Consider the following 576,716-nt stretch of genomic DNA (forward strand, 5'->3'; position numbering starts at 1 on the left):
TGGCTGGGTTAAAGCTTTATATACAAACCCGACTGCTAGGGTGGTGACAAATGGACAAATTTCATCATTATTTAAATTAATGTGCTCTACTCGACAGGGTTGTCCATTGTCACCAGCCTTATTTTCATTGGTCTTTGAATCATTAGCTCAATTAATACAGCAACATGAGCAGATACAATGGATGAGAGTTTTAGATGAAGAGTATAAGATTAATTTATTTGTAGATGAAGTTTTGATAAACTTAAATCAGGAACAATATTTGCCACGTTTACGGGAATGTTTATTGCAGTATGGATTATTATCTGGGTATAAAGTTAATTGGGATAAAAGTGAAATTTTACTGCTAGATGAAGGAGATTATTCAGTTTATAAAAATGTTATTAATTTGAAATGGACAGATAAAATTAAATATTTAGGAATAATTGTGAATTCTGAGTATCAATCTTTATATAAATTAAATTATGTTCCAGTGTTGAAAAAGATAAAAGCAGACTTAATTATGTGGAAAGACATTTAGTTAACTTTAATTGGATGGGTTAATTGTATTAAAATGAATATTTTTCCACGTATTCAATATTTGTTTCAACCAATACCGTGTTTTCTTACAAGGAACTTTTTTCAGGATTTAAATAAAGCTATTAGGGAATTTTTATGGAAAGGTAAATTACCAAGAGTAGCATTAAATAAGCTTACTTGGAAGTACGCATTAGGTGGATTGCAATTACCTCATTTTCAGAATTATTATGAGGCAGCCCAACTTAAATTTATTAGTGGTTTGAAGGATTTGGATCAATCTTCAAGTTGGGCTAAAGTTGAGATGGCATGTATTTCTGAAACTGCAGTACATCAATATATATTTTGGTGGAATATAGATTTATTACGGGAGTATAATGTGCTGATATTAAAACATTTATTGATGTTATGGACAAAAACGAATAACACTATAGGATCAAAAGGTAAATTATCTATTTTAACGCCATTAAAATAATCAACTTATTCCTTTTTCATTGTTTAATAGTCATTTAAAGAATTGGGATTTTAAGGCTATAAAAATCTTGCAGGATTGTTTTGTAGAAGGTCAATTTCTTTCTTTTATTCAATTGAAAGAGTGTTTTGATACTGCTGAAGCTTCTTTATTTGTTTATTATCAACTTTGGTCACTGGTTAAAAAAAATGTATGGTAGAGAGATGGTTTCACCTGTATTGGCGGAGTTTGAGTCCTTGATTTCTTCTATGCCTAAAAAGGGTTATATTTCTGTTATGTATCAAGTATTACAAGATAATATGGATAAGTTGGAATTGGAGAAATCTAAGTTTAAATGGGAAAATTATTTAACTTTAGTTTTTCCTGAAGATTACTGGATGGATACGTGTCATGATAGTGTAACTAGATTGACGAATGCACGATGTGGAATGGTTAATTATAATTTTTTCCATTAGTTATATTTAACTCCTGAAATATTGAAAAAATATGGCCTTAGTAATTCAGATTCTTGTTTTAGATGTGGTACATGTGTTGGAACTTTTTTACATGGTGTTTAGTCTTCTATGTATGTACAGCCATTTTGGGAAGAAATCAAGTCAATTTTGTAAAAATTGTATAAGATTAAGTTACCACTAGATCCATCTGTTTTTTTACTGGGTTATGTGATTCCTTTAAAGACCCTTTCTAACTGTCACGAGAGTGGGGCACTAGCCAGGCAGATTGCCCAATTAACCCCATTTTACATGGCAGTTTGAAAGGGCCTAATGATTGAATGACTCCTCTCCTCAGTCTCCAGGGTGGAGATTTCCAGTGCTTCGTCATACTCAGAAAATAAATTCTTCCCCTAGAAGCATTATGCTTCGAACTAATTCACCACCCCACAAGGGGAAATATCTTCTCACAACCAATCTATGAATTTCCTGCAGAATCTTACAGGTTGAGAAAACTTAATCTCTCTTTCTTCTCTACACTGCTGATCATAGACCCAACATACTCAACATTTCTCCATTCATCAATCCCTTCACCTCAGGAATAAACCAAGTGAACCTTTTCTACATAATACTCAATGGAACCACATCCTTCCCAAAATATGAAGACCAAAATTGTATGCAATGCTCCACTTGCAGTCTCTCCAAGACTAGAATGATAGTCGTTGAGTTATACGAGATGGAAACAGGTCCTTTGGGCCAACTCATCCATGTCAATCCCAGTCCCTTCCTGAGCTAGCCCCATTTACCTGAATTTGGCCTGCATCCCTTGCAACCTTTTATGTCCTTGAATCTGACCAAATGTTGTTATTCGACACCGTGAGCAGGAAAGGGCTTTGGCAAATACTAGAGCGCATCGGATGTCCCCCAAAGTTCCTCAACATGATTATCCAACTGCACGAAAACCAACAAGGTCGGGTCAGATACAGCAATGAGCTCTCTGAACCCTTCTCCATTAACAATGGCGTGAAGCAAGGCTGTGTTCTCGCACCAACCCTCTTTTCAATCTTCTTCAGCATGATGCTGAACCAAGCCATGAAAGACCCCAACAATGAAGACGCTGTTTACATCCGGTACCGCACGGATGGCAGTCTCTTCAATCTGAGGCGCCTGCAAGCTCACACCAAGACACAAGAGAAACTTGTCCGTGAACTACTCTTTGCAGACGATGCCGCTTTACTTGCCCATTCAGAGCCAGCTCTTCAGCGCTTGACGTCCTGCTTTGCGGAAACTGCCAAAATGTTTGGCCTGGAAGTCAGCCTGAAGAAAACTGAGGTCCTCCATCAGCCAGCTCCCCACCATGACTACCAGCCACCCCACATCTCCATCGGGCACACAAAACTCAAAACGGTCAACCAGTTTACCTATCTCGGCTGCACCATTTCATCAGATGCAAGGATCAACAATGAGATAGACAACAGACTCGCCAAGGCAAATAGCGCCTTTGGAAGACTACACAAAAGAGTCTGGAAAAACAACCAACTGAAAAACCTCACAAAGATAAGCGTATACAGAGCCGTTGTCATACCCACACTCCTGTTCGGCTCCGAATCATGGGTCCTCTACCGGCACCACCTACGGCTCCTAGAACGCTTCCACCAGCGTTGTCTCCGCTCCATCCTCAACATCCATTGGAGCGCTTACATCCCTAACGTCGAAGTACTCGAGATGGCAGAGGTCGACAGCATCGAGTCCACGCTGCTGAAGATCCAGCTGCGCTGGATGGGTCACGTCTCCAGAATGGAGGACCATCGCCTTCCCAAGATCGTGTTATATGGCGAGCTCTCCACTGGCCACCGTGACAGAGGTGCACCAAAGAAAAGGTACAAGGACTGCCTAAAGAAATCTCTTGGTGCCTGCCACATTGACCACCGCCAGTGGGCTGATAACGCCTCAAACCGTGCATCTTGGCGCCTCACAGTTTGGCGGGCAGCAACCTCCTTTGAAGAAGACCGCAGAGCCCACCTCACTGACAAAAGGCAAAGGAGGAAAAACCCAACACCCAACCCCAACCAACCAATTTTCCCCTGCAACCGCTGCAACCGTGTCTGCCTGTCCCGCATCGGACTTGTCAGCCACAAACGAGCCTGCAGCTGACGAGGACTTTTTACCCCCTCCATAAATCTTCGTCCGCGAAGCCAACCAAAGAATTGTACTTGCCTCTATCACTTTTTCTAGCAGCTCACTTCTCAGGTCCTTGTTAAATTTTTACACTTTTACTTTAAACCTATGCCCTCTAGTTTTAGACCTCCTTGCTGTGGGAAAATTTCTGTGCCCATCCACCAAATCTAAATCCATCATGATGTTATAAACCTCTATGATGTCACCTTTCATCCTCCTTCAGTCCAGGGAAACAGTCCCAGCCTATCCATTATTTCCTCATAACTCAAACACTCCCAGTGGTATCCTCATAAATCCTTTCTGCCCCCTCTTGCTTAGTATCATATGGCAACCAGAACTGCCCAAATATTCCAGGGGCAGCCTCCCTAACGTCATGTACATTTGTAACATTATGCCCCAACTCTTGTACTCAATACCCTGTCCAATGAAGACAAGCCTTCTTCACCAGCTTGTTTCGAGTTGCCATTATCAGAACACAATTTAATAATATGCCCAGTGCTCCGTCATTTGCTGAGTCAGTCCAGCTGTTGTTTTACTTACCAAAATGCATCTCTTTGAGCACTGAATTGAATTCCATCTGCCATTCCTTTACCCACTTTCCCAATTGACTGTTGTATTTTTAGATGGCCTTCCTCAGTGTGCATGATACCACAATTTTTGATGACATCAGACTTGAAACAAATCATTTCTTCTGTCATCAACTGGAGAGCTACACAGAATTAGAAAACAAAATGGGATTTAAAAAAAATGGTTAAGCACCATTGTTAGAAGGCTCACAATGGAATGCAAGAAGTTTGACAAATCCACGTACCAAACACTACAACAAGCTCATAAAGTCATGATTACAAAAGAACATCAGCACCAATGACTCAGACTATTTTTGCACTATATAATCAACTGTGGATATTTATTAATTTATCTCCTCTTCCTGTAATATTATTGTCTATTTTATGTACTGTGTGTTTTAAGGGCAAGTAAAATTTTCATTGCATCTGTACATTGCACTTATGCATGTGACAATAACAAGTGGAAGGACTTCAAAGGTGAAATGTTGAAAGAACCAACTTTGTATGTTTCCATAAAGATTAAAGGCGAAGTTATCAGGCATAACGAACCTTGGTGTTCAAGTGATAATGGGGATCTGGGTAAGAAGAACTGAGAGGTGTATAGCAGGCATAGGGAACAAGGAGCAAATCAGGTACTTAAGGAGTATAAAAAATGCAAGAAAAACTTAATAAGAAAATCTGGAGAGCTAAAAGACGCAAGGTTGCTTTGGCAGACAAGGGGAAGCAATTACAATTTGACATAATCACCATCTTCCCATCAAAAATAATCAGCCAACTCCAAGACCTGGGCCTAAATACCCCACTGTGTAATTGAATCCTGCATTTCCTCATCTCCAGAGCACAATCAGTGAAGATTGGTAAGAACATCTCCTCCACAATCTCCTTCAGTACTGTAGCACCACAGCCTCCTGATCTACTCGCTCTACAGCTCTAGCTCGGTAATGCAACACCATCTACAAATTTGGGTTAGTGGGCTGTATAAAAAGGGGCAATGAGTCAGCATACAGGAGGGAGATGGAAAACTTGGCTGAATGGTGCATCAACAACAACCTCACACTCAATGTCACCAAAATGAATGAGCTGATTGTGGACTCAAGGAAAGGAAAAACCAGAGGTGCACAATCCAATGATCATTGGAAGATTAGAGGCAGAGAAGGTGAGTAAATTTAAATTCCTGAGAGTCACTTATATCAGAGGACCTTTCCTGGACCAATCATATAAATGTCATTGTAAAGAAAGCACATCATCGCATTTGGTATATGCCCATGGCCGATTAACAATCTGTCCAACAAAATCTTTTTAGAGTTGATGATAACTGCTCACCAGGATTTTGGGTCTCTTTGTTATTCTTTATCTCATCCAAATTGATTCAATCTCCTGATCTCATGTTAAAATCCTTTCTTGTTATTGTTCGCTGGTCATCCTTTAATACTTGAATGATTTAATTTTTCATTTTGTTGATTATTTGATGTACCATGGATATTCATTTCCCAGACTTGGCTGTTCTTTTGTAATGACCACTTGAAACATGAAAGTGGCTCATGTTCCTAATCAGAGTTCACATTTATTCTTTAATCCACTTATATATCCAATCTGGGAACAGCTTCTAATATGATTTTCTGCTCTCTCTCACACACGCATGTGCTCACACACACACACACACACACACACACACACACACACACACACACACACACACACACACACACACACACACACACACACACACACACACACACACTCTCTCTCTCTCTCTCTCTCCCTCTCTTGCTCCTCTCTCCTCTCTCCCCTCTCTCTTCTCAATGGAAACATAAAAGTCTTTCAATATGATGCTTGGACAATTAACCTCTTTTCTACTAACAACACCAATAGATACATTATGTTTAAGAAATCAGAAGCTTTCATTTCTGATAAACCTTGTTCGGAATTAATTGATGGGACCACATATTCCCAGAATGTGCAGGTTTGAAGATATTTTACAAACTCCAAGCCATCCAGCCTCTTTAATGTATAGAAGTCCCAGTCAATATGTGGAAAGTTAAAATTACCTGCTATCGCAACTTTATGTTTCCTGCAGCTGCCTGCTATCTCCCTGCATATTTGTTCCTCTAATTGTCACTGAGTATTGGCTGAATGGTGCATCAACAACAACCTCACACTCAATGTCACCAAAACCAAGGAGCTTATTGTTCACTTCAGGAAGGGAAATTCAGAGATGTATGAGCCAGCAATCACTGGGGGAATCAGAGGTGGAGAGGGTGAGCAAGCTCTTGGGAGTTACTACCTCGGAGAATGTTTCCTGGATCCAACACACTAATGGCATCATGAAGAAAGCTCACCAGTGCCTCTACTTCCTCAAGAGTTTGCGGAGGTTTGTATAACATCAGAAACCCTGGAAAATTTCTACAGACACAGTCTACGGAGACACCAATACCCCTGAACAGAAAGCCCTGCAAAAGGTAATGGAAACAACCCAGGACATCACAGGTAGAACTTTCCCCACCATCAAGAATATCTACAGGGAATGCTGCCATTGGAGAGCAGCAGCAATCATGAAGGATCCACACCACCCAGCACATGCTCTGTTCTCGCACCACCAGGTTCAGCAACAGTTGTTCCCCTCCACCATCAGACTCCTCAACAACAAACACAATCAAGGACTCATTTAAGGACTCTTACTTTTGGTCTTAATTGTTTTTGTTCTCTCTGTATTGCATAGTCAGTTTGTTTACATTTTTTTATTTGAGTAGAGGTTTTTTTGCACTACTAATTAGTGGTAATTCTGCCTCACCTAGAGGAAAAAGAATCTCAGGGTTGTATGTGATGTCATGTATGTACTCTGACAATAAATCTGAAACCTGAATCTGAACTAATTAGGAGAGCCCATATGGTCTGAGATTTTCAGTCAAATTTGTGGTGGAGGAGAGTCCAGTATTTGAAGTCAAGAAGGTGCACATCCAAGCCTTCCAAATCACTATTCCTTTTGCAGCTGGTGTTGTTCTTCCTGCCGGGGCAGCAGTAGCAAATACCAGAGGACACTGGTTTAAGGTGAGTGGAAGAAAGTTTAGGGGCAATGTCAGAGGTAAGTTTGTTCCTCAGAGTGTGGTGGGTGCCTGCAATGCATTAGTGTTGATGAAGAAATGTACTTGGTGGACAGCCAGCATGGGTTTCCCAGGATAACAACAACACAAACCAGAGGGCATCTGTTTAAGATGCAAAAAGGAAAGTTTAGGGGAGATGTCAGAGTTATGTTTTTTACACAGAGAGTGATGGGTATCTGGAATACATTGGTGGCTATTATAGTAGGAAGATTCAAAGTCTCTAAGATAGGCACATGGATGTAATAAAAATAGAGGGTAATGGGTGTGGCATAGGATTCCATAAGTTGGCCTGTACTGCGCTGAAATGTTCTATGTTCTATACTCGAGGCTCAATTTGAAAGGTATTTCAACTACCAGAGAGTATCAGATATGGAGGAAAGAGTGGGAAAGGGGTGTCAAGGCTAAGTTTAGATCACCCATAGTTTATTGAATGGTGGAGCAGTCTTGTGATGTTAACTGGTCTAATATATGGTCAACAACACTAACCATTATACACTACAACACAAACCATGGCATAATCTAAATTCTAAATTTAAATGTAACCATGGTTTGTGTTGTTTGCATTGAGCAGCCTGAACTCATTTTGAAATAAATTTTAATTTTTAATTTAGAGATGTAGTAGAGTAACAGGTCCTCTCGGCCCACGAGCCCATACTGCCTAAATACACCAATTAACCTATAAACCCTGTCAGATTTTGGAGGGTGGGAGGAAACTGGAGCACCCAGAGGAAACCCAGGCAGAACATGCAGAGACAGCACAAGTGAACAGATGGGAAAATATAGTTCTTAGCTGAAGGTTTTGACCAACGAAGCATACCATACCATTCTTTCTGCTTGGAAAGGAGTTCAGTCAAGATACCTTTTGATTCCTTTTTTTTTAAATTTAGTGATACAGTGTGGTAAGAATACAGGTCCTTCTGGCCCACGAGCCCTCGCCTCCCTAATATAGCTATATGACCATCTTCAGAATGTGGTAGAAACCAGAGCTCCCAGAAGAAATGTACAAACTCCTTACAGACAGCACTGGATTCCTTGATACTAGATACTTGATGAAGGGCTTAAGTCTGAAACATTGGTTATGTATCCTTACCTTTGTTATATAAAGTACACTGTTTGATCTCCTAAAGTTCTCCAGCATCGTGTTTTTCCTTACAGAAAATGCCAGATTTGATCCCATGTCACTGGCACAGTAATAATGTTGCACTAACTGCTACCAACCATGCCACCAATTATGGTCCAGAGAATAGCTTTTAGTTATTCTCTCTAATTGTCTCTTATTTCAAAATGCTGTGTTAAATAAGCACATCTGAAATCATAGGGACAAGGCAAAGGTATTTGTCCTATTAAACTCAATTTTTGCATAAACCAAATACAACACTTCTGTCAGAAATAAAACTTCTCACACATGAGTCTCTTTAAAACTGATGACACGACAAGCTTTATTTACAAGTCTGCAGAGTTGGACTCAACTGGTTTCTCACCAGTTAAGCCCCGATACATACAGTGCATTGATTTTTATACCTTTATTATTTGCCCTTCCCCTTCTTATTAATACTGTTTTAATTGGTTAGTATTACAAAAACATTCTAAGTATAACTGCATTATTAATTATCACGTTCGTTACGTACGCTGTGAACTCTACATTCACTGAATTCTGTTTCTCACACTTCTTATCAATCCTTTGTCTCCTGCATGTCTCTCACTATGACCATGAAAAGATAGGTTTAAAAAAACATATTCAGCAGCTCCTTCTGTCCTTGACTGCTAGTAAACTCTCTGTCCGTTCTGGCTTCCCTGTTTATGATTAATCATCACATTTTAACTTAAGTCTTTTTAACCTAAATTCTCTATATCACAATCCACCCCTTTCTCTCTTTAAAATGTGTTGAATATATGTATAGATATGAATGGGGATTCTAAGCTAGGGAAGAGAAATGTTTTATGCAAAACCAGAGTCCATCAGGGCATGGTGGGCTTGAGTCACCTTTCCAACCGTTAAGAGGGAAAGGAGTGGTATTAGGAATCTGTATATAATGACCCATATTATTTCCTTCTTTTTCCACACAAGGGGTATATGGATGTTGGGTGGTATTTTCTGCCCAACATTTCTCAGGAACTGAGGTATGGGAAATGAAATTACCTTCCTTTCTTCCCCAAATGTGGTCCTGAAACAGGACCACTGTATCTCTACATTTCTTACATTTCACACCTGATAAAGACATAGGCAAACTAAGAAAAATCAAAGAACATAACAAAAACATTGTGAATTAAGTCTTTTTGCGAAATCGTAAGGTAAGAGGTTTTTCTCCAGGAATACAAGTCCAATCTGAGTTCGTATCAGGGTCCTGTGGCGCCTCTACAGGTCCCTTAAATCTGGATGCGTGTGTCCACCCCTTCTCTCTTGTTCGTGCTGCAGCTTCTGTAGTTAAGAGAACTTGGTATGGACCTTCCCACTGGGGCTGGAGTTTTTCAGTCTTCCAGGTCTTGATAAGAATCCAGTCTCCTGGTTCCACTTTGTGTAAAGAAAAGTCTAGAGGCGGTGTTTGTGCCAATAGTCCTCTCTTTCGTAAATCTGTAAGAGAGCGTGACAGTGCCTATAAATAGTTCCTAACAAATATATCCCCTTCCCCCAAGGTGGGACACCCCTCAACTGTACTCCAGAAGGGAAGCCCAAACATCATTTCATAAGGGGACAGCCCTACATCTTTTCGTGGGGCAGTACGAATTCTCAATAAGGCAGACACTTTATCCAAGGCATTTTAGTTTCCACCATTAACTTTGTCAATTGGATTTTTAGTGTTCCATTCATACGCTCGACCTTCCCTGAGCTTTGTGGATGCCAAGGGGTATGTAATTTCCAAGAGACCTGTAATGCATCACAAATCAATTGCTGGATTTTTGAAGAAAAATGTGGACCCCTGTCTGAGTCTATAGAATCCATTATACCATATCTGGGGATTATCTGCTCTAGGAGGAGGCGAGCTACTGTAGAGGCTGTAGTATTTATTGTTGGGAAGGCTTCTACCCATCGGGTAAAGTGATCTATTATCACCAACAGATATTTCCATCTTTGAACTTGAGGTAACTCTGTGAAGTCGATCTGGATACGTTGAAAAGGGCGTATGGCTAATGGTTGACCTCCCATGGTCCCTGTCCTCATTATCTTTTTATTAATTTTTGTGCATAGGTAACAATTTTGCACCTCTTGTTGGGCCAAGGTGTAGATTCCCTTACACACATATTCTCGAAGCACTGTGTCACATAAGGCTTGGGTGCCCCAGTGGCTCTGTTGATGCAGGTGTTTTAAAATATTGCGAGTTATTTCTTTATTTAGAACAATTCTTCCATCTGGTGTTTTCCATGTTCCATCAGGTAACTGGCTTGCGCCCAGCTGATCCATGTTCTTTTCTTCCTTAGCAGTGAAAATGGGAGCTGTCTTTATGCCTTGTCTTATTGGGATTAAAGTCAGCAAACGGACTTCTTGTTGCATGGCTGCTCTTTTGGCTTCTTCATCAGCCAGTCTGTTTCCAATTGCTGTCGGGTTATCTCCCCTTTGATGGCTTGGTATGTAGACTACTGCTATTTCTTGGGGTAATGTTAAGGCTTCTAAAGTCAGAGTAATCATCTGTTCGTGTGCCAATTCCTTTCCTCTTGATGTAATTAGACCACGCTCCTTCCAGATCTTACCAAAGGTATGCACTACCCCGTATGCGTATTTGGAATCTGTGTAAATCGTTCCAATTTTCTTTGCCAGTATTCTGAGGGCTCTCTGCAAGGCATATAGTTCACAGGATTGTGCTGACCAGCTTCCGGGTAGTCTCGTGGATTCTACTACTTTCCAAGTATTTCCTTCTATTATAGCATACCCATTTCTTCTCATTCCGTCAACACATCTGGCGGAGCCATCAATGTAGAATTCATATCCTTCTCCCAGCGGAGTATCGCAAAGGTCTTCTCGGGTCTTGGTCTGAAGATCTGTCAACTCGACACAGTCATGCTCCACCTCTTTCTCTGTTTCACTGCCGTATAAAAATTGAGCTGGGTTGCAGCTATTAATTTTTGCAAACTGTAAATCTTCTCCAACCATTAAAATGGTTTCATACTTTAATATGCGAGAATCAGTCAGCCATCGATGGGCAGTTTGTGTTAATAAAACACTCACAGAATGGGAGGTGTACACAGTCATCTTTCCTCCAAAAGTAAGTTTACGTGCTTCCTCTACCAACAGAGCAGCAGCCGCTACTCCCTGGATACACGTCGGCCATCCGCGAGACACTGGGTCCATCATTTTGGAAAGGAAAGCTACTGGGTGTCGCTGACCGCCTTTTTCCTGTGTTAAAACTCCCACAGCTGTTCCTTGGTTATGAGTGACAAATAGCTGGAAGGGCTGTTTTAAAGAGGGCAGAGTGAGCACTGGGGCTCGTGTTAGGCGATGTTTCAAGTCCTCGAACCATCCCTCCTCCTCCTGGGTCCATTTCAATGGATAGTCATTTTCATTTGTCAGTTTATCATACATAAACTTCACCAAAACTGAGTAGTCCTCTATCCATAACCTACAGTATCCTAAGAGTCCCAGGAATTGTCTTATTTCCTTCTTATTACGGGGTAAAGGCATTCTAGTGATTCCCGCAATTCGTTCAGGGGTAATACGTTTCTGTCCTTTACTTATCTGGTGTCCCAGATATATCACAGTTTTCTCAACAAACTGTAACTTGTTTCTGGACACTCGTAGACCCTTTTTCCCCAGATAATTCAAGAGTCTAATGGTCTCTCTCCTCATTTCTTGTTCCTTGGGTCCTGATAATAGTAAATCATCCACATACTGCATTAGTTGGGAATCATCAGATTGTGGATAGTCCATCAGGATTTGTTCTAGCATTTGTCCAAACAGGTTTGGAGATTCAGTGAACCCTTGGGGCAATACAGTCCACCGAAACTGTCTCCGTCTACCTGTCCATGGATTTTCCCATTCAAACGCAAACATATCTCTACTTTCCTCTTCTAACGGACAAGTCCAGAAGGCATCCTTCAAGTCGATAACACTAAACCACTCATGGTCTGGGGGAATCCGACTCATAATAGTATAGGGATTAGGCACCACTGGGTGGCGGGTCTGAACAATAGCATTCAAACTTCTTAGATCCTGAACTAGGCGATAGGATCCATCTGACTTTTTTACTGGGAGTATAGGGGTGTTATAAGGTGACATGCATTCTTCTAATAGTCCGTCTCGTATTAAAGTCTCAATTACCGGCTGTAGCCCTTTTCTCCCTTCCAAAGAAATAGGATACTGATGTTTCCTTACCGGCTGATGACCTGGTATTAATGTGACATGTAAAGGTGGGATGTCCAGACCTCCTCGATTTCCCTCCTTATACCAGACTCTCTCGTCAATCTGCCGTTCATCCTCTTCCTTTAAAGCGCAGAGGTGGACTCGCACTTCTCCGTCCACAGGGAGAGCACCCAAACCTAGGAGAGCCTGTAAGTCCCTTCCTAGGAGGTTAAATCCAGCCGAAGGTAATAACAAGAGGTCTTGTACCCCTTCTCTTTCTTCCAGTTTCACTGTTACTTGGGGAATTATTGATACCATTCTGGGAGCCCCTTCTATCCCAGAAATTGTCAAATTACTTTTTATAGGCTCAGTTCCGATTGGCACAGTTATTACACTACTTCGTTCCGCTCCTGTGTCCACCATAAACACCACCTCTTCTCCCTTGGGACCAATTTTTAGTTTTACCAGGGGTTCCCTCTTATATTTGGTCCCTAACATTTGGAACCCCTGACACCCCTAATCTTCTTCCATAAGTTCGAGGGCACGCAATTCCCTCTTGTATCGGGGGCATTCCCTCTTAAAGTGTCCTTCCTCATTGCAGTAATAGCACTTAACGAACCTCCGGGGTCTTCCCTCTCTTGGATATTTTGGATTGTTTAGAGGAAGGTTTTGTTTTCTTTCCCCTCTGGATTCAGCATTCATCTGTCGGATAGTCTGTACCATAACCTTTGTCGCCTTCTTTTGATCTTCTTCTTCTCTCTGCACATATACTTTTTGTGCCTTTTTTAACAGTTCACTTAGGGGTTTTTCACTCCAGTCCTCCTCCTTTTCTAGTTTCTTTCTAATGTCTTGCCATGATTTGGAAACAAATTCAATTCGAATAAGCTGTTCACCCATTGGTGTACTAGGGTCCACACCAGCATACTGTTGGACATTCTTTCTCACCCTCTCCAAAAAAAATCAGTAGGGGATTCATCTTTCCCCTGGTGGTTCCCAAATGCCTTGGTAAAATTGTGACCCTTTGGCACAGCCTCCCGTATCCCTTTAATTGTCCACTCTCTATATTGTCTCATATTTACCAATCCCTCGGGTGTTCGTTTGTCCCACCTGGGTTCATTTAAGGGATATTTTTGTTCATGGGGTCTAGGGTCCCCAGGTTGTTCATATTCCCACATGAGGAGGGCAGCCCGTCGAATCATCTGCCTCTCCTGGGGTGAAAATAATGTTCCCATTATTGCCTGCATCTCTTCCCACGTATATGTGTTTGGTCCCAAGAATTGGTCAAGCTGTTCAGCCAGTCCTATAGGATCTTCCAATAACTTTTTCATTTATTTCTTAAATCCCCGCACCTCTGTACTAGTTAGGGGAACATTCACATATCCCGTTCCCCCTCCCGGTCCTCCCATAGGAACTTCTCTCAGGGGATTTAGGTTTATTGAAAACTTTGATGGTCCTGGACCAGTCTGGGATCTTGTCCAGGGTCGGTTTACCGGTGGAAGTTTAGGGTCCGACTCCCTTAATTCATCCTTTTTATCCCGGCCCCCTTCGGGGCAATCAGATTCATCACCTTTCCCCTCCGGTAATAAGCTTTCCTCGGGCGCAGTAGGCACCGGGGGAATATAAGGAGGGGGAAGGTTGTCCAGAGGTTCCCATTTCTTTTCTCCTGCCACTCTCAATTTAAAACATTCTGTTAAGGATCCTGGCCAGGGAACCCAACAAAATGCATATGCTGACTCTTCTTGATTCACCTTTGGTCTCGAATTTACATATATGTTTAATGCTTGTCTAACCCAATCCTCATCAGATCCAAATTTCGGCCACCAGACCGAGGAACCTTTAATAGGTTGTTTTGACCAAAGGAGACAATATTGGACCATCTTTTTCTTGTTTTTGTCCCGATATCTTTTACTATCCCAATTTTCAAATATTCTCCCCAAAGGGCTGTCAAGGGGTACTCCCAGGAATTGTCCTGAATTTTCAGACGAGCCCTTAGATTTTGATCCTCCCATTTTCCCACCTAGATCTGTTTATCGTTGCTGAGGACCCTCTCGCTCTGGACCTTACTCCCTTCCTCTCAGATGCCTCGTCGGAGGTGCTGTCCCTCCTTCAGTTACCGCTGAGGTTTTCCTGGGGTTGACCCCTCTCTTCTCGGCACTTCGTCGGAGGTGCTGTCCCTCCTTCGGTTACCGCCGAGGTTTCCCTGGGGTCTATCCTAGAGTCCCGCGACAGGGTCCTCACACAACGACAAAAGATCTATACCTAATCTATTACGTTAGGTTTTTATCCAAACAGGTGTATCCCGTTACACCTGTTACCCAATCCCCACACCACAATTGTAAGTCGTCACTTACCGGTGTCTTCCCGGGGATTGAACCGTCACCCTTCTCCTCTCCGTCTTGTCGTGTCACCCTGTCCGGATACCACTCGCTCAAGCCGCCCGAAGCGACGAGCAAGGGACTAGGAGCCGCTGAACTCAGCGGGGTGCACCGCCTCCGATGTCCCTCTTCTCGCCTCCCCTCACGGCCGGAGTGTGGATCCCGGACGAGCCCCCATTTGTCAGAAATAAAACTTCTCACACATGAGTCTCTTTAAAACTGATGACACGACAAGCTTTATTTACAAGTCTGCAGAGTTGGACTCAACTGGTTTCTCACCAGTTAAGCCCCGATACATACAGTGCATTGATTTTTATACCTTTATTATTTGCCCTTCCCCTTCTTATTAATACTGTTTTAATTGGTTAGTATTACAAAAACATTCTAAGTATAACTGCATTATTAATTATCACGTTCGTTACGTACGCTGTGAACTCTACATTCACTGAATTCTGTTTCTCACACTTCTTATCAATCCTTTGTCTCCTGCATGTCTCTCACTATGACCATGAAAAGATAGGTTTAAAAAAACATATTCAGCAGCTCCTTCTGTCCTTGACTGCTAGTAAACTCTCTGTCCGTTCTGGCTTCCCTGTTTATGATTAATCATCACATTTTAACTTAAGTCTTTTTAACCTAAATTCTCTATATCACACTTCTTTTTGTGGACTTAACACAATACAGTCATTAGTCAGTAAAACTCCAAGGAGATTGAGCTTTGGTTTTGTTTTCTGACAATCACACCCTCAATAGTAGTCAAACTGCTGCCGTAACATTAGTACAGTTTTGCAATCTTGAGCTATTTCAATTCTCAGATAATATTCATAATTTCTTCCCAAGTTCAGAATTTCTGTTTATTCTTATGCTTGAAACTTTTGAACCCATTATTAATATAATCTTGTGCAGTTCTTTTAAAGATATTAATCAATAGTACATAGACTACTTTTGCGCCAATTGTGTCCACTTAATGATTGCACACAAGATAAAATAACTTAATTTCATTCAGTTCTACGTGCTTCAGAAATAGAACATAGAGATCATTGTTTGAAGCTGTGTGTAGACTAAAATAAGTTCATCACCAAGTCAACACAACTGCTCGACTATGGAGGGAGTCAGACTTTAAGAAAGTCTTTTTCTGAACAGAGGAGAGTTGATTGGTAAGTGGAACGTATTTTGCATTGTTAGCAATGAGCAAAGAGAAGATCCCTGGGGAGAATCAAAATGTATTCATCTTAACCTATGACCAATTTAAAAGGAGATGTGCTAGTAATTCAGCTGGTCTACTATTGTTTCATAAGTTTAAAATGATTGCCTAAGAGACCAAATTGGGCTCCAGAGTCTTTTTCATGGAGAAAGACCATATTACATTGAATTGTTTTGTAGACATTGTGATCATGTAGTCCAAATATCACGGAACCATCATCATATAAAATGTACATTTAAGATGGGACCATTTTGGAAAATTGGTCTGCTCCAAAACTTGAATCTCACTTAATAGATACAATCCGGTAATAATGGCATGAAGTGTCAACAAACAGAATACTCATTGATATTCCATCTCATCGTATACTCCAGCACTGGTCTATTGATGCTATATCCACTTTGGCAGAGGTTAATCTTTTGAATGTATTCATTTTGTTTTCCATTCCACAAATACTTCTGATATCTGGCCACAAATTTCTGCTGATGTTGGATCGGCTTTTGTCTGCTTTAGGCCAATTCCAGCACCACTGTTCTGGCATTGAAGTTTTGGAAGTAAAAAGTTCACTGAAGAAAGCAGGAGTGAGCAGTGGGATCAGGGACAAGTGGAAAGAATGTGCTCACATACCTTGCTTCCACAATGGCCTAAATAACAGAGTACTGGGCACAGAATTCCAAAGGTGCACAGCCTTCGGAGTAGAACAACTTTTCCTCATCTCAGTCTTAAATGCCTAACACAAGAACCTTAGTCTCTAAACACTATTTCCAGACAACATTTTCTTCTCCCATGAAGCTACTATCATTCTCTTCTCAAGGACCAATAAAAGGAGGGCAAGGCAAAGGAATGGCCAGTGAGTGAGCGGCCCGGTGAAGGAGTGGGGTTTCGAGGCTTTGGCTGAAGAGGCTTGGGCGAGCAGAGGCTGAGGTCGAGCATATCTGGATTAAGGTAAGACTGTATATTTGTTAGATATTATATATTTATATTTTTCTCTTTGTAAGGCGAGGGGGAGAGAGAAGGGAGATGTGTGAGAGAAGTTTGCTGTTCTCAGTGTCAGATGTGGGAGGTCCTGCAGTCTTCTAGCCTCCCAGACATCCACATCTGCATTAGGTGAGCTGAGCTGCAGCGTCTCAGGGTCGAAATTAGGGAACTGAAGCTGCAGCTTGATGACCTTGCTCTGGTCAGGGAGAGTGAGGCCGTCATAGATAGGTGCTATAGCCAGGTGGTCTCACCTGGGCCACAGGAGGAGAATCAGTGGGTTACAGTTAGGAGAGGGAAAGGGAAGAGTCAGGTACAAGAGAGAGACCCTGTACCTGTAGTCCTCAACAATAGGTACTCCTCCTTGAGTACTGTTCGGGGGGAGAGTCAGGCTGAGGAAGGCATCAGTGGCTGTACCTCTGGCACAAGGTCAGCCTCTGTAGCCCAGAAGGATAGGGAAAGGAAGAGGAGGGCCACAGATATAGGAGATTCAATGGTCAGGAGGACAGATAGGGGGTTCTGTAGAAGCGATAAAGAAAACTGGATGGTGATTTTCCTCCTTGGTGCCAGGATCCGGGATGTAACTTCTCGTGTCCATGACATCCTAAGGTGGGATGGTAATAAGCCAGAGGTCGTGGTACATGTTGGTACCAATGACATAGGGAGGAAGAGTGAAGTGGTCCTAAAAAATGAACATAGGGAGTTAGGTAGGGAGCTAAAAAGAAGGACCGCAAAGGGAGTAATCTCTGGATTACTTCCTGTGCCACACGATAGTGAGGGCAAGAATTGTATCAGGTGGAGGATGAATGTGTGGCTAAAGGGATGGAGTAAGGGGCAGGGATTTGAGTTCTTGGATCATATTTTGGGGGAGGTGGGACCTGTACCGAATGGATGGGTTGCCAGAGGGACCAGGATCCTGGCAGGAGCATTTGCTAGGGCAACTAAGGGGGCTTTAAACTAGTATGGTTGGGGGAAGGGGTCCATATAGAGGAGAACCGCAAGGAGAAGGTTTGTCTGCAAATAGAGAAGGCTTGTAGACAAAGTTTGGGAGTGGAAAGACAGGTGATCAAGAAGGAAAAGGAGGGGGATGATGGTAATAAATAATAGGGTTGTCCGTAAAGATGAGGTGGTATGGGTGGAATTAAAAATTAGAAAAGGAGTAGTTACAATTATTGGGGTATATTATAGACCACCTAGTGGGGAGCGAGAAATAGAGGAGCAAATGTGTAAAGAAATAGCTGAGATTTGTAATAAGCACAGGGTTGTGCTAGTGGGAGATTTTAATTTTCCTAATATAGATTGGGATACACATTCAGTGAAGGGGATGGATGGCTTAGAGTTTGTAAAATAGCTTTTTGCAGCAATATGTTGAGGTACCCACTAGAGAAGGGGCAGTGCTGGATCTACTGTTGGGGAATGAGATAGGGCAGGTGACTGAAGTGTGTATATGGGAGCACTTCGGATCCAGTGATCATGGTACCATTAATTTCAAGATAATTATGGAAAGGGACAGGTCTGGTCCGACGATGAAGATTTTTGAGTGGGGGAAAGCCAGGTTTGATGAAATGAGAAGGGATTTGCAGGGAGAGATTTGGGCTGATTTGTTTTTTGGGAAGGAGGTAGAGGAGAATTGGAGGGCATTTAAAGGTGAGATTTTGAGGGTGCAGAATCTTTATGTTCCTATTAGGATAAAAGGCAGGACCAAAAGTTTGAGAGCTGTGGTTTTCAAGGGAGATTAGAAAGCTGGTTCGAAATAAAAGGGAGGCCTACATTAAATACAAGAAGCAAGGTATGGATGAGATGCTTGGAAAATACATGGATTGTAAAAAGAAGCTTAAGAAAGAAATTAGGAAAGCGAAAAGAAGGTACGATGTGGCTATAGCGAACAGGGTTTAAGTAAATCCGAAGGGTTTTAACAAATATGTGAATAGAAAAAGGGAAGTGAAGGATAAAATTAGTCTGTTAAAGAATCAGAGTGGACAAATGTGTGCGGAGCCGAATGAGATGGGGAGATATTAAATGAGTTATTTTCTTCGGTAAAAGAATATAGAATCATGTAGGATAAGACAAGCAAAAGGGGTAATTATGGAAAATGTAGGGATTAGAAAAGAGGGGATACTGGACCTTTTAAGGCATATAAAGGTAGATAAGTTTCTGGGTCCCGACAGGATTCTCCCCAGGTCATTGAGGGAAGTCAGGGAGGAAATAGCGGAGACTCTGACAGTGATTTTTCAATAGTCACTGGAGGGAAGGTGTGGTGCCACAGGATTGGCATGTCACAAACATGGTTCCTCTGTTTAAAAAGGATTCCAGGTGTAGGCCCAGCAATTATAGGCCAGAAGGATTGACATCGGTGGTTCGTAAACTAATGGAAAGTATTCTTAGAGATAATATGTGTAAGTATCTAGAGGGCCAGGGACTGATCAGGGACACCCAAGGGACTGATCAGGGACACCCAACATGGGTTTGTGAAGGGAAGGTCATGTTTTACAAATCTTGTTGAATATTCTGAGGAGGTGACTAGGAAGGTTGTTGAGGGTAGAGCAGTAGATGTAGTGTATATGGCCTTCGATAAGGTTTCACATGGAAGGTTGGTAAGGAAGGTTCAGGCGTTAGGAATTAATGTTGAGATAATTATATGGGTTCAATGGTGGCGAGAAGGTAGATGCCAGAGAGTCATGGTGGATAACTGTCTGTCAGGATGGAGGCTGGTGACGAGTGGTGTGCCTCAGGGATTGGTGTTGGGTCCCTTGTTGTTTGTCATTTGCATTAATGATTTGGATGATGGAATGTAAATTGGGTTAGTAAGAATGCAGATGAGACAAAAATAGGGGAAGTTGTGAATAGATGGTTTTTAGGAACTGCAGAAGGATTTGGACTGCTTAGAAGAGTGGGCTGAAAGGTGGCTGATGGAGTTTAATGAGTTCATTTTGGGAAGATGATCAGAACAGGACATAGGCAGTGAAGGGGAGGGTGTTGAGAAATGCAGAGGAACAGAGGGATCTTGGGATTACGGTTCATCATTCTTTGAAAATGGGTTCTCATGTATATAGGGTGGTAAAGAAGGCTTTTGTTATGCTGGCCTTTATAAATCAAACCATAGAATATAGGAGCTGGGAGGTGATGTTGAGACTGTTCAAGGCATTGGTGAGGCCAAATTTGGAATACTGTGTGCAGTTCTGGTCTCCAAATTATAGGAAGGATATCAATAAGGTAGAGAGGGTGCAGATAAGATTTATTAAAATGTTGCCAGGATTGCAGTATCTAGAATGCAAAGATTCATTGGAGCATGGAAGGTTGAGGGGGGATTTAATAGAGGTATTTAAAATTATGAGGGGGATAGATAGAGTAGATTTGAATAGGCTCTTCCCCTTGAGGGTAGGTAAGATTGGAATGAGGGTTAAGGGTTGGAATAAGTTAAGGTTTAGGGGGAAAATGTTTAGAGAAGTATCATGAGAGGAAGCTTCTCCATTCAGAGAGTAGTGGCTGAGTGGAATGACCTTGCGGAAGAGGTGGTTGCAGCAGGGTCAATTTTGTCATTTAAGAGAAGGTTGGATAAGTGCATGGATGTGAGGGGATTGGAGGGTTATGGACAGGGAGCAGGTAGGTGGGACTAGAGGAGATCACTTAAATCAGTGTGGACTAGAGGGGCCGAGATGGCCTATTTCCGTACTGTAATTGTTATATATATGTCAGCACTCCAACATGTACATGCAAAAATATGAGACAGCATCGCAAATGTATTTTTCAAATATAATTTAGATATATTTTAGGTCTTTCCAGATTCTGATCTACTGGCAAATATGCTCACCAGTTTTGTTTACCTTATGGACATCCAATGTCCAATGATCTTTAATGGGGTCATTGGCAATTGCCCTGAGAAAGTGATTTTATGTTTACCTTAAAATGTGGCCCTCACCTCACCACAACCCCACCATTTCTCTTTTTCTATCTCCCATTGATATCTACAGAGGTTAGAAAAATTACATCAGGAAATAATCTTTCTTACGCACTACCTGGCAGCACGATTAGAATAGCGGTTAGCGCAACACTGTTACGGTACCAGCCACACGGTTCAGATCCAATGCTGTCTTTAAGGAGTTTGTACATTCTCCCCATGATTGATTGGATTTCCTCTGGGTGCATTGATTTCCTCCTACCTTTCAAAGCGTACAGAGGTTGTAGGTCAATTGGGGTATTTGTGCAGCATGGGCTTGTGGGCCAGAAGGGCCTGTTACTGTGCTGTTTGTCTAACTTTTAAAAATGCCTGAAAGTTGAAAGAATATTAGTGTCGTGCAACACAGAAATTGGCCCATCAAGTCATGCTGGCTCTTTAGGGTTTTACACCCAGTGCCTGATCTATCGCTTAACATGCCTTGCAATACAAGTGTACATCCAGATGCCTCCTGCCTCCACCACCTTCTCAGGCATTGCAATTACCCTCTGAGTGAATAGAACTTTCTTTCTGAGATCCTCTCTAAATCTTTTACTTTAAACCTATGATCTGCAATGGAGAGAAGTTTCTTATTATTTATCCCATCTACGTCTCTCATAATTTTATTGACCATTAATGCAAGGGTTCCCAACCTTTTTGTTCCTCAGTACCCCTTGGGCATTTTTATAGGTTCCCGTGTACCCCAAAAAAATAAGGATAAAAAAAAACACGAGATTGTGCAATCTGACTGCAGATGACAACACACCATGTATTGTACAGTAGTGGTTATTTTCTCAGACCCAATGTACCTCCTGAAAAGTGCAAATGTACCACTGGGGGTCATGTACCCCAGGTTGGGAACCCTTGCTTTAATGGGTCTCCCCTCAATCTCCTCTGCTCCAAGAAAAGCAAGCGCAGGTTGTCCAGTCTCTCCTCATAAGTAAAGCACTCCATCTCAGGCACCATTGTGGTGAATCCAGTCTGCACCCTCTCCACTGCAATCTCATCCTTTCCATAATGCAGCCACTGGAACTGCACAAAATGTTCCAGCTAAGGCCTAACCAATGCTTCACAAAGTTGACCCAAGAACTTTCTGTTCTTATGCCCTGTGCCCCAGAAAGTGAAGGCAAGCATTATTCATTCTGATTCATTCTCCACAGTGGTTGTATGACTTCCATTTTTATTTCAGATTTCAAGCAACTGCAATGTTTTGCTTTCTGCCTTTCCAATTAATTCTAGATTTCCTTGCATTCACTGCTGCAAATGGAAATGGACAATCACAAATCTGCTGCACACTGTTTTCCAATCCAAATACAGCTGACACACAAAGGTCTTCTCTTCTGGATCTCAGACTGCTCTTTACGTTTCAGTACTGAGGAAATGGTTTCCTCTTCCTCGTGCCACAGTGGGTGCACAGATGCTACCGCAAGAACAGTGTTTTGCACAAAAATTAGCCCAACAAATGAAAATCCCTGAATTGTCTTTTATTTACCTATTAATTTTAATTCATCATAATAAACTTAAATTTCAAGAAGGCTTTTGAGAAGGTGCCTTTTAAAATACATCCATAAGATAAGGTTGCATGTAATTGGGAGTAATGTATCATCATGGATATGGACAGGGGACTGTTAACCATTAGAAGGTTGGGATCAACAGGTACTTCTCTGGCTGGAAATCAGCGATGAGGGGAGTGCCACAGGGGTCAGTGCTGGTCCTGTAACTTTTCACCAAGTATATTAACCATTGGAAAATGTAGTGTAACTAAGTCGCTGATGATATTAATCTGAGTAGAATAGCAAATTATACAGAGGATGCAGAGAGTCTGCATATAGATAAGTTAAGAGAATAGGCAAAAGTTTGATAAATTGAGTACAACATTCATAAATGCACGGTCATCCACTTTGGAAGGAAAAATAGAAGATTATTATTTAAATTATGAAAATATTGCAGGATGCTGTTGTACAGGGGGACTTTGGGAGTGCTTATGCATGAATCAAAAAAGGTTGCTTTGCATGTGAAACAGGTTGTTAAGAAGGCAAATGCAATGTAAGGTCATGGAACCCATAGAAATTAAAGATGAAGAGGTGGTTCGCTGTGTGATGGTAGGTCATGTTTAACCAATCTGATAGAGTTTTTTGAGGAAGTTATCTGGAACATTGATGAAAGAAAAGTCATGGATGTTATCTACATGGACTTTAGTCAGGCCTTAGATAAGGTTTCACGTGGGAGGTTAGTCAGGAAGGTTCAGTTACTCGGTAGTCATGGTGAGGTAGTAAATTGGATTCAACATTGGCTAGATGAGATAATTGCCTCTCTGACTGGAAGCCTGTGAATAGTGGTGTACCTCAAGGATCAGTGCTGGGTTAATTGTTGTTTGTCATTTATATCAATGGTCTGGATGTGGTAAATTGAATAAGCAAGTTTTCAGATGACACTAAGATTGGAGGCATTGTGGACAGAGAAGAAGGTTTTCAAAGCTTTCAGAGGAATCTGGACCAGATGTAAAAATGGGCTGAAAAATGGCAGATGAAATTGAATGTAAACAAGTGAGAGATGTTGCATTTTGGAAGGACAAACCAAGATTGGGCATTGAGGAAAGCAGTAGAACAGAGAGATCTGGGAATAATTCCCTGAAAATGGCATTACAGATAGATAAGGTCAGAAAGAAAGCTTTTGGCATGTTGGCCTTCATAAATCAAAGTATTAAGTACAGAATTTGGGATGTATAAGATATTGGTGAAGCCAATGAGAATTGAGAAGAATGAGAGGAGATTTGATAGATGTATACAAAATTATGAAGGGCATAGATAAAATAAATGCAAGTTGGCTTTTTGGACTGAGGTTAGGTGAGATACAAACCAGAGGGTTATGGGTTGAGGGAGAGGGAGAATATTAGGGGGAATTTTTCACACAGCATGGAACAAGCTGCCAGCTGAAGTAGTGAATGTGGGCTCAATTTGACCATTTGAGAAAAATTTGGGCAAGAATATGGATGGGAGGAGTACAGAGGGATATGGACTAGGTACCAGTCAGTGGGACTAGATAGAATAATAGTTTGGCACAGACTAGATGGGCCAAAGGGACTGTTTTCTGTGAAATAATGGTCGAGGGTTCGAACAAATGGGTCATTATATGTGTCAACAACAATTACAAACAGCCTGCTCCTCTGGGATTTTACCAAACTGCAAACAAATAAATTTATCCTCTCAAGTTCAACAACGGTATTTTAAAAACTGTTTTCCTTTATGGAATGTAAATGTCAGTTTCTGAAGACGGCAGTGGGATTGAATTATTGGCAGACCTTTCCATTTATGTGGGAAAGGAGGAAGTTATAATAATGAGTGACACTGTTGTTGAAACTTTCCATCTATAACATTCAATTATTCCATAGTGGAATGGGGACCAAATGTGAAGAAAAATAGGAATGGTTCCACACCAGTGAAGCAAAAATAATTGTAAATTACATTTCCAACATAAGTTGTTTTAAAGAGAGTACACTCCAGATACATATCATAAAGTTCGCCTGGGAAAAGAACTTTTCAGCCACATGCAAAAATTGGAATCAATCATGAGCTGAAAAATGCAACAAACACACCAAATAAATTTTCTGTTAAATCTTCTGGGAAATCCACTACAAAGTAATTGGGATATAGATCAAGCTTTTGAGTACTTTTAACCAAAAACAAAATAAAGTACATCTTGTCAGAAAAATAAAATTTGAAATGAGAAATGATTTCAAAAGTGAGAATCTGTTGCTGGTTAGGTTAGAAGCAGGAAAAAGCATAAGTGGAGCTATGCTAGTGGAGACTCAACTCTTATTTCACTTATTTACATGTTCTATTGTGAAGCAGGCATTTATATTAAAGCCAGTATTTATTGGCCACCCCCAATTTACCCTTGGGTATTTGGAGGCAAGCCAAATTCCTGATCTGGTAATCTTTCTGCAAAAGATAGTCCCATCCTTTGGGTAGAGACTGTTTCAGGCCATCGAATTATGCTCAAACTATCCGTGTTGAATAAGTTCTCTACCTAAGCCAGTCCCATTGCATTTACCGCCTTCCCAAGAGTTAAAGTCGGAGACAATGAAACAACAATGACACAATTTCAAAGTCATGGTGAAGTGTGACTTGACTTGGAAGGGCACCTGGAGTTGGTGGTGTTTTCACATTCCTCTCTGATGGCAGAAGTTGACTGCATCATAGTGTGTGGGTGAATAACCACAGAGCACCCTGGTGATGTTACAGCTTGCAGTCACCATGTGACAGTCATGGAAAAGTTGAACAAGTTCCCAAGCCTCTTGAAAATTGTTGTAGCTGCATTCTGCTGGACAAGTGCAGGCTCCAGATATGTCCTGATATATAACTGTCTAACATATGAGGAACTGGCTGAAGAAACATTGGAGAGATGTGTCCTTATAGGCGTCAGCAGGCATTCAAACTCAAGTTTCAACAAATGGAAATTTTCAACATTAAAGATACGGATTACTGACTATCCACTGATATCAGGTATATAAGCCGTCACTGAAGGCAGATCAACTACCCAGCTCTAAAGGCAAGTCTGCGATCCTGGGCACTGGGGAAGAGTGGAGAGTGGATCAGTGACACTATGCTTTGAGGGATCAGTTCAGTGAGGGTGTGAACAGAGGATGTATCCATGACACCATGCATGAATGATGGGTTCACGATGTTCCCAACTACAAACAAATTGTCTTATGAATGGGTTTCAGGGATGTTCACGTCAGAATATCCATGTATTCCATCCCAATCCCAATTTGTGTCTTGTAGGTGGCAAAAAAGGCTTTGAACTGTCAAGAAGTGAGTCACAATCATCTCAGCTACCGAGTGTCCTTGGAAGTGAGTCACTTGGATATCCAAGTTTGGATGATCAATCTTCAGCAATTACTCATATTATCTGTGATCCAACCTTTGGAGTGATTTGATAATAACCATATAACAATTACAGTACAGAAACAGGCCATATTGGCCCTTCTAGTCCGCACCGATTTACATGAAACTCCAACTAGTTCCACCTACCTACTCCCTGCCCATAACCCTCCAACCCCCTCAGATCCATGTACTCATCTAACCTCCTGTTAAATGACAGAATTGACCCTGCCACAACTATCTCTTTCGGAAGTTCATTCCACTCTGCCACCACTCTCTGAGTAAAGTCCCCTAACCCTTAACTTATGACCCCTTGTTCCAATCTCCCCTACCCTCAGGGGAAAGAGCCTATTCACATCTACTCTATCTATTCCCTTCATAATTTTAAATACCTCTATCAAATCCCCTCTCAACCTTCTACACTCCTATGAATAAAGTCCCAGTCTATTCAATCTTTCTCTATATTCTAGATACTGCAATCCAGGCAGCATTTCAGTAAACCTTCTTTGCACCTCTCTGCCTTATTTATATCCTTCCTATAATTTGGAGACCAGAACTGCACACAATATTTCAAACTTGGCCTCATCAAAGCCTTAAACAGTCTCAACATCACCTCCCTGCTCCTATATTCTATGCTATGATTTATAAAGGCCAGCATTCCAAAAACCTTCTTCACCACCCTATCTACATGGGAATCCACCTTCAAGGAATGATGAACCGTTATTCCAAGATCCCTCTATTCCTCTGCATTCCTCAATGCCCTCCCCTTCACTGTATACATCCTATTTTAGTTATTCTTCCCAAAATGAAGCACCTCATACTTATCCACATTAAACTCCATCTGCCATTTTTCAGCCCACTCTTCCAAACAGTCCAAATCCTTCTGTAGTCCATGAAAACCCTCCTCACTATCCACAACTTTCCCCTATTTTTGTATCATCTGCATATTTACTCTCCCAATTTACCACGCCCATCATCCAAATCATTAATGTAAATTACGAACAACAAAGGACCCAACACCAATCCCTAAGGCAAACCGCTCATCACTGGCCTCCATCCTGACAGACAATTGTCCACCATGACTGTCTGGTGCCTATCTTCTAGTCACCGTTAACCCATCTGACTATCTCTATATTAATCCCTAGTGACCAAACCTTCCTCACTAACCTTTCATGTGGAATCTTATCAAAAGCCTTACTGAAATCCAAATAGACCACGTCAATTGAGTTGTAACATTTAGTATTTCGATTGTTGTATACCCTGTGGCATTTGAAAGGAGTTATTTGGGTACACAAAGAGAAGACTTGAATAAAGAGGAATATTTGCAACCTCATCTGGAGTTCTGGCTGCTTTCACCCTGTAAAACATTTTGGAACATTCTGAGGCAATAGAACATGCTACATAAATGCAGAGGTTTCCATTCTTTCTCTCACTCTGACAGAAAAATTATCCTTTGATCATTTATAAAAATGCTTCATATAAATTATAAGTTCTGATTGCTAAATTGTACACATAATTAAAATTTTGAGCTTGATTTATTGTCCTCATGATAGAGGTGTGTTTGGTTTGATCTGTCTGAACATTAGATATAAATTGAAAACTAAGCAAAAGTACTGAAAATAAACAATTCTGAATGATTTTTTTTCATAAAACAATGTATAAAATACATATATAGATGTAAGAGAAATGGTGCTTTTCAGGTTTTACATTTCGGGGTTGCATTTTTCCTGTATGTCAAAATGTTTCTGTAATAGAAATTGAGATAACAAGTTAAAGTGCAAGTATAAAATGTCATTTTATATAATCCATTACCAGCTTTCACTTTATATGCTAACATTCATCTTAATTGCATTACAGTACTTAAATATGATTAGAAAATTTGCCCATTTTTAAAAACTCTAAGTGGAGACACTGATGCACAAAGTTATAAAGACTGTTATAAATCTACAGTGGATTTTGGGCCCACATGGCAGAGGTGAGTGTCAAAACATGCAACAATACTGATAGGTAATTTTAATTACCAGGCCTCCTCTATATGTATCTATCCTGTGGGCTGGCTAAATGGGCAGAAACCAATGCCAACTGAAGTGGAAACAGAATTCAGGAAAGAAAAAGATGGGACTGAAGAAATGATGTCACCATTCAGATCAAAAAAAGGCCCTGCTATTTGAGGGAAAACTTTAAAAAGTAACTGCATCAAAAAAAAAGCCCCCCATTACATGTAGGCCTGGGGATGGACAGTGAATGAATTAAGCAAATTTACATGATTGAAATCCACTTTTCAATGTTTCCATTTAGCAGGAAAGGCACAAGTGCTTTGATGCTCAAGTTATCAGGTAAGATTGCAGATGAATCCAACAACATTGTTACGAGCACAGAGGACTCCAAAACACAGCAGCAATAGGAATTCAAGACAAATGGTTACTTATTCAGGAAAGTTCTTTGATTCACAGTCCAATCTCACTTCTCACTCCTCCAAGTTCACTAGTATCAGGCAATTCTTATACACTGCACAGAATTTAACATTTATGAATTTTCACCAGGCTTAGGTGCTGAAAAGTAATTGGTTACTGCTCAGGAAGGTTCTCGTTGGTTTCATAGAGAGATTTGTTGCTCGTTGGACACACATACAAACTGATGTCCTCAAATCAGACACTTCAGTGTCTTGCTGAAGAAGCTTGCCCCATCATGGGTTTTCCAAATTATAATCTCTTCTTGCAGGTCACCACAGAGTTCCTTTTGCCAGCCATTTCCTCTTTTAAGGACTACAAGGGTTTTCAAAAGGCTGAACTCAGACTCATAACCCATCTTCAAAATGGGATTTTTAACAACCCTGCCAGCTTGCCACGTTGCAGCATCCAAAAGCTTCTACCTCTCTCCAAAGAATCACCTATTTTTTTTCCACTCTGTTTACAAAACCACATGACCCCTCTTACAACAGCAAACTGCAGCCAGACAGATTGTTGGCACCAGAATCAGTTTCTGAACCTGGCCATCTGTTGCTTTAAAGGCTCCAAATCCAATCCTTGAAAGATCTTTAACAGCACTTGAGCCGGACTTTGTTCTATTTGCACCAACTTCTGAAGTTCCTTGCAAAGCAGTTCCATTGTCATTTGCAAAGTCACTGGTGCCTGAATGTCTGACTTCAGCAAAGCTCTTGCATTTTAAATGAGATGTGGCGTAAGTATCTGCTTGTGAAGTGACCTACATTAAACCCCACCATGGTAAAACACAGGATTCTGTTGACACTGTGGTTAAGTGAAAAAACACACAAATGCTGGAAAAACTCAGCAGGTCAAACAGTGCCTTTAGGTACATCACCAACGTTTTGTGCTTGAGCCCTTGAAGGTGATATATTTTTATTTTTGCCTTTGCTACCCAAAGACACTGTTTGACCTGCTGAGTTTCTCCAATATTTGTGTGGGTTTTTTTTTACATTAACCCACCACCCCCCCCCCCCACATCTATCTCTTTTAAAAACTTTTATATGTAATATATAATATAATCCATAAAACATCATTGGATTCTAAACTGAATACTTAATGATGAATTCCAGTGGCTTCAGGCACGTATCCTTGCCGACAACTCAGCAGAGCAGATTCAAATAGAAGTGAACAGAATGATGCTGTATGTCATTAGATAGAGACCTGACACTTGATCTGAGTTAAATTAACCTATAGGGAGTCAAATGAATGAAGGTTGAATTCAAGGATATGAATCTAGAGAGATTTTAGACATGGCTGTGGAACAATTTGACATGGAGAAATAGAATCATGGATATTCATGAATATGGGAAGCCAATAAGAAATAAATTTTCTTTTCTTTTCAGATAAGTGTCCACCTCCATTTTGAACATTGCAATTAAGTCTATCTCCTTTGCAATCCATCATTTTATTTCCCTCATTTAATTTTTGCTTCTTTTTCCAATCACCTACATTCTATGCTCATTCAATTGTCAATTCAAAGTGGAAACATTCTCTCTATCTACCCTGACACTAATCTACCCAACTTTAACTCAATCCATTAGATCATCCCACAACTTCTTTTGTTCAGCAGAGATAATCCAATTTCTCCAGTGCATCCACACAACTAAAATCTTTTGATAAACCTTCTCCCTAAATCCTTTGCATCTTCCCTAAACTGTGGGTGCAGAACCAGACACGTATTCCTGCTGAGGCTGAACCTGGTGCTTTATAAATTTTCATTGCGATCCCTGTATAAACACTGATAATCAAAGCAGAAAGCTACCAGAAAATACTTTTGAATCTGAACTTTGTGATTGATTAGAGATGATCATAGAAGCTTAACAGATTTAACCCATAAGTATTTTTCATCTTAAAATTACTCTATCTTTCTTCTCCTTCTTCTTCTTTGGCTTCTATCAGTCATGGTCAACCATATATACTGCACCCCTTGTGGTCACCATGGAGTGGCCTCTTCAGGGCACAAGCCAGGGCAGAGTTGATACGGAGATCTGTCTGTTGCCCATGCAGTAGAACCACCCCCCACCCCCATGCTAATGACAAATCCAAAGGAATGAGGAAGGTTGATACAGTTTGGTGCCAGCAGCATCACAGGAGTTGCCGACCTGGTGCTGATACAGTCAGGACTCTGACTCTGAACCTTTCCTCTGGGTTTACTCCCAATGCCTTTCCCGTGAGTGGGTTATAGCTACAAGGCAGCGGAGGATTGAAATCAGAGTTTTCCCTCTCCTAGATGAGTTTCTGTAGTTAGCGAGCCCTATCTGCCCAGAGCAACTGGTTTCAAGGCGGCAGTGGCCCAGCTTTCTCGCTTCTCCTGTTGGTGAGAACAATTCCGCCAGGCATAAGAACTCTGCCACATGTGAAGGCTAAGAGTTGGAGTTGGCTGTAAGAGGTTGTTTGAGTCACACATCATAAAGAGCATTTGTGCAGCAGTGGGAGCTTGTCCCCACTACCACCCTTCAGCTATGACAACCTTAGAGTTAAATGACTCCATATGGAGGGTTTATTAGTTTTTTAAATATATACAATCATTAGTTGAACCCTCCAAATGACTCTATATGGATTGTATAAAAGCAAAGCAATGAATGTCCACACTGTCACACCTAAAGCTATCGTTATGAAGATATTTTCATGGCAATATCCGATGTTGGACAACAGTATTCGCTTTGTGCCAGTATTGCATCAAACCCATAAAGAGTGTTTTGTTTGACCAGTGTTACCTGGCAATTGATCCAAGCATTTCTTGGAGCACAATGGTCACTCAATCTTATTTACATCACTAAAGATGCAAAAGAATGTGATTTGTCCTTAAAATTAAAAAAAAAGACATAGAATAAAAATTCAGTACATTTTCTGCTCACAATGAAATGATAATCTCTTTTAGACTGACCACAATTTCATACTGCATTTAACAGCTGCATTAGTTCAGTTCCCGCACTATTTCTCTCTCTGAATTTGCAGTTCAACATGCCTCTTGCAATATTTAAGTTACCTCAAGATGGAAAGACAGGGTATTAATGCACTCAGTAATTCTATCAAATTGTCTGGGAACTGTTCCAGAAATTTATAATTCATGTATAATAAGCAGACAGTTAATACAGAATTAAATTTGATAAAGCATATTTACTTTATGCCCTTCTCACAATAATCTACAAAATGAAATCCATGGGGTTTAAGTTAAAATGCTACGCCAGCACATGCAGCGATTGAATAGAAGCACTAACTCATTCAGAGTAAATGAGCTGAAAGGTTCCATTCTGGCACATAACTCAATAGCCATTCCTATTGTCTTTTCAATAGTGCTTTTGGACAAAGATAATGACAGCATAATTGTCTGTAATTTTAGAGTGGGGAATATTTACATTTACTTGCTGTTCAGAATGCTCTTCAACTGAAATTGCACTCAAAAGAAATTCAATTGGATATGAAATTGTAGAGAACATGCAGGAAATACCAAGAAGGTCAATTATCCTCTGTAGAGAGAAACAGTTAATGTTTCTAGTTGATGACCTTTCATCAGAATTGGAGAAAATTAGAGGTTTTAAAAAAAGGTTTTAAATTGCAGTGAGGGGGCAAAGGGCAGATAGAAGCAAAGGAAAAGTCAGAGATACAGAGGCCTTGCGTGAAAGAAAAGCAGCCAGAAAGAGTTAACGATGAACAGAAGATACATCCAGAAGTGGGACCAGTATAAATTGGCGGTGACAGATAAAACTGAAGTTACCAGAAGAGGGGAAAAAAACTGTCAGTTGAAAGGTGAAATACAAAGCTAGAAAGCCTGAAAATCTGAAACCGGTGAGTTCTGAAGGTGTAGCACTCTCAATTAGACCCGATGGACCAGAAGTCAAGATTAATAGGCTTTAATCGCTATAAACTCTCAGACATGCCTTACCTGCTGTTGGCCTGATTCCAAGGCAGTACTGAGGGAGGGGATTGGTCAATACCGCCTTTATTAGGAATCCTGGAGGGGGAGGAGTTACAGTATCAGGGGTGGGGGGGGGTGCGGGTCAACCAGTACAATGCCTGTAATAGTGTTCCACCACATTCACCCCTTCTTTGAAAACAAAGTCCAGTGGGGTGAAGTGTTAGTGTCCATTCAAAATCTATTTACAGGTTCAGCCTATCTGGTGGTTTTGTCCGTCGAGCTGACCATTGCAGTGCCAGCTGTGGTGTTGCTGTAGGCTCCTGGGCAGTGCTCTGTGTGACGGCCTGTGATTCAAATGGCTGAACCGAATCAGGTAGGGCTGGATTAGTGGGGGGGGGGGGGGTGGTGGGGGGGGTGTGTGGATTGCAGTTGGGGTAGTACAACTGGTGCCTATGGTGGGGTCGGATAGTAGTCTCTGGTTATCGTGGGGAGGAGGGGTGCTGGTCGATCAACCATGGTCGGTTCAGCGAGTACCTCAATGCGGGGCTCCTGCATGTGCCAGGTCCCGGACAGAGGCAGTGTCTTTTTACCCATCCTGGTACTGCACATAGGCATACTAGGGGATTGCATGGAGGAGGTGGACCTTCTTGATCAGCAGGTCTGCTTTGTGGGTTCGGGTATGTCTCCAGAGTAGCACAGGTTCTGGGGTCGACCAAGAGGGTGAACCATTTGATGGTCTGGCTGTAGTCTATGACCATCCTGTTTTTCTCTCCGCTCTTTACCACCACTTCTTCCATTCTCCAAGGGCTGCAGCTGAGTTCTATGATGCCCGCTGACAGGAGTTGCTTTACCTCAACCTTGATAAGGCCTCTGCCCCCAGGGCCATAACGCCTGCTCTTAGTTACCACAGGATTACAATTGGGAGTGAGGTTTTTGAACAATGGGGATGGTGAGACCTGGAGGGTTGACAGACTGCAGCTCATGAGCAGTGGGCGGTGTTCGGGTCGCTTATTGGGTGTGTTTGGGGAGATGGGGAGTGGTTTAAAAGTTGGTTATTGCTGACTGTTGGGGGGGTGGGTGGAGGGGTATATATTCCATCAGAAGACTTTTAAGTTGGCACTGGAACTTCATTCCCAGTATGACCGGTGCACAGAGTTGTGGCATCACGAGCAATTTAAAATTCTTGTTCTTGGTGCCACCCACGGTTTGTGTTACTGTGCAACTCCCTCGGATTTCAGTCAAATAGGACATGGAGGCCAACAAGAGTTTATGTTGGACTGGGGTCACTGTGAGGGAGCAGTGCTGTGCAGTACCTGGGTGTATGAAACTTTCGGTGTTTTCCGTGTCAAACAAGCAGTTTGTAATATGACCATTTACCTCAATGTCCATGGTGGACCTTGCTAATTGATGAGGGCGACTCTGGTCCAGAATGATGGATGCCAGTGTCAGTTCATTGTCTGACTTGCTGCCACTGTATGAGCGTGTCAGCAACCCCTAAGATGTCCACCCTGAAGATGGCTGCCCCCATAGTTTGCACACAATCACCATGGGAAGTGAAGTCAGAAGTGACGTTGACCCCGGCTATCGTGCCCAGGTCCCCACTGTGCTGTTCTCCGTGACCAGAAGTGGAGCCAGAAATGACATTATCCCCAATGGAGATGGCTGCTGTGGCACACGGCGCTGCAAGGGGAAGGTCTGGACCTACATACTCTTGCATAGTGTCTTTTTCTTCTGCAGCTGAAGCAGGTCTGCTTCTGGCAGGGCAGTTCTTTAGCAGGTGCTTTGTCTGGCCACAGTAATAGCACCTCAGGTGCTCAGCAATAGTGGCTACTGTTTGGGACCCCGCGTTCCAAGATAGCGGCACCCATGCTCCCCACATGGAGGCCATTTTGCTGGTGGAGTAAGCCTCCACATTCTGTTGGACCATTTCTAGTACCTTGGAGAGACTGACCACGTCCTGTAGGGTCCAATCGCCCTTCTTCAGGAGCCTTTGTCTGATATGATCAGACCTGAGACTGATCACACAGGCGTCCCTAATCAGCTTCTCCTGGAAGACGGCTGCTGTAACGTTGGTGCAGCCACAAGCTCACCCCAGCTCCCCTTAAGGACCAAAAGTATTCATCAACGGAATCACTAGATTCTTGTCGATGGCTGCCCAAGTGGTATCTGGCATAGATTATGTTCTTCAGGGTCAGGTACTGCTTTTGCAGGAGCCCCATAATGGCTCAATAAGTCTCACAGGCTCTGACCATTTGGAAAATACTGTCTCTCTTATTGACCTTCTTGAATGTCATGTTACCTCATAAAGGTGTTCAGGCAGTACAGCCACTGGTTGAATTTTATGGAGGCCTCTGGATCCTTAGGGTCAGTGTCCAGATGTCCACTCGAATAGCCTTGTCCATGGTAGCACTATCAATTAGACCTGACATACCAGAAGTCGAGATTAATAGGCGTTAATCGCTATAAACATACAGGCATATCTTACATACTGTTGGCCCATTTCCAAGGCAGTACTGAGGGAGGGGATTGGGCAATATTGCCTTTAATAGGAATCCTGGAGGAGGAGGAGTTACAGAATCGGGGTGGGCCAACCAGTACAATGCCTGTAATACAGTTTTCCACCACAGAGGCTGTAATGATCCACATCAGATTTGTTCCGAGATGGGCTTCATTTGATCAGTGCAAAAGGTTACAAACAGAGAGGGCAGAGCGGGAGCATGGTGATGAATACCTTTCCTTTAGTTCTCTCTGCCCTTCCTCCCTTTCTCTCCTATTTGAAACTTTTGAATAAATCTCTTTCTTTCTCCAGTTCTTGTTAAAGTTGCTGATCTAAAAAGTTAACTCTGTATCTCTCTCTCTCTGCAGACATGCTGAACATTTCGAGCATTGCAATATTTCATTTAGACCTCTAGCATTGCAGAATATGCATCCGAACAATTGAATGTAAAATGCTTTGGGATTTCTGACCAAGTGACTACACAAATATCAGTTCTAACTTTTCTTTTCCAAAGTTAAAGGACTTTAAAGAACAAGGAGCCTTCTGGTTCCCTTTGAAAATTAACTATCAATAGGAAAATAGGCATAGTATTTGCAATAAACTTTGATCAATCTCATTGCAACATTTATTAGGGTGACCTCTTCTGAATTGGATAATGCCCTGAGCACTGCATTTTCTCATTTTAGGTAACCTTCATCTCTATCTGGTTCCACTGTTTCCATCTCTTCTTTACCTACTCCACTAGAGTGAATTTTCTCATTTTAGGTAACCTTCATCTCTATCTGGTTCCACTGTTTCCATCTCTTCTTTACCTACTCCACTAGGGTGAATTTTCTCATTTTAGGTAACCTTCATCTCTACCTGGTTCCACTGTTTCCATCTCTTCTTTACCTACTCCACTAGGGTGAATTTTCTCATTTTAGGTAACCTTCATCTCTATCTGGTTCCACTGTTTCCATCTCTTCTTTACCTACTCCACTAGTTACTTTTCTCTCTGAATTCCCCCCTCCCCGAAATGGTCTCTATCAGTTGTTCCATCTCTCAATAACTATCCCCCAGTACCACTCACATCTACTGTGATGAAATGCTTTGAGAAGTTGGTCATGGCCAGAATTAAATCATACACAAATAAAGACCTGGACCCATTGCAATTTGCCTACTGCCATAATCGTTCGACAGTATATACAATCTCACTGGCTCTCCACTCAGCCTGGGATCACCTGGACAACAGCAACATGTTCATCAGGTTGCTTTTCATCTATTTCTTTTAACATCAACATACCCTCAGCAAGCTTCAATACTTGAGCCTCAACACCTCCCTCTCCAACTAAATCCTTGACTTCCTCATCGGCAGACCACAATCAGTGTGGTAACAATGTCTCCTGTTCACTGACATTCAAGACGAGCGCACCTCAAGGATGCGTGCTTGGCCCACTGTTCTATTCACTCAACACCATGACTGTGTGGCATGGCATAATTCAAATGCCATTTAAAAATTTGCTGATGACACCACAGAATCACAAACAGCAATGAAGAAGCATACAGGAGTGAAATAGACCAGCTGGTTGAGTGGTGTCACAACAACAACTTTGCACTCAGTGATAGCAAAACTAAGGAACTGATTGTGGACTTCAGGAGGGGGAAACCAGGAGAACATGAACCAGTCCTCATTGAGAGGTCAACAGTGGAGAGGGTAAACATCATTGAAGATGTATGTCGAGACAATCATGAAGAAGGCTCACCAGCGGCTATACTTCAATACAAGTTTGAGGAGATTTGGTACGCCACCAAAGATTTGCAAATTTCTACAGGTGTACCACGGAGGGCATTCTGACTGGTTTCATCACTGTCTGCTACAGGTGTTCCTCAACTTACGATGGGGTTGCATTCCAGAAAATCCATCTTAAGTCAAAAAAATGTAAGTCGAAAAAGAATACAGGTATACCTTATATAACACTGACAGCACTGTTTCAGTCCTCACATTGATCCCACTGCCCCACTCTCTCCCCACAGCCCTTTATCATTCCAAACTCTGATCCCACTGCCCAGCTCTCCCCCAACAATATTGTATCAGTCCCCACACTGTTCCCATTGCCCCGCTCGCTCCCGACAGCACTGTATAAGTCCCTGCAAGCTTTCCGATAGAACTAAAAGAAGTGACTGACCAAGGAGGCTACAAAGAATTCAAGAGTAATTATCAATGTTTATTGGAAAAACCAACAATGCTTGCGATTACCTTACTTTAACGTATTACACCATTGTAACTTTGAAAAATTGTGTCAGGAGCTCCTATGGAGAGAGGACAGGAAAGGCTACAGAGAGTTCACTTCATTAAGAACACCTTTAATAGGTGGTGTCTCAAGAAAGCAGCCTCTATCATCAAGGACCCTCACCACCAGGCCATGCCCTCTTCTCACTGCTACCATCAGGAAGGCAGTACAGGAGCAAACACCCAATGTTACAAAAACCGCTTCTTCCCCTCTGCCATCAGATTTCAAAATGGATAATGAACTACAGACACTTTTTTCTGTTCTTTTGCACTAATTATTTATTTTTAAATATTGTATTTATGGAAATATAATTTATAGCAATTTTTGCACCTTGTAATATACAATACTACTGGTGGAAAACAACAAATTTCTTGACACATGTTCATGACAATAAACCTGATTCTGATTCTAACCTTTCATCTATGACCTCTACGTCCATCCCTATCTTCTTTCCCCTTTCACATATGCAACTCACTGCATCCTGTCCCAAAACAATGGCTGATAATTTTAACCCATGGATGCTGCCTGACCCATTGAGTTCCTCCAATTTACTCAAGATTCCAGGATCTGCACGTTTTGTTGTCCTCAGTAGTTTACACAATTATTGAGTTTGGAGGGTGCAGTCAAAAGTTCCTCTTCATTATTTAAAATGCCACATGCTAAAAACATGGTGCACTCGTCTTGGTGGGAAGGGTAATTTTACCAACTTGGATGAAGCCAAGCTTCAGGAGAATTGTTGACCTGCTCTCCTCACTGTCAATTCTAGATCATATTGAGTCACCTGGGGCAGAACATTTGCTCTGACCAACTAATACAAGTATTTATGCACTAGTCCAGTTACATTTAATGGAACACATTATTGATGGGGAAATGACAGCAATATAGACAACCATCAGTTTATTGATAACACTGAGCAACACATTTTTTTCAAAAAGTTTATTTCCTTGGAAGAAAATGGCTATTATGATTGACAACTTCAAGCTGAACACAAAGATAATTTCAGATTTATTGTATCATGTAGGAAGTTAGAGGCATGGTTCTCAACCTTTTTCTTTCCATTCACGCACCACTTTAAATAATCCCTAAGCCATCAGTGCTCTGTGATTAGTAAGGGATTGTTTAAGGTGGTATATGAGTGGGAAGGGAAGGTTGAGAATCATTGCTCTTGACCCAATTATTACTGAAATATTTTGCTTGAGAAAAATTGTCATTGGCCCATTTCCTTTGGAGTTACGAAACCGTCACGTAATGAGTCAATTAGGTACGATTAAAACAGTGATTTTAAAACTTTTTCTTTCCACCCACATACCACCTTAAGGAATCCCTTACTAATCACAGAGCACTTATGGCATAGGGACTACTTAAAGCTGTATGTGAGTGGAAAGAAAAAGGTTGAGAACCACTGAGTTAGAGAAACATGAACAACTTTTATTGAATTTAGCATTTGTAATCACATAATAATGCTGACACATTGCATTAGTTCAACTGACCTAATAATGTTTAGCCACTAATTTTCATTATACTCAGCATCTGATGCCTCTCGTGTCAGTGTCCAACAATAGTTGACCAGCATTGATGGATTCCAATTGCACTGACACTGCTTTTCCATGGTCGCAATGTCCTGGTGAAACATTTCACCATGCTCATCGCTGACTACAGCAAGATCAGCAGGGAAGAAGTCCAAGTGCAAATGCAGAAAATGAATTTTCAATAGCATGTTGCATTTCATGGTTTTGTATGCTTGAAGTAGCCTTAAAATATGACAAAAATAGGCTATATCAAAATCGTTATGTGAAAGGAACATTTTCAGGTGATTTTTGTGATCAGCAGTTCAAAATCCATAAAATACACATCCAAAGTGTTCAGAATGCAAACCTTTGGTTTCCAGTGTAATTATGAGAAATTAAAAGATGCATAGGTTTGATTGGATTTTTCCTCCCTTTTTTAAGAAGGCATCTTTTCAATATTCCAGAGTCTGGTAAATATTATTATAATTGCAGAGGAAGGATGTGATAAAGTTAGAGAGGGTGAAAACGAGATTAAAAATGATATTACCTCAATTGGAGCACTTGAGTTGTCAGGAGAAATTGTATAGGCTGGATCTGTTATCCCTGGATTGAATAAGACTGTATGTGACATGATGGAAGTAAAATAAATGATGAGAGATAGAGACGGGGAGATAACTAGTGTCTGCATCTCGCTGTAGAGACACTGGAGGCCATAGGCTTAAAGTTAGAGGAAGAAGGATTAAAATTGATGAAGAGGTTATTTTTCACACAAAGAGTAGCTGGTTTGAGGAATGACCTGCCAGAGGAGATAGCAACAGTGATAGTAGCAAATTACATGGTTAATGGTATGATTCTTAATAGTGTGGAAGAACAGAGGGAGCTTGAAGCCCAGATCCATAGATCTTTCAAGGTTGTCATGGAGGTTGATAGAATGCTGGCCTTCATTAGCCATAAGATTGAGTTCAAGAGCCATGAGGTAAAGGTAAAAGTAAAAGGTAAAGGTTCCATTATTGTCACATAATGCTATATTTATAAAGTAACATACATAAAATTCTTTAACTTTTGACTACCATAAGGCAGGCAGAGAGATGCCACTTTGTCCAGCTCCCCTCACAAAAACCTACAGCACCTAGTGTTCCTGGGCAGTCTCCCCTCCAAGTACTGACCAGTCCTGTGCCTGCTTAGCTTCCCAGATCAGACAATCCCAGGCATATTCATGTTATTAGGTTCTGTTCTAGCTAATAATGTTCTTGCTCCATTAAACTCTGGTTAAACCACACTTGGAATATTCATTTCCAGTCACCTCATTGCTGGAACGATGTCGAAGCATTGGAGAGAGTGCAGAGGAGATATACCGGGATGTTGCCTGAATTGGAGTTCGTGTCTTGTGAGGCAAGGTTAGCAGAATTAGAGTTTTTCACTTTGGAGCAAAGGATGAGAGGTGACCTATTATAGGTCCACAGCATTGATAAGGTGGATCACCAGCACATTTTTTTTTCCCATAGCAACCATAGCAAATACCAGAGGACATCCACATAAGATGAGGGGAGGAAAATTTAGGGGAGATGTCAGGGGTACGTTTTTATACACAGATTTGTGGGTGCTTGGAATGCTTTGCCAGGGGTTGTGGTGAAGCCTGGTACAATAGGGACATTTAAAAGACTCTTAGATAGGCACATGGATGTAAGAAAAATAGAGAGTTATGGATGCAAAGGAGAGAAAGTTTAGATTATTGAGTAAGTAATCTTAGCACAACATCTTTGGTTGAAGGTTCTGTACTGTGCTGTAATGTTAAGAAGGACCTGGACAGGTACTGCCCAAGGTATAGAGGGAGATGATAGAATTAATGCAAGCAGGTAGAGACAAAAGGCACGTTTCTATCCTGCACAACTCTCAGACTCCATGCCGTAAAATTGTTTGAGCAGAAGCAAGACTGGTTGTGAAGCTCCAGTTTTCCGCAGTGCAGTTGTTGGATTTCTCAGGCTTAGTCACATCGATTGCCCTCAAGTGTTTGTTGACATCTTGTGGAGAGGATTAAAGTGCCAGGGGCTTCTCTGTGTGTTGCTGATGTATTCAAGATGAAACTGAGTTGGTTCGTTCACTCATCACATCTGGCTGAGGACATCTGCAAACATTTCAACATCATATTTTTCATGAGAATGTTCATGGATCCGCCCACTCCACCTGTTTTGCCATCAGGTTTTTATCCACAATCGTCATGATGGACATTGCAGTTTTGATTGCAGAGTAGCAGAGTTCTTTCTATCGTATACTGCTTCTGCTTTTTAACACATAACTCTATGCTGTGACATCTCATTTTCAAATTCATCTGGTGACACTCCTGGGATAGTCTTCCACAATTAATACTGAAAAGTGGTTAGTTCCCCATTTCATGGGTGCAGATGTAGTGAGGAACAGTCAGGTTATGTGCTTGCAGTTTATAGGGTCTCATTGATGATCAACTCCTCTGTGGCCCATGGTATACATTGGAATGCAACTTGCAGGTAAAGAAACCTCCCTCAAGAAGCATACTGGGCAAGGTTGTAAGATAAATTGTGCACTAAGCACTTTCCTGCCACTCTATTTCTTCCCATTAAAAATGCTCTTGTCATTCTTAACAGGGAAGGCAAGGGTAATACATACAGCATCACATACAAGGAGTTTAAAATATTAGTTTGGATATAATATAATGGATCTCCTTTTCCTCCAATGGGGGTCTCCCTTTCCTCTACTGATGAATTTTATTGGGAGCATTGTTTAAATGGGACTCAAAGATTTCTTTAAGAACCCTTTCCATCCCTCACACAGTATCTCTGATCTGCTACCATAAAGAAGCAGGTGCAGGAGCATCAAAATCAGGACTCCCAGGCTGGGAAATAGCCTCTTCCTGCAGGCTGTGAGATTGATGAACAGTATCCTGCAACGGAGTACATCATCCTGAGATATTTATATTTATTCATTTTAAATTATACTTTATGTATATATTTATGATTATTATAAGTGGTGTACAGTGTGGCTATGTGTGTGCACTGTGGTCCAGAGAAACACTATTTTGTCTGGTGGTATAGGTACTGTCAGATAATAATAAACTTGAACTTGATCTTCCAAATCAGAATCAGAATCAAGATTTATTGACATAAAATTCGGTGTTTTGTGGTAGCATCACATTGTAAACATTTATATTATGAATCATCTTACAACACTAATATATATAAAAAATGTTAAAAACTAGTAGTACATTAAAAGTAAGGCAGTGTCTTTGGATTATTGATTATTCAGGAGCCTGATGGCAGCAGGTAAGGAGCTGTCCTTGTGCCATTGAGTTCTCACCTTTAGACGTTTGTATCTTTTTCCCAATTGCAGCATACTGAAGAGGGTATGGCCTCGGGAGTGGATTGAGTAACATATATTATTCCAGGTAGACAAAAAATGCTAATCTACCCTGTAAGACCAAAATGTCCATTTCACACCCCTTTCAGAACATCCCATAATACTCCATAGTTAGTGAACTACCTAAGAAGTAAATGCACCGTTGCATTGTAGAAAACTCAACAGTCATTTTGGGCATCACGAGCTCTCACAAAGACCAAGGCTATGGTTTGGAAAATTGCATGAGAGGTTAACATGGATTCTGCTCCTCAGCTCTTGTCTGGAGTCATGGATTTTTCCACCAACCTCATGTAACAGTCATTCATGTTTAACACAGTTAAACATTTGAATTGAGAGATGGCACTTCTGACATTGCATCTATTCCTTGGCACCACACAAAAGTACCTGACTTTCTCTCTTGTCAGGTGATTATATTTTAGCAACATCTCATTATGGTTTAAATTCACCATCTCATGCATACATTTTAAAACATGGTACATAATAGCATACATTTAAATTATTGTAAATGTCAAATTTTGAGTGTTCTGACTAATTTATAAGTCTCCCCTTCCGTTTACCAGGGCTGATCTGGTGTTTGGTTTTAACTCCCTAAACTCAGCATTGTTTTGTGCATTTTTAATTGTCTAATTCAAATGTTCATTTTCGAGTTATCATATTTTTATCAAGTTCCCCAGGAACTCATTAGTGATTTTTGTTAAGCATAAAACCTAATTGTAAGCCACTTCCAACATTATTCCTTGGAACAAATGCCCTTTGAGAGCAGCATGGGCTGGAGGCAAAGAATTTTGATTCAAGCTTTGGGTTACTGGATAAATAACAAAAAAAACAAGAGATCTAATACAGTAGGGGAATATGGGATTAATTTTGAAAATGCCTGATTAGTGCATTGCTACCCTCCAATAATTGCCTTTTGTTTTCCCTAGGCTTTTAGTTTATTAGAGTTTGGCATCTGTATTGGTCTGCAAAATCTGTCACTCATCGCAGGCAGCTGGGTGGTACTTGGAGAGTCTACTACTGGAATTCTTCTGGGATGCACAGTTAGACAAAGCAATATAGCAGGCATACAAATATCTGCTTCATCTCCACGATTTACTTTTATTTAAATTCCCAATCAACTTTTTAATTTTGCTGCTCATACTATTATTCCAAGTGCATCCGTTCAATGATTATACATGCTTATTGCTCCATAGTAATGTTTGTGTTTGTGTCCTCAACAATCCAAAAAAATAGCATTATAGTATAACTGCTCTTTTTATCAGAATACCTCAAAATCATGGGGAATTAATTGTATTATTAAGAATCTCACTAATCTTGATAATCTACTAACTGGTTTATGGGTCCTAAGTTTTGGAACAATTTGTGTGCGGGAATCTGTGAACCAAACTTGTAAAAATATTATGTACAATCTATATTAATCTTTAGGGGACAAATGAGTTCAGAAAATAGTTGCATATTTGATTTCAGACTAACTTGTCTGCTTATGTCATAAAATCATTCCACATGATTCTTTTAGTTTATGTATAAATATACCATAATCTTTTCCCTCTGAATATGCTTTGTAGAAAACCTGCAGAATCAGAATCAGGATTTATTGTCATGAACAAGTCATGAAATTCGGTGTTTTGCGGCAGAATCACAGTATAATTCATATTATGAACCATCTTACAATACTAATATATAAAATATAAAAATAAAAATACTAGTGCATGAAAAGTAAGGCTGTGTCTTTGGTTCATTGATTATTCAGGAATCTGATGGCAGTGGGGAAGAAGCTGTCCTTCTGCCATTGAGTGCATGTCTTTAGGCTCCAGTACCTCATTCCTGATGACAGTAGAGTGAAGAGAGCATGGCCTGGGTGGTGGAGATCTTTGAGTATGGAGGTTGCTTTATTAAGACACCGTCTCATGTAGATGTCCTTGATGGAGTGAAGTCTGGAGCCTGTGAAGTCACAGCCTGAGTTAACAACCCTCTAAAAATTTTTTTCTTGTCCTGAGATTTGGCACCTCTATACCAGACAGTGATACAACCAGCAAGAATGGTCTCTACAGTAGACCTATAGAAGTTTTCAAGAATCTTTGGTGACATACTGAATCTCCTCAAGCATCTCAAGGATCGTGCTCCCCTGAGCGTAGAAGGTTGAGGGGGGGATTTGGTAGAGTAGATGTAATTAGGTTCTTCCCCTTGAGAGTAGGAGAGATTGGAACAAGGGGTCATAAGATAAGGGTTGGGGGACAAAACTTTAGAAGTAACTTAAGAGGAAGCTTCTTCACTCAGAGAGTGGTGACTGAGTGGAATGACCTTCTGGAAGAGGTGGTTGCAGCAGGGTCAATTTTGTCATTTAAGAGGAAGTTGGATGAGTACATGGATATGAGGGGGTTGGAGGGTTATGGGCAAGGAGCAGGTAGGTGGAACTAGTGGAGTTCACTTAAATCGGTACGGACTAGAAGGGCCGATATGGCCTATTTCCGTACTGTAATTGTTATATGGTTATATAAGTTTAGGCCATTAGCTGACTTTCATAGAAGCTCAGACATACTTAACTGTGGATGGGTCTCTGGTGTAGTGGTTATTTGTGACATCTTGACCTCACTCACTGTTGCTTTCTGTCTCTTCCATATCCACTTCTGGAATAAATTCATCAACGTCAGTTTCTCCAAAGTGTTTTGAAATGTCTCTCAGTGCAATCATTCCTTCAACGTGAACACTTCTGACATTTCCTCCAATATACAAAATATATTGTTTAGTACCTTCTCCAAATCATTCTTGCTTGATCTTAACACAAACACATGCTGTCTAAGTTGCTTTTGAATGCTTCTTTCCAATGTGCTGTTTGCATGTGAATTATTACTTTCATTTAACCTTCTATCTCTTCGCTCTCTACTCCAAGCTAAGCTGTAGTAAATTCAAAGGGACACAAATGCAACAATACATCAACAGTCTGCTGTGGTAAACACTCTGGTAGAATAGGGCATTGTCTGATACTTGGACAATTTTGATGGCTTTTTGGAAGCCCAGATAGGTGATATCAATTGTTTGCCCTCCCTGTTTCTTCATCAAAAACCTTTTAGCAAAACAAAATCAGTCTTTAACAAATCTCTTCTGGCATCTCCATAATTCATCCAAACAACCATGTGACTTAATTTTGCCTGTTATTTTTAGTGTTTCTAGAATGTCACTCAGCAATGATGTTAAAGTGATGGATGTATACTTAATGGGTTTATCCCTACATTCTCAGGAGGATTGTCAAACATACCTTGGTGCTAGGTTACAAGGTGTTATGAGAGCGCATAAGGTTTTTAGCTTTAGCAGCACCTAAATTGGAGCAAGAGATGACAAGAAGTGTTGGGTTTGAATTCCAATGCCTATGAAAGGTGGAAGCAGTGTAAGAGACAGGCAGGTGAACATGGCTCTGGGATTTTCTTGGGTTCAGAGTTACCTGGAAAGGGCAGGATGTCTCATAAGAAAAGGCTGGACTGCTAAGTTATTACCTGTTTGAGATTTTTTAAAAAGAGAAAGGGGTGAACAAAGCATGTAAACTTCTAAAGGGTTTTGACAGGGTAAACAAGGAGAGGATCCTTCCTCTTGCAGGCTTGTTATTACAGTGAAGTTCCCTTTGTTCCACCATGGCCCTTCCCCAGTGCACCTGCAGCTTCTCTGCCACCTTCACTTGTTCCTCTCTTTGTCAGTTCGAATGAAGAGCTGTGGGCTTGAAACATTGAAGATGTTGCCTGACCTTCTGTTTTGCTAGTACTTTTTTGTTTCTATTTCAGATTTCCAGCATCTGCAGATTTTCTTTCTCTTTTTATAATTTAGCTACCTTTTGGAATCAATGCAGCTGTTTTCGGTGCTTTATGTCAATTGACCTCACATTTTGGTGCTAGGGGTGACAGCTTTATTTCTCCGATCGTGTCGAATGTGCAAGTTTGCATTCGCTATTTTGGCACCACATTGCAAATTGCACTAGCACTTGTGGAGTAAATATCCAAAAGGTACAGAGAAGGAAGTCTGTAACAACACTCGGGGTACAACTTTGATCTCATGACTGTACTGCTAGATTGGAGCACGTTGACACAATGCACCCCTGGTGTTCAAATGCATGCAGGATCAATCACTTAGCACTGGAAAAGATCCAACCACCTGCACAACTTAAAGAGATCAGAGTAGGAGCATGTTAGTTGCTGAAAGAAACGTACTGATCCCAGAAGTAAAATACAGTATGGGAGAAAGAATGGAAAAATGATGGAAATACTCAACATTTAAGGTAGCTGGTTATTGTAAAGATTGTACCGGGATCTTGGCCAGAACCTTAAATTCAGGGAAACCATGAATTTTATTTGCTCTGATCATACACGTCTGGAGCTGAAAATATCTGCAACATTTCAAAGTGTGTTATACATTTTTTTTTTGTTTTTGAATGGATATTGGATAGCGGGTTAAAAAAAAGGAGGGGCTACATATGCAGTATAGACAACAAGGAGGGAATGTCCTACTTGCAGAGTAAAGAAAATGTAAGAGAATGTTTAAGAAGGAAATTAGGAAGGCAAAAAGAAGACATGAAAGTGCTTTAGCAGATTGTCTGAAGGGAAATCCAAAGGGTTTCTCTAAGTATATTAAAAGTAAAAGCTTAGTCAGGGACAATATTGGACCCCTAAAAAATCAGAGTGGTCAACTACGTGTGGAGCCTCATGAAATGGGGGAGATCTTAAATAATTTTTTTTTTGCATCGGTATATATACAGGAAACTGGCATCGTGAATAAGGATGGAAGGGAAACAAATAGAAGTGTCATGGAACATATGGAGTGTAAGGAGAAGAAGGTGTTTGCTGCCTTGCAACGAATAAAGGTCGTTAAATCCCCTAGACTGGATATGATATTCCCCGCACCTTGTGGGAGGCAAGTGTTAAAATTGCAGGGCCCATGGTTGGATATATTTAAAATGTCTTTGGTCACGGGGGATATGCCAGAGGATTGGAGGGTGGCTCATGTTGTTCCGCTGTTTAAGAAGGGCTCCAAGAATAAACCAGGCCAGTGAGCCTGACACCAGTAGTATGTAAATTATTTGAAGGATTTCTGAGAGATAGGAAATATAGTTATTTGGACCGTCATAAGCATCGATTTATGTGTGGTAAGTTGGGTTTAACAAATCTTGTGGAGTTCTTTGAGGAAGTTACCAGGAAGGTTGATGAGGGAAAGGCTGTGGATGCTATTTATATGGACTTTAGTAAGGCCTTTGACAAGATTCCAATTCCACATTAGAGGTTTGTTATCTTTACAAATGACCTAGATGATAACGTGGTGAATTGGATCAGCAAGTTTGCTGATGACACAAAGATAGGAGGCATCGTGGACAGTGAGGAAGATTTCTCAAAGCTTGCAGAGGGATCTGGACCAGCTGGGAAACTGGGACGGTAAATGGCTGATGGAATTTAATGCAGATAAATGTGAGGTGTTGCACTTTGGAAGAGTGATTCAGGGTAGGACGTACCCAGTAAATGGTAGGTCATTGAGGAGTGTGGAGGAGAAAAGAGATCTGGGAATAAATATTCATTGATCCCTGTAGGTGGCATCGCATGTGGGCAGGGTTGTAAAGAAAGTTTTTGGCATCTTAGCCTTTATAAATCAAAGTATTGAATATAAAGTTGGGATGTTATGTTGATGTTATTCAAGTCATTGGTGAGACCACACTTAGAATATAGTTCTGGTCGGCCAACAGCAGGAAAAATATCAATAGGATTGAAAGAGTGCAGAGAAGATTTAGTAAGATGTTGCCAGGTCTTCAGAAGTTGAGTTATCAGGAAAGATTAAACAGGTTAGGACCTGTGCATTCTACTAGCATCTTCTTTCTGCAAGCCTCTTGCTTGATCTAATGCTCTGATGCAGTGCTTCCCCCAAGCTGCTGCATTAATGATACAAGTTGTCTACCTTCTACTGAGGAGAGTGCAGATGGTCTTGCTGCACAACATAGAACAGCTCTTGGCATAAAAGACCTGTCTTTGGAGGGCACATGCTCAGTGAGAGTCTGGACTATCTTCCAAGAATGCAGTGAAGGGAACCCCACAGAATGACAGTGGTGTGGTTGCACTCATTGTCATTGCAAGGAAGAAAAGCAGAAGTGTATTCCTTGGAACCAGAATAACATTATCAGGAGAACCAGGAGTTCCTTCAGCCACTCAGGTCTGCTTCACAATTCAATAAAATCTGGCTAAACAGATATTAATCTCAGCTCCATGGCCAATTCCCCATAACCCCTGACTCCCAATGGACCAGCCCCTTAATGAAGGGGTTTCATCTGAATCAATAACAGTTCCTTTTTCCTCCATTGGTGCAGCTAAATCCACTGAATTCGATGGAATGTGTGCAGTCATAGCTGTACTTTAAGCATGCAGATTGTTTGGTGCTCCAGATTCCAGCATCTCCAGTCTCTTGTCTCCTGTTCATCTCCACCTATCTACAATTCAACCTTTAGAACTCCAGGCATCGTGAAAAATAGCTTGAGATTCATGACCTTTGAGAGAGAAGAAATTCCTTTTCATTTCCTTCTTAATTATGCAAGACCTTATTCCAAAGTGATGCCCTCTGATTGGAAAATCTCCATGAGGGAAAACATCCTCATAGCATCTATTCTCACAAAGATCACTTTTCATTCTTGTAAATTCCAACAAGCATAGCCATCTCCTGCTTGACCTTTCTTTAGAAGAAACTGCTTCATTTTGGGAATTAACTGAATAGATTTTTTTCTGAACTGCCTCCAATTCAAGTTTAGCTTCTTAATTAAGGAGCAAAACTTCATCCAGTACTCTTGATGTGGTTTCACTGAAACCCTGTACAGCTGCTTTCAAACCTCATCACTTGTGCATAAAGGTCTCCCTAATTACCTTATAACTGCAGGCCAATTCTTTGCATTTCATGTACAAGGACAAACAGATCCCATTCTACAGTCTCTCCTGTCTGCTTTTTTAAAATTCTTCCTACCAAAGGAGATAAAGTCACATTTTCTTATATTATACCCCCAATACGTGCCCACTCCCTTGATCTAGCATCTTTCTCAAAAATTAATTTGCCACCAATTTAGGTACAGTCACATCAGACCCTTTATTTAAGTCATGAACATACATTGTAATTAGTTAAAGTCTCAGCACTGAACCTTGTGACACCAACAGCCAAACCAAAGATGAAACATCTATCCTAACTCTTGGTTTTGTTAACCAATCTTTTACAGTCACAGGGATACACAGCTCATTGTGCCCTATACCAATCTGCAACTACACATTTAAACATATCCAAGATTAATCTAATTTTTTTTATTGTGGAGGCTAGGGAATAATAGGGGCATTTAAGAGAATCTTAGATGGGCTCATGGATGCAAGAAAAATAGAGGGTTATGAGGGATGGAGGGCTTAGCTTTTTTTTGGTAGGTGTATCTGGGTCGGCACCACATTATGGGCCCTAGGCCTGTACTGTGCTATAATGTTCCAGGTTCCGTGTTCCATGTTATTCTCCAGATATTCTTCATTCCCCAATGCATGTACATGCTAGAGACAATTTAACAATATGCATGGGAAATGGGAGGAAACTGGAACATTTAGAGAAATTCCACGGACCACAGGGAAAACAGAGGAAGCACCTGGTCAGCATCAAATCTGGGTCTCTGGCTCCATTTGGCAATGACTAAAGCAACCAGGCCACACTATCCATGCTAACTCATTTGCCACCCCAAAGGTCATCAGCCCTTAACTTATCTGGAGATTTTCCAACCAACTGGATCACTCCAAGCTTAATGATCTGTGAAATGATCATGGTTATTTCATCTACTTCTTTTAAGAGCCATGCTGTCAGATCCAGCCACAACAACTCAACGGTGTGACAGCTCAGCCATCCTAGTTGACTGGTGAAGAAATTAACTGATGCAGTGAGACCTGAAAACTCCTTTTGGTATTGAAAACCTGAACCACAAAGGCAGTGTCCTGAAAGTTTTAAAAAAACTGAGCTTACACTGTTGAATCTAAATGTTGGGTGTAAAGTTTGTGCTTTAATGGAAGCTGATACATGGCCATTAGATGTTTCTAGACATTTAGGCCCTTGTGTTTCAAATGTCCCGCTCATGTTTTGCCTGCTGGAAGCGATGGGTTGTGAGCTCTACGCAAGGACTAATGCAAGGTTAGCAATGAGGTTCTGTGTGATTTTATGTTTTCTGGAAGTCCTTTGCAGGTTGTGGTAATTTATCCAAATTTTCTGCAGAATGTTTGAGTCCCCTCATTTTGCAGAATGTCCTTTCCTCCTGCTCTGGGCGCAGGCCACTGATGCATGCTGATTTATCACATGGTGATTAGCCCCTGAAATGCATGTTCAGGGTCTGGAGATACTAAAGAGCCGAATGAAATTGCATCTTCATTTTTCACTTTCTTCTCATACATCTGGGAACGAGATGTGAAGGTGATGGGGAATGTGGGAATGAACATTAGGTTCTCACATTGTCTTCTTCCATGATCTCAGCTCCACCATTGCTGACATGGCTCTACCCAATGGTAGCGAGCAATTTGTGCTTTATATGGATCAGGCGCGGCCACAGAACTGTCCCTTGTTTATTTATTTCCTGCCTATGAATTCTGCATCATTTAATCCTGAAAAGTGAAAGAGATTGGGCAATGTGGTCAATTAATGTGTCGATCATCATCACATTTGTTTACACCTAGGGAAGTCGAGATGGCAGATTACTAACAAAGAATGTTGCCTTGTGCCTTACTTCCCAACCAATGTTTTAAGGTAACCTCTAGTTTTTGTCCTCTCATTATTTCTATGCATAGCTTAACATGCAGACTGAAACCATCCAGGCAAACAACATTAACAATCCAACATGTTAGTTACTTACCTGTGTAGTGCAAAGGAATATGGGCATAGAGAAAAAGAAGGCAGAAGGAAAGACTTATTAATTGCGAATGAAAAAGCCACAGTAAAAAACAAATGATCACCACTGAAAACCACCAGGATGGAAGACTGAGGGAAGATAGAAAATTACTGAATTAAAAAGAGAAGTAGAAGTCAGAGAAATTATTACAAAAGAGAACTATTTTAGTTTTTTAGATGTGAAATCTAAAATGATCAATGATGAATCAACAGTGGGCCCCAGCGATTAGGACTTGGGTTCGAATCCCGCACAGTCTGTAAGGAGTTTGTATGTTCTCCCTGTGTCTGTGTGGGTTTTCCCTGGGGGCTCTGGTTTCCTCCCACCGTTCAAAAAATGGAGGTGTTGGTCAATCGGGTGTCATTGGGCGGCACAGACTTGTGGGCCAAAATGGTCTGTTACCATGCTGCAAGTCTGAATTAAAAATTTAAGAATCAAAAAGCAATGCAATCTATTCAGCTTAGTATAAGCACTAGATTTCCGATTCATTTTACAAATATATCACAGTAGAAATGGAATTGAAAATTCCATTATTTACCCTGCAGATTTGTAGCAATATTAACATCGGTGAACAGGAAGAGAACGTATGTAAGGTAATGTCATTTGGAATGAGAAAGCTAGTTTCAGGAACCGTAATTATTTTTTTCTGAGAGGGATAAATCAGTCTGGCAACAGTAGCAACCTGCTGGGGTTTGTAGCTGAGGTGGGTGGAGCCTTTATCTTCGGCACATCTGCTTCATTTCCTTCATTTTGGATTAGCGCCTGGTAATTTATCTTCAAAGTATATTCATCAAACAGTTAATATGACCCCTCTAATTTAACCTCTTCTGAGCTGTGTGCCCTTAGGGATTGGGGAAGAAGTTATTTTTATTGGATAATATTCTGCACCTTTCAAATTAAAATCATGTTTGTGGAGCAAAAGAAGTCAATCATGAGCTTTCTTCAACCTGCTTTATGGAGTTAGATGATCGCTCTATACATTAATTTGTTTTAATGACCAGAATGATAATTAGATGTTTATGTCATTTTTTTTACAGTGATGTTACCTTTCACTTCATTTTGAAAGGAGGAAGTACCATGTAATATTAAACTGGTTTGGGAACTGGGAATGTCAGCGTGTATTGCCCATCTCAAGTTGTCAATGAGATGGTGGTGATGAACTGCCTTTTTGAACCCCTGTCTTCTTGGTTATGCTACTCCTCCAAAAATGCTCTTTCATAGGGCATTCCGGAAGATAATCCAGAGATGATGATGTAACAATATATTTCGCAAGTCAGGAAGTTGTGCAGGGAGAAATTCTAGGTTTCGTGTTCCTATGTGGCTGCAGGCCTGCAGAGTGGGAAAGGAGAACAATTCGAGAAGTGCTTCTGTAACTGCAGAACAATTTGCCGAAAGCGCTGACTGCATAGATGTCATGCCAGTAGAGGGAATAAATGTTTAAGGAGGAATATTAATGGCCATTAGACTGGATAATTAGGAGTTTCTTAGTTGTAATTAAAATTTGCACATTCCCAAGTAAATGGAGAGCTTTTCGTCATACTCCCAAGATCCTTGAAGATGATAGAAGGCTTTGCACTGACAGCTAGTGAGTCGCTCACTATGGGTCACTTATCCTCTGATCTGTTCCCGTAGTCACATTTTTTGGACTATTTGAGCAGCTGGGTAAAAGTGATCCCAGAATATTGATGCTGAGAGACTCAACAATGGAAATGCCATTGAATATCAAGGGCAGATATCTATGATGAGATAGTGATTATCCGATACTTTTATGATGTGAATGTTATTTGCTATTTACAGTATCAGCTCCCTTCTGAATATTTTCCTGCATTAAGGTCTGGAGAGCTTCATTTGCAAAGGAGTTGTAAATAAAATAGAAAAAATATGCATTTATCGCTGAGCATCCTCATTTCTGAAATTATGATGGAAGGAAAGTCATTGATCAGGTGGTTGAAGATGGTTGGATCTAGGGTGGTGCCTGGACTAATTCTTATAGTGATGTCCTAAGGTAGGGACATTTGACCTCCAATGAGCACAATCTGTTTACTTTGTGCAAGGTAATACTCCAACCACTGGAACATTTTCCTCCATAATATCCACAAACATCATTTTTAATCAGAATTTCTTGATGCTGCACTCGATCAACATTAATTCTGGGCATGGCAGCAACTTTCGTTTCGCCCCAGGAATTGAGTTAATTGGTCCATGTTAGGATCAAGCTGTGGAGGGGAGCAAAACCCAATCATCTTGGGAACTGTTCGTTTGAGCTTTGGCAAGCAAAGCTTTGGAGAGTAAATGGCACCTGACAACATTTTCCACAAGTTTACTGACAACTGAGATTAATTGTAAATTATTTGTCCAGATTGGATTTTTCATGCTTTTTGTAGACTGTGCATACCAAAGCAATTTTTTACATTGTCAAGTAGAAAACAGTATTGAAAGTGTTCTGGAGAACAGGTCCACTTTAACAATTGTGATGCCTACAGCCTTTGCTGTATCCAGCACTCTCAGACATTTCCTGATGATTCATAATCTCATAGTGCAGCTGGAAATGGGCAGGTATGACTTTGTGGCCATCACTGAGTCATGGCTGAAAGATTACCATGTCTAGGAACTAAATATCCGTGGATACATAGTAGATCAGAAGGAGAGGAAGGTAGACAAAGGGGTGGGGGTGTTCCTACTGGTTAAAAATGTAGTTCAATCTTTGGAGAGACACTGGATCAGAAGATAGAGAATCCCTGTGGGTAGAATTAAGAAAAGGTAAGGGTAAAATGCCCCTGATCAGAAAGCCTTCAATAAAGTCCCACACAGGAGGCTAGTTTGCAAAATCAAGGAGCATGGTATCGGGGGTAGGGTGCTGTCATGGATAGATAGTTGGTTGAGAAATACGAAACAAAGGGTTGGGTAAAACGGGTCATTTTCTGGATGGCAGGATGTGACATGTGGGGGCCCGCAGGGGTCGGTGTTGGGCCCTCAGTTGTTTATCATATATGTAAATGATTTGGATGAGGGGATAAATAACAAATTCGCAGATGACACTAAACTGGGTGGGAGTGCAAAGAGCGAGGAGGATGTCAGGAAATTGCAAGGGGACTTAGATAATTTAGGGGAGTGGGCGGAAAGATGGCAGACGAAGTTTAATGTGAGTAAATTCGAGGTTGTCCATTTAACGGTGAAGAAGGCAAATGGTATGTTGGCTTTCATAAAGAGGGAATTGGAGTATAGGAGTAGAGAAGCCCTCCTACAGTTGTACAGGGCCCTGGTGAGTCTTCACCTGGAGTATTGCGTCCTGTCCTAGTCCCCATATTTATGAAAGGACATAATTGCTATAGAGGGAGTGCAGCACAGATTTTCAAGGTTAGTTCCCGGGATGGCAGGATTGTCATATGTGGATAGGTTAGAAAGACTTGGACTATATGTGATGGAGTTTAGAAAGATGAGGGGAGACATGATTGAGGTATTTAGGATTATCAAAGGGCCTGACAGGGTGAAATCAGAGCACATGCTCCCAATGATGGGTGAGACTAGGACTAGAAGGCATAGTTTAAGAATACAGGGAAGGCCATTTAAGACAGAAATGAGGAGAAATTTTTTTACCCAGAGAGTTGTGGGTCTGTGGAATACATTGCCACAGAGGGTAGTGGGGGCGTATTTGTTGGATAGATTTAAGAGAGAGTTGGATCAGGCTCTTGTGGGCAGGGGAGTTAAGGGTTATGGGGATAAGGTTGGGATTAGTTATTGAAAGGGAAGGATCAGTCATGATCTGATAAATGGCGGTGCTGGCTCGAAGGGCCAATTGGCCTACTCCAGCACCTATTGTCTATAGTATACAGGCCTCAAAACAGTAGCTAGGATGTGGTATGTAAACTACAGAGGGACATAGAAAAGGGGCAATATTACTACAGTCATGGGGGATTTCAATAAGCAGGCTGATTGAGAAAATCAGGTTGGTACTGGATTCCAAGGGAACAAATTCATCGAATGCCTTCAGGGTGGGTTCTTAAAAGTATGTGGCTGAGGCAACCAGGCAAATGGAAATTGATAAGGGAGATGAAGATAAGGGAACCTCTAGGAGGTATTGGTCATAATATGATAGAATTTTCCCTGCAGTTTGAGGGAGAAACTAAATTCAGAGGCGTCAGTGGACCTCAGAGATATGAGAGAGGAACTGGCAAAAGTTCATTGACAAGGCACACAAGCAGGGAGGATAACAGAGCAACAGTGGCTGGAATTTCTGAGAGAATTAAGGAAAGTGCAGAACAAGTATATTCCAAAAAACAAGAAATATTTGAATGGAAAAATGACACAACTGTAGCTGACAAGAGAAGTCAAAGCCAAAGTAAAAGCAGATTAAAAGGCGTACGAGGAAGCAAAAATTAGTGGGAAGATCATTTGGGAAGATTTTAAAAGCATACAGAAGGTAACTAAGGTCATAAGGAAGGAAAACATGAACTTTGATAGGAGGCTAGCAAATAATACCAAAAATTACACGAAAAGCTTTTTTTTTTAAAAGCATATTAAAAATAAAAAGGAGGCAAGAGTAGATGTAGAGCAGATTGAAAATGACACCAGAGAAATTGTAATGGGAAATAAGGAGATGGTAGAGGAACTGAATGAATATTTTACATCAGTCTTCGCTGTGGAAGATATTAGCAGTTTTCTGGACTTTCAAAGGGAAGGGAGGTGAATGCAGTCACGATTACCAGAGAGAAAGTGCTGGGAAGGGCAGATAAATCTCTTTGATTAGATGAAATGCGCCCATGGATTCTGAAGGAATGTGAAGGGATTAGTAATGATCTTCCAAGAATCAATAGATTATGGCATGATTCCAGAGGACTGGAAAATTGCAAAGGTCACTTCACTATTTAAAAAGAGAGTGAGGCATCAGAAAAGAAATTATAGACCTGTTAGCCTAACATCAGTGGTTGGGACGTCTTTGGAGTCGAGTACCTGGAGCTGTATGGCAAGACAGGTCAAAGTCAGAATGGTTTAAGGGAAAATCTTGCCTGACAAACCTACTGCAATTTTTTGAGGAACCTACAAGCAGGCGAGATAAAGAACGCGCAGTGGATGCTGTAAATTTGGACTTCAAAGGGTGCCACACATGAGGATGTTTAACAAGATGAGATCCCATGAGTTACAGGAAAGATACTTGCATGGGTTGATAATTTGGCTGCTTGGCAGGAAACAGAGAGTGGGAATAAAGGGATCCTATTCTGATTGGCTCCCAGTTACTAGTGGTGATCCACTGAGGTTGGTGTTGGGGCCACTTCTTTTGTATGTTAATGATTTGGATTGCAGAACCAATGGCTTTGTGGCTAAGTTTGCAGGCGATACAAAGTTTGGCGGACGGGCAGGTAGTGAGGAGGAAAACAAGAGGCTGGAGAGTGACTTAGATTTGGAGAATGTGGAAAGAATTGGCAATTGACATAAATGTTGGAATGTATATGTGTCAAGGAACAAACTTTACAGCAAAGCCACAAAGTACAAAACACTCATTTTATTGAGTCATGCCAATGGGAATGAGCAGTATTAGAGGCACGAAGACAAGGTCACCTCATTAATACTGTTGAACCTCATTCAAAGAATCCAGTCGGGGGGTACAATATTTAATGACCATCCGTGCATACAAATTAGAGAGTTATCATTTTTAAAGTATTGTTACAAGTTAAGGCATTACAGCCAGTATTTGCATATTTTTAAAAGCATGAAAAGAGTTGACATCAATTGGCTTTTTGCATGTACATGTTATAATTAAAAGATATGAATTTGTAGTAAATACAATGGAAACAGTCTGGAAAGCTGCTTGCAATATACGGTGATTTCCCTGCTAAACAGAAAGCCACTAGGCCATTTCAGGTCGGGCCTCTGCCTGGAGACCGGCTACAGAGCGGATAGAAAAATTGGAACTTACCATTCAGACTGCAGCCCAAAAAGGCTGCTCCAGCATCCCATTCAAAGGAGAGGTGCCTCGTAGCGCCCTCCAGATCCCTGTGGAGGTGGGCCAACTGCTGCCATAGCCCTACCCGCTGATGTGACATAATTGAAGCGTGCTGAAGAAGAAGAGCTCTATATACTGGATCATGGCGGCCCCGGAGTAGGCCAGGCAAATGCTTATAAAGTTCTCTGCCTGTGTTGGTGCTCAGATTGAGATCCAGCACATGCTCGGTAAGGCCATTAAAACTCTGATGTCCGTGAGGTCTGTCAATCGTGTCATTGAGATTAGAAAACAATTCCTTCAGAGGTTATGGAGAAGCAGGAGGCAATTTGAGCTTGAAAGGCGAGCAGAGCATAGGCGCCACAGACAAAGATGAATGCTGCTTATTAGCCAAATAGCTCTGATGACAAATCAGACTCTACAGACAGATCCCAGGGGGCTGAGTTTTGGAGTAATGTCCTCACCAAATTTGATGATGGAGAGTGGAGGAGGCACTATCGTATGTCTTGTGGTACCTTTCATTTCATGCTGGAACTTATAGAACCTCACCTAAGGCTTCAGACTCCAAACTGGCAGCAGCCATTGGCTCCGATTGGCTGTTGCCATGTGGTGGTGTGCCAACCCTTGTGAGTATCAATCCATCAGGTACCATCTTTGGTATAGGTGTCAGCACTGTGTGCATGGTGGTGTGGCAGGTGACTGGAGCTTTGAAGAAGATCCTCGGTTAATGTTTCATCTCCCTGCCAAGTGGAACACGTCTCCAGGAGACTATTGATGGCTTTGCAGAAAGAGGCTACCCAATGTGTGCTGGTGCCATTGATGGGTCACATATTCCCATTATTTCCGTGTCATGGACGCTGCAGCCTTCTACAATCGCAAAGGGTGGCACTTCATTGTTCTGCAAGCGGTTGTTGAACACAAGTTCTGGTGAGTTTACGCCTTTGATGTTTCCCACTTCACCTGTCTCTATGTAGATTTCTGAACAGCTTCACAGAGGTGTTTATGGGGTGGCCAAGCCGCATGCTCGATGCACGAGTGCTTGCCAACTCTTCCCTGAACAGAAAGGATGAGGAGCAGGGAGCATATCTCTTGCTACGTGATGTGAGTAGCAAGACCCCATTGTGATACCATTAATTAAAGGTTCCAGTTCCCTCGGCAGGTGGCTGTTGTGTTTTCAGTGCACAGCTGCTGACTGGGATGTGAAGTAACATGGGCAGGTCCAACAATGCGCAGGCCTGCAGCGTGTGGAGCAGTGTTGCACTTGATAGGTGAACTGACATCATATCTGCATTGTTGTGACCACAGATATCCAAGATGTGAATAGAGTGGAGGTCCCTGCACACCTTGTGGGTGACACGGCATATACCCTCAGAATGTGGCTGACAAAGAGATTCATGCAGCAACACACGCTGCATCCAGGACAGGAAAAAATTTAACAAAGCCATGAGTTCCGCAAGGATAGTGGTGGAACATGATTTTGGTCGTCTGAAAGGCCGATGGCGGTGCCTCTCCAAGTGCCTTGACATTTGTACCACTTTTGTTCCGGATGGTGTGGTGGCATGCTGTGTACTGCACAATATATGTGAGCTCAACAAGGATCATTTTGAGCCAGAGTGGACGTCTGTGGCAACAGATCTCCCAACAGTCAGGTTTGTAATGATCAGCAGGCACATGGACTCCAGGCCATCCGTTCAGCAATTATGTCCATCATATAAAGGGGAGGGGTGTCTCAGGAGTTATCAGTACCAACGGGAAATGTCCCTGCTACTCACCAAACCCACCATCCCCACTTGTTCCAAAAGTGGTGCCATGAGCCTGCTACATGGTGTGCTATCTGTTCTTGTAAGCTCCTGATGCAAACAGAGAAATGAAATGAAACACAAGAGACGTAATGACCTATTGGAAGTTTAATAAGTTGTTTTCCATTGCACATGTATGGGTTTTTTAAAATATTCAAGTTACATAAATATGCTAAAGGCCACACATAACAGGACGAGGGAACTCATGGCTGCCTTCTTCAATCACCTGTGCATTTCATATGTATCATTACAAATGACAGGATCATAGCTTAAAACCATCAAATGTGACTACTATATATATATATATATATATATATATAGTGCAAAAAGCTATACCACGACCCACCACCATGTTATCATACTCAAGAGTGCATTATTCCATTGAAAAGTGCACGGAGCATTGCTCACATCAGTGTTTAATTCATCAAGTTATGCACAATAAATACAAAGTCCCAAATGCCTGAGCAGCATGAACATAACATCCTTCCGCAGTCATTTTAGACCTACACATCAATCCAGCATGGGGAGGAAGGAGGGGGAAGGGGGACTCTGCAAATGACCCAGCCACCTCACTCCTCTCCAAGTGGCCATGACCATAACGTGCCGGTGTGGAATGAAATGGCATGTTGATGGCATTCAGGGGACCGTTCAGCTACGGGAATGGCTGCTGTGGAGGGAAGCCATTCTCAAATCGAGCAACCATGTTGTGACCACATTCAATGGTGTTGCTGAGCAGCCTGTTCCCCAGATGTTGTGGCATTGCTCAAAATATGGCTGGTCCAAATATCCACTGCCACCTCCTGTTATGACCCAGCACAGAGTGGAACTTCTTCCTCAGGCTCTTCAGCTTTGTGACTACCTGGCCTTTACTACGGATGTGACCAGGTGCTGGAAGTGCACTGGCCAGTCATTGAAAGGTAGTACCATCCCTCACTGTCCCTGCGAGCTCCTGTTCCTGACCTTCCGCAAACAAAAGATCAAGAAGCAGTCTGATTTCTCCATCTGCCCAATTACCAGCCATTATCCCTGAATGCTCTTCCTAAATGGGAACACACCTGGAATGCCTCCCTGCCGTGCACAGTCAGTTCCTGCGACAACGTGAGCCCGCCCCCAAACAGCTGCCTAGTGCAGCTGCCCATTCAAATCTACTGGCGGAGGGCTACATTGTGGAGATTATCCCTCTCGGAGAAGGGTTGGAATATGCGGCTTGGAGACCGCCTCCACACATTCAGAAAGATAGGTGATTATGTGTTTTGACAGATTTTCTCCGCCTTTACTTCCAGACTTTTGGCCTATCTAACAATAGGGAGGAAAGCTGCTAGTTTGAAGGCCTGTGAAGCCCAGGTCTCGTTGGCACCTTCAGTGTGGCTATGTGCATCCTACAGCTTTTGACAGCTAGACATCAGACAAGTAGTGGAGTCAATCAGCCATATTTGGGTGGGAAGCAATTTATGAATGGGAGCACGTTTGACAAGTAGTGCAATCGATTGGCAAGGTATTTAGCGTCTTTGTGTTAAAGACATTATGTATTCTAGAGACTGGGAGTACTGTGATTACTTTGAGAAGATCAGGACAGAAGAGATAATAGATTCTAATTTCCTATCTGGAATGTTCCTTGGCTTAAAACTTGTTGCTTCCTGCCAGCATTTTCTCTGTAAGCCTGTGACTTGATTTCTGTTACAGAGGAAAATCTATGGTGGTTTTCTCATAATTGATATTTCTAGATAGGCTATAAACACAAACTTCTATATACAGTCATACACTTTGGTTGAAGGAATAAAAGGGCAGGTTATTGTTTGGATGGAGTGAAACTTCAAAGTTCGGAGGTGCAAAGGAACTTGGGAGTCCTCATGCAGTTTACCCTAAAGGTTAACTTCCAGGTTTAGTCAGTGGTGAAGAAGGTGAATGAAGTGTTGGCATTCATATCCAGAGGAATAAGATACAAGAGATAGGATGTGATGTTGAACCTTTAAAAGGCACTGGTGAGACCTCGAGTGGAGTACAGGGTACAGTTTTGTGCCCTTATTTAAGAAAAGATGTGCTGGCATTGGAGAGACTTTAAGAAAGATTTGCAAGAATGATTTCTGGAATAAAGTGATTCGCATATGAGGAACATTTAACACCTCTTCGACTGTTAATTCTTGGAGCTCAGAGGAATGAGGAGGGTGCATTTTGAATGTTGAAAGGCCTGGACAGAGGAGATGTGGCAAAGTTGTTTCTCATGGTGGGGGAGTTGAGGACAAGAGGATCGAAGGGCACCCATTTAAAACAGACATATGGAGGAATTTCTTTAGCCAATGTGTGTTGAACCTCTGGAAATTTGCTACCACGGGCAGCTGTGGAGGCCAGGTTGCTGGGTGTATTTAAGGCAGAGTTTGACAGGTATCTGAATAGTCAGGGTATCAATGGTTATGGGGAGAAGGCAGGGGGAGTAGGGCTGAGTGGGAGAATCGATCAGCTCATGATGAAATGGTGGAGGGGACATCATGCCAAATGGCTACTTCTGTTCCTATATTTTATGGTGATGTGGAAGTAATCAAATTAGCTCTAAACTGGCTAAAATGTGCCCACAAACCACTCCTGGCTGAACATGGCTGTGAACATTAGTCTTGCATTAAGCACTCATGTGAAGGGCTGAACGATTGTCAAAGCTGGTGATAATTTTGCAGCTACTCCCAGTTTCTTAATATTCCACAACATTGCTGCCACATGTGGTGAAGGGATTTCTCAGCTGTCTATAGCATCATTTTACCTCTATTTTCTCATTCCATTCTCCAACATGCACTTTATACTTTTATTACATCTTTGTTGATTTCTTGATTACAGTGATTACGGTTGTAGAGAGTGGAGGCTTGTATTTCTCCTGCTACTGAGGGCTGTCAGCATCTCATGAACTTTATGTTTGAGCGCTACACATCTAGAATCAATACCATTTAACACAATTATCATGCCACACAACACAATGGAAGATATCCTTGGTGAAGATGCCCTTATTCCAACTCAGGTTTTCACAGTTGTCAATACTGTAACAGATAGATTGGTGAGAAGGTAATGTAAATTTAAACTTTTTTTTGCCCATTACCAACCAGAGACCCAATATAGCAGACATGTCCTTTGTGATTTGGCCAGCTCCGTCTATGAAGTCACTCTTGGGGCTGGAAGATCCGTACACAAAATCCATTCTGCATTCTTGCCACTTTTCATGCTTCTGCTAAACATTGTTCCACATTCTACAGAATGATGCTACATGACCTGCTGCACTTTTGTGTTTTGTAATTCAGCAGCTGAGGACGTTTGCGAGGTTTCCTTGCCCATGTTCGACCTGAGGTCATGAGACTGCAAATAAGAGATCAAACCACAGAAGGGGCTGAACTGGTTGGGGCAAATCTCTAGAAAGGAGAAAACTGAATCATGGTTAAGGATATGAAGATTAGATTGGCTAAAGTTGCATGGTTCCAACTTTGGGAGGGGTGGGGGATACACACAAGTAAATTCTGTAAGGAATTCAAAGTATATTTCTTTCTTAATGAGCAGTTAGACTTTAGATCTCAATTAATTAAGGCACAGATGAGTGTGGAGGTCATAATGGAAAAGTTTGATAAGCACACAACAAAAAAAGGATATGTTGATAATTAGTCAATACTATGAGCATTTAGTGTCATCCATAATATACATCAAATAGTGACAATGTTATTACTAAACTAAAATATAATTGAATAGAAACATTAAAATTTACAAATTTTTTTTTTCTTCAATCTTAACACCATAATATCCCTAGTAACATTGCGTACCTGCGACCTCTGCCTTGGGTTTGAGAACGACTTTGTTTCATTTTGGTTGTGTGGGTTCTAAGAAGGGGAATATGAAAAGCGCAGAGTCTTCCATCGATGAGCCAAGTGGTAGCCAATGAGGTAGATGAAACGTTTAGTTTATAAGTTGATCCATTCTGCCATTTATATTGAGCCACTTTGTGCTTGCAATTTATGGTATTGAGGTTCTCAATTCCTTTTTTTGACACTGTTATCTCCATTTTGATCAGCAATAGGTAGTACATTCCCAGAAGCATATTCCTCAGCTCATTCCCCTCTCAGATCCCTTTTCTTCCCTTTCCCACTTGTATCTACTGATCATCCACAAGCCTGCCACCTGCCCCCTGCCCCCCCTCCACCATTTCAAACCCACCTTATTCAATAGCAGCTCAGGCCTGAGACGTCGACTGCCTATAGTTTTCCATGGATACTGTGCGACCTTCTGCCTCGCCCGCAGAAAAAACAATCAGGGTTGTATGTGGTGTTGTGTATGTAATCTGAAATTAGGGGACAATGTATAAAGTAAAAACACATAATGCTGGAGATGCTCAGCAGGTCAAACAGTGTCCTCTATGTAGCAACGGTAAAGATACATTAACCGATGTTTCGGGCTTGAGCCCTTCATCAAAGTATGAGAGAATGCTGGCAAGCGTCTGAACAAAAGGGTGAGAGGGGGGAAGGAAAGATGATGATAGGTAGAGGAAGGAAGGAGGGGACAGCTTCAATGGGGTGGGGGAGTGAAGGAGATGATAGGGCTGTGTGGGTGAAAGAACTGGAAGGACAGAAAAGTGGGAGGGGGAAGAAAAGGCAAGCAGGTTTAATGTAAAGCAGTAAAGTCAATGCTCATGCTATGTGGCTGGAGAGTGCCCAGCTGGGAAAAAAGGTGTTGTTCTTCTAATCTGAGAATGGTCAGGGTGAGACAGTACATATGTGAGCATGGGAGTGGACCTGGAATTGAAATGGTTGGCCACTTGGAGGTTCCTCTGGTTGCAAAAGGAGCGGAGGTGCTGAGCGAAGCAATCTTCCAGTCTGCAACCAGTCTCTCCAATGTAGAGAATGCCACATAGGGTGCACCGAATGCAGTAAACAAGTCCTCTGAATGTACAAGTGTTGCTTCACATAAAAGGCCTGTTTGAGGCCCTGGACCATGGTGAGCAAGGAGGTGTGGGTACGTGTTGCACCTACTGAGGACACAGGGAAAGGTGCCAGGGGTGCGATGGGTGGGGAGATTTGAGTGCATGAGGGAATTGCAGAGGGAGCGGTTCTTGTGGAAGGCTGAAAGGGGAGGAGAGGAAAAAAATGTGTCAGGTAGTGGGATCTTATAATAAGTGCTGAAAATTCCAGAGGATGATGTGTTGGATGCAGAGGCTGGTGGGGTGGTAGGTGAGGATGAGGGGCATTCTATGTTTGTTGTGTCTGGAGGCAGAGGGGGCCAGGGCAGATGAGCGGGAAATGGAGGAGATGCAGGTGAGGGCTGACTTGAGAGTGATAGAGGGCAAGCCACGTTTGTGGAAGGTAGACATTTCAGAAGCTCTGGACTGGAAGACATCATTTGGGAACAGGTGCGGCTGAGACAAAGAAGTTGTGAGAAGGGGATGGAATCTTTGCAGGAGGCAGGGTGAGAGGAAGTGTAGTCCAGGTAGTTGTGGGAGTTGGAGGGTTTGTAGTATATAACAATGTAAAGCCTGTCACCCAAGATGGAGTCAGAAAGAGGAGAGTGCTATCAGAGATGGACCAGGTGAGTTTGAGATTGGGGTGGAAGTTGGATGTGAAGTGGATGAAGCTGACAGGTTCATTGCGGGTGCATGAGGCAGCCTCGATGTAGCCATCTATATACCGGAGGAAAAGTTTTGGTTGGGGGGGGGTTTGCCTCTGTATTTTCTAATGGTCAAACTAAAATGTATACAAATAACTTTGAATAAAATCTGGAATATGCAGTTTAATTGCATGTGAATTGTTTGATTACAAATTTAAATCTGTGGGGCAAAAGGGCAAATAAAGGGGAAAAAAAAATGTCTGTCCAAAAAACTATGGAGGGCACTGTATTTTGCTTTTGAATGCAATAAATGATTGAGCATTCACAGCCCCCCAGAGAATTCAAAAATTCATAACCTTCTGAGTCAACCCATTTCTTCATATTTCAGACACAAATTAAATCAGCAGGACTTGTGACATCCATTGGATAAAGATATATTACCGATTTATCGAGCCTGAGCCCTTCACTCTAAAAAAGCAAGAAATGACATATAAATCTTCTATAATTCTACCAAGAGAAATCATGCACATAATTTTAGTTAAAAAATTTCAAATGTTCCTCGCTAAATGTTAAATCTATTACTGAACTCAAAAAAGTGACACTGAAAAAAATGCAACCACAATCTTAAAATCAGAGTGTTTAATAACAGAAAAAAGTTGTTGGTCCAAATTGGTACAATATAAAGAAATAAGAAATGCAATTGAAGTCATTGCTTGGTGTAGCAGTTAGTGCCATGATATTACAGTGCCAACTGTCAGGACCTGGGTTCAAATCCCTCACTGTCTGTAAGGAGATTGTACTTTCGCCCACGTCTGTGTGGGTTTCCTCTGGAGGCTCCGGTATTCTCTCACCGTTCGAAACATATCAGGGTGCTGGTCAATTGGATGCATGGGCTCGTGAGCCGAAATGGTCCGTTTCCATGAAAGGGCAGCACAGTTAACACAACCAGCGATACCGGGGGCTGTTGGTTAATTGGGTGTAATGGGACACCACAGACTCATGCGTCAAAATGGCCTGCTATCATGCTGTATGTGTAAATTTATATTTTTTTAAAAATTTACATTTAAAGCATTTTCTGTAAAACACTGAGTATTCGCCAACTGAATCCCTCATCTTCTGAGTGTAATATGAAGCAAGACCAATAGGCTGCAAAAACTTTCACAAAATTATCAATAATTTGAGAAACATCTTGAATCAGAAAGATCTGTAAATTAGGCAAGCTAGCTGAATAATATACCTCAAGATATTAGTTAAATGGAATTATATCTGTCAGGTTTGTGGAACTCATCTTGGATACATCAAAACAAAAGTGATGTGCAAAAAATGCCATCCATGAGGGATGCCCCTTAAATTTAATTTTTTTTAAAGTTTTAGACGTACAGCACAGTAACAGGCCCTTCTGGCCCATGAGCTCTTGCCATCCATTTATACCCAATGAACATATAACCCTTGTATGTTTTGAAGGGTGGGAGGAAACTGGAGCATCTGCAAGAAACTCACGCAGACACACGGAGAACATACAAACTGCTTACACACAGTGCTGGATTTGAGCCCCAGTTCTTGGGGCTGTAACAGCATTGCACTAAACGCTATGCTAACTGTGCCATCCGGTTAAACATTTCGGGTTGCATTTGATTCTTAATTTAACTTGGAGCAGCACGAAGCCCATTAATTTGTATTTAACTATCTTTTACTGCTGAATATCAAGAGATCTCTGAAAGATATGAATAATTTATTTTGAGTGATTTTTAAAATGTAGACAAACAGCACCACAACTGGCCATGAGCGGGTGGCACCCAATTACACCCAATTGACATACAACCACCAGTACCTTTTGGATGGTGGGAGAAACTGGAGCACCCGGAGGAAACCCACGCAGACATGGGGAGAACGTACAAACTCCTTATAGACAGCTCGGGATTCAAACCCTGGTCCCCATCATTGACGCTGTCACAGCTTTGCGTTAACCACTACATTAACTGTGCTGCCCTTTTGAAATATACAAAGCTCCAACAAAAAAAAACCATAGAAATCAATTGATGAATTATCAATTACAAAATTAGATTCACATGAATGACTTTGGTAAGTTTGAATTTTGATATTTGTAAATTTGGCAATTAACACTCTCCTGCAGGCATGTCTCAAGACTGCATTAGTATCAGTTAGAATCACTGAAACCAACTGAGAAGCTCATGAATTACAGAATCCTAAAAAAATCAGTGGGATTCTGTAGTCTTAAGAGACCACTGTGCACAGACATGTGCAGACTTACACTTTACAATTACTATTTCTTTCAGTTGCCAAATATTAAAGTCCACATTCTGCTTCTGAAATATGGCAACGAGTCTGGAAAATAAACATGATACTAAGTACGGTACACTGTAAAATAACACAAAATATCTACTACATTTAACATTTTTAATAGGGAACAGTTCTGAATTTCAGCTGCTTCCTCATTAGGTGGGGAAAGAATGAAAAACATTTTTTATAAAACACGTATAAGATCCAAAGAAATACGGTTTCTTTCACGGTCAACCTCCATTACTTTAACTTCTACTCTTTCACCAGGGCCAAGGCCGAGACTTCGACGTTTTTTAGATACAGGTAACTTGGCTGCTGTAATGTAGCGAATAGGGATCAGACCAGATCTACCAACACCTATATCCACAAAGACCCCGAAAAGGGTTGCATTTTCCACTCTTCCAGTCAGAACAGTTCCTCTTTCCAAGTCATTAAGTGAGACAATGTTTCTTTTAAAATCATGCTGTTCAAATCCTGCATAGGAACATAAAATAAGGTACATTTGCAATAATTTCTATTTTTGCTTAACAACAAAAATATGTACATTGTACAATTCAGATGTAAATGCAGAAAAAGGCAGTTGCCTGAATTGGAAACCTTTGGATATCGTTTTCTTGGCCATTTCATTATTTAGGAGGTTTACTATGTAAAAAATAGCAATTTTTAAATTGCTATCTCTCATCTCATCCCCGATGTTGAATTTTTAAAGAATACACGCATGTATGGCAAAAAAGAAAGAGATTTTACTTCATCGAGTCCTTATTTGTTTGTTATTAAATCTTCAGCAAAGTAATAAGATTCCTAACATGGTGGAATGGAACATTTGCCTAACTCTTGACTACTGAACATGCTACCATATCTACAATCTACCATACTCAAATAAAATGGGTGCACTTCAGAAATTGAAAATGAATATCAATGGGAGCTTACCATTTAGGAATGATTTCCATGTCGGCAATAGATTAAAGAGTTAGATTGCCTTGCAATACTTTTAACTGAACAGCAAAATATACATCTGTATAAATGAAAAATCCGATGCAGAAAAGAAAGAAAGCATTTATTTCCATTCTTCTCAAGGAACCAGTAGATGGAAGAGTGAAGAAGGTTTGCCGACATTGGGCAGGGCACAGAATACAAAACCAAAGCAGCTACGTAAAAATTTGGTTAGGCCACACTTGGAGAACTGTATGAATTTCTGGATACCCCATTAAAGAAGGTTGTGGAAGCTTTGGAAATGGTACAGAAGAGATAAACCAGGATATTGCTTGAATTAGTGGGTATGTGTTTTGGAGAAAGATTGAGCAGATGGGTTGCTTCCTCTGGAGTGACAGAGGTGGATAGGAGATCTGTAGAGGTGTATAAAATCATGAGAGCCATTGATAGGGTAGATAACTCAGAATCTTTCTCCCAATGTAAAAGTGTCACAAACATTTAAAGTTAGGGGGAGGGGGAAGGTGGTAGGGGTGGCATGTGTAGCCATTTTTGTTCATATGGAGAGTGGTAGGCAATTGGAATGGCTGCCTGGGGTAGTGGTGGAAAAAGACACCATGATGGCAATTAAGAGGCTTTTATTAAACATGTGAATATGCAGATGAGGAGGGGACATGTATCATGTGCAAACATCAGAGTTTTAGTTGAATTTAGGCAACATGTTTGGAAAAAATACATGGGCTAATGGGCCTGTTTCTGTGATGCACTGTTCTATGGATTTAACCCTCTCAGAGTATAATGGAATATAGTGGACTGGTGGCTAGGATGTGCAGCCTCAAATCTTTTATTATCTGATCCACAGACAATTCAAACTAATGGCTTAGATTATGACACATAGGCAAATTTTCAGAATTTGCAGATAAAATGTTAAGATGCAGTAAACATCAAGGGACATCAATGGGACTTTTTGTTTAAAGTGTGAGATTAATTTGGGTTTGGTCAAACTTTTATAAATTGGATTAAAGCATTATATAAGTCACAAAGTGAAAGTAGTAACTAATGGACAACTGTCTAATCCTTTTTGTTTGGCGAGATATAGTAGACAAGGTTGAGCCTTAACTCCAACTTTGTTTATTTTCGCTATAGAGCCAATGGCTGAGCTAATTAGGAGTGATGCAGAAACAAAGGGGTTTAAGGTTATCAAGAGGAGTACAAAATAAGTCTATTTGCAGATGATGTCTTGATTTAGTTGACTGAACTAGAGACCTCATTACGTCAGTGGCATTTAAATTTGGAAGAATATGGGAAGATTTCAGATTAGAGGTAAATTGGGATAAAACTGAAGTTTATGTCAAAGGTATACTCAATTTCAATGGCCAAAAGAGGTGATTAAATATTTGGGAATTTGGATATATAATAATTTAAATAATTTGTACACATTAAATTATTTACCACTGCTTAAAAAAATTGAAGAGGATTTTTAAAAATTAATTACCTTGCCAATAATATTAGTATGTAGGATAAATTGTGTTAAAATGAATATTTTTCCATACAGTATCTTTTTCAAGCTTTACCAATATTGTTACCACATATTTTTTTTTCCAAGAATTAAATAAATATATTAGGAAATTTATTTGGAAAGGAAAAATGATGAGAGTATCTATAAAAAAACTAGGGTGGAAATATGAATTGGAAGGTTTGCAACTCCCTAATTTTAAGAATTATTATCAGGTGGTCCAATTGAGATTTCTTAATTCTTTATTTGAGGGACTGAGAAAACTGGCATGGGCTAAAATAGAATTGGATAAAATTGGAGAAAATTTAGCAGAAGAATTTATTTATAAATGGGATTCAAAATTAATAACTGGTGTGAAGGAAGCACCTTTGCTTAAGCATATGATTAATATTTGGAACAAGCTAAATAATGAATTTGGAGTAAAGGGCAATATCTTGCCCAAAACGCCTCTGTTTCAAAATAATATTATTTCCATTTTCTAAAGATCGTAGTGGCCCCAGCAAGCAAACTGGTGGTCGTACGGCTAAGGCAGCAGAGGGGTCAGCAACCCCAACATGGCGCTGGGCCCTGCTTCACAGCCAACAGCTTGAGGATAGCGTGCAGGGAGGAGGGAATGTAATGCAAGAAGGGGGCCTGTACGCAGGAAACCCGCTAATGTTATGCAGGCGGTGACGTCAGTTGATGGGGCAAATGGCGGGAACGCCAACAGTATAAAGCTGGGCTTCAGCCCCAATAAAACACAGAGCTATACCTCACTACACCAGTGTGCGTCTTTCTTTGAGTAGCGTCCAGCTACGATTGGTGACCCCGATGGTTTAGACGCCATCTAAATGCAATGATGAGTGAGCAGTTCACGCAGTTGCCGACCTTCTAGATGAATTGGCCCCCCAGGCTGAGGCACAGTTTCAGATCTGGCAGATCACAGTGGAGTCCAACCAGTACTACCACATAGTGAGCCCCCTGGACCAGGACACAGCGAGCAATGAGCAGAGGTGCTTCTACCACCAATGATGGGGCTCCGGATCCCACCGATGCCGACCACCATGCATGTACCAGGGAAACACTGGGGCCAGCTGTCGCTGATGACTTGACAGTTGGCCAACAAGACAGCCTCCTGTACTTGAGGGACTGTCAATCTGGGTGGCGGTTCCTCGTGAACACAGGAGTGGAGGTCAGCATCCTGCCCCCATTGGGGCAGGAAACCAGAGACGGGCAAATGGGCCTCACTTTAAGAGCTTCAAACAACAGCACCATCAGGACCTATGGCACGCGCAGAGTCTAACTGCAGTTGGAAGGAAGCCTCTTCTTGTGGGTGTTCACATTGGCAGCAGTGGAACAACCGCTCCTTGGAGCAGATTTCCTGCATGCCCACCTGAGTGGACCTGAAGGGCCGCAGATTCATCCATGCAAAGACATTCCAGACCTTCCCTCTCAAGGATGCCAGACTCCCAGCCCCCTACATGGACTTGGTGCAGTGTTCCACAGATGAGTATACCAAGATCCTCATGGAGCTCCAGACAGTGCTTACCCCCATTTCACCTTGGAAATGCCTAGACATGGAGTGTGACATCACATCCTGACCCAGGGCCCACTGCTCCATGCAAGAGCCAGACGACTGCCCCGGAGAAGCTCCAACTAGCTAATAAGAAGCTCAAAAAGCTGGAAGAACTGGGCATAGTATGGCAGTCAGACAGCCCATGGGGATCTCCCCTGCACATGGTGTCCAAATCTACTGGGGGTTGGAGACTGTATGGCAACTACTGCTGGCTTAATGAGGCCACTACGTCAGATCGCTACCCTGTGCCACACATACAGGACTTTGCGGCCAACCTGGTTGTGGCAACGATTTTCTCTAAGGTGGACCTCATTCATATCCCCGTACACCATGACGACATCCCCAAGTCAGCCATCATCACTCCATTCGGCTTATTTGAATTCCTTTGCAAACCTTCCAACAGCTGATGGACGTGGTGGGCAAATACCTGGACGCATCCTGGTGGCAAGCAAAGACCAGCAAGAACACTTTGTGCACCTCTACAACCTCTACACCCAGCTGATGATCAACCCAGCCAAATGCCAGTTCAGGTTGGAGACCATTAACTTCCTGGCCCATAGGATAACCAAGAAAGGGGCCACAACACTACTCAGCAAGGTGGAGGACATCCAAAAGTTTCCTAGGCCCAGCATGACCAAGGGACTGCAGGAGTTTGTGGGGATGATCAACTTTTTATCACAGATTTATTCCCTCAGTGGCCAGAATCATGCAGCCGTTATTCGCCCGCATAGCAGACAAAGCCAAGGACACAGAGTAGGTGGAGGCATTCGTAAAGGCCAAGGAAGCACTGGCGGGCGTTGCTGTTTTGGGACACCCCAAGGTGGACTCTCCAACAGCCTTGATGGTGAACACCTCAGGAACAGTCATCGACGGAGTTCAGGAGCAACAGTTTGGAGGGTGCCGGCGGCTGCTGGCTTTCTTCATTCGGCATTTGCGACCTCTAAAACCGATGAAAATCTCACCCTTGGTTAGCTTGCTAACAGCACAACACATCTCAAGCAAAGACAACATGGTGACAGTCGCGCTGTCCAGGCAGACCATCCACATGCTATCGAAGGGAGTAGATTTCGTGGCACTGGCAAAGGTGAAACGAGACGATAAAGAGATGCCTCAGTATAGGACGGCTACTCAGGATTGCAACTCCAGGGCATCCCTGTTGGTGCAGGTAACACCACGCTCCTATGCGATGTGGCCACCGGACAGGTCAGACCTATCGTCCCCGTGGCTTGGAGATGACAGGTTTTTGATTCCATCCACAGGCTAGCTCATCCATCCATCAGTACCACGGTTTGGCTGGTCTAGCATGGTCTCCAAAAGCAAGTCAGCGGGTGGGTGAAGGCTGCACACAGTGCCAGACAGCCAAGGTGCAACAGCACACCAAGACCCCACCGCAGCACTTCGAGCCCGCAGAGCGAAGGTTTGACCATGTACAAGTGGATATTGTGGGACCCATACCAGTATCCCAGGGGTCTGCTACTTGTTCACAAAGGTCGACCGCTACACCAGGTGGTCAGAAGCAGTCCCAATGGCAGACACCTCCATGGCCTCCTGCACCAGCTTTCATCTCCTCCTGGGTAGCATGGTTCAGCATACTAACCCACATCACATTGGACAGAGGGGCCCAATTCACTTCCAGCCTCTGGTTCGACCTCGCGAGTCAATGGGGCGCTCAGCTACACCACACAACAACCCATCACCCAGAATCGAATGGGCTGGTCGAGCGCTTCCACAGACACCTCACATCTGCACTCATGCCCAGATTACAAGGACCCAAATGGGTGGATAAGCTACCATGGGCACTGTTGGGGATCCGCACTGCACCCAAGAGGACCTCAACACCTCTTCTGCAGAACTCGTGTATGGAGCTCCACTGGTGGCTCCGGGGAATTTGCACCGTCCCCAGACAAGCAACCGGACGTCACAGCAGCACTCCTCCGCAGGCTACAGGAACAAGTTGGCAACCTGGCCCCATCTCCACCGACCAGGCATGGACAAGTGAGGACCAACATACCCAAAGACCTGCAGGACTGTGAGTATATTTTCATCCACTGGGGTCCACAGTGTCCACTGCTACAGAGGCCGTACGAGGGTCAATTCTGGGTCATACCAAACAACGGTGCTATGTTTGAATTGGAAGTTGGAAGCAAGACGGAGGTCTTCACTATGGATAGGTTGAAGCTGGCACACCTGGAACTGGCACGTCCCGTCGAGACTCCAGTACCACGCAAGAGAGGCAGACCCCTAAAGACGACAGAGACACTACCTTCGAGCATCAAAGACAAAACTGCCAGTTCTTTTGGGGGGGGGGGGGGGGGGGTCATGTAGTGGCACGCTGCCGTAGCAATCAGGCAGCAAGAGCAACCAGGAGCCAGCAGATCGTGCAGCAGCACTGGCTCAAGAAAGTGAACCAGCGGTCGAACAGCTAAAGCAGCATAGGGGTCAGCATCTCCAACATGATACTGGTCCCCGCTGCGCAGCCTACAGCTTGGGGATAGCACGCGGGGAAGAAGGCGTTGTAATGCAAGAAGGGGGTCTGCTCGTGGGAAACCTGCTATTGTTATGCTGGCGGTGATGTCAGCTGATGGGACAAATAGTGGGAATGCCAAGAGTATAAATGCCAGGTCTCAGCCCCAAAAAAACAGAGCTATACCTCGCTACACCCATGTGTGTCTTTCTTTGAGTAATGAGCGACTACAAGATAATCAATTTATGAATATTTGGTTTCACAATGTTATTAAAAATGTATAGGATTGTTTTGAACAAGGTCGATTGGTGTCACTTCAACAACTAAGAAATAAATATGGAATTTTGCACAAAACACTTTTTTCCTATTTAGAATTGAGACGATATTTGCAGGAAAAATTAGGTCTAACTATGCACTTACCAGCTTATCGTGAGTTGGAGGTTCTTATTAGGAAAGGTTATAGTAAGAAATTTATTTCTGTATTGTATCTTTTACTACAAGCATGGACTATTGAAAAGTGAGTTCAGAAACCAAGACAGAAATGGAAGGTTGATTTGAATATTATGAATGGTGAGAAAAGATGGGCAGAACTTTGTCATGACTGTATGACAAACATTTATGAATGCTAGCTATAGTTTAGTTCAATATAATTATTTACATCAATTATATTTAACACCTCAAAAACTGCATAAAATGAAATTGGATTTATCAGATAAATGTTTTAGATGTGGTGATGAAATAGGAACTTTCTTACATTCTACTTGGTCATGTTCTAAAGTTAGAACTTTTTGGGAGGATTTAGGAAAATTTCTGGGATAGATTATTAGCACTGTTTCCACAATTTTTTTTTTGGGGGGGGGAATATAGAAGGAATAATACCTAAATTAAACTCATTATTCCAACAAGCGAAATTCACTAAAATTGCCTTAGCAGTGGCAAGAAAGTGTACCGTAGTGACTTGGAAATCAGATGTGTATTTAGGTAGGGAAAGATGGCATTCAGAAATTCAAAGCTGTATATCTTTGGAGAAAATCACTAATAACTTGAGAAATAAATATCCACTTTTTGTACAAATTTCGAGCCCGTATATGTAAAGCTTAGGGATGAATAGGTTAAAAAAAATGTACTTCCAGCTTCTTAAAACCTGCAATAATCCTCTTCCCTAAAAGTCATTGCACGTATAAATATTGTAAGATCCCAGTGTGTGAGCTAATCCTCTGTGCAATTCAGAATAATACGATTCTTTCTCTATTTCTGCTTCTTTTGTATATTTTTCATATAACTATATTTTATATCTACTATTATAATTTTTATAGTGGGGGGGTAAGAGGGGAAGGGAGGGGTGTTTAATACCATGTAGTCATTGTAAATTTAATTAAGTATTGTTTATATAAAATATATAATTACATGGTTGAAAATTTTAAATAAATTCAAAAAAAGGGACAAACTGATTTGGAACACATTGGAAGGAAAAATGGGCAAAGCGTGCACAAATCTCAGTATGTCTAGGTAAGTAAACAAGGCTTTAATATGGGCAAAATTTAGATTTATTTTGGATTTCAGAGTTTTTCTCTTGCTAGATCTATTATTATCCAATCATCTTTTTCAATGTTCTTTGCAAGATTGTACTTCCAATTATTTAGCACAGATTGGGTATTAAATGTTTCATTGGACAACAATTTTGCATTTTCTGAACAATCGGTTGTAAATTTTAACTTATCTGAAGCTCCTTTTTTTTAGATATTTACAAATTAGTTACTTTGTTCAACCAAGCTTTTAGAAAAGGAACTTTTGTAAATTAAGATAATGTGCAATGAAGCAAAATAGTAATGCAAGATAATTATAAACAACTGGCTTGATCTTAGTTAAGAGTATTGTGTCGTACTCTGGATGCCACATTTCATTAGAAGTGCCAAGACCCTGTAAAAAATGCACTAGCATGGTGCCAAGGATGAGGAACTTATTTTCTGAGAAGAATTAAAATAAGGGAACGTTTCTGCTTAGATGAGAGAAGGGATATTTAACAGATGTTTAAAAAGAGGTTTTGAAGGAAAAGAGTCAGCAACCAGGGGATACAAATTTAAAATTGGCAAAGAAACTAACAGATGTTTGGGGGTGGGGGGGAGGGGTGAAGAAATTGACTTTTTTAATTCAAAGTGTTATGATCTAGAATCTATTGCATTATCATAAAAGAGGTATACATAGTTTTATAAGTATCCTACAAAAATTAAAATTTTCAGAGCAGTTGGACTCACTATTCAGTAACAAATGGCATGCTTATCCTGGGATAAATATTCTGCCTGTCTATCCTGTCTATGTCTCTTGTAATTTTATAAACTTCTGTCAGGTCTTCCCTCAGTCTCGAGCTCTCCAGATCTGATAAACCAGATTTGTCCAACCTCTACCCCATCCCTCTAATCCAGTAAATCTCTTCTGTACCTTTCTAGAGCTTCCACATATGATCTCAAGAATATAGCTCAATTCTATTAATTTGATTTGTCCTTTTTCTCTATAGAAACTGTCAAAAAATCTTACAGCCTCTAGAGTAAGAGTGAGAAGCCAGTAGCAAAATAAAACACAAATTTTAAAATCCTGTCTCACTCAGAATCGGAATGAAAGTAGACACTCGGGGGCAGATGTTGGAATTTAGCACTATTGTAAAAACCCCTGGTATCTGCCACCTATGGGGATTGATGTATTCCGTATTAGTTAATTTTCTGGTTGCTTGAGATTGCATGTGGGCATGTTGGTGAGATGACCACTAGGGGGTGCAAATGTAACCTTTTTTTTAAAACCTATTTCTTTTCTGCAATTTTTTTTTGCCAGTTGCTTGAATTCGAGATAACAGGGGTTTTACAGTATTTTTAACTCCAAATTTAACTGCAATGTTTTGTCACTTAAATTCTATGGCACTTAGGACAGAATTTAAAGTTGGTATAAAAACAAAACATCCCCTCCAACGTTAAAATTATACTCCGACAAGTTAGATATACAAAAAATCATCCAAATCTTAGACAAAATTTTATTTTTTTTTAAAAGTTGAATTCTGCAAAATATTTAATTTTACTACTTATAATTGAATTAATAAGGAACTGTTTTCCTAAATTAATTTGTTCCATTGTCTGCTTCTTCAGATAAATTTGTGTTAGGCCACATCAATAAACCTTGCCCCATTACAAGATGAAGATTGCTTCAGGTTGGTAAAAGGGAAAATAAAATCAAATAGGTTGAGATTTAAAATCAAGAGATTTTATGTGATTGGAACACCCCAATATTGACAATTCCAACAACCAATAGTGGAAGATTTATGAATACAGCTCTTTAAAAAGTTGGACTCAAGATAATTAGATACAGGAATCTGGGGCAATAAATAAACTGGAGGAACTCTGTTCGAGCAGCAACGGTGGGAATTAAAGGAATTGCAGTTGCTTCACATTGAGACTGCATTTCGACTGAGAGTGGAGAGGCAAGATCCTAGAAAATGGAAAGAGGTAGGGCCATGTCCACACTATGCTGTGTGCACGCACACTTGCACAAAACAGACTGAGCGCGCGCACATGCGCACAAATACACACCTGCAGCATGCTGTGAATGAACACAGCGAAGGGGCTGAGACAACAGGCTGTGAGCTCTGGTATCACAACTGATTTAATTTGAATCTTTCACTGCAGCCTTTAAGTCCCATTCACGCTGCACCCCCAACGTCCCAATGACGTAAGCGTGTATGCGACCTTCCAGCCTGGAACAGGAGGGACGGTCCCGCGATGCTATCCTTGCCGTGGCTGCCCCGCCGACCACGCGTGAGAAGTGGGGCTAGTTCGTCGCTACAAGAACGTGCGTTGCCACACAACCCCACCCCCAAAGAACCGGCACTGATGCCCTTGGATTGTATCGTGGGAGAGGCATGCTGTTTTGGCAGCCCATAATCTATGCACTCTAGTGGGGGAGACTATACTGGCTGGGACAAGTCCACATGTGTTGGCTTTAAATGATCCAGTGTGAATACTTCCTCTTTGCTCCCAATGTGAAGGGTGAATGTTGAAGCTTTTCTGTGTAGGACCCTGCATGGGCCCTTGTAAGGTTGTTGAAAGGTAGTCCTGTGTGTGTCCCTGCGCATGAATATGGACTCACAGGAAGACAAATCTGGGGGACAGTTGCAGGGTGGTTGACCATGTCACGACGGCGAGGGCAGTGCGATGAAGCCCAGTTTGTCACGCAGCTGTTCAAGGATGACGGCCGTGTCAGCATCGTGCTTGGTTGCTGGGGTAATTCCAGGAGGATTCCAGGAGGATTCCAGGCATTGCGATGGTCTCTCTGTAGACCAGTTCAGCCAAGGAGGTCCCGAGGTTGTCCTTGGGCACTGTGCAAATGCCCAGGAGAACCCAAGGCAGCTTGTCCACCCAGTTAGGTTTATTAAGATGTGCCATCAGCTCTGATTTGAGGTGGTGGGTAGTGACTTGAGGGTAGTAAGCTGTGGTACAGTGTCCAGGAGTCTGGAGAGTTGTGTCCACAGGGTAGAGGTGAATTGTGTTTGCTGTTCAGTCATAACTTCTGCCGGGACACCAAAACGGGATACCCAAGAGGTGAGGAAATCCCTGGCGCATGTTTCTATGGAGGCATTCTGGGATGGTTATGGCCTCTGGGTGGCGAGTGAATCTGTCTATCACTGTGAGCAAGTAGCGGGATCCCCAGAAGACAGGCAGGGGTCCGACTATGTCGAGATGGACATGTTGGAACTTTCGGGTTGGGCCGTTGAAGTGTTGGAGTTTGTGCTTGGTGTGTCACTGACATCTGGCAGTCTGTGCAGTTCTTTGCCCACTCCGTGACCTGTTTGAACAGGTCGTGCCAAACAAATTTTGCGGACACTAGCTGCACTGCTGAGCTCGTGGACAGGTGCGATAAGCCATGAATTAAGTCAAAAACTATTCTCCTCCTCTGTGTGGGGATGAGAGGGCGGGGCTGGCTAGTGGAAATATTGGAGAGAAATGTGGTGCCGTTGGCGTCAAGCAGGAGGTCTTAGAGCTGCAGCCCCACGATTGCTGTTCTGAAACTGAGTGTCTCGGGGTTGTTCTGCTGTGCCTGAGCCAGATCATGGTTGTCAATGCCCTGTGACAGGGCGTTGACTGTAGGCCTGGAAAGTGCTTCGGCAATGACATTGTACAGAGAGATGCCAGATAGTAGTGGTGAATTCAGAGACGTAGGACAAGTGTCTCCGTTGTCAGGCAGACCATGGGCCGGAGGACTTTGCGAAGGCAAAAGTAAGCAACTTGTGGTCGGTGCAGATGGTGAATGGGCGCCTCTCAAGGAAGTAACAGACAAGTAAAGGGTAAGTAGTTCTCTGTCAAATGTGCTGTACTTCAATTCAGGTGGTTGCAGGTGTCAACTGAAGAAAGCAAGGGGTTACCATGAATCATCAACAAAGTGTTCCAGGACAGCGCCCACGGCTGTGTTGGACCCGTTGACTGTGACGGCTGTCGGTACATCCATCCGTAGGTGTACCAGTATCGTTAGGTGGGCCAGAGCTTCTTTGGTCTGTTCGAACACACTGTGTGCCTCCTCTGTCCATTCAAACTCCTTCGACGAGCCCGGCATTAATGTGAAGAGAGTCCACATAATCTTGGCTGCTGCAGGGATGAAACCCATGAATTCCTGAAAGCCCCTCAGTGTCGTTGGTCTGGCAAACTGCCGGATGGCATCGACTTTGTCTGTTAAAGGGATAGCACCAGTTGGAGTGATCTTGTGGTTCAGAAAGTCTATTTCCGTCAGGCCGAACTGGCAAGGCGAGTGAACACCTGATGGAGGTGTATCATGTGTTCTGCAGGTGAACTTCTGGCTACCAAGATGTCATCAAAGTAGGTGAAAAGGAAAGGCAAGACTCTCCTGACCACATCCATGAGTTGCTAAAAGGTCTGTGCCACATTTTTCAAACCAAACAGTATGAATAGGAACTTGAAGAGGCAGAACAGGGTGATGATAGAAGTCTTTTGGACATTGTTCGGGTGTATGGGGATCTGATGGTATCTCCAGATTAAGTCGGCTTTGGAGAAAAGCTTTGTGCCGTGAAGATATGCTGCAAAATCCTGGATAAGGGGAATTGGTAGCAGTCCAGTGTTATTGTGGTGTCTGTAATCACCACAGGGCTTCCAGCTGCCATTGAACTTGAGCACCAAGTGGAGGGGCGAGGCCCATGGACTATCGGAATGACAGATGATGCCCAGCTCCTCCATGTGCCTAAACTCTTCCTTAGCAAGGTTGAGTTTGTCTGGGGCCAGGCAGTGGGCAATTTGGTGTTGGACTCTATGTTTGGGCATGGCTGCTGTAAACTATGGGCGCAGAATGGAGTGAAAGTCTGCAAGGAGTTGACTGTACTGGCCGTGTTTGGTTTCCACAGAAGCGAGCTGGGTGGACGGTTCGTTTGATCAGCAGAGGGACACCATGTGGAAAGTCTGAGCGTGGACCAGTCGCTTGCCCTGGAGATCGACGAGTAGAGAATGAGCCCGGAGGAAATCTGTGCCGAGCAGGTATTTGTCCACCAAAGCGAGGGTGAAGGACCACTAGAATGTGCTGTCGCCAAAACATCAGGAATACGCCTTTTTCCAAAAGTTTGCATGGTGATGTTATTGGTAATCAGAAGGGAAGGGCCGTGGGGTATTGTGCGTGTCTCAAGTGCCATGGAGGTATGACTCTAATCTCTATCCCCATGTCCACCAGGAACTTGCATCCTGAGATGCTGTCCCAGACGCAGAGAAAGCTTCCTAGGAACAAACATGGCTGGTGGCATCTACGGGCGGACACCCCCCAACACTGGTGTTAGAAACAACATTTGGGATTGGGCCACTCTGTTTTCTGATGGGGTGGGACCTGCTCACGTGGTGAACTAGACTTTGGCATTGTCCTTCGTGGTGGCCGCGAAACACAGTTGATGGAGTCTATGGCTCCACATTTCGAAAGGTGGAGAACATCCACACACACTGCAACTTTGTATGGGTTGCTGAAGTCTACATCGGCCAAGAGGAGCCTGATGTCCTCAGGCATCTGCTCAAGGAATGCTTGCATGAACATGAGGCAGGGCTTGTGCCCTTCCACCGGCATGAGCATTTCATCCACGAGAGCAGAGGGATCTTATTACCTAAGCCATTCAAGTGCAAGAGCCTGGCTGCTTGCTCGTGCCATGAGAGTCCATATATGCTAATAAGGAGGTTTTTCAGAGCCATGCATTTACCTTCCTCTGGTGGCGCCTGCATGAGGTCATCGACCTGTGAGGCAGCATCCTGGTCGAGTGAGCTGACAATGTAGAAGTAGTATCTCATCGAATCGGAAGTTATCTGTTTGATCTGGAACTGGGCCTCCACTTGGCCAAACCAAGTGCGGGGCCTGTTTGTCCAGGAGGTTGGTAGCTTCAATACAATGGCACCTACAGCTGCTTATTCCATTGTTTGGAGTCTTCAGGACGGAGAGACTCATCAGGGTCACCAATGTAGCATGTTGTGATCGAGCGCAGCGAAGAGACTGAGACAACAGACTGTGAGCTCCGGTATCACAACTGCTTTAATTTGAATCTTGCACTGCAGCCTTTAAGTCCCATCCACGTTCCGTCCCCAACATCCCAATGATGCAAGCGCATACACGACCTTCCAGCCTGGACCGGAAGAGACGGCCCCGCCGACTGCACGTGACAAGTGGGGCCGGTTCGCCAATACAAGAATGTACGTCACCACACCCACACACCAATTTCTTTAGTGCGTGCATGCACACAGCTTAGATGGAACCTCCTATCCTATTTTTTTGTCTCCTTTCCAGCAACCCCATAGCTCATTTTCACCACTCCCCCTCCTGATTCCATCGAATACTACCTGCACATTTCACTCGTTCAAACCTTTCTCCAGCTGCCCTTCACCTCACCATTAATGGCTCTCATCAATATCTTACTTACTTATCAGATTCCATCCCTGCCTCCATCTGTCCATCATTCTTCAGCCCTGCTGTCCAACTATCACCAACTGGCCCTCTTCTCCACCTTTCCCCCTCCTCCTTATACTGGCAGACTTTCTTCTCTGGACTCCCCAGATGTTGCTAGACCTGATGTGCTCCTCCAGCAGTTCACTCTTTAAAATAGTAAGCAAAAGTTATCCTTAATCTATATATCAATTCAGATATTTAGAAATATTTACTTAAATTAGAAATAATTGCTGTCGTCATTGATCAACCCAAGGCCATTGTTGAAACTCATTACCTGCTCTAATGTCATAGTCACGAGGTTGCTTCAGACCATCAATAATCATCTGAAGTGTTGGTGCAGTTGTATCTAGTTTTTGAGCTAAAGTATCCATTGAATTATTTTTCCATGCAGTGTTAATACTGTTCTGGATAGCAGGGATTCCAATGTCACACAATTTTCCACCAATGAAGGACAAGAACCTGAAATAGTTGAAAGAAAAATGAGAAACACAGTATGTCAAAATTTGAAAATTTCATCAAAATGCTCATCAATTTATAAAGATGCTTCCTTTCCAGAAGAATTAAAACTATTTTACGACCACCAACCTTGATGTCACTAAAAGAATTTTCTATTAATATCTCACCATAATGTCAACTGTGGAACTGATTACTTTTCAGAAAGAAATTAAGCTCATCACATCTATTTTTTTCTGGAAAAGTTGCTGATTATGAAATAAGTAAAACTAATGGTAGCTGGATTAAAAGCTTGGAGCCAGAAGCAAGAACAAAAAAAAATTAAGTCCTTGAGGTACAAAGAACTACAAGGGTGAATCTCTCCCAGGCAATCAGGAAGACAAAGCAAAGGTAAGTTCGCAAGATCCACAGACAACTGTACAACACTGGTATCACAAGGCACAAGTGGAAAGGAATTAAAACCATTAGAGTCCACAAGGCAACCTTAAGGGTCAGGAATAATGATGTTTCCCTTCCTGAACCTCTTCTACGCACGGTTTGATGGGAAAAACAAAGAGTGACACTCCCCCCCCGCCACACCCCCTCCACCCAAGGAACAGGCACCCTGCAGAGCCACAGCCAAGGTGAGGAGGATCCTATCAAAGGGTGAACTCAAAGAAAGCAGCAGAACATGGAATAGTACAGGCCCTTCAGCCTTCGATGTTGGGCCAACATACATTCCTTCCTAAAAAAATGTATGAAACCCTCCCTACCACACAACACTATTTTTCTTTCATCCATGTGTTTGTCTAAGAGTCTCTAAAATGTCCCCAGTCTTTCATCCTCCACCACTGTCCCCAGCAAGGCTTTCCAGGCACCCACAATTCTCTATGTAAAAAAAAACTTACTCCTGATGCCTCCCCTAAATTTCCCTCCCTTAACTTTGTACACATGTCCTCTGGTGATTGCTGATCTTGCTCTGGGAAACAGTGCTGGCTGTCCAACCTATCTATGCCTCTCATAATCTTGCCGACCTTGATCAAGTCTCCTCTCATCCTTCTATGCTCCAAAGGAAAAAGTCCCAGCTCTGCTAATCTTGCCTCCTAAGACTTGTTTCCCAATCCAGGCAACATCCTGTTAAATCCCTCTGCACCCTCGCCATAGCTTCCACATCCTTCCTATAATAAGGTGACCAGAACTGAACACAATACTCTAATTGAGGTCTTACCAAGTTGCATCACAACTTCTCTACTCCTGTATTCAATCCCCCATTAATGAATCCCAGCATCTCATGGGCCTTCTTAACTATCCTCCACCTATGTGGCGATCTTGAGGGATGCATGGATTTGCACCCCAAGGTCCCTCTGTTCATCCACACTCTTAAGTAACTGACCAGTAATCCTGTTCTCAGCCTTCTGGCTTGTCCTTCCAAAATGTATTATTTCACACTTATCCGGATTAAAATTCATCTGCCCAGCTCTGTATACTGTCTATATCTTCTTTATCACAAAATCTTCTATATCATCCACAACTCTTCCAACCTTTATGTCATCTGCAAACTTGCTGAACCATCCTTCCACCTCTTTATCCAGGTCATTTATAAAAATCACAAAGAGCAAGGGTCCCAGAATAGGTCCTTGTGGCACTCCACTAGTCAGTGACATCGAGGCAGAATACATTCCTTCCACTACTACTCTCTGCTTTCTACCTACAAGCCAATTTTTTATCCACACGGCCAAGGTTCCGCTGATCCCATGCCTCATGACTTTCTGGATGTCTCTCATGGGTGACCATGTCAAATGCATGCCTTGCTAAAATCCATGTAGACAACATCTACCACCCTACTCTCATCAATTTCTTTTGTTACCTCCTCAACAAACTCAAATTAGACTTGTGAAGCACAATCTTCCCTTCACAAAGCCATCCCTGAGTTGTCTGTACTTCTCCAAATGCTCATATATCCTATACTTAAGAATCCTCTCCATTATTTTGCACACCAGTGATATAAGACTGACTGGTCTATCTCTCATCTCACTTCCCACAGCAGCCTGGGGTATATCACGTCTGGCCCCAGGGACTTATCAATCTTTTTAAGAAGATCCAGTACTTCCACTTCCTTAATCTCCACATTGTCCAGCACACAGGGTGATCAAGATCCTTTTCTCTTGTGAATACTGATGCAAAGTATTCATTTAGGACCTCCCCAACCTCCTCTGCTTTCAGGCACCTTGTCTTCTTTATCCTTTAGTGACCTCACCTTCATTCCCATCATCCTTCTGTACTTCACATATGCATAGAATGCCTTGGGGTTCTCTTTAATCCTACATGCCAAGGCCTTCTCATGCCCCTTCAAGCTCTCCTAAATCCTTTCTTAAGCTCTTTCCTGGCTACCATATACTTCTCATGACCCCTTCCTGTTTAATCCCTCCTATATCTAATGTATGCTTCCTTTTTCCTCTTGACTAGTTGCCTGACCTGTTTTGTTAGTCATGGTTCCTTTTCTTACCATCTTTTCCTTGTCCCAGTGGGATAAACCAATGTTGAACCCTGCACATACCTGGTCGGGTGTTGAGGGGGCGTGTAAACCAGCTAACTGAGGTCCTAACGGACATCTTCAATATATAACTCCAGCAGTTTATTGATCCCACAGGAGTCAAGGCAGTTACCATCATCTTAGTGCCCAAGAGAGCGTTGGTAACTGACCAGTGGTACTGACCTGTAGGATCATGAAGTGCTTTGAATGACTGGTAATGGAGCATATCAAAGCACAGCTACTAGCAATAATGGACCCATTCCAGTTAGCCTATTGGCTAAACCAATCCATGGAAAATGCAATAGCCCTGACCCTCTACTCCATCTTAACACATTGAAAGCGATGCCTCATATGCCAGGCTGTTGTTCATCAACGCAATCTCATCTCAGAAGCTGGTAGATAAACTGTCCTTGCTGGGATTCAGTACCCCTATCTGCAAATGAATCCTGGTCTTCTTGACTGAGAAATCACAGTCAGACTGGGTTGGCAACAAAACCTCAAACACCATCACACTGAGCACTGGCACACCTCAGGGCTGCATGGTCAGCTGCAACTGCAGCTAACTCACGACTGTACTGCCAGGTTCATCTCTAACAGAATTATCAAGTTTGCAGATGGCACAAAGGTAGTTGGCTTCTTCGGCAACAATGATAAGTCAGTTTATAGAGGAGGGTGAAAGGCTTGTACAGTGGTGCAAGAGCAAAAAGCTGAGTCTCAACATGGACAAGACAAAGGAGATGATATAGACTTCAGGAGGACAAAGGACTACTCGCCTCTACATATCAAATGTTCTGCTGTGGAGAGAGTGGGGAGCTTCTATTTAAAAGGACAGCCTATTCTGGACCCACAGCACCTCATCATTAGTCAGAAAGTGGCAGCAGTGCCTATACTTCGAAAGGAAGTTGAGGTTGGCAAGGCTATCGGCCACCATCATTTCATGGGTGCTAGGATATTAGTCCCCTTTGGGTTCAGGTGCAAACATTCTTTTTGTATAGGATGTACCTTCCTCCAAAGAGATCCCAAATGTCTGTGGAAAATTGACAAATCATTCTGCTGTATCATTCCTGGTTACATTGTGCTCAGAATTTTACCTATTAAATATATTTCATCAGTTTACTGGTTGTATCAGTATTATCTAAGAAATCTGAAATTCAATGGATGGATCTTTTGGAAAGGAAATTTCATCTCCCCCTCCCCCCCCCCCCCCCCCCCAAACCCACCATGTCTTTAAACCCCAGCTCATAAGAAATCCTGGACTCAAACGCACCAGAGGTATGGGTAGTTTTCACAATCCAAAATGGGTATGAAATGAAAAAGTCTCAAAATTCTCTGATTTTGCTGCAATGTGAAATAAACTGCACAGTTTACTGATAATAATTTGTTGACTGAGGCAGTGGAGTGATACAAAAAAATAGCCACACTAGCACTATGGGTGTGACAGGTCACAGCAGTATGCATGGTGAAGGGCATGATATACCTAAATATTGTGAAACTAGCAACTTGCTAAGGGAATAAATGCTTAACTGAAGATTATTTTTAGTGCACTACTTTCAATTAAATAAAAGCAAATAGATAGATAATGTGTCTGAAATAGTACAGCCCATCCTCTTAGATCTTTGCCATACATTACATACAATTCCCGGATTCAGTGCAATTCAGCAAACTGGTCCAAGGTTTCAGCCAAACCATCAGGAACTGTGTGAACAATCATCTTCTAGTTTTACTCTCCTCATAATGTGGGGAAAAAGCTTGACCCAAGTCACTCTGTCCCAAGTCAAATCGCACAAAAAAATCACAAGGAAACCTTCAAAGAAAAGCATTTTGTTCCATTAACACGAGGCAATGTTTTAGTTAATTGGAAGAGTACTGCAGAGCAGCTGATCAACACTTTCACAATCAAAGCCACCGATCTTACAATGGTAAATATGTTGTCCTGACTATTTTACTGGAGTAATGCCAACTTCAAAAGCTTGAAGACGCCAGTACTATTTTTCACGTTGATTTCTAAAAATGAATATATAACTAAAGTTTGGGGGGGGGGGAAATCTCTCAAACTGTTGATTTTTCTATAATTGATTTGATTTTACAGTTGAAGAGGTAAAATAAAATCTTAGCATTTAATTTTATTTTACATATTTCCTACAAAAGGTAAACTAATTCTAAAATCCTGAAAATACAGCATTTCAATCATAAAGTGTGTGTGTGTGTGTGTGTGTGTGTGTGTGTGTATTACATATGCATTTTTCCAAGAAGAGCATATCTACGTTTTTATATCTCTATATTTTCCATTAAGCAAAGTGAACAAAATATGGACTGTTAATTTAAAATACTGATTTAATTATTTACAATTAAGACTATAATGACATTTATTATGAAAGTTCCAAACACTGCTGCAATGTGCTATACAAAACAACTTAGACTGATGACTTAAGATATTAAAAACAATCATAATTCTGACATCTTCACTAACAAAGTAGTCCCAATTTGCAATCCAGTGATGTTTCTTTTTACATTGCATTATTTAACTCCATACATCGAGATGAAATTATTGTTTAAAATTGGATTTAACTTTTAAATGTATACAATGTAATCCAACACTTTAGACTTTGAAATAAAAACTTAAATTCAAAAGAATACATTTAATAAATACATCCATCTTGACAAAATATTTCAAAAATTTTAACTGCAAAACTCAACTATCACAGTTTGTCCTTTAAAATCAATCATGCTCGAGTTTCCTGGAAGCAAAAAGCAACAGAAAACAAATCTGATTACATACTTAATGCATCACCTTCATTCAAACGAATGTGGGCTGAGGACATTGAGTACAAAAATCAATGGCTATCAACCTTTAGCTGGGCTTCATGGAGCACTGCTGTATCGATCTCCAGCTGAGGTCAATGCTCAGCACAAGGCTGAATACACCAGTTCATATATTTTCTAAATTTTCTTCAAGGGTACAACTGAGTCATTGTATATGTAGAGCAAGAGATGTCGGGACTGATTAGAAAATAATGGAAATAGAGTGGAGATTACATAAGGAATAATATCATTGGGTGGTTCAAATTACATCCTAAAGAGTAAAACCAATGCTCTTGAATGATAACCATTATCTAAAATCCTGACAGCAGACTTTGGACTGCATATCACAACCATACACTTAATTTTATATTTATATTTCCTATGGCTTGTCCATTCTGATAGCTGGAACTAGTTTAATCTGGGTGTAATATATAGTTCAACTGCAAATACTCTGTACATCAATTATAACATGGGGCAGTTGAAGGTCAAAACTCACAATAATATCCATTAACTCCAATTCAAGAAGACAATGACCAGTATCTCAGGATGGTACTTTTATATTTTCCACTCCAAATAATTAAATTGTATTTCATGAAGATTTTCATTGCAACTGGGTTAGAAATGCTTGAACAAATATGACAATAATTCATTTTGATTTCAGGTTACTCAGAGGAAGTTGGGATGATGATGTAATCCACTGATATTTTTCTTTAAAGATGCAACTGAAAAATTCATGAACCATGTTTATTGTATTCTGGATTTTACCTGACAGATGACACACTGAGCAAAGGATGCAAGTGTTCTTCCGTTGCTCTGTGAACACATGCACTTTTATTAAAGATTAATAGTTTTGATATAATTCATGAAAGACTAAAAGTGATGTTTTCCAATAATCAGCTATGGAACAAAACTAGATGAAAGGATCCTAAAACATTTGGTTTGAAAATATTGCATCTTAATTCTTATTTTTACTATCCATTTTTACAATATATTGTTAATGTTAGTTATTCAGTTTGTTGTCTGCACCTCTATGTCAGGGATTGTCACTTCTGAATGGCAGTAAATTTTAAACCATCACCATTGGTATACTAGAACCATAGAACACAACAGCACAGAAAACAGGCCATTCAGCCTTTCTAGTCTGTGCTGAAAATATCATTCTGCTAGTCCCACTGACCTGCACCCATTTCATAACCCTCCAGACCTCTCCCATCCATGTATTTATTCAATTTATTTTTAAAACTTAAGAGTGAGCCCATATTTTACAACGTCAGATGGCAACTCATTCCATACTCCCACCACTGAGTGAAAAAGGTTCCCTCCAAATCTTTCACCTTTCATCCGAAAATCATGTCCTCTTGTATTTATCTCTCGTAATCCAAGTGGAAAGAGCCTACTCACATTTAATCTGCCTATACCTCTCATAATTTTGTAAATCTCTATTAAATTGCCCCTCATTCTTCTACGCTCCAAGGAATCAAATCCTATGTTTAATCTTTCCCTGAAGACCTGGCAACATCCTCGTAAATCTTTTCAGCATTCTTTCAATTTTACTGATATCCTTCCTACAGTTTGGCAACCAGAACTGCACATAATACAGTACTCCAAATTTAGCCTCACTAATGTGTAATGGAATATATATTTGGGAGATAATTGATAAAATTAGAGTAGGTTACATGCACACATTTTAAAAACAGATCTTATTTGAAATATTGAAGAATTCATATTCAGTGAACTTTACAGAAACAATGGAGAATTTTATGCACATTTTACAAGTAGGTGCTAATTGAAATTACATCATAAAATGAACAGGATTGGAGAGAGAGACTGGCTGTTTGCAAGTACCTACAGAGTCCTCAGAGAAAGGTCACTCCTGGGTTTTGTTTACCTTCCTGGGTTTTGTTTACCTAAGACAACAGCTTGACCAAGAAGGAGAACTCCTGTGGTTTTGCTGAAGAAGGTGGAGGGTTTTGTAAGTGAGAGTCAAATGGGATTTTTAGTAGTTGACAGTTGGAGAGAGAGAGAGAGAGAGAGAGAGAGAGAGAGAGAGAGAGAGAGAGAGAAAACAAGCTCAACAAGCTCTCTCAGCTGGTGTGTGTGACACTGAAAGAGATTGAACAGTCACAGCTGAAACAAGCTAGGAAAAGCTGGTTGGAAACAGAAAGCTCCAGAGTGGCAGATGGCTGGGAGTGCTATCTGTCTGATGTTTCTCTTGGAATAAGTGGAGCAGAAAGGAATTCTGTAATAGCCTGAAAGAAAGAGGTTATCATCTGGAGAACCCTGATGGGGCAAGTTTCATCAGCGAGACATTGAGGTGACTAATGGTGGTACCTCAGTTGTGGAAATCCTGGATCAACATATCTCTCTCTGCAAACCCTACGAGAACCTTCCTGAGTGGTAAAAATTTACCTTTCGAGCACCAAAGCCTGGTGAACTTTATACTTGTTAAATTCTGTGCACAGTATAAGAAGTGCCTGCAACCAGAGAACTTGGAAGAAGGAGAAGTGAGATTGAACTGTGAACCAAAGAACCTTTCTTAAATTTACACACACATAATACACGTGCGCTTAGAATTAGAAGGGGGTTAATTTGGGTTAGTTAAGTTAATAGAGATAAGTTAAAGTTTGATTCTGTTTTCATGTTTAAAGTTTGTTGTGGTGAATATCTATTGCTGCTGGGTTTTGGGGACCTTTTGGCTCGTAACAAATGTCTTATAGAACCTCACCATAACATTCCAACTCCTGTACTCAATTCTTCAAGTTACAAAGGCCAAAATGCTGAAAGCTTTCTTCACAACCCTGTCTATCTGTGATGCCACTTTCATGAAATTATGTACCTGAATTCCCAGATCCCTTTGTTCCTCTGTACTCCTCAGTGCTGTGTATGGCCTACCTTGGGTTTGTCCTTCTACTAGTCAATAGCTGCAAAAGTACATCAAAGCACTCACAATTTAGACTGAAAAAATGCAGAAGTCTGATCTATTACTTAAATGTTTACATGCATTGATATGCTTTCCCTGGAGGAAAGGACATCAGTTTGTGACATGTTGCTGTATGCTATCTATTTGAGAGATGCAAAATCATAATGTAACATATTGAAGTTAATTTGACAGGAAAAAAACACTATGAACTATTTCATGGGGAAATATATTTATCTTTAATAACAATGGTATCAGATTCTTAACTGAGAACTGTTTTGCCAACAGTCATGTTGAACCCTTGTGGAGTAAACAGAAAAATACAGATATACTCTTTAGCTATGCACTTTATTTATTCACAGGAGAAATTAATTATACCAAAGTACATGATATTCACATTTAAGAAAGCAATCAAACCTTTCATAAAGGTGCTTCACTATTGGAATCCATGTGATGAAAATCCACCCTCGGGATTTCATACTGTAAAGAAGGCCCTTCTGCCATCAACTCCCATTTTCCCATTTACTGTGCTGTAACCAGTTCTCTTCTCACACACCCATTAATTCCTCCATGATTATTCTACCACCACCAACACTAGGCTGTGACCAATGAACTTACCAAGCAGCATGTCTTTGGGATAGGGAAAAACTGGGATACCATGAAGAGACTTAAATGTGCAAACTCCAACAGATGTATCAAATAATTTAGGATCATATTTGCACAATTGAAGCTGAGATACAGTAGAATCACAGCTTTACAGTATAGAAACTGGCCCTTTAGCCCAACTTGCCAATGCCAACCAAACCATTTCCATTTTTGCCAGCATTTGGCTCAAATCCCTCCAAACCTTTCGCCCCTCCTTTCTCTATAAAATCACATCCATCTCTGGTAAATTTTCTCTCTTCTCTTTCTCAGAAACAGCTCCACCTGTCTATTTGTTATATGTGAGTGTTGCAGAAGAGAGATACCTTGATCAACTGGTGCATAGTTCCCTGATAGTGGTGATTCAGGTGGACATTAATGAAAAAGGCATTTGGCACACTTGCTTTCATTGAGGAGGGGATTCAGGACAAAAAATTGGAACATCCTGATATAGCTGCATAAAGTGTAGGTGAGTCAATACTTGGAGTTGGAAAGGGTGCAGAGTAGATTTAGCAGGATATTGCTGGAACTGGAAGGCATGAGTTATAGGAAGAGGCTGGATACACTAGGTCTTTCGTACCTATCAATAAATTCCTTTTAGTCCAAATATCTAACAAATGTTTTAAAATCGGAAGCTAACTTCCCCTTTCATAAAAATTCTCGTACTACTTTATTTATGTCCTGAAAAAAAAATTTTGAAAGTAAACAAGGAATCGACTGAAAAAGATACTGAATTCACGGAAAAACATTAATCTTAATACAATTTACTCAACCTATACCCAGACACTTAACTTTATCAGTCCAACGAAATTTAGTTATTTGTCTCCACTGATCATAATTTGCATCAGAAATTGGTAATATTTCACTTTTGTCCCAATTCACCTTATATCCTGACAATACACCATATTGTTCTAAACATTCTTGCAAATAAATTAAAGATAGTTCCGGATTAGTTAAATATATCAAAACATCATCAGCAAATAAATTAATCTTATATTCATCATCTGCTATTCTTATACCTCTAATATTCTCATTGTGCCTTATAGCTTAAGCTAATGGTTCGATGACCAACGCAAATAGAGCTGGCAACAAAGGACAACCTTGACAAGTTGAACGTGATCATCTAAATAGGGAAGAAGTTTGAACATTTGTCACCACCCTAGCAACAGGATTATTATATAATGCCTTCACCCAACCAATAAAAAAGGGTCCAAATTTAAATTTCTCCAAGACTTTAAATAAAAAATTCCATTCAACCCGATCAAAAGATTTTTCAGCATCAAGAGCAACTACCATTGGTAGGATGGGGTTGCTGACATGATGCATTGATCAACAAAATCACTCTAAGAATATTGTCAGAGGCATATCTATTTTTAATAAAACCAGCCTAATCTACATGTACCAATTGGGGTAAATACTTAGCAAGTTTATTTGCCAATAATTTTATTATTATTTTATAATCTACATTCAATAAATAAATTGGCCAATATGAAGCTACATTCAAAGGGTCTCTGTCTTATTTTGTATAACCGTTATTATTGCACTCAAACATGAATCTGGTAAAGCTTGTTCCTACGTCACCTGGTGAAGAACATCCATAAATAGAGGAGACAAATCATCATAAAAAGCTTTATAAAATTCAATAGTAAATCCATCCTCTCCTGGGGACTTCCCATTAGATATTTGTTGAATAACATCCTTTATCTCTAAATCAGTAAAAGGAGAGTCCAATTTCCCCACATCATCTTCCCCTAATATTGGCAAATTTAAATCCGACAAAACAGAATCAATAGAACCATCGTCTTGAACTCTCTCAGAAGTATACAGTTTCTGGTAAAATGATAAAAATTGGCCATTAATTTCCTGAGGTTTATAAGTAACTGAATTATTTTTTCTCACAGCATTAATAGTTCTCGATGCTTGTTCTGTTTTTAATTGCCATGTTAAGACTTTATGAGCTCTATCCCCAACTTGTAATAACGTTGCTTAGATTTTTGTATGCATCAACGTACTCCAACCTGCTTGAGTATTACTCTGGCGCCCTCGCAAGATGGCACCGGGCTTCCAATTTTTTCATCTTATCTTGATCAGCACGCTCGTGACGTCGAGTGCGCTGTAGAATCGCTGGAGTGCACAACGTTGGGCTAAGTGTACGATACCGCTGCGGGACCCTGCGGCGTGGAGGCCCGAGGCAGCGCGTCAGAAAACACACATGCACGGGCCCTGGCATTGCCGGGCATGCATGGTGCGTCCCGGGTCTGCAATCTCCTCGAGAGGGTTTGGGCCATCAGTGACGTTGACCGGCAAAGGGTCTAACATGTCGGGTCCAGGTCTGTCGGCATGCAGACCAGGAGTAAAGTGAGTAAATCATCGGTGGAATTGAAAGAACAGCAAGGGAAAGCTTCTTTGCAAACTGAAGGTATTGAAGAAACAACATCGACTACTGTTGAATTGAGAGAAGGTAGGCCTTAAGGAGAGAAAAGTGAATCTACTTTTGATGCTGTCTTTACAATTCTTGAATCTATAGCTCATCAAATGGGTAACATGTCAACACAAATGACCACTCAGATTGACCATGGATTTATGAACATGACTGAAAAAATGAATAATATTTGTGTTAAGAAAGGTATTTCTGCTGTTAAAGCTGATGTCAATAGATGTTTGAATATGGTGGACAGAGTTCAAGATAATTTTAAGAAAATGGAAGGCGCCTTTCAAGACTGTAGAGAACATGTGGAACGTAATAAAGAAAAAATAGAAAAAGTGGAAGATTCTTTTGTTGGATGGGAAATTCAGAAGAAAGATTATTTGAAGAAGATAGACTCTTTGGAAAATCAAAATCGCCGGAATAATGTCAAAATAGTGGGAATTCTGGAAGGAATTGAGGGCTCGGATCCAATAAAATTTTTTAAAAAGTGGATGGAGGGAGGGAGAGACATGGAGGGAGGGAGAGATTGTGGGTGGTAGGGAAGGAGAGAGTGTATGTGAAGGAGAGAACATGAGGGAGGGAGGGAGAATTTTGCAACATTTAAGTGTAAATGTGTTTTAGCTGATATAAAAAAGATGAAAGTGGATGTTGCTTTTTTTGCAGGAAACTTATTTAACCGAAAAAGAACATTCAAAATTGAAGAGAGACTGGGTTGGCCATGTAATTCCATCTTCTTTTAATCCGAAAGCATGAGGAGTGGTGATTTTGATTCAAAAGAAAATACCATTTGAACTTGAATCCTCGGTGGAAACAGCTGGTCGAATCTTAATGATTAATTGTAAATTGTTTGCCGAGTCATGGTCTTTGTTAAATGTGTATGCACCTAATGTTGACGAAGAGCAATTTAGGTCTGAAGCTTTTTTAACTCTGAATCAAGCGAAGGAAAATATCTTGATTGGGGGAGATTTCAATTGTGTATTAGATCCATTATTGGATAAATCTCCGAAAACTTTGAAAAAATCAAAAGCAGTGGTCCAATTGGCTTCTCTGATGAAAGACTTAAATTTGATAGAGGTTTGGAGAAGGCTAAATCCTACTGAGAAAGATTTTTCATTTTATTCTTCACATCATGATTAATTTTCAAGGATTGATTTATTTTTGGCATCAGCACATTTGCAACCTCGTTTTACTAATGCTGAATATAAGAGTAGAATAGTTTCTGACCATTGATTGTTACTTATTTCCTGTGTTGGGCCAGAAGTAATTTAATCACTTTTCGTTGCAATGTTACTGAAAAAGTCGGAATTTCCTGTAGTTACATGACCAAAGCTGCACACAATACTGCAAATTTGGCCTCACTAATGTTTTATACAACTTCACCATAACATTCCAACTCTTTTTCTCAATTCTTCAATTTATGAAGGCCAATGTATCAAATGCTTTCTTTATAACCCTATCTACCTGTGATACCACTTTCAGATAATGTCGACTTGGATTTCTGGTCAATAGGGGTCCACGAATATTAATGGTGAGGGTTCAGATATGCAGACATGCACATCATCTATGGTCTTTTCTGAAATATTCACTGCAACTTTTGAGAATAATTTTGCGTATTAACCAAATCTTGGTGCAGACAGATTTGCTGCAATTTTACCTGAGCAATCACACTTACAACAAAAAAAAATGCACCTATCAGTAAATTGATCCACATTGTACCTTGCTTTTGAGCAAAGGTCACTGATCAAACAGCTGAAGCCAAATGAGTTTAACTGCAGTGATGTCTTAGCCCAACTAGCAAAATATTTTACCTGTATGCTATATTTGATTCCAGCCCATGGAGAAATTTCCCCCTTTGTTTCTTCCTTTTGTTGAAAACTCTCCCAATCCCATTTTGCTGTATCATCAGACTGCTAACAGTTTCCATAAACACACAGTCTTCTTCTATGATATGAAATCAGTGTTTAAAAATTTCACTCTTACCTTATTTACTGATCTTAATAAGATCCCTGGATAACAATGGAATGGATTTAGTCAAGATTTAGTGTATTTGCATGATGTCTCACTGACCAGTGTCAAGAATTTTTACGTTGAATTAAGATCAAGAGGCTGATTGCATTCAAAATGTCAAATGCTTTAGTCCCAATGCCACATAAAACATTCCTACGAAATTGGAATATAGCCACAGGCTGAGATGTGGAAATTCACTGATCAGCTTCATTTCCTAGTTTTCCACCAAAGAACTGTAATAATGTTCCTGAAAATTACTCAAATAGTCACAAAGCTGATAAGTCATTTGAGAAATACAAAATGAAACATTACCGCAGGCAAATCCTGACTGCATTACATCAACTGAAAAGTGGACAATTAAACTCTACATTCACAATGTGAGAAAATGAAACAGTAAAAAAAATTCTATTTACTGCTATTAATTTAAAAACAGTGCGATTCATATCCTGATTTCTAAAACCACGTCCCATGATAGGTCATATTGTACATGGAAAATATGTGAATGTTTTTCAAGACAATTAAAAAAAAACTCAGGAACTCGAATGTCACTGGTCATATTTTCTATTTATTTGCCCCTCGTAAATTGCTACCACATCAACACATCACATAAACCTGCTTGCCGAGACATTCCAGATCTATCCCAATTTTGTACCAGCTTAGAGAGATCTCCAAGGCCATCAATAACAAACGTACCTTGATGACTTGGCTAATGTGATTGATAATCAAAATCCAGAATGGTACATTTCAAAGTGGCATTGGTGTATAAAATTCATATGAATCACATAACCACCAAGGTGAAAATGTTTTATTCTCTTTTTACATGTGCTCTTTCGGCTCTACTTAGGATAATGGTTTAAAATTAATCATACTTTTATAAATCAACTCCAGACTATAAATTATTCCCTCCTCAACTCCCTCATCATGTATTAATGTACATAAGCCAAACTTACACTCCTGTGCAATGTAAAACAATCAAAGGATAATTCTGTTTTAGACAAGGGACATTTATTGGGCTAAAAGTTGTTGGGAAATGTTAGTAATCTTGTAGCAACTACTGGCATTTTTACATGCAAGTGTTACAGCAGATTTGGGACGATGATGTGTGAAAACCTGGACTGGCAGACAAATACCAATCAGCAAATTTGCAAGGAAGTTTCTCTAGTGAACTCTAATGAAATGCAGTGATGGACCATGAACTTGTTTTGACTTCCCAGCACTAGGCAAGGGGAACTTGGTCAAAGAAACTCATGGCAAAATCTGGACCAATCACTTGTTTCTCATAGATGAGGAGAGTGCAACAAATATTTCACATAGCTAGCATTATTTTGCATTGGAAGCTTGATGAAAATTACAAAGCATTTTCTCTGTCAGTTCAAGGAGATAAAAACTAAGAAACAAAACAGACAATTCTAATCATGCCTCACATTTCTTTAGAATTGTTCTATCTTCCACTTTATGCTTGTTAACATTACTCGAGTTTGTAGAAAAAAAAATGCTGGAAGAATTCAGCAGGTCTCACAGTGCCCATAGGAGGCAAAGATATATAACTTGCTTTTCGTGCCTGAGGAAAAAGCAGGCAGGTACCTGAATAAAAAGTATGGGTGAGAAGGGAAGAGTGGGCAGGGGGAGCGGCACAGGCCAACAGACAAAAGGTGATAAAGTCAGTTTCTGGTAGCAAAAGGAAAGTGATTTATATCATAATTTTGAAGAAATGAGTCCAGAGATGGTCATCAAAATTTCAAAACTATATGTTCCAACAGAATGGAGAGTAGAAATTATTTAAGAATTGAGGGCAAAGGGAAAAAAAAAGAGAAGTATGAACCAGCAACAATGGTGGTCAAAGATTCTGTGTATAAATGGTGATAGATTGAGAAATGTTGATTCAGAATCAGAATTTATTGTCAAAAACAAGTCACGAAATAGGGTTTTGCAGCAGGAAACGTTCATATGAAACACTTTGACAACAATATATATATATAAATAGTGCACAATAAGTAAGGCCGTGTTACCCCACTATTTAAAAATGGGGGTAGAGAAAAAGCGGGGAATTATAGGCCGGTGAGCCTTACATCAGTAGTGGGCAAAATGATGGAATCCATTATTAAGGATGTAATAGCGGAGCATATGACTAGCAGAGAAGGGATTGGAAAGAGTCAACATGGATTTACAAAAGGTAAATCATGCTTCACAAATCTATTGGAATTCTTTGAGATGGTGACAGGTAAAATAGATGGGGGAGAGCCAGTGGATGTGATGTACCTGGACTTCCAAAAGGCCTTCGATAAGGTCCCGCATAAACGACTGGCTTCCAAAATCAAGGCTCATGGGATTGGGGGCAAAGTATTGATGTGGATTGAGAACTGGCTGGCAGGTTGAAGACAGAGAATTGGGATAAATGGCTCGTTTTCTGAGTGGCAGGTGGTGACCAGTGGGGTGCCACAGGGATCTGTACTGGGACCCCAGCTGTTCACAATTTACATTAATGATCTGGATGAGGGGATTGGATGTAATATCTCCAAATTTGCAGATGACACTAAGCTAGGAGGGGTTGTGTGCACGGAAGAGGGGGTCAGGAAGCTCCAGTGTGATTTGGATAAATTGAGGAACTGGGCAGATACATGGCAAATGCACTACAATGTGGATAAATGTGAGGTTATCCACTTTGGTAATACAAACCAGAGGGCAGATTACTATTTGAATGGCAAAAGATTGGGAGATGGGGAAGTGCAGAGAGACCTAGGGGTACTTGTACACCAGTCACTGAAGGCGAGCATGCAGCTACAGCAGGCAGTTAAAAAGGCAAATGGTATGTTGGCCTTCATATCAAGAGGGTTTGAGTATAGGAACAAGGATACCTTACTGCAGCTGTACAGGGCCTTGGTGAGACCCCACCTGGAGTATTGTGTGCAGTTTTGGTCACCTTATCTAAGGAAGGATGTTCTTGCATTGGAGGGAGTGCAGAGGCAATTCACCAGGCTGATACCTGGAATGGCAGGAATGACTTATGAGGAAAGATTGCACAAATTGGGATTGAACTCGCTGGAGTTTAGAAGATTGAGAGGGGATCTCATAGAGACATATAAAATTCTGGCAGGACTGGACAGAATGGATGCAGATGGGATGTTTCCAAGGATGGGAAAATCCAGAACCCGGGGCCATGGTTTGAGGATAATAGACAAACCATTTAGGACCGAGATGAGGAGGAATTTCTTGACCCAGAGGGTGGTGAATCTGTGGAATTCATTGCCACAGAGGGCAGTGGATGCAGGTTCATTAAATATATTTAAGAGGGAATTAGATATATTTCTTCAGTATAAGGGTATTAAAGGTTACGGAGAGAAGGCGGGGACAGGGTACTGAACTTTAAGATCAGCCATGATCTCGTTGAATGGCGGAGCAGGCTCGAAAGGTCGAATGACCTACTCCTGCTCCTATCTTCTATGTTTCTATGTTTCTAAGCTGTCCTTGTGCCATTGAGTGCTCGTCTTTAGGTTCCTGTATATTTTTTCCCAGTGGCAGCAGAGTGAAGAGGGCATGGGCTTGGGTGGTGGGGGTCTTTGAGGATAGAGGCCGCATTTTTAATACGCTGCCTCTTGTAGACGTCCTCGATGAAGTGAAGGCGAGAACCTGTGAAGTCGCAGGCCGAATTAACAACCACCTGGAGTTTTTTCTTGTCCTGAGAGTTGGCGCCTCCATACCAGGCAATGATGCAACCAGCCAGAATGCTCTCCACGGTACATCTGTAGAGGTTTCCGAGAGTCTTTGATGACATACTGAATCTCCTCAAACACCTCACAAAGTATATCCGCTGTTGAGCCTTCTTCAATAATTACATCAACATTAAGACTCCAGGACAGATCCTCAGAGATGTTAACAACCAGGAATTTGAAGTTCTCCACTACTGAGCCCTCAATATGGACTGGATCATGTTCCCCTGACTTCCTCCTGAAGTCCCAATCATCTCCTTGGTTTTGCTAATGTGGTACAAAAGATTGCTTTTTAAAAATATTTTATTTAGGTTTTAAGAAAATACAGAATTATCGGACTCAACTAATATAATAACAATAATACATTGAATATAAAATCATAGAAAAACATTCATGAGGTCCAAAAAAAAAAATGAACGGAGAGTCCCTCTTCTCCAGCACCCCCTCCCCAGATTTAACATAAATGGGGACAGACAGCAGGGGATAGAGGGAGATATAAAGAAAGAAAAAAGAAAAGAAAAAGCAACAGGGGCAAGGTTCAACATCTGTGTCACATCATTTTGAAGGTATTAAATTTCTAATAAGTATACTAATTGACAAATATCAAAATAAATTATACAATCTGGGCATTTAAGTAATTTAAATAAGGTTGCCAAATTTTGACAAAAATACTACATCTATTCCTTAGACAATAGGTAATCTTCTCAAGGGGAATACAACTTTCCACTTCCATGTTCTAACGATCAATGTGAAGTAGGGAATCAGATTTCCATGTTACCACTATACATTTCCTGGCTATTGACTGCACAATTTTAATAAATTTAGGATTACTTCAGGAGAAATTAACCTTTATAACTGCCAAATTCCCTAGAAGAAACAATTCCGTGTCTAAAGGGAAATTCACTGACAAAATTTTTGTCAACATTTCCCCCAATTCTACCCAAAAGGGACTTAATTTTGTGGAATGTAAAATGGTACCAACATCTACATCACACCTAGAACACCTATCAGAAAATTCTGGTTATTTTTATGTATTTTTTGAGGTGTGAGATATACTTGGAGTAGAAAATTATAATGGATCAGTCTTTATCTAGAATTAATTAAGGTAGTCATACTATCTACACGTAGATCTGACCAGCATTGTGGATAAATTACAATGCCCAAATCCGATTCCCATCTCTCCCTCGATCTATGTAGTCCAGATTTTGGATTTTGATCTTGGATCAGAGCATATATATTAGAGGTAAATTTAGTTGCATTCCCCCTTCAAAGTTAAACTTCCACGTCAGATCATATTGGTAGGACCATTAATGATCCCCACTTTTCCCTCAGAAAAAGGTCGCAATTGGAAATAGCAGAATAATGTGTTATTAGGTAAATTATATTTATTTTTAAATTCTTCAAAAGACATGAATTGTCTCTGTTGATCATAACAATCTTCAATACACCTGATACCATGTTAGTACCAGGTAGCCAAGATTCTATTACCCAAAGTCATGGGTATTAAGCTGCTTTGAGATAGAGGCAATTTTAAGGATAATTCCTCTTTTAATCCCACAGATTGTTTAATTTTATCCCAAATATAAATTAAATGTTTCAATAATGGGTTATTTGATTTCCTTTTAATTAATTTAAAAATCCATTTATAAATAAATTCTTCTGTCATCTCCTCTCCTACCATATGCAAGTCAATTATAGCCCAGGAAAGAATCACCTTACTAAAAAAAACAAATTTGTGCAGCTAAATAATATTGTTAAAAATCCAGTAATTTTAACCCTCCCAATTTATAATCCCAGGTCATTTTATCCATGGAAATTCTAGAAACTTTATCTGCTCGCAATATTATTGACATGACACCACTTAATGAGCTGAACTATCTTCCTCCTTTACGCTTCCTCATTGCCGTTTGTGATTCTGTCAACAACTGTAGTGTCATCAGCAAATTTGTAGATAGCATTGGAATTGTGCCTGGCCATCCAGTCATGGGTGCATAATGAGAAGAGCAGTGGGCTAAGCACGCATTCTTGAGGTACGCCTGCATTAGTAATCAATGAGGAGGTGACATTGTTCCCAATTTGTACAGACTGAGGACTTCCGATGAGGAAGTCAAAGATCCAGTTGCAGAGGAGGTGCAGAGGCCCAGAGTTTGTAGTTTCTTGACCAGCACTGAGGGAATAATGGTGCTGAAGGCTGAGCTGTAGTTGATGAAGAGTTGCTGATTTCCAGATGATCCAGAGCTGAGTGGAGAGCCAGCAATATTGCATCTGCTGTGGAGATGTGACGATAGGTGAATTATGGTGGGCTGAGGTATATGTTAATTCTAGGTATATGATACTCAAAGAAACATGGATGTCCTAGTATACATTATTGAAAGCTAACCGCAAATGCTACAATCAATTAATAGAAGGGCAAGAACAAAATTAGCTTTTATTATGAGAGAATTTAAAAATTGGAGTAAATACATCTTAATTAAATTTTATGGAATTGTAATGAAACTGCCTCTGGAGAACTGTGTATACATTTGTTTTTTTTTGTAACTTAAAAAAAGTGTCCATTTATCATTTGGGCAGTAAATCAAAGATTCACTGAAATATTTCCTGAAACAAAGGTTCACTGTCTGAAGAAAGTTTGAGGCAACTAGATTCTGTATTCTCCAGAATGAAACAACAAAATTCTAGTGTAAAGAGGAGGCTGAGGAGTTGTGGATTCAGGATTTACAGAGTCACAAAATGGGATAGATAATTTAGAACTCAACTGTGAAGATTTTCTTCAGAGCATGGTAATTCCTTAGAATTGTGTCACAACTGCTGCAGACCCAGAAGTAGGTCCGCTGAAAGTTTAAACTGCCAGGCCTGGTGGAAATGTTTCAATTGAAGATCCTCAGAGGTCTGACATCCAAGAATTGGGGGCTTTCGCTGAGAAAGATAAGCCTGGAAGAGCACCTGCAGAGAAGGAGTAGTGCAGAGCTTGGCAGTTGAAAGACTCAGTCCAAGCCGCAGGATGCTGAAGATAAGATTGCTGCAACCAGGTATTGGGACTGCGATTCATGAGGGTGCCAATAGTGAGCAGAGCAGAGCTTCCAGAGGACCTTGGGCACTAACAGATTGCTAATCGCTGTAGGGGTGTGAAACCAGAGGCCGAGGAGGGTGACATGTTTGCCTTGGGCTGAGGATCACCACAGGACAAGACAGGAGGCTGTGTAGCTGTAGAGGTTATGAGGAGGTGGCGATGGAGGAAGTGATGGGATCCATAGAAAATCAACCATATAACTATTACAGCACAGAAACAGACCTGTTTGGCCTTTCTAGTCCATGCCGAACACTTTCTCCCACCTAGTCCCATTGACCCACACACAGCCCATAACCCTCCATAGCTCTCTTATCTAATAACCTATTTAACTTTTCCTTAAATATTAAAATTGAACCCACATCTTCTACTTTGGCCGGAAGCTCATTCCACAATCCCACCACCCTCTGAGTGAAGAAATTCCTCCTCATGTTTCCCATAAACTTTCCCCCCTTCAATCTCAATCCCTGTTCTCTTTTTTGAATCTCCCCCACTCTCAGTGGAAAAAGCCTGTCCACATTGACCCTATCTGTCCCCTCATAATTTTAAATATGTCTATCAAATCACCCCTCAATCGTCTGTGCTCCAGGGAATAAAGTCCCTGATTGCTCAACCTTTCCCTGTAACTGAAACATTCTTGTACATCTTTTTTTAAAAATAAACTTTATTTATTTGAGAAACCATGAATAATAATACAAAGTACAGACAATAACAACATTTTTATATAAGTATATATATCATTCTTGTACATCTCCTCTGCACTCTCTCTGTTCTGTTTATATCCTTCTATAATTTGGCAACCAAAACTGCACACAATATTCCAAATTTGGCCTCACCAATACCTTATACAATTTCAACATGACATCCCAATTCCTGTATTCAATAGTTTGATTTATGAAGGCCAACATACCAAATGCTTTCTTCACCACCCTATCTAAAAGTGAGTCAACTTTCAGGGAATTACGTACCAGAATTCCTAAATCCCTTTGTTCTACTCCACTACTCAATTATCTACCATTTAACGTGTATTACCTTTGCTGATTAGTCCTACCAAAATGTAGCACCTCACATTTATCAGTATTAAACTCCATCTGCCATCTTTCAGCCCATTCTTCTAACTGTCATATCCCACTGTAAGCTTTGATAACCTTCTTCACTGTCCACAACAACATCAATCTTCATATTATCTACATACTCACTAATCAAATTTACCACCCTATCATCTAGATCATTAACATACATGACAAACAACAATTGACCCAGTACCAATCCCTGAGGCACTCCACTAGTCACTGGCCTCCAATTTGTCAAACAATTTTCCACCACTACACTCTGGCATCTCCCATCCAAACATTGTTGAATCCATTTCACTTCTTCATCATTAATACCTCATGCTTGAACCTTCCTAATTAACTTCATGCTGAAACTTGTCAAAGGCCTTACTAAAGTCCGTATCGACATCATCCACATCCTTCCCCTAATCAACTTTCTTATTAACCTCCTTGAAAAACTCTACAAGGTCAACCTTTCTCTGTAACTGAAACCCAGGCAACATTCTTGTAAATCTCCTCTGCACTCTCTCCACTCTGTTTATATCCTTCGGCAACCAAAAAGACACACAATATTCCAAATTTGGCATCCTTAATGCCTTATACATGACCTATCAGGTACAAAGCCATGTTGACTACTCCCAATCAATCCTCGTCTTTTCAAATAATTGTATATACCATCCCTAAGAACCCTCTCCGTTAATTTACCCACCATCAATGTCAGTCACAGGCCTATAATTACCAGGTTTACATTTGGAGCCTTGATTTTTAAAACAGAGGAAAAACATGAACTAGCGTCCAATCCTCCAGCACCTCCCCATGGCCAGTGACATTTTAAATATTTCTGTCAGAGCTGCCACTATTTGTACACTATCCTCCCTCAGGGTCCTAGGGAATATGTTGTCAGGACCTGGAGATTTATCTACCTTTATTCTCTTTAAAATAACCAATACTACCTCCTCATTAATCTGTATATTATCCATGACCGCACTACTAGATTTCCTTACTTCACCTAGTTCAATATTCCTTTCCTTAGTGAATACTGAAGAAGAAAAATATTTAAAATTTCCCCCATCTCTTCAGACTTCTCACATAGCCTACCCATCTGATCATCACGGCCTACCCATCTGATTATCCCTCGCTATTCTTTTACTTTTAATGTACCTATAGAAACCCTTTGGATTTTTTTTTAACCTTGCCTGCCAAAGCAGCCTCATATATCCTTTTAGTCTTTCTAACTTCTTTCCAAGATTTTTTTTTAAACACTCCTTATATACCTCAAGCACCTAATCTATTCCCTGTCTTTATCTGTTGTACAATCCCTCTTCCTCCAAACCAAATTCCCAATATCCTTTGAAAAACAAGGCTCTCTATATTTTCTAGCCTTTCCTTTAATCCTCACAGCGACATACCAACTCTGTGTTCTCAAAATTTCCCCTTTGAATATTTACCATTTATCTGTTACATCCTTCCCTGAAAATAAATTATCCCAATCCACAACCTCTAAATCACTTTGCATCTTCTTGAAATTTGCCTTATTCCATTCAAGAATCTCAACCTTAGGCTCAGCCCTATCTTTCTCCATTAATAACCTAAAACTAATAGTATTATGATCACTAGACCCAAAACGTTCCCTAACAAAATCCTTTCACCTGACCTATCTCGTTCCCTACTAGGAGATCCAATTCTGCCCCTTCTCCTGTCAGTTCTTCTACGTATTGATTTAGAAGACTTTCCTGAACACATTTGACAAACTCCAACCCATCCAGCCCTTATACAGTATGGACATTGGTTCTCTAATTCCCTCAGCCCATTAGGTGGTCTATAATACGCTACCATTAGTCTTTTCATGCCTTTTCCATTTCTTGATTCCAGCCAAATAATCTCACTGAATGAGCCCTCCAATTTATCCTGCCATAGCACCACAGTAATGCTTTTTCTAACAAGCAATGCGATTCCTCCTCCTTTTTTCCCTCCTGTTCTAAAATGCCTAAAACAACAGAATTCTGGAATATTTAGCTGTCAATCATGCCCCTCCTGCAACCAAGTTTCACTGAAGGCTACAATATAATATTTCCATGTGTCAATCCATGCGCTAAGCTCATCCACCTTTCTTACAATGCTCCTTTCATTGTTACATATATACTTGAGTGAATGTCCCCCACATACACACCTTTCATTATCATTGACTTTTACCACCCCCCACACTCAATCAACTTTAACATTCTGGTTCCCCTCTCCCTTCAAATCTAAGTGTTCTTCTACCCTAATCTCTGCACTCTCATTCTTATTCCCAACCCCCTACCAAACTAGTTTAAACCCTCCCCATCAGTTCTAGCAAACCAGCCCACCAGGATATTGATCTCCCTTCAGTTCAAGTGTAGCCCATCCCTTTTGTACAAGTCAGACCTTCTCCAGAAGAGATCCCAATGATCCACAAGTGTGAACCCCTTCCCCCTGCACCAACTCTTTAGCCACACATTCATCTGCCACATCGTCCTATTGCTACCCTCTCTAGCATGTGGCATAGGCAGCAATCCCGAGATTACCACCCTTGAGATCCTGTTTTTTAACTTAACTCCACATATTCTTTCTTCACGACCTCATCCCCACTTCTATGTCATTGGTCTCCACATGGACCACAACATCTGGCTGCTCGCCCTCCCCCTCCAGAAGGGACTCTTTTTCTCCTTGACAGTGGTGGTGGACTGGTGGTGCAATTTTGTGTACCTTTACAAAGCAAACCAAGGGAAAGAAATTTGTGTACACAACAAAAGGGAATCTTGATTCTTGACGTGGATGGCTACGGAGACTCAATCATTGAGTTCAAATGTTAAATTTTAATTCTATATTTTAAATTTAGACATACAGCAAGAGTAACAAGCCATTTCAGCCAACAAGTCCATGCCACCCAATTTCTTCCCACCACTTCAAACGGTGGGATGAAATTGAAGTCCCTGGGGAAAACACATGCAGACATGGGGAGAGCATACAAACTCCTTACAGACAGCGTGGGATTCAAACCTTGGTCCCGATTGCTGGTGTTACACTAACTATAGATTTCTGAATGCAGAATATTGGTGCTGAGGTAGAGGATTAGCCATGATCTTGATGAATGGTGGGAACAGGGGAGATGGGCCAGACTTTTGTGCAACTGAAAATGTAGACAGTCCAAACGTAACCGGCAGTGGAGAACAAAAAAGTATATTCTGAAGCTGTTTTGTCCTCCACTGTGTGGTAACTGGTTTAACTTAAAGATCAAGAAGTTCACAACAGTAACTTGGTAAAGCAGAAGCCATCGGTTTACACTTTCACATCGAGATTTGCAACTGAAATCTTCAGAGGCAAAGCCATGATGCAACTTTGATGTCATTGGGTTTTGTAACTGTACTAAACTAGAATAGCTCATTATACAGGCACTGTCACACTATTGTAATTAAAGCAAAAGTAATTAAACTATGAGCATTAAAATCTCACCCAGAACCATGGAACTCAAACAGAATTCTCAAATAAGATTTATGACTGCACATTCTCCGTAAGTGACCTGGATATAATCTACATGGTTAGAGTTAATAAAGAAACTAAAAGAGAGTGTGCAACCGCATACCAATGATATGAAAATGGGTCAGATATTTAAATCAAATCAATGCATTTTGTGATGCAAGTGAACAGGGTCGACATCAAGTCCAGTTAAACATTTGCATGGAACACTATTGAAATTGGTTGGGAGAGAAAGGAATCTGCTCATAATTATCTAAAGGTTTGTGTTTAATGCCAGAAAGTCATAACAAAAGCATAAAGGGTATTAGGTTAGATAACGAATCCTATTTAATACAAAACAAAGCACATTTTTTTTAAACCCTGTACCAGACCATGATTAGATCACATTTAGAATACTGTACAGAGTTCTGGTCACATCATGTCATTGATATCGTCTTTGAAAAAGATTCCAATAAATTAAAGAATGATAATTTCCTGTTTAATCAACCAAAGGGAATTTAAAAACTGCTTATTAACTGTAGAAGTCGTTATTCATAATTTCTTAAATACAACTAATACTTTCTTGCAACTATTTATTGCAATGTATGCAGGCAAAATATGAAATTTATTTATCCAGAGATCACATTTAATTAGCTGTGAAGTGCTTTAGTATCTGACAGCAGCTATACAATGCAAATTTTACTTTGATTTGAAAGTGTCTTCCTTGAGACTGTTGACTCACCATTCAAGTTAATATAGATAGGAAACAGGACCCCATCCATAAATGGCACAATGTGCATTCAGGGAGGCAATGGAAGGACAATGGTGTAGAACAGTTATATGAATCTACAACCATGCACTGTTAATTATACACTGCTTCAGTGTAACATACCAGGTTTTTGTACCATCTTGCTTACATTGTTTAGCATATCTTGCTTTTTTAGATAATGTTCCTTTAAAGATGTGAAAAGAATTGTCATGCCTTACACCAATTCCAGTGAGTCATTCTCTTACTGCATAATCATTTCCAGCAAAGCTATTTAAAAACGGAGAATATCAAGTTCATCACATTACTGCAATCTGATATGCCATTACATCCATACCCATTGCATCGAGAGAATTCATAATGATGCAACACAATCACTTTGAAAACAAAACATTTAAACCATACTTCTGCTTTGTTTCATAGAATTCGCAATTGATCATTGCACAATACTAAGCCACAAAGTCAAACCAATGCACTAACAAAAAGCACTAATGACATTTGAAAAGGTTATACTGAATGCTCATCTCCAATGAAATGAAATAGTTCATTTTAACTGTGTGACTGAATCCTATTTGCACCAAAATACACTACTCAATTACAATGATATAATTACTGTATTATCCACAATCAGCTACGTGACTTAAACATTTTACAATGTGTGGTTAAGGAATTGCGACAGCCATAAAGATCATACTGTTATTTGCACATATTTATTCACAGCATCACAGTCTTGACTTAAATATTCTAACTTTCTGTATCTTTCCAAAATTCTAATTGGATTTAATGTGAAAACATTAACATTGATCAAAATTCACCTTAAAACAAACAAAAAATTATTTAGTTTGCAAAAACATTAATCTGAAGTAATATTCTTCTCGAAACTGGGAGGCTCAATTTTTACGCAACCTTTAAGTCGCAATGAAGCCCAAGATGTTATCACAATAAGGAGAGAATGTTGCTTTGTTTTTTTTTAAAAAGGGTAAAATAATTCATTATAGTAGTCCCATACTAACATGTCTGTTCATGGCCTACTGCACTGCCAAGTTGAGGCCACATACAAACTGCAGGAACAGCACTACCCCCCCCCCCCCCCCACCCCCCACCGCCCCTCACTGCTTCCTCACACCTCACCCCTTATTTTCCCTGATCTCTCTGGCCCCATTCTTCTTCCACCTTCCCCTTCCACACCCAATTTACCTGCCTGTCAACCACAGCTTCCTTCCTCCTATCAGAGTTAATCTTCCTCAGCTTTCTGCCTCTTCCTCCCAGTTTCCTACTTTTTCCATTTTATCCTCCTCCTCCCATCTGTATCTACCTGTCACCTGCCAGCCTGTGCTCTTCCCCCTCTACCCTTTTATTTGGGCTTTTGGCCATTTCTTGCTTCTCCTGATGAAGGGGTTTGGCCTAAAACATTGACTATCTATTGGCTTCCTCAGATGATGCCTGTCCCACTGAGTTCCTCCAGCATTTTGTCTGTGGTTCCGGGTTTCCAGTTTCAGCAAACTTTCTTGTTTATTTCAAATGTAGCTAAATATGCTATAACAAATTTATTGTGATAACATTTCGACAATATAACCACACTTACTGCTGATGCAATTAGAATTGCTGTCATATCCGTATCCATGCCATAATTAGTGGATAAGAATAGCTTAGTTAAAACAAACATGTTCAGCCACCAGACATTTATAACTTCAGCTGCTAAGCCATCAAAATCATCAAATCTGTCCTAAAATATTCAGGACAATTTCAACTTAAATAGCATTAAATGTCCAAAATGGGGGTAGTAGGTCAAACCTTATTCATCTAACATTCTGGTTTCATTGTTTTAAACGCAATATTTTGTTGCCTATACATAAAAAAAACCCTAGGAAACACATGCCATGAAAATTGTGACAAAAAAAATAAATTTAAAGAGAAAATTTATTCAGTTTACTCATTTTTAGTTTCAATTGTCATTGATTAACAAGTCTTTTGAAACAGGTATTACACCTTACAGGTTGCTTTTTGAAGGCAAAATGATATATTCGACAACAAATTAGGCAGATATATTTCGCCTATGAGAATATAAAGTACAACCCTATAAAGGCAGGATATTAATATATTTGGAGCAATATTTTAACATCAAGTCTTCACCATTTGTGAAATATGGAATAATGCTACTCGGGAAAAGATGGCTTCATCTACTATATTTTCACCACATAAGCAGTCAGATTTGTTTAAAATTGCAGGCACTAATTGACAGTAATTATGCAAAATACTGTACTATTTTACATAAATATAAAACCAGGAATTCAAGGCTGTAGTCCAGGAAACTCTTGGACAGCAATAAGGAGATTGATCAGCCAGCTGAGTGGTGTCACAACAACAACCTTGTACTCAGAATTCGCAAAACCAAAGAGATATTTGTAGACTTCAGAAGGGAATCAGGAGAACATGAGCCAGTCCTAATTGAGGGGTCAGCAGTGGAGAGGATCAAGAACTTCAAATTCCTGGATGTCAACATCTGAGGATTTGTCCTGGGGCCTCCATGCTGATGCAATCACAAAAGGTGAAACACAGGATTCTGCTGACACCGTAATTAAGTGAAAAAACACACAAATGCTGGAAAAATTCAGCAGGTCAAAGTGCCTGTATGTAGCAAAGGTAAAGATGCAACTTGATGAAGGGCTCAAACCTGAAACGTTGGTGATGTACCTTTACCTTTGCTACATGAAGCCACTGTTTGACCTGTTGAGTTTCTCCAGCATTTGCGTCTTTTTTCCATTCACAACAAAGCTCGCCAACCGCTATAATTTGTGAGGAGTATGAGGAGATTTGGTACGTCACCAAAGACTCAAAAACATCTAAAGGTGTACAGTGGAGAGCATTTTAAGTGGTGGCATCAGCACCATCTGGTATGGAGGTGCCAATGCTCAGGACAGAAAAAAACTCCAGAGGGTTGTTAACTCTGCCTGTGACATCACAGGCACCAGCCTTCACCCCATCGAGGACAGCTACAAGAGGTGGTGACTTGAGAAAGCAGCATCTATATCCTCAAGGACCCCCACCACCCAGGCCATGCCTTCTTCACTCCGGTACCATCGGGAAAAAGGTATAGGAGCCAGAAAATGAGCATTTAGTGGCACAAGGACAGCTTCTTCCCCTCTCTCATCAGATATCTGAATAAACAAATTGTAAGAGGGATGGGGCTAAATAAAGTACGAAGAGTTAATCTATACATTGAGGACTGGAATGCTTAAAGAGTACCTGAAATCAGGATTTACCAAGGGTATGCTGCAAATACATGAGTAAAGGAAGACAATAAATTGATAAAGTTGTTAGCAAGGCTAATCTAGATGAGATACATCCTATATTGCTGAGGAAATTCAGGGCAAAATTGACATAATTTTACAATCCGCCTTGAATACAGTGTAGATGTCAGAAGATTGTAGAATGGCAAATGCGCTATTGTTTCAAAAGGATTCTAGGCACATGCCAGAAAATGACCAAGAGATCCTGTTCACATCAGTTCAAGGCAAAATAGATTTAAAAATAGAAAATGCTAAAAATACTATTATATTTAATATTTCCAGCATCTGCAATTTTTTTTTTGCCTTTTCAGTCAAAGGCAAATTAGTATTGATGAAACTAATTGAATATTTTGTGGAGGTTACAAAGATTGATGAAGAGAATGGAGCAAATGTAATCTATCTGGATATTCAGGAGACATTTGGAAAAAAAACCCAAAAAGACTGATCAGCAATATTGGACACTGTGGAAAAGGAAGAGCAAAGAAAAAAATGATACTGGGTACAATGCAGAGTTGTTCGAAATGATTGCTTTTCAGATTGGGAGACGGTGGCAGTAATGATCACAAAAAATCAATGATATGACCATTGATTTTTTTTCATATAAACAAACTATTTGGGGCAAAAATAGTTAATTTACAGACATCAACCTTGGATAATCTGTGAGGTGGAGGAGGACAATCAGCTACAGGACGACATATAATGGCTTTAAAGAGCAAACAAGCATCATTTGATAGTTAATACAGCAAAATGTGAAGAGGATCAACAAAGGTGAAATGTTACAGTTTAAAAGTTTTGAAGATGGCAGGGACATTTGTGATAGAAGCAAGTAAAGCATTCTTGGGGTAAAAAAGCAGGAAGATTCTGTTGAATATTTATTAGTTAGGTCACATGTTACATCCAATTCTCGTCATCAAATTTTTGGGAGAACTTAAAAGTATTAGAGGTGCAGAACAGATATACAGTAAAATCCCTGTTATCTGGCACCTAGTTGATGTCAAATATTCAAATTTTTCAGTTGACTGAGACTTACTCTTTCAATACCTGCATTAAGAATACATGGTTAAAAAGAAAAAAGAAAGTGCAAAATTTGAAAAAAAAATCAGTATTGTAGTCTTTAATTATGTAATGTTCACTTCAATCAGCTAATTCCCGTAACTTACAAAATTTAAATTCGAATCCCAGTTGCTAGTGTTGTAACAGCATAGTGCTAACCGCTACACGAACCGTGCTGTCATCATAATTAACCCACGCTGCCCTAATGCTGACAACCTGACTCACTTCCAGGCAAGTGTCCTGGTCAGGCCCTTGGCACACCTGACTCATATCCATGCAAATGTCCCAGTCGGGCCTTTGGAGCAACCCGACTCACCTCCAAGCAAGGGGCAGAACGGTTAGTGTATCAGTTAGCGTAACACCTTTACAGTGCCAGCAACTGGGATACAAATTTAAATTTTGAGAGTTACAGGAATTAGCTGATTAAAGTGAATTTTACATAATTAAAGACTACAATACTGATTATTTTTAAAATACTTTACATTTTCAAATTACAGTGGAAGGTACAATTCCTGCACTGTCTATCAGAAGTTTGCACATTCTCCCAGTGCCAGCATGTGTTTTCCCCGGGGCCCCGGTTTCCTCTCACCCTTCAAAACGGACTGGGGGGTTGTGGATTAATTGGGTGTAACTGGGCGGCATGGGCTCATAGGCCAGAAGGGACTGTTACTATGCTGGATGTCTAAATTTAAATTTAAAAATGTAAATTGCAAAAATTTAAGTATCTTAGTCAAGCTGACTCACCTTCACACAAGTGTCCCAGTCAGGCTCACAGCACACCTTCCTCGTGCTGACAACCTAGCTCAATTACATGCCAGTATCCCAGTCAGGCCCACAGAGCATGTTTCTTTAAATTTGAACCCCAGATGCTGGCACTGCAACAGCACTGCACTAGCCACTATCCTAACCATGCCACCATCATAATTAACACCCCCTCTCTTTTCCCAAGTTTACAGATAAAGCCTTATTAATATACTAATAAAGATAAAGACTTTTAACAGGAAATGATAGTCCCAGCTTCATCCTGGGCACCACCATTTTATTCAAATACAACTTTATTGAAACTCTATTCAATCAGCTGCTGTGAGGAGGACACAACCAGGGCACCCCACTGGCTGAATGTTGGCTCCCAGTGGGTTGTGTGTTGCTTCAGAGAACCTTAATTTTTACAATTTTATTTAAAACTTTATTGATTTATTATTTATTTTAAAATTGTATTTATTGATATCTTTCCTCATTTTTTGCCAGTTTCCGGTTGAGTGACTGCTGGATCATGGTCTTTGGCTTGGCTTCGCGGACGAAGATTTATGGAGGGGGTAAAAAGTCCACGTCAGCTGCAGGCTCGTTTGTGGCTGACAAGTCCGATGCGGGACAGGCAGACACGATTGCAGCGGTTGCAAGGGAAAATTGGTTGGTTGGGGTTGGGTTTTGGGTTTTTCCTCCTTTGCCTTTTGTCAGTGAGGTGGGCTCTGCGGTCTTCTTCAAAGGAGGTTGCTGCCCGCCAAACTGTGAGGTGCCAAGATGCACGGTTTGAGGCGTTATCAGCCCACTGGCGGTGGTCAATGTGGCAGGCACCAAGAGATTTCTTTAGGCAGTCCTTGTACCTTTTCTTTGGTGCACCTCTGTCACGGTGGCCAGTGGAGAGCTCGCCATATAACACGATCTTGGGAAGGCGATGGTCCTCCATTCTGGAGACGTGACCCATCCAGCGCAGCTGGATCTTCAGCAGCGTGGACTCGATGCTGTCGACCTCTGCCATCTCGAGTACTTCGACGTTAGGGATGTAAGCGCTCCAATGGATGTTGAGGATGGAGCGGAGACAACGCTGGTGGAAGCGTTCTAGGAGCCGTAGGTGGTGCCGGTAGAGGACCCATGATTCGGAGCCGAACAGGAGTGTGGGTATGACAACGGCTATGTATACGCTTATCTTTGTGAGGTTTTTCAGTTGGTTGTTTTTCCAGACTCTGTTGTGTAGTCTTCCAAAGGCGCTATTTGCCTTGGCGAGTCTGTTGTCTATCTCATTGTCGATCCTTGCATCTGATGAAATGGTGCAGCCGAGATAGGTAAACTGGTTGACCGTTTTGAGTTTTGTGTGCCCGATGGAGATGTGGGGGGGCTGGTAGTCATGGTGGGGAGCTGGCTGATGGAGGACCTCAGTTTTCTTCAGGCTGACTTCCAGGCCAAACATTTTGGCAGTTTCCGCAAAGCAGGACGTCAAGCGCTGAAGAGCTGGCTCTGAATGGGCAACTAAAGCGGCATCGTCTGCAAAGAGTAGTCCACGGACAAGTTTCTCTTGTGTCTTGGTGTGAGCTTGCAGGCGCCTCAGATTGAAGAGACTGCCATCCGTGCGGTACCGGATGTAAACAGCGTCTTCATTGTTGGGGTCTTTCATGGCTTGGTTCAGCATCATGCTGAAGAAGATTGAAAAGAGGGTTGGTGCGAGAACACAGCCTTGCTTCACGCCATTGTTAATGGAGAAGGGTTCAGAGAGCTCATTGCTGTATCTGACCCGACCTTGTTGGTTTTCGTGCAGTTGGATAATCATGTTGAGGAACTTTGGGGGACATCCGATGCGCTCTAGTATTTGCCAAAGCCCTTTCCTGCTCACGGTGTCGAAGGCTTTGGTGAGGTCAACAAAGGTGATGTAGAGTCCTTTGTTTTGTTCTCTGCACTTTTCTTGGAGCTGTCTGAGGGCAAAGACCATGTCAGTAGTTCCTCTGTTTGCGCGAAAGCCGCACTGTGATTCTGGGAGAATATTCTCGGCGACACTAGGTATTATTCTATTTAGTAGAATCCTAGCGAAGATTTTGCCTGCAATGGAGAGCAACGTGATTCCCCTGTAGTTTGAGCAGTCTGATTTCTCGCCTTTGTTTTTGTACAGGGTGATGATGGTGGCATCACGAAGATCCTGAGGCAGTTTACCTTGGTCCCAACAAAGCTTGAAAAACTCATGCAGTTTGGCATGCAGAGTTTTGCCGCCAGCCTTCCAGATCTCTTGGGGGATTCCATCCATACCTGCTGCTTTGCCACTTTTCAGTTGTTCGATTGCCTTATATGTCTCATCCAGGGTGGGAACCTCATCCAGCTCTAGCCTTAGGGGCTGTTGAGGGAGCTGGAGCAGGGCGGAATCTTGGACTGAGCGGTTGGCACTGAAAAGAGATTGGAAGTGTTCTGACCATCGGTTGAGGATGGAGATCTTGTCGCTGAGGAGGACTTTGCCGTCTGAGCTGCGCAGCGGGCTTTGGACTTGGGGTGAGGGGCCGTACACAGCCTTTAGAGCCTCGTAGAAACCCCTGAAGTCGCCAATGTCCGCGCTGAGCTGTGTTCGTTTGGCGAGGCTAGTCCACCACTCATTTTGGATCTCCCGGAGTTTGCGCTGAAGATGGCTGCATGCGCGACGGAAGGCTTGTTTCTTCTCTGGACAGGACGGCTTTGTAAGGTGAGCCTGGTGGGCAGCTCGCTTCTTTGCCAGCAGCTCCTGGATTTCCTGGCTGTTTTCGTCAAACCAGTCCTTGTTTTTCCTGGAGGAGAAGCCCAGTACCTCTTCAGTGGATTGCAGTATGGTAGTCTTCAACTGATCCCAGAGGGTTTCAGGGGACGGGTCCCTGAGGCGGGTTGCAACGTCGAGCTTTGCTTTGAGGTTTGCCTGGAAGTTTCCTCTCGCTTCGTCTGACTGCAGGTTTCCAACATTGAACCTCTTTCTGGGGGCTTTATTGTTCCTGGGCTTTGGCTTGAAGTGAAGGTTGAGCTTGCAGTGAACCAGCCGGTGGTCAGTGTGGCATTCCGCGCTAGGCATGACCCTGGTGTGGAGCACATCTTGTTTGTCACTTTCTCGCACCAGGATGTAGTCCAGGAGGAGCCAGTGTTTGGATCGGGGATGCATCCAGGTGGTCTTAAGGCTGTCCCTCTGCTGAAAAAGGGTGTTTGTAATGACAAGTCGCTGTTCTGCGCAGAGCTCCAACAGGAGGCGCCCATTGTCGTTGCACTTGCCGACGCCATGCTTGCCCAGGATTCCTGGCCAGGTTTCTGAGTCTTTGCCGACACGAGCGTTGAAGTCGCCCAGGATGACAACCTTGTCGGCTGTAGGGGTACGTTGGATGAGGTTGCGCAGGTCGGTGTAGAACTTGTTCTTTTCTGCTGGTTCCGCCTGGAGGGTTGGAGCATAGACACTGATGAGGGTGATGTGACGCTTGTTTTGAAGTGGGAGTCGCATGGACATGATTCGGTCCGAGAGGCCTGTTGGAAGGTTTTCGAGTTTGGAGGCAATGAAGCTCTTGACCATGAAGCCTACACCAGATAGGCGTCGTTCATCCGAAGGCTTGCCAGACCAGTAGAGTGTGTAGCCCGCGCCGCGTTCTTGGAGGCTGCCTACATCTGCCAGGCGGACTTCACTGAGAGCGGCTATGTCGATGTCAAGTCTGAGGAGTTCATGTGCAATGAGGGCAGACCGACGTTCAGGTCGGTGGCTGTCAGCCTTGTCTAGCATGGTTCTGATGTTCCAGCATGCTAGCTTGAGTTTGTGAGCATCTTTTGAGGGGGAGGACGTGGAGGGGGAGGACGTGGACCTGTCCTCGGGCCTGCGCAAAGGAGCTTTTAGGTGGAGTGCAGTGCGCGCAGTACTGGCCCCACCCTTTACACCCATGGTTCGTGTGCCGTGGCCAAGCAAGCTGGGACGTGGCAGCGAGGTCCTTGGGTCGTAGGTTTTATATCGGAGTGGCCTTCTCCTATGCAGGTTTCTTACCCGGGCTGGAGGGGCCTGCCTCCCCTCCTAGGTCGGTCCATACTGCCCAGATCATGGTAATTTGACTGTAATTACAGTGGTCCAGAGATTAAGGTTTTCACGTGCAAGGTTGGAACAAAATTGGTGACAGAAGTGTACGAGGTTGTGGTGGGTTTAGGTGGAGAAATGAAAGGAAAGCAGTTTGGCTTTGCAGAATCTTCAAGGATCTGTGGAAACATTAAGGATAAAATAATCCGGATGATTGAGGAAATGCTTCTTTCAGAACATAGATCTAGTCAAAATCAAGGGCAGTAAAGTTAGCGTCGCAATGCTGTAACAGCACCAGTGACCAGGGTTTGAATCCGGCACTGTCTGTAAGGAATTTGTACGTTCTCTCCACATCTGTGTGGCTTTATCTGGGCACTCCGGTTTCCTGACCACTATTCAAAACGGACCGGGGATGGAGATCAATTGGGTGTAATTGGGCGGCATGGGCTCCTGGGCCGAAAGCGGCTGTTATCGTGTGATATATCTAAATTTAAATTCATACAACTATCAATGAGAATTTGGATGCCCTAGAGCAAAGGCGGCCAAGGAATGACATGACAGTCTATGAGGCAGAGAAAGGGTAGAATGCAAGATAATTTTCCCATGATAGGGTATCACAAGCAAGAGGACATGGGTTTAAGCTGAGAGGGAGAACCTTAAAGGAGATCCGAGGGCTACATTTTTTGACAAAAAGAATATTTGTCAGAAGCGTCAACGGAATCAGATTAAACACAAAAGCTGCGCTATTGCCAGCTCATGTTTAAAAAAAGGTGAATTTACCTTTTATGCAGAGGACGGAAAAGGCAGGTCATGCGGTCCTTTTACGCAAGGAGATTCCTGAGCCGGCTTCCGAAGGTGAAGGAGGTGAGGTGTGCAGTGCCATAGCTCCGCCTGCCACTGTGATGTGGAACATACGTGCCGGGGAGTGAAAGCGTCCTATACACAACAATTGCAACTGAAGAGCAGGCATGAGAACTAGTGGAGATCCGGTCGAGCAGTCTTAGAGCTCAGGCAGATCTTCTGTGGATCATAATCTCCGTTTTCGCAGATGGTACTTTAAAATTCACGCTCTTGGGTTGCGGGCTGGTGATGTCATCAGCCCTCCTCCTCAAGAACTACTTTCAGCAGCATTCATTTTATGCAGGAGGACACTACCACCTCTGACACTACCACCCTCAGTGGACCTTTCATGCAGGTAAGTGGAGCATCTTAAATCCAGAGGAAACCTGTCTTTACAATTTGCTAAATTTCACTATAAAAGGGCCAATACTATGCTTATGAGGCATTTTGATACTTAAGAGAAAATAACTTAAAGCTCTGGGGATAGAACTGAATAGGTTACTCTACCAAGACGTAGCAAAGATTTTATGGTCAAGTGGCCTTCATTGGTTCTATGACTTCTTCACACCAGCCATCTAATATTCTCATTCAAAATCTCTTCATTTCACACCCTTTTCAACCTTCAAAACATTCCCTTTAGGCTCTTTTCCAATCTCATTTGAGATGTCAAAAATATAAGCAAAAAGAACACATAAAACTAAACAACATTATTTAAAACAATATGGATGTTCTTTCCCTCTTTTCAGCGACATACCGTACCTGTGCTTTACATCAAACTATCTGCATTTCCAGACAAAATCAACAAATTAATTTTTCATGAATATGACTTCTCAAATGTTCAATCAAGCAATAATGACATACTCTAAATGAACTTACGTCACCTCTATCAGTTCATTCAGCAATTGAAAAATCGAGAGCTGGCAAATGGAATCTGCAAGGTATTATCATGCAATTTACATACAGAAACTATTCTTGTCTCCTGATAACACTGACATCATTGAACTTAGTAACATTAGAACATACCCTAACCATAAACTACTCCAGGAGCACCAAAAAATGTCTTTACTGTTTAAACATTTTTAGTTGCTCTAACTGCAACTGTGAATATTTATCTATCCTTATTTCTTTTTTTGTCTCATGGCATATTGTGGCTATTGTTGCTGGTGTACCTTACAAACCTGGGGGACTGTAGCAAGTAAGAATTTTGATGTATTTGTATGTTCTGCTTGTGTTTATGACCATAAACTCACATACCCTCATTCTTGCGAGACTACAAATAAAAATGTTTCAAAAGAGCGCTACTTGTTTAAAAAAACACCTACATCTTTGGGAATAAAATTGCCTCTGCATGTCGCAGAATTAAAATTTCAAACGCATTTGTAAAGATATAATTCTACCATGCATGAAGGAAATCACCACTCTTCCTCATACACAGAACTGATCCACATATATATCCAAAGAAACAATCTGAGAATATAAACCTATTTCAGAAATAGCAATGAATAAAGGCTGCTGAGTTTCTCCATCTGTTGTAATGCTTTGACTGCTAGTCCAAGAACCTTGTCCTTGTTTATCTCATTATGTGATTACATAGCTGTGATTTAAAGGAAATAACATGTGTGCAGTATGGATATGTCTGAGATGGAGTAAAACGTCCTATTTCACATCATAACCAGGTGCTAACTCATATCAGTTAAAAGCCAATTAATTCTTTGCCCTGCTCTGGTGGAAGCTTTAGTTCGCCTAAATTTCAGGCACATACACACACACACAAAAAAAACAAGATTAATTCTGGATAATTACTAAGTTCTGCAAAAATGTCTGTGTGATTTTTCGGTCTCAAAATATTTGACACAAATGTGGGAGAGAATGTTGCCACCTGCCACTGACGTCTGACAGATACAAAGCAAAAAAAATGTCTAATTTTTCTTGTAAAAACACAATACTGGAGAAGCTCAGTAGGTCAAACCGTTTACTTTTTGTAGCAAAGATAACCAACGTTTCGGCCTTGAGCTCTTCATCAAGGTATGCCAATCATGATGTCTGCAGAGTTTAGTTTTACACTCTAATTTTTATTGTAATGTTATCCATGAAAAAAATGTTCATGGGTTGTAGACATGGCTGAAAATGTCAGCATTTATTTTACATCTCCAATTACTCTAAGCCAGAGAGGCAGATAAAAGTCAACCACCTTTGATTAGTCAAACTGGAGCAGGCAAGGATGGTAGATTTTCTTCTCGAAAAGTCTTAAGTGATCCAAATGTATTTTGACAATTTGATTATTGCTACTGGAAAAAATGGTTTTATTTTAAAATTCGGGATTATCTAATTACTGAAGTTGAATTTAATACTGAGAAGAAGGGCTCAGGCTCAAAACATTGGTTATTTATTTCAGCGAGACCTGCTGAGTTCCTCCAGCATTTTTGTATTTTTCACAGCACCTGCAGACTTTCATGTTTCACTTGAATTTAATTCACTCAAATCCCAGGGGAGTAAAGTTGGTGAAGCAGTTAGCGCAACGCTGTTACAGCGCCAGAACTGGGTTTCAAGTCCTGTGCTGTCTGTAAGTTTGTACATTCTCCCCATGTCTGCGTGGGTTTCCTCCCACTCTAAGGGTTGTAGGTCAATTGGGTGTTAATGGGCAGCGTGTACTTGGGGGCTGAAAAGCCCTGTTACTGTGCAGTATGTCTACACATTTTTTAATTAAAAAACTATAAGGATTTGAATTTGTGGTTCTGGATAAATGCCCCAGAACTCCAGCTGCTAGCATCATAGCTACACTACCACACTATTGTCACTTATATTTTAGATAATATTTTAATGCTAAGGCATTTAGGTTCAAGGTGAAAAGGGGGTGGGGGGATTGAAAAAGGACAAAAAGGGCAACATTTTCATTCAGAGGGTTGTCCATATCTGGAATGAGTTGCCAGAGGAACTTATAAAAGCAGGTATGATTTTGGCATTCAAAACAGATTTGCTAAAATATGGATAGGAAGGATTTCGAATGACATTGGTTAAATGCAGGCAAATAGGATTAGCACAGAATGGCAACTTGGTTGGAGTAAATTAGTTGGGCTAAAGGATCAGTTCCATGCTGTATGGCTCTTAAAATTCCATTGAGGATGCTCCATAACTGTATCCAAGCCATAATACTAACCAATGGATTTACACAAAACCAACCTCAGTTAAAAATTGGTTCAAACAAGGCTGTGGTGTTGTTTTAACACTTTTCTCAAATCTTTCTCGCATCAAAATTAACATTCACCTCTAATATGATTCCTGTAGGAGTAGAACTAATCCTTACAGCTACTGGGAAACTTTTCAATCAAAGGTCTCTTTTCTGCAGAATAAATGTCATTCAAACATCAGTAACCAAGATTGAAGACATTGTTGACACACTCATGCAAACATAAAAGAGGATGGGCCTTACACTCAACATCCACAAGTCCAAAGTCCTCTGCCACTCTGCTCTGTCCTGTGCACCACACCATTGTCTGAGATGTGCACCACACCATTGTCTGACAGTACAAAGCAAGTAAAAACACACAGAAATGCTGGAGGAACTTAGCTGGTCTCGCAGCATCCACAGGAGATAAAGATATATTACTGATGTTTCAGGCTTGAGCCATTCTTCAAGGAAAGCAAAACACTGGAAATGTGCACCACTTCACATATGACAGAAACAATTTTTCAGTGAAGGCAGATATTGATAATATAGTTCATTACCACCCAGTCTTTCATTAAATAAGGGAAAAGATATTTGCAGATCAAGACCTCAGATTCTGCACAAAATTCATTACCCACTGGGCAGTGATCTCATCCCATTTGAGAGAACTTGACTACATACAACAGTTATCTCAAAATACTAGAAAAATACTGCCAACACTGGTTCAGTAAAATCCTCCAAATTCACTGGGAGGATAAGTGAGCCAACATTAGAGGTCTGCCAGGATAATAATGCAGCAAGAAGGATCTTGGCTACAATGGACATTGCTTACATGCCCGATGTCCCATAAAAGGGTCTCTATTCTGAGCTGCTGTACAAGAACATTATCAGATAGATATAGAAAGATTCAAGGATGTGCTCAATGTATCCTTGGAGCAGTGCAACAACCTTGCTGACCGCTGACAGTTTCTGATTTAAGAATGCTGAAATTAGGATGGTTTTGAGAAACTCAAATTCATGCACCATGAACAGACAGAAACCAAGCATAAGAGGGACTAGGAGTTTTCATAAACTGGCTACCCTCCTAACCCATCAGCCACCTCCTGTCCCATCTATGAAAGACTCTGATAGGCCTCATTAACCAGTGGAAGCAGGTCATTCTCAATTTAAAGCACAAAATATAAGTAGTAAGTTTTAAATGCAGAAATTTAAGAGCAGGTTATATTAATAAGCACATTGATTTTATGCTCAAGCAAAATCACGTACATTATGTTTATGATACATCTGTTCATGGATGCATTATTTTATAAACTAAAATCATAAAATTAATAGGCAAGCTTTTTATTTATTACTTTAGCTTACTAAGACTGTGAATAGAGAAATGTTTTAGTTGACTCTCATGCCAGAAATAAACTAAATCAAGTGCTGAGGTAGTTCACACCTTCTGCCTTGTGCTCTTACCTCATTGCTGTGTTATATGATTCAGGGTGGATACACGTCTGATCTAATGGATTTGGCTGTGCAGAAATGCATTCTGTTTTCCCCTTCTTTTTGCGAGATTTACCAACTGTGCCTCCTCCTTCAGATGTCTTTAAACTTCTGTCTCCTGTGATTCCTTGACATCCAGTAGTGCCATCAAACTGCTGTTGTTTGCTGTTGTAAACAAAATAGAAAGAGTTTATGACAATCTATGCCTGCAAATTAAGGCTCATTGCTACACATTGTTCCTCTACTATTTTCAAAGAACAGTATTTGAAATGAAAACAATTACAATGTTTACTTTCTGACACTTTCTTATTGCTACATCTAGTTTAATAGAACTGGAGCATTTCTGCATCAATCACAAAACACTTAATTTGAACAAGTTACAGAACTTTTACAGATATTTACTTTTGCCGTTTTCAATGTTAAAGAAAAACGAACTGTAAGTAATTGGTTTACTTGGTAAAGTTCTTTATGTTTTCTGGATTAATTCGGATGAAACCAGCACATTGTTGAAAGGTTTTTGGGCCCAAGCCTTTGACATCTTTCAGCTGTTCCCGGTTGATGAATGGTCCATTCTTCTCACGCCACTCAATTATACTTTTTGCTTTACTAGCATTGAGTCCTGCAACATGTCTGGGAAAAGAAGAATTAAATATTCAATGGAACTAACTCGCAAATATATTTACCTGCGTTTTGTTCTCTCTTCAAGCACAAATATTTTATAGATAGAAAAATAATAATTTGTCAGAATGAAATGATATTTTTAGCTTTTATCCTGTAATCTTTGGAGTGGCGATGTCGCCAAGGGATGTTCAGCTGCTTTCAACCTAGCCAAAATAATTCACTCAGCAGTAGTGTTTCCTGGCAATGGTGTGTTATAATGTGCGAAATAATTTGAGTTAGGATTAGATCGATCTTAGTGCTTCTAGGATTTGCACAGGTGAGCTAATTAAATGCTTAACATTAGTTCCCTTGAAAATAAATACATAGCATTAGGGTCTAAGTAATGGTGTGGTGAATGGAATAGCAAGGCACCATTAAAAAGTCCCAGTTTTGAGTTAGATGAGAGTATAAACTATTTTGAAGAGGCATTCGAATTTAAATTCAATCTTGTTACTGGGCAGACAGGGTTCAACTCTTTCGTAGGAAACAAGACTTCTTGGAATTCGAGGTAACAATTTGATTTCAACACCTTGAATCAACTGGCAAGCAAGCTAAGGGAAATTTACTATTGTTTGACATTATTTAACAGGGAAATTTATCCAAGAATAATCAAAATAAGATTGAAATTAATGTAGTCTTCAAAAAGGAGAAATGTGAAGGAACTACAAAGATTTTCATTTTGTTTCAAGCGATGAGATGGAATCCTACTGTGGTGATTGAGCCAGCACTCCAGGCAGTGAGCGCAACCCAAGGTCAGCAGCCTGCACAGTGGCATTGGCCCCAACAAGCGAACCGGAGGATGAACGGCAAGGGCAGCTTAAAGGCCAGTGTCCCCAAAATGGCTCTGGCCTTGCTGCACAGCCAATAGACAGGGACAGCACGCAGGGAAGAAGTGCCCGCACGCGGGAAACCTGCTTTTGTTATGCATGTTATGGCATCAGCCAAGGGGGGGTCACAGCGGGAATAGTGCAAGTATAAATGTCGGGCCTGAGCCTTAATAAAACTCAGAGCTTAACCTGACTACACTATGCGTGTGTGTCTTCTTTCAAGTAGCACGCGGCTACTCTATCAATAAAATGACTATTCTGCAAATGATTTGCATCAGAAGAGAACAATGGGGGATTTTTGCCACAAAGACAGCAATGGACCACTAAACATGTAAAGGCAAGTCCCAAAATGGATAATTAAGGGCATGATGATACAAAGTAAAGCAAAAACTGGCAAAAACGTTCCAGGAGTTGTAGGTCAATTTGGTGTAATTGGGCAGCATGGCTTCATGGGCCAAAATGGCCTGTTACTGTGCTGTATGTCTAAATTTAAAAAAAAAAGCAGCTGGTAAAATCTACAGAAAGCAATGAACAGAAACTTGCAATTGGGGTCATAAATGTATTATGGCAGGGATGGCCAAACATGCTCAACGAAAGAGCCACATTCGATAAACTTCATATGTTTGAGAGCAGCAAGACATGAAAAATTATATTTGTTTTTACTCTTAGGTGCACATTTAAAAATTTTATTATGTATTAAGATATATATGGACGCTAAAATATTCATGTGTGTAGCTTTTAAATTGCTAACATGTATTAGTTTTAATAATCAAAAAGTACACATATGCTACCAAATAATTTCAAAATCCTGTCTGATTATTGTGAATTTCCATCTTGGCTGTGAGTCAATAAAAAACAGTCTGATATGTTGTAAGGCTGTATGAATTAACACTAGCTTTGTATTAACTCAGTGACACATTGCAGATTAGGTGAATGCAAAATCTTCCTCCCACTCTGTCTTAAAATTTCTGTTATGATCTTCATACTTCTGCTTCTTGCAATTTGATGATGCCATCTTCCTTCACAAAATTTTCACAGACACTTGAAACAGAATTACCTTATATACGTGAGTAATACAGTAGTTGAATTTTGAGGACCAATTTTTAGGGTAAAATTTAGGGGGTTGACTGTAACATGTATACTAATTTTGACCACAGTATGTACCTGCGTCATTTGGGTTGACAGAAGCTCTGATGGGCAGGTGGCTGGGGCATCGAGAGCTCAGATGGACAGGTGGTAGAGGCATCATGAGCTCTGATGGGAGGACAGCTGGGGCATCAGGAGCTCTGATGGGAGGACAGCTGGGGCATCAAGAGCTCTGATGGGAGGACAGCTGGGGCATCAAGAGCTCTGATGGGAGGACAGCTGGGGCATCAGGAGCTCTGATGGGAGGACATCTGGGGTGTTGGGAGCTCGGATGGGAGGGTGGCTGGGACATTTGGAGCTCAGATGGGCAGGTGGCCGAGGTGTTGGGAGTTCAGATGAGTGGGGGGCCTGGATCACACACTCCACTAATTTCGCTGCCCACAACACAGCCACAAGCGCAACAATCATGTGATCGCTAGGCACGCCCACTAACATGACACTGCCATCTTATTTTCGCAGATGTGCAGATAATTGCGGATATATGGGTGAGGGCTGAGTTGATGGTAGAAGAGGGGAAGCTATGTTGTTTGAAGTTGGAGGACATTTCAGATGATCTGGGTTGGAAGATCTTGTCCTGGGAACAGGTGTGACTGAGACAAAGAAATTTTGAGAAAGGAATGAAATCTTACAGGAGACAGGGTGTGAAGAGGTGTAGTCAAGTTAGCAGTGGGAGTTGGTGAGTTTGCAGAAAATGTCTGTTAATACAGAGACAGAGATATAGAGAAAGGAGAGAGTTTTGCTAGAGGTGAATTTGAGGTCGGGCTGGAAGTTGGCAGCAAGGTGGATAAATTCGACGGACTCATCATGGGTGCATGAGGCAGACCAAAGTAACAGAGGAAGAGTTGAGGGGCATTGCCTATGTGGGTTTATAGCATGGATTGCTCCATGCAGCAAACAAAATGAAAGGCATAGCAGGGGCCCGTGTGAGTACTCATAGCTACCCCTTTGACTTGGAGAAAGTGGGATGAGTCAAAGGAGAAGTTATTGAGGGCATGGACAAGTTCTGCAAGCTGGAGGAGGATGATGGTGGAGGGGTGCTGGTGGGTCAATTGTCGAGAAAGAAACAAAGAGCTTTGAAGCTTTCGGTATAGGGGATGGATGTGTGTGAGTGAGGGGGAGGGGGAGGGAGAGAGAGGGAGAGAGAGAGAGAGAGAGAGAGAGAGAGTGAAGAGTTTGCGATGGAGGCTCAGTCCTGTAGGTTGCTGGGGCCACGGTGAGAGTTTGCAACAGAGGCACAATCTTGTAGACTTCCAAGGCCTCTCTAGCTTTTTCTTCTCTCTCTGTCCCTTTCTCTCTCCCGTTTTCCCTCTGCCTCTTTTGCCTAGATTTGCATCCAGAGAGCCCAAAACAACACACCCCACTCCCAGTCAATTCTCACCTTTCCTCTCTCCTGTATTCCATTCATAAGAAATTAGCATATTTTATCTGTTGGTCTGCAATCCTTTCCCTGCCCATTTTTCCCTCCCTAGCCTTTTATTCAGTCATCTGCCTGCTTTTTACTCATACCTCAAAGAAGGGCTCAAGCTTAAAATATTAGTGATATATCTTTATTTCCTATGGCGGCTGAGAGACCTTCCTCTAGCGTTTGTGTTTTTACTACAGTCACAGCATCTGCAGGCTTTTGTGTTTCAATCCCAGTTATTTTCCCCAGATCATTGAACTATGTTGCATGCTTCAATGGGAACACTGTAGATATCTAACTTTGAAATCTAACCTAATCAGTAGGCCTGTTCAAACTGCAGCACCTGGGAAGCCTTCCTAGGTCCCGGGTGATGTTACCGGATAGTCAGCACCTCCCAGTCCTTTCAAACTGCATGTTAATTTACCTGCTAAATTGATAATCCGGTGATTTATGGGGATCCTGTCCCCGCGATGACATGGTGAGTGACACGTCACGCACTCATCGGAAGTCCTGCCGAAAGTCAAAGAGAGATGGACGGATGCTGGCCCTGCAACTATGTGGTGCAATAACAAAGCAGGCAAATATTTTGAACATTGCTGCCAGTTGTATGCTGCAAGCAGTGGAGGAACAACATCCTATACATGCTGAGCAAATGAAGAGATGAACGAGGAGGATAGGCAGGGTGAGTTGATCAGTCACAGACATAGGTGGCTGGCTTATGTGCACTTAACCATTTAACCATATAACCGTTTACAGCACGGAAACAGGCCATGTCGGCCCTTCAAGTCCGTACCGGTTCACTTGAACAACTCCACTAGCTCCTCCGCAAACTCCTGAGGAAGTAGAGGCTTTCTTCATGATGCCATTGGTGTGTTGGTTCCAGGAAAGATCTTCCAAGGTAGTGACTCCCAAGAACCTACATTTTCTCATCCTCTCAGACAATTAAAATTTGACTTTAACAGGGGTAACAATGTAGGTAGTGATTCTTTCATGATTGAAACCAGAGTGAAGAGAAAGGTAGAGAGAGAACAGGGGCAAGAACTCTGGAGAGACATTGAGTCTAAATTTGATGATGTGGAGTAGCAGGCACATTTCCAAATGTCTAGGAGCACCTTCATCTTCATATTTGACCTCCTCGAGCCAGAATTGAGGAGTCAGAGCTGATGTCACCAGATTTACCACGTAACCCATTTTGTCATTTCAAATCATCAGACGAGATGCCCCATTAGGTTTTCCCAGGTTCCCAGACCTTTGAGGTAGGTCTGGGACCTGGGTCGATTTTGACCAGGCTTGCCCACTTAGGACTTTTCAAATTGCCTGATCCCCGGGTCATTAACCGGGTAAATTGCGCAGTTAATCCCATATTACAGGGCAATTTGAAAGGACCTAATGTTGCCTCATAAGACAATTCACCTTTCCCAGGAATCAAATTTGAGAATCATCATTGATTATAGTTTTCATTGTAGATTTAAAACCAAGAAACAGAAAAATAAAGCAAAAGTTACAAAGTACACAATTAATATATAAAGTATCCACCTCTCATCAAAGAAACTGAAGGAAGCAGCCATTTGATCCCAATGGTGTTCTGTGGTTGTTCGAAAATCATGGATTACAACATTAAAATAAGAGACAGGTACTTTTATTCCCTTTTAATTTTACATCCAGAACCCAATATATCTAATGAAAGGAAGTGAAACTACATTAATTGAGAAAATCAGGCTTTCAAAGCAAAGAATGTACATTCATTTATGTAAACCTATTTAACAACTGAAAAGGCCCAAAGGGAACAGAGGCTTGCAAGATACTGGGAATGCTTTATTCTTGTACATATTTCTTCTTTATACTTAAACGGAGCGACAGAAATCATATTGCATGTTTGAACTGCATACCTATTTCAATGATCCACAATGTAAATACTAAAAAATACATTTACATACACATATGGTATTAGTTCAAAGTCTGAGTGTTCAAGGCCTGCAATTCATACTGTTCCACAAAAGCATTTTATTTAATTTCCTTCACCCTGGATTTTTCAAAGGAATATTTTTATTTCTATGCAGGTAAAGTACTGCCTAAACTTGCCATTCCATTAAAGATGACAAGACCACAAAGCACAAGCAGGGATTAAGTGAAGAGACAGACGAAACAGTAACCCTGTGATCTATTACGATGTAATTATTGTATTGGAAAATTATTTTCCCTACCTCATAAGGGTTTCTGAGATGATGTTGATATCCACTCCAACAAAGCTGACACATTCTTCGACCACACTATCCAAGGTAGCTTTAAGCAAAGTCTGGGAAACATCATGCTGAAACCAAAGACCAACCATTGCTTAGAATGTTCATAAAAAAACTTTCAATTATTCAAGTCTTATAATATACAGCAACCTACAGACGATATTTTTTTATTCTCTTGTCCCTTTTCCATTAAATATGCATTAATGTTCAGATGTTCATACATATTAATAACTCAAAGTTAAAGACCGGGTGATTGCCAATATTTTACAAATACTTCTGATGGCTTTGTTATAATTATCTGAAAGTGATTGCGCTCCCTCCAAACATATATTATGAATCAATAACTATAATTAGATATCCGATTTATATTTCTTCCAGCCTTCTTACTTCTTTATTCATTGCCACACAAAAATTTGAATGATAATACGAGAATTGTGTGAATTACACAACTCCTTTATTTTAGACAAATCCTTCCACTGATCTACATAATCCTTGGTAACTTCCCAGTTTCCTGTCACATAGGCTATCACGGGAGTTAAGAACTTCATATTACTGGGTGTCAGCATCCCTGGAGCCTCCATGTCGATGCAATCACGAAGAAGGCTCGCCATTGGCTATACATCATGAGGAGATTTGGTAGGGCACCAAAGACTCTTGAAAATATCCGCAGAGCTTTCTGACTGGTTGGACCACTGTCTGGTATGGAGGACAGGAAAAGACACCAGAGAGTTGAGAACTCAGTCAATGCCATTGGAGCATAGTATTCACCCCATTAAGAGCTTTAAGAGATGATGTCTCAAGAAATTAGCCTCTGTCCTCAAGGACCCTCACCACCTAGGCCATACCCTCTCCTCATTGTTACCATCAGGAAGGAGGTACAGGAACCTGAAGATGTACACTGAGTGGTACAAAAACAGCTTCTTCCTCTCTGCCGTTAGATTTCTTAATGTACAATGAACCACAGACACTTCCTCATGTTACTCTTCTTTTGCACTAATTACTTATTTTTAAAAATATGTAATTTATAGCTATTTTGCACTTGTAATGCTGCCACAAAACAATGAATTTTGTGATATCAATTTCAATAAATTTTGATTCTGACAAGTCTTAACCTTCTTTTCACTCAAAAATTCCTCCTTTTCTCAGGTTTATGTCCACCAGAACAGCCTGCCCTGTACCATATTTTGATCCCCCTCCTCAGTTATTGTACTCAGCATGCCATTCATTTTAACTTTCTGTACCATATAATGATGCTTGGACTAGAATATCAATCTGCCCACATAATAGCTATTCACTTGGACGCAATGACCAGCCCTCAATTCCCAACGAACAAGAAGTGAGGAGATTTGCACCTAGTGAACTTTAAACTTTCACTACATTGTACAATGACGTGGGTGATCTGGAAATGCGGAAGTACTTGAATCAATATGTCAAATCAGTCCAGAAATGTAATTCAAAAGGATGCTCAGAGTTAGAAAAATTGCCTTCAAAGTTCCTAGTTCCATTGGTTTCTTTCCAATGTATCTAGACGAATCGACAAAAACAAAATATTACATTGAAGCATGGGAACTGGGGCCCAAGCAACTTCGTGGAGCTATGGGAATCAAGGACTTGGTGTGTCAAAGTGAGCACAGACTGAACACAAGTTAGCCAATCTTTGAACCACTGGGATTTCTAAACATTTCGGGTGATTTCTTGGAAGTTTTATAGTGGTTATAAGAATATAGCAGAAAAAAATAGATGAGTCCTCCAGTTCCCCATCCCTCTCCATTCAGAAAGCTATCCCCTCCCCCAAACCCTTCACAGCTATTTTTCCTCTTCTGCCCTCTCACCCATATTCACTAAGACCTCTTGTCTGTTGGCCTGTACCTCTACTCCTGTCCCTCCCACCACCATTTTTATTCAGGACCTGCCTGATTTTGTTTCTTTTACAATCTTTTTTATTAAACATTTATTGTAGCAAACAAAACATGGGGAGAACAGAATACAAAATCGAATTGTAAAAACAGAAACATCAATATATTGCAGAACACAATACTACGTATAACATTATAACATATTGAGCAATATTCTTCCTTTCTCCTCAATTTGGAATATTCAAAAAAGACAAACAAATTATTGTTAAAACTCCTTCTAACTTACCAAAATAAGGCTGGGCAGCCTAAACTGAGAGTTCACTACAACACATCAATATAAACTATTTATCGGGACCTTGCCAATAAAAAAAACAACAGAAATCCAGAACCGTCTGGAAGGTAAAACCAAATTACAAATGAACTCATATGAAAATAGTTTATAAAAGGATGCCAAGTCTCTTCAAACTTAACAGAGGTAATAAAATGGTGGCTTTTAATATTTTTCTAAACTTAAAACATAACTTGAGAGAGCCATTGCATTAAAGTAGGTGAATTAGGATCTTTCCATTTAAATAAAATGGCTTTTCTGGCCAACAGTGTAATAAATGTTACACTGCAGAGGTGGGAATTCAACCCACCTCTGAAACTATAATTCCAAAAATAGCAGTCATTGGATAAGGTTGCAATCTAAGGTTACTCAGTATAATTGACAAAGTCTTGAAATTATCTGTCCAATAGTTCTCCAATATAGAGTGAGACAAAATACATGCATTAGTGTGGTGGTCATTTGTGATTTACATTTATCACACATAGGACTAAAATTAGGAAAGATACGGGCCTATTTAACTTTCGACACATGCTATGGTTGATATGGTATAGGAACGTTAGGTAATATTTTATTCAAAGTATTTCTAACTTGGAAATATCTAAAAAAGTGTGACTTCGATATTATATCAAAAGACATTAAACATGCAACTATAAACATCTGAAAAATAGATAATTTCTTTGCTTTTCCAAAAAGAAAAGGCTCGATCCATTATTGACAATGAGAAAAATAGCTGAGATAAATAGTACTAGATAAACTAATTAAAAAAAACCCCAAATTTATGAAATTGAAACTAAATCTGCTATGTATGTTTAAGTATTGGATTAAAGGTATATATCTTTTAATCTTAGAAATTGTAAAAGGACGAGCAGTTCCCAATAAGGAAGCTAATGAATATCTCTGTACAGATTTAAATTCTAAATCTGTCCAATGAAGGTATTCAGGTTTGTCAGAATAATATACCCAGAAAATAACATATTGAATATTAATTGCCCAGTAATAAAATCTAAGATTAGGTAAAGCCAAACCACCAATTTTAAAAAATTTCTCCAAATGAAATTTATTCAACCTAGCATTCTTATTATTGCATAAGAGGAAATTTCAGTCAATATTGACAAAAATGATTTAGGAATAAAAACTGGAATTGCTTGAAATATACACAAAAATTTGGGTAAAATTATCATCTTAATAGCAGTTATACGACTTATTAAAGTTAAGGCCAATGGAGACCATCTAGAGAGTGTTTGCTTCACATAGTCAATCAAAGGGAGAAAATTAAATTTGTAAAAATCTTTTAGTGCTCTTAACCACAAGATAAGTAAAGTGTTCTTTTATGACTCTAAAAGATATATGCTCATAGATAAGTACATACATATTCACTGGAAATAATTCACTCTTGTTGAGATTCAATTTATATCCTGATAAAATACTGAACTGGGAAAGCAAAGACTGCAGTGAAGGAAAAGATTTCTCAGGATCTGAAATATATACTGAAAGATTATCTGCATATAAAGATACCTTATGAACTACATCCCCTCTGTTAATACCCTGAAAACCACTGGAGTTACAAAATGCTATCACTAAAGGTTCCAATGCTAGGTTAAATAATAAGGGTCATATGGACAACCTGTCTAGTTCCTCGAAACAGATTAAAAAAGAGGATTTTTGATCATTAGTAATTATTGCAGCAACAGGAACATGACATATCAAATGTATCCATGAAATATAACCAGGACCGAAACTAAATCTTTCCAAAATTTCAAACAGATATTTCCATTCTACTCTATCGAAAGCCTTTTCTATAACTAACGATACTATACATTCCGGAATTTTAGTCGATGGAGAGTAAGAATATTTTCCAGTCTGAGAGCTAAAATCTTAGAAAGAATTTTGGAATCACAATATATACAAATTGCTGTAATTTCTGCATGGCCAAACCAAACTGTATACAAATAACCTCAAATAAAATCTGGAATGTGCACTTTATTTACATGTGAATTGTTTGATTATTAATTTAAAATTGGAGCACAGGGCAAATAAAGGTAAAAAGTGTCTTTGCCAAAACATTATGTTTCTCTACAGACTCTGCATCCTCTACTCAATTTCCTTTTCCATTCCATTTTGCGTCACCAGTAAACTTCGAGACACTAAACTCAGTCTCCTACTCCAAGCCGTGAATGTATATCATTCACAGTTGTCGGGCTAATACCGGCCCCTGTGGCTCTCTACTCACCACTGATTGCCAACAAGAAAAGCACCCATTTCCCCCAACTCTCTCCCTTCTATTGTTTACTACTCCTCTATTCATGCCAGTACTTAATCAAAACTTCATGCATCTTTATCTTATGATAAGACTTTTACATGGCACCTTATTGAACACCTTTTGTAAATCCAAGAACACAGCGTCTATCCATTTTCCCCTCTTATATCCTCAAAGAACTCCAGTAAATTTTTCAAACATGACCTGCCCTTCTTGAATCCATGCTGCATAAACCTGACTGAACTATTTCTGTCCAGATCTTGCTATTACTTCCAAATTGATAGCAATGTTCAGCTAACTGGCCAATAGTTACCTGCCTTACATCCCATTTTAATTAGTGGATGACAGTTGCTGCCTTCCAATCTGCCAGGACCAGCCCAGAGTCCAGACAATTTTGGTAAGTTTCCACTAACACATCGACTATAACTTCCATCCTTTCTTTCAGGACTCTAAGACGCATTCCATAAAGACCAGAGAACTTGGCTACCTTTACACATCAGCTTGCTCAGCACTACTTTTTAATGATAGTGAACCCTCACTTCCCATCAAAGAACATAGAACATTCCAGCACAGTTCAGGCCCTTCCGCCATGTTGTAGTGCCAACATAACTGGCCAAAAAACACAACTAAATCCTCCCTACCTCATAACCTCCTATTTTACTGTCATCAATGTGTCTGTCTAAGAGTCTCTTAAATGCCCCTATTGTTCCATCCTCCACTACCATCCCTGGGAATGCATTCTAGGCACTCAGAATGTCTCCCTTAAAGATTCTTCCCTTCATTTTGTACAGAATATCTCTCATTGGCATGTTAGACATGCCTTCCACTGTTAACACTGACACAAAATAATCATTCAAGGCTTTGACCATTTCTGCAATATTAGTTCTGCCATCTTATCTTCCAAATGACCTATGTTTACTTTAGTCACCCTTTTCTTCTATATGTAATTAAAACAAACTTTTATGATATTTTTTGTATTAGATTCATAACCTATCATTCTTTCCTTTATTTCTTTGCTTCGTGGTTCTTGGTTGCTTCTTAAAGTTTTCTTTGTGTCTTTTGCAATTGACTTTTCTGTACAGGCAACCCCCAGGTTATGAACGAGTTCCAATACCTGGGTCTGTATACAAGTTGAATTTGTACGCAAGGCGGAATTTATGCTTCTTATTTAGTGTTTGCGAGATAATATTATGCACATGCGCGAACTTGGGCATATTGCACTTGCTCCGATTGGGGGCACAAATGCATACGCGCAATATGCGCATTCATGCACATGTGCGAATAGGGGTACAATTAGGCACATGTGCCAAATGGGGAACAGCCCACTTGTAAGTTCAAGTTGTTTGTAACCTGGATGTTCGTAACCTGGGGACAACTTACTTTCTCTTTTCAAACTTTCACTTTGGTCTCAACATTTCTTCCCTTTGTCTTTCTGAATAGATACCCATCACCCTTCATTATTTTAAACTCTGCAACAGCATAAAGATTAAGACATTAATGTCTGGGGGTTTGGTGTTCTCACATTTAATATCAAATACAATAAGAAATCAGTTGAAAATGTTCTTATACATGTGGCATTTGTAGTTCATTCATTCCTTCACAAGCAAGTAGTTATCAACAATAGTTTATAAGTGAGCTTCCTTATATTTTCAATCTCTCACATCTATTAGGGTATCAATGTTTATATTTACTTCATGGTACAGTTGCAATTGTAATTTGGAATTCCATGGAATGACAACATGAATTTAACAATGATTTTCTGTTTAGGATTCTTGGTTTGCAGATAACAGCTATGTAAACAAATCCTTCCATGCAATACAGATAACTTTCTTGGCCCATAATTTATATGAACAATTGCCATTTAGAATCAGAATTTATTGCCATAAATTTATTGTTTTGTGAAGGCATTATTGTTTACCACAGGTGCAAAATTGTTATAAAATATATTTCCATAAATGCACTATTTAAAAAATAAATAAATTAGTGTGAAATAAGAGAAAACGTGAGATTGTGTCTGTGGTTCATTGTCCATTCAGAACGGGGAAGAAGCTATAAGAAGCTATTTTTGTACCACTAGGTGTTCTCCTTCAGGCACCTGTACCTCTTTCTGATGATAGCAGTGAGAAGAGAGCTTGGCCTGGGTGGTGAGGGTCCTTGATGATAGAGGCTGCTTCCTTGAGACATCATCTCTTGTAGATGCCCTTAATGGAGTTAAAACTAATGCCCATCATGTCATTGGCTGAGTGCTCAACTCTCTGTAGCCCTTTCCTGTCCTGTGCATTGGCACCTCCATACCAGACAGTGATGCAACCCGTCAGAATATTTTCCACAGTACATCTGTAGAAATTTGCAAATCTTGGGTAACATACCAAATCTTTTCAAATGCCTGGCAAAGTATAGTCACTGGTGAGCCTTCTTCATGATTGCATCAACATGAAGGGGCCAGGATAAATATGTTGACACCCTGGACTTTGAAGATCTTTACTGACCCCCTCAATGAGAACTAGTTGGTGTTCTCCCGATTTACACTTCCTGAAGTCCACAATCAGTTCTTTAGTTTTTCTAACATTGAGTGCAAGGTTGTTGTTGTGACACCACTTGACTAGCTGATCTATCTCACCTCCTCATTGCCGTCTGTGATTCTGCCAACAACTGTGGTGTCATTAGCGAATTTGTAGATGGCATTTGAATTGTACCTAGTCACACAGTCAAGGGTGTACAGAGAGTAGAGTAGTGAGTGAAGCAAGCATTCCTGAGGTGCGCCTGTATTTATTATCAAAGAGAAGGAGACATTGTCACTGATCCACCCTGACTTTGGCCTTCTGATGAGGAGGTCAGATCCAGTTGCAGAGGGGGGTGCAGATGCTCAGGTTTTGAAGTTTGCTGACCAGCACTGAGGGTATCATGGTGTTGAAAGCAGACCTGAAATTGATGATATAGGTTTTGCTAATGTTTACATGATCGAAGGCTGAGTGGAGAACCAGTGAGATTGCATCTGCTGTTGAGCATTTGTGGTGGTAGGCAAACTGCAGTGGGTTCTGGTCTTTACTTAGGTAGGAGTTAATTCTGGCCACCACCAACCTCGCAAATCATTTCATCACAGTAGATGTTAGTGCAACTGGGTGATAGTTAATTTGGCAGCTCCCTGTCAGCTCTGCTTGGGTAACGATGTGATTTGAGTCCTTAACAAAGCCTACAGATTTTGGACTGTAGTCTTATTGAAGACTTATCTCTAAATATAAGGAAACAATTTTGAAAAAATGCACTTTAAATCTTTATACGTGCCAAATATAATATACTAAATTTTTTGGGTTTCTTCGTGAAATTTGATTCAGCAACTAGTGAAATGGGTCCAATTTTTCATTCCACCTCCAGTAACCCTCTGCAATACTCTAGTGATTTTATTATGAATAACAAATGTTATTAATTAATTCCTGGTTATTCATTCTCATTTATACCAAGAACTGCAGTCTGCTATTTTCAGACTTCCCAGCTAACAACTTTGGGCCTACAAAATCACTTGGTCAAGTCTCAGTTCTTAACTCAAGGTGTGGCCTTAAAAAAAAAACCGAATCACAAATATTACAAGGGTAGCTTGATGCATTTTCCTGTGTCACTACAACTGAATTGCAAGTGTTGTCCCAATCAACACGAGGACACTTCAATGATAAGATTATTAATTTTTTTTTGTCGATTGAGGCCTCTTCACTCTGCCCGAGGCTGGAGTATCTCCAGGTCTTAATTGTGTAAGTACATACACAACACCAAGTAACAAATTTTTTAAAGTCTCAAAATAAAGCAAACGATGGCCACGATATAGCTCTGCTCCCATCAAGAACATTCATGCCAACAAGCAAATTCACCTGACCAAGCTTACATAAAAATGCAAAATATGACAACAAAGCACAGGTCATGTCATAAACAATGTTTTCCAGGTCTTCTACGAATTAACTCAGACAAACGACTCAGTTAATATGATCCAACTAAACCATATTCCGCACAAGTTCCTTCAGCTCAACTAACCCATTTCAACACCCTACTCTTCCTTGATGTCTTCTATAGTTCATACCGATTCAATGAACTATATAAAATTTTGATGAGCATTCTGCAGATATCACATTTCAACCATCAACAATATTTCAGTAATAAAGGTGATCACATCCAGCAGTATTCCCCCAATGCAATTCATACGTAACACTTGTGTAAAGAACTCTGGAATTATGAAAACAAGTTATTGGAAATTTAACTTCTATATTCTCACTTCTTTATTTTCTTTTCATTTTCTCCCAGATCTCCATTCTCCATCTTGTTGCACAACTAGTATAGCTTGTCAGAAATTTACTAAAGTTTTGCACTTCCGTCATTGGTACTGGTGGAATCTGCTTGAGACTACATGGCAGTGCCAATTTCAAAATCTAATCTCACCTACTGGTAAAACTACATTTCGATACAGAACCATTCTTTCGTGTTCTATTGCTTCATATTTTGATCCACAACAATATCACAATTTCTCAAAAAATCAATTTCCAGTAACAATTCAATATATTTTGTAGGATCTATAGCAAAGAGGAGTCTGCGTTCAAAACAAAATGAATGACATGCTCAATATTGGGATTTGCTTTCTTTTCTCTTGCTTTGAGGGGAATATGTTAAAATGAAATCACTCAATGGTCATCTTCACGAGAAACAAATGATTTAAAGGAAAGAATGCTTACTTTCCGATTCACTGGAGAATGCTCGTCAGAGTTTGATTGGCATGTGACAGGACTAAAAGTCACCAAGGTTAGCATGTGTTGAATGACCCATGAAAGACTAACGGCTGTGAAAAGCACAGGAAACCTTTGAAAAATACTGCACTCCCCAGCTTAGTGCCAGAACATGTCCAATTCTAAATACAAGACACACAAATAGGCATTTTTTATGTTCAAAACATTGAGTAAATCCATATTTTTTGAATTTTGAACATAGCATAATGCTTATATATTTTAGGCGAAACAAAATTGAAAGAAAATAAACTCCTGCCATCTCCTACCACACTGACCTCTAGGAGATTAGTCCTTCAAAAAAAATGGAAGTGCTCAGCATCATTCAAAGCAAGTATAGATTTTCTGACATTTCTATAAATATATACATTTCTCTGCCAATGCATGAGGAAAATTACTACATTACATTATAGTTATTTTAAATGCTGTGCATGCCTGCATTTCATAGTTTGGTCATTTACTGCAGCAACTACAGCCATGACACAAATATATTAACTCCTAGGTTTCAACTCTGTATAAATGTTATTAATGTATTAGCTAGCTTATGGCTCAGCTCAATGAAAGTAATGAGGTTTTGAACTATGTTACCTTGAACAACCAGAGGTTCAATCCTTTGATCTCCACAGAAATAGTTAATCCATGTATCACAATTAACCTCAATTTCCCTTGATTAGGAACTGAAATATCAACCATCGTTCTTGTTCCTGTTTGTTATTCACTGGGTTCCACCTGCAAAGCAACTTTACGACATGAGAATCAGATTAATTGTTGAGAGACTCAGTTATGGTTTTTAGACTGCAGTCATGTAACGGCACAATCAATGAAAATTTCCGTAACATGGGCAGACTAAAAAGGAAAGTGCAGGAATTTTTAGTCAATTTCTGCACCGCAATTTATCCTGTTAGACCTATATTATTTTTCGGGAGAAGCCTGCGGTCTAAATCGCACCTCAAAACTCATCTCATGAATTAGTCGCCCAGCTGATGACTCGCTATGACGCGCTCAGCATGTGACAACCAGCCTGCTCCGTTTCTCTCCTCAAACTCATCCATCTCCACATCACAAAGGCATTTACAAAATGCATGAATTCATGGTTCGTGCGAATAATGCCACACACACTCGTTGTTACCTTTAGCATGGTCTGAGGATCAACAGCTGTGCGTGCCTTCTTGGACGCAAAGTAGTGACAACAGCGATGCCGCTGAAAAGATATCACGCGTCGGGCGTCAGTTACAGATGCAGAAAACATTGCTCCACATAAAAGCACCAGGACTAATGCGCACAGGAACTTTAGGTGTGCAGTGTAAATGACCACAAGGTGAGTAATTATGTTATTTTTTTCTGAGATTGCTACTTAGTCCTTCACCTTCAACACCTTGGACACTCCAGTGATCAGAAACCGAACTGTGATTACAAAAGCAGGCCAGAAACTGGGTATCCCACAGCAAGTGGCATACCTCCTGAAACCCCACAGGCCTTCCATTATCAACAATGCATGAGTCGGCATTGAACAGATGCAAGTCCATCAACACCAATGCTCCCTCTACTTCATCCAGGGCAAATCAAACCATCAGCTACCATCCCAAACATGCATTAACCTCCACATCAGCAAGATGACACAGCAGTAGCTGTCATCTACAAAATGCATGCAGGTGTTTGTGCCTGCAGACTTCCATAATATTTCCTCCCACGCTCAGGGTTTCCACCATTTAGGAGAAAAGCAACAGAAACACATCACATGCACATTCATCTACATGCTGCACAATGCTTTGAGTACAATATAGGTAGTGGAAATTGCAGAGATTAGTATGGCTAGATGTGTGGCCAGATTGGCCCCAAGAAGTTATTTAGTTGGCAATGATAGGAATCATATTTTACCTACATATATCCAGATATTGATGCACTTAGTCACAATTCTGAAAGCATAATTGTTGGATATTATTTAGAACTTTGCTTCTGTTCACAAAACTACCAAACAGCAACCCAAACATGTCTCTTTTTTAAAATTCAGGGAACAATTATAGTAAAATTTCTGTTTATCCAGAATTCAAGCAACTGGCAAAAAATGTTAGAAAATAAATAGGTAAAAAATATGAAAGTTTAAAATTGGCATGCCCTAGCAGTCAGCACACAATCCACACAACACACAATTCTCAAGCAAACGGCATATTCATTTATCCAGCATCCACCAATCCCCATAGGTGCCGGATATTTGGGGTCTTGCTGTACTTTTAGTTTTATGTACTTGGTTGACATAGCATTGATCTTTCATCCCACCACACGTAAAGTTGAGATATATCCCATTCACTGATCTACAAATCAATTTGAACTTTGACTTTTGAAACAGTACCAATTTTCCATCACCATCCTATTTTAATTGTGTTATTTTGTTGTCCATAATTTGGCTCCAAACTAAAGTCTGCAAATGATGTTTTCTGTACATCTCTTCCCCATGCAAAAACTTCCAATGCCAAATTCAGTGACTGTCAATTTACCAGTTATATTCTTTGAAAGTGGACAAGGTTTACAAGCGAGTACACAAAAAAAGTCAGGAACCACATAGTCCCAAGGAACTATGAATCAAACATCATACTCTGGCAGGGCATTTGTAAACTTGTACATCTAAAAGGCAGCTGACTCATTTATTTTGGAAACTGATGGCCCACTCTCCTTTTAATGAAAAAGAAAAACCTCTGAATCTGCTCAGGTTCTGGGTATACTGGTTCCCATAGCATTCAGAAGGCACTCCCAAAAATTAAAATGCAACAAAATGATTTGATTTTATAAAGTAGGGGCAAAGAGAGAGAAAACACAAATCCCGGCCCTTCCAAAAGCTAGGTGAAGAACCTGGCACAAACTCCTGCCGTACTTGTTGCTGCATGCCATGGTACTAGGAAACAAGTGAAAACATGATTCCTTACCCTCTCATGCTGATCTCTTAGTAATTGTGCATAGCTTGGTGTGATAAAAGGGGATCAAGGGTTGACAGACCATCTAGATCCTCTAATCTCTCTGATCATCTCTTGAAAGCAATGGAAGAGCCTGCACACTTTGTATGGCTGCACTGCTGACCTTGTCTGAGATTCCTCTTCTGTAACATGATCAAAGGCTGGTGATGACCTGTTAAAAACCTAATTTTTAGCAGAAAGATTCCCAACTCACCTGCTCTACCAAAAAAATTGATCATTTGCCCAATTTGTGGATTGATTGTAAAGAATTATAGAGTCACATTCAATTTGTCCTCTACCTCGATCCTGGAGTCATTATCAAAATCAAGTCACGGAGAGCGACCTTTTACCTCCTTTAGGGACGAGGTAATACTCCATAATTCATGCACAGAATACCGATCTAATGCTGTCCATGCAATGTGATTGGACCAACCATTCAGGTACCCTGTGACATGCTGGAGAGCATGTCTTTTAACTTTTTATTGCCTTCTGCATCTTTTAAAATCTGGTAATAAGACAGCCTCAATACTCATCAAGTCTTATATTTTCCATCTGAGTGGGAAGTTAACTTTATTTTCATAATTATAATCCATGAGGATATGAGAAAAAATCTATACGCTAAAAATGACATCGAAGCTTCTGAGATACCCCGGGAACACAAATATTAAAAACAAAAGTGAAAAATACACTATTTGCCACTTGGTGGTCCTTCCACTGCTAAGCAACAGTACCCTATTCTGTTGCTCTGCAAACCCACTGAATAAGAGGGCATAATTGTCTACATTTATTGTAGTTATTCCATTTAACACTCGAGGCAGCAGGCTCATTTCTGAATGTTCACATAGCTGCTGCAATTGGCCATACCTTCGTTCACTATTTCGGTTTTGAAATTATTTAATTTCTATTTTTTTAAATCTTGTTAGTACTTCGATGATTTGTGGCCAACAATCAAATAGAACAACCGAATATTGAGATCAAAACTTTTAAAAAATGTGAATTTCATTTTGCCTTATGCACTTTAAAATGTTTTGCATGATAACAAAGTACTGAATAGAGCTATATACAGTAATAGAAATTAGGAACAACGTTCTGTAATTCATCTTCAAAGCTTGTGGTCCTTTAAGGATTCTGAAAGGTAAAATGTTGTTTAAACAATTTCCTGATCCCAACATAAAAATACTATCTTTGGTTATCACTGAAATATTTCTGAAACTATGAAGTTCTATCCAATTTATAAAACAATGAAAAAACTGAATAAGCCTAGTTTATTTTGTGTGTTTTATAAAATAAAACAGTGCTGATTGCATATTGCCAATAAGTAATCTGCAGTCTTTCGTTTTACTGCAGGGCAGGAAGTAATTGATTTTAACTTTTCCTCTTGTTGATATTTGCAAATGAGGGTAAATCATTTTAAATTTAAGCTAGTTGCAGGTTTTTAATTTTGGAGGCAATGAAACCAAGTTAACTCGTGGGATTTCAAAATAATTTCATAATTTTGTTCGAATTCCTAGGCACGTTATGACAATCTTGTCCCATTTTGAATGATTGATTTAACAAACTGAGTAAAATGTTGTATCCTAAAGTTGGTCTGAAACAATACAAACAAGTCTCAGTAGGAAAATGATCCACAGATCCAAAACAGGTATGACACTTCTTTGGTAAATAAAAAAAAATAAACAAGAAGAAATATGTCATTTGGCTTCTAAACATATGACAATAAATAATGTCATGGTAACAAGTAAGAATATTTTAATGTGGAATGCCATCTAGCAGTACTGAAATATGTAGGACATACAAGTCTCATAATCCTGAATTATAACAGCAGCCCATATGCCTTCACTATTTCCTATAAACAGTTTTTCTTGTATAATCCTTTGCTTTTAAGGACTGTTACCAAGTAAGAAATTTACATAAAGGCAGAAAGAATCTGCTGGCATGTTTTAAAAAGTACAGTATTTGCTTTTAGAAGTTAGAAGAATGAACTGGTGTGGAAAAGTTGTTCTTGACTTTTATAGTCTGCAAGCTGAACTTCTGATACAAAAGAGTAGGAAAAAAAGTAGAGGAGCAGCGCCAAGAACAGTTGAGAAAGAGTGTCAACTGAAACACATGATATGAATAGTACTAGAAGAAAGAGTTTGTACCACCTCAAAATCAGAATGGAAGCAAGTCATAAGAATTGGAGCAGGAGTACACCATCTGGCCCATTAAACCTGCGCCACCATTCAATGAGATTAAAGCTGATCTGATGATAGGCTCATCCTCAATCCTTTGGATCACCCAAGAAGAGGGATGAAAAAAATTAATAAAATTTAGGTGGAGGGATTGAAATGTCAACAAGGATCTTAAAGTTGTAATCGAGTTGGTAGTCTCAAAACTCATGGATCAGAAGTAGCTTGTTGTGGATTGGCACAAGGAACCTCACGAATAAATAAATAGTTGTATAATGTCATGGAATGACCATTTATGTCACAGAAGCGCACAGTGGTGGTTTTGATGTAGACATGGATATTTGCTGGAAAGCTCCATTTAGAATATTGTGTTGTTTTTGGAGATGACGAGGAATGACGGTATTTACTGCGACCTCTAAATGACATTGTGCAACTGGAGTCACATATAGGACAGAATGAATAAAGATGCTAGATTTCAATTGGAAAGTTTGTGAATAAGTCAGAAAATTAATGATATCACATTGAAAAAAAAATATACATGTTAAAAATCAGAATCAGAATCTATTGTCATAATCAAGTCATGAAATTCAATGTTTCTGGCAGCATCATTATATAGTGCAAACAAACATATTATAACCATCTTATAACATTACTACAAAAATAAAAATAATAGGGGACAAAAAGTAAGGCAGCGTCTTTGGTTGATTAATTATTCAGGAATCTGATGGCAGCGGGGAAGAAGCTGTCCTTATGCCGCTGAGTGCTCGTCTTTAGGCTCCTGTGCCTTTTCCCTGTTGGTAGCAGAGTGAAGGGGACATGGCCTGGGTGGTGGGGGTCTTTGAAGATAGAGGCTGCTTTTCTTTTTAAAGACACCACCTCACGTAGATGTCCTCGATAGAGTGAAGTCTGGTGCCTGTGATGTAGCAGGCTGAGTTAACAACCCTCTGGAGTTTATTCTTGTCCTGACAATGATGCCACCAGCCAGAATGATCTACATGGTCCACCTGCAGAAGTTTACAAAAATCTTCAGTGAGATACCGAATCTCCTCAGACACCTCACAAAGTACAGTCGCTGGCAACCATTCTTTGAGATTGCATCAACATGAGGACTCTAGGATAGATTCTCAGAGATGTTGACACTGAAGAATTTGAAGTTCTTGACCCTCCCCACTATTGAGCCCTCGATGAGGAGTGAGTTGTGTTCCCCTGATTTCCTCCTGAAGTCCACAATCATCTCCTTAGTTTTGCTGATGCTGAGTGCAAGGTTGTTGTAGTTACTGCTCTATCTCCCTTCTGTACACTTCCTTATTGCCGTTGGTGATTCTGCTGACAACTGTGCTGTCATCGGCAAATATGCGATGTTCTCCCTCCTTGGAGAATGAATTAGGTAACAAAGCTTTTCTATCTGCCTTCATAACAGGAGACACAAATGGTAATCCAATAAATAATGGAAGAATGTGGAGAATGGTAAGGAGGATCTTGAAACAATCACTATCAGTGGAGAAAAGGTTCTAGACAAATTAATAAGATTAAAGGCTTAATTCCCTTTCCATATATTTCACATAAATAATAGTCTTTAATTAATATCCAGCTGCATTCTTCTATTATCTAATATCCTGATCCTTATTGGTTCATGAGATGGCCCATTGTTTGCTGAGTTCACTGAGGTCTTGTTTTCATTTTTACGGCACTAAAGGCTCTCATCATAATTTGGTGATCAAAAATATTTTGATTTGAATGGTGCATAGCCCAAAGCAACCAAGAGCTATCAATATATTGAAAGGTGCAGAGCCCAAAGCAACCAAGAGCTATCAATATATTGAAAGATGCAGAGCCCAAAGCAACCAAGAGCTATCAGTATATTGAAAGGTGCAGAGCCCAATATAACCAAGAGCTATCAATATATTGAAAGGTGCAGAGCCGAAAGCAACCAAGAGCTATCAATATATTGAAAGGTGCAGAGCCCAATGCAACCAAGAGCTATCAGTATATTGAAAGGTGCAGAGCCCAATATAACCAAGAGCTATCAATATATTGAAAGGTGCAGAGCCCAATGCAACCAAGAGCTATCAGTATATTGAAAGGTGCAGAGCCCAATATAACCAAGAGCTATCAATATATTGAAAAGTGCAGAGCCCAATGCAACCAAGAGCTATCAGTATATTGAAAGGTGCAGAGCCCAAAGCAACCAAGAGCTATCAATATATTGAAAGGTGCAGAGCCCAATGCAACCAAGAGCTATCAGTATATTGAAAGGTGCAGAGCCCAATATAACCAAGAGCTATCAATATATTGAAAGGTGCAGAGCCCAATATAACCAAGAGCTATCAATATATTGGCCACAGTTTGTTGCTTTGAAATTTGAATTTGGGGCAGGTATACAACTTAGCCAGCTATTCCATCTTCACCAGTTGATAAGATCAAGGCTGACTTAGTTATAATTTCTATTTCTCTCTACCCACAGTAACCTTTTACCTCTAAGCTCATTCCAATATCCTGCTTCAGCCTTCTTTGAGAAAGGAAATTCCAAAGATCTGCAATGCACTGGGAAAAAGAATTGTGCTTCATTCGTCTAAAATGAATGATTTCTTACTTTTAAATAGTCCGTTCTTGCTCTAGATTTACCTGAAAGTGTAAACATTCATTCCACATCCACTCTGTTAAGTCACCTCAACTTTTTGGTGTTCCAATCAAGTCCACTCTCAATACGAGCAGATGCAAGCCCAGTTGTTTCAACTTCTCCCATTAAGATAACCTGATCACTCCAGGCATTAGACTGGTACAGCATGGTTAGCACAACACTATTACAGCACCAGTGACCCAGGTTCAAATCTGACGCCACCTGCAAGGATTTTGTACATCCTTCCCATGATCTGTGTGGGTTTTCTCTGGACGGTCTGGTTTCCTTCCACTCTCTAAAATATACAGTTTCAGTACGCTAATTGGGCAGCAAGGGTTTCACAGGCAAGAAGGGCCTTCTTCCATACTGTATCATTAAAATTAAACACTCAACTTTTCCAATGCATGAACATCCTTGCATAAATTAGCAGACTCTAGATATGGATGCACAAACTCCAACACACCTGAAGTACAACTTCCCTACTTTGAACACTGTTCCCTGAGCAATGAACAATAACATTGTTAGCTTTCCTCATAATTTCCAGTGCCTGGATAGGCTCTTTAAGAGTCACTTACTAGGACACCCAGAGCTGTCTGAGTCTCAGACTCTTTTGCCGTTTCAATATCTTTCTTTTTATACTTCCCTCGCAAAATGGACAAATCCTTATTTTCTCAGATTATATTCCATTTGTTTGATCTTTTCTCTCCGACTCATCCAATCCATATCTCTGTGTGGCATACAATTTCTGCAAACTCTCTTTCCATCGCAATACCTCCAATTTATGTAAATTGCACTAACCCTTGCAGCTGAAGCACATGACACATTATATATATATATATATATATATATATATAACATGCCAACCAGAAAAAGCTCCACTGATGACTGAAGTCACTTTCTGCTTATCGTGTAACAGTTAAGCATTTACTGTTTCCAAATTAATTGGTAAACGTTAATTTTACTTTGGTTTTTAACGATGAAAAAAAATAGTCAATGAGTTATGCTGATGGGCAATATAATTTCCCTGTGAAAATCATATTGAAAAGGTTGCAGATATTATAAGTACATTGGCATCAAACTGCAATCATTTAATTTACTCTTGGCTTAAACAAAAAAAAACAATAAATGTGTGGGCAAAGGAAACTGAGGCAAGTCTTTTTTGGCTTGGCTTCGCGGACGAAGATTTATGGAGGGGTAAAGTCCACATCAGCTGCAGGCTCGTTTGTGGCTGACAAGTCCGATGCGGGACAGGCAGACACGGTTGCAGGGGAAAATTGGTTGGTTGGGATTGGGAGTTGGGTTTTTCCTCCTTTGTCTTTTGTCAGTGAGGTGGGCTCTGCGGTCTTCTTCAAAGGAGGTTGCTGCCCGCCAAACTGTGAGGCGCCAAGATGCACGGTTTGAGGTGATATCAACCCACTGGCGGTGGTCAATGTGGCAGGTACCAAGAGATTTCTTTAGGCAGTCCTTGTACCTCTTCTTTGGTGCACCTCTGCCTCGGTGGCCAGTGGAGAGTTTGCCATATAACACGATCTTGGGAAGGCGATGGTCCTCCATTCTGGAGACGTGACCTACCCAGCGCAGTTTGATCTTCAGCAGCGTGGATTCGAAGCTGTCAGCCTCTGCCATCTCGAGTACTTCGATGTTGGAGATGAAGTCGCTCCAATGAATGTTGAGGATAGAGCAGAGACAACGCTGGTGGAAGCATTCTAGGAGCCGTAGGTGATGCCGGTAGAGGACCCATGATTCGGAGCCGAACAGGAGTGTGGGTATGACAACGGCTCTGTATACGCTAATCTTTGTGAGGTTTTTCAGTTGGTTGTTTTTCCAGACTCTTTTGTGTAGTCTTCCAAAGGCGCTATTTGCCTTGGCGAGTCTGTTGTCTATCTTGTTGTCGATCCTTGCATGCGATGAAATGGTGCAGCCGAGATAGGTAAACTGGTTGACCGTTTTGAGTTTTGTGTGCCCAATGGAGATGTGGGGGGGGGGCTGGTAGTCATGGTGGGGAGCTGGCTGATGGAGGACCTCAGTTTTCTTCAGGCTTCCAGGCCAAACATTTTGGCAGTTTCCGCAAAACAGGATGTCAAGCGCTGAAGAGCTGGCTCTGAATGGGCAACTAAACTGGCATTGTCTGCAAAGAGTAGTTCACAGACAAGTTGCTCTTGTGTCTTGGTGTGAGCTTGTAGGCGCCTCAGATTGAAGAGACTGCCATCCGTGCGCTACCGGATGTAACAGCGTCTTCATTCTTGAGGTCTTTCATGGTTATTTAAAATGTCAAATTATAAACATGACTCACTCTAACCAGACAATAAGCAATTAAATTGTTTTTATTTCTTTTGCAAAGCTCAATTAAAAATGAGAAATATTTCAATCTTCTAAAAGTAAAAGACCTCGATAAGTAAGCATTTGATTACTATACCACCTTCCAAGTCCTATGAAGAGCTTCTGAAGTGAGGTCATCGCTATATGATGGAGCAACCTTGAAATAATCACATGAAAAGTCACAGAAATTTCAGCATAGAAGAATGCCCTTCAGCCCAATGGGTCCATACTATCCATCCATCAAGCACCTATTTTGATGCATAAACCCTATTTTATCTACCCCCACTCTTATCGACTGCCCCCCAGATTCAACCACTCAGTGACGCACCAGGGGAAATTTACAATGGTCAAGTCACTTACCAAACTGTGCATTTTTGGGATGTGGGAGGAAACAAGAACCTTAACCATTTAACCATATAACCATATAACCGTTTACAGCACGGAAACAGGCCATGTCGGCCCCTCAAGTCCGTACCGGTTCACTTGAACAACTCCACTAGCTCCTCCGCAAACTCCTGAGGAAGTAGAGGCTTTCTTCATGATGCCATTGGTGTGTTGGTTCCAGGAAAGATCTTCCAAGGTAGTGACTCCCAAGAACCTACATTTGCTCATCCTCTCAGACAATTAAAATTTGACTTTAACAGGGGTAACAATGTAGGTAGTTATTCTTTCATGATTGAAACCAGAGTGAAGAGAAAGGTAGAGAGAGAACAGGGGCAAGAACTCTGGAGAGACATTGAGTCTAAATTTGATGATGTGGAGTAGCAGGCACATTTCCAAATGTCTAGGAGCACCTTCACCTTCATATTTGACCTCCTCGAGCCAGAATTGAGGAGTCAGAGCTGATGTCACCAGATTTACCACGTAACCCATTTTGTCATTTCAAATCAGCAGACGAGATGCTCTGGAGGGAACTCACGCCATTGTAGGGAGAATGTGCAAACTGCACAAAGCCAGCACCAGATGTCAGGATTGAGACCAGGTCTCCAGAGTGGCAAGGAGGTTGCTCTACTCACTGCACCACATGCCCCTCCCCCTTTCTTTGTATTGTTTCAATGGTGTTGATCAAGGAACACCAAAAATTGATCCCCCCCCCCCCCCCATTCTGAAATAGAGACATTGAGGAAAAATTACAGCTATGAAAGCCATTCTGGAGTCTTGCCATGGTGTGTTAGGCTATATTCATCCTTCAATTGACGCCCTGTTTTTTTTATTACACCATAAGTGAGAAAACTCACAGCGTAGAAACTGGAGAATCACAAAACATTTTCACTGTGCTCCAAACCGAGCGACTTTGACCTGACATGAAATGATACAACATTTTTAACAAGCAGATTATCTACATCATAATCTACAATATGCACAGCACAGGAACAGCCCCTTATAAACTAGATCTCTTCTGCCTTCATATCATGTAAACCCTAACATTCTTTGCACATTCGTGTGCCGATCTTGAAGCCTCTTAAATACTAGACGTCTGTTTCTACCTCTAACCCAGGCAGCCTGTTCCAGACATCTTCCACTCTGTGTAAAAGATATGCCCCACAAATCTCCTTTAAACTTCCCCATCTCATCTAAAATGCATGGGAAAAAGATTCTGATGGTCTAACCTTTCTATACTCTCACAAATTTATAAGCTTCTCCTCAGGCCATCCTCTGCTTTCAACGATCCAGAGAAAACAGCCCAATGTTAACCAACCTCTCTTGAATGCTCAAACCCTCAAATCAAGGCATCATCCTAGTAAATCACTTCTGTACCCTTTCCAAAGCCTCCAGGATCCTTCCTGTAATGGGATGACCAGAACGCTCCAAGTTCACGTTGACCAGCATTCAACATAGTAACACAAGTATACAATCAGAATGCAAGATAACAGCCATCATTGGAGCAACAAAAAATTGCAGAAGCCATGTTTGGGTTGCGGAGTTATTACAATTATCTTTTTGTAAAAGGGCAATCTACACCTGGGCAACTCTTCAAAGGAACAGCTATAGTGCTTAGTCTGGCTATTCTGCAGATCAACTTTATTCACAAATGGTGTTCAAGTTCCTATCCACATTTAGTTTAGTGTTGAAAGGTCAATGAATGGAGTTAGAAAGGAAAAGAGAGAATAGTTTAAAAAAAATGCTGCCAAGGTTTCCAACTGTTTAAAAGGCTGAGAAAGGGGCATAAAACACAAGCACAGAGGAGGAAAAAAGCTGACAACAAAGTAATTACATATGCAACAAATTCCAACGAACAAGACCCTATGGAAGATACAAGAGCATTTTTGCAAAGCAAAGCATGAAGCCCATAAACAACCTGCTTTTTATTAAGCAAGTGAACCACTTTTCAACAATTTGCCCACAATTTACACACATTTCATAAACTTTGATTAGAATATTTCATTTGAGGTGCATGATGTGTCATGCCAAAAACATTATTCAATTTGGAACTGCTGCACACTAGACATGCCTCAAGCCACTCTCCTTATTGCTGACTTGCACTTTGCCTGTGAGCTGCATGGTGCTTTAAGAACCAGTTGGAATTTTTGAAGCCATCAGTGCAAGTTCATGTGCTTTTACTGCTACTTTCCACCTCCCTTTCCCCAAACTCAAGCCATCTCTCCTAACCACCCTTTCCAGCCAAACATATGAACAATGAACACTCTACTTTGACAGAATTTTATTCAGCTCACCCAAGAATCGTTTTCATGAGCTGAGTCCCACACAGTTGGCTAATTCAAATATAATCAGTTTTTAAATATTTCCTAAGTTTTGCTTTTTTTTTCCAGCAATCCTTTTACAAACACTTCTTGTGTTTAGTTTACATAAATGGTATCAGACACCTTAATTTTACAAAATATCCTTGCAGATGTTAAGTGATGAAAAACGTGTGTGTTCTGCATAGGGACGATGGAAACTCAGTATCGGAAAACCTTCTGAAATGATTCGCTTGTCATAAATTCTGACTCATTCATCTGGCAATGGATCATTTCAAAAACATGATTGCTGATTTTTCTGTGATTACCTGCTGTTTCAGTCATACCAGCACCAGGCAATCCAGCATCATAGCTTTCCTCTCACCTAATCAGTCAAAGCCTTCAATCGTTTTCATTTTGAAAATGGGATACCACAATATGCTGTATGTTCTTAACAGAGATCTCTTTATTCAAGTTGTGCTTGGACTGAACTCTGCACCTTTCAGTTTGGCAAGAAAACTAGAGCTAAATATAAAATAAAGTACATTTAAACCATCTAATCAGGTTGCAGGAGAAATACACCATGAAGCCTACCTCAACCAAAAAAGTAACAGCTGACTAAAATGTTTAGATGTATTAAAAGGCTGCAGAAAGTCAGTAGGAATTCTAATTTGTAGATGATTTGGCAACATAACCATGTGACAGTCAAACATTTACAATTCTCATGCCAATACAATGTGTCTTGGCAGCTATGCAGTTAATTTCTGATACCTCGACTTATTTTTTTAAAATTTCTACTCTTATATGTTATTTTTAAAACTAATACTCTACACATTTAATGTAGAATTTGGGCTGTACACACAAAATATTTCATTCTTGAAAGGTTCTTACCCTTATACCTACTACACTCTGTACTGTTTTTTAGAAGACTGGCTTGCACTTTACCAAAAACATGAAGTTTAAATCAATTTCAAATTATTTATTTTCCGAAAATACTTACTGAAATTCCAAATGGAAAATGAAGTACAAGTTAGTCATACCCAATAAATTGATAATGCTGCACTAATTGAATTCAAATGCGTCAAGATTATTTTATCTGAAATAAATTTGTATAAATTTTATGCAACATCATTAGATAATAATGACATCAAATGATTCTAATGTTTAAAATATACCAGCTATTAATGAACACATTGATCAACTTCTTTTATCATTTATACAAAAATTATTGCAAATAAATGTTAACATTTTAGGTATATTCATATTTTCATTCATAGAATTAATGTCTTAATTTAGAACAGTTTAAAACTCATGATTTACAAAATGCACACTAATTCATATATATTTATTTTTATACATAAGCTTTCTTTCAAATATATTATGATCTTTTACATTAATGTTTTTAAAACCTTACTGAGTGTGAAGAAACATTTGGAAAATGTGGAGGCTCTGCAGTGCCACCTACTGGCTAAATGGCAAGGTTAAAAACAACAAGCTCATTTCCTTAACTGTCAAGCCATTAGGAAAAATTAAGCCCTCCAGATTCTCTCATTCCCCAACCCGCTACATTCCAATAATCTCATATATCTTTTATATACGAGAAGGAAGAGTTTCGACTTTCAGGGGTTCAAGACCATGATAAATATTTGGGCATTTTTTTCCTTTATCTGCCTGGTGAATATTCTATCATCAAAAGGGGACAGGGCTGTTCCCATTTTATCAGTCTCACTATCTTTTGGCCTCTCATTTTCTGTATTATTTTGTTAATTCTCCCTTCAGTCTCTTTCAGTCTGGGAAAAAAAAAACACAAGCTAACAATCTCTCCTCATAACTCCAGATCTGGCAATGCCCTCCAATCCTCCTCTACATTCAGTCTAGTGTACAGGATGAAAACATAACTGTGGACATCAGCATTTGCCTAACTAGTGTACAGTTATAGCATGAACCGCCTACTCTTATATTTTATGTTCACGTCAATAAAGCCACTAATCATATGTCCTTTTAATCACCTGCTCTGTTACCTCAGGGGTGTGCAGACACAAGACTCCTCGATTTCTCTTCCGCTCCATTTCTTAGGGTGCTACATTTATTATCTAGTCTTCATCTTGTCTTCTGTTCCCAAATTAATTACTTCACTGCTATGATATCTTCAAATTAAACAGGGGTGTCTGTGACCAGTAGCACATGGGCAAATTAAGTTGCATTATCTGAAGAATTTTGAATGATACTGAACGAAAGTAAACATCTCGACTTTTTATGATGGAGGGAAGGTCAATGATGGAGTAGTTGAAGATTCTTGGTTCTGGGACTGAGATGAATTGTCTACAACAAACATATCCATCTTCAAGGTATAATCTGTTAGTGGTGTGCTTTCCCCAGTTCCAATTATTTTTAATATTTTGTTATGGCCTTTTGATGCCAGTTGATCAAATAGTGTATTGTTGCCTCGAGCAAATGCAATCCCTGCATTAAGGCCATTGTGATGTGCGCTCAGATGATGTAACTTTACATTGTGGAAAACTCATGATGTAGACTGTTTATCAGGAATGCAATCCCGTGTAACATGGGGGACGCCTTGCCTGTGGAGTTGGGGTTTTTTTTGCCAAAGACTATAATGACATCTGGAGTTTGAAGAACCTCACGAAACACAAAATGAATTTCAGTGAGCAAGTTATTCACAAATAAATGCCACACGAATGATTGAGATGAGACTATAGGCCCTTTCATGCAATGAAAAAACCTGACCATAAAGGTGAAGATTCTCTGCCCTGACGTCGGGAGGCTTACCTTTATGAATGTGCCTTGGCTGGCTCCCAGGCACCGAATGCCATTCCTCTCGTGGCAGGATCATCGGTGGAGCACTGTGTTCTGCCACCTCAAGTGAATGTAATGCCGCTGCAAACGGCTGGATAAGAGCAGGCTGATGACGTCACGATGACACCTTCAGCCACCCACTCACCTCTCCCAACCACTCAACCCTCTCCCTCCATGACCCCCTCAGGTCAGGGGCAGTCAGCAGGGGCCAACATGTGGGCGGCCAGTGAGGGCGGCCAGTGACAGTCCCGCCGGCCACTCTGGCAGCTCACCGGGCTGCTTCGGCCTTTGGGCAGCTCGCCAGCAGCTCAAAATGTGGCAGAGCAATGGCTGTTTTCCCTACCCATAATTCCTCACACAGCTGGAGCTATTCTGGGATGCTGCGCATTTATGATGGGTGGCGCTATGGCACCAGTTGCCCCACCTCCATAGACTCTAGAGGGCGCTCAACATGTTTCTATGTATGCGATGCAAGAGCAGCTTTTTAGGGCTTCTCCGTGAAAGATGTATATATTTTTCCCTCCGCGCTTATAGCAGCCTCCAGACAGAGGCTTGGCATGAAAGGGCCTAGAGTATATGGTAATTACTCGTAATTGAATTTGTGCATTTCAAGGACATACCTGGATAATATTCCACCTTGTAAATATCGAAAATGCTAACACTCATAGCTAGATCTGAGATACAAGGTAAACTGTTGATATGCTTTCAGAGTCCACAGCTTTTTTGCTCTATCTAGTGCTATCAGCCATTTGGAGTCGCAAAGGAGGCAGGTTTCCTTAAAGATTGTTAGCAAATTATTAAGATAAAATTGTTTAATGACCAGAAATATATTGACAATAAAAAAAATTAGCTTTAATGAAACGACTAAATTTAAAAGGCAAGAGAGGGAGTCAAACTCATCTGCAGGTCATTAGTCTGGGCCCTCTGCTGCAAGTCCAGTAACGTGACCCTTTAAGTTATCACATCCTCAGGCATTTAATCTTTTCAAACTTAACAATTAATTAAATTTAAAATTCAAGTTCGAGAGAAAATTTGCAGAAATACTAGGAGGAAGACCAGAATGAATGGATTTTATAAGCATTCCTGCACATAATTTAAATCTCATTGAAATACATCTGAAAAAAAATCCAGTTCATTTGTTTCTCTTACTCCAAAAAGTGTTTGGAATATACTATTTTTAATATTTTGCATGGCAACAATGAAAACATTAGTTCATTTTAAAATCCAACCAGAATCATGTTCATCCTGGAGGAGAAGCCCAGTACCTCTTCAGTGGATTGCATATATCATGGGAGTTAATTACAAGGTTTATGCTTGTATAACTTTTTGGAAATATTTTGTTATGCAATTCCAAATTCCTAACTTTTATAAATGGGCTTTTGCCCTGTCCCACCTCACCAGCCTCCACATCCTATGGCTATTTTTGCCACCGACAACACGATCCAACCACCAGACATATCTTCCGCTCTCCTCCCCTCCTCTGAAGGGACCACTCCCTCCAGGACTCTCTTGTCCACTTATCCCTTCCTACTAATCGTCCCCTCAGTACCTACTTCTGTACTTGCACTTATACCTCCCTCCTCACCACCATTTGGGGCCCAAAATACTTCAGCAACACTTCACTTGTTTCTCCAGCATTTATGTTTTTCCTTCAGCTACAGTATCTGCAGACATTCGTGTTTGACCTGCACCACTTCTGAATCTCCAGGGGTCATCGACTGCATGTGATGCTCCCATTGTGGTCTCCTCGACATCGGAGATACTGAACACAAACTGGGAGACCACTTCGTTGAGCACCTTTGCTCTGCCACTGCAATAATGGAGATCTCCCTGCGGCCAACCATTTTATTTCTACACCCCATTCCCACACCAACATGTCTATCCATGGCTTCGTAAACTGCCAATTCAAGCCATCCCACAAATTGGAGGAATATCCTTATATTCCATCTTGGCACCCTCCAACCAGATGGCATTATCATCGACTTCTTCAGTTTGCCTTCCGTTCCTCATCTAACTCTCTTCCCTTATTACTCCATCCCCTCCCCTCTCCATTCAGAAAGCTGCTCCCTTCCCTTATCACTTCTCAGTATTTTTTTCCTGCCCTCCCACCCATACCCTCTTCCCTGTTGGCTTGTACTCACTCTCCCTGCCCCTTTCTCCCTCCTTTCCTCTCCTTCCCCCAAGACCATTTTATTCAGGCACCTGGTTACCTTTTGCTTATATTTTGCCAAAGGGCTCAGGCATGAAACTGTGGTTACCCTTTACTTTTTATAGATGTTGCATGACTTGCTGAGTTTCTCCAGCACTTTCATGTGTTGCCCCACAATTACAGTATCTGCAGACTTTCCTGTTTAACTTGTTTTTTTTAAACCCTAATCCTTTTCTCACTCTATGTAGTTCATCTTTGTCCTTATTTCTACACCCCATTCCCACACCAACAATGTCTTTGCAACCGCTGAGTCAATGCTACAGTTCAAAGTGACACAGCCAATTCCTCTTTTCTATGATGTTTTAACATCAACCACCTACACCAGTCTGCCTGATTTAAGCAATAAAGACCGTTTGTGCAAAAGTCAAAGGAATCTTGAAATTAAAAGCAATTCTTTCACAGATCATAACAAATATAGAAAACAACTTGCATTTCAACAATTCTTCAAAAAAAAAATCATTCAAGGAATGAGGATTTTGGAGAGAGACTAAGCCAGTACAATTTTCCAACTTGAATTGCACTTGAGAAAATGTTGGTGGGCTGCTTTCTTGAACCATTGCAGTCTTTGAGGAATGGGTGTACCCTTAATTGTGTTAGGGAGTTAGTTCCAGGATATTGTTCCAGTGATGCTGAAGGAACAGCAGTATAAACAGTACCCTCCATAATGTTTAAGACTGACATTTTTTTCCTTTATTTTCCCCTATTCTCCAGTTTTAAATTTTTAATTAAGCAATTCACATGTGATTACAGTGCACACTCCAGATTTTATTCAAGGTTATTTGTAAACATTTTAGTTGACAGCACTTTTTATACACAGTTGCCTCGTGTCAGGGCAGCACAAAATTTGGAACAAAGCAATAGTATGTCTATTAAATTAGTAAAGTTTGGCACTTTGTTGCATATACCTTGCATGCGATGACTGCTTGAAGTCTGTGATTCATAGACATCACCAGGTGCTGAGTATCTTCTCTGGTGATGCTCTCCTAAATCTCGACTGCAATCATCTTCAGCTCCTGCTTGTTTTGGGGAATGGTCCCCTTAAGTTTTCTCTTCAGCAGATGGAAGACATGCCCAATTGAATTGAGATCGGGTGACTGACTTGGCCATTCAAGAATTTTTCAGTTTTTAGCTTTGAAAAACTCCTTTGTTGTTTTAGCAGCATGTTTTGGATCATTGACTTGCTGTAGGATGAAGTGCCTTCCAGCGAGTTTAGAGGCACTTGCTCGAACTCGAGCAGATGTTTCTATACACCTCAGAATTTGTTGTTACTGCCATCAGCAATTTCATCATCAATGATGCGCCAGTACCTATGGCAGCCATACATGCCCAGACCATAATACCAACATCACCATGTTTCACAGATGAGGCAGTTCCTTTATGCCTCCACATCACTTTGATACAGGTTAATCTTGGTCTCATCTATCCACAAGACTTTTTTTCTAGAATTCTGCAGGCTTTTTTTAAATACTTCTTGGCAAACTGTAATCTGGCCATCTGTTTCTGTGGCAACGTAGTCTCCGTATTTCTGTACACGAAGTCTTCTGTGAACAGTAGTCATTGCCACATCCACACCTGCCTCCTGCAGTGTGTTTCTGATTAGTCTGACAGGTATTTTGGGATTTTATTTCCATTACGATGAGAATTCTTCTGTCATCAGCAATCTTCCTTGGCCTACCAGATCCTTTGGGATTACTGAGCTCACCAGTATGCTCTTTCTTCTGCATGATGCTCCAAACAGTTGATTTTGGTAATCCTAAGGTTTGGGCGCTTTCTCTTACTGTTTTATTCTTGCTTTACAGCCTCATAATGATTTCTAACTTTCATTGGCACAACTCTGGTCCTCACATTAAAAAACTACAGACTCCAAAGGTGATCAAAAGCTTAGAAACAAGCCTAGCTCTCTTATACCTTCACCAATGAAGCAATTAAGCTTATCTTGAGTAATCACAGACAGTAGACATGGTGCCCTGAAATGGGGGAATTATGTATAAAAAGTGCTGTAATTTCTACACGATCAAACTAAAATGTATAGAAAAAAAACGTTTAATATAATCTGGAATCACATGTGAATTGTTTTGATTACAAATTTAAAACTGTGGAGCACAGGGGCAAATAAAGGGAAAAAAATGCGACTTTGCCCCAAACATTATGGAGTGCACTGTATTTCTACATCATGACAAGGTTTGATTTGATGGTCAATTGGAGATGGTATTCCCATGCTTTTGCTCCCTTGTCCTTCCTGCTAATAGTGATTGCAGGTTTGCAAGTTGCTGTTGAAGTAGTCTCGTTCAGTTAATGCATTGCGTCTCGTGGTTGGAACAAACTGCTGTTATTCTGCATCAGTGGTGGAGTGAGTGAATGGCTGTGATTGAGGTTCCAATTGAATAGTCTCGTATATGGTGTTGAGCTTGAGTGTTATTAAAAGCTGCACTCATTTAGACAAGCGTCTTCACTTGTCTGAAGGAGTGCAGCTTTAGTAGCACTCCTCATGGATCCTGTAGATGGCGGACATGATTTGGGGAGCGAAAAGGCAAGTTACTCACTGCAGGATTCTTAGCCTCTTACTTGGTCTTTTGGTTACATTGTGCACTTTGACAATCTGGTTCAGATTTGGTCAATGACAAACCATGGGATATTGATAATAGGGAATTCAATGATTAATGCCATTAAATGTTAGGGAGCATTAGTTGGATTTTTTTATTGTTGGATATCATTATCATTAGTTGGACTTTTTTTATTGTTAGATATCATTACTGCTTAGTACTTGTGTCGCACAAATGTTACTTAGCACTTTTCAATTCAGGCCTTGATATGGTCACGGTCATATTGCATTTGTACGTCACCTGCTTCGTTATTTGAGGAGTCCTGCATGGTGCTGAACATTGAGCACAATTTCACATGCAACTACTTTCTAGCTTCTGTAGACATTTCTGCTTTCAACTATTACTGAAAGCCAAATGAATAGAACCTTGCTGCGGCAGCCCTCTGAATAAAGAGGTTGGGGGAGGGGCAGGAGGGAAGAAGGGGCGGGTCAAGGGGGAGTACAGGCCCAGAATTTGGGGTTTTATCTTTATCTCCTGCCAAGTTCACCAATGAGGATTTTCATTCTCATTGTGACAGGTCTGCAGAAACCTAAGAATATAACCATTTCAATGTCATATCAGAATTAGGGTGCAAGTTGATAAATGCCCCTTTTCCTGATGCCTCATAGCCACAGCATATCTAACAACAGTCAGGAGTATGTGGAATATGCCTATCCTCTTTATCCTGGTGCTTTCTTGCTGAAGATATAAATGAGTAAAAAGCACCAATTATGCTTCACTCTTTTTGCTTTGTGAGTAGAATATACTTTTTAACATGAATCTTACTTTTCACTGGGGTCTTAATGCCATATTTGTCTTATCATTAAACTATTTCAGAACTTCATTTGGGCCTGTAATGATTGTTCAATTTTTTCCAGAATACATTATCACTCATATATCCAAGTTAACTCATTGAATTCAATTTCATTTTTACTCGAGAGTTAGGATGTGTAATATGTAACATTAAACATAGTTGATTCATTTGGAAGTGTTCCCTAATTACACAATTTACATCCTTTTTGCAAATCTTCTGCTACATCTGGTTATCTCAATTACTCTTCCAATTTTCCTGCCAGCAACCGTCTTTCGAGTTGTTTTTCCACCCTCAGAATCACCTCTGGAGACTTTGCAAGAGAAACGAATAGTGATGAAAATGGAAGGCGGTGGGGGGAGCCTGTGGGAGAACCGTGAAATTTGCAAGAACATGAGCTATAACTTCCCTTGAAATCTGAACTCGAGACATCTGCTCTATTTTAGAGCAGGCCGTACATCAGCTCACACCTTCAGACTCTTGCCCACCCCCCTCAAAAAAATGAGTTGGGCATGAAGGATCCTCGGTTTTTGGCTGCAGCAGCAGAAAAAAACAATCTGAATAATTTCATCAATATTAAAGGATCCAAAAGCATCGAGCATCTCTAAATTTTGACCTTGAAATAATGAGATGGCACTCATGATCGATCACACTGTCAACCTGCATTCGCTTCAACAAAGCCAAAATCTCAAAGCTTTACTTGCATTGAAAATACGAGGACATAAAAACTTGTGTTAAGATCTATTTAAATGGTTATGGGAGCGATAACATTCATTTCAACTTTCCACTTCATGGAGGATGCTTTACTGCTAAAACAAATGAGAGTGTTTAGTATTTCTGCTTCATCCTCAGACACTGTTGACTGCCTGATAGCCTGCCCTTTCAACAGAGACTTGATTAACAATCATCTCCCATGAGACAGACCAATTTGTGTGGTTCATTCATGGCTTGCTCATTTATAAAATAAATGCACATTTTTATTATTTGTTGTTTGTTTTACTTTTTCTGTCGTCTTAAGTATTGTTATGTGTTTAATATATATGGGAAGTTACAGCAAGTAACATTTTCATTGCATTTATACTGTATATTGTTCACTCGTTCAATCTCTGCTCATCTCCTTTAAGCATATTACGGACAGTAAAATTATGTTGATCATTTTACTACTATTTTATAAATGGATTAGTTTTTGTGTAATTTCCTGATTATTTCCATTCTAATTTGAAATTAAAAATCCAAGGTTCCCTTTGTTCAAGGCTGCATCAAGCTAACTGAAGGCAAGAGATACTGCAGATGCTGAAATCTTAGACAACAAAAACAGAATGCTCGAAGAATTCAGCAGATCATTTGGCATCTGTGGAAGCAAAGGGCTGTCAGGTTGATGTTTTGGGTTGAGACCCTGCATCAGTATGGAGAGGGACGAGTAAAGATTGGAACCTTTTGCAGGACAAGGGGAGATGACTGATAGTGGGGATGAGGGGAGTGGGACACCGTCCCATTAAAATTATATGCAACCAAATGCAATGGCCATTCTGCACTTTCAGTTGCTTGTAATTTCAGCTCTCCTTCCCGCTCTGACTCATCACTTGGTACAGAGAGTCCAAAAGTAAAATGGAAGAACAATTTGTATTCTGTTTATGTAGCTTTCAACGCAACTGGATGAACATTGAATTTTGTAATTTCAGGTAATACTGTGTTCTCCTCCCACACATTCATCTGTCCACTTAGTTTTATTCTACCTTTGTTCATCTTCCCCATCCTTGTCATCTAGCTGGGATCATCTCCTCCTCATCTTGTTCCACCTATCACCTACCAGCCTCTGTGCAACCTTCCCGCCCAACCTGGTCCCATTTGCCCATCGTCTCTTCACCATCTTGTTCTACATATCACTTATCTTCCTCAATTCCAGCTGGTACTGGTAATCATTTTTTTCTCCATCATGTATGCACTCAGACAATAAATCTGAACTCTGTCCTGCTGTCTCAACCCTGATCATTGACATTACCTTTTACCTCCACAGGTGCTGATTGACCTGTTGAGTTCTTCTACTATAGCATCAAGCCTATGAAGTCAAACACGAAGTACCACAACCTGAGGTCTGTTGTCCCTGGATTGCAAAGGATGGGTCTTGGCATGAAACCAAGTAACATAACATACATTACATTAACTTTTTAAACATTCCGGCCATTTAAAACCATGCTACTCAATTGCACCCAAATTAACCTAAAACCCAATACATTTTGGAGAGTGGAAGGAAACTGGAGCACTCAGGGAAAACCAAAGCAGTAATAGGGAGAACATACAAACTCCCCACAAACAGCGCTGGATTCGAATGCAGGTAGCTGGCACTGGAATAGTGTTGCCAACAAGTACACTAACCGTGCTGCCCACAATTTGGACAGTGATGCACCACTCTCCCCTCAGATAAGTTTTTATAGAAAGATATCTGTGGTGTTACGTCAATTCAAAGTTCAAATTCATTGTCAGAGAACATACATGACATCTCATGCAATTCTGAGATTCTTTTTCCTGCAGGTGAGGCAGAATTTCTAATTATCGGTAATAAACTGTACTCAAGAAGAAATATATATATACAAACGAGAGAAATGTAAATAAACTGACTGTGCAAATACAGAAAATAAATATTCAGTGAGAAATAATGTGCAAAGTAAAAGCCCTTAAATGAGTCTGATTTGTTGTTCAACATTCTGATTGTGGATGGGTAGAGAGAGACTGTTCTTCAATCTGTTGATACTTGTGGCACTATTACCACTTTCCTGATGGCAGCAGTGGGAACATAGCATGTGCTGGGTGGTGTGGATCCTTGATGATTGTTGCTCCAACAGCAGCGTTCCATGTAGATTTTTCTCATTTTGTCTGTGATGACCTGGGTTGTGTACGCTACCTTTTGCAGGGCTTTCCACTCTTGGGTATTGGTGACCCATACCAAGCTGTGATGTAGCCAGTCACCACACTTTCCATCACGCATCTGCAGAAGTTTTACCAAAGTTTCCAATGTCTTATTGAACTTCCTTAAACTCCTGAGGAAGTAGAAGTGCTGACATATTTCCTTCACAAAGACCTTCGTGTGTTGGCTCCAGGAAAGGTCCTCCAGGATAATGACTCCCTGGAATTTAAGTTCGCTTAAATGTGTGTGAGTGATCCAGTGTAGGAGTGGAACTTAGAGGCTTTGGCACACAAGGCTTCGGCAAACAGAGACTGAGGACGAGCTTGATTCTAGTTAGGTAAGGCCAGATGAGATATTTGTATTTAAATTAAGAAGAGTTCATGGAGACAGCGAAGGCAAAGGAATGCTCCGATTGCAAGATGTGGGAAATCTGGGACAGAAGAATTATCCCCCGTGTCTACACCTGCAAGAGGTGCATCCAGCTGCAGCTCCTGGGAGACCGAGTTAGGAAACTGGAGCTGGAAGAACTCCGGATCATTCAGGAGGCAGAGGCGGTGATAGAGAGGAGCTAAAGGTCAGGATGTAGGTAATTGGCTGACTGTTAGGAGAGGAAACGGATAGAGGCAAACAGTGCAGAGCACCCCTGCGGCCATTTCCCTCAACAATACATATACTGTTTTGGATACTGTTGCAGGGAATAATTGACCAGGGATAGGTTGTGCTGATCTCACCTCTGGCACAGAGGCTGGTCCCTCGGTTCAGAAGGGAAGGGGTAAGAAGACGAGAGCTATCGTGATTGGGGACTTGTTGATTAGACGAGTGGATAGGAGGATCTGTGAATGAGATTGAGGCTCCCAGATAGTATGTTGCCTCCCAGGTGCCAGGGTCAAGTTCATAGCATTCTGGAGGGGAAGGGTGAGCAGCCAGTTGTTGTGGTCCACATGGGGGGGGCAATGACATTGATAGGAGTAGAGATGAGGTCATGAAGAGGGAATATAGGGAGCTAGGAAATAAGTTAAAAAGCAGGTTGGTATTCTTGGAATTGCTGCCTGTGCCACACGTCAGAAAGGATAGGAATAGGAAATTGATGCAGAGGAATGTGTGGCTGAAGACTTGATGCAGAGGGCAGGGGTTCATATTTGTGGATCATTGGGATCTCTTCTGGGAAGGTCTGACCTGTACAAAAAGATAGGCTGCACCTGAACTGGAAAGGGACCAACATTCTGGCAGCCAAGTTTGTTAGAGCTGTTGGGGAGGGTTTAAACTAGTTTGACAGGGGGTGGGAAACCAGAATGTGAGTGCAGAGTATAGGGCAGAGGGTCAAAAACATGATGTTATGTGTTCTGAGTTTGTGAGGAAGGACAGGAAGGATCAAAACATAAAATGTAGCCTGTTAGAGGGTTTGAAATGTGTCTATAAAAGTTCTCTAGACACAAAAGAGCAGATAAGTAGGCAGATTTTGGAATGGTGCAGGAAATACAGGCTTGTAGTTATGGGTGATTTCAACTTCCCTAATATTGATTGGCACCTCCTTACTGCAAGAGGGAAAGATAAGGCTGAATTTGTCAGGTGTGTCCAAGGATTCCTGCCACTATATGTGGACCAGCCAATGAGAGGAGAGGAAATAGTGGATCTAATTCTGAGTAATGATCCTGGTCGGGTGGTGGACTTCTCGGTGGGGGAGCATTTTGGTGAGAGTGACCACAAATCCCTGAGCTTTAGCATAGCTATGGAAAAGGATAAAAACAGACAGAATGGGAAAGTGCTTAATTGGGGAAGGGCTAATTATGATGGGATGAGTCAGGAACTAGGTGAGAGTAAATTGGAAACAGATGTTAAAGGGAGAAAGCACAGAACTAATGTGAAGGAAGTTTAGGGACCACTTGCGCAGGGTTCAGGACAGGTTTGTCCTACTGGGACAAGGAAAAGATGGTAGGAAAAAGGAACCATGGTTGACAAAACAGTTGAGGGAGCTGGTCAAGAGGAAGAAGGAAGCATACATTAGATATAGGAGACAGTAAGGGGTCAAGAGAAGTATATGGTAGCCAGGAAGGAGCTTAAGAAAGGACTGAGGAGAGCACAAAGGGGGCATGAGAAGGTCTTGGCATGTAGGATAAGGAGAATCCTAAGGTGTTCTATGTGTACGTGAAGAACAGAAGGATGACGAGAGTGAAGGTGGCAATATGTGCCTGGAGGCAGTGGAGAAGTTTGGGGAAGTCCTAAGTGAATACTTTGTTTCAGTATTCACAAGAGAAATGGACCTTGATCAGGGTGAGTGCTGGACAATGTGGAGATAAAGGAAGAGGAAGTGTTGGATCTTCTTAAAAACATTAAGATTGTTAAGTCCCCGGGGCCAGTCGTGATATACCCCAGGTTGCTGTGGGTGAGAGAAGAGGTAGCTGGAGCAGTAGCTTTGACCTTTGAGTCCTCTTTGGCTGCAGGGGAGATGCTGGAGGATTGGAAAATGGCAAATGTAGTCCCCTTGTTTAAAAAAGGTAATAGGGAGAATCCTGGGAATTACAGTCTGGCAAGCCTTACGTCAGTGGTGTGCAAACTATTGGAGAGGATTCTTAAGGATAGGATGTATGATCATTTGGAGAAGTGCAATCTACTCAAGGATAGTCAGCATGGCCTTGTGAAGTTGTGCCTCATGAGCCTAATCGCGTTCTTTGAGGAGGTAACAAAATAAAATAGATGAGGGTAGGGCAGTAGATGTGGTCTACATGGATTTTAGTAAGGCATTTGACAAGGACCCACACGAGAGACTCACTCAGAAGGTCTTGAGCCATGGGGATCACAGAACCTTGGCTATGTGAATAAAATATTGACTCGCAGGTTGAAAGCAGTGAATAAAAGAAGAAGGAAAATATTCATCCTGGAAGGCAGTGACTAGTGCAGAACCGCAAGGATCTGTTCTGACACCCCTGTTCTTTATGATTTTTATAAATGACCTCGATGAAGAGGTGGAAGGATGGGTAAGTTTGTGGAAGATACGAAGGATGGAAGAGTTATGGATGGTGCTGAAGATTGCCATTGGTTACATATAGATAGGATGCAAAATTGGGTAAAAAAGTGGCAAATGGAGCTCAATCAGGATAAGTGTGAGGTGATGTATTTTGGAAGGATAAACCAGAAGGCTGAGTACAGGGTTAATGGTCGGTTACTTGTGGATGAACAGAAGGAATTAGGGTCCAAATTTATTCATCCCTCAAGGTTGCTCTATAGGTTGATAGGATAGTTAAGAAGGCAGATGGGATGCTGGGCTTCATTTATAGGGGGAATAGAGTTCAAGAATAGAGTGGTCATGTTGCAACTCTACATATCTCTGGTGAGATCACATAGAGTATAGTGTTCAATTCTGGTCACCTCATTACAGGAAGGATGTGGAAGCTGTGGAGAGGGTGCTGAGGAGATTTACCAGGATGTTACTTGGATTGGAAAATGTCTTATGAGGCAAAGTTAGCACAACTGGGACTTTTTTCTTTGGACCATAGAAGGATGAGAGGAAAGGAGACTTGATAGAAGTTTACAAGATTATGAGAGGCATAGATAGGGTAGCTAGCCCGCGCCTGTTTCCCAGGGCAGGAATGGCAAGCATTAGAGGACATGAGTACAAAGTGAAGCTTAAGGGAGACATCAGTGGAGGCAGGGTCAATTTTGTCATTTAAGAAAGAGTTGGATAAGTATATGGATGGGAGGGGGATGGAGGGATATGGTAAGTGGGATTAGAGGAGGGTATTTGGATCAGTGTGGACTAGAAGGGCCAAATTGGCCTGTTTCCATGCTGTAATTGTTATATGGTTATACCTGGTGTCCCCCCAGAAGTCTGGAAGGCTGGCGGCAAAACTCTGCATGCCAAACTGCATGAGTTTTTCAAGCTTTGTTGGGACCAAGGTAAACTGCCTCAGGATCTTCGTGATGCCACCATCATCACCCTGTACAAAAACAAAGGCGAGAAATCAGACTGCTCAAACTACAGGGGAATCACGTTGCTCTCCATTGCAGGCAAAATCTTCGCTAGGATTCTACTAAATAGAATAATACCTAGTGTCGCCGAGAATATTCTCCCAGAATCACAGTGCGCCTTTCGCGCAAACAGAGGAACTACTGACATGGTCTTTGCCCTCAGACAGCTCCAAGAAAAGTGCAGAGAACAAAACAAAGGACTCTACATCACCTTTGTTGACCTCACCAAAGCCTTCGACACCGTGAGCAGGAAAGGGCTTTGGCAAATACTAGAGCGCATCGGATGTCCCCCAAAGTTCCTCAACATGATTATCCAACTGCACGAAAACCAACAAGGTCGGGTCAGATACAGCAATGAGCTCTCTGAACCCTTCTCCATTAACAATGGCGTGAAGCAAGGCTGTGTTCTCGCACCAACCCTCTTTTCAATCTTCTTCAGCATGATGCTGAACCAAGCCTTGAAAGACCCCAACAATGAAGACGCTGTTTACATCCGGTACCGCACGGATGGCAGTCTCTTCAATCTGAGGCGCCTGCAAGCTCACACCAAGACACAAGAGAAACTTGTCCGTGAACTACTCTTTGCAGATGATGCCGCTTTAGTTGTCCATTCAGAGCCAGCTCTTCAGCGCTTGACGTCCTGCTTTGCGGAAACTGCCAAAATGTTTGGCCTGGAAGTCAGCCTGAAGAAAACTGAGGTCCTCCATCAGCCAGCTCCCCACCATGACTACCAGCCCCCCCACATCTCCATCGGGCACACAAAACTCAAAACGGTCAACCAGTTTACCTATCTCGGCTGCACCATTTCATCAGATGCAAGGATCGACAATGAGATAGACAACAGACTCGCCAAGGCAAATAGCGCCTTTGGAAGACTACACAAAAGAGTCTGGAAAAACAACCAACTGAAAAACCTCACAAAGATAAGCGTATACAGAGCCGTTGTCATACCCACACTCCTGTTCGGCTCCGAATCATGGGTCCTCTACCGGCACCACCTACGGCTCCTAGAACGCTTCCACCAGTGTTGTCTCCGCTCCATCCTCAACATCCATTGGAGCGCTTACACCCCTAACGTCGAAGTACTCGAGATGGCAGAGGTCGACAGCATCGAGTCCACACTGCTGAAGATCCAGCTGCGCTGGATGGGTCACGTCTCCAGAATGGAGGACCATCGCCTTCCCAAGATCGTGTTATATGGCGAGCTCTCCACTGGCCACCGTGACAGAGGTGCACCAAAGAAAAGGTACAAGGACTGCCTAAAGAAATCTCTTGGTGCCTGCCACATTGACCACCGCCAGTGGGCTGATAACGCCTCAAATCGTGCATCTTGGCGCCTCACAGTTTGGCGTGCAGCAACCTCCTTTGAAGAAGACCGCAGAGCCCACCTCACTGACAAAAGGCAAAGGAGGAAAAACCCAACACCCAACCCCAACCAACCAATTTTCCCTTGCAACCGCTGCAATCGTGTCTGTCTGTCCCGCATCGGACTTGTCAGCCACAAACGAGCCTGCAGCTGACGTGGACTTTTTACCCCCTCCGTAAATCTTCGTCCGCGAAGCCAAGCCAAAGATACCTGGTGAAATGTTTGTTGCAATGTTTCTGCCTCCAGCATTTCTACTAACGCCCCTAACACATACCCACGTGTGAAAACAATGTTCCTCTAACAATGTTAGATTCTCTAACTCTTTTGCCTCTCATCTTAATCTATGCCCTCTGGTTTTGAGTCTCCTTTGCTGGGAAAAAGACTATGACTATTTATCTTAGCAATGGCCCTCGTGATCTTATATAACATTTAGATCACCTCTGTCAGACTCGTATGATTCAGGGAGAAACATTCCAACCAATCTAGCCTCTCCTTATAACAGAAACCTGCCAGCCCCAACAACATTCTTGAGAGTCCTTTCTTCATCCATTCCAACTTCATGACATCTTTCCCATAAATGGGCAACAAGAACTGCTCACAATACTCCAAGTTCCAACAGCAGGCTATCAAATTCATTTCGCAGAACTTCCCATCACCACAACTCTCAAAAAACTATGAATATCTTTCTTAGCTAATAATGAGCATGGCTCTCCTTTTCAGATTTTAAATGCACAATGGTGTGTCAAATCCACTTCATGCTGGCTAAGAGTGACGGTGCTGCAGATGACTCCACCATCCATCTTCTTCAAAACACTATGTTTGTCAAAAGGAGTGTGGCTTGGTGACCACAAAGATATAGGTTCTTATCCTTTTATCCTTGAGACCGGACACTTCTCAGTATTCAGATTATTTCGGATTATGGAATTAAAATGGCAGCAGAACAGATACGTGTAAAACATAAACTCTTTTTATGGAGCGATGCCACATTGAAGCCAGCTCAATGAGCAATGGCCGTCTTCGTTACCCATAATCCCACAAGCAGCTGGAAGCGCTCTGGGAAAGGCACAGTTCTAGCTGTGTGGGGGAATTATGGGTAACAAAGATGACCATTGATCCTGCATTAAAACAAAAAGAGGCTCACCCTGCTAGGCTCCGTCACACCCTTGTCTGCCTTTTTCCGGCTCAGCTCGGCTGCCGTTGGACTGCTTCCCATCATCTGATCCCTCTGCTCTGGCTCAGCTGCCAAGGTGGGGGGCTCCCCATCACCTGCTCCTCCCTCAGGTCCAGCTCTTGCTGCTGTCTTGGGCTCAGCGTTTCCCAGCGACGCCTTGGCTTCTCTCCCTCCAGCACCACCTTCTCCTGAATGCTGGCTCGCACCTTGGTACTGGACTGGGGGTGGGGGGGGGGGGGGGGTAGGTGGCAGATGCAGCGGCGATGCCACTCTCTTCCTGCTCACCTGCCTGAGTCACATCTCACCCACCTGAGTCGCATTCTCTCCTTGCTTGCCTGCCCAAGTTGTGCTCTCTCTCTCTCCTCACTCTCTCTAGAACACCTTAACACTGGGCATACAGTAAAAAAAAATGGTTTTCGGAATCACAGATAAAGGGATAAAGACGCATACAAGTATTTTGTATAGCCTCAAGTTTTTTAAAGGTCTGGTATGAAAAGCCTTGTTCAGATGGAACAGTACAAGGTAATAAGATTGATGATTGGAATGTAATTTCATCCAGCAATACATAAGAGGTCAGGACATTCGGAACAAAAAACAAACTCTTGAAGGAGGTCAATCTGTCAGGCGGCATCTTTGGATGCAATGGAATGGTGAATGGTCAACATTTCAGGTCAAGGTCCTGCATCAGGACCTAGCCCTCAACTTCAACAATCAATTTCCCTCCACAGATGCTGCCTGATCAGCTGAGTTTGTCCAGCAGTTGATCTTTGCTCCAGATTCCAGCATCTGCAGTCTATTGTGTTTCCAAGACATTTTGAAGATTTTTTTTGGTTACTGCTTACAATAAGACTTTGTAATTGTACTAAATAGTGATAATATTTAAAGCATTTCAAGGAATGTTTACTTGTTCAGTGCTTTAAAAAAAGTACATGTACTTGGTGAAATGTGTTACAATTTTGAGTACTTTTGAAAGAATACCAGAAACAGGAACCATCCAATGCTTGCCAATGAGTACAATAAATTAAGATGTGAACTCCAGTTCTTCTATTTCTTTGTAGTTACAGTTTACACCACAGTCAGGAACATCAGTGATTCAAGGCAGAACAGGGGAAATCACATTTACAATGCAATACAGAGTTCCAAGTGAATAATCCACATAACACATTCCATCACCAAATAACAAGTGGAAATGTTCATTTTTTGTTGCCTTACTAGTCTTCATGGCTCATAACAAGCAAAAAAAATCACACAAATGATTGGAAATGATTTGAATAAAGTTGAATTCACCAGGACTCAAATATAAGATGGCCAGTAGTCAAATTCAACACTAAATGATCTTGCTATTCTTAGAATAGGCAAGAAAAAAGTTTTCACATATGGAGCAATTATACCAAGTAGAAATGGAAAATGTGCAATTTATTAATCATTCTCATATCAATTTGGAAAAATGATTGAATTATTAAAGCAGCTTTTCCAAAGAAAATAAAGATTTTTCAAAGTTAATGATTAAACTCACACACAATTCAAGCTAGTATTATTGATGTTTACCACTGTTACTTACTGTATACTTTGGCATACAGTTGAGTCTTGAAACCCTCAAAAATGGGAAGGCTTATATGCCAAGTAATTTTGAGATCTTAAACCACTCAACGTTGATTGGGTGTATAAGTCAACCCTTGAAAAAAATTTAAAAACCCCAACTACAACAAATTTTCATGCAACAAAATTTTTAGTGAAAAAAACCATTTAGAATCCTTCAAAATCACAATCGTCGTCTGAGGCAAAGATTGCGGCAAGCACATCCACACTCTCACTGTTTAAACAGTCATCATACAGGTCCCAGTCTGTATCTGATGAAGCGGCTTCAGCTTCGTCATCAGTATCCCACAATAAATCATCTTCTGTACCATCCATTGCACAAGAGATACTGCACTTTTTAAATGATTTCATTACGTCAAAAGAGAGTTAGATAAGACTCTAGTGGGCAAAGGAGTTAAGGGTTATGGGGATAAGGCTGGAAAGGGGTACTGATGGTAGTGATCAGCCATGATCTGTAAAATGGCGGTGCTGGCTCGACGGGCCGAAGGGCCTACTCCAGCTCCTATTGTCATTCGTGTATTCCATTCATCACACACATGGTTTTCGAATGGCTTGTTCAGGCAGACATTTAGACGTTGCAATAGAGATGTCAAACCACCTGGGATAACCAGCATGCAAGTATTATGTAGTGCTAGTCTCCTTTTACTGTTCTCAGTTAAGTGGCTACGAAACATATCCCAGACCAGCAAACTCTGGAGACGTGACCCACCCAGCGCAGTTGGGTCTTCACCATTTTCAACCATCCATCCATCCATCCTTTCATGAAAATGTACAAATATATCTGCTGGGAAATTTATTTTAGGCTTAAGTTTGCACTTGAAGATTACCATGGGTCTTAACTTCATCTCATTCACCATGCACGATAACACAATTTCATGACCTGTAATTCTGGTTTGGAGTTTCTATTATTTGCCAATGCAAACTGGTGTTCCTGCCGGTTATGTATAATAAACTGGTGAAAACTTACAACATTATGATCAAGATCTTTTGATAGTTTCTGAGCAACTTTTGTCTTTTGTCGTAATACCAGATTTTTCCTGTTCATGAAACGGTTGCACCAGCCTACTGTAGCATCAAAATCTTTACTGAGGTCTGGGTGCAACTTTGCCCACTTCAGTGCAAGTGCTCTTCTTTTATTTTGTGTGACTATGTAGCAACCTTGCCTCTGTTCACGTGCCCATGCTACGATGTGATTTTCCAACTCTGGCCAATGAGCGACTCCTCTTATCATCCAACATTGCCTTTGGTATTTTTCTCAAAGATTCTTCTTTCCTTCTCCAATCTCTTACCAACTTCTTGTATAGAACAAATTTCCTTGCAATAGCACAGTTGCTGGGTTTCTTGGCCATTTCTATTCTTTTAACTTCAAACTCGCTTCATACTTTCATCGTTATGCTGGAGCCTCTATGATAACAAGCACTCTCGGCCAACGCCCAATAGCCCAGTCATTGCAATTTTTGGGGGTCGACTTATTCGCCCGATATATGATAAAACCACAAAAATGAGGCTGAAAATGGAGACCTGACTTATCAGCTGGTCGACTTATACGCCAAAATATACGGTATTTTCTGGCCAGTGAGAGACTGCTACCTTTTCCCAATTTTAGATAAGAGATACTTCAACTGTACAAAAATGAATTCTCTTAATGTCAAATAAATTTTGAAATATTATGTATAAGTAGTCAAGATTAATCACTCTGAGTTCTGCAGTGGCTAAAACATTTATTTTAAAATGTCAAAGAACTATTAAAATGTTATTTAATATAATTATTGCCAAAATGTAAATGTTCACATTACCACCTTCTGTAAAAGAAAGTTTCTAATACACAAAAAAATTAAGTTATTTATTTACATTGCATAACAAGAGATCTCTTTATAAACAAAAGATTTCTCAATGACCTGGAAAGTGTTTGAAACATTTTTTCTTAAACAATGATCTAATTTTCTAAGGTTATGGGTGTTTTAAAAAAATATACAAGTGTGCGAACTGAAAATACAATCAGAAGCAAGTTTTAATCATTGACCTTTGCCATTTTCAAATCAGAATGATACATTCAGGGAATTACATGCACTGGTTCTCCTCTTTTCCATAGCCATTCAACCTTCACCCTTTCAAGTACATATCCAATAACTTTTAAAAGTTATTGATTGGCTGCTCCCCCTTTCATACTGCACATGAGACAACTCAGGGATGTAATTTTTTTCAACACCAACATTTCCTATCTACCCAACTCTATCAATTGTCTTAAATCTTATTCCTCTACTTCCCAAGCTGTCCACTGTAAATGTATCCACACAGTCTCTATGAAAGCTTGTCTTAACCTTATATGATGTTATGCTGAAAACATCAGTTCATCTAAATTTTATTTTATTTCTTCATATCATCCTAGCAAACTTACTTTGCATTTTCCTAAGGGCTTTCTTCAATTGTAGTGCCTTGAATCATGTACAAGGCCAAAATAGTGTTTTGTAAAGATTTAGTATTACATACTTGCATATATATCCAATGTCATTTTGAGTATTTTTAAGGAAGAAAGTCAAATTATTTTTTTAATTAAAAAACGTGTATATTTAAGTGCTGGAGAAACTCACCAGGTCAAGCAGCATTCATAAAAGTAAAAAGGCCATCGACATTTCTGGCCTGAGCCCTTCATCAGGAAAGTTAAAAATCAGGCAGATGCTTGAATAAAATGGTGGGGGGTGGGGGGGAGTAAGGGATGAAGGGGAAGTTGGAGGAGCAGAGGTCAACAGGTGGGATGGCAGAAAAGAAGTTGAGGAATGATAGGGAGAGATGGCAACGGGCAAAGAATAGCTCTCTCTGATAGGAGAAGGAAGAGAAGGGGTGGGGAACTGGAGGAAGGGAGTCAGAGGGGTAGAGAAGAGAGAGATCGGGAGACAAGGATAATGGAAATTGGAGGTCGATATCGAAGTTGTCTCGATTGAGACTGCCAAGACAGAATATAACATTGTGTTCCTCCGATTTTCAGGTGGCCTCAATTTGGCAGAATGTATCCTGCGATATACAGTGTATATCCCTTATCATGGTGAAATGTTCCAAAAGCACCTATAAGATATTGTCATAAAAATATCACACCCAATGATATAAAAAATGTGAACTCACATGAAGTAATCAAAAGCATTGGTTTTAGGGACGAGGTTTGTAGCAGCCGCTACACTAATTATACTTCTTTATGACAGGGGAATCCTGAAATGGAAAAACTGATGGGGAGAAATTATGGAACAGGGTGGAAACATCAGAAAACAAAATGGATTACAATCAAGGTTAGACAAAAGCTGAATCTAGAGAATTGCACAGATTTCATTGGGTTGTGGGGATGATTGAAGGTAAATAGAAAAGAATGAGGGAAGATGAGAATTATAGCGTACAGAGGATAGGTTCACAGAACTCATGATGTTGATTAAAATGTAAGCATGAGTGCTTTGGATGAGCTCAGGTTTATGGACATGAGAATTTGATTGGTCAGACAGAACAATATTGGAATAATCACATCTGGAAATAAAAAGATTGGGGGTGAAGTTTCAGCATGTGAGCAGGTGCAGTGATATAGATCACGTTACAAAGATGGAATTAGGCAGTCAAGTGTTTCAAGAGCATGTGATACAGTATGAAATTAAGAAGGCAAACTGTCCATTTGTCCCTTATTTCAAGCAAAATAAAAAAAGTTAGGTAGGCTTGCTGAAATTGTACGAGGCATTGCCAAGATGACATTCAGTGTACTGGATATAGTTTTCCTCTTCTTGCCCCAACAATAGCAATTCTGTCGTCAGTGCAGTATTGATTTAAAGCTGCACCATTTTTGCAATCTTCAAAATAAACATTTCTGATGTTCAAAAGAGAGCAAAATATGTGCTAGTTGAGGAAATGGCTTGGGAATGATCCATTTCTCCCATTGGGAAATTACTTTTAATATCTACAGTCTTTGATCTTATGTTTTGAGATTACATCTGCAGGGAATGTTGGGAAAAAAATATCAAATATCAGTATGCATTTTCTGACTTTAAATGATTAAAAGTAAAAGCTCACAAAGAAAATTGCACTTAAATGTCCTGTTGATAAAGGCAGAGAGTTTCATTTATATGGAATTGTAGCTTTAATTTCTCAAGCTCCAAAAATTCTTTAGGATATGTATCAATTCAGATAATTCATTAAAATATAATTATTAAATATATAATGACCTAATGACCAATTTGGAAAATCTTTAGGAGTCAGATATGGCATTAACATGAGTCAATATATTTGTTGGAGAGAAAAATTGCTGCTTAATTAAGAAAATAAATTATCATGGTACCAATTATGAATAAAGTTAATAAAAACTACATATTTTCTGACGTAAAGCAATTCATGTTTAGAACAACACAAAACTCAGCAGTGATTCATGCAGTTTTTTAAACTCCATGTGGGATATCTGCATTATCCCAGCAATTTTTAAAAAAGTTTAAATTATAGTTTTAGGAGAGAAGCAAGATGCCTCATCAACTAAATCATCACTGTGCAATCACAGAGGTGTTCTTTCACATCAGGGAACAGTGGGTGGTAATTTAGTGAGTTGGAATTTTGTTTCACTATTTGAAAAGGGAACAAGACGAACAGAACCAGAAGTAGGATTTTGCACAGCTGACTCGGATTTTCATCGCATGTGCCACGAGGGCTGCAATGCCAGGAAATTTAGTACTAACACGGTACTAAGCCATTAATGATCAGTCCACGTCTGTTTAAAGAGACAGCAAAGACCATGGAATTTAAACAGAGTTAAGATGATCAGATCTACAAGGCATTTGCTCAGAATAAGGGATAGTCGATGAAATTCCCAACCAGGAGTATACACAACCAATTCTGCACCACCATCTGATAGAATAAGTCAAATGAATGGAAAATAGTCAAAAGCATTTTTTGGAGCTATCAGTACCATTTAGCATGTGCAATCTTGTGAAAACTCCTAACAGAAGAATCCAGGATCGCAAAGAATAAATATTACCCAACCTCTGGCAATTTAATCCCCAAAACTTAAAACCAAAATTGTTATTTTATACTCAACATGAAGCATTAATTACACACTATGTTTTTGACTGGTTCAGTTTCATGATACAGCTGAAAAAATTTGCACCTGGGTTCTATAGCTGTCATCAAAAGGAGAAAAACAAACTCTTCAGCAAAGGCTGACAACTAACGTGTTTTTCTAATACAAAATGGGCAAGAGGAAGACAAAACACAAAAAAGCAATTAAAGCAATCTAACCAAAGAGGAGACTCAGAGCATAACTTTCTCCTGCTGTAGGTTTGGAAGCACATCAGAACTAGCCGAGGGGGAAAAGAATGCTGCCCGTCTATACTGCGTAGCTGTATTAAATTCAGGTGCAGGGTCCTGTTTAGGTTGGACAGATCCCAGCAACAGAACAAAGTCAGTCTGTCTCTGTTCCATAACCAGATTCTACAAGTTAACAGCTTTTCACGAAAAGCTGCCATCAAAAAAATGTCAATCAGGTCTGACTGTAAGTAAGAACTTCTGCAGAAATAACTGGATGCAGGTTTGCAAAACACATTTCTTTGGTAGTGCAAACACAGAAGGTGTTTTTGACAGGGACCTCTTTTGAGACTCAGCAATTATATGAGAAACTTCTGTGATTTCAGAGAACTGCAATGATCAGTCTGTCAAGTTACTTTCTGATAGACAATACTTGTTTTACAACTTGCCTCTGGCCTTTTGATACATGTCACAACCCTAACTTGTACCTCTCTGTTTTATCAACATTTCAATAATTGTTATTTGGACTTTTCTTTCATTCATCCAAAGTGCCAGGTCCAATCAAATAGTTACTCTTCTGTCTTGGCCCTATTTGTTGAAGTCAGAAATCACCACAATTACTTCTTACACTAACTTGTACTTTCCCAGGATGTCAAATCTCTTCTCAGAATTTCTTTCCACTTGTCAGTCTTCAAATTTAAAATTCTAATCAAGTGTTAGCATATCTTTATTTTCCAGTCTTCCTCATCTTCATTTTTTAATGTTTAAATTTAGTCTTTGAACGACATCTTTTTTTCCCTAAAGCAAGCATGTGAAAATCTGATTCAATAACATGGGAAACGTTCATAATTTTTAAACGTTGATTAACTTTGCAACAGCTATTCTCTCAGGACTTTTTTTTTCCTAAAAGAGGATTTTTACTCTCAATCGTGCCTTAAAAGGTGCAAATCAGAGACTGGGTGAGGACACTGTACATGCTGGAAATGTCAAGTGAAAACAAAGCAAGATAATGCCATTACTTTTGTCCTTCAACCCAATCACATACCCATTTGGCTCTTTTGTTCCAGTCACTTTCCCCAAAACATTTATTAAAAACTCTTCAACTCCAGACATCTTTCAGCTTCAGTGACAGGTCATTGACCCAAAACATAAATGTGTTAGAAGCGCAAGAGTCTGCAGATAATGGAATCTGCAGCAAAGAAACAAGTTGCTGGAGGATCTCAGTGGGTCAGGCAGCACCTGTCGAGGGAACAAAGTGGTCAATGTTCCCAGGTCTTGATACAGACTCTCGACCTGAAACAGCAACCATTCCTTTCCACACACTGGTGGCTGTCTGACTTGCTTAATTTCTCCTGCCATGTGTTTTTCATGTCAATATGTTCATACTGTTTTATTCATCCACAGATACTCTACATCACAAATGTTTCCATTATTTTATTCTTTAATTAATGCTATAATTGAATTTCTCTCCTTAAACATTTCTAGAATTGTTTTGAAGAACTATGCGCCTCTAACTTCACTGCAAAATTAATGAGGTTAATTTGCATCTTAGTCATGTTTAAAAGAGAAGACTCGATGACCAAAGGGCCTACTTCTGCTCCTTTATCTGGTGATGACCTCATTATATGACAGAATGCAATTCTACCCTCTTTAAATCTACAATGCCCTTGTTTTTAATATTGACAACCTCAGAAAAGATATTAATCCAGAGTTTGCTGTGAAAATAACAAATGATGTGTACCTTATGATCAGCCAATTTTGGACAATCAAAAGGAGATAAATCCAGAAATCAGGAAGTTACTGTAACATATGGACAGTTCCTCCATTATTAACTCACCATTGAACCACAATGGACAAATTATAATGCCTGCATTTACTGCTTAAAGAGCCAAAAGGTTGGTACATTCATTACTGAGTTAACATCGCATAAATTTAGATCCATAGCACTCTTACGTCTTATACCTTCAAATAAAAATGTAGCATTCATTAATATGCAAGAAATATAAAACCTATTAAAAAAAAGTCTGTCGAATTCAATTTTAAATGCGACAACTATAGAAATAGTTAGCTTTCCTCCTCTCGCAGTGTAACGACAGGTTTTTTCATGATTCTTTTTCTTGCTTCACTGACCAAAGAAAGGTTAATATGCATATACTGTACTTCATCTTCCCCATCTTCATTGGAATAACGCACAAAAAGGGAACTTCTTGGAAATTCTTTCATATAGTGCAATGTTTGTGTGTGCTAAATCACAATATTTTTTAAAACAACTGATAACCAAAATCCAATCGTTTTTTCTCTGCTAGAACCTTGATGCACTCGGTATGCTAAAAAGCAGAAGCGCTAATGCGATCACGCGCAACACCAATTTCACACCTTTCTAATTTTCATCGTGTGGGTAATGTTGCCAGACACATCTACACTACCTTTCAACCCACCTTTGGTTATTGATTCCTCTTGCAATCTACCAGGCGATTATGGTTCTGATTCATCTCTAAGAGCAGTTTATCATAACCTCACACACTGACCATACTTATAGGGGTTGATATGTTGGATGAAGAGGCTGGTGGGTAGTAGGTGAGGACAAGGTGAACCTTATCCTTGTTATGATGAGGGAGGGAAGGGACCAGGGTAGACGTGCGGGAAATAGAGAAACAGATGAGGGCTTCTCTACAATTGCCACCACCTACTTTCTATAGCCATCACTCTCTTTGTGACTCTCAAATCCACTCGACCCGTTCAACCAATTGTTCCTTTGGTACTTATCCCTGAGACTGCAAGAAATGTTACACTTGCACTTACACCTCCTTCTTACCTCGGTTTGGAGCCCCAAACAGTCCTTCCAAGAGAAGTAACACTTCACCTGTGAATCTGGTGCTCCCAATGTGGCCCCCTCAAAATCAGGGAGAATAGATGCAGATTGGGGGATCCCTTCGTTGAGCACATTCAAGCTATTCACTATCAAGTTGAGCCACATGTAAATTGGAGGAGTGCCACATTATATTCCACTTCGTCAGTCTCCAACCAAATGGCATCAATATTAACCCCCAATTTCCATCCTTCCCCGTTCTACCCCTCCCACATTCTCCCCCCTTGCTTTCCCGTATTCCTCCAATTTATTTTCCTTACCTATCACGAACACCTTTCTTCCAGCTCTCAACCCTTCCTTCCTTTGACCTATCACAGAGCATCTTTATCAGCCTTTTACCGCTCTCCTATCATTTCCCAGCTCCTTTTTATTCTTCCCCTCCCACTGGCATTCTCCTATCCCCATAAGCTTGTGCCAATCCCTCCTTTCCTATCTTTTTATTCGTGTGTTTACCCTATCTTTGGTATTCCTGAAGAACAGCTCAGGCCCGAAACATCCACTGCCTATGGATGCTGTGTGGCCTGCTGAGTTCCTCTAGCATTTTTAGTATATTGCTCCACTGACAATAAGGTCTCAAGATTAATGCTCTAACTCTCCTTCCCCATTCCATCCTTCGAGAAACTCTTATTAACTGACTCCAATCCCATCCCTGCACACCTAAAATCTACCTGCTTTCATCAATCAAACAGGCCTTTGAGCATGGTTAACATGCAAGGCCTCGATTACACACAACAGATCAGGCCTCATTGCAGTGGGATATTTCAGTGGCATGATGCCCTTGAATGGATTCTTTGTGTTCCCATTCATCACATGCAACATGCCTTTCCAGATGCCAAATAATTTATTGGCTATTAGCTTTATACCGGCAGTTAATCAAGAAAATCTGAAGATACTGTGATTGCAGTTTACAGTTAATTTTAAAAATAAGTAGATATCATGGCGTTTTGTGCAAATTGCATGTGAAAACGAGCTTGAAAGCAAAAGATAGGCCACACAGAAAGATCGCATTTGAATGATTTATAATGATTATGTGCTACATCCATCTACTTTATCTTGTTCATAAAAAGCAATCTATCCTAGCATCTTGCTAGCAATGTCTTTTACAAAGAAACTATATACTACAAAGTTATTAAAATAAATTTAGATTATGCAGACACATATTATTCTTTCCCCCAAGGTCAAATCTTCTATGAATTACAGTTTATAGAAGAATCTTTCCCGAACCCAAAGCTCAGAACTAAAGACCCTCTGATGATATAGGTCTAGGCAAAACATCTGGTTTGAGTTAAGCCTCTTTAAAAAGTAGCCCCCGTACTAGGGAGGCTGGTATTGAAACAGCTAAGTCTATATGATCCCACCCGTTTCAACACTGCACATAGAAAAAACCAGAAAGAATGTCAATCACCCGAGAATTCTTGGTGGCCTCCGCAGAACTGTAGAGTGTGTGTATATGTGTGTTTTCTTTGCCAGAGATTATGCAGTTGTTTTTGTTCCCATTTCATATCTTCATCGTACAGCTGTTGCAGTTCTTTGAGAACTAGTGACAATGCCAATCTTCTCAAGTTCACATTATTTTTTCTGTAATTAAATAATGCCCCCTAAACTGCGATCTAAAACTTGTGACACTTTTAGAGGCAGATGCATACTCTCTTTGTACAACTTAAATGTCAACTGACCAAAACTATGAGTGATATTAAATATTGTAAGCATGCGGGAAATTCCACATTAAAAATTAGATACTGTAATTTCATTATTTTAATGTACACATCCTATCAAAATTTTCAATCTATCACAAGTGTTCCAATAAAAAATAGAATAATTTTTAAAGAATAAAACAAACTAGTGTTTTCAAAATATGATGCATTAAAAAGCAATTTTCTCTCTATCTTGACAAAAAAAATGTTTTAAGAATTTTACTTTGAAAAAGGAAATTTCCACTTTTAATGTGACTGTTACTGAGACATTTTTACCACTGCTAATCATTGCCAAAATGTGATATATTTATATAGCACACTATCTCTCAAATAAATTAGATCCCCATTTCTGGATTAATAGCTGTACAGGAAGGTAAAGCTGGGCATTCCTAAAATCTGATGAAGGTTAATCCTGAATAACCTGTGTGGCAAGGAAAAACTTCAGAGACTGGGTCAGTCCAAGGGAAATAATTTTTGTGGGCCATGCGGCTAATCGGAAGAAATCAAGCAAATTAAGTTTTGACGAAAATTAAGAATCAATTCCTTCATTATGTTCAATGAAAGATATCGAATGTTAATAGATGCTTCAAATAATACATCAGAACTTCTAAGAACATGATTAACTTGCTAGAAATAAGAGATACTGCAACCAAATCAGGACGAAATAAAAGAATTCTGAATAAGAGTCCAGAGTAATTTGCTTCAGGAACATAATTCAACATTTAAATTTGCAGTCCTCAGGGATAAGCAGAAAGAACAAGGGGAGTGAGAAAAAGGTACAGGCAACGCCGTTTTGGATGAAACTACGTTTATGGAGGGTGGAAGTGGAAAATCAGTCAAGATATCCTAAAACCTGAAAAATGGTTCAGTCCAGGAAGATTAAGGCCAGAAAAAAACATAAAATTACATATTAGAAATCGATTATTTCCATGATGGTGAACATGTGCAGCAGTGTCAGGAATTCAGTGAAGGGATGAGAAAGTTCAGCTGTAGAGAGTGGCGAGGAGGACATGCAGAGAACCTGAAGGCTGATATTGAAGCAAATTTTCAGTACAAAATTGCTGCCACGAGTTGGAGAAAACAAAGTGAACACTGACAGAAATAAAGATAAAATGGATAAGAAATGCAAGTATTGCAGGATACGGATGCAAACAATTTGTCAATTTCTTTACCTCCTTCTGTTCAATTTTCATAATATTTATTACAGTCGCCCCGCTGATTTAAAGACTTAGCAGCACTCCTATTCACCTTGTGACCTGAGATTAAGTTGCTCCTTTAATCCGGGTGAAACCCACATTGATGCTAAAGCAAGAAATAGTTCGAAGGGCCAAGAATATTTTCTTCCTCCTTTTACAAAAATTCAATCAAATACAGAGTTACTTCTTCCTTGTCAGGCTTACCCTTTTCAAATGGCTTGACCTTCTGCAATAATATCTAGGTTGACTACATTAGTGAAATTTGTTACAAATATCTGATAGCAAAGAATCAAATGGGGGAAAAAACATGAATTAGATCCTATGAAATTTATTATAGCAGCCACTTCTTATGTTCTTCTTTCTGCAGTGACCCCTCAACAGTCAATGTAATATCAGCAGGTCAAGATATCAACCAGCTTTGAATATGTTCCTGCAAAAATTGTAATATGTTGAACTCTTCTTAAAATGACTGAAATATGGCTTCACAACCAAGGAATTTTACAATAGACAACTAACTGCATGAAAAGACCCAAGACAGAGGAGCCCACATAGGCTGTTCAGACCATTGCGTCTTCCCCGCCATTTAGTCATTAGCGAATCCATTTTCTCCACACAGGCCCACTGCCTGGCCTTCTCCCCAGAATCTCTGATGCCCTGGCTAATCAAGAACCTGCCATAAATACATCCAATGACTTGGTCTTCATAACCACCTGTGGTAACAAAGTCCACAGATTTACCACCTTCTGGTTAGAGAAATTCATCTGCATCTCTATTCTAGGTGGACACACCTAAATCCTGAAGTTGTGTCCTCTTGTCATAGGCTCTCCTTCTATGGGAAACAAACTTTCTACATCTATTCTGTCCATACTATGTGTAAAGGATAGCTAGCACAAATGCCTGAGTAACATCTGTCAACCAATAACACACCCTTTTCCATTATTTTTAAAGATGCTATTATTTGCAACCAGCCAGTATGAAAATAAGAGTGTAAGAATTCAGACTTGACACCAGTAACAGCAAAAATGCAGCCTAGCCTCCATGCCTATGATTTTTTTTTTAACTTTCTTCTTTTCCATTCTTCTTTGGCTTGGCTTCGCGGACGAAGATTTATGGAGGGGGTAAAAGTCCACGTCAGCTGCAGGCTCGTTTGTGGCTGACAAGTCCGATGCGGGACAGGCAGACACGGTTGCAGCGGCTGCAGGGGAAAATTGGTTGGTTGGGGTTGGGTGTTGGGTTTTTCCTCCTTTGCCTTTTGTCAGTGAGGTGGGCTCTGCGGTCTTCTTCAAAGGAGGTTGCTGCCCGCCAAACTGTGAGGCACCAAGATGCACGGTTTGAGGCGATATCAGCCCACTGGCGGTGGTCAATGTGGCAGGCACCAAGAGATTTCTTTAGGCAGTCCTTGTACCTTTTCTTTGGTGCACCTCTGTCACGGTGGCCAGTGGAGAGCTCGCCATATAACACGATCTTGGGAAGGCGATGGTCCTCCATTCTGGAGACGTGACCCACCCAGCGCAGCTGGATCTTCAGCAGCGTGGACTCGATGCTGTCGACCTCTGCCATCTCGAGTACTTCGACGTTAGGGATGAAAGCGCTCCAATGGATGTTGAAGATGGAGCGGAGACAACGCTGGTGGAAGCGTTCTAGGAGCCGTAGGTGATGCCGGTAGAGGACCCATGATTCGGAGCCGAACAGGAGTGTGGGTATGACAACAGCTCTGTATACGCTTATCTTTGTGAGGTTTTTCAGTTGGTTGTTTTTCCAGACTCTTTTGTGTAGTCTTCCAAAGGCTCTATTTGCCTTGGCGAGTCTGTTGTCTATCTCATTGTCGATCCTTGCATCTGATGAAATGGTGCAGCCGAGATAGGTAAACTGGTTGACCGTTTTGAGTTTTGTGTGCCCGATGGAGATGTGGGGGGGCTGGTAGTCATGGTGGGGAGCTGGCTGATGGAGGACCTCAGTTTTCTTCAGGCTGACTTCCAGGCCAAACAGACAAAGCGAGAGGAAACTTCCAGGCAAACCTCAAAGCAAAGCTCGACGATGCAACCCGCCTCACGGACCCGTCCCCTGAAACCCTCTGGGATCAGTTGAAGACTACCATACTGCAATCCACTGAAGAGGTACTGGGCTTCTCCTCCAGGAAAAACAAGGACTGGTTTGACGAAAACAGCCAGGAAATCCAGGAGCTGCTGGCAAAGAAGCGAGCTGCCCACCAGGCTCACCTTACAAAGCCATCCTGTCCAGAGAAAAAACAAGCCTTCCGTCGCGCATGCAGCCATCTTCAGCGCAAACTCCAGGAGATCCAAAATGAGTGGTGGACTAGACTCGCCAAACGAACCCAGCTCAGCGCGGACATTGGCGACTTCAGGGGTTTCTACGAGGCTCTAAAGGCTGTGTTCGGCCCCTCACCCCAAGTCCAAAGCCCGCTGCGAGCTCAGACGGCAAAGTCCTCCTCAGTGACAAGATCTCCATCCTCAACCGATGGTCAGAACACTTCCAATCTCTTTTCAGTGCCAACCGCTCAGTCCAAGATTCCGCCCTGCTCCAGCTCCCTCAACAGCCCCTAAGGCTAGAGCTGGATGAGGTCCTCACCCTGGATGAGACATATAAGGCAATCGAACAACTGAAAAGTGGCAAAGCAGCAGGTATGGATGGAATCCCCCCAGAGATCTGGAAGGCTGGCGGCAAAACTCTGCATGCCAAACTGCATGAGTTTTTCAAGCTTTGTTGGGACCAAGGAAAACTGCCTCAGGATCTTCGTGATACCACCATCATCACCCTGTACAAAAACAAAGGCGAGAAATCAGACTGCTCAAACTACAGGGGAATCACGCTGCTCTCCATTGCAGGCAAAATCTTCGCTAGGATTCTACTAAATAGAATAATACCTAGTGTCGCCGAGAATATTCTCCCAGAATCACAGTGCGGCTTTCGCGCAAACAGAGGAACTACTGACATGGTCTTTGCCCTCAGACAGCTCCAAGAAAAGTGCAGAGAACAAAACCAAGGACTCTACATAACCTTTGTTGACCTCACCAAAGCCTTCGACACCTGGAGCAGGAAAGGGCTTTGGCAAATACTAGAGCGCATCGGATGTCCCCCAAAGTTCCTCAACATGATTATCCAACTGCACGAAAACCAACAAGGTCGGGTCAGATACACCAATGAGCTCTCTGAACCCTTCTCCACTAACAATGGCGTGAAGCAAGGCTGTGTTCTCGCACCAACCCTCTTTTCAATCTTCTTCAGCATGATGCTGAACCAAGCCATGAAAGACCCCAACAATGAAGACGCTGTTTACATCCGGTACCGCACGGATGTCAGTCTCTTCAATCTGAGGCGCCTGCAAGCTCACACCAAGACACAAGAGAAACTTGTCCGTGGACTACTCTTTGCAGACGATGCCGCTTTAGTTGCCCATTCAGAGCCAGCTCTTCAGCGCTTGACGTCCTGCTTTGCGGAAACTGCCAAAATGTTTGGTCTTTTCCATTACATCTTCAGAAATGACCAACAGGGAGATCTGACTGAAATTAGGATGGAAGGTGGTTACTTTGCAAAGGCCACTATACTCAATTCACTATTCATGATCTGATCATTGCTGATCCGACTAAAGTTCATTATAATTTACCTGATGGGTATTGCGCTAACCTCTATACCAACTGTGCTAGCTTTATTCTTCATCCAAAGCACTTTTTAAAACTGTTTTCAGTCCCTTCATTACCATTATTTTGTTGATTTTGATTCTCCAACGCTCTGAAGTTGTGAATTTAATATTGTTCCATAGCATGCAAGTCAATGTTGTTGGTCTTTCAGTTCACTTCTAGTGGGCAAGGTATGTCAAAGATTAGCAAAAAGAAAATACAGTACAGGTTGAGTACCCTTTATCCGAAATACATGGGACCAGAAGTGTTTCAGATTTTGGATTTTGGAATAATGTGCTTCGGGTAACTAAGAGCTCAGTAGCATCAGCAGAATACCCGTATCACCTGTTAAACAGCAACCAGAAACAACGGCAGGCTTTCAGTCTGGTATTTTCAATAGTCTCCAGTTTGTTCATTATATGCTCTGTCATGGTAACCCCAAATTTATTCCAAACTATTATAAAAATTATCAGTTTTTAAATTTAATTTAAAGGATTACAACAAGTCTCAAGAGTATTCTGTGAGCTTCAATGATTGCTTAAATGCAACTGTCACTATGTTAATTGGCCGCGCATTGAATATTTGGCTGGATTAAAGCAAGATTAGAAGGAAAGGCTGGCCAATTCTATCAAATTCAATTTTAAACCCCTTAACAATAATTTCTACTTGTGCAGCAGCTTTAACAAATATCAAAATGAACCAGCAAATCCTTTTTTTAAAAAAAATATTGAGTTATGAGAGGAATTTTTAGAGCAGATAACCAAATACTAGCATAACATAGTTGCCTTTTACCAATAGAATACATTGGAGTAACTCTCAAAGCTTAATTCAAGATCATCTGCTTGCCTTCTAACCAAGAAAAGACTTGGGAGCGCGATGAGCAAAATCAACTCAAAGTGACACGTGGCAATGATCTATCTTTTGATCCATCCCTGACCTACAAAAGAAGACTTGCTGCAAGCACAGGAAAGCAGTAGTTTGACTGCATCCAAAGACTAAAAAAATATAATTTCACTCCACATGCAAGTATCATGATAATCTGAATAATTCCTTCCTGTATGACTTCAGTATTTATCAATGGTTTCACCTGTTCCATTACATAGAAGGATTTTTTTAATTTAAAAAGTATTTTGCCTGTTTTAACAACATTCAGCAAATTTCAAGACCACTGGATGAGTACTCTAGAGGTTGAGTTCAAATGCCAATGGATCTGGTGGGTCTGAAACAAAATTAAGAATCCCAAGTTAAAGAGCTCTCCCAGCAAATTGTTTTTTGACAAAGAATCTCTCAACTTGGGGCTGGCACAGGAAAAAAAAAATTACTAAAGATTTTATGGCTTAGCCTCACTGTCTCATGTAATGCCCTGCTGAGCAAGCTGCCTGCCAATCTAATCAAATTATCTATGGTTTCTGAAATAGCTTGACAATTTGGTTATTTAAAAAAATACAAAAACCAAGGGAAATAGTGAAAGGCAATAAAAGACTATATAACTAGCAAAGGAACTCAAGATTTTTTAAAAACATTTTTGTTTAGGCCTCCCAGCCCATGAGCCTGTGGTGCCCAATTACACCCAATTGACCTACACCACCAGTACATTTTGAAGGATGGGAAGAAACCGAAGCACATGGGGAGAATGTACAAACTTTTTAAAGACAACGGTGGATTCAAGTCCCACTCCCTGGCGCTGTAACAGCGCTGAGCTAACCGCTACGCTAATTGAGCTACCCTAATTATATTTTTACATTTTTAATTTAAAGGTGAGAAGCTACACATTGGGCACCATCTCATGCTGAGAAACTATGAAGATGCCCCATCTGAAATAAGTGGTAGATTTTGAAGTAAATCAGCAGTCCGCTCACTTTGCTGAGCCTGAGATAGGGAATTTAGCACTCGACATGGTGCTAAATTATTGGCCTCAGGCTAATTCTTGAAGATGTACCAAAATCAAGACAGCTAATTTCCAACTGGTTGCAGTATGTGACTGGAAAATACTACTATAGCTTGCGTAGATTAATAATCTTTCAAAAGAAAAAGATAAAACAAATCCAGGTGAATTTGAACAAACTCTTGTGAAAACATAAAAATTACTACTTGAAGAATCAAGATATCATAACACCCCAGTGTAAAGTGACAGGTACTGTTGATGACTGGAGGGAAATTAGTATGTAAGACTGGTAGTCCCCTTTCAGTAAAAATGTGAAGAGTTGGAAACTACAGGTCGAGAATCGCTTATCCAAAGATCCAAAAACCGAAAAGATCCAAAACAGATTTTTTTTTTTAAGCATGACATGACAGATTTTTTTTAAAGGGTGACATGACATCACAAGTGGAAATAAATGTAACACCTGACTTGCCCATGTGGGGTTCTGACGCTCTGTTGGTGCCAGCTTGATTACAATAACAGTATAAAAAAAAATGAAATCTTTGCTTCTGGCTGGGAAAATACCAAACGAAGCTGGGTCCAAGTCTTCAGCATCACCTGCAGCTGGAGTTGGGAACTCCATTCTCAACATCGGATGCAGTGTCATCCGCATTGAAGAAGTCACCTCGGGCTCCTGAGTAGGAGTAGGGACCATAGTCAGGAACAGGCTACGGCAGAGGGGAGGTGTCAGGACCATTGGCGGCAGTGGGGAGGTGTCGGGGACTGGCAGCAGCAGTGGGGAGTTGTCAGGCCTGGCATTGGTGGTTGGGGAGGTGGTCATCTCTTGTAAGCAGAGATTGTTTTGTTTTGGTAATTGTTAAACATTATTTCATGTGAATTTTCCTCTCGTGACATCATGTTGGTGCTCAAAAAAGCTTGCCAAGGTTCATTGTTGCAGTTTAACCGCTGATAAAGGTATTCTGCTGAAACTACGGTGCAGCTTAGTTCCATTGTTCCAAAATCTGAAAAGACTTCTGGTCCCAAGCATTTTGGATAAGGGGTACTGTACTTAGTTTCCTAACAAAGATCTGTGTTCCACAAATTCCGCACAAATTCAGAACCAAGCACCACCAATGATTTCCCAGCTGCACTCCGCCACAGTTCTCAGAGCTCCTGTAACACATTCTAACCTCTGGTGCTGTCTTGTGTTGAGTTGGCACATTTTCCCTGTAACTACATAGATTTACCCTGAGAGCTCTGGTTTCTTCCCACATCCCAAAGATGATTGTGAAGTTATAGTGAGAACATGGATAAACGGTAGAATCTAAGTGGAGTTGATGAGAATGTGTGGAAAGCAAAAAAAAATTAGATTAATATAGGATTAGTGTAAATGATTGGTTGATTGTCATTCCAAACTAGTTGGGCTGAAAGGTTGTTTCTCCTGATAAAGCTAAATCCAAAAAATATTGTGAGAATATTTTTACCAGAAGCACCATGGTGGTAAATGACAGAAGCTCACCCGTATCTTCTCAAGGGCAATTAGAGATGGGCAATAAATATTGGCCTTGCTGTTGAGATTCAGATCCCCCCCCAAAAAATGAATAAAAAAGATATGGAGGCTGAATCTTTGAATTTGCTCAACATATTAAAATTCTTAATTGTTAAGGAAAGCAAGGATTATGAGAATAGGGCAAGAGCTTACTGACCTTGTTATGACACAGGAATCTGGCCGTTTGGGACCATGCTTGCTGTCAGGAGGACCATCTGTCCTATCTTTTATTTCCCTATGGCCCAAGTTACTCACTTTCATATGTCCATCAACTCCCATTTGATCCTTTTGACTCCTGGCTGCACCCACCAATTAGCCTAGCTTACATGCTTGGAGATGGCAGGAAACCAAAGTATTAAAGTTCAAAGTTTTGATTTATTGTCACAATACATACATGACATCACATGCGATCCTGAGATTCTTTTTTGCTGTGGGCCAGATAGAAGTTCTACTTATCAGTAACTGTAAACTGAACTCAACAAGAAAAATATACATACAAAAGAAAGAAGTGTAAACAAACTGTGTAAAACAGAAATTAGACTCTGATTGCGTTTGTTGTTTAGGAGGAATAGTTCCTTAACTTCGTGTATGAGTTTGATGGCACCTATACCTCTTTCTTGATGGCAGCAGCGAGAACAGAGCATGTCTTTGGGTGGTGTGCATTCTTGATGATTTCTGCTGCTCTCTGATGGTGGAGTTCCATGTAGATTTTGTCAATGGTGGGGAGAGTTTTGCCTATGACATACTTGGCTGCACTCACTACATCTTGCAGGGTATTCCACTCAGAAGCATTGATGCTCCCATACCAGGCCATGATGTAACCAGTCAGCACACTTTCCACAACACATCTGTCAATGTTCCCCAAGGTTTTTCATGTCATACCAAATCTCTGCAAACTACTAAGAAAGTATACATGCTCATGTGCTTTCTTCACAATAACATTTGTGTGTTGGGTCCAGGAAAGATCCTCCGAGATAATCACTCCGAAGAACTTAAATTTGCTCACCCTCTCCACTTCTAATTTCTCCAATGATCAATGGATCTGACATCTCTGGATTTCCCCCTCCTAAAGTTCATAATTAGCTCCTTGGTTTTGGTGATATTGAGTGTGAGGTTGTTGTTAGCACACCATTCAGCCAAGTTTTCATTCAGGAAATCCATGAAGTCTGGGGAGAAGGTGCAAATATTGCACAGAAAGAATCTGACGTCAAGATCAAACCCAACTTGTTGGATCTGTGCCACAACTGCCAGGAAAATGGACTTGAGAAATGTTAGAACAGCCAAGATATTATTTTAAGTCGAGGCAAACTCAGGAGATTCCTAATTCTATTTCTTCTTGTTAAAACAAAACCTACTGTTGAAGTTCTTTTCCCTTAAGAATTAGAATAGTTGAAGGTGGTAGCTCACCATCACTGTCTTAGGAACAATTGGAGATGATCCAAATGAGATTTTACACAAAATTTACAGTAGTTACTGTAGAAACAAATGATGGGTTGCTCAAGATGCCTGCATCTTATAAATTAAACACTAAATTTATAACTGTGAAAGGTGTCTTTCATTGTAATTTACATTTAATGAAAATTTGGCATGGAACCAAATAGTAAATCATCTTTGAATCCAAGGTTTTTCACTTTGCAATCCGAATTGAGCTCAGTGATAAATGGGCTTCAGCTACACATATTGGGTGATGTAGGACTGATGTAGGAATGGAAGTCAATTTTCCAGATGGCTCAAACAAAATACACCATGACTTGTCACGATGCAAGCAAGTGGATATTTGAATAGTCTAAAGGAATTGAAACTTCAAAAGCTGGTTATACAAAAGCATGGCAATTCTGAATCTCAAGTTTCCAGAATTATGAAAAGAAAAACAGGTGTCTTTAAGGTCTGGAAAATAAATGAGAACCAGAATAGAAAACAAAGCCTGAAAAGCAAGATAGCCAAACTGGATGAAACACTGGCTTAAACAATTTTAAAAAGGAAAAACTTGGATTTTTGTAGCACCTTTCACAACTTCAAAACATCCCAATAATATTTTATATCCAATTTTCAGTGGATACTGAAATGTTGGAATGGACAGAAATGCAGAAATTATCCATTTGCTTTTATGTGAAAATATAATGACCTTTTTATATTAGTTGAAGGCTAAATGTTGTCTAGGATAATATTATTGAAAACGGGAAGCACCAATGACATAGATCTCTCATGGAAAAAATGATTTAATATCTGGATTAAAAGTGGGTTCCTTTAATAGTGCCCATTTTACCAATACTTCACTGCAGTATTAATGCAGATTAAGTGTTCCATTGTGTAGAGTACAACCTTCTGACAGAGGTGAGGATGATACTCAAGAGCAAGTTGCAAAAGACCTCAAAAATCCCACATGACAACAGCTAAAACTCATACTTCACAACGAAAATGGCATAACAATCGAGAAGGATATCCTGAAACAGCATTTGTGTCATCCAGGACTTTTTATTGCTCCTGTAATAAACCGGTATGGTGTGTTTGTTAATGTTCTTGAAAGCCCTTGGATTTTCACCATGCCAAATAAGAAATGGCTTTAACTTGCAGCCAGCAACATTGCCTCCTAGCAATACTGTCACTCTGTCTTTAAAAGCCTTAAAGCCTGGCACTGACTTGGCCTCCTTATGGATGAAGGTCCTTTCAGGCAGTCACTTCCAGGATAAGGAGGTTTTGTCCATATTAAAATTTGCTGAGCCAAATAACCTCCCTTTACAATTAGTTTATCTAAGGTTTCAACAAATTCTTCTGCTGACTTCACATCAGACAGGCAATTCTGTGGATGCAGGAAAAAAACTTGAATGGTAGTTTTCCTCCCAGGTGCCAGGATTGGGATGTTTCAGATCATGTCCAAAATATCCTGTAATGGGAAGGGGTGCTGTCAGAGATCATGGTGCACATTGGTACCAATGACACAAGCAGGAAAAGGAAAGAGGCCCTGAATGAAAGGGAAGGAGCAGGACTGCAAAGGTAGCAATCTCGGATTAATCCCTGTGCCAAGCGAGTGAGTATAAGAATAGAATGAGGTGGAGGATAAATATGTGGCTGAGGGATTGGGGCAGGGGCCAGGGATTCAGATTTCTGGATCATTGGGACGTCTTTTGCGGAGGGTGTGACCTGTACAAAAAGAACAGGTTGCACTTGAATCCCAGGGGGATCAATATCCTGGCAGGGAGAATTACTATGGCTACTGGGGAGAGTTTAAACTAGAGTTGTTGGGGAATGGGAACTGAACTGAAGAGGCGGTAGGCTCACAAATAGAGAAAGCTTAGAGACAGCGTGTGAGGGAGGATACGCAGGTGATAGAGAAGGGAAACACTCAGGAGGATAATTTGATGATGTGTCTATTTTAACGCAAGGAGAATTGTGAACAAAGTGGATGAAATTAGAGCATGGATGGGTACCTGGAGCTATGATGTGATGAGCATTACAGAGACTTGGATGCTTGGGGACAGGAATGAGTTACTTCAAGTGCCAGGTCTGAGATGTTTCAGAAAGGACAGGGAAGGAGGCATAAGAGGTGGGGGTGTACCACTGTTGATCAGAGATAGTGTCATGGTGGATGTCAAGGAGGAATTGTCGACGGAGTCTCTATGGGTGGAGGTCAGATACAGGAAGGCCTCAATAACTTTATTAGGTGTTTTTTATAGGCCGCCCAATAGTAACAAGGATATCGAGGAGCAGATAGGAAACAGATTCTGGAAAAGTGCAGTGATAACAGAGTTGTTGTGATGGGAGATTTTAATTTCCCAAATATCGATTGGAATCTCCTAGAGCAAGGGGTTTAGATGGGGTGGAGTATGTTTGGTATTTTCAAGAAAATATCTTGACACCATATGCAGATAAGCCTACAAGAGGAGAGTCTGTAGTAGATATGGTATTGGGAAATGAACCTGGTCAGGTGTCAGATCTCTCAGTGGGAGAGCATTCCGGAGATAGTGATTATAATTCCATCTCCTTTACAATCGCATTGAAGAAAGATAGGAACAGACAAGTTAGAAAAATGTTTAATTGGAGTAAGGGGAATTAGGAGGCTATCAGGCAGGAAATTGGAAGCTTAAACTGGGAACAGATGCTCTCAGGGAAAAGTATGGAAGAAATGTTGCAAATGTTCAGGGGATATTTGTGTGGAGTACTGCATATGTAAGTTCTAATGAGACAGGGAAGTTATGGTCGGGTACAGGAACTGTGGTGTACAAAGGCTGTAATAAATCTAGTCAATAAAAGAAAAGCTTACAAAAGGTGCAGAGAGCTAGGTAAAGTTAGAGATCGAGAGGATTATAAGGCTAATAGGAAAGATCTTAAAAATGAAATTAGGAGAGCCAGAAGAGGCCATGAGAAGGCCTTGGCGGGCAGGGTTAAGGAAAACACCAAGGCATTCTACGAGTATGAGAAGAGCAAGAGGACAAGACATGAAAGAATAGGACCTATCATGTGACAGTGGGAAATTGTGTATGGAACTGGTGGAAAAAGCAGAAGTACTTAATGAATACTTTACTTCAGGATCTTGGTGATTGCAGTGACGATTTGCAGCAGACCAAAAAGCTTGAGCATGTAGATATTAAGGGGGAGGAAGTGCTGGAGTTTTTGGAAAGCATCAAGTTGGATATATTGCCAGGTCTGGAGGAGATGTACCATAGGCTACAGTGGGAGGCAAGGGAGGAGATTGCTGAGCTTTTGATGATGATCTTTAAATCATTAATAGGGACAGGAGAGGTTCTGGAGGATTGGAGGGTTGAGAATTTTGTTCCTTTATTCAATAAAAGGAGTGGAGATCGACCAGGAAATTATAGACCAGTGAGTCTTACTTCAGTGGTGGGTAAAGGACTTCCCTAGTTTGGATCTGGGCCAGTTCAAGTCTTCTGTGCAATAAAGCCGATTAAGAAAAAAATAAATTAAAAAAAGTGGTGGGTAAAGTGTTGGAGAAGATCCTGAGAGGCAGGATTTATGAACATTTGGAGAGATATAATATGATTAGGACAAGTTAGCATGGTTTTGTCAAGGGCAGGTCATGCCTTATGAGCCTGTTTGAATTTTTTAAGGATGTGACTAAACACATTGATAAAGAAAGAGCAGCAGATGTCGTGTATATGGATTTTAGCAAGACAGTTGATGAGGTAAGGCTTATTGAGAAAGTAAGGAGACATGGTATCCAAGGGGACATTCCTTTGTGGATCCAGAATTGACTTGCCACAGAAGACAAAGAGTGGTTGTAGATGGGTCATATTCTGCATGGGGTCGGTAACTAGCGGTGTGCCTCAGGGATCTGTTCTGAGACCCTTACTCTTAGTGATTTTTTTTTTTATAAATGACCTGGATGAGGAAGTGGAGGGATGAGTTAGTAAGTTTGCAGAAGACACAAAGGTTGGAGGTGTTGTGGATTGCGTGGACGGGTATCAGAGGTTACAGCGGGACATTCATAGGATGCAAAACTGGGCTGAGAAGTGACAGATGGCGTTCAACCCAAATAAGTGTGAAGTGGTTCATTTTGGTAGGTCAAATATGATGGCAGAATATAGCATTAATGGTAAGACTCTTGACAGTGTGGAGGACCAGAGAGATCTTGGGGTCAGAGTCCATAGGATGCTCAAGGCGGCTGTGCAGGTTGATTCTGTGGTTAAGGATTATGGTGTACTGGCCTTCATTAACCATGGAATGTAATTTAGGAGCTGAGAGATAATGTTGCAGCTATATAGGACCCTGTCAAACCCCACTTGGAGTACTGTGCACAATTTTGGTCACCACACTATCAGAAGGACGAGGAAGCCATAGAAAGGGTGCAGAGAAGATTAACAAGGATGTTGCCTGGTTTAGGTAACATGCCTTATGAAAACAGCTGAGTGAACTCAGCCTTTTCTCCTTGGAGCAACGGAGGATGATAGGTGTACAAGTTGATGAGAGGCTCAGAGGCTTTTTCCTAGGACTGAAATGATCAGCACAAGAGGACACAGATTTAAAGTGCTGGGGAGTAGGTACAGGAGACATCAGGCGTAATTTAAAAAAAACCCCATAGACTGGCGAGTGCGTGGAATGGGCTACTGGCAACGGTGGCGGAGGCAGATAAAATTGGGTAGAGATTTTTGGATAGGTACATGGTGCTTCGGAAAATAGACAGCTATGAGTAAGCCTTGTAATTTCTACGGTTGGGATATGTTTGGCACAACTTGGTTTTCTAGGTTTCTATGAGAGTTAATTAACAAATAATATAAAAATACATCATAAAAACTTCAATAGAGTAAATAAAGCAATTGCTTTAGAGGATGAAACAGGAATTAAAATTTGGAAATAGAGAAATGGTAGAGGATCTAAAATAATATTTTGAATAATTTTTCACAGTGGATGACACAAACATAAATCATCCCAATAATAGATAATCAAAGGCTGTAGGGCGACAGGAACTTAAAACAATCCTTATCACCAGGAAAAATGTTTGCCCTACACCCTGGGATCTTAATAGATGCAGTTGCAGACATAGTGGATGCATCGGTTGTGAGCTAAGAACATTTTTCAGTTTCTGGATAAGTCCCAGAGGATTGGGAAAACATAAATGTAAAGCCACAATTAAAAAAAGGAGGGAAACAGATAGCTTAACATATGTCGCTGGGGAAAATGCTGAAGTCTGTTAAAAAAAAGTTATGATTTTTAAATGTTCATCTGTAAAAAAATATTTATGATTTATAGTTTTATGAAAGAGAAATTGCATTCAACAAATTTGGTGAAATTCTTGACAAATTTGAATAAAGGGGAGCCAATTGGGATAGTGTTGTTAAATTTAAGAAGGCATTCGATAAGATGCCAAATAATAAGTTTACAAAACACAATAAGAGTATATGAGGTTGGAGAGCTATCAGAAAACAGAGTTTGACAGAAAGGGAACTTTTTCCATAAGTAATTAGAGTGGTATCACATTGATTAGTGTACAATCTCATGATATTGGTGCTTAGTATGGTGAAGACATACTTGCTAGAAAAATTGGCGTGTTAGCAAGCTGTGGAGAATACAGAGTCTGCATAGCCAGTGAGTCTCAAGCTTGTTTTCCACTTACATACCACCTTAACTAATCCCTTACTAACCACAGAGCACCTATAGCATTCTATGAGGGGAAGAAAAAAGTTGAGAACCACTGACATAGGTTGTGATGTTTCCCCTGGTGGAACTATCTCGGGGGAACATTCCTAGGTAAGAATAAAGGTCTTCATCATTTAAGAAAGAAAAAAATAGAAATTTCTTCTGAGGGTTGTGAACCTTTGGAATTCTCTACCCAAGAGGGCTGCGGAGGCTGTGATTAAATATATTCAAAATGAAGAATGACAAACTTTTAATCCAGAAAGGAGACATGAGGTATGGGGAGAGTGGAAAGTGGTCTTGAGGTCAAAGCTAGAGTAGCCATAACCCTACTGAATGGCAAAACAGGTCTGAGAGCAAGCTGTCCTGTTTCTGTTTCTTATGACTAGGGTGAGAGGACAGCTAACTGAGATATCTAAAATTATGAACGGCACATGAATAACAACTTATTTCCACTAGCAGAGAGGTAAATTACTAGACCTATCTTAGATAATTATTGAAAGAACTAGAGGGAAATTAAAATTATGTATCATCCAAGATTGTTGGGGTTAGTCTAAACAGAACTATTTTTCACATTAAAAATTCATCCAGATGAACACAAAATACAATGACCTGCAAGCTACAGACCAAGCTGGGAAAGGGAATTAGCTCAATTGCTCATTTTTGCTATCATAAAATTTCTGGGTGTCAACATCCCTGAGGAACTGTCCTGGAGCCTCCATATTGATGCAATCACAAAAAAAGTTTGCCAGTGGCTATACTTTGTGAGGTGTCTAAGGAGATTCGGTATGTCACAGAAGACTTTCGTAAACTTCTACAGATGTGCTGTGGAGAGCATTCTGGCAGGTATGGAGGCAACAACTCACAGGACAAGAATAAACTCCAGAGGGTTGTTAACTCAGCCTGCGACATCACAGGGTCCAAACTACACTCCTTCGAGGACATTTACATGAGGTGGTGCCTTAAAAATGCAGCCTCTACCCTCAAAGATCTCCACTACCCAGTGTGCTACCATCAGGAAAAAGGTACAGAAGCCTAAAGACAAGCACTCAGCAGCACAAGGACAGCTTCTTCCCTGCTGCCATAAGATTCCTGAATAATCAATGAACCAAAGACACTGCCTTACTTTTCATGCACAATTATTTTTATTTTTTATAGTAATGTTGTATGACGGTTATAATATGAATGTTTACACTGTGATGCTGCCACAAAAACACCTAATTTCATGACTTGTTCATATCAATAAATTCTGATTCTGATGAATAATGAATAATGAATCCTGGACAAAGAGATATACTAGATGCAAATTAAGACATCGTTGGAAATTAGCAAAATTAGCCAAGTTCTGCACTCCAATTCATTTAGTCAAAAGGTAGGAAATGCCTGATTGTCAAGTCCAGACGTTGATGACTTCCAATCTCAAAATGAAAAAAAAATCATAAGTTTTGCTTGGTTTGAAAAATTCTAGAGAAGGGTCCTTTGTCTTGTATATCCTCAAACATCATTATACTCACATGCCATTAATATTGTCACTGTCTCCACAATACCAAATAAATAAGTGAAGGGATTTGGTTTAAAATTAACTTCAAAAAGTGCAGAAAAGTTTGAAAAACTTTGATCCAACATTTCTCAAAACGCTGGCATGTCCAAAACATATGAATTAATGAAGCATTTCCATTGTTGCATTTATCACAACAAAGAAATATATTCATATAAAAACTAGTTAGTTTGACTTTGGTCATGTGAGCCTTATGGACTACTTTAAATTGTAGGAGAAAGTGGTGGGCACATAAAGAAGAGATATCAACCAACTTGAAAATTACATTCCAAGTTTCTTCAGGAATTAAAACCTGTAGGTCCTATTCCCAGGCTTTTAAAATTTTATCTGAGGGAGCCTCTCTTATTTCCAACAACATATTATAAATGTTAGATATTGAACCATTATAGAAATGCAAATTAAAAATTACATCAATTAAATTCTTATCAGTCCTCTTAGGAAATGTTGGTTATTGAAATTGCAAAAAATCTCTAATCTGTAGATCATGAAAAGAAAGAGTATTCAGTAGACTGTGTTTAACTGAAAGTTGTTCAAAAGAACGAGCCTCCCTTCGACAATCACATTTTTAAAAATTCATAGCTTCGTGTTTACAATTATTTATGCCTCAGAAATATTGAAAAATAATCTTGATTAAATTAATTTTTTTGAATTTGTTTTCTCACTACGAAACAAACAATTCAAATTTAAGTACAAAATGCAGAAATGAATCACATTTTCAATAACGAACCAAAACTTCAAACTATTTGTAAAAAATTGGTCCAATCACCCACACTTGCCTCTCTCCTACCCAATCTGATCCACAAAATTGGATTCTATCTGAATTAGCAGCCGTATGAACTCATGGACCAATCAGCTGTCACATTGTAGATTGGCAAAGTCCTTGACATGGACAAATATTCAAAACCATTAAAAATACATTGTTCATAAAATATACTTCATTTATAAGAACTTAGAAAAAAAATGATAACACTTAAACTGAATTAAACTCATTCAACGCTATTAAAATGAAATTTATCTTCAATTCATTTTTCAAAATGAAAACAACAGTTGAAACTGGCAAAGATGAAATGATGGAAACAGCAGGTAAGGCATCATCTGTAAAAGCCTCTGAAACCTCTGCCAGTGAAAATAGAAGTGGAGATGCTAAAAATCTGAAAGAAAAAGAATGCTGAAAACACAAAACAGATCAAGCAGGATCTGTGGAAAGAGAAACAATATTTTAGGTTCTCGATCTACGATGTGTTTCCAGCATTTTTCCTTTTTATTTCAGATGTCCAGCACCTACAGATTTTTTTTTAAACTGGCTGAGGTTCAGACAGATTTGCCATCATAATTGTTTAGACTGTAGAAAACTGCTGCTCCACCACTGGATATTAAGGAATCCAACGTCAGAATACAGGACTAACTGCAATGAGAAATTCTCAGCAAATTTGGAATTTATGCCTGGATGCACATGCAACCTGAATGTTTTGATAGTTATTTAGGAAATCTTTGGTATTACTCAGACAAATAATGAGCATTATTTATCATAATATTGTTTCATCCAATAAAAATGGTAAACTAACGATAGAAATGGATACAGTATTCACTCTGTTTGTTGGTTCTTAAAAGTGATGACAATCTTTTAATATCCCACAGCATTAATTCACCATTTTACAACAAATCTGAAGAACATAAGCAAATGACAATTTTAAAAGTTAGAATATATCTGAATGTAAATATCAACAGAAAATCATCAAAATTGCCAACATTGAATTAAATATGCTGCGAATGATATAAGCCCAGGTTTTTATATGCACGGTATCAATATCCTGTACCAGTTTATACAAAGCACTGTAATACATCACTTAATGACATGGAAAGGAAAGGCAATGATTGTGTTACAGGTTCAATTTGATGGCTTTTAACAGACTCAAATTTTCCTGCAGCTATTCCTGAGAGTCTGATCATTTATGGTTAAACCTACTGAGGGGAACTTAAAAAATGCTTCAGAATATTTATTGGCCATTTGCTTGACTGTACAATTCTTATTAAAAAAAGAAAACTGGCAGATGTTTGATTACAAAGCTATGTTTTAACAGTGTCCATTGAAAACTGCAGTTGATTGTGAAGCAGTTACCATCACAAAATAAATCATGGATTTCTTACCTGATACATTCCAACTCCAATGTGTTTTGGCTCAATTTTTACCAACTCAGCCAATGGATCCTGAACACGTCTTGCTATGGACACTGAAGCGACAAAACAAACAGGAAAAACAAGGTTGTTGAAACGTGCAATTTAAACCACAATTCACAAGATTTTCCCCCCACAAAGTCTCGCACAGATAGCACATCAAAATTAATTTTCATTCACACGATAATCTCTTTAGCTTAAGAAACGAGGAACAAAACCATGTTCCAGTTTCAATAATTAGCTTATTAAACTCACATCATTAATGTATATTTTTTAAATTAATTTTTATATTCACAATTTTGACATTCTTGTTCAGTGGTACCCCAACAAATGATCTCAAAAACAGATCAGGCTCCTGGTAGGAACTAGCAAGACGTGGAATTTAATGGATGAATACAAGAGTGTGAGAGAAAAGTTATGGACTCAAAGAATTATAGAAACTAATGTCACAGATCATTTCATTTGGACTCACTCAGCTCATGCTGGCTAAAAAGGGATTTTTAGGTTCATCCCACTTGCAAAGGTATAGAAAGTGAGTGACATTTTCTAAACTTTTATTTTTCTTTATTATTGGAGACTCAATATGTTACAATGGAGTAGATTAGTTGAAAACTTTGATTTCTGGATGTTTAACACAAGGCCTGTTCTCTTATCTTATTCCATAAACAAGTCAACCACGATCTGTAAAGCCTGAATCTTCAAATACGCAAGCATTACAACTCGATCACTGAATTCAAGAGTGGAGGTTCTGGAGCCTATTTCCCATTCTTCAAATTAGTTCCATTTCAGCAGTAATGAGGTTCAGTATTATAATGAGAAAGGTTGAGCAGAATGTTGGCATGATAAAAGTCTTGCCTGACTTAAGTCTGCAATTGGTGAACATGTTGCTAGAATCATGGTTTAGAAATGAGATGCAGCAGACATAGAATGGAGAAAGAAACCAATGGCACAACACCATGAGACTTATTAGCAAAAATAAGCTATTCAGCTGATTGAATCTGCCCTACCATTCAATCATGAGCTGATATTTTCCCCATTCAGCCCCACTGCCTGGCTTTCTCCCTGTGTGCTTTGATGTCCTCCCTGGCTAATCAAGAACCTTTCAATCTTTGCCTTAAATACACCCAATGACTTATCCTCCACAAGAACCTATGGCAACAAATTCCAGAGAGTTACCATCCTCTGGCTCAAGAAACTCCTCCGTTCTAAGTGGAGGCCCTTCAATTCTGAAGTTGTGCACTCTTGTCCAGGACTCTCCAACCACAGGAAATAACCTTTCTACATCTACTCTGTCCATGTCTTTCAACATTTGGAATGTTTCAATGAGATCCCCACTCATTCTCCTAAATTTCAACCAGTGAAGGCCAAGAACCATTGAACATTACTCAGATGATAACCCTTTCATTCCCAGAATTATCCTTGTGAATCTCCCCTGAATCGTCTCCAACACCAGCATATCCTTTCCGAAATGAGAGCACAAATCTGCTCATTATACTCCATGAGGTCTCACCAGTGCCTTATAAAACCTTAGCATCACATCCCCTCTTTTATGTTCTATTCCTCATGAGTGGGAATTTTCAATGTTTGCCTCATTTAGAAAATAGTCTGCCTGTTTATTTCTGGCATCAAAATTACTGAATGTACACTTACCAACATTGTATTTAATTTGCCATTTATCTTCACATTCTCCTAATCTGTCCAACAGCCTTCCTGTTTCCTGTACACTACCTGTTCCCCTATATACCTTCGTAACATCGGTAAACTTGACCACATGACCATTCATTCCATAACCTAAATCATTGATACACAACTGTTACGAGCTCAAAGGACCCCAAATCCCAGCAGCAATAGACATTCACCACAACAAATGGTTACTTAAACAAAAGTTATTTTTAATTATCTTTAAACATGAAAACAGAATCAAACTTTAACTTATCTCTATTAACTTAACTAACCTAACCCCCTTCTAATTCTAAGCACACATGTATGTAATGTGTGTGTAAATGTAAGAAAAGTTATTTGGTTCACATTTCAATCTCACTTCTCATTCTTCCAAGTTCACTGGTTGCAGGCAATTCTTATACTGTGCACAGAATTTAGCATTTATAAGGTTCACCAGGCTTTGGTGCTCGAAAGGTAAATGGTTACCGCTCAGGAAGGTTCTTGTAGGTTTGCAGAGAGAGATGTGTGGTTCCAGGAGATCCACAACTGATGTACTTCCATTAGTCACCTCAATGTCTTGCTGATGAACCTTTCCCCATAAGAGTTCTCCAGATGATAAACTCTTTCTTTCAGGCTATCACAGAGTTCCTTTCTGTTCCGCTTATTCCAAGAGAAATATCAGACAGATAGCACTTCCAGCCATCTACCACTCTGGAGCTTCTGTTTCAGTTCCAACAAAGCTTCTCCTGGCTTGTTACAACTTTCTGTGTCATACACAGTCCAAGACTCCCTTCTGTCCCTTTCTCTCTCCCTCTGACACTCAAACTGCCAAGCAGCATGTCCTTCTCTCTCTCACTTGCCAAATCCCTGAACTTCTTGAGCAAACAATAGGAGTTTGTTTTTTGGCTAATCTGTTGCTTTAGGTAAACAATAACCTCTCAATGACCTTTCTGTGAAGAAGTATTAGGACAGCCTGTCTCTTGCTGTGGCTTTAAAGACAATAGTCCATTCATTCACTTCAATTAACAGCCACTTGTGAAATCTCCATAGCATTCTCCATAGTTTTGGTAAAGTCACTGAATATGAATTCTCCAGTATTTCAAATAAGATCTGTTTTAAAGTGTGTGTATGTGTGTAAATTTTACCAATTTATCTCCCAAAAATATTCCTAAATATTCTGTCACACAACATAAAAAGAAGTGGTGCTAACACCAACCCCTCTGGAACACCACTAGCAACTGGCAGCCAGTCAGTATATGAACCCTATATTCTGTCTCCCTGCTTCCTGCCAATCAGCCAATGCTCTCGCCAAGCTGGTATGTTTCCTGTTATACCATGAATTCTTATCTTGTTAAGTAGCCTTATGTGTCTCTCTTTGGCTTGGCTTCGCGGACGAAGATTTATGGAGGGGGTAAAAGTCCACGTCAGCTGCAGGCTCGTTTGTGGCTGACAAGTCCGATGCGGGACAGGCAGACACGGTTGCAGCGGCTGCAGGGGAAAATTGTATGTGTGGCACCTTGTTAAAGGCCTTCTGAAAATCCAAATATACAACATCGACACCATTTCCTTTATCTAGCCTGGTTGTCACTTCTTCAAAGAATTCCAAAAGGTTTGCTGAGCAAGATCTTTTTTCTTTTCCTTTACAAGTAGAAGAGATTAGTCCAATTAGAAAAACCAACAATTAATATGTTGTAATATTAGAATGTGAGGTGAAATTTTCCTCAGGGAATTTCCATTTTATTCAACCATTGTGTACAAGATAATGTATAAATCACTTATGATTCATATTCTGTATTGCATTTTATAAAAGTTATGTAATTAATATGTAGGCAACATATAACATGTAATATTACTCTCTATTAAATCAATTTAAAAACATTTTTTCAAAACCACGTTGGCTTTAGTTTATTTTATCATGTACCTCCAAGTACTCTGTAATCTCATCCTTGACAATTGACACCAACATCTTCTAAACCACTGATGTCAGGCTAACCGGTCTATAACTTTCTTTCTGCTGCTTCCCTCCTTTCTTGAATAGTGGGGTGACATTGGCGATTTTCCAATCCTCCGTGACCATGCCAGAATCTATGAATTGCTGAGCGATCATTATCAATGTTTCCACAATTTCAACAGCTACTTCTTTCAGAAACGGAAGGTGGAATCTATCTGGGCTGGGAGCATGAATTACACTTAGACTATTCAGCTCTCTGAGTACCTTGAAATAGTAACTGCACTCACTTCTCTTCCCTGATACCCATGGACATTGAGCACACTGCTAACATCTTCCACATTGAAGACTGGTGAAAAATACTCATTCATCTCTTCTGCCATCTCCTTGTCTCCCATTATTATTTCTCCAGCATCATTTTAATGGTTCTATATCTACTCTCAACTCTCTTACTCTTTATAAACTTGAAGAAACTTCTTGCATCCTTCAATCTTCATCTTTTCCCACTTTATGAGTTTTTTAGCTATATTTAAAAAAAAATCACAAGTTAAAGGAACAGAAGCCATTCAGCCCATTGAGTCACCATAAGCTAAAGCATTTCCCCATCTAGTTCCAATTTCCAGCCTTTTCCCCAAATACCTTGATACCCTGACTAATTAGATAGTTACCAATCTCCTTAAATTCCCCCATGATCGTGTTGTAATTTCTACATGGTCAAACCAAATATATAAATAACCTTGTATAAAATCTTGAATGAGCACTTGAATTGCATGTGTATTGTTTATTACAAATTTAAAATTGTGGAACACATGGGCAAATAAAGGAAAAAAGTGTCTGTCTCAAAGATTATGGAGGACACTATATTTTTCTTACATTTCTTCAACCAACATTGTTATGTCCCTGTTATTATTTTACTTCTGTCAATTATACACGATAACCCTGCAAATAGGAATGTTTAGCTGCCACTTCCACCCATATTTAAGCTATGTCCACGATGCAAGTGAACCCCAAGTTAAGGGAGGGGATGGTTGCATTCCTAGAAAACAACCTGTGCTGTCAAGAGAAATAAATTGAAAAAGGGTTTAATTAATTATTTTTCCACAAAAAAAATTCTGAGTGAATTTTATTCAATAGATCAATTTTTGGGTTGTAATTCATCAATTTTGAAAGAGTGAATGCCTGATACTGGAATGTATATATGAAATAATGGAATGTCTGATAATGGTTTGCCATGGGGGGCATGGTTAGCATGTGGCAACGACCCCAGGTTCGAATCTGCTGCGGTCTTTTAAGGAGTTTTGTATGTTCTCCCCATGACCTACATGGATATTCCCTGCTCCAGTTTTCTCCCACCCTCCAAAATGTACAGGATTGTACATTACTTTGGATGTACTTGGGCAGCACAAATTTGAATGGCTGAAATCAGCTTCTAACGTGCTGTGATTTTTTTTTAAAAGTCCCAGCTTGTCCAGCACAGGTCCTAAGGCCCCTCAAATCCAAAGTCCTCACTCCTGTGCTATCTCTATAATCATGCAATCTTTAATCTTATCCTCCCACACTGCCAGATTGTAATCTGGAAAATTAAAGATTTAAGAGGGACCTGAGGACAACATTTTCCCCCACACAGAGTGGTGGCTACAGAGAATGCTTCTAAGGGAAGATGTCAAAGAATATTTATAATTTTTAGAAGATATTTGGACAGGTATTGGGTTTGGAAAGGTTTGAAAGGACATGGGCCAAGGGTAGGCAAGTGGAAAGAACTGGGTTAAAGGCCCTTTTTATGTACTGAAAAGCTCTGCAACTGCACATTTCCTTTCAGACCCTGTTCTTTAATTTCTTTGTGGCTTTCTGTAAACTGTCTGCAGTACTTCATTCTCCTTTTTATCTGCCAGTGGCACCAATTTGGATATTTATGCTCTCTGACTTCTATATCTTTGATATAGCACTTGGGAGCCAACATTTGTGGTCACAGAAATACACTGCAGGTTTCCAGTCCTTTCTGCATCCAATTCATTCAGCTAATTTATCACAGTGTCATCAAAGGTTTCTCTCCTTTGAGGAATAATTCCCCTGAATTGAAAGATGACTACTGGTGAGATAACATGATGCACTCCTCCATCTGCTCTGCTTTATGATTATTTGTTTACGTTCTGCCTCCAGACTGACCACTTCCAAAAATATTATATCCATGTAACATTCAGTCTTATAAATGCCTGGTTCTGCCAGGTGTTACTCAAGGTCCGAAATTCAGATTTTGAGTTCTTCACAGTTGATGACAGTTGTGGTAATGTAGGAACCAAAAGTCATCTTGAGTTTCCATAGAGTGCAAGATGTTGATTCTATTGGGCTGAGAACAATTTTATTACTTTATCAATTTAACCCTCTTTCTATCTTTTTATTAAAATAAAAAGCAACACTTCATTCTGCTTCTCAAAATGGTCATTCTTTACACTTGGCAGACTCTATGCCATAAGATCAGAATGGTCAAGGGTGGGGAAATTTGAAGATGATTGTGCAATGTTTAATTCCTTTTGTAACTTACCAAATGGAACAATCCATATCTGCAAGCAGCAAATTACATATAATTAATATGAGCTGTCACTTATTCTTTGGCTTGGCTTCGCGGACGAAGATTTATGGAGGGGGTAAAAAGTCCACGTCAGCTGCAGGCTCGTTTGTGGCTGACAAGTCCGATGTGGGACAGGCAGACACGATTGCAGCGGTTGCAAGGGAAAATTGGTTGGTTGGGGTTGGGTGTTGGGTTTTTCCTCCTTTGCCTTTTGTCAGTGAGGTGGGCTCTGCGGTCTTCTTCAAAGGAGGTTGCTGCCCGCCAAACTGTGAGGCGCCAAGATGCACGGTTTGAGGCGTTATCAGCCCACTGGCGGTGGTCAATGTGGCAGGCACCAAGAGATTTCTTTAGGCAGTCCTTGTACCTTTTCTTTGGTGCACCTCTGTCACGGTGGCCAGTGGAGAGCTCGCCATATAACACGATCTTGGGAAGGCGATGGTCCTCCATTCTGGAGACGTGACCCATCCAGCGCAGCTGGATCTTCAGCAGCGTGGACTCGATGCTGTCGACCTCTGCCATCTCGAGTACTTCGACGTTAGGGGTGTAAGCGCTCCAATGGATGTTGAGGATGGAGTGGAGACAACGCTGGTGGAAGCGTTCTAGGAGCCGTAGGTGGTGCCGGTAGAGGACCCATGATTCGGAGCCGAACAGGAGTGTGGGTATGACAACGGCTCTGTATACGCTTATCTTTGTGAGGTTTTTCAGTTGGTTGTTTTTCCAGACTCTTTTGTGTAGTCTTCCAAAGGCGCTATTTGCCTTGGCGAGTCTGTTGTCTATCTCATTGTCGATCCTTGCATCTGATGAAATGGTGCAGCCGAGATAGGTAAACTGGTTGATCGTTTTGAGTTTTGTGTGCCCGATGGAGATGTGGGGGGGCTGGTAGTCATGGTGGGGAGCTGGCTGATGGAGGACCTCAGTTTTCTTCAGGCTGACTTCCAGGCCAAACATTTTGGCAGTTATTAGACAGCTAATAATAGGCAGGTTACATTTGTGCCACGAAAGTACCAAGTAACGATAATCTATAAGGGAGAGTCGAACTTGATTTTTATCTCTGTATTACCATCAATAACACCCCCTTCATACACATCTTGGTGGTGGTTGGGGGGAGGCAGGGTGGGCAGGGGTCAGAAACAACTGAAGAAGCCACATAAATGCTGAGATCAACATAATCCAAAACAGAGAAGCCACTTGACCAACAGCAACTGTAAATATTCATCCACTACCTTTGACCTGCAGCATGAACCATCTCTAAAATGTTCTGCAGTTACTTGCCCAAACTATTCTGACAAAACCTCCCAAGCCCACAGAGTAGAATGAAGGAGGCAGAAACAAGGAAACATCACAGCCTTTCGGTGCCCCTCCAAACTGCACACCACCCTTTTTTGGAATAGTATCAGTTGTCCTTCATGCCCTCATAACCCAAAGGCTCCACAGAAGGACCTTTATTGGAAAGGCTGTCACAGTTCAAAATGATGGCTCACTATCGCCTTCTAAAGCCCAAAATGCTGCGATCCTTGAAAATGAATAAATAAATACTATTTGTGGAATGAGCACTCAATGTAATACAATACTTATATTTTAAAAAGTTCTGAGAATGTCATTGATAAGAATGCCTATGAATTCTCTCGAAATAGACTCCCAGAAGACATTTGATGAGGGTCAGCAGAAAAAGAATGAACATGAGAGTGCATGGGATTACACAAAATGCTCTTGGCATAGATCAGCAAATCACTGGAAAGATGAGAAAGGTTCAACATCAAAAAGATTTGTTTTTGAGTGATGGGATTAGACACTTGATGCTCTGCAGGAATGCATACTAAGACATTAACGTTCATAAATATTCATCAACTGAATGAATGAATGGGTAGTGTGTATTCAAGTTTGCAGAAGACAGTGCTTCAGGGGACATCATTTGGTAGGGATTTTACAACAGGACTGTGCATAAATGTTGTACAAAGGAATATGGTTATAGTTATTGGAAATTAATCATCCCAACCCCAGACCCATCACTGTGGACATTAGTCAGAAGTTTCCAAGGCAGAACTTTCATCCGTTGTATTATTAATGATCTTCTATTAAAAAGTCGGAAGTGGATAAATATGCCATTTGGCTCCCCATGAGCCAAATTGGCCATAATAATTATGAAAATCTAGGCTATAAGCATCTAAACATTTGGCATATTTTGAGCAGGACATGTGCATGCATTTATGCTATTTATACACACATAAAGAGGGGTCTTTTGCAGGCCATTCTATAACCTCTAATGACCACGACTGCCTTTCAAACTCAGCAACATTTTCCTGTAAAAATCCCCACAATGTCCACTAGTCTATATTAATCTCTAGATTGAATGAACTAATTGAAACTGTAATCTTGGTTCCTCAGCCAGGGAAAGCATCTTTCTACATCCCACTGTGCAGTCTTTTATGGACTTTGGATTTTCAATAAGAGCACCTCTTAATTATTCTGAAACCCTACTCAATCTTAAGCACCAGGTTATATTTCTAACCTTCTAATTTAATGGATTTTTTAATGCATCTACCATATCAGGCACTTAATGTCTTAAATATATTCATTAGGCCATTCTAGAGGGAAGATTCTCTGCCTGCTTAAGCCTTCCATGATGAATATTTCCTCTCAGTTGCAGCTTTACTATTGTCAATCATGGTTGGATCTTCACTGATATCGTTAAAACTATTATAATGTGCCCAATACTCCAAGTGTGGTCAAGTCAAAGTTCAATAAAAAATAAATTCTCTGCCTTTAAATTAATCCAAGAATTAATCCTCATGCAGTTTTCAATTTGCATGGCTAATTCAACAACTGCTGAAGGGCTTTATTGTCCAGATTTGAAAAAAAAGATGAAAGCAAAGGGCCAGGACTTTGAATGATTTAATTGGTCCTGTAAGCAGTGCAGAATGGAAGCCTCCCTTAAAACTAATGAAAAACACCTGTGATAGGAAACAAACTTGTGCTTTCAACTTTGCCAGATATTAAAAGTCTCATTTGTTTTCCAATCTCAATGCTCCTGACATTCAGAAGCATTTTCACACTACTAAAAATGGATATTAATTTTTAAATGTCACATTCCATTAAGTCCTCCTTACCTATCATATACATCCTTTTTTAAAATCAAGTTTAATCATGATTTCAAGTTCTTCACAGATTTTTACGATTATTGCAACTCTTGAGAACAAGTTATTATCACAAACTGTGAACAGAAGTTTGATCACCACTTCCAATAGACGACCATTAACCTATGTTTTGCCTCTCTAAGTGGTTGCCCTGAACCCCTGTTCCTTGGCCAGCTTCCTATTTACCACCTTCACATTCTATCAGGAAACAGGAAGAAGAACAGGTATTTTCAATGGCTGGTGGGCAGCAATTAGTTGATGCCACAGGGATCAGTGCTTAATAGCCCCAGCTATTTACAATATACAGTAATATTAATGATCAGAATGAGGGATCTAGATGAAACATTTCCAAGCCTGCAAACACAAAAAAGTTGGATGAGGGGTGGAGGAGGGAGAATGCAAGTTGTAAGGAAGATGCAAGGAGGCTCCACTGTGAATTAGACAAGTTTCAATGAGTGGGTACATGCACAGCAGGTGAAAATGTGGATAAATGGTAGGTTGTTAACTTGGGATTTAAAAACAGGGCAAGTTAGCTGAAGGGAAATAGATCAAGCAAAGGGGCAATGTTCTTGTACACCAATCACAGAAATCAATAAATCAGTTATAGCAAGCAGCCAAGAAGGCAAATGGTATGTTGGCCTTTCTTGCAAGGGGATTTGAATACAGGAGCAAAAAGATGTTTGTTTCAGCTGTGGATAGCCTTGGTAAAACTACATCTAGGCAATTTGATTATTTGTCCAGATAGAGGGAGAATGTTCCCAATGGCTGAAAAGTGCAGAATTGTTGGGGGAATGGGGGTGTTGGCGGGGCATCTCAGTCTTCTGATACAGGCTCAGCCACTTATTAGGAAAAGTGTCTTCGCCCAGATGCTGGTGAATCTGTAGAGCCCTCTTCCAAGGAAGTCAGTAGAGGTCAAGTCATGACATTTATTCACGATGGTTTGTTACATTTCTTGGTGCAAAATGATCAGAGTGATAGGGAAGTAATTGATCACATTGGACGATGAAGTAGACCTGAAAGGTCAAATGGCCAACTTCTGCTCCTATTTTCTGTTTGTAGCTGAGAGTCTATTACAATGATCAAAAATGATTTGACCATCCAAATTTCTTGACTAACCTGCTGACAATTACATCATTAATGAAATCAAAATGCTTCACAGAACACAAACTTAACTTTTGAAATCTGTCTTGATGTCATTTTTTTTAGCTTCTAGATTCTTTTTCTATTAGATTTCCCATCTTTGACATTATTGTGGTTGAGGCAGTATTTGTGAAAAGAGAGCTACTGTTTCAGATCAAAAACATCTGTGAATTAAAATTTCAGGTTGAAGATTAGAATAGTTGCAACATGCTCAGTAGAGAAACAGAAAACTGGAATTGAAAGGTGAAGAGTAAAATGGTAAGGGACAGAAGGATGCAAGTTCTGTCATGTAGCTGAAAGATGTGTCAACAAGAATGAGGATTTTGAAATCAATCAATAAAAGAATGTCAAACCCATGCAGCTTTGAAAACCCAGAAATGTGTGGACAAGGGTCAGGAGTAATATATAGTTAAGTCGAACCAGTGCGAGTTTCTAAATATTCAGTAGGGAAAAAAACAATCCAATGATGCTAACTGTTCCGGAAGGGCAGAATTAACTGAAGGCAGAATTTGTAGATTAGTTTTATGGATTGACTTAGCTTGATAGCAGTAAAAACGAATAGTATTAGAGGTAAAAAATCAACATTTCTGGCAACAAATATAGGGGATGCTTTTAATTTTAACAGCATTGATCCAAGGAAAGTACTTGGTGATTCCAACTGAGATACAATTCCACTCAAAAGGAATAGTGGAATCAAGAGCTCCTGGATGAATGTGTATTTGGACATCATTTACATGGATAGACAAGTTTTTGCCATGATCATAAAGAACACCAATGATGGTGAACATTTGGATAAAACAACTAAAGGCGTGACGAGAGGGTGTTTGCAAAGTCACATGAGCAGAATAGTAGAAAATATTTATGGCAACAATATTTCTGGATGTTGGCTGGCTATTTTAGAACATGTCAGAATGAAATCTTTGCTACGATTGAAGTTACATTAATAATAAGCAGTATATTATTTTGACTAGCAAAGATTCCTCCAAGTAATTTTAATGTCCTGATCCAAACCTATAATTTAAATAAAATTCCTAAACTGTCCGACAGTACTGAAGATCCCCTGAATCCTCTTGACCAGATTTCTACTTTTTACTAATTTTTCTGTTTTTACTTCCCTTTTATAGATTATTTTACGGTTAAATAGATCTATGATATGCGCTCATGATTCATTAACAAAATTAAGTTTAGGACATAGAAACAAATTATTAAAATTGGTTGCCACATGGCAGCCAGCCATAATCTCAAATTGACACAAAAAGGATATGCCAAAACACTTTCATTCACACAAAAGTAATTTTTTCACAAGGCAAAGACAAGTTCTGATATACAACAAACTGAATCATTTTTTAAATAGTACATTTTAATTGAATGTTTAGACATTAGACATTTGGGATCATTCTGCTGAAAACCATGTTTGCAAATATTCATTGCAAAGAACCATCCAATAAACCAAGAGACTAAGTATGATGGATGGTAGACCATATCAAACTAATGCCTTAATGTTAATTAATATTCAGATTGGAGGAAAAGTTAGACAGATAACTCATCTGCCAAAATAGTGAGAAAAACCTAAAAGGCAGCAACTGGAATAAAAACTTACAGTAGTTATCTTTCCCAGTCAATGGCCTACTGTTCGAACAAATCCAGGAAATCCTAGACTGTGAGGACTATTAGATATTATCTACTTAATGTATTTAACCCCAACCACAATTAATTACATAGCTATTTAAAAATGACCAAAACAGAAGAAATATTACTAAATTATTACGTACTATATTTGACAAATTATGAAGTCAGATTGTTTGGCTTCGGATGTGGTCATCCTCTGTTTGGCAGCATCAATGTGCAGAGGGGTACAAGCCCTTAGATCCCTGAAAGTGGCAGGCAAGTAGATAGAGTGGCAAAAAAGATGTGTGGGGTGCTTGTCTTGAATGGGTGGGGTATTGAGTACAAGAGTAAGGCCACGCTTATTGCATGCATTGCTGGATGGCCTCATTTTAGAAAGGATATGGAGGCTTTGGGAAGGGTGCAGATAAGGTTTACCAGGATGCTTCCCATGGTAGGGTACTCTAGGATAATAGGAAAAAGGGTGTCAATTTAAAACAAGAGATGTGGAAAAAATTTCTTTAGTCAGAGGGACGTGAGTCTGTGGAACTTGTGACAGAGGAAGCGAGGTCTTTGAGAGTATTTAAGGCAGAGATTGACAATTATTTAGTTAATCAGGGCATCAAGGGTTACGGGGAGAAAGCCGGAGAGTGGGGTTGAGTGCAGAAAGGATCAGCTCATAATTAGAATGGTGGATTAGACTTGGTGGGCCATTGGGCCTACTTCTGCTCCTATATCTTGTAATGCTCCCTCAATTGGAGCACAAGAGCTATACACAAGAGGTTGAACACTCTGTAATGTTGGATGTCGACAGAAGACCTGATAAAAGTATAGAAAAATATGAGAAGTTGTGATGATCCACTTACCAGCAAGCGAACCAATTCCCAAAATGGTGGACGTGCTGTAGAAAACGCGTGAAATTGACTTGCATCCAATAGTTTTTTTTTTAAATCTGGCTGATGACATCACTTCCTGCCCATGTTACAGAAGCAGTGATGTATTTCAGCTCAGCATGTAAGCCTGGAGATGTCAGTCTTGCACTAGATTCCACAGCGTGTACATCGACTTCAGCGTGTATACATCAACTCGACAACGTGTACAGCGATTCGACAACATGCACACCGGCGTCTATAGTAGTTCAGTTTAGAATACTTTTCTACAAGATTAAAATTTTTTTGATAAAAATTTCAAACACTAGAGGACATAGGTTTAAAATGGAGGGCAGGAGTTTAGGTGAGAAGTGTGGAGTTATCTTTTTCCCCCTTACATAAGAGTGTTTGGTACCTGGAATGGGCGACCAGATAGTGGTGGAAGCAAATACAGTAGTCGAGGACTCTATGTAGACAGGTGAATACGTACAGTATAGAGAGATGTATATCATGCACAAACAGCAGAAATTTAATTTGGCAGCATGTTCAGAACAGACATTGTGCGTTGAAGAGCCTGTGCCGGTGCTATACTGTTTTATGTTTCATATTCTATATTTCGGATTGGGGTATTTCACAAGCTTAATTGATTACATAAGTAAATGTGCAATGCATATTAATGAACAAATGCCCAAAATGATAAACCACATACAAAAATTCCTGCTCCATGACTGAACTGCCCTCTGCATTCACCTGATCCTGAAATAGAGGTCGGCCCAAGATGACCTACTGTCCCCAAGATTCTGCTTGTAGGTTGGGTTCGCGGCAGTTACTTGGTGCACTGTCCCTGGAAGGACTTAAAGGCTTTTAAAGTTTTTAATGCCAAAAACATTTATACACATTTCAAATAGATTTAAGAAATTTACATCAAGAATATTATTAGAAATTAACTAAAAACATGAAGATAAAGTTAAATAAATAAGAAAAAAAAATTAAAATCAGAGTTCAAATGGAAGAGTTGTTACTTATTTCAGCACTAGCTGGAGCAAGACAACAGATTTGAGAGCAAACTGCATCTAGTCCCTCAGCTCAGCATATCAGTGCATTGCTCGGGTCTGATCTCCCCACATCTTTGACCTTCTGCTTTCAGTGTTGAAGCACAAAGGTCAAATGCTGATCAGCAAGGAAGAGATAACTCACAATTAAACTAATGGCCACAAGTGAGCCTGATCTAAATCCCTGAAAATATCTCCTTCTTCCGAGAAATCACAGTACATTTTATGCCCTGGAGAGGAAAGGGCTCGGAGCAGTTGGACCAGATGGAGAAGTACAATCACCAAGAGGAGAAATAGTTGGCAAGTCGAGTGGACAGATCAAGCGAGTGCACATCAAGGGAATCCAAACCGAACCCATCTATTTTAATGCCAAGGAATATCAATGGTAAAGTAAGTGGACTCCATTAAACAAATTGCACTGACTGGTTGCCTCACAATCTGGTTTGGAAGAGTGCCCAAAAACACAGAAGGCTAAAGAAAATCGCAAACCCTAGTCAGGTCTCCATCATGGGCACTGACCATTGAAGCCTTTAGGGCGGCATGGTTAGCACTGGGGTTAAGGCAATGCCTTTACACCATCAGTGGTTGGGACAGGAGTTCGAATCTCGCGCTGTCTGTAAGGAGTTTGTACATTTTCCCCGCGGATGCGTGGGTTTTCCCCGGGGGCTCCAGTTTCCCCCCATTGTTCGAATGGTATTGGGGATGTAGGTTAATTGGATGTAATTGGGCAGCATGCACTGATGGGCTGAAATGGCTTCTTACCATGCTATGTGTCTACATTTAAAAATATGAAGACATATATGTGAATGCTGCTTCAAGAAGGCAGCCAACATCAAAAGGACCATTCATCACCCTGGTCATGGTTTCTTCTCACTGGTACCTTCAAGTAGAAGGTACAGAAGCCTGAAGTAAGGCACTTCTCAGTTCAACAAAAATTTTTTTTTCCTCCCCAATAGCTATCAGGCTTTTGAACCTCCCCGAACTACCACAACCATAAACTAGTCTGGGGCTGTCAAAATATTTGTCTGCACTGAAACATCATAATTTTTCTTGCACTAACTGCACCTGTAAATATTTATCTATCTTTTCATATTTATTATTTATTTTTCTGTCTTAGCATAATTTATATTATTGTATAAGGTGTATCTTTCTTACCTGTGTGTCTAAGGCAAAAATTTCGGTACACCTGTACATTATTTATGCATATGACAATGAACTTTCATTTCAAAGCTTTAATTAACACAGAGGTATCACTGAGACATAGTTGAAGGATGGGTAGGACTGGCATTTTAATATCCCATGGTATACAGTAAATGGCGATGAGGCACTGCACTGTTATTCAAAGATATCAGAGAAGGCTCCTAAAACAAGGTTCTATGGGGAGCTATTGGAAACTAAAAGTGCCATCATTATGCTGGGGGCTATACTACAGTTTTTCCAACATTAAAAGGAGGCAGAGAAACAGGTATGTAGACAGATGTCAACAAGATGCAATAAACACAGGGTTATTGCACTGGGATTTCAAATTTGCAAATATTAACTAGGATCTGCCTATTAAACTGTTGTGATGGAGGTCCATAGATTCTTCAAGGTTGCCTCAAAGGGTGGTTAAGAAGGTCTATGATGTGCTGGCCTTCATTAGTTGGAAAATTGAGCTCAAAAGTTGTAAGGTAATGTTTCAGCTCCATAAAACTTTGGCTAGACAAGAGTATTCTGTTCATTTCTGATCACTTTATTACAAGACGGATGTGAAAGCTTTGAGGAGGACACAAAGGAGATTTTCCATGATATTGCCTGGAGTTAAGAGTTTGAAGCAAGAATAAGCAATCTCCAGCTTTTCTCTTTGGAGTAACAGAGGATGAGACATGACTTAATAGAGATGTCCAAGAATTTGAAAGGAACATTTATAGTGGACAGCCAGAACCATTTTTTTCCCTCAGAGCAGCTATGGTAAGACATCGATTTAACATTAGGAAAGCAGAGGGGAGACGTCAGGGTAAGTTTTATTTTACTCAGAGTGGTGGGTGCCTGGAATGGATTGCCGGGGTATTGATGGAAGACTAATAGAATAATTGAAGAAACGACTTGGTAGAGAGATGGATGCAAGGAAAGTGGAGGGTGATGGGCTGTGAGAGAGAAAAGGGCTAGATTGATATGCAATAGGTGTACAATATTGTGGGCTGATGGGCCCATACTACACTGTTATATGGTCGAAAACAAAATTTGGAAGGTCGTGTGGCATTTCGCAAAACACTACTTTGACTAGACTTGCAATATTGTGGTTGTAGTACAATAGAAAGATGCAATTGGGCTCAAAGGAGTGCATCAGAGATTCACTGGGATATTGCCAGGAATGGAGAACTTGGGCATGGGAAAATATTGGAGAGGCTGGGTTCGTTTTCCCAAGTGCAAAGGTAGCTGAAGGGTGACCGGATAGAGGTATAAATTTTTACACTCAAATAGCCAGAATCATTTTGCCAAGATAGGGGAAATAAAAAGCAAGATAACATAGGTTAGAAACAGAACTTTAAAGGGAATTTTAGAGGAAAGGGTTTTTTTTTAAACATAAATGGTGTAATTGATATCAAGAACTCTCTGCCAGAGGTGATACTATCACCGTGTTAAGAAACATTTAGACAGGAGGAAAGGTATAGAAGGACACAGACCTACTCCAGGTAAATGGGATTATGTAAATGGACAAAAATTTCAGCATGGCTGGGTTGGACTGAAGAGCATAATGCTGTGTTGTACAACTATACGACGACTTTTACAATAGATTCAATTATTGGTCCATCTTCAAACAGATGTTTAATCAAACTGATTTAAACCTAAATGCAAATCTTTATACTTCAGTTCTGAGCTGTTTTCTTAAAGGAGACTGGGGTGAATTGATAAATATGATCATAAGCAAGAAAAATATTGCTTTTTGAGACCACATGGATGTCCACAAAAAAACATGTTCAAATGATTACACAGCTTCCACCTGCTGTAAACCCAATTCATTTTGTTCACCTGACCAAAACTCATGCTTTGAAATTCAATACTACATCAATTCAACCATTTCCTTGTTGTTCTGTTCAAAAACTACTAACTTGAGGGAGGGGGAGGAGGAGAGAGAGTTTCTAAAGTGTTATATTGCTAAATATATACTATGCTACAACATTTAAATGGTTATTTTCCATTCACCAATAGTATGAATTTCAAATGAAAATCCTTAAATGTATTGATGGCAATTATAACCTTGGCAGCAAGACATTGTATTCCTCAACCCAGCAGCTAGCTGCAGGCCTGGGATAAATTTCAGCTATTGATCTTTCAATCTGCTACTACAATCATTTGCATAATATGGATGGATAACCCCAGGGTGCTGCAAAAGCGGAGTTAATGCATCAAAAGGATAAGAAAAAGCATTTGATGAATTCAGATAAAAACTACATATTAACTAATTATTCTAGTCTTTAATTGATTGACAAGAGAATCATTTAAGCTGTACGTATTGTACTTGAGAACAGGCATCAGTACCGGGGGATTTTGCACCCTAAACAAAAACTTCCATTCAGGAAAGCTGCGACTTAGGCTGGGGTAGGAGATTTGCAAATTGCAGCAAAGTTTAGAAACATTTAAGAAGTGATGCAATATATAAAGGACACCTGTCTGTCATCACCGCTTTCTTATTGCTCCTAATATGAAATATTGTGAAGTCTACACTGCCTTTCTCAAAGTGAGAAACCCGATTTAGCACGCCCCAATTTAACGCAAATTCGGATATCACACCATGAGTTACTGGACCCCAATATATAAGCGCTGCTTCACGTCCACGCTCCCATCTTTGAGACAGGACATGAAGCGAGCCCATTGGAAAAGATGCAGTACCAGGGATGGCCACACTGTGGCGCAGCAGATGTTTCCAAGTGGCATGTCCAAATGATTCAAGTCCAGTAATGTTTATCTGAATGGGAAATTCATCGCATTGATGAGGGGGTCTGGTGTGTGCTGCCACGACCTGGGGGTGACAGGGGGTGTGTGCTGCCACGACCTGGGGGTGAGGGGGGTGTGTGCTGCCACGACCTGGGGATGAGGGGGGTGTGTGCTGCCACGACCTGGGGGTGAGGGGGGTGTGTGCTGCCACGACCTGGGGATGAGGGGGGTGTGTGCTGCCATGACCTGGGGGGGGGGGGTGTGTGCTGCCACGACCTGGGGGGAGGGAGGTGTGTGCTGCCACGACCTGGGGGGTGGGGGGAGGATTGCAGGAGGTTAATGCTTCCACAAACAGAGTGGGTGATTGAGTGGTGCTGTTAACAGGGTGGGGGTGAGGAGGGTGCTATGTGGTGGCCACGAACGGGGGGGGGGGGGGGGGGGGGGGGGCGGGGCTGAGTGTGTCATGAACTTGTGGTGGGAATGCTGAGTGGAGCCACAAAAGGGGGGGGCTGAGTGGAGCCACAAAAGGGGGGGGGCTGAGTGGAGCCACAAACGGGGGGGGGAGGGGCTGAGTGGTACCACGAATTGGGGGGGGGGGCGTGCTGAGTGGTACCACGAATCGGGGGGGGCTGAGTGGTACCATGAACGGGGGAGGGGGTGCCGAGTGGAGCCACGATTCGGGGGGGGGCGGGCTGAGTGGACCCACGAATCTGGGGGGGGGGCGGGCTGAGTGGAGCCATGAATCGGGGTGGGGGCGGGCTGAGTGGAGCCATGAATCGGGGGGGGCGGCATGCTGAGGGGTGCCACGAATCGGGGGGGGGGGCTGAATGGTGTCATGAACTGGGTGGTGGGGGTGCTGAGTGGTGCCATGAACAGGAGGGGGCTGCTGAATGGTGCCACAATTATTGTACACAGTAGTGAAACCCCGATTTAGCGCGACCCCGCTTTTCTCGTAATGTAATTTTTTTTGGACCCCCCAACTATCAAGTTATAATGGGAGTTCCACTGTACATGTTGCACTTCAAAATAACTAGCATGGATATTTTCCAGAATCAGGAATTCTTTCATTGTGTATTCCGAAAACAATATAAAATGAAGCATAGAAAAATCACTCGTTCAAGGTGAGCAGAAAAAACCCTGCAACCAGTGAAGTGAAGCAATGTGGTAACTATGATAGTTTGAAAGAATTTCTTGCTTGATTTTTGGTGCATGCTGCCCCCTACTGATTCAAAGACAACTCATTCATTTGTAATTTCCTAATTCATGGGGAGGAGGAAACATGAATATTTGTAGATGGGGGAAATAAACCCTGCATCATACTCTAAGATCCCAGATATACTACAGCTTCTCTTTATTTCCTTTATTCTTATTCTGCTTCCCATCTCGTCAATGGGGAAAGCTTGCTGCAGTAAATATGATAACTTGTATTCAGCCTACCATTTGGTTATCCAAACTGTAATTTTTGCGATGTCAATACATGTTTATGCAATGTATATTCTAAATATAGTATCAATAACTTTTCAAATTGACAATTAAGCTACCACAATTTCCCGCAAGGATGCAAAAGTTTTCTTGAAAATATTTATTTTTATCCAACTTTTTATAATTTTGCTTGCAAGTGCTTTGATGTAAAAATATAGGCCCTTTTATAGAGTTTTTAAAAATGCAACCGTAAAGTTGGAGATTCTCCGCCCTAACGTCACAGATCTTACCTTCATAAATACTCCGTGAGTGTCTCTAAGGCGCCGACTCCGATCCCTTTTCAGGCTTGTGTCAGCGGTGGAGCGGAGCACTCCACCTCGCATCATAAAATGTACTGCAGCCATCACCCTGCGACCCGTGACCCAGTCATTGCACCAAGGAGAACACTATTACAACCAGTATAGATAATTTACAATCTAAAAAGAATTTCACAGTGAGTCACCTGCTGGATCTGGAAAAAGTGAGGGAGATGACACTTCAGCAGGCCGACGAGGGTGTCAGTGAGGCAGGCAGGAAACTGCTCGAGTCCCCTGTGGAGACCAGCCGCAGTGACACTCTCCAGCAAAAAAACAAGTGTGAATAATGCTTAAGTAAATGGGGGACAAGGGTTTACTAATGAGATTATCACTGGGCGCAAAGAGTTATCACATTAACACGTACGTGTAAATGTCGTGGAGCTGTTGGTTATTATGGAAGCATGGAGATGTCACTTGGCACAGTCCCAAGGCACCTTTTATGAGGCATATGGAGGCAAATGTTTGGGGATGGGAGCGGATTGGAAAAACAGAACACTTAAAAGTTGATGATGCAACATCTCACTATAGAGCTGGAAGAAAGATCAACGGCCGTCTTCATTACCTACAATCGCTCATGCAGCTGGAACTGCTCTTCATTTCCCAGAGCAGTTCCAGCTGCTTGGCGATTATAGGTAATGAAGACAGCAATTGCTCGGTGCATTTGTTAGACCTCTTGGTGACAGGAGGCGCGCCCCACCTCCATATGCTCTGGAAGACACTCGAAATGTCGCTCTTCATAAAAGCGGATTAAACCGACCTTGAAGTGGAGGTCCCATATAAAAACACCTTGTATGTCAGTATGACTTTATAATTCTGCATCTACTGTAATTCAGTATTAATCCAGATCTAGATCAGTTTATTGTTATGCATACTCATGTACGATGGTTGACTAACAGTAAAATCCCCATTATCCTCAAGCAACCAGTAAAAAAAATTGTGGAAAATAAAGAGGTAAAAATTGGCACCTTCTAGCGGTCAGTTGGCCAATCCACGTGACACGCAGTCTCAAGCAATCAGCAAATTCATATTCAACATCAACAAATCCTCAAAGGTTCCAGATACTGGGGATATTTCTGCATCATCAGTCACTCAAATCCTTACTTTGGCTATGCCAATTTTAAACTTTTGTAATGAAAACCAGCGTAAAACAAGCCTGCTGCATTGTCCCAACACTTCTCTCCATCTTTCTCAAAGCAATGTTGCATTTCACCCCCAACAAACTTCCTATTGGAGTGGAGCTAATCTCCAGAAGTAATAGGAAATTATGGCGAATGACACATCAGAACAAAGGTCACCTGCACCTCAGTAGTCTAACATTCTTGTTTTGACTGAGCTTCATGGCAGCTTTGATTCACCAAAACATTAAAAAAAAGTCTTAACACCGAACATCTGCAAGACCAAAAGCGATTGAATTTTCTTCCCTGGATCTCAGTCATGACAAACATGCAATAAATATAACGCAAGATGCAGAGCATTTTCTAAACTCAAAATATGAGCTCCAGATCAATGAACTTCCAACTATTTTGTGATATTTATTAGGCCATAAGTTTAACTCCCCAGATGCACTTCAGTAATGTCAAAGAAAATGCATAAAACTACATGATCCACAAAAGGACCTCTTAAAATGCCAAACCATTAGTGTCTTGCAGTTTTCAGTTTCCTACTTTTGTTCAACTTCTTGAAATACTGAGTTTAGGAGTAGAGAGATAATGTTGCAACTCTACAAATCTCTGGTAAGACCACACTTAGAGTATTGTGTTTAGTTCTGCTCACCTCATTATAGGAAGGATATGGAAGCTATGGAGAGGGTGCAGAAGAGATTTACCAGAATGTTGCCTGTGTTACGAGCCCAGAGGACCCCAAAACCCAGCAGCAATATTCACCAAGACAAATGGTTACTTAAACAAAAGTTGCTTTTAATCATCTTTAAATTATCTATATTCTGTCACACCTGGATTGGAATTTGCCTTATGACTAAGGTTAGCAGAGCTGGGACTTTTCTCTTTGGAGCATCGAAGGAAACGAGGAGACTTGACAGAGGGCTGCAAGATTATGAGAGGCACAGATAGAGTGGACAGCCAGCACCTGTTTCCCAGAGCAGGATCAGCCAACCCAGAGAACATTCATATGTTAAAGGTAGGAAGTTTAGGAGAGACATCAAAGGTGATTTTATTTTATTGTTGTGGGTGCCTGGAATGCCTTGCTGGGGATGGAGATGGAGGCATTTAAGGGACTCTCAGTCAGACACATGGATGAAAGAAAAATAGAGGACTACAGGGTAGAGAGGGTTTAGTACTTTTTTAAGGAAGCAATATATGGGTCAGCACAACATTGAGGGCTGAAGGGCCTGTGCTGTGTATTAGTTTATTCAAATCCTTGTATACAATGCAAGAACTGAAAATTCACCACGGTTTTTTGACTCATTCATATTTCTAAATTCATGAGCACTGGTCAGTTAGCTCTCACTGATTTATAATATACTATAATATCAGCAGTATACAACAGCAGTTCAGATTCTTATCCAGATTTTTCTAAAGGCAATCAACAAATTCATAAATAAGTATGCGCCGCTTAATGCCCATGAAACGTTCTGTGAAAATGAGCATTTGCGATGTGGACGTTGTGTGAACACCATATTATATACTGAGCAAATGTAACTGTAAACTTTTTATTTGTAAGTAGGGATCAGTGTGGAGACTGACACGGGGCTCTAGGGAGAGAGTGGGGCAGCAGGATCAGTGTGGGGACTGATACGGGGCTGTGGGGAGAGAGTGGGGCAGTTTGGGTATACAGTATACAATTTCCTATAGCTAGTGCAATGGATTATATCATATTTTATATTGTATATAGATATGTTTTTGAAGGAGATAGATTGTGGGGGTAATGTAGGTCACAAACAAACAGAAACATCACAAAACAGATCTCATTTAAAATGCAAGAACTTTGCTTAAAGTGAGTCATGCAGGCACCGATAGGATTTGCAAAGTCAATAAAACAAGGAGACTGCTTTGCTAAAGAATTTCAAAAGCATGTGTAAATGGGTTATTGTTTTGAAAGCAATAGATGAACAGGCTCAGAAGCTTGGGTCTGGATGCAGTTTGCTGTTCTAAGAAGGTCATGTGGTTTTGCAAGGGGAGAGAGAGAGAGACCAAACAGGCTTTCTCTAAGAGAGCGAGAACAGCTTGTTGAAACCCCATTTTGAAGACTGGTTGTGATTTTTGAGATCAGTCTGTTGAAAACCCTTGTGGTCCATACAAGAGGAAATGGCTGGCGAGAGTGTTTCACCTGAAACAAGGGAAACAAAAGGAACTCTGGTGATCTGCAGGAGAAGAGGTCATAATTTGAAAAACCCTGATGGGGCAAGTTTCTTCGGCAAGACACTGAAGTGGCTGATCGGAGGGAATCAGTTTGTTTGTGTCCAATGAGCAACAACTCTCTCTGAACCCGACAAGGACATTCCTGAGCGGTAACCGATTAACTTTAAGTACCAAAGCTTGGTGAAAGTTCATAAATGTTAAATTCTGTGCACAATGTAAGAATTGCCTGATACCCCGGTGAACTTGGAGGAGTGAGAAGTGAGATTGGACTGTAAATCAAAGGACTTCTCTGAACTTAGACACATTACATACACAGGCGGGCAGGAGCAAGGGGGAGACGGCGGCCCCAGCCTCGGTCGTGTGAGGCAGGCGGAGGCCCCGATACGGGCAGAGAGTTGGAGGCGGCGGCCCCAGTCCAGGCACAGGGAGAGCAGCAGCGGCCCCGGCACCGGTCCGGGCGAAGGGTAGACGGCGGCGGCCCCGATACGGGCAGGAGCAAGGGGGAGACGGCGGCCCCGGCCTCGGTCGAGTGAGGCAGGCGGAGGCCCCGGTCCGGACAGGGAGTGGGAGGCGGCGGCACCAGTCCGGGCACAGGGAGAGCAGCAGCGGCCCCGGCCCCGGTCCGGGCGAAGGGTAGACGGCGGCGGCCCCGATCCGGGCAGGAGCAAGGGGGAGACGGCGGCCCCGGCCTCGGTCGAGTGGGGCAGGCGGAGGCCCCGATCCGGGCAGAGAGTAGGAGGCGGCGGCCCCAGTCCAGGCACAGGGTGAGCTGCGGCGGCCTCGGCCCCGGTCCAGGCAGTATGGACCGACCTAGGAGGGGAGGCAGGCCCCTCCAGCCCGGGTAAGAAACCTGCATAGGAGAAGGCCACTCCGATATAAAACCTACGACCCAAGGACCTCGCTGCCACGTCCCAGCTTGCTTGGCCACGGCACATGAACCATGGGTGTAAAGGGTGGGGCCAGTACTGCGCGCACTGCACTCCACCTAAAAGCTCCTTTGCGCAGGCCCGAGGACAGGTCCACGTCCTCCCCCTCCACGTCCTCCCCCTCCACGTCCTCCCCCTCCACGTCCTCCCCCTCCACGTCCTCCCCCTCCACGTCCTCCCCCTCCACGTCCTCCCCCTCCACGTCCTCCCCCTCCACGTCCTCCCCCTCCACGTCCTCCCCCTCCACGTCCTCCCCCTCCACGTCCTCCCCCTCCACGTCCTCCCCCTCCACGTCCTCCCCCTCCACGTCCTCCCCCTCCACGTCCTCCCCCTCCACGTCCTCCCCCTCCACGTCCTCCCCCTCCACGTCCTCCCCCTCCACGTCCTCCCCCTCCACGTCCTCCCCCTCCACGTCCTCCCCCTCCACGTCCTCCCCCTCCACGTCCTCCCCCTCCACGTCCTCCCCCTCCACGTCCTCCCCCTCCACGTCCTCCCCCTCCACGTCCTCCCCCTCCACGTCCTCCCCCTCCACGTCCTCCCCCTCCACGTCCTCCCCCTCCACGTCCTCCCCCTCCACGTCCTCCCCCTCAAAAGATGCTCACAAACTCAAGCTAGCATGCTGGAATATCAGAACCATGCTAGACAATGCTGACAGCCACCGACCTGAACGTCGGTCTGCCCTCATTGCACATGAACTCCTCAGACTTGACATCGACATAGCCGCTCTCAGTGAAGTCCGCCTGGCAGATGTAGGCAGCCTCCAAGAACGCGGCGCGGGCTACACACTCTACTGGTCTGGCAAGCCTTCGGATGAACGACGCCTATCTGGTGTAGGCTTCATGGTCAAGAGCTTCATTGCCTCCAAACTCAAAAACCTTCCGACAGGCCTCTCGGACCGAATCATGTCCATGCGACTCCCCCTTCAAAACAAGCGTCACATCACCCACATCAGTGTCTATGCTCCAACCCTCCAGGCGGAACCAGCAGAAAAGGACAAGTTCTACACCGACTTGCGCAACCTCATCCAACGCACCCCTACAGCCGACAAGGTTGTCATCCTGGGCGACTTCAACGCTCGTGTCGGCAAAGACTCAGAAACCTGGCCAGGAATCCTGGGCAAGCATGGCGTCGGCAAGTGCAACGACAATGGGCGCCTCCTGTTGGAGCTCTGCGCAGAACAGCGGCTTGTCATTACAAACACCCTTTTTCAGCAGAGGGACAGCCTTAAGACCACCTGGATGCATCCCCGATCCAAACACTGGCACCTCCTGGACTACATCCTGGTGCGAGAAAGTGACAAACGAGATGTGCTCCACACCAGGGTCATGCCTAGCGCGGAATGCCACACTGACCACCGGCTGGTTCGCTGCAAGCTCAACCTTCACTTCAAGCCAAAGCCCAGGAACAATAAAGCCCCCAGAAAGAGGTTCAATGTTGGAAACCTGCAGTCAGACGAAGCAAGAGGAAACTTCCAGGCAAACCTCAAAGCAAAGCTCGACGATGCAACCCGCCTCACGGACCCGTCCCCTGAAACCCTCTGGGATCAGTTGAAGACTACCATACTGCAATCCACTGAAGAGGTACTGGGCTTCTCCTCCAGGAAAAACAAGGACTGGTTTGACGAAAACAGCCAGGAAATCCAGGAGCTGCTGGCAAAGAAGCGAGCTGCCCACCAGGCTCACCTTACAAAGCCATCCTGTCCAGAGAAGAAACAAGCCTTCCGTCGCGCATGCAGCCATCTTCAGCGCAAACTCCGGGAGATCCAAAATGAGTGGTGTTACTAGCCTCGCCAAACGAACCCAGCTCAGCGCGGACATTGGCGACTTCAGGGGTTTCTACGAGGCTCTAAAGGCTGTGTACGGCCCCTCACCCCAAGTCCAAAGCCCGCTGCGCAGCTCAGACGGCAAAGTCCTCCTCAGCGACAAGATCTCCATCCTCAACCGATGGTCAGAACACTTCCAATCTCTTTTCAGTGCCAACCGCTCAGTCCAAGATTCCGCCCTGCTCCAGCTCCCTCAACGGCCCCTAAGGCTAGAGCTGGATGAGGTTCCCACCCTGGATGAAACATATAAGGCAATCGAACAACTGAAAAGTGGCAAAGCAGCAGGTATGGATGGAATCCCCCCAGAAGTCTGGAAGGCTGGCGGCAAAACTCTGCATGCCAAACTGCATGAGCTTTTCAAGCTTTGTTGGGACCAAGGTAAACTGCCTCAGGATCTTCGTGATGCCACCATCATCACCCTGTACAAAAACAAAGGCGAGAAATCAGACTGCTCAAACTACAGGGGAATCACGTTGCTCTCCATTGCAGGCAAAATCTTCGCTAGGATTCTACTAAATAGAATAATACCTAGTGTCGCCGAGAATATTCTCCCAGAATCACAGTGCGGCTTTCGCGCAAACAGAGGAACTACTGACATGGTCTTTGCCCTCAGACAGCTCCAAGAAAAGTGCAGGGAACAAAACAAAGGACTCTACATCACCTTTGTTGACCTCACCAAAGCCTTCGACACCGTGAGCAGGAAAGGGCTTTGGCAAATACTAGAGCGCATCGGATGTCCCCCAAAGTTCCTCAACATGATTATCCAACTGCACGAAAACCAACAAGGTCGGGTCAGATACAGCAATGAGCTCTCTGAACCCTTCTCCATTAACAATGGCGTGAAGCAAGGCTGTGTTCTCGCACCAACCCTCTTTTCAATCTTCTTCAGCATGATGCTGAACCAAGCCATGAAAGACCCCAACAATGAAGACGCTGTTTACATCCGGTACCGCACGGATGGCAGTCTCTTCAATCTGAGGCGCCTGCAAGCTCACACCAAGACACAAGAGAAACTTGTCCGTGAACTACTCTTTGCAGACGATGCCGCTTTAGTTGCCCATTCAGAGCCAGCTCTTCAGCGCTTGACGTCCTGCTTTGCGGAAACTGCCAAAATGTTTGGCCTGGAAGTCAGCCTGAAGAAAACTGAGGTCCTCCATCAGCCAGCTCCCCAACATGACTACCAGCCCCCCCACATCTCCATCGGGCACACAAAACTCAAAACGGTCAACCAGTTTACCTATCTCGGCTGCACCATTTCATCAGATGCAAGGATCGACAATGAGATAGACAACAGACTCGCCAAGGCAAATAGCGCCTTTGGAAGACTACACAAAAGAGTCTGGAAAAACAACCAACTGAAAAACCTCACAAAGATAAGCGTATACAGAGCCGTTGTCATACCCACACTGTTCGGCTCCGAATCATGGGTCCTCTACCGGCACCACCTACGGCTCCTAGAACGCTTCCACCAGCGTTGTCTCCGCTCCATCCTCAACATCCATTGGAGCGCTTACATCCCTAACGTCGAAGTACTCGAGATGGCAGAGGTCGACAGCATCGAGTCCACGCTGCTGAAGATCCAGCTGCGCTGGATGGGTCACGTCTCCAGAATGGAGGACCATCGCCTTCCCAAGATCGTGTTATATGGCGAGCTCTCCACTGGCCACCGTGACAGAGGTGCACCAAAGAAGAGGTACAAGGACTGCCTAAAGAAATCTCTTGGTGCCTGCCACATTGACCACCGCCAGTGGGCTGATAACGCCTCAAATCGTGCATCTTGGCGCCTCACAGTTTGGCGGGCAGCAACCTCCTTTGAAGAAGACCGCAGAGCCCACCACACTGACAAAAGGCAAAGGAGGAAAAACCCAACACCCAACCCCAACCAACCAATTTTCCCCTGCAACCGCTGCAATCGTGTCTGCCTGTCCCGCATCGGACTTGTCAGCCACAAACGAGCCTGCAGCTGACGTGGACTTTTTACCCCCTCCATAAATCTTCGTCCGCGAAGCCAAGCGAAAGAAGACATACACATGCATTTAGAGTTAGAAGGGGATAGTTAGGTTAAGTTAATAGTAATAAGTTAAAGATTGATCCTGTTTTTATGTTTAAACAAAAAAATACTTTTGTTTAAGTAACTATTTGTCTTGGTGAATTTCTATTGCTGCTGCAATTTGGGATTCTCTGGGACCGTAACATTAGCGATCGCTTTTTTCTAAATTGCTTCTGACTTGCTCATTTTAACTAAATAGTTATGGGACCAAAGACATTTGTATGTGGTCAGACATTGCCCAAATGGATGTTAAGCAGCATATACCTGTATTTGAGTAAAGTGTGGCCATTAACTTTCAGAAATAATTATTTGCCATAGTTAAAAAAACACTGCAGAATTTAATAGTCCATTAAAATTTGCTAAATTAAACTACTAACATGTATTCAGAATTGGTTCTGTGAAAAAAATTTGTAATTTCTTTAAATTGCATTCTTAATCAATTGTCAACAATTTCACAAATACACAAATTAGTACAAAAATTGGCTAAAATATAGTTCCCTCAATCAGTGTTATGGACAAAGTCTCAGGAAATCTCAGTAGTGAACTCTTGCATCATTGCAAAGGTGAATAGAAGTACTGTATTATTCATGAGGCATGAAGCATATTAAATCTAGGGAGCTTGAATGCTAATTGAATTAAAGTGCCCGTTCCAAGGACACACATAAATTTACTATAAATAAATCTAGTGCTACATCAGACTACTGTATAAGCAGGTTCCTGATCAATATAAACTGCATCAAGAAACATTACACTGCATTAGCTTGAAAAGTGAAAATATCTTTTGTAAAAGCTTCACAAGACCATTTAAAACGAACTGCACTTTTAAAACAACTAACCTTAACTAATTCCTAAGTTATGTGACAAAGAGACAATCATATTGGTACATCTGTAATGACATGCAGGTCAGACCAGGTAAGGATACCAAATACTCCTTCAATTAATGAACCAGATTGGCTTTTAATTACAATTCAATAATTTGAGGCTTAGGTGACTTTTTCACCATGTCAGCTCCTCTGGAAAGATTCATATCCAAGTCTCCAGAGCAATGGTTCAAAACGCTGGCTGCTGGTCAAGTAACATAATAACATTATGGCCAGTGCTTGTTTTATTTGGTAAAAAAAAGTCCTGGATTTGGAAAACTTCAAATCCCTGAAAGACCAATACAATCGAAAAAAAAATATTTTGTAACACCATTATAATAGACTTTCATTCATCACATGATCAAAGTGTTTTGTTACCCTCAGCCAGCTTTAGTGTGCAGAATAATTAGGAATGGTGACCACTGTCTCTTACATATCGTAGAATCCTTTACCACTGACCTATAAAGTACACCATGAACAATGTCATTTAAAATTTGATAGCTGTCTATGCTATAAGCGATCTCTTGATGAAATTCTGATAGGAGTAGATGCAGGCGCAGATCGAGACAAATAAAATGCAATCGTAACTGTCATCCAGAGTTTTGTTTGTTGAACAAACTACTTAATTATTCACAAAATGTAGCTTATGGATAGAAAGAAATAAATTAAGAACCAATATTGATCAAATGCAAAACTTAATTTCTTTTCGTATCCAATGAAGATATTGGTTGTTCCAATTTTCTTGAGTGTTTTATATTAGAATTTTTCAATAGAGCCCTTCAAATAAAATGGGACTAGATCTTGTGTAAAGATGTTTTCCCCAAAATATTTTGACAGGTAACAATACAAATTTATGTAAAATGAATACCAACAGGCTCAGCAGCGTAAATAATGTGTAACTAATTAATGATTTTGCATTATCTACTGACAGTTGAGAATTATGTAATTCTATAAAAATTGCAGTGCTGAATAGGTGTTTGTCTCCTTAAAAAAAGTGACCTTTTCCTTTATCGCTAAAAGCAAGAGATGCTCTTTTAGGTTTAAGGTTAAGCTAGACGATATCGTAAGTTGACATTGCAGCAAAATTCCCACACACCCAATTTTTTAAAATGCTTTTATTTCCTTAAGAAATGGTCAAAAGGAATTTTGTTTCCTCTGAACCTTACTTTTGTTCACACTAAGTACCATGACAGCTGTGATGGTACACCTACTTTCATGACACATCCTCCAGGGTATGACCTCACTGATATTACAGGCTTCAAAATCATAACAAGGGAAGCCAGAAGGCATTTCACAAAGGCAAAGTGTCTGCAGCTTGCTCCAGTTTAAGTGCAAATTAATCCAATGTATTTTGGCCCGTGGAGATACGACAGGCAGATGAGAGTTGACAATACTTCACAATGGTGACCTTTTGCTCTGTGATACCCTTATCTTTGGGGTGCCCCTTCATGCAGTACTATCTAAGATGACCACTGCTCAGAAAAGCCTTCATTTTGTCCACCACAATTGAATATCTCTCAACTTGTAATTCAAGAAATTTCTGCTTAAAATAATTTTACTTGAAGAATATGCGACTTACCTTTGAAAATTGTCTATTTTCTGAAGAATTAAACAATCACAAAGCATTGATCTGCAGCAAATTATGTGGCAAAAATTCATTTTTGATAACTTGCTGTCATCAAACTGAGTTTTGAAAACAATAGAGTGTGGCGGCTCACCACTAGGCAGGCGAACCGGCCCCGCTTGTAAGCCACGTGGCGGGGGCAGCTGGCCAAAATGGCGGCGTCGGGGGGGTGTTCCCTTCCTCCCAGCACGGGGCTCAGAACGTGACGCCCGGGTGACATCAGCACCCTCCAGCGCGGTTCTCAGTCAGGTCCGAGCTGGGAGTATAAGCACAGCCCAGCATCCTGCAATAATCTAATCTGCTCACTGAGCTCAACCCGTCTGTGTGTGTTCTTTGAGGAGCAGTGTAGCCGCCGCTACAATTGGTGACCCCGACTGGTTCAAAAGTCTTTGAACCCTTCATGAGCGAGTCTGGGATCAGCGCTATAGCCGTGAAACTGCCTGAATTTGGGGTTCAGGAGCCAGAGACCTGGTTCAGCCATGCGGAGACTCAGTTTCACCTCTGCCAGATTTCGTCCAACATGACCAAATTCTACCATGTAGTCGCTGCCCAGGACCAGGCCACCGCCAGACGCGTGCTGCACCTCATTCAGCACCCACCCGTCGAAGACAAATACGAGACAATCAAGCGAGTGCTTACCAGATCCCTCGGACTATCCAGACACCAGCGTGCCGCTCGAATGCTGCACCTCGACGCCCTGGAGGACAGATCTCGGATGGAGCTGATGGACGAGATGCTCGCGCTCATGGGTGATCACACCAACTGCCCACTCTTCGAGTGCATTTTCCTCGACCATATGCCTGGGGATATCTGGCCGCTGCTGGTCCAGGAGAGCTTCACTGACCTGAGGAAGGTCGCCCAGAATGCCCAAGTGCTATGGCTCGAGCAATTCCCGGAAGTCCAGGAAGTTATGAGGCATGGGCATGACCACGCCAAGCCTGCCCTAGCGCTGCGGTAGAACACCCAGCCACTGTAGGGACCACTAAGAGCATAACCAGGGGCATGCATCTGCTTCGGGCCTCTGCTTCTACCATCAGTGCTGGGGAGCCAAGGCTCGGAAGTGCCATCAGCCCTGCTTGTTCCAGGGAAACGACCCTTAACAAACTGCTAATGGCTGCGACGGCTGGCCAAGGACACAGCCTCCTCTACCTGCGGGACTCAGTCAGCGGTTGGCGATTCCTCGTTGACACTGGAGCCCAGATCAGCTTCATCCCGGCCACGGCCGGCAAGTCCAGGAACCGACCTCGTGGACCTCCCCTCCGTGCAACCAACGCAACAGAAATCCAGATGTATGGAGTCAAGACAATCCACTTCCAGATCAGCCAATGAAATTTCGCGTGAAGGTTCACTGTCTCGTCCCTCTGGACCGCCATCCTGGGTGCAGACTTCCTACTCGCACACAGGCTTCTGGTAGACATTCAAGGTAGGCACTTGGTGGACGCTTGTACCTTCCAAGTCATTCGCCTTGACGCCTCCCGCTCGGAGCAACCGCAGATGGCCAGGATCAGCACGCCCAGAGACGAGTTCCAGCGAATCCTGGATGCGTTCCCGACACTCCTCAAGCCACAGTTCTCCGCTGCTTCGCTGTTCCACGGGGTGTTCCACCACATCCCCACCCAGGGCCCACCGGTTCACGCCAAGGCATGCCGGCTCCCACCTGACAAACTCCAGGTGGCGAAGGAAGAGTTTTCGCAAATGTTGGAACTGGTGATCATTCAACGCTCCGACAGTCCGTGGGCCTCGCCGCTCCACCAGGTCCCGAAAGCCTCTGGCGGCGTCCGTCCCTGCGGAGACTATCGATGGTTCAACGAGGCAACAGTTCCTGACCGTTACCCCATCCCTCACATCCAAGACTTTATGGCCAACCTGCACGGTCTGAGGGATTTCTCCAATGTTGACCTGGTGCGTGGATATCACCAGATCCCGATGTACCCTGAAGACATACCCAAGGCGGCCATCATCACCTCCTTTGGCTTGTTCGAATTCCTGCGCATGCCGTTCGGGCTCAAGAACGCTGCTTAGACCTTCCAGCGCTTCATGGACTCTGTGGGTAGGGAATTGGATTTGGTCTTTATTTATTTGGACGACATCCTCGTCGCCAGCAAGGACTGGGCGCAACACAAAGCCCACCTTCGCGGCCTTTTCTCCCGGCTGGCCGACTTTGGTTTTATCATCAACCCGGCCAAGTGCCAGTTCGGGAAAGAGTCCATGCAGTTCCTGGGCCATACCATCATGGCCGAAGGAGCCTCGCCCGCCACTGCGAAGGTCGCCGCTATCAGGGAGTTCCCATGCCCAGACAGCCTCAAGCGGCTGCAGGAATTCGCGGGTATGGTCAACGTTTACAACCGTTTCATCCTGGGAGCTGCGCATGTCATGCGGCCGCTATTCACCCTCATCGCAGCCAAGCACAAAACGCTCACTTGGAACCCAGAAGCCTGCACCGCATTTGAGGCCACCAAGGATGCCCTTGAGAAGGCCACCATGCTCACCCACCCACACACTGACCTGCATATGGCACTCTCTGTCGATGCCTCTGCCACAGCCATCAGTGCCCTTCTGGAGCAGCAGGTGAATGGACATTGGAAGCCGTTGGCATTCTTCAGCCGTCTGCTCCGCCCGCTGTAACACAAGTACAATGCCTTCGACCACAAGCTACTGGGCAGGTACCTGGAGGTGCGGCATTTCCACTATTTTTTGGAGGGGAGGATTTTTACCATCTTCACTGACCACAAACCCCTCACCCAGGCGCTCGCGATGGCAAAGGATCCCTGGTCGGCCTGACAGCAGTGTTACCTCTCCTTCATGTCGGAATTTACCACCGACATTCGGCACAAGGCAGGGAAGGACAATGTGGTTGCCGATGCATTCTCGCGACCGGCCATCTGTGCGCTGACACTCAGCCTCAACTACAACCAGCTCACCCGGGACCAGAGGTCTGATGAGGAGATGAGGGCCTTCAAGACGGCCATCACGGCCTGCGGTTCTGAGACCTTCCGACTCTGAGCGGCGAAGGCACCATCCTGTGCGATATCTCCATGGGCACCCCGCGATCAGTGGTTCCCCAGCAGTGGCAAGGGCAGGTCTTCAGTCACATCCACGACCTTTCACATCCGTCCATCAGGTCCACGGTCCGGAACATGCACCCATTGCCAGACGTCAAAGGTGCACAGGCACACCACAGCGCCCGTACAGGAGTTCGAGAATGTCCGGGAACAGTTCACCCACATTCACGTGGACATAGTCGGGCCCTTATATATTTCCCGGGGCAACTGTTAACTGTTTACTATGGTGGACCGCACCACTCGCTGGCCCAAGGTGATCCCGATGCCAGACGCCTCCACCGACTTCTGCTCCTGAGCTCTGTTGCATGGTTGGGTCACCCAGTTCGGTGTCCTGGGTCACCTCATCAGCGATTGGGGCACCCAGTTCACATTTGCGCTCTGGGCACAGCTCGCCAACAGGTTGGGGATCCAGCTACACCGCACCACGGCCTACCACCCGCAGGCCAATAGAATGGTCGAACGTCTGCACCGCCACCTTAAGTCGGCACTCATGGCCCACCACACCACTCCCAACTTGGCGGACAAACTGCCTTGGGTGCTCCTGGACATCTGCCCCACTCTCAAGGAAGATCTGCAGGCATCATCAGCTGAGCTGGTCTACGGTGCGCCGCTGGCACTACCTGGTGAGTTCGTTAACACACCTCACAATCCCCAGCAGTCGTCGCATGAACTACTTCCTCACCTCAGGGCACGCTTGGACTCGTTTGAACCCCCACCGCCGCCCAGGCATGGCACCTACCCATCTCATGTTCCCGGTGAACTGCTTTCTGCGGAATACGTTTTAGTTCGGCGGGGCACAACCACGGCAACTCTGCAGCAATCGTACGAAGAGCCATAGAGGGTTGTAGATCGTTCCGGTTCTACGTTCATGCTGGACATAGGCGGCAGGCGGGAGCGGTTTACCATGAACAGGCTGAAGCCAGCGCACCTCGATCCCACTGAGCCTGTGGATGTAGCTCAGCCCAAGAAGTGAGGCCGCCCGGCGAAAAAGGACATTGGCACTGTTTCTGGGGGGGCGGGGCAGTGTGGTGGCTCTCCACTAGGCAGGCAAAATTTGTAAGCTAAGCGGCGGGGCAACTGTCCAAAATGGCACCGTCGGAGGGGGTTTCCCTTCCTCCCAGCACGGGGCTCAGAAGCCCGCGCTGGGGGCCATGTGAAGCCCGGGTGACGTCAGCACTCTCCAGCACGGTTCTCAGCCAAGTCCAGGCTGGGAGTATAAGTGCAGCCCAGCAGCCTGCAATAAACTAGTCTGCTCACTGAGCTCAACCCGTCTGGAGCAGAGTAGCTGCTGCTACTACAAGAGTAACATAATTTGCATCAACTAAAATAAAGGACAAATTTCTATTTCTATGCCCTTTATGCAGTTCAAAACACTGCATAAAATCTAGAAAAAGTATAAAGTACAGTATACATTATAAGTGTTAAGAGAAATGTTCTTTTGTGAATAAATATTTGTCAACGAAGGAAACTATTTATTTAATCAGACATTTAATATTTACTTGAACAATGGATATTGTAGAATTCAAATTGAGAGCTTATATGTTCCTCACAAAATAAAATAAAGCAAAGCTATTGGTTAATATGTAACATACATAAATTTGATAGATATCAAATAAATTTATGGAATCTATAATTCTGAAGTTGCCGAGCCATTTCCTGTCATGGTTGTTGAAGGTCCATAGGAAAGTATATTGTAATGTATATGACTACATTTTTCTGTTCATTTGCACATGGGCATAGTAAGAATTGGAAACCATAATTTTATTTTCATTCCAGTCACTACTAACTGATTGAGGAAAATATTCAAATTAAATAGTATCCAGACAGCGCAAAAAAAACTTTAAATTTATGTTACAAATGTGACTCAAAAATTAAATAAAAATGGAGCTATGTTATTCTACATCATGACAAAAATATTACAAGTCAAAAAACAGGAAGATTTTTGATTCCTTTACATCCCACCACCCCCCAATGGTTTAATGGGTGTATACTTTCCTGTGCAATGGTCAACTGGAAGGCGAGTAAAACTCTTTATCCCAAGTAGCTACTGATTAAGCTAATTCACTGCAATGTGAAATGATATAGATGATGTGGAATAGTTAGCTATAAAATGGTTTATTGATGAACTTAAATTGAAATAAAGCATTGTTTTTAAGATGGATCATGAAGAAACAGAAGAATGAAGCATTAAAACTGGCTTTTTAAAATGAAGGTTCAAACTTTCAGTAAGATGTTAATATTGCAGTACTCCTGTTCCTCAATAGCTCAAAGAAATTTTCTAGTGACTAGTGATACATTCAGACTAGTAAAGCCCTGAAGGATCAACCCAGGTTGAGCAAGGGGGGGGGGGGGGGGGGTGCAAAACTCAGGCCGAATCAGAATCAGTATCAAATCAGAATTTATTGACATGAACATGTCACAAAATTCATTGCTTTGCAGCATCACAGTCCAAATATTTATATGAACTGCCTAACAAAATAAATAAAAATAATGCAAGAAAAAAGTCAAAATAAGGCGATGTCTGTGGTTCATTGTTCATTCTAATGAAGTGTAATGAATCTGATAGCAGAGGGGAAGAAGCTGTTCTTTGTGCCACTAAGTGCTCGTCTTCAGGTTCCTGAATAACTTCATAATACTCTTTGTGACTTTCAACTGAAAGGATATTTAAGGGAAAAGTTAGGTCCAGCGATGCTGTTAACCTACTTGTAGGAAACTCTTATTAGGAGAGGAAATACTAAGAAATCTACTTCTGCAATGTATCTTCTATTATAAACGGGAACTATTAACTGGGAGTACATAAATCTAGGTTGAGATGGGAGCTGGATTTGAATATTACAATTGATGAGCAAAGATGGTCAGATCTCTGTCGCGATTGTATGACCAATATTATTAATGCAAGGTACAGATTAGTTCAATATAATTTACTATATCAGCTAAACCTGACGCCACAAAAATTATAGAATGAAATCAGATTTATAAGATCGCTGTTATAGGTGTGGTGAAGTGACAGAATTTTCTTGCATTCAACTTGATCATGTCCCAAAGTAAAGCCTTTAGGGTGGATTTAGGAATTTTTTTTGAACAAGTTATGGGTATTGAATTTCCACATTACCTAGATTTATTTTTTATTGGGAAAAACTTAAGACCTAAGTTGAAGCTATCAATACACCAAATAAAATTTGTTAAAATAGCATTAGCAGTGGCAAGGAAGTGTATTGCAATGACCTGGAAATCAAATTCACACTTTGATATGGGAAGATGGAATGCAGAAATTCAGTTTTATCCCCATGGAGAAAATTACACACAATTTGAGAAACAAACGTAGTATTTTTTTTTTGCAAATTTTAGGTATAAATATGTAGTGGTGTTCTTCCAGCCTCTTGAGACCTTTGTTAATCTTCTTCCCGAAATTGGCCATATAAACCTTGTTGAAGTCCTATGTGTTGAAGCGATCCTCCGTGCAATCCATTAAACTATTCTTCTTTTCCTATCTTTTTATTTTATGCAACTATATATCTTACATATTTTTTGAAATATATCTATTTGTTTATTTTTTCTTGGGGGGGGTTGAAGGGAGGGAGGGAGGGAGGGAAAGGGAAGGGTGATAACCATCATATAATGATTGAAATCTTTTTTAAATTTAAACTCATTGTTTTATATGATTATTTATTATTACCATGTATGGAAAATAAATAAAATATTCAATAAATAAAGAAGAAGCAGCAGCCTAAACGTTGAAAGAACTAAACACGCACTTTCCCACAAATGATGAATTGGAATTTAGCTTACCTGCACTTCTGATATTAGGATCCAGTGTGGGCATCTCTTTAGCAGCTTCTGGGCTAACACTGTATATAGAGGCACCAGCTTCATTGGTAATGCTGTAAAAATTTTGAAATTTTATGTTTTAATGTCCTTCACCTCTAAATTTAATTCCTTCAGTGTGTTTAATAATGTTTTATGAAGATCTACCGGGACCGATGCCTGAAGAGGGCGCACAAAATCAGTGAACCGGTGCGGACTCGAAAGGCCAGCATGGCCTGTTTTCGCTCCGTAAATGGTTATATGGTTAATAAACAAAGATTCCTTGAGGTGAATGATCAAATGATCCAGAGCTAAGAACACAAGGTTTCAGGAACTCTATTTTAGAACACAAAACATGTCTCACCTTTAATAACTCCAGCAATGACATTATGTCTTTGGCATCCTGAGAGAACTGTGTCAAATCCATAACAAGTGTGGTGCTGTCACAAGTGTGGTGCGTTCACATCAAGTTATAATTAGGAGGATTTACTTTCCTTCATTTTCAAAGTTAACTCACTGTATCGACTCTTACGGGCCTACAAACAACCAAACTGGACATTTTTCCCTAAGATAGCTCTCATGGAGTTGTGGATTATTTCAGTGTACAAATGTATCACAAGTCAAGAGACAGAAATGCATCATCCAAATGCCAATTATTTTTTTTGTCTCAAAGCACTGACAACACTCAGTGTTCTTCAATGTGAATCAGCAATTTATGGAGAGGAAAAATAAAACCTCTCCCCTGAAAATGTTTTTATAAATGATTTGTCATCTTTACATTCCAGTGAATGAATCAAAATGAACTACAGAACATTTCAATTCATTCAAGATATAAAATAACAAAAAATATTTGATGAAAGAAAAAAGGGTTTTACTTCATCACACATCTAAGATTAAAATGATTCAAAACAAAATCTGGAAAAGTTTTAACTGTAATCCATCCACAGATACTCACTTCTGCCAATAACCATAAATACTTTACCACTACACTGAGCCCTTTGCTTCAATAGTGGGTGCGGGGCAAGGAAAGAGAGGAAGGGTGGGTCGGAGAACAAAGAGAGGGGCGGGGTGAGAGAGGGGAGATGGTATAGTAGACATTGAAGAAAGTTATTCAAGATTAAAACAGGATCTTGATAAACTAAGAAAGTGGGTCAAGGAATGGCAGATGGAATTGAACTTGCACAGGTGTAAGGTGAGGGTTACATCAGGGCAAACTTGCAGGGTGAATGGTAGGACCTAGGAGAGTGTTATCCAATGAAGAGCCTTGAGGATACAGGTAGCTAGTTCCATGTCAGTATCAACATTGCCCCACTTGTCTTCATTAGCCAGGCAATGAGTACAGGAGCAGGGATATGTTACAACTGTACCAGACTTTGGCAAAGGTGTACTTGGAGAACTACATACAGTTTTGGTCATCTAATTATAGGAAAGATATCATTAAGATGAAAAGAATGCAGCAAAGATTTGCAAGAATCTAAACAAGGACATAGATTGAATTATAAGAAGAGGCTTATTGAGGTTTATAAAATCATAAGGACAAGAGATCAGGTAGTCATAACCTTTTTGCCAAGGTAGTGGGAATCTAAAAGTTGAGGGCATAGATTAAAGGTGATAAGGTAAATATTTAAAAGGGTCCTGAGGGGCACCTTCTTCACACAGGTGGGTGTACAAGTATAACGCCCAAGAGATATTTAGAAGATACATGCATAGGAAAGGTTTGGAAGGATGTGGACCAAATACAGGCAAATGGAACTAACTTGATCGACAGACGTTTGGCTAATTGGTCTGTTTCTGTGTTGGAGAACACATGATTCTATCGCTCTATGACCCTGCTAAATTACATAATTTTTAAACTTTGTAATAGCATACTACGGTTCATATTATTTAGTTCACTTGGGGCTTGCAACCATGAATAAGCATTTTATTAACAGGGTTTTTGCTAACAGATGTTTTGAACTCAGAAACCAGCTGCCCATAGCCTTGACGTCAGCACATAAAAGTCACGGAAGGGAATATGCAAGGACACTTTGCTATGAAGTATTTCCTGACACCTGTTCATAAGAATGCAGGTGGATACAAATATAAAAAAACTCAAGTGATGACAGAACTCCAATGGAACAAATTGCTATTAATCAAACTATCATTTTCTCCTCAATTCTAATGCTAAACCTCGTCAGCCGAAACCAAGCAGAAACTTATGGTGAACAGCTTGTCCCAAACTTGACATTCTACTTGCAATTGAATAAATAAGATGCATTTTTCCAGTGGCATTACTCGAGTTGGTATCACCCGGTGTGGTAAATGATGATGCCATCCAATGTCCCCCATCCTCCCCCACCCCCCCAGGGTGGACGGCAGTGGTGAAGCACGTGAAGATGAAACCACATGATTCATCACCTCTGATGCTGTCACCCAGTGAGAAGTCCACATCCCACCCAAGTTACACCAACGCATTTTTCCCGCTTACTTCCAGAGAACACCGAGCATCATAAAACACTGCACATTTTTGCATATTTAACATCTTGCTATGTTTTTATAATATTTTCTCTCTATTTACAAATGTTTTATAATTTATTCTTATTTTATTTTATAATTAAAATTATTCAATGTGTTAAGACTGCAAAAAATTGCACATTTTAATCAAATCCTGTGTTTACAATATACGAAATTTACGCAGTTTTGAACTGCAATGACACTATGGCTGTCTGCTGTTTTAAATATTGTAAATACTGGAGGGTTTGGCCATGCTAATGAGCTGAGCAGACATGCTTTGAAAGCGATCTCCACAGAAAGTATTAAAAAGACAGTTAGAATGCTCAAAACTAGAAATTTTGTCAAAAATGGACAAAACTAGTGCCAAACAACCAAGGCAATCAAAAGCAAAAACTGAAGAAACAGCTCAGCCAGGAACTTCGAGTGGAAGCCTGATGAGGAATGGCTCAAGAGGGGCTTTGGGGCTGGCTGAATCTACAGAGCAAGGGAGCAAGCCGAAGATATAGTCAACGTTCTGAACAAAATGGAAATTTTATGCACTTGTTTCACGATTGTGGAATCAGCGATGAGGGACACGTCGGAAAAGGTAACAGAAATCAAAAAAGTTGTGGAAGACTTATGGAATGAATGACTCATTCAGAGGCTGACTGGGACAAAACAAAAGACCAGTTCAAGGCACTGGAAGAAAAAGCAAAAATATGGGACACAGACGTAACAATGTAAGAATCATTGGACTGAGAAAAGGAATAGAGAGAAAAGACGCAGTGAGTTTCTTTGAAACATAGATCCCACAAATGATGGGACAAAATAAGTTAAATGCAAAGATGCACATTGAAAGGGCTCACCGGACCTTCGGACTTAGAAGAACCAGTGAACAGCGAACACAACCAGTCCTGGTACGACTTTTAAGTTACAGAAAGCAGCATATGAACATTCAAAAAATAATAATAGCCCATTAGTGGTGGACAATGTTTTTTTTCAGGACTTTAGCCCTACCTTGGTCAAACAAAGAAAGGAATTTGACAAGGCAAAGAGACAATTGCGATCTAAAAATTTTAAATACTCAAATGATTTACCCAACAATGTTGAAGGTGGATGTCTCAAAAGGAAATCTTTTTAAGAAAGTTATGAAAAGATTAAAGTTGCCAGCTGAAAGGACAGAAAAGACCCGTTCAAAATGGGACTAAGTGAAAGACGTATCGTTTTATTTACATTTAATAGTACTGAACCATATCAATTTTACTGATAAAAGAAAAACCATTGTAGTTTCTAAGGAGACCTCTGAAAAGATAGAGAGGTGGTAAGGAAACTAAGTGGGAACTCGTGATTTCATTTGGGGGGGGGGGAGATGGTGCCAGGAGATTATAAGATGGCGCTAAAGGGAAGGTTTCTTCTTTTTCTTTGCAAGAATCCAGAGGCTTTTAGCGTGGGCTTCCAGGTACTATTGTCAATATCACCATCAGAGCTAGGGATGTGTGTGTGTTTCTTAAAGGGGAAATGTACACGTTGGAAATGCCTCTTAAAAAGGAAATATTATGGCAGTATTTTTAAAAATTGAAACAATTTTGTTATACACTATCTGTTTGAAAAATGATACAGTTTATTATTCTTGATATTTTCAAGATAAATGGGCTGTTGAAGAGGGTCTTGGCATACTTAAGGCAATTAAAAGTGGATATAATTATTTTGCAGGAAATCCATCTTACCAAATTGGAACATGATAAATTAAAATGAAGATGGATGGGACAAATAATAGTCTTGTTTTGGTTCAAAGGCAGGAGGGGTGACAATTATAATTAATAAAAATACACCAGTGTTAATGGAAGATACTTCGATTGATCAAGCGGAAGATATGTTATAGCATATTGTAAAATGTATGGAGAAGCATGGACATTTATGAATATTTATGCTCCAAATTATAACAATGAAGTATTTATGAAGGATATCTTCTTAGAAACAGCAGAGGTCAGACAAAATATATTGGTTGCATGTTTTAATTTTTGCTCGGACCCAATATGAGATAAATCGGCAAGAACAATGACAAGGACGAAAGCAGCAAAAACCACAATTTCATATATGAAAGATCTAAATGTATGGAGGCAATTAAATACCAGAGAGAGACTAATCTCTTTACTCAAGGGTGCACGACTCTCATACAAGATTGACTTATTTTTAATGTTTGCAGTTAAAAAGTAGAGTGATAAAAACAGATTATCTTGCTTCTATCAGACCATCCTCCATTAATGTTACCTATAGCAACAATGGAAAAGGAAGAGAATGTATACAGATAGTGTCTCAATACTATATTGTTTAAAAGAACAGACCTGTGAATTTATAAAGAGACAGATAGAAATATTTTGTGAAACAAATCTGCCTTCGACTAATAGCTTTCTGATATGGGACACACTCAAAGCATATTTAAGGGGACAAATTATATCCTAAACTTCAGAGGGAACATATGGCAGATGTAAACAATTTGGAGAAAGATATTAAAGAATTAGAAAAAAAAATCAAAGAACAGGACTCAAGAAAAATACACATTACTAGAGAATAAAAAGCTAAGATACAATACAATACAAACAATTAGGACAGTAAAAGCTATATTAAAACTAAACAATAATATTACAAGTTGGGTGAATGGGCACACAAAGTTTTAGCTTGGCAGATTGTAACAGGAGTCATCAAGATGACAAATGCTATAAAAACAGAGACAGATACCCTCATATATAAGCAAAAAGAAATTAATGACATTTTTAGATAAATATGCACAAAATTATACAAATCAGAATTGCTAGATGAGAATGAAATGGAAGAATATTTGTTGAAATTCAAACTTCTAAAACTAGAAGCGGAAAAAGGATAGAATTAGATTCTTCCTTCTCAAGAGAAGTCAAAAAAGCCCTGGGCACCCTACAGGCTAATAAATCACTGGAGGAGGATGGATTTCCACCTGAATTTTATAGACAATTCAAATAATTATTAATGCCCTGTTAATGGATGTGCTGAACCAAGGAGTGAAACACAGAACCTCAGGGAATCATTCTCAACCATGATTATTACAGTGTAACCAAAAATGACTAGGGACCCACTAAAGAATACAGATCAATAATCCTGTTAAATGCTGATTAAAAGATACTAATGAAAGCATTGGCTAACAGGTTAGGACAATACTTGCCAAAACTGATACATAGGGATCAAGCAAGATTTGTTAAAAGAAGGCATTCCTCAAATAGTCTACGAAGGTTATTTAAAATAATACACATGGAAAAAATCTGATTGAAATCCAAGTATTACAGTCTCCCTAGATGCAGAAAAAGCATTCAACCATTTGGAATGGCCCTTTTTTTTTAAACCACTGGAAAAATTTGGTATAGGCAACACATTAATAAATTGGATAAAAAAAAGTTATACCATAAACCACAAGCTAAAATAATAACAAATAATCATATGTCATCGGTATTCCCCTTGAGTAGATTGAGCAAACAGGGATGCCTGGTGTCTCTACTGCTCTTTATTTTAGTGACTGAAGCACTGGCAGAGATAATAAGAAGTGATCTGGATATAAAGGGCTTCAAAGTCAGGCAAGTAGAACACACCGATGATGTACTATTGTACCTATCAGAACCAGCTAAAGTTTTGGAAAAATTACAAGAAACAAATATGGAACAATATCAGTCTACAAAATAAAAACAGATAAAAGTGAGATAATGGCATTAACAAATTTGAATATGAAAGATACCAAAAAGAAAGTAAATTAAAATGGAAGACAGATGGAATAAAACATCTTGGAATTGCAACTGACAATAACTTGCAAAATCTGTACAAACTAAATTAAGTTCCTCTTCTTGGGAAGATAGAAAGAGACCAACAGAAATGGAGAGACTTACCGATTACTTATGTGGGAAGGGTTAACTGCACCAAAATGAAGGTGATGTCAAGAGTGCAATACCTTTTCCAATCGCTGCCTATTCCGTTACCTAAAAACTTTTTTAAGCTACTAAACAACCATGTTAGACACTTCCTAAGGAACAATAAAGAACCAAGAATTGCACTGGTAAAACTGACATGGGACTATGGGCTGGGAGGACTTTGACTCCCAGATTAAAAAAAAATTACCTAGCTGCACAGGCTAGATTTCTCGCAGCCTTCTGCACTAAAGACAGCCCCCAACCCCCACCCCTCCCCCTCATCTTAGGTTCAAATGGGAATGTACTCAATGGAGGAGTGGGAAGCAAAGGACTTTGGTCAAATCACTAAAGAAAAAGACATATAATCTCATATTAATACATACGATTAGAATGTGACAAGAATGAATGAATGTATGGGGAAAAAAGTAGGGATATAAATAAAAGCATCATTGTGTAAAATATGTGTATTGCCAATGAACATAGGTAATAGAAAATTAAATTTGTGGTATGACAAAGGTATAAGATATTTTAAGGGCTGTTACATGGAAGGAAGTCATGTTCTTTGAACAATTAAAACACAAATACAGAGTACCAATGGGACCACCTTCTGTTGTCTCCAACTTAGAGCATTCTTAAAAGAAAGATGGGGACCAATGTTGACCCCATCTAAAATTAGTGAAACTGATCAAAAGGTCTTGATGCAGAATACATCCAAATTTATAACAAAAATTTATTATGCTCTCCAGAGTGAAAGTGAAAAACCAGGGCTGCAGAGGTCAAGTGAAAAATGGGAGTCGGACATGGGTGTGGTGATTTCAGAAAGAAGCCGGTCAGATTGGTGTAAGGACAACATGACACCAATTACAAATGCAAGATAAGGATTGGTTCAGTATAACTTTTTTTTTACACCAATTGTATCTTACCCCAAAAAAGTTACACAGATCAAAAGCTGAAATTTCAGAGATGCGTTACAGATGTGGGATTGAGTCAGTAACTTTTGTACAAGCCACATGGTCGTGCATGAAGGCAAGGTCATTTTGGCAAGAAATCACAGAAAAATTAACCAGGATAATAGGAGTGGCCTTCACGGGCAACCTGGAGCTATATCTACCATGTAATTTTAAGGAAATATTCAACAAATTGACCAAACATCAAATCCCATTTATAAAAATAGCACTGGCAGTAGGGAAGTCAAACTACCCTCTACTAATAGCATGAGAGACTGCAGAAATTAACAACTGTATACCTATGGAAAATAAATGTCACATACAACTTAAAGAACAAATATGACATTTTTGTAATGGTCTGGCAGCCACAGCTGGATCACATAGGGGCCCAGATACAGTAATAGAAAGGATAAAATTATAAAAGTAACTTTTGTACATAGAAAAATGTAGTTTTGTAGTGGCAGCTACACTGCTACTGAAAGAACACACAACCAGACAGGTTGAGCTCAGTGTGCTTAGCCCGGACCTGGCTGAGATCAGCGCTAGGGGGTGCCGACGTCACTTGGGTGACACGTGTAAGGTAAAAACATCATGAGATGGGACCGGAGAAGGAGTCACCCAATACTCAGGAGTAACAGAATGCAGATGTGACCTTGTACACTCAAGATAAGCTTTGCTCTAACAAGAATGATGTGCAGCAGACTAACAGAGAAGGGTAGCAACAGTTTATTCATTGGACAATGTCATGGAATGATCATTTACTAAGTACGTATCCTGAGGTATAAAAAAAACACCACTTGCTGATAACGGCAGAATGCGCCTTCTCCAACTAACACTGTTAGTTGCAAGTGTTACAATCCGGTAATAAAGAACAAAGAACCTTGATTTCGACTCAGTCTGGTGTTTGACTCACTCATTCATGAACAAAGCAGACCTAACAATTTGGTGACCCCGACGTGATGGGTGAGTGGACACTGGACGACGGTTTCTGTTTTTCTTGACAATCATCTCAGCCGGCTGATAAAAAGGTCCAGAGAAGCCTGTTTTAACAAAATTCTCTCTTTTAAAATCTTTATGATTGTCAGTAAGAACTGGAGATCGGACAAATTAGACGACCATAATTGAAGGTCGTCACCTGCCAGGATTGTAACACGTAAGTGGTTACAGATAATAGAAAAGTCCTTAAGGTGTTTGAGTGACATTTGATAAGTGCTTCGCCGACAAACTACTAGAGTTTAAAAAGTCTTTATTGTGTCGTTGCAAAGTCCAATAGAGTGAGAAGGTGGTCTATGAACAATTGGGGACCTGAGTTTTCTGCCCTAAACTGGTTATTAAGAGGAGAAATCTCCCACGTGAAGGTTGGGCTTTGAAAGAAAACATTATAGTGAATTAAGTTGATCCTGTTTATTGGCTTATTGATCTCAATTGTATATAAAGACTCACTTATAAATGTCCGGTAGATATGATAATGTTTGTACACTTGAAAACTTAAGAATTTATTTCCCCAATTCGCCGTGGTGGAATACCACAGCGGACATTAGAGACCTTGAGACGACAAAAAGAGTACTCAGGGATGCCTGCCTGGTGAACAAGGACGACGACGAAACGCTGCAAAAGCTGTGTCCGGATCAGGTAGGAGATATCAATGAAAAAGTTGACAGAATCTTAAGAGACACCTGGTTTATTCGAAGTATTTTTGATAAGTTAAATGAGGGTATTCCCAGTATCACCAAGGAGATAAAGTTACGTACATTCATAGATTGGTACAGGGAAACTGGACAAAAATATAGCCCAAAAATTTGGTTTCCTAGTTGTAATTTAACTTTCAGACCTCTTTGGGAAAACAGAGAGTGGAAGACGAGCAATCAGAGTATAAGGACAGTCTGCGGTCCACCGGAGGACCAGACTTAGAGACTGTTGCACTAAAAAAATTTTTTCATCCGGCCTGCAAAGAGACATTTTTAAAAGCGATTTTCGTTAACATAGATCCCCTAAACGGACAAGAACCTAAATTAAAAGAGGCATTAGGAAGCGACCCTGCAGCAATGGCTGCACAATTGTCTGCTAAGACCTTTGACCAAGTTATTAGGGAAATTAATCAGGAGTTAGGGAAGCGAAATACCAGTAATGTGGCATTGGAGAAACAAAAAATTCTCCGAAAATGTGTAGATCGTTGGAGGAAGAGGGGATGGTTACCCGGGAGCAATGAGATGTTCCTGACAGGTGAGGGAAACAAAATTTTAAAACGTAGAGTCTTAGATAAGCTGGAAGAAACAAAATGGGACATAGAAAGGAAAATCATTAATCGAGAGTCTGCACAAAAAAAGATGAGAGACAAGGAGATGCAGTACCGCGATGTCCTAGCTATATTCGAAGAATTTGGTCTCCCCGATAACCCACCTATTATGGCCCCTGTAGAAATAGCTTGTAGACCCCCGCCCTATGCATATGTGGAGTCACAAGGTACCCCTGACACCCCAGACGGGACCCAGGAGTCACGTCCCTTATATCCAGATATTGAAACACTGGGACATGACAGGAACATCGGGAATAGGGACACGTCAGACAAGGTACAGGCCCCTTTACTAAAAATAGAAGGGGGAGTAATAGATGTCGAGACCCCCGTGGAATCCAAGAAAATAGAAAAAGATTTAGAGACGCAGAAAAGGAACATGAAAAAGGTTCAGGATAACATTGAAAACTTAAACAAAGATGTGAATGTGCTGGGGCAGACCAGCAAGGAACAAAAAGAATTAATGGTAGGTGTATTGAAAGAAATGGAAAAGATAACTCCAACACTGTCAGCAGAACTCAAAACTGGAGGAACAGTTATAGGAATAAAGGACGAATTTAAACTAGCCGATGAGATTGCAGCTGGGTTTGAAAGTTTTCCTATATTTAGTGCAATTTTTCCCATCACAGTAAATAAAAATGTAAACAGGATCAACCTAATTCACTATAATGTCCAGCGCCTTGCAAATTTGACCAGGGACGTTGTTGAGACAGTACACCAACAACTGTCAGAGACTTCCCTTATGACACTTCAGAATAGGATAGCGATTGGTATGGTCCTAGCAGAAAAAGGTGGAGTGTGTGCCATGTTTGGAGATCTGTGCTGCACTTCTATCTCTAACAACACAGGGCCAGATAGGTCACTCACTAAGGGGCTAACAAAACTTAGGGCATTGGCGAAGGAATTAAAAGCCCAATCTGGAGTCTCTAACCCTGTTTTGTCCTGGTTACATGGAGTGTTTTGGAAATGGGGCACAATGTTGGGACAACTTTTCCTAGGATTGTTCATTTCTGTATCCATTTTTATCACTTGTGGCTGTTGTTGTATTCCATGCATTCGAACGCTGGTCACGAGGACCATTGAGAGAGCCTTTGCCAACCACGATGAGCTGCCTCCGAAATATCAAGCTGTGCAGGCTGCGGAGCGGGACTATCTCACATCACAGGAGGCGTCAAAAGTTGCTGAGATCGATCTGGAGTCTGATGGAGAATGTGACGAGGAGGAGGGATTATAAAATAGATTGTAGCACAAATGTTAACTTTTATCTTAACTAATTACTAATGCTTAGAAGGGTTAGCTAGTTATTTGCTTGGGGGAAAATGGGGATGAAACTTGTAAACGGGCAATGGGATTGGGGAAACGGATGGGGGGTATACGCTAAAGAGGGTTGGGGGGAGCCCTTGCCCACCAGCCGAACAACCCCGTGAACAGAACCCATATAGAGCTTGGCAATAGTAGGCGAACTAATGTAATGTGGTGGTAGCGTAGTCAGGGCAAGATTGTCCTCTAAAGAGGACAAAGGAGGGATTGTAAGGTAAAAACATCATGAGATGGGACCGGAGAAGGAGTCACCCAGTACTAAGGAGTAACAGAATGCAGATGTGACCTTGTACACTCAAGATAAGCTTTGCACTAACAAGAATGATGTGCAGCAGACTAACAAAGAAGGGTAGCAACAGTTTATTCATTGGACAATGTCATGGTATGATCATTTACTAAGTACGTATCCTGAGGTATAAAAAAAAACACCACTTGCTGATAACGGCAGAATGCGCCTTCTCCAACTAACACTGTTAGTTGCAAGTGTTACAATCCGGTAATAAAGAACAAAGAACCTTGATTTCGACTCAGTCTGGTGTTTGACTCACTCATTCATGAACAAAGCAGACCTAACACACGTGGTCCCCCAGCGCAGGATTCTGAGCCCGGTACTGAGAAGGGGAATACCCCGACGGCACCATTTTGGCCGGTTGCCCCGCCACGTGGATTACAAGTGGGGCCGATTACCTGCCTAGTGGCATGGCACCACACAGACTCCGCCCCCAGAACTGGTGCCAATGTCCTTTTTAGCTGGACAGCCTCGCTTCTTGGGCTGGACACAATCACTGGTTCGGTGGGGTCAAGGTGAGCTGGCTTCAACCTGTCCACAGTAAACAGCTCCCGCCTGCCGCCGATGTCCAGCGTGAACATAGAACCTGAATGCCGGACAAGCCTGTACAGCCCCTCGTAAGGTCTCTGCAGAGGTGCTGCAGGTGGACCTCGCCGAATAAAAACGTACTCTGCGGAGTGCAGAGTAAGATGGCCGTGTGCCAGGTCTGGGCGGCGGTGGGAGTGCGAAGGAGTCCAAGTGGGCCCGGAGGTGGGGAAGTAGCTCATGCGGCGACCGCTGTGGGTTGTGAGGTGTGTTGATGAACTCACCGGGCTTTGCCAGCGGTGCGCCGTAGACCAGCTCAGCTGATGACACCTGCAGATCCTCCTTGGGCGTGGAGCAGCTGCCCAGGAGCACCCAAGGCAGTTCGTCCACCCAGTCGGGACCGGTGAGTCAGGCCATAAGTGCCCACTTAAGGTGGTGGTGCAGACGCTCGACCAGCCCATTGGCCTGCGGGTAATAGGCTGTTGTGCGGTGTAGCTCGATCCCCAACCTGTTGGCGAGCTGTGCTCAGAGCTCAGAGGTGAACTGGGTGCCCCGATCGCTGGTGAGGTGATTCAGAACGGCAAACCGGGTGACCCAACCGTGCAACAGCACTTGGGAGCACGAGTCCATGGAGGCGTCCAGCATCGGGATCACCTGAGGCCAATGAGTCGTGCGGTCTACCACCATGAACAGGTAACAGTTGCCCTGGGAAACTGGTAAGGGGCCGACTATGTCCACGTGAATGTGGCTGAACCATTCCTGGACGTGCTTGAACACTTGCACAGGCGCCCTGGTGTGCCTGTGCACCTTGGACATCTGGCAAAGGGTGTATTTTCTGGCCCAGCCCACGTTCTGCTTCTGCAGCCCATGCCAGACAAAACCACTCAGCCACCATACAGAACGTACACCTGATGGACAGGTGCGAAAGGTTGTGGATGTGATGGAAGACTTGCCTGCGCCACTGCTGGGGAACCACTGGCCGCGGGGTAACCATGGAAACGTCACACAGGACGGTGCCTTTGCCGCTAAGAGTCGGGAGGTCTCGGAACCGCAGGCCCGTGATGGCAGTCTTGAAGGCTCATGTCTCGTCAGACTTCTGGTCCCAGGCAAGCTGGTCGAAATCGAGGCCAGGTGAAAGTGCGCAGATGGCTGGTCGTGAGAATGCATTGGCAACCATGTTGTCCTTCCCCACCTTGTGCCAAATGTCGGTAGTAAATTCCAACACGTAGGAGAGGTGATGCTGCTGGCGGGCCAACCAGGGATCCTTTGCCATCGCGAGTGCCTGAATAAGGGGTTTATGGTCAGTGAAGATGGTAAAAGTCCTCCCCTCCAAGGAATAGCGGAAATGCCGGACTGCCAGGTACATGCCCAGTAACTCATGATCAAAAGCGCTATACTTGCACTCTGGTGGACAGAGAAGCTGGCTGAAGAATGCAGCGGCTTCCATTGTCCATTCACCTGCTGCTCCAGGATGGCTGTAGCAGAGGCATCGATGGAGAGCACCATATGCTGGTCAGTGTGCAGGTGGGCGAGCATGGTAGCCTTTGCGAGGGCGTCCTTTGTGGCCTCGAATACATTGCAGGCCTCTGGGGTCCAGGTGTTTTGTGCTTGGCTGTGATGATGGTGAAGAGCAGCTGCAAGATGCGCACGGCTCCTGGGATGAATCGGTTATAGAAGTTGATCGTACCCGCGAACTCCTGCAGCCCCTTAAGGTTGTCCGGGCATGGGAACTCCTTGATAGTGGCAACCTTCGCAGCGGCGGGCATGGCTCCTTCGGCCGTGATGGTATGGCCCAGGAACTGCATGGACTCTTTCCCAAACTAGCATCTGGCTGGGTTGATGGTGAGGATAAAGTCGGCCAGCCGGGAGAAGAGGGTGAGCAGGTGAGCCTTGTGTTGCACCCAATCTCTGCTGGCAACGAACATGTTGTCCAAGTAAATGAAAACCAAATCCAGGTCCGTCCTTGCCCACTGAGTCCATGAGGCGCTGGAAGGTCTGAGCGGCGTTCTTGAGCCTGAAGGGCATCCAAAGGAATTCGAACAAGCCGAAGGGGGTGATGATGGCAATCTTGTGTATGTCCTCAGGGTGCACTGGGATTTGGTGATACCCGTGAACCAGGTCAACCTTGGAGAAAACCCTCACACCATGCAGGTTGGCCGTAAAGTCCTGGATGTGAGGATGCGGTAATGGTCAGGAACTGTCACCTTGTTGAGCCGTCGATAGTCTCTGTAGGGGCGCCAGCCGCGGGAGGCTTTTGGGACCAGGAGGAGAGGCGAGGCCCACGGGCTGTCAGAGCGCCAAATGATTCCCCAGCTCCAGCAGATACAAAAACTCTTCCTTCGCCACCTGGAACTTGTCAGGTGGGAGCCAGCATGCCTTGACGTGGGCCCTGGGTGGGGATGTGGTGGAACACCCCGTGGCGCAGTAAGGCAATGGAGAACTGTGGCCTGAGGAGGGCTGGGAACTCATCCAGGATTCGCTGGAACTCGTCTCTGGGCATGCTGATCGTGGCCATCTGCGACTGCTCCATGCAGGAGGCGTCGAGGCAAACATCCTGGAAAGTCCAGGCCTTACCTCAAATGTCCACCAGGAGACCATGGGCGAGGAGGAAGTCGGCACCCAGGATGGCAGTTGGAAGGGACGAGACAGTGAACCTCCACAAGAACTTTCGCCGACCGATCTGGAAGTAGACTGTCTTGTTCCCATATGTCCGGATCTCTGTTGCGTTGGGTGCACGGAGGGGAGGTCCTCGAGGTCGGTTCCTAGAGTCGATGACCGTGGCCGGGACGATGCTGATCTGGGCCCCAGTGTCGACAAGGAAGCACCGGCCGCTGACTTGAGTCCCTCAGGTAGAGGAGGCTGTGTCCTTGGCCAGCCGCCATAGCCATTAACAGCAGCTGGGCAGCTCATTTCCCTTGAACGAGCAGGGCTGACTACACTTCCGAGCCTTGGCTCCACAGTGCTGGTGGTAGAAGCAAAGGTCTGGAGCAGATGCCGTGCCCCTGGTTATGCTCTTGGTGGCTCCTGCAGGAGCTGAGTGTTCTACCGCAGCACTAGGGACAGGCTTGGCATGGTCATGCCCGTGCCTCATGACCTGCTGGACCACAGAGCCTTCCGGGAATCGTTTGAGCCATAGCACTTGGGCCTTCTGAGCAACCTTCCTCGGGTCGGTAAAGCTCTCTTGGGCCAGTAACGGCCCAACAGGCAAATGGTCAAGGAAAATTCACTCAAAGAATGGGCAGTTGGTGTGATCACCCATGAGCGTGAGCATCTCTTCCATCAGTTCCACTGGGGACCTGTCCCCCAAGGCATTGAGGTTCAGCATCTGTTCTGTGCTGTATATGGTTATATGGTTTAACATGCTGACGCCTGGAGAGGCCGACGGAAAAGGATAAGCACTCACGAGATGGTGCAGTATTTGTCTTCAGTGGGTGGGTTCTGAACGAGGTGAAGGACACGTTTGGCAGTGGCCTGGTCCAGGGCGGCGACCACATGGTAGAATTTGGTCGTGTCGGACAAAATATGGCGGTGGTGAAAATGGGCCTCCACATGGCCGAACCAGGTCTTCGGCTCCTGAACCCAGAAGTCAGGCAGCTTTACAGCTATAGCACTGATCCCAGGTTCGCTCATGATGGGTTCAAAGACGTTTGAACCAGTCAGAGTCACCAATTGTAGTGGCAGCTACACTGCTACTGAAAGAATACACAACCAGACAAGTTGAGCTCAGAGAGCAGAAAACTTGTTTATTGCTGGCTACCGGCTGGACTTATACTCCCAGCCTGGACCTGGCTGAGAACTGAGCTGGGAGGCGCCGACGTCACTTTGGCGTCACGTTGTCCCTCAACGCGGGCTTCTGAGGCCGGTGCTGAGAAGGGGAAACCCCCGACTGCGCCATTTTGGCCGGCTGCCCCGCCACGTGGATTACAAGCGGGGGCGGTTCGCCTGCCTAGTGGCATGCCACCACAGTTTCCCCAATTGTAGTCTATACATTTTAAATATTTGTAAGCTCTGATGGTGAACGGATCTTATGTGTGGAAGTGGAAGGGAGGGAGGGACTGTTTTGGTTTTGCTTGTTGTGTTTGTAAGAAAAAGTTTAATATATTGCATGTTTAAAATGTTACGTATATTTATGAAAAAAATCAAAAATATTCAAAAAAATTGTAAATACTGTACAAATGAGTGTGTGCGTGTGCACATCTATTGTTGGTCAGTCAAATTAAATTACCCAACTTCAAATTAAGTGGCTAATTAAAATTTGAAGTTATTAAAACAATTCTAAGCCAACAACCAAAAACAGAAATTGCATGCTTCATAAAAATGTAAGCCACAACACTTTAAATTAGTCATTTAGTAAAACTCAATAATAATGCTACCTTTGACATTCACCTGAACCATTTACAGTGTTTTAAATATTGGCTTTAACATCTAAATCAATGGTTCTCAACTTTTTTTTGCCCTTAGCCCTATTAAAATTTTTTTTTTTTAAATGTACGCCCCACCATTAGCAAAAAAAGTTATATATTCAAAAGAAGTTTGAATCAACTAATTTACTGCAAGTGTATTTCAATGCAATTAAGGTCAGGAATTCACTGGAACACATTTCATATTCAACTTCTACAATATGTCAATCATCTCAAACATACATTCAACAATTGACACTTCAGTAGGAATCTTGCCACTGACGCTAGCTATTTACTTTTTGATTCAAGGGACTAATTTGGTTAATTTCAACCTTAAATTTCAAAGTTTTGTAATTTCCAGTTGGTTTCTCTTAGCTTGTACCAAACCACTAATAGCACTGAAGCCACATTCTACTAAATAAGACGATGAAATTTCTTGCTAAAGTTCCCTTGCTAAAGTAGACAAGTTTGGGTATTTCTTTTTAACCTCGTTAGACAGCTACATCATGGTTCCTTTCACTTTGAACAGGGTTTTCACAGATTCATCATGTTGCAACTCAGATAACTTCTCTAGGTATTGCACTAGAACTTCAGATAAGACCACCAGCATAGACTGAGTTAGCCAAGAGGGAAAATTTATCATTGAAGTTGGAAACCAACATTTTCAAATGGTCAACATTTGTAGCAGCATTGGTTTCCTCACACTTATTCAACCAATAGAATTGACTGAAATTTCTTGCAGAAATATTCCTTTGGCATAATTCTAGAGGTATCATGAATCCAAATATCTTGTTTTTGCATCATATTTGCTCCTTGGAGTTCCTTGTTCAATGTACTTAAGTTTCTCAAAAATGTCCTTCAAGTAACTCGCATAAGCTTTGCCATCTGTTGTTAGCAAGAGATTCATTTCAGGTTTGTCCTTCAAAAACTTGCTGAGGAGCTCAAACAGTACCATAAACCTTTTGAAGCAGTTTGCCTTTGACAACCACCTTACTTCAACATGAAGCAATAATCTCACATGTTCGATAATTTTATAGACACAAAACTGCTTAAACAGACATTCACATTTGGCATTAACTTTGATGCCATTGATACAGTTTGCCTTTGACAACCACCTTAATTCAACATGAAGCAATAATCTCACATGTTCTGTAATTTTATCGACACAAAACTGCTTAAACAGACATTCACATTTGGCATTAGCTTTGATGCCATTGATACTGCATTCTGTGATCAAGTGTATCTCGTGTAGAACAGGGAAATTTTTTGGTAAATACAATGCACAACCAACATGTTTGGATTTTCTTCAGTTCCTCCCCAATCATATGATTCCTTCCATGTTTTGCTATCAGCAGAGAAATTTCATAGCAAGTTTCATGAATACGATTCAGGGCTGAAGTTGGCATAGCAAATTATGAAGTGATTTTTGATCTATTTTCAAATTTCTTTCAGTAACTTAAAATATTCCAATTTCAAATTGACATGTGTAGAATCTTTTACTCTCCTGCACCCTCCAGAAGGAGGCATATCAATCTGGTGTGCTGTTATTCAGCATGCAGTACCATGAGTTCGCATTCGATTACCCAGGTAAGTGCACAGCAGTCCAGCCCGCAGCTCCACACATTCGCTGTTGAGCCGCACCGGCAACAGTTCGCAATACAGCACTGTGCACCCATTCGGCCCGCTACATTACATTTGAAAAATGTAATAAAAATAATGATCGAATCAAAGGAAGTATACTGACCCTAAAAAGAAATGAAAAAAAAAAACACTAGCGCAGTTTCTGACAGTTGTTCCCCTCGCAGAGAGTGCATCAAAACTGCGCTAGCCACATGTTTTACTTTCTGGGATCCCTATTATTTTTACAATTTTGGCGTCCCCCTCAGGCTGGTCCCCATCAATATGCTAGTGCACAACATGTACATACAGATACAGGTCTCACTCACAACTGAACTGAAAAAGTAAAGAGGTATGGACAGAGACATGATTGTTCAGATAATTTGGAATTCTCATCGCCAATAAAATAATTTGGAATGGATGATAATAAAACCAGTCATAAAAAAAAAATATTATAATGTTAGCCAAGGATAACAACAGTTGAAATAAGAGAAACAATGGAAAAGCAACAGAGAAACATGGGAGGAGCAAAAACACATTATGAAAATAAAAAGAACCAAGTGATTTTACTTAGAAGTTACCACAATTGTGTTGTACTGACAGTGTTGCCAAGTCACATCTTTCATACCAACAAGTTTATTTTTTCCTACCAACTTTTTAATTATTTCCCAAAATTTTCCTATGCCCCACTAAAATATTCTTAAGCCCATGCATGCGTGTGCCCCATCTTGAGAACCTATGCTCCAAATCATAGAATTGCACTGAAACTAAATTAGTTCCAGGCCTGCTGTATGAACACAACCTTCTTACAAAGATGGTAGATTTCCATTGCTGAGACTTAAGACAGAGTTTCAGTTTAACTAAAACTTTATTATGCAAAAGGATATAGCGTATAAGATACGTGAATCCCACAAACAGCTCACCTGAGAGCAATGAGTCAAATGAACAAAATGAGGTTAAGAAGGCACAACAGGAGGTAAACAGATATTGGTGTTCTGCTCCCATTCTCCCCATATCCTCCTCCCCACCCAAATAAATCCAATTTCAAACCAAGTGTTGATTGCCTTCTGTCAATTCTTTATTTATTTGTACCTGTATCAAATTCTGTGAAGTGTTGAGGAAGTGGCCCTCCTTAAGGATTACTGATAAAATCATTGCAAATCTATAGAAGGTGAGTAGAGCATCCAGGCCATAGAACTGTGGAGTGGGATATTAAAAACACAAAAGCTGATTTGCATGATCAACATACACAACTTTTAATTCATGGTGTTTGGAAAGCTGACTGTCACTGGGTTCCAATTGGTAGCTGAGGAACAGGAACAAGACAATCATCTTCTTCTAATTCATGGTGTTTGGAAAGTTGACTGTCACTGGGTCCCGTTTGGTAGCTGAGGAACGGGAACAAGACACGTTCTTATGCGATCCTGTTCTGCCAATCATTTGGATCTACTTTAGACTTGAACCTCAACAGTACTCAATTATTTTGCATCAAATTAATAATTAAACATCAATTCATATATATTTAGGGAGCAAATTTGGATTATTACTACCCTTTTAGGTAGAAGCTGGTTCCAGATTTCATACCCGCTATAATGAGGGGAACACAAGTTATACCTCTTCCACGAATAATTCCTTTTCTTTTAAGGTTTGAAAGCAGAGAGGAAAAAGTCAAACTCAAAATACAATATTATTATAGTTCTTTACAATTTGACTATGTATTCATATTTTACTTGTCCTTTTGACTAATTTATTAAATTTATGATTTGTGTATTTTGACACATTTGTTTGCTCCTTCATGGCCTCTTGTATGCTTCTGGTGCAGTGACAGTTACAAATTGCAATCACAAACCAATCAAATGCAAAGATACTGCACAATAAATGAATACAAGAGGCATGACATTTTCTCACAATCACTATCAGATAAAGATTTGCAAATCAAATATGAGCTTCTTCAACTAATTGTACTCAGCTAAAATGTTATTTATTTTTCCAATTCTCCATTCATTCTTACTTCCAAAGGGAGTAATAAATCAGTAAGTCCATGTCTTCGTACTTTTGATCAACAAATGTGGCCAATGCAGGTACATTTCACAAGTTAAATGACCAAGAAAAGGATAACTTTCTAAGTGCAGAATTTCTTTTCCTAGATTAAAAAAAAGGTACTAAGTAAAAAAAATTACTGTACAAACACATGATTACATTAGGATTCACCCAACTACAGTATTTTCCATGGAATCAAACTAGGTCATGCAATCTAGTAGTGAACTTTCTGCAAAATTTCTTGCGGCACAATACAAATGTTCCAAAGCCTATGCTGAAACCATTGGCAATATGCAAATACAAAAAAGATTTATGAGATCCACTGTTACACAAAAATCTTTCTAGTTTCCCATTTGTAATGTTTAGTACCATAGAACACTAGAGCACAGAAAGCAGGCTGTTTGGCCCATATGATCTGTGCTGGTAACTTTGTTGCATGAACCCCATTGATCTGACTTTATAGACCCAATAAATGCTATTTTCTATTTCAAAAGGACATATTCAATGAAAATGGAATGGCGCTTAATGGCCTTCAAGTACCTCCTTCCTCCAAAAAGGTTATTGTGTGGCAGGCAAACCGGCCCCACTTGTCACGCATGCGGCGGGGCAGCCGGCCAAAATGGCACCGTCGGAGGTTTCCTCCCAACCTCGGCACCGGGCTCAGAAGCCCGCGCTTCAAGATTCAGGTGATGCCCCGGTGACGTTGGGGCTCCCCAGCGCGGTTCTCAGCCAGGTCCGGGCTGGGAGTATAAGACCAGCCAGGCAGCCTGCAATAAATCAGTTTTTGCTCACTGACCTCAACCCGTCTGGTTGTGTGATCCTTCAGTTTGCAGTGTAGCCACCGCTACAATTGGTAACCCCGACAGGTTCAAACATCTTTGAACCCAACATTAATGACCCTTCGATCAACGCTAAAGCCATCAAGCTTCCTGACTTCTGGGTTCAGGAGCCGGAGACCTGGTTCAGCCACGCAGAGGCTCAGTTTCACCTTCGCCAGATTTCATCGGATTTGACCAAGTTTTAACATGTGGTCACCGCCCTGGACCAGGCCACCGCCAAACAAGTGCTGCACCTCGTTCAGCACCCACCCGCGATAGATAAGTACGGGACCAACAAGCAGGTGCTCACCAGCTCCCTTGGCCTCTCCAGGCGCAAGCGTGCCGCTCGGACTCTCCGCCTCAATGCCTTAGGGGACAGAACTCCAATTGAGTTGATGGACGAGATGCTCAGGCTCATGACCGATCACACCAACTGCCCAATCTTTGAGCACATCTTCCTCTATCATCTGCCTGAAGATATCCCAGGAGGGCTTTGTCGACCCTAGGAAGGTCGCTCAAAAGGCTCAGGAGATGTGGCTCGAACGATTCCTGGAGGTCTCAGCAGTCCAGCAGGTTACGAGTCACGGGCATGACCAAGCCAAGCCTTCCTCTAGCACTGAGGTGGAACACACGGCCCCTGTAGGGGCCTCAAAGAGCATAGACAAAAGCAAGTCATCTATTTCAGGCCTCGTCTTCCACCAGCACTGGGGAGCCAAGGCTCAGAAGTGTCGTCAGCCCGGCTCATTCCAGGAAAACAAGCAGGCCGGCCGTTATTAAATGCTGCAGCGGCTGGCCAAGAACACAGCCTCCTCTACCTGCGGGATTCAGTCAGTGGCCGACGCTTCCTCATCGACACTGGGGCCCAGATCAGCATCATCGCAGCCACAGCCATCGAGTCCCGGTACCGGCCTCGAGGACCTCCCTTCCATGCAGCCAATTCAATGGAGATCTGGACGTATGGAGACAAGACCGTCCACTTCCAGATTGGCCAGCGGATGTTCTCAAGGAGATTCACCGTTTCATCCCATCCGACCACCATCCTGGGTGTCAATTTCCTCCTCGCCAACGGACTCCTGGTCGATATTCGAGGTAGGCGACTGGTAGATGCCCGTACCTTCCAATCGTTCGCCTCAACGCCTCCTGCACAGACCAGCCACAGATGGCCACGATCAGCACACCCAAGAGTTTCAGCGTATCCTGGACGAGTTCCCATCCCTCCTCAAGCCACAATTCTCCACCATCTCACCAGGCCACGGGGTGTTTCATTACATCCCCACCAAGGCATGACGGTCCACGCCAAGGCACGCCGGCTCCCACTGGACAAGCTCCAAATAGCGAAGGAAGAGTTCTCGCATTTGCAGGAGCTGGGGATCATTTGACACTCCAACAGTCCTTGGGCCTCACCACTCCACCTGGTCCAGAAAGCCTACGGCGACTGGTGCCCCTGCGGAGATTCTCAACGGCTTAACAATGCGACGGTACCTGACCGTTACCTGATCCCTCACATCCAGGACTTTATGGCCAACCTGCATGGCGTGAGGGTATTCTCCAAGGTCGACCTGGTGCACGGGTATCACCAAATCTCGGTGCACCCCGAGGACATACCCAAAACGGCCATCATCAGCCCCTTCAGCTTGTTCGAGTTCCTACGCATGCCGTTTGGGCTCAAGAACACCATCCAGACCTTCCAACGTCTTATGGACAGGGATTTGAATTTCGTATTCATTTACCTGGACGACATCCTTGTCACCAGCAGAGACCAGGCACAACACAAGTCTCACCTGCGCACCCTCTTCTCCCGACTGGCCAACTTTGGCTTAACGTTCAATCCGGCAAAGTGCCAGTTCGGGAAAGTGTCCATGCAGTTCCCGTGCCATACCATCACGGCCGAAGGAGCCACACCTGCCGCTATGAAGGTCGCTGCAATCAGGGAGTTCCAACGCCCAGACAACCTCAAGGGGCTACAGGATTTCGCGGGTATGGCCAATTTCTATAACCACTTCATTCAAGTCGCTCTTCGCCCTCGTCGAGGCCAAAGACACGGCATTCGCCTGGACTCCAGAGGCCAGCAGGGCATTCGAAGCCACGAAAGATGCCCCCGCGAAGGCTACCCTGCTCGTCCACCACACGATGCCTCTGCCACAGCCATCGGTGCCGTCCTGGAGCAGCAGGTGAATGGACAGTGGAAACCACTGGAATTCTTTACCCGACTTCTTCGCCTGCCAGAGCGCAAGTAGAGCGCTTTCGATTGTGAGTTGCTGGGCATGTACCTGGCGGTGCGTCATTTCTGCTATTTCTTGGAGGGGAAGCCTTTCACCATTTTTAATGACCACAAACCCCTCACTCAGGCGCTTGCTATGGCAAGAGATCCCTGTTCGGCCCACCAACAGCGTCACCTCTCCTTCACGTTGGAGTTCATCACCGACATTCAGCACAAGGCGGGGAAGGACAACGCGGCCATTTGCACGCTGACACCCGCCTCGGCTTCGACCAGCACTCCCGGGTCCAGAAGTCCAAGGAGGAGACACGGGCATTCAGGACTGCCATCATGGGCCTGTGGTTCCAGGACCTTCCGACTCCTCATGGTGAGGGCACCATCCTGTGCGATGTTTCCATGGGAACCCTGCATTCAGTGGTTCCCCAGCAGTGGCGCAGGCAAGTCTTCCAACATATCCATGACCTATCCCACCCTTCCATCAGGTCCATGGTCCATATGGTGGTAGAAAGTTTCGACTGGCATGGACTTCGGAAGCAGATTGCGGACTGGGCCAGAACCTGGAACCATTGCCAGCTTTCCAAGGTACACAGGCACACCAGAGCGCCCGTACAAGATTTCAAGCACGTTCAGGAAAGGTTCAGCCACATACATGTGCCATCGTTGGACCCTTGCCCGTTTTCCAAGGTAACCGTTACCTTTTCACAGTGGTAGACCACACCACTCGTTGGCCCGAGGCGATTCCAATGCCAGATGCCTCCACGAACTCCTGTTCCCGAGTGCTTTTGAATGGTTGAGTTGCCCAGTTCAGCATCCCGAACCACCTCACCAATGATCGGGGCGCCCAGTTCACATCTGCACTCTGGGCACACTCGCCAATAGGCTGGGGTTCGAGCTACATCACACCACGGCCTATCACCAACAGGCCAATGGGCTAGTTGAGTGATTTCACTGTCATCTTAAGTCGGCGTTTATAGCCCACCTCACTGGTCCAGACTGGGTGGAGGAGCTGCCTTGGGTGCTCCTGTGCATCCGCTCTACACCCAAAGAAGACCTACAGGCGTCATCAGCCGAGCTGGTCTACGGTGCACCGCTAGCCCTGCCCTGTGAGTTCGTCAATGCACCTCACAACCCCCAGCAGTCACCACATGGGTCTACTTCCTCACCTCCGGGCCCAGTTGGACTCTTTCACACCCCTACTGCCACCCAGACACGGCACACGGGCCTCGTATGTCCCCAGTGAGCTGTACTCCTCAGAGTACGTTTTTGTCAGGTGGGGCCCATCCACAGCACCTCTACAAAGACCATACGAAGGGACAAAGTCGTCCAGTGTTCAGGATCCACTTTCACACTGGACATCGGTGTTAAGAGGGAACTGTTTACGGTGGACAGGTTAAAGCCAGCCCACCTCGACCCCACCGAACCAGTAGTTGTGGCCCAACCCAAGAAGTGAGGCCAGCAAAAAAGGACATTGGCGTCGGTTCTGGGGGCGGTGGGGGGGGGGGGGGGGGGGGGGGCTGTGTGGCGGTACACCATTAGGCAGGCGAACCGGCCCCACTTGTCATGCACGCAGCGTGGCAGCTAGCCAAAATGGCGCCGTCAGGGGTTTCCTCCCGACCTCGGCACCGGGCTCAGAAGCCCACGCTTGGGGACCCACGTGACGCCCCAGTGACGTCGGGGTCCTCCAGCGCGTTTCTCAGCCAGGTCCGGACTGGGAGTATAAGACCAGCCAGGCAGCCTGCAATAAATCAGTTTTTGCTCACTGAACTCAATCCGTCTGGTTGTGCAATCCTTCAGTTTGCAGTGTAGCCGCCGCTACAATTGATTCAATATATCTTGGTGGCTCAAAAATATATTTCAATGTTGAACACAGTGATAGAAGTATACAATGCTTAAAGTCCACAACTCCATGCAGTGAAAAAATTTCCACATCACAGACCGACATAGTTGACCTCTGAACCTGAGACTTGGCATCACCCCTGTTAATTTCCCCTCAGAATCTTTTATGTTTCAATGAGATTTCCTCCCATTATTGTAAATTCAATCTCTCTGATTAAACAATTATCTCACTCCAGGAATTAATGTTGCACTCACTCCAAGGTAAATTCTTTAGGCATGTGGACCAGACCTATTGCAAAAGGAAAATGAAAATGCAATCCGTGCAAGACTTCTTTACTCTTGCAATTAGGATCAACACATCCTTTGACAATCTATTCCTGTGTTTACACTTTCTGCATCTGAGAACACAACTGTCTATATATATGTATATATACACACACACACACACACACATAGTTTTCTCCATTTAAAAAAAGGTCTATTCTGTTATTCCTATTGAAGTGAATAACATTTTTTCCTACGGGGAATCCATTGTCCATCTTTCCGACCAGTTTATCTTGTTCTCATCTCCCTCTGACTAGCCCGCATTTGCATCATCACAAGCCAGGTAATGAAAAGATCTCTTTGACTGATTTCCAAAAGTTAATTTTGTCTACCTCGTAGAAAATAATACAATATTGCATAAATACAGGACTACAGGTGCTTTTGAGAATTGGAATATTTAAATTGAGTACAGTGTTTTTCACTTTAAAAATGTAGCTGTGTTCATAACTACTTTGGATGGGAACTTCATTCCTGCTTGGATGGGAGGTCAAATGCCAGGAAAATGTACAGTTAGTGGCAGGGCTCTTAAAAACATTGATATGCAAAGGGATGTGGGGTCCAGGTTCACAGCTCCATGAAAATGGTCAAGCAAATGGGTCTGGTGGTAAAGAATGTGTATGGTATGCTTAGCTTCACCAGGCAGGGCATTGAATACAAAACTAAGGAAGGCATATTGTAGCTACAAAAAAAAACTTTGGTCAGGTCACATCTAGAATACTGCATGCAAGTGTGGTCACCTGTTTACAGGAAGGATATGGTGGGAGGGAAAGGATACTGAAGAGGTCATTGCCTGGCTAAGAGTGTATCTATTACAGGGAGAGATTGGATAAATTTGGAACGATTTTTCTGTTGCATTGGAGGCTGAGAAACGGGAACCTGATAGAGGTTTATAAAATCACGTGAGGCATTGATAAGGTAGACAACCACAATATTTTCTCCGGGTAAAAGTGTCACACATGAGGACATGCATTTAAGGTGAGATGCAAGTTTAAGGGAGATGAGTGCGCAAATATTTCACAGAGTGGTAGGTACCCAGAATGGGCTGCCAGGGGCCATGGAACAAGGAGATTCAAGAGTAACATTTAGGAGATTTTTCGATTCATACATGAATATGAAGAGGTTGGAGGGACATCTATCAAAAGCAAGCCACAGAGTTTTAATTTGGCTTGTCATCGTTTGGCACAGACATGCAGGCTGTAGGAATTGGTCCTGGACTCTTATGTTCTATTTTTAAAAGCACACGAGACTCATATGAAAGAACAATTAATAAAATTGGAGAAAAAAAGAACACGTTCTGTCCTTTGTAGGATCAAATGTACATCTGTACATCAGACTTTGAATTATGAGGCACATAGGTCAAGAGTTTGTAACCCAAAGCCTTAAACTTAGGCTGATTGTTAGAGATGCCAAAGAGGCCATGCAGACAAGTAAAAGACTGTCGGAAGTGCTGTGTGAGAAGGCATGTGGGCTGGCACTGGTGTTAGGCTGGAAGTTAACACCTTCAGTCCTGCAATACCGACGATCTTACTCGCATATGCAAGATTGCAGGAGAAGAAATTAGATTACCTGAGGCTACATCTGAACCACAACAAAATGCAAGGCTGCTGTGCTCTGGTGATTACAGAAAATGACTTGATTCCAGATTCAGCCATCTAGCTAATGGCCTTCTCTCCTTCAGGGTAGACAGAGACCTACTGCATCTGGCAAGACTGGAGGAGGGGAACTGTGCATTTGCATCATTAAGAACTAGTGGACAAATGTCTCTGTTTTAAAGACCTTCTGCTCAGCAGAGATAAAGTACCTAATGGTTAAATGCAGAACCTTCTACCTGGAAGGGAATTCTCGGCCACACTGATTATGCAGTTTTACACTCTGCCTTCAGCTAACAAGGATGTAGCCAGGAAGGAACATTAGAGTGTATCTGCAAAGCCCATACTCCCCACCTTAACAGTGCCATGATTATAGCTGGTGACTTCAACATTCCAAGCTCAAAACGGTTTCAACCGTGTGTCAATTTCCAGAGGAAACAACACTCTGGATCAGGTGTACACCAATGTCCCTGACATGCACAAGGCTGCCCCTTGACCCCATCTTGGATACTCAGGTCAAATATCAGTCCTGCTCACCCCAGCACACAGATCACTGTGAAAACAAACTTAGCCAGTTCACAGGGTGATCAGAATTGTGTTATGCCCTCATCATCCCGGAAACAAAGAGACCGACAGTAACAGGCTTCAATGACTACCGCCCCTCGGCACTGACCTCTACCATTATGAAATGCTTCGAGCATCTGGTGATGGAATGCATCAAAGCATGCCTCCCAGAGACACTGGACCCATTTAAATTTGCCTACAGACTAAAACTGTTCCATTGACAATGACTTTTCCATCCACTCTGCCCTGATCCACCTGGAGAACATCGCCTCGTACGCCGACTGTTCACTGACTTCAGCCCAGCATTTAATTTTGATCAGTTTCCAGAGGCTGGTGGAGAAGTTATCCTCGCTGGGACGCAACATCCCTCTTAATAATTGAATTCTGGAGTTCCTAATGCAAAAGCCACGTCAATACAAGTCAGCAGCTAAACACCAAGTACTGTCACGCTGAGCACTGGAGCATGTGCGCTCAGCCGGTTCCTGTTCATGCTACTGACCCACAAATGCAATGCCAGATCTAGTTCCAAAAGAGTCATCAAATTTGCAATTGACACAACAGTAGAGGGGCTTATCAGCAATAACAAGTCACACTCTAGAGAAGTGGTTGAAAATCTCGTGATGTAGTGCAAGAAATACAACCCGAGTCAAAACAAAGGACGTTTAGACATACAAACTGCACATTACAGGTCTTTTTCGGCCCATGTGTCTCCCAATTACACCCAATTGACCTACAACTCCCAATATGGTTGGAGGAAACTGGAGCATCCAGAGGAAACCCACACAGACAAAGGGAGAATATACAAACTCCTTACAGACAGCGCAGGATTCAAACCCTAATCCCAATCGCTGGTGCAGTGATCAGGAATGACCAGCCTCCATGACACATAATGGACAAAGTAGAGAGCACCAAGTTTCTCAGAATACACACAACAAGTGATCTATCCTGGACACACAACATCTCTTCACTTGACCAGAAGGTGCAACAACTGCAGTTCCGAGAATACTGCACTAAGATGGGTAAGGCTACCTGTCAACTTTCTACAGCTCAATCAAGAGTGGCTGGCTGGCCGGCTGCCTCACAACATGATATAGTTGCTGTAAAGAATTTGATCTGAGATCAATCCACAGGACCATAAGAGCAGCAAAGAAGATTATTGGGGTCTCCCTCCCGACATACTATACCAGAATCTTTGTCTGAAGAGGATGCACAAAATCACTGATGATCCGTACACCCCTCCCCCCCCCCCCCCCCCCCACACACAGCATCTTTCAGTACTCCGATCAAGAAAGAGATTCAGGAATATCAGAGCCAGAACCACCAACTCAGAAACAGTTGCTTCCCACAGGCAGTGAGAATGCTGAACAACTTAAGGAACTGCTCATACTAACCCGCCAAGACTCTACTATTTAAAAAATTAATTTTTATTTCGAGATTACACACACACACACACACGTGTGAGAGTGTGTGTGTGAGAGAGAGTGTGAGTGTATATAAAACAAACCACACATACTCCAAATATCTCACTTGTCTGTCTGTATGTTTTATGTCCGGTTGTGTGTTTGCACCGAGGACCAGAGAATGCTGTTTTATCAGGTTGTACTTGTAAAATCGGGATGATAATAAACTTGAAATTGATTAACTGTGACTAGCTGAGCACCAACGACTGATCTGTACCATTAACAGTAATGGTTTGTTCACTATAAAAGTTACCAACTTATTCCAGGTTCGTGTTCTTTAACCAACTATCTAGTCAATATATTACTCCCACGTTCCACAATGTATGCAATATTTTACCACAATCCTTTTGAAAATCCAAATAGAGCACATTAATTCTACTCAGCCAAGCACATACTCAGAACCATTGTGCATCAGATATGATGTTCCATTTATGAAATCACTTTCTCCATTTAACATAGCTGCTGATTGTGTGTGTGTATCCAAGCCTCCTGTCATGTTACCATTAATGCTGAAATCCAACATTTTGCAATGAGTAACAGTAATGTTGCCCCTTTGCATTTTTCTGTCTTTTTTTTTAAATAATAGTCCTGTTATCTTCCAATCTGCTGGAACCATTCCAAAATCCATAGAATTTTGGATGTTCAACCCCAATGCATCATTTCTGCAGGCATCTCTTTTAGTGCCCAGGGACACAAGCTCGAGTGCAGCCTGGTTTTAATCCCCAGCATTTTCTTTCTTGATATTAATGACAATGTCGTTAAATACCAGGAGATCTTCGGTTCCCTTTCATTTCTGCTAAACTCATTATGTCTTCTATAAAGGCATCGAGATATTTTTGGCAGATGGAGATATTTGTTGGCTGACTCAATAGACAATTAAAACTCCAAAAGCTCTCAATGCATAGGAAACACTTATTTCCCCCCCACTCTACATTGTTAGGTCTGCTTTGTTCATGAATGAGTGAGACAAACACCAGGCTGAGTCGAAATCAGGGTTCTTTGTTCTTTATTACCGGATTGTAACACTTGCGACTAACAAAGTTAGTCGGAGAATGCATTCTGCCGTTATCAGCAAAATGGTGATTTTTTATACCCTTGGATACATGCTTAGAACATCATCATATCATTACTTGTCCAATGACTAAAACTGTTGCTATCCTTTCCCTGCTAGCTTCCTGCCTCTCAATCCATCAATGTCTCTCTTATCTTGTAAGTACAAGGATGCATTTACATCTTGTTACAGCCCTGTACATTCCCATCTCATGATGTTTTACCTAACAGGAGTACAAGGACACCTCCCCTTCTTGTTACTGCCCTGTACAGGGTAACTCCCTACACATTCCCATCTCATGATGTTTTACCTTACAACATGCAGCAGAATCCCTTACTTCTTCAAATTGCTGAAACAATCTGTCACTTTTTAAAACATGAACTGAGCACGATCACCCAACTAAGAGTTGGCCAACCATTCACAGAGGGGAAAAATCAATGTCGGAAGATAACGAAGCAGGAAGTCAAGCTGCTCAAAAAAAACCCAATGAATACGAAAATAAACTACCAGTATATAAAAGAAACAATCCTTCCCAATCTGGCCTTGGAAAGCCTCATCTATCATGTGGTATGATTCTTACGTTGCAAAAACAAATTTCAATTAACATTTAAACACATTAAAATCATAAGTTATAAAATTAAATCATAAATGATTCAATACTCAAATCAACATTTAAAGAGACCCCACCATGCTTGATCAAGGTACAGCAAGTATATCATCCATTAACTGCATCAACCCTCAAACATCATAGACCCTATCCCATCTAAGCTCTAATTTACCGATGGAGGCAAGCCATTCTTCAGGATGATGTGCACTTGCCTTCAGCTTTACAAATGTTACCGAGCTTTATGTGGGATGACTTAAGAGCTGCCAGTATGTCCTTTGACCCGAGGAAAGGTCAAGCACAAAGTAAAAGTCACTTTGAAACTAATAACTAAATTTCATGAAAAAATACTTAATCTAGTGAAGTAGTAAGTCACATGGAACAAATAAGATAAATTGCTCTGAAATAAATTACACCTAAGACATGGAAAGAGGATTTGAAGAAATGGTTTAAAAGGAACGTAAAACAGTGCTTCGTGAGGTTAGTTGAAAGTGCCGGATCAAATAATCGGAGCGTGCTTTGAAAACCATAAAAGTAATAGCATGTATTTCCCAGTTTAATCCCATTGAGAAACCCGCTTTACAAAAACTAGAGCCTTCCTCTGAAGCCTTTCGTAAGCTGAAATGGCACAATCTGTGGCACTACTATTGGAGGCTATTTTTGTAAAATCCTCTCATAAAAGCGAACGCGACTTTCTTCATCAAAGAGAATTCGTAAAGCGAGGTACAGTGAACCTGTATTTGCCTCAGATCACAAAACACCAACTGAAATGTCTGTTTCTGTAATTTCTCAAAGTTACGGCCGATTGTTACTGTTCCCTGTTCTTGTGCTGACTAACCCAAGTTTACAGCATTTTTCCAATTTTTGTTCAGACATCCTTTATCTTTAGTATTTTGCTCATTTCCTTAATGCTTAAATGGCACTTAATAGATTTACATTAATCTGCTTTTTCCTGATTCTAATGAGTAGTAATTATCCATTATCATTTATTCTTTTTGATAGAAGGCAATGGGCCAGAGTTCTTGTCAAGCCTACATAGGCTGGCTTCAGTGCAGATCCGAAAAGGGATGGTCTTGTCAAAGAAGCCTTCATTTCTTTATTTATGTTATTCAGCCAGCCAGTAGAGACGAAGTTCTTCCAGTAACATCTCTCTTAACTGATAATGACAAGAGATGAACTTAGTGGTCATGAATTACATTCTGCTGTTTACATGGCTTTACAATACTTGATGAATTCTTGCAAACTTCCAAGGTAAACAGTCCAAATGTAACCTTGTGCTTTATTAAAAGTTGTAAGTGATGCAGATGCTGCTAAAAAAAAAACAAGTGGAATAGAAAAGATACAATCATAAATCAATTTTGGTACCACGGGACTGCTCCCAAACTCAAGTGAAGATCTGCTTAAATAAACCAGTAGTTAAAATGAATACAAATCAATTTTATACAAGTCAAAAACAATTTCCTAGTCATGTTATATTTCACTGATTTTTAGATACGACTTTTGAGCACAAGGCTCAATCCAAATACTGATCAAGTTCAAGTTTATTAACATCTGACTATATGTGTCTCTCTTTGGCTTGGCTTCGCGGACGAAGATTTATGGAGGGGGTAAAAAGTCCACGTCAGCTGCAGGCTCGTTTGTGGCTGACAAGTCCGATGTGGGACAGGCAGACACGATTGCAGCGGTTGCAGGGGAAAATTGGTTGGTTGGGGTTGGGTGTTGGGTTTTTCCTCCTTTGCCTTTTGTCAGTTAGGTGGGCTCTGCGGTCTTCTTCAAAGGAGGTTGCTGCCCGCCAAACTGTGAGGCGCCAAGATGCACGGTTTGAGGCGTTATCAGCCCACTGGCGGTGGTCAATGTGGCAGGCACCAAGAGATTTCTTTAGGCAGTCCTTGTACCTTTTCTTTGGTGCACCTCTGTCACGGTGGCCAGTGGAGAGCTCGCCATATAACACGATCTTGGGAAGTCGATGGTCCTCCATTCTGGAGACGTGACCCAACCAGAAGAAACAGCATTTCTCCAGACCAGTCCACACACGCACATAATACAGTGCATAATCACACATACACACAAGATTATAATTTAAAATAAATATATATATTAATGAAATGATTTACTTGGTAACAGCATACTGTTTAACAATCTCAGCCTGCAGAAAGGAGCTATTTCACAGCCTGCCCATTCTGATTTTGATGCTTTTGTACCTCAGTGTCAAAGATGCTGTGTGCTAGGTGGAAAGGGTCCTCTATAATTCTTTTAGCAATATTCATGGTAAATTACATTGATAGAGGAAAGGGAGATCCTGCTGATCTTCTTGGCCATATTGTCCTCTCCATGGGGCTCCCATACTGTGAAAGGGCTGGATGGCTTGGAGTTTGTGAAAGGTGTTACATAAAGTTTTCTAAATCAATACATAGAGGTGCTAATGAGAAAGGATGCAGCATTTGATCTCCTATTAGGGAACAAAGACAGGTCAGGTGTGTCAGCAACCACGTCATTAGCTTCAAAATAATTATGGAAAAGGCTAAGTCTGGTCCTCATCTTGAGATTCTAAATTGGAGGGAGGAAGGCAAATTTTGTGGAAACGTGAAAGGATCTAGGAAGAGAGGATATATATAAATATTTCTGGATATGTTGTTTTCTGGCAAGGGTGTATTAAGCAAGTGCATGGCCTTCAAAGGTGAAATTTTGAGAGTGCAGATTATGTATGTATCTGTCATGATTAAAGGCAAAGTTAACAGGCATAGGGAACTCTGGTTTTCAAGGGATATTAGTGATGTGGTTAAGAAGAGGGAGGTGTATAGCGACAAGAAGCTAATAAAGAAATCAGAAAGGCAAAAGACGACATGAGGTTGCTTTGGCAAATGAAGAGAAGGTAAACCCGAAGGGTTTCTACAAGTATACTAAAAGGATAGTAAGCGACAAAATTGGTTCCCTATTAGATCAGAATGGTCAACCAAGTGTGCAGCCTCACACAATGGGGGAGATCTGCAACAGTTTTTATTTTTAACATCAGTATTTACTCAGAAATTGACATAGTGCATAAGGAAGGAAGGGAAACAAACGGAAGTGTCATGGAACATATGGAGATTAAGGAGGAGGTGCTTGCTGCCTTACAGCAAATAAAGGTAGATAAATCCCACTGGCCAGATATGTTATTTCATCGGAACTTGAGGGAGACTAGTGTAGAAATTGCGAGGCCCTGGCAGATATATTCAAAATGTCCTTTGCCACGGGTGAGGTGCCAGAGGATTGGAGAGTAGCTCATGTTGTCCCATTGTTTAAAAAAAGGCTCCAAAAATAAACCAGATAATTATAAGCCGGTGGGCCTGATGTCAGTAGTATGTAAATTATTTGAAGAAATTATGAGAGATATATAGGTATTTGGACAGTCAGCATGGCTTTATGCGTGATAGGTAGTGTTTAACAAATCTTGTAGAGTTTTTCAAGGAGGTTACTAAGAAGATAGATGAAGGGAAGGCTGTGGATGTGGTCTGCATGGACTTTAGTAAAGCCTTTGATAAGGTTCCACATGGGAGGATAGATCAAAAGGTTAAGACATTAGGTATCCACGGAGAGATTGTAAACTGGCTGTGAGGGACAAAACAGAGTGGTAGTGGATGGTCACTTCTCAGACTGGAGATCTGTGATTAATAGTGTGCCTCAAGGATCTGTGTTGGGACCATTGCTCCTTGTTGTCTAGATCAATGATCTGGAGGATAATGTGGTAAATTGGATCAGCAATTTTGCTGATTATACAAAGATAGGAGGCATTGTAGACCACGAGGAAGATTTTCAAAGCTTGCAGAGGGATCTGGACCAACTGGGAGAATGGGCTAAAAAAAAAATGGCAGATGGAGTTTAATGCAGAAAAGTATAGGTGTTGCATTTTGGAAGGGCAAACCAAGGTAGGACATACACAGTAAATGGTAGGGCACTGAGGAGTGCAGAGGAACAAAGAGATATTGGAATACATTGTTCCCTGAAGGTGGAATCACAGATGGACAGGGTTGGAAAGAAAGCTTTCAGCATCTGAATCTTTTTAAATCAAAGTATTAAGTATAGGAGTTGGGATGTTACATTGAAGTTGTTTAAGACAACAAATTTGGAATATCATGTGCAGTTCTGGTCACCTAACAACATGAAGGATATAAATAAATGTGAAAGATGCAGAGAAGATTTAGTAGGATGTTGCCTGGTCTTCAGGAGTTGAGTTAAAGGGAAAAATTAAAAAGGTTAGAACTTTATTCCTTGGAGTGAAAAAGGATGGGAGATTTGATAGAGGTTTACAAGATCATGAGGAGTACAAAACAGAATGAATGCGAGTAGGCTTTTTTCCCACTTAGATTGGGGGAGGTAAATACGAGAAGCTGTAGTTTTAAGATGAAAGGAAAAAGGTTTAAGGAGAACACTGGGGGACGTTCTTCACTCAGAGAGTGGTGGGAGTGTGGAATGAGCTGCCACCTGACGTGGTGAATGCAGGCTCGATCTTAAGTTTTAAGAATAAATTAGATAGGTACATGAATGGGAGAGGTCTGGAGGGTTAGAGAATGGCAGAAGGTCAATGGGACTAGGAGATTAATGGTCAGCACAGACTAGAAGGGCCAAATGGCCTGTTTTATCTGATGTAGTGTTCTATGGTGTTGACTTCTGGTCTGACACTTTGCAGCTACCATACCACACAATGATGCAATCAGACAGGCCACTCTCAACTGTGCTCCTGTGCAGTGGTGTAAAGATGGGGGCTGATAACCTTACCCTCCTCAACCTCCTTAGGAAGTGTAAGTGCTGTTGTACTTTCCTGACTAATGAAGTGGTGTGCTGGGTCCAGGATAGGTCATCCTTTATATGCACACAAAGGAACTTTGTGCTCTCCACTCTCTGCAAAGGAACCATTTTTTGACATGTAACGGAAAATGGTTGACCTTCATTCTCCTGAATCATCTCCATTGCCTTGTCCACGCTGAGACTCGAGTTGTTCTCATACCATTTTACAAGCCCCTCAACTATAAACTTAATGATTCTGTTGGAACGGAATCTGGCAGCGCAGGCATGAGTCAGAAGCATGAACAGTAGCGGGCTGAGCACACATCCATGAGATATGCCAGTGCATGATGGGACTTGAGATTTTGACACCAAATCAGACTGATTGTCTTCTTTCATTCAAGAAGTGCAGAGTCCAATTGCAGTGGCTTTAGAGGTCAGATGCACCACTGAAAAATAAAGTGAAACTGTTCTTGTGCTGAGAGACTCTCATTGAGACTTGCTCAGTTCAGTTTGCTGAGGATTGACTTCTTCTAGTTCACAATATTTACATGACTAAATCCAACCGGCTCGCTTTTCCAAATTCTTTTACAATTCTGACAAAAGGAAAAAACACGGCAGATTTAACACGGATGCTTAGAGCAAGGTCAAGAACTATTTTCTCCTGAAATCCATTTTTTAAAACAAAGTGCTAGTATAAAGCTATCTTTAAACCACTGAATTTCATCTATTTTTAACTTCAGCAGAAATATCTTCATTTATGGAAAGATGAGCTGGATATAAGGGCATAGAAAAGATAGACAAAATGCTGAAATTATTTGTTAAAAATGTGTTTTGCTGTGTCGAGGGAAGATTGCAAACCCACATCCAGCTTTAGATCATGGACATTAAAATGTCTTAGCTTCTCAAATCCATATTACTCAGTTGGTGCGAGAATCCTTATTTTGAAGTTCCCTCTGTCCCTTGCTCTGACCTCTCATCTACTGATCTCCTATCCACGATGATTTGCTAGCCCAGCTCACAACCTTATAACTTTCGGTTGGGCAAAGAACTTAAGAATGCGCTTGTGCTTCATGTGCCATAGAACTTTTCATTACCAGACTGTCAAATTCTGGAATGATGGGCAGGGACAGAGAGAGATGGCTGGGTGATCAGGGGAGGGGACAAAGGGGGAAAGGGGAAGGAGGGGGGGGGTACCGGGGTAGGGGATAGCGGGGGAGTGGAGAGCAGGTGGCTGAAGGATGGGACAACAGAGTAGAGAACGGGGGTGGGGGGGGTGAGGGGACACTGGGGTCTCAGGGTTGCAATGAAGCAAAATTGTTGAAATTGTGAATTGTATAATATGTTCTGGTGAACAAAATTGCTTTGCTCATCTTGGCCCTGCTGGTCTTGAACATAGCTAGAAAATTGTATAAATGGGTCCAAATTTTCTAATATTTCTTATACTTTTTGATAATATAGTTAACATTTGAATACTATGCAACTTTTTTTTTGTTTTCCCTATAATACAACAAATACTTATTCAACTTACTGGTTGTAAATTTTTGCCTAGCCTAAATTTGTGGACACAATTTCCATTCCTGCCATGGACCATTCCCACATGCTACCCTTCCTGGCACAGAAAGCCTTTGAGCCTGATATTGTGGACTCTAGAGAATGAATTATAACCTGTAACTGCAGAAAATGACCTGAAAAATCAAGTGATGTACATGCTGTTTTGATCATTTTAAAAGCATATCAACAGAACAAACACTTTTGAAAATGCCTATTCGATAATTGTGCATGAAGGCAAGCCAGGCAGTAATGATCACACCTGCTGCAACTGAATGTTAACCAATCCAATTGTCATTACACAACTTTCTAATCTTTCTTTCATTAATACAAGTAACACTTCCATGACACACAATGAGTTTATTCATTCATCTGAAAGCCTCGCCTTCAGAAACCCCAGCAAGGAATGAACGATCAGATTTCCCTCATCATTCTGTCTGAAACTGATGACATTTTTTGTTGAGAAAGAGGTCCAAATGGCAGGTGTCAAAAAGGTTTTACTTCACACATGCAGCTAGAAGGCACGAGAACAGACATCAGCGTGTGGCAATGTCAGCGCTACACTCTAGTTGCTATAAGAGTGCATATCTGAAAAGAGCAAACCTCATAATCTGTTACATCAATCTGGTGCCAGATGTTATTATCAGAACAAAGCTGGTACTGTGGATTCATCCCCAGGAGAAATGCACATTCCAAGTCACCAAAAGTAGCAATAACAAAGTATGGCATCTTTTGGAGCCTTAGGTGAGGGCTGTTTGCACGGACCTTGCAATTAATATCTGCAGGCTTCAAAAAAACAGGCCCTATCAAGAGATCTATCAAGCAATATGGTATTACCTTGGAAATATCAATTGAAAAATTATGTTTAAACTAGGGCTAAAACTCAAAATTATGATGGTTTTAGCTTGTGCCCAACTGCAAAAATGGCCAATTATCAAAACTGGGTTACACACAGATATAAAATTATACAATAAAAAGTTTTCTTTTGGATGAGATACGGCGATACCAAAGAAAAAGGGAATAGAAACTTCCCATCATAGCCATCATATTATGTCATCCACAAAAAAGTACAAGTTTCTAACTTACAAATACTAGCATGTACAAATGAGCCGAAATAATATTATAAAATTCAAAAGATCAATACATGTACACATGTTGAATGGTAGAACTAATTTCCTCTCTTTCCATTTGCAGTAATTGGAATACAGAACAGTACTGCACAGGAACGGGCCCTTCTGCCCATGATGGTTGTACCGAACATGATGCCAGATTAAACTAAACCTTTTCATCTGTACATGATTCATAATCCCTCCATCCCTGCATATTCATGTCTATCTAGAAGCCTGTTAAATGCTACTTTTGTGCCTGTCTCATCGTATCCACAGGAAGCATAAACCAGACACTGAACAACCCCGATGTCAAAATTTAATGTACATATCTCCATTCAACTTTCTCCTTCCCATCTTAACTCTAGTATTTGACCTGTAAAAAAGGATCTGCTTGACTCCCCAATTTTATAAATTTCCATCAGGTCTTCCCTCACCTTTGAAACATCAGAGAAAATAACCCAAGATGATCCATGTTTTCCTTGTAGCTCGTCACCTTTAATCTAGGCAGCATCCTGATAAATTATCTTCTCTACCTTTTCCAAAATATCCACATCTTTCTTGTAATGGGATGACCAAAATTACACAAGTATTTCACATGTGGCCAAAGCAAAGTTTTATATAGCTGCAATATAATTTCCCAATGCACAAACCAATAAAAACAAGCATGTCATACATTTTCTTGACCACCATATAAACTTGTGTGGCCACTTTCAGAGAGTTATGGACTTGGACTACAAGATCCAGTTAAGGGTTCTGCCATTAACTATTTTCTCATTTGATCTTCTAAAATGCAACACAGCATGCTTGCTTGGATTAACCTCCATCTGCCATTTCTCCATCAATATCTGCAACCGATCTAGATCCATTTGTTGCCTTCGACAGCTCTCTATACTGTACAATAACTTTTATATATAAAATACAATATAATATACATAAAAAATAACAGGACTCTGGACTAATCCCTGTGAACATCACTGGTACAGGTCTTCATCTAGATTAACAACCTTACACCATTACTCTCTGATGTCAATGGACAGGCCAATTCTGAATCCAAATTATTAATTCACCATGGATCCCTTCCATGAGAGACTGTCAAATTTCTTACTAAAGTCCAAGGAAACAATATCCACTTCCCCACCTTCATAAATCACCTTGTAAGTTTGTAAGTCATGACCTGACTCATACAAAGCCATATTTACTGTCCTTAATCTGATCATGCCTTTCCAAATCTTCACATATCCGTTCCATAAATATCCTCTCCAATGGCTTCTTAACCATTGAAATAAGGCCCACCAGCCAATAAATTACTGGATTGCCTCCTTTCCTTTCTTGAACTAAGGAACAAAACTGGCTACTTACGTTTTGCTAGTGAGGATTCAAGGGCCTTCATTAAGACCTCAGCATTATCTCCCCTCAATGACATGAGATATATCCTATGAGGCCCTGGGGACATCCACTACAATGGTCATCAAAAGACTAAGGATCACCTTTTTCTTGAACTCAAAATAGCTGACAATAGTAGCATTCTTAGTCTCCTCCACGTTCTTCTCTCTGGTGAATACCAATGCAAAGTAATCACGTCGCATCTTACCCACTTTCTCTGACTCCAAACATAAATTCCTCTTTTGCCCTTGATACCCTGTCCCTGGATTTCACTGAGTGTTTTTAATGCAAGTATAAATTGTTGTGGAATTCCCTTTCAACCTGTTTACCAAGAACTTTGCATGGCCTCCATCATGCCCTGTTTGAGCTCTTTTCTTCCATCTTTATATTCCTCAATAGTTCTTTCTTATCAGTCTCATATGCCTTTAATATCATTCTTTGCAATACGGTGTTGATATGGTCGACACGTCGAATGATATTTGTGTATTTTTTGCAGACAAAAAAAATTTAAGGTCATCTGCTGAGATAGAACCTGGTCATTGAGGACAGTCTGAAAATAAGATACCTTGATTACATACTTCCATTAGTTTGTAGTTTTCATCCTTTTAAGATTTTTAGTTTGTAATCCAAGTTAAAAAGTGAAAAGAGAATGACAGATTAAAGCAATTTTTTCATCTCTCATAGTTCAGCTCAATAGTAATATAATATTTAAAGAAAATGGAATTGTTTCATAGTTTTAGTACTTCCCTAAAAATAATTTAAGGAAGATTTCTTTCTCTCTTCAAAGCAATGAAATTAGTAAATGATCATGATCCATGTGTTCTTCATTATTGATTTTGATCATGTATTTTATATTTACTATTTTACAATAATTAATCTACAGGAAAGGAACATAGCTATCAGACACTTCCAGCATTCAATACTTATTTTTAATCATTTCTCTGGACTTGCCAGTAACTGTTTGGGGGACTTTTTTTCACATTTTGCTTGCTCACTTTCGTTATGTTGAAAGACACCCAACTATCTTTCATCACATACCATCAATTGATGTCCAGAGCAATGTGTTAAATCAAATTGTATTTCATCACATTAATAAGGTAGAAATATACAGGACATTGTTTTTTTTGAAGTACAAAGAAAAACTACAGATATAAGCCACAGGTTTGTAAATTAAATTCAATCAACTGGGCATTTTTATCCACCTTTAAGATGACAAGATGAGATTTAAAGTTAAGTAAGATATTAAACATTTCAAATCCAAAACAAATTTCCCTCAAATTTTTGATTATAATAAGGGTGAAGAAGAGGCTGTTCATTACATCACGTAACTTTTGGCTCACTGATCTCCCTCCATCATTCTTCTCTCAATTTCCAGAAATCTTTCATTCTCATTCCATTATTTCAGTTATTTTCAAAAGCAAGAAGTCCTTTGCTGTGAGATCTTCAATAGGAGATTAAATATACTGTACCAAGTATTCCTTTTGTAAACTAACATATCGAAGGGCTGGAACTTTTTTTGATTGGTTTATAACCACGTGTAACTAACTGGTGTGTTACTATCATGGCAAATTAACACATTCTTTTGCTTTTAATTATTTTTGATTCAATTTGTATTCCACTGATGATTTCAATAATTATGAAAGTTAAAGTTCATTTCTTATGATAGATTTTTCTAGCTACCCGATACATAACCCCATTAACTGAATTAAATACGTGGAAAAAATAATTTTATTTGTAATCTTTTAATTTATCACCTCAATATCAAAGTCCAAGATCAATCTAAATCAATGCTTCTTTCAGCTAAAAATGAAAAAAAAAAGCCAAAATTAAATGAGCATTTTGGCCATATCAATGCAAGACACTATCCCTCAACCCAAGAATGAAGACTACACTGTCATAAGTGGCAAGAGCTGCTTGTTACACTTTCAGGATTGACCTGAGGATTGTGAATGTCTCTGTCAAACTGTGAAAATATATTAACAATTAAAAATTATTCATGAAGAAATCTAGTTAATACTTAAATGCAACGATTTTTAAAAAGTATATTTAAATTGACTTCCTTCCTTAATAAAAATGTTGTAAACTACAGTATAACTCCAATTATCCGAAATTGGATTCTCTGAATCTTCATTGATCCAAAATTTTTTTCAGAGCCGAACCGACTAGGGACCTCGGGCTCCCCGGCGGCAGTGCGGACCTTGGGCTCCCAGCAGGAACAGGGTCTCAGTGGAGAGCTACCGTGGATTGGCGGCGGCCAACATTTTTGGTGAGAATTAAACATTATTTTAATGTTTAAAAAGCTTCCCCTTGTTGTTTGTTGTTATTTAAACTCTGTTGCAAGTAATTTGCTGTTGCGACTGTGCTGTTTTTAAAAAGAATGACCAGTTCTCCAATAAAACCATTTATCAGACATAGGTCCAATCCCGACTACATCAGATATTCAAAGTTGTAGTCGATCTATAAATTCTCATCTAAAACTTTATATTTTCTCAAAGTAAACTGAGAGCCAGAATCTGCACCAGATCTCACCTGACACTCAGTGTTGACTCCATTCTTTTTGGTAGTAGAATGCCACTGAAGTACCTTCAGACACTAATTTTGGTGAACTTTGCTCATTGTATGCACATCAGACAATGGTCTGGTGATGGCTGCGAAATGTTCTAGATGTGGTGCTGGACAAAGTGGATTGCTTGGCTTACACTGAACTGAAGTGCTGTTGGAACTGCATTGACCAGGCCAAATGGAAATTAATCACCATGCTCCAAGTTTGTTCATGGGTGGTAAGGATTTCAGGTGAAAGGCAGTGATTCATTCATGAGTTACTAAGACTTTGACTCAGTCTTCTAGTATTTATCATTGATCCAATTTTGTTTCTGGTCAATAATAATCCCATGGTTACAGTTAGTGTGGGAAATTGCTACCCTTCTGTTTCAAACAGGCATCAATCGTACCAGTGCCCAAGAAGAGTGTGGTAACCTACCTAAATGTCTATCTACCAGTGGCACCCACATCCAGTGATGTTTTAAAAGGCTGGTATTGAAGCAGATCAGTTCCACTCTCAGTGGTGACATGGATCCGTTCCAATTCACCGATTAAAACAGGTCTATGGCAAAACTCATGCCTAGATCTCCACAGAGCCCTGGAACAACTGGACAGCAAAGATGCATACATCACAATGCTCTTTTATTGACTTCAGTTCAGTATTCAAAACCATCAACCCCTTAAAATTGATCAGCAAACTAAAAGGCCTGGGACTCAACACCCCACTGTGTAATTGGATCCTGGATTTCCTCACCTCCAAACTACAATCAGTGAGGATTGGTAATAACATCTCCTCCACAATCTCTATCATTACCGGAGCACCATAGGGCTGCTTTATGACAACACCACCATCTACAAATTCGCTGACAATTCCACGGTACTGGGTCACAATAAAAGGGACAATGAGTCAATATATCAGGGAGATTGAAAACTTAGTTGAATGGTGCACCAACAACAACCTCACACTCAATACCAAAACCAAAGAGCTGATTGTTGACTTCAGGAAGGAAAATCAAAGGTATACAATCCAGTAATCAATGCAGGATCAGAGGTGGAAAGGGTGAGCAAATTTAAGTTCTTGGGAGTCACCATCTCAGATGATCTTTCCTGGACCCAACACACTAATGTCATCATGAAGAAAGCACGTCAGCGCCTCTACTTCCTCAGGAGTTTGTGGAGGTTTGGTATGACATCAGAAACCTTGGCAAATTTCTACAGATGTGTGGTAGAAAATGTGCTTACCGGCTGCATCACAGTCTGGTCTGGGGATGCCAATACCCCTCAAAAGGTAATGCACACAGCCCATGACATCATAGACAAACCCCTCCCCATCATCGAGAACATCTACAGGAATGCTGTCATCAGAGAGCAGCAGCAATCATCAATGAACCACATCACCCAGCACAAGCTCTGCTCTCAGGAAAGAGGTACAAGTAGCACAAGACTCACATCATCAGGTTCAGGAACAGCTGGTATCCCTCCACCACTAGTCTGCTCAACAACAAACACAATCAGGGACTCTTACTTTTGCACTTTGAAATTTTTTTGTCTCTGTATTGCACAATTTGTTTATATTTCTTCATTTGTTTACATGAATAATGAACCATATACATTACCTTACTTTGTCTTTTTATTTATTTTGTAATACAGTTTATATAAATGTTTGCACTGTGAGATGCTGTCACAAAACAATGAACTCAGCGACATGTTCATTACAACAAATTCTGAATACAGTTTTTTTTAAACACCACCAATGTGCTAATTCTGCCACACCCTCACCTGCAGGAAAAGAATCTTAGGGTTGCATGTGATGTCATGTACTCTGACAATAAATCTGAAATCTGAATCTAATACTTCTGAATGTAGTGGGAGGATGGTATCCGAGTCTGGTAATGCACATGTTGCACTCTACTTATCAGCTTGCAGTTTGGTCTTGCTGCATTCAGGCACAAAGTGCCTATTTTTTTTAGAGGAGTTGAAAAATGAACACTGTTTAACCACCAGTAAACTCTCCAATCAATAGCAAATCCAGCCCATGATGACGGGTATGTTTTAAACCCATTCAATTCTGGATAGTAAAGGTATTAATTTCAAAAGCAAACTTGTTGCACAGAAGAAAACCTGGGTGAAAAGCACTTAAATACTTCAACAAATCATTTGCAAGAAGATAATCATTGTGGCCAGTGAGAGAAGTCCTATTTTGGATCAGGTCACAGAATCAATCTCAAATGAAGGTACAGTTCAAGTTAAAAGAGAAAGAGAAAGTAATAATTAGATAAATAGTTAATCTTGATTAAAATATTCAGATGGTGCAAGGCTACTAATTTTTAGTTAAAGCAACTTATTGAACTCGATCACTGTTATGGACGATGCAATGATGATCACCAGATTTAAGAAATTTGTTTAATAAAAACATTTACAGGGCTATTTCACAAATGCATTGCATGAGATTTGCATGTTCACAATCGAGATTGACAGCTGATTAAATATTGTGCAGGAAAAAAGAATATGTGACAGAGAATGTTGATATGTTTTTGGGAGATAAATTGGGAAAGGTTTGTTAGAGTAGGTCACGTACAAACACTTTAAAACAGATCTTATTTAAAATACTGGAGCTCTGCCCCATGCTAGACATGTCAAGGCCAACAGTCTTTTGCAAGAGCTTTGGAGAGTGCCCAAGAGACTTCACTAATGGATTGTTGTTTACTAAAAGGCAAAAGATGAAAGATCTTGCTGGAGCCACAGATTATCTGGAGCTGTTCTAAGAGGTTCATTTGGTTTTGCAAGGAGAGAGAGTCCAAAAGGCTTTCTCTCACAGAGAGAGAGAGAGAGAGAGCATGAGCGAGAGGGACACACGCAGAGATCACTTCTACGGTGTTACAGCTAGCAACAGCAGCTGGGGCTGGAACAGGACAAGCTGGCAAGCTTGTGGAAAGCCCCATTTGTAAGACGGGTTGTAAATGCTTGATTCAGCCTGGTCAAAGCCCTTGTTGTTCAAGCAAGAGGAGAGGACTGGCTGTCTAATGTTTCACTTGGAATAAGAGAAACAAAAAGGAACTCTGTGGTGACCTGAATAAAAGAGGTCATCATCTAGAGAACCCTGGAGGGGGAAAGTTTCGTCAGCAAGCCACTGAAGTGGCTGGGTGTCCATCATACAACAAATCTCTCTCTGAAAACCAACAAGAACCTTCCTAAGTGGTAACCATTTACCTTTCAAGCACCAAAGCCTGGTGAATTTTATAAATTTTAAATTCTGTGCACAGTATAAGAATTGCCTGCAACCAGTGAACTTGGAGGAATGAGAAGTGAGATTGGACTGTGAACAAAAGAACTTTTCTGAACTTACACATTACATACACATGTGCTTAGAATTAGAAATGGGTTAAGTTAGGTTAAGCAAATCAATAGTGATAAGTTAAAGTTTGATTCTATTTTCATGTTTAAAGATAATTAAAAGCAACTTTTGTTTAAGTAACCATTTGTCTTGGTGAATATCTATCACTGCTGGGTTTTGGGGTCCTCTGGGTTCAGAATTTTGTTACCTGATTTTCAAATATTCAGGTCATCAGGCTCAGTATCCATCAGAATCATTTCTTCTGTTGCAAATATAGGTGCTTGATAAAAGTATATTATACATTATATATCACTCTTGTGATTAAGTGGCAGGTTACTGCAAAAACAAAGAGAGCAAGATTGGACCACCAGCCTAAGAAATTAACAGTTTTGGAGGTTTTTTTAAAAAAAAGTCAAATAATTAAATGCATTGAAAATTAGATAAAACAGAGGAACCTTACAGTTCCTTTGAGTCTTCTTCAACTGATTTGTAATTCTCCTTAAAATAGAATATGCTTGAACTCCAAAATTGTGCTCCAATTTTTAGCATGTGCAATAAAAACCATAAAATATGTCCTTAATTTATGCCACAATACATTTTATCTCAACTAGTTTATATTTTATCAGGCTTCCATAGCTCCAGACGTCACCAGCAACACTTGCAATTCATTGTCTGGGCAAGGCTCAACTTACTTGGCTCCATCCATTGTCAGAGTGAGCTCAATGTAAACTTGAGGAACATCTTCTCCTATTCCTCCTGGACAGCATTAAGCATAACGGCATGAACAATTATTTCTCTAATTTTAGTTAACTCTAACCCACATCTGATTCCACTCTTCCCATCTCTTCTTGCCCTCCTCATGTACTTTTCTTCTCCCATCTTTCTTTCTTTCTTTGCTCACTCCTTTTTCTAATGCTTTTTCCCTCTACCTGTTCTTCCACCTCTCCCACTTTCTGCATCACCTCTGGGCCCCTCCCCCAGCTTCTTTACCCCTTTATATATGCAATTCGCCTATTTTACATCAGTCTTGATAAAGGGTTCACACCTGAACCATTAACTGACCATTTCTACTCATGGATACCGTCTGACTTGCTGAGTTTATCCAACAATAGGTTTGCGTATTTCAAAGGTTTGAGCAAGGATGCGAGCAGCTGAATCATTTGACAACAACTTTTAATACCAAGGGAATCGCATCAGCCACTTCCTTGCATAAAAAAAGTCTTTGATGTTGACTTTATTTTGTGTTCTTCTTTCATGGTACATTAATAAAAATAAAGCAACCCGAAGTAATCCAAGTCCCAAGGACACATCTAAAGTTACAGAATGACAAGTACCTGATGAAATGCAGATTAATGCTGTTTGAATAGAAAATGAATGACACTAGTTCAATATGCCAATCAGGTAAATAATATGGGTGGCACTGAACTACTTTCATTTTTCCAACCACACCTGTTGTTTCACTCCCCATGTCCTTGAGGGTTAATTATCAAAATGTGCATGTCAGGATTACCCATACCTACTTGGCAGTGATGTAGAAGAAAAAGCAAATGTAACATTAGAAGTGTTTGGATGGAGTAAAAAACACAGGTATTTTAAAAAGAAGCCAGTTAAAATGGATCATCTGAGATGAGATGCCATGTATTTAGAAGTGGTGAGAGAAACGAAAGTGTATGGATAATCAAAAGGTGCATGTACAAGATTGTTAAATTTCTCAATTGAAAAGCACCACTATAAATTATATTTGAATTAAAATATTTTACTTCTACTTTAACAAATTTGTCAAATGTTCTGTTCATTTAAAACTACCCTTAGCTCATTTCCTTAACTCTATTAATAGAACTAGAGTTTTTAAACATGTGAAACAAGGAAATAAAATATATATAAATTATTGTGTAAAAAGAGAAATAAGGCTTGAGACTTACTTTTGGGATGAACAAAGACATACAAATAAAAATGCCTCCATCAAAATTGTATTTAACTACGTATTTTGCAGAAGGCAAAGTTTGCTACAAGTTTTACCCTCCAACTTTGGTCGTTATTAGTCCACAAAATTAAGGCCTTTGATTTTTATTTTGTATTCATTGGCTATTTTCAGTATATTCAGCATAAGGAGTTTGTGTTATAAAACTGGGAAATAATATTTGATACAATAATCTGTTTAGATGCTATAACATAAACAGCAAGTATCTTAAATCACAACATTAATAACAACATTCAAACTGAATAACCAAGTTCATAGAGATTGGCATGATGCAACTTCCCTTGATCTGATAGAGGAAAAAAAAACAATCAAGAGCACGGTCTGATGTCTGATAATAAAAGCTAAGGGTACAGGTTAGAGGAACAGTTTAAGATGGGACAATCACAGTTTTGGAATGGAAGCACATTTTGCAAGCTATTTCAAAAAAGGTACCTGGTGTACTGAAATCATACAAAAGGCTCAAAATAAAAAAGAGCCAATGGGATTACACATGGAAAAGGGGAAAGAAGCTCAATCCAAACAAGTTTTTCTATACATTATTTGTCATAAAATATCCCATCAAAGTGTAGTTTAGAATTATACCAAACCTAATGCATTGGATTTTTAATTGTTGAAGGGATGACAAGTGCAGCATATGATTTCAACATGAACATTGAAATCAGACATTTAAAGCTTGACCCAAGTTGTGAGATTAGTTAAAACAAATGGCAGCTGACTTGTGGACAAGACAGAAAAATGAAAGGCAGACAAACAAAATAATCTTAAGAATAATTGCTGTAATTTGCACACCTTAGTTGGCTTTTTTTATTTTTTGGGTGGGGGCATTGCATAAACCACCATTTTTTTTAATAATTGTTTTGAAACATTTAAATCCTGTTATTAAATTGTCAAACAGTTTACCTTAGTAATTATGGATTTAAACATGCATCTCTTGCTCCACTATATTTAATTTCTTTAATTGAGAAAATTATGGGTGGCTCAGTTCATTGAGTCTCATGCATGGAGGTCAGACACAATGGCTGTGGGTACAACAAAAATGAGAAGCTGCTAAGTGGCTGAGGAGGTCAAGGAATCCACATGCAAGTTGGACAATTAGGCCCACTGCAACAGAGGGTTCATATTGTGGATAATATCCTTTCCACAACAGCACACTGCATTTCTGAGCACAAAGAAATATGCACATTTTCCCCACAGTTAAAAAAAAATTATTTTATTAATGCTGAATTAAAGTACACAGGAGAAAACAGCGGAGTTTAAGAAGTCAATTGATTCTACAAAAGTGTAAACTCAGATATATTTAGAATGGACTTTCAATGTCAATTAAAATACCATATTTTATAATTCAAAGGATTTCATTAAAATATGAGCAAGCAAAGCTGAAACCTGCAGTAGCATTACAAAGTTGTGATTTTACTATGCACCACAGAACTGGAGACTAATTAACATCAAAAACACTCATAGCAGGCAGAAATAAATAAAAAGGTCCAAATGTTTGACTTGTGAACACTTCTAAAAATATCCGAGTTTAATAAAATATTCAGAAAAGCTACTGAGTGAGTACTGGTTTTGATGTCTGCATAAGTTTGTTGAATTCCTAAAATAAAGTGCACTTTAAATCTAAATAGCACTTGACAATGTTTGAAACTGAGCATTCTCAAGAGTTCTCCACCCATTTTAGAACCTATTATTTGTTTTACCTAATGAAAACAATGAATCTAAATGCTTTTGTGAGGTATCTACCTCAGTTAAAATTGACCACTCTTGGCTTGAACAGATAAAATTAATAACAAATAGTCAAAATCTATACGGATACTGGCAATGGATAAAGATTTGTTGCAAATAAAAACCTCATGATATTGAGTTGGGCAGCAGCCCAACAAAGGTCCAGAAAAGAAACAATAGGGGAAATAAAACCTGAAGTTATGAATGTTCAAAACAGAGACCAGTGAAGGCATAGCAAATAATGTTTGTTTCTCATTTAAGACTAATGCTGAATGAAGTCCAGATGGTATTTATAAATATAATTGCTAGTTTTCACTTGAATAATTAGTTGCTATATGTCATTTTCATATTTTGACTTATGCTTTTCTAATTTTATTGACATGTTCCTTGTTCTTCAGAATCATCATTTATATCTATAGCCAACAATTGCAAGTAGTGCAACAAAGAAGTTGATCTAAAATGAAAGGGGTAAAGGTAAGGTATAACTATGAATACATTTCACTTTTGGAATTATTTCAGAACAAGGTTGGCTGAAAGAATTTTTTTCTTCACTTAGAAGAAAGTGGGGGGAAACAAGCAAAGTGGTGGGCGAAGTGCTGATGAGACACAAGTTACCTGAAGCATTAACTCTGTTTTGGTCTCTGCAAATACTCCCTGATCTGCTGAGTATTTTGAGAACTTTCTTTTTATTTCAGTCTTCCAGTATTTGCAATTATTTGATTTCTAATAAAGGTCAATGAGAAATACAGGTCAGGAATCAAGTACTTCCACTGACATTAACAAATATTTTTTTTTAACTGTTTACTTTTGAGATAGGCTTCTGAAATCAGGAGAATTTTATTTATTAAAATATAAGGTTTAACGAGAGTATTGTTCTTAAAAATAAAAGTACATAATTTTGACTAACTGCAAAAGATTTTGGATAACTAACTGCATTTCTCTATATCTGTAATTGCTCAAACTCCATGTTTCCAACTACGTACACTTCAAACTAATCTGTAATACGTTCCTTCACTCGATCTTTGGTACATGCCTATATTGATCTCTGGGCTCTAGCTTTGTAACTTTGCCATTTAATTTTTCCAACAAATTTAGCTCTTTGACCCAGCTTTTAAATGATTCTTGTAATATCTCCTTTAGTGTGGTCTCTTTTTTTTCCCCCCACTGATCATGCCTCTCATCTGCATTACAGATATCACATAATAATTGACTAAAATAAAAATGTTTGGTTTAAAATAATAAAAATTTGTTAAGTTGAACATTAATGGTCTAACATATGGATGCATCGCTAATTGCCATTATTTTTAATTTTCAAATTTGCAGGTTTAAAAAGTATGCTGTAGGCAACACTAAAATAAATCTTAGCACAAAACATATAAGTGAACTCCATATTTTTCATGTCTACACACCAGTTGAACTGGTGACTTTAACAGCCTGCAGGAAAACAGGAATATCAGAACATAGAACTTATTCCTGTCATCTGTGATCAATTTCCTCAAAATAAATAGTCTGAAAAAATGTTAATAAAACAACATTAATATTTCTAGCAACCTCTTCTCATCCTCTTTAATCTAAATTATGAATTTATGTCCTTCCAAAATATTCACTGGTTCAGTATTTTATTTGCAAAAAGGCAACATAAATAGCTCCGGAGACTGAAGCAGATATTCACCAGGTAGTTTTTTGAGAGAGATTGAGTAGATTGAGCTTATTTTCTTTGGGGCAAAGGAATCTGTGGAGTGACCTGATAGAGCGAGATAAAATGACGAGAGGTAATAGAGAGGAAAGTCAAAACCTTTTTCCCCTGGTAGGGTTATCAAAAAGGTGGCAGGTTTATGGAGTGAGATACGAGTTTCAGGAAAATTGAACTGCTTTTTTATTAACACAGAGAACTGTTGGAGAAGGTAGTTGAATCAGAGTTGTAAAAGACATTTAGAACTTGAATAGACATAGAAAGATATGAACCTAATGGGGTATATGGGATTGTGTAGTTGAGCAAAAATGTCAGCATTAACAAGATGCGCAGAAGGATCTGCACTGTTCAACTTTATGATTCTATTATGAAGAAGAAAACTGAAGAGGACTTACCAGTAGACAACATCTAGAGGTGCAAAATATTTCCGGTTGATCAAATCAGCTAAGAAAGATTCTGTTTCCCTGCAGCCTGTTCCATTACCAATAACTATGGCCGAACAACTTCGGAAAAAGGAAAAGTTGAATTTAAAATTTAAATTAAAATAACAAAGTCTTATGAAAATTATTTGAGAAAAAAAAACATTTCTGCAATGTTCATAGCTTTACCTTTCTTTCCATTTAATCTATTGGCTTCTTACATTTGGGCAGCACGGTTAGTGTAGCAGTTTGCACAACGCTACAACAGAGCCAGCTATCCTGGTTCAAATCCAGCGTAATCTGCAAGGAGTTTGTATGTTCTCCCTGTAACTGCATGAGTTTGCTCCAGTTTCCTCCCACCCTTCAAAAATTCATGGGGGGTTGTAGATGGGCAGCACGGCCTCATGGGCCTGTTACCATGGTGTATGTCTACAATTCTTAAAGTCCAATTTTGTGAATGTAATTTTACTTTAATTTTCTTTTAATTTAGTCATGTTGTATGGTACGTTTTGAATGGTGGGAGGAAATGAAAGCAAACACAGGGAAAATGGACAAACTCCTTACAGACAGCACCAGACTGGAACCAGAGTCACTGACACCGTAACAGCATTGCACTTGCCGTTACGCAAACTGTTTTCTGAAGGTGAAAGCAGGTTATCACAATATTTTAGGGGAATTATCTATATACACCATAACTCCAATTATCTGAAATGGTCAGGACCTGGCCTACGTCAGATAAACATTTTTTTTTCCAGAGAACTGGTCATTTTTTTAAAAAATAGCCAAGTAGCAATAGCAAGTCACTAGTAAGTGTTTAAACAACAACAGTGGAAGGCATTTTAAGCATTAAAATAAATATTTAATTCTCACCCAAATAAAAAGCTGGCTGCCACCAATCAGACACCTCCCCACTGAGGTCCCCAGGAGCCCGACGTACTCATTTATGCCCGGCAGCCCAAGGTCCCCAGTCAGTTCAGCTCCGAAATTCAGAGAATCCGATTTCGGATAATCGGGAGTTGTACTGTAATTTATTATGTGCATTAATTACTTAAAACTAAAGCTACATCGGAAGTAAATTCCATTTTTAGGATTAAATGTTTAAAGGTCATCGGTTAATAAGTCTCTTGTTCTATTATTTTTCTGTTCTCATTTAATCATTTTCTATTTTATTTTGTCTGTCCTTGGAAAGTAGGAACACTGCTAAGGACACTATAATTAATTATTCCTTGTTCCTTTGAAAGTCTGTACTTTATTTTCTCCTTGAACTGATGCAATCTTTGTGGATTATTGTACACTCACATATGTGAATGAATTGTAGACATCCAAGGTAAATACTGTAAATTATTGACAACTTTTTTACTATTCCAAACATTGTGGTTACAAACATATTGCTGATACACCAAACTAAAAGATTATCATGCTTGGATGAATATTCATTGAGGAATATTTTCCAAATGAATCATTAAATTTAAAATTTAGACATACATTTGTAGGTTAAACCCAATGAACCTACAACCCCCTTCCCCCGGTACATTTTGAACTGTGGGAGGAAACCGGAGCCCCTGGCATGAGGAAAACGTAAAATCTCCTAAAAGACATCACGGGATTTGAACCCAAGTCATGATTGCTGGTGCTTTAACAGCATTGTGCTAACCACGTCACCCTAATACTTTGCAGTATTTTTACTGCGATGGATTAATTAAGAGACCTTTTTTCCTTGCTGTGAAAATCCATGCTTACTCATGTGAATTGTGGCAAGATATACTTGGGGTTCAAAGATCAATGCTGAAACAGAATTTAAATCAGAAATTACCTTCTCTCCATTAACTTTTGATAAATATATTATAAATGTAGTCATTATAATGAAAAAGGAGACTAGTGCTCATATTTATCAAGGCAAGTTACACTGAATCGTTTCTTTACATTTGTTAGGGTATTTCTTTTGCCACCACTCAATTAATTAATTTGCACAACAGCATCCTAGAAATGTACACATCTTTGACAATCTTTACAAAGGAAGGACCTTCGTAAATTCAGCCAAACGCCTTCAGTCAGGTCACAGGCTTTGGCACTTAGATATTCAGATATTTGTGCCTGTCAGTACATTATTGGTACAATACTCATACGTGCATGTAACGAATAACATGACTCTCAGAATGAAAAACAAGAATTGTAGATACTGGAAATCTGAAATAAAAACAAGATTCTGCCAACTTTGAAATTCAGGCAGCATCTGTGAAGAAGCAAGCAGTAATAAAGTGATCACCATCTGGTGAAAGTTAACCCTCTCTACAGATGTTGTCTGACATACTGAGTATTGCCAGCTCTTTTTATTTTTCGGGATTTCTGGGTCAGATCATTTTATCTTTCATTATAAAATATTAAACATCAACTTTTATTACCTTTTAAAATTTAGTAGTGACTTCACCATATGTGATTAACAGATATAACATTTCCAGATGGAAATGAATGAACCAGGTAGATACGTAAATGAACGGTTCATTATTTTTTGTTTTATATTTATATTCGAGATCCAAGCATATCGTCAAGGAAATATATAAAAAAAAATCTGATGGAAATGATGTGCCAAGAATATGAATGAACAAATGTGCATTATTTCTTGTTTATTATTCATTCTTAAGATATAGGCATTCAGGCAATGTCAACATTCATTAACTATTTCTACTTGCCCTCAAGAAGCCAGTGGTGAGCCACTGCCTTGAAATATTGCAGTCCTTCTACACTTAACCCATAAAATTGTGGCAGGGAGTTTCAAAATTAAAATCAAGCAAAATGAAGGACTAGTGTTACATTTACAAATCAGGATGGAAGGCAAAGAGGGAAACCTGCAAGTGGTGGGGTTCTCTGTATTTTGTGCCCTTGTGCTTTAAGTCAAGTTCATGGGATTGGGAGGGGCCATAAAAATATTTCGAGCAAATAACCTCACAAAATTTTGTAGGTCTAACACAAGTCAACCAATATGCATTGTTACTGGTGGGAAGTGCCTTGTCAGATAGTATTGAGATTCTTGAAAACTCTTCGCACTGCACTTAGCAAGACAAATTGAGAGTGCGTTGTCATGCCTTGTACATGATGAAAAAGCCTTGGGATGCCAGGAGGCAAGTCACTTGCTGCAGCCCCTGAACTATATGCTGATCCAGTTCTTTCTAGTCAATGATGAGACCCAACATATTGACTCCTTTGTGATAATGCCATTGAATGTCAAATGTAGATAGATAGACACTTTCTCAGTAATAAAGTTCTCTGCCTGGCACGTTTGTGGTGTAAAAAGCTTATTGGTATCAACGTGTGGGATGGAGTGTTTACCCTCTGGTGCCCATTGACTGCAGTCACGACAGGGTGCCTCAATGCCACACTTGGTCAAATGGTGCCTTGATCTCAAGGGCAATCATTTTCATCTTACCCCTGGTTTAATTCTTTAATGTAAGCTTGGATTAAGGTTGTGATGTCATACCTGTATTTATAAAGTAGATTCCTTAACACCTCAGCTGCATTTGGTACTCCTTGACTAAATAGGAATAACACATCAGTGTAAAGGATTTGACCTGGAACAAAAGCAGGTTAATGAGAAATTTTTAAAAACTGAATGAATATCAAGTACAACTCCAGAACCTTCCTTGACAAAACAGTCATCAATGCTTTAATGAGAATATACTCCGTACCACTCAACAGAGATCAAACGATCGTGGAAAGCAGAATATTTAATTGTTGAAGTCTTGAAACCTCCTTCATGTCACCGTGCAAAAAATGGTTGTGCCATTATTATCCATATTTGTAATGATGCAAGCCACTGTGCCATCAAATTAGAAAATGGAACATGAAGCTGGCTTATTGGACATACAATAGAACATGAAATAATAATATTTACAATACTGTTTTTAAATACCATTTTAAATATTTCAAAACACTCTCTCAATGTCTCCACATGAATACAGAAATTATTTTGTGTACTCTGCATCAATGATAGCTTGCAAACAGATAAAAATGCTAGATTTTTGTTACTTCAAAGATGTCATTCGGATTGGAGGGATTTGAGTCTCAAGAAGACTGGATAGGCTGGTACCTCTCCCCCCAAATGTAGAAGTCTGAGGAGTGACCTTACACAGGTATTCAAAATCATGAGGGGCATAGATGAGATGTGGTAGGAGGTCCTAAACCAAAGGGCATAGATTTGTGAAGATTTAAATGGGTGAGGAGTAATTTTGAATAGGGCGATGCATATATGGAACAAGCTGCCAGAGAAAACAAGTACAATGATATTATTTAAATGACATTTGAACATGTGCAAGGACAGCAAAGGTTTAGAGAGACTGGACAAGTGCAAGCAAACCGGACCAGCTCAGTAGCCAGCTAAACACAAAGAGCATTCGTGGGGGTAAAAGGATCTATGTTTTAAGCAGTCAATTATTTTCTCCACTGATGTTGCTTGATCTGCTGAGTTCCTCCAGCAGATTGTGTTTAGCTTTAGATTCCAGCATCTGCAGTCTCCTGACTTAACTGCTTGGTTGTTGGTTGGCTTGAACAATTTGGGCAAATTGTTTCCACACTGCATAGCTTCATCATATTGTTTGTGGGAACAAATCCCTTTTTTAAGTAAAGCTGATGGACCTTTAACTTACACCTTGATTTATCATCTCAAGCAGTGGAGCATCCATCTAGATCATGCACTCAAATCCAAGCATGCTGCTTAAAACTTTGGCATGTAATAGCTATTGTGTACAACACCCATATAGAATTGAAAATCTCTCAAATTTGCTGTAAAAGTTGAAAGCTTTACAGTAAAATTAAACTTTTTAATCTACTTTGTTGCATGAAGCTAGCGGATTATATAGTTCAGGAGTTACTCTGAAGCTATACTGGCCAGTACAACAGCTAACACTTTAGTTCACAGTAACTGCAATAGCCATAATCCTGTTGTGCTACCTTATCTCAATTTGACCCAAGCCTATTCTCTTTCCCTTTCTCCAAGAACATCCATTCCCAACCATTTTTACTCACACTATTACTTTACCAACTTTTTGTATTTTGAAATGTTTTGATTTCATGCCTTAGTCTCAGCTGTTTTCCTGAGCACTATATTGTTGCGTTCTCTCTTACAGTTATAGATAATTCAAAAATCATAAATGTATAGAGATGAATCAAATAATATTGTTGTTTATTTCAATGTTATCATGTGGCATCACAAGATTCTCTGAGAAAATGACAAAAGAGCATTGAACTTTAATTGAAAAGAAAAATAGCTGCATTACATCTTTATTTGAACTGGTTAAATAATATAGATTTTAGCAGTAATTTTTTTAATATTCCATCCCTCCCAAAGACATTGAAAGTAACAAAAATGCTGCACTGAACTTTAATGGAAAATATGCTTTTAATAATTAAGACATCATTTCATGTAATGTGACAGATTACCTCTCGGAAACCAGAATTCATGTGATTTTTTTTCCTGATACTGTACTCCTCTAATTCATCACCTGATCTCTCATCTTTGCCTTATTTTGTCTTGCTTGAACCCTTTGCAAAGGACATATATTCTCCTTTCGAGTTTGTTACCAATAGTTTGGAATGCTCCACTGGAACCTGTCATTGCCAGTGTTGTGCCATTTCTTCAAATAAAATGCCATAACCTCTGGAAGAACTTACATCATCTGCTCGAGTTATAATTTGTCTCATTTTCAAGTTAAATTTATTTAATGCTTAACTTAGAGAAAATGGGCTCTACAGTGTGGCAGAAAGGAAATCGGCGGTGTAATTACTGCTCATTGGTTAGAGAAATGTTAATCACAAGCAACTTGAATTTGGCATGCATCTTATGCTGGGGTGAACAGTTACAGCCTCATTACATGTTGTGATTCTAGTATTTTGCAAATTTACATTCAAGCTGTATTTCAAAACTCAACATAATGCAACTTCAATTTGATTCTAGTATTTTGCAAATTTACATTCAAGCTGTATTTCAAAACTCAACATAATGCAACTTCAATTTGCAACCTCAAACAAAATTTCCAAAGTCCAATTTGAAAATTATTACCAGCAATAATTGAATACTAATTTTAAAATGCAATGCAATCAATTACAAGGTTAGAAAATTAAAGAATGATGATTGTTATTAAAATAATATTTTATTCCACAAAGACTCAACAGGCAATGTTTTAAGGGGTCCTGAGCTATTTTACACATTACAGAGATCTGTGATCTATGCTGTTAACTGATATCAGTAAGAGTGGGAATTTAGCAAGCAGATGTTCTTGCTTCAACACATTTTCAACCAGAAAGAAACAATCCAAATAATATGCAAGAAATTAAAATTACACTTTATGGTCTATAATCTGACAGTGCGATAATGTGGAGTGGATTGTGTACCTCAGTAGCATCCTAATAATGAAAAATATTGCTGCTTTGTAACCTATGTTGAACTGTGTAAAAACTGTTCACTCAAAAAAAATGGCCAAATACCTCCAAAGAAAAAAAGATTTCATACGTACTGGTAGCTGAAATGATTGCTAGCTTACAGCCATGCCTAAAGCCAGGATCAATTCCCATCAAAACTCGGCCACGAACAGGATTAATCAAAAGAAGCTGTCGAAGATTTCTCCCAAACATTGCAATTGATTCTTTCTCAGCATTTGATGTCAAAAGGGATCTTGAAAGAAAGAAAAATCACAATACCAATCACATTAACAAATTAGAGTAGTGCAATGTCATGCAAACAAAATTGAAGCCTCACGAATATAACTTTGGTATTTTTCTTCTACTACCCAGTGTCCATAAAATATTGTGATTTTTTTTGAGGTGCAAAATTGTCCTGATAGAGTAAAATTCTGAATTTTTGATAAAATGTAAAGCATGCTATATATTTCATGTTTAAATATAAAAACAAGCTCTGTCAATTGAAAGGATAAAAACAATCAACTACTCAGCATTAATTTATCTGGAATATTTTTAGAGACTTGATTATCAAAGGTTCTGGGCAGAATGCACAAGTTTCAACTAGCCTTGTTGTTGGTTAGCATGCAAGTCCCTCTTGTCGATTGTTACATGCTTAAGATTTGTGCCAGATTTTCTGCAGGTTCGACATGAACAGGACCTGCACAATGTGACCGTGCATTATTTACAATGAGGAATTTAGCATTACAGCCTCATATAAAGGTTTTCAATGCTGCAACCTTGGCCTTGCAACAATTAAAACCACTTGGCTGAGTTGGTTACTGCAATCTCAAATCAACCCATCAGTGCATTCTTTCCAGATGGATATGTAGTCATGAAAAACTATAAACAAAGCAGCTGGTTTATTTTTCATAAAATGCAGAAATGAAAAAAAAAATTTCAGTGCAATACAGTAAAATTTCTATTGAAACATACAATTGTGGGGGAAAAAAAATCACAAGAAGCCAGGCTACAACTTTGGAATTCATTATTACGCAAACCAGCTCTGACCTTATTAAACAGGAAGATCAATTTCCACTTCAACTTCTAACAGATTGAATATCAGTGAGGACTGAATATGACAGGAAATCAAAAGCTTCAACCCTCATACCGGCTCATACTCTCTGTAACCAGGTAGTTGTCAGGTGGCTTTTCCATTCAGCCAACCATTTTGAGCTAAAGAATTGGCTGTGACCTCTGTTCAACGACATGAAAAGAAAGCTACTAGAACATCTCGTGTGAATGTGCAAGATTTCGAAGAAATATAGGTGGTTAAATAGGTGGGCATCAAGATGACAAGATTGAGCAAAATGTAACAAAATGCTTGGTTATTTACTTTAGTTATAGATATAAAACAATTATATTGCACAAATCAAAAAAAAGCAAAGTGTGATGAAAAGTTTAATACATCAGGTAGAGAGAGTTAAATATGTTGGCCTTCATTAGAAATGTATTGGAACAGAACAAGCTGCTCTTGCTCATTGAGACCAACCCTGGAGTATTTACTGCATGTAGTTTTATCCGAACAGAGGCAATGCAGCATACTTAGCAGATTGATCAATGGAATATGTTTGCCCAATCTGAACAAGTCAAAAAAGAGCAGGATCATGGTAAAAGAAAGATCTTTTTGGAAGTTAAGAACCTAACAGCACCGAGTATTAATCCAATTACTTTGTGCTGGAATTAATACAGATGGTCAGTCAGGACATGATGGGCCAAGTGGCCTGTTCCCATGCTGTATGACTCCATGGCTATAAAATGTAACAGTGATGGGTTTCATTCTTTGCAAATCATTGATTTAAAAAATTTGAAAATATTTCTAAATTAAAATGCCTGAATTGAAGCTGAGCTCTTAACATATTCTATAAAATTTTAACAATATTCTCTTCTTTTAATTCATGGGCCTATATAACTAAGGATCTTACAAATTTTCATAAAAGCAGTTTTGCTTACATGCAGAGACCTAACTTAAGCGTGTGTGTTTCAGCTATTATTGCACATTGCTGGACTTCATAGCAATTCTTTCAATATGAATTACTAAAAATTCTGCTCAATATAATAGTCAAAACTTGCGTCCAGTTTCATACTTTAGGACCAGGAGAAAAGAAATTAATGTTAATATTTTTATTCCTCTATCACCTTCTAGCCTATGCTCCTCCCCACTCCACCTTCTTATTTGGGTGCACGCTTGATTTTCCGCACATCTGAAGAAGTGTTACTACACTTTGGATGCTGCATGACCATCTCAATTCTCCACCATTTGCAGACTTGCTTACCTCAATTCCTCACACTACCGCAATTTCTGAAAAAAAGTTCACAGATACAATTTCAAACCAGCTTAGCATTTCACTATCAAATGACCCATTGACACTAAAGCAGCTAAGTTTGCAATTAAAAATTACTACCAAAATATTGTTAGGTTGCAGAGATGAGAACTGGCCTGCAGTTGACATCAAATCCGCCACAGTGATGTCACAATGGCAGGTGCTGTCTGGAGCCGTGGGGTGATTTCAGCACACGTGTAGCCAGCTGCGACAAGCTATGGCTCTGCAGAGCCTATAGAGCAGTAGAGGTTATAGTTGTATGCAGGTCAGCTCAGAAAGAATGACACGAACCCCAGTTGAGTGCAGTTAACATTGAGCTTTAATGGGCTCACAGCCCTGCTTTTATTCTCAAGCTGAGGGGCATGGTCAAAGCTCCTTCAGCCCTGATTGGGGCATTTGCGATCAGCTATCCTTGATAGGCCAGTTAGGCTCCTTTAGATGTGGCCAATTGGAGGGCAGTGCTGCAAGCCTCGGGCAGCCTGCAAGCCTCGGGCAGCCTGCTAGATTGTCATGTTCATCCTTCATTTTGTGAGGCAACCCGAGGGGGCTGCGAGGGGCCGCCACACGGCTCCTCACACCCCCCAAGAACTAGCGATCGGAATGCTGTTATTCTCGGGAGGCCAGACTCTTTTGCGAGGGGGGAGTGGTGGTGGTCAATCAGCTGTTCCTACACACAGTGCTGAAGACTTCCGGCGGATGGAGACCATGCGGAGACTATCGACGGCTCAATGACGTCAAGATGGCAGCAGGTATCCGGTCCACAATATCCAGGACTTTACCGCCAATCTTCACGGCATTAAGGTTTTCTTGAAGATCTAACTGGTGAGACAATACACCAGTTTTCTGTGTCCCCTGATGACGTTCCCAAGACGGCACCCATCACGCTATTCAAGGTTCTCCGCATGCTGTTCAGGTTGAAGAACGCAGCACAAACATTCCAGAGGCTTATGGACTTCATGGGCAGTGGGTTGGATTTCATCTTTATTTGCCTGTACAATACTTTCATTGCAAGCCACTCTGTCAGCACGCACCTGCATCAGCTCTGACAACGGCTCAGTGAGTATGGTCTGATGATCAACCCAGCTAAATGGCAGTTCAGCCTTGTATTTATGGACTTCCTTCATCAACTGACATAGAGTGGTGCCACTTCTGTCCAATATGGGGGCAATTCGCAAGTTCTCAAAGCCTTCCCCAGTGAGGGGCTTATAGGAATTCATGGGGATGGTGAATTTCTATCATTGATTCTTACCCACAGTGGCCGGAACCATGCAGCTCCTTTCCAGGCTCCTGATCGGACAGACCAAAGATCTGTGGGACGAGGAGTCGATGACAGCTTTCGAAAGGGCCAAAGATGTGGCAGCCTTCCATTCCGTCATTTTTGGACTAAAAATAGAGGACATAAAATTCGGCCCTTCTGGTGCCACCTTTCTATGTGATGCATCCTCGGGTCAGCCCTGGCCCATTGTACCCACTGCCTGGAAACAACATGTGTTTGACACAATTCATATAACCATATACAGCACAGAACAGGCCAGTTTGGCTCTACTAGTCCATGCCAGAACAAATCCCCACACTCCTAGTCCCACTGACCAGCACCTGGTCCATACCCCTCCAATCCTCTCCCCTACATGAAAATTATCCAGTCTTTCCTTAAATGTAAATAATATCCTTGCTTCAACCACCTCTGCCGGAAGCTTATTCCACATCCCAACCACCCTTTGCGTGAAGAAATTTCCCCTCATGTTCCCCTTATAATTTTCCCCCTGCAATCTTAAACCATGGCCTCTGGTTTGAATATCCCCCGCACTTAATTGAAAAAGCCTATCCACGTTGACTCTCTCTGTCCCTTTTAAAATCTTGAACACCTCCATCAAATCCTCCCTCAATCTTCTACGCTCCAGAGAAAAAAGCCCTACGCTGCTCAACCTTTCTCTGTAACTCAAACCCTGACATCCTGTCAACATTCTCGTGAACCTTCTCTGCACTCTCTCTATTTTGTTTACATCCTTCCTATAATTCGGTGACCAAAAATGCACACAGTATTCCAAACTTGGCCTCTCCAATGCTTTGTACAATTTCATCATAACATCCCAATTCTTGAATTCAATACTCCGATTTATGAAGGCCATGGTTTGGCACACGCGTTCATTCGAGCAATGACACAGCTCATAGAAGATTGGTTCATGTGGCATGGTCCACTGAGTTAGAATTTGTGTGCACTGCCAGACTGCCAAGGGGCAGTAAAAGCCCTCTATGGTCCTTCTCTCCGACGCACAGGCATTTCAACCACATTCACGTGGATATGGTTGGGCCGCTGCTAACTTTGAAGGGGACCAAATACCCTTCAATAGTTTCAAGAGATGGCCAGAGGCGGTCCCACTCTTGGACACCTCCACAACATCCTGCGCAAGGATTTTCTTCACAAATGTGTAGCCTGTTTCAGATTGCCAACAAACATAACCTCCAAAAGGGGAGTGCAGTTCACGTCATTATTGTGGAGAGCGCTAGCCAAGCTCCTCGGCACCCAGCTACGTCACAGCACGGCATACCACCCCCAGTCTAATGGCCTCGTTGAAAGATTCCATCAGCTCAAAGACCCAGATTGGGTAGACAAATTGCCTTGGGTGTTGCTGGACATACACACAGCGCCAAAGGAAGATCTGGCAAAGCCCTCCCCCAAACTGGTGCACGAGGGTCCCTTTACAGTCTTGGGTGAGTTCATGCCAGAAGCCTGAGGGCAAAGAGACTCGTTTGCTGCAGTCCTGACAAGGCTACCTTGGCTCCCATCCCGACTTCACGACACAGGCCAACGTCTTCCTATGTCCCAAAGGAACTTAAAAACTGACGATGATGGAAGCAATGCTGTGGCGGAGGGTCCGCCGCCTAGACGGCATACAGGCAAAGGGATCATCACCTCTGAACACTGGTTCGTGGTGGGGTGGGGGTGGGGAGTCCCTGTGGTGGGCCAGGCTGCCCTGCAAGTGAACCGAGTTGCAAAGGTGAGAACTAACCTGTGGCTGACATCACAATCTGCCACAGTGATGTCTGGAGCAGGGGAGGGGGATATCAGCGTACACACTGTTCTTAATTAAACATATGGTCAAGTTCAACAACGGCTGTTGGCGTAGTCTGTTCACTGCACAACCAAACAGCCACAGTGTCATGACTTAACTTCTTTAAGACAGAAGGAAAATTATTTGAAAATATTTTTAAAATAATTGTTACCGAAATTCTCTGCATAAAAGTGGATAAATGAGTCGTTTATATGAATCTTCAGCAGAATTCATTAAAAGTTTCATCAATTCAGGCCTTGCAAAACCACGAGGTCTCCATCTGAAATAGAGTTCAAACATTTAAGTTGGTATTTGATTTGGTAAAGATTGTCTTTCTGATATAATGTTGTTCATAAGGAAGTACGTGAGGACTGACAATTGTTACAAGCCCAGAGGACCCCAAAACCCAGCAGCAATAGATGTAACCATGATAAATGGTTACTTAAACAAAAGTTGCTTTTAATCATCTTTAAACATGGAAACAGAATCACACTTGAACTTATCACTATTGAATTAACTAACCTAACTTAACCTCCTCTAATTCTAAGCGCAAGTATATGTAATGTATGTAAGTTCAGAAAAGTTCTTTGATTCACAGTCCAATCTAATTTCTCATTCCTCCAAGTTAATTGGTTGCAGGCAATTCTTATACTGTGCACAGAATTTAACACATAAAATTTACCAGACTTTGGTGCTTGAAAGGTAAATGGTTATCATTCAGGAAGGTTCTTACCAGTTTTCAGAGAGAGATTTTTTTGGACATCCAGCCACTTCAGTATCTTGCTGAAGAAACTTTCCCCCTCAGGGTTCTCCAGATGATAATCTCTTCCTTTCAGATCACCACAGGGTTCCTTCTTGTTTCTCTTATTCCAAGTGAAACATTAGACAGCCAGGCCTCTTCTCTTGCATGAACCACAAGGGTTTTGGCCAGGCTGAACGAAGAACTCACAACCCATCTTCCAAATGGGGTTTTCCACAAGCTTGCCAGCTTGTCCTGTTCCAGTCCCAGCTGCTGTTGCTGAATGTAACACCGTAGAACTTATCTCTGTCTGTCTCTCTCTCTCCAAGAGAGAGCCTGTTTAACTCTCTCTGCTTGCAAAACCACATGACCCTCTTAGAACAGCGAGTTCCCTTCCAGACAATATGCGGCTCCGACGAGCTCTTTCACCTGTTGCCTTTTTGTAGACAACAATCCATTAGTGAAGTCTCTTGGGCACTCTCCAAAGCTTTTGCAAAGGCCCCAACGTGTCTAGCATTAGCAGAGCTCAAGTATTTTAAATAAGATCTGTTTTAAAGTGTTTGTAGGTGACCTACACTAACAACCTTTCCCAATTTATCTCCGAAAAGCATATCGATATACTTTGTCACACAATTGTCATATATTTTGATCGGGCATCTGTCTACATTTTGTTCATACCTTGTTGAAGGGCTCAAGCCCAAAACATTGGTTATGCATATCTGTCTTTGCTATATAAAGCACGCTGTTTGACCTGCTGATTTTCTCCAGCATTGTGGGGTTTTTAAAATTTTTTTTACCTCATTAACTGCAAAGGATGCATTATCTGTCAGTTATCTTTGAAATGTATTCAACATTTAAGACAAAGCAAAAACAAGTGAACAAATTGTCCAAATTTAGTTTCTTCAACAAAAGAAAGAATGGGCATTAGACCATGGAAGAGGAACAACAAACATATGGCAGGCATAGCATGCTGGGAAGGAAAAATGTGAATTAGATTTGAGGCTCTTTTCTTGTGTTATTGTTGGATTAACTGTAATATTAATTACTATGTACTGATTGCTCTAATTAGTCATATGATAACCATGATGCCACAAAACAAAGTCTGGATGTTGTGTAAATGTTACCCAGTAATTCCTGTGATCCTGCGTAAATTTGTCAGTAATGGCATCATGCAATTACAAACATCATCACTAAAATACAAAGCATGGGGGGAGTCACATGAGGAGGAGAGAGGAGTGGTCGTGAAGCTTGCATCTCCAGAAAGAACAAAGTAAAATCATGCAATACAACCAAAAAGATGGAAAAGTGATGAAAAATAAGCATTGGAACAAAGAATAGATGTCAAGGCAATGGGGAAGAGAGAAAAGAAGAGTACTCAGAAAGAATCTGTGAATCCAGTGCCATGAGATGATCTGGATTAGTAACCTCATGGAGAAAAAAATGGCGGAGCCTGTTCGAGGCTGCCGCAGGAGGAAAAGATGGATGGCCTACCTGGAGAAGCGATTGAGGACATTGGGATGTGCCAGTCGGGGGCCCGTGGGAGAAGTGCAAGCACTGATGCGCCTTCACTCCGATGTGAGCCCAGTGGGTGGTGACAGGACAAAGCGGGAGTCAGAAACAGCATGGCGCTTACAAAGAGACATAAAGAGGTTGATGCAGTCAAAAGAATCTTAAAGAATAAAGGAATGGGCTTCGCTCTATTACACGCTACAACCTTGATCTGCGGGTGGTAAAAAAAATTCCTTGCAGAGGCCAGAGGCGATGAGATACACTAGTAATCTGGTCGCTGCCCAGGAAGTCACCCAGAGGAGACAATAGAATGGATAAGAGGGGTTCTGGTTATAAATATTGTAAATATAATAGTAATGATCGTTATTCTTTGTCTATTGTGATGTTTAGAGTTTTAAAGATGAACATAAAAGGGGAGCCTTGGGGGGTGGGCAATGGAGACCTGACCAAAATAGATTATTTCTTGCTTTCATTGGAATTACCAAATTTGGGTCAGGAAGAGCAAGAGGGGCTAAATTCCCCTTTCTTTAAAGAGGAGATTGCATGGACTCTTGGCCTCTCTGCAGACTGGCAAATCACTGGGGAAAGATGGTTTCCCCATCAAATTTTATAAAGAGTTTAAAGATTTTGACAGATTATGATAGATTTTATATTGTATATAGATATGTTTTAAAGGAGATAAATTGGGGGGGGGGGTGGTGGTTGAGTGTAGGTCACAAACAAATACAAACACTTCACAACACAGATCTCATTTAAAATGCCAGAGCTCTGCTGAAGCCAGAAAGTACAGACTCCCAGTGCCTTTGTAAAGATAATGTAAACTCCTTTGCTGAAGGACTCACAGGTAGGTGTTAATTGGACATGCTATGGAGTAATGGATTATTGTTTTGGAAAGCAACAGATGAATGGACTCAAAAGACTAGGTCCGGTGCCGCAATCTATCTGAATGCACTTTGCTGTTCAAAGAAGGTATGTGGTTTTACAAGCAGAGAGAGAGCTGGTTTTCTGCAGTTGCTTTTGGAAATCCCACGTTCAAGACTGGTTGTTAATTCAGCCTGTTCAAAGCCCTTGTGATCCACACAAGAGGATGCAAGCTGTATAATGTTTCGCCTGAGAAACAGAAAAGGTACTCTGTGGTGACCTGAATGAAAGAGGTTATCATCTGGAAGACCCTGATGGGGCAAGCTTCTTCGGCAAGACACTGAAGTGGCTGATCGAAAGGATTCAACTTGTGTGTGTCCAACAAGCAACAAATCTCTCTCTGAAAACCAACAAGGACCTTCCTGAGTGGTAATAAAATCCTTGGCACCAGAAGAGGATCAGGTGTATCAAAGATTGTTACAAACGGGGACAGATTATGGCATTTATAATGACAATTATATATGTGCATACATTCTTCTTTGGGGGGGGGGTATAGGGATTGGGAGAGGGGAGAATATAACCATCATGTAATGAATGGAATTTTCAACTTGAATACTTATTTTTATTGTATAATGATTATTAATTAATGTATGGAAAAGTATTTTAATAAAATATTCAAAAAGAGAAATAGGAATGCTGTAACAATCCATCCATAGCAGGAAAATTAGTATGACTAACAAAACGGGACATGGTGCAGATGGTGTGTGTTTTCATTTCAATTGTTTTGGCTTTATTTTGAGTTTTTTTTCTTTTCAGTTTTTCCATCTTTGTTACTTAGTCATTATGATTCCTAGGTTTTTCTTCTTCCGGCGTTTCTGTTGCGGTCATTGGCCCCACTAGCATTTGTATCAATATAAATTAATTTACTGTATTTTCAGCTGTATGTGGGGGGGATAATACAGACTCTGTGTATAGTCATGAATGTTGGAAAGATTGAATTGTTTGTTCAATTTTGTGAGTCTATGAAAATCAAAAACATTTTTAAAATTCCAAAGTACAAAGCATTAAGAGATTTTTTTTAAGTGCTCGTTATGTTTCTATGAACTGAATTCCAAGTAAACTATTACATTGGAACACTAAAGTTTAATTTTGACATGAGAGATGAAATTTGTTGGGAAGAATGGATTAAGATTTACATGAAATTAAATGTTCATCATATGCAACTTTCACTGCAAGTTCAAATAAGCATAGCACAAATGTGGAAAATAAACCCACTGAAATATCCATGTTTAACAATCTACATTTGAATAGATATTTGGACACAAAAACAATCTCTATACCTCACATAATCTGTGCACCATGTTTGACTGCTGTTTCTTAATGCATTAATTCATATTCACCCATAATGTTTTCTTTTCCAATTCCATTATGTTTAAGGCCAAGACACTTTCCCCACAGGCAGGAAGGAAGAGACAATCCAAAAACAAGTTAAACTGCACAATGCTGCAGTTGGCCTAAACTGTTCCAGTATCTTCATCCCTACCTAGAATGCTGTTGGATTCTCAGAAAGATATTTCCTTCAGGAGTTTGCGGAGGAGCTAGTGGAGTTGTTCAAGTGAACCGGTACGGACTTGAAGGGCTGACATGGCCTGCTGTAAACGGTTATATGGTTACAAAATAATTACTGAGGGATAGTTGTAGAAAGTAAGGTTTAACATTGAGCTGTATTATTATGTAGACAGACCTTTCATTGACACACCATCCACAAAACATATTTTTGACTCTGTCGGGAATGTTGACCTTCACTGTCAGAATCTTCAATTTCTCCCCTCGGTTAATGGCCAGAATCTGAGTGAAAACATAAATAGCATATGAGACATAAAATACCCCAAGACACACTCATCAAGTCTCCTGACACATATGCATTTGATGTTTTATGGTCAATCATACTGCAGATAATTGATTAAGAAAATTACTTTTAAGAAAGTTAAGCTCAGGAATGGACAATGGAAATCTATGAAGTAAGAGAACAATGAAGTCAGCGAGTGTCATCACCAAAACGCGCTGCATTCTGTGATAAATTCCACCAATTTCCATCCTGAGAAGTGCTATAACACAAAAAATTCTGAAATCTTCCCTTTTAATAGGAATCAATAATTAACTCCTGTTCGGCTCCGAATCATGGGTCCTCTACCGGCACCACCTACGGCTCCTAGAACGCTTCCACCAGCGTTGTCTCCGCTCCATCCTCAACATCCATTGGAGCGCTTTCATCCCTAACGTCGAAGTACTCGAGATGGCAGAGGTCGACAGCATCGAGTCCACGCTACTGAAGATCCAGCTGCGCTGGATGGGTCACGTCTCCAGAATGGAGGACCATCGCCTTCCCAAGATCGTGTTATATGGCGAGCTCTCCACTGGCCACCGTGACAGAGGTGCAACAAAGAAGAGGTACAAGGACTGCCTAAAGAAATCTGCCCCATTGACCACCGCCAGTGGGCTGATCTCGCCTCAAACCGTGCATCTTGGCACCTCGCCGTTTGGCGGGCAGCAACCTCCTTTGAAGAAGACCGCAGAGCCCACCTCACTGACAAAAGGCAAAGGAGGAAAAACCCAACACCCAACCCCAACCAACCAATTTTCCCCTGCAACCACTGCAACCGTGTCTGCCTGTCCCGCATCGGACTTGTCAGCCACAAACGAGCCTGCAGCTGACGTGGACTTTTACCCCCTCCATAAATCTTCGTCCGCGAAGCCAAGCCAAAGAAAGAATAATTAAATAATTCAGTCATTCTGAAGTGTTTAAATCAAAATGCAGTCTATTTCTCACACATTTGCCCATGAAAATTTCAATAAAAGTGCTTTCTGTATGTGAAAATAATGATTTCTTATGGCAACGTAAACACAATTGACCAGCCTTTTTGTAGTGTGTTAATCCAGTTTACTCAAAATACTGCTAAAGAAAGCAAATCAAGCTGCAAGATCTCAAATCTATAATCACAGTTCCAATGTGGTCTCAAACGCATGATAATTATTCTGGTTAAATAAGCAATTCTTTCATGGAAAAAAACAATTCAATTTTATTTTAAATGGACCGTGGCTCTCTCAACTTTTGACTGTTCGCATTAAAAATGTCACACTTGCAATTCTACTCACAGATGAATCCTTTGAAGAAGCTGTTTTGACATATTTAACAAAAATCATATGAATAATAAGCAACTGATATCTCAATATATTGACAGCAGCAACAATTATTTATGCTTTTATAAATGCCAGTTCATTTTACAGACTAAGTCTGCAGTGGTAGACACTTACCCAGAGCCAGGGCAGGTCAGAAATATCAGAATAAAGTTTTAAAGAAAAGTGAAAAATTGTAAATGCCCACATATTATAGGCTAATTCCAGGATTTGGCAAAACAAATTCAAGATAGCTGTGCAAGTCCATTTCACATCAGTCATGGTTTTGAAGACAGAGACACAGAAGACTGCATGTGATAGAATACGAGGCAAAGAACAAAGAATTTTGTGGGTCAGACAGCATACATGGAGGGAAAGAAATGGTCAACATTTTGGTGAAGATCCTGCATCAAATGAGAGCGTAGAGGAAGGAAAGGAGGTAATAAAACGGAGTGGGATTAGGAGGCACTAGGTGCACTTAGGTGGAGTGACCAGGTGGAGATCAGCAGAGGAGAAGGAGAGGTACAGTTGGGAGACAAAGGCTGGAGGAGATAGGTAGAAACGTTCTTCTTCTTCTTTGGCTTGGCTTCGCGGACGAAGATTTATGGAGGGGGTAAATGTAGAAGGTAGGGAAAAAAGGTTGAAGGAGCCACATGGGTAGAGGGGAGAGTGAAAATAGAGACAGAGGCTGGATGGAGATATGTGGAGGCACAAAAGGTACAAATGCTGGACTCTGATAAGTAAGGAATAAGTGAAACCATGTAATACAAGGTTGATATGAAGCTGCAACCTGATGGGGAGTGAACAGGAGATCCTGTGGGAAAAGTGTATGCTGAAACTGGATGGAACCTTGTAGAGGGGTGGACAAAAAATGGGTGCAGAGGCAAGAATATGGGGGGGGGGGGGGGGGGAAAATCGATCAGAAGAAAATGGGGAAAACCTGTATTATGAACTTTGGACTGACCTTTTCGATTGTCATTATACAGGATGGATTTCTGCTAAGAACTCTGCAATTTGTGGTACAGCTGAGTGCTGACTCGACAATTGCATGGAACTTTCAAGAACTGAGATTCGAGCTGAGAAGTAGAGAGCGGAAGTTGGTGCAGCAGAACGGCAGTTGGAGAAGCAGAGGGCAACTGGAGAGCTGGGTAAAATGCACATGCCTTAAAAGTGAGGATTTGTAAGTTTATGGCAATGCAACACCAATCATTTCTCTCTCCAAGATTCAATACAACATCCTTTGTGATCAATTAGAGAACTGGACTTGGACATTGAATTCTGTGGACTGTTTTTTGGACTTACTTGACTGACTGACTTGGGGGGATTTTTTTTAATATTTAGCACACACTGTAATGGTCTGGGTTTTTCACATGCACACTGTTTATAAATATGATATTTGTATATTTGCTATAGATACTTATAGTGAGGTTAATTGTATTAAGACATTATATTGATAATTGTCATTAATAAATATAGAGGTTAAAATTTAATGCTCTTGAATTGCATCTTCTGTTGTTGCTGGTTTGAGACGTAACAATAGAAGATGGAAAATTTGTCAACTGAATTGAAATATGAGGCAGTAGAAAAGGATGAAGAGTGAAGTTGCTATGGGAAAAGAGAACTGAGATGGAGTGAAAATGGGAGTTCAGGATGGCCATTGAAGATATAGCATAAGTAGTCCACGAATCAGTCGCCAAGTCAATGCTTGGTCTTTTCGATGTAATGAAGTCCACATTAGAGAACACTAAATGCAGAGGGTGAAGTTGAAGGAGGTGCACAGGTATCTTTACCTCACCTGGAAGGACTGTTGAGGTCCCTGGATGGTAGTGAGGGAGGAAGTGAAGGAACAGGAGATGCACCTCTTGTGGTTGCAGGCAAAAGTGCCAGAAGGCAGAGAGAAGTAGGTGGGGAGGGGGAATTCAATGGACCAGGGAGGCAGAGTGATCCCGATTGAAAGCAAAAAGGGAAGGGGGAAAATGTTGATGGTAGGATCACAAACCAACTGGTGAAAATGCCAAAGGATAGTGTGTTGGATGCAGAGCCCAGATGGGTGATAAGTGAGGGCCAAGGGAACTCTACATCCTATTTGGAGAAGGGGGGAGGGGGGGGAAGTGAAACTGAAGCTAAGAATATGTTCTGATCATCTTAGTACATTTATAATCAGTCCCAAGCATCCAGCATAATCCAGATAGAACCAAAGAATATTACAGCACAGAAATCAGTCTATCTAGTCTGTGTCAAACTATTATTCTGTCTATTCCCACACATTCTGACCTGCATCCATTCCATATCCCTTGATACCCATCCGATCTATATTTTTGTCCATTTTGTTCTTGAATGTTAAAATTGAGCCCACATTTACCACTTCAGCTGACAGCTCATTCCATTCTCTCACCACTCTGTGTGAAGAAATTTTCCCTAATGTTTCCCCCTAAATTTCTCCCTTTACACCCTTAACCCATGTCCTCTGGTTTGTAACTCACCAGACTTCAATGAAAAAAGAATACTTGCATTTACTCTATCAATACCCATCCTAATGTAATATACCTCTCATATCTCCCCTCATTCTTCTACACTCCAGGGAAAAGAGTCCTAACCTGTTAAGCCTTTACCTGTAACTCAGTTGCTCAAGTTTGAGCAATATCCTACTAAATCTTCTCTGCACTCTTTCAATCTTATTGACATCTTTCCTGTTGTTATGTGACTAAAACTGCATACAATATTCCAAATTTGGACTCACCAATGTCTTGAACAACTTCATCATAACATCCCAACTCGTAAACTTAATACTTTGATTTATGAAGGCCAGTATGCCAAATGGTCTATTTACAACCCTATCCACCTATGACATCACTTTCAGGAAAAAATGTATCCGTCTTTCTAGATCCCTCTGTTCTGCCACTCTTCAGTGCCCCAGCATTTACCGTGCATGTCCAACCTTGTCATTCCAAAATGCAACACCTCACACTTGTTTGCATTAAATTCCATCTGCCTTTTTGCATCCCATTTTTTCAATTAGTCCAGATCCCTCTGTACGTTTTGAAAGACTTCCTCACTGTCCACTGCAACCCCAGTCTTATGTCATCTGCAAACTTGCTGAAGAAATTAATTACATCATCATCCAGATCACTGATATAGATGACAAATAACAATGGGTATCCAGCAATGATTCTTGAGGCACAACACTAATCACAGGCCTCCAGTCTGAGAGGTAATCATCCACAACCACTCTCTGGTTTCTCCCATAAATCAAATGTCAAAACCAGTTTATTACATTTCCATGAATACTGAGCAACTGAAGCTTCGTGGCTCACATCCCATGTAGGACCTTGTCAAAGGCTTTACTCAAGACCAGTAAACAATATCCACAGCTTCTCCTTCATTAACTTTCATGGTCTCCTCAAAAACCTCGTTGAAATTATTAAACACAACCAACCATGCACAATGCCTTGTTTTACCTACCATGCACAAATGAGATTATTTGCTTAATCCCATTTTGGTTAAGTGATCACTTTTTTAAATTAAAACTATGAATGTATGAACACATTATTCTACCACTGAATGTCATCCCATGCTGTCTGTAAGGACTTGGCACCATCTCCCCATGTCTGTTTAGGTTTTCCTTGAGGATTTGGTTTCTTCCTGTCTTTGTACCAGGGGTGTTGGTTAATTGTGTTAATAAGGAAATAAAATTATCAGCAACAATTTAGCTTTAAAACAATGAAACCTGACACGTCCTGTAAAATACAGAAAAAAATGTAGTACTGGCAGATGAACAAAAGCTTAATTGAATGAATGTATTTCAAAGAGAAAATACAAAAAGAGAAAAGATGGACAAGTTTAAGTAGAAAATTCAGAATTAAGGACCTAAGGAGCTAGATTCCTCATTTGGTGAATGTTGGTGAAAGAAAAAAAAAGACAGGGGAATTGATCACAATTGACTAGATTAAGTGAAACACACAACTCTGCAGACGCAGTTAACCTAGATCAGAAGGTCAAAAAGGAATGGGTGAGCCAACATTGTGAGAGATGTTACAAGCCCAGAGGACCCGAAAACCCAGCAGCAATAGATATCCACCAAGATAAATGGTCACTTAAATAAAAGTTGCTTTTAATTATCTTTAAACATGGAAACAGAATCACACTTTAACTTATCACTATTGACTTATTTAACCTAACTTAACTCTCTTCTAATGCTAAGTGCAAGTGTATGTAATGTGTGTGTAAGTTAAGAAAAGTTCTTTGGTTCACAGTCCAATCTCACTTCTCATTCCTCCAAGTTCACTGGTTGCAGGCAATTTTTATACTGTGCACAGAATTTAACATTTATAAAGTTCACCAGGCTTTGGTACTTGAAAGGTAAATGGTTACCGCTCAGGAAGGTTCTTGTCAGTTTTCAGAGAGAGATTTGTTGTTCCAGGACATCTACAACTGATGTACTTCCATCAGTCACATCAGTATCTTGCTGATGAAACTTGGCCCTTCAGGGTTCTCCAGATAATAACCTCTTTTTTTTTCCAGGTCACCACAGAGTTCCTTTTTGTTTCTCTTATTCCAAATGAAACATTAGACAGCCAGTCCTCTCCTCTTGCATGAACCACAAGGGGTTTGACCAGGCAGTCTTCCAAATGGGGTTTTCCACAAGCTTGCCAGCTTGTCCTGTTCCAGCCCCAGTTGCTATCTGCTGACTGTAACACTGTAGAATGATCTCTGTCTCTCTCTCTCTCTGAGAGAAAACCTGTTTGACTCTCTCCACTTGCAAAACCACATGACCCTCTTAGAACAGTTCCAGACAATCTGTGGCTCCAAAAAGATCTTTCATCTGTTGCCTTTTTGTAAATAACAATCCATTAGTGAAGTCTCGGGAACTCTCCAAAGCTCTTGCAAAGACTGTTGGCCCTGACATGTCAAGCATGGGGCAGAGCTCCAGTATTTTAAATAAGATCTGTTTTAAAGTGTTTGTAAGTAACCTATTCTAACAAACCTTTCCCAATTCATCTCCCAAAAACATATCTATATTCTCTGTCACAATGAGGATTAGGAAATGAATTTAGGTGGGTTAAGGAATAAATTGGTCAAACGTCAAGGTATAAGTTGGTCAAAAGATCAAGGATTTCAGAAGCAGTCAAGTGCAGAAATAAGAACATGAATTTCCACAATGAAAAAAATGAAAGCAATTTCATTTTCGAAAGTCATTTCAAGTGATTTGATTGCAAATAGTTTGGTAGATGAAAGATTGGCTGAGGATGTCGACTTTCAGGAGTATTTTGGAGGAAAGGGGAATTGGAGAGACAGAGGAATATTGAAGGAATTCCATAGAAAAGCCAAGGCAATTGAAGATTAATAGCAGCAAAATAAATTTGAAAATGATTAAATTGCCAAAATTAAACAGATGCAGAAATTATAAAGGCTTGTAGGAGGTGAAAGAGAAAGAAAAGACCATGGAGGATTTTAAATCAAGAATGCATAATAAATCCCTGCTTAACCAGAATTTATAACACAGAGGCAATATGCACATTGTGTCGGCACAACCAATAACATTTGATTCTAACTGATCCCAATTCTCAGCAATCAGTCTAGTGTTTTGGGTGAAATCTCATCATAAAAAACCAAAGTTTTCTGCATCTGCTGTTTAGTGATTTCAAGGCTGCGTGTTTCCTTCCTTGACTTTTCTCCTACCCCTCCACAAATTTATCATACATTTATGAATGCGACTTATTGATCAGCCTACTTTAAAAAAAAACTTAATTTCACCTTATCTGAGTCACACATATTTATACACCTAAATCAAACCTGATTAGCCAAATGCCTCTTCATAACTAAACTTCTCGATGCCCATACATATCATCTTTATATCTTTAAGCAATTAAATCTTCTTGTTTTGTGTGACTACAACTCGACTGGAACATGACCTCTCAGCTCTTAGATTCCATGCCGCAGCCAGATGCAAAAGATTCCAATTGCTTCCTGAACTATCTCATTCATCTGTTCTAATTTCAGAGATCTATAGCTATAAATTCCAAAGTGGATCGATTCCTACATTTCTCGTAAATCCTCACCCACAGCCAATGTCTTATCTTACAATTATCCAAACTGAATTCTTTGTTATTTTTTCAATAATTCTAATTTTCCTTCAAGTTATTTGCAGCTTGGAGGAGTCACGTGATGGAGTAGTGGCCGGAAGGTGAACTCAAGCCCTCTCCAGAAAAGTCGGGAAAAACAAAGGAAAACACGAAGGCACAGAAATAAAAGTTAAAGAAAAGTGAGTATAAAGGTGGAAAGAAGATGGCGACAAAAAAAGAAAAATCGAAAGCAACGGTAAGAAGAGAGGAAGAGAAGACAACGGAGGAAGAAGGAGAAGGCCTTGCCTGTTCGAAGAGGCCCGCGGTGGAGAGAGAAACCCGCTCCCTCAGGTCGGTAGATAGTGGACTACAAAAACGGCTCGCTGAGCCGAGTAAAAGTGCGCAACCGTGCATGCGCGAGGAGTCGCGCATGCGCGATGCGCATGAAAAAAAACACACCGACGGGAGGGGGGACCAGCTGGGGAGTCGATCTCCACAGCCGGCAACGACAGCTGCAGAACACCTGCAGCAAGAAGAGAACACAGAAGACAATGGAAACAAGAAAGAAGAGAAGAAAAGGGCAACAAAGAAACAACAGATGGCCAACCCAGAGGAAGAGGAAGAGTACAGTGAAATAGAAGAAGAAGAGAAAGGCAAGATAAAGGTTGTACTTTCTCTTATTAAAGGATACATGGAGTCATTTAAAGAATGGCAAACACAGGAATTTAATGATTTAAGAAAAAGAATAAACAACACAGAAGAGAAAATGAATAAAATAGATATGACCTTAAAAGAAATGGGATAGAAAATGGACAAGATGGAAGAGCGGGCAGTAGCAGCAGAAATGGAGGTAAAAGACTTAAAAAAGAAATTGGAGGAATCTAATAAAAAAGCGATAGAGACTGAAGAAATAACATAAAGATAGTGGGCCTTAAGGAAGATGAAGAAGGCAAGAATATGAGGGAGTTTATAAAAGATTGGATCCCTAAGACCCTAGGATGTCCAGAACTACAGCAAGAAATGGAAATAGAAATGGCACATAGAGCATTGGCCTCTAAACCACAACCACAACAAAAACCAAGATCTATTTTAGTAAAATTCCTAAGATATACTACAAGAGAAAAGGTACTGGAGAAGACAATGGAAAAAGTAAGAGAGGGCAACAAACCACTGGAGTATAAAGGGCAAAAAATCTTTATTTATCCAGATATAAGTTTTGAACTCCTAAAGAAGAGAAAGGAGTTCAATACAGCTAAGGCGATTTTATGGAAGAAAGGGTATAAATTTATACTAAAGCATCCAGCGGTATTGAAAATATTTATTCCAGGACAACAAAACAGACTATTCTCGGACCCAGAAGAAGCACGAAAATTTGCAGAACAATTACAAAAATAGACTGAGGGATGAAGACGGGTAATGAGAGTAAAAATGATCACGATTGATATGTATGTGGGTAAAGAGGTATAAGAGTGAATAGATACAATGTGCATACGTGAATGTATCTGTACTTAGAGGAAAATATAGATAGTATAGACAAGAATTAATAAGGGAAGGTAATGGAATAGAGAGAATAAGGAGGGAATTAAAAGAGTGACCTTTGTTACATATGAAAAGTGAAATCTTTTCTGGGGGGGGGGCTGGGTGGGGGGAAATAGCGGTCACTGTAAAATCAGTTGACGCTTGCGAGTGGATTCGCAAACCCGAATGGAGAGGGGAGATGTGGTTGTCCGACAAGGGATAAAGGACAACTCAGGAGGGGAAGGGGAGATTGGGGATAAAGAAGATATAAATAGGAGAATAAGGAAAATGTTGGATGTTGTAGGAATGTTGTCTTATAAAGAGTTGAAAATAAGAAAACAGAAATGGAAAAGGAGGAAAGGTAATGATGGAAAAACGGAAAGAGAAGATAAACAAAGTATAAAATGGCTACGCTGAACTATATGACTTTAAATATTAATGGAATACATAACCAAATTAAAAGGAAGAAACTACTAAATTTACTGAAAAAGGAAAAAAATTGATATAGCATTTGTCCAAGAAACACACTTAACTGAATTGGAGCACAAGAAATTAAAGAGAGATTGGGTAGGACATGTAACAGCAGCATCGTATAATTCAAAAGCAAGAGGAGTGGCTATATTAATTAGTAAAAATGTGCCATTTAAAATAGAAGAGGAAATAATAGATCCAGCAGGGAGATATGTTATGATAAAATGTCAGATATATTCGGAGTTTTGGAATCTACTTAATGTATATTCACCTAACGAAGAAGATCAAAAGTTTATGCAAGATATCTTTTTGAAGGTAGCTAATACGCAAGGGAACATACTAATAGGAGGGGATTTCAACCTGAATTTGGATCCAAATATGGATAAAACGGGGAAAAAAATTAACAGAAAGAACAAAGTAACCAAATTTATAATTAAATCAATGCAAGAAATGAAACTTTTGGATATATGGAGGAAACAAAACCCAAAAGAAAAGGAATACTCATACTACTCGGCTAGACATAAAACATACTCAAGAATAGACCTATTTTTGTTATCAGCTAGTATGCAGGATAGAGTAAGAAAAACAGAATATAAAGCGAGAATACTATCGGACCATTCACCCTTAATATTGACAGTAAAGCTAGAGGACATCTCTCCAAGAATGTATAGATGGAGATTAAACCCCATGCTACTTAAAAGACAGGATTTTAGAGAATTTATTGAAAAACAATTAAAAATATATTTTGAAGTAAATACGGAATCAGTGGAAGATAAGTTTATACTATGGGATGCAATGAAAGCATTCATTAGAGGGCAAATAATAAGTTATGTAACCAAGATGAAGAAGGACTATAATCAGGAAACAGAGCAGTTGGAAAGGGAAATAGTAAACATAGAAAAAAAATTAGCAATGAAGGAAGATACAACTAAAAGAAGAGAATTGGCGGATAAAAAAATAAAATATGAAACATTACAAACATATAAGGTAGAGAAGAATATAATGAAGACAAAACAGAAATATTATGAACTAGGTGAAAAAACGCACAAAATCCTAGCATGGCAGCTTAAGACAGAACAAGCTAAGAAAATGGTATTGGCATCAAGGAAAAAAGACAAACAAATTACATATAATCCAAAAGAAATTAAGGAAAACTTTAGAGAATTCTATGAACAATTATACTGAACTGAAAACGAAGGGAAAGAAGGGAAAATAGACGAATTTTTGACTAAAATTGAACTACCAAAACTACAAATAGAGGAACAAAATAAATTAACAGAACCATTTGGAACAGTAGAAATACAAGAGATAATAAAAAAATTACCAAATAATAAGACACCAGGAGAGGATGGATTTCCAATAGAATTCTACAAAACATTTAAAGACTTATTAATTCCGCCCCTCCTGGATGTAATCAACCAGATTGATGAAACACAAAGCTTGCCAGATTCATGTAAAACAGCAATAATTACAGTAATACTAAAACAAGGGAAAGATCCACTCTCACCAGCGTCATATAGACCAATATCTTTGCTAAACACAGATTATAAGATAATAGCTAAACTATTAGCAAACAGATTAGCAGAACAGGTACCGAAAATGGTAAATTTAGACCAAACTAGATTTATCAAAAAAAGACGCACAACAGACAATATTTGTAAATTTATTAATTCATGCAGTAGAAGGAAATAAAGCACCTGCAGTAGCAGTTGCTTTAGACGCAGAGAAGGCCTTCGACAGAGTAGAATGGAATTATTTGTTCAAAGTATTGCAAAAATTCAGTTTACCGGAGAAGTATATTAATTGGATTAAAGCATTATATAAGGGATCGTTAGTGAAAGTGACAGTAAATGGACATGTATCAAAGCAATTTAACTTAAGCAGGTCAACGCGGCAGGGATGCCCACTATCACCTTTATTGTTTGCGCTAGCTATAGAACCACTAGCAGAATTGATAAGAATAGATAATAATATAAAAGGAATAAAAATAAAAGACAGGGAATATAAAATCAGTCTATTTGCGGATGATGTTATAGTGTACTTAACAGAACCAGAACTATCAATAAAAGAATTATATAAGAAATTGAAGGAAAATGGAGAAGTGTCGGGTTACAAGATAAACGTAAATAAAAGTGAAGCAATGCCTATGAATAATGCAGATTTCTCAAAATTTAAGAAGGAATCTCCATTCAGATGGCAAATGCAGGCAATAAGATACCTAGGTGTACAAATAAACAAAAATCTAAGCCAATTATATAAACTCAATTATAATCCACTAATGAAAAAATTACAGGACAATTTAGAGCATTGGAAAGATCTACCACTAACACTGATAGGAAGGATAAACTGTATTAAAATGAACATTTTTCCAAGGATATTATACTTATTTGAGGCATTGCCAATACAACTGACAGAAAAATTCTTCAAAGAGTTAAAGAAAATAATAAGGAAATTTTTATGGAGAGGGGGGAAACCGAGGATAGAATTAGATAAATTAACAGAATGGTATAAACAAGGAGGCTTACAATTGCCAAACTTTAAAAATTATTATAGAGCCGCACAATTAAGATACCTATCAGATTTTTATCAAACAAGGGAAAAACCAGACTGGACGAGATTAGAATTAGATAAAATAGGGGAAAAGATACCTGAACACATATTATATAAATGGGATGAAAAATTGGTACAACATAGAACTTCTCCAGTATTACATCATCTCCTCAATATTTGGAAGAAGATTCATGTAGAAAGAAATAAAACAAATTATCAATTACCAAAACTAATACTGACGCAAAATAAGCTACTCCCTTTTACAATAGATAACCTTTCCTTTAGAGAATGGGGAAAAAAAGGGATTAAAAGAATAGAAAATTGTTTTTCAGGAAGTAGATTCTTATCCTTTGAACAAACGAGAGATAAGTACAATATAACTGGAGATACAGCGCTGGCATATTACCAACTGAGATCCTACTTGAAGGATAAATTAGGAAGCAATTTGAGTTTACCAGAGGGAAGTAACCTTGAATATGTGATTACAGATACAATGTTAATCAAAAGATTTATAACAAATATGTATATTAAACTGCAAGAAAAGGAGAATGAGGAAACAAATGGTAGAACTAAACAAAAATGGGAACAAGATTTAAATATAAAGATAAAAAAGGAAACATGGGAGAAATTATGTTTGGGAACGATGAGAAATACAATAAATACGAGGCTACGTATGATACAATATAATTGGTTACACAGACTACACATTACACCGCAAAAGTTAAATAAATGGGACCCAACAGTATCTGATAGATGTTTTCGATGTAAAAAAGAAATGGGAACAACAATTCATGCAATCCGGACATGTGAGAGAGTAGAAAAATTTTGGGATGATCTCAATCAGATATTAAATAAAATAACAGAAAACAATATACCAAAGAATCCAGAGATCTTTCTCCTAAGTAACATAAAAAACAAAGAATTTGGAATTGATTTGGAGGATGCACAAAAAAGATTTGTTAAGATAGCCCTAGCCGTAGCAAAAAAATGTATTATGTCAACCTGGAAATTGGAAGATAATTTGAAAATACAACAATGGTATATAGAAATGAATAAATGTATTCCATTAGAAAAAATAACATATAGTTTAAGAAATAATATTGAAATAATCGAACAAATATGGGAGCCTTACATTAAATACAATAGCAAAAACCTACCGGGGACAAACATTACCTAAATTGATGGAAGGAGAAGGAAAGAAAAGAATGGACTCAGTAGAATTTCTGATGTATTTTTGTTGAATGACAACATTGTCTGACTGGTTTAATGCAACCTAGATTGTATACCTAAAATGGATGAGGGGGGGGGGGTGGGGGGTGGCTTGGGAGGAGGGAGGGGGGGGGGGGAAAAAGTCACTGTATATGTGTGAAAAAGAAAAAGTGTATATCATGGCTAATGTGATTTATGGTGTGAAAAATAAAAAATTTAAAAAAAAGTTATTTGCAGCTTTTTATTTCAGTTAATTTTAAAACCTAGTCAAACTTTTTGCTTATGTCTCCTATATGTGGATCTAAATTTTTTTAATCAAAAAGAAAAAAAGAGATCTAGCACAGAATTCTTGTGGACAATTTGTCGATCACTGAAGACATTTACCTGATGTTATTTTGCAAGCTTTGCATTCATTTTGTGCGACTTTCCTTCATATTCTTTGGCTTTTAATTTCCTGATTAACTGAATGAGATCCTTCCGAAGTTCTGCAGGGAGGTGGCGGGGGTTGGAGGAGCGGCGAGAAGGTTGTGCCAGCTGGGGGGAGTGGTGGCAGGGGGATGGATAGATAGGTAAATACATAGACAGATAGAGAATGTAGGCAGATAGATCGATAATTAAGAACATGGAACAATTTGACAGGATAGTGGATAGCACAACAATGTTACAGCACCAGCAATTGGGGAGAGAGTCCAACGCTGTTTGTAAGGAGTTTGCACATGCTGACTGTATCAGGGCACCAATTGCCTCCGACTGTTCAAAGCACACGGGGTGTAGATTAATTGGGTGCTATTGGTGGCATGGGCTCATGGCTGTAAGGACCTGTTGCCGTGCTGAATATCTAAATTTAAAAAAAAACATGAATCTGAGCACCAGTCAGCCATTGGGCCTGTCGAGCTTGCTCCATCATTCAATAACACTATGATTGATCTGTCAAAGAGCTTGATTGATAGTGATGATCCGGAGCAAGTTTTGGGATTAAAATCAATGGGGCTGTGAGCTGATTTAGACTTATCATTTTATGAGTCTGATTGGGGGAAGAGAGATCGCTGAAGCTTTCCAAAATAGTCTACCGCCTGTGGAGGGGAGGGGGGGTGAGGGGGATTTATTTCTCTCCGCACCCAGCTAAGTGGGGAGTTACTACTTTGCAGTTCTTTATATAAAAATATTGTTTTATTTGAATACATTTAATTTTGTTAAGGGGGGGGTTGGAAAGTGTTTTGTTTAATGATCATTTATCAAGGGAAGCTTTAAGATTTTTTTTAATTATTGGAAGAGATAGAAAGAAAGGGGGGCTTTTAAGAGGAATTTTAAGGTTTTTTTTAGTTAGTAGAAGGGATAGAAAGTTAAGGGTTTTTTTTTGTATTTGTTGTTTGATTTTTACTTTGATAATAATGTCTAATATAAACTTTGGAATGTTTAATGTTTAGTGTTTAAATAATCCGATTAAGAGAAAACGTGTTTTAGCTTATTTAAAAAAGATGAGAGTTGACATTGCTTTTTTGCAGGAGACTCATTTAACCGAAAAATATCATTTGAAATTGAAGAAGACTGGGTTGGACATGGATTTTCATCTTCCTTTGATTCAAAAGCAAGAGGAGTGGCAATTTTGATTCATAAGAAAATATCATTTGAACTTGTTTCTTTGTTGGAATCAGTTGGTCGTATTTTAATGATTAATTGTAAATTGCTGAGCCATGGTTTTAGTGAATGTGTATGCACCTAATGTTGATGATGAACACTTTGTGTCTGAAGCTTTCTTAACTTTAGGTCAAGCTAAGGAGAATATTTAGAGACTTCAATTGTGTGTTAGACCCATTATTGGATAAATTTCCTAAAGTTGTGAAAAAAAAAATCGAAAGCTGCAGTTCAATTGGTTTCCTTGATGAAAGACTTGAATTTGATAGAGGTCTGGAGAAGATTAAATCCTACTGAGAAAGATTTTTCATTTTATTCTTCACGTCATGATTAATTTTCTGGGATTGACTTTTTTTTAAAAGCATCAGCATATTTGCAAGCACGTTTTACTCAAGCACAATACAAGAGTAGGATAATTTCTGACCATTCTTTGCTGCTTATTTCTTGTGTGGGGCTGGAAGTTAATCAATCAATTTTTCACTGGAGGTTTAATGCAATGTTATTGAGAAAACCGGAATTTGTAAAATTTATTAAGGATCAAATTGCTATTTATTTAGATTTGAACAAGAATACAGTCAAGAGTAACTTTATAGTATGGGATGCTTTAAAGGCATTTTTACATAGTCAAATCATTAGTTATGCATCAAAGGAAAAGAAGAAATTTCTGGTAGAGTCTCAGATGTTGGAAAAACAAATAACAGAGTTGGAAAAGGAATTTCAGAGGAATTCTATAGAAAAAGGCTTTTTTGACAAAATTGAAGCTAAAATATAATATATTGCAAATTGACCAATTTGAACGTTTGATTCAAAGATCTGAGCAATGTTATTACGAGTTAGAGCACATAAAGTTTTGGCATGGCAATTGAAAACTGAACAAGCTTCAAGGATTATTAATGCTGTGACAAAGGACAATTCAGTTATTTTTAAACCTCAGGAAATTAATGACCAATTTTTGTTATTTTATCAGAAATTATACTTCTGAAGCGTTTTTGTCAGAGTTAAATTCATCAATATTGAAGGAGGAGGAGGATGTGAGAAAATTGGATTCCCCTTTTACGGACTGAGAAGTAAAGGATGTTATTCAGCAAATGCCTAATGGGAAGTCACCAGGAGATGATGGGTTCACTGCTGAATATTATAAAGTTTTTTATGATGATCTGTCCTCTGTATTCATGGATGTTCTTAATCAGGTAACTCAGGAAAAAGCTTTACCAGACTCGTGTTTGAGTGCAAAAATAAGTTATACCAAAAAAAGACAGAGACCCTTTGAAGGTTTCTTCTTATCGACCAATTTCTTTATTAAATGTGGATTATAAAATAATAGCCAAATTATTAGCAAATAGATTAGCAAAGTATTTACCACAATTAGTACATTCTGACCAGGCTGGTTTTATTAAAGATAGGTATGATTCAGATAATATTCTTAGAGTAGTTTCATTGAACAATGCTTCACGTCAGCAACCCAACCTATCAATGGTAGTATCACTAGATGCTGAAAAAGCTTTTGATAGGGTTGAATGGAATATTTTATTTAAAGTTTTGGAGAAATATAAATTTGGACCCTGTAGCAAGGGTGGCGACAAATGGTCAAACTTCTTTCTTTTTTAAATTAACGCGTTCAACTCATTAAGGTTGTCCTTTGTCACCAGCCCTATTTGCGTTGGTCATTGAACTGTTAGCTCAGGCTATCAGACAGAATTAGAATATTAGAGGTATTGGACAGGATGAATATAAGATTAATTGATTTGCTGATGATGTTTGATATACTTAACTAATCCAAATCAATCTTTAATTTATTTGGAAAATTGTTTAGAATTATATGGTAAATTATCTGGATATAAAGTGAATTGGGATAAAAGTGAAATACCACCAATTTCTGAAGAAAATTATGATCAATCTAGACAAATTAGTAAATTTCGATAGACTGATAAAATTAAGTACTTAGGGATAATGATTGCTGTAAATTTCTAATCATTGTATAATTTAAATTATGTGCCATTAATGAGAAAGATTAAAGCGGATTTGATTAAATGGAAAGATTTACCTTTAACTTTAATAGATCAAGTAAATTGTATAAAGATGAATATTTTTCTGGGAATTCAATATTTGTTTCAATTGATTCCTTGTTCTCTTCCAAAATCTTTTCTTCAAGATTTAAATAAAGTAGTTCGAGAATTTTTACGGAAAGGAAAATTAGCAAGAGTAGTGATGCATAAATTGATCTGGCTGTATGCTTTGAGAGGTTTGCAATTACCTAATTTTTAAATTTATTATGAAGCAGCTCAGATAAGATTTATTAATCGTATGTTAGATATTTCAAACCCTCCTCGTTGGGCTAGGGTGGAATTGGCTGCGATATTGCAACCTTGCCCCCATCAGTTTGTATTTAAATGGAATACTATCTTACTACAGAAATATAATGTACCAATTTTGAAACATTTATTAGAAATTTGGACTAAAAGGAATTTATTAATAGGATCAAAAGGTAGTTTATCAGCTCAAACCCCAATATATCAAAATAAATTGATTCCTTTTTCATTGAATAATAGAGTTTTAGAAGAATGGTGTATTAAAGGAATAAAAAGATGGCAGGATTGTTTTGAAGAAGGGAAATTTTTATCATTTAATCAGCTTAAAGAGAAATTTGGGATTTTAGAGAATTCTCTGTTTGTTTATTACAAAATTAGGGCATCAGTGAAAGATAATTTTGGAGGAGAAATTAAAATTTCTAAATTAACTAAATTTGAATCTATGTTTTTATATTTTTCAGAAAAAAGTTTTATATCAGAAATGTATGCATTATTACAAGATACTATGGTTAAAACATTTTTAGATACATCTAGGATTAAATGGGAGCATGATTTAAGTTGTGAGATTAGTCAGGTGCATTGGGAAAATAGGTGTCATGCTGGGTTGACTAAATTAATTAATGCAAGATATACTATGGTTAATTATAATTTTTGGCATCAGTTATATTTAACCCATGAAAAATATGGATTTAGTAATTCAGATCTGTGTTGTAGGTGTGGATTACGTGTTGGAACATTTCTACATTCGGTTTGGTTTTGTGATAAAGTTCATCCTTTTCTGGTTTAAAATTAGGATTTTTCTTCAAAATTTGTTTAAAATTCAATTTCCTTTAGATCCAAAAGTTTTTTTGTTCAGTTATTTTACTCCGTTAGTGGACTTGGGGTTGGATAAGTTTCAGACAGTGTTTATTCATCTATCATTGACAGTTGCTCGTAAATGTATAGCTATGTCTTGGAAAGATGAAGTGGAGTTGAATGTAACTCGATGGCATCATGAGTTGAAGTCGTGTATTTATATGGAGAAAATCAAATAGAATTTATATAATAATTATGATTTTTTTTTGTTAACATGTGGACACCGCATATGAAAACATGAATTTAATAATATTGGAAATTACTGAATGTTTTTGTTTATTTTTAATGCTTCCCTTTAGGGATCTGTTGTGGGAGGGGGAGGGGTGGGTTTGTTTTACTGTTTTATTATTAGACTACTTATTCTGTAAAAGTCTGTTTATTCTTATTGAAAAAATACTAAATAAAGTTTTAAAAAGACATTACGATTGATCTGATGATGGGCTCATCTCCACCTCCCTACCTTTTCCAACATATCCCTCAATTTCCAACAAAATAAAAAATCAATCCAATCTTTTCTTGCATACATTTACTGAGGTAGCTGCCACTGCTTCAATTATCATAGATTTCCACTCTCTAAGAAAAACAGTTCCTCCTCATCTCCGTACTAAATTTTCTACCCTGAATCTTGAGGCTTTATCCCTAAATTCTTGTCTCACCGACCAGTGGAAACAACATATCTACCTCTACATGATCCATGCCTTTCATAACTTTAAACTTTTCAACAAGATCTTCTCCCATTCTTCTGAATTCCAGACAACTCAATCTCTCATAATAGTCTCACCCCCTCAACTCTGGAATCAGCCAGGTGAACCTGCTCAGCACTGCCTCCAAAGCCAGTCTATCCTTCCTCAAGCAAGGAAATAAGCAGCTTTGAATATGTGATTATAGAAACAATGATAATAAAAAGATTCATAACAAACATGTACATCAAGATGCAAGAGAAGGAAAATGATGAAATAAGCTATAAACCCAAACAAAAGTGGGAAAAAGATTTAATCAGAAAGATAAAAAATGAAATATGGGAAAAGCTATGCTCTGGAACTATGAAGAACATAATAAATACAAGGTTATGCATGATACAATATAATTGGTTACACAGGTTATATATCATGCCCCAAAAGTTAAAAAAAAATGGGATCCAATATTATCGGATAGATGTTTTCGCTGTAAGAAGGAAACGGGAACAACAGTACATGCAATTTGGGCATGTGAGAAAGTGAAAAAGTTTTGGGAAGATCTAAATCAGGTATTAAATAAAATCACAAAAAGCAACATACCAAAAACTCCAGAGATCTTTCTTCTAAGTAATATAAGAAGTAAAGAATTAGGCCTCAAACTGGATGAAGTGCAAAAAAGATTTATTATGATAGCCTTAGCTGTAGCAAAAAAATGTTTAATGTCAACTTGGAAATCAGGAGATAGCCTGAGAGTACAGCAATGGTACATGGAAATGAATAAATGTATTCCATTGGAAAAAATAACTTATAATTTAAAAAATAAAGTCACATTATTTGAACAAATTTGGGAACCGTACATGGAACACAACGTGTTCCACGGACCTCCACCCCCTAAAATGATAGATGAAATGACCTGACCCAGTGTGTAAAAAGTAGATGACACAATTTTCTTGTTTATTTTCATTGTGTGATGACATTGTTTAATGGGTTTATTGTATTTTATATGTTGAACGTTTAATGGGTTTGGAGGGGGGTGGGAAGGGGGAGGTAAGGTAGGGGGGAAAAAAGGGGAGAAAATGACACTCTATATATTTAAGAGGGAAATGTTTGTATGTATTTTGATTGATATGTGAAAAATTTTTAAAAATTTTTAAAAATCACTTCAATGTTAGAACTATCATTTCAAATTATAAATTGCTTCAATTACCAAACTGAGGGGAAAAAAAAGCAAGGAAATCAGAACTGCACAAAGTACTCCAGGTGCAGCCTCACCTGTACAATTACAGCATAATCTCCATGCTCCGAATTCAATCCCTCTGGCAATGAATGCCAATATGCCATTTGCCTTCTTGATAGCCTGCTGCACCTACATACTAAACTTTTCTGATTCATGAACAAGCACTCCCAAGTCCTTCTGCACAGCAGCAAGCTGCAATCACTTGCCATTTAAATAATAATCTCATTTTCCATTTTACCTTCCAAAGTGGATAACCTCACATTTACCAACATTGTACTCCATCTCTTAGACCGTTGCCCACTTACTAAAGCTATCTCTATCTCTCCCATATCCTCCACACAATTGGCTTTTCCCACTCAATTTAGAGTCATCAGCAAACTTAAACTACACTCTACCCCCTCCTCCAGATCGTTTCAGGCCCAGCACTAACCCCCGCGTAACACCGCTCACCACTAGCTCCTTTTCCATCAGCATCCCGTTAATTGGCTGTGCAGTGTCCTGGGATAGGAAGTCTTTTAAGTTGTTTCCACTGGGTCACCCTTAACTGGGACACAACTCATCGCCAGGGATTGGAGTGTTCTACCTTCAGCTGGAAACTGGTGACTTTCTGTGGTCCATTTTCCACTGGTTTTATCAGCACGCTGGCATCAGCTGATGCCCGGAATATGAGTAGGGGCCCAAGGTGGTTAATGCCCGGCGTGAGATGACAGCGTGCTAACAGTTTTCTTTTTCCACTGGACCCTATCCCAGTTAATTCCTGAGACAAGGTGCCAGTAGAAAAGGGGCTACTGAATGCCAACCAGAAAAACACCCATGTATCCCAACTCTGATTTTTCTTGGTTAGAAAATCCTCTATCCATGCAAATACATCATCCCCAATTCTTTTGTGCAGCACCTTCTGGAAATCCAAGTAAACAGTTCCCCTCATTCTGCGCTCATTATATCTTCAAAGTATACGGCATCAGTGACCAGCTACATTAGCAAGTGTACTGATGAAATCACTGTGCCCAAGACCATCATTACTTGCTCTAACCAGGTGCCATAGATCACTACAGATGAGCGTGTGCTGCTCATGAATCGTGACACTGCCTTCAGAGTGGACGACAAGGTAGCCCTAGCTATTGCAAGGGCCAAACTGTCCCAGGCTATCAGGGAAGCAAAGCATGCACACACAGGGGATGTGCGGCTCAGCGAGCCAATGTTCTCACACCGACATCTTTAACATCTCCCTGAGAAGCACCAAGGTGCCAACATGCTTCAAAGCCACCACCATTGTCTCTGTTGAGGCAGGACACAGATGACTTCGCCACAGTCTGCCATGAATGTTATTTGGTCCAGCAGCTTTCTGTCGGTTGACCTTGAACTTCTCCACTTTTAGGCCCACAAGTTTTCCAAGTACTACTCTTTAGTGATAGGTATTATATCTCGGTCCTCACCTCTCACCTCATTCATAACTCTGCCTTTAGCATGGTAGCCGTGTCCTCCACCATTGTCTGACACAAAATAGTAATTCAATGCCTCAGCCATTGCCTCATTATCCAATGTCAATTCCTCTCTCTCTTCTTCCAAGGTACCTATGTATGCTTTAGCAACCCTTTTCTGCTTTATATCATTATAAAAACTTTTACTGTCCATTTTTATATTTTGTGCTTATTTTCTTTCATGGTCTACCTTCCCTTCTTTATTGCTTGTGTCATGCTTCTTTGTTGCTCTTTAAAGTTTTCCCAATCTTCTGGTTTCCCAGTTCTTGGCAACTTTGTCGGCACAAGCTTTTTAGTTTGATGCCATCTTTTATTTCCTTAGTTATCTCGGGCTGGCTGTCCCCATCCTTCCTTCCTTGCTTTTCATTGGAATATATTTTTGTTGAGCACCATGGAAAATCTCTGAAAATCTTCCACTGTTCCTCCACCATCCTGCCATATAGCCTGCATTCCCTGTCTACACTGGCCAACTCCTTCTTCATTCCTTTGTAGTTTTCCTTGTTTAGAAATAATACACTGGTTTTAGACCAAATATTATACCCTTCATTTGTATGACAACCACCATTATGTTATGATCTCTCTTTTCAAGAGGATCCTTACAAGATGGCATGTTCCCTTGTAGGTTTGGTAACATGCTGTTCAAGAGAGCTATCATGGATGCATTCTACGAAGTCCTCCTGAAGGTTGCCTGAACCAACCTGATTCACCCAGTCCATGTGGATGTTAAAATTCCCACAGTAACTACTGTTCCATTCTTACAGTTCTTGTGCCACTTTATACAACAGACCTAATCTTTAATTCTCAGTTTTGTTTGGAACTTCAAATGGAGAGAATAAAAAATATTTTCAGGAGGAGAAGGAAACAAAAAGACTGCAACAGAGAGAAAATATTTTCAGTGGGAGATCTTTTCAGCTGATATTTTCAATCTCAAAGATGCCCTTTATTGCTCAAGCTAATTGTTAAGCAATATTCTTAACACAAACTATGGTTTTCAGACTGGCATACAGCCACACTTCAGAAGTAAAAGGTTAAGTCACAAGGTTAAAATCTGACATTGGAAAAAAAGTCTTCTATTGTTCACGTACTGGAAAGCTCAATCTTACAATACAATCAACTTGACTGACAACAAAATGTTCAAAGAAGGAACACATAATGGGTCAGTTAAATGCAAATCCAGTTACAGAGAAGCTTTCTTTGGACCAATTTAGAAAAAAATAAATTGGTTTACAAAAATAATTTGCAAAATGAAACAAAGCTTCTGCATGTTTTCAGCAAAGATGTGATTCTATCGAAAGATAATCTGACACAAAACTACAAAGACTTTCCTCCCATCCAAGAACTGAATTTTACACAAGGGTCTCTCATTACACTTGCTGAGACACAAGCCTTAAAATGTCATCAGTAACTTCACAGCTGTTACTGATCATTTCTGAAAAATTGATAACAACTGTACTCGCACGAGAGGGTGGTGGCAGCTGCCTCAGGGTGGGTTGCACTAGGAGTAAGGGAACACATCAGAACCTAGTACGGTCTCCTTTAATTAGGATCAACCACTGCCTTATTTTTAACAGTATTCTAAGGATAAAAACTGAAGTCAAGCATCTTAAAAAATACCATCAAAATACATTTTAAATAAAAAAATGTATTAACTCGGTTGAAACAAAACACTATGTGCAGTTATGTTATTTAGTTCAAAAAATGGTGCTTATACTTGATAAAGAATTCTGTATTTGACTATACGCAAGATGACAAATCAAAACTATCAACAAATATTTTCAAAGAATTGCTTCTACATAGCCTGGTGGTTTAATGTACCAAACCAGTACTACACTATTTACACGTTGGAACAAATGCTTCTCCAATTGTTTCTCTCTGTTAACTTTATCTACTTGAGGTTTCAAAAAGCCTTTGTGCTAAAACTGGTGTTGATGCCAAGCAAAAACATTTGATCGTTAAATCTGTTTCCAATGTTATACTTCACAGCAAGTTAATCTACCCTTCACAAATCTGAGAGTAGTTCTGCTTAATTTTCACTTGCTTGCTAAATTTAGTACATTATGGAAGTGATGAATCTTAACCTGCAAAGTGAAGCTTACTATCTTCCTTTATAATTACTTGGAAAGAGTAGTGTCGTTGCTTTTGACTCGTTCAAAGTCCATACTAAAGTTGCAGTTGAGTTTTTCATGGTTTAGTAAACCTTATCAGTTACTACATTAATACTACTTTCTTCTGTGCTACTAAAAGCGATGTTAAAACAATTAAACAATGCTTCAAATGATGACAATGATTAAAACATTCAATAAAGGTATTCAGACAATCTCCATTCTTTCCATCTTCACAGAACCAAGTAAAATTCAAAACCGATTTTTTATTTTAAACATGCAAAAAACGAGCCACAATCTTGAAGCTGGCTGTAACTCGGAGACACTCAAAGAATGTCGACAATATCTGATGACTTCTTGCAGAATATGGTTGCAAGTCATTTTAACCCTTACACTAACAGCATGTCTCATTCCCAAATCCTTTGCATCCAATGGAAGTACTATTGAACTCCATCACCTTGAACCACATGTATGGCAGTTTTTACAGAGCAAATGCTCATTAAAAATGAGAACTTCACCAAAGAAATGGGGCTGATGCTGATAAATGCATATCTCAAGCTTTGACTTTAATACTTAAAGAAAGTAACCTTTATTTTCCATTATGATACAGGCTGATGGGTCAGAAGGGCCTGTTACTGGGTGTTATCTCCAAATTTAAAATTAAATCAGATCACTGTGATTAGTTTATTTTAATCTTTAAAGTTAAATTATATTTCTTTTGTAAAAATGTCTTAGAAAAGTAAATTATAGAGTTAAATATTGTATCTGTGTAGAGCACGTCGAAAGAAATCAAAGGCTTATTGATCCAAACCAAGGCTTATATTAACTAGAAGACTGGAGCATATCAAATGTAGGTCGACCAGTCCAGAATGACCTGGTCTGACTAGGAGCAACCTTTTAAGACCTGCCAGTAGGCGTGGCTACACTCTCAGCCAATCACAATCATCCTACACTACAATCTATACATATACACATTGGTGATAGAATTTGTACTATCACAATCTGTATTCTGAGTAAGTTAGCTATGGATTGGTACAGGGTCACAACACATTTACAGAGAACCATTGTTTTCTGAGAAGTGTGTTCATTCTCAGAATTGACATGTCTTGGACAGACAGACAGTAATGGATTTCAAGCAGATCTTAATTATTCAAGAACTGCTGAGGAAGCCATGTGTTTTTAAATCGAAACTACTTAAGCCTCTTGAACAGAGATGAGGTCAGAGATTGTTATGGATATGGAATGGTTTTGAAAAACATTATTTTAGTAGAAGTAAACTGATGGACATGTTGTTTTCAAGAACTGAGGATGACCTCTTCCATGATACAACTGTCACATGACTTAGAAATATATTACCAAATTCAGATATTTGAGTTCAGTTTTGGAATAGTTCAGCTTGGAGTTCACAGAAGTCAAACCCTGTGATGTACAGGGGTTGAAACCTTGTGTAAGACAGAGTTGAGATACAGTCACCAGAATTGGTGCTTTTGTTGAGTGTTACTCCTGGAAGGGGAACACAGAATCAGTGGCTGTTGAATTAATGAAGACCACTTGGCTATCTCCTTGGAAAAAAGAACAGAATTCTACTGGGTCTATTTTTGTGTTTGGTCACTTAGTTTAACCCTTTGTCTGGTTTGTGACTTCACCATGGAAGAAGATAACCAAATTTGTTTAACCCTTATCTGGGTTTGTGAATTCATTGTGGAAGAAAATATCCAAATTCGCTGTCTTTGAGAAGATGGCAGGTTCTTCGTGTAGGAAACATAATTGTGAGTAAAAGAAGTCTGAAAATGTAATATTTAAAAACGTTTTATAATTATTTCCAAAATGAGAATTTAAGACCTTCAAGCAAGACTAAAATGATGCTAAAAGATCGATTTTTCAGATTGTGACTTTGAATTATATACACACACACACATTTACATTTATATTTGTGCATAGTGAGGTTAAGTTGAGAGCTGAGAGCAGGAGCGGGAAGCTAAGCTTTAAGTAGTTAAGAGTTAAGTAAGTGTTATGTTGTTAATAGTTTAATAAAAACTATTATTTTGTATTTTCCATTGCTGTTCCTTTATTCCAAAAGAATTAAAAGGATTGTTAGTGCGTAACATCACATTATAGCAATGGTCAGTAAATGAATCTTTTGCTCTTCTTCAAATTACTTCTTCTTTGAATTGCTCATTCCATTTTGAGCATTCATACAAATGGCTCCTCAGAATAGACCAAATAAGTTGACCATTTATAGCCCAGACCTGTGAGAATGGCAAATTGTCTTCCCTAGAGAACAAAAGAGAAGCAGAAGGGGTTTTACAATAATGGCCACCAATACCAAGACTAGATTTTTGTTCAGTTTCCAAGTTGAATTCCCATAAGGTATTTTTAATCTACCTGAGGGCTGATGAGACTTCAATTAAAGTTTTATCACTCTGACATCACAGCAATGTGCATGTGCAATGAAGTATCATCCTATATATTTTTGAACAAGTCACTGAAGTGTGTAAACTCTATTCATGTGATCCAGCAAGAGTGCTGACAATGTAGATTTTCTTAAAAATTTGAATTAGAGTTTTTTTTAGAAAAGCTGAGTGCAATGAAAATAAATCACATGAAATTAGGGTTTTTTGGAACAGATTAACAAATTGCTTTAGTCAAGTGAAAAAAAAATGCTGACCTTTATAAGCAAGGTGTTTCAATGCAAAGAGGTGACAGTTTTTCCAAAGCTCTACAAAACTCTGGTTAGACACTGTGAATTGCTCCAGGCAGCACACATTGGAATGGACATACCAGTTTTAGAAGGAAGGCTATATAGAGTTAGTTGAATGTTACCAAAGGCACAAAGTTAGAAATTTTGAGGAAGTAAACTTACATTCACTGGAATACAAATATGTATGTTTTAAAAGTAATTAGTTAAGGCAGATAAATACTGAATTTGATGGTATACAACATCCATTTTTTTTCCCCCAAAAATGGCTCAAAAATATTCCCTGGGTCTCATATGCAAAGTTGAAATTAGGATGATAATGGTGAGTGACACCGACAGTGATCATCATTGCTGTGTGGCTCACTAGCATCAACGCCATCTAACATTAGGGTCTGGTGGCGGGCTGTCGGAGAAAGAGAGAGAGTGAGGCAGTGGGATCAGTGTGGGGGCTGATGGCGGGCTGTGAGGTCTGTCCCTGCATTGGTCCTGCTGCCCCTCAACCCCTCCCAACTGATGGCCCACTGTTAGTCCCCACACTGATTTCACTGCACCACTCCCCCCAACAGCCTGCCACCAGTCCCAACACTGATCCTACCGTCCTGCTTCCCTCCCCAAAAGCCCGCCACCAATCCCCACACTGATCCCACTGGCCCACTCCCCCTCCAGGAGTGCAGAATAGTGGGACCAGTGCAAGGATCAACAGCAGGCTACCAGGAGAGAACGGGAAAACAGGACCAACGAGCAGGGCAGTGGGACTAGTGCAGGGACTGACAGCAGCAGCGTGTTTTTATAAAAAAACCTGTAAGTACACTAAAAAATATCATAATATTCTCTGATGAAATAGGGGTGTCTTATACGACTAAGGGTCTTATTTGCCAACAAATATGAGAAAACGTTTATGGTGAGAATTCCAGGACAAGCCACACAATACTGAGTTATCATCACAGATCCTCATACATTATCACTAAACCTGATGCTTCAAACTTATTAGCCTTATACATTAAAGCCCCCAGTATTCCTCACCTATGGGGATTGGTAGATGAGTGAGTAGATAAGTGAGTGGAATGGTTGCCGAAATGAATTTTACTGTTGTTTGAGACCACGTGTGGCATAATTGGCCAACTGACCACTAGGTGGCACCAATTTTAAACTTTTGTATTTTTTTTAACCTATTTATTTTCTACTTTGTTTTGCTAGTTGCTTGTATTCTGGATAAAGGAGATTTTACTGTGCCACCAATGTGAAAATAAAGGAACTCTGGGGTCCAGGCAGCAAGTTGGAAGAATGGGTAAAGTGTCAGATGGAATACAGCTTAAGCAAGTGTAGGATCATGCACTCTGGTAGAAGATATAAAAAAGTGGAGTTCTTTCTAATAGGGAAGAGAATTCAAAAAGTTGAGGTCCAAAGGAGCTTGAGTCCAAGCACAGGACTCACAAAAGACTAACACAGATTGAGTCACCAGTAGGGAAAGCAAATGCAGTTAGCATTCATTTCAAGGGGACTAGAATATAAAGGCAAAGATGCAATGCTGAAGCTTTATAAGGCATTGGCCAGACCACATTTGGAGTACATCAATCAATTTTGAGCCCCAATACTGGGGAAAGATGTGGTGGCATTGGAGAGGAGGTTTACAAGAATGCTCACAAGGATGAGAGAGTTAACACAAGGAACATTTGATGACTGGGCCTGTACTTACTGGAGTTTAGAAGGATAAAGAGATCTAGTACTGAAAATAGTACATGTGAAGCAGATATTCCCAGTTGTGGAAGAACCCAGGTCAGAGGACACAGCCTCAGAAGAAAGGATCTTTGTAACAATTGAGATGAGCAGAAGTTTCTTGAGCCAGAGGATGGTGAATCTGTGGAATTCATTGTCATAAAATGCTGTGGAGGTCAAATTACTGGATATATTTAAAGCAGAGGTGCATAGGTTCTTGATTAGTAAGGATGTCAAAGGTTCTGGTGATAAGGCAGGAGAATGGGATTGAAAGGAAGACTACATCAGCCGTTATTTGAGTGGTGGAGCAGACTCAATGATCTAATACTACTCCAAAGTCTTATGGTCTTCTTTTGCCTTGAAATGCATTAACTTAAATTTTAGTTGCATTTCCACAAAGAACTTCATCAAATACTTTCTGGAAGCAGACACTAAAGGAAAGGTGTCAGAAAGTCAATATGGCAAAAGCTATTGGGCCAGACCAGATTCAGAATCAAGCCCTCAAGATTGCAGCTGAAGAACTAGCTCCTGTTCTGCAGTTTATCTTCTAGCAGTCGTTTCATTCAGATGACTTTCCGCTGGATTGGAGAAAGGCAAACATTACTCTTCTCTTCAAGAATGGCTCCACTACCAACCCAGCAAATTATCATCCTGTTTCATTAACAACCACCTGCTGCAAACTCCTGGAACACATAATAGACAGCAACCTGATGAGGCATCTGAGCAGTCACAATATTCTTGCTGATAAATCAGCATGTATTTAGGAAGCATAGATCATGTGAGTCCTATCTTATCCTGACAACAAATGACATGGCCAAAAACTTGGATAATAGCGTCACCATTGATTTAGCAGAGTTCAACTTCTCCAAAGAATTCAATGTCATTCCCCACCAAAGATTATTAATAAGCTCGACTAACAAGATATTCGTTCCAACACTAAAACATCTCCAGCGAGTGTGCACGAGTGGAAAAAATCTCCCGATGCTGTCCATTGTTAAGTGGTACACCCCAGGGCACAATATTAGGCCCACATTTGGACTCTTCAACAACGACATTCACAGAAAAGTCACAAGCACCACTAGACTATTCGTGGTCAACTATTTGATATACCATCCAATTAAGTCAGCTGATGACGAGGAGGCTCTCCAAAAAGATCTTGATAGCTTGGTAGAATGGTCACAAAAATGGGGCATGCAGTTCAATCCTTCCAAATGAGAAACCATGAGTGTCACCAGGAAGAGAAAACCAGGCAAAACATCATATAAAATCCCAGGTATCACCTTTGATGAAACCAAACAGACCAAATACCTTAGCATTAAAATCCAGAACAACCTGTGTTGGAATGTTCAGACATATCATACATGAAGGCAACAGAAGTCCTAAATTTTCTGAGACACAACTTCCATCGTTGTTCAACTGCTGTCAAGGAGAAGTAGTACCTCACCCTCATCAGATCACATTTGGAATACTACATGTAATAGCTGCATGGGACCCATACACAAACAAGAACACTACTCTCATCAGATGAGTCCAGAGACAGGCAGCCTTATTTGTCACAAAGCGAAGCGAGTGGAGCTCTCTCCAAGACAGACTTGAAGCACACTGCCTGACCTGTTTTTACTAAATGCTAAACTACCAGCCCGATATAGACTACCAATTCCACACCGAACACAAGCCTGCTAGGAACAGAAGCGGGCAGGCACACAATCCAATTTGTGGTGGTATCTTCCGTGACAGATGTGTACAGCAATTCATTCTTCCCTGAACAATTAAAGCATGGAATAATCTTCACCCTACCAGACCCAATTAAATTTAAGAAAGTTCTTCTTCAAAAATCTCCTCCTTAAGCACAACCCCCCCACCCCACCCCCCCCCCCCCACCCCACACACACACAGTTTAAATTCTATATGGAATATTTTGGATGATTAAGAAACAAAAACCAAGAACAATTGATTTTAAAGTTGATAGGGAGTGTTGAGACACAGCAGTTATAAGGTTTTAAAGCAGTTATGTTTTCATGATCAAGGTAGCCAAATGTTTTCTCCAAAATTCCATCAAAAAATTCCAAAAACATATTTTTAAAAAATATAATTGGAGAGAACTATTTCCTGAAGCCGGTTAGAGCTTGGCTGCCATGCCGATTGCATCAAACATTTTTGTTTCAAAATGTAGGGCAATGTTTGATACTTAGAAAGATTTTATTTTAAAAAAGATATGTAATAGAGCACTTAAGAGAATTAGGTATTTAAATGCTTTCATCATAATTCTATGAGTTGACATTCAGTACAATTTAACATGCAATTCTACCTGCCACAGACGCAATGATTTCTGAGTGGTCTCTCTTGGCCACTATAATGGTCAAATAATAGAAATGGAGAATTTTCATTCAGGAGGTAAAAAAAAAAATTAGAGTCTCACCCTGCAGAGATCACAATGCTAGCTACTATACTGAAGTACTGGTTTTAGTGAGAGAAAAGGCAATGGTGGTTTATTTTTAGCTTAAATATAAATGGAACTGAAAATTTAGTTTTTAAACAACTTGCAAACATTGCAAATTCTAAAAAAAAAAATGAAACTTAAGTCTCTTGGAACATTTCTTTATTGATAAACATTCTTTTCCTTGTAAGATACTGAAAGTTCTGTCAAAACAGCACACTGTGTCATTACGACATTTTTAATTCAATTTTAGGCAAACTCTGACATGTCACATATGTTAAATGCAATGGTTTTATATGGCTTCAAGGCATTCCACTGATTTATGGACATCAGCATCACCATTCCTGTGACATAAATGACTTGATATTTTATGGAACAAAAAGTAACGAAAAAACTAATGTGCATCACAGCTAAGTGAACGGAACAGAAAGTACAGCATACTGCCAAAGTAGATGTTTCTCTTGTTAAGTGTGTAGAAAAAAATTCATTGCTCACTCTCTCAGAATATTTAAAGGGGATTTGGTGCCGAGACAGAAAACAAGGCTATTAAGCATGCCCCAAATAAATGCTCTACACCATTATGTCACCTTGCTGAGGAGCAGTCTATGGTTGACTGATTTCAAAATGTGGTCAAAATTGAAAACATATTGAAGTAATTTCCAAGCTTGAAACAACTCAAAGTCACCTTAAAGACAATTCCAATGTAATACCATGAAAAAAGCTCATTGATAAAATAAAATGTGCAACAATTACAGAATCAAGGAGAATATTCAGAGGTCATTTTAGAGCAATACCAAGTGAACAAGACCAAAATATAATTTACCACTTGCTCTCAATGAATGATGGACTAAAAACAGTGTGAATAGACAATAATTCATAAAACAGAAATCCATAGCATTGTACAGGCCCTTCTGCCCATAATGTTGTGGAGACCTAATACCTACTCTAACAGTTGACTGCAAAAAACACAAAATTCCCATGGAACTACTCTTGTCTTGCCATTCAGTGGAAAATGTGCATTTTCAAGTTCATTATAATCTGACTGTACATATACAACCAGAAGAAGTGTTTCTCTGGACCACGGTACAAAGACATTCACCCACAAGAAACAGCATATAATCATTTTACATATAGTTAAAAATAAAGTGTGTGTGGGTGTGTGTATATAGAAAATCTTCATTAACAGGTGTTTTCTATCCTTCAGTTAAGTTATAACAATTAAGCCAGAATAGCTATCTGGATATTCTAACAAAGTATTATGTTAAATAATTATGGCCTTAGTTAATGATTTTCTGATAAAGTATAGTTTATTCAAAACTTTAAATACTCTAATATATCTTACCTGGTGATGATGTATATTTGCAATACTACTACTGAAGTTTTGATACAGACGGAATTTATCAGTATCTTTTTTGCTTTCCTCTTTATTTTTTGCAGTTACTTTTGTCAAAGTTGACTGAATAAAAACAATATTTGGTTCACACCTGCAAAAATCAAGGCATCACAATCAATTCATATTATTGAGTACAAGTGGCACATACAAGAGTTTTAAAATCAAACTACGCAGAAATTCATAAAGTTGAAGATCAGCTTGCCCAGGTACACATTCATACCCAGATCAAACTCTAGTCTGAAAAATGTGCTTGTACATGCAAGTTACATCACAGAATAAAAAACAGATCATTTCCGTAATTATGTGCTAATGAATGAAGCTCATTTTATTTATACTTGGAACAGAGCTAAATGATGTATTGGGCTACAAATCAGTCAGGGGGGTGATGACGGTGGTTGTTCTTTAAATGCATTTATTCAGTACATGTTTAAGTTAATAAGTTTGAGAATGCTGCCAGAAAGGTGGAAGAAAATAATACTATTTTGCAAAGATAAGACCAGGAAATGGATTCTTGAAGTCCCAGTACGTTATCAGATACAGCATGAAAACAGGCCATTTGGCCAACCACATCCATGCTAACTGGTGGACTTCTATGGCAAGGCAATTCAAATACTCATCTAGATACTACTTCAATGCTATCAGGAAGTTTGCTTCCACCATTCTCTCAGGTAGTGTATTCTAGGTGCTCACCACTCTGGGAGAAAGTTTTTTTTTTCCCAGATCTCCTCTAAATTTCTTACTCTCACCCTAACTTGTGTCCTCCAGTTTTATCTCCCTTTCAGGTGGAGAAATCTTTCCTGTAGTCCACCTTTTCTGTACCCTCCCATAATTTGATACACCTCAATCATGTCACTTCTAAACCTTCTCTGCTTCTGGTACTTCAAACTCAGCCACTTCTGAAAACTGAAATGCTCTATCTCAAACAACAACCTGGTGAATCTCCTCTCGCCCCAATAGTACTCCCAAAGAGGATCACCTCACATTTATCTCAATTTGTCCATCTGTTATTGCCATGCTGCTTTAAACTATTATGTAATAAAACAGTTATTGTGTGTGCATAGGAACCACAGCAGACAAATAAATGCAAATGGTGTTTGCAATTGGAGGTCCAAAGCTGAAAGTAACATGCACTGTGAAAATGTGGCTGTTATTCATAGCTTCCCTCTTGATACTGGATAGAAAGAGTGTGTCAGTTCAAGTACACATTAATTGCTCTCATAGATCATCACGCTTTATCCAAATGGACTTTTTCCCTTTGAAAAGTCAGTACCCCTTGGGATTGGAGTTGAAAAATATGCCTATTGTTGTATCAGGTAATGAAATTTTTGTTACTAAAAGTTCAGCAAATACTTTTATTTAAAGAGAATAAAATCAACACAAGATAAAGTATAAACTTTTAAAAAAAATTAAATTGTATATAGAATGCTCAGATTCTAAGAGCAGCATTTAAAAGTGGAAATAGAATGCCTATTTGCTGTCGATGTTAAGAAATTGAACTGCTGAGATAAACCTCTCCTTCCTCACTTTCACATTTCAAACACCAAATACAAGAGCTTCCTAATTAAACACTTGAAACATTAAGAAGAATAAAAGAATGTAATAGCATGCAAAGTCAATTCAGACCTGCTGTATCAACAAGCCCAGGAGGACTGGCAGTTGTTTAAGTAAGTTCCCCAAAATTGAACAGTCAGACTTGAGGATTCATTCTGTCTGATTTCCCTTGACACTTCACCAGAGTTTGTTCTTCAAAAGTAGCCTTTCTTTGATTTTGCTTTAGTGACATTCAGCTGAAACTTCACTGTCTTTACAATTTCATCATCCATTAAAGTAATACCTAATACCTTACATTTATGCTACACTCCAGAAAATAACTAAAATACAAATTTTCAGAATGTACAATCCCCAAAATTTATATATTTCTACAGATATTTTTGTTTCTATATTTTATCTTTATTTCTAAAGCCAAGTAGCGCATTTACAATATTTTTAAATGACATTAATTTTACCCTACCACCACTCTGCTTATTTCCACTTTTCAAAAGATGTTACCTCGTGAAGACAGGCATTTCCACATCATTTAAAAAAATATTTTGATGAACGCGTGAAATGCCTTGGCATAATATTCAATGGGCAGAAGGCTGGAAAATTGAATTAGTGTAGATAGATATTGCTGAGGCAGTCTGATCTGAAGGGCTTGTTTCTCTGTTGTATTACTTTGAGGAACAGAAGTTGGAAACAAATGGTCTTGTTCAAGAGTCCCATTAACACAGAATGTATTCTCAAATTTTGATGAAGGGTACGTGATACAAAAGATTAAATCTCTTTCTCTCCACAGAATGCTGCCTGATCTGCTGAGTACTTCATGCAGTGATTTTAATCCATTAAGAGCTAACACTTTTTGTGTTTGCTGTTTTTTTCCCCCAGATAAATTCATGTTTCTGGATAAACTGAATTCAAATATTAAAATCAGTTGAAAATGGCTACTGATGAATTATAAACCTAAATTTTCTGTTTGAAAACTACATTTAAAATGCTCTGCTCACAAGAAAGTTCAGTAGCAGTAAACAAAACACAAACAAACAGCAATCATCACCCTCACTCGTCAAAATGATTTTGACCAGAAAAGTATCCAAGTCACTTCTAATCAATGGTGGTTGACCCATAACATAATGCTGCTAGATTATCTTTAGCCACATGAGAGTGCACCAGAACAAACCAAAGGAAACAGATATTGTGGATCTTCCATTACAGGAGAGATTGAGTTGATTAAGCATTTATTCTCCAGAATTTAGAAGAATAAGGAAAGATCTCATTGAAATTTACAAAATTCTAACAGGGCTTTGATAAGTAATCAAACTTCATCAGTGAATATTATTATTCATGAATGGCTTTTCTCATTCATCAGTTGTTAAGTTTGATTCATCTGGTTACCCTCCAATTACTTACAATCTCCGGATATGATCCAATGTATCTCTGTCTTTAGACATCATATCAGCTAAGATGTGCTGCATTCCTGTTGTTACTTCTGTCACATTTGAAAGACCTAGAAATAGTCAAACATTTTAAGTGATATATCACAATTTATTTTCATTCCTTGCTCTTCCTCTTCACCAAATTACACTTCTTGCTCTCCAGTACCTTATTCAAGAAACAATTCTTCAAATGGAGGCAGAAATAGTGCATATTATTATTTAGCTAATCCTTGATAAAAAGACTTAACAGCACACCTGTACTAGCTAGAATGTGCCTCCAACATTCATAAACATGGTTGACTGGAAAGTGGTCAGATTATAGAGATGATGGGTGATAAATTTAGTTCCACTGTTTAAAAAAGGATGACAGAATCAGAAATCGTGTTTGTAAAATCTACTGGAGTTTCATTGAAAATTCACCAATAGAATAGAATAGATAATAAACTGACTGGCAGGCAGGAAACCAAGATTATGGGCATTTTATGGGTTGACAGGAAGCAACAAGTGGGTAACCACATGGATCAGTGCTTACACCCCAGCTATTCCCAGTATCCATATTAATGATTTGAATGACTGAACAGAATGCAATGTTTCTCAGTTTGCATGACTGCGTGGGATTGATTTGTAATGAAAACTCAAAGCGCTTTCATGGAAATTTAGATAAATTGAAAGGCAGAAAAATGTGGTTAGCTAGTCCAATATGAAGAAAATGCAGAGTATGATCAAAATGATAAAAGACTGAGAAACGTTGATGAGCAAAAGGGATCTGGTGTCTTTGTACACTTGTCACTGAAAGTAGTAAAAATGCAGCAAGCAGCTGAGATGATAAATGTTTCACTTCCAACCACAATTAAGACAGATTTTGGTGAGATGTTCCTAGAGTGAGATGTACACAAGGATATACTTGCCATAGAAGGAAAGCAATAATGATTTACATGGCTAAATCCTGAGAGAGCAGAACTAGTGATTTTTTGAATATTTTATTTATAATTTTTAAATAATATAATATTAATTATAACATATTCATATAGAAAGTATATAATTGAACAAAACACCCCCCCTCCCTCATCCACCCCACTAACACCCACCCTCCTCCCGCTTCTACCCACTAAGAAGGAAGAAAGGACACCATCACTTAAAAACAACAATATTCAACTTTTTAGCTGTGGAAACAGAGACACCCACTGAAACGGATTGAGAGATTAAATCTTCAAACCAAGAATTTTTAAATATGGGCTCCATACTTTTACAAAAAAAAATTATATTTACCCCTCAAATTATACATTATCTTTTCTAAAGGAATACAGGATTTCATTTCATTATGCCATCTTTGCATTCCTAAAACTGAATCATATTTCCAGGTGATGGCCAAACATTTAATAGAAACGGCCAAAGCTCAATGTAGAAATTCATTTTGATAGTCGGTTTTAATCCTAAGGCAATCAACTTAATGTCTCCTAATAAAAACAACATTGGATCAAATAAAAGACCCACTTTTAATACTTTCTCCAAAAATAATTTAATGTATCCAAAAACAGGTCCAAATTGAATGAAAAAAGTACCCATCTCTTCTCCACATCTAAAACACAAATCCGAAGAAATTAAATTAAATGTCTTTAATTTTTGAGGGGTTAAATATAATTGATGTAGAAAATGATATTGTACTAATCTATATCTTACATTTATAACCTTAGTCATAACTATCCTTACATAAATTTCTCCAAACATTTTCATCTATCTTCCTGTTTAAGTCAGATTCCCATTTCAATTTTGTTTTATGAACATTTAACCTATACATTTTATTTTGTAATAGCTTATACATTTCAGAAATAAACTTATTTGTTTCTTCCTTAGTAAGTAATAATTCCACAGCAGATTGTCTAGGTAATTTTAAACTATGACCTAATTTTCCCAATAAAGATGTTTTTACCTGATAATTCTAAAGCTCGAGGAGTGGATATTTTAATGAATAAAAAGTTGCCATTTAAATTACAATCAACAATTGGTCGATTTGTTTTGGTAAATTGTTAAATTTATTCAGAATCCTGGATTTTTATGAATATATCTGCTCCTAATATAGGTGATGAAAAATTTATTCAAGATATTTTTCTTAATTTGGTAGAAGCAAATGGAAACGATAATTGGCAGAGATTTTAATTGTTGCTTGGACCCAATTTTAGATAAATCTACAAAGTCTTTAATGAAAACAAAAATGGCTATAAGAATTTTAATGTTAATGGAAGACTTAAATTTGGTGGATATTTGGAGGAAATTGAATCCTAGAGAAAGAGATTATTCATTTCATTCTTATTGGTTTGATCCTTATTCAAGAATAGATTATTTTTAATTTCAGCTCATTTACAAGGAACAATTGAATATGTACAATATAAACCTAGAATTGTATCAGATCACTCATCATTATTGATGTTATGTTTGAGCTCTGATAGAATTAAGTCAATTTATAGATGGAGATTTAATTCATCTTTATTAAAACATAGAATTTTGTGACTTTATGAGAAGTCAGATACATTCAGATACAAATATGAATTCAGTTGATAATAAATTTGTTTTATGGGATGCATTAAAAGCTTATTTAAGAGGCCAAATAATAAGTTATTTGATTAAAATTATCTGAAGGAAGTAGATAAATTAGAGGAGGAAATAGCAATTTTGGGGGAAAAAATACAAAAAACCATCTGAAAAAGAGAGGTTGGAATTGATAAATAAATGTATATTAATTCATTTCAGACATATAGGATTGAGAAATTAATTGATAGAACTAAACAAAAATATTATGAATTAGGAGAACAAGCACATAAAGTATTAGCTTGACAATTGAAAACGGAGCAATGCTGTTAAAAAGAATTTAAAAATTACATAAACTACAGGATATAAATGATTCTTTTAAAGAGTATTATACTAAGTTATATTCATCTCAATCATTGAATAATGAAGGAAAAATTACTGATTGTTTTGCAGAAGCTTCAACTTCTGTCTTTGAATTGTGAAGCACGAAAGGATTTAGATTCTCCATTTATGTTGAAATAAGTTATTAAGGCTTTAAATTCTATGCAAAATGGTAAATCTCCTGGCGAAGATGGGTTTACGACTGAATTTTATAAAAAATTTAGATTTATTAATGGAAGTATTAAAAGAAGCTACTAAAACCTGTCATTACCAGAATCTTTTTCAAATGCTGTAATCACAATAATAACTAAGATAAAGATTTATTAAAACCAGAGTCTTATAGACGTAAATCATTATTAAATGCTGATTACAGAACTATTGATTGAGGAAAGATTGGTTTGGCCTGTATTCATTAAAAATTAGAAAAATGAATGAGAAAAGTTTCTATTGAACCAGCCAAAATGCTGACAGGCTGGATGTTTCTTCTGGCTGGAGGGGATGGCTATAGAACTAGAGATCAAAATCTCAAAATGCAGCTTGTCGTGTTCATATTTTGCTATGTCGTGAAATTATTTTGTAGCTTTTTTGTGCCCAAACCTGGTTATGCCACACTCTATTTGCCATTACACAAATGGGAAGTCAAATTACTTTGCGGGTATGTAGTTAGCATTCTCTTCTCCAGATGAAAAGATGGGAAGTTTACTATAGCTAATCTGCATCCATATATTGCTGCAATTATGCATTATTAAAGGTGTGTTTTGATGAGAAGCGTTAAACTGAACGGCAGCCAAATCAGATGCATGATGCGGATCCCGTGGCTCCAACAGAAGAACAGGGAATTATTTTGTTTTAGGTTTTTTTTGGCCAAAATTATTCCCATAATGAATACAACCAAAAGCAGCGTAACTGGCTATTTGTGTAATTGTGGATTGTAAATCCAGAATGGCTGCTTTGTCATTGCTTTGGAAGAATTAATTTGTATGAATTGCCTTGAAATGATCTGACAATGATAAAGATGCTCCATCAATGCAAGTATATCTTCATTGTTTTCTCACTGGCCTGTAATGGCACTGAATATTGTGTTCATTTACAAACGAGAGAAATGCATACAAAGGTAGACAAAGGATTCACTGCAGCGCATTGGCTGTGTAATTGTCATCCAACTGTTAGTGTACATCTCGTCATTAGAAAACGAATAAAGAGGAACTTGAGGATGCAAAAAAAAACTAAGAAATATATTTAATTGGAAGTTGAGAAACTTCTGGAAACTATCAACCACAGGGGGATCTGATTAATTGATTGCCAAGTCACTGAATCTATTAAAGGAAATAGATTTCTTGATACAAAAAAACCATCAAGCTGCACAAGGACAGAGTGGAAATATGGTGTTGAAGTGGAGATTCAGATTGGTCATAATGACTGGTGAAAGAAGTTGAAAGGCCTGATGTTCCTAAGGTACATGGCATCTGGAGAAGAACACTTTTGAAAAATTATCCTGGTGATGGTAACATCTCAAGGATAACATCAGATGACAGAATTTAAATGAAAATACTCTGAGACCTTTTGTCTTTCCTCTCTCCATCTATATCAGGAAAAGCTTTCTTTCCATTACATAGATAAAAGTAGATTCAATACAACTTGTTGTATGGTTTTACTAAAAGAAGTGGTTAAGCAAAATTTATAACTTGAAAACATTCTGAGAAAAAATTTGAAGTTTTTTTATGTTTTTTTTAGAAACATTTTAAAAAGGACAGAGCCTCTATCTGCACTGTAAATATATTTCGTATGCCATTTATCAGCAAAACAGAGTTTTTTTTTGTTTGCGAGCAGGTACAAACAGAATCCCTCCTGTTCATTCAAATTTGTGTTTAACTTTTACATGAAATCTATGATTCATAATGAATAAAAAATATTCTCAATTGCTGATAAAGAATGCAGCATGGCATTGGACCAGTTTCTTCCAGAACCTCCCTGCATGGACTATCAAATGCAAAAATCTCAAATTTATTGATAGTTTAAAATGCTGGGGAATTGTAGGACTGCTAATTGGGAAGATATGAGGAAAGTAATATTTTAAGTGTTTTCAGGCATCTCCAAGTATTTTTTCAAAAGCTAATTTTATTTTTGTTCAAATTATTCACAACAATTTTAATCTTTTTAAATGTAGCATTTACACCCAATAAAGCTTTAGGAGACCCTTTGCTAGGTGTCAAGGTCGTCAGAGTAGTTTTTGAGGTAGTTGCATGGGAGGCCTTGCAGAATTTAGGACATGCTGCTAAGGCTGACACCAGTGGCATATCTAGGTAAAGTAGCCCCTAGGGGCCACCAGTGACATCAGTGCTATCTCCACCACCCCCCCCCACCCCACCCCACCCCGGTTCTTCGCTGTGTTCTTTACAAAGCCCCAGTAAAGTTCTGACAGTCTGATTGAAGCATAACAAACATTTTCATAGAATGTGAGCGAGCGAGCTTTTATTAATATTCCCCCAGACCTACAACTTTCACACTTCTTGTTCTATTTTAATTTATCATCTTGGAAGGTTTCTATCTGGCAACTTTTGCAATGGTTCTCTTCAGAAATCAGACGATAGTGCATAAATAAAAATAATGAGGGTCGAACTTTTTTCGGAAAAGAAAATGTTGTACTCCATTGGGAGGTTAAAGCTGGCAACAGGGTCAGTGCCAAGGGGGGGCATTCACAGGCATTGCCCTCTAAAACAAGGTAGTGCGACACACCCCACCCCCCAAAAAAAAAATTTGTGGGCTGTTACCTTTTTTATTCTATGGACAGTGCCGATCCCCCCATTTATCTCTGACTGGCAATGTGCTTTAGATGGTGCTCATAAGGGATCTATCTCAGCGCATGTCTACCACTGACACCTTCACTTGTATGGTCACTTTGCGTGGGTTGTAGCAAGCATTGCACTTGATCGAAATTACTGATCCCTCAGCCTTGAGCTGCGCTTTCCAACTCGCCACTCTCATGTGCAGGTGGACATTCACAGGGTTATCCCCAACAGCATCTGCATATACTTCCCTGGATTCCCCATGGTGCTGCCTCCCTCTTCCACCTCCGGGTGCTTGCCAATGCTCCCTAATAATTTCCTAATCTGGTAACCTCAGAACAAAGCCTGGATTTTTGCCACAATCCACACATGGCCAGTGGTTTCTCACCAACCTTGGTGACCTCTCCAAGACACTTGGATAATGGTGCAGTCTGGTCCTCTCCTGATGCTGCCATCTAGTTCTTAGGCAGTGATGAGCCTAGTGATTGATGTGCTTTTAACGACTGTCCCTGCAGCCAGGGGTTCCAGAGACTGCCAGTCCGTGCACCAGGACTCCATGACTACACAGCAGCTCAAGAATAGGTACTTCCTCTTCGTATGCTCCTGCAGCTGGGGGGTGTGGAGACCTGGTCAATGTTACCTGTCCTCTCCTGCTGCCTCGTCACTCTGACAGCCTCTGGACTGGGTGGAGAGGTGCAGAACTCATCTGGCATAGAGGTATTCTAACATCCCGCCATGACTGCTGATGCCTCCATGCCCTTCTCTGCCATCCGGTGCCATGTGCCGGTATCGCTACTGCTCACCGTAGCTCCACTCAATGCCGAATGAATGGGCAAAATGGCTGTCTTCGTCTTCCTTACCCATAATCCCCCTTGGAGCTGGAACTGTTCAGGAAAACGTAGAGTGGTTCCAGCTGCGTGGGGGATTATAGTAAGATGAAGACAACCATTTTTCCCATTTAACCCACATTGAGTGAGTTGCCAACTGTGCCAGAGCAGCCCCAAAATGGGGCTGATGAGATTCTGGCCCAGAGGAGCACTCCAGGGTGCTCAAGTAAATCCCGGCAGCGCAACACTGCACCCCTGGGATGGAGATTATTGGGCTAGGGACTTGGATATTGGATGGGTAAGGCAAGGATAGTGGTGCCCCTGTTTTCTGCCCCAACGGCCATACCTGAGATACGCCTACGGCTGACTCATGTTCTGCACCTAGGGCTGGTATGTACTGTGGGTACTGGTACTGGACAGGGAGTGCAGGATGTTGCACAAGTATGCATTTGTAAATCTTACTTAGTTACTTCCAAATTTGCTATCAAGATGACAGTGAGTTTAATGGTTCTTTATGTTGTTTAAGATTTGCACAAAACTGCTTTTAAGGTCAAATAGAAGCTTGACTCTTCAAAATCAGGTTTACTGTCACGAACACATCACAAAATGTGTTGTTTTTCAGCTGCAGGCTTTATAGGTGCAAATTTGCCATAAATTAAGTTCCATTAATGCACTATTTAAAAATTTGAACAAAAAGAGAAAAATGAGGAAGTGTCTATAGGTTCATTGTCCATTCAAAAATCTGATGGAGGAGAAGAAGTGTTCGTAATGTTGGGTATGCGTCTTCAGGCCCTCTACCTCATTCCTGATGGTAACAGTGGAAAAAGTGCACAGCCTGAATGGTCAGAGTCCTTGATGATAGAGGCTGCTTGCTTGAGACACAGCCTCTTGTAGATGTCCTTAATAGATGCCCATGATGTCACTGGCTGAGTTCACAACTCTCTGTAGCCTTTTCTTGTCCTGTGCATTGACACTTCCATACCAAACAGTGATGTAACCAGTCAGAATCCGCTCCACGGTACACCTGTAGAGATTTAAATATAATGGTGACATTCCAAATCTTTCCTAATTCCTAATAAATTATAGCTGCTGGGAGCCTCCTTCATGATTGTTTCGAAATGATGGCCCCAGGATCTTCAGAGATGTTAATACCCAGGAATTTGAAGTTCTTTATTCTCTCAACTGCTGACCCCTCGATGAGAACTAGTTTTTTCCTGATATCCCCTACCTACTCTACAATCAATTCCTTAGTTTTCCTAATGTTGAGTGCAAGGTTGTGTTGTGACACCACTCAACTAGCTGATCTCACTCTTGTTCACTTCCTCACTGCTGTCTGTAATTCTGCCAACAACTGTGGTCATCAGAATTTGAATTGTGCCAGCCACACATTCCTGGGTGTTGAGGAGTGGCTAAGCACATCCTTAATGTACACGAGTGTTGATTGTTAGTGAGATGTTGTTAGCGATCCGCTCTGGGGTCTTCCGATGAGGAAGGATCCAAATGCATGGGAGGTGCAGAGGCCCGGGTTTTGAAGTTTCTGACCAGTTCTGAAGGTATGTAATTGATGAAAATCAACCTGATAAACGTATTGCTGGTGTCCAGGTGATCCAGTGCTGAGTAAAGAGCCAGTCAGATGGCATCTACTTTGGAAGTAGAGTGGGTCTAGGTCTTCTTAGGTACTATTTAATTCAAAGTATTTCATTACTGGGTGACAGACCTTGAAGCAGCTCAGTGTGTTCTACTTGGGCACCAGTATGATTGATGCCCTTTTGAAGCAGGTGGGAACCTCCAACTGCAGCAATGAGAATGAAAATGTCCATGAACACTCCAGCAAGTTGGTTGGCACAGATTTTCAATGCTCTGTCAGGTACACCATCAGGACCCAATGCCTTGTGAGGGTTCATCCTCTTGAAAGATGTTCTGGCATTGGCTTCTAAGACAAATACCACCCAGCCTGTGCAGGGATTCTCATTCATTTGATTATTATCCCATTTATGTCACCTTGCAAATATGACATGTTGTTATCTTCCTCATTATTGCATACACATCACATCAAATACCAATTAAATTTACCTCACACAAAGTTAAAACACATTTTGTTGTTTCACAGAACTACATCTTATGAAAGCTGTAAATTTGAATGCACAACATTATGTCTATCAGTATGCCAGTAAATACATTTCCGGTCATAAATGATACAAACCTTTATTCAGCACAAAAACAGCTTGGAATATCTTCTTCTTTGGCTTGGCTTCGCGGACGAAGATTTATGGAGGGGGTAAAAAGTCCACGTCAGCTGCAGGCTCGTTTGTGGCTGACCAGTCCGATGCGGGACAGGCAGACACGATTGCAGCGGTTGCAAGGGAAAATTGGTTGGTTGGGGTTGGGTGTTGGGTTTTTCCTCCTTTGCCTTTTGTCAGTGAGGTGGGTTCTGCGGTCTTCTTCAAAGGAGGCTGCTGCCCGCCAAACTGTGAGGCGCCAAGATGCACGGTTTGAGGCGTTATCAGCCCACTGGCGGTGGTCAATGTGGCAGGCACCAAGAGATTTCTTTAGGCAGTCCTTGTACCTTTTCTTTGGTGCACCTCTGTCACGGTGGCCAGTGGAGAGCTCGCCATATAATACGATCTTGGGAAGGCGATGGTCCTCCATTCTGGAGACGTGACCCATCCAGCGCAGCTGGATCTTCAGCAGCGTGGACTCGATGCTGTCGACCTCTGCCATCTCGAGTACCTCGACGTTAGGGGTGTGAGCGCTCCAATGGATGTTGAGGATGGAGCGGAGACAACGCTGGTGGAAGCGTTCTAGGAGCCGTAGGTGGTGCCGGTAGAGGACCCATGATTCGGAGCCGAACAGGAGTGTGGGTATGACAACGGCTCTGTATACGCTTATCTTTGTGAGGTTTTTCAGTTGGTTGTTTTTCCAGACTCTTTTGTGTAGTCTTCCAAAGGCGCTATTTGCCTTGGCGAGTCTGTTGTCTATCTCATTGTCGATCCTTGCATCTGATGAAATGGTGCAGCCGAGATAGGTAAACTGGTTGACCGTTTTGAGTTTTGTGTGCCCGATGGAGATGTGGGGGGGCTGGTAGTCATGGTGGGGAGCTGGCTGATGGAGGACCTCAGTTTTCTTCAGGCTGACTTCCAGGCCAAACATTTTGGCAGTTTCCGCAAAGCAGGACGTCAAGCGCTGAAGAGCTGGCTCTGAATGGGCAACTAAAGCGGCATCATCTGCAAAGAGTAGTTCACGGACAAGTTTCTCTTGTGTCTTGGTGTGAGCTTGCAGGCGCCTCAGATTGAAGAGACTGCCATCCGTGCGGTACCGGATGTAAACAGCGTCTTCATTGTTGGGGTCTTTCATGGCTTGGTTCAGCATCATGCTGAAGAAGATTGAAAAGAGGGTTGGTGCGAGAACACAGCCTTGCTTCACGCCATTGTTAATGGAGAAGGGTTCAGAGAGCTCATTGCTGTATCTGACCCGACCTTGTTGGTTTTCGTGCAGTTGGATAATCATGTTGAGGAACTTTGGGGGACATCCGATGCGCTCTAGTATTTGCCAAAGCCCTTTCCTGCTCACGGTGTCGAAGGCTTTGGTGAGGTCAACAAAGGGAATATCTAATGTATCATTAAAGAAGTTAATGTTCTTTAACTTAGTTAACTTCTGCCATGCACACTTTGTTTGGGACATTCCTCACTTCGAATTATCCCACAGGACATATCGGAGGTCCTTGATTTGCACTAATTGACAACTCTCAAGTCGAGGACAGCTCCTTCAACTGGAAGACAATGGTGTTTTGGGAGGACCACAGGGACTCTCTGATCAAGTTTTCCTCAGAATCGTTAAGCATGTGCACCCCTTGGTACAGTGTGGGGATCACAGAAACTTGTACTATCAAGCTTTTCAACATGAAGTGCATCATTTAACAAAACAGCTCTCGCCAATGCATTCTTCCAACCGGGTAGGGAGGTAAACAGAAGCAATTTTGAATTTAGCACAACTTACTGTGGTACACGTTCTAAGCACATTAAAAAAGATAGAACCAAGAAAGCCCCTCTCACAACCAGTAAGTCGACTTGACCATCAGATTCTCAACATTCTCAAAGTTGATTCATGTTCATGGCCATCATCAGGAAGGCAGATCATCTACCATTTTTTCTTAAATGGCTCTGTCTGGTCAGGGAAAAAAGCAAAACCACCTCCCTTGAAACACCAGACATACTTGGAGCCAATCTTTGCCCAATGTGTTTGGTATCACAGGAGTTTCTTCTGATTATTTACATAGAGTTCACAATGTCGGTGGGTGAGCAAACAGTAAGCATGTTATGGCACACTTGGTGGTGTGGAAATTTCCTGAGGCAGCCACATATGGTCTGCTGGAGAAGTCTTCCCTCTCTTTTCTCTTTCCCCAAAGTACAATTTTTTCAGGTTTCAACTAAAGATACAGTAAAATCTCCTTTCAGGGATCATGGATGTCAGAAATGCAAATTTTCCGGGTTGACTGAGACTTACTTTTTCAATGCCGAATACACCTGTATTAAGAATACACCATTTAAAAGAGAGTGCAAAAGGTAGAGTAATTTGAAAATGATCGGTACTGTAGTCTTTAATCAAGTAATTCCTGTAACTTACAAAATTTAAATTCAAACCAGTTGCTGGCACTGTGTGTTGGGCTAGCCGTTACAATAACCGTGCTGCTGTCATAATCAACATCTTTCCCCAAGTTTACAGATAAAGCCTTACTAATATACCTAATACTAAGAAAAATAAAGACTCTTACCAGACAGGGTTAGGGAGACATTTTGGGAGACTCTCCCCAACGGTAAGCGGCTCTTCATCTTGGTGTCCCGGTCAGGCCCTCACTGCAACCTGATTCTCCACCACCCAAGTGTCCCAGTTACTAACTCATCTCCATGCCAGTGTCCCCGTCAGACTCTCTGGGCATCTTTCCTGTGCTGATGACCTGATTCACCTCCACAAAGCTATACCGGTCAGGCCCTCGGCGCACCTTCCCCACACTGACAGCCTGAGTCATCTCCATGCAAGCAGCGACAGCAAAAGGAATGCATTGGGGCATTGCTAGTTCAGCAGGGCAAACCTGCACGTGTCCAACGAAGTCTCAGTGCTCCCGTATGGAGTTTATCCACTCAGTCTTTTTATTTGAATTTATTTATTCCCTCAAATTTTTTGTGCTAGTTGTTTCCATTTGATTGAGTGTCTGATAATAGGCATTTTACTGTACTTCATTATTTTTAAAAACATTTTATTTTTCCTTTCCATCCTTTTTACATCTTTTAACCTAGTATTTATTTCACTTTTCTTTTTGTATTCTTTGATATTAATGCATCTATTCAAACTGATGCTTGCCTGATTCATTCAAGTCTCAGAACATCTATTTGCTGCCAAAATTAATTATGCCCCAAAATGTACATCATGAGAGAGCTGCTGATCTTAAAGTAGATTCATCTAAATTCATCAACATTCATTTTAATTTACGGCATGAATAAAGTATTCAATTTCCACAATTACATACAAGTTTGGAGGAACATTCTTAAATACAAATTGGGGAAGAATGAAAAGATTACTTTTTAATATTATCAAATTAAATGCGACTTGAGAAAGGTACATGAAATTTATTATGTATTCCCATATGTATTCACTCCCTACATCAATCAGATTCTCAGTTGGGTTGTGTGCGCAAATTTACAGGAAGGGAAACATTTCACTCTACTTATACTAATAAGATTTGAAATGTTTAAAAGAATGGTCCTCTACCATTCTTAATTTAACACAAAGTGGAAAGTATTTCCTAATTGTAAAACCACATTAAGCACTTCTCCTATTATAAGGGTAAAAAGGAATAATGGACACACACAACATTTATTCCAACATAATAAATGGCAAATAAACTTAAAAAGTATAAGCAGGAATAGACCATTTGGCCCATCGAGTCTGCTCTGTGACTTTAAGCTTCTGGCTGATCTGGCAATGTACTCAATTCCTCTATAATTCAAAATTCCATCTAACTGCATATTCAATATATTTAATTGAAGCCCATACTGCTTCAATGGATGGAAAATTCCAAAATTTTACTACTCTCTGAGAGAAGTAGTTCCTCCCCACATTATTCCCCCAAATGTGGAGGCTATGTCCCATAGGTCTAGCCCAAAAGTCGCCTCACATTGGAAATAACATCCCTGCTTCTATCTTATCCATTTCTTTCACAATTTGGGGTTTCTGCAAGATCCTCCCCTCATCCTTCTAAACTCCAATGATGCAGATATCTGCTGTGAAACTAACACAGTAATTTTTTTTTCTGGTCTTCCTCAAAGTAAATTTAATTCCTAAAGTAACATTCTCAAAGTTGATTCATGTTCATGGCCATCATCAGGAAGGCAGATCATCTACCATTTTCCTCACCACCTGCCAGTACTCTTATTTTTATAACCTGCAACAAACTCATGTGCATGGAAAATTTTGGAGAGCCTGAAGACCACTGCTCTTGGAAAGATCCTCACACCTTCTTCACAATTAGCTAAACTGCAGTTAAAATGTTGCCAAATTTTTCATGAACCTGTCTAATGGCATTGATATTTCAGAAAAACAAAGTGAAACATTCTTTGAAATACCATCAGGGTTCACTAGACAGTCAAAGCTCAAATTCAACTTCAGTATATTTTTGCTCACCATAAAATATATGATGTTATATTAGTAAGTTTACAGATGACACTAAAGTGTCTGGTATTGCAGAAAGTGAAGACAGTTGCCAAAGGTCGCAGCAAAATCCTGTTTGATTGGGCAGGTGGGCAGACTGGCTTATGAAATTCAATGCAGAGAAGTGTGAGGTGCTGAATTCTAGGAGGTCTCATATGTGGAGGTCAGTGAATGGTTATCTTTGAAAAGTTGAAGAGCAGAGGGATCTGGAAGTACAGGTACATGATACCTTGAAAGTGGTATCGCAGGAAGAAAGGGCGATAAAAAACTTTCAGCACATTGGCATTCATCAGTCAGAATATTAAGCACAAAATTTGGAAGGTCATGTTGCAGTTATACAATAAGTTGGTGAGACCCCAATTTGAGTATTGTGTTTAGTTTTCGTCCCCAAGCTGCAGGAAAGATGTTATCAAGCTGGGGAAGGTGCCAGAAAATTTATGAGGATGTTGAGCAGGCCAAGGCTTTATTCCTTGGAGTACAGAAAGTGTTCACAGAGCATACAAACTCATGAGAGGAATAACCAGGCAAACACGGAGTCTTTTACCGACAATCAGTCACCAGAGGAGATAAATCTTTTCCCCATCATCTTAAACCTAACAGAAACTTTTAAAATTTTTTTTTAAAAACCACATTCATATATAGTCAATAAAACCACAACGTACAAATGTGGAAGAAAGAAAAAACAGTACTTAAATCCCTCCCATCCTCCTTCCCTACCTCCCACCCACCAACCCTAACCTAAGTATAAAAGAAAGGAAAAAGAAACTAAGAATGCGAAAAAATATAATACTCAATGCAATGATGGAGTTAAGGGCTACCAATGGGACAGGCTTTCAAGAGTCTCCCACACTTTCAAATCAACATCGTGTAAATATGGGCGACATATTTTCAAGAAAAAATGATATTAGGTAAATTAAGTTATTTTCTAGAGTAGAATACAAGAACACAATTCAGCATGCCACCTCTCCATCCCTAAATCTGTATCTGATTTACAATTAATGGCTATGCACTTCCTAGAAACAGCTAAAGCCAATCATAAAAATTCAATTTGATACATAGTTAATAGTAATTTAGAACTAACCACTTTAATATTACCCAACAAGCATAGCATTGGATCCTGTGGGAGTTTAATCTTTAATATTTTCTCCAACTTTTTTTAACCTTCTAACAAAAAAAGGTTTTAATTTAGAATACTCCCACGAAGAAAGAAAGAATTAATCAACTTCGTGATCACATCTAAAACATAAATCTGTAAATGCTGGATTTAATTTTTTTTAATCTTTGAGGAATTAAATAGAATTGATGTAGAAAATTATATATTGAACCAATCTATATCTAACATTAATAATTTGTCATACTTTCCTTACAGTTTCATCCAATCATTTTCATCTATTGATCTAATTTAAAAATCAACCTCCTATCTCAATCTGGATTCTTAACTTGGAAACAATTTTTTGAAGTAATTTATACATCTCTGAAATAAAACTTATCTGTATCATCCTTACATATCAATAATTCTAATTAATTCTACCTAGGTAATGTCAAGTTATAGCATAACTTGTCAACCAAGAAAGCCCTAAACTGATAAGTAACAAAGAAATTGTACTATTATGGACATTAAATCTTTCTTTAATTCTTTGAAAAGTAACAAATTTACCAGCTTCAAAACAATCCTCTACTTTCTTGACTCCAAATCCTCAAAAATTGATTATTTAAAGAGAAAGGAAGGTCTATTTTGATACAAAGGCATTTTTTGAGAGATCATATTTTATTTTATTCCATAATTCAATCAAATGTCACCGAATAGGTGTATCTCTAATTCCTGTTAACAATTTGAATTCCATTTATAAATAAAATTCTGCATAGAATATTCTACTATTTTACTAGATTCTATTTTAACCCAGGCAACTATTTACCTAAATCAAACATCCCATTAATAAATTTCAATTGAGATATTCTATAATAATTTAAATATGTGGAATGATATGCTTATAACTTTAGTAGGTAAAGTGAATTGTATTAAAATGAATATTTTTCCAAGGGTTCAACATCTGTTTCAGTCAATTCCTTGTAGGATACCTCAAACATTCTTTAAGGTTTTACATTTGAGTATTAGGATATTTTTGTATTAATGCAAGATGGCGAGAGTTTGTTTGGGAAAAATTGACTTGGAAATTTGAACTAGGAAGTTTGCAACTTCCCCATTTTATAAATTATTATCGATGGATAACTTTAAAAAAAAAATAGGATGGTGAGTGTATGGAACAAGCTGCAAGAGGTGATGAATGAGGCAGGTGCTATTTGCAATGTTTAAGAAAAAAAATAGACGGATACAGATAAATGGGTTTGAATGGATATAGGCCAAACACAGGCTGGTAGGACGAGTGTGGATGGAACATTTTGGTCCGTGAGGATACGATGGGCCGAAGATCTGTTTCCATGCTCTATGACTCTACAGAAACATTTATTTACTTTAAATAGCATTGCTGATGGAAATGCCAAATAAAATTAACCACAAATAGATAAACTTTAATCCTTATTTAGAAACCATCAGCAAAAAAAAAAAAGTACTGCTATTTTCCCTTATTTTCCTGCTAAAATGTAATACCACACTTAGAATACTTACATTTATTTAGGATACGAACTGCAATTGTGGTCATAGAATGCCCCCCAGAGTACAACAAGAGGAATTACAGTTAAATATTTCATGAGATTTTACAACACACACCAAACTCAGTTTCACAAAGTTAAAATTCCATATTTGATGTCAAACAAAAGGTTCTACCAACCCAATAACCCTAATGTGAAAACACTAGAAATTAGTGCAAGCATGGACCATTCAGCAAAATCAAGACAGAACTTTCACACCAACTCTGCATTATAACCATCATGCTTCAATCCATTAATACTCTTGCTATGTTCAACTCTGAGACACACAACACAGAAAAGACTGTTCAGCTGAACTGGTACAGGCTGACTAAGTTGGCATTCTGGGATAATCCCATTTGCCTGCATTTGGTCTTCCTATTCATTAAATGTCTTCTGAACACCATAATGTCTTCCCTTCTATAGCTCCTCAGGTCTCTCTTAAATCTCTCTTTCACGTAGCCAGGTCATTCATCAGCTCCAACCTCCCATCCACTGAATCCCTCTATGTAAGACAGTGCCTCAAGAAGGCAGCCAGCATCATGAAGGACCCCCCATTACTCTGGTAACAATGCATTTTCACTACTACCAGGCAGAAGGTAAGGAAGCCTCAAGACAAGCACCTTCAGGTTCAAGACAGTTTCTTTTCAACAGCAATAAGGATTATGAACCTCCCCTTGTAACACTAATCAGGGACTGCTCTGACACCACATTACTGTAGTGTTGCAAACTTATTTATTTTGCACTAGGATAATTGTGCAGATTATCCATCTTTTGTATTGAAAGTCTCAAATTCAAGTAATTAGACAATTAGTGTCATTTTTTTCACAAGTACCTGTTTGGCTGCAGCATACAAGATCTTTGGTGCATATGTATATTGTATCTTTGGCTTGGCTTCGCGGACGAAGATTTATGGAGGGGGTAAATGTCCACGTCAGCTGAAGGCTCGTTTGTGGCTGACAAGTCCGATGCGGGACAGGCAGACACGGTTGCAGCGGTTGCAGGGGAAAATTGGTTGGTTGGGGTTGGGTGTTGGGTTTTTCCTCCTTTGCCTTTTGTCAGTGAGGTGGGCTCTGCGGTCTTCTTCAAAGGAGGTTGCTGCCCACCAAACTGTGAGGCGCCAAGATGCACGGTTTGAGGCGATATCAGCCCACTGGCAGTGGTCAATGTGGCAGGCACCATGAGATTTCTTTAGGCAGTCCTTGTACCTTTTCTTTGGTGCACCTCTGTCACGGTGGCCAGAGGAGAGCTTGCCATATAACACGATCTTGGGAAGGCGATGGTCCTCCATTCTGGAGACGTGACCCACCCAGCGCAACTGGATCTTCAGCAGCGTGGACTCGATGCTGTCGACCTCTGCCATCTCGAGTACTTCGACGTTAGGGATAAAAGAGCTCCAATGAATGTTGAGGAAGGAGCAGAGACAACGCTGGTGGAAGCGTTCTAGGAGCCGTAGGTGATGCCGGTAGAGGACCCATGATTCAGAGCCGAACAGGAGTGTGGGTATGACAACGGCTCTGTATACGCTAATCTTTGTGAGGTTTTTCAGTTGGTTGTTTTTCCAGACTCTTTTGTGTAGTCTTCCAAAGGCGCTATTTGCCTTGGCGAGTCTGTTGTCTATCTCATTGTCGATCCTTGCATCTGATGAAATGGTGCAGCCGAGATAGGTAAACTGGTTGACCGTTTTGAGTTTTGTGTGCCCGATGGAGATATTGGGGGGCTGGTAGTCATGGTGGGGAGCTGGCTGATGGAGGACCTCAGTTTTCTTCAGGCTGACTTCCAGGCCAAACATTTTGGCAGTTTCCGCAAAAAGGACGTCAAGCGCTGAAGAGCTGGCTCTGAATGGGCAACTAAAGCGGCATCGTCTGCAAAGAGTAGTTCACGGACAAGTTTCTCTTGTGTCTTGGTGTGAGCTTGCAGGCGCCTCAGATTGAAGAGACTGCCATCCGTGCGGTACCGGATGTAAACAGCGTCTTCATTGTTGGGGTCTTTCATGGCTTGGTTCAGCATCATGCTACTTTATGCACGGCCCATGCTGCAGAGAATGAAGACCCAGTCAATGCGATCTCTCCTTTGGACTAACAGCACTTACTACAGGATCACATCAGCAGACACATTTTTCCATCTCCTCCCCTCTTGGCCTTCACCAGGGATCGCTCCCTCCGCGATTCCCTCATACATTCATCCCTCCCTACCCATCACATCCCTCTGCACCTTCCCCAGTGCCCGCAGGAGGTGCAACACCTGCACCCACTCATCCTCCCTCACTATGGTCTGGGCCTACAAACAGATCTTTCATGTGATAGAAATACCATCACGGTACACTAGACAGTCAAAGCTCAAATTCAACTTCCAGAGGACAAATTCACTGCACCCCAGTGCACCCTTTGTGGCATTCTCTACATCAGAGAGTTCAGATGCAGACGGGGAGATTGCTTTGATCAGCACTTCCGTTCCATTTGCAACCACAGTGACCTCCCAGTGGCCAACCGTTTCAATTCCGGATCACACTCACCAACTTAAGAACTATCCTGCCTTTACCACCCTCAGATTGGAGAAACAACACTCATTTTCCAACTGGGCACATAGCATGAACAATGACTTAACTGCTTTCCATTAAACCTGCTTGCCTTTTCTTTCCCCTCCCCCTTTTCCTGTCTTTCCAGTTCTTTTACCCACCCAGCCATCCTCCTCCCCCCTTTCTCCACCTATAATCTCCTGCCTTGCCACCATCACCCCCTTCCCTCTACTCTTTTGTTCGGACACTTGCCAGCATTTTCTCATACTTTGATGAAGGGCTCAAGCCCCAAACATCGGTTATGTTATCTTTCGCTTTGCTACATTCAGGAAACTGTATGACCTGCTGAGCATGTCCAGCATTTTGTGTTTTTACTTTATACATTGTCCCCTAATTTCAGATTTATTGTCAGACTACATACACAACACCACATAAAACCCTGATTGTTTTTTCTGCAAGTGAGGCAGAAGGTCACACAGTATCCATGGAAAAAAAATAGGCAGTCGATGTCTCAGACCTGATCTCTTCTTGAATAAGGTGGGGGGGGGGGGGGGGGGGGTGACAGGTGGCAAGCTTTAATCTGGCACAGGCCTAATCACGATCATTTCAGATAATCACTGTTGTGCTGTAGTTCAGGCATAATTCTGAGGAGGAGATGATTTTAAAGTTCACTCAGTTATGTTTTGAAACTCAAATTCTTTAAATTGTTGCTCAACAGCAATTATGGAGTAGGTGTAAAGCATCAAACTTCTGAACTCGAAAGTAGTTTTCAGAGAATTGATTCTTCATATGAATGATTTCCCCCTCTTGCAGGAAGGTTTTTGTACTTGTGATTTCTGCACAATGATTTCACAAACCCAGGCAAGGGTTAGATGAAGTGCCCATGTAAAAATGGACACAGTAGAACTGCCCTCTTTTGCAAACAGACCGTGAAGTGGGCTCTTCATTGCTACCAAGATAAAGAGAATTCAATATAGAACAGTATTGCTCTCTCTAGAGGCTATTGTGTTACAATTCTGCACGACTTACAGAGGATGCGCCTTCTTCGATTTTGCATTACCTACAGGAAGATAAGGCTTTTTCTGCCTTCAGTTTGAAATTAGTTCCTTAATATTCAAAAATGCTTTCTGTTTTGAAGTGTTTTACCACATTATATCATTCCTGTGTTTTGAAGTTTATCTCTTCCAAACATTTTACAAGCCAATGGCTCTGCTGACCACAAGCAAATGCCTGTTTTTGTTTAAACAGGTGTTATTTGAATCTCCATTCTAACACTGGGTAAACAAGGAAAGAGTCTTTTATTTAATTAATTTCCTCCTTGAGCAACTCCATAGTCCCAGATATTCCAATGAACAAACACTTCTAGTTTTACTCAGGTTGCTTACCAGACTTTGACAGACTGTGTGTCCCTGTGACCATACCCATAAAAATAACTTTACTAAAAATATATATTTTATAATGAAAGATTAATAATAACACAATTCCAACACATAGTCAAATTGAAAGTTAAACTCCACCATGATTTAGCACTCTCTGGCTGATGATGATTTCTGCCACACCTTGTTCTGTTTTGCCAATCAGCTTACTTGCCTTTCTCAACCTAAAATTTGAATCCTGGTTATTTAAAAGTGCTGTTGTGCTTATGCAGAATGCAAACTTGATTCACCAATCAGGTGGTAATCAGCGCAAACTAAGAATTGTGCAAGGCCAGAAATGGAATCTTATACTCCTTGACCGCCCATCATTTCCCAATCTCATTTCCAATTTTGTCACCTCTTCAAAGCCAATTACAGTAAAATCCCCATTATCCGGCACCTATGGGGATCATGGATATTGGAAACACAAATTTTCCAGTTGTCTGAGACTCACTCTTACAATGCCTAACTAATTCACTGAACTGCATTAAGAATACACTATTTAGCAGACAAAAGACAGTGCAAAATGTAAAGTAATATGAAAAAAAAAATCAGAATTGTGGTCTTTAATTATATAAAGTTCACTTTAATCAAATAATTCCTGTAACTTTCAAAATTTAAATTCTGGCGTCGTAATAGTGTTTCGCTAGCCGCTATGCTAACCGTGCCACCATCACAATTAACCCACTCAGCTAAGTTTACAGATAAAGTCTTATCAATATACCTAATAATGATAAACACTCTTAACAGGTAGGGTGCTCAGAGACACTTTGAGAGAATCACCCCAATGGCAAGCAGCATTGACTGGCTCTTCATTCTGGGTCTGCACAACCCGACTCACCTCTACACCAGTGTCCCAATCAGACCCTCAGAGCACCTTTTCTTTAAATTCGAATCCTGGTTCCTGGCTCTGTAGCAGCATTGCACTAGCTGCTACACTAACTATGCTGCCATCATAATTAACTCCACCCTGCCCCAAATTTACAGATAAAGCCTTAATAAAATACTCAAAGATAAAGACTTTTCCCAAACAGGGATAGGGAGACACTTTGGGAGAACAGCATCGGTTGGATCTTCATCCTGGGTGTCGCCATTTTATTCAAACACTGCTGCGGGCAAGGCACAACCGAGGCTCTCTGCTGACCGAAAGTATGATCCCAAGGGGTTGTGTGTTGCTTTGGAGAACACTTATAACCATATAATGATTACAGTATGGAAACATGTCATCTCGGCCCCTCTAATCCACACCGGTTTAAATGATCTCCTCTAGTCCCACCTACGTGCTTCGTGTCCATAATCCTCCAATTCCCTCACATCCATGCACTTATCCAACCTTCTCTTAAATGACAAAATTGACCCTAACTTTATTTATTTTTATTTATTTCAAAATTTATTTATTTCATCAACTTTTTTTGCCAGTTGTTTCTGATTAATTGAGTGCAGATAATGGGGATTTTACTGTATATGCTGGATTACAAATCAACTCCTTATATTTCTGTGCCAGACCACAACTCCAAGTTGCGTCACTGGCAATACCTTGCACTTCTAACCATCTTAGTAATGATCACGAAAAGGAATGTTGCCTGATTTTTTTTTCCCTTTATCGTGTTCAACTCAATTTTTTTTCAACAGCATCTTCATACAAATATCACCAAAAAACAGCAACATTAACACACTGAAGTATGTTTTTATTCCTTAGCTGATAAAAGTGTCAAGTTGTTTTGCCAGAACATTTCTAATAGCTAATTCTGCATAAAGATTGCTGGATGTAATGTGGACAAGACAATTTCAAAATTATTACTATACAAGAAGAGGCCCTGATGTCAGTCAAGATTATGAATATTCACTGTAGAGTAATCCAATTACTTCCATAATGCTGCACCATATTCTCTGCAAAGTGTCTATCAGATTTCTTTTTCCCCTTGGAACATTTATCTTCCACACCCCATATATAACAAGCATCATCACTCTTTAAAACTAGCAAATTTTGTTGGTTGTATTTGTGCATCTATACTTCAAGGTATAAAGGATCAAACTTCACAAGTTTTTTTGCAATTCATGTGCTATTGCAATCAACAAAAAGACCATTAACTGACTTTGCCAGCAATAATAAAAACACCTAAAATATTGAGCTGTCTTGGATGAAGCATGTTTTTAGAATGGTATAGTCAAGCCATAATTTCAACATCCTTGGCTCTGACAAGCATATGTATGCAACCCCCTCAGAATTTTGATTTTATTTAATAATATATACTTTAAGCGAATGCAACATTTCTTTCCTATAATATTTGCTCTCTGTGAGAATATTTAAAATCAAATTCGACATTCGAAACTTAATACCAATAGTGTTGGTGTATTCCACCAATCCCATATAGATGGTATCCCAACCAAAAAGAGGAAAGCCATGCGGTGAGCTTAGTCTTTGAAGTAGTTTTCCTCAAGTATTAGTGGACAATGTCATTACTTAGCTGGAAATCCAACCAATTTAGAATTGTAAATGGATGAGCATGAGAAAATGCTGTTACTTGTGAGGCTGATGTAAAACAATGGAAAAACTATCTATTTCACAAATGCACCTCACCGTGTGTCTCAAATTCCCCTAATCCTTTCATGCCCAGTGAAATTTATCATGGCAAATATAACAGCCATTATTTCAAAGCAAAATTTCAAAATATCAATTTACATAATTGGTATTTATATTTTGTATCCATCTTCTGTTATGGAAAGATCAGTCAGTGTTCTTTAAAATGTCTCAAGAATTAAAAAGATCAATCTTAACTAAGAATAACAGGTGCATCACACTTAAGTGTCAAATTAATAAAATATGCAGAAGTAATAAGAGTTTTGTTGAATTTTAGTTTCTCATTTAAAGCACACCAAGGCTCCATTGCCATCAAATCCTGAAATATAAACTAGCTGCATAAAATCAGATAATATTTAACAATGTAACTGTCTGCAAAATTTAGGTTACTTTTTTTTGTATTTCCCATGTTATTACTGTCTTCTCTGCACTTATGCTAAAATTGGCACTGTAATTTCAGTTTAAAGTACCTAAATTAACATAATTCAATTACATCCTTACTCCCAATTAGCCCCAAACTTTTCTCATTATCGACCAATGAGAACAAAATTCAAGCAATTAAATTAAAGCTGGAAAACTTTATAATAAAATTATAAAGTTTTATCATCTCCCATCTCATCACAACATCAAATCTACATTTCTTTCTAGAAATTGAGAGGTTAGTAAAAATAACCTTACACATTTAAACAATTTCATAATGTGGCAGCGCCTACAGAATGAAATACAATTAACTTGTTTGGTGATGGGAAGTAACACCAGAATAAGTCAAAATGACAATCATCTCTTGTAATCTTTCACATTTTCTTAGACTGCCCAAGAGGCAAAATAAAATAAATAATGAACAGGAATCTAAAGTTGGCAACTTACCTTTTACATTTGATTTTATATAATAGTTTAAATTAAGTTCTCCAGGACAGTCAATCAATAGATTTACTGCAGGTTCCAGGCCAAGTTGACGAGCCTTCTGAGCTTTTGTCTTTGTGCTTCCACTTTTAAAAGGAGCAAACTGAAAATAGTCAAGGGAGCATTTAGATTTTTAAAAGAAAATATATGTTAGAACATAGAACATGTTGACTAAGTAGAAAAATTAGAATTACACAGGAATCTATATTTATAGGTAAATTGAAAATAGTACGAGACATCGCCCAAACTTTAGGATTACCAAAATCAACAGTTAGGAACGTCATTAAGAAGAAAGAGCATACTGGTGTGCTCCGTAATAGCAAAGGGACCGGTATTCCAAGTAAGACTGCCACTGCTGACGACAGAAAAATTTTCATCAAAATGAAAAAATGCCCTAAGATATATCCGACAAATAAGAATCACTCTTCAGGAGGCAGGTGTGGATATATCAATGACTATTGTCCACAGTAGACTTCATTAAAAAAAATAAAGAGTCTGCAATGCAAGATACAAACTATGTTAGCCACAGAAAGGATGACCAAATTACAGTTTGCCAATCAGTAGTTAAAAGAGCCTGCAGAATTCTAGAAAAAAAAATCTTGTAAATAGATGAGACCAAGATTAATCTGTTTCAGAGTGATTTTATGAGCAAAACTGTGGAGCTATAAAAGAAATTCAGTATAGCACCTTTGCCATGGTTTGCATCTTGCAGTATAGCCTCTATATTTTGGTTCATGAAGTTTTCTATGCAGAGTAGTCATTGACATATCCACACCTGCCTCCTAAAGAGTGCTTCTTGTCTATCGAATATATCTTTGGGCTTTTTTTTCATTATGATGAGAATTCTTCGGTCATCAGCAGTGGAAGTAAGTCTTCTTTAGAATACCAGTCTCAGAAAAGATACTCAGCAGCTGGTGATGTCTATGAATCACAGACTTCAAGAAGGCATTGCATGCAAAGAGGATGCAAATAGTATTAACAAGTCTATTTTAATATGCATACCATTGCTATGTCCCAAATACTATGATGCTCCGAAATGAGGGGACTATATATAAAAAGTGCTGTAATTTCTATGTAGTCAAACCAAAAAGTACACAACACGAAATTGGAGGAAAGCAAATTTTGTGGACATGAGAAAGGATCTAGAAAGAGTGGATTGGGATATGTTCTTTTCGGCCAAGAGTAAGTAAATGGATGACTTTCAAAGGAGAAATTTTTAAAGTGCAGAGTTTATATGTTCCTGTTAAGATAAAAAGCAAAGTTAACAGGCATAGGGATATTTGCAATCTGGTTAAGAAGAGGGAGGTGTAATATAGGCAACAAGGAGCTAATGAGGTACTTCAAGAGTACAGAAAATGCAAGAAAATACAAGGAATAAATCAGAAAGGTTAAAAGACATGAGGTTGCTTTGGCAGATAATGTGAAGGTAAACCCAAAGGGTTTCTTCAAGTATGTAAAGAGTAAAAGAGACAAAATTTGTCCTCTAGAGGATCAGAATGATTAATTATGTGTGGAGCCTCAAGTAATGGGGGACATCTTCAACAGTTTTTTTGCATCAGTATTTACTCAGGAAACTGGAATACTGCATAAGAAAGGAAGGGAAACAAACAGAAGTGTCATAGAACATATGGAGATTAAGGAAGTGTAAGTGCTTGCTGCCTTTCAGTGAATAAAGGTATATAAATCCCCCGTCCTTGAAGGAGACTAATGTAAAAATTGCAGGGAACCTGGCAGATACTTTCAAAATGGAGCACTGAAGAATATCTCATGTTATCCTGCTGTTTAAAAAAGGCTCCAAATATAAACTAGATAATTATAGGCAGTGAGCCAGACATCAGTAGTAGGTAAATTATTGGAAGGAATTATGAGAGATATATCATTATTTGGACAGCCATGGGTTGATTAAGGACAGTCAGCATGGCTTTATGCATGGTAGGTCGTGTTTAAATCAATCTTGTAGTGTTTTTCAAGGAGGTTACCAAGAAGATAGATGAAGGAAAGGCTGTGGATGTTGTCCATGTGAACTTTAGTAAAGCCACAAGGGGTGAATAGGGATGGAGGTTAATTGGGTGTAAATGGCCTGTTACAGTGCTGTATGAATTTAATTTAAAGCTTGCTGATGACACAAAAGCGACTTTCAGGTGCATCCTCCGCCTTGAGGGTGGCTGCAGGAGCGGATCCCAGCCTGAAGACTCATGTTTCAGGTGGCAACCCTAAAAGGCTGCTACAGCCCACCTGAAAGGGCCTGTTTTTCCACAGCCACCTCGTAACACCTCACCATCTGAAGGAGGCGGGGTGACTGGTGCCATCCATCATAATTATACGGCATAGCAATGGCCATCTTCCCTACCCATAATCCCTCACGCAGCTGGAACCACTCTGTGTTTCCCACACAGTTCCAGCTGAATGGGGGTTTATGGGAGGGAAGACAACCATTACTATACCGCATTTTGAGCAGCAGAGAGCGGCCCCAGTGCAGGAGAGGCCAGCCAGCTGTGACAGCCCACATCGGCGCCCCCCGACGTCCCCTGCCAGCCACCCCTGCCCCTCTCCCGGCTGCCCAACAGCCACCCTCCTCCCTGCTGCACTACAGACCCTGCCTTACTAGGGAGGGGAGGTTGGCGGTACGTCAGGGAAGGGGCAGCAGGGAGGGGGGCTGTCAGACAGCAGGGAGTTGTGTCGCCAGCTGATAGTGTCATCAGCCCACCTCTTAGCAACTGCGTCAGGGGACTTTGCCAATCTGCAGTTTATCCCTCCTGGAGCAGGGTTGGTGAGTGCGCCTTGGAGGCACATCTGGCTCTTTCAGGTGGGTACCCCAACAACCGCATTGGGGTAGAATATGCAGCTTTACATCGGGGTATTCTGGACACCTGAAAGAGCCTACAGATAGGAAGCGTTGAGAATAGCGAGGAAGATTTTCAAAGCTTGCAGAGGGATCTGGACCAACTGGGAGAATGGGCTGAAAATTTTTTTTTAAAATGGCAGATAGAGTTTAATGAGTTGTTGCATTTTGGAAGGGCAAACCAAGGTAGGACATACACAGTAAATAGTAAGGCACTGAGGAGCGTGGAAGAACAAAGAGATCTTGGAATACAGATACATTGTTCAGTGAAAGTGGCATCACAGGTGGACAGGGTTGTTAAGAAAGCTTTTTGCATCTTAGCCTTTATAAATCAAAGCATTGAGTATGGAGTTCGAATGTTATGTTGAAGTTGTTTAAGACATTGGTGAGGCCAAATTTGTAATATTGTGTGCAGTTCTGGTCGCCTAACTACATGAATGATATCAATAAGATTGAAAGAATGCAGAGAAGATTTACTAGGATGTTGGCAGGTCTTCAGGAATTGAGTTAGAGGGAAAGATTTAACAGGTTAGGACTTTATTCCTTGGACCAAAGAAAAATGAGGGGAGAGTTGAAAGAGGTTTACAAGATTACAAGAGGTATAGACAGAGTGGATGCGAGTAGGCTTTTTCCACTTAGATTGGGGGAGATAAATACTAGAGCTCATAATTTTAAGCTGAAAGGGAAAAGGTTTAGGGGGAAAGTTCTTCATACAGATTAGTGGGAGAGTGGAATGGGCTGCCATCTTAAGTGGTGAATGTGGGCTCAATCTTCAGTTTTAAGAATAGATTGGATAGATGGATGGGAGAAGTCTGGAGGGTTATGAAGTGGGTGCAGGTCAGTGGGACTAGCAAAAATAGTGGTCAGCACAATCAAGAAGGGCCAAATGGCCTGTTTTCTGTGCTGTAGCGTTCTTTGGTTCTACAATCTGGTTCAGCAGGTTCTGGATTTCATTGTTCATCCAGGGCTTCCCCACACTGAACGACTTGGTGAGGACACACTTGTTCACAACCACTTTGATAGAGTCTGTAACGAACTGGGAAAAGTTTAAAATAAAACAATCTTTGTCTAACAGAGAAGCAGAGTGGATAGGGGTTAGAGAGAAAAAAAGGCAAGGTCTGTGAAATGCTGGAGCCCAGAAATGAAACAATCTGCAGGGGACAAGGAGAGTGGTCCTCTCATAGCACCTTCCTATGCAGCAACTAGAATTGCAATACCTGCCCTTTCACCTCTGACATTCTCATCACCTTTTCCAAATGAAATGACTTTGGGTGGTGCGGTTGGCAGCACAGGCTCACGGGCAAAATTTAAATTTAAAAAATTGGAAGCACTAAATTTCGTTCAATTCAGAATACAACAATCAATGGTGCTGACATGCTCTTCTCTACATTAATGAACCCAACAAAGACTTAATAATCGTCAGTCCAGTTCCCTATCAAATTAATTAACCAAACCAGTTATTTTCTGACTTGGTCTTCTCTTGGTGACTCAACTCCAGCCATCTTCATGTGGAAGGCATGCTCAATTGGATTTAGGTGACTGACAGTCATTCAGGAATTTTTTTTTAGCCTTTTGCTTTTAAAAACTCCCTTGTTGCTTTAGCAGTACATTTGGTATCACTGTCTTGCTGTTGGATGGAGTGCAGTCCAATGAGTTTGGAGGCATTCGCTCAAAACTGAGCAGATGTTTATATACACCTCAGAATTCTTTTTGATATTGTCATGGGCAGTTGCATCATCAATGATGTGTTCCAGTACCTGCAGCAGCCATACATGCCCTCCCCATAACACGAGGTGGTATGCTCCTTTCTGCCACCACACTTTGCTTTTGCCTTCATTCTGATCTTGCTCTCATCTGTCCACAAGACATTTTTCCAGAATTCTTCACAACCCCACACCCCATCCCATCCCATCCCCAGTTTGAGAAGGAAAAGCAGAGGAATCAACCCACAGGATTGTAATCACATCTGTGGACCAGTTAAGGGCTCTGCAGCTGAGGAACACCTAGGCGGCAGGCTGTTGGCGACTCAAGGCGAGGATCCCACGCAGGCAGTGGCTGCTGGAAACTGGCTCTTGACTGGCTGAAGGGGTATGAGGTATCGGAACCAGGATGCAAGAGGATGCCCAAGGCATGGAAGAGTTTCTAATCATGATGGAGGTTCAAATCTGAAACTCAGGTTGTCGATGGTTTGGACTGGAGTCTGTGTGGCAACAGAGGCTGCCGGAGCACTGGAGTCAATCCACGGACACGGTGACTCTGGAAGGGGAGGCGGCTCTCTTTTGCTTCTTTTTTTCTGACTGCAAAAAGCACCTGCCAATTTCTACTGAAAGTTAATCTGTCTTCCTGATGACAGACTAAAGGCAATTTCATGTAATATTACACTTTTTATTACAATGACAACAAAGAAATTTTGAATCTTGAATTCTTCTGTCATCAGTAATGGAGGTCTTTCATGGCCTACCAGTCCCTTGGTGATTACTGAGCTCACCAGAACACTGTTTCTTCTTAATGATGTTCCATACAGTTGACTTTGGTCATCCTAAGGTTTAGGCGATGTCTCTTACTGTTTTATTCTTCTTTTTCAGCCTCATAATGGCTTCTTTGACTTTAGTCCTCGTGTTGAAAATGGCAACTACACACTCCAAAGGTGACCCAACTCTTTCGTAGAAGCAAGCCTAGTTCTCCTATACCTGTACCAATGAAGCAATTAAACAAACCTGAGTAATCACAAACACCTGTGAAACCAAATGACCCAAATGTTATGGTGTCCTTTAATTAAGGGACTATGTACAAAAAGTGCTGTAATTTCTGCATGGTCAACCCAAAAAGTATACAAATAACATTAAATTGTAGCGGCCTGCACCTCAGGGGAAACCAGGAAATGGCTATCAAACGTGGCAATCAGCAAAGCATCATGCGGGCTGAAACACCTGTTTCCATAGGCCGCCAGGAGAGTGGTGAATCTGGCCAATCACCGCCGGTGGATAGCAGGGGGAACAATCGGGACTCGGGCATCCGAGGTAACCAATCAGCAGCCAGCCTGCTCAAGCCACACTCCGGTGGTGGTGCGGCCAAGCTAAGTATAAAAGGCAGAGCTGCCACTGAATAAACTCTACTGGTGTGTGTGTCTTTCTTCTCCTGCAGATTCAAGCTATAACCTCGGTGTAGCTGTAGTGACCTCACTACAGTGGTGACCCCGACTGGTCCAAATATCAATTTGGACCCGAAAATGGAAGAGTAACCTACAATCAATGCCGTAGCATTGAAACTGCCTGGCTTCTAGATGTCGTAACCATGGGCGTCGTTCCAGCAAGCTGAGGCGCAGTTCGCCATTCAACGGATCTCCGCTGACAACACTCGTTACTAACACTTGGTCAGTGCTCTCAATCAGGACATGACAGCCCGTATCATTGACTTCCTCCAGCAGCCCCGAAACAAGGAAGGAATGTGGCCATCAAAGAGCTGTTAACTCACACTTTCGGGCTCTCAAAGTGCAAGCGTGTTGCCCAACTGTTGCATAGCGACAGTTTTGGGGACAGGGCCCGTTCCAACCTCATGATCGACATGCTAGCTCTCATTGATGGCCACACCTCCTGCCCACTATTCCAGCAGATCTCCCTAGAGAGGCTACCCGAGGACATCCGGTTGCTCATTGCAGAGGAAAACCGATGACCCCAGGAAAGTGGCTACCCGAGCAGACTGCAATGGGCAGCGACGAGGGACGCCTGCGTTTCGCTCGAGCAAGCCAGGAAGACCACCGACCGACCATTCCAACCGGTGAGCAGTGCTGTTTCTATCACCGACGGTGGGGATCCAAGGCCTGTCAATGCCGCTCCCCCTGCGAGTTCCAGGGAAACATCCAAGCCAGCCATCATTAATGGCTGCGATGACTGGCCAACTGCATAGTTAGCTACACATTCAAGATTCCCTGTCGGGCCGACATTTCTTGGTGGACCCTGGGGCAGAATATAGCGTCATTCCCCTGACCAGCCTGGAGTCTCACTGCGGCAAAGTGGGCTGGGAGTTCCAAGCAGCAAACTACTCCAACATCCGAACATACGGCACCCTCGTCATTCCCTTGTGCTTTGGGAACAGACAATTCACTTGGAACATACATTCCTCGGTACAGATTTCCTGCAGGCCAACTCACACCTGGTGGATATTAAGTGGTGCTGGCTGGTGCACGTCCGGACATTTCAGTCATTCTTGTTCCAGGGCACTGAACTCACTAGCCCCCACCTGCACTCGTGAGTGCTGCTGACAACAAATTAACTCGGGTCCTAGCAGAAGTCCTCTCCTCACTTCCATTCGGCAGAACCCAAACATGGGTGAAGCACCAAATAGTTATAAAGGGCCCTCCCCTCCATGCCAGGGCTCGGCATCTCCCCCCTGAGAAACTCAACCTAGCCAGGGACGGGTTCAAAAAGATGGAGGAGCTCTGCATTGTGTGGCACTCTGATAGTCCTTGGGCCTCCCCTCTCCACCTGGTCCCCAAGGCAGCGGGTGGTCGGAGGCCATGCAGAGACTATCACTGACTCAACAAGGTCACCATACCAGACAGCTATCCAAGACTTCATCACGAACCTACAATGGGCACGGATATTCTCAAAGGTGGAGCTCATCAGGGACTATCACCAGATCCCAGTACACCCCAAAGACATCCAAAAAACTGCCATCATGACCCCCTTTGGATTGTTTGAATTTCTCCGCATGCCCTGGGTTAAAAAATACAGCTGAGACTTTCCAGACGCTGATGGATGCATTGGGTCGGGATCTGCATTTTGCCTTTGTCTACCTCGACGATATTTTAATCGTTAGCCACACACACACACCAAGCATGCTGCCCAATGAAAACAGACTGAGCGAATTTGGCCTAACCATCAACCCGGCAAAGTGCAAGTTTGGCAAAGAGACTATTGACTTCCTTGGCTATTGTATCAACCAACATGGAACCAGACCTTTACCCACCAAGGTGGATGCTATTCACTCTTTCCCCATGCCAGTGACAGTGAAGGGACTACAAGAGTTTGCAGGTTTGATCAACTATTATCACTGCTTTATACTTGCAGTGGCCTGCATCAAGAGCCCACTCTTTCCCCTCATGGCAGGACCTAGTAAAAACATACAATGGACCCAGGAGGTGACCAAGGCCTTCCAGGCCACTAAAAACACCCTAGTCAATGCCACCCTCCTCATGCACCCGCAGACAGACGCCACGACTGCTCATACGACAGATGCCTCCAGCACAGCAGTCGGGGGTAAACTTGAGCAACTGGTGAATGGTCAATGGCAACCGTTGGCCTTTTTCAGTAAACACCTCAGGCCACCAGAGCTCAAGTACAGTGCCTTTGATAGAGAACTGTTAGCCTTATATTTGGTAATTCTGTTACTTCCTGGAGGGCAGGAAATTCAAAATTTACTTGGACCACAAATACATCACCTTCAATAAGGTGTCAGATCCTTGTTCACCAGGCAACAACAGCACCCGTCCTACATTTCCGAATTTACAATGGATATTGAACAAATAGCAGGCAAATCCAACATGGTGCCCAACACCCTATCCTGTCTAGCTATCTTGGCAGTGTACGACCCTACCCCTGGCATTGACGACGCAGCCCTGGCTGATGCGCAGCAAGCAGAACATGACATTTCGGCTTACCAGACAGCATTCACCAGCTTACTACGAGAGGATATCCAGATCGCTCCCAGCAATCGCATGCTCCTCTGCGACACCTCAACAGGAAAACCTCACCCTGTCATTCCGGCTGCATGGAAGAGGCAGGTTTTCAATTCAGTCCACAATTTGATCCACCCCATCAGGACTGCAGTCAAAATGGTGGCGAACATGTATGTCTGGCACAGCCTCCGTAAAGAGGCTAGGACTCGTACTCAGTGCCAGTCATCCAAAATCCAGACTCTTATCAAAGCTCCACCACAGACATTCAAGCCAGCACATCAACACTTCAGCTGCATGCACATTGACATTGTGGGCCCTTACATCCAGAGGTGCACATTGCCTTCACACAATGGTCGACCGGATGACCAGAGGCAGTATTACTATCAAGACTTCCAAAAAGCATGCGCATGGGCTTTACTCAGCACTTGGATAGCACATTTCTGGGTTCCCGAACAACTTACATTGAACAGGAGGGCCCAATTCACTTCCAGTCTGGGGACCCAACTCCACTACACCACGGTGTATCACCGACAGGTCAACGGGTTGATGGAAAGGTTCCACTGACACCTTAAAGCAGCCTTAATGGCACGACTTATCGGACCTAACTGGGCCGATGAATTCCCTTGGGTCCTGTTAGGCATCCGCACCGCACCCAAGGAGGACCTCAAGGCATCCTCTGCCGAGTTAGTCTATGGCGTACCCCTAGTTATACCGGGTGAATTCGTAACAGCTCCTGAAGACTTATGGGAGCCCCCGGCGACCACATTCTGACTACATGAGTACCTAGGCACACTGGCCCTCGCAAAACCTAGACCCCACGTCCAACCCTGCACTTGTGTCCCAATGAACTTTACAGACTGCACTCTCCATTGTGCTGACTGAACACCGGCGTCTGGAAAAACTAGGTAAGGCGGCGCATGTGTCATCATCAATTCATTGTGGTGCACAGATGTCCCAATCACACTCCCCCAATCTGGAACATCTGTTGATCAAGTGTTGCCCATTCTACCTACCGAGGGAGTTCACCATCTTCATCCTGGTTGCAGTGTACATTCCACCCCAGGCCAACGTCGGGCTGGAACCGGAGGGACTGAGCACTGTGATAAACAGCCACAAGACAGCACATCCTGATGCCTTCTCGATCATCATGGGACACTTCAATCAGGCCAACCTGAAGAAGTCTTGGACAAACTACCACCAACACGTCACATGCAAGACCAGTGGAACCAACACATTCAACCATTGCTATACCATCATGAAGAATGCATACCAGTCCATACCTTGACACACTTCAGCAAGACCAATTACCTGATTGTACATCTACTTCTGGCATGCACGAACAAACAGGTCCTTCCGAAACACCATTTGAGGAGGAAGAGGAGGAATTGGGCTCCCAACAGGCCAGCAGTGAAGAGGATAAAGATGAAGAGGAAACTCAGCTACGAGAAGAGGAAATATTAAAAGAAACTAAGACTTTTAAAAATAAAAGTATAGGATATAGCCACCATCGATTTATTAATTAAAGAACTTCAAGAAAGGAGAAGTGAGAAAAGAAATAAATAAAGTTGTGGATGCTATTAATAAGCTGAAAAGAAAAATTGACAAACTGGATGGGAAAATGAAGAAAGAACAGGGTGAAATGCAACATTTGGATAACAGAGTAACTAGAGCTGAAGATACCACCACTGTTCTAATTATGGAAAACCAGAAGCTTCAGCAAACAGTGGATGGACTGGAAAATTTTAGAAGGAATAACATTAAAATAATGGGTCTTAAAGAAGGAGTGGAGGAGCAAAATCCAAATGCTTTTTGTGCAAAATGGATCCCTTAAATCTCTTCTGAAGCAGAATCCATGTTCTGTATTAAGCTTCTTTAGTTTCAAGACAGGGATAAGATTGTAACACTTGCAGCAGAAAGGGCAAGAGCAAGGAAAGATCCATTTGAGAATGCTGGGGGGTGGTAAAGTTTTATTTTACCCTGATATAAATGCTGACTTATTAAAAAGAGAAGTGAACCCAGTTAAGAAGACTCTGAGAAAAGGGATATAGATTTCTACTGCACCATTCAGCAAATAATAATTTCTTGCTGGGGGGTGAAAACAAGTTATTCTTGAGCTTTGCACAAGCAGAAAAATTTGTGCAAAATTTCACAAAAATCCAGAAAGAATGAAAAATTAGAAGTAAAATGGTTATCAGTATGTTTTGGTTGACTAATATTATTTGCAGTATATAATGTGGTTAGCTTAAAATACTATTTACTTATTTCTTTCTTGTTTCTTTTTGAAAATTATAGAAATTTTTTGAATTTTTCTTTTCAGTATGTACTAAATCAGTGGCTCTCAATTTTTTTTGCCCTAGGCCCCACTTTAATGTTACAAAAAACATACATTAGAGGAAAAAAGTTATATATTCAAAAGAAGTTTCAATTAAATCATTTACAGCAAGTGTATTCAATGCAATTAGGTCAGGAATACACTGGAACACATATTTCATATTCACCTACTACTTCAATACATCAGTCATCTCAAACACACATTCAACAATTGTCGTCACTTTAGTGGGAACCTTGGCCCTGCCGCTGGCTGCAAACTTTTTTTTGATTCGAAGGACAAATTTTGTTAGTTTCAAACACATATCTCCACATTTTGTAATTTCCAGTTTATAGTTCCCTTGCTAAAGTAGTCAAGTTTGGGTATTTATTTTTGATCTCATTAGACAGCCACATCATGGTTCCTTTCACCTTGAACAGAGTTTTCACAGATTCATCGTGTTGCTCAAGGCCAAAACGTTGGTGATGTATCTTCACCTTTGCTACATAAAGGCACTGTTTGACCTGCTGAGTCAACTGCAGTAGTGTCCCATTTGGTAGATTCATCCAATTGTATTGAGAAATCTCATGATTTCAACTTCTCAATCAGCTATTTTTCAACATCTTGACCCATGTCTCAATTCAGTTGCACAGTACTATTACTCAATGGCATTGCTCGGGCACCTTTGTCATACTTTTGCATAGCTGTTTTGAGAAACAATTATATTGCGGGTTTAATCAGTTTCTCCCCAATCGTATGATTCTTCCCATGTTTTGTTATAAGCAGAGAAATTTCATAGCTTACTTCAAGGGTACAATTCAATTCAGGGCTGTAGTTTGCACAGCAAATAATGAAGTTTTTTTTAATTTATTTTCACACTTCTCTTTTGGTGATTTAAAATATTGACATGGTTAGGATGTTTTACTCTCAAATGAGCTTCAAGACTGCCTGCTTTCATTAATTAATTTGTTAGTCTGTTGGCATGGTCATCATGTCTTTTTTTTTCTTTGGCTTGGCTTCGCAGACGAAGATTTACGGAGGGGTAATGTCCAAGTCAGCTGCAGGCTCGTTTGTGGCTGACAAGTCCGATGCGGGACAGGCAGACACGGTTGCAGCGGAAAATTGGTTGGTTGGGGTTGGGTGTTGGGTTTTTCCTCCTTTGTCTTTTGTCATCATGTACAGCAGGTATAAACCCAAACTTCAAGAACTCCACTCAATATTGATGAATCTTTTAATTGCTTGGTCTGCTCATTTTGAATATACAACAGCATGAGCTCCCTGAAACAGATTAATCAATATTTTATTACATCTTAGAATTGAAAAATGTAATAAAAGTAATGATCGAATCAAAGGAAGAATACTGACCCTAAAAAAGACAAAAGAACACTAGCGCTGTTTCTGACATTTTCTTCTTGCATAGAGTGCATCAAAACTATGCTAGCTTTGTGCTTTACTTTCTGAGGTCCCTATTTTTTTCCCCCGATTGTGCCGTCCCCCTCAGGCTGCCCCCCATCAATGTGCTAGTGCACAAAGATACATACAGATACAGGTCTCACTCACTACTGAACTGAAATAGTAAAGAGGTATGGACAGAAACATGATTGCTCAGATAATTTGGAATCTTCGTCGCCAATGAGATAATTTGGAATGGATGATAATAAGACTGGTCAGAAAAAAATAACTATAATGTTAACCAAAGATAACAACAGTTAAAATAAAAGAAACATCGGAAGAGCAAAAAAAGTAATGAAAATTAAAAGAGCAAAGTGATTTTATTTGGAAATTACAATTGTGTTGTACTGACAGTGTTGTCAAGTCACATCTTTCACACCAACATTATTTTTTTTCAAACCAACTTTTTAATTATTTCCCACAATATTCCTATGTCCCACTAAAATATTCTTAAGCCCCACTCTCCACCAAAATATTACCATTCCCCACCCTAAGAATCTATGCACGAGAGGAACATCAAGAGCTAAAGCAGCAATAGCCACACTGGTATTAATGAGACTTGAACTAAAAAAATGTTTGGAGAAGAATACATCCTAGAGAGATTATTATTTTTATATAACTAGACATGACTCTTGTTCTAGAATTATCTTTTTGATTTCAGCACAATTACAGGGTAAGATATGAGACGAAGAATATTAAGCAAGAATTTGGTCTGATCATTAGCCTTTATTAATGACAATTGTAATGCCAGATAAACAGAAATCAGTTTATAGAGGAAGATTAAATTCATTTTTATTAAAAAAGATCAAATTTCTGGAATTTTATTAGAACACAAATATTGTTATTTTGTAATATAAACTTGAACTCTGTGACTGATAAATTTGTAAAATGGATGCTTTGAAGGTATATTTGAGAGGCCCAATTATGTTTATTTCTAAAATTAAAAAAGAATATATTAAAGAAGTAGATCAACTGGAACAAGAAATAATGATTTTAGAAAAAGTCATTTAAAAGAAAAGCTCTGAGGATAAATGTGGTCAAACAAATTAAAAAAAAACTTCAATATAATATATTGCAAAAATATAGAAAAAAAAAGCAATTACAAGAACTAAACAGAGGTATTATGAGTTCAGTGAAAGATCACATAAAGTACCTGCATGGCAATTGAAAGCAAAGCAAGTATCAAGATCGATTAATGTAATCAAAAATGATTTAAATGTTGTTAGTAAATAAACCTCAAAAAATAAATGAATCATTTAAGAAATTTTATTCTAAATTAAACAGCTCAGTCGATAAAAGATGAGAACACAAATACACAGAAAGATATTTATCTCAGATATACTGACCTAGACTGAGAACGGTAGAACAAGCAGAACTAAATGTTAATATTACATGATTAGAAGTGAAGGAGGCAATGAGTTCATTACAGTGACATAGTATATAAATGTGCTTTTGGGAAATAAATTGGGAAAGGTTTGTTAGAGTAGGTCACATGCAAACACTTTAAAACAGATCTTATTTGAAATTCAGGAGCTCTGCCTCATGCTAGACATATCAGCTTCATAGCTTTGGCAAAAGCTTTGAAGAGTGCTCAAAAGACTTCACTAATGGATTGTTGTTTGCAAAAGACAATAAATGAAAGAACTTGTGGCGCCGCTGCTGTCTGGAGGAGATCTTGCTGTTGTAAGAGGGTCATGTGGTTTAGCTAGCAGAGTGTCAAACAGGCTTTTGAGAGAGAGAGAGAGAGAGAGAGATCACTTGTACAGTGTTATAGCCAGCAGAAGTAGCTGGGACTGGAACAAGACATGCCCATTTGGAAGATTGCCTATTCAAAGCCCTTGTAGTTCATCCAAGAGGAGAGGACTGGCTATCTAATGTTTCACAAAAAAGAACTTGTAGTGACCTGAAAGAAAGAGATTATCATCTAAAGATCCCTGAGGGGGCAAGTTTCTTCACCAATACACTGAAGTGGCTGGTGGAAGTACATCAGTTGTGGATGTCATGGAATAACAAATATCTCTCTGAAAACTGATAAGAAACTTCCTGAGCGGTAACCATTTACCTTTCATGCACCAAAGCCTGGTAAACTTTATAAATGTTAAATTCTGTGCACAGTATAAGAATTGCCTGCAACCAGTGAACATGGAGGAATGAGAAGTGAAATTGGATTGTGAACCAACGAACTCTTCTGAACTTAGACACACATTACATACACGTGCGCTTAGAATTAGGTTAAGTAAGTCAATAGATTTAAGTTAAAGTGTCATTCTATTTTCATGTTTAAAGAAAACTAAAAGCAACTTTTGTTTAAGTAATCATTTGTTGTAGTGAATATCTACTGCTGCTGGGTTTTGGGGTCCTCTGGGCTTGTAACAATTACAAAGTAATAAAGCATCGGGAGAAGATGGTTTTCCACCTAAATTCTATAAAGAATTCAAAGATTTATTGATCCCTCTTCATGGAAATGCTTGATTAAGCATCAAAAATCCATACTCTCCCAAAATTTCTTTTTGAATTTAAAAAAATTAGTGACATTTTAAATATACAATATATTAAACATTTTCTCACAAACGCAACAAAAACAGTCCCTCCCTCCTCCCCTTCCATACAGATATGTTCACCATCAAAGCTTACACATTTTTTACTTTAAAGAGTACAGTTGGAGAAACTAAGCTTTATTTAAAATCGACATATATACATGTCACTTTTATACCTTTTTATGTTCCTTTTTATTACTGTATCTGGGCCCCTCTATGATCCAAGTATGACTGCCAAACCTTTACAAAAGTGACATATTTATTCTTTTAAGTTATGTGAATTTTTTTCCCATAGGTATACAGCTGTTCATTTCTGCAGTCCATCATGCTTTAAGTAGAGGAGTCAAAATTCCAAGTGATCACAATAATTTTTATTGCTATTTTAATAAATGAAATTTGATATTTGGTAAAGTTGTCGCATATGTCAATGAAATTACCTAATTGATTTAGCTCCGGTTCACCAGTGAAGGCCACTCCTAGTTAATTTTTCTGCGATTTCTTGCCAAAATGGCCTCACATTCACGCATGATCACATGGCATGTAAAAGTTCCTGTCTTAATCCCATATGAGAAACACATCTCTGAAATTTCAGCTTTGGATCTGTGTAACTTTTGTGGCGTAAGATGTAATAAATTATACTGAACCAGTCCATATCTTGCATTCCTAATTGATGTCATGATGTCTGTTCACCAATCTGACCAGCTTCTTTCTGAAATCATCACACCCAAGTCCAACTCCCATCTTTCCCCTTGACCTCTGCAATCCTGGTTTTGCACTTTTGCTCTAGAAAGCATAGTACATTTGTGTTATAAATTTGGATATATTCCCCATCCAAATCATTTGGTCAGTTTCACTAATTTTAGGTGGGGACAACATTGGTCCCCATCTTTCACTAAGAAGATGGTCCTATTGGCCACTCTGTATTTATGTTTTAATTGTTCAAAGGGCATAAGAGTTCCTTCCATGAAATAATCCTTAATACATCTTATACCTTCGTCATACCACAAATTGATTATATTGCCCATGTTCATAGGCAATAAAACATTTTTACATAATGGTGTATTTATTGATATCCTTACTTTCTCCCCCCCCCCCATATACATTCAGTAATTTCTTGCCACATTCTAATTTTACGTATTAGAATGGAGTTATCCATCTTTTCTTTAGTGATTTGAAGCTCCATTTATAGATGAAGTCCTTTGCTTCCACCTCCTCCACTGAGTACATTCCCATTTGTACCCAAGACAGGGGGGGTGTCTTCAGTGAAGAAGGCTGCAAGATATCTAGCCTGTGCAACTAGGTAATTTTTTTTTTAATCTGGAAATTCTCCCAGCCATAGTCCCAAATCAGTTTTTCCAATGCAATTCTTGGCTATTGTTTATGGGTTATATTATATAATTATAGTTATTGATAAATATGTCTATAAAAGATAGATTGTGGCGGGGGTTAAGTGTAGGTGACTTCACAAACACAGCAACATTTCACAAAAGACATCTTCACTTAAAATGCAAGAGCTCTGCTGAACCTGGACATTCAGGCTCCAAATGAGTTTGCAGAGATAATGGAGATGCTTTGGAAAGAACTCCAAAGGGAGATGGAAATAGATAATGGCCACGTTCAGAGACTGATAAAATCTTTCAAAGATTGGGTCTGGGGCCCTGTAAGAAGTCATTTGGTTTTTACAAGCAGAGAGAGGAGAGAGAGAGAGAGAGAGAGAGAGAGAAGTCAGTTCTACAATAGCATTTGAGGCTGTAAAATGGCTTGCTGGAAGGCTTTTTGAAGACCTCATTTTGAGTTCTGAGCTCAGCTTCCTCAAAACCTTTTTAGTCCTTACAAGAGGAAATGGCTGGCTCGAGTGTTTCTCCAGAAATAAGGGAAACAAGAGGAACTCACTGGTGACCTGGAAGAAAAGGTTAGCACTTGGAAAACCCACGATGGGGCAATTTTTTTTCAGCAAAACTGACCAGAGGAAATCAGTTTGTGTCCCCAACTGTGACAGATTATGTTGTGTTTGTATTGAATATAGATATTGTTACATGCCCAGAGGACCCTAAAACCCAGCAGCAATAGATATTCACCAAGACAAATGGTTACTTAAGAAAATATTGCTTTTAATTATCTTTAAACATGAAAACAGAATCATATGTTAACTTATCACTATTGACTTAACTAACCTAACTTAGCCCCCTTCTAATTCTAAGTGCACGTGTATGTAATGTGTGTGTGTTTAAGTTCAGAAAAACATGTCTATATTCTCTCACAATATGTTTTTGGGAGATAAATTGGGGTGGGTTTTTTTTAGTGTAAGTCACATACAAACACTTTAAAACAGATCTTATTTAAAATACTGGAGCTCTGCTCATGCTAGACAGGCCAGCGCCAAGAGCATTTGCAAAAGCTTTGGAGAGTGCCCAAGAGACTTCATTAATGGAATGTTATTTACAAAAAGTGAACAGATGAACGAACTCGTCAGAGCCGCAGGCTACCTGGAGTGGAACTTGCTGTTCCAAGAGGGTCATGTGCTTTTGCAAGCAGAAAGAATCAGTTCTGCAGTGCTACAGTTAGCAGCAGCAGCTGGGTCTGCAACAGGCCAAGCTGGAAAGCTTGAGGAAAAACCCCATTTGGAAGATTGTGAATGCTTTGTTCAGCCTGGTCAAAGCCCTTGTGGTTCATGCAAGAAGAGAGTACTGGCAGTCTAATGTTTCTCTTGAAATAATGGAAACAAAAAGGAACTCTGTGGTGACCTGAAAGCAAGAGGTTATCATTTGGAGAACCTTGAGGGGGCAAGTTTCTTCAGCAAGACACTGAAGTGGCTTGTTACAAGCAATCAGTTGTGGGTGTCCAGTGAACACTGACAAGAACCTTCCTAAGCGGTAACCATTTACCTTTCAAGCACCAAAACCTGGTGAACTTCATAAATGTTAAATTCTGTGCACAGTATAAGAATTGCCTGCAACCAGTAAACCTAGAGGAATGAGAAGTAAGACTGGACTATGAATCAAAGAACATTTCTAAACTTACACATGCACATAACATGCACACGCCCTTAGAATTAGGAGGAGGTTAGGTTAGTTAAGTTAATAGTGAAAAGTTAAAGAATGATCCTGTTAAAATGTTTAAAGAAAACTAAAAGCAACTTTTGTTTAAGTAACCATTTATCTTCGTGAATTTCTATTGCTGCTGGGTTTTGGAGTTCTCTGGGCTCATAACAATAACTTACTATTCCACAAGAACTGTATATTATGGTTGTTTAGTAGCTTAAAAAATATTTTCAGGTAACGGAATAGACAGCGAATGAAAAAGGCATTGCAGTCTTGGCATCCCTTTCATTTTGACACAGTTAACCCTTCCCACTAAAGTAAGACTCCATTTCTGTAGGTCTCCTTCTATCTTCCCAAGAGGAACATAATTTAGTTTGTGCAGATTTTGCAAGTTATTGTCAGGTACTATTCCAAGATATTTTATTCCATCCTTCTTCCATGTAAATTTACTTCCTTTTTGATATCTTCCATATTCAAAATTTGTTAATGGTGTGGCGGCCTGTAATTGCGGGGATCGGGCCAGCACATCGTGTGGCAGCAGTCACAGTGATCGCTAAAGCGACTTCCAGGACAACAAACCGGTGGGGGTAAAAGCTGGGGCAGCATCAGACAAACAGCCCTAAATTGGCATTGGTCAAGCTGCCCAGCTAACTCAACAGAAACAGGCTGGGGAAGAAGGGCATTCATATGCATGGATGTTCCCGCCAGCTGTTGTTATTCATATGGTTGACTCAGACAATCAACAAAAACAGCGGGAACTTGAACAGGATAAAAGCAACCTTTCCAGCCCTAATAAATGAGTGAGCTTAACCTGCCACACTGTGTGTGTGTGTGTGTGTGTGTGTGTGTGTGTGTGTGTGTGTGTGTGTGTGTGTGTGTGTGTGTGTGTGTGTGTGTGTGTGTGTTCATTGTAGCAGTCGGCTACAATGGCATTATCTCATTTTTATCCATATGTTTTGTAGCCAAATATTCTTCCATATTTTTCCAAAGATTTAGCTGGGTTTGATAGGGTACAATAGCATAGCATTGGTGAAAAGACTGATTTTTGTTTTTTTCTTGACTGACTTTGAAGCCCTTTATATGCTGATTCCTTATGATCTCCGCCAGCGGTTCAATCACTAAAATAAAAAGTGCTGGGGACAGGGGGATTCCCTGTCTGCTTGATCAACACAAGGGGAACATTGACGACATCTGAGTATTTATTATTATTTTAGCTTGTGGTTGATGGTATAAAGTTTTTATCCAATTTATAAATGTTCTGCCTATACCAAATTTTTCCTGTGTTTTAATAAAGAGGGCTATTCCAAACTGTCAAATGCTTTTTCCGCTTCTAGGGAGACTGGAATACTTGGATTTCATTCAGATTTAGCCATGTGTATTATATTAAATAATCTTCCAAAGCTATTTGGGGAAAGCCTTCTTTTAAAAAATCTTGTTTGGTCCATATATATTAATTTTGGCAAGTATTGTCCTAACCTATTAGCCAATGCTTTGGCTAGTATCTTATAATCAGAATTTAACAGGGATATTGTTCAGTATGACAAAGCTTTTTGTGGGTCTCTTTCCTTTTTTGTTAACACTGAAATAATCGTGGTTGAGAATGACTCCAGGAGGGTCTGTGTTTCCACACCTTGGTCTAGAAGGTACAACACTGTACAAGTGATCTCTCTCAAGCCTGTTTGACACTCTCTGCTTGCAAAACCACATGACCCTCTTACAACAGCAAGCTCTCCTCCAGACAGCAGCGGCGCCAACAAGTTCTTTCATCTATTGCCTTTTGCAAACTACAATCCATTAGTGAAACCTTTTGAGCACTCTTCAAAGCTTTTGCAAAAGCTGTGAAGCTGATATGTCTAGCATCCATTAATAATTCTTTGAATTGTCTATATCTCCTAATTTCATCTCCTAATAATTCTGATATGTACAATTGTGTCAAAAAGTGCCGTTAATTTCTACTTGCTTACTCGAGTGTCTGTTTGTTTTTATAGCTCTCGTCATTCTTGTGACTTCTGTTTTATTCTGCCAAGTTAAAACTTTGGGCACCCAAATCATAGTATTGCTGTTTAATTTTTAACATAGCTTTTTCTGTATGTTTGCATTGTATTACATCTAAGCTTTTTATTCTCCAGTAATCTGTGTTCTTCTTGTAGACCTGTCCGAATTTTTTTTCCTAATTCTTTAATATTGATCTCCAAACTGTTTACTTCTGCCATACGTTTCCTCTTAAGATTTTTCGTATAGGATATAATTTGTCTCCTTTACGCGGTCCCATATTAGAAAACTATTATTAGTTGACACCAGATTTGTTTCAAATATTTCTGTCTCTTTATAAATTCACAGACGTCTGTTCTTTTAAACAATGTAGTATTGAGACAGCATCTGTTTACAGTGTCCCATTACATAACATATAGCTTGATCAATCAAGTTTTCTTCTATTAACACTGGTGTATTTTTATTAATTAGCATCACCACCCCTCTTCCCTTTCAACCAAAGGAAGATGATATTATGTGTCCCACCCATCCTCTTTTTTAATTTATCATGTCCCAATTTGGTAAGATGGGTTTCCTGCAAAAATATTATACCCACTTTTAATTTCTTTATGTATGCCAAGACCCTCTTCCTCTTCAACAGCTGTTTATCCCGTTAATATTAAGACTAATAAACTTTAGTGTTTTATCCATACCATTTCTCACACAAATATTATCTTCCCAAACTTATAAATACTGGCATAACATTTCCCTATTAAAATACATTTCCAAAACATACATTTCCCCTTTAAGAAAGGCACACACATCCCTAGCTCTGATAGTAACGTTAACAATAGTACCCAGAAGCCCACACAAAAAGCCCACGGATTTTTCTGGAGACGAAACTGTCCCTTTGGTGCTATCTTTTAAAACCATTCCTCTCCCAGCACCATCTCTCCCCCACCCCCCCAAGTCAGAGTTCCCATCTTGCTGCTTTCCTTACCACCTTTGTCTTTTCAGAGCTGTCCATATAAACCAATGTTTTTTTTCTTTTAACAGTGAAAACAAGATGACTCAGTACCATTAGTATAAAGAAAAAGATACATCTTTCATTTAGTCCCATTTTGAAATGGTCTTTTCAGACCTCTCAGCTGGCAACTTTAACCTTTTCATAGCTTTCTTAAAATTGTTCACTACTTCTTTATTCTTTAAAATTTGTCGATTGCCTTCTGAGACATCCACCCTCAGTGTGGCTGGATAAATTATTGAATATTTAAAGTTCTTGGATCATGGTTATATCTACCTCATCAAATTCTTTCTTTGTTTGGCCAAGGCAGGGCTGAAGTTCTGAAAAAACATTACTTTTTCATTGCCCACCACTAATGGGCCATTCTCTTTTGTTGCTCTCAAGACCACATCTTTTTCCCAGTAACTTAAATTTTACCAGGACTGATTGTGGTCGCTGGTCGCCAGTTCTTCTGATTCAGAGGGTCCAGTGAGCCCTTTCAATTTGAGGCTTTGCATTTAGCTTATTTTGTCCCAGCATTTGTGGGATCCATGTTTCAAAGAAACTCACCGTGTCTTTTCCTTCTATTCCTTCTCTCGTTACGTCTACTAAAATTTCCATATGGACGATTTTGTTCATCAGTCCTCTTTTCTCTGTCCCATCTTTTTGCTTTTTCTTCCAGCGCCTGTCTTTTGTTTTGTCCAGCTCAGCCTCAATGAGTCATTCATTCACTTAAGTGTTCCACAACTTATTTAATTTCTATATCTCTCATCGCTGATTCCATACTCATAAAATGATTGCATAAAGTTTCCAACATGTTCAGGATGGAGACTATATCTTGTGCTGACTCCCCAGCTCTGCTGGCTTCACCCGGTCCCAAGGCCCCTGCTGAGTCCTCATCAACCTTCCACTCGACATTCCTGGCTGTGCTGTCACTTCAATTTTTGTTCACTTTGCCTTGATCATTTAGTACTTGATTTATCCATTTTTGATGATAATATTCTGATTTTTTGAGCTGTTAAACCATATTTTTAATACTTTTTGTGGAGATCTCTTTCAAAGCACTTCTGCTCAGCTCATTGGCATGGCCATGCCCCAAAAATCATTTTCTACAGTTATAATTACCATGATACCCAAAAAAAATTGATCCTTTGAAGCCTTCATCATATAGACCTTCAGGTAATCCATGACTTCCAACCTATGTGAGTTGCATCCACCCACACATATGACCAAAATTATTTTTTAAAAGTCTTTATTAAAACTACTGTAAAAGTACATATTTTGTATTAAAAGTATTGTATACAGTGGTGCCTGCTCCTGGAGGCAGCCCCAAGTCCCCATTCCCCGTCAGCAGCCTGAAGTCCCTATTAAAGGTTCATTTGTTGAATGTTCCACTGACCTTGGGCATGCGTGGTGGAGCAAATCCAACTTACTACCAAACCTGAGTTACAACCAATCCTCCAGTCCCCATTATAGTCAAAGTCAGGGACTATCTGTATTTCATTATTAAATGCAGATTACAAGGTTTTCGCTAAAATACTAGCAAATAGGATGACAAAATTTTTACCAAAATTAATAAATATGGACCAGATTGGCTTTGTCAAAAAAAGAAAATCAGCAAATAATGTGGCTAGACTATTTAGTATTATACATTTGGCACAAAAAAGGATTTAAGTGCTGCTGTGGCCCTAGATGCAGGAAAAGCTTCAAATTGATTGGAATGGAGTTTTTTAAGGTTCTGGACAAACTTGGATTAGGTCAAACTTTTATAAATTGGATTAAGGCTTTACATAATGATCCCAGATCTGAAGTAGTAACTAATGGACAAATATCTACTTCATTTCAACTGAAGAGATCAAGCAGACAAGAATGTCCTTTATTATATTATATGTCCTTATTATATGTCCTTATTTATATTAGCTATAGAGCCACCAGCAGAAGTAATTATGAGTGATTTGGAAATTAAGGGATTTAAGGTTGGTCAAGAAGAGAACAAAATTAGATAATTTGCAGGTGATGTTTTAAATATACTTGACAGAACCTGAGACATACCTGTGAAAATTACACTTTAATTTGAAGGAATATGGTAAGATTTCTGGGTCAAAATAAAAGTGAAATTATGCCTCTTGCAGAAGATTATATTCATTGAAAAATAAATGCTCAATATAAATGGCCAAAGGATGGGATTAAATATTTTGAGATTCACGTCGACATCAATTTTTAAAAATCTATATAAATTGAATTAATTGCCATTACTTAAAGTTGAAGTTTTTTTTAAATTAATGACTTTACCTATAGTATTAATAGGACAGGTTAATTGTATAAAGATGAAAATATTTCCAAGAATTCAGAATCTTTTTCAAACTTTACCAATATTACTGCCACAAAAGTTATTTTTTTACAAGAATTAAATAAACATGTAAGGAAATTTCTTTGAAAAATTAACAGAAATATGAACTGGGAGACTTCAAGTTCCAAACACTAAGAATTATTACCAAGTGGCTCAAATGAGATTTCTTACCTCTCTCTTTGGAGTAGAAACACCAGCATGGGTCAAAATAGAGTTAGATAAAATAAGAAATTGATTAGCAGAGGAATATATAGGTAGATAGATAGGTAGGTAGAAAAGTAGAGAGATATAAATAAATAGGATTCAAAATTATTAATTGGGGTTGAAGAGTCACCATTGTTGAAATACTTGATTATTGTTTGGAATAAAAGATGAAATTGGAATAAAAGGAACTATATTACCTAAGATGCCCTTGATTTAAAATCAGCTGATACCTTTTACAATGGATAACCGATTTTTAACTATCTGGTTTGGTAAGGGTATTAAAAATATCAAGGATTGCAATGAACAAGGTCAAATGTTATCATATGAACAATTGAGGAATAAATATGGAACACCGAGCACACTTTGTCCTGTTATTTCCAATTGAGAGCATAAGATGGCCAGATCTATGTCAAGATAGTATGACAAACACTATTAATTTTTTTTTTTACATCAGCTATATTTAATGCCATAAATATTAAATAGAATGAAATCAAATGTACCAGATCAATGCTTTAGGTGTGGTGAAGAGATAGGCACTTTCCTGCATTCAACTTGGTCATGTTCTAAGATAATCCATCTTTTTGGGTGGATTTACGAAACTTCTTATAAAAAGTTACAGGTATAGTATTTCCATTAAACTTAGATAGTCTATCTATTGGGAAATATAGAAGGAACAAGACCCAAACTAAAACTGTCAACATATCAAATGAAATTTGTTAAAATAGCATTGCCTGTAGCAAGGAAATGTACTGCAGTGACTTGGAAATCAGACTCATTTTTAGATATGGAAAGATGAAATGCAAAATTTCAAACCTGTATTCCTTTACAGAAAATTACAGATAATTTGAGAAATAAATAGAAATTATTTTTGCGAATTTGGAGTCTGTATATACAAATTTTGGGTTTAAATATGTAGAAATGTCCTTCCAGTCTCTTAAGTCCTGTGTTAACCTTCTTCCTAAAAATGAAAATTATCATATAAAATCCATTTACTCCAGTGTATTGGGGGCCCAGGGAGTAGGGGGTGGGGGAAATCCATGATACTACACATTTATTTTAATATACTATATATATATTATTCTTTATGACAGGGAGGGGGGAACAAAGAATTGGGAGGAGGGAAGGGGAGAAGTTATAACCATCATATAACAATTTTAAAAATTTCAATTTAAATACTTTATTATATAATGATTAATTACATGTATGGAAAAAAAAATTCCAAAAAAAAAATCATCCCGGTGCCAAGAATAGTGTGGGCTGCCTCAATAACTACCACCTAGTAACACTAACTTCCTCTGTGATGAAATGCTTTGAGAGGATGGTCATGGTCAGAATTAACAAGTACCTAAGCAAATATCTGGACCGACTGTAATTTGCCTATCGTCACAAGTACTCCACAGCAGGTGCAATATTTCTGGCTCTCCATAATCTTGAAAACAGCAATTCTTATATGCAGCTGCTCTTCTTCGACTAGAGCTCGGCCTTCAATACCATTATTCCCTCTGTCCTAGTCAAGAAGCTACAAACTCTGGGCCTCCATACCACCTCCCACCCCCCAACCCTGCAACTGGATCCTTCATTTTGTCATCAGAAGTCCACAGTTAGTACAAATTGGAAACGATATCAACTCCTCACTAACGATTAATACAGGCACACCCCAAGGATATGTTCTTTAGCCCACTTCTCTACTCATTATACACTCATGACTGTGTGGCCAGGCTCAATCCCAATGCCATCAACAAGTTTGTTGATGACACCATAATTGATGGCAGAAAAACAAACAGCAACGAGGAAGCATACAGAAGGGAGAGAGATCAGCTTGTTGAATAGTGTGATCACAGAAACATTGTCAGCAAAACCAAGGAGATGATTGTGGACTTCAGGAAGTCAGGGGAACTCGACCTAACCCTCATTGAGGGCTCAGTAGTGGAGATAGTCAAGAACTTCAAATTCTAGGGTGTCAACATCTCCAAGGATCTGTCCTGGCACCTCCACATTGATGCAATTACTGAGAAGGCAAGCCAGTGGCTAAATTTAGTGAGGTGTCTGAGGAGATCCGGCATGTCAACAAAGACTCCCGAAAACTTCTACAGGTGTACAACAGGAGAGCGTTCTGGTTGATTGGATCACTGCCTGGTATGGAGGCGCCAACTCTTGAGAATAAACTCCAGAAGCTAGTTAACTCGGCCTGCAACATTATAAACATCAGACTCCACTCCATTGAGGCCATCTACAGGAGGCAGTGTCTCAAAAAAGCAGACTCTATCCTCAAATATCCCCATGACCCAGACCACACCCTCTTCACTCTTCCATCAGGAAAAAGGTAGAGGAGCCTAAAGACAAGCACTCAATAGCACAAGGACAACTTCTTCCCCAGTCATCAGATTGCTGAATAAGCAATGAACCAAAGTCAATGCCTTTTCATTCACTATTATTTTTACATTTTATACAGGTGCCGAACCATTTATCTGGGATACCGAACACCAGAAACCTCCAAAAATGCCAGACCACCTCACTTGCAGCCCCCGCCCCAACCCCGGGCCGTCCATCAGTCACCTGCCCACGGCCATCCAACAGTCACTCATCAGTCGCCCCCCCCACCCCCGGTCACCCCAGTCCCTGCCCCCAGTCATCCTTCCCCAATGCGGCAGCAGGGGTGCAGTGCTGCTGAGCCCAGAGTTCACTCACAGCAGTAGCTGGCTACAGCTCAATGCGGGAGAAACGACCATCTTCGTTACCCATAATTCCCCAGGCAGCTGGAACCACTCTGCCAGCACCAGAGCGGTTCCAGCTGCGTCGGGGATTATGGGTAAAGAAGATGGCTATTACTCCCTCAGTGAGCCTGCTGTCAGCCACCGCCGTGAGTGAACTCCAGGCATGGGACCAAGAGTCACCTTTCCACCAAAGGTAAGAGAGGACGGGCATAGGGGTCTGAGCCAGTTTTATTTTAAAGTTATACCTTAAAATAAAAACATGCTAGTGATAGATATGTTCTTCTATGGTCTTTATCTAAATTAACACCCGGTGCCCCGTTTTGCGCAATTTGGAAACAAAGCTAAGGGGAGGGCATTCAAGGAAGCCAAAACTATAGAAAAAGACACAAACATTTTTTTTTAATATATAAAGAATAAAAGAGGAGCGATAGAAAACGATGCTGGGGAAATTATTATGAGTTCCAAAGATACGGCAGAAGAATTAAATCAATATTTGACATCTGTATTTACTATGGAGGCCATTAGCAATATCTCTGACAGACAGAGGGTTCAGGGAGTAGAGTTAGATAGAGTTAAGATTACTAGTAAATTTGTGCTAGGTACATTGAATGGATTAAAGATTGATAAATCTCCGGACCGGACAAGGTACACCTGCGGAATTTGAAAGAGGTGGCTATGGAGATTGTAGATCCATTGGTGATGATCTTCCAGAAATCAAGAGTCTCTGGCATGTTTCCAGGGGATTGGAAGTTTGCGAATGTGATTCCATTGTATAAGAAAGGTGGGAAACAGAAAAAAGGAAATTATAAACCTACAAGTCTGACATTGGTGGTTGGAAAGAAATTAAAATCAATCCTTAAGGATGAAGTTATGAATACCTGGAAATGCATGACAGGATTGGTCCTAGTAAACATGTTTTTTTTAAAAACTATAAAGAGTTTTTAAAAAGGAGCCTCAAGTAGGATGGGCAAAGAGGAGGCTGTGGATGTTGTATGTTTGGATTTTCAAAAGGCTTTTGATAAGGTGGTGCATGTTAAATTGATAAATAACATGAAGGTCCATAGAATTAAAGGGATGCTATTCAACTGGATAGAAAATTGGCTGATAGGCAGAAAGCAAAAAATGGGGAAAAGGCTGGAAATTGGAACTAGGTGTGAGCATAATTCAGCTTAGTGTAGAGTCACGGAACAGACTCAATGGGCCTAAAGGCCTGCTTCTGCTCCTTTAACTTGTGACTTATCGCAAGGAATCAGTTTGTGTCCAATGAGCAACAAATCTCTCTTTGAAAACCAACAAGAACCTTCCTGAGTGGTAACCATTTACCTTTCAAGCACCAAAACCTGCTGAAGATTTATAAATGTCAAATTCTGTGCAAATTATAAGAATTGCCTGCCATCAGTAAACTTGGAGGAGTGAGAAATGAGACTGGTCCGTGAAATAAAGAACTTATCTGAACTTGGACACACATTATATGCACATGGAATTAGAAGGGGTTAAGTAGGTTAGGTTAATTTAATAGTAATCAATTAAAGTTGATCCTGTTTACATGTTGAAAGATAATTTAAAGTAACTTTTGTTGAAATAACCATTTCTCTTGGTGAACTTTTATTGCTGCTGGGTTTTGGGGTCATCAAGGCTCAGAACAGTGTCATCTACAAATCTGTTGGAGCTGGATCCAGTGATGAAGACGTGGGTCAGTATCATGAACAAGAGCAGGTTGAGCACACAGCCCTCTGGTGTGCCAATGCTTAGCATGACAGTGCTCGAGGTTCTGCTACAAACCAGGACAGATGGCAGTCTTTCAGATAGGAAGTCCAGGATCCAGTTACAGAGAGCAATATTGAGATTCTCCACCAACCTCTGAATGATCGTATTAAATGCCAAGATGAAGTCAATGAGCAGCAGCTTGGCATACAAGGCATCGTTATCGAGGTGGGCTCGATTGGAGTGAAGTGACAAGGATGCAGCATTGTCTATGGAACAGTTTCTTCTATAGTGGAATTGAAATGGGTCCAGCATCTCTGGGAGGTGCTTGATGTGTTTAATCACCAAATCTCTTGGGTACTGGTGGCTGTCTTGAACTCTACAAAGACAATAGACTCCTAGAGTGAGGTATCAAAGATGTCTGGCACTGTAAAGGTTGAATCTGCTGCAATCAGGACTGGGATCTGTAAGGAGTTTGTACTAATGTACCAATCGGTACCATGCTGGCCCTCAGTATTATTTCTTGTTTTAAGTTTTGTTCAACCTTTGATATGTTTACATAGGGGGTTCCCTTAAGGGTCAATTTCGGTTTTCTGGCATTTTCTGTGATCCAGCAATGGCCAGGTCCTGACATCACTGGATTAAAGAGGTTCAACCTGTACCAGATTCATTGGCGAGTCGGGTATGATCTCAGAGATCAAATGTGCTATCATCTGACTTCCAGGTCATATTGATATTCTGCATTTGGCCAAGTCTGGAAATCAGATTAGTTATAAAATGTTGTCAGACAGCAGTGCCCAACAAGGCTTCATTTCAGGCTTTCAGTAGATGTAACTAATTCAAGTTATTTTGCGAAGATGAGAAATTTAACAAAAAGTAATTGAGCGATCTACATATCCTGAAGTTTTCAAAGCTCAAATAGTAGCAGTGACAGCAATCTGAAACAAAGACATTCTCCTGGACTTTTATTTGTTGCTAATATTCCAAAAAAGTTAAAACAACCTATAAATATTTCACATGCAATTAAAGTGGCATTTGATCATACCACAGCAAACTGGTAATTCAAGACTTTTATTTCCTGAAAAATTAAATAAATTCATTTTCAAATGTGAAATTAAAAAGTATCTTTTCCTACTCACCACATGTTCTATTTCTTCAACAGTCCTGCAGTTCAGCAGAGTAGTTTTTATACAAGATGTAAGCTTATTTTGTTTTGCTATCTTCTGTAAAGCTGTGTGAGCTTTCTTAATGACAGCCCTAAAATAAATAAAACGAACATCAGTCTTTTCAAACTTTACAATGAAAACTAATTCCCTTCAAACAAGTGAGTTGAATCAAACACAAATTGATCTCAGCAATACAAGGAATTGTCATCAATGTCAAAACTCTTAAATGTGGAAAACCTTCAAGATGTTGGCAGAAGAAAATTCTTCCAAAAAAAAAATACAGAACAGGGTTGCAAAAGTCATGTGGTGCACAAGATGGTGAATAATTGATTCATACCTTCCTTCTCTTCCCCCACTGAAGAAAAGTTAAATTCAAAAACAAAGTGTTCAAGTAATTATAAGTACTAGGCATCGACCTTTGTTGAATTCAAATTATTCTTGAAAGACAAAAACAGGGTAAACAGAAGGGATGTAGTCCCCCAAACATAGTGGTCATTTAACAGGGGGAAAATATTTAAGTTAATTATAGAACGTTGAGAAAAATTTATAAGTTGTGAGGATTTGGAAGAATCAGTCTGAAAGAGCAGTGTTTGCAGAACTTGCTCCACAGGGCATACAATCAAAAAATGTATCACTATATACTACTTTAAAATTTAACAATCTTGTCAACATCTAGATCCAAACTTTCATGTAATACTACAATTCACCTGTAATTGTTAACAGAAAAATAGAAACCTTTTTTAATAATTGGCAGTACAGAGTAAAAACTGCTTTCAAATAAATTATCAGACAAAACTTGTCACAAGTAGAAAGTACAGTTTTCAAAGTTTTACATGAAGCTTTACAATAAGCTATGCTTATTTAGTTCTGCTAACTCACATTAGTTCTTCATAGGTTTGTTGTACTTCTCTTAGAGTGTCAGCATCCATATTATTAGTAAGTTCCTTTCGATAACGGGCAATAAAGGGAATAGTGTTTTCTTCTTTGAAGAGCTGAATAAGATTTGCACAAGCCCAAGCCTCTGAGTTGGTTTGCTCAGATAGAACCTGAAAGCACAATTTGTTACAGTCGAGTACAGTAAAATGAGTACCAATTATCAGCAATTTTATTTGAGATAAATATGAAACAGATTAAATAGCTGAGGCAATAATGAATATATATTTCTAAATATGCATCAGTGGAATGTAGAATGAATAGCTACACTAGACTTTATTGATTTTGTCACTGAGAATATTGGAAGCTGGCCGTAATGTGGATGCCCATGGCAGACAACAGTGAGCAAAATTATTACAAAAAAAATAACATCATATTCCAATTTAGAACAGACCCTTGTCAAAAGGCAAAGCCTGTGTATTAAAAACAGTGAAGAGTACATACCTGAATTATATTCCAATTCATTTGCATTTCCCCAATCTCCACATTCCCTCTTTGGAGTTTTACTGGTTTCCCATCACAGTCTTTCTCAATCTTCTGTTTCTTTAAAGCAGGTTCCTCCCACGTAAAACTTATATCTTCATCCTTGATTTTTCTTTCATTCATTTGTCCACTGGTTGATGGCTGTTCAACTTTTATTTCCATTGGAATTTGATGTTTCATGTTTCCAACATCCGGGTCACTTTGTGAAGGTAATTTTTCTTCATCGCTGTTCACATCTGGCAATTTTTTCTGTGGGATATCATTCATGAGTCATGCCCAAAGACAAATTTCTTTTAATTTTTTTTTAAAATTCAATCTTTTTGTCACTTTCAACAATTGAAATTCAGACTGAACAAAATTATAATTTTACTTCAATGCACAAAACATGCTGGAGAAACTCAGCAAGTCACACAGCAGCCACAGGAAGTAAACTAACATTCCAGGCCTGGTCCCTAATACCAAACATTGGTCACCCTTCATTTCCTATGGATCCTGCATGACTTGCTGAGTTTCTCCAGCATGCCTGTGTATTCCACATGATCCCAACATCTGCAGACTTTTTTTTAAAACTGTAATTTTACTTCCACGTGTTTGGTTGTGTCATTGTTGGAGTCAATCTGACTGCAGTTTTTTTTTTATCCTTTCTAAGCCCAGACTTTTGAAGGCCCTTTATAGTGTATAATTTAGAGTTCTAAAGACAATTCTTTATTCCACCTTGTGATCATTATTCTCTTGAAACCCTATTCATCTATGTTGGGAATATGGGCAATAAGGAATATCACAAAAATCTCCAAATATTCTCACTGAGTATCCTTTTTAACATGGATTGTTGGATAAACTAGGTGAAGGAATTAGAGTATTTTATTTTCCAAACAGAAGATACTGGTTGAAATCAGTAAAACACAGGACAAACTGGAAATTAAATCGAGGACTTCTATACATCATAACTGAGTGCATATCAATTTATTGGGAAAGTTCACAGAAGCATATGAAGCCGTCCATCACAGCTGCACTATGCTTCAATATGATAGATGTACAGTCAGTATTCCATTCGGCTCTCATGATTAAGATTTACCAAGTATGTTATTTGCTTTCTTTTTTCTTGACAGTGTTGTGGCGGGATTGGCAGGAGGTTTCATACATCAACTAATTAATAAATTAATTAAGCTCTTGGTATAACATGCTTCTGTGTACATATAGGTTCTTAAGAATATTATTCCTTGAAAAAAATGCACTACTCAAATGGTCACGTTTTCTGTTTTTATTCAAATATTCAATGACTGTTTTATATTAGATTATTATAAACATATGTGAGCTATGTGTGTGCTGGATGAGCCAAACTTTGCAAAAAATAAAATTAACTTCTTAAATTTACACAGTGGGCTTCTCAGTTACAAGTTTTATATCAGTGGTTCTCAACCTTTTTCTTTCCACTCACATCCCACTTTAAGTAATCCCTATGCCATCAGTGTGCTCTGTGATTAATAAGGGATTGCTTAAAGTGGGATGTGAGAGGAAGGGAATGTTGAGAATCACTGCTCAAGACCCAATTGCGACTGAAATATTTTGCTTAAGAAAAATTGTCATTGTCCCATTTCCTTTGGAGTTATGAAACCGTGCACATAACGAGTCAATTAGGGACGATTAAATCAGTAGTTTTCAAACTTTTTTTTTCCCCACCAACTTAAGCAATCCCTTACTAATCATAGAGCACCGATGGCACAGGGAATACTTCAAGTGGTAGGCGAGAGGTAAGAAAAAGGTTGAGAAAAACTGTTTTATATAATAGCTAATGCTAGAAGGTTTAAAGAGTAAAGGATAGAAAGGAACAAATGATAGGATGATATTGGGATCAGAATGACCATGAGTCAGTAACATAGGATAGATGAGTGACCAGAGAAAATCCAAAGAGGGGGCAACTTGTGTGACTGGTATCACGGACCAGTGTGGCACGGCGAATAACTGGAACTGGGAGCTAAAATATGAGTCACATGTATAGTAATGATTAAGAACATGAGAACATTAATATTGAAGTTGCTATATTCATAAAAGGGTTGACAAATGTCAGGTAATTGAAATTCTAGTGTCATTAGCCTTTGTCAAATCTGTGTTATTTTATTATCTGAGGGAACCCACTGCCCCTCTCCATTGTACACTATTAGAGCAATCTGATGCTGCTTGCTTTCCTGTCCATTGCACCCCAAACTCCTAAGAATTTCCCCGATAGACGACCCAGGTCACCTCAGTCCCATGGAAAGCACGCTGAATTTTATTGCTAGAAGTAGCATTACATATAGCCGATTTCAGGTTTTCCTGTTATATTTTGTGAGAAAAATTTACATCTTTTCATCCCAATGCAATAGTTCTCAACCTTTTTCTTTCCACTCACAAACCACTTTAATTATTCCCTATGCCACAGGTGCTCTGTGATTAGTAAGAGATTGCATAAGGTGGTATGTGGTAGGAAAGAAAAGGTTTGAAAACCACTGTTTTAATTGTACCTAATTGACTCGTTATATGCACGGTTTCATAACTCCAAAGGAAATGGGCCAATGGCAATTTTCCTGAAGCAAAATATTTCAGTAACAATTGGGTCTCAAGCAGTGATTTTCAACTTTGCCACACACCTACCACCTTACACAATCCCTTACTAATCACAGAGCACCGACGGTATAGGGATTACTTAAAGTGATAGGTGAGTGGAAAGAAAATGGTTGAGAATCACCGGATTAACGCAAAACCATCATGTCCAATGATTAGTTGTTTTTTTTTTCCCCAGTTAAAAATGACATCCAAGAACTTGCGCACCATAACAGCCTGGTCCGTGCTTGGTTTCTCTGTTAATTTCTTTCTGGTCCTTTTAATAGCAGTTTTTCCTGGAGATTTTTTCACTGTAGCTTTTTTTGTTGAAGTACCTTCTAGTTTAGGCTTAATGTTCTTTTTAATCGTCATTGGTTTTTCTGCAATAAGCCTTTTTGACTTCTTTGCAGCTTTGGTTTTTGGTACCCATTCTTCTTCAGAATCAGGATCAGAAGTTCTATACAAAAAAAATGGAGAAATGAAAATAAATTAGATTCAAATGAATATGGTCATATTTTTCATTTAACATAAAAACATTAAAAAATTTGAAAATCTTAGCAAGTCAATACAGCAAACCGGAGCAAAAAATAATTCCCTTGTAGCAACTACTCTGGTAGAACTACTAAATCAATACATACATAAGGTTAGTCAACCAAAGACTATTTATTTGAGTTTGCCATCCTTTTATATCCCTCCCATCCCGGGCTTGATGGGACCCGGGGGTGATGTCACTATGTGTTTGCCACCAATCTGCAGGGCTGGCATTTTATAGTAAACATGCTGGGAGCCTGTGCCTTCAAGAAAGAGGCATAGCTTGCCGCTATTCAGCAGGCAGTTCCACATATATGCAGTACATTGCCCAGCCTGCTGCTCCACACGTCCGGTGGTGAGGCGCACCAGCAACACTTCTGTTCAGCCCACTACATGGTCGCTACACTATCGTTTCCCCCCCCAGAATCGGCACCCAAAACAAATGAACTGGGTGCATACACTTTTGGCAGACACCCTCCTCGCCTGTGCAGGGGGCAAAGAATTGGGGGGGGCGGGGGAAGTAGGATCCACATGTACAGGTTTGAGTATGTCTATACTAAACAGATATGAATGCCCCCCTAATGTCCAAAGTATAAACAACCCCCGTCCCTGTTAATCATACAGCCGTTGCAATTGTGCTCCTGGGGCCTGTCTGCGTACAAACACAAAGTCAGCATTGAGGAGAGGTGGAGGCACATGCTGTTTAGAGGTCCCATGCTAGTTGTTTGGAATAGGTTTGCTAACTGTGACACCACATCGAAGTTGCTGAAGCACAGCCAGGTCAGAGTTTGACGAGAAGTGAATGTCACCTGGAACAGAGAAAATTGAACCATAAACCATCTCCGCGGATGATGCAGGCATGTCTTCCTTGGGGGTGATGCGCACTCCCAGCAGAACCCATGGTAACTCATCAATCCAATTGGGCCCAGTGAGTCAGGCTTTGAGTGCGGACTTGAGTTGTCGGTGGAAACTTTCCACAAGACCGTTGGACTGTAGGTGGTATGCTGTAGTGTGATGCAGTTGTATGCCACAAATGTGCACAAGGGCAATCCATAAACACACAGGTGAATTGCACTCAGCGATCTGAAGTGTTTTGTGTGAGAACTCTAAATCTCGAGATCCAATTGGCAATGAATGCTCTGGCGCACGTCTGTGTCGCTGGATCGCAAGGGAATGGCCTCTGGCCAGCATGTGAATCAGTCTATGACCGTGAGGATGTATCGCACATTCTGCGATACTGGCAATGCTCCAACCAGGTCTATATGCACATGTTCAAAATGCCAGTATACCACAAGGAAAGGTTGGAGAGGCACCTTGGTGTGCCGCTGAATTTTTGAAGTCTGGCAGAGGGTACATGTCAGGGCCCACGGCGCAACATCTTTCTTCAGTCCATGCCATATGTGCTTAGTTGGCATGAGCTTGACTGTTGTTCTGATGAAGGGATGAGACAACTTGCAAACTTGGTAAAAAAGATGTCGCCTCCAAAATGCCAGAATTGCCGGTCTAGGGTAGCCAAAGACGTGTCACAAAGCAGAGTTGGGCCGTCTAGTTGTGCTACCAGGTTTGTAATGGCAGTACTGTATGGGTGAACATCGGGATCCATGGCCTGTGCACTGGCCAAGTCAGAGATATCAACACCACCCTGGATATGATGCACTGTCAGTCTGGATAGCACGTCAGCAACCAGATTGTTTTTCCCTGAGACATGACGCACATCCTTTCTGAATTCAGAAATGGTATTGCTGCCTGGCTGACTATGGGTCCGATATTTTGCTGAAGGGAAATGGTAACCCTCCAAAACATATTGGAAGAGATCAAATGTGCTGTATTTCATTTCCGATGGCCATAGGTGACGGCTAAAGAAAGCCAGGGGTTGGCAATGGCCATTAACAGACTGTTCAAGAACTGTGTCCACTGCCGTATCTGAGGCATCAATGGTGAGTGCCAGGGCAGCACTGGGATTAGGATTGCTGCATTGGCGAGAGTCTTTGGCAGTTGTGAACACAAGCTCTGCCTCTGTGGTCCACGTAACTTCCTTGTGCCTCGTAATGAGGAGCTAAACAGTGGTCGAAGAATTCAGCAGCTGTTGGAATGAAGCAGTGATATTTATCATGCCCAAGAATTTCTACAGTCCCTTTAACTATGGTAGGCTTCAGAAAGGCACAGACTGCATTCATTTTGTCGGATAAAGGAAAGACACCTTCGGCCGTGATCTTGTGCCCCACGAAATTGATGGTTGACTTGCCAAAGTGGCATTTGCTGGGATTGATCATAAGTCTGAATTCATCCAGCCATTGGAACAGGTGCCGTAAATGCAGGTGGTGATCTTGCTCATTCTGAGTGGCGATGAGGATGTCATCTTAGTAGGTGTAAACAAACTCCAAATCCCTGCCAAAAGCATCCATAAGCCGCTGGAATGTTTGAGCGGTGTTCTTCAACCCAAATGGCATCCTAAAGAATCCAAACAGTCCAAAAGGAATAATAATTGCTGTTTTAGGAATGTCATCTGCATGGACTGGGATTTGATGATATCCCTTGAACAGATTGGCTTTGGAGAAAACACGGCAATTGTACAGATGGGCAGCAAAATCTTGTTTATGAGGAATGGGGTATCTGTCAGGAGTAGTTATATGGTAATCGCCGCAGGGTCTCCATCCTACGGTGTTCTTGGATACCATGTGTAATGGTGATGCCCAAGGACTGTTGGAATGCCGAATGGTACACAATTCCTGCATGGCAGTAAATTCTGTCTTCACCTGCTGCAGCTTAACTGGTGGGAGATGACGATCCCTGGCGTAAATCGGCAGGCCTGAGGCACCCACATAATGGAACACACCATGGGCCGTTTTGGAGATAATGAAATTAAGACCGAGCACACCAGGAAATTGGTTGAGCAGGGCAGCATAGCTGTCTTTGAGTATGGTGTGCACCCTAAGCTGGCAAACTTGCCCTTTGCTACTGATCAACAGGTACATTTGGAAAGTGGTGGCATTAACTAATTTCCTCCACTTCACGCCGACCATCAAGTCATGGGATTGTGAGAAATCTGCACTCAAAATGGGCTGCGCGACAGAAGCCAAAACACAATCCCAATGGAATGTCGCTCCTCCTATCCTGATCATGATGCATCACATGCCAAAGCTGGGATAGAAGTCCCGCTTGCGGCTTGAAGAGCAAGGTCTTCTCACTCATGTCCTCTCAAATTACGTTGGTGAGAGCAAGCTGACCTCAGCATCTGTGTCTACGAAAAATTTGCGTTTACCAGTGGTATCTTGAAGATACAGATGGCCAGTACTTGTGCCAGCTGCCGAGGCCACTACTGGCAGCTGGCTGTTGCTTCCCGACCCTTTTTTGTATTAGCCGCATGGGAGCATGCATCTACGGGCACTGTTCCCCCCCACCAGCGATGGTTAAAAAAATTCTCGGTGCCTGTTTGTAAGTTTCTCCTCCTTTGTTTAAACCTTAGATACAGGTGGCACGCAGGGCACGGGAGATGTATCTGCTGTGAATCAGGGCTATATGTAAGCATGGTAGAGTCTGTCAGCCTCCCAGGCCACGTCATGGGACAGAGGAAATCCATGTTAGCTATTGGTATTGAGACACGACCTGGGAGTTTTGACAGGAACGGAGTCTCAAAAAGCAAGCAATGAGAATGACTGTCTGCTAATACGAGCATATCATTCATCAGATCGCATGGATTACTGTAAGCAAGCCCTTCCATATTCAAAAGCCACATGACACACTTGTGCCTGGTGAATTCCAGTGTGTCAAGAAGGAACTGACAGAACCTGGTTTATTGGTTGTCTGCTGGGGGTGCGCAATAAATTCACTCACTTTAGCTGCTGTAGCAGCGTCCAACGCCCCGACAACATGCCAAACTTTTGTGTCCTCAGCAGTTATGCCATGAAGATGAAACCAGGGTTCAGCCTGATTAAGCCATACCAAAGGTTGGTGGGTCCAAAAAGGAAGCAAGTGAACTCCCACCGCGTGGTGACAGCCGCTGCTACTGCTATCATTACATCCATGATAACTGTATATGCAAGCTTCGGCTGAATCTTGCAGTCAAGGTCACCAATTGTAGCAACTACTCCGGTAGAGCTTCTTTCTTTGGCTTGGCTTCGCGGATGAAGATTTATGGAGGGGGTAAAAAGTCCACGTCAGCTGCAGGCTCATTTGTGGCTGACAAGTCCGATGCGGGACAGGCAGACACGGTTGCAGCGGTTGCAGGGGAAAATTGGTTGGTTGGGGTTGGGTGTTGGGTTTTTCCTCCTTTGCCTTTTGTCAGTGAGGTGGGCTCTGCAGTCTTCTTCAAAGGAGGTTGCTGCCCGCCAAACTGTGAGGCGCCAAGATGCACAGTTTGAGGCGTTATCAGCCCACTGGCGGTGGTCAATGTGGCAGGCACCAAGAGATTTCTTTAGGCAGTCCTTGTACCTTTTCTTTGGTGCACCTCTGTCAAGGTGGCCAGTGGAGAGCTCGCCATATAACACGATCTTGGGAAGGCGATGGTCCTCCATTCTGGAGGCGTGACCCATCCAGCGCAGCTGGATCTTCAGCAGCGTGGACTCGATGCTGTCGACCTCTGCCATCTCGAGTACTTCGACGTTAGGGATGAAAGCGCTCCAATGGATGTTGAGGATGGAGCGGAGACAACGCTGGTGGAAGCGTTCTAGGAGCCGTAGGTGGTGCCGGTAGAGGACCCATGATTCAGAGCCGAACAGGAGTGTGGGTATGACAACGGCTCTGTATACGCTTATCTTTGTGAGGTTTTTCAGTTGGTTGTTTTTCCCAGACTCTTTTGTGTAGTCTTCCAAAGGCGCTATTTGCCTTGGCGAGTCTGTTGACTATCTCATTGTCGATCCTTGCATCTGATGAAATGGTGCAGCCGAGATAGGTAAACTGGTTGACCGTTTTGAGTTTTGTGTGCCCAATGGAGATGTGGGGGGGCTGGTAGTCATGGTGGGGAGCTGGCTGATGGAGGACCTCAGTTTTCTTCAGGCTGACTTCCAGGCCAAACATTTTGGCAGTTTCCGCAAAGCAGGACGTCAAGCGCTGAAGAGCTGGCTCTGAATGGGCAAATAAAGCGGCATCGTCTCAAAGAGTAGTTCACGGACAAGTTTCTCTTGTGTCTTGGTGTGAGCTTGCAGGCGCCTCAGATTGAAGAGACTGCCATCCGTGCGGTACCGGATGTAAACAGCGTCTTCATTGTTGGGGTCTTTCATGGCTTGGTTCAGCATCATGCTGAAGAAGATTGAAAAGAGGGTTGGTGCGAGAACACAGCCTTGCTTCACGCCATTGTTAATGGAGAAGGGTTCAGAGAGCTCATTGCTGTATCTGACCCGACCTTGTTGGTTTTCGTGCAGTTGGATAATCATGTTGAGGAACTTTGGGGGACATCCGATGCGCTCTAGTATTTGCCAAAGCCCTTTCCTGCTCACGGTGTCGAAGGCTTTGATGAGGTCAACAAAGGTGATGTAGAGTCCTTTGTTTTGTTCTCTGCAGTTTTCTTGGAGCTGTCTGAGGGCAAAGACCATGTCAGTAGTTCCTCTGTTTGCGCGAAAGCCGCACTGTGATTCTGGGAGAATATTCTCGGCGACACTAGGTATTATTCTATTTAGTAGAATCCTAGCGAAGATTTTGCCTGCAATGGAGAGCAACGTGATTCCCCTGTAGTTTGAGCAGTCTGATTTCTCGCCTTTGTTTTTGTACAGGGTGATGATGGTGGCATCACGAAGATCCTGAGGCAGTTTTCCTTGGTCCCAACAAAGCTTGAAAAACTCATGCAGTTTGGCATGCAGAGTTTTGCCGCCAGCCTTCCAGACCTCTGGGGGGATTCCATCCATACCTGCTGCTTTGCCACTTTTCAGTTGTTCGATTGCCTTATATGTCTCATCCAGGGTGAGAACCTCATCCAGCTCTAGCCTTAGGGGCTGTTGAGGGAGCTGGAGCAGGGCGGAATCTTGGACTGAGCGGTTGGCACTGAAAAGAGATTCGAAGTGTTCTGACCATCGGTTGAGGATGGAGATCTTGTCGCTGAGGAGGACTTTGCCGTCTGAGCTGCGCAGCGGGCTTTGGACTTGGGTGAGGGGCCCTACACAGCCTTTAGAGCCTCGTAGAAACCCTTGAAGTCGCCAATGTCCGCGCTGAGCTGGGTTCGTTTGGCGAGGCTAGTCCACCACTCATATTGGATCTCCCGGTAGAGCTACTAAATCAACAAACATACACAAGGTTAGTCAGCCAAAGACTGTTTATTTGAGTTTGCCATCCTTTTAGGGTTGACATCACTATGTGTTTGCCACCAATCTGCGGACCTGGCATGTTTAAACATTGTGGGAGCCCCGCACCCTCTAAAAAGAGGCATAGCAATGCAGAACACCGCTACTCAGCACGCAGTACAGTGTGTATGCAGTCCATTGCCCAGGTGAGTGCACGGCAGCCCAGCCCACAGCTCCACACATCTACTGGTGAGCTGCACCAGTGACGGTTGGCGATACCGCACTATGTGCCCACTCAGCCCACTACATGACCACTATACCCTCAACATTTACATTTCCCAGTGCAGCAAAAAAATGCAATAACCCCGAGTCATTCAGATGAGTTCCACAGAAAAGCAAACACTGGATGAAAACAAATCCAATTTTATGTTACTAATAAAGTTTCTCATTCTTCCAAGTTCACGGATTGAAGGCAATTCTTATACTGTGCACAGAATTTAACAAGTAAAAAGTTCACCAGACTTTGGTGCTCGAAAAGTAAATGGTTACCGCTCAGCAAGGTTCTTGTAGGTTTTCAGAGAGAGATGTGTTGATCCAGGATTTCCACAACTGACGTACCACCATTAGTCATCTCAATGTCTTGCTGATGAAACTTGCCCCATTAGGGTTCTCCAGATGATAACCTCTTTCTATCAGGCTACCACAGAGTTACTCTCTATTCCTTTTATTCCAGGAGAAACATCAGAAAGATAGCATTTCCAGCCATCCACCACTCTGGAGCTTCTGTTTCAAATCCAACAAGCTTCTCCTGGTTTGCTACAACTTTCTGTGTTACACACAGCTCTCTCTCTCTCTCTCTCTCTCTCTCTCTCTCTCTCTGAATCAAAACAGCAGCATGTCGTTCTCTCTCTCTCTTGCAAAACCGCTCACCTTCTCCAGCAAACAATAGGACTTAGTTTTCTGGTCCATCTGTTGTTTAACATGAACAATAACCTCTTAATGACCTCTGAATGAACACTTTTCAGAAAGGTCAAAAGCTTTGCAAAAAGATCCAAAACACACAACCTGGCTATGCTTGTTCTTCCAAGAAAATAGTCCATTCATTTCATGACATGATTTCAATTAGCACCTACTTGTGTAATGTGCATAGCATTCTCCATAGTTTCTGTAATGAATATGAATTCTTCAGTATTTCAAATAAGATCGGTTTTAAAGTGTGTGTATGTAACCTACTCTAATTTTACCAATTTATCTCCCAAAAACATTCCCAAATCTTCCATCACACTAGTTTACATCTTTCTTTCTCTTATTTTTTTTGGTTTTTTTTTTGAGGATGATAGATGGTAGTATAGGGGTGACATTAGGTAAGGGGTATGTAAGGGGGGAGGGTTACATTGATTAAAGGGTGGGATAGTGGGGATTTTGTTTCTTTTGGGCTATGTATTATACATTTACTCCATTCTCAACCAATCGTCAGAACACTTCCAATCTCTTTTCAGTGCCAACCGCTCAGTCCAAGAATCCGCCCTGCTCCAGCTCCCTCAACAGCCCCTAAGGCTAGAGCTGGATGAGGTCCTCAGCCGGGAAGAGACATATAAGGCAAATGAACAACTGAAAAGTGGCAAAGCAGCAGGTATGGATGGAATCCCCCCCCAGAGGTCTGGAAGGCTGGCGGCAGAATTCTGCATGCCAAACTGCATGAGTTTCTCAAGCTCTGCTGGGACCAAGGAAAGCTGCCTCAGGACCTTCGTGATGCCATCATCATCACCCTGTACAAAAACAAAGGCGAGAAATCAGACTGCTCAAACTACAGGGGAATCACACTGCTCTCCATTGCAAGCAAAATCTTTGCTCGGATCCTCCTAAATAGAATAATAACTAGTGTCGCCGAAAACGTTCTCCCAGAATCACAGTGCGGCTTTTGCGCAAACAGAGGAACTACTGACATGGTCTTTGCCCTCAGACAGCTCCAAGAAAACTGCAGAGAACAAAACAAAGGACTCTACATCACCTTTGTTGACCTCATCAAAGCCTTCGACACCGTGAGTAAGAAAGGGCTTTGGCAAATACTAGAGCGCCTCGGATGCCCCCCTAAGTTCCTCAACATGGTTATCCAACTGCACGGAAACCAACAAGGTCAGATTAGATACACCAATGAGCTCTCTGAACCCTTCTCCATTAACCATGGCGTGAAGCAAGGCTGCGTTCTCGCACCGACCCTCTTTTCAATCTTCTTCAGCATGATGCTGAAACAAACCATGAAAGACCTCAACAATGAAGACGCTGTTTACATCCGGTACCGCACAGATGGCAGTCTCTTCAATCTGAGGCGCCTGCAAGCTCACACCAAGACACAAGAGCAACTTGTCCGTGAACTACTCTTTGCAGACAATGCCGCTTTCGTTGCCCATTCAGAGCCAGCTCTTCAGCGCTTGACGTCCTGTTTTGCGGAAACTGCCAAAATGTTTGGCTTGGAAGTCAGCCTGAAGAAAACTGAGGTCCTCCATCAGCCAGCTTCCCTCCATGACTACCAGCCTCCCCACATCTCCATCGGACACACAAAACTCAAAACGGTCAACCAGTTTACCTATCTCGGCTGCACCATTTCATCGGATGCAAGGATTGACAGCGAGTTAGACAACAGTCTCGCCAAGGCAAATAGCGCCTTTGGAAGACAACACAAAAGAGTCTGGAAAAACGACCACTGAAAAACCTCACAAAGATTAGCGTATACAGAGCTGTTGTCATACCCACACTCCAGTTCGGCTCTGAATCATGGGTCCTTTACCTGCATCACCTACGACACCTAGAATGCTTCCACCAGTGTTGTCTCCGCTGCACCCTCAACATTCATTGGAGCGACTTCATCTCCAACATCGAAGTACTCAAGATGGCAGAAGCCGACAGCATCGAATCCACGCTGCTGAATATCCAACTGCGCTGGGTAGGTCACGTCTCCAGAATGGAGGACCATCGCCTTCCCAAGATCGTGTTATATGGCGAGTTCTCCACTGGCCACCGAGACAGAGGTGCACCAAAGAAGAGGTACAAGGACTGCCTAAAGAAATCTCTTGGTGCCTGCCACATTGACCACCGCCAGTGGGCTGATAGCGCCTCACAGTTCAGCGGGCAGCAACCTCCTTTGAAGAAGACCGCAGAGCCCACCTCATTGTCAAAAGACAAAGGAGGAAAAACCCAACACCCAACCCCAACCAATCAATTTTCCCTTGCAACCGCTGCAACCGTGCCTGCCTGTCCCGCATCGGACTTGTCAGCCACAAACGAGCCTGCAGCTGACGTGGACTTTACCCCTCCATAAATCTTCGTTCGCGAAGCCAAGCCAAAGATTATGTATTTTATTAACTGCATGTATTATGGTTTTAAAATTTTAAATAAAATAATCAAAGAGATTGGGTTGGACAAGTGGTAACCTCAACTTTAATTCTAAACCAAGAGGTATGGCAATTTTGGTTAAGAAAACATTAACTGTGAAAATTCAGAGAGTGGTTATTGATCCAGTGAGAAGATTTGTCTTGCTTCACTGTCAAATTTATTCAGAAATCTGGACATTGATGAGTATTTATGCACCAAACATAGATGATGGATTTATTCAGGATACTTTTATTTTGTAGCTGAAGTGCATGAAAAGGTATTGATAGGATAGGATTTTAATTGCTCTCTTGATCCATTTTTGGACAAAATCGACAAGATCAGTCATTCGAGCTAAAGCAGCAAAGGTAACTTTGAATGTAATTAAAGAGCTGAACTTGATAGATATAGTCCTAAAGAAACAGACTATTCTTTTTATTAACAGAGGCCAGAATTTTATTTGATCATTCATTTTGGTTTTAATGGGATGCTTGCTTCCGGAGAAGGACCGATCGGTTTATAGACGGAAACTTAACTCTCCATTGTTAAAGAAGGGGGTGTGACAGATTATGTTGTGTTTGTATTGTATATAGATATGTTTTAGGAAGATAAATTGGGGCAGGTTTTTAAGTGGTCACAAACAAGCATTTTAAAACAGATCTTAGTTAAAATACTGGAGCTCTGCTCTTGCGGGACATGTCAGCCCCAGAGCCTTTGCAAAACCTTTGGAGAGTGCCCAAGAGACTTCACTAATGGCTTGTTGCTTACAAAAAAGCAACAGATGAAAGAACTTATTGGGAGCCGCAGATTGTCTGGAGTGGAACTTGCTGTTCTAAGAGGGTCATGTGGTTTTGCAAGCAGAGAGAGTAAAACAGGCTTTCTCTCGGGGAGAGGGAGAGATCACTTCTACAGTGCTACAGCCAGCAACAGCGACTAGAACAGGACAAGGTGGCAAGCTTGTGGAAAACCTCATTTGGAAGACTGGTTGTCAGTGCTTAGTTCAGCCTGGTCAAAAACCCTGTGGTTCATGCAAGAGGAGAGGACAGGCTGCCTAATGTTTCACTTGAAATAAGGGAAACAAAAAGGAACTCTGTGGTGACCTGAAAGAAAGAGGTGATCATCTGGAAAACCCTGATGGGGCAAGTTTCATCAGCAAGATATTGAAGAGGCTGATTAAAAAGGAATTAGTTGTGGGTGTCCAGTGAACAACAGATATCTCTCTGAAAACCAACAAGAACCTTCCTGAGCGGTACCCATTTACCTTTAAAGCACCAAAGCCTGGTGAACTTTATAAATATTAAATTCTGTGCACAGTATAAGAATTTCCTACAACCAGTAAACTTGAAGGAATGAGAAGTGAGTCTGGACTGTGAATCAAAGAACTTTTCTGAACTTACACATCCATTAGATACACGTGCTTAGAATTAGAAGGGGGTTAAATTAGGTTTGTTAAGTCAACAGTCGTAAGTTAAAGTGTGATTCCATTATCATGTTTAAATATAATTAAAAGCAACTTTTGCCTTGGTGAATATCTATTCCTGCTGTGTTTTGGGGTCCTCTGGGCTTGTAACAGGGGGATTTTTGTGAACTTGTAAGAAAGCAAATCCAGGAAATTTCAGAAATAAATTCTAATTCAGTAGTTAATAAATTTATTGTTCGGGATGCATTAAATGCATATTTGAGAGGACAGATAAGTTTTCCAGCAAAAATTAAGAAAGATTATACGAAAGAGGTTGATCAATTAGAAATGGAAATAGAGGATTTGGAGAAGGATTTACAAAGTAAGATTTTAGATGAGAAAAGAAAGAAATTAATAGAGAAAAACTTTATTATAATATGATTCAGTTATAAAATGGAATAATTAATTGAGAGAACTAAGCAAAGATATTATGAATTAGGTGAAAGGGCCCATAAGTTTTTTAGCTTGGCAGTTGAGAGCAGAACAAACTTCTGTAATAATTAATGCTTAAAGAAAAAACTGAAAGACAAATACTTATAAACCCCAAGAATTAATGATTTATTTAAAGATTTTTATTCTAATTTATGAGTCTACTAGAGATGAAGTTAAAATTAATAATTTTTTATCTCAGATAATTGTTTTTAGTTTGAAACATCAAGATCAAAGAGATTTAGATGGTCCTTTTATGGCAAGAGAAGTCAGTGAAGCACTTGGTTCATTGCAAAATGGTAAGTCTCCAGGAGAGGATAGTGTTCTGCCTGAGTTTTCTTTAGGATGTTAAAGGATTTTTTAATAACTACTTTTATGGAGATGTTAAAACAAGCAGCAGAATTCATTCCTTATTGGAACCTTTATACCAACGAAGGACAAGGATCTGTTAAATCTTATTGTTCAATATCACTACTAAACGTGGATTATAAAAATTGTTGCAAAACTTTTAGCAATAGACTAGCTAAATATTTACTCAATTTAATTCATATGGACCAAACAGGATTTGTCAAAAAGCAACAATCTAATATGGCACGGTTAATTAGTTTAATTCATTTAGCTCAAAAAAGGTTATTTAAGTAAGGCAGTAACTTTGGATGCAGAAAAGGCTTTTGACATATTGGAATGGGATATTTTGTTTAAAATATTAGAGGAGTTTGGCTTTGGGTTGACATTTATAAATTGGGTTAAAGCCCTTTATAAAATTCTTTGTGAAAAGGTGGTTACTAATGGACAAATATCTTCTTTTCCATTATTAGATTGAGTCATCAAGGTGTCCTTTATCACCAGCTTTGCATATTTTAGCAATAGAACCTATAGCTGAGTTTATTAGACATGAACCTAAGATTAAGAGCATAAAGTTTAATCAGGAGGAATATAAAATTAATTTATTTGCTGATGATGTTTTGGTTTATTTGTCTGATCTTCTAAATTATTTGTCTCAATTACATGCAAGGTTGGAAGAATATGGGGTAATTTCTATATATACAAGTAATTGGGAGAAAAGTGAAATTATGCCTTTAGTTAAGGGCGATTATACTAATTGTAAAATAGTTACTAAATTCAGATGGCCAGACGTTAGTATTAAATATTTAGGTATTCTGGTTAATAATGATTTTTTTAAATTATATAAATTAAATTATTTGCCTTTATTTCATAAAATTGTTCAAAATTTGAAAAGGTGGAATACCCTACCTATTACCTTAGTAGGTGAGGTAAATTGTGTAAAAATGAATATTTTCCCTCGAATTAAGTATCTTTTTCAGTTGATCCCCATCTCAATTGCTCAAAAATATTTTTAAGGGTTTAAATCCAAGTGTTAAGAAGTTTTCATGGAAAGGAAAAATGGTACAGGTTTCTTTGGAAAAATTGACTTGGAAGTTTGAATTGGGGGCTTACAACTTCTCCATTTTAAAAATGACTAAAAATCTGCTCAATTGAGATGTATTAATGTATTGTTTAGCTTAGATAAAATCCCTGCTTGGGTTAATATCAAATTTAGTAAGATAGGAGAAATCATTTTACAGGATCTTATCTATAAATGGAATTCTGAATTGTTGGTAGGAAATAGGGAAACATGTTTTGAAACATAGAAACAGAAAAATAGGTGCAGGAGTAGGCCATTTGGCCCTTCAAGCCTACTCCACCATTCAACATGATCATGGCTGATCAGTACCCATTTCCTGCCTTCTCCCCATACCCCTTGATCCCTTTAGCCACAAGGGCCAAATCTAACCTACTCTTAAATATTGACAAGGAACCAACCTCAACTATTTCCTGTGGCAAAGAATTCCACAGATCTACCACCCTCTGAGAGAAGAAATTTTTCCTCATCTCAGTCCTAAAAAGCTTCCCCCTTATCCTTAAACTGTGACCCCTGATTCTGTTTTTTTCCAGCATTGGAAACAAACTACCTGTGTCTAGTCTGATTAAACCCTTAAGAATTTTATATGTTTCTATAAGATCCCCCTCAATCTTCTAAATTCCAGAGAATGCAAGCAGGTAGAGTCTGTCCCTAATTTCATGGCTGTATTATGTAAACTGTCTAGATACTGTGCACTTGGACAATTCAGAGACAGTGCGTTAAGTGATCAATTAGTAATAGGTTTAGCTGAACAAGCTACCAGAGAAAAACTAATTGCAACACAAAATCTGACACTTGAATTAGGTCTAGACATTGCTACTGCCATCAAGACACCTGCAAACAATGCAGATGTCTGCCAGAGGAACTCCTTGGCTATCAATAAATCTTGGTGTCAAGATCCTTCCCGCCATGAACCTTCCCGCCTAAAATGATTTTGCTGTGGGAAGACAAATCACAGACCAAATAACTGCTATTTTTTAAAAAGCCAAATTCCACAAATCCAATGAGAAGGCGCACATCAAAGCAAGATGTCCAATGATTAAATTGAAGAAAAATTACCAGCCAAGCTCCAGAAAAATACAATTTGCACAAGAGACAGGAAAGAGCCCAGACAATGAAACCATGGATATCAATGAATCTGAAGAGGAATCCACATCCATGGACTGGGCCACAAAGAACCAAATTTTTACATCCATGTCCACATTAACAACAAACCGAAACAGATGGAACTTGTTACAGAATCAGCAGTTTCCCTGTTGCCAAAAACAATGAAGGCAAAGGTGCTCCAATCGGGCACCATCTTAAAAACTGTTACTGGAGAGGAAATACAAATTTTTGGAAAATGCATGGTACACATTAAGTACAAAAAATAATCTAACCAGACACCAAGGAGTCAGCATTGCTCGGTCGCAATTGGTTAAGCAATCTTCAGCTGGATTGGCAAGAAATAGGGAAGATAATCAGCCAAAACAACAAAGGAAAGCAAATTGTAAAATGTTACAGCACAGTATTTGAAAATGGTTTGGGAAGAATTCGTGGAGTATGAGCCAAACTACAATTGAAACCTGAAGCAGAACCCAAATTTTGCAAAACCTGAGCTGTATCTTTTGCAATAAAGAAATCAAATCAAAACTTAATAGACTACAGAAGGACAAAATATTAGAAAAAAATCAAATACTCCATATGGGCAACCACAATCGTGCCAATATGCAAGGCAAATGGAGAAATACATATCTGTGGTAATGACAAAGCGACCATCAATCAAGCATTACAAATTCTGGAACACCCCATTCCAAAAGCCGAAGAACTATTCCAAACATGAACTGGAGGACAGAAGTTCACTAAACTGGACCTATCACAGGCCTACCAGCAGGTGGAGCTAGACTACAGTTCCCGGAAATATGAAATCATAAATGTATATTTGGGATTATTTACATGTACGGAATATACGGAATATCAGCAGCACTTGCCATAGTCCAAGCAATTCTGGGCAAGTTGCTGCAAGGAGTCGACGCAGGCTGCTACTTAGACAACATCATCATTACCAGGCGCCAAGTATCTAACTACCCTAGATGTCATTCAAAATTGAATACAACAAACAAATATCAATCTATGAAAAGACAAGTGTGCATTCATGGCGCTATCGGTGACCTATTTATGTTTCACCATTAATCAGGAAGGGGTACAAATGGACAACAAAAGTACAGAAGCTGTATGGAATGCTCCCTACCCGACCAACAAAACAGAACATAATCACTTCTGGGTCTAGTAAACCATCATCACCAACACATTCCAAACATGTCTATGTTATATAATCCACTAAATGAACTACTTAAGAAGAATCAGAAATGGTACAGGAATACAGAAACCAAATTAGCTTTTGATGAACTGAAAACAATTTTAACAAACAGTAACCATGTCTTAATTCATTATAATCTGGACAAAGAACTAATACCGTGGGATTGGGTATCGTTCTGTCACAGAAAACTGAAAAGGGAGAACAACCAGTGGCATACGCCTCCCAATCACTAACTGCTTCTGAGTGAAACTATACCCAATTGGAAAGAGAAGGACTAGCCATCATCTTCGGGGGTAAAAAGATTTCAGCAATACTTCTACGGATGGAAGTTTACATTGGTGACAGACAACAAACCACTGAGTCTAATATTGGGATCAAAACAAGGAATATCGATGGTAGCAGCAGCCCGAATTCAAAGGTGGACGATGCTATTGGCAGCATATGATTTTGATTTAAAACACAAACCAGCGATACAGAATAACCACATAGATGCCTTCTCCTGCTTAGCACTCCCAGATACAGAGCAAAACAATCGTAAAATGGACACAAGAAGTAAAACAGAAATAAATCAAAGCCAACTGAATCAATAGGGATCAGTAAGAAAACCCAGAAAGATATACTGTTTAGCGTATTCTATTTCACAAATAATGGTTGTAAATGTCAGAGTAAATGTAACCCTATCACAGATGTGGCAAACTGTCCATCTAAGAAGGATGCCTACTATGGGAAACAGTCAGAAGATGCAGCACATGCCAGGAGGCACAACCCAAAGCACCTCAGGCAACAACAAACCCATAGAAATAGCCGGCACAACCGTGGCATTGGGTCCACATAGATTTTGCGGGGCCATTCATGGGAAAGAATTTCCTGATAGTCGTCAACACACACTCAAAATGGCCGATTGTAATCCGCATGAAATAAATGACTGCGGGTCAGACCACTAAAAAATCTCAGAGGGGTTTTCACATCATATGGATTATCCATTGAAGTCTATTCCAACCACGAATTTAAAACTTTCATTCGCAATAATAACATTCACCACATACTGTCTGCACCATACCATCCCAGTACAAACAGAAAAGCAGAAAGTTTCATACAAACTTTCAAGAAAGCCATGAAAATAAGACAAAATTCAGACTCATCATCGTCCCAAAAAAATCGCTGATTTTCTGCGGAGTTACCAGAATACACCACACTTAATCACCAAAAGAACACCGGCAGAGCTGATGTTCAGGAGAAATCCAAGGACCAGACTATTGGCAATATGCCCGAACATCAGCCTTAGATTGCAACAGACAGCTTTCGCTGAGAGTCCAGAGATCAATTGGTGGGTGAACCAGTTTTAGTGCAAGACTACCATGGGTAGAGCACTACCATGCTCCATGGGTGCAGGGAGTTGTCCTGAAAAAACTCAGCCCATACTCTTATCACATCCTAGTGGGAGACATAACATGGAAAAGACACCGACAACTAAGACCAGCAGACGACGCAATGACACCCAAAGCCAGAAAGGACGGTGTTTTCAGCGAAGGGGCCAGCCAGCTACCAGTAGAAGCATCTCCACTACACATTGACGTGCACAGAGAAGGGCCGAGACCATCAACCGAGAGATACCATCAAGAGGGGCACCTGAAACCAGAGACCAGGCGAGCAGCCCACTGAACCTTCAAACCCCAACTCCGAAAAGCCCACCAAGATTATCTTATCAACCATTCAGTTATATCCTGACCGATGAACCAGAACAGATCATGCCTAGAGCTCCTTTACAACAACAAAGTGCCCCAAACAATACCATCCCTCTCCATAGATCCCAACGAACCTCACACTCACTTGGACTATGCTGGGTGGGAGAGGGAGAAAGAGTGTTGGATTTGACACCATTATGTATGCATGATGAAATCATCGTAGTAATGCATTGTGGTATGCAAAGCATTGAGTTAGTATGCCTGTGATTGTCGTTTATTTTACAACGGGGGGGGGCCTCAAACATAACAGTTACGACTTCAGGAATATGTTTGAACTTAGTATAATCAATTTTTACATCTTATTATCAGTTTCTCATTTTTACTGTATGGCTGCCATCTGGTGGCTAGATATGAGTAGTACAAATCATTCTTCATTAATAATTGAAAAGTCTGAATAAATTTATTAATTTTCTTACATGGAATGTAAAAGGTATGAATGACCCAGTTAAGAGCTATTTTCACATAGTAAAGAGCTTAAAGATACCACTGTATTTTTACAAGAAACACGTACTCATAGATCTGATAACTCCCACTTTATGATAAAGTGGAAGGGGTAACACTTTCCCTTCTCCATCCAGGCTAAAGCCAGGGGGGGAGGGGGGCAAAGAGTTTTGATTCTAATTGATCAAAATATCCCTCATGTCCATTACAAAGTAATATCAGATATAAATGGATGATATATCATTGCTTCAGGGAAACCAAATAATAAAATGGTAATTTTAGCTAATATTTATGCCCTTAATGCAGATGATGTGGGTTTTTTTTGAATTTTTTTTTCTTCCTTACCGGATCTTCTGGGGATTTTAATTGTTGGTTAGGCCCTGCTTTGGATCATTCCTCTCATAAACCCACTATAATGAGTAAATGTGCCTCATCATTTTTTTTTATCATATTATGGCATTTATGACATATAGCATTTTCTTTACCCAAAAAGTAAAGAGTATTCCTTCTTTTCACACATTCCTTCTTTTCACACTATTGAATTTATTCGTGAATTGATTACTTTCTTATTGATAATCTGATCCATTCTTGTATTATCAAACAAAAGTAATATTAGATCATGTCCTTGTTATCTTTGTCTTTTCCTGGTTCTCCTTAAAAGGACATTGGCATTTCAATTTACTGGCAGATAATGACTGTGAAATCTATGGAGAAGCATAATAATTTTCTTTGATATAAACAATTCAGCAGAAAATTTGAGTCTGATTGTTTGGGATACTATGAAAGCTCATCAGAGGGAGCAAATTATTTCTTACAATGACTTTAAAAAGGAAGACCAATAAAGGGAGATTAGAATTAATTAATCAAATTAAACAAATTGATCAACAATATGCTCAAACCAAAAATCCTGAGTTTTACAAAAAGTAAATTGAACTTCAAACTAAATTTAATCTTCTCTTAAGGTATCCAATTGAAAACCAACTGTTAAAGAATAGGGGGTAAGCTCTAATATACATGATAATAAATCAGACAAGCTCTTAGCTAACAAGCTGAGGTTTTTTTTTTGCAGCCAAGCAGCAAATTACAAAGATTCGAAAGGAGGATCATTCAGAGATAAACAGCACATTCAGAATTTTTTTTCCCTCTACACCACCAAATTTACAATCGATAATTTGCTGGAAAATTTCCTGATTGTCTAAACATTCCCACGCTTTCTCTGGATGAACAAACGAGGCTAGATGAGCCTGTATCATTTGAGTAATAGTTGCTGTTATTTCTTCACTACATTCAGGAAGAGATCAGGACCCGAAGGGTTTTTCAAATCTTTTTCTCATCTATGAATGGAACGATTTTAGAATAATTCAATTATGGATCAGGTTTTATTTCATGGATCAAATTATTGTACTCAAGCCCTATGGGTTCAATTCTTACTAATTTTAAACAATCACAACTTTTTATTTTCCACTGGGGAACCCATCAAGAGTGTCCTCCAAGTTCATTGTTTGATTTGATCTTATTACATTTCAAGAGTGTTGTGACATTTCAGGGATTTGTAGGAAGGGATTTGAACACAGTTTCCCTTTATACGAATGATATTTTGCTTGACTTATCAAATTCTGTCTCTTTATCATCCATTTTGTCAATACTTTCCGAAGTGAGTAAGTTTTCAGGATATAGATTAAATCTGCATAAAAGTGAACTTTTCCCCTTAAATAACATTGTAAATAACATTTAAGATTGTAAAAAAACCAAATTATCTTGGTATTACTGCTACAAAGAATCACAAGTACCTTTTTAAAGAAAATGTTCTTACACTATTAAAAAATATGAAACAGTCTTTAGCACAATGGTTGCCACTCTCTTTATCCCTGGTCAGTCATAATAATTCAATTGCAATGAATATTTTACCTAAATTTTTCATACCTCAGCCGATACCAATTTTCATTCCTAAATTTTTTTTTGATTCACTTGATTTGATTTTATCATCTTATGAATGGAAAAGTAAGCACCCATGTCTAAAAAATGTTCATCTTCAAAAACCTAAAAGGAACTGAGGAACGGCTTTACAAAATTTCAGATTTTACTGCTGGGCGGTCAATATACGTAGCCTATGTTCCGGTTACATTTTCATAATCAAGTGGATAGTCCAGTATGGGTAGCAATGGAGTTGAATTCTGCTAAAAACATTTAATTACCAGCACTTCTCGGATCCTTGCTTCCCCTCTCTCTAAATAAATCAATTGATAATCCTGTTGTCAGATATACTGTGAGAATTTGGGTCCACAGCTTAGAAAACATTTTGGACTTTATGGTTTTTCTCTTCCATGCCCTACTTTATCCAATCGTGTTTTCAACCTTCTTTTCACAATCCTGTGTTTCATGAATGGTTTTGATTAGGTATTGAACATTTCAAAGATCTTTTCATTGATGTTTTCTGTCATTTGAACAGCTTTCTGGAAAGTTCCATTTACCAAATACTGATTTTTTCAGGTATCTGCAAATCAGACATTTTCTTAAATCTCAGATACTGGATTTTCCTCAGGCACCTGAAGCGAACATTGTTGATGTGTTATTTACACTGCAACATTTTCATACAGGTTTAATATCTATTATTTATGATAAGTTAGTGGGTCTGAGACATAGCCCTCTATTTAAAATTAAAAATGCCTGGGAACAAGATTTAAATCTTACATTGACGGATAAAGTTTGGAATCTAATTTTTAATCTTGTGTACGACATTGTTGATTACAATTTAAAGTTGTACATAGGGCGCATGTCTAAAGATAAATTGTCTTGAATCTATCCAGATGTAAATCCTTGCTGTGGTAAATGTAAGAGACAAGAGGCTTCTTAAATTCTTGTATTTTAGACATATCCTAGCCTTGAAAAATTCTGGAGGGAGATATTTAAAACTATCTTTAATGTTAAATGTCCTTTTGGTACAACTAGAGAAGATGATATTCTTTTAACTCCAACTAAATGTTGTACTTCATCTTTGGCATCATTCCTGGCTAGATGTGCAGTATTGTTTAGATGGAAGGATGATGACCCGCCCACTCATGTTGAATGGCTGAGGAACATTACGTCCTGTATAAATTTAGAAAAGACAAGTTTGTGATGGCCCGCTAACACTTCACGCTAATTGGACGGAAGATGACGGACGAAGCAGCTCTTCATGCAGCTCCTGGACATAAGAACACAGCCCAGACCTTTCAGAGGCTGATGAAACACAGGATTGTGAAAAGAAGGTTGAAAAAATGATTGGATAAAGTAGGGCATGGAAGAGAAAAACCATAAAGTCCAAAATGTTTTCTAAGCTGTGGACCCAAATTCTCACAGTATATCTGACAACGGGATTATCAATTGATTTATTTAGAGAGAGGGGAAGCAAGGATCCTAGAAGTGCTGGTAGGGAAATGTTTTTAGCAGAATGTGGTGGGCCAGGATCTCCCATCCATGTTTATCTATTTGGATGATATTCTCATTACCAGCTACAATTCCATAGAGCATGTGACCAATCTAAGGCAACTGTGCACCCAACTGCAGGAATTCTGACTAACAATAAACCCTGCTAAGTGCCAGTTCAGTTTGAACGATCGACTTTGTGGGGCATTGAATCAACAGGCACAGAGCGAAACCCCTGCCCCAAAAGGCTTCGCCAAGCCACGCACAATGAAGGGGATGCAAGAATTCGCCAGTATGATTAATTTCTATCACCGATTCATACTGGCAGTGGCCCGCATCATGCGCCTGCGCCCCACCCCCCCCCCTTTTCACATTCATGGCAAAGAAGGATAACACATTACCTAGGACAAAAAAGCCTCAAAGGCGTTCCAGAAGGCCAAGGATGCACTGGCCAATGCCATCCTTCTGGTACCACCCAGGCCAGAGGTGCCAACCACTCTCACAGTAGACGCCTCCAGCTCAGCAATAGGAGGCATACTGGAGCAATTCATCGAAGGACAATGGCAGCCCCTGGCCTTCTTTAGCAGACAATTCCAGCCACCCAAACTCAAATACAGCACCTTCATCTGGGAGCTATTGGCACCGTAACGGGCAGTCAGGCACCGTAACGGGCAGTCAGGCACCGTAACGGGCAGTCAGGCACCGTAACGGGCAGTCAGGCACCGTAACGGGCAGTCAGGCACCGTAACGGGCAGTCAGGCACCGTAACGGGCAGTCAGGCACCGTAACGGGCAGTCAGGCACCGTAACGGGCAGTCAGGCACCGTAACGGGCAGTCAGGCACCGTAACGGGCAGTCAGGCACCGTAACGGGCAGTCAGGCACCGTAACGGGCAGTCAGGCACCGTAACGGGCAGTCAGGCACCGTAACGGGCAGTCAGGCACCGTAACGGGCAGTCAGGCACCGTAACGGGCAGTCAGGCACCGTAACGGGCAGTCAGGCACCGTAACGGGCAGTCAGGCACCGTAACGGGCAGTCAGGCACCGTAACGGGCAGTCAGGCACCGTAACGGGCAGTCAGGCACCGTAACGGGCAGTCAGGCACCGTAACGGGCAGTCAGGCACCGTAACGGGCAGTCAGGCACCGTAACGGGCAGTCAGGCACCGTAACGGGCAGTCAGGCACCGTAACGGGCAGTCAGGCACCGTAACGGGCAGTCAGGCACCGTAACGGGCAGTCAGGCACCGTAACGGGCAGTCAGGCACCGTAACGGGCAGTCAGGCACCGTAACGGGCAGTCAGGCACCGTAACGGGCAGTCAGGCACCGTAACGGGCAGTCAGGCACCGTAACGGGCAGTCAGGCACCGTAACGGGCAGTCAGGCACCGTAACGGGCAGTCAGGCACCGTAACGGGCAGTCAGGCACCGTAACGGGCAGTCAGGCACCGTAACGGGCAGTCAGGCACCGTAACGGGCAGTCAGGCACCGTAACGGGCAGTCAGGCACCGTAACGGGCAGTCAGGCACCGTAACGGGCAGTCAGGCACCGTAACGGGCAGTCAGGCACCGTAACGGGCAGTCAGGCACCGTAACGGGCAGTCAGGCACCGTAACGGGCAGTCAGGCACCGTAACGGGCAGTCAGGCACCGTAACGGGCAGTCAGGCACCGTAACGGGCAGTCAGGCACCGTAACGGGCAGTCAGGCACCGTAACGGGCAGTCAGGCACCGTAACGGGCAGTCAGGCACCGTAACGGGCAGTCAGGCACCGTAACGGGCAGTCAGGCACCGTAACGGGCAGTCAGGCACCGTAACGGGCAGTCAGGCACCGTAACGGGCAGTCAGGCACCGTAACGGGCAGTCAGGCACCGTAACGGGCAGTCAGGCACCGTAACGGGCAGTCAGGCACCGTAACGGGCAGTCAGGCACCGTAACGGGCAGTCAGGCACCGTAACGGGCAGTCAGGCACCGTAACGGGCAGTCAGGCACCGTAACGGGCAGTCAGGCACCGTAACGGGCAGTCAGGCACCGTAACGGGCAGTCAGGCACCGTAACGGGCAGTCAGGCACCGTAACGGGCAGTCAGGCACCGTAACGGGCAGTCAGGCACCGTAACGGGCAGTCAGGCACCGTAACGGGCAGTCAGGCACCGTAACGGGCAGTCAGGCACCGTAACGGGCAGTCAGGCACCGTAACGGGCAGTCAGGCACCGTAACGGGCAGTCAGGCACCGTAACGGGCAGTCAGGCACCGTAACGGGCAGTCAGGCACCGTAACGGGCAGTCAGGCACCGTAACGGGCAGTCAGGCACCGTAACGGGCAGTCAGGCACCGTAACGGGCAGTCAGGCACCGTAACGGGCAGTCAGGCACCGTAACGGGCAGTCAGGCACCGTAACGGGCAGTCAGGCACCGTAACGGGCAGTCAGGCACCGTAACGGGCAGTCAGGCACCGTAACGGGCAGTCAGGCACCGTAACGGGCAGTCAGGCACCGTAACGGGCAGTCAGGCACCGTAACGGGCAGTCAGGCACCGTAACGGGCAGTCAGGCACCGTAACGGGCAGTCAGGCACCGTAACGGGCAGTCAGGCACCGTAACGGGCAGTCAGGCACCGTAACGGGCAGTCAGGCACCGTAACGGGCAGTCAGGCACCGTAACGGGCAGTCAGGCACCGTAACGGGCAGTCAGGCACCGTAACGGGCAGTCAGGCACCGTAACGGGCAGTCAGGCACCGTAACGGGCAGTCAGGCACCGTAACGGGCAGTCAGGCACCGTAACGGGCAGTCAGGCACCGTAACGGGCAGTCAGGCACCGTAACGGGCAGTCAGGCACCGTAACGGGCAGTCAGGCACCGTAACGGGCAGTCAGGCACCGTAACGGGCAGTCAGGCACCGTAACGGGCAGTCAGGCACCGTAACGGGCAGTCAGGCACCGTAACGGGCAGTCAGGCACCGTAACGGGCAGTCAGGCACCGTAACGGGCAGTCAGGCACTTCAGGTATTTTTTGGAATACAGACAATTCAGGGTCTTCTCGGACCATAAACCATTAACCTTTGCCTTCCATAAAGTGTCGGACCCGTGGCTGGCCAGGCAGCAGCAGCACCTCTCATTCAACACGTTGTGGGTAAGACCAAGGTGGTGGCTGATGCACTGTCTCGCTCCGTGATCAAGTGCATCCAGGCCCTGTCCCAGGGAATAGACTATTCAGCCCTAGCCAGGGCACAGCAGGAAGACCCTGAGATCCCAAAATACAGAATGGCCATTTCAGGCTCAGTCTGGAGGATGTCACCATCGACCCTGGTAACCAAGTGCTCCTCTGTGACGTCTCCACCGGCAAACACCGCCCTATTATGCCAGCAGCATGGAGCTGGCAGGTTTTCAACACTGTGCACAATCTGGCACATCCAATCATCAGAACTTCTGTCAAAATGGTGGCCAAAAGGTTCATCTGGCACAGTCTCAAGAAACAGGTCAGTCAGTGGGCTGCAGCCTGCACTCTCTGCCAGAAGTCCAAAGTGCAGGTACCCCCACCCAGGCTTTCAACCCAGTGTGACGTAGGTTCAGCCACCTTCTATATTGGCATTGTAGGGCCGCTACTAGTCTCCCATGGAGATATCTCCTCACCATGAGGTGGCTGGAAACAGTCTCACTGGCCAACGCAAACACCGAGACCTGAGCCAGGGCACTGATTAATACCTGTGTCGAGATTCGGAATCCCGGAGCATATGACCTCCAATGGAGGTACACAATTCACTTTGGGACTCTAAGCAGTGTTGACCAATTTGCTGGGAACCCAGCTCCACCATACCACAGATTGCTGTCAACAGGTTGGTAGAGCAGTTCCACAGGCACCTAAAGGCAGCACTGATGGCTTGGCTCAATGGGCCGAACTGGGCAGTCTAGCCACCCTGCGTCCTCCTGGGGATCTGCACAGCGCTAAAAGAAGATTTCAACACCACATCAGCTGAGACAAGTGTACGGCACGCCACTGATGATATCAGGGGAGTTTTTGGCTGCCGCCGAGGACCCAGAGGACCTGATGGCCTCATTAACTAAGCAGCCCCTCAGCAGCCTCTGCTGCAAAGCCATGCCAAATCCTACGTCCCCAGAAATTTAGAGTGGGGCACAACTGCCATACAAGGGCCGCATAAAGTAGTCAGACACAGCAAGTCTACATGCATGCTGGATATTGGCGATAAGGAAGGGACTTTCACCATTGACCACATCAAGCCAGTGCACCTGGACATTAGCCAACCAGTCTCCACTCAGCACCAGTGACTCAGAAGTAGGCCATGAAAGTGGCGAACTGCCACTTTGGGGGGGGGTTTCATGAAGCGGCCCGCTAACCAGGACATGACCTGGTATACAATAAGGCCAACGAACACAACGACCGCGTAGACCCTGTGGGGGCCAATGACCTTCATCCCAGGTGGCATTATGCATGGTGGGAAACGAGCAATAGAGTGATCGCTGACCAATGCAAGGCCAGCGCTGCTGTGACATCACTCCCAGTCATCAGCAACAGGGAGAGAAATACAAGCAGAGCCTGCCAGTGCAATAAATCAGTCTTCGACTTCTTAGGTGTGTGAAGTTCTTTCCACACTTCGCAGAACCGCGCACACGACACGTTATTCAATTAATAAATCAAATGCAGTGGGTCCATTCTTTAATTACTTTCATTACCTCTAGGCATAATATTATTTTCAAATCTTAATATTTTCCATTTTATTTCATGAACAAAGTCTGTATTTTCTTTAGTCATACACCTTGGGTTAGAGGATAGGGTTTAGAATCACACTATACAGGAAAAACTATTTTCTTTCTTTACTTGATGTAATTTTGAATTATGGTTGTTGTATATGTATATTTTTATAACCCTAATTCATCATCTATCATTAATATTATGGATGCCATAACTGCTTTGTATGTACATTTTGTCAAAAATCAATAAAAACACTTAAATAGAAACAAAACAAATTAAAAATCGCTTCAAATCTCACTGACACTAATAGTCGCTGGTAAATGCATGTCATCTAAGTTTATGAAATTATAAACAAAATGAGAAAAAGTATTTGAAGTCAACTGCAACATTAAGTAATACTACACACTTAAAATATCAAACATTGGATAACCGGACTTACATGTCAGGAAATGAATCGTCATCTTCTGAAAATGGTCTTTTTTGGCATGATGTTAACTTTGTTGTTTCTGACATCTGCAAATGAATTTGAATCAGTATTAATCGATCTAATCTTGAAAAATATTTTCATACCAATCAAAGGCTGCTGTCCATTTAACCAGCACCAAGCCTATTCTCATCAATTATCTACAGTTCACTTGATCAAAACCACACAAGGATGCTTTGGCATTAAACTAGCACCATCGGAAGCAGGAACCTGCCTGCAAAAGCAAAGAGGTGTACTAACTGTTCCAGACATTCCAGAGACGATAAGCAAATACTTTTCAAGTGCATAAACAAATTTCTAATTCCAACAGACTGATATTCGCTAGCATTGTCTCGGGTTCTTTCATGTTTTATCAATATGCTCAATGCTAACATGGCAGAGATATGGATATTCCACATTACCTATAAAGTTGAACCTTGGAAATTATCATTTTTGTAGATAATAGAATGTGTAGTTTAACTGTTCATTTTTTGTTTCTCAGTTTCTTCATCTTAGAAACTTTTGATTGAATATTAATTCAATATTTAATACATATATTCTTAATTTGTATAAAATGTCACATACCATTGCACTATTGTTGGATTCCATTTCTTTTAATATCTTCAGTAAAGGAGAAAGAAAGAACATTAAATGTACATACAAATCACATTACTTGAATCTTAATTTCAAAGTACTTTTTTTGTTTTTACAGTTAACATTTGAAATTATAAACACCAATTGTGTCAGTAAAGGCAATCTTGGGCATCTAACAAGATGCTTTTAACTTTTGAATGTGACAAATGATGGCAAGAACCAGATATAGAACAGAGCTGTGTGAATGGAATTTAAAGTATACCATTATTTGTTTTGACACAACATATTTTCTCCAATTTTGTTTTAATATACCATATATTTTAGTGTATAAGTCACAAATTGAAACCTTCATAACCTCTCAAAAATGGGGGTCGACTTATATGTCAGATATACTTTAGAGATCTTAAATTCAACTAAAAAAAAAACACTCAACACCTTACAAGTCGACCCTTGAAAACCGATTCAGCATATAAGCCCACCCTTGAAAAAGCAAAAAAACCCCAACAAACTTTCATGCTACCAGTATCTTAAAACTAATTTTCATTGAAAACAACACACATTTAGAATCTTTCAAAAATAACTAACATTGTCTGAGGCGAATCTCGCAGCAACCATATCCATACTCTCACTGCTTAAACAGTCATCATACAGGTTCCAGTCTGTATCTGATAAGTGGCTTCAGCTTCATCACCAGTGCCCCACAATCAATCATTTTCCATACCGTCCATTGCACAAAAGATACCATACTTTTTAGACAATTTTATTTGACTCTACTTTTACTTTATCCCATGTTTTGAGCAAAAAGTCACACAGCACATCAAGTGATGCAAAACACAATGCCCAGCCTTTTGTGAACAGTTTTTCTGCACTCATCATCCAAGTATTCCATTCCTCACGCACATGGCCTTTGAATGGCTTGTTCAAGCAGATATCGAGAGGTTGCAATAGAGACGTCAAACTACCCAGGAGAACCGCCAAGTACTATTTAGTGCTAATCTACTTTGTGTTCTCAATCAAATGGCTGCAAAATATATCCCAGACCAGCAAATTCTGTTCCTTACATAAAATGCCTGTTCCACACATTGTCTATTCATAGTTTTACACCATTTTCATCCATCCATCCTTTTTCATGAAAATGTACAAAAATACCTGCTGGGAATTTTATTTTAAGGCTTAAGTTTGCACTTGAAGATTACATGGGTCTTGATTTTGTCCTGTTAGCCATGCACAATAATATCACCGTAAACCTGGTCTTTTCGTGGCCTGTCCTTCTGGTTTGCACAGTTTTCATACCTTTACATCCCACTGTTCTATTGACTATCACATCAAAATTTATGGGGGTTTCGTCTATGTGTCTAAATATTTGCCAATACAAACTGGTGTTTCTGCCAGTTACATAATAAACTAGTGAAAATTTACAACTTTACGATCAAGATCTTTTGATAGTTTCTGAGCAAATTTTTTTTGTTGTAATACCAGATTTTTCCTGTTCACGAAACAGTTGCACCAGCCTACTGTAGCCTCGAAATCTTTACTGCGCTCTGGGTGCAACTTTGCCAACTGCAAATGCAAGTGCTCTTATTTTATTTCATGTGACTATGCAGCAATCTTGCCTCCCTTCACATACCCATGCTGCGATGTGATTTTCTAACTCTTCTCGTATTTTTCTTAAAAGTCTCTTCTTTCTCCAATCTCTTACCAACTTGTATATCTCAAATATCCTTGCAGCAGCATAATTATTGGATTTCTTGGCCAGTTCTATTATTTTAACTTAAAACTTGCATCATACTTTTTTCATTTTGCTGGAGCCTCCATGATAACAACCACCCACAGCCAATATGCATCAGCTCAGTCACTGTGATTTTTGGGAGGTCGGCTTATACCCCCCAATATATGATAAAACCATTAAAACGAAGCTGAAAATGGGGACCTGACTTATCTTCAGTCGACTTGTACTCCAAAATATACAGTAATTAAACAATTTAACAAGCATGCAAATAAATAATGTCCAATATAGGATAGCATTTGTGACCATTGTCAAAAGACATATTTGGTATTCCATGTTATATTTGGCATTATTGTGGCCATTTTTGAAAATTGTTTGGAAATGAACTATTTCAAATCCAAAATAACTTGGACTTTTTTCCTGCAAGATTATGTGTTTATCATGTTGGAATCAAGAGAAAACATGTACATGTTGTCTTTTTTTAAAAAAAGTAAAATCTCTACAACTAGCAACTTGAAAAGCAACTTATTTGGCAAATCTTGAGACAAAACATAAGCAGACATAAACAATTTGCAAATTTATTTCTCTATGGTAGATATTTAAGAGGTGAACTTGAATGAAAAGTTTCCAACTGGAAATTGCACAAATTTAATATTTATTAAAAAATATAAATTTTTATTTTCCCAATTATCCTTTCTCCAAGTTTTGTTAATTCTCTGGTCTAATTTTTTTGCATGTAATTCAGCATTATCTGCTATTTTAATTTTGCCAATGAATGCACTCATATAACAGATTTACTAAACATCCACACACTAAAATGTTATGTTTAAAAGCAGTATATCACATGAAGGTACAACATTCTACACCCAAAATGAGCACGCAGAAAGCACTGCATCGATCCATGACTCAAACTGCATCTTCAAATTCAAACGCCATCAAAATCCATCATAATATTGACAAACATCTATTCCAACTCTAGTTCCAAAATACAATGTGTTGGTGGAACTCAGCAAGTTGAGAAGCATCAGCATATGGGAAAGGGACCGTTAACATTTTGGGTCGAAACCCTTCAACTTTCATGGGAATTCTGAGAATTACACTCTCATTGTGGTTTCCACTGACCCTCTCCAAGTTAGTGTCACTGGATTCATGCACATCAGCTTTCAATCTTGCTTTGAATTTTTTTCCTTTTTGGGGTTTTCTTGTTAAATTTTACTTTATTGTCATCATCAGAATATTTGTATTTTTTTAAAATCTTGTCGAACATTGTATAATTGTATTGTTTAACTGGTTATACTGTAATATATCAATATTTTTTTTTAAAGTCAAAAAATGGTTTAGTGCAATTAGAACTGGCAAACCTGAAATTATCAAAGAGCATCTTGAAAGAGAGGAGTACCACCTTGCACACTGACTCCAACACATTGATACCACTAATGTGATTATGCACTCTAACAATAGAATGACAGAGCAGTAATAACTTCTATTTCAATGTCACAAATTAGCTCAAGATGCTTTACAGGAGAACCATAAAATGCTAAATAGCCACTTAGTCTAAGAGGTGGGCCCCAAGGATAATTTTGATGGACAAAGGAGAAATGGTGGCATTTTGGAAAGGGCTTCCCAAACTTAGAGCCTTGGCATTGGATGGAAGGGACACCAATAAAGAGAAACACAGGGTAATAAAGAGATAAGTATTAAACAACAGCAATGCAGAGAATACAAAAGAATACATAGCATTGGATTGAAAAAGGCATGCATGAAGCCAGGCCTGGAGCAGATTACAAAAGTAGGAGAGTTGAGGCTATGCTGGGATTAGAATAAAAATGATGGCTCTAAAATTCAGGCAGGCCAGACCATAAATTATTAATAAATATACCCATGTATAACATGATCATTTTTGTGCTGGGTGGAAGAGAGCAGGGCCAAGAATACTGAAAGTATCAAGTCAAGCAAAAACAGAACACCTTCAATAACTGATCAGTGGCAGGGACATGAACACAATGTTACAAAGATGCTTGAGGTTCATAATAATTCAATAAATATGGATGGCCAGGAGGATACAATGTTGATAACAATGCTATTCAGCTTTAAATATTTCGCAGGAGTAAAAAATTGCAGACAGAGAACGCAGATTGTGGTAGGAACCTGACGCAACTGTTTCATTCTTCCTTTGCAAAACGTTCAATATTTCTGCATTGCATTCTGTTAACGGCAAGTCCACGTGTCATCTCAACAGAGATGTGCAGCCATCAGAAAATTCGCTTTATGCAAATTTGTGACAAAACAGTAAAAATGACAGTACTTTAACAGTTTAAGTAATAACATTGCCAAGTTATATCATGGAAACCGAATGGCCTTACAGACGCAAATTTACACCAGTGGGGAATGCCAACAAGTTGTAGTTGATTAAAGAAACAGGAGAACTTCAGATATTGTCTGACTCAGTGGGTCAGACAGTATCAATAGGTAGAAATGGCCACTCAACGTTTCGGATATGGACCTCTTATCAGGACTTCCAGGCCCGAAAGCTTGACTGACCATTTCAAGGTCCTCCCAGCAACTCTCTGATCAAACTGGTGATGATCCCTGAGTGGGGGGAGTGGGGGGGGGGGGGAAGGGGGGCTCGCATACGGCAGCATCTCCCTACCTCGGTCATAATTCAAAGCCCACGTAATCTGACTTGGTCCAATAGATGCCACCGGTTATTGAAGGGGGACCGAATTTCCACCCACTAACCACGTCCGACTGAGGTGCACAACCCACCGCCAGCTCCCAGCACCGACATCGCTCAGCGGGGTTGCGCCCCTTTTCGTGACGTCATTTCCGCCGGCTTAAACCGTCCCGTGACCATTCAAACCAGATGCTAATTATTGGATGAAATATAGAACACGATCTTAAATATAATGCCTTGTCTATTATTACTCTCTGTAAATACAGAGATATTATCCATTCTGGGCCTACCTCGATGAATATAAAACACATTCCCTCCCCAGCCCAATCCAGACCTGCCGGACCCTTCTCAGAAACTGATTGGTGGGACGTGCGCATGCGCACTCGTGCCTTTTTGTAAAAATCTTGGTTGATGCTGGGAGGTTGAAGGACTTTCCACAAGGAGGCAGGTAGTGTTCAATGAAATAAATAATTATTACAAGTCAATATCATTCAGGAATATTTACATTTCAATTTATATTGATTAGATTTTAATTTGTATACTTAACTTTTTTTAAAATATTTCTTTTTTTATGGCTCTCCTTAGGAGAGTTGGCTGAAGGGGGGGTCTTTTTTTTTCTTTTTTATATTTTCTATAAGAAAATGTTCATATTCATGTTTAAATGCTGTATGTCATATTATTTGTTTTTTGAACAAATAAATAAAGTTTTTAAAAAAGTCAATATCATTCAAAGATGCTGTATTCCTGGGCACCTCTATCCCTCAGTCAAAACCCCCACTGGAATACTGTCTGACTGCTCCTTCTTGTCTTCCATGGAGCTGGATTGGAACATGCTTACATTTGCCAAAACACCTGAGTACCTTTTACGTCTGGAAATACAAATTTATTCTTGATTTTTTTTAAAATTCTAAACTACCTGTCATCAGTTCTTATGAAACATAATCGACTTGGCATTTTAAGTTTCCCTTTCCACAGACAAACTGTTGAGTTGTTTTATTTGGCTTCAGGTTTTTCATCTTTAAATTCCCGTCTTATCCTTCCGAAATTTGGTGCTAAGACTGTAATGGAGGATTAAAACCATGTACTCAGATGCTTTTTGCTTATGTGGAACTGACGACACTGGGTCCACACGCAGGTCACCTTACTTTCAGAACTAGCAGATGTAATTAAACTCAGCCATGGGGACTTATCTGAAGATACACTTTGAAATGGAATTCCACCGTGAGGCCCAGGGAAAGCAGTTGTCAAATACGACACTCTGAAATTGACGTATTGGTCACAACCTGTCTTGCTCAAGAAGTTTTAATGAGTCCTTGTATCTACGAGATAAACCAGGATATCATAGCATCCTGCTCCATAATAATTAATCTTCTAAATTGTAGAATAGTATGCTCAGCTTTGATTTTGACTGACAAATGTTAGAGGGAGTGGGTGCATGATTAATTGTTTTTGGGGTATAAAAGTCTGTGGTCCTGCTGCTGAAGTTTAGACTCTCCGAGGGGTGGGAACACCCCTTGTCAAGAAGGAAGAACAGCCAGAGTCCGAGCAACGTCCCGGTCGGGGGAGGTGGAGAAGCTGCTACCAGCGCCCTGACAACCTACTACAAGTGTGCAGTTGTTGCCTCGCTTCGGCAGTTGGGACCAGTCCAAGCGTTGATAAGTATAGTTGGGAAGGGCTTGCATATTGTAGTGTGAAATCAGCTTTTGAATTAGTAATAAACATTTGTATAAACTGAACTGCTCTCGGTGTGTGTGTCTATTTTCTTTCGGTAGCTAAAACACTGTGACCAATCTAAAATGAACAAAATGAGAGGTATAAGTTTACCCAAGACAATTGGCGCTGCGAGCAGGGTTGGTCTCAAGATGTTTCGCCGAAAGAAAGAGGTGAGCCCTGAGCAGTTTTTGATTCCGGGATGGACTTCCAAAGATGATGGGTTTGGCATGCTGGCTAATACCCTGTCTTTGTTGGGACCACCCATCAGTTGGGATGAAAGGTTAGAACCCTTAAGTGTGCCTCTGGGAGAGCGGGTTGCCACTCTCCTCCGAGAAAGTAAATTTCCAAAAAAACGGGGGACGCTGACAGACGGTTTTTGGCTGCTGGCCACAGCCTTACGCCACTCCGTTCAGCGTGAAGTTGAATTAGTTCAGCAGCAGGTAAAGTCTGAACATAAGAGAAAACAACTAGAGGAGGAAGTAGAGACTCTGCGACAGCGCTGCTCGATGATGAGCGAAATTGTTAGCACCAGTCAGGATCGAGCCAAAGAATGGGAGGATAAGCATGTTCAAACAATTTGCCGTAATATTAAACTCCGGCAACAGCTCTGTGCGAATAAGGAAAAGCAAGGGGTAGAACCTGATCCACACCGTATTCGTGCCATGATAAGGAATGGCAATGATCCTGATGTAATTGATGATTGGGACGGGAATATCTGGTATGATGATAATGGTAATAATGCAGATACCCCCCGGCATGTGCCTGGCATACTCCCCTCTCCCTCCGCTGTTCAAGCCCGCCCCGTAAGGCAGCGGACTGTCCAAGCAGATGAAGGCGAGAGGGGGGATGATGTAAGTGTAGAAACTGAAGGGACCGGTGCTCCGATCTCCCAAGCGGACCCAGGGGAAGGCTCCCAAACCCCTGCTTATGCTAGGTGGGCTCCCCCCTCAACGGGATGGTCTCAGCAGCCTCCCATGTGCCAGAGTGGTAACAGGGGTCGGGAGCAGTCAACAACAATACGTGACTTTACTATAAAAGAGCTGGCCGCCATTGGAGATCGTTTTAGGCAAAAGACAGGAGAAACTTTGGCGGCCTGGCTTCTGCGGGTTTGGGAGCAAGGGGGAGGTAGCATATATCTGACCCCTGAGGAATTGTTGGGGTTAGGATCATTAACTACTGATATTCGAGTCACTGCTGAATTACGTGGCAGAAGGAGAGATGTAGACTATTTACTTGCTACTCTAGGAGAAGCCCTGTTACGGGTGTATCCGTCACCAGTAGATTGGGATCTGCATTTGCAGAACCATTGGGGCACACCAGAGGAGGGTATAGCAGTGATTCGCCAACAGGCCGTGGCCTCTGCTTTGTATGCGGGGCGCCTGAGGCTGTGGATGCATGGGGGGAGCCCTGATGAAGAATTATTCACAGCTGGAATGCATACCCGATTGGTTCGTTCAGCCCAACCTACTATACGGGGACTGGTCCTGTCTGTAACTAGTCCGCTAATTGGGCACCTCGTATCTGAGGCGGTGCACGCCCTATCTGGACTCCAAGAACTGGAGTTGGGAGGTAAAATCCACTCACGTACAACCCAGGTTAAAGCAGACAGACAGGATGAAAGGAGAGGGGCTGCTGTTAATAATGGACTGACCAGAAAAGAGCTTTTTCTAACTTTGTTAAAGTTAGGCGTACCTAAAAGTGATATTGATGGGAAACCTACTGCAGTCTTGTATGCCCTTTATAAGAGGAAGGCAGGGGAACATCATCCCCAGATGCTGGGTCCTCCCGGCCCAGCTGTGCCTTCTGCTCCCACTGCTGCTTCTATCGAGTCAGCTTCTCCTGCCCCAGTTACGCGTGATGAGGTACAACAATGGGTTAAACAGGCTCTTAAGGATAACAATAGCATGTGGTCCTGGAAACCCCCGAACCCTTCTGAAGCCTGAAGGTGTGGGCAGGATTCCCGTGTCTATTCCATCGAGACACGGCGCACACACGGGGATCCGCGGCCCTACATACCATTAACAATTCACTGGGGTGGGGGTAATGATCGCCAATACTTGGCTTTGGTTGACACCGGTGCAGAGCACTCGGTGATTCCTGGTAACCCCGACCTCTGGAACGGACCCACATTTCGAATAGAAGGAATGGGAGGGGCAATCACCCTGGCAAAGGAAATAAAAGTCCGTGCCACGGTGGGTGATGGCCCTTCCCCCATATGGTTACATGCGTTGGTAGCTGCCACTGACGAGTGTATTCTGGGTATTAATATGTTGGCCGGTACAGCCCTTAATACTAGCCAAGGGGGGTTTGCATTCGGAATTCGGACTATTACAAAAAGATTAGTGGTGGGTCAGGCCAAGTGGGATCGCGTGGTGGTGCCACCCCCCTCAAAACCTGTATGCATTCCGCAATATCGCCTCCCTGGAGGGCAGGAGGAGATTACCGCCACCATTGATGCTTTGAAAGAAGAAGGGGTAGTGAGGCCTGCAACGTCGCCCTTCAATAGCCCTGTTTGGCCGGTCCAGAAGCTGGACGGCTCCTGGAGAATGACAGTTGATTATCGTTTTTTGAAAAAAAAATGCCCCACCACTTGCTTCAGCAGTTCCGGACATTGTCACTCTTATTGAAAACATTGCTACTGGGAACTCAGGAACATGGTATGCTGTCATTGATCTCGCTAAGGCCTTCTTCAGTATTCTTATAGCTGAGGACTCACAGGATCAGTTCGCCTTTACCTGGAAGGGGCGCCAGTATACCTTCACCCACCTTCCAGTATCGCCTTCCCTCTCAATTCACCATTATATTGATGATGTGGCCTCCTGGAGCCTCTGGCAGAAACAAGAGGGTCGCCGAGTCCCACTAGGATTCTGGTCACGTACCATGCCTGAGGCTGCCACTCGTTATTCTGTTTTTGAACAACAGTTACTAGCCTGTTACTGGGCCCTGCTAGAGACTGAAAGAATGACAGGTGATGCAGATGTTCAATTGCGACCTGCACTTCCTATAATGAATTGGGTCCTGGCTAATGATGCTAATCTAAAGATCCGGCGGGCTCAGCAGTCTTCTATTGTTAAATGGAAGTGGTATATTCAGAGTCGTGCGACCAGAGGGCCTGAAGGGGTGGGCCGCATACACGAACAGGTGGCTTACCATCCTAGGTCAGGAACTCAGTTATCGGAGGAGGGGGATGGTGGCTCCAGTCAGTATGCTGAGTTGAAGGCAGTCACTTTACCACTAGATCCCCATGATCACCCTCTTCGCCTGTTTACTGATTCTTGGGCTTTGGCTAATGGACTTGTGGTATGGATGCCTGATTTGCAAAAGAACAACTGGATGATACATGACCGCCCAGTATGGGGCAAAGAGTTGTGGCAGCTGTTGTGGGATGCTTCCCACCATCGTGAGATAACCGTTTATCACGTTGATGCCCATACCAATATGGCGACTAACATGGCTCAACATAATGCAGTAGCAGATCAGCTTGCCACTATCAGCTGTGCTGATACCGTCCCCCTGGCTCGATGGGCACATGAACAGAGTGGTCATTTGGGGGAGAAGGGATCAGCTATGTGGTCCCGTACACATGCTTTATCCATCCATAAGGATGATGTCCGCATGGTCATATGTACATGCCCAGAATGTCAGCTTGTGAAGTTCCATACCGTTCCACCTGGTCCGCATGGCCGAATAAAACGGGGTGCTCACTCAGCTGCGGTCTGGCAAATTGATTACATAGGCCCCATGCTAGACTGCATGGGTAAATATTACGTCCTAGTAATGGTTGACACCTTTTCGGGCCTGGTTTTTACTTTTCCCACCAAGACGGCTGACCAAGCTAGCACTATCCAAGGACAAAACCATTTGATTTATCGTTATGATGTTCCAGAGGAGATTCACTCTGATAATGGCTCGCACTTCTCCGGGAAAGCAATCTGTGATTGGGCAAATGACAACGGTATTTTATGGGTCCACCATATTCCTTATTACCCGCAGGCTGCCGGGTTAGTTGAACAAATGAACGGCTTACTGAAGGAACAAATTCATTTGTTAACATCACTGGGGACCCAGAAGGGATGGTGCCATGTGCTGCAGCAGGCAGTCGACAATTTGAATCATCGCCCTTTAAAAGGAGGTACACCTTTCCACCGACTTCTTCACGCTCCTGAATTACAGCCTATTCCAGAGGAATAACAGTCAATGCCCCCCATCCCCGAACTAGAGAATGTTGGACAAAAAGTATGGGTGGCACCACCAGGTAGTGGCCCTCCTGTAAAAGGGGAAATAGTGACACCTGCCCAGGGTAACACTCGGTGGGTAGCTATTGAGGGACAGGATGATTTAGTCTGTTTAAACACTGAACGCTTATGGTATCGTGAGTGACATGTGTCAGGCTTCTTTGTTCCAGGTTCTCCATTTTACACTCCTGGTGATCTGGCTTAACAGCTGCTTTGATGCCAGCAATTGGATTTGTAATGTCGAGGACGTTCCAAGGGAGTTCCCCGTGGGAAACACGGTCCGATGCATTACACCAAGGAAGTCCTCAGTCACCAGCCTCAAGTGCAGCTTATATAAATATGTTATTGTTCAGCATGTTTCAAAATCTGTTCGTGAGCTCCAGTATCTGGGTATTGTGGCCAACAAGGATAATTTGAGCCTTGGTTGGAATCCTTTCTCATGGCTAACTGCTACATTTGGGGGAGTGGGCCACAATATCCTCCGTTGGTTGCTCGCGTCATTGCTTATCTTTGTAATTGTTGTTTTGATTTCTCTTTTTTCGCTCCCTCTGTACTCAAATACTGGTTAGGCCTCGCAAATGACAGATTGTGACCAAGGGGTGGAATGTAATGGAGGATTAAAACCATGTACTCAGATGCTTTTTGCTTATGTGGAACTGACGACACTGGGTCCACACGCAGGTCACCTTACTTTCAGAACTAGCAGATGTAATTAAACTCAGCCATGGGGACTTATCTGAAGATACACTTTGAAATGGAATTCCACCGTGAGGCCCAGGGAAAGCAGTTGTCAAATACGACACTCTGAAATTGACGTATTGGTCACAACCTGTCTTGCTCAAGAAGTTTTAATGAGTCCTTGTATCTACGAGATAAACCAGGATATCATAGCATCCTGCTCCATAATAATTAATCTTCTAAATTGTAGAATAGTATGCTCAGCTTTGATTTTGACTGACAAATGTTAGAGGGAGTGGGTGCATGATTAATTGTTTTTGGGGTATAAAAGTCTGTGGTCCTGCTGCTGAAGTTTAGACTCTCCGAGGGGTGGGAACACCCCTTGTCAAGAAGGAAGAACAGCCAGAGTCCGAGCAACGTCCCGGTCGGGGGAGGTGGAGAAGCTGCTACCAGCGCCCTGACAACCTACTACAAGTGTGCAGTTGTTGCCTCGCTTCGGCAGTTGGGACCAGTCCAAGCGTTGATAAGTATAGTTGGGAAGGGCTTGCATATTGTAGTGTGAAATCAGCTTTTGAATTAGTAATAAACATTTGTATAAACTGAACTGCTCTCGGTGTGTGTGTCTATTTTCTTTCGGTAGCTAAAACACTGTGACCAATCTAAAATGAACAAAATGAGAGGTATAAGTTTACCCAAGACAAAGACCAAAACCAGAACTTTGATGAAGAGGATGAGGGATCTTGGCAAGCTATTTCCGGAGAACATTTACAATACATAAATGTACTGGAGAAACACGCTGCATTTATTAGGATCAAGGATCACCAATATTTCAGGCCTTAATGAAGGACTTGGGCCTGAAACGTTGGTTATCCTCTACTTCCGTCAGATGCTGTGTGATTTGCTGATTTTCTCCAGCACATTTGTGTACTGCTTTCGACGCCAGCATTTGCAGACTTTCTTATTTAACTCTTATAAAGAAGGTATAAGTAACTAGGGATCACAACTTAAAATAGTGAATGAGTGGTACTAGAACAGCAGATTTTGGGAAGGAGAAAGAAGGACCATGCACCCCTTTGAATTGATGGGATGGTGATGAGCCTTCAAGTTTCTGGGTCCAGATTTCAGAAGACCTCATCTGTAGACAGCATATCGAGGCAACCGTAAAGAAAGCACGCCAAAAACTCTGTTCTGAGGAGATTTGGAATGGTGTTGGAGACTGATTAAGCTTCTTCAGGTGCATTGTGGAAAGGATACTGACAGGTTATGGTGGTGCTGCTGGTCCAGACCTGTGGGGAGTGAGGGTGCAGAGATGCAGCACTCCCAAGAGGTCCAGCCACCCAGTCGACTGCTATCAGCTTTGAACGGGCATTGAATGGCCAGTTGAGGGGGACGGTGAGGGTTTTTAATTTGAAATCCCGCAACTGTGGGTCTGCGGCACATTGATTGGCAGCAGCTATGAGGGGTTGCAGACTCCAGGGAAGCAGAAAACTGAAGCAGGGCACTAGAGGTCGGAAAGATCATGCACCATCTGAGAGGGAGAAGCAGAGGAGACAACCCGCAGAGATGGTGACCATGGTGGCGGACAAGTGAGTGAGCTCAGTGGCTGAGGGACCAGTGCCTGCTGCAGGCTGCTGGTGATTCGAGGCGAGGAACCTGTGAAAGTACTTATGTTTCTCACAAATGGGGGCTCGTCCGGGATCGCACTCCCTCCACTGACAGAGTGTCCGACGATGAGGGTAGGTGCACCCCGGCTGATTCAGCTGGACTCCCAGATGAAGGGTGACTGGTCAGTGGACGAAGCGAGTGACATCTGAGAAGAGGCATTGAGAACAAACGACGGGAGGACGTTAAGGAAGCGCACTAGGAATAGCTACTGGATCCCTGTAAGAGGAATTTTACTTACCTGTTAGTATGGGAGGTGTGAGTAGCAAGGGAAATAGTCCTAAGGAAGGACGGGACAATCAGATAACTAAGCAAAGTCCGTTAGGATTAATGCTATCTGATTGGGGTGTGGGGAGAACCCGCGGGAAAAACAAACAGACCATGGTCAGGTATTGCTGTCTGGAATGGGTTAAAAATTCGGTATATGGGCCAAAGTTCGGATCACATGAGGAATGGATGTGTCAGGCATTGAATATCTGGCTCTATCAAAATCAAAGAGAGAATATTGAGAGCAGAGAATATGCAGCCTGCTGGCTCAGTGGATCGGTTGATCAACTGGTTTTGAATGAAAAGGAATGCAAGGTCAAGAAGGATGAGGAACCTTTTGTCCCTGAAACACAAGGATGGGATGTGTTACATTCCCTTCCTCCACCTTATTCTCCTCCTATGCCGGCTCCTATCTTTCCCTTCTACCCTATGCTCTACCCTTCTTCACCTTCCCCTCCTCCCCCACAGCTAAAGAAAGGAGAATAAAGTAGGGGAGTTATGATGACCCATTCACAAAGTACGAGATTACCACCTCAATTGACAAGAGAGGGAGGAGGCTTTGATTCAAAACAGTGTGAGACCCTCCGGGAGGGAAGGGAAGAACCCTTTGATTCATTTCCCGGAGAGCAGGAATCTAGACATTATAAAGGAGAGGATAAGCCAGAAATTAACTGGATGAGACCTTTACGGGAAGTTCCCATGGGAGGGGGTCTCGGTTTCGTAAATGTGCCCATGACTAGTACGGAGGTGCATAATTTAGAGAATGCCCAATAAACAGAAAGGAAAGGGTAAGATTTTGATACAGGCAGTCAAGGAAAGGGTAGGGGCTGTGTGCCAGCTCCTGGACATTGGGAGGAGCTCTGGGAGTGGGAAAGTAGAGACCAGAGCAGGGGCAAGGGTAGAGGGGAATTCCGGGGATGACGACCATTCCTGGGACCTCGTGGTAATCTCGGTAGGAATTGGGAAGCAGGAGCATTAGTTTGCTACCATTGTAAAAAGGAGGGACATTTTAAGAGAGAATGCCCAATGCGAGCCAGGGAGACGCAATCTTACGCACTGATGGAAGGAGATTATGAATAGGGGAGGTCATGGTTCTCAGTCAATACACACCGTGGGGCTGCACGGAGAACCATTGGTAAATTTAAGCATAGGACCCCACAGTGACAAGATAATATTTTTAGTAGATTCTGGGGCAGCCCGGTCTAGTATTTTACAACCACTCGAGGGCGTTAAGATAGAGGGGACAGTGATGATTTCGGGAGTAGGAGGAAGAGATTTTACAGTCCCTGTATGTAAGAATGTAAGAATACAAATGGGAGAGAAGATAGTAAGGGAGGACATTCTACTAGTTCCCCAAGCTGGAGTTTCTTTGCTAGAATGAGATTTACAGGACCAATTGGCTATCGGCACCAGACCACAGGAATCAGGTATCGGGGTTCAATTATATGTATTAACCGAGGAGGATCGGGAACTAATAAATCCTGGAGTATGGGCAAAAAGAAGCAATAGAGGAGTGTTAGATATTCCTCCCCTGCAAGTTACTTTAAAAGATCCTGAGCAAGTAATTAGACGAAAGCAGTATCCAATTCCGATAGCTGGCCGAAAGGGGCTGCAGCCAGTAATTGACCAGTTGGTGAAAGATGGTATACGCGAACCTTGTATGTCACCTTTTAATACCCCTACCCCTGAGGCTAACGACCAGTACATATCCAAATATTTAAAGGGACTTTGTGCCTCTCTATACGAATTAAAACGGAAGGGTTTATTAGCTCAAAACCCACCCCTGCAGCATCCTATTCATTTTATTAAATCTGGTGATTGGGTATATGTAAAAGCATGGCAAGATCACCAACTAAAACCTGTCTGGGACGGCCCCTATTGTGTACTCTTGATTACAGACACTGCAGTGCGAATGAAAGAAAAGGGGTGGACTCACATAGAACGGATTAAACAAGCTGCTGATCCACGGACTAAAGACATTGATAATCTACCCTCCACCTGGCGTGCAGTCCTTCATCCTTCTGATCTGAAAGTTACACTACGCCGTGAAAAAGTGCTGTAATGTTGTTTTTACCATTTGCTGTTTTGTTTCCTTGTTGGTTCCCAATTTTTGGGAAATTACCAAATTGCTTACAATATATTAAGTCCTTCTGGAATGGGGGCAGCAGAGGTGACAATTATTTACCTTTAGAATGCAGACAGAGCGCAGGTATAGTGTATAGTCATAGTGGGGTACCTTATTTAGTATGGGTTATTATAGGATCCCAACATTCTGTAGTGAATCTGTCTGCCTTGCAGCAGGCAAAAATAAATTTCACGTAATATCCTGGGTAATGTCCTGGGTAAACTTGTACCTCTCACTTTGTTCATTTTAGATTGGTCACAGTGTTTGAGCTACTGAAAGAAAACAGAGACACACGCTGAGAGCACTTCAGTTTATACAAATCTTTATTACTAAATCTAAAGCTGATTTCAAACTACAATATGCAAGCCCTTCCCAATTATACTTATCAACGCCTGGACTGGTCCCAACTGCCGAAGCGAGGCAACGACTGCACACGTAGTAGGTTGTCGGGGCGCCGGTAGCAGCTTCTCCACCTCCCCCGACCGGAACGTTGGTTGGAGTCTAGAAGTTCTTCTTCTTGCTGAGAGATGTTGCCACCTCTCGGAGAGTCTCAAACTTCAGCAGTGGGACCATGGCTTATATTACCCAAAAATTGTTTACTCATAGTTTATCTCTTTGAATAAATGATTTCATTATCTTCAAGGTGTCCTGACAGTCTGCGACCAACAAAAGACAACTACATCTGGGCCCCATGGTGGAATTTAGATTGTGTCTACTGATTCATATGCATCCTGGGTCTCATGGTGTAAATTAGATTATTTGTCTTCTGATTCACATGTATACATTCTTGCATAAGCTGGTCTAAATCCTCCATTACGACACTGTTTCATTACTATGACAATAATTGAATCTTGAGGAACACAGAGGTTCCAGAAGGTAACAAACAGCCAGGCCTATCACAAGCTCTCATCTGTCTCTGTTAAATCTATGTGAGGAGCTGCCTCGAGAAGGCAGCCAGCATCATAAAGCATCACTCTGGTCTCAACCTCTTCTCACTGCTACTTTCAAGCTGGAAGTCAAGAAGCTTGAAGGCCACCACCTCAAGGCTTTAGAACAGTTTATTTTTCACCCAACAGTTATTAGGTTCTTGAACCTCCATGTTTCACTAATCTGGGACTGCCCCAACACCACCAAAGGACTGTCTGTACTTTTTTATTGCAATTTCTATATTTATTGTCTTTTCAATTTAATTATGTTTTTTAGTTGTTTTGTAGTTTTTTTTACAAAGTACCTGTTCAGCTCCAGCAAGTAAGAATTCTGTTGTACATTGCTCAATGTATGTGACAAACTTTTTAACATCACATTTTCTAAAACTGGGTGATTTTTGTTTTCAGTAATGACTGAAGTATTTGACCCAAAGGATGATGGAAGTAGTCTTTGTGGGTAGAAGGATGTTTAATAAGCAAGTAGATGAAAGTTTTGTGTGGGCAGAGTTGAGATTACAAATGAATTCTTTTTGGTGGAATAGATCTGAGGAATGGAATGGTCTACTGTGCCTGAGGTGCATGTTTTTCCTCCCTTATGGTTTAAACTTCTAAGGTGTCTCTAGCTCTCCTTTAATCCTGAATTTGCATGTTCCATCTGCCTCATGGTTTCTTTGAGCAATTTGATTCATTAAATGAATCTCTTGTTTCCTTGAATATTTTCACTAAGTTGATACCTTGACTTCTTGGTGCCTTGTGAACTGATAGTGTTACATTGCCTTGGCTACCATTCTCATTCTTTTAATTCTATGATTGGGATTCCTTCAAAATAAAAACAACACAACCCATCCTTGTTTGCCAAATACTCTCCCATCAGCCTTTCTCCTAAAATATTTGAACATACTCCATCACTCATTTGTGTCCGTTATTCCTGGAGTTAAACTCTATTTCTATGTTCTGCTCCGACTATTATGCAGAAGTTACTGATGGAATTTCATGGGGCGCTGACAGAAATAAATGGACAGTAATTTTTATTAAAAGATTTGCTTCCGGAAAAGTAATTGGGGGTTTTGATAGCTGAACACAATCTGAACACAAAAGTTAATTTCAGATTTGCTGTATTGCATAGGAACTTGGAGAAACATAAAATTAACTTTTGTTGAATTTAGAATGTTTTATCACATACTAAATACTGCTTGTCACTTTTTTTAGACAAGCAGCACAGTAACAGGCCATTTCGGCCCATGAGCCTGTGCCGCCCATTTGCACCCAATTAGCTTACATCCCCTGGTATATTTTGAACAGTGGGAGGAAACTGGAGCCCCAGAGAAAACCCATGCAGACACAGGGAGAATGTACCAACTCCTTAATGACATCACAAGATTCGAACCCCGGTCTAGATCGGTGGTACTGTAACAGCATTACTTTAACCACTAATAGTTCAATTAATCTAAAAATGTTTTGCCGCTGATTTTCATTTGTGTTCAGCATCTGATGCCTCTCATGCCAGAATCCAACAATAGTCGGCCAACAATGATGGATTCCAGTTGCCCTGATACCACTTTTCTATGGTTGCAATACCCTGGTGAAACCTTTCACATGTTCGGCATTGACTGCACCAAAATCAGCAGGTAAGACGTCCAAGTTAAAATACAGAAAATGAATTTTCAATGACATGTTGCACTTTATCATTTTGTATGATTGAAGCATGACAGAAAATCACAAAAATAGATTAAATATTTTAAAAGGTGCATGATAGGACATTTTTTAAGTGATTTTTATGATTAGTAGCCCAAAGTTCATAAAATGCACCCAAAAGTGTTCAGAAAGCATAATCTTCGTACGCTCAAAATATTACCTTTGAAGGACTTCCACTTTCTGAGCACATCCTTGCCAGAAAACAACCTAGCCCATTGCACACTTTTTTTTATCCTTTCTTATTGGCTCAAAACTGGCCTTTCTCCAATTTAGAATCTCAACCCTAGGCCTAGGCCTATCCTTCTCATAATAGCATTATGCTCTCTGGACCCAAAATATTCCCCTACACATACTTCTGTCACCTGTCCTGTCTCATTGCCTAATAGGAAATCCAGTATTGCTCTCTGTTTAGTTGGTACCTCTATATATTCATTGAGAAAGCTTTCCTAAAAAATGGTTTAGAACACATTTGACAAATTCCAAGCCATCCAGCCCTTTTACAGTATAGGAGTCCCCGTCAATATGTGGAAAGTTAAAATCTCTTACTATTACAACCTTGTGTTTCCTGCAGCTGACTGCTATCTCTGTACAGATTTGCTCCTCCACTTCTCATTGACAATACATTTCCCGTTCCTCAGTTCCACCCATATAGCTCAGTAGTTGAGCCTTCTGATCTGTCCTGTCTGAGCCTAGCTGTGATATTTTCCCTGAAGAGCAATGCCATACCCCCACCCCCAACTCGATCACAACATTGAGCATTGAACCTAGAACAGTCCTGCAACCGAGTTCACTAATGACCACAATGTCATAATTCCATGTGGCATTCTCGGCTCCAAACTCATCTGCCTTTCCTACAGTATTTCTTGCATTGAAATAGATGCACCTGAGAAAACATCCACCACGCATAACCCTTTGACATCTGATGTTACATTCAATCTCCACTTCATCTAGTTCCTCCTCCACTCCCCTATTTTCTCTGCCACTCTGGTTCCCATCCATGTGCAAATCTAGTTTAAATCCTCTGGTGCAGCACTAGCAAATTTTTGCACCAGAATATTATTCCCGCTGAAGTTCAGATGCAAACTGTCCTGTTAGAACAGGTTCCACCTTCTCTGGAAGAGAGTTCAGTGAAGCCCTCCCTCTGTTGTAATTGCAGACGGCAAAGCTTAACTCCCAGAGGAGCTCAATGTCTTTTACACCTAATTTGAGCACAGTAGCAGGGAAGAACCACCCCTCTGCACCCCACATCCCCTAATAATCTTATCCTGTCTGTGTCCAGGGATGTGTGTGTGCTGCCTTCAGAATAGTGAATCCGAGGACAGAATACCTGACTAAGTATTAAAAATCTGTGCTGAGCAACTTACCAACTATTCATGGATATCTTCAACATCACTCCCTGGCTTGGCCTGCTACCCACTGTTTCAAACTGATGTCAATCACGGTGCTCAAGAAGAGTGTAGTAACCGGCCTTAATGTCTATCAACCAGTTGCACTTACATCAACAATGATGAAGTGTGACTTGTGTCGGGACTGCATGATGGCAGTTATTCATGCCAGATATAGGCTGATGCAATACAATTCTTTGCACCAACTATGCCTTATGCCACAAAATTGCATAAGGCAAGACCAGAAATCTCACAATTGTGTTTTAGATGTAGTGTAGAGGCAGGAACTGGCTATGTGCCAAGGTGAGGCCCTTTTGGATAGAATTAGGGGATATTTTGGAAAATAATTACAGGGGTGGAGTAGCCACAGGATCCAGTGCTGTTCCTGTTGGGTGATATTATGGACATGAGTCTGAGGTTGTCCAAACACCAAATTCAATTTGTAAAAGTTGCCTTGGTGGTGGCTAGGAAATGCATAACGGTTACCTGGATATCTGACTCTCAGTTAAGCACAATGCAATGGAACATGGAGCTGTGTTCCCCTGGAGAAAATTACCTATAACTTGAGAGAGAGAGTGACATGGCACATTCATTAAGGTGTGGCAGCCATACTTGCAATACATTGAGGCGCAAGTGTGGTTTAACTTTGCAATGCCTCTCTCAAAAGGAAACATTGGACAATAGGGACCACACAAGAGGCTCACACAAGTTCTGAAATGCTGAAAATGAGGAGAAAATTTAGAGGCCAGGCCAGCATCCCCCCCCCCCCCCCCCCCCCGCACACCTTTTTTTTCATATAAAGTGTATTTGCATTGTTATTTTTAGTAATTGATATATATATCTGTCTTTGCCAATGTTGCGGTGGGGGGGGAAGAAAAAAATAAGGACTCGATATAAATTGATCTGTAAAAGGGGAGGAGTGATCCCCTGTGATGTTTGTAACGTTTGAATCTGTAAAATTACAAATAAATTTTTCATAAAAAAGTGATAAAAGTGTTTTAAAAGGCTAGTGTTCAAGCATATCAGCTCCTGTCGGAGCAATGACATGGATCCATTCTAGTTCACCTATCATAATAATTGGTCTACAGCAGATGCCATCTCATTGGCTCTACACAAATCCCTGGTACACTCAGACAGCAAAGATGCATTCGTCAGGATGCTCTTTTTCGACTATAATTTGGCGTTTAACACTATCATCTCTTCAAAACTGATCAGCAAACTCCAAGAATTAGGACTGTCACTGGATCCCGAATTTCCTCACCTCCAGTCCATGATCACTCAGGATTGATAAAAACATCTCTGCAATCTCCATCAGTACCAGAGCACCATGAGGCCATGTTTTTAGCCACTGCTCTACTCAATTTACACCTACGACTATGTGCCTCGGTTTGACAGTAACACCATCTATAAATTTGCTGATGATCCCACAGGGAGTGGGTTGTATAAAAAAAAAGGCGAGGAGTCAGCATACAGGAGGAGATGGAAAACTTGGCTGAATGGTGGTCCAACAACAGCCTTGCACTCAATGTCACCAGAACCAAGGAGTTGACTTCAGGAAGGGAAAACCTCAGTGATCCAGTGATCACTGAGGGATCAGAGATGGAGAGGTGAGCAAATCTAAGTTCTTGGGAGTCACTATCTTAGGGAATATTTTCTGGACCCACACACTAATGGCATCATGAAGAAAGCTCATCAGTGCCTCTACTTCCACAGGAGTTTGCAAATATTTGCTATGACATCAGAAACCCTGGTAAATTTCTACAGATGTGAAGTGGAAAGTGTGCTGACCAGCCACATCAGAGTTTGGTATGAGGATACCAATATCCCTGAAGTGTAAAGCTCTGCAAAAGGTAGTGGACACAGCCCAGGACATCACAGGGAAAACCATCCCCTCCAGTGTTCATGTGCACATTGCGTACCTTTTTTTTGCACTACCAATAAGTAGTAATTCTGCCTTGACTGTGGAAAAAGAATCTTAGGTTTGTATATGATGTCATGTATGTACTCTGACAATAAATCTGTAATCCAATTCCAATCTACCATGTCTTTAGCCTCATGTTAAGCTGCAAAATCCTCTTATTTCTTACTTGACTAGCATGTGACAATCCTGAGATCACAACCCGAGAGGTCCTCTCTTTCAACTTAGTGCCTAACTCCTGAACTCTCTTTAAGGACTTTATCACCCTTCCTATCCGTGTCATTGGTCCTGATGTGGACCACGACATCTGGCTGCTCTCCCTTGCTCCTGAGAATGCTGTGAACTTGATCTGCAATATCACTGACCCTAGCACCAGTAAGGCAACATGCCATCTGAGATTCTTGATACCTTCCATAGAACCTCTTATCTGTCCCCCTAACTATGGAATCCCCTATCACTACAGCTTGCCTCTTCTTATCGCTTCCCTTCTTAGCCACAAGACCAGGGTCTCTGTGCCAGAGGCATGTTCATTGCACTTGGTACCCTTGTACTCTGGTTCTGCACACTGCCTGATACAGCCACACATAAAAGTGGTCCTCAGGATGAAGGCCACGTTGGGTACACACTTGTCCTTATTGTCTGCCAGTTTGTACATGATGACCAGATTGGGCATTCGACTTCAACAGTTGAAGACAAAGGGGGGAGAGTCAGAGTGGGCTGAGTAAAAGTGGTAAGGCTTTGGCTGAACAGGCTTTGGCAAGAACAGGTAAGAGGCAAGAAATAGTTGGAACTGAAGTCAGAAAGGATCACCCTATTCGTGAAATAATAAAGGATTCAGTAGGTAGGCACAAGTAAGGGCAGGTTTTTTTAGATATCATATTTTGTTCATCTAGTCATAGACAGTGGGAATGGCACCCAAGGCAAGGAAGTGCTCCTCTTGAAAAATGTGGGTCATCAAGTAAGCCAACAGTATCCCTGGCAACTTCATCTGCAAGAAGTGCATCCAGCTGCAGCTCCTGACAAGCTGAGTTAAGGAATTCAAGTTGGATGAACTCCAGATCATTCCGGAGGCAGAAGGGGTGATAGACAGGAGTTACGGGGACATTATCACATCTAGGAAGCAGGAGGAGAATAGATGTGTGACAATTAGGATAGGGAAAGGGAACAGTTAGGGAGTGCTAGTTGATGAAGTAGACAAAGACGATGTGGTCAAACAATAAACATGGCTTTTATTAGCAGAAACTCATGGTACAATAATGAAAGACAATAGATGCATATACAGTTATATCCAAGGGGAGTGTCCTTAACAGTAGAGATAATGCACAGCCAATGTTAGTACAGCAAGGCTCGCCAGAAGGGAGACAGGCAGCTTGTCAGACATTCACTAAAGTCTCCCCCTGGCAGAAGAAGCGATAAAATCAAAAGATCAGCTGCTAGGAAAGACTGAAGCAAGCGATACATGGATACCATGTTTGGCCTTGAGATACTCTAACAGCCAAAATATGCCAGTATCTAGCAAGCAATCGAAATATAATGAGATGTTTTATGAATATGTCAGCCTATCAGGTTGTTTACAAATTCTGGTGTTTCGTCTCAAAACAGGCAGCTCCTTTGCAACCTTGGGAACTGGTACAGGTCCTGGGTCTGTAGTGTGGGAAGGACTGGCTTCTGGACCCGTTCCAGAATCGCCAGCGTGAGACAGTGGAGCCTCAGCATGGCCATCTGAAAGCTTACTAGGGGTCACAGGCTGGGGGGTGAGTCCAACTTCTCAGGCTCACTCTGAGTAGGGGTGCGAGGAAGGGGCAAACCAGGAGAGGCCAGATCTCTTAGGGGTACAGTGTCAGTACTCACATCTGGGAATTTAACATGAGCTCCAAGAAAAGTGCAGAGAACAAAACAAAGGACTCTACATCATCTTTGTTGACCTCACCAAAACCTTCGACACCGTGAGCAGGAAAGGGCTTTGGCAAATACTAGAGCGCCTCAGATTCCCCCCAAAGTTCCTCAACATGGTTATCCAACTGCACAAAAACCAACAAGGTCGGGTCAGATACAGCAATGAGCTCTCTGAACCCTTCTCCATTAACAATGGCGTGAAGCAAGGCTGCATTCTCGCACCAACCCTCTTTTCAATCTTCTTCAGCATGATGCTGAAACAAGCCATGAAAGACCTCAACAATGAAGACGCTGTTTACATCCGGTACCACACAGATGGGAGTCTCTTCAATCTGAGGCGCCTGCAAGCTCACACCAAGACACAAGAGCAACTTGTCCGTGAACTACTCTTTGCAGACGATGCCGCTTTAGTTGCCCATTCAGAGCCAGCTCTTCAGCGCTTGGCGTCCTGTTTTACGGAAACTGCCAAAATGTTTGGCCTGGAAGTCAGCCTGAAGAAAACTGAGGTCCTCCATCAGCCAGCTCCCCACCATGACTACCAGCCCCCCCACATCTCCATCGGGCACACAAAACTCAAAACGGTCAACCAGTTTACCTATCTCGGCTGCACCATTTCATCAGATGCAAGGATCAACAATGAGATAGACAACAGAATCGCCAAGGCAAATAGCACCTTTGGAAGACTACACAAAAGAGTCTGGAAAAACAACCAACTGAAAAACCTCACAAAGATTAGAGTGTACAGAGCCGTTGTCATACCCACACTCCTGTTCGGCTCCGAATCATGGGTCCTCTACTGGCATCACCTACGGCTCCTAGAACGCTTCCACCAGCGTTGTCTCTGCTCCATCCTCAACATTCATTGGAGCGACTTCATTCCTAACATCGAAGTACTCGAGATGGCAAAGGCCGACAGCATCAAATCCACGCTGCTGAAGATGCAACTGCACTGGGTAGGTCACGTCTCCAGAATGGAGGACCATCGCCTTCCCAAGATTGTGTTATATGGCGAGCTTTCCACTGGCCACCATGACAGAGGTGCACCAAAGAAGAGGTACAAGGACTGCCTAAAGAAATTTCTTGGTGCCTGCCACATTGACCACCGCCAGTGGGCTGATATCACTTCAAACCGTGCATCTTGGCACCTCACAGTTCGGCGGGCAGCAACCTCCTTTGAAGAAGACCGCAGAGCCCACCTCACTGACAAAAGACAAAGGAGGAAAAACCCAACACCAAACCCCAACCAACCAATTGTCCCTTGCAACCGCTGCAACCGTGTCTGCCTGTCCCGCATCGGACTTGTCAGCCACAAACGAGCCTGCAGCTGACGTGGACATTACCCCTCCATAAATCTTCGTCCGCGAAGCCAAGCCAAAGAGAGTTGGGGTTAGTACACAGTAACTGAACTGGTTGGACTAGGGGTCTGTTTTACGTGCCCGAGCGTGGCTCTTCAGCAGCATGGTTCCAGGCTCAGATAAACAGGCTGGCCAGTCCATCACAGTTCTTGATTTTCTACGAAAGGCAAACATACGTTCATGAGGTGTTTGATTTGTTGCATTACACAATAAAGACCGAATAGAATGTAGTGCCTCAGGCAACACCTCCTGCCACCGGGTAACAGGGTAACCTTGTGTTTTTAAAGCAAGATTAACAGTCTTCCAGACTGTAGCATTACCCCTTTCAACCTGCCCATTGCCCTGCGGGTTGTAGCTCGTGGTAAGGCTGGTGTCAATTCCCTTTCGTAGCAGGGCTTGCCACAGTTCAGCGCTCATAAATGCTGAGCCTCTATCAGTATGAATGTAATTGGGAAAACCAAAAATGCTGAAAATTCTGTCAAGTGACTTAATTATGTCATCAGATGCTGATGAGACGTCAGGGCAGGGTATCGCAAAGGGAAACCTGGAATATTCGTCAATTACAGTAAGGAAATATACATTTTTGTTGTTGGAAGGTAACGGCCCTTTAAAATTAAGCTAATCCTCTTAAAAGATTGGGTTGCCTTGATGAGAGTGGCCTCTGGAGCTTTGAAGTATTGCGGTTTGCATTCTGCGCAAACAGGACAGCTTTTAGTCAGTTTCCTGACTTCTTCCAGAGAGTAAGGAAGGTTGTTAGCCCTTATGTAGTGGAAGAATCCCGTGACTCCTGGGTGGCACAGTCTGCTATGGATCTCTTTTAGCCCCTCCAGCTGAGCACCAGCAGCAAATAGTGACAATGCGTCAGGGGATCATTTAACCTGCCCGGTCTGTACTGGATCTCATAATTATAAGTTGAGAGTTCTATTCACCAGCGTGCCATCTTATCATTCTTGATTTTACTTTTGTGTTTAGTACTGAACATGCAGGCATCCAGGTTAGTGTAACGGTTGATTGTCTGGCTGTAGTCAATAGCCAGTCATTTCTTAGAGTGATTTTACACTTGTCCCGTACAGTTTTTGTAAGTTTGCTACAACCCATCGATATCTTTCGATTCGCTGGATATCTCCGCACATTTAAGGCTCTGGCAACTCTCTCGTGGATCTAACTATCAGCACTCCCCAAGTCTATTAGACAATCAAGAGTCTCACCATTCACCTCCCCCTTCATAGTCGACCATTCCAGTCTGTAACATCCCCCAAGCTTTGGAGTCAATTGAGCTATCACAGGAGATCTCACCTCGGCGTCACTTGAAGTCGATTCAGCCTGCTCGTCTGAAGTCTCCCCCTTTTCACAGTTGTCTTCCATTTCTGCAGCTCCAGGACACATTTTCTTGGTGCTTCTCTTCTTCTTCTTCTTATCAGTGGGAGTACTTTTTGCCTTACACGCTTTACCACCTGGACTCGCCACGGACTCTTACTGGGTTCAATTACTCCCTCTTTAAGTAATCTCTGGGTCTCAGCTTTGATAAACTTACGATCCTCTTTGCTGTAAGAACGGCTCAGTGGCAATCGGCTGACACTTGGGGATAAATCACTGAAAAGGGAGGGAGCTTTGATCTTTAATGTGGACAGACTGCAGTAACTAGCGCGGGGGATGGTAAGTGGGTAGTGGCCCACCAAAATGTAACACTACACTGTTCATCTGAGATTGAATATCTAACCCCAGTACCACAGGGGCGCAGAGCTCCAGTATAATAAAGAGCCACACATCAGCCAGGCAATGTCCCTGCAAATTTAAAGTAACTTTACACTTGTCCCATGCAGTTTTTGTAAGTTCACTATAAGCCATCGATATCTTTCGGTTCACTGGATATCTCTGCAAATTTAAGGCTCTGGCAACTCTCTCATGGATGTAGCTGTCAGCACTCCCCAAGTCTATTAGACAATCAAGAGTCTCACAATTCACCTCCCCCTTCATAGTCGACCATTCCAGTCTGTAACATCCCCCAAGCTTTGGAGTCAATTGAGCTATCACAGGGGATCTCACCTCACCGTCACTTGAAGTCGATTCAGCCTGCTCGTCTGAAGATTCCCCCTTTTCACAGTTGCCTTCCATTCCTGCAGCTCCAGGGCACATTTTCTTGGTGCTTCTCTTATTATTATTATTATTATTATCAGTGGGAGTACTTTTCGCCTTACACGCTTTAGCAAAGTGGCCGAGTTTCCCACAATAGCTGCAGGTAGCAAATCGAGCCAGGCACTTCAGTCTGGGGTGCCAGCTCTTATCACAGAAGTAGCATTTTTCAGGAATTTGCCTTTTTCTTTCCTTTGGTGTTCCAGCACTCCTGGATGTTTCCTTTTCGGTTTCTAGCATTTCACTGGACTGCAGGGCACTTCTCAGTGTTTTGACTAGAGTGACTGCCCGGTCGTAGGTTAAGAGCTCCATCTCCAGCAGCCTCTGTCGGATGTAACTGGAGTCAATCCCGTTGACTAAAGCATCCAGCTTCAAGGCATTGCGGTGTTGTTGCACATTGACTGTCCTGACATCACATTCATTTGCCAGTGTCGAACAAGCACCACATTCCGTGCCACTGCACAGTAAGCAGTCAGACGTTCCCGGGCTATAGCCAGAGTGGTAGCTCCTTGCGTTACAGCGAAAGGGACCTCACCCAGCAGAGAGTTCAGGTGGCCCCACTGTATCGCCTCATCGACCACGTTGTTTCGAACCATGTAGTAATTGAAACAAGCAATCCAGTGGTTGAAAATTTCTCTCGCCCTCGGGGCAGACTGGTCGATTATCAGCCGCTCTGGCTTGAGTGCTACATCCATTTCTGCTAATAAAATTGAAGTGCCAGTTGATGAAGTAGACAAAGACGATGTGGTCAAACAATAATCATGGCTTTTATTAGCAGAAACTCATGGTACAATAATGAAAGACAATAGATGCATATACAGTTATATCCAAGGGGAGTGTCCTTAACAGTAGAGATAATGCACTGCCAATGTTCGTACAGCAAGGTTCACCAGAGGGGAGACAGGCAGCTTGGCAGACATTCACCACAGTCACCCCTGTGGCCATTCCCCTCAATAGCACTGGATGGTGTTGGGAGGGGGATGGGGCATCCACCAGGGATAAGCCACAGAGATCAAGTCTTTGGCACGGAGTCTGGTCCTGTGGCCAAGAAGATAAGGAAGGAGAAGAGGCAAGCTGTAGTGATAGGGGATTCCATAGTTAGTGGGAGATAAGAGGTTCTGTGGAAGAGATCGAGTATTCCAGCTGGTATGTTGCCAGGATCTGATCTCAGATTGAGTTCACAGCATTCTCATGAGGGAAGGTGAGGTCCATTTAGGGACCAAATGATATTGGTAGGAAGGGTGAGGAGGTTCTCCAAGGTGAGTTCAGGGAGTTAAGCGCTAGATTGAAGGGCAGGACATTTAGGGTAGTGATCTCAGGATTGCAACTCATGCCACGTACGACTGAGGTTAGAAATAGGAGAATAATACAGCTTAACACGTGGCAAAAGGCCTGGTGTAGGAAGGAGGGCTTCAGGTTTCTGGATCATTAGGCTCTCTTCCAGGGAAGGTGAGACCTGCTCTGATGGGATGGTTTTCATCTGAACTGGAAGGGGATTAGTATCCTTGTGAGAAGGTTTGCTAATGCTGCTCTGGTGGGTTTCAACTAGATTTGCAGGGGGAGTGGAACCAGAGTGCCAGAACAGATAGAGGAGTGGAGGAGGGAAAGAATGATGGTAAAAATGCATGCACCATTAGATGACAACAGGTTAAATATACTGGAAATGTTCTCAGCTGCATCTATTTCAACGCAAGGAGTATTGTAGGAAAGCCAGATGATCTTAGAGCATAGATTGCCATGTGGAATTATGACATTGTGGCTATTAGTAAAACTTGGTTGCAGGATTGGCAGCTCAATGAACCGGAGTTACATTGCTTTAGACACGATAGAAATGGGGGGGGGGGGGGGGGGAGGAGGGTAGAGGGAGTGGGGGAAATGAAAAGGGTTGCTCATCAGGGAAAATGTCACAGCTGTGCTCAGGCAGAACAGACCAGAAGGCTAATCTACTGAGGCTATATGGGTGGAGCTGAGGAACGGGAAAGATATGATCACACTCATGGAATGGGGTTGTTTTATAGACCACCCAATAGTCAGCAATAATTGGAGGAGTAAATCTGTAGAGAGATAGCAGACAGCTGCAGGAAACATAAGGTGTTATAAAAGGGGATTTTAATTTTCCTCATATTGACTGGGAAACCCAAAGTGTAAAAGGGCTGGATGGTTTGGAGTTTGTCAAATGTGTTCAGGAAAGTTTTCCAAATCTATTGTAGAGGTGTAGCAGTGCTATGGTGGCACTACAACTCCCAGGAGGCATCAAACTAGCCATGTGATGTCAGTGCGTGATGACATCAGCGCATGTCGAGCATGTGATTCTGGTTTTTAAAAGGTTGCACGGGTGATGAAGAGTAAATCCATTTGATTCACTCTAGAAATGCTTTGTCTGGTTATTTTGTCGTGTCCACTGCAATTCCAGTGGCCACGACTGGTGACTACAGCGAGTCCAAAAATGTATTTTTGAACATACATAGACTCTGCAGCCATTGTTGTGAGGCTACCACCTTTCTAGACAGCTGAGCCTGAACTGTGGTTCCAGCAGGCTGGAAGCACAATTTCACCTTTGCAAAGTCGAATTGGACACTACTCGTTATTATCATCTTGTCAGTGCCCTGGACCAGGCTATCACTAAGTGGGTTGGCAATTTCCTACAGGATCCATCACATACAAACAAATATGATGCTTTAAAAGCACTTTTAATACATATATATAGTATGTCCCTTAGGGAAAAGGCAGCCAAAGTACTACATTTCAATGGGTTGGGAGTGTGATGATATATATAAATCTTCCACATGGGATGGACAAACTGCTGTGACCTGACAGGCTAGACCTCGACCCACAGACGCCTGGAGTCCCAGACCTGTATGAGCAGTGGATCGAGTGCCTCACAGACTTCCTGGAAGCTTCTGAGGACCTCGTGGACACTGACAAGAAGAAACTCAAGCTGCTGCGAGTGAGAATCAGCCGCGGTGCGTACTTGGCAATCAGGGGCTGCACGACTTACCATGACAGAGCTCCACAACCTTTACAGACTGTGGGTAAACAAAATCTACTCATGGTACCTCCTGACCTCGAGAAAACAGCAACCTGGTGAGTCTCTGGATGATTTCTTTCAGGACTTGCACAATCTGAGGCGAGAATGCAAAGGCAATATCACTGATATTGAAGAGCTGATCTGGGATATCTGCGTGGATAGGGTGAGGACTAATTACATCTGGCAGCAACTGCTAGCAGAAGACAGGCTACCATTGCAGAGAGTCTTCCAGCTCACTAAGACTCTAGATTCAGCCCACCACTATACTGAATCCATTGTGGTCGGCAACGGGCCCTCCTCAAGTGGGATGTGGGCACAGCTATTTTGGGACATGACATCACAGACCACCTCTGTATAGGGAGGCCCTGACTCCACCACCACCACAGCCGAACACCCAAAGTGCTACTTTGGTGGCCAGCAGAAGCACCCCTGGTGATGTTGCCTGGCGAGAGAAGCCACCTGCTCATGATGCAGGAAGAAAGGACGCTACGAGAGAGTGTGTAAGTTGAAGCCTTCCTTAATGAGCAGCGCCACGTGCACCCCCGGGGTTTGGCCATCGAACCCAACTGCACTTCATCCCACATCGACGACATCACTTCCGGCCTCAATTGGCTCAACTATGTGCACAACCATCATGTGCACATGTTCGCCATCTTATCTGACTCTACTTCTGTCAATGTGGACAATGTCACTCCTGCTGTCTTCATCCATTTCTTCCGGTGCAACCGCATGGCCAACATAGGGGTGACCATCTTACCAAACTGGCTCCCCCTCCGACAGCGACGGTGACTCGGTACTGGCATCCATTAACTTGAATCAAAGCAGCCCTCACCCAATCACCCACTCAATGATGGAAATTGAGGTAAATGAGAAACAAACTAAATACCTGTTCAACAGTGAAGCACTGAAAGCTTCATCCAGCCAGACACACTGCTCAAAAACTCTCTCTCCCTGTCAGACCAACAAGTGCAAAGGACCAATCTGCCAAGATCCATGGGTATTGTATTGTACATTAACAGTGTGGGGTGAATGTTATGACACTTTCCATTTACTCTTAATGCTTCAGTTCTGCACACCGATCCTTCTGGGGTTGGTCTTCCACAGCCAGTTCAGGAGTGTCATGACGTGGTAATACCAAATATGGTGATACGAATATGTGAATATGTGACTGTCAATGGCGAGCTGTCCATCCCCCACTGGTGATTAATTCCCTGATAATTCCTCCCCTTGTAACCATGGAATAAAGTTCGACCTCCCTTTCCCTGTCCTCAGTCGAGCATATGGAATCAGGCCAGCTACGTCTGAAGTATAATAAAGCCTATCATTCCTCACTCTATGGCTTTGGAGTCATTAATAGAGCCTATCAGGGAGGCCATGCCCCTTCAGAACTAATGGATGAAATGCTGCTCCTGGCAGCTGGCGAAAGGCCCAATATGTTATTTGAGCAGCTCTTTTTAGAGCAAATTCCAAATGATATTAGGCTCTTGTTATCCAAAACTGGAGTGGCAGAGGGAGACATTCTATGGCTGGCTAAAAAGCACAGCAAGGAAAGACAAGTCTGCACAACCAACCCCTCCAATATTGACCCCATGTCACACTCTAGTGCTCTTAGCACATCACTACCTATAAGCAGGCAATGCCCAAAGACAAGCAAGCAACCTGTGGACAGCTCACCTTGGCATTTACCACAGTCATTGGGGAGTAAATGCCCACAAGTGCCTTCCACCCTGCCCGTTTGCGAGAAACACCCAAGTCAACAGCCAGTATGGGCTGTGTGGTTGGCAAGAAACCTGCAAGCCTACTGTATGGGGCCAGTTGTCCCAGGGAAAATTTCTGGTGGACACGGGTTCAGAAGTTAATGTATTTCCACCCTCCAGTTTTGACACACACCATCCTACTCCGGACCTGAAACTATGAGCAGTTAACAGTTCCAACATTACAACCTTCGGCACCAGGAAGATGAATGTCGAGAATTATCTCTACACTTGGTCATTTATTATAGCAGCAGTATCCCGACCTTTCCTTGGTGCAGATTTTCTTTGGGCTCATTCATTCCTCATTGACTTAAAATGGCATTGGCTAATAGATGGAACTACTTTTCAGACTATTCCTCTGGCAGACACCTACACCCCTGCTCTGTGCCTTCAAACATTAGGTAAACCAGTTGATGGATTCTCCAAGCTGTTGGAAGATTTCCCTGAGATTACTACTCTAAAATTTTCTGCCTCCACTGGAAAACATGGTGTTACTCATCGCATTTGTACTAAGGGCGCTCCTGTTCAAAGTGTGCCACTTGCCTCCAGAGAAGCTGAGCTTAGCTAAGGAAGAGTTTGCCAAGATGGACGAACTAGGCATAATTCATAGCTCTGACAGTCCCTGGACATCTCCATTACATATGTTCCCAAAACACAATGGAGGTTGGCAACTTTGTGGAGATTACAGGTGACTTAACAACACTAGCATCCCGGATCATTATCCGATACCTCATATTCAGGATTTCTCAGCTAATTTGTGTGGAGCGAAAATCTTCCCCAAAATAGTCTATCACCAAGTACCAGTAGAGCCATAAGACATTCCAAAAACTGCAATAATTACCCCATCTGGGTTGATCATATTTTTACAAATGCCATTTGAATTAAAGAATTCCACTCAATTATTTCAATTACAGGTACACAACCCTTTATCTGGAACCCTTGGGGGCAGTGTGTTCCAAATTTCAGATTTTTCCAGATTTTGGAAAGCCAGATTTAAGCCCACCTGAATTGTGCTGCCGTATCCACCCCCACCCCATTCGAGTCGCACTGCCATCTCCCCTCTCCTCACCTGCCCAACTCGTGCTGCTGGTCTCCCCCCCCATCTGTCCAACTCACGCTGCCGGTCTCTCGCCCACTTGACTCGTGCTGCCAGTCTCTACCCTTCGCCCTCCCAACTCGCACTGCCGTCTCTCTCCCCTCTTGCTGGTTTTTGGAGCTTTCCGGATTTTAGATGTCTGCATAAAGGGTTGTGTACCTGTACTTCATTTACCTCAATGACATTTTAGTGGCCAGTGGGACTAAGGAAGATCATTTGGAACATCATTGTACATTTTTTATTCATCTTCAAAAGTTTGGACTGATTATCAATCTGGATAAATGCATTTTTGGACAAGGAATTACTGATTTCTTGGGGCAGAGGATTATTCACGAAGGTGTGACTTCAATGGCATCCAAAGTTGAGGCCATTACCAAGTACTCAAGACCTGCTATGATTAAAAGCCTGCAGGAATTCCTGGGAATGGTACATTTTTACTGTCGGTTTCTTCTGGGATCAGCTCATATCATAATGCCTCTTTTTGATTTACTGTCCAGAAGCGCCAGAACCATCCATTGAAACAATGCCTTCTTGAAGACGAAAGATTTGCTGAATTATGTCACAATATTCAGCTACCCAATTTTAAAGCAGCCACTGCCTTTTCTCCAGAAGCTTCCAGTATGGCCTTAGGTGGTGCAGGTCATCAGTATGTCAACAGGCAATGGGAACCGTTAGCATTCTTCAGCCACCATCTTCGTGAAGCAGAGAAGAAAAACAGTGCTTTTGATAAGGAAATTTTGGCCATTTGAACTTTTTTTTGGAGGGTAAAGATTTTACAATGGACACCAACCACAAGCCCATAATATTTGCATTTTCCAAGGTTGCAGAGCCCTGGTCAGCTCAACAACAATGGCAATTATCATTCATTTCAGAATTCTCCACAAAAATACTACATATTTCCAGAAAAGACAATGTAGTAGCTGATGCACTTTCCCCCTCTACTCCACTCGAGATTTCATCTATAGATTAAGGTATTGACTACACAGATCTGACCTCTGCCCAAGAGCATGACCATGAGATTAATGCTTATTGGACTACAATCACGAACCTTCAATTGGAAGATGTACAGTTTGGAGTTAATGGCCAACTACTCCTCTGTGATATATCAACGGGACACCCACACCCAGTAGTTCTGGCATCATGGAAATGTCGAGTATTTGACTCTGTGTAGGGTCTCTCACATCCATCGATTAGATCAACTGTTCGTATGGTTCCGGACAGTTTTGTGTGGCACAGTCTTAAAAAAGACATTACACAAATAGTGAGATCCTATATTGCCTGCCAAAAAGCAAAACTTCAACAGCATATTAAGGCACTACTGCAGTCGTTCTGGCAGTTGCTCGGCGTTTTACTCATGTCCACGTGGACATCATTGGTTTGCTTTCTGTTTCAAGAGGATACTGTTATCTTTTTACAGTAATAGAAAGGTTTACACGGTGGCCCAAGGCCATGCCTATGGTTGCTAGTACTGCAGACACTTGTGCTCGGGCATTCCTCAGTTCCTGGGTGTCTTCAGAAAGAGGACCATAATTTACTTTCTCGCTGTGGACGGCTTTGTCTCATTTGCTCGGTACAATTTATCATATGAATGCCTATTATCCCCAGGCCAATGGAATGGTAGAAAGATTTAATTGACACCTCAAATCAGCCTTGATGGCTCGATTAGAAGGCATGAACTGGGCTGATGAGCTGCCCTGGGTATTTCTGGGCATTAGAACAACTCCAAAGGAGGACCTCTAAGCTTCATCTGTGGAGCTTGTGTATGCTGCAATGTTGGTGATTTCAGGGGAATTCTTTCCCTACCATTCCAACTCCGGCGATGATCCTAAGAAACTGTTGAGCAAGCTAAGGGAGACAGTAGGAAAATTTACTCCTATACCACATGGAGAACACTTTTCTTTTGTGCCTGAAGACATCAAAAACTGTGAATATGTCTTCGTCCGAAGGGGAACACTTAGTCAACCTTTACAGGTGCCCTATGAAGGACCTTATAGGATACTCAGACAAACTAGGTTGACCTATATTTTGGACATTGGAGGGAGGCCACAGACTTTCACTATTGACAGACTTAAACCATCTCATGTGGACGTCATCAGCAGCCAACAGTCTGTCACAGAGTTCGACAACCTAAAAGATAGACCAACCTTTCTGCCGGTTCTGGGTGGGGGCCTTGTAGTGGTGCTATGCTGGCACTACAACTCCAGGAGGCATTAAACCGGCCATGTCAGTGCATGATGGTGGCAGCACATGTAAAGTGTTTGATTCTGGCTTTTAAAAAGTTGCGTGGGTGATGAAGTGTAAATTCATTTGATTCACTGTAGAAACGCCTTGTGTGGTTACTTCATCGTGTCCACTGTGATTCCAGTGGCCACGGGGGTATCAACTAGAAAGAGTAAAATACTGGATCTGCCTTTAGGAAATGAGACAGGACAGGTCACAGAAGTATGTGTAAGGGAACATGTTGGGTCCAGGGATCATAATGCCATTAGTTTCAAGTTAATTATGGAGAATAGATCTGGGCCTTGGGTTGAGATTCTAAATTGGAGAAAGGCAATTTGAGGAAATGAGAAAAGATCTAGAATGTGTGGATTGGAATAAATTGTTTTCTAGTAAGTATGTGTGAGGTAAGTTGAGTGCCTTCAAAGATGAAATTTTGAGAGCACAGAGTTTGTATGTTCCTGTCAGGATCAAAGGTAAAGTTAGAAGGCATAGAGAACCTTTGTTTTCAAGAGATATTGAGCATCTGGTTCAGAAGAAAAGAGAGGTGTATGACAGGTATAGGCAATGGAGCAAATGATGTACTTGAGGAGTATTATAAAATGCAAGAAAACCTCAAGAAAGAAATCAGGAAGGCGAAAAGAAGACATGAGGTTGCTTTGATAATCAATGACAAGGAAAGTCCTAAGGGTTTCTAAAAGTATATCGAGTGAAAGGATAATAAGTGACAAAATTGGTCCCCTTGAATATCAGAGTGATCAGCTTTGTATGGAGGCAATGGAGAGGTCTTAATGTTTTTTTTCATCAGTATTCACTCTGGGAAAGGGCAGAGAGACGTGGGAAGTAAGGAAAACAAGCAGTGAGTCCATGGAATCTATACAAATTAAAGAGGAGGAAGTGCTTGCTGTCTTAAAGCAAATAAGGGTAGATAAATCCCTAGGACCTGACAAGATATTCCCTCAGACCTTGATGGAGGTTAGTGTAGAAATTGCAGGGGCTTTGGGCTCTGGCAGTAATATTTAAAATGTCCTTAGCCATGGGTGTGGTTTCAGGCTAGCTCACATTTTTCCATTGTTTAAAAAAAAGGCTCCAAAAGTAACCCTGGAAATAATAGGCCAGTGAGCCTGGCTTCAGTAGTTGGTAAATTATTGGAAAGTGTTCTAAGAGATCAGATATACAATTATTTGTATAGTCAGCATAGCTTTGTGAGTGGTAGGTTGTGTTTAACCAATCTTATAGAGTTTTTAGAGGTGGCTACCAGGAAAGTTGACAAAGGAAAGGCTGTAGATGTTGTCTACATGAACTTTAGTAAGACCTTTGACAAGGTCTTGCATGGGAGGTTAGTCAGGAAGGTTCAGATGCTAGGTATTCATGGTTAAATAGTGAACCAGATTTGGCAATGACTGGACAGGAGAAGCCAGAGAGTAGTGGTGGATGATTGCTTCTCAGACTAGAGGTCTGTGACTAGTGGTGCACCTCAGGGATCGCTGCTGGGACCATTGTTGTTTGTCATCTATATCAATGATCTGGATGATACTGTAATGTGGTAAATTGGATCAACAAATTTCCAGATGACACTAAGATTGGATGTGTTGTGGACAATGTTGAACGTTTTCAAAGCTTGCAGAGGGATCTAAACCAGGTGTAAAAATGGGCTGAAAATTGTTAATGCAATTTAATGTAGACAAGTGAGGTATTGCATTTTGGATGGACAAACCAAGAAAGGACATAAACAGTAAATAGTAGGGCAATGAGGATTGTGGTAAAACAGAGGGACCTGGGAATACAGATACATAATTCCCTGAAAGTGGTGTCACAGGTGAATAGGGTTGCAAACAGTGCTTTTGACATATTTAATTTAAATTTAGACATACATTTAACAGGTCATTTCAGCCAACATGTCCATGTTGTCCATTAACCTACATCCCTGGTACGCTTTGAATGGAGGGAGGAAACAAGAGACCCCATAGAAAATTCACACAGATGGGAAAAATGTGCAAACTCCTTTCAGACTTAAGAAAAATTCTGAAGTTTCTTACAGACTTCAAGATATTAATGAACAGTTTAAAGAATTTTTAAAAAAATTATATATTTCTGAAATGTGACAAGATGATGATAAAATAGATTGCAGTTACCCATATTGAATGATTGGAGAACAGTTGGAGAAACCAATTGATTTGAAAGACATTAAATCGGCTTTGAATTCAATGCTGAATGGTAAATCTCCAGGAGAAGATGGGTTTACTGTGGAATTTAATAAGAAATTTCAAAATGTAATGCTTCCAGTCTTTGGTGAAGTTCTACAACAAGTTTCAAGTACACAATCTGTACTGAAATCATTTTCACAAGCTGTTATTATGGTGATTCTTTAAAAAGATAAAGATCTTTCGAATCCTGGTTCTTATAGACCAATTTTGTTATTGAATGTTGATTATAAAATCTTACAAAGTCTTGGCTAATAGATTTGCGCAGTATTTACCAAAGTTTATTCATATGGATTAGACAGGTTTTATTAAGGGTAGATATTCTGCGGATAATATATGTAAATTAATTAATTTAATAAATATTTCTCGGGAGGAATCCAACTTTGGATGCTGAAAAAGCGTTTGATAAGGTGGAATGGTTTTTTTTTAATTTAAAGTGTTGGAGAAATTTCAGTTTGGATCAATGTTTATGAATTGGATTACGGCAAGATATATACAAACCAGACCTAGAAAAATGAGGTTTTATCTGAGTCTTTTAATTTAGAGAGATCTACTGGACTGGGTTGCCCTTTATCATCGGTATTATTTGCATTGGTGATTGAACCTTTAACTCAATTAATAAGACAGGAAAGGAATATAAAGGGTATTAAATCAGGATTGGATGTATATAAGATTAATTTATTTGCAGATGATGTATTGATTTATTTAACTGAACCATTAGAGTCACTGAAAGTGTTGCAGGAAAAGTTAATACAGTTCTGGGAATTATCTCATTATAAAGTGAATTGGAATAAAAGTGAACCATTGTCTGAAGCTGATTATTCTGGTTGTAAAGGAATGGCAGGCTTTAAATGGTCAAATCAAATTAAGTATTTAGGTATTAAAGTAAATAAACATATAGATCAATTATTTGATTTAAATTATTTATCAATAATTTCTGTAATAAAAGATTATTTAAATAAATGGATGAATTTACCTTTAACTTTGGTGGGTAGAATAAATTGTTTAAAAATTAATATATTTCCTAGGCTTCAGTATTTTTTTCAAAATATACCTTGTAATGTTCCTAAAAAAATTTTTTAAGGATTTGAATACAATGGTTAGCACATTTTTATGGAATGGAAAATTAGTGAGAGTTTCTATGCATAAACTAACATGGAAATATGAGTTAGGTGGTTTGCAACTTCCTAATTTTAAAAATTATAACAAAGCTGCTCAATAAAAAATTGTAAATAGAATGTTTGATTTGGATAGTCTTGGACAGATATAGAACTAAATAGAATAGAAGAAGATTGAAGAGATTATTTTATTTATAAAAATGGAATAGTAAATTAATGTTTTTAAAAATCACCTATTTTATTCCATTTGATAGGTATTTGGGAAGGGGTAAATAAAGAAATTGGTAATCAAGGTAATTTGTCTAGATATCTTCCTTTATACCACAATAAATGTTTACCTTTCACAGTTAATAATAACCTTATCAAAATTTGGGATCAGAAAGGAATTAAGATGATAAAGGATTGTTTTGAATGGAGTCATTTTTTTTATCATTTGAAAGATTGAAGGAAAAATATCAAATACCCATTTATACATTTTCTTTTTTTTTCTTTTATCATGGTAAGATGTACAAAGAATTATATTGGCATTTACTATCATTGTGGCTGCACCACTTATACATTTTCTTGTAATTATCAAATTAAATCAATGTTGTATGATTATTTTGGGAGACATTTGCTTTTACCTAAAGAGTCGAAATTTGAAACGTTTATTCGTGATGGAGGGAAATTCTGAAATGTACAGATTGTTGCAGCAGAAAATGCCTAAAATTGAGTTGCATAAATCACGGCAGAGAAGGACTTGGGAGTAGTTTTCGATTAATGATCATTGGAGAAATATTTGTGGAGATAACATGACAAAAATTGTAAATGTTCGATATAGCCTTGTGACCTATAATTTTATACATCAATTATATTTGACTCCAGAACGTTTGAAAAGATATAATCTGAGTGTTGCTGATTTGTGTTTATGTTGTAATGATCCGAAAGGTACCTTTTTACGATCAGTTTGGTCTTTGATGTGCCAGATAATGAAGAGATCAAATGCAGTGTAGTTAAACACATATCATGGCTTTCATTAGTAGAAACTCAGTAGTACAATAATGAATGATAATGGGTGTGTACACAGTTATAGTCAAGGGGAATGTCCTTGGTGGCAGAGATAATCCACGTCCAATGCCAGTAGTGCAGACTAAGCATAGTGAGAGATTGACAGCATGACACAGATTTACCACAGTCTCTGGGGCAGAAGTTGAGTTAAGCTTACAAGAACAACTTCAAGAATAACAAGAAAGCAAGCAAGCAATTCTACTGCAAGCATAATACAAAACAGTTAAATAAATGGCATTGAGAATTTACTGACATACCCAAAACAAGGCTAGCATTTATCAATACGATCAGATTATAATAAGATGTTTATGAATAGTGTAGCCTTTCAGGATTTTTTCGAACACGAGAAGACTTCCTTATCGGAGCAGGAGGAGGCTGTGCAGGAGTTACGACCTTGGAAGCTGGTAGTGTTGGTACCGTTCCCTGATCTATAGTGTGAGACTGCAGGACTTCTGGACTCGCTCCAGAATCGCCAGCATGAGACTGGGGGGCCTCAGTATAGCCATTTGAATGCTTACAGTCCGCCCCAGTTCTTGATTTCCTAGGAAAAGCAAACATACGTTCATGAGGTGTTTGATTTGTTGCTTTACATAATGGGGAACGAATAGAATGTAGCACCTCAGGCAGCACCTCCTGCCACAGGGAACCAGGCGTCCTTCGTGTGAGGTTAACAGTCTTCCAGACTGTGGCATTAGCTCTTTTGACCTGCCCATTGCCCTGGGGGTTGTAGCTCGAGGTGCAGATGTTGGCAATCCCCTTGCGTAACAGAGCCCGGCATAGCTCTGCGCTCATGAACGCTGAGCCTCTGTCTATATGAATGTAGCTGGGAAAACCAAAAATACTAAAGATTTGGTCAAGTGCCTTAATGACAGACGTCACTGAGACATGAGGGCAGGGTATCACGAAAGGAAACCTTGAATATTCGTCATTTAAGTTAAGGAAAAACACATTTTTGTTGTTAGAAGGTAATGGCCCTTTAAAATCTAAACTGATCCTTTCAAAAGATCGGGTCGGTTTAATAAGAGTGGCCCCTGGAGTTTTAAAATACTGTGGCTTGCATTCTGCTCAAACAGGACAGCTTCTAATCAGTTTTCTGACTTCTTCCAGGGAATATGGAAGGTTGTTGGCCCTTATATAGTGGAAGAATCTTGTAACTCCTGGATGGCATAGTCTGCTATGAATCTCCTTTAGTCCTTCAAGCTGGGCACTGGCACCAGCTCATGACGAGGAATCATTTAACTTGCCAGGTCTGTAACTGATCTCATAATTGTAAGTTGAAAGTTCTATTCGGCAACGAGCCATCTTATCGTTTTTAATTTTACCTTTGAGTTTAGTGTTGAACATGTAAGCTGCAGATTTCTAATCAGTGACCAAGGTGAATTTTCTACCAGCTAGAAAGTGTCTCCAGTAGCAAACAGCTTCAATGATAGCCTGGGCTTCTTTTTCAATGGCAGGATGTTTAAGTTAAGATCCATGTAGTGTGCGGGAGAAAAATGCCACTGGTCTGCCTTTCTGGTTAAGGGTTCCTGCTAAAGCACAATCTGAGGCATCGGTTTCCACTTGAAAAGGGACAGCCTCGTTGATGGTCGAGAGTGCAGCTTTGGCATATCAGTTTTAATTCTCTCAAAAGTTTTCAAGGCTGCTGGAAAGAGAGGGAAAGATTCTGTGTCAAATTGGGGGGGGGGGTGTGCCTTTATAGCGTAGTCACGTACCTATTTGCAGTAGTAGGAAAAGAATCCCATACACCTCTTAAGAGCTTTTGCGGAGTCTGGGGGTAGCAATCTCTTAAGGGGTGCCACCCTTTCAGGATTGGGGCGGATTTCGCCCTCATGAACAATGTAGCCCAGAATTGGTAGTTCTGTTGCATTGAAAACACATTTACTCTCGTTAAATGTAAGATTGAGTTCTTTGGCCATTGCTAGAAATTTGTTTAGGTTTTTATCATGTTTGGACTGGATCTTACCACAGATAGTGACATTATCCAGATAGGAGGAATGTATCCTGTAACTCATACATGCTAACGATTTTATTCATCTCCCTCTGAAACACTGACACACCGTTAGTGACTCCAAAAGGTACCCTCCTAAACTGGTATAGCCCCCCATCAGCCTCGAATGCCGTATAGGGACGTTTGCTTTTTGCTTTTTTTAATGGGGATTTGGCGATAGGCTGCCTTAAGGGTCGATAGTCGAGTGCTATCTGATTAACTATTTGATACGAGGCAGGGGGTAGGCATCCAAGTTAGTGTAATGGTTAATTGTCTGGCTGTAGTCAATAGCCAGTCGTTTCTTAGTGTGATTTTTCACCACCACCTCCTGGGCTTGCTATGGACTCCCGCTGGGTTCAATAACATAACATATAATAACATAACATAACAATTTACAGCACGGAAACAGGCCATTAGGCCCTTCTAGTCTGCACCGAACCAAACACCCCTCTCTAGTCCCACCTCCCTGCACAATGCCCATAACCCTCCATCTTCTTCTCATCCATATACCTGTCCAACCTTTTCTTAAATAATACAATTGACTCCGCCGCCACTATTTCTCCCGGAAGCTCATTCCACACGTCTACCACTCTCTGAGTAAAGAAGTTCCCCCTCATGTTACCTCTAAACCTCTGCCCCTTAATTCTTAACTCATGTCCTCTTGTTTTAATCTTTCCTCCTCTTAACGGAAATAGTCTATCCACATCCACTCTGTCTATCCCTTTCATAATCTTAAATACTTCTATCAAATCCCCTCTCAACCTTCTACGCTCCAAAGAATAAAGACCTAATCTGTCCAATCTCTCCCTATACTCTAGATGCTTAAACCCAGGTAACATTCTGGTAAACCTTCTCTGCACTCTCTCCACTCTGTTTATATCCTTCCTATAATTAGGCGACCAGAACTGCACACAGAACTCCAAATTAGGCCGCACCAACGTCTTATAGAGTCTCAACATCACCTCCCAATTCCTATATTCCATGCAATGATTGATAAAGGCCAGCATACTAAAAGCCTTCTTCACCACCCTATTCACGTGAGTTTCTTTCAGGGAATGATGTACCGTTACTCCTAAATCTTTCTGCTCTTCTGCATTCATCAATGCTCTCCCATTTACCACGTATGTCCTGTTCTGATTCTTCTTACCAAAATGAAGCACCTCACACTTATCAGCATTAAATTCCATCTGCCATTTTTCAGCCCACTTTTCTAAGCAGCCCAAATCCCTCTGCAATCCTTGAAAACCTTCTTCATTATCCACTATTCCACCTATCTTAGTATCGTCTGCATATTTACTAATCCAATTCACCACCCCATCATCTAGATCATTAATGTATATAACAAACAACAATGGGCCCAATACAGATCCTTGAGGTACACCACTGGTCACCGGCCTCCAACCTGACAGACAATTATCCACTACCACTCTCTGGCCTCTCCCTTTCAGCCAATGTTCAATCCATTTGACTATCTTAAAATTTATACCTAAAGACTGCACCTTCCTAACTAACCTTCCATGTGGTACCTTATCGAAGGCCTTACTGAAGTCCATTTAGACAACATCCACTGCGCTACCCTCATCCACATTCCTAGTCACCTCTTCAAAAAATTCAATCAGATTGGTCAAACATGACCTTCCTCCCACAAATCCATGTTGAGTGCTCCTGATCAGACCCTGTCTATCCAGATGTTTATAAGTACTATCTCTAAGAATTTTCTCCATTAATTTACCTACCACAGACGTCAAACTTACAGGCCGATAGTTGCCAGGCTTCCTCCTTGAACCCTTTTTAAATAACGGAACCACATGCGCAATGCGCCAATCCTCCGGCACTATTCCCATATCTAATGACATTTGGAAAATTACCGCCAGAGCCTCTGCTATTTCCTCCTTCACTTCTCTCAATGTCCTGGGGAAGATCCCGTCTGGTCCCGGAGACTTATCCACCTTTATATTCTTCAAAAGCCCTAAAACTACATCTTTTGTAATCTCTATATTCCCCATATTTACCCAATTTGCTTTTTTTAATCTCACATCTCCCAATATCCTTCTCCTTAGTGAATACCGAAGAAAAGAAACTGTTCAATATCTCCCCCATTTCTCTAGGCTCCACACACAGTTTTCCGCTCTGATTCTCTAAGGGACCAATTTTGTCTCTAGCTTTCCTTTTACCATTAACATATTTGTAGAACTCTTTTGGATTAGTTTTCACCCTGCTTGCCATAGTTTCCTCGTACCTTCTTTTAGCTTTCCTAATTCCTCTCTTAAGATTCCTCTTACATTCAATGTATCTTTCAAACATCCCCTTAACTCCATGCTTCTTATATCTAATGTATGCCTCCCTTTTTCTTCGAACCAAGTTTCCAATATTCCTTGAAAACCAAGGCTCTCTCAAACCTTTTGCCCCTCCTTTTAACCTAACAGGAACATAAAGCTTTTGCACTCTCAAAATCTGATCTTTAAAAGACTTCCATCTCTCTACTACATCCTACCCATAAAACAAATTGTCCCAATCCACACCCTGCAAGTCCTTTCGCATCTCCTCAAATCTAGCTTTTCCCCAATCAAAAACCTCAACCCTTGGCCCTGACTTCTCTCTTTCCATAATGACATTGAAGCTGATGGCATTATGATCACTGGACCTGAAGTGCTCGCCAACACTAACCTCCATCACTTGACCCATCCCATTTGCCAGCAGTAGATCTAACACTGCTCCTTCTCTGGTTGGCACCTCTACATATTGTTGTAAAAAACTATCTTGCACACATTTCATAAACTCTAACCCATCCAGTCCTTTCACAGAATGTGTTTCCCAATCTATATGTGGAAAATTAAAATCTCCCATAATTACAACCCTGTGCTTATCACAAATATCTACTATCTCCCTACAGATTTGCTCCTCTAGGTCTCGGTCCCCTCCGGGTGGTCTATAATACATCCCTACAAGTATAACCTCTCCTCTCCTACTCCTCAGTTCCACCCAAATAGCCTCCGTGGATGTGCCCTCTAATCTATCCTTCCTAGGCACCGCTGTAATATTTTCGCTGACAAGCAATGCAACCCCACCTCCTCTTGCCCTCCGACTCTATCACACCTAAAACAATGAAACCCAGGGATATTCAGCTGCCAATCACATCCCTCCTGCAACCATGTCTCACTAATCGCTACCACATCATACTTCCAAGTATCAATCCAAGTATCAAGCTCATCCACCTTTTTTACAATACTCCAGGCATTAAAATATATGAATTTCAGAGATTTCCCAATTTTTAATCCCTGTTTTCCCTCATCTTTAATAACAACATTATTTACTTTTCCTGCCAATTGCCCTTCATCTTCTTCCAGAGCATTTCCCTTCTCTATCACCTGCCCATCCATATTCAAATACTTACTACAAACTTTCTTTGTTTGCATTCTAACCTTCTCCTTACTGCTCTGTACTATTTTGTTCCCTCCCCCCAACCATTCTAGTTTAAAGGATCCTGAGGAGCCCTAGCAAATACCTCTGAATTACCCGTCTCTTTAAGTAGGCTCCAAGTCTCAGCCTTAATAAATTCACGGTCCTCTTTGCTGTAACAACGGCTCTTAGAGGCAATTGGGAGATAGATTACTGAACAGGGAGGGAGCTTTGATCTTTAGTGTGGACAGACCGCAGTGACCAGTGCGGGGGATGTTAAGTGTGGTAGCAGCCCATCAAAATTTAACACTACATTTTTCATCTGAGATCGAATATCCAACCCCAGTAACACGGGAGTGCAGAGATCAGACATTACGAAAACTCATACATCAGTAAGATAATCTCCCTGTAATTTCAGAGTATGGTCTTTTTAAGTTCACTACAAGCCATTGACATCCGTTGGTTCATAGGATACCTCTTCAAATTTAAAGCTTCAGCAACTTTTTCATGAATGTAGCTGTCAGTGCTGCCAGAGTCTATTAAGCAATCAACAGTTTCACCATTCACCTCCCCCTTCATAGTCGACTGTTCCAGTCCGAACCAACTTCCAAGCTTTACAGACAATTGAGCTATCACAGGGGGATTTTGTGTTGATCTCACCTTGCCGTCACTTGAAGTTGATTCAGCTGGCTTGTCTGAAGATTCCTCCTCTTTGCAGTCGTCTTCCATCCCAGCAGCTCTAGAATGAATTTTCTTCGTTATTTTCTTCTTCTTCTCCTTATCAGTGAGAGAATCTTTCACCTTACATGCTTTAGCGAAGTGGTCATATTTCCCACAGTGGCTGCAAGTAGCGAATCGAGCCAGACACTTCTGTCTGGGGTACCAGCTCTTTTTACAGAAGTAACACTTGCCAGGTGTTTGTCCCTTCAACCCCCTCAGGGTTCCAGCACTCATGGGTGTTTTATTTTCAGTTTCCAGAATTTTGCTGGATCGCATAGCAGTTCTCAATGTTTTGGCTTGGGTGACTGCTTAACCAAAGGTCAGAGGCTCTGTTTCTAATAGCCTCTGACGGATGTAAATGGAGTCGATTCCATTGACAAAAGCATCTAGCTTCAAAGCATTGCGGTGTTGTTCCACAGTGACTGCCTTGACATCGCATTTGTTTTTTTTTTGCCAATGAGTCGAGAGTCAGTGCATAGGCAGCATCACTTTCCCTGGGTTTCTGGTGCCTAGTCAGCAACTAGTGCCTGACAAATACCACATTCTGTGGCACTGCATAGTAAGCGGTCAGTTGTTCCTGGGCTATAGCCAGGGTTGCAGCTCCTCGAGTTACAGCAAAAGGGATCTCACCCAGTAAGGAATTCAGGTGGCCCTACTGATCCGCCTCATCGACTACGTTGTACCAAGCCATGTAGTAGTCGAAACAAGTAATCCAGTGGTTGAAGATTTTTCTGGCCTTCGGGGCAGACTGGTCGATCACCAGCTGCTCTGGTTTGAGTGCTGCATCCATGCTTGAGTTCTACTAATAAAATTGATGTGCCAGATAATGAAGAGATCAAATGCAGTGTAGTTAAACACATATCATGGCTTTTATTAGTAGAAACTCAGTAGTACAATAATGAATGATAAATTAATGATACACAGTTATAGTCAAGGGGAGTGGCCTTGGTGGCAGAGATAATCCACGTCCAATGCCGGTAGTGCAGACTAAGCATAGTGAGAAATTGACAGCATGAAACAGATTTACCACAGTCTTGTGATAAGGTTAGGTGTTTTTGGTATAGGGTAAGAGATTGTTTACAGAATATTTTGAAAAAAAATTTTTATTTAGATCCAAACCTTTTTTAATCAGAGCTATTAGTGAATTGGGTTTGTTTTATAAATTAGATAAATTTCAAATGGCTTTTTTTGAGATTAGCTTTAGCAGTGGTGAGAAAATATATAGCTATTTTGTGGAAAGATCAATTTACAAAGATGGCATTTGGAATTAATATCGTGTATGCCATTGGAGCACATAATTGAAGGGATAAATATTATGTATTTGAAAGGGTTTGGAGCCCATATTTGGATTATTTTAATTTGAAAATTTAAGGATAGGGGCAGTTGGGTGCTGCCAAGGCTTCTTTATATTAAGTGAATTGTGTTTGGTATTCTTCTCCTTTTTCTTTTTTTGGTGGGTAAGGGGTTTTGATGTAGGATAGAGAGAGGGTATAGTTTTAGGTTTGGAGGGGGGTGTTGTTTTTTCTAGTAAATCATGTTTAAATTTTGATATATTGTTATATTTCATTTTTTGCAATTATGGTTGTTTCTATTCTTTCATAAATAAAATATTTAAAAAATCTCCTTACAAATCTAGACCAATCCCGATCACTGGCGCTGTAAAAGTTTTGTGCTGAGCATTATGTCAACTGTGCCACTCCTGTTAGCCTTCATAAATCAAAGTATTGAGTATAGGAGTTGGGATGTTATGTTAAAGTTACACAAGACAATGGTGAAGCCAAATTTGGAGATTTGTGTGCAGCTTTTGTCACCCAACGACAGGAAATATATCAATAAGATAGAAAGAGTGCAGAGAAGATTGACTCAGATGTTGCCGAGACTTCAGGAACTAAGTCACAGAGAAAGTTAAAACAGGTTAGGACTTTATTCCCTGGAGGTAGAAGAATGAGGAAAGATTTGATGTAGGTATTTAAAATTATGCGGGGGATAGACAGAGAAAATGTAGATAGGCTTTTTCTGACTTAGGGTATGTGAGATACAAACCAGAGGACATGGGTAAAGAGTGAAAGGGGAAAGGTTTATGGGGAACTTCTGCACACAGAGTATGGTGGTACGAACGAGCTTCCAGTCGAAGTGGTGATGTGGGCTCAATTTTAACATTAAAGAGGAATTTGGACATATAGATGGATAGGAGAGGTATGGAGGGCTATGGACTGTACAAGTCAGTGGGATTAGGCAAAATAAATGGTTTGGCACAAACTAGAAGGGCTGAAGGGGCCTGTTTCTGTCCTGTAATGTTCTATGGTTCACCTGCCTCAGGGCAGTCTTTTGCTTTGGACAAGATTTTGTCATCAATTTTTAACAATGATATGTATCTCCATTTCCTGATATTCTTCTTCTCCCCTCCTTTTTGAAGATGAGGGTGATGTTGTCCTTTCCTCATGAAGTTTGACAATTTTTTTTTTAAATTTAAACAATCAGCAAGGTAACAGGCCATTTCAGCCCACAAGTCCATGCTACCCAATCTTTACACCCAATTAATCTACACCTCCGATACGTTTTGAATGGTGGGAGGAATTGGAGCCCCTGGGGAAAACCCACGCAGACATGAGGAGAACATAGAAACAGACAGCATGGGATTTGAACCTCCGTCCTGATCACTGGTGTTGTAAAGGCGTTGCATTAACCACTCGCCAACCATGCTGCCATTTTGCATATATTGCCTATCAAGAGCATAGCATTATGTACTTCATCAGCTTTGGGCCCACTCAGTCATACAGAGCCTTGTACAACTCATCCAGTAATCAATCACTTCTGGGAGTTTTGCTTGACAGCAAAAAATGGATGGAGTCCATAAGTTCCCTTAGGGTAATTGGCTGGTTAAATATCTCATGCTTGCTGTCATATCAGGCCTCTGTGACAGAGGACAGGAGGTTCTGGGAGGCCATTCTGTCTATTAGCTTTTGGGTCATGCAGATCAGCATAAAGGGATCTGTATGCCTGTCAGCGAGGATGTGACTGAGCCATCTTTTTCATCAAGGCTGTGGATCACCCTCTGTGAACATTTTGGAAGCATGTCTCATCCTGTGGTGTCCCTTGTAGCATAGAGCTGTGCCTGCACTGAGTCAAGGTGTGGTGGGCAACATCGTGATTTTTTTTCCTTGATCATTGTATGTACTAGTTTGTTGTGCATGTGTGCTTTGTTCCCACCCTGTTTTTCCCACGTTCATTATTAATTGTACGTGTTTCACTGTCGATATAACTTTCTCACGGCTACTGTAAACTGTGCATTTGTGTGTATGTGTGCTGCATCTGTTACCATTTCCCACACTTGCCTTCTCTAAGTAAAATCCTTCGCTACAAAAACAGTGAATCCAGAGTCCTTGCCTTTGAGAGCTATCAACCGTGTTTCCATTAAAACTTCTAACCTGAAAGACAACATTGTTTGACTGGTTTAATGTATCTTAGATTTTGTACTTTAAATGGATGGGGGGGGGGAGGTAGGGAGGGTGAGATGGGAGGAGGGATGAGGGGGGGGGGAGAAAATGACACTGTATATATTTGAAAAGGAAAATGTATGTATCATGGTCAATGTGGTTTATGGTGTGAAAAATAAAAAAAATATTTTTTGTGGAGAACCTTTTTCTAAAGTTATTGTGGACTGTGTTGGTCCTTTGCCTAAGACAAAATGAGCATTTGTTAACTGTTGTGTGTGCAGCTTCCAGGTTTCCAGAAGCTATTCCACTTAGGAACATAAAAGCTAAATCCATAACCAAAGTTAAATTCTATACCTTAGTGGGATTGCCTAAGGGAATTAAATCGGATCAAGCAAGTAATTTTATGTCAGGACTTTTCTAACAAATTATTTATAAATTGGGAGCTAAACAAATTACATCATCTGCGTATCATCCTGAAACTCAAGGAGCCTTGGAGAGATTTTATTAGACGCTCAAGACCATGATGATGACTTTTGCTGTGATAATGAGAAAGATTGGGATGAGGGTGTCCATTTGCTTCCGTTTGCAGTAATGAGTCTGTACAGGAATCATTTAGGTTTCAGTCCTTTTGAGTTGGTATTAGGACATCAAGTTAGAGGACCTTAAATGTTGTTGAAAGAACAATGGATTAATGAGGATGTGCAATTAAATTTATTGGATTATGTTTGTAAATTCAAAGACAGGTTGCAGGAAGTCTGGGAATTGGCTCAAGACAATTTGAAGGTGGCTCAAGGAAAGATGAAAACCTGTTATGATTGGAAAGCGAGAGCGAGGAATTTTAAGAAGGGAGATAAAGTGTTAATTCTTTTCCCAACAAAGTTTAATCCATTTAGGGCTAGATTTTCAGAACTGTATGAAATAAAATCAAAGATTAATGAAGTCGATTATGTGGTTAAAACACCTGATCAGAGACGCAAAACACAAAATTGTAACGTAAATATGTTGAAGCTGAAGCCGACTGGTACAAAGAAACACACACAATCGCAGTGTGGGAGGTTAAGCTCTGAGATGTTTTGAAGCTAGAAAGGCTCCTTTTATACAGTTGGAGTCCCCGCCGTTTGTTTGATTGGCTGACATCAGCTGCATGAATAACAATAATGGGCAGGAACATTCTTGCATGTGAATAGCCTTCTTCCCCAGCCTGTTATTGATGTTAGCTGATCAGCTTGGCCAGTGCCATTTTAGGGCTGCTGGTCTTGTACGGTTCCAGCTTTCAACCACACCAGTTTGCTATGTTAAGGGACGTGTTACAGTGTGTTATGCGGCTGTTTACTACTCCGCATGCCGCACGATGTGCCGGCTTGATCTCCGCGGTGGCAAGCCACCACATGGCCCCCCCAGAACCGGCACTACAGTTCACAGTGTCCTTGAATGCAGTCCCCAATGTCTTTGGTGGTCTGCCTCTGCATCGATGTGCTAGTGTCTCCACGGGTTATGTCAAGTCCATGTGTGCCAGCTTGAGCCTGTCTACGGTGAAGACCTCTGGTTTGCCACCAATGTCCAGTTTACAGGTGGCCATGTTGTTCCAGATGACTCAGAAGGGGCCTTTGTAGGGCTTCTGTAAGGGTGGACGGTGTGGCCCTCTGTGCATACTCACAGTCTTGGAGTTCTTTCGGATGTTGAACTTGGCTTGCCTGTGTCTGGAGGGTTACCGACCTTTTCCCGCAGCCTTTCCAGGAAGGTGGTTGTATCCTCCTGTTGACCTCTGGCCGGTGAGACGAAATCCATGAAGACCATGAGTGGAGTTCCATAGATGAGCTTGGTGGAGGATGTGTGGAGGTCTTCCTTCAGGGCTGTACGAATCCCCAGCACTGCCCATGGCAGTTCTTCATCTAGTTGGGACCCTTAAGTCTGGTCATAAGGGTGGCCTTGAGGTGCCTGTGGAAGCGCTCAACCAGCCCATTAGACTGCGGGTGGTATGCTGTTTTGTGGTGGAGCTGAGTGCCCCACAGGTTGGCAACGTCGTTCCACAGGCTGGAGGTAAATTGTGTGCCTCTGTCGGAGGTTATGTGGTGAGGTAACCCAAACCTTGCTACCAAGGACGAGTTGAATACCTTGGCACAGGACCTGGTGGATGTGTCGGCCGGGGGATTGCTTCTGGTCACCAGGTGAAATGGTCGACCATCATGAACAGGTAGCGAAAACCCTGTGAGACTGGTTAGGGTCCCACTATGTCCACATGAATGTGGTCAAACTTTCGTTCCATTAGCTCGAAAGGCTGCGAGGGGACCTTGGTGTGCCTCTGTACCTTGGCTGTTTGGCACTGTGTGCACGTCTTGGCCCACCCACTGACTTGTTTCCGCAACCCATGCCACGCGAACTTGCTGTCCACCAACCGAACTATGTCCACATGAATGTGGTCAAACTTTCGTTCCATTAGCTCGAAAGGCTGCGAGGGGATCTTGGTGTGCCTCTGTACCTTGGCTGTTTGGCACTGTGTGCACGTCTTGGCCCACCCACTGACTTGTTTCCGCAACCCATGCCACGCGAACTTGCTGTCCACCAACCGAACTATGTCCACATGAATGTGGTCAAACTTTCGTTCCATTAGCTCGAAAGGCTGCGAGGGGATCTTGGTGTGCCTCTGTACCTTGGCTGTTTGGCACTGTGTGCACGTCTTGGCCCACCCACTGACTTGTTTCCGCAACCCATGCCACGCGAACTTGCTGTCCACCAACCGAACTATGTCCACATGAATGTGGTCAAACTTTCGTTCCATTAGCTCGAAAGGCTGCGAGGGGATCTTGGTGTGCCTCTGTACCTTGGCTGTTTGGCACTGTGTGCACGTCTTGGCCCACCCACTGACTTGTTTCCGCAACCCATGCCACGCGAACTTGCTGTCCACCAACCGAACTATGTCCACATGAATGTGGTCAAACTTTCGTTCCATTAGCTCGAAAGGCTGCGAGGGGATCTTGGTGTGCCTCTGTACCTTGGCTGTTTGGCACTGTGTGCACGTCTTGGCCCACCCACTGACTTGTTTCCGCAACCCATGCCACGCGAACTTGCTGTCCACCAACCGAACTATGTCCACATGAATGTGGTCAAACTTTCATTCCATTAGCTTGAAAGGCTGTGGGGGACCTTGGTGTGTCGCTGTACCTTGGCTGTTTGGTACTGTGTGCATGTCTTGGCCCACCCACTGACTTGTTTCTGCAACCCATGCCATGCGTACTTGCTGGCCACCAACCGGACTGTGGTTCTGATTGATGGATGTGCTAGCTCATGAATGGAGTAAAAAACTCATCACCTCCATGTCATTGGGACAATAGGTTGAACCTGCCCCGGTGGCCACGTCACACAGGAGGGTAGTGTTACCTGTGCTGACTGGGATGTCCTGAAACTGCAGCCCTGTGTACTAAGATATCTCATCGTCCTGCTGCTGTGCCTCCTCAAGTGCCATGAAATCCAGGCCGTAAGCCGGAGAGTGAATGCTCTGTCTCGACAAGGTGGCCACGACCACGTTGTCTTTTCCCGAGATGTGCCTTATGTCGAAGGTGTACTCCGAGACGTAAGACGAGTGTCTCTGCTGGCAGGCTGACTAGGTGTCAGAGATCTTGGCCAGGGCAAACATCAGTGGCTTGTGGTCCAAGAAAGCCCTTTCCTCTTGGAAGTACCAGAAGTCCCAGATGGCTAAGTATAGCACCAGTAGCTCTCTGTCAAAAGCACGGTACTTTAGCTCAGGGGGCTGCAGATGTTTGATAAAGAAAGTTAGCAGACGCCAACTTTCTTCTATCTGCTGCTCCAGAACTCCACCAATCACCGTTCTTTAGGCATCAACCGTGAGGGTAAGGATGCATCTAACCTGGATGGACTAGGAGTGCAGCATTAGCCAGGGCTTCCTTCACTTCCATGAATGCTTGTACGGAGTCGTTGTCCCAGGTCAAGTCCTTTGCCTTGCCAGTCATCAAGGTGAAGAGTGGGCACATGGTTTGAGCTGCTGCAGGGATGAATCTGCAATAAACATTGACCATTCCCATGAAATCCTGCAGTCCTTTGGTTGTACTGGGCTTCGGGAAGTTGCGGATAGCCTCCACCTTGCTAGGTAGTGGTGTGGTCCCGCATTTGGTAATCCTGTGGCCAAGAAAGTTAATTGTGCTCAGCCCAAACTGGCATTTAGCCAGGTTGATAGTAAGGCTGAACTCATGTAGACGACTGTAGAGTCTTCGGAGGTGTTGTAGATGTTCCTGCCAGGTTATGCTCACCACCAGGATATCATCTAAGTAGACGAATGTGCCGTCCAGGTCTCAGCCCACTGTGTCCAACAGTCTCTGGAAGGTTTGTCCCATGTTCTTGAGCCCAAATGGCATCCTCAGAAACTCGAACAGCCCAAATGGAGTGATGATGGCCATTTTGGGAATGTTGTCAGGGTGCACCGCGATTTGGTGGTACCCTCACAGCAAGTCCACTTTGGAGAAGATTGTCGCTCCGTGCAGGTTTGCTGCAAAGTCCTGGATATGCAGCATGGGGTAATGATCTGGAGTGGTGGCCTTGTTAAGCCGACGGTAGTCGTGGCATGATCTCCAGCCCCCAGATGCTTTAGGCACCATGTGCAGGGGAGAAGCCCATGGACTGTCTGACTGCCAAACAATGCCCAACTCCTCAAGCTTGCAGAACTCCTCCTTGGCCAGTTGCAGCTTCTCCGGGGGAAGTCATCTCACCTTTGCATGGAGAGGTGGACCCTTGGTAAAGATGAGATGCCTGATGCCTTGTTGAGGCACCTCCACCATGAACTGAAGGGAAAGGATTGCCGAGGACTCGGCCAACACCTTGGAGAACTCATCGTCTGAGCTGTGGATGGAGTTCAGGTGCAGTGCCAGGAGCTTAGCACCCCTCAGTGCGAAGGTTTGGAACATCTCCACATGCACAAGTCTCTTGCCTTTGAGGTCCACTAGGAGGCTGTGGGCCCACAGGAAGTCCGCTCTGATGAGTGGCTGTTCCACTGAAGCCAGCATGAACTCCCACGAGAAGTGACTGAACTGCAGCTCAGCCCTTCGCGTGCCATAGGCCTGTATGCTGCTTTTGTGAGCAGCCCTCAACGTGGGGCCCACTTGCCTGTATCTAGTGTCCAAACCTGTCAGGGACATCATGCTGACCTCCGCTCCTGTATCCACCAAGAATCATCTTCTGGAAAGGTGATCCCATATGTCCAGCAGCCTCTCTCGATGGCCAGCCACCATGGCTATCAGCGACAGCTGGCTTTGTCTTTTCCCTGGAACTCGCAGGGCGATTGGCATCAGCAGGACTGGAAGCCCCATCTTTCCAGGGCCTGCCTTAGTCTGGTTGTGAGACTTCCTGATGAATCTCACCGTAGCTGAGCACTTCTGTTTCTGCTTCCACAGAATATCTCTCGCTGCTGCGACTTTCCGGGGGTTGCTGAAATCCGCGTCAGCCAGGAGCAGTTGGATGTCCTCGGGTAGCTGCTCCAAGAACGCCTGCTTGAACATGATGTAGAGCTCGTAGTTTCCCATGATGGCCAACATCTTATTCATGAGCGCTGACGAAGATCTGTCCCCTAGCCCATCGAGGTGGAGCAGCCATGCCCCTCTCTCTCGCCTGTGGATGAAGTTGGCCACTCTGTCTGCAGTCTCTGGATCCAGGGCGCTGACCACGTACTGTGTGGTCTCAGATATGATTCCCCAAATCTGGAACTGAGCCTCAGCCTGGTGGAACCGCATGCTGACTTGAACTGTGCAGAAGGTCGGGAGCTTGAGGCAACTGCTCTGATTGCTGCTTCACTATCCATCGCTCGGTTTAGACGCTGTCTAAACTGTCAGGATCACCAATTGTACCACCTGCTACAATGAAACACACACACTCACAGTGTGGGAGGTTAAGCTCTGAAATTTATTGAGGCTGGAAAGTCTCCTTTTATACAGTTGGAGTTCCCATTGTTTGTTTGATTGGCTGACATCAACTGCATAAATAACAATAGTGGGCGGGAACATTCTTGCATGTGAATAGCCTTCTTCCCCAGCCTGGTATTGATCTGTTAGCTGGCCAATGCCATTTTAGGGATGCTGGTATTGTACTGCTCCAGTTTTCAACTGCACCAGTTCAGTGTTACAGTGTATTAGGCTGCTGTTTACAATGTACTGGCTTGATCTCCGTGGTGGTTGGCTGCCACAAAGCCATATTTTGAGAATTCTGGTGTTAGTAAAGAACAACCTTCCGCAGAGGTGTTGGTTGTTGACAAGATTAAGGAATCTATAGATCATGAGACAGTACAAGCTGACTCATGTTAGAGTCACTTTAAACAAAACCTTGTTCCAGTTCAGCTGCCTAATTCAACCATTTTGCAGAATCTGGATGACGTCCAGCCGCAGGAAAAGGAGCAATTGAAACAGCTACTTTTAAAATAAAAAATAATTGTTTCCGGATGTGCCTCAAAGAAGGACGGTGATTTGTCATAATGTGGATGTAGGAGAAGTGAATCCCATTAAAAAAAACACCCCTATCGAATAAACATTGAAAAGAGTAAAATAATGGATCAGGAGGTGGAATACATATTGGAAAATGGCCTTCAAACTCAAATTGTTCTCCTTGTGTTCTGGTTCCTAAAACAGATGGAACTGTTAGATTCTGTACTGATTACAGAAAGGTTAATGCAGTAACCAAAACAGATGCTTATCCCAATTTAAAAATTGATGATAGTATTGATAAATTTCTTACTAAGGTGGATCTGCTGAAGGGTTACTGGTGCATGCCACTAACCGAAGGAGGAAGGGATATTTCCTCATTTGTGACACCATCAGGCTTGTATGAATATAATGTGCTACCTTTTGGCATGAAAAATGCCCCAGCGATGTTCCAAAGGATGAAAAATTCTATAATCCAAGGTTTAAAACATTCAGATGTTTATATTGATGACTTGGTCACAAAAAGTGACACATGGGAAGAACACCTGATGGAATTGGAGAACTCGTTTACAGGATTATCCGAAGAAAAATTAACTGTCAACTAAGCTAAAAGTGAATTTTGACATGCTGCTGTGACATACTTAAGACATGTAGTTGATCAGGGCAAAATTGCGCCAATTCAGGCAAAAGCGCAGGCAATTTTTGAATTCCCTATTCCCAATGACAAGACAGCAGTGAGAAGGTTTTTAAGGAATGAAAGGAAATTATACAAAAATTTTACAGTAATTGTTCTTCTTTTAACCAATCTTCTGAAGAAGTGGAGAAATTTGTGTGGAAATATCTTGTCAGTGAGCTTTAGAAAGGAGCTATTGTGCCATAACCCTGTTTTAAAATCTTTAGGCAAACCATTTTCTTTAGCCATGGATGTGAGTGAAGAGGCTGTGGGAGCAGTGTTATTCCAAAAGAATGATTGTGATAGTATTGATCATCCAGTGTGTTACTTTTCCAAGAAATTCAATGAACGTCAAAAAAAAATTCTACCATAGAGAAAAAACTATTGTCTCTGTACTGGCTTTGGAGCAGCTCAAAGTTTATATCTGCACAGCTCAGGGACCAATTATTGTGTACACTGCCCATAATCCCTTGGTATTACTTATTACTTAAGTAAGATGAAAAACAAAAATCTAAGATTATTACATTGGAGTTTAATTCTGCAGGAACATAATTTAATGATAACTTACATTAAGAGCAAAGATAACGTAATTGCTGATTGCCTTTCAAGATGTTAAGCTTGAAATGTTTCACAAAAAAATGAAACTTATTAGTTGTGTACACTTCTAAAGGAATGTTATTTGCCTGTTTTATATAATAGTGAAGGTATATTTAATGTTGTAGATTATAGTAAAATATTTTGCCCTTACAGCTCAAAATTTTCTTTGTTGGGGGAGGTATTATGAGCTCCCGTTTTAGTAAAATGGGATTATCACTGTAAGGGATAGTATAGACAGGAGAGACTGAATGATCAGTTAACATTTAACATTTTGCACAAGCACAAGTTACAGCTCAGCAATAATTTGATATATTGGAAGAAGTAAGGGAAGGTTTGTCACAGTCTGTTCCATTTGCAAAGACATTGTGATTTTGCAAGGGAGAACCATGCTGACTCATGGAGAGGAAACAGTATTTTTTTTAATATAATTTTTTATTTTTCACACTATGAACTATATTGGCCAAAACACACACAAACATTTCCCTCTTGAATATACACTGTGTCATTTTCTCCCCTTTTCCCCCTCCCTACCCTCCCTCCTTCCCACCCCCTCCCAACCTATTAAACGTTCAACATATACAATACAATAAACCCATTAAACAATGTCATCACACAATGAAAATAAACAAGAAAATTGTGTCATCTACTTTTACACACTGGGTCAGTTCATTTTGTCTTCTTCCCATTCTATCATTTTAGGGGATGGAGGTCCGTGGTAGGCCCTCTCTGTTGTGTTCCATGTACGGTTCCCAAATTTGTTTGAATAATGTGACTTTATTTTTTAAATTATATGTAATTTTTTCTAATGGAATACATTTATTCATTTCCATGTACCATTGCTGTATTCTCAGGCTCTCTTCTGATTTCCAAGTTGACATTATACATTTTTTTGCTACAGCTAAGGCTATCATAATAAATCTTTTTTGCGTTTTATCCAGTTCGAGGCCTAATTCTTTACTTCTTATATTACTTAGAAGAAAGATCTCTGGAGTTTTTGGTATGTTGCTTTTTGTGATTTTATTTAATACCTGATTTAGATCTTCCCAAAACTTTTCCACTTTCTCACATGCCCAAATTGCATGTACTGTTGTTCCCGTTTCCTTCTTACAGCAAAAACATCTATCTGATAATGTTGGATCCCATTTATTTAACTTTTGGGGTGTGATGTATAGCCTGTGTAACCAATTATATTGTATCATGCGTAACCTCGTGTTTATTGTATTTCTCATAGTATTTTGAAGCAGCTCGTGGACAGCATTTTTTTGTGGAATTCAGAGCAAAGCGTGCTTTGTGAATGACTGGGCCTTCTTGGTGGATTGACCTGTGCCAGGAGGGTCTTTTGGGAATCAAAGTGCTTCATTTTGTTTGTGACTAATAGTGGCAGTCATTTGGAGAGACTGCTTTATTTTGAATGTGAATGGCAGTGAAGTTACTTTGGAGAGACCGGTGCCAGGATCTTTGAAGCTTCATGGAGGTTGCCCAGTTCAAGTTTTGCCTACAAAAGGACGAGGAGTGTTGTGATCACAGCTTGTGATGGGCATTTTTTCAAAGGAAACACAAGAAGGATTCGTGAATCTGTAGCAGCCACAACTCCAGTCTTTCCATCATTAATTTAGGGCATCAAATTTCAAAGACCCACACTTCAAGACTGAAATAGAAAGACTGAACTTTGAAGAAACTGTCTGGATTTTGGCCATGACTCTAATGGTCTGGGTATCGCATGTATACACACACACACACACACACACACACACACACACACACACACACACACACACACACACACACACACACACACACACACACACACACACACACACACACACCCCTGAGGATAGGATAGATTTAGTGTTAAGGATAGTTTAAAAGTTAAGACTATAGTTTAAGAGTTAGAAATGAGAGTGTCGAGATTACCAATGTGGTGAAAAGATCAGAGTTGTTTGGCTGGGTGGTGCTTTGTGGGATGAAAAATTCATTGTTGGGTCCCATTGTTGGGTCTGAGAGGAATAAAGGCAGTTGACTCCATTTGGCATTGAAGAATGAGTGAGTATATTCTTTAAGTTCTTGCTTCTGCCATCCAGAGGATATACTTATCTGTTCACATGTGAGGACTGCCCTATCAGGTGGCAGGAGACCATTCTTTCACTGACATCTCTGTGGAGATAGTCGCTCAGCCTTTCGTGGATTGTTGGGTTCCATCTTTTAGGGTTTGAGGCACCATTACAACTGAATGAAGGTCTCATTTTGAGTCGGTATTCTTCCAAATTCTCACTGATATTTTGGGCACTACCTGTATTCGGACTTCAGTTACCATCCACAGGCCAGTTACCTCATTGAGCATTTCTATCACCAATTGAAAGGAGCATTAAAAGCAGGTGATGATGCATCTATATGATGTGAACATTTGCTATGGTTCTCCTTGGTGTACGTACTGCTGTAAAAGCAAATCTTGGATGTTCAATGGCAGAGATGCTATATGGCACCATGCTGACTTTTCCTGGCAAATTTGTGAATCTGAGTCCACGGACAGCACTCTATGATCTGGTGAGTTATGTCAACTGTCTTTGGGAAAGCATGAGATTGCACAGATTGACACCTACGTGACATGCGCTACCTGCAGTGTATGTGCCGGATGATATACAACGCTGTACGCATGTGTTCATTCAACATGACGTTGTTCGCAGACCACTTCAGCCCTTTCACGACATCTTTTTGAAGTCACCCTGTGACAGAGTATTTTGGGAGGAATTGCTAGAGCAGCTTGCACACACACATTTAAAACACAGAATATTTGCAGAATGCTTTTTGCAAAAATGCAACAAAGTAGCAATGGCAGCAGCTTGCCTGGGAGAGCATGTGATCTTTGCAGGCAGGGACAGAACAGCTTTGCTCTCAGAGAGGGAGGAAGTGAGAGAGAAAGAGTCACAGATATCAGTTCCAGAGGGACAAGCTGGCAAACTTTGGAAGGCTGCCTAGTCAAAGGAGAAGGCTGGCAGTCTGAAAGGTGACCTGAAATAAAGAGGATAATCTGGAGAACCCTGAAGGGGGCAAGTTTTGTCAGCAGGACTGATTGAGAAGGAATCAGTTACAGATGTCCTGGAAAAGGAATCTCTCTCTGAAAACCAGCAAGAACCCTCCTGAGTGGTAACCATTTGCCTGTTAAGCACCAAAGACTGGTGAACTTTGTTAACGCTAACTTCTGTGCACAGTACAAGAATTGCCTGCAAATTGTGAGATTGGACTGTGATCCAAAGAACTTTTCTAATTTTAAATATACATTACACACACCTGTGCTTAGTATTAGAGGGGTAATTAAGTGGGTTAGTTAGGTTAAGAAAGTAGGTTAAGTAATAAGTTAAAGTTTAATTCTGTTTTCTTGTTCAAATATAATTAAAAACTACTTTTATTTAAATAACCCTGTGTTGTCGTACATATCTATTGCTGCTGGTTTTTGGTGTCCTTTGGACTCCGTAACAACCCAAAGACTTCTTTGAATTGCAGAAATTGGAAAGCTGACATGGTCTCCACATTCTGTGTTGTTGCCAAAGTCGGATGAATAGCTACACTCTTGCCTGGTGGAGCATATACCACCTGCTTTACAGTACCATATGAGGTTGGGCTGAACTGTCAGCACTCCAGACCGTTACATAGTGGGAAAGATCTAATTAGTTGCCTCCTTGCATGGCTCAGAGGCTGAGGATGATGATGATGGGGGGGGGGGGGGGGGGGTTGGCTGTCGCGGTGGTGTACTTACCTGCATTGGGAGCGGTGCCAGTCACCACTAATGATACATCCAGGGTGATGCGCGGGAGTAGAAGGGCACATGAGCCAATTAATTCAGAAGGCTGTGTATCTTGTGATGGATCTAGGATACCGGAGGAGAAGGTTGAGAGTGTCGAGATCACCAACGTGGTGAAAAGATCAGAGGAGTTTGGCTAGGTGGTGTTTTGTGGGATGAAGAATTCATTGTTGGGTCTGAGAAGAATAAAGGCAGTTGACTCCATTTTGCATTGAAGAACGAGTGAGTGTATTCTTTAAATTGTGTGCTTTCTGGGTAAAATTCTGCAGTTACAAGCCCTTAATATTTTCCTTCACCACAATTCAGGCCCCCCAAACTCCACTTCCACCACACCTTCTCCCTTACCACCATTCAGAGCCTCAAACAGTCCTTCCAAGTGAAGCAACACTTCACTTGTGAATCTGCAGGGATCATCTACTGCATCCAGGGCTCCCATTGTGGTCTCTTCTTCATTGGAGAATTTGGAGACAGACTGGGAGATCACTTCATTGAGCACCTTTTCTCTGTCCACTGTATTAACATGGATTTTCCAGAGGCCACCCATTTCAAATCCCCTCCCCATTCCCTTGCTGTCATGTCTGTCCATGGTCTCATGCACTGCCAGAATGAGACCAACTGCAGATTAGAGGAATAACACCTGTTACAGAGTTCTGTGTTGACCTATGTGTTGTGTGGTTTTATGTTAAAAAGTGACCATTTGCCTTAGAGAGCCAAGGTGAAGGTGGACTGCTGAGAGAGTGGGAGATGGACTGAGCATGTGCAGAAAATGATCTAAAAATTTCTGGACTTGGATGATAAACCACCACTGGGGGTGCTGTGGAGTGTAAGAAGGCCCAGAGCATGAGTCATGGTCTGGAGGACAGTTTAGAATGTTGGGATTGCAAAAAGTAATGAACATTCCGAAGCCAGCCAGAAGGATCTGGACCAAGCCAGTTGTTCTTCACTCTGCAAGCAACACAAGACAACTTTGAATTTTGTGCTCTCTCTCTCTTTCTCTCTCTCTCTCTCTCTCTCAAAGATCTTTTGGCTTCAGTTTACCAAACAAACTGAATTTTGTTTATGATCTTTGCTTGAGTTGAGATCGAAGTTTTGTGAGTCTTGTGTGATTTGTGTTTGTTTTGTGTCCAAGTTTTCCTGTGGGCTGGTTGGAAGCATAGCTTAGACTTTGATTATGTATGTTATATTTAGGCTGGGGAATTTATTAGTTTTACACTGTTACAGAGATTTGCATAGTAACCAGTGGGCATTGTTATAAAAGGGGGATTTTGAATTAAAATTTGAAGGTGAATTTTTTATTAATAAAGTAATTGTTCATCTTTACCCCTGTGTGATATACCTTCTTTGTGGTTGCTGGTTTGATCTTGTAACATAATTTGGGGGCATCGTCCAGGATCAAACCAATTTGGAAGTTTTAGGGGTGATTGACTTGTGCTTAGTTATCAGTTGTCTGAGTTTGACTCAACCTCCAGCTTGAAATTAAAAATAAATGGTGAGTGTATAAATCACCAGTAGAAAAACCAGCAACTATGAATATTGACCAGTTCATCGTGAACCCTTCAGTGGTTAATTTAAAAATGGCTAAAAAGTTAGAACTGATGGTTATAGTTGGCAAGTTAAAACTTCTTATAGTAAGAACTGGGATGAGAAAAAAGGAAATTGCTTGAAAGATTGTTAAACATTATGTAGGAAAGGGGGTATTAGAAGAATCTGCATTAGAACAGTTTCCAAAGGAGAAAACTTAAGAGGAAGTAAAGTTGGCTTTGAGTAAACTAGAGTTAGAGGAAAAAAGAGAGGCAGAAAGGAAAACCGAACAGGAAGCAGTAAGGCAGGCAGAAAGGGGAGAGAGGAAAAAAAAGAGAGACAGAAAGGAAAGCCAAATGGGAAGCAGTAAGGCAGGCAGAAATGAAGGAAAGGGTAGCTGCAAGGGAGGAGAGAGCAGCTGCAAAGGAGGAGAGAGAGAAAGAATGGAAACATGAGCTAGAACTAGCTAAATTGAGGCAGACCCTAACCCAAGGAGAGGGAGAAGCCCAAAACCCACATGCTGGTCAGGAGGAGTGATTTCTGATCAGTAGAGAAGTGAAGTTAGTTCCTCCATTTGAGGAAGCTGAAATAGACCAGTATTTTCAGCATTTTAAGAAAGTAGCTGTAAATTTAAAATGGTCACTCTTGCTACAGTGTTCTTAAGGGGAAAGCCCAACAGGTGTACTCGTGTCTCACTGTACAACAAGCAGCTGATTACAAATTTGTGAAGCAGGTTATACTCTGATCTTATGAACTAGTCCCAGAGGCTTATAGACAAAAGTTCAGGAATTTAAAAAAAGCAGCAACCCAGTCTTACCTGGATTTTGCTTATAGGAAGGTTGTGTGTTTTGATCGGTGGTGTGGTGCAATGAAAGTAGAAAATAACTTTGATTTATTGAGGGAAATCATTTTGATTGAGGAGATTAAAAATTGTGTTACTGACGATATTCAAGTGTACTTGGCAGAGAAAAATATAAAAAAACTTGGCAAGAATTGGCTAAATTCGCAGAGGAATATGCTTTAACCGACAAGCCTAAGTGGACACCAGGGAAAACCTTTCAAAGGAATTCTGCTGATAATCCGAGTAGAAAGAAAATTTAGACATGAGGTTAAAGGAAGAGAGGAAGAGAAATGGGTGAAGGAAAAATTTTTGAGTATTATTTGCCAGTATTGTAAGAAGCCAGGGCACATAATAGCAAATTGTCCTGTACTGAAAAGGAAGAGAAAGGGGTGGTACCAACTGCCTGTGTTCAGAGTGACAAAATTAGGGATATTTTTAAACTATTCATGACTGAAGGTTTCACTGCGGTTAAAGAAGGATCCAATCAACTGCCAATTAAAATCCTGTGGGATACTGGAGCAGCCTAATCACTTGTATTAAGCAATGTTTTGAATTTTGATGAGGAGATCAATACTGGAGATGTGAATTTAATTAAAGGCATTGATGGTGAAGCAGAGTCTATACCTTTGCATAGAATAGTGATGAAATCAGACTTGGTTAATGGCCCGGTTACGATAGGGATAAGATCAAGTCTGCCGGTGGATGGAGTTTCTCTTTTGTTAGGGAATGACTTAGCAGAGGGTAAAGTCATACCTGTGGTGAACCTCACAAGAAAGCCATTGGTTTTTGTGTCCAAAAGGGATTTGGAAATCTACCCTGCATATGCCATTACTAGAGCCATGTCTAGAAAAAAGGTAGAGGTAGAGAAAGTCTGTGATGATCCTGTAGTGGAGGCAAGCATTGAGCACAAATCTAAGGATCCAGCTTTGCTGTTGTCAAGAGAAGAATTAATAGCTAGACAAAAGCATGATCCTGATCTTGCTGGGATAAGAGATAAGATTCTGTCTAACCAGGAAATTGAAACTGTGCCAGTAGGTTACTTTGTTCAAGATGGAATATTGATGAGAAATTGGAGACCACAAGTGATACCTGCCAGTGAAAACTGGGCGGTAGCAAGGAAAGTTGTAATTCCCAAAACTTACAGGAATGAAATATTAAAGTTGGCTCATAGTACACCTTTAGGACGTCATCTTGGAGTGACAAAGACGGTAGAAAAGATAAAGAAACAGTTTTATTGGCCGAAGTTAAGAAAGGATGTTGTGAACTTTTGTAGAACCTGAAACACTTGTCAACTGGTGGGCAAGCCTAATCAAGGACCACCAGTGGCACCTTTACAACCCATCCCTGCTTTTGGGGAGCCCTTCTCAAAAGTGATAGTGGATTGTGTTGGCCCATTGCCAAAAACCAAAGTGGGAAATGAATATTTGTTAACACTCATGTGCACAGCTTCAAAATTTCCAGAGGCTATTCCCTTGAGAAACATTAAAGCAGAGAAAATTGTGAAGGCTATGCTAAAATTTTTCACACTGTTTGGCTTACCAAGGGAAATTCAATCAGACCAAGGGAGTTATTTTATGTCTGGAATATTTCAACAGGTGGTGTATGAATTGGGAGCCCATCAAATTGTGTTGTCTGGCTATCATTCTGTAAGTCAAGAGGCCTTGGAAAGGTTCCATTTAACTGTGAAAAATATGATGAGGGCTTATTGCGTGGAAAATAAAAAGGATTGGGATGAAGGAATCCATTTTTTATTGTTTGCTGTTAGAGAGGCAACTCAGGAGTCTCTTAGCTTTAGTCCATTTGAGTTGCTATTTGGTCATGAAGTCAGGGGACAATTACTATTGTTGAAGGAACAGTGGATACATAATGATATACAATCAAATCTGTTGGATTATGTTTTCAAATTTAAAATCAGATTACATCAGGCTTGTGAGATGGTAAGGAAAAATTTAAAAACTGCTCAGAGAAAAATGAGAATTCGGTATAATCAAAAAGCAAAAATTAGGGACATTAAATCTGGCAGCAAAGTATTGGTTTTGTTTCCAATGCAGTCAAACTCTTTGAGAGCTCAGTTTTCAGGACCATATTAGGTGAAATCAAAAATTAACCAGGTCACCAATGTCATTGAGATGCCTGATCGTTGAAGAGAGACACAGGTCTGTCACGTGATCATGCTTAAACCTTACTTTGAGAAAATGACTGAGAAGGTGACTAGGATTCCAACCAAGGTGCTAGTTGTAGAGGAAAACAAGGAGGAGATAAATTTTGTGGAAGGTCATGGAGCACAGAAAGTGATAAGCCCCAGGCTGGAAATTTCTATATTTTTGGAAAACTTAGACACCAAATTAATGCATTTGACTAAATCAGAAAGGAAAGAAATGAAGACATTACTTATGAAATTTAAGGATATATTTCCAGATGTTTCAAGAAGAACTACTGTGGCTTATCATGATGTGGAGGTCGGTGACGCTAAGCCTATTAAGCAGTATCCTTACCAAGTTAATCAGGAAAAGAGCAGATTGTTGGATAAAGAGGTGGATTATATGCTCAAAAATGACATCATCCAAAAATCAAGTTCAAATTGGAGTTCACCCTGTGTTCTGATGCCTAAGCCAGATGGCTCAATTAGGTTTTGTACAGATTATCAAAAGGTAAACATGGTGACAAAGACTGATGCATTCCCTATTCCAAGAATAGATGATTGTATAGATAAGGTGGGGAAGGCTAAGTTACAAAGATTGATCTCTTAAAAGGATACTGGAGTGTTCCTTTGACAGAGAAAAGCAGGGAGATTTCTGCATTTGTTACACCTACGGGGTTGTATGAGTATAATGTTATGCCTTTTGGGATGATAAATGCACCTGGCACATTTCAGAGAATGATTAATGCAGTAATTCAGGGTTTAGAGCACACAGGAGCCTACATCGATGATTTAGTAATTAGTACGGATACATGGGAAGAACACATGCTTGAATTAGAGCAGTTATTTCAGAGACTAATGGAAGCACACCTCACAGTGAATTTGCACAAGAGTGAGTTTGGACATGCCACTGTAATTGATCTGGGTTATGTGATAGGACAGGGACAGGTGGCACTGGTTGGAGCGAAAGTATTGGCTATCACTCTGTTCCTTATCCCCAGTAATAAGAAAGCTCTTTGGAGATTTCTAGGCATAATTGGTTACTATCGTAGTTTTTGTAAAAACTTTGCAGAAATTGCACTCCCATTAACAAAACTACTTGGAAAGAAAGAAAAATTTATCTGGTCAGATGCATGCCAGGAAGCGTTTCTGAAATTAAAGGCCATTTTATGCCATCAGCCTGTACTTGTGTCCCCTAACTTTGAAAAGCCATTCTTTTTAGCCGTGGATGCCAGTGACGAAGCGGTTGGTGCTGCACTGTTACAGAAGATAGATGGTGATGGAGTAGAACATCCTATTTCGTACTTCTCGAAAAAGTTTAACGACCATCAACGAAATTACTCGGCCATTGAGAAGGAGTTATTGGCGCTTGTTTTAGTGATGCAACATTTTGATGTATATATTTGTACTGCTCAAAAACCATTAATAATATATACTTATCATAATCAATTAGTTTTTCTGTCTAAAATGAAAAATAAGAACAGACGATTATTGAATTGGAGCTTACTATTACAAGAGTATGATTTAATTATTACACACATAATATAATAGCAGATTGTCAAGATGTTAATCTGGGTAGATATGAATCTAATCATATACTTTTTGTAAAAAAATAGAGTGTTTATTTTCTTTTATTTATGTAATACTTCCATTAATTGTTAAAAATTTGTTCTTGTGGACTAATTTTTTTTAGCAGGGGAGGTGTTGCAGAGTTCTGTGTTATGTATTGACCTATGTATTGTGTGGCTTTATGTTAAAAAGTGACCATTTGCCTTAGAGAGCCAAGGTGAAGGTGGACTGCTGAGAGAGTGGGAGACGGACTGAGCATGTGCAGAAAATGATCTAATAATTTCTGGACTTGGATGATAAACCACCACTGGGTGGTGCTGTGGAATGGAAGAAGGCCCAGAGCATGAGTCATGGTCTGGAGGACAGTTTAGAATGTTGGGATTTTAAAAAGGATGAACATTCTGAAGACAGCCAGAAGAATTTGGACCAAGCCAGTTGTTCCTCTCTCTGCAAGCAACACAAGACAACTTTGAATTTTGTGCTCTCTCTCTCTCAAAGATCTTTTGGCTTCAGTTTACCAAACAAACTGAATTTTGTTTATGATCTTTGCTTGAGTTCAGATCGAAGTTTTGTGAGTCTTGTGAGTCTTGTGTGTTTTGTGTTTGTTTTGTGTCTAGGTTTTTCTGTGGGCTGGTTGGAAATATAATAGACTATAATTACATATAGGCTGGGGAATTTATTAGTTTTACACTGATATAGAGATTTGCATAGTAACCAGTGGGCATTGTTATAAAAGGGGGGATTTTGAATGAAAGTTTGAAGGTGAATTCTTGTTAATAAAGTTATTGTTCATCTTTACCCCTGTGTGATATTCCTTCTTTGTGGATGCTGGTTTGATCTTGTAACACACCTCATCTTCTGTCTGGGCACCCTCCAACTGGATGGCATTAACATCAACTTCTCCATTTTCTGCTCAAATTGACACCCCATTTTCTTCCCCCTATCTCTTTTCATTTAAAAAAAAAATTTTATTTTGGTTTTGTTTTTTAAAAAAAATTCAAGTAACATTTAAATATACAATATATTAAACTTTTTCTTACAATCACAACAAACAAAATCAAAGCAGTCCCTCCCTCCATCACCCCACCCCCCTCCCCCACCACCTTCCATACATTCAGATCTGTTCACCATCAGAGCTTACATATATTTTAAGTATATAGGGAACAGTTGGGAAAACTGTTTTTGTATATCTAATAGTTACTTTTATTCCCTTTTTTGTTCCTTTTAATTACTGTATCTGGGCCCCTTTTTGGTCCAGCTTTGGCTGCCAGACCTTTACAAATGTGTCATATTTATTCTTAAATTTAGATGTGATTTTTTTTCCATAGGTATACAGCTGTTCATTTCCCCAGTCCATTGTGCTATAAGTAGAGGGGAGTTGGACATCCAAGTGATTGCGATACATTTTTTTGCTACCCCCAGTGCTATTTTTATGAATTAGATTTGATATTTGGTCGATTTATTGCTTATTCCATGAAATTACCTAATTGATATAGATCTGGGTCACCCATGAAGTCCATTCCTGTTCTGCAATTTCTTGCCAAAATGGCCTCACTTTCATGCACAACCACTTGGCATGTAGAAAGGTTCCTGTCTCAGTCCCACATCTCTGAAATTTCAGTTTTTGGTCTGTGTAACTTTTGTGGCGTAGGTATAACTGGTGTTAAAAATTATACTGAACCAGTCTATATCTTGCATTTATAATTGATATCATGATGTCCTTATACCAATCTGACCAGCTTCTTTCTGAAATCATCACACCCAAGTCCGACTCTCACCTTTCCCTTGATCTCTTCAATCCTGGTTTTCCACTTTTGCTCTGGAGAGCACAGTACATTTTTGTTATAAATTTGGATGTATTCTCATTCAAACCATTCGTTCAGTTTCACTAATATCAGGTGGGGACAACGTTAGTCCCAATCTTTCTCTTAAGAATGATCTAAGCTGGAGAAAACAGAAGGTGGTCCCATTGGTCACTCTGTTTTTGTGTCTTAATTGTTCGAAAGACACAAGAGTTCTTTCTGTGTAACAGTCTTTAATATATCTTATACCTTTGTATTACCACAAATTTAATTTTCTATTGGCCCATGTTCATAGGCAATTACATATTTTTACACAAAATGGTGCTTTTATTGATATCCCTACTTTTTTTTCTTTACATTCATTAATTTCTTGCCACATTTTAATCATATATATTAGAAAGGGGTTATCCATCGTTTCATGTTATATTCATATGTGTGAGTTCTTAGACAACATAGATGGAGGAAAAGGTTCTTGTTGTAAGTTGCCCATGAGGCTTTCAAGCCTCCAGTACAGATCTCTCCATCTGTGTGAGCCCTCTGCTGGCATCCAAGTATAATAAAACAGGAACGATGATCCTTCAGACATTGCTAGTTGCAGTGCAAACATGATCACTATCATTACATCTCCCTTTCTGAAACAAAAGTAGCTTACTTTTAACTAACATGTTTTCTTTGTATAACTCTGCAATTTTAAACTTTAACACCAATAACTTACATTTTCATTATAATCAACATTGTTAACATTTTTTAAACTTGTTTTGTGTGTTCACATTTACGTACACAAAAATTGAAGAGCAAATAAGTTACCATTATGTCATTCTATAACAGGAGCCTTTAAACTTGTACTATGAGTCTCTTAGGAGGGTTCACGTGTCTTGCGATCTCCTGATTGATTGTCCTTGAATCTGAGTTGTTTGCCTCAGACGATGTCTTCTCAGCTGTGTATTCAGGTTGTTCAACAGTATCCATCTTCCCATCTACTGTGGCTGGTCCCATTTGAAGATTTCAACAATTTCTTCATAGAACCGCACCTTCATGTGTCTGAATGGTGTATTGGATTGGAGGATTTAAACCATGCCTTTTGCTTCAGATTTAAACCATGTTTTTTTTACTTTTGCAGTCTTTGCTTCTGCAAGGCTGAGAACCTGCTTGTTTTTAAGAATCAGCAGACATAAGCTAAATTCCACCATGGGACCCAGAGATGCAGTTATCTGACAAAAGGACATCTGTGTACCAAGAACATTTAATCTTTCTGCCTGTTTTGGTCACAGACTGTCAAAGGCCGAGCCTTGACGCGATGTTTTGGTCACAGACTGTCAGAGGCCAAGCCTTGATGCAAAATAAACCATTGTATTCAAAGTGATAAGCTGAAAATTACGTTATTCGATAGAAGTCTAGGCATGCTAGCTTGCTTGCTTATCTTTCTTTCTGTGCTGGGAATAGGTGCTTGGGTAAGCAGTTTTTGGGTAATATAAGCCATGGTCCCACTGCTGAAGTTCGAGACTCTCCGAGAGGTGGCAACATCTCTCAGCAAGAAGAACTTCTAGAGTCCAGCCAACATCCCGGTCGGGGGAGGTGGAGAAGCTGCTACCGGCGCCCCGACAACCTACTACAAGTGTGCAGTTGTTGCCTCGATTCAGCAGTTGGGATCAGTCCAGGCATTGATAAGTATAATTGGGAAGGGCTTGCATATTGTAGTTTGATATCAGCTTTAGAATTTGTAATAAAGATTTGTATAAACTGAAGTCCTCTCAGCGTGTGTGTCTATTTTCTTTCGGTAGCTCAAATACTGTGACCAATCTAAAACGAACAAAGTGAGAGGTACAACTTTACCCAGGACAATTGGCATAGTCAGCAGGATTGGTCTCGAGATGTTTCGCTGACAGAAAGAGGTGAGCCCTGAGCAGTTCTTGATCCCAGGGTGGACTTCCAAAGATTATGGGTTTGCCATGTTGGCCAATACCCTGACTTTATTGGGATGAGAAGTTAGATTCATCAAGTGCGCCTCTGGGAGAGCGGGTTACCACTCTCCTTCGAGAAAGTAAATTTCCTGTTGAAAAGGGGACGCTGACAGATGGGTTTTGGCTGCTGGCCACAGCCTTACGCCGCTCCGTTCAGCGTGAAGCAGAATCTGTTCAAAGAGAAGTAGAATCCCAGCACAAGAGAGAGCAACTAGAGGAGGAGCTAGAAGCCATGCAACAACGCTGTTCCATGATGAGCAAGATTGTTTGCACCAGTCAGGACCGAGCCAAAGAATGGGAGGATAAGCATGTCCAAATGATCTGCCATAATATTAAACTCCAGCAGCAACTCTGTGCAGATAAGGAAAGGCATGGAGTAGAAACCGATCCACATCATATTCGTGCCATGATAAGGAATGGCGACGATCCTGATGTAATTGAGGATTGGGATGGGAATATCTGGAATGATGACAATGGTAATAATGCAGATACTCCTCAGCATGTGCCTAACATACTACCCTCTCCACCCGCTGTTCACGCCCGCTCTGTAAGGCAGCAGATTTTCCAAACAGACAGAGAGGGAGAGGGGTGGAATGTAACTGATGAGATTGAAGAGGTAGATGATCCCTTGATCTCACTAGAGGACCCAGGGAAGGTACCCGAACCCATGCTTATGCTCAATGGCCCACCCCCTCTACGGGAAGGCCTAGGCCTCGTCCCGTCCACTTGGCTAAGGACCCTGTGGGCCAAAGTGGGAGCAGAGGTCAAGAGCAGACAATGATGCGTGACTTCTCTATAAAAGAGCTGGCTGCCATTGGAGATCGATATAGGCAAAAGGCGGGAGAAACTCTGGCATCCTGGCTCCTGCATGTCTGGGAACAAGGAGGGAGTAATGTATATTTAACTCCTGAGGAATTGTTGGGATTAGGAACATTGACTACTGATATCTGGGTCACTGCTGAGCTGCGGGGTAGAGGGAGAGAGGTGGATTACTTACTTGCCACTCTAGGGGGATGCCCTGCTATGAGTATACCCGTCAACAGTAGATTGGGATTTACATTTGCAGAACAATTGGGGCACCCCAGAGGAGGGTATAGCAGTAATTCGTCAACAGGCCCTAGCCTCTGCCTTGTATGCAGGGCATTTGAGGCTGTGGGTACATGGGGGGGGGGGGGGGGGGGAGCCCTGATGAAGAGATATTCACGGCTGGAATGCATACCCAATTGGTTCATTCCGCCCAACCCACTGTACGGGGACTGGTTCTGTCCGTAACTAGTCCGCTAATTGGGCATCCTGTGTCTGAGGCAGTGCACACCTTATCTGGGCTTCAAGAATTAAAGCTGGGAGGTAAAATCCACTCATATACAACGCAGGTTAAATCAGACAAGCAGGATGAAAAGAGAGGGCCTGCTCCTAATAATGGACCAACAAGAAAGACCTTTTTCTAACCTTATTAAAGTTAGGCAGTACCTAAAAGTGATATTGATGGGAAACCTTTATAACAGGAAGATAGGGGAACATCATCCCCAGCTGTTGAGTCCTCCTGGCCCAGCTGTGCCTTCTGCTCCCACCGCTGCTCCTATCGAGCCAGCTTCTCTTGCTCCGGTTACCCGTGATGAGATACGACAATTGGTTAAAAAGGTTCTTATGGATAATAGTAACATGTGATCCTGGAAGCCCCCGAACCGTACTAAGGCATGAGGGTGTGGGCAGGGTTCCCATGTCTACTCCATTGAGATACAGCAGATACACGGGGACCCGCGGCCCTACATGCCATTAACAATCCATTGGGGTGAGGGTAATGGCCGCCAATATTTGACCTTGGTCGATACTGATGCGGAGCACTCGGTGATTCCTGGTAACCCCGACCTCTGAACTAGACCAACATTTCGAATAGAGGGGATGGGAGGAGCGATCACCCTGGCAAAGGAAATAAAAGTCTATGCCACGATGGGTGATGGCCCTTCCCCTGTATGGTTACATGGTCTGGTGGCTACCACTGATGAGTGTATCCTGGGATTTAATATGTTGGCCGGTACGGCCCTTAATACTAGCCAAGGGGGATTTGCATTTGGAATTCAGACTATTACAAAAAGACTAGTGGTGGGTCGGGCTAAGTGGGATCCTGTCATGGTGCCCCCCCCCCACCGAAACAAGGGTGCATTCCACAATATTGCCTCCCTGGAGGGCAGGAAGAGATTACTGCCACCATAGATGCTTTGCAAGAAGAAGGGTTTAGTGAGGCCCGCAACGTTGCCCTTTAATACCCCTGTTTGAGCGGTCCAGAAGCCGGATGGCTCCTGGTGAACGACAGTTGATTATCGTTTTTTGAACAAACATGCCCTACCACTTGCTTCGGCAGTTCCAGACATTGTTACCCTTATTGAAAACATTGCTACTGGGAACTCAGGAACATGGTATGCTGTCATTGATCTCGCTAACACCTTCTTCAGTATTCTTATAGCTGAGATCTCACAGGATCAGTTCGCCTTTACCTGGAAGGGGTGCCAGTATGCCTTCACCCGCCTTCCTCAGGGCTGTGTACACTCTCCCACTATTTGCCACAGCCTAATTGCCCGTGATTTGGAGGCGGTGCCAGTATCACCTTCTCTCTCAATTCACCATTATATTGATGATGTGATGATCTAAGGGGCCATGGAAGAGATGGTACAGGAAGGTATGGAGAGTGTCCAAGATACCTTGATGCAAAGAGGGTGGGCTATTAACCCTGCCAAGGTACAGGGCCCGTCCCAGACGGTTATCTTCCTTGGAATTCAGTGGCCTGCTAGAGAACAGGTGGTTCCCGATAAAGTTCGCAATAAGATCGCAGTCTTGGCCACTCCTACTAACAAAAAAGAGACCCAGCGTTTCCTAGGGTTATTGGGATACTGACGATGCCATATTCCACACTTCGCATTGCTTTTACGTCCTCTATACAAGATTACCCGAAAGAAAGCAGACTTTTTATGGGCTAACGATCAGGAAAGGGCGTTCCATTCCGCCAAGCAGGCTATTCTTCAGGCCCTACCCATTGTTCCCCGCATCCCAGATACCCCCTACGAACTACAGGTCTCCGTTACTGATGATATGGCCTCCTGGAGCCTCTGGCAGAAACAAGAAAGGTGCCGAGTCCCGCTGGGCTTCTGGTCTCGAACCATGCCTGAGGCTGCCACTCGTTATTCTGCTTTTGAACAACAGTTACTGGCTTGTTACTGGGCCCTGCTGGAGACGGAAAGAATGACAGGTGATGCAGATGTTCAGTTGCGACCTGCACTTCCAATAATGAACTGGGTCCTGGCTAATGACGCTAATCTAAAGATCGGGCGGGCTCAGGAGTCTTCTGTTGTTAAATGGAAGTGGTATGTTCAGAGTCGGGGAACCAGAGGGCCTGAAGGGGTGGGCCGCATACACGAACAGGTGGCTGATCTTCCATCTCAAACCTGCCTTGCCCCCTCCCTTACCCCCTTCACCAGTTCAGTGGGGTAAACCATATGATTCGCTCACTCCAGCAGAACAAGAGGATGCCTGGTTTACTGATGGTAGCAGCCAGTGGGTGCACGGAAAGCAGAAGTGGAAGGCAGTGACTTACCATCCCAGGTCGGGAACTCACTTATCGGAGGAGGGGGATGGTGCCTCCAGTCAGTATGCTGAGTTGAAGGCGGTCACTTTACCACTAGACCCCCATGATAAATGGTTATATGGTTATATAGTATATATATCACCCTCTTCACCTGTTTACTGATTCCTGGGCTGTGGCTAATGGACTTGTGGTATGGATGCCTGATTGGCAAAAGAACGACTGACTGGCTGATACATGACCGCCCAGTATGGGGAAAACAGTTGTGGCAACTGTTGTGGGATGCTTCCCATCATTGTGAGATAACCATATATCATGTTGACGCCCATACCAATGCGACGACTAACATGGCACAACATAATGCAGTAGCAGATCAGCTTGCCACTATCAGCCATGCCGATACGGTCTCCCTGGCTCGATGGGCACATGAACAGAGTGGCCATTTGGGGGAGAAGGAATCAGCTATGTGGGCCCGTACACATGGCTTACCCGTCCATCAGGATGATGTCCGCATGGTCGTGCGTACATGCCCAGCATGACAGCTTGTGAAGTCCCGCACCGTTCCTCCTGGTCCGCATGGCCGAATAAGATGGGGAGCTCGCTCAGCTGCGGTCTGGCAAATTGATTACATAGGCCCCATGCCAGATTGTATGGGTAAACGTTACGTCCTAGTAATAGTTGACACCTTTTCATGCCTGGTTTTTGCTTTTCCCACCAAGATGGCTGACCTAGCTAGCACTATCCAAGGACTAAACCATTTAATTTCTTGTTATGATGTACCAGAGGAAATTCAGTCTGATAACGGCTCGCACTTCTCCGGGAAGGCAATCTGTGATTGGGCAACTGACAACGGTATCTTATGGGTCCACCATATTCCTTATTACCCGCAGGCTGCTGGGTTAGTTGAATGAATGAATGAATGGCTTACTGAAGGAACAAATTAGTTTATTAATACCACTGGGGACCCTGAAGGGGTGGTGCCATGTGCTGCAGCAGGCAATCAACAATTTGAATCATTCTTTGCATTCTAAGTGGACATCCATTCAATGGATTTTGGAACAATGCAGTTCATGGCTTATGGTCAGTCTCTACACTGATTGCTTGTCTGGACACAAACTGATGAAATCTTTCACAGGTGTATGTGATACTAAGCAGCTCCTTTTCAATTTTAGCGTATCGTGATTCTGCATCTGTCATTGAAAGTGATTAATATGCAAAGGGTTCCCACTTATCATATTTTTGCAGAAGAAGTGCACTGAGCCCACTATGTGATGCATCTGATGATATCTTGATGGTGTCGCTGGGTCGTAAAACCTCAGAACTGGTTCTTCTGTGAGCAGTTTCTTTAGTTCCCTCCATGACTTTTCATGGTCCTGATCCCACTCCCATTCAATGTTCTTTTCTGTTAGTCTTCTCAATGGAGCCATCTTTTCTGAGAGATTGGATGTGAATTTACCCATATAGTTGACCACCCAATTAAACTTCTCTACGTCCTTTTTGCATTGTGACTGTGGCATGTTCCCAATGGCGGACACCTTTCTGGGATCTTGTCTGATGCCCTCACTGCCAATAATATCTCCTACAAATGTTAATTCTGTCACCTTGAGTTGGCATTTCTCTCTATTCTGCTTCAGGTTTGCTTTCCTTGTGGCTTCCAGCACGTTCCTTTGTCTCTCATCATGCTCCATTCTCGGAGTTCCCCAGACTATGATGTCATCCATTGAGCTATCAACTCCATCTAGGTGCTCATAGATCATATGGATAGTTTTGTGATAGTTTTGTCAGCAGTTGAGGCAATTCCGAATGGTCACCTTATGAATCTATATCTGCCAAATGGACTATTGAACGAGCACAGTCTTGAACTTGCTTCATCCAATTTTAACTGATGCATCTAACTTGCTAAAAAACTTTGCATTTGCAAACTGTGACATGATTTCTTCTTGTGTCGGAACAAGTGTTCTCTCTTTATTGCTTTGTTTAGATCTCTTGGATACAGGCAAATTCTAAACTTTCCCTTCTTTTTGTCCACAACGACGAGTGAACTCACCTACTCCATTGGCTCATCTATCTTTCGAATCACGTTCAGGCTTTCCATCCTGTCCAACTCTGCCTTTAGTTGCTTTTGAAACGCAAATGGAACTTTTCTGCATGGATGTATTATCGGTGGCACATGTTAATCCACTCTGATCCTGTGTTCTCCTGGAAGGCAGCCTCGACCCTGAAATAGGTCATTGTATTCTTTCATCAGTTCATCATAGATGGTCTCTACTTTGCTTTTCACAATGAGGACTCTTTTTACCAGGTTCAGTTTCTCACAGGCTGTTAATCATTTGGTACCATGATGAATGCTAGCATGTGCTCTCCTTTTTTTTTAAATAAACTTTATGAGTATATAAAATACATGATTAAAAACAAACAAAAAAAATACAAACCCAACCCCCCCCTAAAAGTACCCTATATACCCCCCCACCCCCTATATTAAAAAACCCTCTAACAAAAAAAACATATATCAGTTATTTAATCATTGCTGTGGAATGTGCCAGATCTTTACAATGTTTTTAATATAAAAAACACAAAACACCAATAATACTAACTATTCATACATCTCAAATATGGAGACCACAACTGCACATAAAAAGAGTAATTATTATGTAAATTATATGTTATCTTTTCCAAACAAACACAAGGTTTCAATTCATTTTGCCAGTGATTCATATTCAAATCCGTATCATTCTTCCATGTAATCGCAATAAATGGCAATAGATTAAGAGATGGGGAAGTGCAGAGAGTCCTAGGGGTCCTTGTACACCAGTCTCTGAAGGCGAGCATGCAGGTACAGCAGGCGGTTAAAAAGGCAAATGGTATGTTGGCCTTCATATCAAGAGGATTTGAGTATAGGAACAAGGATACCTTACTGCAGCTGTATAGGGCCTTGATGAGACCCCACCTGGAGTATTGTGTGCATTTTTGGTCACCTGATCTAAGGAAGGATGTTCTTGCAATGGAGGGAGTGCAGAGGCGATTCACCAGGCTGATACCTGGAATGGCAGGAATGACTTATGAGGAAAGATTGCGCAAATTGGGATTGTACTCGCTGGAGTTTAGAAGATTGAGAGGGGATCTCATAGAGACTTATAAAATTCTGGCAGGACTGGACAGAATGGATGCAGATGGGATGTTTCCAATGATGGGAAAATCCAGAACCCGGGGCCATGGTTTGAGGATAATAGACAAACCATTTAGGACCGAGATGAGGAGGAATTTCTTGACCCAGAGGGTGGTGAATCTGTGGAATTCATTGCCACAGAGGGCAGTGGATGCAGGTTCATTAAATATATTTAAGAGGGAATTAGATCTATTTCTTCAGTATAAGGGTATTAAAGGTTATGGAGAGAAGGTGGGGATGGGGTACTGAACTTTAAGATCAGCCATGATCTCGTTGAATGGTGGAGCAGGCTCGAAGGGTCGAATGACCTACTCCTTCTCCTATCTTCTATGTTTCTATGTTTCTATTTCCTCGCTACTGCTAAAGCTAAATGAATAAATTCACATTGAGATTTATCCATTTTTAATTATCAAAGTTATAATATTCTCTATTAAAAAGAACATTGGATCCAATATTAAAGTAACCTCAAATAAATCCAAAAACTCTTTAATTTGTATCCAAAAAGACTTAACTTTCTCACACAACCAGACAGAATGAAAAAAAGTACCAATTTGAATCCCACACTGAAAAACATAAATCCGAATTACTAAATCCATACCTTTTCAACTTTTCCGGAGTTAAATATAACTGATGTAAAAAATTATAGTTCACCAAACTATATCAAACATTAATCAATTTAGTCACACTATTTTCACTCATGACTAGAATTTTCACACATGACTAGAAAGTCCATTCTTCTTGTGTTAATTCGAAAGATAAATCTTTTTCCCATTTATTCTTCGATTTGTCCAGTTTAGCCATTTTTTCTTGCAACAACGAATACATTTCTGAAATAAATCCCTTCTTTACCCCATTTACAATTAAATCTTCAAATTTAACTTAGGTATCTTCAATTCTCACCCAAAATTATCTATTACTAAAGCATGTACTTGATAATATGCAAACAAAGAATTTAATGGAACTTTAAATTATTCCCGAAGTCTATCAAAAGAAAGAAATATCCCTTCTTCAAAACAAAGATTTGTTTACAAGTTGGGATGTCCAGAAGAAAGATTTACTACAAAAGATTGATTCATTGGAAAATAAAAGTCGTCATAATAACGTTAAGATAGTGGGTTTACCAGAAGATTGGCCCTTTCATTTTTGTTCGCTGGCCATGCATCTCTTTCCACTTTGGCGCTCTTTTTGTTAAACTGTTTATGTCTGTTTTTGCTCATTGCATCCACGTTGCAGCTAGTTTCACTGAACAGCTCTTTTGCCTGAGCTTTTACAGTTTCTGTAGCCCTACAGAGTGCTATGCCTTTTTACAGGCCTAGATTTTGCTCTCTTAGCAGTCTTTCCCTTAGTCTATTATCTGGAATACCACACACAGTCTGTCTTTTACCAGTGAGCTGGTCGGACCACTAAATTCACACATTTTGCTTCTGTTTCTCTATTTAGTCACATACTGATCAATACTTTCTTCCATTTTCTGTTCACACGAAAATCTGTGCCTCAAATTGTTACATTATTTTTTTTCCAGTTTCATGTTGTCTCCTTCAGCATCAAATGTGAAGTTATTGTACACCTCCAGGGCTTCACCTATGAAATGTAAGGAAACTGATACTTTCACTTTATCCCCTTTCCCATCAGCTCCGACTGCCGCTAAATACAATTCAAAACGTTGTTTGAATCTGTTCCAATTTTCAATTGAAGTTTCACTGGTTGGAGAAATCCTTCTATTTTTCATTTCATTTGCTTCTCTTCACTGATCATTTGCTAACTTTAGATTTTCCTTTTAAAGTATTTCCTTTTAATTTCCTTTATCCAACTTCTGACACCATATTTCATGTTATATTCATATGTGTGTGTTCTTAGACAACACATTGATGTAGGAAATGGTTCTTTACTTTAAAGTTGTTGAAAGCAGCCCATGAGGCTTTCAAGCCTCCATTACAGATTTCTCATCCAGCAGGCTCTTTATTTGTGTGAGACCCCTGTTGGCAGCCAAGTATAATCAAACAGGATCTACGATCCTTAAGACATTGCTAGTAGAAATGCAAACATGATCACTATCATTACATGGTCTTTTTCTTTAGTGATTTGAAACTCCATTTATAGATAAAATCCTTCATCCTCCTCCATTGAGCACATTCCCATTTGAACCCAAGACTGGAGGTTGTCTTCCCTGAAGTAGGCTATGAGAAACCATAGCATTAGCTAGTTAATACTATTTGAAATCTGGAAGTCTAACTCCTCCCAGCCTTCCACATGTCAGTTTTTCCAATGCAATTCTTAGTACCTTATTATTCCATAGGAACTGTCTCATAGTTGTTCAGTAGCTTAAAAAAAGTTTTTAGGTGTAAACAGTTTTTCAGTCTTGGCATCACTTTCATTTTGACACTTTAATTTTAATCGGTAAGTCTCTCCATTTCTGTAGGTCTCCTGCTATCATCCCAAGAAGAGGAACATAATTTAGTTTGTATAGATTTTGCAAGTTATTGTCATTTGCTGTTCTAAGATATTTTATTCCATCCTTCTTCAATTTAAATTTACTTCCTTTTTGGTATCTTTCATATTCAAATTGTTTATGGCATTATCTCACTTTTATCCATATTCATTCTGTAGCCTGATATTCTTCCATATTTTATCTAGTGTTACTTGTAAACTTTCCAAAGATTTAGCCGGGTGTGATAGGTACTATAGCACTTCATTGGTGAATAGTCTGATTTTGTGTTCTTCTTGCCCTGATCCCTTCTTATTATCTCCTCCAACAGCTCAATCACTAAAACAAAAATCACAAGAACAGGGACATCCCTGTCTGCTCGATCTACTCACAGGGAACACCTCTGACATCTGGTTATTTATTATTATGGTATAAAGTTTTTATCCAATTTACAAATATTCTGCCTATACCAAATTTTTTCCAGTGTTTTAAATGAAAACGGCCATTCCAAATGGTTGAACATCTAGGGAGTCTGCAATATTTGCATTTCATTCAGATTTAGCCATGTGTATTAAATTAAATAATCTTCCTAGACTATTTGGGGAATGCCTTACTTTAACAAATCTGCTTGGTCTGTATGTATCAGTTTTGGCAAGTATTGTCCTAACCTATTAGCCAATGCTTTGCTAATAGGTAGCTTATAATCAGCATTTAATAGGGATATTGGTCAATATAACATATCAGAAAACTATTATTAGTAGATGATAGATTTGTTTCACAAAATATTTCTATCTCTCTCTTTATAAATTCACAGAAGTCTGTTCTTTTAAGCAATGTAGTATTGAAACACGATCTGTACACATTCTCTTCCTTTTCCATTGTTGCTATCGTTAACATTAATGGAGGATGGTCTGATAGAAGCCTCGCTAGGTATTCTGTTTTTATTACTCTACTTTTTAACTGTGCAGACATTAAAAATAAGTCAATCTTGTATATGAGTCGTGCACCCTTGAGTAACAGATTAGTCTCTCTCTGGTATTTAATTGCCTCCATATATTGATAAGATTTAGATCTTTCATATATGAAATTGTGTTTTTTGCTGCATTCATCCTTGTTATTGTTATTGTTATTGCCAATTTTTCTAGTATCGGGTTCAAGCAGAAATAAAAGTCTCCTCCAACTAATATATTTTTCTTCCCTCTGGTGTTTTTAAGATGTCCTTCATAAAGGCTTCATCGTCATAATTTGGTGCATAAATATTCATAAATGTCCATCTTCTCCATAAATTTTACAGTGCGCCATTACATACCTTCCAGCTTAATCAATCACGGTATCTTCTAATAACACTGGTATATTTTTATTAATTAGAATTTGTGACAGAGTATTTAGATATGTTTTTGGGAGATAAATTGGGCAGGTTTTTTAGTGTAGATCATATACAAACACTTTAAAACAGATCTTATTTAAAATACTGGAGCTCTGCTCATGCTAGACATGTCAGCCCCAGAGCTTTTGCAAAAGTTTTGGAGAGTGCCCAAGAGACTTCACTAATGGATTGTTGTTTACTAAAAGGTAACAGATGAAAGAACTTGTTGGAGCCGTAGGTTGACTGGAGTGAAACTTGCTGTTCTAGGAGGGACATGTGGTTTGGCAAGCAGAGAAAGTCAACAGGTTTTTTTTTCTGAGAGAGAGAGGAAGACAGACAGAGATCAGTTCTACAGTTTTACGGTCAGTAGCAGCAGCTGGGACTGGAATAGGACAAGTTGGCAAGCTTATGGAAACCCCTATTTGTAAGATGGGTTGTGAGTGCTTAGTTCAGCCTGGTCAAAGCCCTTGTGGTTCATACAAGAGGAGAGGACTGGCTGTCTAATGTTTCACTTGAAATAAGAGAATCAAAAATGAACTCTGTGGTGACCTGAAAGAAAGAGGTTATCATCTTGAGAACCCTGAGAGGGAAAGTTTCATTGGCAAGACACTGAAGTGGCTGATTAAAAGGGAATCAGTTGTGGGTGTCTAGGAACAACAAATCTCTCTGAAAACTGACAAGAACCTTCCTGAGCGGTAACCATTTACCTTTCAAGCACAAAAGCCTGGTGAACTTTATAAATGTTAAATTCTGTGCACAGTATAAGAATTGCCTGCAACCAGTGAACTTGGAGGAATGAGAAGTGAGATTGGACTGTGAACCAAAGAACCTTATGAACTTACACACACATTACATGCACATGCGCTTAGAATTAGAAGGGAGTTAAGTTAGGTTAGTTAAGTCAATAGTGATAAGTTAAAGTATGATTCTGTTTTCATGTTTAAAGATAATTAAAAGCAACTTTTGTTTAAGTAACCATTTGTCTTGGAGAATATCTATTGATGCTGGGTTTTGGGGTCCTCTGGGCTTGTAACAAATCACCATCCCTCTTGCCTTTGAATCAAAGGAAGACGATATTATTTGTCCTACCCATCCTCTTTTTAATTTATCATGTTCCAATTTGGTAAGATGTGTTTCCTGCAAAAAGATTATATACACTTTTAATTTCTTTAAGTATGCAAAGACCCTCTTCCTCTTCAACAACCGTTTATCCTGTTAATATTGACTAATAAACTTTAGTGTTTTATCCATACCATTTCTCACACAAATATTGTATAACAATAATATTTTCTCAATTTTCTAAATAGAGTTGTAATATTTCTCTATTAAAATACATTTGGAACACATACATTTCCCCTTTAAGAAACACACACATCCCCAGCTCTGACGGTGTCGCTGACAATAGTATCTGGAAGCCCATGATAAAAGCCTGCAGGTTCTTACAAAGAAGAAGAAGAAGAAACCCTCCCTTTGGTGCCCTCCTTTAAAATAGCTCCTCTCCCAGCGCCATCTTCCCCCTATCCCAAAGTTGGAGTTCCCACCTGGCTGCTTTCCTTACACCTTTCTGTCTTCTCAGAGTTCTCCATATAAACCAATGTTTTTTTTTTAACAGGGAAAACAAGACAGCTAAGTATTATTAGTATAAATAAAAGATACATCGTTCAGTTAGTCCCATTTTGAAATGGTCTTTTCAGTCCTTTCAGCTGATGACTTTAATCTCTTCATAACTTTCTTAAAAATTCTTCTACTTCCTTATTCTTGAAAATTTGTTGATTACCTTCTGAGACATCCATCCTCAGTGTTGCTGGATAAATCATTGAATATTTAAAAGTTTTTAGATCGTAGTTGTCTCTTTGCCTTGTTAAATTCCTTTCTTTGTTTGACCAAGGCAGGTCTGAAGTTCTGGAAAAACATTACTTTTGCATTGTCCACCACTAAAGGGCTATTATTATTTTTTGAATATTAATATGCTGCTCCCAACATCACATCTCTCTTCCAGTAACAAAAAGTCTTAGCAGGACTGGTCGTGGTCACTCTTCGCTGGTTCTTCTGGGTCCGAGGGTCCAGTGAGCCCTTTCAATTTGCAGCCTTGCATTTAACTTATTTTGTCCCAGCATTTGTGGGATCCATGTTTCACAGAAATTCACCACGTCTTTTCCCTCTATTCCTTCTCTCAATCCAATGATTCTTACATTGTTATGTCTGCTAAAATTTTCCATATGGTCAATCTTGTCCATCAGTCCTTTTCTCTGTTCCATATTTTTGCTTTTTCTTCTAGTGCCTTCAGTCTGTCTTTTGTTTTGTCCAGCTCAGCCTCTGAATGAGTCGTTCATTCATTTAAGTCTTCCACAACTTATTTAATTTCCGTTACCTTCTCTGATATATCTCTCATTGCTGATTCCATATTCATAAAACTAATGCATAAAGTTTCCATCATGTTCAGAATGATGGCTACATCTTTGGCTGACTCCCCAGCTCTGCTGGCTTCAGCCAATCCCAAGGTCCCAGCTGAGTCACTCCTCATCAGGATTCCGCTCGATGTTCTTGGCTGAGATGTTACTTCTTCAGCTTTTGTTTTTGGTTGCCTCCGTCATTTACGACTAGTTTTATCCATTTTTGACGATAAAATTCTGATTTTTGAACTTTTAAACTGTCTTTTTAATACTTTTTGTCACGAGCTCTCTAAAAATACTTTTGTTCAGCTTATTAGCATGGGCTCGCTCTCATTTCCTTTCATCTAGCTGTCGCTCTCTCTCTCCCTCTATCCTCTTCCTTCTGTCTCCTTCACAAAGGGAAAATCAATTCTCATCTTTCCAATTAACTCATTTTGTCTACTGTTCTCTCCTTTCCCCTCCCATTCTTCTCACTTTCTTTCCCCAGCTTTTATTTCAGATGTCTGTCTTTTTTTCATTCATACCTTCAGGAAAGGCTTAGGCCCAAAAAATTGACAATATATCTTTACCTCCTATGGAGGGCTGCAAAGACAGGCTTCCTTCAGCATTTCTGTTTTGACAAGGATTTTCCTTCACCTTGTCTGCCAAAGCAATCTTAATTCTTCTTTTATCCCTCCTGATTTCTGTCTTAAGTTTTTTCTCCTGCATTTTTTATACTCCTCAAGTAGCTCATTTTCTCCTTGTTGCCTGCATCTGCCAGACATGTCTTCTTAACCATATCCCTTTCTTAATCATATCCAAAATTCCCCTCAAACATTGATTCCTTATGTCTGTTAACTTTAGCTTTAATTTTTACATGAACATACACACTCTGAATGCTCAAAATTTTACCTTTGAAAGGATTCCACTTACTGAGCACATCCTTGCCAGAAAACAACCTAGCTCAATCCATGCTTTTTTGATCCTTTCTCATTTTCTCAAAATTGGCCTTTCACTAAGTTAAAATCTGAACCTGAGGATCAGACCTATCCTTCTCATAGTTACTTTGAAATTAATGGCATTATGATTACTGGACCCAAACTATTCACCTACACATACTTCTGTCACCCATCCTGTCTCATCCCTCAACTCTCTCGAGTTGATTACTCAATATATTGGTTTTCAAAACTTTCCTGAACACATTTGAAAAACTCTAAGCCATCCAACCCTTTTACAGTATGGGAGCCCAAGTCAATATGTGGAAATTTAAAATCGCCTACTAGCCCAACTTTGTTTCCTGTAGTTGTCTGCTATCTCACTGCCAATTTGCTCCTCCAATTCTCACGGAGATAGAACATAGAACACTACAGCACAGTGCCCTTGAAATTGGGCTGACTCATATATCCCTTCCTGAAAAAAAAGTACAAAACCTTCCCTACCCTGTAACCATCTATTTTTCTTCCATCCATGTGCCTGTCTCGGAGTCTCTTAAATGCCAATAATGTTTCAACCTCCACCATATCCCTGGCAAGTCATTCCAGGCACCCACAATGCTCTGAGTAAAAAGGAAATTACCACTGGTGGCTCCCCTAAACTTCCCTCCCTTCACTTTGTACTCATGTCCTCTGGTGTTTGCTATTCCTCCCTGGGAAATGGGCACTTGTCCACCCTATCTATGCCTCTCATAATCTTGTAGACCTCTGTTAAGTCTCCGACCATTCTTCTACACTACAAATAAAAAAGTTCTAGCTCCGCTAACCTTGCCTTGTAAGACTTACTTTCCAATCCAGGTAACATTCTGGTAATACTCATTTGCACCCTCTCCACAGCTTCAACATCCTTCCTGTAATGAGGTGACCAGAACTGAACACAATATTCTAAGTGTGGTCTCCTCAGAGATTTGTAGAGTGGTAACATGACCTTTCTATTCTTGTACTCAATCCACCAAATAATGAAACCCAGCATCCCATAGGCCTTCTTACTATCCTATCAACCTGTGCAGTGACCTTAAGAGGTGTATGGATTTGAATCCCAAGGTTCCTCTGTTCATCCACACTCCTAAGTAACCATTAACCTTGTACTTCTGGTTTGTCCTTCCAAAATGCATCACCTCAGACTTATCCAGATTGAATTCCACCTGCCACTTTTCCGCCCAACGCTGCATCCTGTCTATATCCTTTTGCAACCTTCGACAAACTTCAGCTCCATCCACAACTTCTCCAATCTTCGCATCATCCGCAAACTTACTTACCGTCCTTCACTCTCTTCATCCAGGGTAGTTATAAAAATCATCAAGAGTAAGGGTCCCAGAACAGATCCTTGCAGTATTTCACTAGTCACAAGGCTCCAGGAAGAATATTTTTCCTTCCACAACTACTCTCTGCTTTTTGACTTGCAAGGAAATTTTTTATCCACACAGCCAAGGTTTCATGTATCCCATGCCTCAAGACTTTCTGAACAAGTCTCTCATGGGGGACCCTTGTCAAATGCCTTACTAAAATCCATGTAGACCACATCTACCGCCTTACCTTCATCAATTTATTTTGTTAACTCCTCAAAAAGCTCAATCAGACTCATGAGACATGACCTTCCCTTCAAAGCCCTGCTGACTGTCCTTGAGTAGACTATCCTTGAGAAGACTGTACCTCTCCAAATGCTCATAGATCCTATCCTTAATTATCTTCTCCAATTGTTTGCATACCACTGACCTTTTACCTTTTACAAGGGGACTACATTTGCAATTTCCAATCCTCCAGTACCTCCCCTGTGGCCAAAGAGGACTCAAAGATCAAAGCTACTGCCCCAGCTATCTCTTCCCTCACTTCCCACAGCAACCTGGGGTATATTGTGCCCAGCCTCGGAGATGTATCAATCTTAATGTTTTTAAGAAGATCCAACACTTCCTCTCCTTAATCTCCACATTGTCCAGCACACAAGCCTATTCTATTCCTACATTATCCTGATCAAGGTCGTTTTCTTTTGTGAATACTGAAGCAAAGTATTCATTTAGGGCCACTCCAACCTCCTTCACCTCCAGGGACATGTTAACTCCTTTATCCTTTCGTGGTCCCACCTTCATTCTCGTCATCCTTCTGTTCTTCACATATGCCTTGAGATTCTCTGTAATTTTACATGCCAAGGCCTTTTCGTGCCACTTTGAGCTCTCCCAAGTCCTTTCTTAAGCTCCTTCCTGGCCACCATATACTTCTCATGACCCCTTCCTGTTTCCTGCTTCCTATATGTAATATATGCTTCCTTCTTTCTCTTTCTAGCACTATCAATTAGCCACATTAGACAGAGTTGTGATTAATATGCTTTAATCACCTTAAGACATCAACATAGCTCACATGTTGCTGGCCCAGTTCCAAGGTAGGTGCTGAGGGAGGAGTTTGCTCATAACAGCCTTTTATAGGGATTTCTGGAAGGGAGGAGTCAAAGGCTTGGGTGGGCCAGCCCATACAATACATACAGTACAAATACAGTGATTGCACCACATTCACCCCTTCTTTTGAAACAAAGTCTGGTGGAGTAATGTGATTCAAGGTTCAGCCTGTCCGGTGGTCTCATCTGTTGCTATTTCACTGCCACAGCTGCTGGTTCTCAGGCAATGTCTTGTGCCACAGGCTGTGCCTCCAATGGCTGAGAGGGAGGAGGGGGTTAGTGGGGATTGTGGGGTTGCTTGGTCTGGGGGTTGGGGCTCTGTGTCGGGCGCAATTAGTGGGGCTGGTTGGCCTGGGTTACTGTGAGGGGATGTTGATTGTTTGGTGAAGGGGTCCCCTGCATGCGCCAGGTCTCGGATGGAAACCGTGTCCTGCTGCCCATCCTGGTACTCCACGTAATCGTATTGGGGGTCAGACTTGTGGCATCTGATATACCTCCAGAACAGTACAGGTCCAGGAGTTGTCAGCCAGGATGGCAGTGTGGTTCCTGACGTCGACTTCCTGTGGAAGGAAAAGAGCCTTTCATGTTGTGTCGTATTAGTAGCGGTACAGAGGAGGGATCTGGTTGCATGGAGCAACTCAAAGACATCCTGCCACAGGGAGATGGGTAGGCCTTTCAACCTGAGGGGCAGGAGGACTGCCTTCCATACAGTGGCATTCTCCCTTTCTATTTGGCCATTCCCCCAGGGGTTATAGCCTGTGGTCCTGCTCGTGGCTATGCCCTTGGCCAACAGTTACTGGCGCAGCTCCTCGCTCATAAACAAGGATCCCCATTTGCTTTGGATATCGAGTGAACATGGTATGCAGTGTCTTTATGGTTGTGGCCGCGATCATGTCCAGGTAGGGGATAGTGAAGGTGAAGCGGGAGTATACCTCAATGATATTCACGAAGTATACATTCCTTTGGTGGATGGAAGGGGGGGCCCTTGAAATTCATGTTCAGCCACTCAAAGAGGTGGGTAGCTTTGATGAGGTGGGTTTCATCTAGCTGATAGAATTGGGGTTTACACTCTGCACAGACCAGGCAGCTCGATGTCAACTCCCTGATATCCTCATCTGAGTAGGGGAGATTATGGGGTCTAACGAAGTGGTAGAGCCTGGTGACCCCAGGATTGCAGAATTTCTTGTGGAGGACTTGGAGGCGGTCCAAATGCGCATTGACCATGTTCCCCAGGACAGGACATCGGGAGGCTTGTTGAGCTTCCCGGGCTGGTACAAGATCTCCTAGTTGTAGGTGCATAGCTCAATTCTCCACCTCAGGATCTTCTTGTTAATTTTTCTCTGCTGTTTGTTATTGAACATAAAAGCAACTGCATGTTGGTCAGTCAACAGGGTGAAGGATTTTCCAGCCAGGTAGTTCCTCCATTGGCACACAGATTCCACTATGGCCTGGGCCTCCTTTTCAATGGCCGAGTGCCGAAGTTCGGGGCCCAGGAGGGTTCAGGAAAAAGAAAGCTACTGGCCTGCTGCCTGGTTGAGCATGGCAGTCAGGGCAAAGTGGGATGCATCACTCTCCATCTGGAAGGGAATGGATTCATCCACAGCATTCATCGTCGCCTTGGCGATGTCACCTTCGATGTGTGTGAATACCATTTGGGCTTCCGCCAACAGGGGAAAGGTGGTAGATTTCAGCAGGGGGCAGACTTTGTCTGCGTAATTCAGGACCCACTGGGCATATTATGAAAAGAACACCAAGCACCTTTTCAGGGCCTTGAGAATATGGGGCAATGGGAGTTCCAACATGAGGTGCATGCATTCAGGGTTGGGCCTAAAGACGTAATTCTCTACCATGCAACCCAGGATGGCCAGCTGTGAAGTACTGTACATGCACTTTTGGTTATAAGTTAGGTTGAGGCTTTTGGCCATCTGAAGAAATTTATGCAGGTTTGCGTCATGATCCTGCTGGTCATGGCCAAAGATGATCACATTGTCCAGGAAAGGAAATGTGGCCTTGAGTCCATAGTCATCCACTATTTGGCCCATCTCCCTCTGGAGGACAGTGACCCCAAAAGGCACTCTGAGGAAGTGGTAGCAGCGACCCTCTACCTTGAAGGCAATGTACAGGCTGTCCTCTGGACAGATTGGTATTTGATGGTAGGTGGACTTTAGGTCAAAGGATGAGAAGATCTGCAACTGGGCAAGTTTGTTTACTATGTCGCCGATGCGGGGGAGTGGATAGGCGTCCAGTTGGGTGAAACAGTTTATGGTCTGACTGCACTCATTGACAAAGTGGTGTTTCTCTCTGCTCTTAATAACCACCACCTGTGGCCTCCAGGGGCTGGTGCTGGGTTCTATGATCTCTTCTGCCAGAAGCCGTTTGACTTCTACTTTGATGAAGGTTCTGTCCCAGGGGCAGTTCTTAGTGGTGAGAGGCTTGCAGTCAGGGATGAGGTTCTCGAACAGGGGCAGCGGTGGGACCCAGAGGGTGGATAAACCACAGGTCATGTTCGGAGTGGGGGGGGGGGTCGGGTGGTTTAAGAATTTGCATTTGTGGACTGTGAGTGGTGGGTGTGGGCCATCAAAGTCCTTTAGCTGGCACTGGAGTCCAGTCCCAGTATGATTGGTGTGTGAGCTGTGGCATGATAAGGAGTTTTAAATTCTTATACTCTGTGCCCTGCACAGTCAGTGTCACGGTGCAGCAGTCATGGATCTCAGCCAAGGGGATTTGGAGGCCAGGGAGACTTTACATTTTGCCATGTTAGCGCTGCACTGTGCCTGGATGAATGAAGTTCTCTGTGCTCCTTGTATCGTATAAACAGTTTGTGACGTGACCATTTACCTTGATGTTCATCATGGCCTTGCCCAGTTGATGTAGGTTGTCTTGATTCAGGGTAATCAAGCCAACGTCTGGTTGCTGTCTGAGTTGTTGCTATAGAGTTGATTCGGGCACACCTGTCAGATAGCTGCCTCATGCCGCGTTCGCGGTGCTGCTTCTCGCCACTGGAATTGATGCCGGAGGTGGTGCCGAACTGGTTTGCCACCCCCATGCTCGTCCAAAGCTCGCCGAAGCTCCAACATTGGGCTTCCCACACACTGGCCGCTCTCCACTGGTTACTCTGCTTGAGGTACCCCTCTTTTTATTTGTCTGCCCTTTTATTACTCCCCTGACCTATCATCATTCTGTTTAATCCTTAACTTGCTTTCTACTCCCTTTTAAACTGCGCTCAGCTACTTCCCGACACACAGCTCTCCCGACTCCCTCACTCTTCCTCTGTCAGTGACAGTTTTAACAAAGGCATTTTGTCACTGGGGTGATGTATTAAAACTTTCAATGATAGGCTGCACATACTTACTGTACAAAACCAAAAAAATCCATAATTGCACACTGTTTTGAAAGTAGTCTTAATACCTTAAATCAGTACTGAGCTAATGCAAGTTTACTTTTAACACATAGAATCATCCATGAAATGAACTGTGATTCTTATCAAAAAAGACACTCATGCTAGGAAGGCAATGAGCTGTGACAATAAAACCTCAAATCTTATTATGAGACCTTGCCAATTACAAGTATTCTATTGTTCTGGAAATATACCCACTTTGGGTAAATTTCTGAGGAAAATAAATTCAGTGTTATCTGAGGTCATGAGATTAATCTGGCAGTTAAAATGCTAAAAGGGCCTTGTTTCAGAATTCAAATTATATATTGATAAAAGGCACAAGACCAGAAAATCTGTAAACACTGAATTGTTCACTGGTATGTCATGCCTTTGCAAATGGGAGAGAGCCAATTATATGTAACTGGAAATTTTTTTTCTCTATTTGTTTGACATAATATTTTAAAATTACACTAGATCTTGCAGACCAATAAGATGTAATCTACACGAGCTAATTTAATGGTCAAATTTATTGTCACAGTACACACATGACATCATCTTCAATCCAGAGATTCTTTTTCCTGTGAGCCAGGCAGAATTTCTACTTATCGGTAACTGTAAAAAAATGTATACAAAAAAGAGAAATGTAAACAAATAGACTGTGCAATATAGTAAAAAATAAATTTTCAATAATAAATAATGTGCAAAATAAAGAGTCCATAAATGTTCATCCTTCATCACTATTCGGGGACCTAAACATTCCTTCCAAGCAAAGCAACACTTCAAGTATGAATCTGCAGAGGTCATTTACTGCATTCAATGTTTCTTGATGTGGCTTCCTCAACATGGGTGAGAATGATCACAAACTGGGAGATTATTTCTGGCAGCTCCAATAGTAATGACCACCTGGTGGCCAACCATTTCAATTCCACACACCATTTACACATCGACATAGTTTCATGCACTGCCAAACTGAGGCCACTGGTAAATGGGAGGAACAACACCTTAAATTCCATTTGGGCTACCAGACAGCTTCGGAATCAGAATCAGAATTTATTGCCATGAACATTCATTGTTTTGTGGTAGTATTACAGTGCAAAATTGCTATAAATTGCTTTAAAAATAAATGTTTGTGTAAAAAACAAGAGAAAGTGAGGTAGTGCCTGTAGTTCATTGTCATTTCAGAAATCTGATGGCAGAAGGGAAGAACTGTCCTTGTGCTGCTGGGTGTTCGTCATCAGGCTCCTGTAGCTCATTCCCAATGGTAGCAGAATGAAGAGGGCATGGTCTGGGTGGAGCGGGTCCTTGAGGATAGAGACTGCTTTCTTAAGACACCACCTCTGATAGATGTCCTAACTGAAGACTGATGCCCATGATGGCATTGGCCGAGTTCAGAACACTCTGCAATTTTTTCCGATCCCTCTATACGAGAGAGTGATGCAACCAGTCAGAATGCTCTCCACAGTATACCTGTAAAATTTTGGTGAAATTCCAAATCTCCTCAAACTCCACATGAAGTATCGCTGCTGGCGAGCCTTCATGATTGCATCGACATGGAAACCCCAGGATAGATCTTCAGAGATGATGACACGCAGAAAATTAAAGTTCTTAACCTAATTTCTCCTAATTTCCCCTTCCTGAAATTCACAATCATGTCTTTGGTTTTTCTAATGTCAGGGGAAAGGTGTTATGACACCACTCAACTAGTTGATTTATCTCACACCTGCATGCTTATTCATTGCTCTCTGTAATTCTGCCCAAAACTGTGGTATCATTGACAAATTTGTAAATGGCATTTGAGTTGTGCCTGGCCACACCGTCATGGGTGTAGAGTGAGCAGAGAAAGCTAATCCTTGTTGATTGTCAGTGAGGAAGAGATATTGTTTCCAATTTGTATTGGCTGTGATCTTCTAATGAGGAAGTCCAGGATCCAGTTGCAAGGCCCAGAATTAGAAGCTTATTGACCAGCACTGATTGTATGATGATGTTGAAAGCTAACCTGTAGCCTGATGTACGTGTTGTCTTGGTAATTTAAAATTTTGATTTATTGTCAGAGTACCTACACGACATCACATACAACCCTGAGATTCCTTTACCTGCAGGCGAGGCAGAATTACCACTTACAGGCAGTGCAAAAAAATTGTACAGAATGTACATGTGTAAACAAATAATTACATGTCGACAAAACGATTGCAATACAGAGAGAAAAAAAACATCAATAAAGTGCAGAAGTAAGAAGCCATAAATTAATTCCTGATTGAGTTTGTTGTTGAGGAAACTGATGGTGGAGTGGTAGCAATTGTTCCTGTTGGTGCAAGTCTCGGGAAACCTATACCTCCATCCTGATGGTAGCAGTGCAAACAGAGTGTATGCTGAGTGGTGTGGATCCTTGATGATTGTTGCTACTGTCCAACAGCAGCATTCCCTGTAGATGCTCTGGATACGTGAGAGGGTTTTGCCTGTGATGCACTTGGCTGTGTCCACTACCTTTTGGGGGGGGGGGGGTTGATGCTCAGGGGTATTGGTGTCTCTATACCAGGCCCTGATACAGCCACACATCTGTAGAAATTTGCCAGAGTTTCTGATATCACACCAAACCTCTGCAAACTCCTGAGGAAGTAGAGGCTGTTAGTGAGTTGGGTTCAGGAAAGATCCTCCAAGATAGTGACTCCCAAGAACTTAAATTTGCTCACCTTCTCCACTTCTGATCCCCCAGTGATCATTGGATCGCATACCTCTGGTTTTCCTTTCCTGATGTCAATAATAATTTCCTTGGTTTTAGTGATATTGAGTGTGAGGTTATTGTTGGTTCTCCATACAGCCAAGTTTTCAATCTCCCTCCTGTTTTCTGATTCATCACCCCTTTTTATACCACCCACTACTATGATACTGACAGCGAATTTGTAGATGGTGTGGTTGTACCAAGCCATACAGTCATAGGTGTAAAGTGAGTTGAGCAGGAGTTTAAGAATGCAGCCCTGTGGTGCTCCAGTACTGATGGAGATTATGGAGGAGATGTTCTTACCAATCCTGAATGATTATGAACTGGAGATGAGGAAATCTAGGATCCAATTGCACAGTGGGGTGTTGAGTCCCAGGTCTTGCAGTTTGCTGATTAATTTTGAGGGGATGATGGTGTTAAATGCTGAACTGCAGTCAATAAAGAGCATCCTTTGCTGTCCATATGTTCCAGGGCTATGTGTAGATCCAGTGAGATGGCTTGTTGCTACGATAGGCAAATTGTTCTTATGGTTGATTCAGGCGTAAAAGGCACTGAGTTCACCTGGGAGTGAAGCTTTGCCTTCTACTGCACTGGATTGAGTTTTGTAGCAGGTTATGTCATTTAGGCTCTGCCGCAGCTGATCCAGGGCAGAATGGAGAGCCAATAATATTGCATCTGCTGTGGAGCGATTGTGATGGTAGGCAAATTGCAGTTTGGTCCAGATCTTTATGTAGGTACAAGTTGATTCTGGCTATGCCAACTCTCAAAACAGTGGAGGTGAAGTTGTACTGGATGATAGTCAATCTGCTCCCCTGGGAACCTCTGACTGCAGTAGTGAGAGATTGAAAATGTCCATGAAGACTTCAGCTAGTTGGTTGCACAGATTTTCAGTACTCTGTCAGGAACACCATCAGGGACTGACACCTTGAGAGGGTTCACTTTCTCGAAGGTTATTCTGACATTAGCCTCAGAGAGACATATCACAGGGTTTTCAGCTTCTGTAGGGATTCTCATAGGTACCGATGGATTTTCTTTCTCCAAAAAAGGTATTAAGCTCATCACAGCCATTTATGGTGTTTAGCCTTGCCTTGTAGGATGTAATGGCCTGCAATCCCTGCCGTAGCTGGCAAGGATCTGACTCTGTCTCTAGCTTCGCTCGGAATTGGCTCCTTGCTGAGATGCCCTTCCGCAGATCATCGACATTAACATCAACTTCTGTAATTTCAGTTAAACTCCTCTCTTCTCACTTTCCCTATCCCTCAGTCTCCTTTCCTTCAGGTCCCCATCCCTTTCCCCTTCCCTCCCACATCACTTTTCAACTTTTTACTCCTACTCTGTCTCTTGTGTCCACCTATGACATCTTACATGTTAGCATGTATTCATCCCCCTGCCCCTTCCTCTGTCCTCCAACTTTTTTTTACCTGCCTGTTTTTTTTCTCACCTTAGCAAAGGTCTCCAGCTTTTTTAGTTTTTTTTGGTTACTTTTTTACTCATAAAGATTCTGCATGACCTGCCAAGCTTCTCTAGGTCATTTGTGTATTGCATTCAGCTCCACTGTCTGCATACATTGTGTAAGAAAAATATTAAGAGTTTTATTTTGACTAAATTCCATTTTTATTGCCTTGTGTCACAGAAAGCTTACTGGACCGAATAGGTTAATTCAGCCTATTGATTCTGTTTTTGCTTGATGTGAGAGCAATTTGGCTGGATCCATACATGCCATCATTTCAGTTGCTTAAGGATCCAAAACACTCTCAGGGTGACAGTGAAGGACATGAGCGAAGGTTTTCTGTTTTTCTGGGACCTCTTTGTCAGGAAGGTGTTAATGGAATGCTGCAAATTTGAGGCAAAGGATATCTACTGTCTCCAGGATGTCGCAGATAATAGTTACTGTTATGTAACATTCAAGACCCCAGCAAGATGGCAGAGGATGCTCCAGGACCTGCAAGGGAAGGAGAGCGTGGCTCCTTTTTATTCAAGCAACAGACACTCTTCACCCTTCCAAAGCAAATAAAACGAGTGATTACGTTGCACATGTTCAACAACCACTTTACAGTCTTGAATGTGCTCACCTTCCTAGGCCACTACGTTGAGGGAAAATGGACTTGGGTGGACATTAAAGACATTTTTGGAATATGGAGTAGCAAAAGCCAATTGAAGGTAAAGCTGAGAGAAGACAGCAAAGGGCCCATCATGCACACCTCATCGATGTTCGCCATAGGAGAGAACTGAGGGAACTTGGGCTCTGCTGGTCTCCCCAGAGTGTGCGCAGACTGCAACAAATTGGGCATATGGCAGCCCTATGCAGCACAGTCATCTGTAAGAACTCCAAGCAGGAGGCCACCAAACCAAAGACTGTGCAGAGAGCAAGTGCTGTCTCTACAGTGCCTAGGCAAAACATGTAACCACCTAGGCACAGACAATAAGAGGGCAAACAGCCAACATCACTACCCCCAACGAGATAAACACCCTCTTGACCTTGACTGTAAAAGAGATGCTACTAGACTCTGTGACCAGGGAGAACAAGACGACCCCAAGCACATCCACCTCCAACCCTCAAACCCCAGCCACGAGGCCAAGGGCCTTCTGAAGGAGGCAGAGTCAATGGAGGAGGGAGATGCAGACGAGAAATGGCAGATGATGAAGACAAGAAAGAAATCCCAAAAGTTTCCACAAATTAAACTGGCAAGAAAAGACCCAAGAAACAAACAGAAAGCCAGCAAATGGTTTGTCAAAATCAGGAGACTTTCACACAGGGCAATGGCATAGCATCTACTTTCAATTTTCCAAAGCTGTCTGACAACCTTTAGTCCACACAAATTTCTTCACTTTCTTCAAAAGGTTGGTTAAAGGAAGAGCAATTTCTGCAAAATTTCTTATAATATCCTGCCATTCCTAAAAACCTTCTCACTGCTTTCTTGCCGTTGGGAATAGGAAATTCAGAAATTGCATTCACCTTAGCTTGAATAGGTACAACTTTGCCATGATTAACAACATAACCGAAGTATGTTACTGTGGGATTTTGAAATTGACTCTTTGCTAAATTAACAGTTAAGTTTGCTTTGGATAATCTTGCAAACAATTTGGACAATTCCCTTAGATGTTCTTCCCATCTATCACTTTTTGTGACTTGGTCGAACACCTCAGATACAGATTGTTCTCCACTACCTTTATTCTCATAATAAGGTTTCAACACGTTTATGTGACAAACCTGAGTTTTATTCCTTCGATCTGGAGTGTTAACATCATTTAGTTTTGATTTAACTATGTACGGTCCAGAAAATCTAGCTCTCAAAGGATTGTCATGTATTGGAAACAAAATCAAAACTTTATTTCCTGTCTTAAAATTCCTCACTTGAGCTTTCCTGTCAAATAAACAGTTAATTTTACCCTGAGCAATTTATAAATTCTCTTGAGCCAATGTACACTCTTTTTGTAGCCTATCTTTAAATTTAGAAACATAATCCCGCAAATTCAACTGCACATCCTCATTCACCCACTGTTCTTTTATCAACATTAAAGGTCCTCTAACCTGATGTCCAAACACAATTTCAAAAGGGCTGAAACCTAATGACTCCTGCACAGCCTCCCTTGCTGCAAATAACAATAAATGAATACCTTCATCCCAATCTTTTCCCTTCTCCAGACAATAAATCCTCATCATAATTTTAAGAGTAGAATGAAATCTTTCCAAAGCTCCTTGAGTTTCAGGATGGTTCGCAGATGAAGTGATGTGTTTTATTTCCAACTCATAAACCAACTGCTGATATACCCAGGCCATAAAGTTAGATCCTTGAGCACTCTGGATCTCTTTCGTTAATCCAAGAACTGTGAAAATTCTTTCTAGAGCCTTTACCACCATTTTGCCTTTAATATTTCTTAATGGTTTAGCCTCTGGAAATCTCGACGCTGTACACATAATTGTTAATAAGTACGGATTCCCAGACTTAGTTTTCGGCAGGGGACCTACACAATCTACAATAACCCTAGTGAAAGGTTCCCCAACAACAGGAATAGGTTGTAATGGAGCCACTGGAGGACCCTGGTTAGGTTTCCCCTCAACCTGACAAAAGTTACATGTCCAGCACCAATTTACAACATCCTTTCTCAAACAGGGCCATAAAAATTGTCTCAAAATCTTATTCATGGTTTTCTTTACACAAAGGTGCACTGTGGACTAGATTTAATATTTCCTTCCAGTAATTTTTAGGAACAACCACCTGAAGAATCACCCTCCACTCTTCATTAGCAGGAATATCCAGAGGTCTCCATTTTCTCATCAACTATTCACCTTTCAAGTAATATCCACAAGCCACAATCCACAAGACAACAAGATCCGTATCTATTTTCTGTTGCTGCATTAACTCTTTCCTTTACGAAGAAGAATCCTTACTCTCACAATGACCTTGCTCCTTCAAAAGTACTTCAGAGGTACTGGGCAAGTCTCTATCAACTGGACCTTCTTCAGCTCTCATCATTTTCTTAGTCACAGACCTCATTTCAGCACATGCAGGATATATCTCACAATCCTCTCTAACCTCATGCTTACTAAGCCAGTTTGTTAATCTCAAAACTGACCCAACTTTATCCTCTGCCAAATCATTCCCTAATAAAAATGAGACACTGCATGGGTAACTTTGAAATTACTCCTACTACAACAGGTCCTTTAACTAATTATGAATTCAACACAACCTTGTGAAGCGATATTGACTCAAACTTCACCTCCAACACCTTTAATCAAAGTTGTCTCCCCTGTGTCTGTCCTTTGATCCAGAGTTAAAACACTTTCCAACAACAGTGACTGAGCAGCCCCAGTATCTCTAAGAATTTTAACTGGAACCTGTGGTTTTCCCTCCTTTACTGACACAAAAGGTTTGAAAACATCCATAATACCTGGTAAAACCTCTGTTTCTCGTCTCTTGTTCAACACTAGACAATTTGCAATAACATGACCAGGTTTCTTACAAAAATGACATACAATCCAGAAGTTCTGTCCTTTCCCAACTTACCTTTATCTTTTCTCTTAACGTTCTCTCCAGACTTAATTTCAGGTTTATTAGCCTGTTCCACATTAACCATCTGAACAGGCTTATTAATCTGTTCCACATTAATTTTTTGAAAATGCCTGAGATGTTCCTTTGTGAATAAGGCCAAATTCATCTGCTAATCTAGCCGTTTGTCACCACATCCCCACGTCTCTCTCATCCAGACATAATTCAATCTCATTTGGAACACACCTTTTAATTTCCTCAATTAACATCAATCTGACAAAATCATTATTTATTCCTTTTGAGGTGCACCAACAATTAAACCATTCAGATTTTTTCAGCAAAATCCATATAAGATTGGTTCCATATTTTCATCAAACTTCTAAATATTTGTATATATGGAACCAACTCATAAGCTTTCAATACTGCTTGTTTAAGAGTATCATAATTTGCCACTTGCTCTGTAGTCAAGCTAGAGGATGCAATTTGTGCTTTTTCTTTCAATATACTTTGGTGCAGAAGAGGCCATTTTTCTTTTGGCCATCTTGAACTCTCAGCAACCTTTTCAAAAAGCCTAAAATATGTATCTCCCTCATCAAAAGGAAGAACTAGATTTACCTCTCTACTAGCCAAAAACCTCTCCCCAATTCTCTTACCTTCCTCCATCTCAATTTTTAACTTCTCTAATTGAAACCGCCTGTCCCTTTCAATCTTTTCCAAGTCATATTTTCTTCATCTTTCATTATCCTCCCTCCATTTTTCAGCTCCCTCTAACTCATATTTCCTCTGTTTTTCCGCCTCTTCTCTTTGCCTTTCAGCTTGGTCAGCCTCATATTGTCTCTATTTCTCAGCCTCCAACACCCTTTGTTTTTCTCTTTCTTCTTCCGCCCTCAATTTCTCCAATTCCAATTGCAACTTAACAGACCTATCCTCTGGAAAAATTTCTAAGTCTCTCTCAACAAATTTTTCCTCACCTAGATAATATTTGACAATAATCCTCTGTTTTTGTATTTTCCTCATCCAATGCTTGACTTCAGTCAGTTTTAATGCCATCAGTTCCTCTTTTCTCTTGCTGTTCAGCTCTGCAGATGATGGTTGTGTCAAAAATTTAATCAACATCTATTGCTGCTGTTTTTCCACACACAAGCTTTAAATTAGCTTGAAAAAATGCAATTAACTAATAAATAACAAAATCTCAAATTTTCTAATCGAACAGACAATCGCCCATAAAACGTTACAAGCCCAGAAGACCCCAAAACCCAGCAGCAATAGATATTCACCAAGACAAATCATTACTTAAGCAAAAGTTGCTTTTAATTATCTTTAAACATGAAAATAGAAACAAACTTTAACTTAGCACTATTGACTTACGTAACCTGACTTAACCCCCTTCTAATTCTAAGCGCACGTGTATGTAATGTGTGTGTAAGTTCAGAGAAGTTCTTTGGTTCACAGTCCAATCTCACTTCTCATTCCTCCAAGTTCACTGGTTGCAGGCAATTCTTATACTGTGCAGAGAATTTAACATTTATAAACTTCACCTGAATTCTGGGTTCAGGAGCCGGAGACTTGGTTCATCCACGCGGAGCCCCAGTTTCACCTCCGCCAGATTTCGTCCGACACAACCAAATTCTACTATGTGGTCACTGCCCTGGACAAGGCCACTGCCAGATGGGTGCTGCACCTTGAGGCCCTGGGGGACAGGTCCCTGATGGAACTGATGGACGAGATGTTCGCACTCATGGGTGAGCACACCAACTGCCCACTTTTCGAGTGCATCTTCCTCGAACATATATCTGGGGACATCCGGTCACTGCTGGTTCAGGAGAGCTTCACTGACCCGAGAAAGGTCACCCAGAAGGCCCAAGACCTATGGCTCGCTTGATTCTCAGAAGTCTCAGTGGTCCAGCAGGTCACGAGCCATGGGTATGACCACGCCAAGCCCGCTCCTAGCACTGTAGTAGAGCACCTGGCCCCTCCAGGGGCCCCCAAGAGCATAACCAAGGCCACAGCATCCGCTTCAGGCCTCTGCTTCTACCACCAGTGCTGCTGGGGAGCCAAGGCTCAGAAGTGTCATCAGCTGCTCATTCCAGGGAAACAACCAGGCTGGCCGCTGTTAATGGGTGTGGCAGCTGGCCAAGGACACAGCATTCTCTACCTGCGGGACTCAGTCAGCGGCCGGCAGTTCCTCGTTGACACTGGAGCCCAGATCAGCATCATACTGGCCATGGCCATCGAATCCAGGAACCAACCTCATGGACCTCCCCTCCGTGCAACCAACGCAACAGAAATCCAGACGTATGGACACAAAACAGTCCACTTCTAGATCAGCCAATGAAATTTCGTGTGGAGGTTCACTGTCTCGTCCCTCTGGACTGCCATCCTGGGTGCAGACTTCCTACTCGCACATGGGCTTCTGGTAGACATTCAAGGTAAGCGCTTGGTGGACACCCGTACCTTCCAAGTCATTCGCCTTGATGCCTCCCGCTTGGAGCAACCGCAGATGGCCACGATCAGCATGCCCAGAGAAGAGTTCCAGCGAATCCTGGATGAGTTCCCAACACCCCTCGAGCCACAGTTCTCCACTGCCTTGCCGCGCCACGGGGTGTTCCACCACATCCCCACCCAGGGCCCGCCGGTTTACACCAAGGCATGCTGACTCCCATCTGACAAGCTCCAGGTAGCAAAGGAGGAGTTTTTGCACCTGTTGGAGCTGGGGATCATTCAGCGGTCCAACAGCCCGTGGGCCTCGCCGCTCCACCTGGTCCCAAAATCCTCCAGCGGCTGGCATCCCTGCGGAGACTATCGATGGTTCAACGAGGCAATCATTCCTGACCGTTACCCCATCCCTCACATCCAGGACTTTATGGCCAACCTGCATGGTGCGAGGGTCTTCTCCTGGTGCGTGGATATCACCAGATCCCAGAGCATCCTGAGGACATACCCAAGACGACCATCATCACCACCTTTGGCCTGTTCGAATTCCTGTGCATGCCATTCAGGCTCAAGAACGCTGCTCAGACCTTCCAGTGTCTCATTGACTCTGTGGGCAGGGACTTGGATTTTGTCTTTATTTATTTGGATGACATCCTTGTCACTAGCAAGGACTGGGCACAACACAAGGCCTACCTACGTGCCCTTTTCTCCCGGCTGGCCATCTTTGGCCTTACCATCAACCCGGCCAAATGCCAGTTCGGGATAGATTCCATGCAGTTCCTGGGCCATAACATCACGACTGAAGGAGCTATGCCCGTCGGTGCGAAGGTTGCTGCCATCAGGGAGTTCCCACGCACAAACAGCCTCAGGGGGCTGCAGGAATTCGTGGGTATGGTCAACTTTTACAACTACTTCATCCCAGGAGCTACGCTTATCATGCAGCTGCTGTTTGCCCTCATCGCAGCCAAGCACAAGATGCTCGCTTGGAAGCCAGAAGCCTGCACCGCATTCGAGGCCACCAAGGACGCCCTCACGAAGGCTGCCATGCTCGCCCACCTGCACACCGACCTGCATATGGCACTCTCTGTTGATGCCGATGCCACAGCTGCCAGTACCATCCAAGAGCAATAGGTGAATGGACATTGGAAGCTGCTGGCATTCTTCAGCTGCCTGCTCCGCCCGCTGGAATGCAAGTGTAGTGCCTTTGACCGTGGGTTACTGGACATGTACCTGGCGGTGTGGCATTTCTGCTATTTTTTGGAGGGGAGGACTTTTACCATCTTCACTGACCACAAACCCCTCACCCAGGTGCTCATGATGGCAAAGGATCCCTGGTCAGCCCGCCAGCAGCATCACCTCTCCTTCGTGTCGGAGTTTACCACCAACATTTGGCACCAGGCGGGGAAGGACAATGTGGTTGCCGATGCATTCTCACGACCAGCCATCTGAGCGCTGACGCCCGGCCTCGACTTCAACCAGCTTGCCCGGGATCAGAAAATTGATGAGGAGACAAGAGCCTTTAAGACCGCCATCACCGGCCTGCAGTTCTGAGACTTCCTGACTCTGAGCGGCGAAGGTACCATCCTTTGCGATATCTCGTTGGACACTCCGCGGCTGTGGTTCCGCAGCAGTGGTGCAGGCAGTTCTTCCATCACATCCATGACCTTTCACATCCATCTATCAGGTCCACGGTCCGGATGGTGCCAGATCGGCTCATATGGCATGGGCTGGCGAAGCAAATCGCAGGCTGGGGCAGAACATGCACCCATTGCCAGACAGGCAATTGCACAGGCACACCACGGCGCCCGCACAGGAGTTCGAGAATGTCCGGGAATGGTTCAGCCACATTCACATGGACATTGTTGGGCCTTTACCCATTTCCCGGGGCAACTGTTACCTGTTTATGGTGGTGGACTGCACCACTCGCTGGCCCGAGGCGATCCCAATGTCATACGCCTCCACCAACTCCTGCTCCCGAGCCCTGTTGCATGGTTGGGTTACCCGGTTCAGCATCCTGGCTCACCTCACCAGCGATTGGGGCACCCAGTTCACATCTGCGCTCTGGGCACAGCTCGCTAACAGGTTGGGGATGCAGCTAAACTGCACCACGGCCTACCACCCACAGGCCAATGGACTGGTCGAATGTCTGCACCGCCACCTTAAGTCAGCGCTCATGGCCCACCTCACCAATCCTGAATGGATGGACGAACTGCCTTGGGCGTTCCTGGGCATCCGCTCCACTCCCAAGGAAGATCTGCAGGCATCATCAGCTGAGCTGGTCTACGGTGCGCCGCTGGCACTACCTGGTGAGTTCGTCAACGCACCTCACAATCCCTAGTGGTTGCCGCATGAACTACTTCCTCACCTCAGAGCACGCTTGGACTCCTTCGAACCCCCACTGCCACCCCAGGCTTGGCACCCGCCCGACTCATGTTCCTGGCGAGGTGCTTTCCCCTGAGTTTGTTTTCGTTTGTCGGGGCCCGACCACGGCACCTCTGCAGCGACCGTACGAGGGGCCGTACAGGGTTATACCGCGTTCCGGCCCGACATTCATGCTGGACTTGGGTGGCAGGCATGAGCTGTTTACCATGGACAGGCTGAAGCCAGCACACCTCGATCCCACCGAGCCCGTGGTCATTGCCCAGCCCAAGAAGTGAGCCCGTCCGGCAAAAAAGGACATTCTGATGGGGGCTGTGTGGCGGCTCACCACAAGGCAGGTGAACCGGTCCCGCTTGTAAGCCATGCGGCGGGGCAGTCGGCCAAAATGGCGCCGTCAGGGGTTTCCCTTCCTTCCAGCTCAGAAACCTGTGCTTGGGGACCATGTGACACCTGGATGATGTGGTTCTCAGCCAGGTCCGGGCTGGGACCATAAGTGCAGCCCAGCAGCCTGCAATAAAGTAGTCGGCTCACTTGAGCTCAACCTGTCTGGTTGCGTGTGTCATTGCAGGAGCAGTGTAGCCGTCACTACAATATCTTAAAAAGGTTCATGATATAAAATTTTTAAGATGATTTTTGTGATCTGCAGCCCAAAATCCATAAAATACAGCCAAAATTGTTCAGGAAGAAAAATCTTTGCTGTTCAATGTCATTTAATATGATGGTGACCTTAATATTACCAGATAGACATAAATACATGTAATTTATTAATGTTTTCCAGGAAAGGAAAGGCCCCATCTTTACCCAATCTGGCCTTTGAGATTTTCAACCTGTGATACTGAGTGATTGAAGATTGATCACAAGGGTAATTCACCTTACTTTCTTTTACAAAGAAAACAAACCAGAGATCATTCAAGTAATTCGTGGAGCAGTCAAAGGGTTTTATGCATTTTAAACATAAATGAATTAAGATAATCATGACCTGTGCATCAAGTAAGTTCCAAGTTAATCGTCTCCTATTTTAGTAACCCACCGCACATTCCCAAAAAAAACCCCGACAAACCCCCCCATGTTTGCTGGGTGTGATATCTGTGGAAAGCTCGTCTACTTCAGATGTACTATATGCAGGTAAACGTGACGAGTTCAATAGAAAGACGCTCGCCCTGTCTACTGATTTAGGAAGGTCTCAGTCAATCCTACTGATCCCTGCTGGTGTTGCAGTTCTATGAGGACCTGAATACTTTTCTCCAAAGCGGTCTGTCACGGCTATTAAATGTATCTAAATGATATAAGTAACACGGCATTAAAACAATTTCCTGCCCAAATATCGAGATCTGCTGCAGTATCATATGAATTCACTGCCAACTCATTTGATTTCTATTGCATCAGTATCAGATCCTTCGTTTCGCTCCTTCGAAGCATTTCTTCCACACTGTCGGCTCCCGACTTGCTGGGGGACAGATCCGCTGGCTGCAGGGCTGAATGCAGTCCTTTCCGAAACTCCCTGCCTCATGTTGGAAGCCGCCAGTGGTCGCTGCTCACCACGAACTTCACCTTCGGAGCGAGAGCACGTTTTCTAAAGAAGATCAGGTTGCTGACATCACATGCGAGAAGGACATTTGGGCTTTATATTTCATAATTGTTCAATATAATATTTTGTAAGAGACATATGTGACATGTAAGTAAGCCGAGTGATCCCAAAGCATGGTAAAAATGTATTTACGGAATAAAACATTATTGCTTGAATTGTAACACCCAGAAAGTGGCTGGTGGGTCATTTTGCACATGTTGGCTCTGTTAGAGCCCGAACGGGTCAACTCCTGCCACACAGCTCAGCAAGTTTTAAATTCTCAGTATCAATCCAATTCCCCTTTCAAAATGAGTGATTTCACGGACAGGATTTCTTCCCTTCGGACCTGTTGAAAGTTTGCCTTGGTAAAAATTAACACCATCATCACCCCTCCCCACCTCCGCCATGAAGAAATGTAATATACCTGGAAGTACAGTGGTCTTCAAGCTTCTGTACCTTCTGCCCAAAAGGAGTAAGAAGAGTTTGTGACCAGGATGACGGGGGTCCTTTATGATGTTAGTCTCCTTCTTGTGGTAGTGTCTCGCATAGATGTCTAATGGGTGAACGGTCAGAATCAGTGATGGACTTAGCTATTTTTGCTACTTTCTAAATCCTGCATTCCTAGGTATTTGAATGACCAAACCAGTTGTGATATATCCAGTCAAGATACTTTCCACAGTACAGCTGCAGAAGTTGGATAGTGTGTTCAATGACATCCTCAGACTCCTCTGAAAGTAGAGGCATTTGTTCTTCAAGGTTGCTTTGATGTGCTGACTGCAGGAAAGGTCTTCCGATATGTGGACTACAGGTACACCCCGCTTTATGAAAGTAGAGTGTTCCTTAGAAACCATTCGTAAACCGAAATATGGAGGCAATTTTCATAAAAGCGAAAATGCATTATAATTTATTTGTAAAAGCAAACACAGGTTTCTTCTATAAGTGAATTTTCGTAAAGTGGGATTTACCTGTATCAGGAACTTGAAGGTACTAACCCTCTCCATGTCCACACGTGAATGTGGACAGTTGTGTGGTCTCTTATCCTCCCCTTCCAAAAATCCACAAAAAGCAACTTGGTCTTGGTGATGTTGATCTGGCCACACCCAATCAGGTTCTTGATCTCTATTCTGTATTCTGACTCATCATTTCCTGTTATTTCACCAACAATGGTGGTGTCATCAGCAAATGTACATAGATTGGATGGGAGCCAAACCTGACTACATAGTCATGAGCATAGAGGGTATAAAAATGCACCCTTGAGGTGCCCATGTCAGTGTGGAGGAGGTGATGTTGCCAATTCACACTGATTGAGGTCTGCCACTAAAGAAGTCGAAGATCCAGTTGTAGAGGGATGAAGAGAGTCCCACGTCTCTCAGTTCGATCATAGATTTTACTGGTGTTGAAAGCTGAGCTGTAATCAATGAATTGCCAAATGCAAGTATTCTTCTGGTCCAGGTAATTTATTGCATAGTGGAGGACCATTGATTTGGCATCTATTGTGAATTGAAATTAGTCCAGGTCATTTTTGAGACAGGAGTTGATGTTGATTTGCTTTGTAACCAACCTCTTAAAGCACTTCATGACAGTCAACACAAATGTACCCAGCCAATAGTCATCAAGGCAGGTCACCTTGCTCTTCTTAGAATCTTCTTAGAATCTATGTCCTTTTGAAGCAGATGGGGACTTCAGAGCATACCAGCGAGTGGATGAATATGTCTGCAAAACCTCTGGCCAATTGATTAATGCAGTGCAAGCTTTAGGAATGCATCCAGGTACATCATCTGGGCTGGAGCCTTACTAACTTATTGATTGATTTATTGATGCTGATTGATTGACTAATATAAATAAAGGATAGAGCCAGATTTACAATTACTATATTAGTTTAGTTAAAATAGAAAGTTTTAAAATCATTAAATTCTGTAAAAATGTGTTAAATAATTCAAAACTAACAATTATATTTCACAGTGCCTTTAACATTAGCAATATACCCCAAGCTATTTTCAAGGTGGTTTGCAAAGATTTATGCCTTTGCAGTGTTTTATTTAATATTTAGGACTGTTAGAATATTATAAAGTCATAGAGTATGTAAACTTGCTCACACTGACCAAAATGTTCCCCCCTCAGACTAGTCCCACTGCTTGTTTTGCTTCCTATTCCTATCAACCTATTTTGTATTTGTACATTTTGTTCTTAAGGATTACAATATAGTAACTGCTTCAACTACTTCCTCTGACAGCCCATTCCGTACACTCACCACCTTGAGTGCAAAGGTTCCCCCTCAGGTTCCTGTTAGATCTTTCCTCCTTCACCTTAAATCTATATCCTCTAGTTACTGATTCCCCTACTTTGGCAAAAAACCCTCTGCATTCACCCGATCAACTCCAGTATGTAGACCTCTTTGTAGACCTCTATGAGATCGCCCTTCAATCTCCTGAACTCCAAGGAATAAAGTCATAGTCTGCATAAGATTTCATTTTAACTTCTTGCAGCAAAATTTCTTTACAAATGAAAACTCCTTTTTCCTTAGAATTAAAAAATGCAACATGAGTGACAGTTTCTCGATACAGCAACTTCAACATTTTGATTTGCTGTCCTTTATACATCAGAATAAAAATCAGAATTTGCAGCTGGTGGACAAGCCTTGTCATCCTTCACAGCAGCTCTGAAGGTGGCCTGCTCACCACTGTGCTGCTTACTGGTCCCACTGCCACTGCTGTTGGAAGTCTTGAATGTCAGCAAGATTAAACCTCAGCATCCAATCAGGTAAGCACAAGCATTAGTCGTGTGTGTGTGTGTGTGTGTGTGTGTGTGTGTGTGTGTGTGTGTGTGTGTGTGTGTGTGTGTGTGTGTGTGTGTGTGTGTGTGTGTGTGTGTGTGTGTGTGTGTGGGTGGGGGGGGTGGTGGAGTGCAGATTTTTCAGGGAATCTATGAACAAGAAGTAGGCCTGTGTTTTCCCCACTAATTTCTGTATCCACATCTGTAATGCACCATGGCTTCCTACTCATTATCTTGTCACCACAGCCTCTTGCCGCTATTCTTCCAATGGTATAGTTACAATGTGACACATTTACATTGATATTTTTCCCAACTGCGCTTGGTGGGTCAACAGATAAGGAGGGTGGTTCAAAACAGGTAACTACCGGCATCACCTACGGCTCCGAGAACGCTTCCACCAGCGTTGTCTCCGCTCCATCCTCAACATTCATTGGAGCGACTTCATCACCAACAACAAAGTACTCCAGATGGCAGAGGCCGACAGCATCGAATCCACGCTGCTGAAGATCCAACTGCGCTGGGTAGGTCACGTCTCCAGAATGGAGAACCATCGCCTTCCCAAGATAGTGTTATATGGCGAGCTCTCCACTGGCCACCGAGACAGAGGTGCACCAAAGAAGAGGTACAAGGACTGCTTAAAGAAATCTCTTGGTGCCTGCCACATTGACCACCGCCAGTGGGCTGATATGGCTTCAAACCGTGCATCTTGGCGCCTCACAGTTCGGCGGGCAGCAACCTCCTTTGAAGAAGACCGCAGAGCCCACCTCACTGACAAAAGACAAAGGAGGAAAAACCCAACACCCAACCCCAACCAACCAATTTTCCCCTGCAACCGTGTCTGCCTGTCCCGCATCGGACTTGTCAGCCACAAACGAGCCTGCAACTGACGTGGACATTTACCTCTCCATAAATCTTCGTCCGCGAAACCAAGCCAAAGAAAGCCTTCCAATATTCGATTCCATTGATTTCAGAGATTGACAGCAAGATGCTTGTTTGGAGCAAGTGCTCAAGGGTGAATTTCTCTTGTTCCAGCTGAGGTGCTGCAAAACTACCAGTGGCAAGTTACATTATACATCAAATTTAAGCAACTAAATTTGTATTTAAATGGAATAATATTGGCAGTATAAAAAAGGACAATATACTATTACTTTTGCAGAGCATAAATTCCATTATGATCATCTCAGTTTGTTTCTGCACCGTGAATGCTGGGTAATTAACTTTAAAATATGGAGTGAATTACATCTGTTTTCCTGGTTACAAACTTATCTTGAAAACTAACTTGTTTTAATAACATAACAAAACATAACAATTACAGCACGGAAACAGGCCATTAGGCCCTTCTAGTCCGCACCGAACCAAACACCCCTTTCTAATCCCACCTCCCTGCACAATGCCCATAACCCTCAAAATTATCAGTTTTTAATGATAAGAATGATTTGGTTGCAAAATCAAAGATATTAATTAGTATTTGTTTTGGCAAGTTTCCTTCTATCGATATCCCAGGACAACTATTAACTATAATCTTATCTAATCCCATTGCAAGAGCATGCCAGAAGTTGAGTATACTGTGACTTTCTTCTCGAGTCCCCACAAATTTTCCAGCATTTTTCACGAGGTTCAAGTCAGGAGTGCGAAGAAATTGTTTCCACCATTTCGGATGGCTGCAACTTAGGAAGTTCAGTGGAATCCACAAATATGCCAATCGATTTGCAGTCCATTCATGATAATAAGCATTCACTCTTCCCCACATTGATACTTCATGAGTGCAACATGTCCCATCTACAAAACACAGTGAAACAACTTAGAAGGCTTCTTTACCTGTAAAATTTGTAACTCCGACCTTAAACACCAAAACCAGTATGGTTCTCAGAAAGTCATGCATCCAGTCTTAGAAAGAGATACTATTGTCTATTTTAAATATTTATTATTTCTCTGGTGAGAGACAGCAAATGCTGGAAAACTGGAGAAACACAAAATGCTGGAGGAACTCAGAGAGTCAGGCAGTATATATGGAAAGAAAAGGATAGTTAACATTTTGGCCTGAAATATTTTTTGCCTTCAATAGATGTTACCTGATCTGCTGACGTCTTCTAGAAATTTGTACATTTGGTCCTACGGCCCTCAATGTTGTGCCGACCCATATATTCCTGTCTAAAAAAAACTAAACATTTCCTGCCTTGTAACCCTCTATTTTTCTTTCATCCATGTGCCTGCTTTTCTTTGGCTTGGCTTTGCGGACGAAGATTTATGGAGGGGTAATGTCCACGTCAGCTGCAGGCTCGTTTGTGGCTGACAAGTCCGATGCGGGACAGGCAGACACGGTTGCAGCAGTTGCAAGGGAAAATTGGTTGGTTGGGGTTGGGTGTTGGGTTTTTCCTCCTTTGTCTTTTGTCAGTGAGGCGGGCTCTGCGGTCTTCTTCAAAGGAGGTTGCTGCCCGCCAAACTGTGAGGCGCTAAGAGCCACAGTTTGAGGCGATATCAGCCCACTGGCGGTGGTCAATGTGGCAGGCACCAAGAGATTTCTTTAGGCAGTCCTTGTACCTCTTCTTTGGTGCACCTCTGTCTCAGTGGCCAGTGGAGAGCTCGCCATACAACACGATCTTGGGAAGGCGATGGTCCTCCATTCTGGAGACGTGACCTACCCAGCGCAGTAGTCTGCTAAGAGTCTCTTGAATGCCCTTAATATTTCAGCCTCCACCACCATCTCTGGCAAGGTATTCCAGGCACCCAAACTCTTTGTGTCAAAAACTTAGCCCCGATGTCTCCCTTAAATTTCCCTCCCTTCACTTTTACATATGTCCTCTGGTGTTTGCTATTCCTGCCATGGGTAAAAGGTGCTGGCTATCCACCCTGTCTATGCCTCTCAAAATCTTTTAATTTTATTGTCTCTTCTCATACTTTGCTCCAAAAAAATTCTCAGCTCTGCTAATCTTGCCTCATAAGACATATTTTCCAATCCAGGCAACATCCTAGTAAATCCCCTCTCCATAGCTTCCACATTCTTCCTAATAATGAGGTGACCAGAACTGAACACAATACTCTTGTGTGATCTCACCAGAGTTGCAACATGACCTCTCTCCTCTTGAACTCAATCCCTCTATTAATGAAGCCAAACATCCCATATGCCTTCTTAACTATTCTATCAACCTGCACAGTGACCTTGAGAGCTGTATGTATTTGGACTCCAAGGTCCCTCTGTTCATCCACACTCTTAAGAAATCATTAACCCTGTACTCAGCCTTTTGGTTTGACCTTCCAAAATGCATCACTTCACACTTCTCCGGATTGAACTCCATCTGCCACTTTTCTGCCCAACTCTGCATCCTGTCTATATCTTTTTGTAACTTACTACAACCTTCAGCCCCATCCACAATTCCTCCAACCTTTGTATCATCTGCATTCATATGTATATTTTTATCTGTTTTATTTATATTTATTGTCTCTTTTTAATTCAAATGAGTATACTATCGTACTTGTTTTTTTTAGTTGTCTTTTTTTTAAACAAGATACCTGTTCACCTGCAGCAAGTAAGAATTTTGGTGCTTTTGTACAATATGAATTACAATAAACTCATGATCATAGACAGTTCTGGCACCACAAAAAGACTACTACTAAAATGACACCTTTTATCTCTTGCTCAAACTGTAATTGAATATTCATTTATCAATCTTCTATATTTATTATTTATTTCTGTGCTAGGGTAATTTATGTGATTAGAATTTTTTTTTTAACAAAAATTCCTGTTTGTAATACTTAAGAATTTTGTTGCATATGTATATTGAACATATGGTAACTCATTTGTCCTTAAACATGTCTATCCAAAACATGAATGTCACCATAATACATTTATGTGTGTATTAGGAAATTGGGGATAAAAACATTTTTAATGTGATTAATGATAAAACAATAATAACACAATGATTAGTTGCTGAAGTGTTGTAACTCTTGAGCTTAATGCAAAAGGATCTCTTTTTACTTTTAATGTTTCTGCATATTTTATTCCAAAAGCTGCAAATGACTTCCACTCTAGTAGTAAATCATGTTTATTAAAATAAATAATACAAACTAGTAAGTAATCAAATGCATTATTCGAGTATGAACATGAGGCTCCAGATATCCATGTATATTTTAATTACAAAAGTATGTGCTTTTCATTCTAGCAGGTAAGTTTATAATATTTGTAACTTTATTAAATATATAAACATTTTTAATAGCTTTGTCAGTCAGATCACCACAGGGTACATTACAGGTGTGGATAAAATAACCCCTAGCCTGGCCTCTTTAACTGCAAAATTGCACATCCACAATCTATGATATATTATCCATTTAACTTAACAGTTGTGGGTAATTGGGCAATTTCACTGCAGTTGTTCTCAATGTGCTCCAGAAATAAAGATGTTTTTCCATGTTGTTCCTTTCTTTTATTTAAGTAGCTTATTTCAATAGAGATGACCTTTTAGAAATGCAAGAATTAGTCTTTCTGTTGATCATTTAGGGATTGGAAAGTCAACCATTGTTCCTGTGATACCCATTGATTCCAGTTTCAAGGGCTGGCATGTTGAAGATAGCAGTATATAATTTGGCTGCCATCAACAGCAACCTTCCCTCTCCCCACTCCAACCCCCGTGCTCACTCCTCCCTCCTACTTCAATGTTAAATATCTTGCACTCTAAGAAACCAATGCACTGTTAAAAAGGATGGGATGCTCAGCAGGACTGGTGACTTGTAATACCTGAACAATATTCATTGGCAGGGGTATGGGAACCAGAGTGATAGGGAAAAGGGTAGGGAAGATAAAGTAATGGCTAGGAAAAGTAAAATAGGAAAAGTAATGTTGGGAGGAGAAAGTAAAAAATCAGATGGTGCAGTGAGTTTTCGGGTCAATTATAGTCTTAAGAAAATTACAAAGAAAAATAGTGGGCAGAAAAATCAAAAGAAAAGGTTACAGAAGTCACTAGATATTAAAAGGACAAAGAGCATAAGGGCACTTTATCTGAATGCCCGCAGTATTAGAAATAAGGTTAGTGAACTTGAGGCGCAAATCGGTACCCATACCTATGATTTGGTAGCCATCACAGAAACATGGTTACAAGGTGACCCTAAATGGGAATTAAACTTTCAAGGGTATCAGGTGGTGCAAAGAGATAGACAGGATGGTAAGGGAGGTGGAGGTGCACTCTTTTTCAAAGATGAGCTCCAGGCAGTAGTGAGGAATGATATAAGATCTAAAGAGCATAATGTTGAGTCCATTTGGGTAGAGGTAAAGAATAACAAAGGGAAAAAAATTATTGGTGGGTGTTATCTATCGCCCACCAAATAACAATAGTTTAGTGGCACAGGAAATAAATAGAGATAAGTGAGGCATGTAATAATGATACGGCAGTCGTCATGGGGGACTTTAACTTCCACATAGATTGGGAAAATCAAGTTGGTCGTGGGAGCCTGGAAAAGGACTTCATAGAATGCATCCGCGATAGCTTTCTTGAGCAGCATGTTAAGGAACCCACAAGAGAAAATGCTCTCCTGGATCTAGTGTTGTGCAATGAGATAGGTAGAGTAAATGATGTAATAGTCAGAGACCATCTGGGAAATAGCGATCATAGTATGATTGAATTTCTCATTCAGATGGAAGGGGAAATAGTTAGATCTAAAACTAATATATTATGCTTAAACAGGGGTGACTACCATAGGATGAGGGAGGAATTGGGCAGAGAGGACTGGGAGCACAGGCTATTGATGAAACAGTTGAGGAACAGTGGAAGATTTTCAAAGAAATATTTTGTAATGCTCAACAAAAATATATTCCGGTCAGGAAAAAGGGCAGCAAGGGAGGGAAAAATCAACTGTGGTTAACAAAGGAAATAAAGGAGAGTATAAAATTGAAGGTGCAGGTGTACAAAGCTGCAAAGAGCAGTGGGAAATTGGAAGATTGGGAAAACTTTAAGAGACAACAAGGGGTTTCAAAGCGGGTAATAAGAAATGGGAAAAAAGATCATGAAAGTAAATTGGCACAAAATATAAAAACAGAAAGCAAAAAAATTTATAAATATATAAAATGGAAGAGGGTGGCCAGAGTTAACATAGAAACCTTGGAGGATGAGAAAGGAAAACTGGTAGCAAAAAATGAGGAAATGGCCGAGGCATTAAACAAATATTTTGTGTCAGTCTTCACGGTGGAAGACACGTCCAGCATGCCCAAGTGCGGAGTTAAGGATGCGAATGTTGGGGAGGGCCTTTATAAAATAGTTGTTACAAAGGAAGTAGTGATGGAGAAACTAATGGGACTAATGGGACCTGGTCCTGATGACATGCATCCAAGGGTTCTGAAGGAAATGGCAGAAGTTATAGTTGATGCATTGGTGGTCATATACCAAAATTCCTTGGATTCTGGGCAGGTCCCAGCAGACTGGAAGACAGCAAATGTCACGCCACATTTTAAGAAGGGATGTAGGCAGAAGACTGGAAATTATCGGCCAATTAGCTTGATGTCTGTAGTTGGAAAAATGCTTGAAGCCGTCATTAAAGATGAAATAGTGAAACTTTTGGAACGTAAGGGTTCAATCAGGCAGACGCAGCATGGTTTTAGAAAGGGAAGATCTTGTTTGACAAACTTGTTAGGATTCTTTGAGGATATAATGGGTGCGGTGGATAGAGGGGAACAGGTTGATGTTGTATATTTGGATTTCCAGAAAGCCTTTGATAAGGTGCCACACAAGAGACTTATCAGTAAGTTACAGGAAAGTGGAGTCCGGGGAAGTATATTGGCCTGGATTGGAAATTGGTTGTCTGACAGGAGGCAGAGAGTCGGAATAAATGGAGTTTTTCAAGTTGGCAGAGAGTGGTAAGTGGGGTGCCGCAGGGGTCAGTGTTAGGCCCACAACTGTTCATCATTTACTTTGATGACTTGGAGGAGGGGACAAAATGTGGTGTAGCCAAGTTTGCGGATGACACCAAATTGAGTGGAAGAGCAAATTGTAATGAGGATGTGGAGAGTCTGCAGAGGGATATAGTTAAGCTGGATGAGTGGGCAAAGTTCTGGCAGCTGGAGTACAATGTTAGTAAGTGTGAGGTTATCCACTTTGGCAAGAAAAATAAAAGAGCTGAATATTATTTAAAGGGTGAAAAACTACAGCATGCTGTTGTGCAGAGGGACGTGGGAGTGCTTGTGCATGAATCGCAAAAAGTTAGGTTGCAGGTGCAGCAGGTTATTAAGAAGGCAAATGGAATGTTGGCCTTCATCGCTAGAGGAATTGAATTCAGGAGTAGGGAGGTAATGTTGCAACTGTATAAGGTACTGGTGAGACCGCACCTGGAGTACTGTGTCCAGTTCTGGTCTCCATATTTGAGGAAGGATATACTGGCTTTGGAGATGGTCCAGAGGAGGTTTACTAGGTTGATCCCTGGGATGAAGGGGTTGACTTATGATGAAAGATTAAATCATCTAGGATTGTATTCGCTTGAGTTCAGAAGAATGAGAGGAGATCTTATAGAAACATATAGGATTATGAAGGGTATGGATAGGATAGATGTAGGAAGGTTTTTTGAGCTGGCCGGGGAAACTAAAACCAGAGGACACAGTCTCAAGATTCGGGGGAGTAGATTTAGGACAGAGATGAGGAAAAATAGTTTTTCCCAGAGAGTAGTGAATGTTTGGAATTCTCTAACCAGGGAAGTGGTTGAGGCTGCCTCATTAAACATATTTAAAATTCGGTTAGATAAATTTTTACATGATAGACGAATTAGGGGATATGAGGAGAAGGCAGGTAGGTGGAGTTATGTCATAAATTAGATCAGCCATGATCGTATTGAATGGCGGAGCAGGCTCGATGGGCCATTTTTGGCCGTCTCCTGTTCCTACTTCCTATGTCTCAGAAGAGGAAAAAAAAATCAGCATTTATTGATGGGCTAAATATTACACTTAATAAAAGAGATTACGACCCCCTCAACAATACAGAAATTGGGAGAGCTCATCATTGAGCACCTTTGTACTGTCTGCTGCTACAGTGGCCAACTACTTCAATTCCACACCCCACTGCCACACTGACATGTCTGTCCATGGCCTCAGGTACTCCCAAGCTGAGACCACACATTAATTGGAGAAACAACAACCAGATGGCATCAATATTGACTCCAGTTTTCATTAACCCTCTTCCATGGTCTCCCCCTTTCCCTCATCCCTCTATCTTCCTCCAGCTCCCCACTGCTTCTCCTATCAGAGAGCTAGCTTTCTCAGCTCTCCTTCTCACTTCTCAGCTTCTTTCTCTTCTAATCTCCCACCTGTTTCCAGCTATTTTATCTGTTTGCCTGTGTATCTCACCCTTCTCTTCCCCTTTCCACTCCCCCCCCCCCAACTTTTTATTTAAGTGTCTGTCAGATTTTTGGCATTCCTGAGGAAGGGCTTAGCCCCGAAATGTCGACAGCCTTTTACTTTCTTTGGATGCTGTGTGACCTGCCGACTTTGTCCAGCACTTTGGTGTACTGCAAAAGAGATTGAATGCTGGAAGAAAATAAAATCTCAAGGTTATTATCCACGGTAAATTCCACGTTATTTACTTTTGGAACATTTTTTTCTCACCATCTTGCTGTCAGTGTTCAACTGTTTTCTTTAAAGATGAAGTCCTTCATTTAAGGGAAGATGTCATTTTCATATGGAAAATGTTATGACTGGCAAACTCAAATTTCCCATGCATATCATTAGCTGCTCAGAGAAATATAGGAGCAGCTCGAGAACATGTAGCCCCTTGAGCATGGTCTGATGTAAATTAAATCATAATTAACATAAAATATGATTTGTTACAGCTAATTTCCAACATAAGGAAAATGGTAACTAAGGTAAACAATCATCTTCAAGAGTAAGAGACCTGGGAATTAAGAATGGGAAATAAGGAAATGGGAGAGGCTTTGAACAAATATTTTATATCTGCCTTTTTGGCAGAAAATCTGGCAAGCCTTCTAACCCTATTAGAAAATCTGGGGGTTAAAGGAAGTTAAAACAGTCACTACACAAATATAAAGAGTCAAGCCAATGAGACTCAAGACTGATGTTTCCTGGTGATGAGGGCTTGCATCCAAGGATCTTAAAAAGGAATGGTTGCAGAGATATTTTCCAAAATCCCCATGATTTTGGAAAGGCTGTGGTACAGAGGAAAAGGTTCCTTTTTCGGCAGCTTTCTTACCGCGGCTAACTTGCCAGTGCCGGTCGTTTTGGGATTGTTATCGTTTTGACGTCACACAAATGTGTACAATTCATCATCACGAGGATATCTAAACATCTGTACGACTTGTCATTGGATCAGACATTGGTTACAAGGTCGCAACTCAGCCAATCCACGTCTTATACAAATACTTAGCCCCAATTCTTTCCGTTCTGTAAATTGATTACATGGTTAAGTACAACGGCGTTATATCCTCAACGAGCTGTGCAATGAATTATGAAGTAACACGTTTTTATTTCGCAATTCCGCCCTCAGTCACTTCCTGAAATTAGTAAATGATTTTTGTCAAAACTACCCCTGACAAGGAGGACTTGAGTTTCGACCTGAATAGGGTCTTCCCAACTTACAGAGCTGTCAAAGCAGAACCTTTGGACACAGTTCCCGTCCCCCATTGGTTGTCGAGCAGTGGCGGCAAGAGGAGATAGTTCTGATTGCATCAGACATTAAAATAAGAAAGTGTACCATATCTTGGACCTGTACCTCCGGTATAACATGTCCAAAATGGGAAACAAATGCCTATTCAACTTTCACAACTGGAAGAAGGAATGCTGGAGTTCATGAATCAGCCGGAGTTGACTTCCTTCCTGCGACACTGCAGAGAATGGGAAATCCCACCGAAAACGTGCACAAAATAGCGCAGCAACCCTGTCGCTTGAGTTCGACAGTAACATTTCGGTCCCAGCCCTTTAAACATTGCCAGATTTTCAAAGTTCGTCTTTATTTCAGCCGCACCGCGAATGAAGGGACCCCACTATTATTGGTTGATATGAAATGTTACAAGTTTGTTTATTCCGGAGGATAAGTGAAATGTTACATGGACGCGTCTTAGCGGGAGGCTCAAATGATATTTCGTAATTCCAAAGGATTCAAATATTTCTTCGGTGACCAAAGTCATATCGAATGTTAGATGTGGTGATAATTCATCTCGAGTTGTGGGGAGTTCGTGCTCATTAAAGTTACGTAAATCGGTGTCAGTCTATTCGATTCCTCCTATTGGGACCGCGTTCATTCACCAAAATCGCGTGTCTTCGTGCAGGACTGGACTGAAAACTCACGAGAGGACGGGAAAACAAGCTGAGAATTGAAGGTTCGGCCGATGATTGAGGTCGGAAAATATCGTCGAGTTGGAGGGTCCTGCTCCCGGGCGATGTTTAATAGATCGACCGCCGGTCCAGCCCTCCGCTGAGTCGCCCTGGAGCCCGGGAAGACTTCCTGACGTCTTTTGCGCATTTCCTGCATCAAGGCCAACAGAGGAGGAGGAGGGAAAGCGAGAGAGAAGGAAATCACCGCAGCCACCAAAAACAGTCTCAGCAGTTTGGAGTTGCCAGCAAACAAATACCAAGAGAAAGCAGGTAGTGGCGATCACCCCATTACTCTCCGCCCTCCTCACTCTGTGTAATAGTAGTTGCATGAGAAGGAAAATCAAGTTTGTTTGGACATAAAACAAAAAAAAATCTATTTCCTGTATGGAAGCCCCCTGATGCAAAGTGCAGCCGTGTGTGGATCGGAGCCGAAAGGGGGAAGCGACGCGATGCGGACCGCTAGATGAAGGAGCACAAGCCCTTGGTATCGGGGCAATTGAACAAAAAAAGTTGGAGAGGATTCCTTCTCTTTTGCCCACTTCCACCCCCATCTCCACCCTCCTCCCCTCCTTCCTTCCCTCCCTCGCCCTCCCTTACTTTCCCTCCAAGGATTTGAGGGGCCGGAGTGTTATTTGTGTGTTGCCATTTGCTCTCCCGGGGTCAAGCTCCGGCGTCAGAGAAAGCGGCCGCTGAAGGCTCCCTCAAAGACCAGCATCGCTTTCCTCCTTCCCGAGGAATCGAGCGGCGGATCCCCCCCACTCTCCGCCCACCGGAGCGATGGTCGTTTTCAACGGGCTGCTGAAGATCAGGATCAGCGAGGCTGTCGACTTGAAGCCCACCCCGTGGTCGCTGAGACACGCAGTGGGCTCCAGGCCCCAGACTTTCCTGCTCGACCCTTACATCGCGGTCAATGTTGACGACTCCCGGATCGGCCAGACGGCCACCAAGCAGAAGACGAACAGCCCCGCTTGGCACGACGACTTCGTGACCGACGTGTGCAACGGCCGCAAGATCGAGCTGGCCGTCTTCCACGATGCGCCCATCGGCTACGATGATTTTGTGGCGAACTGTACCATTCAGTTCGAGGATCTGTTGCAGAATGGCAGCAGGCACTTCGAAGACTGGGTAAGATGTTACTGTAAACAGAAATATACCCCTCATTCCCGCCCCACCACCTCTTGCCCGACCCTGCTCAAGGGTTGTCGTGCAGAGTCTTGCCAGTGTCCTCCCCTCTGGACCACGCCTGGCACTGAGGGACTTGCAGTTCACGGAGAACGTCGAGCATGTCTGGTGACCGTGAACTGGACTGATAAATGATCATAATGCGGTGCTTGTTGCCTTGTGGAAGGCTTCCGTTTAAATGGTCTGACATTGCAAACATGAGCAAATTAAGAGCGTGTGCATGCTTTGAGTGACGTTAACCTCATTTGGTTTACATCCTCAAGAAACCTTTGGTTGTGCCTAGACTGGGTGCGAAGTTAGGGAGATTGAGATACAATCTTGCTTCAAGCCATTGATGCTTTATTTCTATGGCAATGCACCACTTTAATTCATCACATGCCCAAATGCAGAAAACTGTAATGTACGAGTTATCATATGATAAAATGCTTCAGTGGCCTTGAGTCTGCTTTCATTTTTTTAAAAAGTTGTGAATTAGAATCTAAATGGATGTAAATCCAGGTCATGGTTGTGTGGAGTAAAGATTTGTCTGGGGGGGGGGGGGGGGGGAGATGCAGTTGAGGATCTTAAAATTTAGGCATCACATTTGGGTGTGCAAGACCAATTAAAATTCAGGCCATGTCCTCCAAATAACTGTGTGCACATGGATGGAATGGCACAGATTATCATTCGATTCCAATGAGCTTGAGAGCAGGTGTAAATCGATAGCTATAATGATTATGCATGCGCAATTGGAATAACTTGACCACTGCAAGATACAAAGCATGAAAATATCTCACTTTATCGATTTGCATATGTTCTGGTGGGGGGGGGGGGGGGGAAGATATCTTGGATACATTGTGTGCAATCACATTTTGCTACCAGCTTAAGAGAGTGCTCACATTTTCATGACACAAAGGAAATCTCCATCCCCCATCCCTGAGTGAAGGTGTATGCAAACGATGTTAGCTTTGATAGAACAGATTCTTGCACTGTCACTGAGCTAAGCCAATAGGGAGAATGAATAATTCTCCATTACAGGAAAACGATAACATTGATTTGAAAAATAATGCCATCAACATTTATACGCTAAAATTGATGGATTTGCAAGAAGAATATGTTCATGACAATAATGAAGGGCTCGAGCCGAGTTTCTACTACATTGTGTTTTTACCTTTATGTTCATCCCTGTGTATCCCATTTCCAAACTTATTTCTGAAGTGAAATTGGTATAGAAAAATGTGTCGAGCACCTTCAACCTCGACTACTGTTCACTGAAATCAGAGCTTATCTGCTCCGTAATTCCTTTAAATCACTATTGTTGCTTGTTCATTGACATGCTCAACTACCATAGAAGACCCAGTTTTTCCTCCCATATTGACTCAAAAATATTCCCCGGGTCTTGTATGTGAAATTGAAATTGAGCAGGTTGCCAGCTACTCACCCATCTTCAAGAAGCCTGTGGAGGTGATGCGACTGTCCAGGAAGCAGGCCCACAGCTTCATGGACCACCTTCCCTTGGGTGGCCTGTGCTTTCTGGAGCTGCTGCTTATTTCCCCTGGAGAGAAGGCCGACCATGGCGGCCCCTGCTAGCAGAGCAATGGCCGTGTTTGTCATTCGTGCTGAGGGTATGATTGATTGTTTGCTTTGAGGGGAGTGCTGGGCCTCAGTAATCAAGGTCCACGCTGTGCTTTTACTCGATGAGCGTGACCCCCACCCTGAGCAAATTGAATGAGGCGTGGTGGCAGTGAGACAGGCTGCTCGCTCACTGCCACCTACCCATATTCTCATTCAGTTTGCTCGGGAGGAGGGGGGCCATGCTCGTCGAATAAAGGCTCAGCATGGAGCTTGATCACTGAGGCCCAGCACTCCCCTCAAACCAAGTGATTGAGCATCTGCTCCCCGTGATGGTGGGCCCTGTCCATTGCCCTGTGACCAGCCACTCCCTCCCACCTTAGTGCGCCTGTGGATCCCAGAGAACCTGTCAATCATTTGGCATTTACATGGTGGGGGGAGCAGTCTGAGCCTCGGCGTGCGGTGGGCAGGAGGAATTGTTGCTGTTTTGCTCATGTGCGAGGAAGCCTGTGTCTCAGCCCAACACGATGAAGAGCTCCACTGAGCGGAGTACAGACAAATTCCATGCAAGGCTGAAGGGTTTTCATTGAGGTGAGTGAAGGCACATACACGCATGTTATCTCCATGGGGCCTTGCAGGAGGAACCTGTTTTCCAACTTACCTGTAAATACACTAAAAATAATCTTAATATTCCCTGCTGAATTGAGGATTCTTATATGCTGTAAAATATGGTAATTTTTCAAAAATACTTTGTTCTGAAGGTATCAGTTGGACTTGCCTTTTTGAGAGTTTCAGATGTCTAGACTCCATGTGATGAAATGTTTCCTGATTCACTCCAGGTTTAAGATTATTGTTGCTTGCTGGGTCTGTCTGTCAGGTTAAACAGCTATCCTTTAATTCTCCAGTTTATGCAGGTTTTTATAATTTAACCTTATAATGTTTGTAATATACTGGCGACACTGTTTAGTTTGATCACATTGAGATATGCACCTAGAAATAAATGCACTTAATTTTGATTGGCATGGAACATCATTATACATATTCTAATTTTTGAAACCAGAATGAGAAGTGTAAATTCAAGACATAAGTATCGTGATCCCAGAGAAAAAAGACTAGATCTATATATGGTTTTTGATTCAAATGAAGCTGGTTTTCCTCCTTGTGTATCATTTACTTGTAGACAAGGTGCAGTCATATCAGTATAATTCACGTCTTCATACCCATTTCTTTTCTGGAAGTAAGTATTTATAAATCCTCTTTATTATTGTTATTGGGATTTCATTGAGGAGCAATGTTGAAATTATCTAGTATGACTGTAGTGAAGGAAAGGTTATTTACATGTGAACCAGGAGTGATACTGTACAATTTTAGCTTTTGTCTTTTCAGATTTCTATATATCTGAGAAGCATGCTGAGTATCTCATACAAGCTCCTTGGACTGCCTCTGCAGTCGGTAACCTGAAGTGCTAATGGGGTTCTATGAAGAGTTGGTGCTCCATCCACCAGATTACTGCTTGGGTCTCAAGGAAAAAGATCTTAATTTTCATGTGTGAATCCTGATTTAATGCTCCATCCACCAGATTACTGCTTGGGTCTCAAGGGAAAAGATCTTAATTTTCATGTGTGAATCCTGATTTAATGCTCCATCCACCAGATTACTGCTTGGGTCTCAAGGGAAAAGATCTTAATTTTCATGTGTGAATCCTGATTTAATGCTCCATCCACCAGATTACTGCTTGGGTCTCAAGGAAAAAGATCTTAATTTTCATGTGTGAATCCTGATTTAATGCTCCATCCACCAGATTACTGCTTGGGTCTCAAGGGAAAAGATCTTAATTTTCATGTGTGAATCCTGATTTAATGCTCCATCCACCAGATTACTGCTTGGGTCTCAAGGGAAAAGATCTTAATTTTCATGTGTGAATCCTGATTTAATAGGCCAGTTGCTGGCAGTTTCTGGATGCAGTTAGCCTCTCCTGCTGACCAAATTGCTTCACACTGCAGCAATGAGGCCAGAATGGCAAAGAGCCTTAATCAGCTCATAGACAAGTACAGGTCCTAAAATGCTCCTAAGAGCCTGACATCCAGAAAAGTTATGCCCCCGTCCCTACCTTCCCTCCTTGTCAGCTTTTGAAAATGTTAGGTAGCAATGTTTCTGAATGTGTCTGAAATGAAATAATGATTCATTACAATTAGTAATTTAATATTAATATCCCCTAAAGATTTCAGCACTAACCTGTCTGTAAGGAGTTTGTACATTCTCCTCGGGTTTCCTCTAATTTCTTCCCACCCTTAAACAAAAACATACAGGGTGTAGAGTTTAATTGATGTATTTGGGGCTCATAGGCCTGTTACCGTGGTGTATGTCTAAATTAAATTTATTCGATCACTTTCCGATACCGGTAATTAAAAACAAAATCCAATAACACAATAACATTTTTTCCCTTTTCTTCCACTGTCCTACTAACTCCACTGAATTAATGGAGAAGAGGATTATGGGTGTTGTGGCAAGTATAACTACAGAGTTCAGCCACAGTTGATAGAACAGACATGCTGTCATCAACCGTTTAATGAATTCAGGACTTCTGTAGTTGCTTATGTACAAATAGAAATTCTTGATTTGCCAGCTGCTGAAAGGTGGTAGTTTTGCTTTAAAACCATCAGCATTTTTACCAGCAAAGTGTAGGTCAATATCTTAGCACAGTAAATTGAAGGAGAATTTTCTTGACATCATTTACTATCCTTTATTAATGAATATTTGCAGTATTGTTATATTTCTTCCATTTGATCATTTCAATCCTTTGAAGTGAAATAAATTGTTATAAATTAACAAGCAAGATGGAGAGTGCTTTTGGGAGGACATTCAGTGGTGATATTCATCCTTTTGTTTAAGAAGAAAATGGAGCTGGAGCTATTGTACCTTAAGAATGTAAAAAGAATGCTTAGTCCATTTGATCCCTCAAGCCTGCTCTGCCATTCAACTAGTTCACTCAACTGATCCAATCTTGGCCTCAACACCACTTTCCTGCTCTCTCCCCATACTCTTTGACTCCCTCATAGTTCAATTTTCTGAATTTATCCAATAGTTCTTGGGCAAGAGAATTCCAACAAGTTGTGTCTCTGACTTTAAAACAAAAGTGCTTCTTCATTCTTTGTCAGAAACAGGCTACTCCTTATTCTGAAACTGCGCCTCCATGCTCTAGCTACCCACCACAATGGGGAAACATCTTCTCGACGTCCACCCTGTTAATTCCCAAGGAATTTTGAATGTTGCAACAAAATGGCCCAAGCTCTACTGGTCAGTCTTTAAATGTCAACCCCCTCCCTGCTTCATTCCAGGAAACAACCGTGACCATTTTTTTTTGTTGTTTCTAATGTAAGTAAACAAATCTGAAAACATGTCAAAACATATTTATCCTTGATAAAACCTATTTCCTATCTGAAAGCTGCACAAAAGTAGTGACTACAGACCCTTAGCAATCAGGTATTTTCTGCACTTGTAGCTCATATCCTTATCATTTCTATCCTGTTATATAAAATTTAATTGCTAATAACATTTTCTTGTAGCCTATTGTATATCTTGTGATAAGTTTCACTGTAGAGTTGTAGAGTAATAATGTCACTGGCAAACTAACTTGAGTTAGTTTATTTTTTTGCTCCCCTGGTGTTTCTGTAGCCGTATTTGCAATGCTCCTCAAAACAGTACATTGTAAATAAACAAGAAAGTCTGCAGATGCTGAGGTCGAGTGCAATTAATAAACCTGCTGGAGAAGCTCAGCAGGTCATGCAGCATCCATAGGAAGTGAAGGCTAACCAATAGCCCCTTTTCTACTGGCATGTCAGTTAATTGGCTGTGCAGTGTCCTGGGATAGGACATGATCCGTTTCAACTGGATCACCCTGAACTGGAACGCTAATCGTTTTTCCACTGAACACAACTCATCCCCTGGGATCGGAGTGTTCTGCCTTCAACTGGAAATGCTGTGACTTTCTGCTGTCCCTTTTCTACTGGTTGTATCAGCACACTGGTGTCAGCAAATGCTGGGATTATAAGTAGGGGTAGAGTTGGTTAATTCCCGGTGTGAAATGTCGTCATTTGACGCCGGTGTTTGGAGGAATTAGGGGATATGGGGAGAAGGCAGGTAGGTGGAGTGAGGTCATAAATTAGATCAGCCATGATCGTATTGAATGGTGGAGCAGGCTCGAAGGGCCATTTTTGGCCTACTCCTGTTCCTACTTCCTATGTTCCTGTGACAATGTTCCTTTTCCACTGGAACCTGTCCCAGTAAATTCCCAGTTAATTCCTGGGATAGGGTGCCAATGGAAAAGAGGCTAATGTTTTGGGCCTGGGACCTTTACAAGTATCAGGTCTTGTACCTGATGAAGGGCCCAGGGCTGAAATGTGAATTTTCTGTTCACAAGTGAGTAAAGAATGCAAGTGTAGCACAACATATTTTTCTGATTGTGTGTCATTTACTTGTGAAAGGGAAGTAAACTCTCTTCCTATTTCAAAGAATTCTGCTCACAATCCATTCTATTAAGTCACATATTTCCCGTAACTGAAAAGAAAAATTAGCTAGTTTACCATCAGGCCATTGCCAGCACTGGACTTTGCCAGTTGTCAGGATGTCCATTGGGATTTGCTGTTGGATTGTCTTTATTTATTTTTTCTGAGGAACTTGGCTTCTGCTCAGTAGCTCACAAAGGCAGTGCCACTGAGATTTGAAACTTGTAATGGAAAGAGTTATTTGTCTCATATCGACCAGTTGAGCTGAGTGGCCTATCCTCTGGAGGACAGTAAACATAAGCAAAAATATTGACCACACTTGCAATCATCTCCATTGACTACAATGGAGCTGTGTGTTGCAGGTGAGCACTATTAAGAGACAGAATTCTTACCGGGCCTGATGAACATCACTGGTCAAAGATGATGTTGCCTTTCCTTTAAATAATTTAATGTAATAACTGAGGAGGAAATGCAAATGGAGCTTCCTTGGCAAGATGATCATTTCGGATCTTTCCCCCATTTGTGAAGGGGGATACGGAGAAGAAATGCCATGTTAAACAGCTGAGTGCTTTTGAATTCAGACAGTCTTTATTAATTCCTCTTGTTGCTAGTAAATTATTTAGACTTTAATTTCAAATTTACTGAAGTAAACAAATGGATATGGTGTTACTTTTGAATATGCCTATGTGCAGTATTTCATCATTAGATTTTTGTTTGCCATGATGAATTTGAATCACAACCTGCAGTGCATCACATTTTTATTCCTTTATCTGTGATTTTTTTTTAAGCAAACACCTCTTAAATGATAGAAGGATATTCAGAATTATTAGGCAGAAATTGTACTATCCACATATGGTACCTTATCCCCAGTTAATTGTCTGAACTTGGATTCCTGACATCACTGCTGCCCTACTTATTTTGAGATTTTCAGAATCAGAATTTACCATTATGAATATGTCATGAAATTTGTTATTTTGTGGCATTACAGGTGCAAAATCTGGTATAAATTACATTAAAAAAACTTTGTAAAAGAAGAGTGAAAGTGAAGTACAGTTTAATTGTCCCTTCAGAGATCTGTTGGCAGAGGGGAAAAGAAGCTGTTTTTGTACCATTGGGTGTTTGTCTTCAGGCTCCTGTACCTCCTTCCTAATGGTAGCAGTGAGAAGAGGCCATGACCTGGGTGATGAGCGTCCTTGAATGTAGAAGCTGGTTTCTTGAGACACAGCCTCTTGTAGATGACCTTAATGGAGTGAAGACTAATGCCCATGATGGCACTGGCTGAGTTCACAACTCTCTGTGGCCTATTCCTGTCCTGTGCATTGGCACCTCCATGTCAGTGATGCAACCAGTCAGAATGCTCTCCACAGTACACCTGAAGAAATTTTCAAGAGTCTTTGGTAACATACAAAATCTCCTCAAATTCCTCATGAAGTATAGCTGCTTGCAAGCTTTCTTCATGAATGAATCAACATGAAGGCCCCAGGATAGATGTTCAGAGATGGTGACACCCAGGAACTTGAATTACTTTACCCTTTCCACTGCTGACCCCTTAATGAAGACTTTTGTGTTCTCCTGGTTTCCCCTGCTGAAGACCACAATAAGTTTCTTAGTTTTCCTAATGTTAAGTGAAAGGTTGTTATTGTGACACCACTCAACTATCTGATCTATCTCCCTGCTGTACGATTCCTCACTGCTGTCTGTGAATCTGCCGACGACATCGGCAAATTTGTAGATGGCATTTGAATTGTGCCAAGTGTAACGAATTTGTATTAACCTTTAATTTTAAACTATATTTCTTGTATATTAAAAATGTCTTGGTAAAGTAAATTATAAAGTTAAAATATTTTATCTGTATTCTTAGTAAGTTAGCTATGGGTTGGTACAGGTCACAACACATTTACAGAGAAGTGTTCATTCTTGGAGTCAACATGTCTTGGACAGACAGCTAAAGGCTTTCAAGAGGGTCTTAATTATTCAAGAACTGCTGAGGAAGCCATCTGTTTTTAATCAAAATCACTTAAGCCTCTTGAACAGAGATGAGGTCAGAGGTTGTTATAGATATGGAATGGTTTTGAAAAAGGAACAGAATATTGGTAGATATAAAACTGATGGTCATGTGGTTTCCAAGAATTGGGACTCACCTTATCCATGACTTAAGAGAAATATATTACCAAATTCAGGCATTTTGTTTTCAGTTTTGGAACAGTTCAGCTTGGACTTTACAGAGGTCAAAACCCTGTGATGTACAGGGGTTGAAACCTTGTGAGAGACAGGGTTGAGTTACAGTAACCAGAATTGGTGCTGTTTGTTGTGTGTTACGCCTAGAAGAAAGAGTTAGGGTTAGGCTTTTGAATTAATGAAGATCACTTTGCTGTCTCTTTGGAAAAAGAGGACAGAGGACAGAATTCTATTGGGTCTCTTTTTGTGTTTGGCCACTCCATTTAACCCTTGTCTGGGTTTGTTAATTCATTATGGAAGAAAATAGCTAAATTCGCTGTCTTTGAGAAGAGGGCAGATTCTTTGTGTGGAAAACATAATTGTGAGTAAAAGAGACCTGTAAATGTAACGTTTAAAAGCACTTTATAATTATTTCTGAACTGAGATTTTAAGACCTTTAAGCAAAACCAAAATGATGTTGAACTTGTCAAGATTGACTTTTCAGAGTGGAACTTTGAATTTTATATACACATACATTTGTGCATGGTGAGATTAAGTTTAGAGTCAAGTAAGTTAAGAAATAAATGTTACACTATTAATAATTTATTATTTTGAATTTGCCATTGTCTGGTAAATTTCCCATTGCTGTTCCTGTGTTAGTGCTAACAAAAATCCTTTAGTCTCAAACATAATTAAAAGGATTGCTAGTGCGTAACACTAGCCACACAGTCACCAGTGCAGAGAGAGATGTTGTTCTTTAATTCATCCCATACCATGTATTTATGCTCACGCTAGAGAGCCCACCTCACTGACAAAAGGCAAAGGAGGAAAAACCCAACACCCAACCCCAACCAACCAATTTTCCCCTGCAACCGCTGCAACCGTGTCTGCCTGTCCCGCATCGGACTTGTCAGCCACAAACGAGCCTGCAGCTGACGTGGACATTTACCCCCTCCATAAATCTTCGTCCGCGAAGCCAAGCCAAAGAAAAGAAAAGAAGCACTCACACTTTTGTGTTCTAATATTGCAACATGCATTAGAATTAACCTGTAAATGTTGCCCTCTTTCATTGAATATTTTAATAAAGGATGCTATGATTGTGTGTGGCTTTTGTAGTAGCTCCTTCAATGTAGGCAGTTGATTCTGACAAGCCTTTCTCACATTGCATATAAATATAGATGTACAGCTATTGAATGATAAACAGAGGAAGAGGTTATTTGAACCATTATATATGTGTTGGCATTTTGAAAGAGCTATTTAATTACCTAATTCTATTCCCAGCATGAATTCAAAATGTTTCACATTTTAAATATTTATTCATTTTCCTTTTACAAGTTGTTATGAATCTGCTGACCACATTTTTAGTGTATTTCATGTTATAACAAATTGGGATATAATTTTTCTTTCTTCCGGTTGCCTTCGATTCTTTCTTTTTTTGCTTTATTTGGTGCCTTCTTTACTCCAAACAAAATCCTTTAAGATTTTGAACACCTCTGCCAAATGTCCTTTGAATGTTTTGTACCAAAGAATGGCAAATGGGTTTTTTCAGTCTCTCATGTCAAAGCTATTTTTTTTAATCCCCTACCTAGTAAATTATCTCTGTACCTTCTCCAAGGCTCCAATACTTTTTTCTGAACAGCAGCGTTTGGCCACAATATTTCAAGCAGGATCTAATCTCTATTTTATAATAATTTAGCATAAGTTATTTTCATTTTCATAGGCTTTTTTATTTATAAAGCCAAGGATCCTTTTTTTTTAAAAAAATTATAGGTGGCATGGTTGACATAACAGTAAGTGCAACACTGTTACAGCATCAGAAATCAAGACCAGGGTTTGAATCGCGCGCTGTCTATAAGGAGTTTGTACGTTCTTCCCATGTCTGCATGGGATTTCCCCAGGGGTTCTGGTTTCCTCTCATCATTTAAAAAAAAAGTACCAGGCATGGTAGGTAGGTTAGTTTGGATGGCATGGCCGAAATGGCCTGTTACTGTGCTGTATGTCTAAATCTAAAAAAAGTCAATTTAACCTACTATGCCACCTTCAACCCAGTCACTCTGTTTCAGTAACCCTATTACGACAATGTGGTTTAATGTTTTCTTTCCTTGTCCTTCTGACAAAATTCAATAATTATAGCTGGTAGTTTTGAAGAATGGTATTATCCTCTGTGTTTCTGACTCGAATGTTTCATTCAGACTTTGAAATTATGATTGGTATATACACCATCAGATCACTAATAATTAAAAGGAGCACTAGCTGTGGGAAAAACAGTGGCAAAACATTCCTTGGTCCTGGAGAGAATCATGAAATGTTCAAGTTGTTGGTCTGCTGTTGGAATAGTTGGAGGTCCATGGTATTAGGCATGATTGAATCTGAATTCTGTGTGTTAAAGACTTCATGAACTTTGCATTGAGTGCAAAGGAAATCACCTATGTGTCAAAGAGCTGCAGGTGCAAGGGGTTGGGAGAGGTTAGGTGATTTGAAGGTGGAGATGATGACATTGGCAGTGTTGAATGATTCACAAAGAGAGTGGTTTGGTCAAATGGCTGTGGTGCAGTCTGGTCAGGTGATTGGTAGAGGATATGGTTTAGTTGGTTGGTGGGTGATGGGGGACAGTGAATTAGACTCATAGTTAGGCAAGGGTTACTAGTGTTGGTGGGGGTTCCTGAAAGAGTAAGTAACTATTTGTCTTAGGTTGCCTGGTATGGAAGGGACCTACTCAAGGAGGTTCAATTTAAGTCCTGCTTGAGCAAGTTTCAGAGACACTGCTTGTGGACCATTGCTTCACATCCACAGACCACTTGAGTGAGAATAACATAAATCTTAGAGGTGACATCCATGCATATTTAGTTGAATTTCACAGTGGGTGCCCAGGCTCCCTGATATATCATCTGCTAGAGCAGTGGTTTTCAACCTGTTTTGCCCTAGGCCCCACTTTAATTTTTCAAAAGAATGTACGCCCCACCATTAGCAGAAAAAAAGTTATACCTGTATATTCAAAAGAAGTTTTAATTAATTCATTTACTGCAAGTGTATTTCAATGCAATTAGTCAGGAATACACTGGAACACAAAACTCTGCATGCCAAACTGCATGAGTTTTTCAAGCTTTGTTGGGACCAAGGAAAACTGCCTCAGGATCTTGGTGATGCCACCATCATCACCCTGTACAAAAACAAAGGCGAGAAATCAGACTGCTCAAACTACAGGGGAATCACGTTGCTCTCCATTGCAGGCAAAATCTTCGCTAGGATTCTACTAAATAGAATAATACCTAGTGTCGCCGAGAATATTCTCCCAGAATCACAGTGCGGCTTTCGCGCAAACAGAGGAACTACTGACATGGTCTTTGCCCTCAGACAGCTCCAAGAAAAGTGCAGAGAACAAAACAAAGGACTCTACATCACCTTTGTTGACCTCACCAAAGCCTTCGACACCGTGAGCAGGAAAGGGCTTTGGCAAATACTAGAGCGCATCGGATGTCCCCCAAAGTTCCTCAACATGATTATCCAACTGCACGAAAACCAACAAGGTCGGATCAGATACAGCAATGAGCTCTCTGAACCCTTCTCCATTAACAATGGCGTGAAGCAAGGCTGTGTTCTCGCACCAACCCTCTTTTCAATCTTCTTCAGCATGATGCTGAACCAAGCCATGAAAGACCCCAACAATGAAGACGCTGTTTACATCCGGTACCGCACGGATGGCAGTCTCTTCAATCTGAGGCGCCTGCAAGCTCAAACCAAGACACAAGAGAAACTTGTCTGTGAACTACTCTTTGCAGACGATGCCGCTTTAGTTGCCCATTCAGAGCCAGCTCTTCAGCGCTTGACGTCCTGCTTTGCGGAAACTGCCAAATTGTTTGGCCTGGAAGTCAGCCTGAAGAAAACTGAGGTCCTCCATCAGCCAGCTCCCCACCATGACTACCAGCCCCCCCACATCTCCATCGGGCACACAAAACTCAAAACGGTCAACCAGTTTACCTATCTCGGCTGCACCATTTCACCAGATGCAAGGATCGACAATGAGATAGACAACAGACTCGCCAAGGCAAATAGCGCCTTTGGAAGACTACACAAAAGAGTCTGGAAAAACAACCAACTGAAAAACCTCACAAAGATAAGCGTATACAGAGCCATTGTAATACCCACACTCCTGTTCGGCTCCGAATCATGGGTCCTCTACCGGCACCACCTACGGCTCCTAGAACGCTTCCACCAGCGTTGTCTCCGCTCCATCCTTAACATCCATTGGAGCGCTTTCATCCCTAACGTCGAAGTACTCGAGATGGCAGAGGTCGACAGCATCGAGTCCACGCTGCTGAAGATCCAACTGCGCTGGATGGGTCACGTCTCCAGAATGGAGGACCATCGCCTTCCCAAGATCGTGTTATATGGTGAGCTCTCCACTGGCCACCGTGACAGAGGTGCACCAAAGAAAAGGTACAAGGACTGCCTAAAGAAATCTCTTGGTGCCTGCCACATTGACCACCGCCAGTGGGCTGATAACGCCTCAAACCGTGCATCTTGGCACCTCACAGTTTGGCGGGCAGCAACCTCCTTTGAAGAAGACCGCAGAGCTCACCTCACTGACAAAAGGCAAAGGAGGAAAAACCCAACACCCAACCCCAACCAACCAATTTTCCCCTACAACCGCTGCAACCGTGTCTGCCTGTCCCGCATCGGACTTGTCAGCCACAAACGAGCCTGCAGCTGACGTGGACTTTTTACCCCCTCCATAAATCTTCGTCCGCGAAGCCAAGCCAAAGATTTCAATGCAATTAAGGTCAGGAATACACTGGAACACATATTTCATATTCAACTACTACTTCAATATATCAACCATCTCAAACATACATTCAACAGTTGTTATCACTTCAGTGGGAACTTTGCCCCTGTCACTGGCTGCAGATTTTTTTAATTCGAGGGACTAATTCTGTTAGTTTCAACCTTAAATTTCAACATTTTGTAATTTCCATTCGGTTTCTGTTAGCTTGTAGCAAACCACTAACAGCACTGAAGGCACATTCTACTAAATAAGACTATGGAAAATGTATCAATAATTCCCTTGCTGAAGTAGTTAAGTTTAGGTATTTATTTTTTATCTCATTAGACAACTACGTCATGGTTCCTTCCACTTTGAACAGAGTTTTAACAGATTCGTCATGTTGCAACTTCGATAACTCCTCTTTGTATTGCACTGGAACTTCAGATAAGTCCACCAGCAATGGCTGAGTTAACCACGAGGGAAAATCCATTGCCTTTAAATCACAAAATCTATCATTGAAGTCAGTAACCAACATTTTCAAATGGTCAACAATGACGATTGTAGCAGCATTAGTTACCTCACACTTATTCAACCAATAGAATTGACTGAAATTTCTTGCAGAAATATTCCTTTGGCATAATTCTAGAAGTGTCATGAATCCAAATATCTTTGTTTTTCCATCAATGAGCATCATATTTGCTACTTGAAGTTGCTTGTTCATTGTACTTAGTTACTCAAAGATGTCCGTCAAGTAACTCACACAAGCTTTGATATCTGTGGTGAGCAGCAAGAGCTTCATTTTAGGTTTGTCCTTCAAAAACTCACTGAGGAGATCAAACAGTTCCATAAACCTTTTGAAGCAGTTTCCCTTTGACAACCACCTTTCTAAAGTGTGAAGCAATAATCTCTAACGTTCTGCATTTTTATCGACACAAAACTGCTTATACAGATGTTCACATTAGGCATTAGCTTTGATGGCATTGATGCACTTGATCACAGAATGCAATATCTCCTATAGAATGGGGAAGCTTTCTTGACAACTAAATTTTCTCGGTGGACAACCAACATGTTTGGATTTTCATCTTTTAATTTTAAACATCCTGGTGTTTTTTTACTCATCATAGCAGATGCACCATCTGCTGCACAAGATACAATGTTTCCTTTTGGTATTTCATTTTCATCCAAATAATTTTTGTGTTTGTTGTAGATATCAACTGCAATAGTGGTTATTTCTAATGATTCACAAAGCAACATTTCTTCTTGAAGTTCTTTCTGATCAATATATCTCATGTATGCCAATAACAGAGCCTCACTGTCCCGTACGGTAGATTCATCCAGTTGTATTGAGAACTTGTGTGATTTCAACTTCATAATAAGCTGCTTTTCAACATCTTGACCCATGTCATCTATTCTATTGCAGACAGCAATGGCATTGCTCGGACATCTTTGTCATCCTTTTGCAGAACTGTTTTGAGAAACAATGATATTGCAGGTTTAATCAGTTCCTCACCAATCATATGATTCTTTCCAATTTTTGCTATCAGCAGGGAAATTTCATAGCTAGCTTCAAGTGTATGATTCAGGGCTGTTGTTTGCACAGTGAATAATGAAGTGATTTTTGATCTATTTTCACACTTCTCTTTCAGTGATTTAAAATAATCCAATTTTGAATTGACATGGTTAGGATGTTATACCCTCAAATGAGCTTCAAGATTGCCTGCTTTCATTGATAGATTTGTCAAAGTATGTTGGCATAAAAGGCAAAAAGGTTCACGTTCATCGTGTACAGCAGGTATCAACCCAAACTTCAAGAACTCCACTGAATATTGACGAACCTTTTGCTTGCTTGGTCTGCTCATTTTGAATATACAGCAGTGTGATCTCCCTGAAACAGATTCATACAACAGTGTGAACTCCCTGAAACAGATTAATACAACAGTGTGAGCTCCCTGAAACAGATTAATACAACAGTGTGAGCTCCCTGAAACAGACTAATACAACAGTGTGAGCTCCCTGAAACAGACTAATACAACAGTGTGAGCTCCCTGAAACAGACTAATACCACAGTGTGAGCTCCCTGAAACAGACTAATACAACAGTGCGAGGTCCCTGAAACAGATTCATACAACAGTGTGAGCTCCCTGAAACAGACTAATACAACAGTGTGAGCTCCCTGAAACAGACTAATACAACAGTCTGAGCTCCCTGAAACAGACTAATACCACAGTGTGAGCTCCCTGAAACAGACTAATACAACAGTGCGAGGTCCCTGAAACAGATTCATACAACAGTGTGAGCTCCCTGAAACAGACTAATACAACAATGTGAGATCCCTGAAACAGACTAATACAACAGTGTGAGCTCCCTGAAACAGACTAATACAACAGTGTGAGCTCCCTGAAACAGATTCATACAACAGTGTGAGCTCCCTGAAACAGACTAATACAACAGTGTGAGCTCCCTGAAACAGACTAATACAACAGAGTGAGCTCCCTGAAACAGACTAATACAACAGTGTGAGCTCCCTGAAACAGATTCATGTAACAGTGTGAGCTCCCTGAAACAGATTCATACAACATTACTATAAAAAAATGTAAAAATGGTAGTGCATGAAATGTAAGGCAGTGCATTTGGTTCATTTATTATTCAGGAATCTGATGGCTGTGGGGAAGAAGCTGAGTGCTCATTTTTAGGCTCTTCTGTACCATTTTCCCGATGGTAGTAGAGTGAAGAGGGCATGGCCTGGGTGTTGGGGGTCTTTGAGGATAGAGTTTGCTTTTTTTTTAAGACCGTCTCATTTAGTGATGGAGTGAAGTTTGGTGCCTGTGATGTCGCAGGCCAAGTTAACAACCCTCTGGAGTTTATTCTTGTCCTGAGAGTTGACGCCACCATACTAGCCAGCCAGAATGTTCTCCATGGCACACCTGTGGAAGTTTACGAGAGTCTCTGGTGACATACCGAATCTCCTCAGACACCTCACAAAGTATAGTTACTGGCGAGCCTTCTTTGTGTTTGCATCAATGTGGAGGCTCCAGGACAGATTCTCGGCGATGTTGACACCTAGGAATTTAAAGTTCTTGACCCTCTCCACTACTGTGCCCTCAATGAGGAATGGATTGTGTTCTGCTAACTTCCTCTTGAAGTCTACGATCATCTCCTTGGTTTTGTTGACATTGTGCAAGGTTTGTTATTGTTATACTATTCAACGAGCTGATCTATCTCCCTCCTGTACGCTTCCTCATTGGCATTTGTGATTCCGCCGACAACTGTGGTATCATCGGCAAACTTTTAGATGGCATTGGAATTGTGTCTGGCCACACAGTCATGGGTGTGTAACAATTGAGCAGTGGGCAAAGCACATATCCTTGGGGTGTGCCTGTGTTGATAATCAGTGAAGAGGAGACATTGTTTCCAATTCATACTGACTGTGGTCTTCTGATGAGGTTAAGGATCCAGTTGTAGGGGATAGGGCTACAGATGCCTAGAGTTTGTAGCTTCTTGATCAGCACTGAGGGAATAATGGTATTGAAGGATGAGCTGTAGTCGTTGAAGAGGAGCTGTATGTATGAATTGCTGTTTTCAAGTTGATTTAAAATGTTAGAAACATAGAAACATAGAAAATAGGTGTAGGAGTAGGCCATTTGGCCCTTCAAGCCTACACCACCATTCATTTTGATCATGGCTGATCATCCACTCAGTACTCTGTTCCAGCTCTCTCTCTATACCCCCTGATCCCCCTAGTCACAAGTACTAAATCTAACTCTCTCTTAAATATAGCTATGGAACCGGCCTCAATCACATCCTGTGGTAGAGAATTTCATAAATTCACCACCCTCTGAGTGAAAAAATTCTTCCTTATCTCAGTCCTAAAGGACTTCCCGTTTATCCTTAAACTGTGACCCCCGGTTCTAAACTTGCTCAACATTGGGAACAATCTTCCTGCATCTTGCCTGTCAATTCCTTTAACAATTTTGAAAGTTTCTATTAAATCTCCTCTTAATCGTCTAAACTCCAGCAAGTACAAGCCCAGTCATTCTAGCCTTTCTTCATATGCAAGTCTCGCCATCCCTGGTATCAATATGGTCAACCTTTTCTGCACTTTCTCCATGGCAGTGATGTTCTTTCTCTGATAAGGAGACCAAAACTGGACATAAAACTCCAGGTGAGGTCTCACCAAGGCCCTATACAACTGCATCAATACCTCTCTGCTCCTGTACTCGAATCCTCTTGATATGAATGCCAACATACCAATCGCCTTTTTTACTGTTTGCAGCACCTGCCTGCCCACTTTTAATGACTGATGCACAGCGACACCCAGGTCTCTTTGCATCTCCCCTTTTCCTAATTGGATACCATTAAGATAGTACTCAACTCTCCCATTCTTTCCTCCAAAGTGGACAACCACACACTTATCCACATTATATTGCATCTGCCATGCATTTGCCCACTCATCCAACCTGTCTAAGTCACCCTGCACACTCTTAACAGCCTCTACACAGCTTACAATGCCACCCAGCTTCGTGTCGTCTGCAAACTTGGAAATGCTGTTATCTATTTCCTCATCTAAATCATTAATATATATCGTAAATAACTGGGGTCCTAGCACAGAGCCTTGTGGTACCCCACTAGTAACTGACTGCCATTCCGAAAAGTACCCGTTTATTCCTACTCTTTGTTTCCTATCTGTCAACCAATTCTCTATCCACCTCAATACCATATCCCCGATACCGTGTGCCTTAAGTATGTATAGTAATCTCCTGTGTGGGACCTTATCAAAAGCATTCTGAAAATCCAGGTAAACCATATCTACTGGTTCTCCCCCTATCCACTCTACTAGTTACATCCTCAAAAAATTCAATAAGATTAGTCAGACACGATTTTCCCTTCATAAAACCATGTGCTCTGACCAATGAATTCACCACTTTCCAGATGTGCCGCAATCACATCTTTAATAACTGACTCTAACATTTTCCCCACTACCGATGTCAAGCTAACCGGTCTATAATTCCCTGAGTTCTCTTTCCCTCCCTTTTTAAAAAGTGGAGTTACATTAGCCACCCCTCCAGTCCTTAGGAACTACTCCAGAATCTAAAGAGTTTTCGAAAATTATCAACAATGCATCCACTATTTCATGGGCTACCTCCTTTAGCACTCTGGGATGCAGACCATCTGGCCGTGGGGACTTGACTGCCTTTAATTCCTTCAATTTATCCAACACAACCTCATAACTTACTTATTTTCCCCAGTCCTTCCATCACATTAGCCCCATGGTCTCCTGTTTTTTTCCTGAAGATTATTCATATTTTCCATAGTGAAGACCGAACTAAAGTAGTTATTTAATTAGTCTGCCATGTCCTTGTTCCCCATTACCAATTCGCTTGTTTCTGACTGCAAAGGACCCACATTTGTCTTTACTAGTCTTTCTCTTTACATATCTTTAAAAACTTTTGCAGTCATTTTTTATGTTCCCTGCCAATTTTCTCTCATAATCTCTTTTGCCTTTCCTGATTAATCCCTTCGTCTTCCTCTGTAGAACTCTGAATTTCTCCCAATCCTTTGGTATTCTGTCTTTCCTGGCTAGTCTATACGCTTCCTCTTTACACTTGATACTCTCCCTGATTTCCCTTGTTATCCAAGGATGTACTACCCTCCTTGAGTTATTCTGTTTCCAAACTGGGATGAACAAATGCTGTATTTCATCCATGTGATCCTTAAATGCTTGCCATTGCCTTTCTACAGTTAATCCTTTAAGTAACATTTGCCAATCTAACTTAATCAATTTGCATCTCATACCCTCAAAGTCACCCTTCTTTAAGTTCAGAACCTGAGTTACAGAATTAACTCTGTCACTTTCCATCCTAATGTAAAATTCCACCATATTGTGGTCACTCTTGCCCAAAGGGCTTCGTACAACAAGATTGTTAACTAACCCTTCCTCATTACTCAGAACCCAGTCTAGAATGGCCTGTTCCCTCATTGGTTCTTCAACATACTGGGTTAGAAAATTATCCCATATACCGTCTAAGAAATCATCCTCATCAGGACCCTTACCAGTTTGATTCATCCAGTCAATATAGAGATTAAAGTCATCCATTATAACTGCCTTGCCTTTGTTGCACGCATTTCCAATTTCCTGTATAATGCCATCCCCAACCTTTCTACTACTGTTAGGTGGTCTATATACAACTCCCACTGACATCTTCTGCCCCTTTGCATTTTTGCAGCTCTACCCATATTGATTCCACATCATTCAAGCTAACATCCTTCCTTTCTATTGCTTTTAGCTCCTCTCTAACCAACAATGCTACCCCACCTTCTTTTCCTTTCTGTCTGTCCCTCCTGAATATTGAAAATCCATGAATGTTAAGCTCCCAACCTTGGTCCCTTTGAAGCCATGTTTCTGTGATCCCAACTATATCATAGTCATTTACAGCTATCTGCACATTCAAATCATCCACTTTATTACGAATACTCCTTGCATTAAGACACAAGGCCTTCAAGCTTGTTTTTACCAGAGCCTTAACCCTATCACCATTATGCAGTAAAGTGGCCCTTTTACATTTTTGCCCTGATGTTACCTGTCTGCCTCTTTTGCTTTTCACCCTCCTATCTCCGACTTCTTCCCTCATGCTAAACCTCTCTGTCTCTCTACTCCTGATCCCATCCCCCTTCCTTTTCTTTTCTATATTTAACATTTCCTTGTATCCTGTTTCATTCATAGTCTTCTTCCCAACGTCATTCATTTCAGCATTTGGCTACAAGAGTTTTGTTTGATTTCTGATTTTTCTATAAGAGTGCAGTACCAGTGTCTGTCAAAAATGATGTCCAAATCAAATTAAAACTGTCGCTTGCCACATCGCAGATATCCCTCTTACCTCTTCACATGTTTATGTCAAAGCCTCTTAAACTCTACTACTGGATCTGCTTTCTCCACTATGCCTGGCAGCCTATTGAATTCATGTTGCTGCTACAAACTTTGGTGGGACCACACTAGGAACACTGAGTCATCATATTTCCGAAAGGATGTGGAGGCTTGGGAAAGGGTACAGAAGAGGCTTACCATGATCTTGCCAATTTAGGGAGTTACGGGCAGAGGTTGGACAAACTTTGGTTGTTTTCTCGGGATCATAGCATGAATGGGTGATCTCATGGAAACTTATGAAGTCATGAGAGGCATTGATAGTGTGGACAGTCAGAATCTTTCCCCAGGGCAATTGTGCCAAACACTGGATGACGGTTTTGAGGTGAGGAGGAGCAAATAATCATTATGATTTTTCGGTGCATGTTTCCTTATTGTCCAGTCAGAAGCAACCATTTTTTGACATAACACCAATTCCAAAGTTATGAGGGTCTCCTTTAGAGAACTAATTATTTAGATTCCCAAATTTATGAGGATCCTGAAGAGATAAAATGTAAATAAAATGTAAAAAAAAAATGGCATGACTTTTGTAGCATCCTGGATACTTTCAGAGTTCTTGTTTAAATGCAGACATTTCAGAATATGCTGATTTTTTTTTCCATCCAAGAGCAGCTGTTTTCCTTTCACCTTTGTTTCTGAAAATGGTGTTAAACAGCTGCTGTTCCCTCAGCAACAATGCAGCAACCATTAGCCATGCTACAAACAGCAGTCCGAACCTGATTGATGAAAGCATCCCGTGTAGTACAGCGCTAAGAACTGCAGCAGTAACCAAATCCATTGGAGGGGCTGATTGGATTATTCACCCTTAAATGGAAATTAAAATCTGATGAATGAATATCAGGATGCTGTTCCAAACTCATCTCTTTTTTTGTCCTCTGTGGATTAAGTTTAAATTGCTCCCACATTTTGGTTTGTATTCATATCATTACATGCAGACACTGCATTAAGCTTTTCGTGGATACTTAGTGGGTACTCTGTTTTTGTATTAGTGAAATGAACAGAAAATGTGTCAGGAAAACATCGTTCATGCAGTCAGGTTGTTTTAATTTATTGAAATGTATCAAAGTAAGTCTCTGCTCACATTGGTAGAATATTTACAATGCAAACATTTACATTTCTTCATTTATGTTGCTGAATGCAAACAAGGGAAAGTAAAACAATTCATTTTGGGTCTAAAGTATTACAGTGTGGAAATAATTTATTCAATATATCAAGTGTTTGCATCATTTGTGTCCTGAAGTCCCTAACATGAAATCGTCGATCTTGTCAAATAGCTTACTTCCATGAGACGGATGCCAAAATAATTTGGTTGAATCACCAAGCTCAATCACTGACCAAGGCCTCAGTTAGCTAGTGCTGAGATAAAGTTTCCTGTCAGAGCTTTCACGCACAGCCAGCTTTGCAGTTTTTTCACACTTTGACAGCATTATCAATGAGACCATTATCCATCTTCGGCAGTGTGCATTTGTCAAGGATGTGCATTGAAGGATGCATTGGACTTTCTCAAGTTTTGTACAAAGCAGTTATATTCTCAGAATTCTTACTGTGGACACTCAACATCTCCTCGCTGGTCAGGAAAGTGCAACAGTGACCGCATTTCCTGAGAAGACTAAAACGGGCAAGGCTACCTACCAGTCACCATTATGTCAACCTTCTACATGAGCTCTATTGAGAACGTCCTGGCCAGCAGGAGTATTAGAAGCTACCATGATCAGATTGAGGAACAGATTATCATATGTACAGAACAATATTTATTTGTTTATTTGTATAAATGAAATACTTATCATGCATATGTTTTTCTGTAGGGGTGTTGTGAATGGTTGTATGTCTGCATGTTTGGTGCCGAGGACTGGAGAACACTGTTTCGTCAGGTTGTACTCAGATGACAATAAATTTGACTTGAAGATTTCTGTGATTTGCATTTGTTCCTTGGGATGCAAACTGACACAAACATTGGCTGCTAATGGAAGACCATTAATTAATGAAAGAAGCAATAATGTCTGTATGAATCCTGTTGGCCTTTCAGTGGAAGGAGCTGTCCGCAACTGAATGCTGCAAACTGGAAGATTCCAAGATGCAGAAATACTTGCTGGCATACATTATAGTTTAATGCAGACATTGCAAAGTCTCTATGTGGAAAGCCTTTATTGATCCCTCCTACTGTTGATCAGATCCTATTTGTTCTCATGTAATAAAAAGGAAATGTAATATTACACAAAATTGCCTGTAGTCTGCCATAACAGACAAAGATTTTCCATTAGCATTGCCTGGTGTCCTGGGCCGCCAGAGAAACAGAAGCAAAAGAGAACCTCTTCAGAGTCACCCAAGTGTCTGTGGATTTGCCTCCAGTGCCCCTGCAGCCTCTGCAGCCGCACAAGATTCCAGTTCCGTTCAAACCATCGGCAATCCAAGCCCAGATCCAAATCTCCGACATGATGAGTAAGCCATTGTCACTGAAGGCCCTTTGAGAACCCTCTTTGCCCTCAGCCTCTCTTCAAATCTCGGTTCTGATACCTGCTTCTCAAGACCCAGTCTCCAATATTCTGCAGCCTGGTGTGCATCCTTTGACCTCAAGTCACCAGCAGCCCACAGTCTGTGTGTGAGTTCCCTGCTCACAAATCGGTAATAAGTCGCTCTGTGTATGCGTATTCTTCAGTCTCAGAACCCTCTGTGATCCATCACTGTCCTTGGGGATCGTCTCCTATGTTCCTCCTTCTCAACCATTGAGGGGGAGAAGGGAAGGTGGTATCCTCCCTGTTATTGGTGCCCTGCGCTAGTTTGCTGCTCCCCTGGAGTTTGCAACACCTTGAGGCTGCTGTCGAGCCATCTTGGGGTCAAACATCGCAGTTGTTTGATTTTATATTAATACACTTTTGGCTTCTTTATCAGGCTGCTTAAAGCCTGTATGGATTTGTCAGCAGTAGGACCCCGCGGGGAGCGCTATGCCTCTGTTCGCTGCTCTTTCTGGGTCCTCACCGGTGGCCGTGCTGCTGGATTGTCATTGTTTAGGCCCTGGATAATAACCTTTAAATCTTGTTGATGGAATGTTTTAGAATGTAACATTGGTGACATGTAAGAGATTGTATTGCTATTCTCAATATAATGAATGAAGAAAATGCCATGTTTTGTTTGTAATAAGTATAAAATGTATATTTGTGCAAAAAAAAAATCACAGCCCCTGTTACAATTTTTGCTTGTCCTTAGGCAACCAGTTTTACCAAGAACAGATAGGTCATGTGGAGTAAATGCATCTTTAATAGTAGATAGTCCTTAAAGGGACCCCGAAGGCCACAAAACAAAAAAGACATTCTTGTTAAAAATGCTTACTCAAGTTGAACAGTTTTGGGCTCCTTGTTTTAGGAAGGATGCGTTGGTATTGGAGAGGGTCCAGAGGGGATTCGCGAGATTGATCGCTGGAATGAAAGTGTTATGAGGAGCATTTGAATTTTCTGGCACTGTACTTGCTGGAGTTTAGAAGAATAAGAGTGGGGGAGGGTGGGGGAACGCATTGAATCTTTTAAATACTGAAAGCTTGGATGGAGTGGATATTTCTTATGGTAGGAGACTGTGGATCCAGAGAACAGAGCCTCAGAATATAAAAGCATCCCTTTAGAACAGATGGGAGGAATTTGTCCACTCAGATGATGTTGAATCCCTGAACCTTTTGCCATGGATGGCTGTGGAGGCCTTAAGACCGAGAAAGTTAGGTTTTGATTAGAAAGGGAATCAAAGGTTACAGGGAGAAGCAGGAGAATGGGGTTGAAAAGCATAGTAAATCAGCTATGATGGAATGGTAGGGTGGACTCAATGGGGTGAATTCTACTCCCATGTCTTTATAAGCTAAATGGAGCAAATGATCTTCCCAACTCAGCATTAAAATCTCATCTCCTTTGCAGACAATGATTTGACCCCTTTTTTTAAAAACTCCGTCCTCCTGATCATGCTCCTTTCAGTTGTTCCCCTCCTGGTTTCATCCTCTTTAAGGACTTTTCTGAGTGTGGCTCCATGCAGTTATTTCAACTCTGTAGATTTCTCAACAGATGTGACAGATACATTCTGGGAATTGTATGGTTTATGATCTTCTCTTAATTCAAAGCCATCACAAGGAGCTGGAGTGAGATAGTGAAGTTCAAACCCTAGTTGTTAATTATTGTGGCTTGATAAACAGTCAAGTGCAAATATTTTCCTTGTGTTCCCATCTATGGGAAGAGAAGTATTTGTACTCCATGAAAATATGTCCTATTGAGTAGTTTTGTTGAAAAATTGAGAAATATTTGAATATTTTGTAATTGTAATATTTACTAGATTATTGGATAATTAGCACTTTAAAATACTTAGCAGTTTGCAATTTAGTGCAGAGAGTGTCATAAATTCAAACAACATTGAACAGGCCCTTCAGTTCACTAGTCCATGCCAACCAATTTGGCAATCTGGACTCATCCCATTTGTCTGCATTTGGTCCATATCCCTCTAAGCCCCTCCAATCCATAAATATGTGCAATGTCTTTTAAATGTTGCTATTGTGTCCACTTCTTGTCCGATAATTTTTGTGTGGTTATTTTCACAGGAGAGTCATTAGCTAGTCTTTCCTAAACTCAGCAGCAACATTAATAGAAAAGGTCAAATGTTGACCAAGCCATCTCTGAAATTGCTGTTAAACAAGAAAATCTGCAGATGCTTATGTCTATTACAATAGACAAAAGTGCTAGAGAAACTCACCAGGACATGCAGTAACCAGAGGAAGTAAAAGGCAAACAACCTTTTGGGCCTGAGCCCTTCATCTCAATGATTGAATTCTGAAATTGCTGGCTTGTGTGTGTCTGACCTCTAAGATCAGAAAATCATCTAAAAGTCTCAACGCGTAGCTGCTTAGAATTTTAGTAATTGATAACAGTACAACTCCAATTATCCGAAATCGGATTCTCCAAAATCCTCATTTATCCAAAATTTTTTGGAACCGAATTGAGCGGGGAGGTCGGGCTCCCGGCGGGAGCGGGGAGGTCGGGCTCCCGGCGGGAGCGGGGAGGTCGGGCTCCCGGCGGGAGCAGGGCCTTGGTGGGAGGTGTCAATGGTCGGCGGTGGCCAGCATTTTTTTTTGGCTGAGATTTAAACATTTTAATGCTTAAAAAGCCTTCCCTTGTTGTTTGTTGTTTAAACACTTTTACACTGATTTGCTGTTGCCACTGGGCTGTTTTTCTTTAAAACAAGTGATCAGTTCTCTGAAACAAAAAAATCTTTTTTATCTGACAGAGGCCTGGTCCTGACTATTTTGGATAATCAGAGTTATACTGTAATTTTTAAAATTTGCTTGACTTTGGACACAATTAAGTACTAAAATCCAAAAGGAAAATATTGCAGGAACTGGAAATCTGAAATTTAAAATAGACAAAATAGATCAGACAGCAGTTGTAGAGAAAGACAATGAGTTAATCTTTTATGTCTTTTCAGGTGACCTGATTAGTATTGAGTGCATTTTGTTTGAATATTCCTATTTTTTTTTCCAAGTTTAACTTCAAGCCCTTCAAGGCAACCAAAATTACTGATTAGAATGGAGGAACAAGTTCAAATAATTCAGAGGTATGTTCGAAGTTGGAAGTCTGTGGTCAGGCCTGGGTTCTAATATCTGACAGAGCATCCAAATGATCTCTGGTCTCTTCCAAACCTGTGGTCACTAATTGTTTTCCCCAGCATCTGCACTGTCTTTAAATGTGGTCCTCTTAACAGTTTCTCCCAAGGTTTGTTTCTATTCAACTGTGGTCTCCTCCTGACTTTCCATTACATATAATGGAAAGCTCAGATTTGCAGCACTCTTTTATCGGAACTCCGTCTAACAGAGCTCAAAAATTAACCATGCTTTACATGACCACCAAAATTTGCATGTGTTTTTTTTAAAGATAGATCTCTGTCGGCAAGAAGTTCACAAATCTAGTTGTGAATGCATCAATCATCTTATCAGAGTAGGCTTGTGCCTTTTAATTTCTTTCACAAAAACAATATTCCCAACAACTGATCTCCACTCAGCAGAAGCTACCCAGCAGCCTGACAAGGCGCTTTATATCTGAAGACTAGGGATGCACGAGAGTTCATCTTCCATTGTACCACATTCTTCATTCATTATATCCATAATATAGCCCTACTGTTAATATGCTTCTTCCTTTTCCAAGGATTTGAGATTTAGTCCAGGGCAGATCAATTTAGTCTTCAATCACAAAAAGATGTTACAACAGCTCTGGCTGTGTCAACATTTTTGTTTGTAGGCCGAGTATAAAAATGTACAGGAGGTCAGTTGGGTGTCACTGGGTGGCATGAGCTTAATGGTTGAAAGGTCCTGTTACCATGCTGTATGTCTAAATAAATTGGCCGAGAAATTTGCATTGAAATTATAATAAAGGAAATGATTTATTTGTAGGATCTTCAAGAGGGAACCTAGCAGAGTTTTGCAAGGGATCATTTTTGTTTGTTCTGGAGAACTATTTTCAACCTTTAGTGTGAATTCAGAACTTCTATAACTTGACGTAACTAGAATGTTAAAACATTGCTTGAAATAAACATGACATTCTCTCCAGAGACAATGAAGCATTAAAGAGATCATTTATTGAGTTGGATTAAACAGATCATTGGGTACTTCAGGGCACAATTTGAGCACCACTGATGAATTTCCAGAATAACACCTAGGATGAGAAACTGAGAGCCTCTAAAACTTATTATGCTGACACAGAAATATGAGAACTCGTATTTTACTTGGAGCAGTAAATAATGGATATATTAATGATGAGAATAGGTGAAGTAAGTTGCACAACCAACTCCATCTTTAAGTTCATCGTTGACAGCACAGTTCAAAATTCCTTTATTGTAATGTAATAAAGGCAGTGCAATAGTCCATGGAATTTTCTTTCGTCAGATTCATCTTCGGCAGAAATTGCCTGAAGTGCCTCTTACAGTCAGAAAGAAAAGCAAAAGAGAGGCCCCTCAGATTCACCAAGTGTCCGTGGATTCCTCTCCAGTGCTGCCGCAGCCCTCGCTCCAGATCTGACATGATCAGGAAGCCCTCAGCATCCTTGGCACCCTCTCACATCCCAGTTCCAATACCTGGTACCCCTTCAGCTCGCCTCGAGTCAGTCTCCAGCCGACAACTGCCTGGGGTGAATCCCTCGATCGCAATTGCCCACAGCCTATGTGGGTTTCTCTCTTTGAGCTGCCAACAATCCACCGCTATGTGTTCTTCAGCCACACAACACCCTCATTGCTCCGCCGCCATGGTCACCGTCCCATGGGTTGTCTCCTCTGCTTCTTCTCGAATGGGGAGGTGTGTTCCCCCTTATTTTCTGGTGCCCTGCGCCAGTCCTCTGCTTCCCCAGAGTCTACAACCCCTCGTGGCTACTGCCACTCATGGGTGCCACCATCTTGAGCACAGATCCTGTGGTTGCTGAATTTTTAAATAAAACTACTGTCGGTTGCATTAACAGGCTATTTAAACCCTGTGTGGAGCTGATGCCAGTTTGACTGGGTGTTTGGACTCCATAGAAGCACTGTGTCTCCGCTGTCTGCTCTCTGTGGTGCAATACCAGCTGCAGCGCTGCAGGTACAGCAGCTCTGGCAGTGCCGTTTTTTTTTGCAGACCAAGTACCAAATAATGAGATGGTGCCAAGATTACCTCTATTTCAACATCAGTGAGATAAAGGAGCTGATCATAACCTTCAAGACAGGGAGTACAATCTGCATCCCTGTCCACAGCGATGACACTGAAGTGGAGATGGTAGATAACTTCAAGTTCCTGGAAGTAATTATTTCCATTGAAGATGCATGAGAGATTGAAGATGTTGGAATATGGAGCAAAAAAAAACAAGCAGCTAGTCAACCAGTATTAGTGGGAGAAAAGGAGTTGTCCACATTTCAGGCTGTATCATGAGCCTTGATAAACAGTTCCAACCTGAAACGTTGACCATTCTTGAGCTCAGGACATCTCTAATAACCTGACCAGGACCAGCCATATTTGACATGATGCACATGAAAGTACATCAACACCTCTACTTTCTCCACAGGCTAAGGAAGTTCGTCATGTCCTTCATATCCTTCATCAACTCCCACAGGTGCTCCATTGAAGGATACCAGTTGGATGTACCACAGCGGGATATGGGAGCTGGTCTGTTTAAGATCAGAAGGTAATGAACACTGCTCAGAACATCTTGCAAACTTCCCTCCCCTCATCAACTCCGTTTACACCTTTTAACTACCAAGGAAAAGCAGCCAAAATATTAAAGGACCCATCCCACCCTGGCTACACCCTTTTCTCTCTCCCAATATAAGAAGGTTCAAGAATGGGGAAATTACACCCGATGAGGCTTAAAAAGTTTCTTCCTTGTCACCTTCAATCTCCTGAATTAACCTCGTAACAGTGTTCTTTTGCCTTGTACAAATGTGTCTCTTTACTGTGACTCTGTACTCTGCTCTAGCTCTTGCTCTCCTGCATGTTAGAGTTGTTTGCCAGCTTGTGGGGAAAAAACCTTTCTCACTGTCCCACATATTGTATAGTGTGACAATAAAATTTTTCCACTGAATAAAGATCCTATTCTATTAATAAGGGCAGAGGTGTGATGTACAGTGAGAAAGCTGCAACCATTTTCAAGTAGTGTTTCTGTTGAGCTCTTCCTGCCAGTGAAACAGCAAGAGAATTTCAAAATTGATGCAGCACCAAGCCAAAAGATATTCAGTGTGAAGTCCAATTGGATGTCAGTTCCTCAATTGAAGTTTGACTTCAGTGTGTTCCGGACGAGGAGATGAATTGCACCCGGTTCATACGGGCTACTTTTACATTACTGTGCAAGCAAATGCATTTATTGTTATAAGACCTGTAAATATATTTAAAAGTAGATGCATTTGTTTGCACCATTAATGTCATATACTGCTCCATTCGATTAAACTTGCATCACTTAATTACTAACAGCCTTCTTCAAAGAAGAGTCTTGCTTAATATTTGTGTTTGTCTCCCATTTATGTGTTACATTCATCTCGTAGCTTTATGGCAAGTCTGTTGTGTGGAATCACTTCTGCTTTATGTATTTAGGTGGAGATGACATGGTGTTTCAGGTCAACAGCATGTTAAGACTAAATTATGCTCATAATCTCTAAATTGTCGTGAATTTGGCTAGATTTACCTTTCTTTGTTTTTAAAGATAAAGGTCCAAGTGCAAAGTTCCAATCTAGGGAATAGGTTTGTCCTGCCTTCTTTAATTGGGGAAATGATTTCCTTTCCCTCAGCACTCCCTTATATGGTTCTGAGATTTGAGCAAAGTCAAGAAATGTGGGCAAAATGCCATATCCTGCCAACACTGAACACTTCTGTGCAAGATTTCTTCAAACGATTTTCAATAGATAGAGCCAAGAAATTGAAGAGCACCAGAAAACATGTGTTGGAATTGTAATGCATAATTAACCAGATCTATTGTACTTGACAGAATGCACTTGCATCTCATTATCTCGATTGTAGCATCCAAACTGGTTGAATTGAACAGTGTATATCCATAGCATGCAATTTTGTTAGGGTTAACATCATTTAAAACGATCTCAAACTGATTGAAGCTATATTAATACCTCTCAAACAAGGCATTACAGAAACCTGGAATGCCTATTGAAAACCACTGTGTAGTACCACATAGAACATATTTTCACTTCTGTCTCTGAATCTCTTGTAGATCTTTCAACTTCCCAAGCATTTTCACTCTGGTGATTGTGACTGCACTTGCCTTTCTTCCCTGGTACTGTTGAAAGTCCGGTATTCTACAATTGTCTTCCACAATAAGGGCAAAGTGTGGGTATGCACAGTGGATCCACAGACAGCTGTGCGACACTGGCAAGACCAGGCACTTGTGGCAAAGAATCAAGAGTATAACAAATCACAGGTCAACCTTGTGAGTTAAAAACAACGACTCCTCCCTTCCAGACAGTCTGAACATATTCTATGCATGGTTTGATGAGAAGAACAGGATGACACAAAGGAAAGCTGAGTGTCTCACTGATGAATGGGCTCCCTGCATAACTGGGGCCAAGGTGAGGAGAACCCTAACCAAGGTGAACACATACAAGGGAGCAAGACTAGACAACATACCTGGTTGAGTACTGATTTTCTGAGGTCTTCATGGACATCTTCAACACCTTACTGCAGCAGTCTATTGTCCCTGCAGTTTTCAAGATGGCCACCATCATCCTGGTGCCCAAGAGGGCAACAATAACAGGCCTCAGTGACTACCACCCCGTGGAACACATTAAAGCACACCTCCCAGAGAGCAGCACCTCTCATGGATTGTTGTACTCAAGTCCAATTCCCACCTTTTCCTCAACCTGTGTAAACCCAGCTTCTGACCCTCACTTTGGAATATGCAGTACATCGTAGAAATAAGCTTGCACACATTCCCCTTCGAATTAGAATCTCCATGTCACTACACATGGGCAGGGTATTAATTTAGGTTGTTAACTTGGCCTGCGACATCACCAACGCAAGACTTTACTCCCTTGAGGACATCTACAAGAGGTGATGTCTTAAGAAAGCAGCCTCTATCCTCGATGATCCCCACTACCCAGGCCATGTCTTCTTCACTCTGCTTCCATTGGGAGAAAAAGGTATAGGAGCCTAAAGATGAGCATTTCATGGCACAAGAACAGCTTCTTCCCCACTGCCATCAGATTCCTGAATGATTAATGAACCAAAGACACTGCCTTACTTTAACTTTTCATGCATTGTTTTTATTGTTGTAGGATGGTTTATATGAATGTTTCCACTGTGATGCTGCCACAAAACAACGAATTTTGTGACTTATTCATGACAATTGATTCTGACCATAAGCTCCCTTATCAACTCTGCTCATGATACAATATTCAATCTAGAATTGCCATTGTCCACTATCTTTTGTAGGGGTCTCAGAGGTAATAGTCGGTCAGCACACTTCCCACTGCACATCTGTAGACATTTGCCAAGATTTCTGATGTTATACCATACCTCTGCAAACTCCTGAGGATGTAGAGGGCCTGATGAACATTCTTCACAATGACATTAATGTTTGGTTCAGAAAAGTTCCTTTGAGGTAGTAATTTGCAGGAATTTAAATTTGTCGTCCTCTCCACTTCTGATACCCCAGTGATCACTGGAATGTACACCTCTGGTATTCCCTTCCTAAAGTACATAATCAGCTCCTTGGTTTTGGTGCATTGCGAACTAACCAACCCCCGTTAGTATTAACACAGGAACAGCAGTGGAAGATTCGCCAAATAGTGGTAAGTTCAAAATAATAGTTTTTATTAAACTATTAACCACATAAGTTCTCACTTAGACTTATTTAACTAAACTTACTTGCCTCTAAGCTTAAATCCAACTATGCACGAATGTAATTGTATAAATCTGTGTGTATTAAAGTCCAAACTATTTCAGTTTAAACTTGTATCTGGAAAGTCAGTTTTAAGGCCCAGTATTTTAAAGTCTAGCTGAACTTTAAGGTCTATAAAATTTTGTGTCAGAAATGATTACAAAACATCAAGTTCTTTTAAATTGTTGCTTAAAGCAATAATGAAGTGTTTATTAACAGTGATTCAGTCCTTAGACCAGTGGCTTTCAACCTTTTTATTTCCACTCACATCCCACTATAAGTAACCCCTATGCCATTGGTGCTCTGTGATTTGTAAGGGATTACTTAAAGTGGGATGTGAGTGGGAAGGAAAGGTTGAGAATTACTGCTCTAGACCCAATTGTTACTGAAATATTTTGCTTGAGAAAAATTGTCATTGGCACATTTCCTTTGGAGTTATGAAACCGTGCACATAACAAGTTACTTAGGTATGATTAAAACTGGTTTTCAAACTTTTTCTTTTCACCCACATACCACCTTAATCAATCCCTCACTGATCACAGAGCACCTATGGCACAGGGATTATGGGCAGAGTCCTCCATCTAGAAAAGTCCTTCTCAATCTTCTGGAGCAAAGGGAGATAATTGAGTTTGTATAAATTGCACAAATCTTTGTCTACTTTTATCCCAGATATTTAATACTTTCTTGCGGCCACTTAAATGGACTTCTCTGTTGAGTGTGAGGTTGTATACCATTAAGCCAAGTATTTAATCAACCTTTTGTATACTGACTTTTTATATAGCACAGTGTTGTCTGGAAAATTTTAAATGGTGTTGTCATATCGACCCACGCAGTCCTAGGTGTAAAGCAAGTAGAGCAGGGGGAGAAGTACGCAGCTCTGTGGTGCTCTGGTGCTCATGGATATTATGGAGGAGACGATCTTGGTGATCCACACTGATTGGAGCGTGAAGGTGAGGAAATCCTGTATTCAATTACACAATGGGGTATTGAGGCCCAGGTCTTGGAGTTTGCTTTTCGATTTTGAGGAGATGATGGTGTTGAATGCTGAACTGTGATCAATAAAGGAGCATCCTGATGCATTCATCTTTGTTGTCCAGGTGTTCCAGGATTTTGTGTAGAGCCAATGAGGTGGCATCTGCCGTAAACCTGTTGCTGCGTGAAACGAATTGGAATGGATCCATGTCACCGCTCAGACAGGAGCTGAGGACAGGTCTGTTGGAAACAGGTGGGTTCCATGCCCTGTCAAAGTGAGATGTTGAAGATATCCATGAAAACAGCCAGTTGGTCAGCATGGGTTTTCAGTACTCAGCCGGCTACTCCGTCAAGACTGGATGCTTTCCTTGGATTCATTCTCCTGAAGGCAGCCCGCATGTCATCTTTGGATACCGACAGTGGAGTATAATTTGTGGACACCAACGATAGCCTCTGTCAAATATGAAGGTTTCCACACATCCACATTCAACACCACATCTTTATGGATATCTCACAGCTTTCATATATTGTCAGCTGTTTGATCATGGCAGATGGGTTACTTTGATGCCTTGCAATTTGGAAAATATATTTCAAGGTGGCAATGCACTCAGTCAACACTCCTTAATTCCTACCTCCCTTTATCCTAGGATCTCTCCTGCTTGCGTGCACCTTTTTCTTGACCTGGCCCCTCATTTTATGTCTTTTTCAAAAAGGACGAAGTACTCTTATTTGGATTTTGGCTCCAAGGAAAAAGAGAGCAACGAAAAAGGAACTTCATAATACTCAGAGCTACCTGTTCAGATATGGAAAGTCTGCTAACTGTAGAGGTAACAATAATTGTTGGTTTTAATTTTTTGAGTCACTGCGTAAGTGCCTGCATCAAGGGCTATGGGAAAGGATTACCTGGGCACCATTTCCCAATGAAACAAGTTCACAAGAGTTTTGAACCAAATGAAGACTGATTGGAGAGGCTTTTAGGAGAAATGAAAGAAAATGCTTGAGGCACTCCATCAGAAGTAAAGATAAATTGCCACCATTTTGGGCCTGATCCCTTCTACTTTCACATGAAGATTACAATATATGGTGGTGTTTAAGATGGTCCTGAATGTTAAAAATGTCACTACAAAACCAGAGGTCATCTTGTTCACCAAGTATAGAATTCAAACCTTAACAGTGAAATCTGTTCCTGTGCCAAATTTAAAATAGGAACCTTAATAGCGAAGTCTCATCATTTCCCCGCGCTAATATTAAAATCCGAACCTTAACAGTGAAGTCTCACCACTTCCCCGCACTAATATTAAAATCCAAACCTTAACAGCGAAATCTCAGCATTCGCCTGCAGGGTCCATCCACCCAGTCCTACTGTCGTCGGCTCTGTACAGCCTTTAAATGGCCTGTTGAAGGAACCGACTGTGGTTTATTTTAAAAATATGCAAATAAAACTTAAACCTTTACTGGGTAATTTCCTTTCAAATTATTGTGAATTTGTATATTAATGTGCCTGGCAGCATCACTCCACTGGTCAGTGAAAAGTGCCAGACTTGGGGTAGTCTTTTACAATGAATATAGCTCAAAACCTACACATTCAGGGGGTCCTCTTATACAGTCATCTTATACACTGGCATATATTGTCATTGGCATTCATTGATATCAGCAAACAATGCATGAAAGTTTGCTTAAGTTGTTAAACAACATATGGAATTCCAAATCCTACATTGCTTGGGGATTTGTGTAACTGACCATGGAAGTGGTGGCATGTCTAGTTTTCACATTTGCACACCTAACAATTTGATGTTCAAGTTTGCAGCTTGGTTTAAGGCATAGACAGAGATTGTGGAAAGCTCGACCTCTAGCATTTACAGTATGTTCATCTTCCTGCTATTAATTATGTGACTTTGATTTCTGTGTACCAAATGATTTGGGAGATATTGCTGCACTCCAGCAATACATTTTCTGCCTTTTTTTTTTCAATTACTGATCTGCTGCTCTAAGGCGTGGTGGTAGCTTTATTGAGCATAAATAAATCATTCTCTCTCAGGATTTGGGATGCTCTCACTGACATTTCCCTTGCCATCCCTGAATAATATCTATAGACATACAAAGCATGCTTTGTAGTCTGTGTAAAAGTTGCCAGATGGTCAGAAATGAAAACATTTGGCTTAAAATTTTCACATTATCCTTGTCATCTTGGTTCTCTTTCTTTCCCGTGAAGTGTAGCTGTGGCCAAAGGATGTGTGAGTGTGTAGAGTGGAAGGTTTTACAAGGACATAGGAGACAACCACAGCCTGAAAATCATTCTCTGGAATGAACAACTGTGTGCCTCCAGATTTATAGTTTAAATATTCACTGAACACTCCAGTGGTGCTGATCTTTATACAGTATTTCTCGCAGTTGTCCTATTTTTAAGTAGGCTCTGCTTTTGTTCTTGAGTTCCATACTCGAGTCAGGATGTAGGTTTTAAAGAGTGAATTTGTGCTTCCACAACCTCCTTTGTTTCTTCTCTGAATGGAGCAGATGTTAATGATCATCTCATGTGGAAAGTAGTCTCTGTATGGATTGCACCTTGGAGAAATGGACATTTTTCCAGGAAAATCTAATCTAGAGCCCTTAATGCTATGACCTCAATCCATTCCACAGCCTCTTTACATCCTGACCAGCAAAAGAAGAGGTGCCAAAGATCTCACTGTGATGGACAAAGGACTCATCTCCGAGCAAAAGGAATCTTTAAAATTCAAGCTGGAATACTCTCTGACCACAGATATCTTTGACAAAAAATATAATTCACATATCTCTTTCCAACTAACTCTATGCAAATCAATTAGTAACCAATTTATAAAGGGTTCTTCATGTGGATATGGTATAATGGTAATTCTGCCGCACCTGCAGAAAAAATGAATCTCAGGGTTAAATGTGAATGTCATGTTTGTACTCTGACAATAAATCTGAAATCTGATATATACACAGTTGACACAGAGTGCTTCCTCCTTGTTAATCATTTATTATCATCTGACTGTACATATACAACCAGATGAAACAGCGTTTCTTTGGACCACAGTCCACACACATGCACAAACAATACATAGCACATAATAATATGCATAAAGATATAATTTAAAATAAATATTGTGGGACGATTTGCTTACTTACAGGATACTTTTCATCAATCTCACGGTCTCTGAGAAGAATCTATTTCCAAATCTGGCAGTCCTGATTTTGATGCTTCCATTCCTCCTTGGTGATTGTGGGTCAAAGATACTGTGTGCTGAATGGAATGGGTTTTCTCTAATTCTTTGAGCCCTATTTAAGCAACACACCTGGTTAATGTCATCACTAGTGGAAAGGGAAATGCCGGTGATCTTTTCGGTCATTTTGATGACTTCTGGTCTGATGCTTTGCAGCTACCGTTCCACACAATGTTGCAGCCAGACAGGATGCTCTCATTGTGATCCTGTTAAATGTTGTCAAGATTGGAGATGATAGTCTTGTCCTCCTCAACCTCCTTGGGAAGAGTAGGTGCTGCTGCCCCTTTCTGACTAATGAGGAGGAGGTGTGGATAGGTTGTCCTTTATATGCTCACCAGGGAATGTGCTCTCCATTCTCTCCGTTACACATCAATGGCACCACCATGGAGAGAGTCTAGAGCACATTCCCTGGTGTGCATATAAAGGACAACCTATCCACACCTCTTCCTTAATAGTCAGGAACCTTTCATCCTCCTGAATTCCAAAATCATCTTTGTCTTATCCACAATGAGATATAGGTTGTTGATCTCGGACTATTTTATGAGCCACCCAACCTCCATTTTGTAAGCTGACTGATCATTGTTGCTGAAAAGGCCAACTACTGTTGTATCAACTGCAATTGAGTCTGGCAGTGCGGTTGTGGGTCTGCAGTGTGATCAGTAATGGGATGAGCACGGAGCCGAGATGCACCAGTTCTCAGCATGGTGGGACATGAGATCTTGCTACCAACCGGGCTGACTGTGGTCTATTGGTGAAGTCCAGAAAGAGGTGTTGAGTCCCAGCGAGGACAATTTATCCAACAGACTTTGAGATTTGATCGTGTGGAGTGCAAGATTGTTGTTTAGGCACCACAGAACCAGATTTTCACTCTCCATCCTGTATTCTTAGACTGATCAGAATCAGAATTTATTGTCAATGAGCATGTCATGAAATTCGTTGTTTTGCAACAGCATCACAGTGGAAACATTTATATAAACCACCTTACAAAATAAATAAAAGTAGTGCAAGAAAAATAATGTATGGCGCGGTTAGCGAAGCGATTAGCAAAATACTTTTACACCACCAGTGATTGGGCCTGGGGTTAGAATCCAGTGCTGTGAGTAAGGAGTTTGTATGTTCTTCCCATATCCTCCTGGGTTTTCACCGGGGTTCTGGTTTCCTCCCATCATTCAAAAGCATACCAGAGGGTTGTAGGTCATTTGGTGTAATTGGGCAGCACGGGCTTGTGGGCCGAAAGGGCTAGGTACTGAGCTGTCTGTATGTCATAAAAAGTCCAAGTGAAGTAATGTCTATGGTTCATTATTCATTCAAGAATCTGATAGCAGAGGGAAAGAAGCTGTCCTTATGCTACTGAATACTCATCTTCAGGCTGCTATATTTTTTACCCGATGGTAGCAGAATCAAGAGGGCATGGCCTGTATGGTGGGGGTCCTTGAGGATAGAGGCTGCTTTCTTAAGACACTGTCTCTTGTTGATGTCCTTGATGGAGTGAAGACTGGTGCCCGTGATTTTGCTGGTGGAGTTAACGAGTTTTTTCTTGTCCTGAGCATTGGGACCTCCATACCAGACAGTGATTTAACCAGCCAGAAGGCTCTCCATGAAACACTTGTAGAAGTTTTTGAGTGACATACCGAATCTTCTAAAATTCCTCACAAAGTCAAACTGCAGGTGAACCTTCTTCATGATTACATCAACATGGAGGCTCCAGGACAGATCCTCGGACATGTTGACACTCAGGGATTTGAAGATCTTGACCCTCTCCACTGCTGAGGCCTCAGTGAGGACCTGTTAATGTTCTCCTGACTTCCTCTTATCTCCTTGGTTTTGATAATACTGAGTACAATGTTGTTGTAACGCTACTCAACGAGCTGATCTATCTTCCTCCTGTTCGCTTCCTCATTGCCATTTGTGATTCTACCAACAACTGTGGTGTCATTGGTAAATTTGTAGATAGCATTTGAATTGTACCTAATCACACTCTCATGGGTGTGGAGTGAGTAAAGCAATGGGCTAAGCACACATCCTTGAGATGCGCATGTGTTGATCATCAGTGAGGAGGAGACATTGTTTCCAATTCATGGTCTTCAAATGAGGAAGTCAAAGATCCAGTGGCAGTGGGTGGATCAGAGGCCCAAGTTTTAAGAGTTTTTGACCAGCATAGAGGGAATGATGGTGTTGTAGGCTGAGCTGTGGTCGATGAAGAGGAGTCATACATATTTTGCTGTTTTCTAGGTGATCCAGAGCTAAGTGGAGAGCCAGTGATATTGCGTCTGGTGTGGAGCAATTGTGACTATAGGTGAATTACAGTGGGAAAATAGGCAAATTTGTAGATCAATTTGCACTCAAACTTCGCTCTGCTTTCGTGAATGTCAAGGAAGAAAAAAACAAGCACACATTGTTGATGGTCAGTGAGGAGGAGGTGACGTTACTGATTCACATGGATTGAGAGCCACTGATGAGGAAGCCAAGGAACCCATTGAAGAGGAATGAACAGAGTCTCATATCCTTTAATTTGGTCATAACCTTTGCTAGTATGATAGTGTTAATGCTGAGCTGTAGTCAGAGAACAACAGCTTGACGTGTGTGTTCCTGTGATCAGGTGATCTAATGCATCTGCCTTTAACCTGTGGTGATAACGGGCAAATGGAAATGGGTCCAGATACTTCCTGAGATAGGAATTTATAGAAGATAGGAGGAGATAAAGTATATGCAAAATCAAAACACTCTTTTCAATCTCTTGGGTATAGATAAATCTGCAGTCAGCAACTGGCGAAAACCATTGCTGGAGGAAATGAAAAACTTTGACTGCTGTAAACTTCCTGGCTGAGTTTAGCACATAATAATTAAAAAAACCCACAAAGGTTGATAAAATGTAAACATTTGGTTGACGAGGCTTACAATAATTTCAACGTGACAATATGGATTGTTTGTGCATCTCTTATTTGTGTCAGTATGAAACTCTAAATGTAAAATGTACAATCTATTTTTCTATTTGATGGGGGAGAAATTGGTGAAGGTATTTGTTGTGCATAAGAGAGGCCAGAGACTTGCC

At 41.1% G+C, this 576,716-nt stretch overlaps 2 protein-coding genes and 3 long non-coding RNA genes across 10 annotated transcripts in view; 2 read left to right on the plus strand and 3 right to left on the minus strand.

The window, feature by feature from the left end:
- Nucleotides 1-8,671: 8,671 nt before the first annotated feature.
- LOC138760477 (uncharacterized) lies at nucleotides 8,672-15,559 on the minus strand. Its single transcript, XR_011355644.1, has 2 exons — nucleotides 14,885-15,559; nucleotides 8,672-9,833 (listed from the first exon to the last, which is right to left on the minus strand). It is a non-coding gene; the product is annotated as an uncharacterized lncRNA (long non-coding RNA).
- A 318-nt stretch (nucleotides 15,560-15,877) lies between these two features.
- On the plus strand, nucleotides 15,878-27,234 carry LOC138759811 (uncharacterized). Its single transcript, XR_011355106.1, has 3 exons — nucleotides 15,878-16,065; nucleotides 16,924-17,054; nucleotides 25,803-27,234. It is a non-coding gene; the product is annotated as an uncharacterized lncRNA (long non-coding RNA).
- Nucleotides 27,235-64,739: 37,505 nt separating this feature from the next.
- On the minus strand, nucleotides 64,740-425,226 carry srbd1 (S1 RNA binding domain 1). Of its 4 annotated transcripts, none has more exons than XM_069931091.1 (22): nucleotides 425,170-425,226; nucleotides 420,471-420,506; nucleotides 419,862-419,935; nucleotides 393,645-393,873; nucleotides 390,798-391,085; nucleotides 390,300-390,466; nucleotides 389,394-389,511; nucleotides 360,416-360,554; nucleotides 337,138-337,234; nucleotides 334,141-334,282; nucleotides 302,409-302,512; nucleotides 297,728-297,835; nucleotides 292,238-292,395; nucleotides 289,207-289,297; nucleotides 285,708-285,815; nucleotides 234,927-235,018; nucleotides 197,775-197,857; nucleotides 127,515-127,621; nucleotides 121,729-121,905; nucleotides 121,249-121,440; nucleotides 81,115-81,299; nucleotides 64,740-66,890 (listed from the first exon to the last, which is right to left on the minus strand). In XM_069931091.1, the coding sequence occupies exons 1-22, from the start codon at nucleotides 425,188-425,190 to the stop codon at nucleotides 66,601-66,603; spliced, it is 3,006 nt and encodes a 1,001-aa protein (XP_069787192.1). In that variant the 5' UTR covers nucleotides 425,191-425,226; the 3' UTR covers nucleotides 64,740-66,600. The 4 variants fall into 4 exon arrangements, with proteins under 4 accessions (XP_069787192.1, XP_069787193.1, XP_069787194.1 ...); XM_069931092.1 differs by lacking the exon at nucleotides 425,170-425,226 and adding an exon at nucleotides 424,856-425,027; XM_069931093.1 differs by lacking the exon at nucleotides 425,170-425,226 and adding an exon at nucleotides 424,569-424,721.
- An 85,158-nt stretch (nucleotides 425,227-510,384) lies between these two features.
- LOC138759812 (uncharacterized) lies at nucleotides 510,385-525,023 on the minus strand. The gene is made up of 3 exons (XR_011355107.1): nucleotides 524,914-525,023; nucleotides 524,373-524,501; nucleotides 510,385-510,471 (listed from the first exon to the last, which is right to left on the minus strand). It is a non-coding gene; the product is annotated as an uncharacterized lncRNA (long non-coding RNA).
- A 10,935-nt stretch (nucleotides 525,024-535,958) lies between these two features.
- The window catches only part of LOC138760479 (protein kinase C epsilon type), a 680,128-nt gene continuing 639,370 nt past the window's right edge, over nucleotides 535,959-576,716 (plus strand). For all 3 annotated transcript variants that reach the window (XM_069931096.1, XM_069931095.1, XM_069931097.1), the window contains exon 1: nucleotides 535,959-538,142. In XM_069931096.1, coding sequence (XP_069787197.1) covers nucleotides 537,795-538,142 — 348 coding nt within the window. In that variant the 5' untranslated portion in view covers nucleotides 535,959-537,794. The remainder of the gene's footprint in view (nucleotides 538,143-576,716) is intronic.

The sequence above is a fragment of the Narcine bancroftii genome, chromosome 4 (genome assembly GCF_036971445.1).
Source record: "Narcine bancroftii isolate sNarBan1 chromosome 4, sNarBan1.hap1, whole genome shotgun sequence".
Taxonomy (NCBI): Eukaryota; Metazoa; Chordata; class Chondrichthyes; order Torpediniformes; family Narcinidae; genus Narcine; species Narcine bancroftii.

Bases quoted from the DNA above. Each gene is read 5' to 3' on its own strand.
- srbd1 (XM_069931091.1), bottom strand. From the start codon at position 425,190: ATGTGTTTTATATTCATCGAG. The intron at 390,467-390,797 runs GTATGTACTCTT...TTGTGCTTTCAG, and splicing joins TGAATTGGAATATAATTCAG to GTTCTATCTGAGCAAACCAA. The intron at 127,622-197,774 runs GTAAGAAATCCA...CTTTGGTTTCAG, and splicing joins TTGGAGTTGGAATGTATCAG to CATGATGTTTCCCAGACTTT.